Source organism: Macaca fascicularis, chromosome 8 (genome assembly GCF_037993035.2).
Source record: "Macaca fascicularis isolate 582-1 chromosome 8, T2T-MFA8v1.1".
NCBI lineage: Eukaryota > Metazoa > Chordata > Mammalia > Primates > Cercopithecidae > Macaca > Macaca fascicularis.
The window spans coordinates 9,582,202-10,064,267 of NC_088382.1; the positions used below are offsets into that span (position 1 = coordinate 9,582,202).

General features: G+C 44.8%; 3 protein-coding genes, 1 long non-coding RNA gene and 1 pseudogene across 5 annotated transcripts; 3 read left to right on the top strand and 2 right to left on the bottom strand.

The window, feature by feature from the left end:
- Positions 1–5,062: 5,062 nt before the first annotated feature.
- Positions 5,063–48,238, bottom strand: MTMR9 (myotubularin related protein 9). 2 transcript variants are annotated; one of them, XM_045397852.3, is made up of 10 exons: positions 47,972–48,238; positions 37,918–38,026; positions 33,046–33,171; positions 28,154–28,327; positions 26,762–26,979; positions 23,487–23,648; positions 17,840–17,981; positions 15,985–16,205; positions 13,061–13,212; positions 5,063–10,282 (listed from the first exon to the last, which is right to left on the bottom strand). In XM_045397852.3, exons 1-10 carry the CDS (start codon positions 48,151–48,153, stop codon positions 10,119–10,121), a joined length of 1,650 nt encoding a protein of 549 aa, XP_045253787.2. In that variant the 5' UTR covers positions 48,154–48,238; the 3' UTR covers positions 5,063–10,118. The 2 variants fall into 2 exon arrangements, with proteins under 2 accessions (XP_045253787.2, XP_073856335.1); XM_074000234.1 differs by having other exon boundaries at positions 32,953–33,171.
- Positions 48,239–78,413: 30,175 nt separating this feature from the next.
- On the bottom strand, positions 78,414–79,063 carry LOC102133088 (large ribosomal subunit protein eL19-like; annotated as a pseudogene).
- Positions 79,064–135,345: 56,282 nt separating this feature from the next.
- Positions 135,346–475,344, top strand: XKR6 (XK related 6). The gene is made up of 3 exons (XM_005562588.4): positions 135,346–136,593; positions 403,281–403,477; positions 432,214–475,344. Exons 1-3 carry the CDS (start codon positions 135,836–135,838, stop codon positions 433,176–433,178), a joined length of 1,920 nt encoding a protein of 639 aa, XP_005562645.1. The 5' UTR covers positions 135,346–135,835; the 3' UTR covers positions 433,179–475,344.
- Positions 190,117–222,953, top strand: LOC135964614 (uncharacterized). Its single transcript, XR_010577113.2, has 3 exons — positions 190,117–216,311; positions 220,619–220,839; positions 222,792–222,953. It is a non-coding gene; the product is annotated as an uncharacterized lncRNA (long non-coding RNA).
- LOC135964613 (uncharacterized) lies at positions 298,238–306,807 on the top strand. The gene has a single exon (XM_065518774.2). It carries the CDS (start codon positions 302,567–302,569, stop codon positions 303,635–303,637), a length of 1,071 nt encoding a protein of 356 aa, XP_065374846.1. The 5' UTR covers positions 298,238–302,566; the 3' UTR covers positions 303,638–306,807.
- Positions 475,345–482,066: the final 6,722 nt, after the last annotated feature.

Below are 482,066 nucleotides of genomic sequence, written 5' to 3' on the forward strand. Positions count from 1 at the left end.
AGACTGCCAGCAAAGTACCAGAAGCTAGGCAAGAAATACAGTCTTGATTAACGTGGCTTTATAATAAATCTTGAAGTTGAGTATTGTCAGTCTTCAACTTTGTTCTTCTCCTTCAATATTGTGTTGGCTATTATAGGTTTTACGTCTCATAAACCTCAGAATTAGTTTGTCATTATCCACGAAATAACTTTTTTTTTTTTTGAGACGGAGTCTCGCTCTGTCGCCTAGGCTGGAGTGCAGTGGCCGGATCTCAGCTCATTGCAAACTCCGCTTCCCGGGTTCCCGCCATTCTCCTGTCTCAGCCTCCCGAGTAGCTGGGACTACAGGCGTCCACCACCTCGCCCGGCTAGTTTTTTGTATTTTTTAGTAGAGACGGGGTTTCACCGTGTTAGCCGGGATGGTCTGGATCTCCTGATCTCGTGATCCGCCCGTCTCGGCCTCCCAAAGTGCTGGGATTACAGGTGTGAGCCACCGCGCCCGGCCGAAATAACATTTTGATTGAGATTGCATGGAATCTAGATCAAGCTGAGAAGCACTGATATCTTGACAATATTGATTCTTCCCATCCGTGAACATAGAATATCTCATTTATTTAGTTCATCTCTGATTTCCTTCATCCGAACTTCGTAGCTTTCTTCATGTAGATTTTGTATATATTTTGTTAGATTTATATCTAAGTGCTTAATTTTGGGAAGCTGCTAATGTAAATGATATTTTTAAATGTCAGATTTCATTTGTTCGTTGCTGACAGATAGGAAAGCAATTGAATTTTGTAAATTAACCATGTATCCTGCAACCTTGCTATAACTGTTTATTAGTTCTAGGAGATTATGGTTGCTTCTTTTAGACTTTCTACATAGAAAAATCATATAATCTGTGAACAAAGTGAGTTTTGTTTCTTCCTTCCCAATCTGTATACTTTTTATTTCCTCTTTCTGTCTTATTGCATCAGTTTTAACTTCCCATACAATGTTGAAAGGAGTGGTGAGAGTGGACATGCTTGTCTTGTTCCTGGTAGTAGCAGGCAAGCTTTTCACCATTAAGTATGTTAGCTGCAGACTTTTTTTTAGATTTTTTTTTTTTTTTTTTATCAAACTAAGGAAGTTCCACTATATTCCTAGTTTACTAAGAGTTTTAAAGTGTTAGATTTTGTGAAATGCTTTTTCTGCATTTACTGATATGATCATGTGGCTTTTCTTCTTTAGTCTTGATATTATGGAATACATTAATTGACTGGCTGAACTGAAGGCTGATTTAAATGTTAAATCAGCCTTGCATACATGGGACTACATTACATTTAATGTAATCACTGATAAGGACTTACTTCTGCTGTTTTGTTACTTGTTTTCTGTATGTTTTGTTACTTTCTTGCCCCTCATTTCCCCCATAACAACTGTCTTTTGTGTTTATTTTTGGTAGTGATATCTTTTGATTCCCTTCTCATTTCTTCTTGTGTTTCCCATAGATATTTTCCTTGTGGTTACCATAAGCATTATGCATAACAACCTAAAGTTTAAACAGTCTAATCTAAACTGATTCCAAGTTAACTTTAATAGTATAGAAAAACATATGCCTATACAGCTCTGTCCCATGCCCTTTGTTATTGATGTCCCAAATCTGTATACATTGAGTGCTCAATAACAGATTTATTTTTATGCCTTTGTCTTTTAATTCCTTAGAAAAAAAAAAAGTGGAGTTACAAGCCAAAATTACAATAATACTTTTTTTTATGTTTGCCATTGTATTTACTTTACCAATGTCTTAGTTCATTTTTCCACTACTATAACAGAGTACCACAGACTGGATAATTTGTAAGAAGTTTATCTGCCTCAAGGTTCTGGAAGCTGGGAAGTCCAAGAGCATGGTCCCAGCATCTGGTGAGGGCCTTTGTGCTGCCTCATCCCATGGCAAAAGGTGGAAGGGCAAGAGAGTGTGTGAGATAGAAAAGGGATCAGGGCTGAACTTCAGAATCTTTTTTATCAGGAACCCACTCCCATAATAACTAACTCATTCCCATGATAATGGCATTAATCCATACATGAGGGCAGAGCCCTTATGACCTAATCATCTCTTAAAGGTTTGACGTCTTAATACCATCACAATGGCAATTAAATTTCAACATGCATTTTAGAGAGGATATTCAAACCATAGCAAACAGAAATATTTCTTCACTCAGGTTTGAGTTATTGTCTACCATCCTTTCATTTCACCTTCAAGGACTCCTGTTAGCATTTCCTGTATGGCAAATCTAGTGGTAACAAGCTTCCTAACAGATTTATAATATTTTTTATGTTTTTGTCTTTTAATTCCTATGGAAAATAAAAAGTGATGTTATAAAGTTATAATAATACTGGTTTTTATATTTGCCCTATAATTTATCTGTCATGAAGATATTTCTTCCTTCACACGGGTTCAGCTTACTGTCTAGTGTTCTTTCATTTCACTGAAGGACTCCCTTTAGCATTTCTTGTCAGGCACATCTCGCAGTAACAAGCTTCCTATGCTTTTTAAAAATCTAGGCATGTCTTAATTTCTCCCTTAGTTTTTGGAGGACAGTTTTGCTGGATATATAATTCTCAGTTAACAGGTTATTTTCTTTCAACATTTAAAGTATATCATCCCATTGTCTTCTGGCCTCCATGAATTCTAATTAAAAATCAGTTGATAATTCCATTTAGGATCCCTTGTAATGTGATAAGTTGATTCTCTTTTGCTACTTTCAAGATTCTTAGTGATTTCTGATAGTTTTCATATAATGTGTCTTGGTGTGAATCTGAGTTTGTGGTATTAGAGGTTGTCGTAGAGGCTTCTTGGATTTGTAGACTTACGTCTTTCATCAAATCTGGGATGTTTACAGCCCTTATTTTTAAAATAATTTTTTGCTTTTTTCTAGGACTCTCATAAACCATATGTTGGTCCACTTGATGGTATCCTACAAATCTTTAAGTCTATTCACTTTTTAAAATTCCTTTTCTTTATGCTCCTCAGACTAGATAATTTCAATAGTTATATCTTCAAATTTGCTAATCCTTTCTTCTGCCTGATCAAAAACTCTACTGAAGGCAGGGCGTGGTGGCTCAGGCCTGTAATCCCAACATTTTGGGAGGCCGAGGCAGGTGGATCACAAGGTCAGGAGTTTGAGACAAGGCTGGCCAACATGGTGAAACCTCATCTACCAAAAATACAAAAATTAGCTGGGCGAGGTGGCATGCACCTGTAATCTCAGCTACTTGGAAGGCTGAGGCAGGAGAATTGCTTCAACCCAGAAGGCAGATGTTGCAGTGAGCTGAGATCATGCCACTGCATTCCAGCCTGGGCAACAAAGCAAGATTATGTCTCAGAAAGAAAAAAAAAGCAAACAACAACAACAACAAACAAACTATTGAACCATTCTAGTGAATTTTTTGTCTCAGTTATTGCACTTTTCAGCTACGAAATTTCTACCTGCTTCCTTTTTATATTTTTATTGATATTCTCATTTTGTTCAGACATCATTTCTCTGATTTCATTTAGTCGTCTTTTAACTCTTTGAGCATATTTAAGACAATCATTTAGTCTTTGTCTAGTAAGTCCAAAGTCTGGGATTCCTTAAGGATAGTTCCTTTCAATTAATTTTATTTCTGTGAATGAGCCAGATTTCTCATTTGTTTGTATGCTTCATATTTTTGTTATAACTGAACATCTGAATCTATGGAAATTAGACTTTCACCCTTTCCTAGGGTTTATCATTATAATTATTGAAGGATGTAGTTGTCTATACATTTAGTTACTTTTCAATGTTAGCATCAGACAAACTTAAATGCAAAATAAGTGATCTGCTTTCTTAAGTCAAAGTCTGGCTCTGTTATCCAGGCTGGCATGCAATGGCATGATTACTGTATCCTGGAACTCCTGGGCTCAAGCAATCCTCCCACTCCAGCCTCTGAGTAACAAGGACTGCAGATGAGCACCATCATGCCTGGTTAATTTTTTATTTTTTGTAGAGACAGGGTCTTGTTATGTTTCCCATGCTGGTTTCGAACTCCTGGCCCCATGTGATCTTCTCACCTCGGCCTTCCAGTGATTAACACAGACATATAGACCAATGGAACAGAATAGAGTGCACAGAAATGAATATATATGTGGTAAAATAATTTTCAACAAGGATACCAAGACCACACAATGGGAAAAGGACAGTCTCTTCAATAAAATGTTGGGAAAAGCTGAATATCCATATGCAAAATAATGAAATTGGGCCTTTATCTTACACAATATACAAAAATTAATGCAGAATGGATTAAGATCTAAATATAAGATTTTAAACTACAGAATTCCTAAGACTGCTTTTTCCCTCCAACAGTGGTGCTGTTTCTGGATGGATCGTATCAGAAGGCACATGATGTTGATATGTCCCATTACTAATGATGTTAACTTTTCCTGAGATAAGGTGATATCCACCAGTTCCTTTCACTATAAAGTTAGTATTTTCTCCTTTGTAACTAGTAAGTATTTTGTGGAAGGCTATTTGGAGATTATATTCTGTTCTTCACAAACTTTCATCACCTGCTAGTTTTGCCATTCATTAATGGGCATTGCCTAAGTCAATGATTACTGTAATAATTTGCCAAATAGTGGCTAATTCCATTTTCTTTCTACATTTAATAGCTGGCATTCTACTCTAGAAAGAGCTTTCCTTTTACCCTCATTGATTCATCTGTTTATATTAATACATACTAAATCAGTAATATGTAGAATACATAATCCTAATTCTTGGGTGATATCTGTGAAGTATTTAGAAGGGTCACAATGTCTGCAGCTAACCCAGATGTTTCAGCAAAATAACAGTGTAACACACACACATACGTGGTATTAAAGCAAATGTGGAAAATGTTACCAATCATTCAGTCTAGGTGAACAATCATTAAATCTAGGAACAACCTAGGGAGATCGGTGTACCATTTTGCAACCTTTTTGCAGATCTCAATTTTTTCAAAATGTAAGGTAAAAAACATATAGCAGATTTAATTGAAACACCATCCAAACCTTCACCAGTATTTGAAAAAAATTAAAATAAGCCCACAGGTTTAAATTATTAGCACTTAAATATATTCAAATTTTATTACTATTGTCTATAGAAATTTAACATTAGCCATCTGTGCAATTGTCCTCTGAGGCAGAGGAACACCATACACAAATATCACACACTAAGAACAGTACCGCATTTGACAAGACTGTTTCTTGATTCAGTAAACCAAGCTTGACAAACTGGCCAACCCAAGGTGAATGATTACAGTTATAGGATATAGATGAAATTATCACTTAGTGAATATTACAAACAATATTAAAATGTTACACAGACTTACAAAAGTTCAGCTTTTTTTTTTCCCCTAAGACTATATGTATATGTGTGTGTGTGTAGACAGGTTCACAATATAGAAACCTATACCTTACAGCACTCTTGAGGTTTTAGCAAGGCATACATTATAGACACATTTGCCATACAGTGCAATTTTACTGTGTAAGCCATGAATAATAGTGCACTTAAATCCAAGAGTCACATTCAAATATATCAAGAGAACAATCCAAATACCCGGCTATTGAAGAAATACACATTCTTTGTTTTTATAAACTAAGTTCTGCAAGTACAACATGTTTTTGTGTAGATGGTATTAGATCAATAAGGTTTTAAACAATGAGATTTAGGGTATATTTTGTAGAGTAATTCACCTCTCCAAAGATAACGTGCATTGTAAATGTGTTGGCCAGACATACACAGGCAGTGCTGTACAACTCAGTTTTATTACAAATCACAAATATAGTTAATTCTTAGACCTGCAGATGGTTAAAGAGAATGGCTCTAGAAGTCAGTAAATTCTCATCAGAATTACTCTGCAGGACAATGTAGTGTTTACAGTGAGCCTCATTATCTTCCACTAAATTGGGCACAAACTACTGTTCCACAGTGTAGTTCAAGAGCTAGGACATTAAGTTTCTTAAAAAGGATTTAGATAACAAGTTCAGACATTCTAATACCCAGTCCTAGAATTTCAGAGGGTCTCTTCTGGGACTACTGGTTTAAAGGAAGATGCTGTGGACAGTGGATTATAAAGACCAAGCAAAGGTAGAAGCAATTTTATTCAAGAAAATAAAGAAAACTGATACTATAAGAAAGTTATAGTATCAGTATATATTTTATCATCTAAGAATAAATGTAAATGGAGAAATGAGTCTTATAATGTTCTTTAAGATGGTGGGTAACATAAAAATACTATGTGGTAACAACTTAGAATACTAGGTCTGGAGGAGGAGAACAGGCCTAGCCCATGTGAAAGAATAAGCAGTAGCTAATCTATGTAGTCTTGAGGTATAGTATAAACCTGGAAAGTTCTCTGAACCTCTTCAGTTCAATTAAAACGACGACGACAACAACAACAACAACAACAACAACACTTTATCAAATGTACTGAATGACTTCATTCTCTGATAAATGTCAAAGCCTCCAGAACAGAGGATCAACTATTGTAACTATTGCCCATTTTTGGTCCAGGAAATACCCTTCTGATAAAGAGTGCTCGTAAAACCCTTGTGTTGTTTTCATTCATTCTATCTAGAAGTGGGCAAATACCAAAACCTTTATCCCAGATCAAGGTCTGATAATAAGTGAACCTGATGACCTACTTTAGACTGACAATTCAAACAGCTATTCCCGAAACCAGACAACTACAAGAGTTATGCCTTTAAGCAGAGTTTTCAAAGTGCAACTAAACGTTACTCCTGTTTTTCACTTAAGGAGACTAAATTATGGTCAAATCTTTTCCATGATACTGATTTTTTATTTAACATAAACCAAATACTCACTGAATCAAAGAATAAAATGCCACGAAATTTCATCCTTTAAAACAAAAAGCAATAAAATTCCATCTCTAAGTCAGGTCTCAAAGTTCAAAGAAATGTTTTAAAATCCCCCATATGGGATTTGACATGAATGTCTATTATTGTCCCCCCAAGTCTTCTCAAAAATCACTTTAAAATCTTGCTTTGAGACCCTAAGTTTTCTTGGAAATAAAATACATTTATAGAGTTTTAAACCTATTGAATTTTACTATTTCTGCCTGCTTTCTTCCCATTTAATAAAATCAAAATAAAAATTTTTGACCAAACAATTATTTATTGAAAGGTCCTGCCACCAAAAAAGTTTCAGGTTTTTAAAAATATATAATCAACCAACAATGTTCTTCTGATTAAAAAAAAAAAAAAAAGTACTTATTTAAATCTGAGGATCCTTATATGTTCGATGAGAGGATTATGATGATCCTTGTATTTTAAAAATATTCTTTGCAGGGCCTACTTTATGTATCTCCCATATAAAAACCAGCTTTCACTCCACATGAATAGAGAAGACGCTGAATACGCAGGAATCTGATGATCTCTCACGTGATTATTATGGGCTCCTCCGGGGCAATCCGCTTGCTCACTCATTCTGCCACCGTGCTCTTCATTCAAGTGTTTAATGCCACATTTATCAAAGGCAACTCTCCAATGCAACGTTTAACAAGTGTCTTCTCAGGAGTGTATCCATGTCATTTATTCTTCTCATCCAAGAAAGGACGAACTTAACAGTACTACTAAAAACCTCTTCAAATTATATTGATAATGGACTTATTTTTGACAGTTTTTGGCTTTGGGAAAACTCAAATATTTGGATTACCAAATGATACTTTTGAACATACACTGATACCAAAGTTGATTTTTACAACCTGTAAACAGATCTGAAGTTTGGACAATTCCTAATTGTAAATTAATACTAAAATGCAAACTTGCCAAAACAGTATAGATTGTTGTCTCAGTAAGACAGCGCAAACGAAATGCGAATACCGTGCTATGACTGTACTCTGGCTCGCACAGCAAATGTGCATCAGGAAGACGGGTCTACCTTGATGGTACATCATCTCTGCATGACCAGGCCTAATACAAACTCCCTTGCAAGTTTCTACCCATGGAAGCCCTATGGCTGATCAACAGAAGCAGTGGGAGTCACTTCTGGCTTTTTCTTTACTTAGAGACAGGGTCTCACTCTGTTGCTCAGGCTGGAGTGGCCTGATGCGATCATAGCTCACTCAGCCTCAACCTCCTAGGTTCAAGGGATCCTTCTGCCTCAGCTTCCCTAGTGGCTGGGACTATAGGCACACACCACCACACCAGACTAATGGGAGTCACTTCTAAAGAAAACTCTCTAGATGGTTTTCCTTATACACCTGTTAGCTGAGAAGAAAAGGTTCCTTCATATATAATCTTGAGACAAAAAGAGAAGAAAACAAAAAGGTCAGCTGTATTAACAGGCATATCAAGCAATTTTGAGGGACCACAAAAGAATGAGGGCTGTTTCTTTCTTTCTTTCTTTTTTTTTTTTTTACAAAACTGAGATAGACATTCCACACAATGCAGAGCTATGAGAACATCTCTTATGCTCCTTGCCATGGGATTTTAAAGCCCTAAGGTTCATAACTACAGCAAAGAAAGTAAGTCAAAAATAAACTGAGCTTAAAGAAGGCAGCAGGCAAATTTTCCCAAAGAGACTGTGGACTGTGGGCTGCTGTGTAGCCTTTGCTACAAGGCTGAGGAAGCAGAAGAAAGATGAAACTTGGGCAACTGGTGATGAAAAGTATTTGCCATTTTCAAAGGCTTCTCAGTGTGGCCATAGATTTTGCTAGTCGATTTTTAAAAAACAATATTTTTAGCTCAACACACAGCTCTAAAGCAGAGTTCAGTGTAGTGTGTTCTCTTCTAAATGGTTATATACAGATGGTATGGAAATGGTTTTAAAGATTACTCATAAACTACCCTTTTAAAGAAAAACTAGAATTGGTTGTATTTGTTAAAATGAACAATGTCACCAACCAGAAGTGTAGGAGGGAAACACCGAACCACAAACATGTGGCGTTGCAGGCACAGACTAGCGGAGCGTGAATACGGCCATCACTGTTTCTCCCACACTGAAACACTCAAATACATTTCTGAGGTTTCAAACACAGACCTATATTATAGTCATAAACTTCCCCCTCCACTTAAGTTGTATTTGCCTAACGTAAAATGGACAAATCAATAGAGCCAAAATAAATTTGCAAAAGGCTCAGGTCAACATGAAAATTTTAACCTTAGTATTAGTAAACTCTTAGAATACTTACAAATTAAAAAAAAAACCGCACACAATAAAACACACATACGCATACAAACCAGTGCAATAAGAACTTTAGACAAGGGCGGTGCATCTCTGGTTTAAGAAAACCGTATTTGTAACTTGATTATAACAAAAGAACTCTATTCTAGATGATGGTTTAATTTTACAACCAGCATTTGATACACATTGTATATGTATGGTCCAAACCTGAAAACCAATTCAACAGTAACAATTCTCAATCAGTAACAAATTCCTTCTTTAATTCTATATTGCACATACTTTTAGTGTCTACGTTAAAATAAATTTAACTCTTCTTAATGTAAATATCAGAGGACCATACCTATCACCCTTGTAGAAATAATTTACCTTGAATAACAGATTTTCCTTTCTTGACAAACAAGAATGAGAATAGATTCAGCTTCATTAGTCCAAAACTATTTTAAAGCAAATGGCTATTTTATGTGAAAGACACTGGAAATGGCTTGTTCAACACAAAATCCTTGGTTTATCAATTGCTGCCATTTTGAAAAACATTTCTATGGTAAGAGTGTTTAAAAGTCTGACCCTTTTTTTAAACCACCAAACAGTCCCTAGAGAGATTACCTGTCTCCTTGGCTGCTCTGGAATGCTGTTTGGAGAGTGGACGCAGAGAAAAAGCTTTGGATAAAATGGCATGAAACACAAATGGCATTAAATAGGTCATCTATTTCACATAAAAATAAAATGACTAGCACCTCCTCCCGGCTCCCAAAGTGACAGGGCCTAACAGGCCACATGAAACGTGAGTTATGATAGTAAGTTTCATTATCCATACAGTATTGAGAAATCCATTACATTAGAGGGGACCCACGTCTAAAGCCTTCACTTCAAGGCTACTGTGTAAAAGTGAACTGAAGGGCACAAGGAGAGAACGGTGGACACGGGCCCAGGAAGGTCCTTGCAAACGGTGCGAGGAGACCTTTCAGGGACTCTCTTGCATCCCATTCTCTGTTTCCAGTTCTGCCAACTGCCTTCTAAGGATATTGACTTTTGCTTGTAATTCCTTATTATATTCAATGATGTTAACCATTTCTTCATATGCTTCATCCAAATACTTAGAGGACCTATTCCAACGTAGGAAAATACCTATTGAATCCAGGAATGGAAAACAGAAGGAAGAAAGGTATAAACACTGGATTAAAATTATATTTGTGGATAAGATATAATTTACGTATTAAACATTCTTTTTTCTTTTGTTGCCACAACTCACATCTGTGTTTTATTATAATCTAAAATATACAGGAATCTTGAGGTACGGAAAAGGATGCAACTGCATACAATATCTGAGAAGTCACTACTTGCATGTACATGCTCACTGATTCTTCAGAAACATCCCACAAAATTATCAAATAGATCCAAACACCATTCTACGATATATTCAGGAAAACAAGATGATAATTTACAATGTCATAAATTTTCCAATTTCACAATATAAATCATTTATAATTATAGAATTTTGCTCAGACATGTAAGATCCCTTAAATGTGTGAAAACATTTTCACCAGAAAAGTGACAACTATGGTAAAAGCAGAACCACATATGTTGTTATTTGAAAGCCTGAACTGTAGCCCATGCGCTCACACACCTCTCTCCCTGTTACGTGAGAGGCAATCTTTCAATTCTGCAGGCAATTGCTTCTTTCCCCAAATAATAATAATTATCCTTTTATTATGAACCAAAAGGAAATATTTTCTCCTCTCCATAGGCCTATGTTAACTGTATCACACCAAAATAATGCCTTACAGATACTCAAGGAAGGAGGCATGAAAACCTTCCAGGCTGCACCACGTCAGCTGGCAAGTTCACAAAGGTTTTATGATTCATTAAAACACTCTCTACAAACCAAACTGCCTGGGTCCTAATGAGCTCTTCTATGCAGGTCCCAACGTCACACGTCAGGCTCTATCAGAAAGGGAAAGCAGAACCACAGCGTAAAGCCTGACCCGCCCATGTTGATTCTTCTAATTCAGGAATTACTAAATATTAATGGTTAGCTGTGATGTAAATTTAAACAGCAGAGAGGCATTTTAAGGCCGAAGAGCAGTCTCATCCAACATATATGCCTACCATAGGATTTTACCTAATAGAGAGCTTCTTTCTCCCAGCTCTAGGTTGAGGAGCATGAAACACATACTGAAACTCTGGCATGGCAGGACTTAATCCACAGAACAAGGATTTCATCCCATTACTTATCTCTAAGCTCCACAAGGAGGTTTGGTACAAAGCAATTAAATCATCCTTCAGGCCACCCAGCTCCCAATAGGGGTTTTCTCCCGAACAGCTACGCTCATTTCAGTTATTAAACATGACAGTGGCTTTTAGGTACGTTGTCCCAGAAGTCCTAAATGGGAAGAATACTGTAACCTCTCATTTAAGAGATCACAAACCCTGTACTGTGACTGTGACAACATCACGAAAGTAAGCAAAGAGAAGTTCTGAGCAGTCACCATTCCTTCACAAATCAAAGCACTAAAGCTCACACCCAAAACCTCAAGACCATCTAAGGCCATTTCCCCACAATGCTAACTAGGGGACGCTTCAATAGATAAGATTAGAAGCATGAACTAGGTGGAAGGAAGCCACTAATGGCAGATAAGCCAAGAGGAACTAGATGTGACAGCTGACATCCAGAGAAGAGACAGAAACTGACTTGGTCTCAGACTGAGAGGACAAAGCAATCTGAGACCATTTCCACAAAGGGCAAATAGTTTTCCACACATGAATTGCCTTTGAGAGTATAACATACTAGAACACGGTGTAACAAGTGGCATTAATGGTAATTCCGTTTAATTTACCAAACAGCTACCATTCCTGTTACGTATACTTTATGCTGTTAAATATAAACACGAATAAATATGTGCTTATTATCTTCAAACTAACTTTAAAAAATTAAATGGTATTTCAGAGTCTTTGTTTAATGAAAAACTATACAGTTTAGATAGATTTTGGTTATTTTTATTTTTATTTTTTTGAGAAAGTCTTTCTGTGTTACCCTGGCTAGAGTGCAGTGGTGTCATCTCTGCTCACTGCAACCTCTGCCTCCCAGATTCAAGTGATTCTCCTGCCTCAGCCTCCAGAAGTAGCTGGAACTACGGACTTGCACCACCCAATTAGCCTGGCTAATTTTTGTATTTTTAGTAGAGACGGGGTTTCACCATGTTGGCCTAGGCTGGTCTTGAACTTCTGACCTCAAGGGATCCACTCACCTCAGCCTCCCAATGTGCTGGGATTATAGGTGTGAGCCACCACACCTGGCCAGATTTTGGTTATTAAGGGGCTAAGCTTCAGTAGTTGGAAAAATCAGTGTATATAAAAAAATCTGCTTTAGACTAGATTTAAAAATGAAGCATATAGTCCCATAAGAACAGTGAAATATCTGTGTTACTGAATTCATGGTATTTTGTACCCATTTATAGAAACTTACTGGAATGCCCAGCCATGTAACTCTTTAATACCGTTTAATACATGAACCTAGCCTAATGACTGCTTAATTAAGGGACAGAAACCCTCCCTGAGGAACTTACAATTTATTCATGTCCCAACCACCTACCAACTTAGGTGGTAGGCAAAGAGTAATATACTTAGGCAAAGAGTAATATACTTTCTTATCTAGAAAAAATATCCAACATAAACAGCAATGTAAAGAAACACTGTTAATTTCTCAATGGGAACTGAAAACAAAAAAAGTGTGGCTAGCTAACTGATTTGAAAGAAAGAACCATGCCCACATTGAGAATGACAATTCACACAGGTCTGAGGGCCACGACCAGCTCATCATCTTCATATATCACCAACAGCACACACCCACAGGCAGCCGCGTGGACACCTGACCGTTAGGAAGTTTGCAAAGGATGCGCGGTTTACCTTCCCACAGCGGAAGGCTCTGCGGAGCAACTGAAGGCCAGATGACAAGGTTGTTGGCTTCAAACAGGGGGTTGGTGAATTTACTCAGCTCACCGGGCTGATTGACCCAGGACCACAAAGACATTGTCTTCTGCTGTAGCTTCAACTTACACCTGCTCAAGAAAGAACACTGCCATTAAAGTAATTCATTTATGACCACCATTATTAAGTGCTCCTCTCACTAGGACGATTTCTTCTCAGTATGGCAGAAGACAGAAGGTTAAGACTTTTAGTAGAGAAACAAAATGCTGAAAAATAAATAGATTTGTCAAAAAGCTCACCCGGCATTAGAACTCTCAACAACAACAAAACAAAGAGTATTTTACAGGCTTCCAAGAAGCTGGCAGGAGGATAAAAACAGAGTCTGGTCACATCAGCTTTGGTGTTAAACCTTAACCCAGAGAACATGACTGTACACAAAAGTCCTTTGTTGTATTTGGTATTCTATTTTAATTAAAAATAGCTAAGTATAAAAAAAACTAACCTTTTTGTTTCTGAGAAGCCTACAATATCAACACAAAAATTAGACACTTTTCGACATTTATGTCCTATTTATTTTTATAGTTTCCGTAAGAAAGGGCTTGTTGTGCAGAAACAAACAGGATAGCTTACAAATACGAATGCCTGGATAGACCCCAGGGTCTTTATTATTCACACTGTTTGATAACCACTCTCTAATTTGTTTTTTTTTTTAATTTAATTTTTCCATAAGTTATTGGGGAACAGGCGGTATTTGGTTACATGAGTAAGTTCTGTAGTGGTGATCTGTGAGATTCTGGTGTACCCATCACCTGAGCAGTATACATTGAACCCTATCTGTCATCTTTTATCCCTCGTCCCCCTTCCATTACCTCCCTCATGACCCCAAAGTCCACTGTATCCTTCTTACGCCCATATTAATATTAAAAATGGAGGTTGAGTCAAATTTTAAACAAAACTTAAAATTCTTTAGAGACTTAGCTTTTAGGGAAAATAAATTACATGTACATAAAATACAGATTGTCAAAGATGAAAAATCAATGTGAATCTTGATGTAAATACATATTTAATCTATATCCACATACAATGAACAGGATTCATAATAATTCTAAAACTCTGGAACACTCTTTATCCCGTAATAAACTGTCAGAGAAGGATTAACAGTCGATTGGCACGTTTTAGAAAAAAATATATTTTAACACAGATTGAAAGACAGCCTGTGGTAAACCTTACATCAACCAAAAAGATAATACATTCAATTCTCATAAGAATTTATTTAAATTGAAATTTTATTATAAAGTCAGTTTTGTCTCTGAAACCACATTATTTATGAGCTATGTGCAACTTAGTGCATTCTTTTTGAGCAAGCAATAAAAATAATCCACATAATCACAGAGCCTATGTGGCACTGGACTTTAACTGCTGGGATAGCATGTCCCACGCTATGTTCCCAGGAACCAGGGATGACAAGGACAGGACATTCTTGTATCCACTGCCTCCAGCCCTGTGCCCCCTGCCCATGGCCGGCCAACCACTGAACTTGTTCTGGCTGAGCCTGACACCACTTCAGAATCCTTCCCATTCAGCATTGCTGGCAGCCTCTACCAACTGGGAAGCAGAATGGGAATCTAGTTTGATCCCTTCTTGAAAGCTAGTCCTGAGGATATTAACAGGTATAACACCAAAAAAAAAAAAATTCATCGTCAAACACATTTCTTAAATGTTGAATTAAAATTATATACACTGCTTTACTGAAGGGTGTCTTAAAGCCTTTAATGATTATGTGTTTGTGACCCTCTAAGTGGAGACGATATTATGCGCATTCTCCAAACTTCCTTGGCTATAGAAATTGCCAATCCCTCCTGTCCCTCCCTGCCAGAGTACAGTCCAGGGCTAAGCAGCACATGCTTTAGAAAACGGTGGCTGCCAGCAATGAGGCAAGGAAGCCTGGTGATTGTACCCTAAGGAGATTACCAGGCAACCTCTCTGAAAAATCATTCTGATGTGAATCTTCTAAATGAACCTATACACTTGATGGTGCCTGGGCTGGGAGGTGAGTTTGTTACTCTGCCTGAGGACAGTTTCTAGGTGTAACAAAGTCTAGAGCAAGAGGGGGAAGACCTGTAATTTAGGCCAGGGATCCCCAAACCCCAGGCCATGGACCAGTAAGGGTCCGTGGCCTGTTAGGAACCGGCTACACAGCAGGAGGTGAGTGGCAGGTGAGCGTGTATTGCCACCTCCTGTCAGATCAGCAGCAGCATTAGATTCTCTCAGGAGCGCAAACCCTACTGGGAGCCGCGCATGTGGGGGATCTAGGGTGTGCCTTTATGAGAATTCTCCTTATGAGAATCTAATGCCTGATGAGCTGAGGTGGAACAGTTTCACCCCAAAACCATCACCAATTCCACCGCCACCCAATCCACAGAAAAGTTGTCTTCCACGAAACCGGTCCCTGGTGCCAAAATGGTTGGGGATCACTGCTCTAGGCCACACTTTTGATGACCAACTGGCTGTATGTCCTGGGAAAAGTCGCTTAACTTCTCTGGATCTTACTTTCTTAATAAAATTAGAGGGAAGAGCTAAATTATAAATTAAGGCTTTTTGCACATGTAAGATACTATGATCCTATGTTAAGAAATTAACATTTAAAATGATTGCCCCTTAATTCATGTATGGACTAATTTTAATCTAACAGAACAAAGTCTAGGACACGCTCTCACCTAGCATGAGATTGTCTCATAATAAGAATATACTTCAGATCATTTAACTTATAATTAACTGTGGCCTTAGATTTGGCTCTAATTTTAACATAGAGCCAAATCGTGGTCTCCTAGGAGATTTTGGCTACTTAGAAAGTAGCCAAAACAAAGGAAAAGGAAAGGTCCCCACGTGAGCAGCGTACTCACCTTTCACTTTCGTTGTTGCCCAGAAATGTTCCAAACTGTGAAGCATAAGCATGCTCGAAAAGCATGATGAGGAAATTCTCATTAAATTCAAAAGAACAGGGAAACTGACGAAGGATCTGCCACACGCAGTCCAAGAAGAGAAGAAATACAGGAGCCTCCCACTTCTGCTTGGTGTTACAGTAGGCTGATTGTGCACAGCGCTGCTGGAACGGGTGACCAGCCTGGGGGAAGATGGAGGCGTGACAGTCATATCCTGGTGAGATCACATGACAGAGCATTCTACTGACACCACTACACACAATCACAGAACCGACACCACTACACACAATTACAGTGACACTCCTAGTACCTGGAACATCATATAATTAGGGTAGCTGTTGTACAGATTAATGATTTCTTGGTACAAAATAAATAGTTGCAGCAACTAAGGAAAAAGACACACTTCCAAATCCTTAATGAGGCTGTGCAGCTAAGGTGTGACCACAGGAACTGCATTGCCCTTGGAATATCCTATGGAAGAATAATGAACTTAAGTAATAATAAACTTACAAAATAAACCTTTCTAGGTCTACAAAATCTGGAGCAAAGTCAAAGAACATAAGCTCTCAGTACAAACAAAGAATCATCATCACCTCTATCTAACGCTGTAGATTGTCTTGTACACTATACAAACCTCACCCTAAGTGGAGACAGATATGGAACTCTGATCAACTTTATAACGTCAGCTCTGACAGTAAATCTCTAATTACATATGAAAAGTTATTGGGTTGAAAGATCTTTATGAGTACTTTTCTACTGGAGATAAAGCTGTCCTTAATTACCCTCTTCTCCCAAAAAGAATGGCAAGAGTCTGCCATCTACTGACCAAAGTAAATTTAAGACTCATTTGACTGTCTTGTTCAGAACCCAAATACTGACCTTAACACAAATCATACTCTGCTAGGAATTTCACAGATCTGCTTTGTCTCTGGGTCCTTCTGCTACTGTATGTGACAAAGGTAATGCCACAGAAATTTTACAGTGGTTCATAGAATTTTGATATCCATTAAAATAACATATAAATAAGTCAGTCACACTCATTTGTCTGTCTACTATGCATCATGAGGAATATAGCTCAACAGACTTTCGTCAAATATGGAGCATAAACTTAGGATGGTCTGACTTAAACAGAGGTAAGGTCAGTTGTCAGGCAGGGTGGACATGGTGTACGTAACAACATTAGTACATAATAAATGTGAATCGTAACCAGAGGGCAAGATATTCTTTTTGCCAGAAAAACGTCTGCTTTCAAGATATGTAAGCATTTGTGTTCAAATACAATCATTTACCAGGTTACACAGTAAAAATATATTCAAAAGCAATCTCTGTGGAGGATAGCAATCCCCGTTATGAATGAGACCTTTATTTTGGTAGCCATCCAACATTCCATGATTCAGCTTTCTCTGTGAAGGAAGCTTCACAGGGTGGAGCAGCATGAGCAAAAGGCAGAGGGGCTAAAGTGCTTTCCTTGCAACTACAGGCCCCACTCCCCATTCCCCGAATGCTTGTGTCTTTGATCCATCAAGACCCAGCTTCTGGGAGACCGCACTATGCTTCTCATTCTTTGTATTTCTCCTGTATGTGACAAAGCACAGCCAACAAGAGTTTGCCAAGTGAAGGAAGTGTCAAGTGAGGAATACAGGCAAAGAGACATCCAGAAACGAGGAGCAGACAGATTAACTGGCCTGCAGGAAATTAAACACACCATTTAGAAATTTTAATCAATCAAAAATTCACACATTATGTCAGCTACCACACAAACCAGGATCACAGCATCAATGAGCAGTTCCTCTGTGAATCAAACAGCTCTTCTCACCTGTAGCCACTCTCTTTCAATCAGGGCCTCAAAACCACGAATGGTCCTGCTTCTTGGCTCCAAGATGATCTGGGCCAGGGAGGTCACCTGGAGTGTGGAATCAGTTCCTTCTGTTCCATGAATCAATATTGATGCTCCTTCCCTGATAGGAAAATCAGGGAAGAGTACAAATGGGAAATGCCCGACACGGTCAATGAACTCTGTTAGTAGCAAGTGTTTATTGAGTACAACATTTTAGTCTACTGAGTCCGGTCTATTCAGTGTATTGAGTACAACATTCTGCTCTGACTTGTAGAGTTCAGAATCTAAATCTAAGGCACACGATAGATAAGCTTCTCTTGGGAAAAAATACGACTATAATGAATCCCAAATTTCACATGGCAAGACCTCTTTAAGTTGTAACCAATTTCATAGAAGCTTTCAGCTGAATTTTTCTTTCCTTTTACAAAACCAAAAAGCAGTTCTTACCACAGAAGGCATTTACCCTTTCCGCTTTAATCACTGTTAAAGCCTCCTCTCATCAAACCTACAGACATACACTAAAATTATTTTTCTGACTTTGACTCTACCTTTCCACCATCAGCTGACTATAAGGACACCTTCAGAAACTGTAATTCAATCTGGAAAATGAGACCTAGACCACACTTTGAGAAACATGACAACAGGAAAAAAACAAACATAAAACTGTCAATCTAGAAAGTCAGTGGTAAAGATACCACTGCATCATGAGACTCATAAGTGTCTGGAACCCCGTTATTCTAAAGAGAATGAAAGAAAACACCAAAACTAAATTTACTATATCTTCTCCCCTCCCCTTCTTCCGCCTTTCTGTTGAAACAATGAAGGAAACTTTGGAAAAATAAAAACCACCACCTTCACACAAAAGCTTCCAGTTTGGTTACTACTGTCAGTTTTTACCCATGTACATACATACTACATAGAGCTTTAATAAGAGGCAATTTCCTCTATTCTCACTCTTATTCTACACTCGTAGCCTTCCATGTTTGTACGTCATCTTCAGAACTAGGATATTAACAGTCGCAGGCACAGCTCATTCACGGAGCTTCCCTTGGTTGCTCTTCACAGATACTGCATTTTCCACAAATGGAAGGTTTGCAGCTATCCTGTGTCAAGCAAGTATGTTGGCACCCATTTTCCAACAGCATGTTTTACTTTGTGTCTCTGTCTCATTTAGGTAATTCTCACAATATTTCAAAATTTTTCATTATTATTACAACTGTTACGGTGATCTGTGATCAGTGATCTTTGATGTTACTACTGCAAGTTTTGAGGGCATCACGAACCACGTCCATATAAGACAGTGAACTTAATCGACAAATGCTGTGTGTGCTCTCACTGCTCCACTAACCACCTGTTCCTTTGACTCTCTCTCTTTAGGGACACTCTCTATTCCCAGAATCACAACAACATTGACATTAGGCCGGCCAATTAATAACCCTACAATGGCCTGGTAAGTGTTCAAATGAAAGGAAGAGTAGCATGTCTCATTTTAGATCAAAAGCTAGAAACGATTAAGCTTAGTGAGAAAGGCATGTCAAAAGCTGAGACAGGCCAAAAGCTGGGCCTCCTGCTCTAGTTAACCAAGCTGTGAATGCAAAGGAAAAGTTCTTGATGGAAATTAAAAGTGCTTCTCCAGCGAACACATAAATGATACAGTGACACAGCCTTACTGCTCAAATGGAGAAAGTCTGAGTGGTCTGGATAGAAGATCAAACCAGCTGCAATATTCCCTTAAGCCAAAGCCTAATCCAGAGCAAGGCCTTCACTCTCCTCCATTCTACAAGGTTCTATGAAGGCTGAGAGAGGTGAGGAAGCTGTAGAAGAAAAGTTGGAAACTAGCAGAGGCTGGTTCATGAGGTTTAAGGAAAGAAGCCATCTCCCTCCAACATACAAGTGCAAGGCGAAGCAGGAAGTGCCGCAAGCAGAAGCTATAGCGAGTTACCCAGAAGATCTAGCGAAGACCATTGATAAAGGCAGCTCCACTAAACAATGGACTTTCAGTGTAGATGAAATGGCCTTATATTGGAAGAAGATGCCATCTAGAACTTTCATAGCTAGAGAGGAACAATCAGTGCCTGCTTTCAAAGGACAGGTTAACTCTCTTGTTGGGGAAAAAAATGCAGCTGGTGACTTTAAGCTGAAGCCAGTGATCATTTGCAATTCTGAAAATCCTAGGGGCCCTAAGGGTTATGCTAAATCTACTCTGCCTGTGCTCTACAAATGGAACAATGAATCCTGGATGACAGCACGCCTGTTTACAGCATGGTTTACTGAATAGTTTAAGTCCACTGTTGAGACCTACTGCTCAGAAGAAAAAATTCCTTTCAAAACATCACTGCTCACTGACAATGCACCTGGTCACCTAAGAGCTCTGATGGAGAGGTACAAGGAGATGAATGTTGTTTTTGTGCCTGCTAAAACAACATCTATTCTGCAGGCCATGGATCAAAGAGTAATTTCAACTTTCAAGTTTTATTTTAAGGCCATAGCTGCCCTAGCTAGTGATTCCTCTGATGGTTCTGGACAAAGTAAATGGAAAACTTTCTGTAAAGAATTCACATTTCTAGATGTCATTAAAAACATCTGTGATTCACGGGAGGAGGTTAAAAACATCAACATCAACAGGAGTTTGGAAGAAGTTGATTCCAGATCTCATGGATACTTTGAGGGGCATAAGACTTTACTGGAGAAGTCACTGCAGATGTTATGGAAATAGCAAAAGAACTAGAATTAGAAGTGGAACGTGAAGGTGGGGCATAGTGGCTCATGCCTGTAACCCCAGTACTTAGGGAGACCAAGGCAGGAGGATTGCTTGAAGCCAGGAGTTTGAGGTTACAGTGAGCTATGACTGTGCCACTGCACTCCAGCTTGGGTGACAGAGGGAAAGACTGTCTCCAAAAGAGAAAAAAAAAAAAAAAGGCTGGGGGGTGGGGTGGGTCACACCTGTAATCTCAGCACTTTGTGAGGCTGAGGCAGGAGGATTGTTTGAGCTCAGGAGTCTGAGACCAGACTGGGCAATAAACAGAGACCACATCTCTATTAAAAATTGAAAAAAAAAAAAAATTAGCTGAGTGTGGTGGTGTACACCAGTAGTCCTGACTATTTGGGAGGCTGAGGTGGGAGGATCATTTGAGCCCAGGAGTTCTAGGCTGTGGTGCACCGTGATCCTGCCACTATACTCCAGCCTGGGCGACAGAGCAAGGCCCTGTCTCCTAAATAAATAAATAAATAAATAAATAAATAATTAGGAGCCTGAAGATTTGACTGAGTTGCTGCAATTTCATGATAAAACTTGAAAGAATAAGGAGTTGTTTCTTATGGATGAGCAAGAAAAGTAGTATCCTGAGATGGAATCTACTCCTGGTAAAGATGCTGTGAATATTGTTGAAATGACATAAAAAAAAAAAAAAAAAGATTTGGAGAACCACATCAACTTAGGTGACAAAGCAGTGGCAGCGTTTGAGAAAACTGACTCTAATTTTGCAAGTTCTACTGTGGGTAAAATGCTATCAAACAGTATCACATGCTACAGAGAAATCTTTCATGAAAGCAAGAGTCAATTAATGTGGCAATCTCCATTGCTGTCTTGTCTAAGAAAGTGCCACAGCCATCCAAAGCTTCAGTAACCACTACCCTGATCAGTCAGCAGCCATCAATGGGGAGGCAAGGCCCTCTCCCAGGGCCAATAACCTCAAATATCAATAAAGTATTTTTAAATTAAGGTACGTATATTGTTTTTTCTTCTTAGATGTAATACTACTGCACAATTAACAGACTGCATTATAGTGTAAACATAACTTTATATGCACTAGAAAACCAAATATTAATAATGAATGTGACTCACTTTATTGCGTGATTTTACTGTGGTTTTCTGGAACCAAACCCACAACATCTCCAAGGTGTGCCTGTGTGTGTAATATACTATTAAGTGATGAACTGCAATTTACTTAATCCTATAGGATTAATCCCATAGTACTTAGCAATTTACTTAATTTACATTTAGGTTATGTCAATTTTTGTTACACTGTAGATGATGTACTTAGCTTTTTGTCTTCTGTTGAATTCCTTCAGGGGTCTTAATTTAAAGTAACAGATTCCTTGAAGTCACTTATGGTTAGGTCAACCCCATTCTCAGGATAAAACCTAATGACTAGGCTGAGGGGGGTGAGCATGTACTTTAAGGCTTCTGTGTATATTGCATATATACCTTAATCATCTGTGGGATATTCTGAATTCGATTCACTTAAAGTCTATTTTTATGTTTTCAGTAATTAATTATAAAGGCAAATTTGTATGGAGGTGAAAATAATAGGCTAATATATATCAGAAAAAGGGACCCAAATATGGCAAAATAAACCAAAACCCTGAATCTTCCCAAGAGTCTGGAAGCCTCTGTCTTTAAGGCAGCCAGCTCAAACGAAAGGAAGGTGGAGATCATGAGAACTGTTCTGCATTCTGCACTGAGGGGTGTCTTAATCTGTATCGTCGTGTTATTACAGCTGCAAATTGAGACAATGCGGTGATAACTGTTTATTACAATTCCTGTTTCATAAGAAAACAGAAGCCTCCGTACTCATAATGTAAGGAGAAATCTGGTAAACTTAGGTTAAAAAGAAACAAAACCCTCAGTATTAACAAAGTTACTGTGTATTTGTTATTTCTCTGCCACAGAACCTTGGTAGCTAATTCCCACAGTTTATTAGCTAAATGGGCTTCACCTAACGCCTAAAACAAAAAGAACAGGGATAGCCCGGCAATCTTGACCCCAAGGGACTATACCTGTTCATGGTTCTGTTACTAACTTACCACATGATTTTAGCAACCCATTCTATTATGAATCTCTCTAACCATAACAAATTACGTATATATTTCCCTAATATGGAAGCATCAATAAAACAAGTTAAAGTCTCAAAGAAAAGTGCCATCTAACCATGTGGTGATAACACTTACACCTACCTATTGTTTCAGTGGAACCCCCTTCTTAGAAAGGGCATTCTAAGCTTCTGCAAGAATTTATGCCAATCCTTCTGTCCCTGTTCAAGTCTTCTGCCACAAGACTCAAGGATTAGCAACCTTTAACTGAGTGGATAAACTACAATCACTTCATACACTCAACATCACTACAATTAGGCGTTCTCAACTTGAGATCCAGATGTAATGCCACATATCAAGTAGTTTGAAATAAGATATCCCAGAGGTTAGAAAGGATCATTTTATTGTGTAGCAAAATTACATGTTTCCTTTCGCTGATATTTCAAAAGTAAGGAGGTAAGTTTGCTCCTCTAAGAAAAAATAAGAAAACTTCCTTTCATTCTATTTCACAGTTTAAGAAAAAAATTGGCAAATTCATGATTTAAGGATGTCATGGAAAAAAGAAAAAGGTCCATTAGTACTTAAAAATTTGTGTCATGGAAGACATGTATATGTACATGGTTCCTATCTATTAAACAAACATTATCTATTAAATGCCAGACTCTAGGCACCTCATCAATAATGGGATGCTGTTGACTAGCCTACACAGTAATTTACTGCAAACTTTCACATACTCTATAAACATATGTCTGGATAAACACAAAGTCTAGTTATCAGTGCACGTCCTGCTCAGGAATGCTGAAATGCACTTTACCTGTCGATGCACTGAGCCGCGAGGCAGGCAGCTGTCAGAATCTCTTTGATATGAGTCAGCCAGTTAGAGGCCTCCAATTTACTGAGCCACCGGTCCATGTTATGTGTTTGGTCATTACAAGCTTCCACAAGTTTGATTAAGCTCTCCTGAAGAATGTGATACCTTTTAAAAATAAGAAAGCAAAAAATAACAAACCCAGAAAATAGAAAGATAAAGAAACCAAGCCAAAGACTCAGCCTCCAACATAACTAAGAGGAAAAGTAGTTCAAAATACTATAAAAATATTTACCCTGCTATACAGTAATTTGAGGATTAAAGGTTGAAAAACTAATATTTAAATATTGTTGCAAAGGCTTAAAATGCCTACCATGGCAACCTATTCCTCATCTGAACAGATTAAACCTAGTTCACATACCTGGATTATCAGACTATAGGAGAGGCCAGAGCCCTGCGTTTCGTGACAGGTCAGGAGACACAGCACCACTTACATTTGCAATCCTGTTCCCACCGATCTAACACTAGAGACCCAGTGCCATCAGCAGCCTTACCCAACCCAGTTCGATCCCACTGTTTTCTAGCTACAGCTCCCATTCACCCACCTAGAGACACTTATAAATCACTCTTTTACAGTGCAAACAAGAGACTATAGGTGGAGGAAGCTGTGTGAAAATAGGTTGATATGGGGAGAAATTAAATCTCTACAGCCTTTGACTTAGGAAAATATAAGTATATGTGGCAAATCTGTTCATTGTAGCAACTGCTGATCTACATGCAGAGGAGCTGGCCTTGTGGTGATGAGACCACAGGGCTGGCTTATAGAAAGAATGCTAGTGACAGGGACTCCTGCAGGCCTCCAAGAGCATGGCTTTCGCTTATCAAACACAAGGGCTGACTGTTCAAAAAGAAAGATAAAACTGACAAACCTTTAGCTAAAGGTTCTTTCACTAAAAACAGAGAGAAAAACAATGCAAATACAATTAGAAATGAAAGATGAGATATTACAACTGATATCACAGAAATACAAGGGATCATAAGAGACTGTGAACAATTACACATTGACAAATTGACTGGATAATCTAGAAGAAATGGATAAATTCCTAGAAGCATACAACCTACCAATACTGAGTCATGAAGAAAGAAAATCTGAACAGACCAACAATGAGGAAGAAGATTAAAAAGGTCTCCCATCGAAGAAAAGCCCTGTTCCTGATGGCCTCACACACTACCTGATTTTGAAGTATGCTACAAAGCTATAGTAATCAAAACAGCTTGGCACTGGCATAAAAACAGACACACTGACTAATGGAATACAATAGAGCCCAGAAATAAATCCATTCATTTATGGCAAATTGATGTTTGAAAAAGCTGCCGAGAACATACAATGGGGAAAGGAGTTTCTTCCATGAGTGGTGGTGGGAAAACTGAGTATGCACATGCAGAAGAAACTCGACCCTTACCTCACACCATACTCAAAAATCAACTCAAAGTAGATTAAAGAGTTAAACATAAGACCTGAAACTGTAAAAATAATTAGAGGAAAACGTAAGGAAAAAGCTTCTTGACATTGGTCTGGGCAAAGATTTTTTGGATATGACCTCAAAAGTACAGGCAACAAAAGCAAAAATAGACAAATGAGACTGCATCAAACTAAAAAGTTTTTGCACGGCAAAACAACAGAGTAAAGAGACAACCTATGGAATGGGAGAAAACACTGGCAAATAATACACTGGATAAGGGGTTAATATCCAAAATATGTAAGAAACTCAACTCAATAGCAAGAAAACACATGACCTGATTAAAGAATGGGCAAGACCTGAACAGACATTTCTCAAAAGAAGACATGCAAATGGTGAATAGGTATTTGAAAAAAAAATGCTCTGCATCACTTATCATCAGAGAAATGAAATTCAAAACCACAATGAGATATCACCTCACACCTGTTAGAATGGCTATTACTAAAAAGACAAGATTTAACAACTGTTGTTGAGAATATGGACAAAAGGGAACCCCTGTACAATGCTGGTGGGAATGTAAATTAGTATGGCCACTGTGGAGAACAGTATGGAGGCTCCTCAAAAAAATTAAAGATGAAACTGCGATAAGATCCAGTAATCCCACTTCTGGGTAAGTATTTCGAATATCTGAAATGAAATCAGGATCTCAAAGAGGTATCTGCATTCCCATGTTCACTGCAGCACTATTCACAATAGCCAAGATATGGATTCAACCTAAATGCCCGTCAATGGATGAATGGATTAAGAAAATGTGGTACGATACACAATAAAATACTATTCAGCCTTAAAAAAGAGGGTAGGCCAGGAGCAGTGGCTCATGCCTATAATTCCAACACTTTGGGAGGCTGAGGCAGGCGGATCACTTGAGGTCAGGAGTTCGAGACCAGCCTGGCCAACATGGCAAAACCTGGTCTCTGCTAAAAATACAAAAATTAGCCAGGCATGGTGGCAGGCACCTGTGGTCCCAGCTACTTGGGAAGCTGAGACAGGAGAATCACTTGAACCCGGGAGGCAGAGATTGCAGTGAGCTGGGATCGTGCCACTGCACTCCAGCCTGGGTGACAGAGCAAGACTCCATCTCAACAAAATAAAATAAAAATAAAAAAGACGGGAAACCTGTCATTTGCCACAGCATGGATGAACCTGGATGACATCATGCTACATGAAATAAGCCAGGCACCCATGCACAGAAAGATAAACACTGTATGCACTCACTTACATGTGGAATCTAAACAAGTTAAACTCATAGAAACAGAGAGTAGAATGGTGGCTGCCAGAGGAAGAGAAAGTGGCAGGAGGGGTCGGGGTAGAAGGGACACAGATATGGGGAGACGTTGATCAAAGGTTACAAAGTTTCACTTAGGAGGAATTAGTTCTGCAGGTCTATTGTATAGCATGGTAACTGTAGTTAAAAATAATATATCGTATGCTTGAAAACTGCTGAGAGAATAGATATTAAATGTTCTCACCGTCCAAAAAAATGGTAACTATGTGAGGTGATAGTTGTGTTCATTCACTTAATCAGTTCTCAACGTATATGTATATCAAAACAGCAGAGTGCACATCACAAATACATATAATTTGTATGTCAATTAAACCTTAATAAAGCTGACTAAAAAAAATGAGAAGATGGCTAGACAATCATTGACCCTAGATTAATGCATAGGTTAATTTGAGCACTTGTGATTTTCAAATGGCTAAGGGCTTACCCACTGTAATTAGCTTCTAATAAGAGTCCTTACTATCTCTGGAATCTTTTACCTCTCAATGGACTTATGAATTCGCCTCCACTGGGGATAATGAGCTTCTTGTTCGAAACCACCTCCTTTGGCTCTAGCTTGCTGAGCCACGTTCAGGGATCGGGTGTCAATGATGTAGCCACGCTTTCCCGCCCTGAGGGTAGCATTTATCAGCTTCTCATCTTCCTTGCACCTCCTCCCATTTGTGCCAGTGAGTGGCTGACCACTTCGCATAATTACCTAGAAGCACAATAGAGCTGAAAATTCAACAGCAGTTGCTTTTACAGTTTCTGAAAACAGAAAGAAATTAGATTAAGAGTATCTCAAAAACAATTGTGTGACACTCTGGAGATGGATTTGATCCATAAACAAATAAATATTTGCATGTATTGATAACAGTTAATAACTGTAAAAGATAAGCCTGGAGCTTTTACACAGTTTCTCTGTCTCAAAACACTGTCACATAATAAATTATATCACCTCTTCAATATCAAATATTGCAATTCATTTAGTGTGTGAATCAAATACCTGTAGACCTGGCCCTGTAATAAGACAATAATGGCCTATGAGCCAGTAAACCTTTACTTCAACTGAACATACATAGAGTTGGTAGGTTTTAACAAGAATTATAAAAAGTAAAGGCACCAGTGGCAAAATTCAAAAGTTCAAACACTGTTCTCATTGTTTGGGAAATCATTTCCAATACCTCAGAAGCTGATTGTCTATTATTTATTCTCCAGTGGCCTCTACCATCCTTTTCAGTATTCCAGGATTTAACTACTTGTTTCCAAAAACTACCCTACCAACTATATATCTGGAAATGTTTGCTTTTGAAACTTTTCTCAAGAAATCAGTGTCTACTATACTAATGTCTTCCCTGGTGAATGGTTTAGAGTTCTTTCAAGAGACCACCATTACAAGGTAGTTATCTTAACTCCTTGTTTAATCCTGACTCCAGTGTTTACTAGAGTTGTGACTAAATGACATGAGCATCACTCTTCTCGCCTTTGAAAATAAATACGTCTGCTCAATTCACCTTTCACATGGAAAGTTGGTAAGAAAAATTCAAGTCTTTTATCATTATTCTGCGCAGAGAAATTTCTCATTTTTCTACCAGAAGAATGTTGCTGTAAGCATCAAATAAACACTAGTTTCCTTTGTATAGTGTCCTGGAGATAAAGCTATCAGGGCTTTTATACGGCTGAGCAGGATCATGGGAAGAATTCAGCATCACATCCTCACCACAGAAAACACTCTACTCCTGATTCCCTAAAGCTTACACTAAGGAAGCCCTCGTGGTGGAGACCTGGACAATCATTTCAGTGAACAGACAGATAGAAAAAGGGAACATTTCTATGAAAAGATCCCCAAGCCAAGCCTTTCAGTACATCAAGCAGTAGTGCTGTGCACTTACCATCCCATTTTTTTTGTGATAATAGCTTAGTACTGGGAAGCGCCCTCCATGTCGAAATGTAGCTACCTTCCGAAGCGCTTCATCATCGATGGATTTGGGCACTGTGACAATTGGCGGGTAGGAGGGACAGACAGCAAATTCCTTATTGACATAGCTTAGCCTCCATTCACTGGTCTGAAAAACACAAAATACTTCAAAGCTAAGCAACTATCTCAATGTCACAAAATAATCTGAGAAATTTTAAAAGACCTTAGAGGTCAACTTTCACTGATGAAGAAGCCATTTCTCAGGAATTTAACAGGAGGATCTCTAGCTTATATATAAGTAGCTGCACAGAAAAGGAGCTCCACGGTTCAGGGCCAGCTTCCTGCATTCCTAGGTATCACCAGTTCCTAGAAAATTCTTTCTCATACTGAGCAAAACTTGTTGCTCTGTAGCTTCCTCTATTGGTTTTTACCGTACTTTCAGAAAACACAGGACAAGTTCCCTATTTCACACCGTATCCCATCAAATGTTTGAAAGACAGTTGTTTCTCCTTAGTGTTCTATTCTCCAAGTTAAGTATATTAAGCACATCCACAATTACCATGGCCAACGTCCCACTTCTTCCTTTTCTGGGTCCCATTTAGTTTGTTAATGATCCTCTAAAAGCACAAGTAAGACTGTAAGACTCCAGATAATGCATCCCCAGAACAGATGAGAACAGAGCTACTATCTACGTCAAGTCCTTTGTTCTTTTCTTGTAAAAAAGGTAAAAAATGTACTAAGATTGGTAAAACCTTTCTTAAAACAGTAACAACTCAATACTAAGGAAGGTTAAGCTTAGGAGTCAATGAAATAATTTCAAACTGAATACTCTAAGGACTAAAAGTATATAATATAAAACTATCAAATGACAACTTATTTGAAACACCAGAACTGAAAACACCTTGAAGACTGTCAAAAGGTTTTACAGTTAAAAAAAAAAAAAAAAAATCAAATTATATGTAAATTTCAATATGTTCTGTATATCTGAGTTGGCCTAACCATGGGTTACAAGAGCAGGAAGATAAAGCTAAAAAGTATGTTAGATGTACTATAGGACAAGATTATTACTTTAAAAAAATGATTTTATAAGATACAGTATCACATTTTTAATTATTTTTTTTCACTTTTCGAAGTTATTTATGTTACCAGTTTTAAAAACATAGTTTCTAGGCTGGGCACAGTGGTTCACACCTATAATCCCTGCACTTTGAGAGGCCAAGGCAGGCAAACTGCTTGAGTCCAGGAGTTCAAGACCAGCCACGGCAACATGGCCAAACCCTGTCTCCACTAAAAATGCAAAAATTAGCCAGGCACAGTGGCACGCGCTTTTAGTTCCAGCTACTTAGGATGCTGAGGTGAAAGAACACGTGAGCGCAGGAAGTCGAGGCTGCAGGGAGCTGTGATAGTGCCACTACACTCCAGCCTGGGCAACTAGAGTGAGATTCTGTTTCAAAAAATAATAAATTAATTAATTTTAAAAAACACAGTTTCTAAAGATTTATTATTTTTTTAAAAATGTAGTTATCTGTTCCTTGCTAGCCCATCCCAATTTGCTTTCCCCAAAGACAATCATTTTCAACATTTTTAGCTTTTTTGGTGTTTAGCTTTACATTTCTAAATAACACGATTATACTGTTATTTCTTGAATTTTCGCTATGATATCTTATTTATTGATTTCCTACTCTGGAGAATGACAGGGCTCTCCATTGATCTGCAATGCGGCTTCTGTCGGTCCCAATGTACTGTGCTCTCTATCCTGTCCCACTAGTCCACTTAAGTAACTCCTAGAGCTTTTACAATAAGTTTGGTATCTAGTAGGCTAAGTCTCCTCCTCTCACCTTTTTGTACTTCAAAGAGTAACTTGGCTCCTCTTGGTCTTTTGGTCTTCCACCAGGTAACTTTTATCAAATTCAATGTAAAAACCAACTGGGGTTTTTATTAAGATTGTATTGACTTTATAAATTGGAGGGAATGAGTTACATCTTCAGAATATTGTTTCTCTATCCATGAGTATATTATCTCTCCATTTATTTAAGCTTTTAAAAATTTTTCCATAAATTTTTATAATTCTCTCAATAAAAGTCTTACTATCTTTTCTTAGATATAGTCCTAGAAACCCTATAATCTTTGTTGCATTTTAACTGCATCTCTTTAAACTTGTGTTTGGTGTAGAGAAATGCCTATGATCTCAAGATTCTTTCCTTTTCCTATAAAGACAAGCATATAATCAATAAATAATGACAATTTTGCTTCCTTCATTTCAATCCCTATACCCTATATTTTTCCTTGTTGTCTTATTGAGCTGACTAGGAGTAGTGATAATGGACATCCTTGTCTCATTCTTGAACTTAGATAGAATGATACAAGATTTGTTTTTGTTGTGTTTTTGGTTTTGGTAGCCATCCTTTATCAGATCAAAGAAATTCCCTTCAAATCCAACTCTAAGAGCGTTTAGCATGAATAGATATTGATCAAATTTTTTTCCTCTGTTAATCTAACACCATGCAGGCAATTTGTCTTTTCTTTAATTTTGTGGTATTTTCTTTGCTTTATTGTTCAGTAGCTGAACAACAACACGTCTAAAGTTTTTTTATTATCTTGTATGGTATCTGCTGGCATACCTTAGCTTAAGGGTTCAGTAACTTTTACTGATTCTGGAGAGTTATCAACTATTATGTATTTGAATATTGTCTTTCTTCTATCATCATCAACTTTTTTTCCTTCTTCTTCTTTTTTTTTTTTTTTTTTGTAGACAGGGTCTTGCATCTTGCTCTCTCACCCAGGCTGGAGTACAGCAGCATGATCACTGCTCACTGCAACCTCAACCTCCTGGGCTCAAGCAATTCTCCCACCTCAGACCCCAAGTAACTGGGACCACAGGCATACGTCATCACACCTAGCTAAATTTTTTCATAGAGATGGGGTTTCGCCATGTTGCCTAGGCTGGTCTCAAACTCCTGAGCTCAAGTGACCTGCCTGCCTCAGCCTCCCAAAGTGCTAGGAATATAGGTGTCAGCCACCACACCCAGCCTCTATCATTTTTTATCCTAAACTCCCATGCGATAAATATTGGATCTTATTCCTTTATTACGCATGCATGTGTCTAACCTCTCTGTTTTTCCATCTTCCTTCTCTGTTCCGTATTCTGAGTAATTATTTCGGATCTATATTCCAAATCACTTATTTTCTCCTTAGCTGTTTCTAATCAGCTACTTAACCTTTGCATTATTCTTTTATCTTCTTTTCAGTCAACAAAACTTATAAAAAATAAACTGGACCCATTTTGACTACACAATTTCATGAGTCTTGACTGCTGTATACACCTGTGTAACACCCAATACTAGGAAATCACTAATCTGCTTTATCTGCTTTCAGTCACTTTTGGTGTCATATCTAAGAAATCTTTGCCTAACTGAAGGTCATAAAGATTTTCTACCGTGCTTTCTTAAAGCAGTTTGATAGTTTTAGTTCTTATGTTTAGGTCTATAATACATTTTAGTTAATTTTTGTGGATGATATGAGGTAAGGGTCTAGGTTTATCTTTTTTTACATATGGATATCCAATTGCTCCAATGCTATTGGTTGAAAAAGCTATCTTTTCCCAATTGAATTTTATTGGTACTTTTATCAAAAATCAACTGACCATTAAAGGGAAGGTTTATTTCTGTACCCTGTATTCTGTTCCATTGGTCTTTATGTCTTTCCTCACGCCAATACCATACTCTCTTGATTACTGTGGCTTTACAGTAAGTTTTATAATCAAGTGTTTTGTCAAAGCTGTTTTGACTTTCCATACAATCTTATATACTTAAATCTGCATTTCCATAAAATTTATATCATTTGTCCATTTCTACAAAAACACCTATTAGAATTTTAACAGGGATTGCGCTGACTCTATAGATCAATTTAGGGAGAACTGCCACTGTAATGAGCCAAATCCAGCCTGCTGCTTGTTTCTGCAAATAAAGTTTACTAGAACATAGCACCATCCATTCATTGATGTCCCATCTGATTGCTTGCTTCATGCAACAACAGCAGAGTTCAGCAGTGATAATAGAGACCACACGACCCGCAAAGCTTAAAATATGTACTATCTAATGGTCTTTCACAAAAGTCAGTCAACCACTAACCTTAACTATATTGTCTTCCAATTGATGTACACAATATATTATATCTCTCCTTTCATTTAGATATCTTGTAACTTCTTCCAACAATGTTTTGTGTCTTTCAGTGTATAGATCTTGAATTTCTTTTGTTAAATTTATTCCTAAATATTTTATTCATTGTCAGATTGCTTGTCGCCAATTCATTTTTGTATACTGATCTTAGATCAACCAACTTTGCTAAACTTGCTTATTCTAGTTATTTTATTGCTTTCTGCTCTTATTTTTATTATTTTTTCTTTCTAGTTACTTTGCTCTTTTTTTCTAGCTTCTTAAGTTGGTGCTTAGGTCTATAATTTTAGGCTTTTCTTTCTTTTCCAGTAAAAATGTTAAAGCTATAAGTTTATCTCTAAACACTGCCTTAGCTGTCTATATTCCACAAATTTCAATATGCTACATTACCATTATCATTCAGTTCAAAATGTTTTCTAATTTCTTTGACACATAGATTATTTACAAGTGCTCTGTTTAATTTAGAAATACTTGGGGGTATTCCTAGATATCTTAGAATTATTGATTATTAATTTAATTCCTTTGTGATCAGAGATCATACTCTATATGGCTTCAATCCTTTTAAATATAAGATTAGGAATGGATAAGTCAACTTCACCTTATTACTCTTCAAAAGAAGTGATCATTTTCACAAGTCAAATAAGGTATTGGGTTACTTCTCATAATCCACAGTTCTCAAAAGTTAACTCACAGCTGAGGAATAGAGTTCAAATTCTTGCTCAGGAAGGAAGGAATGCCAGCCATCTTCTATCACTTCAAACATAGGACGGTAAAAGAAAGGGTACATCAGAGTGATGGAGTCCAGGGTAGACAATGCCTGGGGGCAAAAAGAAAAGAAAGACAAAAAAGAAACACCCACAATTGGAAACACATTCTAAGTGACAAATTAGTATTAAGCAAACATGGTCTAATAATGATGGGCACTCAGTATGTTTCTCTAACATTGTGTTTATCACTAGACACAATTACAGTCTTACGAAGCTGATTTCCATGCTTCTAGTATCTAACAAGGCATCTGACACATAACACACACTCAAAAGTGTTGACAGGATGAAAAAAAGAACAAAAAAATGTGCATATGAATTCTAGAAGAAAAATCAAATAACACCTCTTGACATCACTTAATAAAGCTTAATAAAAAGGTCTAAGTATTTCTGGGGATCAGTTTTTGGCTAGGCAGTAAGGTCTTAGCTCAAAATCCAGTATTACCTAAATAAACTTATGTAAATTATTTGAAATCAGAGTGGGTTAGTAACTGTAAAAAAGGATGATACAGCTTAGAGGTCTACAGTCAGATGGGAATTGGAATGCTGAACTGAAATTCCAAGTCCTAGCAGTGCAGCAGGAAAGCCATGTAACCACTCTATGCCTCTGTTTCCTCAACTGTAAAATGGGGGAAATAACATGCCTACTTCATAGGGTTGTTGGAGCATTAAGAGAGATAATGTGTGTAACAGGCTTAGAACAGTGTCTGGCACATAATAAAATCGAAAATAATTCCCGCTTTTTTTTTTTGAGACAGTTTTGCTCTTGTCACCCGGGCTAGAGTGCAATGGCACGATTTTGGCTCACTGCAGCCTTTGCCTCCCGGGTTCAAGCGATTCTCCTTCCTCAGCCTCCTGAGTAGCTGGGATTACAGGTGCCCGCCACCATGCCCAGCTATTTCTTTGTATTTTTAGTAGAGATGGGGTTTCACCATGTTGGCCAGGCTGGCCTTGAACTCCTGACCTCAGGTGATCTGCCCACCTCAGCCTCCCAAAGTGCTGGGATTACAGGCGTGAGCCACCACTCCTGGCCAATTTCAGCTATTACATGCTCTACATACGTAGAAATTGCATCAATGTTCACTTCCTCCCTTCCTAGACTGGTATGCCATTTGGTCAGGTATCATCATATCTTTATGCTGCAGGGATCTATTCTCAAATGGGGGCAATAACTCTATCATCCCCAAATGGGCCTATATTGATCTGGAGCACTTGAATCCTGGATAACAGACATATGAAAACCTGAGTAGATGGGAGGAACAGACAGACAGAACAGTCTCTATCACTAGGCAGATTCTTCCTTCTGTCAGGGGGATTATGGAAAAAAGCATTTCCATGACTGGGGTTGTGGGGGTGGGGTGGGGAGGGGAAAAGGATGCCATATCAATTAGCATAATTCAAACTGCAGGAATGATGGCAACATTCACCTGGACGGGAGGAGGAAGCCCAACAGCAATGCTCAGAATGCCGTCATCTCCCTCCAGGTCAGAGGAAGACCAGGCATGCAAAAGGATAGGCCCATGAGTACTCAATAGTAGACTGGACATACAGCTCAGCAGTTTAGCAAAAATATCCCCAACTAAAGTTATTCTTCTATCCATCTATAAATCATGAAACCTTCTCCCCTACCTCATAAAACAAAATAGAGAGAAGCATGGCTGTATAATCCATTATCCATATAAATGTATATACATATTTTTTTTTCCTACATTTATATTGTCTTTGGCTGCCAACCACACCAACCAGAAGCAGAACAGCCAGTGTCCATGTCTGACCTAACTCAGGGCTGCCATCAATCAGAACCACCACTATTTTAAATGCAAGTCAGCAACCACTCTGATAGGCAATAAGCATTCACATTTCATCTTGAGATCTTATGTCACTAGAAAGAGGTATTTTCCTTTAAACACATTAATGCTGAGAGAACTGAAAACATTTCAATTCCAAAGGCAGGTGAAACACAGAAAAAAAAGTTTCACCAACTTATTGCTACCATTTAGAGAACTGAGCACTTGCCAGCTATTCTTCCAATGGGATTCTATGTGTGGCAGCTGAATATATTTGAGTACGTGGACTCCTAATTACAAAGGACATCTCAGCTATGCTATATGAGAAATTCAATTGTTACTCATAAATCACATCCAGATGTATTCGGGGAAGGGTGGAGGGCTAGCAGGAGGGATTGTGTGCCAGGAAAAGGATAGAGGACAGGTTCACTATGTTATTCACTATGCTGTAAGCACATTTAACAGATCATTCATTTTCTGAGGTCAAATGAGCTCATAATTTATGGCTTCTTTTCAGTCCTAAGGGCTTCTATATGATCAGTCAGTTTCTAAAGAGCTTTAAAATATATACAGCGACTTAAACAACTGATCAGCGTCAGCAAGTGGGTAGCACACTTCCCCTTTCCCTTTACCACTGTGCCTCACCACAGACAGCATCTCTGACACCAACGAAACAGCCACCTTACAGATCACTTGTCACAAAGGGATAAGAAAAACGGAGACTGGTCAGTGAAAATCCAATCTCCTAACTGAAAAAAAAACACAAAACCCATAAACACACATATGCTCAATGGAAGTGGGTAATGTTCCTCTGCCCAAATGCCCAAATAGTGGGACATTATTTCAATTTAACAGTCTATAAACTACATGCATTCTCATTCAACCTAACAAATTACATCAAATCAACATCATGCATTACTTCCAAATGACAGATGTGTAAGACAAACAGTTCAGTTCATCTTCTCATTTCCTTAAGGAAAATTCAACAAAGGCAGGAAGAAATGTGTTATGTACCATTTACTTAGTACTATAACAGTTTTTTCTCTATTTCTCTATTCCTGTTTTAAAAATCACTAAAATCCTACCTACGGATTTTTAAGACTTTCTACCCATTTTTAATAGCTAAGCTGATAGCATTTTTTGGACACAAAGTCCAGATTAGTTATACAAACATGGAAAAAAAAAATCTATGCCCTTATAGTAGTCTAGAAAGTACTATAAACCTAAGATCAACTGACATAATTTAGTGGCAATAATTTAAAATAAGGCAATTTAAAATTTCAGTGTATATCAAAATAGTTGGTTAGAATGGAAAGAAAACAGTGTGAGCTCTTCCATTTAAACTATCCAAGTAAAATTTATATTATTTGTCATCTGAGCCAATATTCAATATTGTTTATATAAATATAAAGCAAACATACCCTGTCTTAAGCTAATTGATACATGAAAATTCAGATTACTAAAAACAAACAAAAAACTACAATCACTGGTGATAGTCACTTGCTTTAGAAAAGAAATAACTTTTTAATAAAAAGTCTCACCACATACAATGGAATATTACTCAGCCTCAAAAAGTCAGAATTTACAACACAGATGAACTGTGAGGATATTATGCTAAGTGAAAAAACCAGTCACAAAAAGACTACGTACTATGATTCTACTGATACGAGATACCTAAAGTAGTCAAATTCAGAGAAACAGAAAGTAGAAAGGGGGTTACCAGGAGTTGGAGAGGAGGGAAAATGGGGTGTTGTTTAACACAGAGTTTCAATTTTGCAAGATGAAAAAGTAGTGCAGATCTACTGCACAACAATGTGAATAAAGTTATTATACCCTACTAAACTGTACACTTAAAAATGGTTAAGACTGTAAATCTTATGTTAGGTGTTTTCTAACCACAATTTTTAAAAAAACTCATCACCATAAAATTATAGTAAGTAATGACAGAGGACCCTCAAATGGTAGCTGATATTTACCAAGTATTACACTAAGTATTCGACACACATCAACTAATACAATTCTTACAACAGTCCGAAAAGATCGGTTCTATTATCTTTGTTTTATAAAAAGTAGAAAACAAATCAGAGAGATGTTAAGTACTTTACCAATGGTCACAAGCTACCAAGTGGTGAAATCAAGAATCAAACTCTGCTATGATTCAATAATATACTAATACATGTAATAATGTATATATATGAGTAATGATATAGTACAATATTGTAATTTATTAATATTTCTATTCAAATTTTTAGAATTGTATTTATTACAGAAGATATACTAGTATATTCAAGAAGAAACAATTTCACTTCTAGCTGCTAACCTGGTAGAGAAGTGAACAGTGCACTGGTTAACTCACTAGTGGTTTGCAGTGTCTCTGAGGAACTCTCTAGAGGGCAGGTGGGAAGAGTCGAGTCAATGAGGGCTTCTAAGTCCCCCCAGGCCATATCTACTCACTGTAATGTGACTAAAAGCAATTCTAACGGTATCTATTTTATTGGTTTAGAATTCCATATAAGATTTTACTTGAACAAACCTCAAGTAAAGAAAAAGAAGTTCACAGTCTTCGGCACTGAGAAAATACCAAGGTTTGTATAGGGAACATAAAACATCAAGCAAAACTTTAAAATTTCTCCCAAGAACCTCTTTACTAAATCTTCTAATGGTTTCCCTAAATAAGAATTCATATACACTCAAGTGAAACAGTATCTGTTATTTAACCAGTATGAACTCATGGAAATTCCATAAAGCCATTGGAAATGCAATTCCATGGAATTCCAAGCAACTCATGGAATTGAGCTGTTCATATAAAACGAGTTAACACCAGACACTGCCGGAAGTCAAGAAAGTCCCATTACACTCATATAACAGTGAACCAGGGTGAGGCTTTTCCTATCAATCTTCAGTATTTGAGTCAGAGAACATGACTAAATTATCTAATGAAGAAATGGAAGAGCTACAATGAGTCATAATATAAAAGTATGTTTCATTAGATTTTGCTTCCAAAATCCTTACCTCAATGGAACTGGCTATATTCAAGCATTCCTCCATTCCAGGAATATCCAACTGAATAATTCGAAAATCTTTACATTTTATGATGATGGTACCCAGTGATCCCACAAATCTGTAAGAAATTGCAAATCATGTTTAGGAACACATATACTACTAACTTTAAATATATTATTATTTCTTCGAAAAGAGAATATAGTTGTAGTTACCATCTACATTTACTTTCTTCTCCTCAATTAGTCTAATTAAGGAAGCAGCAAGGCTGCATCATTAAAATGTGAGCCATACATTACTTAAAATATATGTCTTTTTTTCAATTTCAAATATACAAAGTAATTCCCATCAGGCTAATTGTTTTGATGGAGATTATTTGGGGCCTTATTTCAAAGAATAGGAAAAAGATCTGTAACTAATGTGTTAAGTGTTTGTAGAGAGATATTTCTGGAGCATAGGAAAATAGTTCACTTCAGGTATCACTTACTTCCAAGTGATACATACTATGTATCAATTTATAAAAAATAAAAGGGCCCGGTGCCGTGGCTCACGCTTGTAATCCCAGCAGTTTGGGAGGCCGAGGCAGGCTAATCACAAGGTCAGGAGATCGAGACCATCCTGGCTAACACGGTGAAATTCCATCTCTACTAAAAATACAAAAAATTAGCCAGGCGTGATGGTATGTGCCTGTAGTCCCAGCTACTCAGGAGGCTGAGGCAAGAGAATTGCTTGAACCCAGGAGGCAGAGGTTGCAGTGAGTTGAGATTGAGCCACTGCACTCCAGTCTGGGTGACAGAGTGAGACTCTGTCTCAAAAAAAAAAAAAAAAGTAAAAGTATTTGAAAAAAATCTAACATCCATTTCTGATTTAAAAACATGAAAACCCAAAAATTTCTCAGCAAACTTGAAACAGAAGGGAACTTCCTCAACCTGATAAGGGCATTTACAAAACCCCCCCCCCAAAAAAATAAATAAATAAAAATAAAAAACCCTAAATCTAATAGCACATGTAATGGTGAAGGATTGAATTATTTTTCTCTAAAATCATGAATAACACAAAGATGTTCACTCTTATCACTTCTATTCAACATTGTAACTGAAGGTTATAGCTAGTGCAGTAAGGTAAAAAGAATAAAAAAGGATTAAAAAGGAAGAAGTAAAACTATCTTTATTTGCAGACGACGATTGTGTAATGTACCCAGAATGTTCTTTTTATTGTCAATTCTCCCCCAAATTCATCTAGTGATACAACATAATTCCAAACAAAATCACAGCAGACTTTCATATAGAAACTGAAAAGGTGATTCTAAAATTCATATGGTAATGCAATTGTCTTCAAATAGCCAAAACAACTTTGAATAAGAGCAAAGTTTTATGGCTAACACTACATAATTTCAAGGCTTACTATAAAGCTACATTAATTAAGACAGTGTAAAAATGACATGATGATAAACGGATCAACTGAACAGAAAAAAAAGAGTCCAGAAATAGATCCACTTACAGGTGAACAAAGATACAAAGACAATTCAATTGAAGACAGGTCAGTCTTTTCAACGAACGGTGCTGGAACCATTGGATAGCTTTTTTTTTTTTTTTAGAATTTGAATCTATAACCATGAACCATATACAAAAACTAACTCAAAATGGGATCTCTTATCTAAATGTAAAACTTAAAGCTAGAAAACTGCTAGAAGAAAACATGAGAGAAAATATTTGTGAACTTAGGTGAGGCAACAGTTTCTTAGACAAGACACTAAAATCCCAGTCTATAAAAGAACAAACTGACAAACTGGACATGTTCAAAATGTAAAACGTCTGCTCTCTGAAACACAGAGTTCAAGGGCATGAAAAGGTAAGCCACGGGGCATTCCTGTAGGCTGCTGAAGACTTCAGCAACAGGCTACACTAAATTTATTGTTCAAATGTTTCTTTCTTCAGTAATAAATTAACCTTACTTTACTGTAACTTTTCTACTTTATAAACTTTTTAAACTCTAATGTTTTGTCTCTTTTGAAATAACACTAAGCTGAAAATACAAACACACCATACAGCTATATAAAAATATTTTCCTTCTTTATATCCTCATTGTATAAGATTTTTTCGATTAAAAAATTTTGGGGGGTAAACTTTCTTGTTAAAACCTAAGACACAAACACACACATTAGCCTAGGCCTACACAGCATCAGGATCATCAATGTCACTGTCTTCCATCTCCACATCTTGCCTCACTGGAAGGTCTTCAGGGGAAATATTAATATTATACACGGAGATGTCATCTCCTATGATGATAATGCCTTCTGGATAACTCTTGAAGGACTTGCCTGAAGCCATTTTACAGTTAACATTCTTTTTAGAAGTAGAAGGAGTATACTCTAAAATAACAATAAAAAGTATAGTAGAGTAAATTCATAAACCAGTAACAAAGTCGTTTATGGTCATTTACAAATATTATGTGATATATGCAATTGTATGTGCTATACTGTTGTGTAACTGGCAGCCCAGGTTTGTTTATAGCAGCATCACCACAAACACAACATCACTGGGCAAGAGAAACTTTTCAGGTCCAGTATAATCTTATGGGACTACCATCATACATACAATAAATCACATGACTGTGTATGTACATACAAACATACACTCTCAAAACTCAATAAGAAAGCAAATAATCTATTACAAATGGGCAAAACATATGGATGGTCACTTAGCCAAAAAAAAAGACATATGGATGGCAAATAAGCATATGAAAAGATGCTCTACACCACTAGTCAAAGGGAAATGCAAATTTAAGCCACAATAAGATAACACTTAACATCTACCGGAATTACTAAAATTTAAAAGACAGACCATAGCAAGTGCTGACAAGAATGTGAAGGAACTAGAACTCTCACACACTGCTCATAGGAATGTAAAACTGTAGGTACAAGCACTTTGGAAAACAGTTGGGGCAGCTTCTTAAAAAATAAAACACATACCTACATCTGATCCAGCCATTCCACTGGCAAGTAAATGGCTTGCCACCCAAGAGAAAAGAAACCACATGTTCATACAAAGACTTGCAGAAGAATATTAATAACAACTTTATTTAACAGCCTCAAACTGGAAACAACCCACATTTCCATCACCAGGTGAATAAATGAACTATGGAATCCTACACACTGGATGCTTAGTACTCAGCAATAAAAAGAATGAACTATTGATATATACAACATGGACAAATCTCAAAAGAGAGTACTGCATGATTTATGATGTATTGACATAAATTTCTAGATAATGCAAACTCGTCTGTGACTACTTGGAAAAGAAAAGAAGGAAAGGATTACAAAAGGGCACCAGAAAACTTTTGGGGGTGATAAATTCATTATCTTGAACTTATGGTGACAGTTTCAGGGTGTGTATATACATCAAAACACATCAAAGTTTACACTTCAAATATATATAGTGTGTTACATGTCGACTGTACCTCAATAAAGCTGTTTTAAAAATCACTGTCATTCTGCTTCAGCTGGAAGTGAAAGACACACCACAACCAAATTATCAGTAAAAAAAGAAAAAAAAATGTACAAGACATATGGTTATTCTCTTGTAAATTTCCATATCATCTATGCTTGTCATACTAACTCATTTTGTAAGGTGAATTTTGTTTTGTTTGGCAGGTTTTATTTAGTTGTTATAAAGTACAATGAATGACTAGAGGAGTTAAAAATAATTGTTACTTTATGTCAGAACAAATATGCTACAAACTATTAAGGTATTCTCCGTTCATTTATTCAATGTTTCTAGTCAGTTACTTATAGAACAGTGGGCCAAGAAAAATATGTTTTAAAAGCATAAGAGCTCCACAAAATTCCTATGATTCACATCAATTGTCAGATTCAGTTCTATTTTTCTCCTTATTGTCCCACTCATGCCCTGTATATACCCCATCATAGCATTTAAAATACTTTATTAAACTTTCTAGTTTGTTTATTTCTCATAATGGTTCTTAGCTTTTTCAGGTAGAAGCCATGTTTGATTCATTTCTACATCCTCAGCTCCTAGTACAGCACCTAGCATACACACCATCTTAAAGCTCCATTAAGGGACTTAAAGGAAGATCTGAATAATGTAATATTGTTCATGGATGTCAAGATGTCAATTTGACATCTATAAATTAATCTATAAATTTATAGATGTCAAACATCTATAAATCCAAAACAATCTATAAATCTATAAATTAATCTATAAATTAATTAATTTATAAATCCAAAACAATTCATTTTTTAATAATCCTATGAAAATTGCATAAAGTCTGTGGTCTAGTGAATAGTACTGCACCAGTGTGAATGTCCTATTTTGTTCTCATTTTGATTACTCTACAGTTGTAAAACATGTCACTGTCAGGCCTCTGAGCCCAAGCTAAGCCATCATATCCCCTGTGACCTACACGTATACATCCAGATGGCCTGAAGTAACTAAAGAATCACAAAAGAAGTGAAAATGCCCTGTTCCTGCCTTAACTGATGACATTCCACCACAAAAGAAGTGAAAATGGCGGGTCCCTGCCTTAACTGATGACATCACCTTGTGAAATTCCCTCTCCTGGCTCATCCTGGCTCAAAAGCTCCCCCACTGAGCACCTTGTGATCCCCGCCCCTGCCCGCCAGAGAACAACCCCCTTTGACTGTAATTTTCCACTACCCACCCACATTTTATAAAACACCCCTACCCCCCATCTGCCTCGCTGACTCTCTTCAGACTCAGCTCGCCAGCACCCAGGTGAGATAAACAGCCTTGTTGCTCACACAAAGCCTGTTTGGTGGTCTCTTCACAGGGATGAGAGTGAAAGTCACCATTAGGGGAAGCTGAGTGGACGATTCTAAAACCTCTATGTGCAATTTTTGCAACTGCCTGTGACTCTTCAATTACCATTAAATAAAGACTTTTAAAAATCCCTTGAATATAGCAAGCTTTCCAAAATTGCATGGAAACATAAAGGTCAAAACACAGTTGTCAACTTTAAAAAAAAAAAAAAAAGGAAAGTGGAGCAACTAGCACTATCTGATTTTTGGACACATCACAAAGCCACAGAAGGAAAGAGAGTATGATGATGACAAAAGAACAGATTAATAAACCAATGGATTATGACAGAGAGCTCAGAAATAGACCCGCACATATAGGATAACTTGACATAAACCAGCCAAGGTTGGGTTGTCAGGTGATGGGATTAAGAAAACTGGCTTGCTCTATGGAGAAAAATAGGTTCTTATCACACTTGAAACAAAGATAGAATCCAAATGAATTAAAGACCTAAAAATGAATAGTAAAACTATGAAGCTATAATGGAAGAATATGTAGGAGAACATCCTGGTGATTTGGGGACAGGGAAGGAGTTCTTAAGACAAGCCATACATCATAAAGCAAAACACTGGCAAGTTTTACTTTAAAATTAAAGACTTCTGTTCAACAAAGGACACCACAGAAAAAAATAACAGATGGGTGACACACTAGAAGACATTCGTACTGCCTAAATGAAGAACAAATACCCAGAGTATACAAGGAACCCACGCAAATCAACATGAGAAAGACAATAAACCCAATGCTTAAAAGTAGACCACCGAAATTAGGCAACTCACAGAAAGGAAAAATAATTTTAAGTATATTGCTCACAAACATATATAAAGATAATTAAACTCACTAAAAAGTAATGAAATTCAAATTAAAACAAAGCAGTAACTATTTCACAATCTTCAGACCGGAAAAATTAGAAAGACAATACCAAATGTTGGTAAGAAAGGAGAGAAGAGGTGCCCTCTCCTGCACCATCGTGGGAAGGCAATCTTCAACTGTCATTCTGGAAAGCAATTAGTTTGTGAAATGAGATATGCGCCTACTTTATGGCTCCATCCCATCCTAGGTGCAGTCCCACAGGAATTATGGCACAAGACTACATAAGGGGACATGGATGAGTATGTTTACCAGAGTTGTTTGTGATAGCAGGGAGTTGGAGGTTACCTAAAAGGTCTGTTAAGGAAGTTCTTTTAGATACTTTGGAATTCTGTGCTGCTGTCAGAAGCAGTGAAATGGCTGTACACTCAGCAACATAAAGAGATCTTGAAAGAGTATTGCATCAACATATTAAGCAGCAGAACAAGATCTACAACATAATCCCAGTTAGGCAAATTAAACTCACACGTGCATGTGTGCACGCACCCATACACAACAGTGCTATCTATTTTATAACAACAACTAACATGGTTGCCTACAGGGATTGTGGATGAGGCAGGAAACGGGAGTGAAAATTAGAGACGAAGAAAATAAACAACAGAGGAAACCTTTTAAGGAATCAATCATGAAAACGATGAGTCATCAACCGAGTAGGAGTAACTCAATTTTCTGAGGTCCATTAAAAAAAAAAAAACAAAAAAAAAACAGGTATAACTGTAAAACTTGTATACAACCTTGTATGTTGAAAGGATCAAACAAAATGATGTAAGCAGTGTATATGAAAGTTTTCCATAGACTTGTAAAGCATTATTCAAACATAAATTTCTAGGAGGTTAAGTAGTTTGCCCAAAGGCACTTGTCTAGTAAAGAGGCAGAACTGAAGGAGTCATCCTTAATGACTTTCTCTCTCACCTTATTTACAATTCACTAGCAAGGCAAGGCAGCTCCACTTTCAAAAACACATCCCAAATCAGATTCCTTGTGACTACACTACTGTTTTTTTTAATTTTAATTTTTATTTTTTTTTCTGAGACGGGGTCTCACCCTGTCACCCAGGTTGGAGTTCAGTGGCACAATCTCGGTTCACTGCAACCTCAGCCTCCCAGGCTCAAGTGATTCTCCTGCCTCAGCCTCCTGAGTAGCTGGGATCACAGGCGTGCACCACCACACCCAGTTATTTTATGTATTTTGAGTAGAGATGAGGTTTCACCATACTGGTCAGGCTGGTCTTGAACTCCTGACCTCAGGGTGATCTGTCTGCCTCAGCCTCCCAAAATACTGGGATTACAGGCATGAGCCACCGCACCCAGCCTACCACCATCTTTTATGTGAACTACTCTACTCTCCTAGCTGGGCCTGCTGCTTCCAGTCTTGCCCCTGTACAGTTCACTTTCTGCCAGCAGCCATAATTGTCTTCTGAAACGTCTATCAGCCACTGCTTCCTAGCTTTTGCCTCTCCCAGGTCTCCCATGAAAACCACTGTGGCCTGCAGGCCCTCCACGGTCTGACCACACTTATCCCTCCAGCCACCATCTCTACCATCGACTTCCTGTACCCTCTGTTCCTGCCCTGCAGCCACACTGGCCTCTTTGCTCTTCCCTGCACATGCCAAGCATGTTCCCCATCTCAAGTCTTTGCATTCACTGTTCCCTCCGGCTGGAATGCTCTTCCGCCAGATACTCACATTTCTAGCTTCCTCGTTTCATTCCAGTCTCTAGTCAGATGTCACCTGCCTTCTCTGAAATCCTTTCTAAAGAAAATGCCTCCCGGTGTTCTTTATCCTCTCATCTTCCGTTATTTTCCTTCCTGGCACTTATTACCTGACATCATTATACGTATTTATTCCTGGACTTGCTTGATTGTCCATCTCCCCGGCCAGTACCTAAGCAGCTTGTCTTAGTCACCACCGCAGCCGCACAGCTAGACAGCACACATGGAAAACGGGTGGATGTGAAGATTTCTTGAAAGCAGCAATTGAACAAACTCTGATGTGATGCCTCCCCTATGCTCTTTCCACTACACCACACTGCTTCCCAGGAGAAAGATAAATGTGTGCACAGTTCGTCATTCTCTCCCAACAGATTCAAAGGTCCATGGCTCATCTGCTTCTTCTTCATGCACTACAAAGCCCAGCACCTTGTAAACGCAAGGTAAACAGGAGGAAAGGAATGAGCGAAAAGTAAACACAATAAAAGGTAAATAAGAAAGGAAAGGCAGTTGATGGTCACGGAGAGACTACTCATTTGTATTCAATGGCGTCACTGAACCATTCAGCGGTCAATCCTTCTTTTATTTCCTATGTGTCTATATGCCCAAGCCACAGTTAGAAGTTTCGAAGGAGATAAAAATGAATTCCAGTTGTGGAATTAACAGAAGAATCTGTGAAGGAGGTAGCGGTCGAAATGGTTAAACTGAATACTCATAGACGGGTAACAGGCTCATTGCCATGTGAACTCCTGAAAGACAAGAACTGTGATATATTTTATTCATCTTGGTGTCTTAAGTGCCTCACAAAATGTCCAGAACATAAAGGCATTTGGCAAATGTTTAACAAACTTGGGAGAGGCAAGGCATTCCAGCAGAAGGAAGAAGTCAATAAAATACACAGATGACGGAATACAGGACATATACCAGCACCAGTAAATGGTGAGGACTGGCTGGTAAAAAGGTTCATGAAAGGAAGTGCAAGAAGGGCTCATTGAAAGAAATGGCAAGAAATAAAGTGAGAAAGTAGGCTAGGGCTGGGACACAGAATGCCATGAATGACTGTGAGGGGTTTAGATTTTCAATGAGAGACCACTGAAGACTTTTTTTTTTTTTTTGAGATGGAGTTTTGCTCTTGTTGCAAAGGAAGGAGTGCAGTGGCGCGATCTCGGCTCACTGCAACCTCTGTCTCAAGGTTCAAGCGATTCTTCCACCGCAGCCTCCTGAGTAGCTGAGTAGCTGGGATTACAGGCGCCTGCCACCACGCCCGGTTAATTTTTTGTATTTTTAGCAGAGATGGGGTTTCAACATGTTGGTCAGGCTGGTCTCAAACTCCTGACCTCAGGTGATCCGCCCGCCTTGGCCTCCCAAAGTGCTGGGATTACAGGCGTGAGCCACTGCGCCGGGCCCACTGAAGACTTTATACAGCAAAAGGTGACTTGAGGAGACTAATACGAGCCCCCTGCTCAAATCAATCAATCTACCGCTGCTTCACCCAAACTTCCTGCAATTCTACCATTAGAAATTATTATTTTAGGCCGGGCACGGTGGCTCACGCCTGCAATCCCAGAACTGTGGGAGGGCAAGGCAGGAGGATTGCGAGGTCAGGAGTTCGAGACCAGCCTGGCCAATATGGTGAAACCCCATCTCTACTAAAAAATACAAAAATTAGCCGGGTGTACCGGTGGACACCTGTAATCCCAGCTACTCGGGATTTGCCACTGCACTCCAACATGGGCAACATAGTGAGATTGGCCACTGTACTCCAGCCTGGGCAACATAGTGAGATTCCGTCTCAAAAAAAAAAAGAAATTATTATTTTAAGGCATATCCTCTCTAGGAATCTTCCTAAAATCCAAATTATCCTGTGAGGCAATAGAAAACGTTGTCGTCATTCATTTCTACTTCCGTGTAAACTGGATGATCAGTTTGCCCTCTCCTGGCTAGAGAGAAGCCACTAAGGAGATGGAAATTTTGACTGCAGATTAAAGTATAACTTTTTGACTTCGAGGCACTGCCTTGGAAAGATAGTCTGGAGTACAAAAAGGAAAAAGAGGTTAATTGGTCCATGCCTTTCCTTGAGAGCCAACCCTGTTCTTTCAGCAAGCAGAACTGAGTAAAGATGAAGAGAAGACAACAGAACCTCCCCTAGTGAGAATGAAATTGATGACCCAGAAGGTAAGAAACATAATAAACTGAACATATTTCAGAAATTAAAAAATGGTTCTGAGGCATGTAGGCACTCATAACTTTATAATCAGTTGAATTTTCCTCAAAAATGGTAAACACTTGCCTAAGTCACATCCAATCACAACTTCATGAACTGTGATTGACAATACCGATTCAAGGAATACGATGGGGCAAGAAGAAGAAATTTATAAAGACAATGCCGAAAATCCACCCAAATGGTGTTACGAACCAGATCATCAGGATGATACCAGCCACACGATAACCCTGAGAACTCCATCCAGGTTTAATGGAAACCGGATCCTCCATCTGGACGGGTTTCTGCCAGGTAAATCCTGATTCTAGGCCACAGAGGGCTCATCCTGCCGGCCAGCTGGGCGGCAGGATGCGCGGAAAACGCCAGGAAGTGTTTCCCGGGGCGCCCACAGGGGATCCCCGGCTCCCTGCGGAGCTGGGGTGGGGCAGGCACTCACCGCTTGTCGATGGCGTCGATGTTTGAATGAAGGAGCCACAGCTCCTCCGTGTTGTCCTGCCGGGAGGACAGGATCAAGTGGTGGCCCGTCAGGCACAGGGTGCCCTCGACAGCCGGGTAGAAAGGCCGATGCAGCACCACATTGTCCACCCGCGGGGTCTTAATCAGCTCCGCAAACTCCATGCTCCCCCCGCGGCCGGAGCCAGGGAACCGAGCCCGGCAGGTGCGAGGCGGTTATCCCGCCGCAGGGAGAGGAGCGGAAACACCCGGCGCGGGGCTGGCCCTTGGGGCGGGGCGGGCCGGGCGGTGAGGCTGGGCCCGCCCCAGGCTGGGCGGGCGCGGCGAGGCCTGCAGCCGCCGGCACCAGCGGCAAGGAGACAGGCGCTGGGGCTGGGCTAGGCCCGGGCGCCTCTCCCGCACCGCCCCGTCTCCCAGGCCCAGGACTCGGCCACAGAGAACGCCTCTCCACAGGCCCAGGGACCGCCGCTGCCGCTGGGCTTCGTGTCCCGCGTGGGCACGCGGCGGGCAGTAGGACGAAGCCGCTTCAGGACCCACCTCCACGCCCTGGCCGCTAGGGACTCCTGGCGGAAGTGGCTGCTCGCAGCTGGAGCCCACAGCAACTCCGGGCGGAAGCAGCAGGTCTCCAAACTCGGAAGACGCGGAAGTCGCAGCCGGAAGTCGGTCCTCTCTAGGTCCTCTGGAAATGCCTCCGGAAACACAGCCAGACCAGAAGATTTGGGTTCCTACGAGAAAAAAAAAACTTGTCTTTACCTTCACGCCCTCCCGCTGCCCTTCTCACCCATCTACAAATATTCCTTATCAGAAGAGGCCCGTTAAGAGGGGACGATGGGAGGAGGTCCCTGTCTTGTCTCCCTCCGCTTGAGTAGTACCCCCTCCAGAAGCTCTTCAGAGCGTGGGGCTGCTGTAAATTGTGACAATTGTTATGCATTAGCCCTGAAGAGATGGCAAGTATGGGATGAGGCGGTGACTGTGACCTTAGGGAATCCTCCAGGGGTCAGGGAGGGACACAGGGCCACGCCACTGACTCCCCGTGAGGGCCGCGCCACGAAGTGTGACCTGGAGCAAGACAGGAATACCTGTGAGAGGAACCCAAATAGATGTAGATGCGATGCACAGAAGAGTAAGTCACTTGAGTTGATGGCGGCCACCCAGTCAATCTGCAGCAGAGCATGGACTTCGATCTGCACCTGTGAAACCCAGCGCATGGGTGCATTGGTCACCACTGCACAGCCTCAGCGTCAGACACCCACGTTGCGCCAAAAATGTATTCAAATAATTACTCCTTTGCGTGTTCCTTTCCCACCGCCCACTTGAAACTGACATTTTTATTCAAAAATAGGAAATAGAAGAGAAATATGTTTGAGTGCTGGTCTGCTGTGACTTCATTGACCTTTTAAATCCTCACCATCTAGTACCGAAGCACAGGACAAAATCTCACAGTATTCACGAAGTAAATTGCCACAACCTCATCAGCTCATCCAACACTTGTCCATGCTTTTGATTTTGCCCTTCTTAACATGTTCCCTTCTTAAAATAAAACACTTTTTAGAACTGTCGTAAGTGAGATAGGTAAATGCCTACCAACTTTCCTTGGTGTCTTTGTGGCATAGTTACTGTAGACTGGATAATAGTTGCCATTTTTTATATTTTTGCAGTTTAATTGCTTTCGTCCAAATAGATGGAATCACTTCTTTTGTAATATATGAGGTGTTTTAATTCATTTTTATAACTAGCATTCCTGACAGCATAGGTATCCACACCCTGAAGTTCCCATTCTGTCGCACAAAATAGCAAATAAGTATTTTTTTGTTCCATAGTGGTCACACACAGCCTTTGGATACTGAGATCATGGATACGTAGAATCAGCTTTCTTTTACAACAGAGCTTCACTTTACCCCTCTGGCAATTAATCAATTCTGGGTATTTATTAAGAACTTTAAATTTAATGCAAAGATTGTTAAATATCACCAGCTCAGCTCTGGCAAAGGACTGTTGGCTTTGTTTATCTCCATCTTCATCTAGATATACTGCCATCCCAATCCCAGCCCAGCCTTGGGCCCTTGAAAAAAATGACCTATCATTCCAACTACCAGGGAGGAACTCCCTTTGAATTAATGAATCTGGACGACTTATAAGACTTCAAAAATATGGAAATGACAAAAGTTAAAATGACAAGATGAGCAGTAAACCCTCTCCAGTCCTATCAGAGCAACCTTTTTGAGGTTGCATTCCCACAGAAAATCACTGGCGGCCCAATATCAACATGCACAGAGCTAAAATTCCAGATGCCACTTTGTATTGAAAGAGGCCAAAATTCTGTTCAGGCCCTGGGAACCTTGAAGGCATTAGTGCAACCACACCCTAGAAATTAACCCTCACACAATCATGTAAGCTATGCAGTTAACCACACTGTATCACTTAGAAAACCTGTATGCTTTTCATGCAAATCATCCCTAGTTAAGGGCATTTTAAAGGATACACAGTCTAAGTACTGTGAAGGTGGGCCCACTAGCTGGGTTCACATTTTCCCTTGGCCACTTTAGCAGGAAATTTAACCACTTGGGAAAGTGAAAACAACCAACTTACCCACATGTTCACCATGGAAAACAATTTTTGTCTTGGAAAAAAAGGAGCCTTTTCCCTGTGCGGCACCAGTTCCTACTACATTTACCAGCCACTTGGACTGGAACCTGTACACTTGGTTTTTAGCCTCCAAATTCAATATAACTCCCAGCCGGGCACAGTGGCTCACGCCAGTAATCCTAGCACTTTGGGAGGCTGAGGCAGGCGGATCACCTCAGGTCAGGAGTTTGAGACCAGCCTGGCCAACATGGTGAAACCCTGTTTCTTCTAAAAATACAAAAAATTAGCTGGGCATGGTGGCGCACACCTGTAATCCCAGCTACTCGGGAGACTGAGACAGAAGAATCGCTTGAACCCTGGAGACGGAGGTTGCAGTGAGCGAAGACTGAGCCGCTGCGTTCCAGCCTGGGTGACAGAGGGAGATTGTCTCAAAATAAATAAATAAATATATATTTATTTATTTACTCTCTCTCTATATATGTAGAAAGAGAGAGCGCGAGAGAGCGCACACGCAAGAGAGAGCGCTCTCAACAACCAATCCCTTATTATACCTTTAACTGCAACCGCCAGACACAAATGAGCCATCCAACTTAAACGCCTTTTGGTTGGGCTAGGAATAACAGTGGGAGTAGGAACGGGAGTTAGTGGGCTTGCAACTTCCCTATACTGTTACCAACACTTTCCAAGGATTTTGTGGAAAGCTTGGATGACATTGCCCAAAGTACTGTCACAACACAAACTCAAACAGACTCCTTGGCAGCAGTTGCTTTACAAAATAGAAGGGGACTGGATCTCCTAACTGCTGGAAAAGGTGGCTTATGTCTCTTTCTAGAGGAAGAATGCTGTTTCTATGTCAACCAATTAGAGTTAGTAAGGGATGCCACCCGGAAATTAGCTGACCAGGCTTCTAAGATACGACAACAGCTGTCCAAGTCATGGTCCTCCTGGTCAAAAATGCTAACTAGGGGTTCATGGGTCCTTCCTCTGGTGGGCTCGTTATTAATCATTATACTTGCCTTGGTTTTTTGGACCATGTTTGTTAAATCGGTTAACCGAATTCATTTCCTCTCGCCTAGAGGCAATCAAGCTTCAGATGATCATGCAACAAGGTTTCCAGGTCCAGGTGAAGACACCACTCCTGCCCATCAAGAAGTTACCCTGTCTCCACTAGACAGTAGGGTGAGAGTTCCATGATCCGAAATAGGTAGGGACCACACCCCAAGTCAGCATGGAGCAGTTACAGAAGAAAGACCATTGGTCCCTCTGCCTCCCATAAAGATTTGTGGGGATCATGTCTCCCAGTGGGGAAATGAGGCAGAATAGGGTCTGGAGGCAGGGAATCTACGCCGATTCTCACTGACTTCCTAGAACAGAATCGGAAGGGAAACCCCACCTCTCCACACCAATGTAACAAAAGGATCAGATGCTACTGCCATTGCACTGCACTGCAAATGAAAAACGGAAAGTACCTCTGATTGGTCCTCTCCCACAACCAATCAGACTGGTTGCAGGCCAAGTCTTCATGTGCAACTTTGTAACTTCCTTCACTTCAGCCTCTGATTGGTCACCTCCCATGACCAATCAGACTTGTCAAGGGCTACTCCTTCATTTACATAGGGTGTAACTAAGTAACCAATGGGAAACCTCCAGAGGGATTTAAACCCCATGCTGCACGATGGCTCACGCCTGTAATCCCAGCACTTTGGGAGGCCGAGGTGGGTAGATCACGAGGTTAGGAGTTCCAGACTAGCCTGGCCAACCAACATGGTGAAACCCCGTCTCTACTAAAAATACAAAAATTAGCCAGGTGTGGCGTGTGCCTGTAATCCCAGCTACTGGGGAGGCTGAGGCAGGAGAATTGCTTGAACCTGGGAGGTGGAGGTTGTCGTGAGCCAAGATTGTGCCACTGCACTCCAGCCTGGGTGACAGAACAAGACTCTGCCTCAAAAAAATAAAAATAAACCCCAGAAAATTCTGTAACCTGCACTCTTGAGCCACTTGCACGAGCTTGCTCCCACTCTGTGGAGTGTACTTTTGTTTCAATAAATCTATGCTTTTGTTGCTTCATTTTTTTGTTGATTTTTTTTGTGTGTTTTGTCCAATTCTTGTTCAAAATGCCAAGAACCTGGATGATTTGTAGACAGTACTCTCCACCAGTAACAATAATATTGTTACACCTGAGAGTCCAGTCTAAAAACAGGAACCAACAGAGTAGGGAAGATGAGGGGGATGATTTATAAAGTTATTTTCTTAAACTGGAATTTCGGACTTTCTTCCTTTATGTGGATAAGTTATAACAATTACCAGTTGTGGAATGAATAATTTAATTCCAGAGTGAAGAATCAGAGAAGGTTTTATGGAGAAGGTATCCTTTGAAAACAGGACCTTGAAGGATGAGGGTCACACTCTGAATGGAATGTGTCCGACAGAGATGTCCAATTTAGTGATATCTGCTAGAGGTGGGGATGCATTTTTTCAGTAATTCCATTACCTTTTTCTTTTAGTTTCTTTATGTGGGGGGAGGCACATGAAAAGATCATGGTTTCATTAAGTTAAGAACGTTTACTTTTCTGTAACACCATGAACTTTTTTGCCCACGAAAGAAAATTGTCAATATCATGCTGGATTGTTATAACAAAACTATTTAAAAATTACATCTACTTGTGTTGAAGCTCAAAGCATAGAAGACCCTTGAGATCCGAGGAAAGCAAAAATTCAATTGTAAAGAATAGAGCATAGAGGTGGGGTTGGGGGATTGAGAGCACAATGTGTTATTTTATTATATGAACAGTAGATGGCAGTAGAGTTTAACAGTAATGGATAGGCTTCCATTATATTAAAATAATTCAATGAAGCTGTAAACACATTCTTATCCAAACTGCCCGCACATAAGGATCTTAGAGGATTCTGACGACCCAAAGAAGATGGTGGCATTTATGATGCACGTAAAAGACTTACTTGTCACCTTACAGATGTTATTAATATAATCAGGCTGTGAGATAACAAATGGCATTGATATGTAATCATCTAGATGTTATTCTCCCAAATAGTCAACCAGCTCTTAGTGCCTATTTGCTCATCATCGCTGTGGGGAATGGAAACTATAGGTTTGACATGGTCATTGCCCTCAAGGAGTAATAGCTAATTTGGGAAGACTAACACGTGCCACACTAGGGGAGAAAATACAAAAATCACTGTTGAGTTTTGAAGTACAGATTTATGTTCCTGGTTTTGTGTTACCCTTCCAAGCCATGAGTACTTAGTAGAAACTGAGGCCTTTTGAAGGTGGTTTGAATAAAGCAGGCTGACCATGCCCAAAATTAGCAGGAATATCTGAGACGGAGAAGACATGGCCTGTGTATGCTCCTAGTGAACAGCCATTCTCCATGTACTTAGTTGTTTTATATTGACAGTCAGCAGCTGAAACCAACCCAATAACCTCGTTCCAGGTCTTTGTTATGTCTTCCCTTCCCTTCATCTCCCCCAAGCAAACCAATCACTGAATGGATGATTCTGTCTTTTCATATTTCTTGAATTCCTCCACTTCTCCACATGCCCAAGGCCACTATGTTAGATCAGACTACCATTATTTCTCAACTACTTAACAGGAAAAATATTTTAATTGGTTTTCTTTCTCCCAGTGGGGTTCTCCTTCAACCCATTTTTCCATTTGGAAGCTCTTTGGTTGTCTTTGGTGCTCTAGATCTTTTTGTTGTTGTCTCCTTCCTTCCTTCCTTCCTTCCTTCCTTCCTTCCTTCCTTCCTTCCTTCCTTCCTTCCTCCCTCCCTCCCTTCCTTCCTGCCTGCCTGCCTGCCTGCCTTCCTCCCTCCCTCCTTCCCTCCCTTCTTCCTTCCTTCCTTCCCTCCCTCCTTCCCTCCCTTCTTCCTTCCTTCCTTCCCTCCCTCCCTCCCTTCTTTCTTTTTTCTTTCTTTTCTTTCTTTCTTTCTTTCTTTCTTTCTTTCTTTCTTTCTTTCTTTCTTTCTTTCTTTCTTTCTTTCTTCTTTCTTTCTTTCTTTCTTTCTTTCTTTCTTTCTTTAACTTGTAAGGCCCTTTGTGATTTAGCATTTTAGGCAGAAGTCAGCATCACAGGTCTCATCTCTGCTCTTCGTTCCCTGTTCAGCAGTCTCTAATCTCCACCCATATGCAATTTTCATGCCAGCTATCCTCAAATATCTTGCCACTTCCTCCTGAGATTTTGCACCCAGTTATAACCTTGTTACTACATGGAGGCGTGCAACAGGGACCAGCATCACTGGCATCCCCTGGGATCTTTGTTAGAAATGTCTCACTCTGAACCTACTGAATCAGAATCTGCATTTTTGTAAGATTCTTATATGATTTATACATACATTAAAGTTCAAAAAAGCAGTACCTTTAATAATTTTTGTATTCTTTCTTCCTGGTATATACTTACCTCACTCACAGCAACTTGTCTCTCGACCTACTAATGCTACAGTCCCTCAGATCTCCTCTCAGAGGTCACTGCCTATGGGAAGCCTTCCCTGATTTTCCCTCACAAACATGAGTTTCACAATACATAGGCTTCATAGCACCATATAATAATAACTCATACTAATTGAGTGTTTAGTCTGTGTTCTAGACATTGGCTAAATGCCTTCGATGTAGTCTCATGTACTCCTTCTACAGTGCTCTGAGGTTGATCTTGGGAGGAATTGTGTCTCTCCCCTGCCAAATTCATATGTTGATGTCCCAACCCTCAGTACCTCCATAGGCAACTATATTTGGAGATAGGGTCTTTAAAGAAGTAAGTTAAATGAGATAATTAGGGTATCTCTAATCCAATATGACTGGTGTCCTTATACTGAGAGGAAATTTGGACACAGACACATATGAGAGGTGAGGAGAGAGGGTTCAGGAGAACCCAACCATGCCAACGCTTTGATCTCAGATTTCTGACTTCCAGAACTGTAAGAGAAATTTCTGTTGTTTAAACCACCCAGGCTTTGACACTTTATTATGGCAGCCCTAGCAAACTAATACAGTTGGTTATTATTCTCCTTTTATTGAGGCACAGAGAACTTAGGAACTTTTCCAAGGTCAGATGGGAGCAAGTGGTCCGGATCTAGACTCAAGCAATCAAGTGTAGACCCCATGATCTTTACCACCATGCTACGTTGCCACCCATGCACACTGAGTCCACCCTGGTTACTGATATGGTTTGGCAGTCTCCCAACCCAAATCTCATCTTGAACTGTGGTTCCCATAATCCCACGTGTCATGGGAGGGACCCAGTGGGAGGTAATTGAATCATGGGGGCCTTTACCTCCATGCTGCTGTTCTTGTGACAGTGGGTGAGTTCTCATGAGACCTGATGGTTTTATAAGGGGCTTTCCCCTTTTTCTCGGCACTTCTACTTGCTGCCAACATGTGAAGAAGGATGTGTTTGCTTCCCCTTCTGCCATGATTGTAAATTTCCCGAGGCCTCCCCAGCCATGCTGAACTGTGAGTCAGTTAAACCTCTTTCCTTTATAAATTACTCAATCTCACGTATGTCTTTATGAGCAGCATGAGAACAGACTAATAAGTTACTCTCTCTAATTTTACTGATGCAGGGCAGGCAAGCCCCAGATTGGGACTTAGCCCAGGATGTTTCTTGGCTTTGCCCATGAAAGAATTAAAGGGTGAGCCGGTGGTGTTAAACAGTAACTTTTATTAAAACAGCAGTGCACAGCAACAGCAAAGGCACGGCTCTTTGCGGAACAGGGCTACCCCGTAGGCAGTGTGCCCAGAGTGGCAGCTCAGAGGCAGTTCTGCGGTGATATTTATACCTATGGATTTTTGTTGTTGTTGTTTGTTGTTTGTTTTGAGACGAGGTCTCGCTCTGTCACCCAGACTGGAGGGCAATGGCGCTGTCTCAGCTTATTACAACCTCTGCCTCCTGGGTTCAAGTGATTCTCCTGCCTCAGCATCCTGAGTAGCTGGAATTACAGGTGCACTAACCTGTAATACCAAAGGCTAACTTTGGTATTTTTAGTAGAGATCAAAAGCTAACTTTGATATTTTTAGTAGAGATGGGGTTTCAACATGTTGTCCAGGCTGGACTCGAACTCCTGACCTCAGGTGATCCACCCTCCTTGGCCTCCCAAAGTGCTGGGACTACAGGTGTGAGCCACCGCACCTGGCATATACCTACTTTTAATTACATGCAAATTAAAGGGCAGGTCATGTAGAAATATCTAGGGAAGATGGTAACTTCTAAGTCTTTGGGTTGTTGCTGTGAAAAGGGGCAGCAACTTCTGGGCATTGCCACGGCAACGGTAAACTGACATGGTGCACTGGTGGGCGTGTCTTAGGGAAAACTGCTTCCACCATGTCCCTGTTTTAGCTAGTCCTTAATCTGGTCTGGTGTCTGAGCCCAGCACCTGCAGTTGAGTTCCGCCTCCCACTTCATTACTACTTAATAAACTGTATGAAGAGAGCTTTCTGTGTCCATAGTGTTCCTCTAGACAGTAAGTTCCTCGAGGGGAAAGGCCATTTATTGCTTTCGGTATGTCCACAACCTAGATTGGTGCCTGTACATAGTAGCCATTCAGTGTATGTTTGTTGAATAGATACCCGTTATTTACTTAACATATTCCACCCTGACCTCTCCTCCCCACACCCCAATCTGAGTGACTTTCGTTATTATTGCACATATTTCTAGCAGTGTCTTGATGAGAATAGGGGAAAGGTCATGTTTTATTGTCCCCATCTTGCAGATGAGGGAATTAAAGCAGATAAATAACTTCTCAGTGACAATAACACTGATTATCACTTGCATTTGGTTAGCGCATTACAGCTTACAAGGTGTTTTCAAGTATGCTATCACATATGACTCTCTCAATACGACCTGGTGAAGCAGACAGGTGAGGTATTGTTCCCAGTTCAGAGAGGAAGAATGGAAGCTCAAAGGGACAGTGCCATCCTTTCAACGACAAAACCAAGCAGTGAGGCAGAAACCCAAAGGCAATACTTGTAAGTCCAAGGCCCAGGCCCTTGCTGTCACACTAAATTAGACTGATTTTGCACTGCTTTTGCCTGTTAAGATTCAGAACTGTGGATATTGGGAAAAGATAGTCTTTCTTAACTAGTCAAAGGGGGACTAAGGTTTCCTTGCACAGAGCAACAAAAGGAAAGTTCTGGGGACAATAATATAATCAATGGGTCTGCTTTCAGATATTGCGTCTAACGATCATATTTCCTATATCTGGGTTCTGTGTCTTCAATCCCTGAGCCACTTCATTTTTGAGACCAATCAGAAGAACAGGAATCTAGCACCTTAGAAGAAAGTGGAAAAGTGAAAGGAGGAGGCCCTGTTGGTATTGCTACATTTAAAAACACCCCAAACAGAGTTGCTCAAAACAACACCCATCAGTTCAAGGATGGAACTGGAATAACGGGAGGCTGGTGGAGAGAGGCTGAAGCCACTAGGGCTGTCCAGTCAACTCTGTCTCTTTCTCTTTCTCTCTCTCCAGTCTCAGGGCCTCTCTTCATGGTCTCCTTGGGAGCTGGTTTGGTATTCCTACTAGTATGGTGGCTTCAGGGCAGTGAGGCTGCCTACATAGCAGATTTTGAGGACAAAGTGAAACCTGGGTCATTTTTTATGACTTGGATGCCGCATAATGTCGCTTTCACTGTGCTCTGCTGATCTAAACAGTCACGAACGCCCATCCAATTTCAAGAAGACATAGACCCCGCCTCTCAATAGGAGCAGTGTCTAAGGGCCCCTGTTGAGGGTGGGAAACATGTCTATACAAATTAACTTCCCCTATTCACACTGGCAACTGGAAAGAAGAGTAAAAAGAACATGTGGAAAGTCAGCACACTTTTCTGGCAAAGCGCTTTTCTGCTCATAGCCAGAATGAAATGAACTAAGAATATGCAATTACATATAATTAGGTATAATTAAAATACAGAGACACATCTAAAATAAAGGCCTAATTAAGAAGTAGGATAACTAGGTGGGAATGTCAACAATGATAATTCAGTGATTACTGTTGGGGTTTATGTTGTTGTCATTGACCCTAAATCACGGTCAGCATCCAGTGAAATAGTGAAACAACCTCAGTCTGCTCTCAAGTCTTAGTCACACCTCCCTAACTTCATGTTTCCTGTTTCTCCACACCATTTAAGTGAAGCCTTTTATTTTATTTTGAGACAAGTTCTCACTCTATTGCCCAGGTTAGAGTGCAATGGTATAACCAGGGCTCATTGCAGCTTCAACCTCGTGGGCTCAAGTGATTCTCCCACCTCAGCCCCCTGAGTAGCTGGGATGACAGGCAGGCATGTGCCACTATGCTGAGCTAATTTTTGTTTTGTTTTGTTTTTGTAGAGAGGAGTCTCACTATGTTTCCCAGGCTGGTCTCAAACTCTGGGGCTCAAGCGAGCCTCCTGCCTCAGCCTCCCAAAGTGCTGGGATTATAAGCGTGAGCCACCAGGCCAGGCCTATACATAATTATAAATGTGATATATAGTTATATTTTCAATCTTTTTATTTTTTAAATGGACTATGACACGCCTTCCACATGCTGTCCCTTACTTTCTCCCCCTTTTGTGTTCTTTTCTTTTCCTGCTCTGCTTTTCTCAGAGATGATCACCTCAAGAAGACAGATCTGCAGGTAGCACCCGACCCGACCCGTAACTCAGTGATTCCAAAGAGAAGAACATACCTTTCTAATGGAGATGTCTGGTGATCATCACCATAGCCAAGGGATAGCAGTGCAGCACCCGGATGTGCTGAGCTCCAGACACAATGACAGGTGCACTCCCCCTGGGAGGTGATCTTTCCCCGCACTTTAACTTGAATTGAAGCATGAGGAAGCCATCAGTCAGGTCCACATGGAAGGGTGTTGCAGGGAGACTTTCTACAGGCTGGTGGCCTGAAGTCTCCTAATAATCCAATGCCACATAAAACAAAAACAAAAGCAAGAAGGCAGGAGGACCACTCTAGACTAAAAGAGGCTAAAGCGATGTAACCACCAAATGTGAGACATGAAACCTGATTAAATCTGCAATCAGGAATAACATGCCACAGAAGACATTTTGGGGGAAGCATGAACATGGGTTGTGTGAGAGATGACATTATTGAGTTATGTTGATTTTCTTAGATAGGATAATGGTGATCTGGTTATGGCGGAGCATGTCCTTTCTCTCCAGAGTCGTGTGCTGAAACATTTGAAGATTAACCGTTATAATAGCTGCAGGTTACTTTCAATTGTTTACGAAAACATGCATATACATATATTTATTATATGTACTGTGTATATGAATGTGTTATGTATGTGTATGTATATATACACACTGTATTGGTATGTTATTGCATTGCTATAAATACCTGAGACTGTAGAATTTACAAAGAAAAGAGGTTTAATTGGCTCATGGTTCTGCAGGCTTTACAGGAAGCATGGTGTCACCATCTCCTGGGATCTAGGGGAGAATTCAGCAATCTTACAATCATGGTGGAAGCAAAGGTGGGAGCAGGCACGTCACACAGCAAAAGCAGGAGCTAGAGGGAAAAGGGAGGTGCTACACACGTTTATATGAGAACGAACTCACTATCACGAGCATCAGGGGGATGGTGGTAACCCATTCATGAGAAATCCACCTCTGTGATCCAATCACCTTCCACCAGGCCCCACCTTCAACACTGGGGATTACAATTCAATGTGCGATTTGGGTGGGGACACACATCCAAACCATATCACATACATACATACACACATACACACACACGGAGAAAAAAATGTGGCAAATTGTTGACAATTGATTAATCTGAGTGAAGGGTTTAAACATGTTTATTGTACTGTTGTTTCACCTTTTCTGTAGTCTGAAATGTTTTTTCAAAAGTAATGTTTTTAAAAAGCGAAATTAAGAGAAAACATGTCAAATTTTGACCTGCTACAGTGTTACAGGCATTAATGTGGAGTTCTGGAATTCTAAACACCCAATATGAGTAGAGGTTTAGCACCACACGTGGTTGGGAGTGGCAGAGTTGGTGGATCAATTTTAATGGGCCTGACACTGGGAAGCATAGTCGCCTACCAGTTTGAGGATTGTTGGATCCCTAAGATCACCAAAAGACTTGGCAACAGCAACTGCTGCTGTAGACTTGATTGTTCTGTTGTTAAGGGGTTACTTGTAGGAGTTCAAATGGGAATTGTTGAATCACACATTCATAATTTAAAGTCTATGCACTGTCATCTTGACATCAAGAAGAACTTCCATGCATCTGAAATGTTCAAATCCTGAAATTCCACCTTTTGACTGTGGTTTCCTTTTCCTGACTTTCGTTCATGATAAATCTGCCCTTCTCAGGGAGCCTTTGAGTCTCCACGGTCCTTATTTAACATCACTTCCTTCCCTGCCCAGGCTCCATCTACGGGCTAGTAATTTTCCTTATGCTCTTTCAAGCACTCATAACTCCTTTACCTATGTGAAGGCAAGGGCTGGGGTTCATTGATCTTTGTAGCTGGTACATAATAAGCATTTGATAAATATGCCTGCATGGAGTTGGAGTTGGATCATCCAATTTAACCAGCTTGTTTTACAGGTGAGGAGACGGAGATTCAGAGATATGAAATGACTCAGCTAAGAGCATACAGCTAGTTAGTGGCAGGACAGGGACTAAAATCCTTTTTAAAAACATTTAACCCTCAAGTCTTTTTTTACTCTTTTTTTACTCTCAATGCATCTTTCCCCTTTATTTGCTTAGTCTAGCTCAGTTTTTACTTTTGAGATGGATTGGTGACAAAGATTCATTGCTTGGCCAAGCTTGAGTTAGAGTCTTGAACCTTCTTGTAGGCCCATCTGTGCAATACCTTGTAAAGAGCCCTGCTAAGTCCATTTAGTGAGGACTCCCCCATCTTCGATACCCGACCAGGTTTCTCATCCTCCACCATTTCGCAGGTGATGTGTGGTCACTCTTGCCTGCCTTCAGCAGGAATCCTCTTATGTTCGTTCAGCCGAAATCCCTCATATCCCTGGTGGTTCCTCTTAGTAATTTTCACCCCACTAACCACTCCCCCACCCCACCCACTTGCCCAGGCTGTGTCTGGAGTGGAGCTCAGTCTCTCTCCGCCACTGCAAGATGCGACTGCAGTGGTCCTTTCATCTGTCACAATGCTCTTGAATAAAGTCTTCCTTACTGTGCTTTAACAAGTGGCATCGCATGACTTTTTTCTTTTAACAGTGAGTGAGGAACAGGGGAAGAATGAAAAATCAGCAAACTGCCCAACACATGTATCCCACAGGCTGGCCTCTGGTCTCTGCTTTCTACCACTTCCCATCCCCAGGCAGTGGACGAGCATGTGACTAGACACCAGGAGAGGAGTTCCTTGCTCTGCTGACTTTCTGCTGCATTTTGGTCAATTCTTCCTTGGTGAGAAGTCTTTAGTCACTGGAATCACTTTCACATTTTCTCCTTGGTTTCAGAAGTAACTGTACATGTGCATGTGTATCTATGTGTGTGTGTGTGTGTGTATCTGTATGTACCTCTAGGTTTTCACTTTGAATGAACAATGACAGTCTGTTTCTCATAACTTTGAATTTAGAGCATCTCCTGGCCTAAGGTTTCAGCAGGCATTCTGTCAGCATCAGTGTCAAAAACAAGCAAAGCCAGACACCAGTTAAACTGGTCTGGACAGGTCTTAATCAGTAATGTCTATTGCAATAGGAAAAAGAGTACAGCATGAACTGAACTCAACTTTGATTTGTACACAGGGCATTTGAAAGGGGGAATGGGGGAGTACGGAGGCCTACTGGAGGGGGTTCGGTAGATTTCAGGAAGTGAACAATTCCTAAGGCTTAGTGCCAATGCGATTAGATCCTCCATGTCTGCAGCAGGAGACAGGGCCCTGTCCTTCCTGATGGTTACATTTCTTTAATTATTTATTTATTTATTGAGAAAGAGTTTTGCTCTTGTTGCTCAGGCTGGAGTGCAATGGTGTGGTCTCAGTTCACTGCAACCTCTGCCTCTCAAGTTCAAGAGATTCTCCTGCCTCTGCCTCCCAAGTAGCTGGAATTACAGGCATGCACCACCATGCCCAGCGAATTTTTGTAGTTTTAGTAGAGATGGGGTTTCACCATGTTGGTCAGGCTGGTTTCGAACTCCTGACCTCCGGTGATCCACCTGCCTCGGCCTCCCAAAGTGCTCGGGTTACAGGTGTGGGCCACCGTGCCTGGCCGATTGTTACATTTCAAGGGAAGCACTTTCAGGTCCTTGAGACACTTCTGAGTCATAGCACACACCTATACCTCTCAAAGATGGAGGAAGAGTCACAATTAAGCCCTTTTTGGTAAATGCTCTAAGAAAGGGAGGCAAGGGACCTATGTCAGATATTGGATAGAACAAACAGTAAACTCATGTGGCAGCCTTCAATTTTTTTTTTTTTTCAAGAAGTCACTTTAAGGGGAACTAGGGACATCCTAGGGTTGTGGCCTTGAGCTGTTAAAATCTGTGTTAGCCTTTGCTCAAGTCTTTTAATTTACCTGTGTCTGAAATGCAGGAGGCGGGGCCTGCAGGTGCTAGGTTGCTTCCCACAGCCTCTTAGACTGCTTTGGCTCCAGAGCCTCCTCCTGATCATCAGCGTCCCGTTGGAGTTACCTTGGCAGTGACAGCCAACCATTACTGATCCTAGGCAGTGTTTCTTAAACTATGGGGTGAAAGGCATTCACATCAGGATGTCCTGGTTAGGCGTGGGGGAACATGCAGATTCCTGGACCCTGAACCCCAACCAATGAATTAGAACCTCTAGGAGCCAGCTGGGCACAGTGGCTCACACCTGTAATCCTAGCACTTCAGGAGGCCGAGGCGGGCAGATCACTTGAGGTCAGGAGTTCAAGACCAGCCTGGCCAACATGGTGAAACCCCAACTCTACAAAAAATACAAAATAATAATAATAATAATAATAATAATTAGCTGGGCATGATGATGCATGCCTGTAGTCCCAGCTACTCAGGGGGCTGAATTGGGAGGATTGCTTGAGCCTGGGAGGCATAGCTTGCAGTGAGCTTAGATCATGCCACTGCATTCCAGCTTGGGCAACAGAGTGAGAGCCTGTCTAAAATAAAATAAAAATAAAATAAAATAAAATAAAAATAGGAATCTCTGTGGGCTTAAGCTTGTTCTACAAGCTCCCCAGTTGCTCCTGAAGCTGCAACTGCCCCCATGCCTCTATACAGTGACAGCTCAACGAATAGTGCCCAGCACAGGCAGACGATGGAGAATGGAGTGGGGGTGGCAGCCGATAGTTTTTGAGCATTACTAGATACCAGGCCTTTTACATACTGTGTTTTTCTCCTGTGGCTATTGTAACAAATTATTCCAAACTTGGTAGCTTAAAACAATGCACATTTATTCTCTTATAGTTCTGGGGGGGTCAGAAGTCTGAAATTATTTTCATTAGGCCAAAATCAAAGTGTGGATGGGGCAACACCAACTGCAAAGGCTCTTCCTGAGCTGCGTGGCTTGCACTCCTTGGCTTGTGGTCCTTTCCTCCATCTTCAAATCCCGTTGCTTCAGTAGTCATATTGCTTTTTTCCTTCTGCAGCCAATTGTCCCTTGGCCTCCCTCATATAAAGAGAGTCATAACTGAATGTAGAACCCACTCATATTACCCAAGATAAAGTTCCCATTTCAAGGTTCTCAGCCTTCTCACATCTGCAAAGTGCCTTCTCAAATATGAGATAATATTCACGGGTTCCAGGGATTAGGACCCAGATATCTTCAGAGTGATTTTCCAGCCCACCACATATACCTTATTCTGTTTAATCCTCAAAACAATGCCGCATGGTGGTTAGTATGATTCCCATTATTCAGATGAGGGAACTGAGACTCAAAGAGGTTACAATGACTTTTTCCCAACCACACAGCTGGTGGATGAGTTAGGATTTAACCCAAGGCCATTCAGTTCTAAGACCTGCCATCTTTCCATTGCATGAGATTGTACCATGTTGACTTTTAGAGAAGCCCCACCAGTCTCGGTCTGTGAGTCTCTCGGGTGTCTGAGATGGTCACTGAAATGTTTCCATTCCTTGTAATGCCGTTCTCAGTTCCATTCCGAGATACAGGTGAGAAATCTTCAGCTTCAGCATTTGAGTGGTTTATTCAGAAAGCAAGTACAGACAGATAAGTTGATGTTAACTCCCTGCCAAATTCCTGGAACAGCTTGGGAAAACATAAAATGATTAGCAAACAGCTCTCCCACCCAGGCTGGAGTATAGGAATGCAGTGGTGCGAACATAGCTCACTGCAGCCTTGAACTCCTAGGCTCAAGCAATCCTCCTCCCTCTGCCTCCTGAGTAGCTGAAACCGTAAGCATGCATCATCATGCTCAGATAATTTTTAAAATTTTTGTTGTAGAGTCAGTCTTGCTATGTTGTTCAGTCTGGTCTCAAACTCCTGGGCTCAAGTGATCCCCATGCCTCAGCCTCCCAATGTGCTGGGATTACAGATGCACATCACCACACCCAGCCCAAGACCCAGCCCATTCTTCACATAAGAGCAACCATTTAATTTGAGGTTCTATTATGGTCTGACATTTTAAGTAAAAAAGATTACTTGGGGAAAACATCCAGGCACGGGCCTTGAAGACAGCCTGGAAAAGCCTTCTGCTTCTCCTTAGATAATGTCTTTGAAGCTGCTCTGATTCCGTACAGAATCAGGACACAAAGGAGGGGAGGAAATATTGTAATCGCGACTGTAAAAGCAATCAGAAGTATGTAGTCATTGGAAGGTCTACAAGTTAGGACTAGGGAAAATGCTGTATAATTATCAGCAAGATGGCAAGAAATAAACAAGGGAGATTTCATAGGACAGAAGCAGAATATCAGAAAAGAATATATAGGCTTTGCTGCAGGAAAAAGTAAAAATAGAATATTGGAAACTTCTATCACATAGATATAAGTTATTTCTAATATTTGGATGGTAATAAAATACAGTGTCCTCAAAAAGTAGACAGAGCAAACTTTTCTGATCAAACAGTAGGAAAGGATTAAAAAAAAAAGACTGTCTATTTTAACCTTTAAACAGTGGATAGTCTTCATTTAATGTTCTGTCATTTCTAAAGAGGCTGTCTGGAACCAGGAATGGTGGTGCGAACACCTACGGTCCTAGCTACTCAGGAGGCTGAGACAGGAGGATTGTTTGACGTCAGGAGTTCAAGGCTGTACTGTTCTATGATCTCGCCTGTGAATAGCCACTGCAGTCCAGCCTGGACAACATAGCAAGACCCTGTCTCTGAAAGAAAATGTGTTATACTTTCAACCTCTCTATAACAACGTACGTTTTGAAATCCTAGCCAAATTCTTACTTATTTAACACATATTTGATACATCAAAGAATTAGGATAGTTCTCTGAAGCTGATTGCAATGGAATTTATCCTGGCATTCTAACTTTCTGTCTTTAGATGGGATGAGATTTGCTGATCAACTACTCTACACTTACTCTTATCAGCAGCCCTGGGTTACCTTTATGTGGACCCAGACTCAGTCCAAAATCCTTAAGTCTTCCCATCCTTCTGATCTTTCACTTTTTTTTCAGGTTCTGCCTTACCTGGAAGAACCATGAAGATCAAATGGAAGGTCCTTGTGCATGAAGCTCAGCAGGAAAAAGCTCAGGTATGAGGCAGGGGAAATGCAGCCAACAAAGCACTAGGAAATACAGAATAAAAGTCGCTTTGCACCTTTTGTATCAAAAGGAAGCAGGTCTAGGGTGGATGGAAGACACTCATCAAAACTGTGAAAGCCAACTCTTTATTACTTGATCTTTGCTTTTGTGTGTCATTTTGCCCCTCAAACTGAACTCATGAAAGAGCCTAACAGAACGCCCATTCAGGGCCCATTGTACCTTTCCTTACACTGTTAGAATCTGCAGAAATGAAATTTAGCCCAACCTCAAACTAATGGAAAAATAAGTTCCAGATCAGAGAGAGCTCTCAGTTTGAAAAATCATTATAGTCTTCCATTTTTAGCAATATGGCAGACTTAGGAATCATAATGAGACTTTTGATTTTAAAAAAACACCTATAATTGTCTAAATATTTTTTAAACAACAAATTAATATATATATAGCTGGCCTGGCAAAAGGTAAGAGAAATCCTGAAAGACCACAAATACTGGAACATATGAGTTCAGAAAGGTAAGCAACGACATTGAAACAGTGTTGCTTAACGAGTATCTGCCAGTGTCTGGGGACTGGAGGTTCCATTTACACGGTTTAGTTCAGGAGCAAAGGAGCCAAAATGTCGTGCCCACACTAGATTGATTTTTCTTTACCGTTTGCATTCTCTCTTTCATTAATTTCTCAGGTGTTAATGAAGGTGGGAAGTCTGACTGTAGACCTTTTTATTTTACATAAGGCTGGGACCCTGAAAGACACACACTGAGTAACATGAAAAAAAAAAAAAATCCTGCCTTTCTTAAGGAGTTAGTAAGGAAACTTGTCTACCTTGATTTTGCCTCTGAGTGAAGGGGAGAAAAACATGTTTTAAGAATTTGTATTTTACCATCACACAAGTTTAGGGACAGAATTTCCACTCTCCAAGAGTTCTGGAAACACCAAACTGATAACGTAATTTAAAGACATCCTGTACTATGTGTGGTGGTTCACGCCTGTAATCCCAGCACTTTGGGAGGCTGAGGCAGGAGAAACACTTGAGCCCAGGAGTTCAAGATCAGCCGGGGCAATACCATCTCTATAAAAAAAATTTTTTTAATTAGCTAGGTGTCGTGGCGTGCAGCTCTAGTCCCAGCTACTCAGGAGGCTGAGGCAGGAGGATGGCTTGAGCCCAGGAATCCATGGTTGCAGTGCGCTATGATTGTGCCACTGCATTCCAGCCTGGATGACAGAGGAAGACCCTGTCTTTAAAACAACAAGAAGAAAATAAAAACAAAAAGATATTCTAGATTGCTAATATATCCAGTATCTGCAAAAGCAACTGTACAATCTTCTCTTGAGGAATGCACCTCAAGTTAAAAAATTATTACAGATTTGTTCCACAGAACAGAATTTCACAACAGCAAGCTATAAGACACAAGAGGAAGCCATCATTTGAGCGAGAGTTGGGAGGAAGAAGAAAGAGTAGAAATGCATTCAAAAACACCGAGGATATTGGAATAGAAATTAAAATAAAAATTTAAATATGTCTAAAGAAATAAAAAGGACTGTTAGACCTTGGAACAAATACAAATTTTGCAAGCTTTACAGACAATAACTACCACCTGCCATGATCTCTACTTCACTAATAGCACCCAAACAGAAAACTATAGAGTACCTGATAACCTGACAACAAAGACACTCTAAGATCTGGCTTCAAAATCATGCTTCGACAACTGCTAACCTAAATAACAGACAGAGAGAAGCTCTCTAATAGAAAATGATATTTATTTGGGAATGGGTACTGCAATGGGAATATGTGTGTCATAATAAACTATGTGCATATGCAGGAGGTAAAAGAAGACAAAGGTTTTTTGAAGAAAAATGACGAGGGCTGTATAATTGTTTCAAGATAATTACGTTTGGCTAGAAAGAGCAATAATAAGGGCGGTGCCAGACTGAGGTCAGATAGGCAGCTGCTGGGCAGATGTCCTTGCAGAAGTATATATATATAAGTATATATATAAATATATTTATATATATAAGTATATATATAAATATATATATATATATATATTTTTTTTTTTTTTTTTGAGATGGAGTCTCCATCTGTCGCCCAGGCTGGAGTGCAGTGGCGCGATCTCGGCTCACTGCAAGCTCCGCCTCCCGGGTTTACCTCATTCTCCTGCCTCAGCCTCCGGAGTAGCTGGGACAACAGGCGCCCGCCATCACGCCCGGCTAGTTTTTTATATTTTTAGTAAAGACAGGGTTTCACTGTGTGAGCCGAGATGGGATGGTCTCGATCTCCTGACCTCGTGATCCGCCCGTCTCGGCCTCCCAAAGTGCTGGGATTACAGGCGTGAGCCACCGCGCCCGGTGCGCAGAAGTATATTTTTATGCAAGGTTGTGATTTTTGCAGACTTGTGGATAATTGCTGTTATCAGGTATTTGTACTTGGGAATCCTCCCTTCATGCCTTTCCCTGGGTCTATTGTTTAGGTTTTTAACATAAGCAACTCCATTTCGATTCTGACAACTTTCACACAGTGTAACATTTTAGAATCATTTTGACAAACAACCTAATTCGACATTAAAAATCCTTCCCCCAAGATCCCCCAGACAATCTGGTATTTGATTGTTTACTATGCATATCATAAAATTTTGACAAGGCTCATGGATCAGTCCATTCTCACACGGCTAGAAAGAAATTCCTGAGACTGCATAATTTATAAAGAAAAGATTGGCTTCATTGGCTCATGGTTCCAGGCTGTACTGGAAGCATAGTGGCCTCTGCTTCTGCGAAGGCCTCAGGAAGCGTTTAATCATGGCGGAAGGCAAAGGGGGAGCAAGGTATCTCACGTGGCCAGAGCAGGAAGAAGAGAGTAAGTGGGGAGGCGATGCGCACTTTTAAACAACTAGATCTCACCAAAACTCACTATCACAAGAACAGCACCGAGGGAATGGCGCTAACCCATTCATGAGAACTCCACCCCCAAGAGCCAATCGCCTCCCACCCGGCCCCACCTCCAGCACTGGGGATTACAATTCGACATGAGATTTGGTAGGGACACAGAGCCAAACCATATCAGCTCAACTCCGTTGACTTTTCGTCTTTTACATTTTTGGAAGTCCAACACTCAGAGCTTGTTTTTCACCTCCTGACCAGAGGGCACTGTGGCAGAATTCCAAAATGTCTTTGTGCCTTTAAACTTTCTCACCTGAGAGTCATTGACTAGCGGTCCGTGTTGTTATAATGCCCGGGAGCTACTGAGCTCTGGCTTGTGGTGAAGATACAAGGCTGAAAGGTCGTTGAATCTGAGTGGTGAGTACATAAGTGTTTTCCATAAACTGAGTGGCTTAAACAACATTTTTTTTTTTTTTGAGACTGAGTCTCGCTCTGTTGTTCAGGCTGGAGTGCAATGGTGCCATCTCGGCTCACTGCAAACTCTGCCTCCCAGGTTCAAGTGATTCTCCTGCCTCAGCCTCCCAGGTAGCTGGGATTACAGGCACCTGCCACCATGCCCAGCTGATTTTTGTATTTTTAGTAGAGACGGGGTTTCGTCATCTTGGCCAGGCTGGTCTCAAACTCCTGACCTCAGGTGGTCCATTCACCTCGGCCTCCCAAAGTGCTGGGATTACAGGCGAGAGTCACTGCACCTGGCCCAACAGAAATGTATTGTCTGACAGTTTTGGGAGCTGAAAATCTAAGATCAAGGCGTCAGCAGGATTGGCTCCTTCTAAGGGCCAAGAACCTGTTGCATGCCTCTCCCCTGGCTTCTGGTGGTTTGTCAGCAATCTTTGGTATTCCTTGCTTTGTAGATACATCTCCAAAATCTCCACTTTCATCTTCACATGGTGTTCTTCCTGTGTTCATATCTGTCTCTGTGTCCAAGTTTCTTCCATTTTAAATGACAGCAGTCATATTGGATAGGGCCCACCCTACTACTTCATCTTAACTTAATCATATGCCCCCTACCCCCAAAAAACCCTTCGTTCACAGATAGTGAGGGCTAGGAATTCAATATTTTGGAGGAGAAACACAATTCAACTCACAACTCACAATTATTTTATCATTATCTCTACTTCTGCACACATTTGAGATTTTCCTGAGTGAGTTTCAAAAAATCTGCTATAGCTCTAGAACACTCCATCAAACAATAGCAAAGTGTGTGTTCTTTTCAAGTGAACATGGAATTTTCTCTAGGGTAGGCTTTATGCTAGGTCATAAAACAAACCTCAGTAAATTTAAAAGGATTGAAATGATACAAAATATGTTCTCCAACCACACTGGAATTAAATTAGAAATCAATACCGTAAATAATTTGGGAAACTCACAAATATGTGGAAATTGAACAACATACTCCTAAATAGCCAGTAGATCAAAAGAAAAATAAAACTGAAAATTAGAAAATACTTTGAGCTGAATTAAAATGGAAACCACAACATTCCAAAACTTATGGAATTCAGCTAGAGTGCCTAGGAAAAATTATAGCAGTAAATGCTTATATTAAAAAAGAAAAAAATCCTCAAAACAATTACTTCCACCTTAAGTCACTTGAAAGAGAAGAGCAAACTAAACCTAATTCAAAAAAGAAAGGAAATAGTAAATATTAGAATGGAAATTAATGAAATAGAGAATACACAATGGTAAAGAAAAATCAATGAAACCAAAAGCTGGTTCTTTGGAAAGATCAACAAAAATGACAGAATTCAATGAAGACATAAGAGAGAAGACTTAAATTATTAGAATTATAGAATCAATATCAATTTTTCACAAACTCTTCCAAAAAACAGGAGAGAAGGGATGATTCTCAACTCATTCTATGATGCCAGTATTACCCTGATTCCAAAACCAAAGACATCACAAAAAAAGAAAACTACAGATCACTATCTCTTGTTACTATGGATACAAAAATCCTCCACAAAATACAAGCAAATTGAATCCAGTGACATATAAAAAGAATCATACACCATGACCAAGTGAGATTTATCCCAGGAAGGCAAGGTTAGCTTAACACCTGGAAATTAATTATTGTATTACACCCTATCAATAGAATAAAAACCAAAAGCCACATGCTCATATTAATAGATGCAGAAAAAGCACTTGACAAAATCCAACACTCTTTTTTGATTAAAAACCACAAAAAGTTACCTCTTAGCACCTACCATGATGGCTATAATCAAAAAGATAATAAGCTTTGGTGAGGATGTGGATAAATTAGAACCTTCCTACATTTCTGGTGAGAATGTAAAAATGATGCAGTCACTTTGGAAAACAGTGTGGCAGTTTCTCAGAAAAGCTAAACATAGAGTAACCATTTGACCAGCAATTCCACTGCTAGGTATACAACCAAGAGAAATGAAAACGTGTGTCCATATGAAAACTTATACATGAATATTTATAGCAGTATTATTCATGAAACAAAAGATGGAAACTCAAATATTTATGAACTGTGGATGGATAAACAAAATGTGATATATCCATAAAATGAAATATTATTTGGCCACACAAAGAAAAGAAGTCCTGATACATGCTACAACATGGATGAAACTTGAAAACATCATGGGGGGTAAACAATCACAAAAGACCACATATGACATGATCCATTTTTATGAAATGTCCAGAATTAGCAAAATATAGGGACAGAAAATAGATTGGTAGTTGCTTAGAGCCAAGAGTATGGGGGAATTGGGGAGTGATGGCTAAAGCATATGGGAGTCTCTTTTTGAGGTAATGAAAATGTTTACAGTGGATTATGGTGATGGTTGCACAGCTCTGTGAATATACTAAAAACCACTGAATTGTACATTTTGCATTGATGAATTATACAGTATGTAAACTACATCTCAATAAAACGGCCACAAAAAGAAGAGTGAGGAGGAGTGAAGCAGGATAAGGAAGGTTAGGAGGCCATACTGACTTACTGACTTTTCTCCTGGTGTGAAGCCCAGTGGGCTGTGCATCCCTTGCACCCTCTTAAGTCAGCACCTGACTCTTTTGCAAGACAAACAGTCCTGCAGGACACCAGCTGACTGCCAGATGGTTACAAGCTCCTGATAACTAGTACAGGCCGGGAAAGAGACTTATTCATAATATAGCTTCCCCAGTATCAGCCAATCAGCATCCAGAACCCAAGAAGGTATTAGCTAAAATTCCTGCCTTGGGGCGGGGGCGCTGAGGATTTCTCCAGGGTTCCACCTGCGCAGCTAGGCTCAAGGTTTAGCTCATAGTGACCTTTTCTTCATTTCAATAGTAAAAAAACACACCCCTAGGCGGAGATTTTATATGCTAATGATACATGCATTGCGTGTTAGAGCGTGCAGATGCTGAGCGCATGCCTCAACCGCAGGTCTGTCTTTGCATGCTTGACCTCACCGCTATTTTATGAATATATACGAACAGTTCCCATAAAAGGAATTCCTCTTAAGTCACTCGTTGCTGTCTCTCCCTTTGAGCAGCCCACTCAGCCTCTCAGAGGGTACTTTTGCTTTACAATAAGTTTCTTTACCTACTCTTATTTTGGAGTCGCTCTCAAATTCTTTCGCGTGGCGAGGTCAAGAACCTAAACCTACGTACCCACCACGGGAGGAGGAGGCGGCCGTCGTGGTAGCAAACAGCAGAAGCAGCTACTAAAGGCAGACATACACAGAATCGCTGGGTGAATACCTACCCGGTACTAAGCTGTGTTTCAGAGAGTATGGTCTAAACCAGCACTGCCCAGTAGATATTTCCATGATGTCAATATGGTCACCACTAGCTATACGTGGATCTTGAACACCTGAAATGTATCTAGAGAAACTGAGGACCTCAACTTTCAAATCTCTCTTATGCGTTTGCATTATGGGTTTTTCTGGTTCTAAGGAAACACATTTTTCACCAAAGAAATTCCTGGTTTTTACATGTTCATGCATTATGAGAAAGATTCTTAAGCTAACTAGAACTAGTGCACTACTAGTTAACCCAGACTTGCCATGGCTTTCACAGGAAGAACTCGATATGATGAAAATTAGACATTTTCAAGAGGCTCTTGAATCTGAGGATGTAAAAATGCTCAATGTCCAGTGGTTGCCTGAGTCAGATCAGGAACCACTGTTCCACCTGCATCGATTCCCACGCCCCTTTTTCACGCCGCTCGAAGGAAATTCCCCCCACCCACGCCTGCAATCAGGACCGGAAGTCAGACTCTGACCCGACAACGCCCTTTCTCAAATAACTCTTAGGGAGGTAGGTCTCCGTTGTCGAATCTCACTTCCCCACCTTTAGGAAGAGAACAAGTTCAACATACAAATGCTGGTTATAAGCAAGTTGACAACTATTTTTAAACTAATTAAGAGCCCTTCAATTTCAAAAATAAAAAAGGTTTGTATTAATTTGTGAAACTTTTAACACCAGCCAATCCATGCGATACCAGATGTGTGAACTAATTACATCCCTTGCACAGCTAACAAAATGGTGCAGAAATGCAAATGGGAATAGCTGGGATAGCCTGTCTCCTGAGGGAATTAGCAAATACAGTTGGAAAGTCTTTCAAATTCAATACAGCTCCTATTTCTATGGTTTCTAGAAGTTACAAAGAACATTAATGAATAAGATAAAGAATCTCAGACTCCCCAAAGTGCAAAAAAGTTTAAGAAATTATGCCAAAACACAAAATGCTTTAGACATGTGGCCCTTTAGGAAAACCTTTCCAGCCGACAGAAATAAAGTGTGAAATTTGCCTAAATGCACCTAGCTGAAAAGCTACATGTTGTAATGACATGTACGGGTATTTTAAACAGTTTAAAGAAATCTGCCTTCTGGAAACTGAAATATCCAATAGCTTCCTTCTTGGAAAAGGAGATTTTCAAATGAGAACAGATATTTTCAAATTAATTTAGTTATTAAGACATTCATCAAAAGTATGTATCTTTCAAAACAATGTGAATATACTTAACATCTGTAACTGTAAACTTCATAATGGTTAAGATGATAAGAATAAAGGTATATATTACCCTAATTAGCATAAAATTAAAAAAAATTTAAACTATGTATAAACAATTAAGTCATTAATAACACTGTGAAAAGTGTTCCTGTTTTCTAATATTAAATTACATCTCTCTCTAAAAAGCTTTTGGATCAGAAAAAGAAAAAATGCAAATGTTAGTTTAATAACATGGAGTTCCTACTGTTGAATTACAAGGGAAGAAAGAAATGTAAATAATCATTAAGCCATCAATTAGTAGTCAGACGGTGGCTTTTACAAAACACACTTCTGTGTTAAAAATTTAGGTAAAACGTAAAGGATTTCAATATTACTTACTAAAAATAAATACAGAAGAATTATATAAAAATCCATCATGCATACTTAATAAATTATAGACTTTGGCAAAATAGATAGCTATATATTTTCTCTTTGATTTTATCAGAGTGTGAAATATAATATAATATAACTCTTTATGCATAATTTTGGAATTATCATCTTATCTCAAGCTTGACTAAAGAGAATATCCTAAGTTCCTTCTACTTGTCAGGTAGGTTATCAGTGCTAGCACCATATATTTAAGATTAGAAATGTAAACCTATGTATTTATTTAATGAGAGCTGTAACAACTGATGTCTTTATATAAAACACTGCTAATTAGGTGAGCCTATAGCATCGCTTCACTTTTACTGTGTGGGTTTTAAAGAGTTTTATTTCTAATAATAACAGTGATTATATTTTCTTTAATGTCAAATTAAAATACATTTTCTAAGATGCCTAACTGACTTGAGACCGTTAGCTAATTATCAGCTGAAGTAATTAGGGAATAGTCTTTATGTATCTGGAAATTTTCCAAGGAAAATATTTTAAATTATAAACAAAGAGAAAGAAAGTACATGCTCATGGTTTTGACTTATGTCTTTTTGCCCATAGAAGTATATATATTTTTTATAACACTCAAGTGAAGATAGTACAAATAGATTTAATATGCTTGATAAGATTAGTTCTGTTTATAAAATTCAAATATCAAAGAATTGAGTAGTGTTGTCATTTTAACATTGCTTGGTGTGACACATGCCTACATGCACAGGTTTAAATGCGCTTAAATGCATCTCTTCCCCTTAGCAGAGTCTGGGATGAAGACTTGCATTAAGCACTTTTTTTGGGATGTGGTCCTAGGGAGCAGGTGTGAGGGGTAGGAGGAGTGACTCAGAGGAAGGTAGAAAGCCGGCCCATGGAAGGGGATCATCGAGGCAGCCACAGCCAGTGCAGTTGCTGCTCAAACTTTCATGACCTTTGGAAGAGATTCCTGAAATGCATTGCAGATGGCAGGGGAGGCATTTTCCAATCCACATCACCCCAGTAGCTCAGGGGTAACCACAGTGGCCATCCTGGGCAAGGCATCAAGCAGTCCAAGGGTGCAGGATGTGGGGATAGCCCATCGGAGCCTGCTGGGAGGGGTGGCCACTGAAGAGGCTCAGGCCTTGCGCTGGCATTAGCTAGCAGTGTATGGTGGTGCCACCAGGACCCTGACACAGGTGTGTGGTATGAATGAAGGGAAAGTACTGGGCACAGCCATGCCCACTGTGTCTGGGCCAGCATCTTACATGATTCTCCTCCGTGAGGCACAATTAGTAATTTTTTAGGGCAATTTTGGGCTTACAGAAGAATTGATTGGAAAGTATAGAATTCCCACATATCTCTCCCTGCCCAGGCTCCCTCACATTTCCCTATTATTTACATCTTGTATTAGTGTGGTATGTTTGTTAAAACTGACAACCCAATCCTGATACGATCTAGTGTTCTATACAAATGGTGATACTTAACAATAATATATTGTTTCAAATAGCTGGAAGGAAAATATTGCACATTCCCAATGCAAAGAAGTGATGAAATGTTTCAGATGATGGATGCACTAATTACCCTGATCTGATCACTACAGATTATATTTATGGGAACATCACTACATACTCCATACATTATTTGTCATATTTGTATAATTATTATTTATCAATTGAAAAGATAGAATTAAATTGCATTTCAAAAAGATTTTCACCAACACAAGAAAAAAATTTACAAATTTAAAATTTACAAATTTAAAATTTAAAAAGTTACCGTTGAATAAAATAAAAATACCAAAAGAAATACAACATTATTGTTAACTAAAGGCTGTAGTTTATGTTAGGCTTCTCTCTTTGAGTTGTACATTTCGTGGGTTTTGACAAATATGTCATGACATGTGTCCATTATTATTGTAACATAGGAAATAGTTTCACTGCCCTAAAAGTTCCCTTCTTCTAGTTTTTAGTTTACTTTCTGCTGCTGTTTCCAAGATCTAGCCCCAAACTCACAACCTGACAGAGTTTTTGAATCTCCACCGTCTTTGATTTTGCTAAAACAGCCCCTTGGTGGTGCCTAGACCAATGCACCTGCCCATTGCTGGGGAGACATGCACATGCTAGAAAGATAAGAATCAGGTTGGGCGCAGTGGCTCATGCCTATAATTCCAGTACTTTGGGAGGCCAAGGTGGGCGGATCACATGAGGCCAAGAGTTTGAGACCAGCCTGGCCAACATGGCAACACCCAGTCTCTACTAAAAATACAATAATTAGCAGGGCATGGTGGTGCACATCTGCAATCCCAGCACATTGGGAGTCCAAGGAGGGCAAATCGCATGAGGCCAAGAGTTCAAGACCAGCCTGGTCAACATGGCAACACCCTGTCTCTACCAAAAATACAAAAATTAGCTGGGTGTGGTGGTATGTGTCTGTAATCCCAGCTATTCAGGAGGCTGAGGCACAAGAAATGTTTGAACCAGGAGGCAGAGCTTGCAGTGAGCTGAGATGGCACCACTGCACTCCAGCCTGGGTGACACAGTGAGACTCTGTCTCAAAAAAAAAAAAAAAAAAAAAAAAAAAAAAAAAAAAAAGGCAAGAATCAGCACCTGGGTACAAAAACACTGGAGAGAAATTTTATTACATCTTTATTTATATAACTAACTGTGTCACCTACAAGCAGCATAACCCTAGAACATTTGTAAAGGTGTGGCAAAGGCATCAATGAGCATGCTGGGTCCAGATGAATTGGATTTTAGACACTTAAGGAATATGTCCTCCTGTGTTTCCAGAGTGGTGAGGCCCTCTTTTGTTGCAAAGTGAAGGGGTGGCCTGCCCCTCCACACCTGTGGGCGTTTTTCGTTAGGTGGAACGAGAGACTTGAGAAAAGAAATGAGACACGGAGACAAAGTATAGAGAAAGAAAAAGTGGGCCCAGGGGACCGGTGCTCAGCTTACAGAGGACCCACGCCTAATTATCTTTACCATCTTAAAGATAAGGGAGTGGCAGGACAATAGGATCATTTTAGGGAGAAAATTAGCAGTAAGACATATGGACAAAGATCTCTGTGACATGAATAAGTTCAAAGTAAAATGCTGTGCCTTGATATGCATATGTAAACATCTCCACAAACCTCTTAGCAGCATTGCGCCAGCAAGTCCCGCCAGCGAGTCCCACCTTATGCCGTAAGGTGGTTTTCTCCTATCTCAGTAAACAGAGCATACAATTGGGTTTTACACCGAGATGTTCCATTGCCCAGGGATGGGCAGGATTTTTAACTAGCAAGCTGCCTTCAGGCACTTGTTTAACAAAGACACATCCTGCACAGTGCAAAATCCATTAAACCTTGAGTCACCACAGCACATGTCTCTTGCAAGGACAAGATTGGGGGTAGGGTCACAGATTAACAGCATCTCAAATACAGAACAAAATGGAGTCTCTTATGTCTACTTCTTTCTATATAGACACAGTAACAGGCTGATCTCTCTTTCTTTTCCCCACAGCAAAGTACCTCTTTATCTTCCTGCAAAGAAAGTCATACAGCTTGTCATTGGTTCCCACCTAAAGAATACCTTCAACCCATGCCAAGCTCTTGTGGCTATCAGGTAGGCTACTGAGTCACTTAAAAATGTTACTATCCATATCTATGTCTGCATTTCCCAAACCTGGAAAATGTAAAACAGAGGGACAGAACTGTCAAAAACCAAACTGGCTAATCTAGTGGGTGGAATTGGAATGTCTTGGTCCTCTCATTCATCTTTTATACTCATCAAAATTCATTCCCCTGCACAAGAAAAACACTGAATCCTTATGAAACAGCTCCTGGCAGGCCTGTGCATCTCAACGCCATATTCCCATGAAAGGACTCCTCTTGGGGTGACCATACATCCTAGTTTTCTCAGGGCAGTCCTGTTTTTCTTTTCTTTTCTTTTCTTTTTTAAGGCTTGTTTTATTTTAATGGCTGATCTATGTAATCACGGTGGTTAGGGTGTACAGACAAAGGGGAAGCCTTTTTACCTTGGTCTCTTCCTCCTTGGACAAAGTCTTGATGATCTCCTTCTTCTTGGCCTGGAGGCGCTCTTCACCGAGCTTGCATGCTTCCTTGGTCTTAAAGCTGCGGGCCTCAGCCTGGTCAGCCAGGAGCTTCTTGTGGGCCTTGCCTGCCTTCAGCTTGTGATTGTGTTCCGTGAGAATCTGCTTGTTTGTGAACACATTCCCCTGCACCTTCAGGTACAGGCTGTAATACATGTGGTGAGCAATCTTCTTCCATTCACAATATCTTCCAAGCAACTGGTGCAGAATCCTCATTCTCCTCATCCAAGTGATCTTCTCTGGCATTTGGGCATTGGCTGTACCCTTGAGCTAACCTGTGCCCGTGTGCCTGCCCTTCTGGCGGGCTAAGGTGCTTTTCTGGCATCCAGCCCGAGAATGGACAGTCACAGGCTCGTGGATGATCAGCCCAACTTTGATCAGCTTCCGGATCTGCTGATGGGAGTTGGCGTTGATGATTTCGCTGGTCTCACTGGGGTCAAGCCAGACCTTCTTGCTACCGTGGAGGGCACTCGTGGTGAGCCTCTTCTGAAGCCTGAATATCCTCATGGCTTTGGCCACAGCAGTGACAAAGGTCAGTGCTGGTTTACGTTTGTAGTCCCAGTGTACCTGTTCATACTCACCCTCTCCTGCTTCCCTCACTCTCTAAAGTATTCCAATTGGCTGATAAATTATATGGTCACTCTAAGTTGTCACATTCTGATATTTCTACTTTTGTAAAAAAAAATCCAGACTGCATTGTCCAGTGTTTTCATCAGCAAGTCATCACTTGCTTGTACCTGACTCCACTGAAGGCTGGAGCCGTGAAGGACAAACCCATGATGAGGAAAACCAGCATGTAAATCCCAGTGGAAGGACTCTTGTTTTGTGTCCTCCTCATCAGCCACTGCAGCGATTCCACTGTAGAACCTGAGGGGCCCCAATTTATACAAAATAATTTGTGTTTGGGGATCCAGATTAATTTTGTATCCCAAAAGGAACACCTTTGAAGGGTACCACCTACAGGGCTTTTTGTTTGTTTGCTTTTTCTTTTTGTTTTTTGTTTGGAGTCAGGTTTTCTCTCTGTCACCCAGGCTGGAGTGCAACAGTGAGACCATACTCACTACCACCTCCAATTCCTAGGCTCATGTGATCCTCCAGCCTCAGCTTCCTGAGTAGCTCAAACTACAGGCATCCACAGCTATGCCCAGTTAGTTTTTAATTTTTTTGTGGGAATGGAGTCTTGCTATGGTGCTCAGGCTGGTCTCAAACTCCTGGCCTCAAGTGATCCTCCTGCCTTGGCCTCCCAAGTTGCTGGGACTACAGGCATGAGGCCCCACTCCCAGCTTTTAGGTTCTTTAAAAACAACGTTTTTCAAGATGATTTCAGTCACGATTCAAGCATATGATTTACCAAGATCATCCAGAACAGAACTGTTTTAGGTTATAATCAATCTAGCAGAAGAGATACACGAGTTGTTATTCATTTAGGGCGGTTTCTATTCTAAATATTCTATCTGTTTCTACTATCATGATACTCCATCATTTATATTCATTCATACTTCTGATCATATATGTGTTGCCTCAAATTGGGATGCCCATCTATAGATAAGCATTTATAAAAAGTGGGCATTAAGTTTCCATGCTACATTTTGTACATGATATTGGGACCCTGATAAAGTACATTTCACTGGCAATTCCAGCAAAGACTATGGATGTATATTTTTAAGGGATAACTCTTCAAGTTTTCTACAGGACACAGTACAAGCCTTTGTGTATAACTACAAAATCAAACAGTTATATTTTACCTTTTACGACATTGGCCTTGACAGCCATACAGCTAGAGACTATTAAGGTTAAGAATTCTGCATGTGTCCTGCAGCTAATAAAAGGCAGAACCAGAATTTGATTCAGTTCTGTCTGGCTCCCAAATCTACCATCTATGGGCTAAACATTCCTTCTATTAGTTTTTATAGAATATGATTTTTAATTTTTAATTGACAAATAAAAGTTGTACATATTCATGGGGTACATAGTGATGCTTCTATACATGTAATGTGTAGTGATCAGGTCAGGGTAATTAGCATATCCGTCATCTCAAACATTTATCATTTATTTGTATTGGGAATGTTCAATATCCTCCTTTGAGCTATTTGAAACTATGTATTGTTGAGGATGTAATTTGGAATGCCTTTGCCATCCTGGTCCCTATGGTCAAGAGGTACTTGAATAACCTCTGACTGCTTCAGTGCAAAGTGCAGGACAGGGCTGCCCCATGGGGTGTCTCAGGCAGAGCACACCAGCCCCCTGTCCAGCCACCCCATGCAGCCTGAGATCACGGGGTGCTTCTGCAGGCCCATCGATCCCCCTGTGAGCTTCCCACCATTTTGTAGCTTCCAAGTGTTTGCTAGTTGTGCAGCTGCTGTGAAGCAGTTTCTTCCTCGTCCTGTACTCACTTGGGCTTTTGCCCCAAGGGCAGCCTTAGCACCCCTGCTAAGCTTCATCTTAGTCATTTAGCCCAGCATACTGACTCTCGAGATCTTGTGGGAGCTTCATTCCATCATCAGTCACCCTCAATTCTACCACCTCTGTCAATTTCACCAACACAGATGTTGTATGGCGTTATCCATTCATTCATTGTTGGACTCCTCTTTCCTGGACTCTGCTATGGGCCATCACTATTCTAGGCCCAGGGGGACACAGCAGTGAGCAAGGCAAAGGCCCTGCCTGCATGAAGTGCACATTTCACTGCAGGAGACAAGTAATGAATGGATAAACGAGTGGTTAAGATAATCCCAGGCACTGATGAAACTCATGGAGAAAAGTAAGGTGTGCTGTGGAGTTGGAGGGATGTGCTATTTTAATAGGGTGGCCAAAGGCAGTGAGGATTGAGCAGAGTCCTTAGTTAAATGTGGGAATAAGCCATGCAATGCCCAGGGAGAAGAGCCTGTGAAGGGAACACAGAGTGACTGCAAGGGGCCCGGGGCAGAAACATGCTGGGCTCGTAAGAGAGGAGGGGCCCTGTGGCTGGAGTGTGAGGCCCGCTCCACTGAAGAAGGAATTTGGATTGTATTCTGAGTGAGGGCTGAGAGCAGATATGTCACATAATCTGACTGATTTTTTGGGGGTATTTGGCAAACACACACATAACATAAAATTTGCCATTTTAACCATTTTTTCAGTGTATGTGGCATTAAGGACAACCACACCGCTGTGCAGCCGCCACTGCCATCATCTCCAGAACTCTTTCATCTTCCCAAACTGAAACTCTGTTTTCATTAAACACCAACTCCCACTCACCTCTCCCCAGTCCCTGGCAACCCCTCTTCTACTTTCTGTCTCTATGGATTTGACTACTCTGGTGCTGAATATTAGTGGAATTATACAGTGTTATCCTTTGGTGTGTGGCTTATTCCACTTAACATAATGTCCTTGAGATGTATCCATGTTGTAGCTTTTATCAGGATTTCCTTCCTTTTTAAGGCTGAATAATACTCCATTGTATGGAGGGACCACACTTGGTACATGCATTCATCCATTGATGGACACCTGGGTTGCTTCCACCTTTTGGCTATTACGGAAAATGCTGCTGTGAACACGAGTATGCAAATGTCTCTTTGAGACTCTGCTTTCAGTTCTTTGGGGTATCTCCCCAGTAATGGAATTGCTGGATTATATGGTAATTCTATGTTTAATTTTTTGAGGAACCACCATACTGCTTTTTGCAGCGGCTGAACCATTCTGCCTTCCCACTAACAGTGCATAAGGGTTCCAATTTCTCCACATGCTCAACAACACACAGTATTTCCATTTTTTTGGGTAGTAGGCATCATAATGATATGTGAAGATGTGAGGTGATATCTGATTTTGATGTGCATTTCCATAGTGATTAGTTATATTAAGCATTTTTTTAATATGCTTATTGGTCATTTGAATGTCTTCTTAGGAGAAATGTCTATTTAAGTCCTTTGTCCATTTTTTAAACGGAATTGTTGGTTTTGTGTTTTTGAGTTGTAAGTGTTCTTTATATATACTAAATAATAACCCCTTATCAGATATATGATTTGTAAATATGTTCTCCCATCCCATGAGTTGACTTGTTGAGTTTGCTCTGTTGATTGTGTACTTTGATGCAGAAAAGTTTTACATTTTGATGTAGTAAAATTTACTCATTTGGTCTTGTGTTGCTTGACTTTCAGTGTGATCATCCAGAAGTCATTGCCAAGGAATATCATAAAGACATTATTTTGCTGTATGTTTTCTTATAAAAGTTTTATCATTTTAGTTTTTATATTTTGTCTTTGATCTATTTTGAATTAATTTTTGTGTGTGGTATGAGATAAGAGTTCAACTTCATTCTTTTCCATATGGATATCCAGTTTTCCCAGCACCATTTCTTGAAAAGACCATCCTTTCCCCACTGAATGGTCTTGGCACCCTTGTGAAATAGTATTTGACCATCCACACAAATGTTCATTTCTGGGCTCTCTATTTTATTCCGTTAGTCTGTATGTCTGTCTTTATGCCAGCACCCCATTGTTTTGATTGCTGTGGCTTTGTAGTAAGCTTTGAAATGAGGAAATGTGAGACATCCAACTTTGTTCCTCTTTTTGAGATTATTTTGGCTATTTAGGGTTCATTGAGATTCTATATGAATTTTAGAATAGATTTTTTTATTTCTGACAAAAACAATGCTGGAATTTCGAGAGAGATTGCATTAAGTCTGTAGATTGCTGTGGGTAGTATGACAGCTTAGCAATATTACGTCTTCCAATTCATGAACATGGGATGTTTTTCCATTTTTGTGTGTGTGTCTTTTTATGTCTTTCAGCAATATTTTGTAGTTTTTAGTGTACAAGCCTTTTGCCTCCTAAGTTTTATTCCTGAATATTATTTTCTTTCTGATACTATTACAAATAGGATTGCTGTCTTAATTTCCTTTTTGGATTGTTCATTGTTGGTGTATAGAAATGCACTGATTTTTGTGTGATGATTTTGTATCCTGCAATTTGCTAAATTCATTTACTAGTTCTAACAGGTTTTGTTTGTTGTTGTGGTTGAATCTTTAGGGTTTTCTACCTATAAGATCATGTCACCTTCACATGTAAACAGGGATAAACTTACTTCCTTTTTTTAATTTGCCTTTTTTTTTTTTTTTTCCTAATTGCTATGGCTACAATTTCCAGTACTGTGTTGAATAGAAGTGGCAAGAGTGGGCATCCTTGTCTCATTCCTGATCTTAGAGGATCTGGTTGACAGTTTAGAGGCTGTTTCTGGCTGCCTGTGGAGAACAGTCTGGGAGGTAGCAGCGTTGAGGGGCCTGTACAGGTGAGGGACAGTGGGGCTTGGGCTAGGGTGTTGGTGGTGGAGTGAGCAGAGGTCAGTGGTGGAGTTTATTCCGGGTAAAATAAGGTGTGCTGATGAAATAGATGTAAAGTTTTAAAGTTCTTCCTCTTCTAGGTAGGCTTGCAAGCTTACATTGGTCAACTGGGGAAAAATTCTGTTCTAACTAACTCCTCTCATAGTGAAGCTGCTCTTCCTCAGGGCTGCTCACTGAAATGGCTGAAAATAGGACCAACACGCCAACATAGAGAAATAAGGATCTGTATATGGGGGAGGGGGTACACCATCTCCCTACACGCCAACATAGAGAAATAAGGGTCTGTATGTGGGGAGGGGGTACGCCATCTCCCTACCCGCCTACATAAAGAAATAAGGGTCTGTATGTGGGGAGGGGGTATGCCATCTCCCTACCCACCAAACATAAAGAAATAAGGATCTGTATGTGGGGGAGAGGGTACACCATCTCCCTAGCACCCCTTCCTTGAACACAGGTGCCAGGTAAGGGTCCAGCTCAGTCTCCCATTCAGTGTTGGATAGAAGCTGATGGCGGTGTGCAGGAGGGAGGTTTCCTGCGGAGCAGCACTGGCCCAAAGGGAGAAGAGGGGCTTCCTTAGCAGTGACAGGGAGCACAGGCTGTTGCAGCACAGACTGCATCCCCCCAGTTACGTGCAGATAAGCAAGAACATCCCAGGTGGGGCCTAGTCCGCTGCCCGCTGGCCAAAGTGTACAGTCTACTTCCCTAGTCACAGGCAGGCTGGAACCCACGGACTGCACCTGGGACTGAGGGGAGAAGACCAGAGCTGCTTTTGGATGTGGATGAGAGCAGAGGACAGGACCAAGGACAGGGTCACTGCTCTAATCTAAGGGGAGGTGCAGCAGGCTAATCAGCCTGGGATCCAAGCGGTCTCAACACAGAGCCTCCTCGGCCTTTACGAGGAAGAATCTGCAATTTGCTTCAACTTTCTAGGCTACTGTTTCTTGATCTTCTAGAGAGGCTCAACAGCAGAAGAGACAGCACAACACAGCACAGTACTGTGTGGGGTGTGCCTGAGGCCGTACAGTGGCTGAGGCCATGACTTCTGCAGCCTGACCACCTGGCTTTGAATCATAGCTCTGCTACCAACCAGCTGTGATCAGGGGAAGTTACTGAATCTCACGATGCCTCCATTCCCTCATCTGAAAATTGGCGATGGTGATAATAATACTATCTGCTTTATACTTAAGATTTGGGAGAGGAGAAGAAGAAGGGAAAATTGGGAGTAATTGTTTAATGGGTACAGAGTTTTAGTTTTGTAAGGTGAAGAGTTCTGGAGATGGGTGGTGGTGACGGTTGTACAACAGTGGGAATGTACTGAAGACCATGACACTGTACACTGAGAAATGGTTAAGATAGTAAATGTCACTTTATGTGTAGTTTGCCACAATTTTAATTTGAAAACTTAGAACTTAAAAAAGGAGGCCAGGAGCGGTGGCTCATGCCTATAATCCCAGCACTTTGGGAGGCCGAGGCGGGCGGATCAGGAGGTCAGAAGATCGAGACCATCCTGGCTAACACGGCGAAACCTCATCTCTACTAAAAATACAAAAATTAGCCGGGCGTGGTGGCGGCGCCTGTAGTCCCAGCTACTCGGGAGGCTGAGGCAGGAGAATGGCGGGAACCCGGGAGGCGGAGCTTGCAGTGAGCGGAGATCGCGCCACTCACTCCAGCCTGGGCAACAGAGCGAGACTCTGTCTCTTAAAAACAAAAACAAAAACAAAAACAAAAAACAAAAAAGGATTTGGGGGTTGGGGGAAGAATAAGCTCATCTCTTTCTTTCTTTTTTTTTTCTTTCTTTCTTTCCTTTTTTTTTTTTTTTTTTTGAGACGGAGTCCTGCTGTATTGCCAGGCTGGAGTGCAGTGGTGTGATCTTGGCTCACTGCAACCTCCGACTCCCTGGTCCAAACGATTCTTCCGCCTCAGCCTCTCGAGTATCTGGGACTACAGGCATGCGCCACCACGCCCAGCTAATTTTTGTATTTTTAGTAGAAACGGGGTTTCACCATCTTGGCCAGGATGGTCTTGATTTCCTGACCTCCTGATCTGCCCACCTCGGCCTCTCAAAATGCTGGGATTACAGGCGTGAGCCACCGCGCCCGGCTGAATGAGCTCATTTCTATACCCGCCTGGAAGAATGCTTGGTGCTCCAAGATACAAAGAGGGCTGGCTCCTTGTACCATTAGCTGGGTGACGTTTTTGCAACTTGCTTGAAGTTACTGCAAGAATTAGAAATAAAGTAGACAGAACAGTTTGATGTGGAGTGTAATTCTACTCTTAATAAATGGTAAGAATTGTTACTAGCTTGGTAGCTATTGGGGGAATGGAGTTGGCTATGCTGCTAGAAACATGTACTATGGATAGGAAAGAATGTTGTTGCTTTCCCTCACCCCTCTAATTTGGGGGTGGGAACGTGAAAACCTGCAACAATGCAAAGGAGAAGGGAATAGAAAAGTTGTCAGTTTATGTTGCTGGATAATAACTGACCAAGTTCCATTGGAGGGTAGCTCATGCATTCTTGAAACATAGGTCTGGGTGTAATAACATGCATATATCATGGTGTGGCCATAGCTGGAACACACTCAAAGCAAGGCTTTCAATGGAATTTCCCTTCCCTGAGCCTGCCCCTTCGTCTAGGAGATACACAGATTGAACCTTCCTCCAGCTTGTAGACCAAAGTTGGTATTTGTAAAGTGCTCCGAGATCTTCCCAAATAAGGCCTCCTTAAATAAAAGGTCTCCAAGTGCGCAGGAGTGGAAGAGACAGGGCTTGGAGGGCTTAGGAATCCAGGGGCATTGCGTATGCTCAGGAGAGCAGCCAATCCCATCTGCCCATGACTAGGGTTCTTCTCAGTGCATCACTGGGGGCTCTCCCAGGGCAGTCGGCCTTCCTTTCTTGGATGTGCAAAACAACTTAGTTGGGATTTAAGACAAAAGCAGACCTAGAATAGTTGACACCTGGAGTGGATAATTTTTAACATCCTCCCCATGCAACAAAATTATTTTTATAATGATAATAATGCAATCAGTAGTAATCATTGTTTTCTTGAGTCAGTCTGTAGTTTCTTCATTTTTTAAAATTGACCTGCTGAACAATCTCTAGTTTCAAAACACAATTTAAAGAAAGAGTACATTTTAATTTTAATATTATGCAAATTTAGGAGCACATCACATATGAACTAAATTTGCACACTGGCGGTAAAAAATTAATCTCATGGCTCTCTGTCTGTTTTGATTTTAAAGTTTAAACACAAATTTAAAATTTTTTATCACATAAAATGACAAAAGTAAAATAACCCAAGATCTGCCCCTTTCATCATTACAATCAGGGTTATCATGGTTTGTTTTGAATTTACTATTTAAATGTAGGGGTTGGAGACAGTTGTAGCTCAAGGTGCAATCACGGGCTGGCGCTGGGTGTGAACAGATGAGAACAAAATGCACGTGGCTGAGTCCACCGGGAAGATGCTTCTGTGCCACGGGGAGTTCTCAGAATTAACTTCCAGATACATTAAAATTATTAATGGTAAGTAAGAAATATATCAAATTGAAGCTTACATACATATTGCTAAAATACAATCATACCTGCAGAAATTATTTGGAACTTTGAACAGCAAAAGTCTTTTTTTGCAGGACAGTATTTTATCACTGATGTTATTTAGAGTTGCAAGCACATGGTGATATCACGAGCAAACTGACTTTTAGTCAGCTGTGTTATCGTGTTTAAATTCTCTACAAACGACACATCCCTGGCTGCCTGCTCCAGGGGCAGGCGGCCCCTGCAGCTCTGTCGTGTGTATGCAGCTGGTTTAAAGCCATTGGCAACATTACAGTTACACTGTCTACGCACCTGTAAGAAATGTTGTAATTTAAACTAACAGTCTTGAAGTTGAGCGTCTTTATTTTAGGTGTAGGACTTCTCAAGGGTGAAGAGGAAAGCAAATGGAAAGTCTGCCAAGTCTTTTTCCTGACATCAATGCTTAGGATCTTGAGAGCATGTTTTGCAAAGCGAGTGTTTGGGCCGGGGGAATTTGGACGACAGCTTTTCCAAGTTTCAGGCTGGTGTTTGGCACCCTCTAGTGGACAATTTGAAAAGAGAACGATCAGATACTGTATAAAAAATGAAGTTTATCATATAGCTTATTCATCATTTATTAAGTACCATGCACTGAGCTAAGTCCTTTGTGTGCAATATCTAATCCCTACAACTACCGGTATGTTAGGAATATGAGTTCAGCATTACTAATTATAGAATTAGCTCAGAGAGGTCAAGTAAATTGACCACAGCCACACAGCAAGGGGCGGAGCTGCTAGTCTTGCCTCTCTCCAGAGACATATGGAGTGAGCATACTTGGTGTATGTAGCACAATATTTCAAGCTTCTGACCCCCATGGACACACTACCAGCTCCACACCTCAGAGCCTGGGGGCTTGAGGAGTGCCCACCCCGAACCATACTTCCAGAATTATAGTTACTCGTACAATTCTGAGAGTAAGATCCAAAAGTAAATTTTTGATTTTTCTCTTAAAGGTTGTGATTTGCTCTCAAAAGTAAACGACCTCGGCTTGGTTTGTCATATTTCCTTCTTAGATTCATGTCCCCTTTGTGTCTTATGTTCTGGTCAGGTCACGGCAATGGCCTACAAGAGTAACTCCCGGACTTTAAAGCATATTGGCAATCTCCTTTATCTGTGACTCCCCAGAGATCTTAGAATCAAAGTGAGCTCGTTCTGGGAGTGCTTTGTGAGTTATCCGATTTAGTGGTTTGTCAACATGGACCTCTTGAAAATCTTTGAAGGAAGTTTTGGTTGCCATGATGATTGGAGGGCACTAATGATGTTTAGTCAGGGGGACACTGGCTGTCCTGCAATGCCCAGGACAGGTCACGCAAGGAGAAATTGACCCAGGACTGGTAAGACGTTCCAACGTCCTGCTGGACATGCTGAGACAGAATGCATGCTTCAACCTGTGGTGGGATTTCAAGTTCAGAGATGCATTTGCTGTGATTTGTCATTATTACTGCCACATCCCATGTTATAACAGGGAATTGTTTCCACACTGCACTCAAAATAAGGCCTGGCTGATTTGCCAGAATATCCCACTTCCTAATTTTCCTCCATGATCTATGATATATGTTGGTATCATATGCCTACTCAAATGAAGGAATTTTCCTCTCTGTCCGATCTGTGGAAATCCAATCAGCTGTTAGCAAATACTGGTTTTTGTCCCTCTGTCCAGCTGTTCCTCTGCTTCCTTGTTCTCTCTCATTCTAGAAAGTTTCTCCTGACCTTCTGACTTTTCTTAAACCCAAGCTTATTTATTATATGTAGGGCCAAGAAGCCATTCTCTTACGTCTGGCAGTGTAGTTCTACATGTTTTAAACTATTGTTTATTACTAGAAAATCTGAGGTATTGTAAGGCCATCAGAGCAGGTGACGATTGCCATTGAACGGAGAGTTTGTTACTCACGGTTCCCAGAAGGGGGCGCACCATGCCCCAGGGGCCTGCATGGCAAAGCACTGGCCTTGGGCATGAAGCAGAGAGAGGAGGGGCTCTGGAGCACAGGGGCTGCCCTTAGTTGTCTGGTACCTGGCCCTGGGATGGTGAGGACAGGTGGATAGCAGCCTGGAGTGTGAGAGGGGATGAAGAAGGTAGTTAAACTATGAGATCTGAATGGGTTGGTTTGCATTTGAAAAGTATACTTGTGGGCAAGTTGTTTGCTGTTGCTAGGAATTGGCCAACCCTGGTGTGAGGTAGCACCCCCTTTGGGGTAAGCAAGGTATGTTCGTCCATTCTCACACTGCTATTCTCACAGAACTACCTGAGACTGGTAATTTACGAAGAAAACAGGTTTAATTGACTCACAGTTCTGCGGACTTATTAGGAAGCATGGGTAGGAGGCCTCAGGAAACTTATAATCACGGTGGAAGGCGAAGGGAAAGCATGTCTTACCATAGTGGGAGCAGGGGAGAGAGAGAGAGTGAAGAAGGAAGTGCCACACTCTTTTAAACTGTCAGATCTCGTGAGAACTCACTCACTATCATGAGAACAGCAAAGGGGAAACCTGCTACCGTGATCCAATCACCTCCCACCAGGGTCCTACCCTGACATGTGGGGATTACAATTTGACATGAGACTTAGTGGGGACACAGAGCCAAACCATATCACAAGGCCCAAGTGTCAAAGCATCACAATTCAGAAAATAGAAGACATGGTTAATATACTGCCCAAGTATTCACATACTGAAATACTTATTATTGTATTATAACCTACTTTTACTTCAACTTCTGATTTATTTAAAAAAAAATTTTTTTTAATTTTTGAGACAGGGTCTTGCTCTATCACCCAGACTGGAGTGCAGTGGTGCAATTTCAGCTCACTGCAGCCTCAACCTCCTGGGTTCAAATGATCCTCCCACCTCAGCCTCCTGAGTAGCTGGGACTACAGGTATGCATTGCCCCACCCAGCCAGCTTTCTTATTTTTAGAAGAGATGGGGTTTTGCCATCTTGCCCGGTGTGTATTCAAACTCCTGGGCTCAAGTGATCCACTCACCTTGGCCTCCCAAAGTTCTGGGATTATAGACGTGAGCCACCACACACAACCAAGGGCTTCCTTTTCTTTCTTCCTGAGATAAAGCATTTTGGGTGTGAAGGTGGGAGAAGGAAAAGGAGGAAAACTAAGTGCTCTCTTCTTTAGGAAAATCCACCCTAGAGGGAGCTGATTTTAAATCAGTCAATCTACCCATAACAGAATCTAGCATCATCATGAGTTCTTATTGGAAAGTTTGCAGATTACAGCCTGCCCTCACTGATTTACTGGGTCATTGGCCTTGCATAGTATTCATGAGTCCTCCTCAGCTCATTGACTCATGCCATTGATAGTGGACTAACTTGGGGCAAAGATCAGAAGACTAAAAGTGTGTGTTTCAGGATGTGTGTAGCATAATATTTCAAAATTAAGTAAAACAATAGTTAATATTTCTTGTGTGCCTCAGCCTCCCAAAGTCCTGGGATCACAAGCATGAAAGCATGAGCCACCAGACCTGGCCTTATTTTAAATTTTTATCTATCCGTTTATTTATTTTAGAGACGGGGTCTCATTCTGTTGCTCAGACTGGAGTGCAGTAGTATGATTATGGCTGACTGCAGCCTCGAACTCCTGGGCTCCAGCGATCTTCCCACCTCAGTCTCCCAAGTAGCTGGGACAACAGGTGTGCACCACCACACCCAACTTTTTTTTAGTTTTGTAGAGATGATGTCTCACTATGTTGCCCAGGCTGATCTAGAAGTCCTGGGTTCAAGTAATCGTCCTGCTTCAGCCTCTCGAAGTGCTAGGATTACAGGTTTGAGCTACCATGCCTGCCCTCAGCTTCCCATTTAAATTACAAGTAGGGCATCAGAGTGGTCTTTAAAAATGATGCCTGTTAGTAGTCATGTCTATGGCTTTTATTTTAGAATGGCAAAGACAGAGGATGTTACAGATATCTATTACAAAATGGGGTACATGGTCTGCTAAAACTGGGAGCCGCTGATGCTTTACAGATGAGCAAACTGAGGCCCGGGGAGCCCACATGACTCTCCCAGGGACACGCAGTGGGTTAGTGAAAGGATTGGATGCAGGGCTGGTTCCAGGCCCAATCTCCTGGTATCCCAATACTTTCTTTGGCATCAGGCAGCCCCTTAGATAAGTAAAAATTCCAAAAAGCCATCTTAACATGCTCTGTGAATACATTTGATGAATATCCAGGATAGTGCCCTGCAGACGAAGGCCAACCACAATGATCTAATGGATGGCAGCTGCAACATGCCAATGACATAGAGTTTGTGTTCCATCTTTTGGTTCAACTTAGTCAGGACACTCTTCATTTGTTCCCTAAATCCATCTGCCTCTCCATTACCTCTTGTGCTTCTTCATCAGTCAGATAGCGGCAGTGGTTTTTCTCTGCTTTTTCTATCCTCTGAAGATTCCAACGTCTCCATAAAGGCTTTCCTGATTAACTAGCAGCGAGATCGTCATTCTCTTCCACGTGCTTCACCTGGGCCTGTGGATGCCTGTGCTTCTCGTTTCCACGGGCTTGAGAATCCACTGGGGACTCCGGGAAGATGTAGGCTTCGTGTGTCTACAAGTCCCCAGGAGGTGCTGGAGCTACTGGGATGGAGACCATATTCAAAAAGCAAAACTCTCAGACTAAACCGATGGTTCCCAAACCAGGTTTCTCATCACAGGGACCTGGGCAACTTTTGAAAAATAGCCTCCCGAGCCGCACACCAGACCCATCCTATAGGAATCTCTGAAAGCAGAGCCCTAGAAGGGGATTTCTAGAAGCACTCCAGACAATTCTGGAGGCACTCTCCCAAACACCAGCCTCTGACCTAATGCGTAGGTGCACTGCAAGGCGTTATAATAACTTAATTTGAAATTCGCCCCCAGAAGTAAGCACTGTGCAGACTGTTGCTAACCTAGACTCATCGTGACATGTTTTCATGCTTAGGCCAGACTCCAGGAACTGTGCTTTCTCAATTACAGAACCAAGGCAGATGGGCAAATGATCTACAACCATCTTGTGATGTTAACGTCTTATATACATGTACTTATACATCTCCTAAGATGATCGTAGTAGTTTCCAGAAGCCCAAATTAAGACATTTTACTGCAACAAGATTTAAAAACTAGGGCTTTGACGTCTATTTTATGAGAAGTTCGTATTTGCATAATTAGGAGTGTCCTGCACTTTCTTGGGCAGCGTGTGTCAGTCAACAGCTGCAAGTCATTCTGGCTCCTTGCCCAATCGAAGAGAGAGCATTGCTTAAATCAGTCTCTGCCCTACCTCCAGAGAATGTGATAGAAGGCGAGTGAGAGACTAACAGCAGAGGCGAATCCCCAAATTAGATGCCCTTCCAAGCTACAAAAACACTTTAACAATTTTTCCAAAATATCACAGCAGAGCATCACAGAGATGAGCTGAGCCACCTGCAGACACAGTTTCTCCAATGTGACCAAGAAACGACATCTGGGTCCCTGATGGAAGATGCACGCAGGCTGCTGAGAAAACTCTGGAGATGCCTCTGATAGGAACAAGAAGTTCCAGAAGGCAGAGTCTTCCCTCCTCCCCAGCCTGCCTCATGGGCAGAGATGTGCTGTGTCTTCAGGCCCACATGTTTCCCCAAAGAAATGCTCCCCCTGTTTGAGAAGACAAGTGAATGTTGCCCAGGTTGGGGGCAGGGGTTATGGGCTCAGCTTGACCCTAAGTGCCATCAGGTAGGGCCAGGTGTGTCTTGGTTCCCCCCCATCTCCCCAGCACCCCCTCCCGTGCCTCACTCACAGCGCCCACTCAGGGAACACTTGCTGACTGATGACCAGCTACATAGTGGGATGCTTTTAAACTCTGGAAGTCCTTAGCTGATACGCTGCCCAGCTACCCTGGATTAACCGAGAGGGCAAAAGGTTGAGTAATGATGTCGGGCAAGGTGTTTGGTTAGTTTTCCACATTCTTCTAGAGTTAGGTCTTCACAGTGAGGTGTAGTTTTTGTGTGATGTCATATTAAGTAAGGCTTTTTATTCTGAGGTTTGGCCGTCTCGGGGACTTGCTGATGCTGAAGGGACTGCCCCACCCAGGGTTAGCCAATTCTTAGTGGAAGCAAAGAGCTCTTCTGTGAGAACGCCTTTCACATGCGAACCAACCCACCTAGACCCCACCTCCCAACCACCTCCTTTGTGGGGCTCCTGCACTCTGGGCCACCACCACTTCAGGGCTAGGATCCAGGCAACTAGGAACAGCCCTTATGCCCCAGAGCCCACTGAAAGGATTCACACTAGCCAATCCTGAGCCTGCTCACCTGCCTCACCCATTCTTTCCTGCAGAAGTCACAGTAAAGGCTCTCATCCATACTTCTCCTCTCTACCTTTGCCTCCTGGTCAACCCCAGTGCTTCTCCATGTGTCCCCTACTCCCACCATCACATGGTGTGGCATGCCTTGCCCCTTCTCTTAGGAACTGTGATAACGAACTATCTTTTCAATGGCAGTTGTCTTCTGAATCATGTCGAAACCTACATTTCACGATAGACATATTGTCAAGAACCAGGATACCAGATATTTGTGTTTAAGTATAGGTCCCAGGACCATTTCCATTATCTAGAAGGAATATTTCCTAGGGATAATAAATAGTGTAGCTTATTGAAAGTGTTTAGGTGCCATTGTCAATCAGAGTTCAACCAGAGAAGCAGAGGCACTAGCATATACATCTCACTAGGTACACCACCAGGGTATCTCATGCTTGTATGGCAAAGCAACATTGTAAGAGAGCGATAGTGTTTCCGTCAGCAGCAAAGGGCAGGCTTGTTTACTTGTTTACTGTCTAAAATGATAAAGATAATGTATCCCTCCAGAGCAAAGTTCAGACAAGCTTACTGCCCACCATAAAAGACTTGGGCTTCCAAAGCTTGAGCTTCTTCTCCAGGAAAGTCACCCACTGCCTCTGCAGACAGCACCTGGCTCTTGTCGCATTAGCCTGCAGGAACTGGGACTGGGGAGATGAACACAAATGCTGACACTCGGTTACTGCTATTGCTATGAGCAATGGAGTCCTTTGTCTCTGACCCAGGAGTCTTGTGTCTTCTGCCAGCAACCTTGAAAGTGTGGCAGGCTAACTTCTTAGACTGCAAGTAGGGTGAAATCTCAAACCTTTCACAGCTCTTGATATTTCCTAACCAACACCAGTCTCATGGGTCAGGAAAGAAAGGGGCTTGCTCCTCTCTCTGTCACTGGTCAGTGATAATGGCCTCCTTAAGGGATCACTCTACATCCACCTCTTGAGGGACAGACATCAGGAGTCCAAGCCAGGAGGCTCATACAAAGGAAGAGCTATTGATGAATGAGCCATGCAGGTCTCGGCAAAACCAGGCAAAAGACGTAACTCCTTTTGAGAAAGCCCCTGTGTTTGTCTGCTGGGGCTGCCATAACAAAATGCTATAGACTGTATAACTTAACAGAAATGTGTTTTCTCACAGCTCTGGAGGCTGGAAGTTCCACATTAAGGTGCCAGCAGATTTGGCTCCTAGTGAGGGCTCTCTTCCTGGCTTACAGACAGCTGCCTTCTTGCTCCATCCTCATGTGGCCTTTCCTTTGTGGGTAAGTGGAGAGAGAGCTCTCTTGCATTTTTTATTCTTCTTGTAAGGACACCAGCCCCATCAGATTAGAGCCTCATTCTTTTTAAACCTTAAATCACTATTCTAAAGGTCCTATCTCCAAACACAGTCACATTAAAGGTTAGAGTTTCAACATATAAATTTGGGAGGGGACACAATTCAGTCCATGGAAGCCCCTATCTGGGGAACCTGCCCCCAATATTTCAATGTAGGCTCTTCCTATTTTCCATAAGTGTCAGCTGGCTGAAAAATAAATAGAAAGAGTACAAAGAGAGGAATTTTACAGCTGGACTGCCGGGGGTGACATCACATATCAGTAAGACCATGATGCCCACCTGAGCCTCAAATCAGCAAGTTTTTTGTTAAGGGTTTCAAAAGGGGAGGTGGCATAATAACAGAGAGTAGGTACAAAGATCACATGCTTCAAAGGGCAAAAAGCAGAACAAAGATTACATGTTTCTGAGGGAACAGGACAAAAGGGCAAAAGCAGAACTACTTATAAGGGTCCAACAAAGATCACGAGGCAAAGGGCAAAAGCAGAACTACTGATAAGGGTCCATGTTCAGTGGTGCACGTATTGTCTTGATAAATAAACAACAGAAAACAGGATTTGAGAGCAGGAAAGCAGCACCGGTCTGACCACAAATTTACCAGGGTGGAGTTTTCCCCCTCCCTAGTAAGCCTGAGGGTACTGCAGGAGACCAGGGCATATCTCAGTCCTTATCTTAACCGCGTAAGACAGACATTCCAGAGTGGCTGTTTGTAGACCTCCCCCCAGGAATGCATTCCTTCCCCAGGGTATTAATATTAATATTCCTTGCTAGGAAAGCAATTTAGAAATATCTCTTCTACTTGCATGTCCATTTATAAGCTCTCTGCAAGAAGAAAAATATGGCTTTTTTTGCCCAACCCTGCAGGCAGTCAGACCTTACGGTTGTCTTCCCTTATTCGCTAAAAACTGCTGTTATTCTGTTCTTTTTCAAGGTGCATTGATTTCATATTGTTCAAACACACATGTTTTACAATCAATTTGTACAGTTAACACAATTATCACAGTGGTCCTGAGGTGATGTACATCCTCAGCTTACGAAGATAACAGGATTAAGAGATTAAAGTAAAGACAGGCATAAGAAATTATAAAACTATTATCTGGGAACTGATAAGTGTCCATGAAATATTCACAGTTTATGTTCCTCTGCCGTGGCTCCAGCTGGTCCCTCCATTCGGGGTCCCTGACTTCCCACAACAAACCCCCAAATAGCTGTGAGTGAATTCAATCCCATTCACACTCAACTTAAAAACATGATCAAATATCTTTGACCATCCGCTTGGTGAAGGAGGAGCAAAAGGCAAGAAAAAAGGAAGAAGAAAAATGGAGAGAAGGACTTAAAAAGTGCAAGCAGCCCTTTGGCTTCCCAGGCAGGTTTATCATGATTTTCTCCATGGTCTTTTGGTGCTCAAGTCAACATCTCATGCCATGGTGTCTTCCTGTGGAAAGCCATTGCCCACTTTGTACGTTGGAGGAAGTGTGGGAAGAGCAGGTCATCCAAGCTCCATTCATGTCATCATGTGGAGAAGGTACATAGAGGAAGTGGCCAAGATGGGAGAAGAGCTCTGAGAGCAGGGCTGGTGGGAGTCAAAGCTACAGAAGAAGCTGCTTGGAGTAGAGTATGGAGGTCCTTATTGACAAGCCAGGGAGTCATAAACGTTTGTGTGGGATACTGAGCAGGAAAACAGCGTGCTCAGACTTGTGCTCAAGGAAGATTGTGGTTGAAGTATCATGCAGCTGGACCAGAGGGGTGAGGAAAAAGGCAGAGAGAGAAGTTAGGAGTCTAACACAGTAGCTCATGTTGCAGGCTGCATGGTGTCTCCCTAAATTCCTGTGTTGAAACCTTGACCCACAGTACCTCAGAATGGGTCTGTATTTGGAAATAGGGATTTTAAAGGGTAATTTAGTTAAAATGAGGTTATTGGGATGGGCCCTCATCCAATATGACTGGTGTCCTTATAAAAAGAGATTACAGGCCGAGCACAGTGGCTCACACCTGTAATCCCAGCACTTTGGGAGGCTGAGGCGGGTGGATCATGAGGTCAGGAGATTGAGACCATCCTGGCTAACATGGTGAAACCCCGTCTCTACTGAAAATACAAAAAAAAATAGCTGGGCGTGGTGGTGGGCGCCTGTAGTCCCAGCTACTCGGGAGGCTAAGGCAGGAGAATGGTGTGAACCTGGGAGGCAGAGCTTGCAGTGAGCTGAGATCATGCCACTGCACTCCAGCCTGGGCAACAGAGCAAGACTCCATCTCAAAAAAAAAAAAAAGAAAAAAAAAAGAAATTATGATACAGCCATGCACAGAGGGATGACTGTGTGGGGACACAGAAGAAAACAGCCATCTGCAAGCCAAGGAGAGGTCTCGGGAGAAACCAACTCTGCTGATGTCTTGAACTTGGACTTCCAGCTTCCACATTGTGAGAAAGAAATTTCTCTTGTTGATAAGCTACCCAGACTGTGGTGTTTCATTATAGCAGCCCAAATGGACTAAGACATCATGTATCTGCCAAAAGAGAAAGAGGAGTAGGTGGATTCCAGGACTGAGGAGAGTCAACTTGGAGAGGTGTCTAAGGGATGCCAGGCAGCCAAAAAAGTACCCTGGGGCCTTGTCAGTAAGACTGGTGGACTAGACAGCAGTGGAGCCTGAGAGGCAACAGGTTAGTGCTCCAAAACTTGTGAGAGAGAGACAGGTGAGAAAAGGGGGACTCAGGATGCAGCATTAACACCAGCAAACACAAGGCTCATGAGACTGGAGAGAACCTCAGAAGCCATACCGACATCTTTGGTTAGCTGGCTCCAGTCTTGCTTGGAGATGGGGTCAGCAAGGTCCTTCAAAATGCCAATGAACACAGGTCTCTGAATAGCTCCCATTGCGGGCTCCGAGTCCGGTAGAAAAGAAGTCAGCAAGGCCAATGCATGAAGCCCTTTGATGCATATATGAGATATTTTCTCTACTATGGTAGAAAGGATGTAGTGCATCTGTACTTTCCAGTATATATCTATGAGTTTTGTTACATTCGACAGACATCTGTTCAGTGCTCTTAAGCACCTGCCAGCCCTGGAGTTTCAGATGCATTTCTTAGATAAGCGAGCTTCTTTCCCGTTGCAAATCACAGAGTGACAAAAGCACAGATCCTTGCTGGGGCTGCAGGCTGCTGGCAGTGTCACCCGAAGGCTGCTTTCTAAGGAAAACATTCTGCTGGGTTTTTTTTGGACAACACGGTTTCATGTGCTCATTTATTTCACACCCATGTTTTAAAAATTATTCTTTTCGGCTGGAAATATATTTTCACCCATGATAATAGATGGAAATTGTGAGCTGGTTACAGTTCCCAAGTGACATTAGCATATGTGCTGAGTTTCCTCTTGAATCCCACCCCTCCTCGCCTTTTTGCTTTTCCATCTTTGTCTGGTTCTTAGGAGGAAAATTTTAAAAGAACACGCTGCCTGGATAATATATCTCATACTCACCTTCCTTCCTCCAGTCTTCTTACCGGAGAAGGTAGAGAAGCTTCAGACTCCAGTCCTTCAACTTTATTCTCTGCCTGTAGGAGCATCCTATTCACACCTGTGCCCTCCTCCCCCTTTTCCTGACTTTGCCTAGCCAGCCCATACCTTCTCCTGCCTGGACAATTACAAAGTCCTTACCTTCTCCAAGAGGCCCTGCAATCTTCAGTGTTTCCTTATAATCTATCATCCACACCGCAAACAGAGGTATCTCTCTAAAATTGTAAACTGGGTTATGCTAAATTCTACTTCATGTTTTGGTGATTCTGTTACCCACATAATACAGCCAACCTCCTTACCACTGATTCGTCTCTCACCTTCCTGCCATTTTACTCCAATACTGCATGTGGTTTCAAGTCATTCTGCTGAGGCACATGGTTCTTTTCTCTTCTCCAAATACCCTTTTCTTCCTTGTCCAGTTGGCACACTCCCAATCACTCTCTGGGTCATGGCTTCAGCGTTGCTTACTCTTGGAAACATCTCAGCCCTCCCAAGCTGAACTGGTCACCTCATCGGAGGCTCCTAGACAAACCCTGGCATGTGCCCCTGAGTGTCTCCAATGTCTGATGCCTTGACGTCTCCTGCTTGACCAAGTACCTGGCTACAAATGCTGACATTCCTCTTCTTTGCAACTCCAGCATGATCCCAGTGTGTGGCTCAAAGTAGACTTTTAAAAAATATATTGAGGCCGGGTGCAGTGGCTCATATCTGTAATGTCAGCACTTTGGAAGGCTGAGGTGGGAGGATTGCTTGAGTCAAGAAGTTCAAGACCAGCCTGGGCAACACAGTGAAACCTTGTCTCTACAAAAAATTTAAAAAAAAATTAGCCAAGTATGGTGGCACATGCCTATAGTCCCAGCTACTCAGGAGGCTGAGATGAGATGATCATGTGAACCTAGAGTAGTTCATGATTGCAGTGCACTATGACCACACCACTGTACTCCAGCCTGTACTCCTGGGTGCCAGAGTAAGACCCTGTCTCAAAAATAAATAAAATAAAATAAAATAAAATAAAATATTTGAATGGCCAAGATACATTGAAATAGTTTAGGTGGCTGATGGCAGTGGTAGGTCCTACTCTCTGTGTTTATTGGAAGGGCCACTCCAATTAAACAAATGTTGATGGAGCACTCATTCTGTGCCAGGTTCTCTCTGAGTACTGAAGGTACCCAGGTGAACAAAACATCATTCCTTCACTGAATGAGCACACACGTGAGCTGTGAAGACCAGCAAGGAGTATCACTAGCACAAAACGATAGCTGCTATACTTATAGGAGCAGAATACCATGCCAAAGGCTCCCGACCATAGCTGCACCTCCAAATCTAGGAGTTTTAAAAAAAATGTATGTCTTGGTCTGTATTGTTTATCTATTACTGCTTCACAAACTACTCCAAAACTTAGCAGCTTGAATCACAAACCTTTATTATATCACCTAAGTTTTTGAGGGTCTAGAGTGTGGCAGCAGTTCTCCTAGGTGGTATTAGTATTGACACTGGGATTTCTCATGAGATTGCAGTCAAGATGTCAGTAGGGGCTTCTGTTATCTGAAGGCTTGACGGGGGCTAGACCCTGTCGCACAGCTGGCGAGTTGGTGCTGGCTGTTGGCAGAAGACCTCAGTTCCTCACCATGCAGACTTTTCTATAAAGCTTCTTGTGTGTCCTCATGATATGGTGGCTTTCCTCAGAGAGAGAGAGAGAGCAAGATAGAAGCCAAAATGCCGTATATGACCTAGATCCAGAAGTCACATTGCATTGTTTCCACAATATCCTACTGGTTACACAGGGTAGCTCTATTTGGTGAGTGAGATTGGCTACACAAGATTGTGAATACTAGGAAGTAAAGATCAGAGGAAGCCATTGGAGGCCGGCTACAGCCTGGCTCTAACCCCAGGGACTGAATTCGGTGTGCCTGGGTAGGGCCCAAGGTTCTGCTTCTTTTGCCTTTTCTTTTCATTATCTTGGCTTTTTAACTTTTTATTAAAATATAATATATATATATATAGAAAAGTATACAAGTCACAAGTGTTTTCACAAGGTGCATACTTTTTTACAAAAGACACACACCCATGGAATCTATACCCAGATCAAGAAACAGAGCATTGGTCAGGTGCAGTGGCTCATGCCTGTAATCTCAGCCCTTTGGGAGGCTAAGGTAGGAGGATCACTTGAGCCCAGGAGTTCAAGGGCAGCCTGGGCAACAAAGTGAGACTCTGTCTTCACAATTTGTTTTTAAATTAGACAAGTGTGATGATGTATGTCTGTAGTCCCAGCTACTCAGCAGGCTGAGGTGGGAGGATTGTTTGTGCCCAGGAAGTTGAGGCTGCAGTGAGCCGTGATCACACCATGCACTCCAGTGTGGATGACAGAGTGAGTCCCTGTCTTAAAAAAAGAAAAAGAAAAAGAACATTGCCAGCTACCACCTCTTCAGGGGCCCCCATTACACTCTCTTCTAATCACTAAACCCTGAAGAGTATGTCTTCATGACTTCTAACAACCTAGAATCGTTTGTCTATTTCAAAACTTTATATAAATGGAATCATATAATATGTACTTATTTGTATCTGACTTCTTTTCACTTGGTATTATGCTCATAAGAGTTTTCTGTATTGTTATGTGTGGCTATTTTTATTCATTCTCATTGCTACATAGTAGCCCCTGGAGTAAAATACCTATTCTCTTGTGTACAAGTGTTTGGCTGCTATGACTAATGCAGCTACGGATAGTCATTTAAATGTCTTCTGGTGAGTATGTGTTCCTTTTTATGTGGTGTATACACCTAGGAATAGAAATGCCAGGTCATTACAGCAGGCATATGTTCAGCTTTATGGAGACTGTAAAACAGGTTTTCAAAGTAGTCCTACCAATATACACTCCTATCAACAGTGCATGAGAGTTCCAGATCTTCTCCAATACTTAGTATTTTCTGTGTTTTTCATTTTAGTCATTCTGACTGGCATAAAGTGATATCTCATTTTGATTTTAATTTGCATTTCCTGATAACAAATGAAGTTAGCACATTTTCCTAGGTTTATTGGCCATTTGGATGTCCTCTTGAAGTGACTGTTCATGTATGTTGCCCATTTTTCTATGGAGTGGCATGTCTTTTTCTTATAGATGTGTAGGAGTTCTTTATATATTCTGCATAAGAGTTTTTGTTAGATGTACCTATTACAAATATCTCCTCCCATTCTATGGGTCACCTCTGACTCTCTTAATGCTATGGCTACCACCTCGTGCACCCGGGAGGTGGAGCTTGCCGTGAGCCGAGATTGCGCTATTGCACTCCAGCCTGGGTGACAGAGTGAGACTCCATCTAAAAAAAAAAAACAAAATGTGCTGGGAGGCTGAGGCAGGTGAATCACAAGGTCAGGAGATCGAGACCATCTTGGCTAACACGGTGAAACCCCATCTCTACTAAAAATACAAAAAAAAAAAAAAAATAGCTGGGCATGGTGGTGGGCGCCTGTAGTCCTAGCTACTCTGGAGGCTGAGGCAGGAGAATGGTATGAACCTGGGAGACAAAGCTTGCACTGAACCAAGATCATGCCACTGAACTCCAGCCTGGGCTACAGAGCAAGACTCCATCAAAAAAAAAAAAAAAAAAAAAAAATCTTTGCCTACTTCTAGGTCGTGAAAATGTTCTATTTTTTCTAAAATCTGTGTTGTTTTACTTTTACTATTTAGATATGCAATCCATCAGCAATAGTTGTTTTGTTTGGTGTGAGGTAAGGATCATGATTTTTTTTTCCTTTATATGGAGATCTAATTGATACGAACCCATCTACTGAAAAAATGACCCTTCCCCACTGCACCTCCACATCACCAGTACTGTATTCAGGTGACTACATATGTGTGTGTCTGCTTCTGGGCTCTCCATTCTGTTCCATTGGTCTACTTGTCTGTCCTTGCACCAGTACCATACTGTCTTAACTATTACAGATGTGCATAGGTTTTCATTCTGGTGTTATAAGTCCTCCAGTTTTCTTGGAAACCTTTCCCTCCAAATCAGGAATGGTAAGGTTATCCACTGTCATCACTTCCACTCACCATTGTCCAGACAGTTCCGGGACATGCAGTAAGACAAAAGGAAAAGTGGTGTAAGAATTGGAAAGGAAGGAAGAAAACTGTCCATATTTGCAGACAACATGATTGGATAATAAGTAAATTTAGTGAGGCTATCAGATACAAGGTTAATATACAAAAAGCACATGTATTTCTATATATTAGCAAGACATGGAAAAACAGAAATTTCTAAGTAATACCATTTACAATGGCATCAAACGCTACTAACTGGATGTGCAAGGCCTCTCCTACATTGAATACTACAAAAATTTGTTGAGAAATTGTATGGAGGGATATACTATGTTCTTGGACAGAAAGATGTAATATTTAATGTTGTCCTAATCAAAATCCCAGCAAGGTGGGGTGTGTGCATGTATGTGTATGTGTTTGTGTGTGTCTATGTGTGTATTTGTGTCCATCAGAGATAGGAACTCTCCAAGCAGTGGTTAGAATGGAAGCACATCCTTCCCCCTAAAAAAAAAAAAAAAAGAAAAAGAAAAAAGAAAAGAAAGAAGGAGCTAGCTCTGGGAGGGCATTCCATAAAAGGGAAAGTGTTGGCATAACATAATGGATGTTAGCATGTGCACAGCACATCCTAGGAACTTAAATAGCTTGGTCGGAGCTAGGCTGAGTGAGGGTGGTATAATGAGAGATGGGGTGGGGAATGCCAAACAACAGCCAGAATGTTAAAGATTTTAAATGCCAGGGATAATTCAAATTAGAGTATGAGCTTTATCCCTGGTTCCTTGGATTGCCCACACAATCCTTTTAAGCAAGGTAATAACATGCTTTGCACATGTTAATTCATAATCTCCATGACTATCCTAACAGGAGGTGTTATTATTATCATCCCCATTTCAAAGATGGAGAATCTAAGGCAAAGAGAGGTTAAGAACTTGCCCAACCCAAGGACACAGCTCATCAGAGGGGAGACTTAGAGTTTGATCTGAGGCAGTCTGGCTCTAGGATCTCTATACATTTTAGTCCCCACACTTTGCTGCCTCTGACTATTAAAACTGCATCCAACAGTGAACTTTGGCAGCAGTATGAGGGTTGGTTTGAGGCTGTGATGAGAGAAAATACAGGCAGAGAGACTTCTTAGGAAGCAACCAGTGGCAAGTTTCTGAAATCGAGCAATGCCAGTGGGAATGGAGAAGGAGGGGTAGAGCTGACCAATGCCACTGAGCTGAGACGACAGATTTGCTAATCGGGGGTCAGGGGACAGGAGGAGGGGAAAAGGGAAGTCAGTGAATAAACCCTGAATAAAGGTGGTAGTTGGCCGGGTGTGGTGGTTCACATCTATAATCCCAGCACTTTGGGAGACTGAGGCAGGCAGATCACTTGAGGCCAAGAGTTCAAGATCAGCCTGGGCAAGATGGCAAAACCCCATCTCTACTAAAAATACATAAATCAGCCAGGGAGGGTGGTGTGCACCTGTAATCCCAGCTACTCGGGAGGTTGAGGCAGGGGAATTTCTTGAACACAGGAGGCGGAGGTTACGGTGAGCTGAGATCGCATCACTGCACTCCAGCCTAGGTGACAGACCAAGATACATGTGTACTTACACTTAGTGTTGTAGGTATGGAGGCCCTTGCTGTGGGTGTGGGAAAACAGGGTTTTCTATGACAACAGTGCAATAGCTTGAGTGTATATAGTTCTGTTCTCCAAAAGTCCCTAAGTTGTTTCCAAACCATGGCTTCAGCCTCACTTTCTCTGTTGCTCAGGGCTCCATTCCTTCTTCTTTTCTTTGTCTCTGATTCATGTCCCATGTAGAACAGTTCAGTAATTTATTTTTTGGTCTTAGCAAGGCTAATCCATGCCCTCTGGATATCACTGTCCACACCAAGAGGCTTGTCCAAGAAAGTTCATCTCCAAGAGGAACTGCAGCACCAGGTGTTAGGATAATATGTTTGCTGCTCCATTACAGCACGAAGGTCTTTCATTACTTCCTACATTCAACTTAAGAGGGTCCGCCTTCCACCCTGAAGGCTTCCTCTGGTGTCTTCAACTGTGGGGTGTTATAGTCATGTGTTGACTCTGCGTTTTAGTTTGTAAACTGAAACCTTAATACAGCACTCTTTAAATGTTAGAACGGGTGGAAAAATCACTCAGAGAGCTTGTAAAAATGCAGGGTCCTGGGCTTCCCTCCTAAAAATAATCCTTCTTACTATGCCTGGAGTAGGACCAAGATAGCTCTCTTTTTGACGATTTTTAAACCTCAGCCTCTGTTCCAGATGGTTTTGAGGAAGGTGGTTCTCACACCACACTGAGAGGCATTGCTGTAGTGGGTGGTGGGGATGCTTCCATCTCCTGTGCAGCAAGCCCTTTCCAACCCCCTGAGTAAGGACCTGGATAAGCACTTGACATAGTGGTTCATTCTGCCACCAACTCTGTGAAATAGACGCTATTATTAACCCATTTCACAGGGAGGAGAGAGTGGCTCAGAACGATCAACCTGCTCCAGGTTTCAGCTCTAGTTCGTTGATTCACTCACTCATTTATGCTCCACCATATGCTAGACCCTATCCTGGGGGCCAGTAGGTAACAGAGGAAAGGTATGAACTTAGAACTCCAAGCCCACATTCTTTACCACCATGGCAAAATGTCTTCCTGAAGCATTGTGATGTGGAGGCCTGGTGCGACTGGGCTGAGGATGTAGGAAATAGGGAGGCCGCATCTGGCTGACCTGTGCTGGCTCCCAGGGATGTACTGTGGGGGCCTGTGGACCTGCAGAGGGCATCCAGGACCAAGCATACACTCTGCAGGTGGAAGGTATGGGGCCACTGGGACCAAGGAAGGCACTGCGACATCAGGAGAGGCAGAAACAGAATCCGCCTGAGCTGGGGGTGCTGAGATTTAAGGAGAGAGTGGAGGTAATGTTAGAGCCACCTACTTTCCCCCAAATTCCTCTTTCTCTTGCTTCTCTTCCTTCCCGAGTCCTCCCTGCCTCCCTCTATTCATCCTCCTTGTTCCTTCTTCAGCCTTCCCTTCTCACACTTCCTTCTCTCTTGATCATCTCTTCTCTCCCTCTCTGGTTACCTGTCCTGGGAGGTCTGGGTCGCTGTGGTAACAGCTGTATCTCCCAGCCCCCGCAGCTCTCCTGCAACTCCCCTCCCCACTGCTGGGGACATTTTAGGACTCTCTCAGGTCACCCCTGAGTCCCTGGACCAATCATTACAGGTGACAATGCCAACCCTCACCTGAGCCCCACTTGTGTTTGAAGGGCCAGGCAGGAAGCTAAGAAGTACAGAGGGAAACGAGGTCTGTGTCTCCAAGACCCCACGGACACAGAATGCAGAAGGTGGGGATGGGTCATGGTATAAAGTGGGAAAATGGTATGAGATTGGTACGAAGGATTCCACCCAAATATCCTCCTATCCCGCCAGTTTTTCTTTTTCTTTTTTTTTTGAGACAGAGTCTTGCTCTGTCGCCCAGGCTGGAGGGCGGTGGCCTGATCTCGGCTCACTGCAAGCTCCGCCTCCCAGGTTCACGCCATTCTCCTGCCTCAGCCTCTTGAGTAGGGGAACTACAGGCACCCACCACCTCGCCCGGCTAATTTTTTGTATTTTTAGTAGAGACGGGGATTCACTGTGTTAGCCAGGATGGTCTCGATCTACTGACCTCGTGACCCACCCACCTCGGCCTCCCAAAGTGCTGGGATTACAGGCGTGAGCCACCGCGCCTGGCCTCCCTCCAGTTTTTCTACGTCCTGACTGTCATTGCCTTGGTCCACTGTTCATCTGGACCCTTGTCCACCAGGATTCCTGCAGGGACCTCCTTTAGACCCTGGGAGTGCATGAGCATCCCTGGAGGACTTGTCAAACATACATTTGCTGGTGCCACCCCCAGCATTTCGGATCCAGTGGGTCTGGGGCGGGGCCTGAGAATTCACACTTCTAATAATTCCAGGTGCCCCGGCTGCTGCTGGCCCAAGCACCATGCTTAGAGAATCCCTGTTCCAACTGATCTTAGCCCCAGCTCTCACCGTCCTAGACACTACAACACAGTTGCACACCCACTTCCTTCTGAAGCACTAACCTTGAGGCACTTCTGTTGGAATCTCACCAAGACACAGACTCTGGATCTGAGCCTCTTTCTTGGGGCTCATTTCCCTTCCAGCCTTCTGTCTACTGCTCTGCCTTGACCACAGGCCCCTTCTAGGGGATGCAACAGCAGATGCTCTTCAGCGTTGGTGGTGCCATCTCTAAAAGCAAATTTCCCAGCAGAGTGAGCCCCCTCATTGGTCCAGGTAAACCCTGTTGGGCTCCCAGCCCTGTGAGAGTGGGGATTTCAGGGAAAGGGAGGCAGAACTATCTATATAAAAAAGGCAAATATTTGTTCCTTAGCACTTTCAGCAGCACAATAGCAGCAGGCCCTATTTTAAACCCTTGGATAATTTGATCTTAATTATATGGTGTGCAGAGGCACTAATAAGTTTACAAATCTGCCAGCAACACTAAACACGTGTGTCTTAGAACATGCTACCCCTTTCTTTGCTTATTGTAGGACTCGGAATGTGGGTAATTGTGAACAATGAAGAGGGAGTGACCAAATAGTGATTCAAGGGAAGCCTCTAGATAGGTTGGTGGAAGCAGCAAGTCTGCAGGGGGATGAAGGGCACCTGGAGGTTGTGGAGGTGGCCCAGAGCCTACAACTACAGGAATTGACCCATCACAGCTAAATGCAATCCAGAAAAGCTTGTCAAGAAAGCCAAGACATGTCTGTAATCCCAGCACTTTGGGAGGATAAGGTGGGCGGATCACTTGAGGTCAGGAGTTTGAGACCAGCTTGGCCAACATGGCAAACCCCTGTCTCTACTAAAAATACAAAAATTAGGCAGGCATGGTGGTGGGTGCCTGTAATCCCAGCTATTCAGGAGCCTGAGGCAGGAGAACTGCTCGAACCTGAGAGGTGGAGGTTGCAGCGAGCTGAGATCACACCACTTCACTCCAGCCTGGACGAAAGAGCGAAACTCCAACTCAAAAAAAAAAAAAAAAAAAGGCAAACCAAGACATTGTTCTTTCTTACTTCAAATGGGTACCAAGAGGCCCAGCGATAGGTTTGAGGGTTTCAGTAGAAAAACGCTGTGTAGCAAATCAAAGCTTCTGCTACCAGCCCCTTGTACCATGGTAGAGTAGAATCAGCGTGGGCCTTGGGATCCACAGTTGCGCAACTCCCAGCTTGGCTCTGCCGCTCGGCAGCTAAATGCCATCGTGCTGGTTACCGTGGCTGTTTCTTGTCTTCTTTATCATAGAAAGGGGAAAATCCCTGCCTCCCGGGAGTCGTGGTAGCACTAACAAGCACGCGTGAAGCCTTAAGCAGATGTCTTGGCACACAGTAGGTATGTGAATCACATTCGTTCATTTCATTCTCTGCCTCCTTTCTTTGCAAGCAGATAAAAGGCTTTTATCAAGGTCTTCTATGACTGGTACATTTCCAGGCCCATAGGAGGTACTTGATCAATATTTACTCAAGGAAGGAACAAATAATCAATAAATACTGTTTCCTACCAAGTCAAGGAACTCAAGCACAGAGAGGTTAAATAACTGGGCTAAAGCAGACAGCAAGTAGATGATAAGTTGGCCTTTAGTTATAGTGGGGGTCCGGATTCAGCACAATTCAAATTCAACATAGGGCAGGATCCAACTACAGCATGGGGCTGGGCTGTATTCCCTGATCTTTATCCTGAAATTGTAATATTTTACAAGAACACTTATTTCACAGAGGAAAAAAGGAAACACCCCAAAAGCTGAGGGAGTGTGAACGCCTGATTACAGGCTTCTTTGGATAGAATACAAACTTTGCTTCTGTGATATGTGTGTTTAGGCAGATTAAACTCATGTTTGATTACAAACCCCAGGATAAAAGGAAAATAAATATGTTCATGAAGCCTAGGAATTCTCAAAGGGAGGAAGACAAAAAAATCATCAGTTAATACTCTGATGGCTGCCTCTAGAAGAGTCTAGGATAGATCCCACCAAGGCATCCCTGTGCTCAGAGCCCCTCTGTGTTCCCCATTTCCCCCACACTATTCACTCTTCCAAGCATGGTGTTCATGACCCTCTGATTCTGTCTGAATCCAGCACGTGTTCTGGCTTCATCTCTCCTACTTTCCCCTCCCACACCAAGCCTAAGCCAAGCGTCAGACTGCCTGCTGGGCCCTGAACACCTGAGCTTTGCTGCCCAAAGGCCTTTACCCCTCTTCTCCTTAACCTGTTGGGAAATACTAATCAGTCTTTAAAGCCCAGTTGAAATGTATAAATTCCCTCAAAGTCCTCTCCTAGCTCCTTGACAGGAAACAATTGTTTCCTCTGTAGTCCTAGAGCACTTGGTAGTTTTCCTGTTCCATTCATTGAAATCTGTCTTTTATTAAAATATTAAATTTATTTGGGCATGTGTCTGATTTACCCCTGAATGTGTAAACATACTCTTGTCCCCTACCTTCAGAATCCTGAACACTGAATAAGTGTTCAAAGAATGTGAATGGATGGAAACCTCTTTAAATGAAAAAAACAGAGGCCCAGGTGCTTCAGGTATGTCATGCAGTGAGGTTTTATGCAGTCATTCAAAAAGTGATGTGCATATTTAAAGATACAGGCATATAGATTAACCTTTAATTTCTACTGCTCTGGCATGGCCACAGCTACTCACTGAACATTCCATATGCTTTTATTTTTTCCTGTCCCCTTGCAGTGAGTTATGCAGGGTCATGTGAATATTCTAGCCAATGGAATGTCAGCATTAGCCATTCGCTAAGGCAATGAAAAGTCCTTGTGTGACTCTTCTGGGCTTCCTTCTTTTGCTGCAATGACTGAGACAGCCATGGGGTCCAGATAGTCCAGCTACAAAATGGCAACACCTCCATCACCTGGATACCTGAGTGACCACATGGAGCAGAGGCACATGTAGGCTACTGTGACAATCAAGTGGTATTACACTATATACATACAGTGCCTCAAACAGCCCTTGGCTTATTATAGGTACTTGACAAATGCTAGCTGCCATCTTCCCTTCCATTCTTCCATGTGGCAGACTTAAAACAGTCCATTTGTAAACCCAGTTATTTAACAGAGGGAGCCCAGGATAAAGAAGTTGAAATGGAGGATTGAGAAGTCCACAGCATGAGGTATTGCTGTAAGAGTGGGCCAGATAAGTTGTGACGGGGGAAACTCTGGGAGGACCTGCGTGGATGAAGAAATGAGGAGCCTGCAGGTGCCCCTAACTCAGTAGTTTGACATTTGGCTTGCCTATCCTCTCTTATGTAATGACAGCATTCAGTCCTCATCCTGGTGGGGCAGAGGATAAGGGAGACAGAGAGGAATCTCTGGACGTCCACCATGACAGCAGAACAGAGATCTAGAGGGTGGTATGTAGGGATAAAAGGTTATAAAAGGGATGAGGTTTAGGAGCCTGCAGAGAAAGGAAAGCATCCCACTTAATCCTATTTGTCCTATGGGAGTTTTCCAAAGCCAGACAAAGGAAATCCTATCTAACATCTGGTCTCCATGCGCACACTGTCCAGGACAGGCTTTATGTTCTTTTTTAACTCAGCATACACTTGGCTGCACAGATTTTAAGAAGGACAAAAGTTGTTTTAATAGTGTTAATGGGGGGTGATGGGCGAATCATAATCTTATAACCAAAATGGCTCACTCATTTGTGCAGCTATTGAAAGCGAAGGCTGTTTGGTAGGGATAGAAGAAAAGGACTGGAAATAGCTTGCCGCCCACCTACTCTGCAGGAGTGCTGTGTGCATTTGCGAGGGGATGCTTGGCGCTGTGAACTCCGGGGAAGGAAGTTGCTTTGCCAATCCCAAATATTATTGTGACTTGCTTAGGCAGAGATGAAGGAGCGATGGGGGTGGGAGGCTGGCTGCTGCATGGGGTGTTTTTCTTTTGGGGCTCCCAAGATGCTTCAGAAGCAAAACTACTGCTGAGAAAGACCCCAAGGAGAATGGAACATATACTCTGGATTCTTATTCCTATGAGCCCCTGGTCGAGAAACAGTGCCTTGTTGTGGCTTCATGGCTTCATGTATCCCAGCTGCTGACTTTTAACCTTATTCAAGGAAAGGCACACACAGATCTTGCAAATAACTTAAAGCTTGTTAGAAAAATGGAATGAAGTAAATAACATTAGAGTAATAACGTAATGAAGGTAGAGCATGAACATTTTGTATCATCATTCTTGCAAAATAGCTTAAAATGCTTCCCAGGAAGGACTGCACTTGTATAAAGCTGTGCGTGGAACTATTGAAGTGCAGTTGGGTGGCAGAAAATAATCACAATAATTATCACTGTTTTGCGTTTCGAAAACAGTTTAGAACATACAAAGCACATTCCACGTGCTCCGTCTCCCATTAATCCTACAGCACGGCATTTAGGAGAACACTCGGGATGCTCTCCACTTCAGAGGCAGGAACGGTGAGGCCCACCCAGGTGAAGGGATTGGGCATCACAGCTAGTAAAATCCTCCTGCGTCCAATCCATTTTGGTTCCACCAAACAGAAATTCAAAAACAAGGCCGGGCGCGGTGGCTCAAGCCTGTAATCCCAGCACTTTGGGAGGCCGAGACGGGCGGATCACAAGGTCAGGAGATCGAGACCATCCCGGCTAACACGGCGAAACCCCGTCTCTACTAAAAACACAAAAAATTAGCCGGGCGAGGTGGCGGCGCCTGTGGTCCCAGCTACTCGGGAGGCTGAGGCAGGAGAATGGCGGGAACCCGGGAGGCGGAGCTTGCAGTGAGCTGAGATCTGGCCACTGCACTCCAGCCTGGGCGACAGAGCGAGACTCCGTCTCAAAAAAAAAAAAAAAAAAAAAAAAAAAATTCAAAAACAAAATACACCAAGAAAAAGAACAAAGACACATATTCAGTGATTTAAAAAGCAGCTTGTCACATGGGAAGGAGAGGCTCTGCAGAGAGAGCCCTCCACAGTGATTTCTAAACACATTTTGTTTTGTTCTTTGCTTAAGGAAACCATACTATGGTTTGGTGGAGAGGGGAAAGTAGGTGTTTTTTTGTTTTTTGTTTTTTGTTTTTTTTTTCCACATAGAAAAATGGAATTTGGAGAGCTCTAGAGGCAGGAGGGAAGATTGCATTGCACTGAGCTGAAGAGACTATAGACCCAGGAGGTGGGAACACAGGGCTCTTAGATAAATTAGTGGAAAAATTAATTTAACTCAAGAAGTAATTAGGCCAGGTGTGGTGGCTCACACCTGTAATCCCAGCACTTTGAGAGGCCTAGGCAGGAGGATCAATTGAGCCCAGAAGTCTGAGGCCAGCCTGGGCAACCTGGTGAAACCCCATCTTTACAAAAAAAAATACAAAAATTAACCAGGTGTGGTGGCACACATCTGTAATCCCAGCTACTTAGGAGGCTGAGGTGAGAAGATTGTGTGAGCCTGGGAAGTTGAGGCTGCAGTGAGCCAAGATCACACCACTGCAGTCCAGCACTATCTCAAAAAAAAAAAAAAAAAAAGAAAAGAAAAGAAAAGCCATTAGAAGCCCATGTACGTTTCTGAGAAGGGGCATGACAGCAGCAAACTGCTTGAGAGATGATTCTTATGGCATCCCAAAACATGCAAAAGGGGAAATTGGTGTGCAATTGGAGAACATTAAGGAGGAAGGAAGAACAGACAGCACTTTGTGACAGAACCAACTCCAAGGGAGACAGGGAGGAGTCACACCTGACAGAGTCCAGAGCGGTAGGCTGGGGACGGGCATGCTAGAAGCTGCCAATCAGAGTCGCCTGGAAGCTCATCTGCACCACAAGAACTTATCCCCTTCACCCACCTGTGCTCGAACCTACCCTTTCAATTCCACATAGACTCTCCGGAGTTTGGGTGTTGATATGGTTTGGGTCTGTGTCCCTGCCCAAATGTCATGTTGAATTGTAATCTCCAAGGCTAAAGGAGTGGGCTGGTGGGAGGTGATTGGATCATGGGGGCAGATTCCCCCTTGCTGTTCCTCTGATGATGAGTCAGTTCTCATGAGATCTGGTTGTTTAAAAGTGTGTAGCATTACCTCCTTCTCCCTTTATCTCCTGTTTCAGCCATGTAAGACGTGCCCACTTCCCTTTTGCCTTCTACCATGATTGTAAGTTTCCTGAGGCCTCCCCAGCCATGCTACCTGTACAGCTTGCAGAACTGTGAACCAATTACACCTCTTTTCTTTATAAATTACCCAATCTCAGGTAGTTCTTTATAGCAGTGCGAGAATAAACTAATACAGGTGTGTATTGGGACGAGCTCCCCAGGTAATTCTCCCATGGGATACCAAGGCATGGGGTAAAAGCATAAAAATTAAGACCCCAGTGCCAGGAGAGCTTAAGTCTAACAAGAGTAGATAGGAAACACGAACTGCAACTGGCAGTGCTATGTGATAGGGTGGGGGTATGTAGAGAAGGCTCTAGGAACTCATGTGAAAGGGATGGTTCACACTACATGGAGAAGGGGAGAGTCAGGAAAAGAGACAGTTGAGCTGTTCTCAATCCTAGCTGACTATTTCAAATAACCAATTAAATCAGGCTGGAGGACTCCGGGAGGGGAGTGGCAGGGGGCGGGGTTGCCTGGGTAATGAGGTGTTTTAATGGTTCTAATGGAATCAGGGTTGAGAACAGCTGTCAGATTTTTTTTGAGACAGGGTCTCGCACTCGCACAGGCAGGAGTGTGGTGGCATAATCACGGCTCACTGCAGCCTCAACCTCCTGGGCTCCAGTGATCCTCCCACCTCAGGCTCCTGAGTAGCTGGGACCACAGGTGCATGCCACAACACCCAGCTAATTTTTGTGTTGTATTTTTTCTTTTTCTTTTTTTTTTTTTGAGACGGAGTCTCGCTCTGTGGCCCAGGCTGGAGTACAGTGGCCGGATCTCAGCTCACTGCAAGCTCCGCCTCCCGGGTTCCCGCCATTCTCCTGCCTCAGCCTCCCGAGTAGCTGGGACTACAGGCGCCCGCCACCTCGCCCAGCTAGTTTTTTGTATTTTTTAGTAGAGACGGGGTTTCACCGTGTTAGCCAGGATGGTCTCGATCTCCTGACCTCGTTATCCACCCGCCTCGGCCTCCCAAAGTGCTGGGATTACAGGCGTGAGCCACCGTGCTCAGTCAATTTTTGTATTTTTTTCTAGAGATGAGGTTTTGGTTTTGCCATGTTGCTCAGGGTGGTCTCAAACTTCTAGGCTCAAGTGAACCACCCGCCTCAGCTTCTGAAAGTGTGGGGACAGGCGTGAGCCATTATGCCTGACCCATAAACCATTTTTTAGAAGAGAGCTATGACACAGCTATGTTTTATAGCAATTCTGGCGGGGTAGTGATCTGGTTAAGGCTTTGTGTTCCCATGTGTGGAGGGAAGGAAGTGATTGGATTATGCGGTTGGTTTCCCATGCTGTTCTCACGATAGTGAGTGAAATCTCACGAGATCTGCTGGTTTTATAAATGGTAGTTTTTCCTGCTCTCTCCCACTCTCTTTCTCACCTGCCACCACGTAATAGGCACCTGCTTCACCTTCCACCATGATTGTAAGTTTCCTGAGGATGCCCTGGCCATGTGGAACAGTGAGCCAATTAAACCTCTTTCCTTTATGAATTACCTAGTCTCAGGTGGTATATTTATAGTGGTTTGAGAATGGACTAGTACAGAGAGGATGAATAAAAAGAGATGCAAGAATTTCCAACATTTGGCTAAATTTATTCGGGCTATGGGGCCCCCTTTTGCCTGCAGTGGTGAAAATGCAATGGCCAGTGAATCTTAGAAAAACGGTAGTTTGATAGCCACAAAAAAGATTGTCTTCTCCATGAGACTTTTGTTTGTTTAAATAAAATGAAAGGTGATACAGTATACTTCCCTTCCAAATTCCAAAGTGTGGAGTTGCCTCACCTCTAGCTAATTGAAGGTTATGAAAAGAAGTGATTTCAAAAACACCTGTCCTTCCAATTCAAGAAGTAAAATCCGTCCCGTCCTCAATTTTTGTAAGAGTTTCAGGCAGTGTAAACATATTTTAAGTACCAATCCAGGCCCTTGGGAAAGCAGTTCTACTAAATGAGGTAGGTCTTTGCGTTTGGACTAGTGTGAGCATGGAGGGTGGCTATTTCCTTCCTTTTCCTGGCCCTGTTCCTGCCTTCCTTAAGGAGTCTTTGTATTAAATTGAAGTTTATTTTCGTTATTTATAGTTTTTAATTGAACACCTTTGGTTCTGTTTTGAAATTAAAATATGGGTGAATTAAAATTTATATTTAACCCTTTTACACCTATAATCCCAGCACTTTGACAGGAAGATTGCTTGATACCCGGGCAACATAGCAAGACCCTATCTCTACAAAAAGTTTAAAAATTAGCTGGGTGTGGTGGCGTGCACCTGTGGTCCCAGCTACTCAGGAACTGAGGCAGGAGGATTGAGTGAGCCCAGGAGATTGAGGTTACAGCAGCCATTTCTGTGCCACTGCACTCCAGCCTGGGCAACAGAGTGAGACCTCGTCTCAAAAAAAAGAAAAAAAAAAAACAAACAAACGCAAACACCCTTTTAAAAACCATTAAATTAAGTTGATTTTTACATGTATGTTCTTGGATTTCACCCTCCTCTTTCTTCTCCTTTTGTGAATACAAGATATTCACAGGTATCTCTTAGTACAAAGTACACAAACACACTGTTTCCAGATGCTTGTACAAGTTTAATGGTGGGTAGGAGCACTGTAGACCTGAGTTTACAGATGCTTTGTTTTATTTTTAGACTCCTTGGATGGATTTCCTTCCTCAGTGTAATTAAGCATTCATTATATTCCCAGTAGACCAGGCCTGGGGGTGAGGGAAAGAGAGATGAATAAGCTAGACTTTGCACACTCCTGATCTTCCTACTAAATTTAAGATATAAGTATGGGAATGATATTATTTTTTCTATTTTAATGTAGTGAAACTGGGGCCCAAAAAGGTTCAGGGCATCGACTGAAGCTTATAGGAGCGGATCCAACAAGACCCTTCTGCCCTGGATCCCATCCAATTGTTCTGTTACACGATGTGTTTCAAGAATGCCTGAGTCAATGGGGAGGTGGCAGTAACTGATCATTTACTTTACTCTTATAGAAAAATTGACATTTCCATTTTGTAATGTTTTTCTGAGCTTTTTAAGCATGGACTGAAAAAAAAATGATAGAACCTGGTATAGTGCTTATTAAGTGTAGGGAAGCAAATATTGTATCCTTTATTTCCCTTTAGAAAAGACCAAAATGTTTTAATAAAACATTTTAATAAATGTTTTTTTAAATGTTCAATATTTTACTTAACATCCTTTTGTGTTCATTACAGACCATTAAAAAGTATTAATTGAGCCAGGGACTATTAAATTCCATATGATTGGTACTTATGTTTTTAAAATTGTAAGTGTGAGCACTGACAACAGTGCTGATGATTTTACATTTTCACATAACTACCCTCAACTTTGAAGTTCCTTACTACTAAATAATAAAACACTAAAATCCTGTAAGAATTCTGGTAAAACCCTAACCACTGTTTTATACCTTAAAAAATTCTCCACATATCCTAAAGGAATCCTATAATTCTTCATTTTTTCTTTTCTTTTTTTTTGGAGATGGAGTCTCGCTCTGTCCCCCAGGCTGGAGTGCAGTGGCGTGATCTCGGATCTCGGCTCACTGTAACCTCTGCCTCCCGGGTTCAAGTGATTCTCCTGCCTTAACCTCCTGAGTAGCTGGGTCTACAGGCACCTGCCACCATAACTGGTTAATTTTTTTTTTTTTTTTGCATTTTTAGTAGAGACAGGGTTTCACTATGTTGGCCAGGCTGTTCTTGAACTCCTGATTTCAGGTGATCCACCCGCCTTGGGCCTCCCAAAGTGCTGGGATTACAGGCATGAGCCACCATGCCTGGCCAGAATCCTCTAATTCTTAATGTCTCAACTCACTCTGGAACTTCATTAAGAAAAAAAGGCAACCTTAAGTTTCTGAGCTATTAGACACATAAATTGTCATGTTGTCCCTTTTTACTTATTTGTTTTCTTCATGCATGCAATAAATCTTCCTTTTCTGTTAGATAGTAGAAGTGACTCCTAAAACTTCCTTAAATTAATCTAAGTACAGTGTAATTCATTAACTTCATATTTTGTGTTTTCAAAGTTGAAATTTTAGCCACAGTGGTACTAAGGATTCCACCCTATTTCCTACCCCAACCTTGACAGGTTCTCTTGTAATTCTACTTCAATTGTTGGGAATACTGGAAACAGCATGAACTTTATATTAAGGTGGGCCTGAATTAAAGTCCCAGCTTCACCACTTTTTGGCTAGGTGACTTGGGCAAATTACTTCTCTGGCTCTGTTTCCTCATGGGCAAAATGAGAATACTTTATCTTTAGGAGAGTGGTAAAAATTAAGTAATAATGAGGGTTGAACTCCTAGCCCAGTGCATGGTGCACGTAAGTTCACTGAGGTGAGTTTTATTGTCTTTTTCTGGTAAGCAGAGCAATAAACAGACAAACAAAAATCTTCTTACCTAGCACCTCTGTCTTGTAAGTCACAAATTACACTCATAGACTTTTCATCTCAAATCAGACATCTTCAAATGTGCACTCCACAAGAGCTGGCTCTGATCTCTATTCTTTAGAAAATGAGGAGCTTTGTTAACTCTCCTCTCCTCTGGGAAATGCTAGCTTTCACTTCAGAAAGCAGAATCTTAGGAGTTTGAAATAAACAGTTTAAAAGCCAGTTTGGTTGCAATTTTAAGTACATTAAGTTAACAGTATATTTTATTAATTTTTTTTTTTTTTTTGAGAGACTGAGTCTTGCTCTGTCACCCAGGCTAGAGTGCAGTGGTCAGTCTCAGCTCACTGCAACCTCTGCCTCCAGGGTTCAAGCAATTCTCATGCCTCAGCCTCCCAAGTAGCTGGGATTACAGGCATGCAGCACCATGCCCAGCTAAGTTTTGTATTTTTGGTAGAGACAGGATTTCACCATGTTGGCCAGGCTGGTCTTGAACTCGCGACCTCAAGTCATTCACCCGCCTCAGCCTCCCAAAGTGCTGGGATTACAGGCATGAGCCACTGTACCCAGCCAAAATTTTTTTAAAATAATAGTGAATATTGAAGATGGGTGTTCTTATCAGTGGAGACCCATCAATGGGTATAAATGGTAAATCTGTTTGTTCTGGACTTTTATGAAATTTCCTGCCCAGAATCTTCCTCCTCTTGGGGGCTGAACCTTCCTGGAGCCTTCCCTGAAATGTTCTGACCCAACTCATCCCCTACTACCCCAACCATAATTAATTGGCCCAAGAGAGGGCACCTGGAAGCAGAGCCAATGAGTTCTTTCTCTACAATTTTTGACCTATGGGCAAAAGAGATCAGTTAGCATCTGGTGTTACAAACTACAAGATGTGAAATTTGAGAACAATATGGACATAATTCCTACCACCTGGATAAATCTGGTGAAACAAGTAGAGGTGAAAGATGGGGAGGGGACCGGGCATGGTGGCTCACAGCTGTAATCCCAGTACTTTAGGAGGCTGAGGTGGGCAGATCCCCTGAGGTCAGGAGTTCGAGACCAGCCTGGCCAGCATGGTGAAACCCCATCTCTACTAAAAATACAAAAATTAGCTGGGCGTGGTGGCAGGCGCTTGTAATCCCAGCTACTCGGGAAGCTGAGGCAGGAGAATTGCTTGAACATAGTAGGCAGAGGTTACGGTGAACTGAGATCACGCCACTGTACTCCAGCCTGGGCGACCAAGTGAGATTCTGTCTCATAAGAAGGAAAGAAGGATGGAGAGTGAATCTTGGGAGTCTTAGTGCCAGTTGTCACATCCTCCCTCTCTCAAGTGAACTTGTAAGTCTCCAGTAGCTGCCAGCCTGGAGGTTTGCTTTGAGACAGGGTCTCACTCTATCACCCAGGCTGGAGTGCAGGGGTGTGATCATGGCTGGCTTCAACCTCAGCCTCCTGGACTCAAGCAATCCTCCTGCCTCAGCCCCCTGAGTAGGTGGGACTATAGGTATGCACCACCATGCCTGGCTAATTTTTGTATTTTTTGTAGATTCAGGGTTTTGCCAGGTTGCCCAGGCTGGTCTCAAGTTCCTGGGCTCAAGCGATCCACCCACCTTGGCCTCCCAGAGTGTTGTGATTACAGGTGGGAGCCACCACACCCAGCCAAGGGTTTGCTTTTCTTTTTTCCTGAGATAAAGCATTTTGAGTGTGAAAGTGGGAGATGGGGAAAAAGAGGGAAACTAAGTTCTCTCTTCTTTAGGAAAATCTTCCAGAGAGGGAGGTGGTTTTAACTCAGTCAATCTACCCATAACAGAATCTAGCATCACCACAAGTTATTGGAAAGTGTGCAGATTACAGCCTGCCCTAACTGATTTACTGGGTAATCTGCCTTATATATTATTCATGGCTCCTCCTCTTTGGCTCATTGGCTCATGCCATTGATAGTGTACTCATTTGGGACAAGGATCCGAAGACTAAAAGTGTGTGTTTCAGGACATGTGTAGCACAATACTTCAAAATTAAGTAAAATTACAGCTAATACTTCCTGTGTGCCTACTATGTTCTATGCACCCTTCCAAAGCTGTCTACATTTCAGCTCATTTCTCTTTTACAACCATCTCAGTCAAGGTCGTTGTTGTCATCCTTATTTTATAGTTGAAGAAACTATGGCACAAAGGGACTAAGTAGCTTGTCCAGGGTCACCTAGGTGATGTGGGGTAGAATCAGAATTCAAATCCAGGTAGCCTGGCTCCAGAATCCTTGCTCTTACTGCCCATGGGACATGGGATATGTGGTTTTCCTTTAATGACCAGATACAGCATTTGGTGCTTCATGGTAGTACTTCCTGAGCCCTATGGGATCGCTGGATTCCTCCTGGGGAGAGAAGGTGGCTTTAGACCTGCTGCCATTATCTGCCTATGGTGGTTCAAAAGCTTGGGGATTTGTCCAGCCACTGATAACTGAAGTTTCTTGGAATAACATAAGCTGCGGCCAAAAGAGCAGTATTCCAATTCTTCTGTATGAAATTCTGTAGAATTCTGTAAGAATTTCCTTATACACAGTAAACATCTCATACCTAATCAATGAATTAAAAATGGAGCAACAACTAGTTATAAAGACTATCTAAATGTATAATAGGGATTGGATATTGGCCATTTCTGGGTGGTAAGAATACTGATGATTTTTACTTTGTTTTTCAAGTTTTTGTTTGTTTGAGATGGAGCCTCGCTCTGTCGCCCAGGCTGGAGTGATGTGTTATGATCTCCACTCACTACAACCTCTGCCTCCTAGGTTCAAAGCCATTCTCTTGCCTCAGCCTCCTGAGTAGCTGGGATTACAGGCAACCGCAACCACACCCAACTAATTTTTGTATTTTTAGTAGAGATGGGGTTTCACCATGTTGGCCAGTCTGGTCTTGAACTCCTGACTTCAGGTGATCCGCCCGCCTCAGCCTCTCAAAGTGCTGGGATTATAGGCATGAGCCACCACGCCCGGTCTGTATTTCAAGTTTTTAACCAATTACATGTATCCTTATTTTCAAATCAGAAAAAAAGTATTTTTTGAAAGAAAACATTTAGATGCAATAATTATCTTATGTAGTTTTTGTTTCATTTTTGTGTTTTATACTCCAAAATAAATGTTTTACTTTGCATGTTGCATGTCCTAAGTGTAAAGTTTTATGTAAATAGCCAATAAATACCTGTTGTCATATTTGTTAATATATTCCATTTTCATAAGACCCTGTCATTCTTGATTTTAAAAAATCATAAAATTTAAAAATACAATAATAGATGAAACTCTTAGAATAATGGACTTACATATATGCATTAATAATATGTAACTAGTACTTTAAGACCCTAATTTTTCTTATATTTTTTGTTTCTTTCAATACAAGCAAATGCTTCATCACCCCAGGAAGCTTTCTGCAGGCAGGAAGCAGGAAGAGTCTACGAGCTTTCCAGGCCTTTGTTTAGAAATGGCTTCATTAAGAACTATAGGGTCTGAAGAGCAAGGGTCTTTCCAAAAAAAAGAAGACCTTCCCATATGGATGACAGAAGTGAAGACTGGGGGTGTTAGAATAGCAGAGGCCTCTCTCACTCCCCTTGAGGTGCAGGGAGATGTGGTGGTATCTTGCATGGGGTGTGGTGTAATTAGAATGTGGGGCCCTGGGCACTAGAGGGTCCTGGTCTTATGAATGAGTCCTGATAGCCCAATACTACTTAAAAACAGCAGACAGCAGTAGGCCTGCAGGACCTGGCACCCAGTGGTCAGAGATGAGGCTCTTATCTCTGTGTGGATGTCTGGCTCATGGCCAGAAGGTGCAGCCCCATGCCAGCCTGTTATAGATTGAGATGTGACCTCTTAAAACCTACGTGTTGAATGGGACTGTGTTTAGAGATCAGGTCTTTAAACAGACGTTTAAATTAAAAGGAGGTCCTGTGAGTGGTCCTTCATCCAATACAATTGGTATCCCTATAAGCAGAGGAGATTCGGACACAGAAGCACATAGAGGGATGACCAGATGAGGACACAGGGAGAAGATGACATCTACAAGCCAAGGAGAGAGACCTTAGGAGAAACCAACCCCAGTGACACCCTGACCTTGGACTTCCAGCCTCTGGAATGGTGAGAAAATAAGTTTCTGTTACTTAAGTCACCCAATCTGTGCTAATCTGTTACGGCAGCCTTAGCAGACTAATGCACAGGCATTTGTCCTATGTGAGACCCCAGAACTCTCACATCCTCAGGTGGACAATCCCAGGATGACTGAGGCAGAAAGCTTGTCACTCTTGTAGCATTAGGGCCGGAATAGCAACTCAGTTGTTTAATTAAAAATAAAACAATGCCTTATTTCTTCCACATCTAAATTTGCACCCTGTGATTCAAACTTATTACCCATGTTCTTTTGTTGCATGTTGATTTTGCTATACTATATTTTGAGGAATCTGTTTTTATTTATACTATTTTTTTAAATGTATCTCTCTTAGAACTCATTATTTTTTTACCCATTGTAAGGTTGTTCAAAATCACTTAATACATTTCTTACTTTTCTAGGAAGATTGGCTATACTGATTTTTGTCTTAAGTGTTCAAAACTGCACATACTCATACACATACGCATATGCGTGCACACACACACACATTTTCTTTTATAGGAAGTCTTCAGAGGGAAGTTTCACTATAGAGGAGAGACTTAGGAGAAAGAATTGGAAGCCAAATCTCCCAGTTTTCAGCTGATTCAGCTGATAGGAGGCAGAACAAACCAACAATAAACAGGAAAAGCATTGAAAAGGACTTTGAGACTTCTGTGATTTTTATCAGCAGATGGCAAGTATAATTTAATGTAGACAAACTAATAATTAATTGGAGAACAAGAAGGTCAGTCCAGTGATGTGGGCAGAAAATAATCCTCCAGCACACAGATCAAGAAAAGGATTTAGGGATTATTCTTGGAAAATCATTAAAACTATTAGTCTAGAGCATAGTTCTGGGAACAAAGGCAAATGGCGTTAGCAGAGAGAAAGCATAGAAAACCGGGGGTGGCACCTGTTATTTTGAAAAGAACTTGTTTGATCTAGTCAGGAATATCATCATGGTAGCAATTGTTATGTAAGAAAGTACTAGAAGAATGACAAAACCCAAGAATCAAATGTATCTGCTTACACAGGGGACTGCATACTCCAGTGCCTTCGAGGACCAAGCACGTAGGTGAATGTGTGAAGTGACCATGGGAATGGTGACTTCTAGGAATGGCAGGAACTGAGTTAGATGGAGGGTGCTTAAAAGTTTTCAGGTTTTTGCGCACACACCCACACATGCACCCACCCACCCATCCACCCACACATTGTATTGGCCAAACAAAACCTGTCTGCCTGCTCGGTTCAGCTCTTGGCTGCCAATGTAGATCTGGGACTAAGAGTTTTGTTTGGTGCCTCTCTTCTGCCTCCTCCCTACTTGGAGAGTCCCTGGAGGGCAAAGCTATGTCTTAACCTTATATCCTGCCTGCATTGTATCTCCCTTGTTACTTTGCCCAGTGAACACTGGTTCCAAGTGCTAAAATGAAGCAGGCACTCCCTGCTACATATAGCAGAAAATGGCTACTGACAATTGCTGTACCTGTTATCCAGTGGCCATGACCTCTGAAGTTGTACATCAAAAAGGGCCTATATGTGGGCCAAAAATGCCAATTCTGTGCTTTACACAGCCTCCCTAAACCTACTTTGCATGTGATGTGTAAATTATTTTTGTCTGTGTTCCATATAATGCTGCATTTTTTTTTCTCTTCTGTCTATTCCTCCCACCAAACTTGGCCTTTCTTGATCCTGATCTTTCCCTTCCCATCTTTAGCATTATAAAACAGAATTTCTCTGTTGGTTTTTCCTTTTCTGCCCTCTCCTCTTGGTTCCTTTTGCTCTTTATCCTTTCTTTTTTCTCACATTTATGTTGCAACCTCAATGAATGGTATTGTCAGGGAGTGCGATCTTCTGGTTAGTAGAGTTTGTGTTGTTTAACTGACATTCTATTCCTTCAAACAGTGCAACTTTTTCTGGTGGGTAATGTTTCTGAAATAGATGGGTAGTGAAGAAGTACTTTAGGTTGATCTTTATTTATCTGTTCAAATTCTGTACTATGAGATCTATATAAAAGAATCTACATGACATATATGTAACAAATATGTAAATGATATATATATATATAAATTATAAAGCATAATAAAATGAATACCTCTGAACCCACCTTCCATCTTAATAAGTAGAACGTTGAAAATCCTGTTGACATCTTGTATTTTACTCAGTGTTTCTTTGATGCCTGCCAATCCTGCCTTAGGGTCACCATTATAAGCATCAATTATGACTGTACAATATGATGGATGCATAATGTAATGCTTTAGTCAAAATATAAAATAAGCCTCTGAGTTGCTTCTTGCATCTGTCACCTCTTCTCCTTCCCAGATGTTACTGTGGTGGCATGGGCCTTGAGGAGCTCATCTATACCATGACAAGAGCACCCTCATTTGTCTCTTGGTCTCCATTTTCACTCAAGGTTGAACCAGGAGCTGGATACAGAGACAGGCCTCTAGGAGGGTATGAGTGGGGGGGATTCAGTCAATACAGACAAGAAACTATGTGTCTCAATTAGAAATATGGTATTAGTTCAGTTTTCATACAACTCCAAATAAACTAGCAAAATAGGAGTTGATTCTATTTACATGCCACATTAGTTTCCAATTGTTCTGTGACAAATTACTACAAATTAAGCATCTTAAAACAATACACATTTATTATCTCATAGTTTGTGTTGGGCAGGATTTCAAGGCAAAGCTTGGCTGCATCCTCTGCTCAGCCTTTCATATGGCTGAGATAAAGGCATTGGCTGGGATTGCACTCTCATCTGGAGGCTCAACTGGGGAAGAATCCACTTCCAAGCTTATTCAGGTTGTTGGCAGAATTGACTTCCTTGTGGTTGTATCACTGAGGGTCTCACTTTTTTTGCTAGCTAATGGCTTGAGGCTGATCCTGAGTCCTCGTGGTCACCTGCAGTTTTTCTTGTCACATGGGCTTCTTCAACCTGGCTGCTTGCTTCATTGCTGCAGGGAGAGTCTCTGGCTTCTGTCTGCTAAGGTGAAGTCTTCTGTGATGTAACATAATCCAGGAGAGTGACATCCCATCACCTTTGTCATGTTCTGTGGGTCACAGGTCCTGCCTACCCTCAAGGGGAGGGGATGACACAGTGGCATAAACACCAGAAGGGGAATCATTGGGGGTCATCTTAGCATTCTGTCTACTACATATACCTAAGTGGACAGTGCTTTGGAGCAGGAAAACAAATCCTCATCAGGCAGATATATTTTGTTGGGGTTTCTTCCCAAAGATTTTGTGATTATAATTAACTGAAAGTTGGCATTCTACTGAAATTTTAAAACCAAATGATGCATTATGTAGTGCTGAGTGTTTGGAAGGAGAGACTTATTTTATTATTTAAATTTTAAACCCTAAATATACTCCCCAAAGTGCTTTAGTTTAAAAAAGTGTAAAGTAGAACTGATGAGAGAAAAAGTATATAGTAGAGGGAACTATTTTTCCAATTTTAGAAAAGACAATTGATTCTGTTTGGGCTAGGAAAAATTAATCAGTTCCTGAATATGATTTTTATCAAAAGAAAATTCATTTCTCCCTGTTTCAATTAAATAAGTGTTAAACCACAAAAATACTGGTTTACAGGGATACAAATTAATTAATTAGCCCAGTGTACCCGTCAACTTTTGCTCTAACTTCCACACTGTCATCAAAGCTATATGTCTTAAACATAAACTTGGTTTTGTAACCTTTCTGATAAAAGCCTCTGATAATTTCCCATTGCCCATAGGATCAACTTTGTCTTTTTTTTTTTTTTTTTTGAGACAGAGTTGTGCTCTGGCACCCAGGCTGTAGTGCAGTTGGGCAATCACAGCTCACTGCAGCTTCAAACTCCTGGCCTCAAGCAATCCTTCCACCCTGGCCTCCCACAGCTTTGGGATTACAGGCAGGAGCTACTGCACCTGGTCTTAAATCTTAAGCCTGATATTTATGAATCTTCAACAATTGGCTCCCTTCTACACTTACCATCTTCCTCTCCTTTCATGCCTCTTGCTCCATCCAATGCTGTGGACAAACCACACAGTTTCATAAACCCCATTGCTCCTCTTTCTTGTCCTTGTCTCTGCACAGGTTATGCCCTCTACTTGGTGTGTGTCTACTTACTCTTTGGGAGTTCCAGAGACTTTGCTTCTAGGCCCCAAGGAGAGATGTATCTATTTCTCTTACCAATAGATTCCTTGGGGATGGTGCCTGACACACAGTAAGTACTCAAGTATTGCCTGAATACGTAAATCTCAGATTTCTCTTATTCAAAATGAGGGATTAGATGAAATGATGGTTCCTTATAGCTCTAAATTTTAAAAAATCATCACATGGATTAAGAGAATGTAAGACTGCATATAAATAAACTGTGTGGAACCGATTCTAAGTGCTACAGGGTTTCAGAGGAAGAAGGTATTATACTGTGCTGGAATAGTCAAGAACATTTTTTGCTAAAGGAGGTGGAATTTGAAATAGGTATTGAAAGATGAGAGGGAGTTTGAGCCCTTGCTAACATGACGCCTTCTTTACAGTAGGCCCTCATTAAGCTTACTGATTTGAATTGAAATGTAGACAAAGGGGGAGGAGGAAAGACTTTGCAAATGAATTAAAGCAAGACCAGGAGCTCCAGTGCAGGAATGCGCACTGGTAAATGTGGACTAGGAGGACATTTTCCTGAGCAGAGTGTGTTCTAGTCAATAGTGAAAACTAATAGTGGTTCTGTAGGTTGAAGTGATATTATGGAAGATCTGCAAATGAAGGAGTGCAGTTTGGATTGGTATGGTACGCAATAGTGAGCCATGACATCTTCTCTAAATAGGATGATATTATAGTATTTTAGGTTTATTAGTCCGATGCTGGTAAGCTGCCTGGATGGTCAAAGAAGAGAATAGTCAGGGAGATTAGGTAGGAGGCCTTAACTTGGATAAAAATAGTTCCTTATATTTTTACACCTCTATGATTTAGAAGATACCCACTAAGCCTACAAGAGAGGTTACCACAAGCCTTGTAGGAAGGTAGAGAAGATATTAATATTTTAGGAGATATTAATATTCTTATTTTACATGAGAACTGTGATTCAATCTGAATTAGCCCAAGGTCATATAGCTGGTAAATAGTATATGGCAAACGGTGTTACTGGAACTCACACCTACTTTTTTTCTTAACTTCTGTGGATGATTACTTTTATGTGTCAACCTGACTGGACTAAGGGATGCCCAGATGACTGGTAAAACATTATTTCTGGATGTGTCTGTGGGGGTGTTTCTGTACGAGATTAACATTTGAATCTGTAGAGTGAGTAAAGAGGATCACCCTCATCAATGCATGTGGGCATCACCCAATCTGTGGAGGGTCTGAATAGGACAAAAGGGCAGAGGAACGGCAAATGTGCTTCTGTTTCAGCTGGGACATCCATCTTCTCCCGTTGCTCTGGTTCTCAAGCCTTCAGACTCTGACTGGGAGACTGGGATTTACACCACTGCCCGCCCTCAGTTCTCAAGAAAGAACTGATTAAAGCACTGGCTTTCCTGCAGTGATAGGTATCTCTGTCTGTCTGTCTGTCTGTCTCTCTCTCTCTTAGGTTCTGTTTCTCTGAAGAACCCTAACTAATACAACTTCTAAGTCCAGTATTCCTGCCATTAAGAAAAAGAGATTTCAAGCATTAAAACTGAGGAAGCTATGCAACTTTATAAGGTATGTGAATCAGCATAATGTAGTGGAAAGAGCCGTGGCCCAGATATCAGGAATTTAAATCCTAGTCCTCAGACTAAGGCAACCAGTGTGGCCTTCAATAGAAACATTCTTCTGTGGTCAACTTCCTTTTCATCATCTCTCACAAGGGAATTGTGCTCCAGTTCATTCTGGCTCACTCGTCTTGGAATTTATGTGTCATCAGCTAGAAGTTTCATGACCCAGTGAAGCTGGCATCATGGCAGCACAAACAAAGAAAAATGAGAAACTGGAGGAGATGGTTCATTTTAGGGCCAAGGGTGATGAGTTCAGGTTTGCACATTAGGAAAAAGCTAAAGGGCGTGGTAGACAGAATCATGGCCCCTTAAAGATGACCACAACTGAATCCCCCAAATCTGTGACTACGTCGCCTTACGTGGCAAAAGAAACTTTGTAGATGTGGTTGATTTAAGGATTTTGAGGTGGGGAGATTATTCTAAATTATATGGGTGGGTCCTAAAAAAAATAGAAAGGCAAGTCAGAGTTAGAAAAGGAGATGCAGAGGCAGAAGCGGAGGTTGGAGTGAAGCGATGTCCCTCTTTGAAGACGGAAGTGGGGCAGGCTATAAAACCTAGAAAAGACAGGAAAATGGATTTCTCTCCTAGAGTCTCCAGAAGGAACATAGCTTTGCTGACACTTTATTTTATTTTATTTTATTTTTATTTTTTGAGACATCTCACTCTGTCACCCAGGCTGGAGTGTAGTGGTGTGATCATTCCTCACTACAGCCTTGAACTCCTGGGCTCAAGAGATCCTCCCACCTCAGCCTCCCTACTAGAAGGGACTACAGGCATGTGACACCATGCCCAGATAATTTCTTTAGTTTTTGTAGACACGGGGTCTTGCTGTATTGCCAGGGTTGGTCTCCAACTTCTGGGTTCACGTGATCCTTCTGCCTCAGCCTCCCAAAGTGCTGGGAATATGGGCGTGAGCCACTGTGCCCAGCCGACACCTTGATTTTAGCTCCGTAAGACTCCTCTTGGAGTTCTGGTTCTCCAAGACTGTCAGATGAACTTGTAATGTTCTGAGCCACCACGTTTTTGGTAATTCGTTACAGTAGCCATAGAAAGCAAATAGCAGAAGTCACTAGGGAGGGAGGATGAATATTTTTTGAGCCCTTCATGTGCATCAGGCATTGAAGTCACAATAAACTGGTGGGGGAAACAGTGTGCTCATCATTTCATGTATTAGGAAAATAAACCTAAGAGCGGAAGTAACTTGCCCAAAGTGACACAGTCAGGAATTGAGACTGGGGGCTGTATGCGTGCTTACGCATCATGCATATGCTGTGCTGAAAGGCAAAAGCCCGCAAGATGCCTACACAGCGACATCACACGATGCTGGAAAATCAGGAAAAAATGTGTATTGTACAAATCAATGGACCAGGGAGTTGGCAATGTGGAAGACCTTCAAGTGAATGGCCAGGACCAACTATGTATCAGTAGCAGGTGCTTTTTACACATGCTATTTCATGAAACCCAAGCACCCTGCAAGGTAAATTTTATTCTCCTTATTTTTATGGTTGACAAAGGGAGGCTTCAGTTTAGAAAGTACCTTGCCCCAAGTACTACAGCTAGTTAATGCCAGAGCTAAGATTTAAATATAGAGCCTGCCTCCTGTGATTAAGAAAAACAAAACATTTTTTATTTTAAAAAAGGAAGACCCAGAGAAGGGCATAATTTAACCATCACTTGGAAGTATATGACCCCACCACACAGAGGATCAAAGTTAGCTTCGTGGCATGAATATTTACATAATTATTTGTTCTCCAGGTGTTTAGCACAGTCCTGGGTGTATTATAGGCACCTAGTGTATACTTGTGTAGTGAAATCTGACAGTGGGATAGAGGGGCTTCTGTGTAAGGTTAACTAAAAAGGCTAAAACCCTTAAAGTCGAGATGATGAAGGCTGAGCTCTGACGGGGCTCAAATATAACAAAGTCCATTCTCCCTTTGAAGCATTTCAGCAGGATGAATTAATCACCAGTCTCCTTCCTTTCTCCCCTTCCTGACTGCCCAAAGCACATACCCTACACCAAGCCCTTGGGCCCTTAGCACTTTACTTCACCCTGCTGTTTTGACTGTAGGGTCTCCCACTGCCTCCAGCATCAAGCCTAACTTTCTAGGGCTCCGTAGCCTTCTCCCTACCTGCATCTTCCCTCTCTAGCCTCACCCCTTGTCTGTGCAGACCCTTGTCTCTGGTCAGCCCGATGCCCTGATAGGAGACCATGGAATCCTTGTCTCACATCTACCCCTCCTCTTACCTACATCTCTCTCCAGAGCTCCAGCATTTTGGTGAACTCATCTTGCACCCCATAATGCCTTCTTTAACTCTTTCTGCTCCTCTCCCTAATTATTTTGTTACTATTGCTGGTGCCACTCCATTTGCACTTAGAATAAAATAAAAACTCCTTAGCACAATTGGAATGCCTCTTTCTTCCATCTCAGTCTCCCTTGGATCCCCTCTCCTTTTTGCCTATGATGTCACATACTGGCCTCAGGTCCAGGAGCTCACAGCTCAGGCCCTGACATGGGTATCTTTCTGCATTTGGACCCTGCCATCGCCAAAAATAGTCCCTCCTGTTTCAATTACAACTTAAATGTCACTTTAGAGTTGGCTTCCTGATTCCTCATGTTTCAGTAGATCCCATTTTGTTTAAACCTCTTAGTTTTTAAAAAATCTTTTATAAATGCTGTCTTGTTTTCATCTTTATAATTATTCATTTGTATGTTTGGTTGATCACTATCTACCATTTCCCCTAGAGTCAGCTCCATAAACAATGTGTTTTGTTTTCAGTGCCTAGCATGGTGCCTGACATGTAGTAGGTGCTTATATATTTGTTCACAAATGAATATCTTATGTTAAACTCTCTAGTCACTAATTGTTCTGTAAATTTGAGCATCACTTCATGACTTATTTATAATGCTGTTTTGTTGACTCATGTTGGTGGGTGTCTATTTCCTGTCTTCAATAGGACTGTACATTGCAGAAATGATCTCTTATATTTCTTTGCACCAAACGAAGCTAGATGCAAAGAATGAATGAAGTTAGACTTAATTTGGTGTCTGTCACATTCTGAAATACTATAACCAGGATAAGTGTCTAAACTTGAAGGAGACACCACAGTGGGGTTTCATGTTACTTTGGGTCCTGGTAGTATTGGTTGGGATCTAAGGTCTGCACTGAGCCTAAGAACTGTGTATACCTCAAATTTTCTTTGCATTGGAGACATATCACTTGGCCAAAAGACCAAATGAGCCAGCATCAGATACAATCTTGTATCTTTGGTTGAGGACCAGAGAAAAGATTTGGCTTGAAATGGGAGGGCATGTGGGAGGACAAACACAAATCTTTAAGTCCTAGAATCCCACTTTGCCTGGGAAGACAATCATATTAGAAACTAAGGAACAGAGGTCTACAGTGTTCTATTTCCCATTTCACACTCAACCTGGGGATATGTGCTCTATGCTCATTCTCGGAAGTAGCCTGTATGATTTGATTTGTTATTGATCCTCATTTCCTTCCTTCCTTCCTTCCTTCCTTCTTTCCTTCCTTCCTTCCTTCTTTCCTTCCTTCCTTCCTCTCTTTCTTTCGTTCTTTCTCTTTCCCTTCCTTCCTTCCTTCTTTCCTTCTTTCTCTTTCTTTCTCTCTCTCTCTTTTTTTTTTTTTTTTTTTGAGACAAGGTTTCACTCTGTTGTCCAGGCTGGAGTGCAGTGGCACAATCACAGCTCACTGAAGCCTCAACCTCCTGGGCTCAAGTGATCCTCCCACCTCAGCCCTCCAAGTAGCTGGGACTATGGGTGCACACCACCATGCCAGGCTAATTTTTAAATTTGTTTTTGCAAAGACAGGGTCTTGCTATGTTGCCCGGGCTAGTTTCCAGCTCCTGGGTTCAAGAGATCCTCCCGCCTTGGCCTCCCAAAGTGTTGGGATTACAGGCATGAGCCACTGCACCCGGCTATCCTTATTTTCTTTTGGTTGGGCATGATTAGTTGACTTCACATACGGTAAGTGTATGTATGATAAAGTTACACTGTACTCTGCTCTTTGGGGAGTTAATACCTGAAGCTTGTTATCCTTACTTAGACAATACAGTGGATAAAAATATAAAGAAGGTCAAGAAGGGTTTAAATCAATTCACGGATGTCAGAGTTATAACTAGTTCTTAAGAGACAAAAAAATTTACAAAATACTCAGTGATGTTACCGTTAGAGAATACAGATGTTCTTACCCCCCCATTCCTACTAATCTCTGTGACACTACATATGTGTGCACATTCCCTATGACCTCCCCAAACTTCCCCCCAAACATTTATCTTTCTCCCATCCTTGTCCCTACTCACACCATTTCTCTCCACCATTACCACCACCCTACATGTAATTACTTTGTTTCTTAGGTATCTTTCCAGAGTTGCTTTATGCAAACACAAACAAAATAAGAAAAGATAACCTTATCTCTTCCCCTTTCTTACAGAAAATGCAGCATGTTCTATTGTTTTGCACTTTGAGTTTTGTGTAACAAAGCATCCTGCAACTCTTTGTATATCATTAAAAAGAAAACTATCATTTTTTAACATCACTGCACCATATTCTGTTGTGTGGATGTACCATAATTTAACTAGCTCTCCTTTGGGTGGACATGTGGGTTTTCCCCCTCCATTCTTTCTCTCAATTGTAAGCAATGCTAAATGAATAATCTTGTACACACGTACTTTCTGACATCTACGTATTTATCTGTAAGATAAAGTCCCACAAAAAGGATGGCTATCTCAAAGGATACCTGCATTTGAAATTTTGGTAAGTAGTGCCAAATTCCCTTTCGTAAAGATTGTACTGTTTTGTACCACCAGCAACAAGGTATGAGAGTGCTTGCTAGCACTTCAATTCTTAACGTCGAATATAGAAATGTAGCTTCTAGGGATAATGGGTTCTATGAGCTTACTCCTCAGCACTCAAAGAAGTCCTGTTTCTATAGAAGTCAATAAGATACAAGGCACAGAATTGATGAGGATACCATCCACCTACTCTTTTGAAGCTTTATGTAGGCTCAAACTAGGAAAATCTTATGAAAAATATACAACACAGCCTCTTTGTAACGCTTTTGCTGAGGCCTATCCCCATATTGGAATTGAAGTGTTATGTCTCCTAGTTGCATACCAGCATTGTAATAGGGTCCCTACTTTGACTAACAAGTAACACTAATTTCATTTGGAAGTGCCAATAGCTGCCTGGCCCAGGGCAATCGCAGGGTAAGTAGCAGGCTTTGGAATTACATCTGCCTGGATTCTAATCTACAGCTCCCCTTCCCCATGTGACTCTGGGTAACCCATTTGGCAGACCCGAGTCTGTTTTCTAGACCATTCAAATGGGAATACTAATCCTCAGGGCTTTTTGGACTGCCATATAATTAAAAGGAGTCACGTATGGGAGACTGTTTAGTACATAATAGCATTCAACACTAACTTTCCTTGTTGCCTTTCTGAAAATAGAGAATTGGGAAGAAAAACCCCAAAGGGCTTCTAAACATTTAAAATTTATGTTACAATTTCTGTATGTTAAAGCTTTCTTACTTTACTCACAGAAGAGGCTCTAACTATCTATTTAGTATTATTTTACAAGTAACTCCAACATGCTTTGTTGTTTGGCTTCTCTGCCTATATTAAAGAGTAAATACAGGGGCCAAAGTTTTTAATTGACTGAATAAATTTTAAAAAGCAGAGATTAAAAAATATTGTTAGGAAAAACCACCTCCGCTACCACCACCACCACCACCACCCTCAACAACAGTGGTGTGGTGCTTAGCAGGCCGGAGCAGGCACATAAATTGTTAGAGCCTCTTAGCATAAGGCCACTTCAAGGTCAAGTTGTCAAGAAAAGGTCAACTTTCTGCCTAATGTGCAGAGAGCAAGCCAATGGGCAATGTATTTCTTTCACTTTCCCCCCAATTTAACTAACGTTTTGAGGTATCTCTGTAATAAATGATTTAATTTTATGGAGATTTACATCATAAAATGTAAAATACCATTTTTTTTTGGCACTTAAATTTCAGTTATCTGGAAAATTAGTTTGCAATAATTTAATCAATACTTACTGAGTGCCCACTATGTGTTCAGCATTGTGCTAAGTGCTGTCTTACTTAGAACAAAAACCACCCCCAAAATTCTAGGTAAAAATGTGCCATCCAATGCATAGTCCAGATTTATGTTAACTTTTCAGTGAGTCTTCATGAGAGGTTTATTATCACTGTAACTGATTTTAATTTTAGAGCCTTCTGGGTTCTATAATGTATACTTCTTCCAAAGAAAGTAGAAGGATAAAATTGTTGAAACAGCAAATGTAAAGTTGAAATCACTTGACAGTCTGATAATCTTATATATCTACTTGAAACTTCAATTGTAATAAACACTTTTGACTCGTAAGCTCATTTGTCAGCCTTATATAGTGAGTGTAATTTACTTAGCTAATTTCACTAGTAGATTATGTTCTTTCAGGGCACAGAGAAATAGGAATCATAAATATGCCATTACTGCCTGCTTTTGTACCTCATTTCACAGCCTCATAGCTTAAATAGAGAAAATATATTTGAAAGCACAAATTAATTGCACCTATTTTCTAGAAGCATTTCAAAATGCTTTCTTTTATTAGAGATACCAAATACACTCAGTGATAGAATTTAAGTAGATACATGTTGGTATTATGCAAACATAATAATAACAATGGTAATAATAATAGCAGTTACTCTCTAGTGCTTAACTGCCTATCAGGTATCATATTGAGATCCTTGAAAGGATTACTGCCTTTAATCTGCCCATGAACTTTTCAGAAAAGTCACTGTTGTTATTCCCATTATATAAAGGTGAAAACTGATATTTGAAGAGATAATCTTGCTCACATTATTCATGTTACTACTTTAGTGAAATTGGGGTCCATACCTGGACAATCCTACTCTATATTTATGCCGTGTAAAGTGTTATTCATTCAAATTCAGCAAAGAAACAGAATCCCATCTATATGCAGAAATAATCTTTACCTGCTGGCCTTACGTTTTACTACCATAGGGAGTATGAGGCTTCAATCATAGCATGAAATACATGGATACAGTTATATGGCTTGTTTCTAAAAGTTGATTTTGGAATCACTCCCTTCTTCCCAATATGTGGGAGTAAAAATTCACTATTAGTACTTTTTCTAAAGTCTTCAGAGATTTTATACTGGCATGTATACTCATGAAAAGCTGTGTCCTAAAATGTAGTATCCCCATCTACCCTGCCACTCCCAAAATTCATAGGTGCCATAGTATTCAATAGTATCAAAGTAACTATTGAAGTTGTCAAAGGCACCTTTCTTCCATAGAACCTCTAGCCATACAAATATTACGTAATTTGTACTCTTAACATTCTAAAGACAGTTATTGGCATTATTAGAAGACTTTATTGAAGGGAGAAGTAGACAGAATCACAAAAATGAGTTCAAAAATCTAGGGAGGTCAAGGAGAAAATCCAGGGACTTTTTCCCCCTCATTCTTTTTTTTAAACTTCAAAATGTTCATTTCATCTGATCAGGAACAACTGTAACCATGTATCTTGCCCTATTTTGGCTATCTGGCTTCAAAAATACTTTCACTGGAAGATCATTGTAATTCAAATCCATTCGGTGCTGTTTCACTTTTGTAATTTGTTAGCTAAGTTTAAGTAGTGTATCCTGCACCTACTTTAATGATATAGCACACTGATAATATTTTTTCCTCATTTAAAGCTATGTTTACCCACAGCGCCTTAGCACCAAAAAAATTCTAAAAGGCACTCCTTACACATTTAAATAACCTGAACAAATAATTGATACAGGTTAAGCCCTGGCTAGTTCTGCATTTTCCAAGTTAAGATCACAGAATTTAAAAATTGCATATTAAAAAAAAAGTTGGTAGAATATATTTCCATAGGGCAGAAAAAACATTCAAGGTCACAATTCCTTGCTCCAACATGTAAGACACAACCAGGCTGATTTCCAGTTGAATTTTGCCTGAAGTTTTCTTAAGGCAATGATGGAAACTTTATTACAAAACATGGTAAAGTTGTCAGTGACAGAAAAATCAGGAGGTCAACAGAGGTAAAAGAGGAGAGGTGTCTAAATGGAAGTGAGAATCAATAACTTGCTTGTGAAAATCTGACTTATGTAATTTTTAAAGACCCTCAAAATAAGAGAAGAATAAAAGAGAAATTTAAAAGAAAACAAACAGCCAAAGAGGTGAGACACAGACATTTTGATTGGGGGTGTTGTCTAACTACACAATGAGGTCATCCCATCTCCCGGAAGTGACACGTAATCACCTGCTTTGCACTAGCTCCGCCCCTTCCCTCAAAGGTCCCGCCCCTCCACCAGCAGCCAGGAGGGTGTTAGGGGGCGTTTCTCCAGGAGGAAAGCTGTGAGCTGCGACGCTGAGGAAGGGGACCCCAAAACGTCTGGCACTGCCCCCTCCAGGGATCACTTTGGACCGCCTCACTCGGCCCAGCCGGATTCTGAAACGCCGAGGGGTCAACCTGATGGGTTTCGGGGTCAACGGAAGAGGGGAAGGGGAGCCCTGGCGGGGAGAACCCCCCGGTCCCCCGCCCAGCAGCTGAGGCACAGGAGGGCGGCCATCTTGGCCGGGAGGGTAGGGCTGGGGAGCTGCGGGCGCCGTGCGATTGGGGGGCTCGCCCGGAAGTGACGCCAACTACCCGGAAGCGGAGGGGGTTCCCTGGCCCACTCCCCCCTCGTTCGTTTGCTCCCCCGCTTCCTCCCCGCCCCCCTTCCTCTCCATTCGTTTCCCCCCCTCCCCGTTCCCTGCCTTCTTCCCCCCCCGCCGTCCCTCCCCCCCAACCTCCGGAGCTGGGAAGAGAGTCAAGATGGCGGCGAAATCCGATGGCGGTGGCGTGGGGGTGGGCTTCGCTCAGCTGCACAACCTGGACGAGGCGGTGGGCAGTGGCGGCGAGGAGGACGGGGAGCCCGGGGGAGGCGGCTGCGGCGGCGGCGGCGACGGCAGCGAGCCCGGCGAGAGCAGCTCGCTGCACATCTGCCACTGCTGCAACACCTCCTCGTGCTACTGGGGCTGCCGCTCCGCCTGCCTGCGCTCCCTCCTGGGCAAGAAGCCGCGCCGCAGCGCCGCCGCCGACGGGGGGGACCAGCCGCTGCAGCCTCCCGCGGCCCCCGGCGCCGACCGCCAACCCCCGACGCCCTCGGCCGCGCGGCCAGAGCCGCCGCCGCCGCAGGTGGAGCGGCCGTGGCTCGACTGCCTGTGGATCGTGCTGGCGCTGCTGGTGTTCTTCGGGGACGTGGGCACCGACCTGTGGCTGGCCCTCGACTACTACCGCAAGGGGGACTACGGCTACTTCGGGCTGACCCTCTTCTTCGTGCTGGTGCCGTCGCTGCTGGTGCAGAGCCTGAGCTTCCGCTGGTTCGTGCAGGACTACACGGGCGGCGGGCTGGGCGCCGTGGAGGGGCTCAGCAGCCGGGGCCCCCCCATGATGGGGGCCGTCTACGGCGCGGCCCGCGGCGTCCCAGGCGCGGGGGTCTCGGCCACGCCGGGGGCGCAGCGCCTGTGCCGCCTCTCCGTGTGGATCTGGCAGTCGGTCATCCACCTGCTGCAGATGGGGCAGGTGTGGAGGTAAGAGCACTGCGGGGTGGGGGCGGGCCGGCCCTGCGGAGCCCCTCTGCCCTCCCGGTGCTTCGTGGGGCGGCCCCTCGGACGGGCCCAGCGCGGGGGGCTCGAAGGAGGGACCGGCCGCGTGCCGCCCCTGGCGTCTCCAAAAGACCAGCGTTTGATCTGGATCCCTGGCCACGCCTTTGGCCCGGGGAGGCCGAGACCTGCTGGTGGCCCGTCCTCATCCCCGCTTCGCACTCGGCAGGGTCCCTGCCTCAGCCCGCCCTCCCCGTCTCCTCTGCAGACCTCCGTTCCCGGGCGCCTCTTTTCCCTGCCTCCCGAGGTAACCAGCTGCAGGCGCCCTGGGCTGCACCCCACCTCGCGGCCCGGGGAAGCCTTCCCTCCTCCAGCCGCCGCACTCGGGTTTGTTCCCGGGTGAGACATCTTTCCCTCTTCCCCCGTTCTCCCTCTGCAGTGGCCTGCGTGGGGCCCTGTGGAAAAACCCTCGCTGCCGCCTGCGAGCACTCCTGGATTCCACGCCCCTTCCCCCTCCCGCACTCCCAGCCCCTGTGAATGACTCCAAACCGCTGCTCTCCCGAAAGGAAAAAAGACTTTTGTTTTTTTTTTTTTGGTTTACTGGATTAGACGTGTCCTTTTCTTAGTGACAGGTAAAAATGGAATAAAATGTGATGGGCGCGAGCGTTTGGTGTTAACTCTCACCTCCAGAAAACCAATTAGCCACCTGGATACCTATTCTGGGGGAACGATGTTTTTGGTAGCCAGGCCAGTGCGTAAGTGATTTATATTTACACAAGACCCAAGCTTGGCTTTGCGGCCCTTTCTCCCTTTGTAAATTTCCCGTGTGCCAGTTCAGTCCCTCACAAACCACTTGCAGGTGTTCTTTCAGCCAGGCGCCTTCTTCACTGACTGCCTCCCTGGCTAAACTGAGGAAATGAACCCATTCACACCTGGGTACATCTGTGCCTTCTTACTTAAATTAGCTTGTGTGTATTCTGGAAACAGTGAGTTGCAGGTGAAAGCATTTGCAAGAGAAAAAAACTTACTGAAGATAAATTACACGCGGGCGAGCTCTTCAAGTGCATGGCTTCTATGAGAAGACATTTTGCCTAGGCTGCCCTGACTCCTAGCTTAGTAGGAGATTTTAGGCACTTAGTAGTTCAGGTAACAGATATACCCAGGTTAGCTGAAATAAAATCTGCTGTCTTTTTAATGGTTTGTCCAGATCTCTTTGCGGAATTTATTTAAATAAAAACATTTCGGAAAGCATGGGGTTGAATTAAGTCAAATCACGAGAGTAGATGCAAGAACTTTGTCCTGCTGGGTTTACATGCAAATTCAGGCTAGGGGAAGTGAGGGTGGTTCCGTAGGCCCTGCACCACCCAGAGTTGTTTACTGGCCTTTCTAGGCTGAACCAAACAGCTTTTTCTCTAGCTGCATTTGTCTGCAGATAATTTGTTTCCTGCTGATAAGTTTATAAGAAGTGAGAGAATAAAAATAGGAAAAGTGCTGATTAACTTTTGGCTGTTGTAAGCATAGCTTGGGGTCAAATAAAATTCTGAAATATGTTTTAAATTTGAAATCTAAATTCCCAAACACCCACACACTCAAAGTCATACCGAATCAAAGGTAGTGTGTTTGGTATTGGAGATACCTTTTTTTTTTTGGGCGGGGGAGGGTGGTGGTTTCTGATTGTTAAGATGCCAGGAATGAAGCTGGGGAGGGACAAAAAGTATGGGGAAGAGAGATTTTAACATGCCAGTAGAATTTAGTAGCATGTACTGGTCGGCTTCTGCTGAACAAGCCGAAGTCAACTATCTCCATGAGGTAAACTTCTAAGTGTGGGCAATAAAAATGTTGGTGTCAAGTTAGAATTCCTGAGAGAACTGTTTCTAGTGGAATCTGTCCTGGACACTTATTAGTAGTTAAGCTTTGAGACAGAATGAAGTTGGAGTAGAATAAAATCCCACCTCCATTCACCTAAACGTTAATTGTTTCTGGGCAAAGTGGAAGTCCAGATTTTAGGGCAAACTGAAAAGTACATTTAAAATGTCAGTTCAGCTTTTTTAGTTGTATGTGGGGTAGTATTTTTTTTCTGATCTTAACTTTCATCTGCAGTGATATAAAGTGCCTGTGACTTTACTATCTAGTTTTTTTTACATCTTTTTTCAAGATTAGAGTATATCTCTAAATATTTCCCAAAGTTAAGTTATTAAAAGACATGCTAATTTTGGTAAGTTGTTTCTTCTAACATAGCTATACTTCAAAAGCAGTATTATTTACTGAGGAAGGATTTTATAAAAAAAAATTTTTTTCCCAGTTAGATGGTTTTGTTTGAAATACTGCAGGAGCAAGGTCTGCTGCTTTAATACCTGCTAGCCATGTTGTTTGTGTTGAAATCATTCATATGTAAAAGCTTTAGAGGAATTCTTGTTTTAATCTTTTGGCAAACAATTGCTTGTCAATGTGTATGAACATACATCATCTCTATTTTTATTGAAGATCTTTTGGGTTTATAGTTGTTTCCTTAATCATATTTGCTGTTGAAATTTTGCTGTCTCTTATGGTCACATGACATAAAGGTTAAGATCTAATATTTCTATCATTTGGTTTGGGCTGCATCTCTAAGAAAAGATGTCAGTGAAGTTGTACATTGTCAAAACTGATTCCATTAAACCATGAATACTTGTCTCTTCAGATTTTTTAAAATGTAAAATTATTTGGTTATAGCTTGGACAAAGCACAACACCTATTTAATAAAATTTAGTTTCCCTCGATATTAAGATGGGGCACTTCTGTGCATCTTGCCATTGCTGTCAAGATGGCAAATACTTGACGTCTTTTATCAAATGACTTTATAAAATGTAAGAAAGTATTTTTGGTTGGGCTGAAATTGGAGCATGGAAGAATGGTTGTCTGTAGAATGATGTGGCCCCGTGAACCTGCTTTGCAGAGCACTAGTGTGTGATTAAGGTCTTTTTCATGCATGCCTTACTCCCACTAATTACTAAACATGTAACAACCTCTGTATAGCTTGATGTGCTTTATTTTTCAGGTGCTTTTCGTGGGGATAACAGGCATATGAATCACGTATTCCAGGAGCATGAGTCACATTGGGCTTCACTTTTGTACAATGTGTTGTTAATAGAGAGCATTTTCTTGGAGGGTTTGGCTTTAGGAACAGTGTGATTTAGTTCGCTTATTGCATTGATGTGTGCAAGTTTTCCCTTGAGCTATTGTCCTTTCTCTGCTTTTGTGTTACTTTTAGAGGTTGCTTAGTGCATTGTCAGTTCTCTTCAGTCAAGAAGCAACAGTTATTTGACCAAAATGTCATGGCCACATCATTAATCTCCCATTTAATGAATGTAGTTTTATGTGTGTGTTTGCACCCTTCTATTTCAGAGTAAAAGGAATTTACTTCTTTATACGACTTGCCATATTTAAGAGGATGGTCAGTGGTTCTTTATCTTGTGAGATGGGATGTGGTAGAGGGTTGCCTTCAGGGGAGTAAAAAGGAAAAGGCATTTTTCATTTTATAATGGCACCATCCAGCTGAGCAGTCTACAGCTCTGTTTTAGTGTTGTTTTCTGATTTGAGACTGGTGCAATTTGGATATGCAGCTCTCTACACAATCAGCAGTGAATGTTGCTGGGCTGGCGAAGACGCTTTATTATTTTTTTAATCACTCCCCTGCCCTCCTCTCTGCTCCTCTGTGTAGGGATACTGTCTATGATGGGTCTTTGTTCATGTTGAATATTTTAGAATAGTGGTTCTTAGTTCTGGCTGAGAAGAGAATCTGTTGCAGCCCTTCAATAGAAAAGCCAAGGCACTGCTGGACCTGCTGAAGAAGACTCCCCGGGGAGGACCTAAGAAGTCGTAGTTTTAGAAGACCCACAGGTGATCATGTGGGAACCCCACGCTTGAGAAACACTTGAGAACTGGATTTCAGGCTTATTCCATTTGGAGAGGAATGTTAGATTTGTGTTCTTAATAAATATGATGGCAGAATTGGGAAAGAAATGATCTGGTACCATTAAGTTTGGCCCCCGGATAACACCATAACGAACGACTTTACCTTGGGAGCACGAGTGTCTCGAGGGCTACTCAAGGGGATGCCCTAATGTAATGGTACTCCGTGTTTTCTGTTTTTGTTTTGTTTTTTTTGAGCTCAAGTATTAATCTCATTCTGAAAGAATTCGCAAATTCAAAACAGTCTTCAGTAAATGTAACCCACTTCTCTTTGCCTTTTGTGAGATACAAATAATGTTTATGTTGCGTGTGAAAGGTATAATAATTCTGTTTATATCTGAAACGAATCTATTAAATAGTCTTGAGGAAACATAACTGGGATTATGAGTGGTGTTGGGATAAGTGATCTGTAATGTCCCTCTAATGCTAAGATTTTGTGGTTTAAGAATGGTAATATTCAATATTTAGATACGTACAAATAAGGAAATTCATCTGTGTGGGGCCAGGGTACCATCATAGACACATTAATAGATTGTATACTTGTATTTGTGGGGTGTGTGGGTGTGTGAGTAGAGAGAGAATGAGTTTTATATGCTTATTAATGGGTGAGAATCTCATTGTAAAAATAGCATTTTTTTTTTTTTTTAATTTTATCCGTAAGCTTAATAGAATTCTGGTTAAAAAGAAGCTCAGTGGGAGGCCGAGGCAGGCGGATCATGAGGTCAGGAGATCGAGACCATCCTGGCTAACATGGTGAAACCACGTCCCTACTAAAAAATACAAAAATAATTAGCTGAGTGTGATGGCGGGTGCCTGTAGTCCCAGCTACTGAGGAGGCTGAGGCAGGAGAATGATGTGAACCTGGGAGGCAGAGCTTGCAGTGAGCTGAGTTTGCGCCACTGTACTCCAGCCTGGGCGACAGAGCGAGACTCTGTCTCAAAAAAAAAAACTCAGTGGGGTTTTTCTGAGGGGAAAGTTGGGTAAAATTGATCTGAGAAAAGTATAAATGAGTTTGAGTAGTCAAAAAACTTTGAAGAATGTTGAGGCTTACCCGATCAGGAAGTGGATGTGCTATAATGTGTCAATAATTAGACCAATGTGCAGAGAAATTAAGCAGATAGTTCAAAGGAGAATGAAGAGTCTATACATATATAGATATGTTTGTGAGAATTTAGTACATAGTAAAGGTGGCATTGCTAATCAGTGGATGGAAAAAGAATTATTTAACAAATGATAGCAATCGAATATCCAGTTGGAAAAAAAAAATGAATCTCTAGGTAAACAGAAGTGCTAAAAGAATGAAAGGCGTAAACATAAAGTGTTAAACTGTAAAAACACTAGGATGATTATTTTTTATAATGTTGCAGTGGGCAAGACCCTTTGGTACCATCAAGGAAAAGGAGGAGCAGATTTAACCACATGAAGTTGCCTCTCCTGGTTTCTTCCCTTCTTCCTTCTCCCATCTGAAAAATCCAGAAATACATGCTTAGCTGTGAGGGTAAGTGGGTTAAATTGAGACAGAGATCCTTCCTGTGGGAGAATGAATAAGAAGCGAACATCTCTGAAGATTTATTTCTTGTTTTTGAGTGAACAGTAACCCTAAAAACTTGACATTTGTGGTAAATCCTCAAGGGAAGGGGATGAAAAAATGGCATGCTTTGGAGCGAAATTGCAACTGGTGATGCAGCATAGTATTTCCAGAAGGATCCAGAAATGAAGTATCAAAATCTGTGTTGTAAGAAGGCCAGAGCTCCTGAAATCTAGCAGGCAGGTGCCTACTAGAAGTCACAAGTTGTTCATTTCTGTCTTCAACATCATTTGACTATAGACTTACTCATAAGGTCAGTTGCCTAGTCAGGCTTATGCAGTAGGTAGATGCTGGAATGTTGGAAAGATTCTGTGGGATGGAAAGATTCTGTGGGATGCAAAAAGAAGTTATGTCTCCGATGTTGCCATTTTCACCCCGGGATGATTTGCTTTATAGCGAGCTGTCTGCAAATAAGTTTGTGGTTAAAATTTTAGTTTACTCCCCATGATGTGCTGTTCATCTAGTTTCTTCTCATCAGAAATTCTGGATTTCTTATTTGACTTTTAAAAAGTAAAACTTTTAAAAAAATTTATGAAAATATACTCTCATTTAACAAGTTCAGTGACTTTTGACTAATTGCCTAAAGACAATCCACTGCTTACCACTATTGGAGATATTTAAGAAAAGCACAGGACATAGCCTGGTATGAAGGGAATGACTGTTGGAGGTAAGAAGTCAGGTTTGTCACTCTGCAAGTTACAACCACTGGCCTCAGTTTCTTCATATTTATCAAACAAGGAGTTAAATGGATTGATCTTTAATGTCTCTTCAATGTAAAAAAGTTCATTATGCTACAGGTATTTGTGCTTTGAAAATAGCGTTAAAGAGGGAATTTCAGTCTGGTTTGATCAATTAAACTATTTTTAAAGCAAGTATATATGTCTCCTAGGTGCTGATTTGGAGTAGAGAGTTCTAAGTCCTGCCATGGATTGTTCTGACTTACTAAACAAATTCTCATTTTGAGTCACTTACCTACCTATAGGGACATTTTGTAGATCTCATTAGTTAATGTCAAAATTTATGGCAGACTAAATTTACTGAGAAACTTGTGCTGACTTTATCAGCTAATTTTGTGAATTTGCAATTTCAGCTAAAATTAAACTATATTTTTCAGTAGTCTTTTTTTGTCATCTGTTTTAAATTTTTACTGGTAGATTAAGCTAAAGCAATATATGCATATCTGTTTAAGCCATGTATTTTGGAGGTTTTCCTGAATTGTTTACCAAGGTTAATTTCTTTTGTGGGGGGTCAGAACCTTAAAATTACCTACTGTAATTTGTTGTTTGAGATGTGTTCTTTAACTTTGAAAAGTTAGTGTTTGTAAAACAATTTTTTTTTTAGTGATACTATCATATCACTTCAGCTCTTTTAGGAAATAATTCTGTTAAGTGAATTTTTTTTTTTTTTTAGATTAAGGTATAAGTTCTTTTTTGGCACTAGTCGAATTTTTAGGAAAGATGGAATTTGCTTAGAGAATTCAGTGGATATTGTTACAGTGACAATATAGTTCTACATAAAATTTCAACATTAGAGTTTTCATTTCTGTATTTCTAATGTGGATAGATCTTGGTATATTGCATATTTTAATATAGCTCAAAACATACTACTGCACCCTATGGTATTTTACAGATTGCCAACAAAAAATTTCTTCTCATTGATCTCTTTTACCTTGGAATGTTAAACAAGTGGTTTTAAAAATAATTTTTGTTTTGAATGGAGTGTTTTCGTCTTCTTAGTTTAAATGAGGAAGCAATATCTGTTTTATCTTGGTCATTGATTTAGAGCATGGACTATGCTCATCATTCATTTCTAGGAAGAAATTAGAGTATTCGGTTCACAGAGAGCTACATACTGTTTTCTTCACAACCCTCTTGGAGGAAAGGTAGGGTTGATAATTACAGCTTGCCCTGGCCAGACGCTTTCACTCATGGGTCGGTGAGCTAAAACATTCGTATCACCATGATGCTTCCTTTTCTTTCCGTCTTAAATACACTGAACAAATGAGGAAAGGCAGCAGATTTGAGGAAGACGCCAAACCCGTAGCTTGGGAAGCTTGCCAGTAAAGTCGAGCAGGCAGGGCAATCCAGAACTCAGGCCCCTCCAGAGGGCAGGCGCCTGGCTTTCTCACTTCAGCTGTGTTTCTTCAAGTGTGGCAGAGACTCCTGTGTTAGGAGAGTGCACGGGGCCATTAACATGCGGATTCCAGGCCTTAAACTACAGACTTCAGGATCAGAGCCTCAGGGAGTTGGGCCAGGGAATGTGTATTTTTGCTCAATTTTTATTACTGAAGCTTTTAAGCACACAGGGAAATAGAGCAGTATAATGAATAGCTGTTACCATTCACCTGGCTTCAGTAATTTTTTTTTTTAAAGAAACAAGATTCTCACTCTGTTGCCCAGGCTGGAGTGTAGTGGCGTGAGCATAACTCCCTGCAGCCTTGAACTTCTAGGCTCAAGCAATTCCCTTGCGTCTGCCTCCTGAGTAGCTGGGGCTTAAGGTGTGTGCCACCACACCTTGCTCGTTTAAAAAGATTTTTGTAGGCCAGATACGGTGGCTCACGCCTATAATCCCAGCAGCTTGGGAGGCTGAGGCAAACGGATCACGAGGTCAGGAGATCGAGACCATCCTGGCTAACATGGTGTCTCTACTAAAAATACAAAAATTAGCCAGGTGTGGTGGCATGTGCCTGTAGTCCCAGCTACTCAGGAGGCTGAGGCAGCAGAATCACTTGAATCCGGGAGGCAGAGGTTGCAGTGAGCTGAGATTGTGCCATTGCACTCCAGCCTCAGTGACAGAGCGAGACTCCATCTCAAAAAAAAAAAAAAAAAAAATTTTTTTTTCAGAGATGGGGGTCTTGCTATATTGCCCAGGCTGGTTTTGAACTGTTGGCCTCGATCAGTCCTCCTGCCTTGTCCTCCCAAAGTGCTGGGATTATAGGCGTGAGTCGCTGTGCTTGGCCAGTTGTTGATATAGATATATTTGGCCGGGTGTGGTGGCTCATGCCTGTAATCCCGGCACTTTGGGAGGCCGAGGTGGGTGGATCACGAGGTCAGGAGATCGAGACCATCCTGACTAACATGGTGAAACCCCGTCTCTACTAAAAAAAATACAAAACATTAGCTGGGTGTGGTGGCGGGTGCCTGTAGTCCCAGCTACTTGGGAGGCTGAGGCAGGAGAATGGTGTGAACCTGGGATGCGGAGATTGCAGTGAGCCAAGATCACGCCACTGCACTCCAGCCTGGGCAATGGAGTGAGACTCCGTCTCAAAAAAAAAAAAAAAAAAATATATATATATATATATATATATATGTATGTATGTATGTGTGTGTATTTAACACATATCCTATCCTGATGTTGCACCTCTAAATACTTCATCTCAAATATGAAATATTTAGAATAATTCTACAAAGCTACAGTATCATTGCATCTGAGAAAATTAACAGTATTTCCATAATTTTCCTTAATTCTGTAAAATCATCTAATAGCTGCTTTGTACTCAGATTTACCTAGTTTTTGTCCCCAGCAAATTTATTTGTGGTTTTTTTCTCCCCTTCAAACAGGGACTTAGTAAAAATTTATGAATTACGTTGCTGTTTCTTTAAAAGAGTCCCTCTCCTTTTTTTTTTTCTCATGACATTGACTTTTTTCCAGGGTCCAGTCCAGTTCTCTTGTCTGCTCATATTTTGCATTGCCTGAGTGTTTCTTCCAGGTGCCATTTGCACTCTGTATGTCTAGTAAACTTGAAGTTGCATCTAGGAGCTGAATTACATTCAGGCACAAATTTTTGTCAGAAGTACTGCTTTCTTCATATTTGCATCATATCAGTAGGTGCCCCATACCTGTTTTGTCCAACTATTAGTGATGCTAAGTTTTATCCCTTGGTTAAGGTTGCGACTGCCAGATTTCTTTATATAAAGGTAGTTTTTCCCTTTGCTATCGGTAGGTAACTGGGGAGTCATATGTTAGCAAAGTGTCAGTGTCTAAAACCCTTTACCTTATGGTTTTGGTGTCTGTTGAGAATCCTTGCTGGAATCAATTATTAAGTAGTTGTCGGTGGTGGGGATGTGTATTTTAAACAGGCTTCCTGGTAATTCTAACCTTTAAGGTTTGATAGCCACTGCTGTCATATTAATAGAACTAGGAGCTGAGTTATCAGGTCTGTTGAATGAGTTGCCAGTCAACAGTTAATGAGTTTAAGCTTCATGTTCATTTTAGAGAAACTAAGATAAATAAAGTGCCCCCTAAGGCCCTCTATGTCCTAGTTTAGTTGTTGGAGAGGACATGTGTGTGATGCTTGCAGTAAACTTGAGGTGAGCCCTGCTAGTGTGTTAGAATGTATGACAAAAATTCAAGCAGAGTGGAGGAGGCATAGAGAAATTAAGGAGGAAAGAAAACTATATTGGATATTCTGTTTTTATATACATTGTCTCACTTAATTTTCACAAGCATTTTGTGCCCATTTTATAGACGAAGAAGTGGGCTTAAAGTGATTAAGTAACCTATGGCACTGGTGGAGGCAACTTTTGAAGCCAGAGCCCACCAAGCTGTGGGCGGGACAGAATTAGTTTGCTTTACTCTGGGACGTTGTTTTCTGGCTTATTGAAGATGGAGGAATGATATTCTTCAACCCCTGGGGCCTCTTGGTATATAAGCTGAGGTTCTTTGAGACCTCTGATGTCTAGTCTAATGTATTAATATTAAACTGCAGAGCTTGGGGTAGGCTTGTAACTCTTGTAGTTGACTGTAACTGCTGATGGATCAAACAGCTGAGTAATATTAATACCTCTGGGTCTTAGGACATAGTTTTCAGTACTTCATTCTCCTTCTCAGGGTAGGTGCACCTTTTGACCCTGTGACTTCCACATTACAGAAAGGAATATGTAGGTTTGGCATACCCCACCCCACAGGTCCCATGTAAATACTGCACTCAAATATGTTGGTTCTCTCTTGACCTGTTGGAAACATTGAGAACAGCAGTTGTATCCCGAGGTTATAAGGAAGCTCCCCTCCCCTCCCGTCCCCTCCCCTCCCCTTCCCTCCCCTCCCCTCCCCTCCCCTCCTCTCTTCTCTTTTCTTTTCTTTTTGTGTGACAGTTTCACTCTTGTTGCCCGGGCTGGAGTGCAATGGCGCAATCTCGGCTCACTGCAACCTCTGCCTCCTGGGTTCAAGTGATTCTTCTGCCTCGGCCTCCCAAGTAGCTGGGATTACAGACATGAGCCACCATGCCTGGCTAAATTTTGTACTTGTAGCAGAGACAAGGTTTCACCTTGTTGGTCAGGCTGGTCTCAAACTGCTGACCTCAGGTGATCTGCCCTCCTCAGCCTCCCAAAGTGCTGGGATTACAGGTGTGAGCCACTGCACCCGTCCAAAGCAGCTGTTTTCAAACCTTGACTGTGCATTGGAATCACTTGAGGAACCAGATATTTGGAATCTACCATAAGAGATCTGGGATGGGCCCAAGAATCTATATATTTTAAAAATCTAGGTTTTCAGAAAGTTCCCTAAGCAGTACACAGGGATGAGAAGCAAAGTTGTGCAGGCTGATTTCTATCAATATATACGAGTTAGTTATCAGGGAGAAGGAGCATATGTTAGAATGACTTGGGAATTTTTTTTTTTTTTTTTTGATCAACTTTTTAGCACTAGGCATTTTAGATTTAGAGGGGCGGAATGGATAAAAGAAGGTCCGCAGGTGATTCTAATGGATTACCAGTTTTTGTGTGTTTTTTTTTTTTTTTTTTTTTGAGACGGAGTCTTGCTCTGTTGCCCAGGCTGGAGTGCAGTGGCCGGATCTCAGCTCACTGCAAGCTCCGCCTCCTGGGTTTACGCCATTCTCCTGCCTCAGCCTCCCGAGTAGCTGGGACTACAGGCGCCCGCCACCACGCCCGGCTAATTTTTTTTGTATTTTTTAGTAGAGACGAGGTTTCATCGTGTTAGCCAGGATGGTCTCGATCTCCTGACCTTGTGATCCGCCCGTCTCAGCCTTCCAAAGTGCTGGGATTACAGGCTTGAGCCGCAGCGCCTGGCCTAGATTACCAGTATTTAAACGTACATGGGAATGGTGAGAAAATCCGAGAACCTTGTAACAGAGAAGCTCAGTGCCAGAAATCCTAGGAGAGGCTGGGCTGGCAGAGGTGGGGCCTGGGGTCTGTGGACTTGCACAGGGCAGGGAGGGTTAGATGCTCTGCTCATTATGATTCTGCATCAAAATGAGCAGCACTCCAAATCTGTCATTTTGTTTGGTCATAAGGAAAGCAGCTTTTGAGTAGTCAACTGAAGAGTTATAAATCACCCTACACTGTACATTTAAAAGATGCCATTTTGCCTTCAAAGATGAAGAAAACGGAAGGAAAAGATGGTGTCTTCCAATAAAGGAATTCTGTGTTCAAAGTTCAGCAATCAAGTGGTTTTGGTTGCGCCTGGAGGGTGATGGTATATATGGCTGTGGGTTGGAAGGAAAGATAAACTACAATAAAGGACTCATTACTCAGTTTGCAGATTAAACAGAAGTTGTCAAAACGAAGCTGAAGTTAGAGACAATCATGTGATGAGTTTGGAAAAACAGAGAATTTGAATGTAGCATTTGTGGACTGTGTTTGGGGTGTCCACTATTTGATAGGATCTGCATAATAATTTTTAGGTAGTTTCTGAGATGTAATGTGGGAAGAGTCAATGTGTACCCCAGCAGGCCTTTATGATTAAATGTGATATGTGTCAGGCGTGTTACCTGATTTTGGATGGGGCCTGATGAGGTTGGAGTGTTTCTTTTTGCTTATTGCTTGGCATTTCAGCTCACTATCTCAGTTTGCGATGGGCTCATATCTGCTGTAATGTGATATACACATTCCTGAAAAACCTCTCATTCTGCAAAATCATACACTAAAAATAACAGGGCTATAGGAAAAAAATAGAATTAAGGCCAGACTACTTAAAACTATGTAACTTTTTGAGTGGAATTTTAACAAAAGCAATGACAATTGAAGTAAAAATACAGGGAGGCTTAACTCTTCCTTGACACTTGCACTCAGCATTACACCCAACTGATTGTAGGCCTTATTTTATCCTGGGACATGTTTATCCCGGGTTTTAGGTTCATTCTTGGAGATGTTAGTTTATTATGGAGGCCAGTTTCACCAGAATTAAAGCTCTGCTTCAGAGTGTAGCCTTCATGTGCCCCACACTATCACTGGGTAATGGAGAGCCCAGTAAATACTGAGGTGACTAAACCAGCCACCCTCATGCCCACTACTTGCACAAAAGGAAGGTGGTTTGATACAATTGATTTTTCTTAGGGTTTTTTTTTTCTTTTTTTTCTTTTTTCTAAGTCTTTCATATTATTTGTGAAAAAATCTTGGCCCTCAATAGCTTCAAAACGTTAACATGCTGGGAAGAATGGCTCCTGAACCAACGCTCCTTTTGCATGATACTGTTGTCATTCCCATTTTGCCAGTCATGTGGGAAGGAATCCACATCCCAGAGACATGTGTTGTGGCAGTTCTGACATGTTTTTGAATCAGCGATGGTGTCAAGATGCAGCTTTTGAGAATGTCAAGTTTCAGTTGCTTTGGGAAGTTCTTGTTTGGGAGATATCCTAGAGTGTTTCAAGGTTAAATGACATTTCTTACCTTTCTTATGTTTTGTTGGCCCTTGTCTACAATAAAGAACTGAAGTGGAGCTATTTTTGTCCACTTTCACATTCTGCCTCTGAAACCCAGCCACTGGGTGGGATGCTATAATTTCTCAATGCAGCATCGGCATTTGAACAACACATGTGAAGCAGGAATGGTTTTACGTTTTGGTTCATTTGAAATGTGGTTATAGTGAGGTTTTAAATAAATCATTTGAGCAGACAGTAAACAAAAAAAGAGCAGCAGTAGCCAGTTGTCAAGGAAAAGACTGATGGGTAGAATAAACAGACTGCTTTCTGCAGTATAAACAATCTGTTTTCATGGTTTTTTTCTCTTTCTTTTTGAAGGGTGATTGGGAGAACTTCCAAATTAAGTAGAAGTTAGTTAAATATGAGAGGCAGTAAATCCACAATGTGTGTTAATGATTATTACAACCTGTGTTCTCAATAGCTATAATAACAAAAATGTCAGTGACTGAACACAATGGAACAGTATTGTTTATCATGGGGTGGAATGGCTGGTGGTGGCTTTGACATCCTCAGGACTCAACACCTCAGCATTCAGTCAGAGAAAGGAAAGAAACTATGGAGAAAGTATAACTGCTTCTTAAAAACTCTAGCTTGGGCCAAGCGTGGTGTCTCATGCCTGTAATCTCATCATTTTGGAAAGCCAAGGTGGGAGGATCACTTGAGCCCAGGAGTTTGAGACCAGCCTGGGCAATGTAGGCAGACCCTGTCTCTACAAAAATTAAAAATAGATGAGCTGGATGTGGTGTGGCACACCTGTGGTTCCCAGCTAGTTGGGAGGCTGAGATGGGAAGACTACTTGAGCTCAGGAGGTTGAGGCTGCAGGGGGCTATGATTGTGCCACTGCAGCCTGGGTGACAGAGCAAGACTCTCTCTCTCTCAAAAAAAAAAAAAAAAAAAAAAAGCCCTGGTTTGAGGTGAAGTGAAACACATCACTTCCACTCATGTGCCATTGTGAAGAACTAGCCGTGGACCATACCTAGATCAAGGGTGGCTGGGCAACACCTTCACGTCACAGGAGAAGGAGCCTGCATTTTGGTGGATAGAGACTCAAAAAATTCTGTGTATATCAGGTACCCTCCAGATTAAAGTGGGAAGGGGATAGGAGCCATGAATGTGTCTGTGTGTGTGTATATATAAAAGAAATGGTATTGCAGAGTACAAGAGACAATTTCCCTTTAAAACTTTGATTTCTGTTTTGATTCGGGAGTTGGCAAGCTTTCTCTGTAAAGAAGTATTTTAAGATGTGTAGCCACAGAAGGCCTCTGGTGCACAGTCCCCTTAAAAAATATAAAAATCATTCTTAGTCTGAGGGTCATACAGAAATAGCCTGAGCCCTGTTTCCGTTGGTCAGCTCAAACAGGTAACTATTTAAATTAGCTTTTAAAAATACTTGTGAAGTTTAATGAAGAGTGAGCCATACTAAATATACTAAACTATCTTGAAACAATACAACTGGAGTTTTAAATAATTTTTCTTTTTTTTTTTTTTTTTTTGAGACGGAGTCTCGCTCTGCTGCCCAGGCTGGAGTGCAGTGGCCGGATCTCAGCTCACTGCAAGCTCCGCCTCCCGGGTTCACGCCATTCTCCTGCCTCAGCCTCCGGAGTAGCTGGGACTACAGGCGCCCGCCACCGCGCCCGGCTAGTTTTTTTTTTTTTTTTTTTGTATTTTTTAGTAGAGACGGGGTTTCACCGTGTTAGCCAGGATGGTCTCGATCTCCTGACCTCGTGATCTGCCCATAATTTTTCTTTAGATGAGGTTTCATTGAGGTAAAAATGGCCTTCATGGACTCAATGAAAAGTATTACAGTCCTGTGCCCAAGACTCATCAATGTTTCAGGTCTTAAAGAAAACTTCATCTGGTTGAGGAAAGATTGGGATCTTGGTTTGTGAGCACAGCTTGTGTGCTCTCACAAAATCTTGTCCCATCGTTGGAGACTTTATTGGGTGCCATCTCCCAGGAAACTATCCCCAAAAGTGACTACTTGTTCTCATCTGTTGAATATATAGACCACCAAATAGATACCTAAAAAATGTGCAAAATTATACCTACATTTAGAAATTTACTCTAAAAGCCTATACAGTAAATCTTCAACGTCATCAATGCGTTCTTAGGAACTGCAATTTTAAGTGAAACTATGTATATGGAAGCCAGTTTTCCCATAGGCTAATTGATGCAAGCACAAGTTAAGTTTCTATGGCATATTTCTGGTCACAAAAACACCACCAAACTTTTAAGTAAAGACCAAAAACACTTCAGGCATTAAACATTGAAATAAATGTGAGCCATAACCTACATTTAAGAAAGATTAATACAACGTGAGGTAATTATTTACCCACTTATTGCACCTGGTCACAGGTGGCCAGAGCCTATCCTAGGAGCTCAGGGCACAAGGTGGGCACCAACCCTGGACAGGGTGCCATCCTATCATGGGGCACACTCACACCCCCACTTATGTCCTTAGACTGGACCCAGGTAAATGCATTAATAAACTTAATGTGCTCAGCTTTGTCCAGGAGGAAACCCGAGTACCTGGAGAAAACCCACCAGACAGTGGCCTGGTTTGGGAATGGATTTTTCTTATCAACTGTGTAACTAAATGACGGTCAATGAAACGATGTTATTTGAAGATGTGCTGTGTACTAAAATATACGGAATTCTATTTGGTTTGTGTGTTAGTAACCTCTGGGGATGGATTCAAATGATCTAAAAATTCCTTATTGAGGCTGGGCATCGTGGCTCATGCCTGCATTCCCAGCACTTTGGGAGGCTGAGGCAGGTTGATTGCATGAGCCCAGGTGTTTGAGACCAGCCTGGACAACATGGTGAATCCCTGTATCTACAAAAATGAAAAAAAGTTATAAAAATCCTTATAAAGGTGTTAAATATCTAAATATGACTTAAATGTAAAACCAAACCAGAAATGTTTTCGTCAAAACAGGTCAGTATGTTTTGTAAGTTCTTATAGAAAACCATAAAATATTTAAAAAACAGAAATCTACCATTCTAGCACTGAAGTTTCTAACAGTCAGCTATCTTAAAATACCTGTTTAGTTAGTTCCAAGTGTTAGGTTACATTTTCTGACATTCTTAATTGACTTTTGAAAATTAAGTTACTAATAAATGAAATAATATAAATATGTGTGTGTGTATATGTATGTATGTGTATATATGTGTGTCTGTATATATATATATGTATGTATTTAGAGGCTATTTAATAATTTAAAAGTTCCTTTCCATAGTATCTCCACCAGTTGAGACTGTACCAGGGTCTGCATGAGGGCTCTTGTTTCTTCTTAAAAAGCCAAAATCTGTGACCTGTGTGGCTAATAAGTAATTATTATCTTCTCAGACTATTGTACTTGAGAGATTAAACTGCAAATTATAATTAGAATAAAACTATACTCTGAAACCTTTAACAGACTCTGTATGGTGGTAGAGGTCAAATATACACTATGAATGCGATAATTTTTTTGTCTAGCTGATCTTATTAATAGAGTTTTAACACTTTTCATTATATTTGCTTATATTATCTGGTGCCGGCTGAGTCTTGCCCTTACACTGGAATCATCTGTTGTAGCCAGGGGATATTACTGTCCAGACTACAGACAGTCTTGACTTGTTGGCGTTGTATAAAACCATGTCTGAGCATGCTCCAGATAAACACTATTATGTACATTGCTTCCAAAAGTTCATACTACTACAAATGTTATAATCCTTATACTGTGTTTAAACCCTTCTTCCTGAGCCTTTCCACTTCATGAGCCCACTTGGGCAGACTCTCCAAAAACCATACTTAGGGGCCTTATAGTAATAGTAATAGCATAGGTCTTAGGACCTGTTTTCAAGACCAAATAAAAAATGAATTGGTTAACCTCACATTGTAGTTCATTTTGACTATCACAGGTGTAATCTTAAATAATTTAAAAAAATCTGGAAAATAAGCCAGGTGTGCTGATTCATACTTGTAATCCCAGCACTTTGGATTGCTGAGGTGGGGGGATCACTTGAGTCCAGGAGTTTAAGACCAGCTTGGGCCCAGTATGGTGGGACCCTATGTCTTCAAAAAGTTAAAAAAAAAAAACAAAACAAAAAACTAGCCAGGTGTAATGGTGCATGCCTGTAGTCCCATCTACTCGAGAGGCTAAGGAAGAGAATCACTTGAGCCCAGGACTTTGAAGCTGCAGTTATGTGCCACTTCACTCCAGTGTGGGTGGCAGAGCAAGACCTTGTCTCTAAAAACAAACAAAGAAAAACACAAGATAACAAGTGCTGACAGGTATGTGGAGAAATTGGAACCCTTGTGCACTGATGATAGGAGTGTGGAATGGGGCAGCTGCTGTGGAAAGCAATATGGTGATTCCTCAAAAAATGAAACATGGAATTACCCCATGATCCAGCAGTTGTAATTCTGGGTATATATATACAAAAGAATTGAAAGGAGGTTCTCAAGGAGATATTTGTACAGCCACGTTCATAGCAGCACTATTCACAGTAACCAAAAGCGGAAGCCACCTAAGCCTTCGTCAACACGAGTGAATAAACAAAATGGATATGAGATGCGTACAAAGGAATATTTCAGCTTCAAAAAGGAAGGCAATTCTGACACATGCTGCAACATGGATGAACCTGGAGTACATTCTGCAAAGTGAAATAAGCCTGCCACAAAAGGACAAACAGTATGTGATTCCACTTACAAAAGGGCCCTAGAGGAGTCAAGTTCATAGAGACAGAGAGTAGAAAGGGAGCTGCCAGGGGCTGGGGCGAGGAGAGATGTGGAGTTACTGTTAATATGGTGCAAAGTTCCAGTTTTACAAGATAAAAAGTTACAGAAATGACTGTTGATGCAGTGCGAGTGTATTTAATGCCACTGAACTGTACACTTGAAAATGGTTAAGATGGTAAATTTTGTTGTGTATGCTTTTCAGAATTAAAACATTTTTTACAAATACTCTAGATATTTTTATTTCTTCCTAGCCCTACTACAACTTGAAACACACAAACAAATGAACGAACAAACAAAATCTTTTTCTCTTCCTCACCCGGGACTGTTGCCCAACTTACAAAACAAAACCACGGCTAATATATCCACACAGCTGACCCATCTGAGCTCAAGGTATGCCTCCTATCAGTGTCCTGGCCACACTGACCAGCTGAGGACCGGTCTCAGATGTCACCTAAAAGTACTTTAAAACTGACTACTCGCACTTCTGTAGCACAGTGTGACCATGACCAGGTAAAAAGTTAGTCCTGGTGTTAATGCGCCACAGTGATGCCTGTAATGGCGGGGTTTAACAAGACAACCCCAGTGCCATTAAGCCTGAAATTATTCCAATATAGGACCTGTGTGGTATTTTAAGTCAGAAGAGTGCTCTTTCAAACTCCCCTTCCTACGATGTCACCTGTGGTCGTAGGGGCTCACCACCACCTTATAGCAAGGGCAACAGCCTGGTCCTCCCTTTTGGAGCCCAAGTCCTTAGCCCTGCCACGGACCAGTTAACTTGGGCAAGGTGTTGACTCTAAAACCCTATACTGTAAATAGTGTTTATTTTGGTTAGAAAGATTAGGAACAAACTGGGCATGGTGGCTCATGCCTGTAATCCCAGCACTTTGGGAAGCGGGCGGATCACTTGAGTCTGGGAGTTCAAGACCAGCCTGGGCAACATGGTGAGACTGAGACTGAGATGGGAGGGTGACTTGAGCCTGGAAGGCGGAGGTTGCAGGGAGCTGAGATCTCGCCACTACACTCCAGCCTGGGCAACAGAACCAGACCCTGTCTCAAAAATTAAATAAATAAATAAATAAATAAATAAATCAGGAACAGCTTTGTGGAAGAAGATACTATGTCATAGGGTTGTTTTGAGTTAAGAATTAACACATGCCAAGTCTCAGAATAGTGCTTGATGCATATAGTAAGTATTTGCTGAACGTTAGGTATTAACAGCTTTTTCTACCTGGCCCACAGTGTTGAAGATTTGACTTGGCATTGATGAGGTTCTTCCTTGCCAAATTTTCCTCCTTTGTATAACTTATCTATTCCTCTTTCCACATATATAAATGTACAAAACAAGCCTTGCTTACGTGTTCAAAGTATGAATAAATTCTCCAAATAAAGACCTAACAATGTTAAAGCGTTACAAACATGTGCCTATTAAATAATTGTTCTCATTGTGAGTGGAACCAGGAGAAAACTATAGTCACTTTGTAATCTAGTTATAGGTTGATATATGCTTGTATAAAAAGGCTATCCATATTCAAGAATAAAATTAGGCAAGCATGTCATCTGAAATACAGTCTGTCTAAAAGTCAAAACATTGTCTAGCACCAAAGAAATCTAAAAATGTTTATATAAGTTTTTAAGAAAAAATTTCATTATGAAATATCATACATATGTAAGCTTTTGACTGAAAAACGTTCGCCACTCTTCAGTTGATGAAGAAAATACTGAGTATAAATTGTTTAACTAAACAACAACCCTTTAAAATCCCCTCACCAAAGACGGACATTAACCAGCATTTCCCATCCTTTCCAAACATTATCAACCAGTCTTAGTGCACTCGTTACTCTCAAGTTCCTCTTCATTCATAGAATACATCCGAAACTTTGAAACGAAACGTATGAAGTGTTGTGGTTCCAGAAGACTTCTAACCCTGTATGTCATTATTGTGTTTTAGCCCCGACTTTCATAGCGAATTGTTACAGCATTTTATTATTTTTATATTTTAGACACAAGGTCTTGTTCAGTCGCTCAGGCTGTAGTGCAGTAACACGATCATAACGCGCTGCAGCCTTGAACTCCTGGGCTGACGTGCTCCTCCTGCCTCAGCCTCCCGAGAAGCTGGGGCTACAGGTGCAGGCCACCACAGCTGGCTAATTTTTGTAGTTTTGTATTTTTTTTTCCCCCCCTGTGGAGATGGGGTCTCGCTGTGTTGCCCAGGCTGGGCTTGAACTCCTGGGCCCAAGCAGTCCTCCCACCTTGGCCTTGCAAAGCGCTGGGATTGCAGGTATGAGCCACTGTGCCGGTCCCAGTCATGACACCTTTGTATTTCAACCAAATCATTTTCCTGCCCTGTACTGTTTGTCTCCATGCTTTTGCATGTGCTGTTTCCTTTACTTGTTCTCAAACAGGGATGATTTTGCTTCCCCCACCCTTGCAGGGTATATGGCATGTCTAGAGACTGGTTGTCACAGCTGGAGGGGTGCTACTGGCTTAGTTGGTAGAGGCCAAGGGTGGTACTAAACTTACTATACAAGGGGAGGCCCTCACCACAAAGGATTTTTTAGTCCAAACATTCCTTGTGCCATGGTTAAGAAACCTGAGCTGGATAGTCCTTTCCCCTGTTCTTAGTTCAGGTTCCAGCCATTCTTTATGCTCTCTTGTTACCTCTTCTGTGAAAGCTAGTTCTGATCATTCCATCCAGATAATCACATTTGACTTTGAACTTTCCCAGACAAAGCACTTTTGTTAATTAATACTTTTATTATTTTAATTTTTAATTTTTTTTGAGACAGGGTCTCGCTCTGTCGCCCATGCCGGAGTGCAGTGGTGCTTCTCATAGCTCACTGCAACCTCAACCTCCCAGGCTCAAACAGTTCTCCCACCTCAGCCTCCCAAATAGCTGGGACTACAGGTGTGTGCCACCATGCCCAGCTATTTTTATTTTTTATAGAGATGGGGTCTTGCCGTGTTGCCCAGGCTGGTCTTGAACTCCTGGGCTTGAGCAATTCCCCTACCTCGGCCTCCCAAAGTACTGAGATTACTGGCATGAGCCAGCTGCCTGGCTACTTTAAAAAAAAATCCTGTTTATAATCTGTTTTCTCCGTTGGTAAACTCATTTAAGGTAGGCTGTGTATTGATTCATCTTTGTTTCCTGCAAAGTAATTTGTATATAGTGGAGAGCATTATCTTTCTGAATGAACAAACACAGCATGAAAGTCCTACAGTGTTGACACCAGACAGTTGGGCCAAGAGCAACTGAATGATGGTTGGTGAGGACATTGGAAGGTGGAGGAGTCCCCTGATGAAACTTGAGTTGGGCTTCCGATGAAGGGTGGGACTGAAAAACTAGTGTTTTGAGGGAGGAGAAACAAGACCATATTATGTAACTATAAGCAAATGTACATGTGCACACATACACACACATATCAGGGAAGTATTTAATTCTGACAGTACCTTGAGAACAGCCTCAGCCAACCTGGAGGGTTTGCTTGTGCCATTCCCCAGGGACTGGTGGCTCAGATGGTGGTTTTAATCTCTTGCCTTTGAAATGTTAGGCAGACTGAAAGTATGTAGAGGTTTATTTTAATCTGTCTTTTATGTGTGGTAGCTAAAGTCTAGTATTACCCTCTAGAAAATTGTCAGTTAACAGTTACCTAAAGGAAGCTACGTGTGTGACAGCCGTCCACCTTGCAATGGGTCTTCTAGCTAGATGCTTGTTCTTTTTGGGTGACTGTACTCCTTTAGTGCTCAGACAGAACCAAAACCAATCAGAAAATGAATTGAAAGAAGAGGGCTGGGTGCGATGGCTCACACTTGTAATACCAGCACTTTGGGAGGCTGTTGCGAAAGGATTGCTTAAGGCTGAGAGTTTGAGACCAGCCTGGTAACATGGGAAACCCTATCTCTCAAAAAAAAAAAAAAAAAATATATATATATATATGTGTGTGTGTGTGTGTGTGTGTGTGTGTGTATATATATGAAATTAGCCAGGTGTGGTGGTGTATGCCTGTAGTCCCAGCTACTCGGGAGGCTGAGGCGGGAAGATTATTTGAGCTTAGGAGATCGAGGCTGCAGTGAGCTGTGATTGTGCCACTGCACTCTACCCTCCAGCCTGGGTGCCTGAGTGAGACCCTGTCTCTAAAAAAAAGAAAAAAGGCAAGAAGAGTTCACTTGATATTTTAGCAGCTAAGGGCTTTGTCATTGCTTTTGTGAGTTATATATAAAGTCAACATTATCTACCATATGTAAAATTAGAAACTTTCTGTGTATATATACGTGTATATATATACACATATATGTCCTTTATTTTGAACCTTGATGTGCATGTACGAAAAGTTCTTTCTGGTTGGAATTCAGGTGGTGCTCTTTCATAGTTGCTTGATGACCAAAGTCACATAAGACTAATGAGATAATTCATTTTTAATACTTTATGTTTTTTGACCCATTTGTAGTTTTTGAAGTTTCTCACTATTATTGATCCTTGAGGTTGCTGTAGGTCCATCCGGAGCTGATTCTCTAGAGTAGACCGATTTGTTGTTGAGCGTGCAAAATGACTAGTTTGACCGGAATGCATATTTGTAGCCAGTTTTCAGTAATTTTACCCTTAATAGTGTTCATTAAGATAAGCTGTTTCTCCATGGGGTGGTTTCTTGCCTCTTCTGCCTGGAGTTTGGAAGGCCTGGCTCCCACCCGGTCACTAGGCCCTGCACTCTGCTTTCTGTGCTGCGGCAATCTCCCGCCTCTGTTAGTAACCCAGGCGCGATGGGATCCCTTTTATTGGGTTGCAGTGGAGAAGGACCTCAGACTTCAGGCTTTCCATCTCAGAAAGGGCCTCAGGTGGAGCAGGACATTAGCTCACTGTGTGAGTTTTCTCCCGGGACTACTATCACAAAGTATTTCATAGCAGGAACTGGGTGGCTTTAAACAACAGAGCCTGGGCTAGAAGTCTGCAGTCAGGGTGTGAGCAGGGCAGTGCTCCCCTGAGACTCTGGGCGGGACTCTTCCATGCCCCTTCCTAGCTTCTGGGGTGGCAGTCAACCCTTGCCGTTCCTGACTTGCAGCCGTCTGACCTCAGCATCTACCTCTGCTGTCACTGGTGTTTTCCCTCTGCGTGTATGTCCACATTTTCCTCTCCTTAGAAGGAAACCAGTCATGATGGATTAAGGGCCTTGCCTATTCCATTATGACCTCACCTTAAGTTAGTACATCTGCAGTGACCCTATTTCCAAATTTGGTCATGTTCTGAATTTTTGGGGGAGGGGGTTAGGTCTTCATCTATCATTTTGGGAGGGAGAATTGAACCCGTAACACTCATGGTCTTTTCTTAGGATAATGGGTTTTGAAACTCTTTTGTACTTGACCCAGTGTCAGTATGACTAATGAAAAATGAAGGCAGTTTGTTTCCTTGAAGTTTGGGTATAGGTAACCCTTAAGATAAGGACATTTTGTGTTTATGAAAATATACCGTAATGCAGGTCATAACATTGGCAAATCTACAGCTTCACTGTAGGAGAGCAGGAAAGAGTCTTTGTAGCTGTGGGAGGTTACACAGCCTGTTGCACCTACCTGCGTGCTGAAGCCCGTAGAAGTGTGGTGTGCCCTCGTTTTCCATCCCTTCAACCTGGCACATGGTGCTTTTTCTCCATTTCCATAGTGCCCTGGTCCCAGGCTTTGGAACAAGTTCCCAGATCCTTAGCTTCTCTATCTTTAGAGTGGACACTCCACCTCCCTAGCACAAGGTTTGGATGAGATGACATTGGCATCCTGTCACCCGTGCACGCATGTTTGCCCCGTGGGAACTGCCCTCTCCTCCCCACCTTCTCTTAGCATTGGCCAAACTGAAAGTGGCTGTCAGTGGCACAGCTGGATTCTGTTGCTCTGCTAGCAGGGGCATCTTGCTGCCAGGGTGCCAGACTTTGCCCAGCATCCAACTACCTAAAAGTAGCAGGAAGACAGCCAGAGGAGGTCCCTGCTGCCCAGCATCCAACTACCTAAAAGTAGCAGGAAGACAGCCAGAGGAGGCCCCCTGCTCGGATTTGGTGGCTTTGCGGGGGGGTGGTTTTCTTTGAGGAAGATACTGCAGATCTAGGGAGATGCCCTAACTGCTGGGGGGGTCTAATTGCTGGTGGGGTCTGAGAGTCCTCGAGGCTGTGGCACCATGACACCCAGAGTAGCTGGGGCTGACTTCTTCTGCCTCCCACCCTGTGATTGAGTAGTCTTAAAATTTTGGGGGACGAGGAATGTTGTGGAGCAGTATCTTAATGTTTAGGAAAAGAATTTGATGTAAAATCTCGCTTGACATAATTACTTTAAAAATATATACATAGATTGCATAAAGGAATATTTTAATAAAAACACCAGTTAACCAGTATATTTGAAACCATTTTTTCCCAAGTATTGGTGTCATGCTTAAGTTTTCTTTTAGGGGACTTTTGTTTTTGACAAGGTACACATAACAGATCTTCATTTACCATTTATTATATGAAATACTAAACCTCAGTTTCTGATTCTGTAAATTAGAAATAAGAGTAACTATTTTATTAATCTTAGAAACGGTTATAAAGATCAAAACAAAGGATTTATGCATATGTTGGCCAATTGTAGGAAATAATTTCCCAGGTTTATTTCAGTTGTGAGATTTTTCAGGTTTCAAAATGGGATAATTTGTAAAGGTGTTTTAAAGATGCTAAGCACAGGTCATTGATGATTATGTCAGTTTGGAAACATTCATCATACAAGTTGGGAACCTTGTAAAATGAGTTTCACAAGGTCATTTGCTTTACATCCACAGAGTAGTGTATATTGCAGCTCATCACATTCTTGGGTCAGAAATTAATATTGATTTGTTAGGCTTTAAATGTAAATCAGTGTTTCTGTTTTTCTTTTGAGAAGACTAAAGTTGCTAACCTGTATTCTTGTTCTTGGATTATGCTGTTTGTATAATAAAAAAAGATGGATCATGACGAATGCTGATTAGCACCTTGGGGACTGTTGATGGACTGATGTATGGTGTATTTTGGAAGGTATGGTGACCACGTTGAGGTATCACTGGGCTAGTAGGAGAAGGAAGCATAGTGTACAGGGTTTAAAAATCATATACTGCCTTCAAAGTGAAGTGATTATCTTCAAGTAGATAATCAGAAATTAATTTTTTTGAGGATTTACAGCAGAGGGCCCTGAGCAGATTTTGCAAACAGATTTTTTATTTTTCTTAACTTTTGATTGCATTTATTTTATGCTGAATTTATTCCTGTGCCATAAGTTTTTATTTCTTCAGTTTCTTCTGGGATATCTTTTTCTTCAGTGCAACCTCTTCTTCTGATTTAGGAACAATTTGTTCCTTTTCAGTAGGATCATCTCGATGTGACTGGGAGAGCCCGTGTATGGGTTAGTCCAGCCATGAGCTCTGTAAGTCCAATGGTGCATCTTAGGTGCTTTGTTTACCTCGAAATGCTCAATGGCCAGAGAATCTACATGGAAACCCTTAAGTTCAGCATTACTTTCACCATTTTTAAGCATGTGCAGCAAAAATTCACCTGCGTCCAGCCCCACTGTTTGGCCTGGGCACACCTACCGACTCTACCATTGTAATCTAAAAATGATACACACCATTTCTGTAAAGTGACATCTTTCAGTTACCTGGTGGCTTTTCATATATGCAACCTTGATGGCCTGGGTTATTTCACAAGTGTTTGTAAAGTGAACATGAAGATTTAAACCTCTTGATTTCATGATCGTGTAGGGTTTTCTGGGTCAAGTGAGTAGTGAACCATTTTCACAGATCACCTCAGGCCGCTTAGGGGAAGAGCAACAAATTCTTTCAGTTTCCTCTCCCCTGTAATTTTGTAAAGTAAATTTTCACTTACCAGTCCTAGAAAGAGGAAAAGGGAACCTAGTGATTCCAAATTACTGTGGAACTTTGGTTAAATACTGTCTTGTCCAGAAGGCAGACTTGGGGCATTTGAGAAGGTGAAGGGGTCCGTTGATATCCGTTCTCTTGTGCTTCTCTGGTGCGGTGGATGAGATACTGAGAAGTCCTCTCGTATGTGCTCCAGAGACTCCTGGTGAGAGCTAGACTTGGAAAGTGCAAAGGGCAGGGCCTCTGTCCTGCAGCTGGGCGTGACCTCTGGTTGGTTAGTAAGTAACCAGAGGAAGACACTTGGTGCTCTTTGTAATAGTCGCAGCCACTTTGTTCCTTGCCTCACAGGAAAGAACAGAATGTCTAATTATAATAATCTAATAATTACAATAGTTTGCATTCATTTTCTTTTAAAAATCTATTTGAGTAACTACTAGCCTTCAGAAGATGCTGGAAAATAGTATTTAGGCAGCAGCTGGCAGCTCCCAGCGTTGGAGTCGATGCGGTGCTCAGCTCGTAAAGATTTCATTAGCTGGACACATGCGCTGATTTCCTTCTTGCTGCACAAGTACATTCTCTTGAGCAGCTGTTTTGGAAAGGGATGTACAATAAACTCTTCTACACTTGTTTTAAATATGTGGGTTTTGTTGGAGTGCCGCTTGCCATCTGGAAGAGGAGCGAGTGACTTACTCCTTGAGAGGAAGGGTTTGGAATCTCCACGTGTGTTCTTAATGCAATTGAGGTTCCCTGTCATTTTCATTCACTGAGGGGTGATAATCGGCAGCTGTCGTCATTTTGTTTTGTCAGAGCTTTAGCCAGTAAGTTGCATGGATTAATAGGATTAATAGAAATTAATCGAGATGGACCTGATCAGTGGTTGTTTTAATTTTTAAAGGCAAATGTACAAAGGAAATACATGATGTTGTCAACAAGGCGGAGAAAAATACAGATATGCATAGAATAAATTGTGAAAGTCCTCCCCTCATCCCAGAGCAGCCGAGGGTAGCCCCATCAGCAGGAAGTTGTCATGTTCTTCCCTCTTTTTTTCCCACTGTGTCCCATCTAATAACTAGCTGTCCAAGTGATCTGTGAGCATACTTCTTTATTCTAGTAGTGACTTGTGGGTGGGTACATACTGGCAGTCACATACTGGTTCTCTTGAGGCGGCAGTGGCATCAGGGAACTGGTGGGTGGGGTTTGAGTAGATGAAAACCCTTCTTGAACAGGACGATTGGCCAAGAAGGCTCGCTGTCCTGGTGTAATTGGAATCACAGTAACAACTACTCCCTCACAGTGGGAGTTTCCCATGTACAGGAGCCTCAGTGCTGTGCATGTGTGTCACTCACTGAACTCTCATGGTAACCCTGGGAGGTACGCACTGTGACCCCCATTTTACAGATGTGGAAACCCAAGCGCGCAGAAGTCAGCAGGTTGTCCAACATCCTGCAGCGTAATAAGAGATTCCAGTTGAGTCAGTCTGACTCCAGAATCATGTCCTGACAATGCTGTGCCATCTTGTAGGAGCGCAACTCTGTTCTCTGGAAGCTGTTATATTTTTAAGTCATACCTTTTTGGCCCCCACATCAGGTAAATGGAAAGTATAGATCTGTTGATGACTTAAATACCAGGTAATAGATTTTATACAATTGACTGAATGTATAACTTGAAACAGTGTCGCTGCTGCCAGCCTGCCTGCAAGAATCTTTCTTGTGGTTTTGCTTTGTAAAAGTAAATGTTTTCCCCGTGAATCTTCTGTAGTGTTTTATTCTTGGTGTCTTTCTTTGGGGCCTGCGTGCTTTCTGGCTTTTGCTCCTGCTGAGTAGGCAGACATATCTGGAGAAAGCCATGGAGTAAAGGAAAAGCTTTGCGATTTAAAATTGATTTATGTGGAAGCTTTTTCTGTGGTTGAAAAAAAGTAAAGAAAAACCCTGCTTTCTACATGACCAATTCCCGGCAACGGTAAGCCAAATCTGTTGTATTTGGGAGCAGGCCTGGGTGCATGGAAACTGCTCAGAACAGGGAGGCCAGTGCCATTATGATAATCCAGTGACTTCCATGGGAAGCCATCGTTGAGAAAGGCTACTCGTGCAGATCTAAAATTTGGAACGAAACACCCTGAAGGTGGCCAAACTGACATAACATATGTACCTTGGTAGAGTGTCTTGGTCTGTTTGTGTTGCTTTAAAGGAATACCAGAGACTAGATAATTTTGTTTTATTTATTTATTTATTTATTTTTGAGACAGGGTCTGTCACCCAGGCTGAAGCGCTGTGACTTGATCACGGCTTGCCGCAGCCTCGACCTCCCGGGCTCAGGTGATCCTTCTCCCTCAGCCTCCCGAGTAGCTGGGACTACAGGCGTGCACCATCACGCCCCGCTAATTTTTGTATTTTTTGTAGAGATGGGTATTTGCCATGTTGCCCAGGCTAGTCTCAAACTCCTGGGCTCAAGCAATCTGCTGGCCTCTGGCTCCCAAAGTGCTGGGATTATAGGTGTGAGCCATTGTAACTGGCCTGAGACTGGGTAACTTTTTTTTTTTTTTCTTAGTTTTTTGACATGGGATCTTACTGTGCCACTCAGTCTGGAGTGCAGTGGCGTGATGTTGGCTCACTGCAACCTGTGCCTCCTGGGTTCAAGCGATTTTTTTGCCTCAGCCTCCTGAGTAGTAGGAATTACAGACACCTGCCACCACGGCTGGCTAATTTTTGTATTTTTGGTAGAAATGGGGTTTCATCATGTTGGCCAGGCTGGTGTTGAACTCCTGACCTCAAATGATCCGCCTGCCTCGGCCTTCCAAAGTGCTGGGATTATAGGCGCGAGTCACTGCACCTGGCCTGAGACTGGGTAACTTTTAAAGGAAAAAAGTTCATTTGGTTCATGATTTTGCAGGCTGTACAAGAAGCATGGCACCAGCATCTGTTTCCACTGTGGGCCTCAGGCTGCTTCCACTCATGGCAGAAGGCTAAGGGGACTTGGGTGTGCAGAGATCACACAGCAAGAAGGAAAGCAGGAGAGAGCCAGAAGAAGGGCCAGGCTCCTTTTAGCAACCAGTTCCCATGGGAACCAAGAGTGAGAATTCACTCCCCATCCCCAAGGGAATGAATCTATTCATGAGGGATCTGCCCCGAAGACTCAAACACCTCCCGTCGGGCCCCAGTACTGGAGATCAAATTTCAACATGAGATTTGGAGGGGAAAAATACCCAAACTCTATAGCATGAAGTAATGGCATTTTGAGAGCTACAACTCTTAATCTCTGGTAATTAGTGGTCAATAGGGCAATATATTGGGCATCTTTTGAACTGTGTGTGAGTGTGTGTGTGTGTGTGTGCATTCGCACATGCATGGGTGTGCACTTAATGATAAAACCGGCAACATTTGTAATGGCAGTTCATGTTACAGAGTGCCTCATATATAGGTCGGCTGTGTGGTTGACCACACTTTAGCAGATCCTTTCTTAGCTGTTCTTTCGCCCTACCCAACCAGGCAGCTGACATTTGTGAAAACACAGACTTTAGGATTTCAAGAACAAAGTATGTAAAGATGGTGAAACATTCTCTCAGTTCTTTTTCCTAATTTCTAAACTACGAAGAGTCAAGAATTCAAGATTGCTAATCTAAATTCTTACGTTGGAATAGTCATTTGTGAAGGGTAATAGAACAGAGTATCATTCTTAGTTACAACAGCAAAGGTTAATTACCTAGTGTTCCTCTGTAAACTATTCAAATCTCAGAATATTCTCCAACATTACAAAGACTTAAAAAGCAAAGGAGAATTTTGAGAATGCACTCCCATGCACAGATGCTATTGTTGCACCCCCTGAGATTTTGCTTCAGCACTTGAGATGTATTTCAGAATGTTGAAGGGCAGCAATGATGTGTAACATTTTTATTAAGATATAATTCATGTACTACAAAATTTACCCACAGATTGTGCGATTCTGTGTTTTTTGTACCTTTACAGAGTTGTGCAACCATTACCACAAATGTGCTAATTTTAGGACATTTTTAATCCTACAAAAAAGAAACCCTGCATCCATTGTAGGCACTTCTCATTTTCCCTTTCCCAGCCCCTGGGAACTGCTATCCTATAGTCTGTCTCTGTAGAGTTGCCTAGTCTGGACATTTCATTAATGAGTCATAGAATGTGGTCCTTTGTGACTAACTTCTTTTACTTTCACATAATGTTATAAGGTTCATCCATGGTGTAGCCTGAATCAATACTTCATTCTTTTTTTATGACTGACTAATATTCCATTGGATGGATATACCACATTTTGTTCAATCCTTTTAGCATTTGAGGAATATTGGGTTGTTCCCACTGTTTGACTTTTATGAACATAGTAAGACTGCTAGACTCCCTGTACAAGGCTTTGTGTGGATGTGAGTCTTAATTTTTGTTGGATATATACCTAGGAGTGGAGCTGCTGGGTCTTATGATAATTCTGTGTTTAACTTTTTGAGGAGCTGCAAAGGGCAGCAATTTAGCACTCTCATTTATTCTTTTTTTCAGCACAAGACATTATCTAATAACCAGGAACTTGTTCAACTTAGATCTAATGTCAGATCCAGCTAGAAGTTGCAAACTTCCATTTTCAAGTCTCTCCAAGAGAAATTTTGTTATGTATGTCTGTGAGATCACAATGACTGTCCCATCTCTCTCTCTCTTTTCCCCACATTTTTATATTAAAAATTTATTATAAAATATACTAACACAAATATACCATTTTAATCATTTAAATTTTTATTGTGATAAAATATATATAGCATAAAATTTGTCATTTTAACCATTTTTACACTTGATCTTAGCCAAAAGGTAAAGAAACAGTTTCATCATTTTAAAGTGTATAGTTCACTGGCATGAGGTAGATTCACAGTGTTGTGCAATTATCACCACTGTCCATTTCCAGAACTTTTTCATCATCCCAAGCAGAAACTCTATACCCATTAAATACTAACTTCCCATTTTCCCCTTTTTCCAGCCTCTAATAAACTGTGTGCTAATTTCTCTTTGACTTTGCCGGTTTTAAGTGCCTCATATAAGTGGAATTGTATGATATTTGTCCTTATGTATCTGGCTTATTTAACTTAGCATAATGTTTTCAAGGTATCCATGGTCGAATATATATTAGAGCTTCGTTCCCTTTTTTTTAAAGACCAAATAATATTCCATCTTGTAGATATATACTACATTTTGTTTCTTGATTTCTAGAGTCAGTGCATCATGGTGGCAAAATATACTGTTATAGTCTCACCAATGCACCACAATGTAGCAGTCTGTCAGTGTGAGATAGCACCTGAAGTTGTCTCATGACTAAGAAAATTAAGGAGCATGGACACACAGGATGAGCTTGGAGTGAAAGTTTAAAAGTTTAATAAGCAAAAGAAGAAAGCTCTCTGCCTGGAAGAGAGGTAGAGAGGGTGCCTGGAAGAGGGCTGCCAACTATGAGGCTGGATTTGGGGTTTTTATGGACTGGACAGGGAAGGAATGTGCTGACTGGTCTTGGAGAAAGCCTACTCAGCTTGGCCTGGGACCACTCAGGAGCTGAAGTGAAAGCTTGGCCCAGGACCTTGGCCTGGGACCTGGCCCTGGGACCAATCAGAGGCTGAAGCAATGATTCATAGAGGCTCAGCTAACACTCCAAAGCATGTCCAAAAAAGGAAAGCAAAGTGCCCACCGGAACCCACCAGAGCCCACTGTGTATATGCCCACAAAAGAAGAAGGGACTATTTCCTGGAAGCCCACTGGTTATACAGAGAACAAAGGCATTTCTGGGTTGGGCCTTGTTCCTGTATCCGAGTGGGCTGGAGGTTTGTGCAAGTTCTTATCTGTGCCTGCAACCTGATTTTTCAGGCTGTTTCTCTGTTTAAAGGAGTTTTGCCAAGGACCTAGCCTAACTACGTAACTTTTCTCTATCAATACTTTGTATGATTTCAGTCTTTTTAAATTAATTGAGACTTGCTCTGTGGACAAACATGGTCTATTCTGGAGAGTATTCCATGTACACTTTAGAAGAATGTGTGTTCTACTTTGTTTGATAAAATGTACTGTATATGTCTGTTAGATCTAGTTGGTTTATGTGTTGTACAATTCTCTGTTTCCTTATTTATCTTCTGTCAAATTCTTCTATCTGTTATTGAACAGGCCAAGTTCCTATTGAATAGGATGTATTGAAGTCTATTATTCTAGAGCTTTCTACTTCTCACTTCAGTTGTGTCAGTGCTTGCTTCCTTTATTTTGGGACTTTGTGTTTGGTGTATTTATGTTTATAATTATTATATCTCTGATTGAATTTATCCTTTAATCAAATATAGTATCCTTCTCAACTTCAACAACGTACTGATATTAAGCATATTTAAGAAAGTTGCTTTGTAAAGTCTTTGTATAGTAAGTACAATGTCTGGCCTTCTCAGCGACATGTTCTGTCAGTTAATTTCGTTCCTTTGAATGGACTATACTTTTTCCTTATGTGCCTTAGGATTTTGTTGCTGTTGGAAAATGGGGTGTTTGAAAATTACAATGTCGTGTCTTTGGAAATCAGAGTCTCCTCTTTCACCGAGATTTGCTTTTTTTTGTTGTTTTGGTTTTATGTATCTCTTTTTTTGTCAAGTGACTTCTCCCAGCTATTTTTGTAGGGATTATATTCCTTGTCTTGTGTAGTCACTGAAGTCTCTGTTTCTTAGAGCTAATGTTCTGGTACTGCTTTTTCTTTCTTTCTTTCTTTCTTTCTTTCTTTCTTTCTTTCTTTCTTTCTTTCTTTTTTTTTTTTTTTTTTAAGAGATGGGGTCTTACCCTGTCACCCAGGCTTGGCAGGAGCCACTGTGCCTAGCCTGGTAGTGTTTTGACAGAGATTTCCTTGAATGCCAGGGGCTAAAACAAATAAACAAACAAAAATACTTTTTCCAGTTTTTACAGAGTGGCTCTTTACTGGGGCCCTCCTTTAACAGTTAGCTAGACTTGTGCCTAGGCTAGTAATTAGCCAAAGGTGAAAAAACTTAAGGTCTAGTCTTGGGTTTTATTCTGAGCATGTGTGTGGCTTTCTAATTTCACCCATATATATGGATGCTTTTGATTGCCCTAATTTCCTGAGGTAACTTTCTTCATATCTTTTCTTCCTATGCCTCAGGTGGTCTATTGCATGTCTCATTTGTAGTCTTTGACCCCAGGTGTCTGGATTGTTTTTGAGCAATGCCAACCATTTTTCTGCCTGGATGAGTTTTGAGCTAAGCATGAACTTTGTGTCAGTTCTTCAAGTATCCCTGACAGGTTGGAATGGAGTTACCAAAAATTATGAATATGTTCTACTTGTTCCTTTTGGAACCAGGGACCAGGGTTCCATTCTTGGAATATGGGCTTCCATCACACTGGGAGGAGGTAGGGCAAAGGCAAATAAGAATGCCATAAAGCTTTCCTATCCTTTGAAGTTCTTGATTTAGTGTTCAGTTGGTTGCTATAAGCATTTGACTGTTTTCCAGAGTTCTGACAAAGTGAGTTCTGACAGTTGGTGCTTGTTTTTTGATGTTTTAGGTGCAGGGTGGTGTATGGGCACTTGGAATTGCCTGCTCTGACATTTTTTCGACATTTCCCAGTCAGCCTTGTTCTCTTGCAGTAGTCCATTTCAAAACCCACAGAAGCCTTTCCTTCTACCACCGCCACACACACTGCGGGCAAGAGATGCCACCTTACTTGTCAGACCCTCTTCCTGTATCTCCCTGGCAATCACCTCAATTTCTGTTATTCTGTTATATTTTTGGTATAGTTATTAGCTGAATACTAGTGTTAACATTTTCCCTATTAAATGTTAAGTTAAGCCGGGTGCGGTGGCTCATGCCTGTAATCTCAGCACTTTTTGAGAGGTCGAGGCGGGTGGATCACCTGAGGTCACGAGTTCCAGACCAGCTTGGCCAACATGGTGAAACCCCGTCTCTGCTAAAAACACAAATATTAGCATGACGTGGTGGTGGGCACCTGTAATCCCAGTTACTTGGGAGGCTGAGGCAGGAGAATCGCTTGAACCTGGGAGGCAGTGGTTGCGGTGAGCCAAAATCGCGCCATTGCACTCCAGCCTGAGCGACAAGAGTGAATCTCCGTCTCAAAAATAAATAAATAGATAAATATTAGGTAAGTAAACATTAAATTAAATACACTAGATGTTAGATTTTTTTTTTTCTTTTTTTTTTTTTTTTTTTTTGAGAGGGAGTCTTGCTCTGTTGCCCGGACTTCTTGTAGTGCAGTGGCGCTATCTCGGCTCACTGCAAACTCTGTCTCCCGGGTTCACATCATTCTCCTGCCTCAGCCTGCCGAGTAGCTGGGACTACAGGCGCCCACCACCACACCCAGCTAATCTTTTTGCATTTTTTTTTTAGTAGAAACAGGGTTTCACCGTGTTAGCCAGGATGGTCTCGATCTCCTGACCTCCTGATCTGCCTGCCTCGGCCTCCCAAAGTGCTGGGATTATAGGCGTGAGCCACCACGCCCAGCCTGGATGTTTTAAAAAGCTTTTGTGATGTCTTAGTCCATTGGGGCTGCTATAACAAAATCCCACCATAGACTAGGTTGCCTGTAGGCAACGGTCCTTTATCTTTCACAGTTCTTGGGGGTTTGGTTTTAATGCATGAATTTAGCCGGAAAACAAACTTTCAGACCATAGCAGATGCCTTGTGATCTTATGACACCTTGAGGCCACAGTTTGGGATTTTTTTCCCCCACTGTGAACACGCACTCCTGAAATGACCCAAAGCAGTGATAAATATGATTTGGTTTATATACAACTTTATAGTAACATCTTCACTGGAAAACTGAAGGATAGTTCAATGGTCTTTTTTTCTCTTTGGTGGATAGTATGGCTGGCCAACATGGCAAAAACCCATTTCTGCAAAAAATACAAAAATTAATTGGGCATGGTGGCACACGCCTGTAAATCCCAGCTACTCGGGAGGCTGAGGCAGGAGATTTGCTTGAACCCAGGAGGTGGAGGTTGCAGTGAACTGAGATCACATCACTACACTACAGCCTGGGTGACAGAGTGAGACTCCATCTATATATTTTTATGTATATATATATATATAAATCAGTTTACAGATATGGAAAGGTAGAGTCATTTGACAGGAAACATCAAACAGTGGTCATTGCATGTGGCTTTTTCAGAACTTGTGGTTCCTTCATGTAACATGAGATAGTATAAGACACAGTATATTTAGGAGAAGACAAGTTCTAGCATTGTACATGAGCTGGAAATGATCATCTCAACAAGAGTTTGAGGCTCTTCGATGCAAGAACGTATGCTGTCTTTCCGGTGTTCCTTGGCCACTTCTGTCTTTGATGAATCATTTTGATACTGGATTGGGATTCACTGTTAATTTTTCCAGAGTACAATCTAAGAGTTAATACACTGCATTTATTTTGAAGACTGAGTAGGGGAAAACTAGACAAAGAGTTACTAATAAATTATAATTACGGTTTCTGCTAATCAAATAAGGATGCCGATGCCCAAGAAAGCATGCCATCTTCTTCATCATCCCTCACTGCCCTCACCTGGTGTGTCCAGGCTTAAACTGGAAACATCATTTGGTCAAAATTCTCCCTAAAACCAAAGAAAGTACACCTGCAGTTCTTTGCTTAAAATAGCGATAGCCGGCTGGGCACTGTGGCTCATGCCCATAATCCTAGCACTTTGGGAAGCCGAGGTGGGCAGATCATGAGGTCAGGAGTTCAAGACCAGCCTGGCCAACATGGTGAAACCCCATCTCTATTAAAAATACAAAAATTAGCTAGGTGTGGTGATTCTCACTTGTAATTCCAACTACATGGGAGGCTGAGGCAGGAGAATCATTTGAACCTGGGAGGCAGAGGTTGCAGTGAGCCAAGATCGTGCTACTGCACTCCAGCCTGGTTGACAAAGCAGGACTCTGTCTCAAAAAAAAAAAAAAAAAGTGATAGCCAAGGGAATGGTTGTGTTACTTAGTATTGACATGCTGCTTCAGGGGATTTTCTTGGGTTCAAGGCGTATCTTAACCTTGTTGGTACCTCTGGTTCTTTGGTGTACTTAAGCACATACTCTCTCCTTTGAACCTCCTATTCGTAAGGTGAAGTAGGAAGGTAGGTAAGTGGGGTGACCTTTGTTTTACAGACTTGTAAGCAAAGCTTTAGTCCCATTGTTTCTTAATTAAATGATGGTGTTGGTATGGGAGACAGGTCTCAGGTATCCAAGGCTAGTAGTGGTCTTGAGAATATTTCACATCTGACAAATGTGAAATAGTTATATGAGAATAGTTATATGGTTATAACTGAGAAATAGTTATATGGTTAGAGAAGAACAGTGTAGTTAGGAATTAATGGATGGAAGAGAAAAGGGGGATCCTAAGAGACAAAGATCCTACCTATTGTGGCATGTGTGTGTGTATTTAGTAGTATCTGTCTGCGTGTGTTTGTTTGTTGATTGTGTTTTGGCTACATACCTTATAATGTAATGTTTGGTTTTTGAAAGTGACAAAGCCATATATCTTTTAAAATAGGGACTTAAAACAAGAACCTCTTGAATTTTCACTTTATTTCATTTCCCCCCCCCTTTTTCCCCTTTCAGATCTTTTATTTTCCCCACAGGAACCCATAGGGGAGAAGACTCAGAATGACATAAATGCAGGAACAATGAAACTGAGGGGAAAGGGCTAATGGCAGCCCTGAGTAAGTGCTGGGAAAAGAGCCTGGACACCAGGGGTGGAGAAAAGGAAAAAGTCTAGCGAGTACCTAAGTAATTGACCTCGTTCCTAGCATGGCTGCTATGCCACACAATTACAGAGTTTGATATTGTAAAGGATCAGAGAACTGTGGGCTCTGCTTGAGGCACTTTCAAACCTCACTGCTCTACCTGAATTGAAGCTGAAGCCTGTGGGATGATTGACTTCTGACTTTATGGCGGTGAATAGGCAGACCCAGAAGGGAAGTGGGTGGAAGGAGTGCTGGCCTGGCCCTGTTTATCTTCCCCACTGTAGGCAGGGGGATTGTACGCTTGAAATCAGCATGAGAGTGGCCCTGCAAAACATGCTCACATTACTATTTGGAAGCCCGTGTCTGGAAGTTAGCTACATAGCTGGGTTTGAGGGATGGTTGTCTTTGTGATGTCTCTCTACTTTTGGCCTGCGCTTATTTTCCCATGAGGGCTGGGGCAGGGACCACAGAGAAGATTTAGAACAAAGTTAAGTTCCAACCCTTCATTTAGCCCTGTGACCTAGGTAGGACAAGCTTCTCTACTCTCTTTGCCTCAGTTCCTCAACTGTAAAATGTGATAACAATGATACATTTACCTCAGAGGAAGAATAAATGAGTTTATGTGCTCAAGCAGTGCCTAGCACAAAGTCGGTGCGGTAGAAATGTGGTCTGGGATAGCAGACCACGTAAACAACAAAGCGATGCATTCTATTCCTCCTGAGTGCCTCTACCACATTCAGTGCATATTTTGTTACTATTAGTTTTCTAAATTTTTGCCCTTAGATTTTATTATAGGACTTCATTTTGTCATAGTTACCTATCCCCAGCAGATGCAGGGAAATAGTTACAGATGTGACCAAGAAAGACATGGTATATGCAGATTTGGGTGCATTTCGTGAGCTTTTTAGTCCTAGGTGAGGACTTGGGAAATGATAATGGTGACAAGAGGTAAAGTCTCTGATGTGCCAGTCACATTTTCCCTGCAACAGTAGTCATTTGTTAGAACTCAATGCAAATAGAAGTATACTTGATAATACATTCTTTTGGGTAATACAAGCTATGCAATGCTTATACTTTATACAAAACTGTATGTTTAAAATTTGCTCATGTTTAAAAGAATGGTGATTATTATGACTGGCCCTCACAGAGCATGGTTTAATATTTTCTAACAATTTTTTTATTATTAAAGTTGTTGATTTTGTGATCATTTTAAATGGCACTGATTTTATTCAAAAATAATTTTAGGTTTAGTGTGGTATTATTATTATTATTATTATTTTATTTTATTTTATTTTTTTTTGAGATGGAGTCTCGCTCTGTCGCCCAGGCTGGAGTGCAGTGGCCGGATCTCAGCTCACTGCAAGCTCCGCCTCCCGGGTTTGCGCCATTCTCCTGCCTCAGCCTCCCGAGTAGCTGGGACTACAGGCGCCCGCCACCTCGCCCGGCTAGTTTTTTGTATTTTTTTTAGTAGGGTTCTAGTTTCCTTGTTTTCCTGTACAAGCGGAACCAGTTAGATAAAATAACCTGTTTCTCTTTAAAGAAGAGCTGTTTTCTTTTTCTGTAAGTGACATTTTTGCAGTATCATGGTCCAAAACGATTAGCTAGACTGAGAATAAGGTAAGTGATGAATTTGCAGGAATTTCTGTGAAGTCCTAAAACACTCGTACCTTGTAGCTTTGCTAGGATATGAGTATTGGAGGTAACATCACTATTAGTGGTAATGGATTAAATTGAAACACTTTGGCGTCTTACAAAATTCTTTTTCTGGCTCACAAGTGTCAGCCTGACAGACCATCTTAAAACCTGGAGGTTCAATACCTTACTGGATTAACCAACAGGCCTTTTGTAAGAATGTTTTAAGATTTTTAGAAAGGCACAAGTTGGACTGTTTTAAATAATCAAAATAAATAGTGAAGTTTCTCCTTTGTAATTTATGGAGAGGGAAATACGTTTTGTAATTTTTACCTGCCAAATTATTGAAATTTTCACTTTGCAGTTTAGCTGCTTTTAAATGAAATTTGAAACAAAACTACCTGGTACTTGATTATAATAAAAAATTGAGGGCTTTTTGTTTGTTTTGTTTTCCCTTCCACAATGGATCACGATTACTCTACTTTAGGTTGTGACCTTGGTGAATCTGGTATCACCATTTGGAAAATTAAGGCCCTAAAGCTGGAGTGAGTTTGGGAGGCTAGAGTGTAGCTCTTCAGAGCCAAGGGGGAGAGGGCGGCTTTTCCTGGGTTTACTCTGTGGTGAGCAGATCAGTTCTCGTTTCATTTAACACAGCACACAGGCAGCAGCCACTTCTCAACTTTCCCAGCTTTCTCTACCCTTTAACTCTTGGATTATAGTTTCTTTGTTCATTCTTTTTAAAACGTTTGGCTTCCTTTTACAGTTAGGTGGGTCCCTGTGTGAGCAAATAAAAAAGAACTTTTTATCTTGGGCATATCACTTTATTTCTCTGGGTCACTTTTTTTCATATAAAATATGATGAAGTCGGATTGCTTTCTAGATAGAGAACTCTGTGAAGCGGGATAAGATGAGAATAGGTCCTTTGGTGGGCCTTCCTCTTGTTTTCTTTTTTTTTTCATTTTGCTCAGTTCCTTGTATTTACTGCAACCTGGGTAAGTAAGTAACATTTATCTTTAGAAAGGCAAACTAACCCTTTATTCTTTCGTTTCCGTCTTTTTCAATGAAGCCAACCAGAATTTTGAGTTGCAGGCACCTGATGATATACTTTAGTAAATATTTTATAATTTTACAAGTATATTAAATATTAAAGTACCAATAGTGAGAAAGTTTCTGTGATAGCTTCCAAAGTGATTGACTGACTAATCAGTAAGATTTACTAAGGACTTAAAATGCTCCCAACATAGTAAAGAACTATAGGAGCTACGGAAAGTGTTTACAGTATATGAGAAAGATGAAAACATCTGAAAGAAAGAACAGCCAGGCACTAAATCGTGCTCTGCTGAGTGAGCGTGCTCCAGCATGGGGATGATGTGTGCATTATGGTCATTGTTAGCATGAACTGAGTTAGTTGTAGTTCAGTTGTAGTTTGTGAGACGCAAATTACGGGTGAGTGAAAAGAGTTAAAGACAATCTAGGTTTTTAGGGACATCATGAGCAAAGGCACTAGACAGGAATTAGGCTGGTTTGGGTGAGGAGAGGAGAGGAATGAAGGGAGGGTTTGGATAGTTTTGTGATATGGACACGGAGTGGGCACTTTAAGGAGTAGAAGAGTTACCAAGGTAGGTACTGGTGCTGGCAAGATGACTCTAGACCCCAGTGAGAGCAGTTTAGATTGGAGGGAGGGAGATGCTCAGAAGCGTTTGTGATGGTTCCTTGAATTCCATCTTATATCTTTGACTTCTTGAATTTAATTTCTACCAGGTACTCTGCCTAGATCAGTTCCTGTTGGCAGTTTTGATTTGATTGGATGTTTTAACAAGTCCTCTTAACTTTGCTATATTCTAATCTGGTTATAATATTATGGAATCTTAAAAATCTTAAAGTTAGAAGGGGCCATCTTCGCAGCCAGTACAGGAGCCGCACCCTTGATTTTTGAAGTAGTTATTCTGTTTCTGAATGTGTGAACCTTTTTTTTTTTTTTTTTGAGACGGAGTCTTGTTCTGTCGCCCAGGCTGGAGTGCAGTGGTGCGATCTCCGCTCACTGCAAACTGCACCTCCGGGTTCAAGGGATTCTCCTGCCTCAGCCTCCTGAGTAGCTGGGACTACAGGCAGCACGTGCCACCAGGCAGCACGTGCCACCACACCGAGCTAATTTTTTTTTTTTTTTTTTTTTTTGAGAGGGAGTCTTGCTCTGTCACCTAGGCTGGACTGCAGTGGCGCAATCTCGGCTCACTGCAAGCTCCGCCTCCCAGGTTGACGCCATTCTCCTGCCTCAGCCTCCTGATTAGCTGGGACTTCAGGCGCCCGCCACCGCGCCCGGCTATTTTTTTTGTATTTTTTAGTAGAGATAGGGTTTACTGTGTTAGCCAGGATGGTCTGAATCTCCTGACCTCGTGATCCATCCACCTCAGCCTCCCAAAGTGCTGGGATTACAGGCGTGAGTCACCTCACCTGGCCTGTGAACCATTTTTTAAGGCATCCTTACATTGGTAGATTTCATTCAGAGGTTAGTCAGCCTTTCCTCACTTTATCTGGAGCTACACAAAGTCTACTTTTTCAGTATTGGAGCCCCTCAGATAGTGGAGGACAGTTATGATGCCTCCTTCTAAACTTTATTTATTTTCTTTGTCTAAATATTTCACTGTCTCTTCCTTTTATTTCAGGATTCCCCACCATTATTCCTTTTTTCCCCCTAAGAGGCCATCTCAGCTTCAGACTCACATTATTCCTGTCCATCATCTGTATATGCTGCATTTTATTGAATACTCAGAATTGAACATAATATCCTTTTAAAAAAAATAAATTGTGATGTTTTTAGCAGCAAACAACAGAAACCCCCTACTCATCTGGCTGAAACAATAAGGAATTTACTTTTTTTCTGTTTGTTTCTGAGATGTACATTTTATTCATATGTGATTATTTCTGAAATTGAGACACGTGGTCCATTTAAAACCATGGTGCATCAATTTGACAACATTTTTTTCCTCACTATGATTAACAAAATAATGATGCATCTTAACCGCTGACGAGCCTTGCATTTGATGAAGTGTGATAATATCTCACATATCAGGAGCTCCTATAGGTAGTGCAGGTTCTTGGTTGGTTATTTTATCGGCTTGATTCCATCAAGGACCCAGCATGGTGGATCTGTTTTGGCTTGCCCTTGGGGTCATGAGATAGCTACAGAGGGTCTAAGCATCAAATCTCTAATCAACGACATTCTAAAGGCCAGAAGAGATAAGGTCCCTTCTTTGTCTTCATTTTTAAGAGTAAGCAGAATTTCTAGAAGTTGCACCTCCTTGGCTAGAATTGTTGTATACCCCATTTCTAAACTTACAGATATGGAGTTGCCATTCTTAGTTCAGTGGTTCTTGGTCCGTGGTTTTCAAACTGGTCTGCATCAGAATGACTAGGAGAACTTATCAAAACACAGATTGCCAGGCCCTACCTGAAGAGCTTCTGCTCTAGGTTGGATTGGGGACTGACAATTTGTGTTTTTCACAAGTTCCTGGTTGAAGCTGATGCTGCTGATGTAAGGAATGGGGATGGGCCCAGCCTGCCTGAAAGCACATGGCAAGCTGATGGCCAAACAGAAGCAGGGTCTGTTAGCAGGAAGTGAGGCGGGGCAGCTGTGAGGGCAGCAGCTGTCCTTTTCTCTCGCGATCTAGGTCAGTTTTTGTCATAGCTGTCATAACAGACTGCATTGTGGTCATCACTTGGGGGTTGTACAGACTATGCTATTAGTAAATTAAGTTTTGAGAATGACTTCAATTATATGCAGCAGTGGATCAAGTAGATTGAAGATAATGTTTGTTATTCTCTGATGACATGCTTTCTAGAGGGTGAAAGAAAAGGTGACTTGTCATTGGGACTCCAGAGAATTGGATACCCCTGTGGGTATATATAGTGGATGTTAGTAACAGCTGATGTATATTAACTCATTGAAACATCCAACTAAATTCGTAAGCTAGTACTGTTAATGTCCATGTGTCGCAAGGAGGAAACTGGCTTAAAGAAGGTAAGTAATTTGCCTAATGTCATACAGCCTGTAAATGGTAGAACCAGGTTTCAGAACCATGCAGTTTGGCCTCACAAGCCACACTTTTAATCACATGTCCTACTGAGTGCAGGCAAGCGGGTCCTCTGTTCGCAGGAAGGGTAAGACTGAGAGGTTCATTTTATACTTTTGGCTTGTATGCAGTATGGTGGGATTAGTGTTCTGGTAATTATTCCCTTTCTTCTAGGCTCATCTCTGGCTATATTTGTGCAGTTGATGTACTTGAACGTAAGTGTAGAACCTAAAAAATTGGGTTAGCTGTGTCTGTCCATGTTTCATCATCTTTGCATCTTGTAAGCCTGCCATTCCTGTCTGTGCACATGCTGGAGGGAAATATGATTGTATAAATAGAAATGAGCACAGAGACCTGTGTTTAAACACTTGTTTTTGTTTTGTTTTGTTTTGTTTTGCTGTTGATGGAGGTGGATTCTTTTCATAAAAGGGATTGTGTTGGTCAGGGTCTTAATGGCAACTAATGAATTAAACACAAAGGTTTTTAGTTGCTCTAGAATTGTTGGGAAAGCTAAAGAAACTCAAGGCCAAGTTTCTAGGCACAGCTCCTGAAGCAGATTGAAAATCTGGTTGTCTGATTTCTCGCCAGGCCCTGCCTAGCACTTTCAGCAATAGCCATCCTGAACAACTGGCCCTGTTCTCTCGCTTGTGGTCTTTGTGGGTGCTGTTTTCTTTCTCTGGTACACTCAGTCTTCCTCTTTTCTTGGCTAATGCTTCTCATCCTTCAGGCCTTATTCTAAGTTTTACTTTTACATTTTTCCTGGTCCTTCCATAATAATCTCATTCAGACTGTTAGATGCTTCTGCTCTCTGCTTCCATTGCACCCTGTATTTCCCCTGTCATTATGGCTAACAATTGATTATTGCCTTTCCCCACTCCTTACTGCGTCCCAGTGCATGGCACAACACCGTGCTTGGATGTAGCGAGTTGGGTGGTTTAGAATTGAAAAGTCACTGATTACACATTTGAAGCTTCATCATCAAGAAATAGATACCAATCACCAACTTTTAAGTTGTAATTTATAATTTTCATAATTGTAATAGACTCAACAGATTTTTGCTTTGGTTTGAGTATAACACCATTTATAACATATCTAATGCAGCTTAATGGAGATTGGATAACTGACCTGTTTGCTAATAATTATTTGAAGTTTAGAAACTGGGAATCTGAGAGATTTTTAACTAGATAAAAAGACTCTAAAAAGTAAACCTTTTGGCCAGGCATGCTGGCTCACGCCTGTAATCCCAGCACTTTGGGAGGCCAAGATGGGAGGATTGCTTGAGACCTGGAGATTGAGCCCAGTGAGATGGTGAGACCTTCATCTCTACCAAAAAACCCCCAAAGAATTAGCTATGTATGGTGGCATGCACATAATAGCCCTAGCTAATTGAGAGTCTGAGGTGGGAGGATCCCTTGGGTCCAGGAGTTCAAGGCTGCAGTGAGCTATGATCACACCACTGCACACCAGCCTGGGCAACAGAGAGATACCCCATCTCTAAAATAATACATACATACATACCTTTTATTTTAAAATAATTTTAGGGTTTTTTTGTTTACAGAAAAACTTAAAGATAGCACAGAGTATCCATATACACCTCACCAGCTTACCCCACTGTTAAAATTGTATGTGACCATGGTACATTTGTCCAAACTAAGAAACCATCAGTGGTATGTTAGTGTTATACCCCAGGCTTTATTTGGGTTTCTCCAGTTTTTCCATGTATGTCTTCCTTCAGTTCCAGGGTTCAGCCTAGTGGACCATCTTGCATTTTGTTGTCATGTCTCCGTCTCCTCTGGGCTGCAACAGTTTCTCAGTCTTTCCTTGCTTTTCATCACCCTGACAGTTTGGAGGAGTGCTAGTCAGGCATTTTGTAGGATATTCATCAATTTGGGTTGGTCTGACATTTTTTTCTCATTAGACTAGGCTATGGATTTTTGGAAACAATACCCCAGAGGTGAAGTGACCGCTCATGACCTCATATTAGAACGTGTATGGTAGTCACATGACATCATGGCTGAGGTTCATCTTTGTCACTTGGTTAAAATCCTATTTGCCAGGTTTCCTACTGTAAAGTTACTCTCTTTGCCTTTGCCCCCATCTTCCTTGGAAGCGAGTTCCTAAGTGTAGCCTACCCTGGAGGACTCTGTGTGTGAGTGCATGTGTGCGTGCGTGCATCTGTGTCTGTGGTGGGTGGGGTGTTAGGCTTCACCTCCTGGATTGGGGAGTATTTACCTATGTCATTTAGAATTCTTCTGTAAGCGAGATTTGTCTTTCCCTTTCCCACCCCAAAATAGATATTTTGATTTACCACTGTGCAGTCACTTTGTAGTATTTTGATGACAATTGAATAGATAGTTAATGGGTGTCTAATATGTGTTAGATACTGCGCTAATTTTGGGGGCAGTAATTTTTAACTTCTTTGGGGTCACATGCCTTTTTGACAGACTGATATTTGCTATAGACTTTTTCTCCAAAAACATTAAGATACACAAAATACTGCCCGCAATTTTAGGGATTTCACAGATCTTTGAAACTCTTATGATTTCAGTTAATGTAATGTCTGCCCTCCAGGAATTCAGTGCAGCTGAAGAGGCAGGCAGGTAGGGAGATAGAATAGGATGTGTTGCATGCTGTCAGGTGTAGTTTTACATTGGATGAGGTGGTAGAGAAAGCTGCAGAGAGGAGATGTTATTTGAATTTGGCCTTGAAGAATGACGAAGAGTTAAATCCACAAAGGTTGGAAAAGCATTCAAAACAGAGGGAGAAAAACCGACAAAGACCTATGCAAAGAAGCATGATGCACTTTGGAATTGGTACAGTTTCTGATCTTGCCACAGTGAAAGGTAAAGAGGGAAGGGGCTTGATGTAAAATTAGAGAGGTAGGAGAAGGCATAGAGTGGAAAGAGAATTGGATAAGTTTCTCAATTTATCATGCTTAAGATGTTTAAATGACTGTTTATAATTTTGTATGTAAATTATTTTCATCTTGAGTTTTATGGCTTAGCGCTTTACTGCTTCACTTGCATAGTGCCTGCATGAGTTCAGGAGTGAGGAGGAGGTGAGGAGATGTGAGCTGCTATTTGAAGAAGTTTGGGTATGAAGGACTTGGGCAGTGAGAAAGGTAGTTGAGGGGCCCAAAGAAGTGTTTTGTTGCAAGTTGGGAGAGACTCGAGTGTGTTTAAATAAAAGGAAAGTTTAAATAAAACTGGTAGAGAAGGAAAGCAGGTAATTGAAATAGCTCCTGCAAAGGTGAAAGGGTTGCGTTCACACAGAATAGGCGCTTCCTTCATTGCATCAGGAGAGAAGGAAGACATGATCTCATTTGCACTGAATTGCTTGTGTGGATTGTATTTAGAATGATCAGCTTACACAAAACTTATGGTTGGCTTATGGGTAAGTTCAGCTCTGGCCTGAACTTCCATCTTGCTGTTACATATTCAGTGTGCTTATTTAATTCCTTCTATTAGTGTATTTAAGGTCTTTGCTAAGTTCTGGTGATAGAGATATCAGAGCATCCATGCCCTTGATAAACTTAGTTGAGATGATTAAGGTTACAGAATAGGTATATAAAAGGATAAAAAAATGTATGTAATGAGACAAATTCGACAGCTCTTTCTCATGCTGTGGGCTGCAGGCTTTGACCAGAGTAGCCACTCTGCTTTCTGCTTCTTTTAGGGTGCTGAGGGAAATGAAATTCGGGTCTGTGGTAGTTTATTTTGTCCTAGATAGTTTATTATTTAAAAATGAATTCAGTCGGTTCTGTACAGTGTGACTTGTTAATTTCTAATCTGATAGATACTATTTATAAAGAAATTGAGCCTTTTATGAGGAAATCATTCCTGAATAAAACATTAAAATTTTGCACATGTTTGAACGTAGGGCTGACCCTATGCTTAACAAAAAGAGGTTTTTGATTGTTGTTGTAAAGCCCTTTGGGCATGATATTAATTGACTTTGGAAATTAACTTAAAACTTCATTAGGCAGCCATTACTTTTGCATTTATATTCTTTCTGCTCTAAATTCCTGGTGAAAAACGTATGCACTTCACTCCAAACACTTAAGAACTGATACTGAAGTTTTATTGTTGAAAAACCGTCTAATATCGTAATTATAAGCAAATAACTCACTTCAAAGAAAGATGTTCCTTTTGCAATGGATTTTTGTAAAGAACCGTTAATAAAATTATGTAATTTGAACTAGTAATAGACTCAAAACCTTTAGAGTCAGTACATTTTCTGCTTCTGGACTCATTCATTCAACAAATCTGTGCAAAACACTATGGGCGTAGCAGGAAGAAAGACATGGTTTCTGCTCTCGAGCTTCCGGTCTAGTGAGAAGACATATTGGACTGGAGTGGTTCATGTTGGAAAGGGAAGCTGTCAGAGGGAGTAGACATGGGAGTGACCTTGTTTGTGAGAAGCTATCATCCTCTCTAGTATGGTGAGATCTGCACCTTGAGGGGTAAGAAGGACGTGGAGAAACATGGGGGAAGAATTTTTGAGGCCGAGGGGACAGTGTGAGAGATTGCTGGGTGAGCAGAGAGAGATACCTTGTGATGAGGACGATGCGGTGCAAACTCTTGTAAAGATTTTGACTTTATCCTGAAAATGCAGGAAAGCCGTGGATGACAGGTCATGTTTGCATTTCTAGTAAGATCACTTTGACTGCAGTGGAATGGAGTGGGACAGAGTGGAAAATAGATGGGTGGGAGGTTTGAGTAAGGTGGGGAGGCCAGTGAGACTTCTGTAGTGCCAGTGTCTCTGCAAGTGATGAGGACGGTGCTTTGTAAGGACCTGTTAAGCTCTGTGTGCTGAGATACTGCAGAAATTGTCCAGAGAAAACTGTGTCTGTGTATAAAACAGACAACTGTTGCCTCTTGTAGGAAGTGTAAAGCTATATTTGTGTGCATATAGTTCTTGAATCCCATGTAAGGATCTTGAATTCTATTAAGGCTCCTTATCCTGAAGATAACGTACAACTATTGTGAAGTCTTTATTAATTTTTTTCTCTTGAGAGGGGTCCCTTGTTTACTTTATAAAATAAGATTTTAAAATATTCACATTATAAAGTCTTTGGTCATACTGGTTTAAAAACAAAATTTTCCCTTCAGTTTTAAACATATCACACTACCAGTGTGGAATACTTGACCCCTAATTAACTAATAAGGCAAGGAATCCAATCTGCGCAAATGTTAAATAGTGCCATTTAAAATTTGGAAGCCTGAAGCAAGACAGTAAGGCTTTGGTAACTGTAGCCAAGCCAAGTGGAATCTTTCTGAGTGATAAAATGAGCTTGTAAAATGAGCACAATTGTGGGAGTACGCAATATCAAGACTGGTGAAGCAGGTGCCAGTGGTTGGGGGCCTCAGGATGAAACCGTGGTTCTGGCCAAAAGATTGCTGTTTGTTTTAATCTCTAATGCAGCTCAGATAATATGAAGCTGTGCTGCTTGAAAATCTTTTATATTTCTTGATTTGTCTTTCCCTTCCTGGAGGAGTAGACATGTTATACAGCAGATATATGAGAATATGATAGAATTTTAGAATTAAAATTTGACTCCCTTGAGTGTAGACTACTGGGAAGATTTGAAGAGGCTAGAGGCAGTCGATGGAAAGAAAAGAGGACAGAAGACAAGGTACTTTGGTTTTCTCTTAAAAAGTTGAAGGGTAGACCCTATTTACAGGCAGAGAAGGAACCAACAGAAAAGGAAGATTACATGTATTCTAGAAACTCTTACTTAATTTTGAAGAAAACTGTAAAAAATAAAGTGATACCTTCCCAGCATTAGCCAAACTGTGAGTTTTGAGGTGTGATTTCCAAGACTGCTCTCACTTCTCACACCAACTGCAAGTTTGGGGTGTTTCCAAAACCACCTTCAGGTCTGAAAATTTGCTGGAAGGACTACTCATAGAACTCACTGAAAGCTGTTACACTGATTGTTATGGTTTATTAAAGGGAAAAGATACAGATCAAAGTAAGCCAAAGGAAGCCACGGGGCAGAGTCTGGGGAAGGTTCTCATGTGAATCTTCCGTTCTCTTCTCCCATGGAGTCTGGGCAGTGTTACCCTCCTGGTCCTGATATGTGACCATACATGTGGAGTGTTGCCAACCAAGGAATCTCTTCTGATATTTGGTGTCTAGAGTTTTTATTAGAGCTTCCTGAGGTAGCATGTTTGATTGATTGATTGCCCACAGAGTTGAGCTCCATCACCACGTCTGCTGATACCGTGCGAGCCAGAGCTCCCACCCTAAATCACATGATTGGTCCTTCTCGTATGGCCAACCCTACCCTAAGATCCAGTGTGGCCAACCCCGGCCTAAACAAGGACACGTCTATTAGATATGACACAGGTTACCTCCCACTAGCTGAGGGCAAAGGCCAGATGTCTCTTCTGGGCAAGGCCAGCTTCTTTCCTACCCACCTAGGCTTTTAAAAGGATTACTTTGAGTTTTATGTTGGGAATGGTCTTGAAGGGCAGGGGTGGAAGCAGAGAGACCAATTAGGAGGAATACTTGCAGTAGTCCAGAGGGAGTGTTTGCTTCACCCCTGGTAATGGTGGTAGGGATGATAAGTAGTTGGAGTCTGGAAATATATGGGAGGAAAGGAGCATGAGGATCTGTTGATGGTTTGGATACAAATATGCAAGAAAGGGAGAGGAAGGAGTCCAAGAGACCTCTTCAGGCTTTTGGCTTGAGCAGATCAAAGAATGGAGAACTCATTACTGAGATATTCAAAAGTCAGTTGTCCATCCTAAGAATTAGATGGTTACCACTGCTGCCGCCAATTAAGAGGAGATCACAGAAACCAGCCCTGTACTGGTTGGTGTATTGCAACTCATTTAAAAAAAATCATTCCTTGTATTTCAGATACTTGAAAAAAGAAATCTGTTGTGGCTTATAATCCCCATGTCAGGAGTTCAAATGAACAAAAGACCAGTTTATTTGATGTTATTACTTTTATATTTATTTTATCAAAGTTTCTAAACTGTATTGAGATATTTTTAATTATTTCCAAAAAGCAGTAGTTATAGAGTTTTGGGGGCTGAAGTTATCCAACCTATTGAAACTGGTCACATTTTGAGAAATGCTTGTTCTGTATGTTATACATGTTACATGCATGAGTAATTTCATATTTCCTCATTTCTAACAGAGGCCTTAGTTCCTTCATGCTCTCTCTTGACCCAGTAAATTGGTTTATTTGGGTCAATAGAGAGTAGTTATCCGAAGGAACCGTTAAGATTGAGTTCAGTTGTTCATGTAGCTTTTCTTCTACTTTGGTCGCGGTTATTTTTATATAGGCTCAGTTTCTTCATTGGATTAAACTGTGAATGTTGGCACCTATAATAATTCACTGGGTAATGTGGAATAATCTAATTGTATTCTAATTGTAATTCAAAAATTAATAATTCTTTCAAATAGCAAGATTTCGTTAGTATTACTCTGTGATCACAGTCAGAAGCAAACCAAACCGTGGCATTCTGTGAGCTAGTGCAGATCTGTGGGCTACAGCTTGGACCATTTTAAAGCCCCAGTAATCCCGTAATATTTTGCTGAACTATGGAAAGTAAAAGTAGTGTGCTTAGAACTGCTTAGGAAACTTCTCATCATTCGAAATTTTGACTGGATGATTTTATTTGTTTGTATCAGTGGCTGAAAGGAATGACCAGAAAAGAAGTACTCTGTCCAAAGTTGAGAATCAACATGTCATTTCTTGGCATGGCACTTTAGTTCTCTGGGTTACTAACTTAGTTCTGTTCAGTTGTTATTCACAAGCAAACAAATGAGTGAAATAAAGCAAACTAGGTGTTACTGAAGTTAAAAAGAGAATGAGAATCTTCGTTCAAAATTTATATTTATTAGGACAAACGTTCAGGGAAAGTTCTTCAGGGGCAAGACATCTCATCCTGGTAGGAAATGATTACACTTACATGGTGAGGTAGTTTACTTTTCCTTTCTCCCTTCCTTCTTCTTTCTTTTCTTTGGACTCTTCCTCCATCTTACCCATGATTTACTGTGTATCTAGCTTTTTAAAAATCCCACTAAATATATTCGCTTAACTTTAAAAATGTGTTCCACCTTGACTGGCGTAGATAAGGGCAGCAACATGCCAAGGTATTTTCTGGAATCAGAGGCCTGAGGACCTTCTGAATGTTTCAGGAAGGACAATTGTAGAGAAGCAAAGAGCCCTTAAATGCTTCAGAGAAGTTTGGGTCATACACTTCCCCACAGCCTGTATCTCACAGCTGATAGCACTGTGGTCCTTGGCATTCCGGCCCTAAGATTCCCAAGAGTGTCACTTTTTACTACTGGGAAAATATTCTTAAGATTCTTATTTGAATTCTGTATACTTTAGCAAAATCCTGTGTACCTTAATGTAAATTGAGAAAAAAGGGACCACTTTGTTTTTATAGTAATTTGTTGATAAGTTTTGTGATTACCCTTGTTTGCCTTTTTCCTGTGATCTTCTTTACTCTAAGTAGTAGTCTTCAGTTTAATATCCTTTTGAACAGGACTTGTTTTTTTCCTTCCCAACAAGTACTAAGAATGATCTCATTTGCTTTTACATAGCCAAAATTGTAATATTAGTACGGGTTTATTAGTTGTTCTTCCCGTTGCTGATGGGAGCTACTGGGAACATGTAAAGGCTGATTTGTAATGGCATTTTAAAAGGCGGGGCAGGGAGATGTAAGGCAGAAGGGAATGTGGATGGATGTATTGAACAAGCTTGAGAAAATGAAAAAAAAAAAAAAAAAACTTGTTGAAAGATTGTCAAATGGGTGGTGGGTCTGGATTTTCTGAACTGAGACCCTCGGTTCATCTGATCTGAATCCACTGTGCTGCCAGACTGCACCGTTGCTTCTGCTATCAGTGCTGCGTGGTTTAGCATGAGCTTTTAGGGAAATGTCACATCTTGTTCACATGGGTAGAATTATATTACATCTGCTCTTACTGATCATGAACCAAGATTAAAATCTTGCCGTTCTCAACAGAACAGATAATAGAAAATTACAGCAAATGATGTTCATGTTCTTCGCTCTTAATCAGTTTTCTGCAGTCCTACAAAATATTTTTCTGAAGTACATGTAAATATTTTCTTTATATACACCTAGCAAATGCACAGTGTGTGATGATATTTTTATGAGTATACATGAACTTGGCTTAAAGTTCAATAAATATGGTTTAAAATTGGGAAGGAAAAAATAAATAATTTCAAGGTTGCATACTTTCACTAGTAGAAATTCTCTACTTTTGGGACAAAAATTATTATTTTCCAGATATCCAATGAGTATGTCACTTGCTGGGGAGAAAGAGGAACTGGAAAAATGTCCTGAAGAGGTTAGGGCATGTGGTAAAAGGGGCACATTTTAAGGGCTACTCTCAAAAGAGTCTTACATGAAGCATATTAGTTTGGGTTTATTTTTTCTTGGGAGGAGTTCTAACATAATTTTAAGTTAAGGAAAGATAGCACAAAATTGCATTCAGTGAATAAAGTGAACAACACACATCTTTATTATGGTTGGAGGAGATAGAAGAAAAGAGAAGAAAAAAACAACTGATTTCAAGGTTGGAAGGAATTTTTTTTTTTTTTTTTTTTTGAGATGGAGTCTCCGTCGCCCGTGCAGTGGCTTGATCTTGGCTCACTGCAATCTCTGCCTCCCGGCCTCAAGCGACCCTTCTGCCTCAGCTTCCTGAGTAGCTGGGATTGTAGGCGCCGGCAACCACACCCAGCTAATTTTTGCATTTTTGGTAGAGACGGGGGTTTCACCATGTTGGCCAGGCTACTCTCAAACTCCTGACCTCAGGTGATCCATCCTCCTTGGCCTCCCAAAGTGCTGGGATTACAAGTATGAGCCACCACACCCAGCCTGGAAGGAATTTTAAGAGATGGTTCTGTCCAGCTCCTCTTTTCCAGATAGTTAGATATTCCAATTTAAGAAATGGGATGGAATCAGGGAAGTTTCCAGAACTCCGGGGGTAAGGGTACTTATCTAATCAAATTTACTTTTACCTTGTTTTCTACAAATGGCTTATGCACAAAGGATAAAACAACAGTGGGTTTAAAAATTGATACATGATATTTTACATATTCATGGGGTACATGTGGTATTTTGTTGCATGGATAGAATGTGTAATGATCTACTTGGGTTATTTAGGGTATCCATGACATTGAGTACTTATCATTTCTGTGTTTGGGGAACCTTTTGAGTTCTCTTGTAGTTACTTTGAAATACACAAAACATTGTTGCTAAATGTAGTCCCCCCAACTCTGCTATCAAACATTGGAACTTATACCTTTTAACTGTGTGTTTGTATCCATTAGCCATCCTGTCTTCATCCATTGACCAGCCCTCTCCCTTACCCAACTCTTCCCAGCCTCTGGTATCTCACATTCTACTCTTTACCTCCATGAGATCAATTTTTTAGTTCCCACATGTGAGTGAGTACATGCAGTATTTGTCTTTCTTTGCCTGGCTTATTTAACTTAACATAATAACCTTCAGTTTCATCCATGGCACTGAAAATGGCATGATTTTATTCTTTTCTATGGCTGAATAGTATTTCGTCATGTATATATACCACACTTTCTTTATCCGTTTGTCTGTTGGCAGACACTTAGGGTGAGTCCATATTTTGCTATTATGAATAGTCTGTGAGTGCATCCATCCCTTTGATGTGCCGATTTCTTTTCCTTTGGACAAATACTGAGTGATGGGATTACTGGATCATATATAGTGATTCTGTTTTTGGTTTTGTGAGAAATCTTCATACTGTTTTCTGTAGTGGTTGTACTAATTGACATTCTCAGCAACAGTAACAGTGGGGTTTTTTTTTAAACATGAAACATGGGCATTCTTGAAATACTTTCAACTCATTAACTTTTAATATATTTTTTTCATATTACAAAAGTATGATGCAATGTGATTTTAAATATAGAACCATTCTGAACATGAGATGTACAGAACATGTAAAGTATAAAATCTGATGTTTTGAATTTGAGTCATGTGCATAATGACATTTTGGCGTACAGCAGACCACATATACGACGGTGGTCGCATACAATTATACTGTATTTTACTGTACTTTTTTCTATGTGTAGATAAACAAATACTTACCGTTTTGTTATAGTTGCCTACAGTATTCAGTATGGTAGCCTGCCATGCAGGTTTGTAACCTAGGAGCAATAGGCTGTACATAGAGTCGAGGTGTGTCATAGGCAATGCCATCTAGGCACGTGTACGTGTACTCTAATGATGCATTTCTCGGAATGTTTTCCCATCTTAAGTGACACATGACTGTACCTCCCAAGGGCTCCTAATTCCATCACATTAGGGGTTAGGCTTTCAACATCTGAATTTTGGGGGTACGCAAACATTCAGGTCCTGAGACCCCCACAGTTTCCACATGTGCCTTTATAATCCCCTCCCTGTCATCCCTCATTTCCAAGCAACCACTGATGTTTCTTTCATCATATATTAGTTTGCCATTTCTGGAATCTTATGTTGATGGAATTACACGCTGTCTTCTTTTCTGTTTAGTTTCTTTTACTCAGCATAATTATTTTCAGATTCATTCATGTTGTTGTGTGGTATTAATAGTTCATTCGTTTTTACTGGCCAGAAGTGTTGCATCATATGGAAACACCAGTTAGTCCATTCATCTGCTAATGGATACTTGGGTTGTCTGCAATTTGGGGCTATTACAAATAAACATGATGTGAACATTTGTGTACAAGTCTTTGCGTGGACGTGTTTTTATTTCTCCTTGGTAAATATCTAGGAGTGGAATAGCTGGATCATATGATAGGTATATGTTTAAGATTTTAAAAAACCGCCAAACTGTTTTCCAGAGTAGCTGAACCATTTTTATTCCCATCAGTAGTCTGAGAATTGCAGTTGCTTCATATCCTTTCTGTATTTGTTTGCTAGCACGGCCATAAAAAAGAAGCACCAACTGGGGGGCTTAAAAAACAGAAATGTATTTCTTCAGAGTTCTGGAGTCTCAAAGTCCAAGGTCAAGGTGCTGGGAGTGTTGGTTTCCTCTGAGGCCCCTCTTCTTGGCTTGCAGACAGCCGCCCTCCATCTTCCTTGTCGCGTGGGCTTTTCTCTGAGCTTGCACGTCTGGTGTCACTTTCTGTGTCCAAATTTCCTATTATTATAAGGACACTAGTCAGATTGGATTAGAGTCCACCATGATAGCCTCGTTTTAATTTTTTTTGTTTGTCTGTTTGTTTTCGAGATAGGGTCTTGCTCTGTCACCTAGACTGGAGTACGGTGGTGTGATCTTGGCTTACTGCAACCTCAGTCTCCTGAGTTCAAGCGGTTCTCCTGCCTCAGCTTCCCAAGTAGCTGGGACTACAGGTGTGTGCCACTGTGCCCAACTGATTTTTGTATTTTTAGTAGAGATGGGGTTTCACCATGTTGGTCAGGCTGCTCTCCAACTCCTGACTTCAAGTGATCCGCCTGCATTGGCCTCCCAAAGTGCTGGGATTACAGGTGTGAGCCACTGCACCCAGCCCTCATTTTAGCTTAATTGCCTCTTCAAAGACCTCCTCTCCAAATACAGCCACATTCTGAGATACTAGGAGTTAGGCCTTCCTATGAATTTTCAGAGGGGTCAGTTCAGCCTGTAATACTTGCCAGCACTTGGTAAGATCAACTGTTGTGATTTCAGCCTTTCTATTAGGTGTGTAATGGTGTCTCTTTAATTTGCTACTCCCTAATGGCTTGTGATGTTGAGCACATTTTCATGTGCTTATTTGCCATCCATATATCTTCTTCTTCTTCTTCTTCTTCTTTTTTTTTTTTTTTTTTTTTTGAGACAGAGTCTCGCTCTGTCACCAGGCTGGAGTGCAGTGGCACAATCTTGGCTCACTGCAACCTCCGCATCCAGGTTCAAGTGGTTCTTCTGTCTCAGCCTTCTGAGTAGCTGGGACTACACGCGTGTGCCACCACACCCAGCTAATTTTTGTATTTTTAGTAGAGACAGGGTTTCACCATGTTGGCCAGGATGGTCTTGATCTCTTGACCTTGTGATCTGCCTGCCTCAGCCTCCCAAAGTGCTGGGATTACAGGTGTGAGCCACCACGCCTGGCTGCCCTCCATATATCTTCTTTAGTGAAGTATGTGTTGAGATTTCATGCCCATGTTTTGAGTTGTTTGGTTTCTTATTGCTGATGTTTTGAGGAATCTTTATTCTAGATACAAGTTCTTTTTTAAATGATTGACATATAAAAAGCTGTACATATTTAATTTATACAACTTGATAAGTTTGGGGATAAGTTCATGCCCTTGGAACGATTAACACCATCAAGGGCATAAACATATCCATTATCACCCCAAGTTTCCTTTCACCCCCTTTATTTATTATTATCATTATTATTGTTATTAATTTTGTGGTAAGAACAGCTAACATGAGATCTACCTTCTTAGCAAATTTTAAGTATACCACACAGTATTGTTGGCTACAGGCTGTATTTTTTCCCTTTGACCATCACCTCCCCATTTTCCCCCTCCCTAGCTTGTGGCAACTACCATTCTACTCTCTATGAGTCTGACTGTTTTAGATTCCACATATAAGTGAGATTATGTGGTATTTGTTTTTCCATGTCTGGCTTATTTCATTTAACACAATACCCTCCAGGTCCATCCATCTAGTCACAAATGGCAGGATTTCCCTTTTTAAGAACGAATGTTATTTCATTGTGTGTGTTTACCACACTTTATTTAGTTGTTCATCTAACAATGGACACTGAGGTTATTTCCGTATCATTCTTGTAATACTATCTTGTAGCGAGTGGAAGTTTTTAATTTTGGTGAAGCCCATTTTGTTAGTTTTTTGTTTGTTTGTTTGTGTGTTTGTTTTTGACAGGGTCTCACTCTACACAGGCAGAGTGTGGTGGCATGTTACTGACTCACTGCAACCTTTGCCTCCTAGGCTCAGGTAATCCCCTCAACTCAGCCTTCCACATAGCTGGGACTACAGGCACATGCCACCATGCTCGGCTAGTTTTTAAAAATCTTTTTGTAGAGATGGGGTTTCGCCATGTTGCCCAGGCTGGTATTGAACTCCTGGCCTCATGCAGACCGACTGCCCCAGTCCCCCAAAGTGTTGGGATTACAGGCGTGAGCCACCACACTTGGCCAATTTTTTCTTTAACAGGTTGTGCTTTTTGTTGTTATATTTTAGAAATCTTTGTGAAGCCCAAGGGCACAAAGATTTTCTCCTATAATTTTCTTCTAGCAGTTTTATAAAGTTTAATATCTAGTTCTGTGATCTATTTTACATTACTTTTTGTATATGGTATGAAGTGTGATTTTGCTGTATTTTGTTTTCTAAAAAATATGCATATTCAGTTTTCTGTTACTATTTGTGGAAAGACTATTCTTTCTTTATTGAATTGCCCTTGCACCTTTGTCAAAAGTCAATTGACCATAAATATGTATTTCTGAGCTTGATTCTGTTCCATTGATCTTTTTGTGTGTCTCGATGCCCACACCACACTCTTTCTCACTAGGTTTTTCATTATAAAGTCCTGAAGTCATGTAAGTCCTCAAACATTATTCTTCCTTTCCAAAATTATTTTGACTATTGTGGGTCCTTTTTCATTTTTATGTGCGTTTGGAATCAGTTTGTTAATTTCTACAAAAACAGTGTGCTAGGATTTTGATTGATTGTGTTGAGTTAGTAGATCAGTTTGGGAAGAATTGAAATCATAACAATATTAAACCTTCTGACCCATGAATATGGCATGTCTCTCCATTTATTTAGATCCTCTTTAATTTATCTTAGCAATTATTTTGTAGTTCTCAGTGTAAAAAGTTCGGATGGGCCGAATTGAATGAATAGGTTGGGCTAGTTAACTGCAGCAGGAACATGCCCTTAGGGCATAAATTGCTCATGCTATTGTTTGTGGCTTAAGAATGTCTTTAAGCAGTTTTCCACCCTGGGCGGGCAAGGTGTTCCTTACCCTCATTCCGTAAACCCACAACCTTCAAGGTTGGGCGTTAGGGCCATTATGAACATGTCACAGTGCTGCAGAGATTTTGTTATGGCCAGTTTTGGGGCCAGTTTATGGTCAGATTTTGGGGGTGCTTGCTCCCGACATCACCCTATACTTGGGTCTATATCTGGAGAGCAGATATCGAGGTGTCTGCCTGAGTGAGGGAAGACAGTTACCCGCAGGTAACTGCTGCAGGAAAGCATCTGGGACTCAAACTGCTCATTAGTCAAAATCATTACCAGGCAAGCTCTTAGCCCCATCCTGCACATCCTGCACCCTGGTCTCCAGATTATCTGGTCCTTTCATTTCCTGAACTTCCTAGGGTTCCGAGTTTTTTTTTTTTTTAAATACTTTATGTTCTAGGGTACATGTGCACAATGTGCAGGTTTGTTACATATGTATACATGTGCCATGTTGGGGGTTCTGAGTTTTGAGTCTACTTCCTGCTTCTCGACTTTGCTTCAGCGGACCCCTCTGTCTTCTTCCCACTTTCTCATATGTGACCATCTCTCATCTAGTATCATCACTTCTGTATTTCCTTCTGGGGTTATACCTGCTTGTTCCTTTATTTCAGGAGGGTTTTGGGGGGGAGCAGAGAAGACCTGAAAAGCCTACTTTAGACACAAACACACACACACACACACACCTTTTTATTGTAAAACGAAACTACATCAAATAAATATGTGCAGCGTTTATGGACTGAATTGTGCATCCCTCAAGCCCCCTCGGCAAATTCATATGTGAAGCCCTAACCCCCAGTGTGACTGTGTTTGGAGACAGGACCTTGAAAGAGGTAACTAGGGCTAAACGAGGCCATTGGGGGTTGGCCTTAATCCAGTCTGGCTGGCAACTTGTTAAAGAAGAGGAAGAGACCCCAGGGACGCACATGCACAGAGGAAAGGCCCTGTGAGGACACAGGGAGAAGGTGGCTGTTTGTGAGCCAAGGAAAAGAGACTTCGGGAGAAAACAACTCATTTGAGACCTAGATCTTGCACTTCCAGCCTCCAGAACTGTGGGAAAATCAATTTCTGTTGTTGAAGTCACCCAGTCTGCGGTATTTTGTTATGGTAGCCCTCAGAGTCTAATGCAGTAGCTTACCGGATTATTGTAAAGAGAATCCCCTTTAGCCACCATCCAGGACCACAGCAGGAAATCAGAAATTCCTGTATGTGTCCCATCCTAATCACAATCCCTTCCCTTCCTCCAAAGTAACCACTCTTCTGATTTTCCTAGTAGTTGCTTCTTTACATTTCTTTATAGTTCCTTCACCCCATCATATGTTCCTAGACACTAAATAATTTAGTTTTGGCAATGTTTTTAGACTCTGTCTTTTAAGTCTCCTGATCTATAGGTATCACTCCAGCCATTTAATGCCGTTTCTCAGTCTGTGCTCTGCTGGTATAATTCAACATGTTCCTCTGTCCTCTTGTGTTTTCTGCAGATTGGCAGCAGAATCCAGTTACATTGTCGGATTTGGGTTTAATCCCTTCAGTAAAATTATATGTTGTAGTGTGTTTTTCTTTTTTTGTGTGTTTTAAATAAGAGACTTGGTCTTGCCATGTCACCTAGGCCAGACTGCAGAGGCTATTCATAGGCACAGTCCTACTGTTGATGTTCGTGGGAGTTTTGAGCAGTGTTTGTTTTTTATCAGAATGCATACAGTCTGGTTCTCTCTCTTTTCTTTTCTTTTCTTTTCTTTTCTTTTCTTTTCTTTTCTTTTCTTTTCTTTTTCCTTCCTTCCTTCCTTCCTTCCTTCCTTCCTTCCTTCCTTCCTTCCTTCCTTCCTTCCTTCCTTCCTTTCTTTCTTTCCTATTGATGCTCACTGCCTAGATTTATTTATTAAGGACTGTAAAATGGTGGTGTTTGATTTTGTCATTCTGTTTTCATTTATTAACTGGAATAATTGTATAAGAAGATGCTTCTCCTATTCTATTTGGTTGGTGAGTTTATTTAGGAAAGTCAAGATGAATATTTGATTCTTTCCTTTTATTTACACAGCTTTCAAAATAATGAACTGATTTCCTGTCATCCTTAGAAAGTGACCAGTTCATTTCTTTTCTTTTTTAAAAAAATCATTGAGATCTCAGAGCTTTCAGCATAGTCGACAAGTTACAATTCATTGTCATTCTCATCCTCATTGAAGCTCACATTGTTCCATCATTGATGTATTAGGCTGTTCTTGTGTTGCTCTAAAGGAGAACCTGAGATGGGGTATTTATAAAGAAAAGAGGTTTAATTGGCTCATGGTTCTGCAGGCTGTACAAGAAGCACGGCACCAGCATCTGCTTCTGGTGAGGGCCTCAGGAATCTTCCAGTCATGGTGGAAGGCAAAGGGGGAGGAGGCATCTCTCATGTCAAGAGCTGAAGCAAGGAGCAGGGGTGCCACACACTTGTAAGCAACCAGATCTCGTGTGAACTCAGTGCAATAACTCACTCATCATCAAGGAGATGGTGTTAAGCCATTCATGAGGGATCTGCTCCCATGAGCCAAACACCTCCCACCAGGCCCCACCTCCAACACTGGTGACTACATTTCAACATGAGATTTGGAGGGGATAAACATCCAAACTGTACCAGTTGGCCAGAGGGAGCCTCCTTAAATTGACTCCTGAGTCCTTTTGATCGGACCTTACAAGCCTTTTTAGCTTTCTTGCTGTCTGGTATGTCAAGATGTTTCAGGTTCGTTGTCTACATTTCTTGCCCAGGCCTAGAATCAACCATTTTCAAAGAAGTGCTGGTTTTATTTAATTGGAAATGACACTTCAAGACCTCAGTATAGATGCTGGATGCAGATTGTTCCTGGGTTTATCATTGCTTCTGTGCCTTCCCAGCAGACAGGGCTGAAATGTATGTGTGTGTATAAAAATAAAACATCTTGAGTTCATACTGATATTTTTACTTCCAATTCAGAACAACTTGTTTTGGTGTTTCCTTTTTTCCTTTTTTTTTTGGAATATAGTATATAAATGGAAAAAATGCACAAATCTTACATGTCCAGCTTGGAGAATTTTCAGAGTGGTAATTTGGTGACATCCCTATAACCAGTTACCAGATCAAGAAACAAAACGTCACCAGCACCCCAGACCCCTCCCCAGTCACTCCCCGTTCCCCACTGCACCAAAGGTAATTACTGTCCTGCCTTCTAGTAGCATAGATTGGTTATACTCCTGGACCTTTTTCCTCTCAGTTGTCATCCTTTTGAGAGTGTGGCTAGCGTCACCAGTCAAGGGCTAAGGAGAGAGGTAGGCTCCCATCAGGAGCTGCCGTTCCACTCCTGATACTGGGCACACAATCGCTCGTATTGGGGGAGAGCTGTGGAGCCGTCAGTGACGTAACCAACTGGAGCCTGGTTGCTGAGCCAAGAGCACTGGTCTGAGAGTCCTCAGAGCTGGGGTCCATGTCAAGAGTATGCATCTGACTTCTCTTTGCAAGCCACCTATCCTCTAAAGACTGCAGGACATTTGCATCGTGTCTTACATATTACAGCTCTATTTTCTTTTTTCTACACTGAGAATCCTGGCTTCCAGCTTCACATGGTGCATTAGTTAAGGCTGCTTGTGAGGCCATGGATCCCATCATGGGGGTCTACCTTCATGACCTCATCTAAACCTAATTACCTCCCAAGGATCCTGCCTCCCACTGTGGTGGTGTTGGGGATTAGTGTTTCAACATAGGAATTTTGGAGGGACATGTTCAGTGCATAACACGTGATGATAGAGTAACATAGAATTACTTATTTGCTTTGTCCCACAATACACATAGGAAGTCTGTGAATAACAGTACTATTATTCTATTATTCAGTACTATTAAATAACATAACTTCCATTATGACTACCGAATACAGTTAAAGTCTTTTTGCATCTGTTCTCCCCATTCTCCTATGTGTCTGTTGTACTATGTTGACTTAGCATTTAGCCATCACATGTTATAATCTCTGCCTCTTAGCTCTCATTTTAACTTGATTCTGCAAGTAACTGTGTAATCAGTTTATACTCATAGCAGTCTTTCATATATGTCTTTGGAGTGATGTTGATTTTCTGAAGCTTATTCTCTAGGAGATTTCTCAGGCAGGGTTCTTAAGAACAACATATCTTGAATCCTTGCATAGTGATAACTATCCCCTTGATACTTGAAGGTCACTTTTCTTGGAGATAAAATTATTGGCTTGCGTTTTCTTTCCTTAAGTATCTTAAATATGTTTCTCTGTTTCGTTCTGGCATAAGCTATTGCTGGAAATATGCAGTGATATTTTTCTCTGTAAGTCACGTGGTCCTTTTACCTCGACACCCAAAGGACTTTTTGTTAATCTGGTGTTAGCCATTTGTGGTTGATAGTCTTAGATAGGTGGTATGTTCTCTCAGTATATAGCTTCAGATCATTTTTCATTCGGAAAACTTTCCTTGGATTGTAGTCTTCAGTGTTTGCCCTGTTCCATCGCTTCATTGTTGCTTTTATAGTCAGAGACTCCTGTTATCTGTTTTAGATCTTCTTTGCCTGTCTTTAGTATTTATTCCTTCTCTTGCATTCTTTTTATCTCTTCATTTTTATTAATTAAAACATTTTCTTCTTTGAGCCACCTGTTTCTCTTAAAGCATTTTTGTGTTTACGTGTTCTTGTCTTCCATATAATCTTTATGTATAAAACAAGTTTCTCTTTTATTTGTACTTCCTAGAGATTTGCCTGTTTTTTGAACTTTAAAAAGGAAATCATTCTGACTTACCTTCTTTCATGGCTTGTATCATTTTAACATGTTCTAGCTCAGTTTGAATTGTGTTTTCCTCAGTGTGCTTTTTTTGTCTGTGGGGATTTTGCTGCTTAAATCTTTCTCTTGTAGTAACTTTGTGTGGGGTCTGACCTCAGTGCTTTTGGTGCTTGTTTGTATGTGACACTAGTTTTCCTCAACTCATGGAAGGAGGCTTGAGAGAGGTATACGCTGCCCTGTTAGAGCTCCTTCGGCTGTGGCTTTTGTGCAGATTTGCTGCTTCCCCTCTCCCAGTTTTGCCTGCCTTTTCTTTGTCCGTGTCCCTGTTTTGCTCCTTTTTGAATCCACTGCCAGCGCTTTCTCCTCAGTGTGAGGCCTTGGCTTGGAGCGGTAGCCCTGGAGCATCTGTTTTCCAGTTCCTGGAGGGGAGGCTTGTCTAGTCCCTTGGGTTGTGCTCCCTGGCTCTTTGGAGTGGCCAGACCCCTCCTAGTAGCAGCTGCTGGTGAGAAATGGGTCTGCTGTGCTTTTCAGTGAGTGCCCCAGGCTGTTGGGGGTTCTCCCTTCCCGAGAGCCCATGCCTCTAGTGACTGGTGCAGGGGCAGTGACTGCTGGGGCCTGGTCACTGCCTCCTCCCTGCCTGTGCCTTGGAGTTGACAGGATTCAAATGATGTCTATGAGTTCGGGTTTTGCTACTTATTCTGCTTTTATATTTCATTTAGAGAAAATTATAATTTTGTACAGAAAAGTGAATAATTTTATCTTATTTCATGGAGGAAAGAATGTTTTATAAAATAACACCCTTGTCATGGATGCCAAGAGAGTAAAATTGCCTGTTAAAGCTTTATAATTTGCATTTACTCTTAAAGGTTAATGGTTTTATTGTGAAATCGCCACAGAGTGGGTTAGAGAACTGATTGCTTTTATTAATCATTAACAAGTAACTGAAAATCATCCAAAATGTGGCCACTAGCTAACTAGATAGTAGTGAATATGAATATTATTGAAAATTTCATCTTGAGGTCAGGTTTTTTTTGGTGGTGGTGGTGTTTTTTTTTTTTTTTTTTTTTTTTTTAGCATGCCAATGAAATGGCCCAGATACTTCATTGTAAAAATATTCGGGCTTTGGAACATATGTTATTTGTTTTATATAGTTTGTCTATTTAGGAATATAGAACGCTTCAAATAAAATTAGTCATTTTGTGAAAATTCAGAGGACTGGGAATTTAACTGTCCTTCTGGCTACAGGAATCATAATCTCCCCATTTTCATCAACCTGGAGACCCCTTGGTTGTAAGAATATTTGAGTTTTGATGTTTTAAAAAACGGATTATTTTAAAAAACTGATGCAGCCTTTGTTGCATAGAGTTGGGGAAGGCCCAGGAGGGAGGATTAAAATTAAATGAGAGACAGTTTTTCTTCTTAACACTTTCTCCGCTTAATTATTTTAGTAAGAATCTGAAATCAAATATAGAATGGAAAACTCATATAGCCAAACCATCTGAGAGCCAATAGTAGAGAGAGACATTAAATCACAGCACTTGTTCACTACAGTTTGGGTACCTACAGTATCCTATAATGATAATTGTTAACAGCTGGAAACTTGTTCATAAAATGTGGTGATGTGTTTTTATGTTAGATGCCTGACCAGTGTCCTGTTCCCTCAATAAGGTGGTTCTAACTCATAGTTGTTCATACTAATGGGAGAAAATGGTGGGAGAGTCTTATCATCTGCTAGCATTTCAACATGAGACATCACATACCTGTGTCCTAAGTAGGTGATGAATTGTTGAAGTACCTGCAGGATCTCCATATGATCTTTGCATTTATAATATCTTTCTGGAATGGGTCTTAAAGTCAGGTTTGAGCAGGTGCTTATGGCATGTACTCAGATTCCATGGTAGAGGCAAGCATTCTCCCTAAGAATGTTGTTTACGTTGAAGACAGCGATGGAGGAGCCCACCCTTCTGCTCTGATGTCTTCAGAGGTAGAAGGGGTTGCTGACAGCTTCATCAGGGCATTAGAGAGAATGAGCTTGGTGGGTTTACTGTGTAAGGGCGAGTTGTGTCACAAAATAGGATTTTGGACTTAAGTCTTATTCTTTAGTTTATTTAATATATCAGTGTTTTCTAGTATATCCTCATTTGCCTTAATTGAAGATCCTAGAATTATGGTGCAGTTCAGGAAGCCCGAATTTTAAGGGGAAATGGTAAAGAGAAAAAGGACCGGAACAGGATTTGATTCAGAGCCAACTGGTTTTCTTATTTCCTATTTCAGGGGAGTAGCTTCTTCAGCAGACTCTGCTGCTTGCGCTTCACATTGCATCGCTCACACTGTGGAATGGTGTTTTCATTCATTGTCTCATGAGTTCATTTGGTGTGGAAGAGCTGGTTCTAAAGAGAACTTCTCCCTGCCATCTTTTTCTTCCAGAACACTGGGGTGATGGGCATACGGCAGCAGTTGCCTGGCCCTCTCCTAGGTTAGTGTAGCAGAGATTCTATTCTTAGATAAGACTTCCATGAAGGCTCAAGATGTGAGGGGCTGTCCACGTTGGAGAGAGAATTTCTTCTCACTATTCTCTCTAGAATATGTGAATGAAGAAAGATTTCTATTGTCCCGGACTCCTTTGTATTTTTTACAGTTATTTTCTTTTTCTCACTTATGCTCCGATACGTATTGGTTTCTTGAAGGAATTAAAACTTAATGCACTGCTTTAGTAGACATTTCTGGAATTCGTCTCTCCCACTTTCCTCACCACATACAGCTCTTCTCCACTGCCTACAGCTCTATGTTTTAGCCTGATGATGGATGGATGGATGGACTGGAGCTAGAGCAAGGTTAACCATATATGCTCTGGTTTCAGAAACATCAGAGAGGAAGGTGGTGACATAAGTATTCATCTTTTATTTACAAATTTCACACACATGTGTAGTCTACTGTAAGTAACATGGTGTCTTCTGCCGTCTTTTTCCTGTTAAGGGTCAACACCACTATTCTATTTCATATTTACCATTTTTTTCTTTTAAAAGAATCCATGTGGTGGGTCATTGTAGAAAATTTAGACAATATGCAAATATGCCAAAAGAAAAAGAAATGATGCAGCCTGTAACCACACTGTGTGTAGGTGCTCTCTGTGTGGGTGTCGTGGTTTGGGCTCCTATTACAGAAATATCACTGACTGGGTGGCTTAAACAATGGAGATGTATTCCTTACAGTTCTGAAGTCTGGGAAGTCCAGGATTCAGGTGCCAGCCGAGTTGACTCCTGGTGAAGACCTCTTCCTGGTTGGCAGAGGGAATGCGTTCTTGCTGTCTTCACGTGGCAAAGAGACCATCTCTCTCGTCTCTACTGAGAGGGTACTCATCCCACTCACAAGGGCTCCATCCTCATGACCTAATTAATAACCTTCTAAAGGCCCTACCTCCAAGTACCATCACACTGGGGGTTAGGGCTTCAGCATAGGAATTTTTTATATTTATTTATTTATTTATTTTTATTTTTTATTTTTTTATTTTATTTTATTTTTTGAGACGGAGTTTCACTCTTGTTGCCCAGGCTGGAGTGCAGTGGTGCGATCTCGGCTCACCACAACCTCCACCTTCCGGATTCAAGCGATTCTTCTGCCTCAGCTTTCCGAGTAGCTGGGATTACAGGTGCCCGCCACCACACCCAGCTAATTTTTGTATTTTTAGTAGAGACAGGCTCTTGCCGTGTTGGCCAGGCTGGTCTTGAACTGACCTCAGGTGATCCACCTGCCTCGGCCTCCCAAAGTGCTGGGATTACAGGTGTGAGCCACTGCGCCAGGCCAGGAATTTTTGAAAGACAGAAACATTCAGTCCATAGTAATGGAGGAAACCAGCATGTGAGTCCCACACATAAAGTTCCATAAAGCTTTTCACCCTCTTTTACTGGCTTGCAGATACTTCCGGTGGTGGGATGCACCAGTTTTTATGTCCTAAGAAAGAAAAAAAATGGCAATAATTTATAAGGTGCCATCTATTGTAAGAAATATCTCAATTCCACAGATAAAAGAATGCCCCTTAGAATTGTCGAAACCCTGGTATCTTTGAGTTATATAAGCAATATATGAATCTATTCCTTTAAAATATTATCAACCTTTTTAAGTGTTTTTTGCATTTTGGGAGAAAGATTGTCCACTTTTAAAAATGTACTTTTCTGTATTTTTATCTTGTTTAGTCTTCCTTTTATTCTTTTTTAAGTATTTAGATCTTGAATTCATATGAAATTTTTTTCTGTATGATATTTTTTCACTTTTTTCTCCTTTTCCTTCTTGAATTTTTTCTCCTTTTATTTGAAATTCCACCTCAGAAATTACACATGTACATGTTTTCAGACATTTTTTCATGAATTCATCCATTTGTCTGTTCCTCTGTTCATACCACACTATTTTAATTAATGTAATTTTAGAATATAGTTTGATATCTGATAACAGCAAGAATTTAAAAAGGCCTAAATGACCAATAATAGATCAACTAATTAAACTGTAGTACAAGTCATCCTTCTTTGGGTCTTTAAGTCCTAATCGTTACAATGATGTTTAAAGATAGCAATATTAAACTGTAAATAAATCACGATTAACTTTTGGTAACTCTATGCTATCTATCATGGGGGAGATTCTAAATTACAGGATGGCAGAAACTTAATATTTTTGTCAATTAAAAAGTTTCATGCTTTTTCTATGCATGTATTGACATATATACTTTAAAGAAACAAATATAATCAAAATTTGTACCCAGCCTTTTTACTTAGCAGAGTGTAATGGAAATATCTTTCTGTATTATTAAATCTCATTCTATGATATAATTTTCTATGGGTGCATAGCATTTTATTGTGGTTGTACTATAGTTTAATTAGTTGATCTGTTATTGGTCATTTAGGCCTTTCTTAATTCTTGCTGTTATAAATAAATAACACCACAGCATACATTTTTGTGAATATAGTATTGTCCATGATTATTTCCCTAGTAGATTGTGTTGGGGCAGTGTGTGTGTGTGTGTGTGTGTGTGTGTGTGTATGTATTCAAATAGCCTTCATAAATGGTTGTAACAGTTTACATTCCCACTCACAGTAAAAAGGACCATCCAATCTTTTTTTTTAAAAAAAAATACGAAATGCAAGTCTTCTGTGTTTCAGTTCCCTAAAAATCTAACAAATGAAGATGTTATTCCACACATTTATATGGCACCTATTGAATGCCTGCCATTGTGCATAGGAGACAGAAATGAGTGCATGGAATTCTAACTTGTACAGTGTTTCCACTTGGAGTAGTCAATGCCAAGTTGTCCAACAGTGTATGATGCTACCCATTTCTCTGTATCCTTGCGGATACTTATTAGTTTCAGATATTTTAATTTTTGCTAATTTTGGCCAAAGATACGTAAGACAGAAGTCTTTGTTTTCCACGCCCTTACGGCATTGGGATAGGGTATGGAAAAGGAGGTAATCCAGATGGACAGCAGTAACACACACGGTGATCAGTGCTATGAAAGAGGTGGGAGAGGGTTGCGTAGGGACATAGAGGAGAGGGTAAGGGTGGGCAAGGAAGGTGTCATGAAGGAAGGGAAGCTTGTCTGTTTTGAATGTAGAGTGTGAGAGTTCTCTAAATGAACCAGGAACCAGGGTGTGGTGATGAAAGCCATTTAGATAGAACAGCAGCATGTTCTGAGACTCAGGGCTGAAGGATGGGCCTGAAGGATGCTTTAGGGGAAGTGTAAGTAATTGCAGGATGAGGCTACCTGATAGAAGATCAGGTCAAAAAAGATGAGACCAGGTCATGAATAGCACCATAGACAAAGTTATGGGGTTTAGACTTTATTCCATAAATGAGAGGAAGTCTTGCTGGGTTTTAGTAGAAGATGACATGATCTGAATAGGTCTATGATATAATAGAAAACATAGAGTTAATTATGTTTTGGGTGTGGGGTGGTTGTAAGACCTGACATTTCTTAGGGAAGTAACATTGGTCTTAAAAGGAATCAGGCTATTGAGGACAAGGAGGATTTTCGACATAGGGTATTTCAGCTGCCTCCCTATTTCCAAAGGAGGAGGTATAACCCTGCCAGCATGCTTTTCCCAGCAAAGGATAGTCTATTCTTAGACACACAATTCTTTGCTGAGTCCTAGCCTGTACTGTGTTAGCATTTATTCCTTTTTCAATCTCCCTGGAGAGTGTGTACTCTGAGAGAAACACCATTCCCGCCAGCTCAAGGTCCATACTCTGAAAGGTCTTGGACGTTCTGAAGGAGAGCTTGGTCTCATCCTAGCTTTTGCCCTCTCTCAAGGAGGCAGATCTTAAGGGTATTGTTCACATGCTGTGCCCCAGGATTCTCTGAGTTAGGTCCAGCTCAGAGGCCCTAATCATTACAGAGGAATGAGTATCGCTGCAGTGCACTTCCACCTTGCCTCTCACAAAGGAGGGCCTGATGTGAAGTTGATGCCGTATTTTTGTAGATCTGTCAACCTGTGATTCTAGCTGGTTACAAACAGAGCAATGATCATATTTTGATACCTTAGTTCTGATGCCTGAAAGCAATAAGCTTTTCATAAATGTGTGTTTAAATTTCAATTCCTAGTACCCACACCCTCTCCCTTGTACGCTTGTATTTAAAGCCAACTATATTCGTATGTTTGCTTTGCAGTACAACTTGAAACTATCTCCTCACTAGAACATTAGATGTCAAGTGAATTACTTTTTGCCATTTTTCTTACAGAGGTTTTTTATCTCGAAAATGTGTAAATTTACTTTTAACTCTTCTTTTTACTTGTATCTTTTTAGTCTAAATTGAAGAGGAACTTTTGTCCTTAGGGCATCTATTTCTGCCATCTCCATTGGAAGATTTTTTTTTTTTTTTTTTTGCACATCATAGAAAGCATTACAGGTGAAAAGAAGTGTAACTAAAAAAAAAAAAAAAAAAAGACCTCCAAGGAAAAAAAAAATGTGTCTCTGTGTGTGTGTGTGTGTGTGTGTGTGTGTGTGTGTGTATGAATGAAGGGACAAAGCCAGTATGAAGAAAGTAAAAGTTGAAGATTAAGCCATTACTGGGTATGACAGCTTTTAAGTAAGAAAGTTGACCAGACGTGGTGGCTCATGCCTATCATCCCAGCACTTTGGGAGGTCGAGGTAGGCGGATCACTTGAGGCCAGGAGTTCAAGACCAGTCTGGCCAACATGGTGAAACCTCGTCTCTACTAAAAATACAAAAATTAGCCGGGCATGGTGGCGGGTGCCTGTAATCCCAGCTACTCAGGAGGCTGAACAGGAGAATTGCTTGAGCCTGGGAGGCGGAGGTTGCGGTAAGCAAGCTGAGATCGCAAAGCAAGCTGAGATCGCGCCACTGCACTCCAGCCTGGGTGACAGAGCAAGACTCCATCTCAAAAAAAAAAAAAGAAAGTTATTTAGGTTTGATTGAGAGGAAACTAGTATAGACTGCGGAATAGTGTTGTTTGGACAGTAGCTCTCTAAGTACCACCTGTGACTGTGATGCATTCACTTTGATTTTGAAGATACCTTGTCTCAAAAACAATTGATTACTTGATTTTATTAGATCAGGGCTTTTCAAAGTGTGGGCCTGGCATACTTGAGAGCTTGTTAGGAATGCAGATTTTAGGGCCCTACACCAGACCTACTGGATCAGAATCTCGGGGCAGTAGAGTGCAGCAGTGCTGAAGTTTGAGACCCACTATATCAGAGCACAGAATGCAGAGAAGATAATGGGTCTTTGAGCCAGCAGCTCTAGGGAAAAAACATACACAGTCATGTATCACTTAACAATAATGTTCTGAGAAATGCATAGTTAGGGGTTCTTCGCCAACATCATGGAGTGACATACACAAACGTAGATGAGGTAGTCTACTGCACACCTACGCTGTCTGGTATGGCCTGTCGCTTCTAGGCTTCAAGCCTGTACAGCATGTTACTGTACTGAATAGTGTAGGCAGTTGTAATGCAAAGGCAAGTATCTGTGTATCTAACATATCTAAACATAGAAAAGGTATAGTAAAAATATAGTGTGAATAATCATTTGAGACTACCATTAGCTATGTGGTCCGTCATTGACCAGAATGTTGTTGTGAATGTGTTGCATCACTGTGTAAAAGGATAGGCAGACAACACTGGCTACTCCAGGGGAAGAGAACTGGTGGCTAATGACAAGGATGAAAGGTAAACTTTTTATTGTGTACCTTTGTTTACCTTTTCAATTTTATGCTTTTAAACCATTCAGAAATATTTTTTTAAAAATTAGCTTTACTGACATCATGAAGTTTGTTTCTCAGGAATTTTCTTCTTTAACATCAAAAATAAAGAAAAACTCAAAAAATGATTTCCGTCATGCCTTCTATGTTAATTACTCTTTCTTGTATCTTATATCTTTCCAGTAAATTTCAGTTCCTAAATTCACACACATTTCCACTTAGGAAGCTAAAGAGGCGTAATCCAGATTAAGAACCAAAAAAGAAACAGAAATAGGATACAGTTGAATCATCTGTGTAACAAATAAAGAAAAAGGCTGGGAACTATAAAGCTAGGGAAAATGAAGGAGGCTCACTGACATGAACCAGAGTGTACAAATGCTGAATTCAATACAATGCCAAGTATTTAGAGTGTTTTTTTCATTGAGATTATTATAGCTGTGAACAAGGATTACCATCCACAGCTAGAAGAGAAATCTCCTGGGATAGCATCTCTAAAACAGGGTCCTCAGTTACATAACTAGCGATTTATGAGATGTGCTTATGTTGTATGTGATGTCATGACATCATTTCTTGGTCTTCTGCTCAGAATTAGGTAGTTTGACTATAAAATCTACTATTTGGGGACACATTTGCTGCTCCACAAGGTTACTGTTACCATTGCTGCAGTCAAGTGGCATATACTTAGGGGACTGGGGTCCTGAAGCTGTGTTGATTCTGGGAGTTGTGTACATACGTGGGTCCAGTGTTCTTTACAAAGGCCCCCTGTGCGGCGTCCGTGGTACTTCTCATTTGGTCAGCATATCCCTTGGCTTGCTGGATAGATGGAAGATCCACAGTCTCTACCTTTGTCTGAAAGAGATACCAGCTCCTGAGTGGCCTTTTACATCATCCTTAGGTGGGGATAGTTACTTTAAAAAACAAACAAACAAAAAACAGGGGAGGGAGAAAAGGCCAAGTTTTAGCCATAGTAGGCAGCCCCTAGCCCTTTAGCCTAAGGAAGTCAACAGAGACAACAGCACTTGGGTGCAGACTTTTAATGAACCCTTCTTTTGTTGTTTTTGTCCATTGCACTATCTGTGTATAACACACATGTCCTGGTTCTCGCCCCTGATCCTGATGGTTCCAAGGAGAGTGGATGGATGCTTTAAAGACCGATCACACTACTACATGGCTTAGTGTAGATACGGTGTTAAAACACTTGTGCTTTGGAAAACGTAAAAATCCTGAACTTAGGTCTTGACCAGTAACTGAAGAGGAACTGAATTTTAACTATTTGCTGAAAAATCTGTCATTTTGGAAGCATTAAAAAAAATTAAACTGTAAACTGAGTGCACACATCTTAATAACCCTAAATACATACACACATACACACAACCAGTCACAAAATAGTGTTACTTAACTTCCTTAAATGCTAAACACTGTCTAGTTCTAGAAGTGAAAAGGACCTACTTGTCTTTTCAGAAGTGTGTGTTTTGAATATGTAATGAGATTACCTTTCTGTGGCTTTGGAGAATTAATTTCAGTACTTTATTATCAGGCCTTTTCTGTAAGAAATGTGATAGGGATTTCCCATTCAATCTGGAACTAAGAATTCAGATTGACACTTGAGCTTTGTACCTCAGATACCGTTTTTCCTCATCTCCTGTTATATATCAAGCAGCTGAGATTGGTTTTTTAAAAAGTGAAGATCGAATTGTCTTCACACATTTATTGTGAACTGGCAGAAAATGGAAAGGATTATGCTTTAAAGACAGTTGGCTTGGCTGGATAGAAAAGATCCCTCTGTCCTGTTTCCTGTCCTCCTTCCCACATCGATTTAAAAAATTAGATGCAAATGCAAAATCCTTAAATTATAGATTTATGATGAATTAAAATTCTGGTAGAATCAAGGTTTTGTAACGTATAAAGTGTCTGACACTAAGTGTATATAATATTTTAAGAAACGTCTTCTTAACAGTGCATGGTATTCCATGACTGTTTGTGTGCCATGAATATTCTCATTGGGTTCTAGAGTTAGTTACTGATTCTTGAAGATGGGCATCTAGTGGTCCTCCTGTGGAAGCAGAGAGCAGCTCTCCACTGTTTGATAACATTTAAAGCCAAGGGTGAACCACTCAAGAAACATTTGGTGGTGATAAGATTTTTTTGTTGTTAAGTACCATCAGTAAAACTGAAAAATCACTTAAGTACCTGATGCCTGAAATGATACAGCTGCAGTGATAAACCTTTTAGCTTTTTACATCAGGGGTATTTTCTCACAGAAATAAAGAGAGAGCCTTTTGAGGTGAAATTCACATAACATAACAATTAGCCATTGTGAAATGAACAATTAAGTGGCATGTAAGAGTATGTTTACAATGTTGAGCAACCATCACCTCTGTCTAGTTGCAGAATGTTTCCATCACTCTGAAAGAAACTCCTGTATTCTTCATAGCCCAAAGTTGGAAGTATTGTCTTGATTGGGGTCTTGATTACATGGATCCATCTGAGTCATTGAATTGAAGCCTAAGATCTGCTTAATTTCACTATATGTAAGTTTCACCTCAGTTAAAAAGAGAGAACAGAACAAACCAAAAATCTTAATTCTTTTGGAAAAAAGACTTTCTGGCTGCTGTATTAAACAAGCCAGGGGAACAAGGATAGAAGGAAATCAGTTAGCAGTGACCAAGGCAAGAGATGATGGTGGCTTGGCTGAAGATGGTAACAGTGGAGGTGGTAGGAAGTGATCAGATTCTGGATATATTTTGAACGTGAGCTAATTTGGTCAGCTGATGGGCATAGTGGATGTGAGGGAAAGAAAGTTGGAAAGGATGATGCTAAGATTTTTAATGGGATGGAATAGCTATTTGATGAATAGCCATTTAACAACATCAGGGTAATTTCATCCTGTGTATCATTCTCTACAACAGGGTTATACTCTAGGACGGTAGAGTACTAAGGGTACTCTAGGTGGTACTTGGATAAACATCATTAAAACCGCCTCACTTTCATGACTAACGAACTCCTTTCCTGCAATCCCACTTAATGAGATGTACTACTAGAATTCCACCAGGCTATGGTCATCGGGAAGATCAGGAATTTGGTTTTGAATATGCAGATACCTATTTGACATCTGAGATGGGCTATCAAGTAGGCAGATGTGATGAAGGAGACGGGAGTTCAGGGATCTGTTTGAGACCTGTAAGATCTGGAGCGTCAGCACAGATGGTAAAGCCCTGAGATTGAATGACTTTCCCACAGGAGTGAGTGTAGACAGGAAGGCCTGGGAATTGAGCCTGGGAGCTCTGGGGCTTTAGAGGTCAGGGAGAGGAGAAGAATCCAGCAAAGGGGAGTGTGAAGGTCTGGCCAGCGGGGTAAGGTGAAAACCAGAGCAGTGTGGTTTCCTGTTTCTAATAGAAAAAACTCAACCAAACATTCAGATTCTCCTTTACATATTAACTTTATACTAGCTAATTTGTTGTTTAATTAGTCCCATATTAATTGGTAAAGCTGTAAAGACTTTGATTGCTTAACTCTTCTATTTTTTCCCCTCCACTGATAAATCAAATGCATGTCATTTTATGTGAAAACTGAAATAGAAAAGTGCAGTCTAATTTTAGTATGAACTATGCATTGAAATAGCCGTGTCCTCCTTGGGTAACAGTATTCAAAATTTTAAGATAAAATTGTATTGCTTCATTAAATTTCGACTGGTTAACATCAAATCAGTGTTAAAACTATACTGTAATAGCCCTGGGTAGATCCATTAATGGTGCCCCCCACAGTGTCCACATTCCAATCCCCAGACCTATAAATATGTCACCTCACATTGGAAAGGAGACTTTACAGATGTGATTAAGGATTTGGGGATGAAGCAGTTATCCAGGATTATCTGGGTAGATGGGCCTGATGTAGTCACAAGGGGCCTCTGAAGTAAAAGAGAGAAGCAGGGTGGTCAGAACTAGAGAGAGGTTTGAAGATGTTACACCACTAGCTTTGAAGGTGGAGGAAGGGGCCACAAGCCAGTGAATACATGTGGTCCCTAGAAGCTGGAAAGGCCAGGGAGTGGATTCTCCTCTAGAGTCTCCAGAAGAAATGTGGCCCTTCCGACACCTTCATTTAGTCCACAGAACTATGATAGATTTGTGTTAGGTTAAGCCACTGATAAGTGTAATTGTAATTGTAATTTGTTACATCTGCTATAGTGAAACTAATACTGAAGTTTAGAAAAGATGGGTAACTTATTCTGTGTTGAAGTTTAAAAAAGGTAAGTAACTTGTTGAAGATCACATAATTAGAAAAGAAAGCAGTAGAGCTTGGCGTTGAACTCAACCAGTGTGACTCCAGAGCTTGTAGGACACAATAACCACCTCCAGGCCAGCTGAATCGGACCACAGCCTGGTGGAATTCTAGTACATCTCATTAAGAAGTGGGATTGCAGGAAGGGAGTTGGTTAGTCATGAAAGTGATGCAATTTTCATTGATGTTTATCCAAGTACCACCTAGAGTACCCTTAGTACTCCACTGTCCTAGAGTATAACCCTGTTGTAAAGAGTGATACACAAGACAAACTTACCCTGATGTTGTTAAATATATGTTAGATGACCAATTGCTTTGATTTCTTTGCTCACTAAATATTGGATTACAGCTTCGTTTCCTGTGTGGCGTGCCTGCATGGAGAGAACACACTGAGCAAATGATTCCATCATCTGAGTCACTTTGGTTTATATCAGTTTCCAACATGACTTGTTTGTGGGGCTTGTGGGAGGGGCACATACATTGGCCCCAGGATTCTAACATCTCCTGGTCTCTGCTGTTATAATTTTCACTTAACATTGTCGAATCGGCATTTTGGCTTTAGTCCAGTGGTTCAGTCCTTTAAAAGTGACTCCAGAGATGGCTCTGTTCATTAATAGATTGTTTTGTTGACCCTGTGAGAATTAGTCACTGGATCTTGGAGATTCAGCAGGTGACTGCAATTCTAGAAGGCCTCTTGTGAGATATAAGGTGTTTTCCTTAAGTGACATGACCCTGCGTTGCAAAGCTGAGAAGTAAAATGAAGGAGCATTTTGTAAGTTTGAATCTCTATAATCGAAAACCAGAAAAATGGCATATTTGTTTCTAGAACTAAAAATTTCAGTAACTGAGTAGGTTGGAAAGATAGGCCAAAAACAAGATAAAATATAGCATAACAGAAGGTAGAGTTTTGTACTTTATCACTTAAAAACCGCCAAAGTAGGCCGGGCGCTGTGGCTCACGCCTGTAATCCCAACACTTTGGGAGGCCGGGTTGGGCGGATCACGAGGTCAGGAGTTCAAGACCAGCCTGACCAACATGGTGAAATCCCGTCTTTACTAAAAATACAAAAATTAGCCAGGTGTGGTGGTGTGCGCCTATAATCCCAGCTACTCAGGAGACTGAGGCAGGAGAATCGCTTGAACCTGGGAGGCGGAGGTTGCAGTGAGCTGAGATAATGCCACTGCACTTCAGCCTGGGCGGCAGAGCGAGACTCTGTCTCAAAACAGACAAACAAAAAAACCACATCAAAAAAACGCCAAAGTATAGGTTGTAGAAGAGCAGACCTACTTGGTATTTGCGAGAAAGACAAAGAGATTTAGAGTTTCCATCAAGTTGTGAGTTACTAGGAGGTAGTACCAGAGAAGCAACATGGCATTAGGCTGCATGGGTAGAAGTATAGCACTCAGAACACGGGAGAGCATCCGTTTTGTTGTACTTCGTACTAAACATTCTAAGAGGGTCCTGGACATTTTATGAGAGCCTTTGGTAAACTGAAGAGTGATGTAGGTACAGATGCATAGATGTAGAACAGTAGACAGAAATGGAAATATTTAACCTAGAGAGGAATTTAGGATTGGGGAAGGGAACACAGTTGTTTTTAGTTTTTTGCAGGTATGGAATTTGTACTGCACTTAAGGAACAGGGAGAAGTCCTCTCCGTCCTTCCTGCTGTTCTTTATTAGGTATTTCAGTTAGAGTGCGTAGGTCTCAGGAAGCCATGAGGATCTTCCCTGGGTGGTGACAGGCTTCAGATCATCTCCGTTATGGCCCTGCAACAAAACTTCACAGTTCTGTATGTTTCCTGCCTAGTAAGCTCCCACTGTTCCGTGGTAATTAATCTCAGACTCAACCATGGAGTTATGTTTATAGATCTTGGTGTGTTGTCCTCCCTCCCCTTTACCTAAAAACAGTAACCTGGGCGCGCCTGAAGGTGTCTTTGGGCCTTGATGTGTCCTGTAAATCGTGCGGGGTGCTAGGGTCTCTGTACCTAAGGAGATGGTCCGCGCTTGCCTGGCCCCTCTTGCAAGAAGAGCTGCAGTGGTTGCCTCGCCTCTGGTCCTCAGCTTGGTCCTTAGCAGAGTGAGCGGGCCAGAGTCATGGGCACGTGACTTGTGCACTCCCTCATGGCCCCACGCTTGCTTTCACGTTTTCCTACTGGCATCAATACTTTTTTAAAAAAGTGCCCTGCATTTTCATCATGCCCTGGAAATGATGGAGCCATCTTTTACTCACTGCCCACTTCTCATCCCTGTCTGCTCTTGCTTCCTCTTGTGGGCTTCCTGTGCTTCCCCCGCAACCTTCTCCTACCCCCCTGCAGTGTTTTAAACTCTCTTTTCTTCTTTTTCATTTCTGTTCACCTCAACCAATCCTAAAGTGCTCTTGTACTCACATGTTGGCTTTTATAGTTGCTTGATCAGTTTACCAATCAATTTCAGTATTTTGTTGAGCTTTGACAAAGATTTTTATTCTAATTCTATGGCGCCTATATAATAATTGTTTTTTCAGCTTCTGCCTGTGACTTCTCTACTTCAAAAAATGTATGTGCTTATTTCTGCCAGTTACATCCCGTGTTTCACTGGATGTGTGTACTGTGTTCACATCAGGTTGGCCCCACAGCTGAGTGAGTTATTGATGATCTCAAGAGTCCATTAGAGATGAAGGGTAGAAACTTAGCCACATCCTCATTTGTGTTTTGCCAAACGGAGGGATTTCAGTTTCCTCTTTGGTAAGATGAATATGCTTGATAATAGAATAACATTAAGGTTGGCTTTTTTCTCCCTCGAATGATTAAACTATAGTTTCATATGTAAATGCCAGGAAATTAGAATCATTCTAGTAGGGAAGATAAATAAGTAAAAATATAGTATGTTTATAGGAAATCTTGCTAGGGAGAGAGCTCAAGCAGGACAGGAGGGGGCTAGAGATTGCTAGGGATGGGATGAAGAGACAGGACTGTTTTAGAGAGGCTGCTCAGGGCGGTCCCTCTGAGCAGGTGGCACTGGAGCCAATCCTCTGCTGAGATGAGGTGGCAAGCCAAGAACATCACGAGGGAGGAAAGGGCAGTCCCAGAAGAGAGAGCACAGTGCAGATGCCAGGTGGGGACCACGGGACACTGGAACTGCCTAGGTGTGTTTATTTCCAAATAGTGTCTGGCATTACAGTGAGATAAGGAGAGTTTTTTGTTTTTCGGTTTTCATTTTTTTTCCCGGGGTGGTGGTGCATATTGGATTTCTTCAGGAGATTCAACCTCTTGAAAAATATGAAATACAGACATGTATATATGCATAAAGATATATTTGAGTATTTTAAACTTTATATAATCAAGTATCTTAAACTCTGCACACTTGAATTTTTAATCCCCGTGTATATCCATTACGATTATTTCTATTAGTTCCAGTTTGAGGTTGGTGATGATATTGTCATAGAAGCTTTGTCATGCTTCACATTGTAGCAGATGGTCTCGAAGGTGGGGCATATCCCTGTGCAATGTGACTACTTTAGTTGACTGTCCAATATGAAGTAGAAAAGCAGATTTCTGGATTACAGTATTTGTCAACAAAGAATTTGCTGATTTAAAAAAAAAAAACCTTTAGTTTATATTTATAATGACAAGGTTCGTAATCAGATTGTTGTTGGTAACTTAAAGCAAGTTGTCAAGAGAAATACTGTAAATAGTTTTATTTGTGTGTAAGGCATGGGGTTTTTTTTTTTTTTCCTAGACAGAGTCGCTCTGTCACCCAGGCTGGAGTGCAGTGGCGCAATCTCAGCTCACAGCGACCTCCACCTCCTAGGTTCAAGCCGTTTTTCTGCCTCAGCTTCCCAAGTAGCTGGGATTGCAGGCATGAGCCACCACACCTGGCTAATTTTTGTATTTTTAGTAGAGACGAGTTTTCACCATGTTGGCCGGGCTGGTCTGGAACTCCTGACCTCAGGTGATCCACCTGCCTCAGCCTCCCAAAGTGCTGGGATTACAGGTGGGAGCCACCATGCCCGGCAGAGGCATGGGCTTTTTAATCACTTAAATTTTAACTTACTGTGTTAGTGAGCTTGTTTATTCCATTGCTAGATAATGACTTGTGTGTTACTTTTTCCTGCCTAGTTTTCCCTTGGAAAACAGAATCAACCATACCAAGTATTAGTGAGGGTCCAAATCAGATTAAATAGTATGAGTCAATCTGCACTCAAAATAAATATGAACCAAAATGAGATGCTAACAGATTGACAGTGATTACCAATGGTAAACAGACCAGTAGGAGAGGTTTAAGCTGTCACTAACTTTTTGAAGAACAATGACATTATTTACCAATTATAGTGGTCTGGTATCTAAAGAATTGGCCTGATATCTAAAGAATATCTTATTTTCTAAATAAGAGTGCCAGTGGAAAAATGTTGAAATCTTATACCTGCCACTGCTTACACATCCATTGGCTAGTCGTCAGAAACGAAACTGTAATTGTGAGACTCCTGTCATTTTGGGCGGGTGGAGGGGGCCTGTGAGGGCCAAAATCTAGTCATGCTGGCGTGATTATGCCTCCTGTCGTCCGGATGAATGGTTCAGCTATATAACTAAAGAATTCTATCTCTGGTTAGTGTTGATTTGGGGCAAGTGTGAGCTCTGTAAAGTAAAATGGACAAATAGTTTCATAGGATACCGGACTGCCTGACCGGTTTCATGTCTTCTGTCTGTAATAGTGGTTGTCCCATAAAAAGGCAAGACCATATTTTCAAAGGAGCTGGGTTTAGAGTCTTAAGATCACTGAAAGAGTCTGTGGCAACAGCAGTGCGCCTGGATTGGCCTTGTCTCTGGGATGGAAGAGATGAAAAAACAATTGATTATCACTCACTTTGTGGCACACTCTGCGCTATTGAATATTGAATATCCCATTAAGTCCTTAAGAGCAAACACAAGACCTTGAGGCCTGCCCCTCATTTATAGGAGTCAGGAGTGAACATGCACTTTGCATGCAAGTATACTTTGCAAGACAGTGTGCAGATAGGCGAGCCTTGGAGAGGTAAGCAGTGGCCGTGTGAGAGAAGCACAAAGCTCACGCCTACTGGCAGTCACCACCCAGTGGGCTATCCCAGCACCTCTGCTTCACAAATGAATTCCAGCATTCCCAAAGTGACTCCTGATAGACCTGACTCATGGCTCTCAATCTCTTTCCATTTTGAGAAATTCAATCCGTAGAATTGTGAAATGCTGAAATAGCAGAGCATCCTTGAAAAACATTTTTGTTATCAAAGGAGTAATTGTTCATGTTAGAAAAATTCTGTAGACAGATAAAGTGACAAGCGAAAAGCTCTTTCTCCCATTCTCCTGTGCCTCGCAGGCTCTTGGGTAACCCTCCTGTGTTCCTTCACTCCTCCGTCTTACTCTTGTCTCTTAAGCTCGTTTTTAGAAATAGTACTTTTGAAATGAATGGCGTTGTAGATCTGTTCAGCAGAATCATTTACGCACTTAATAATAGATCTAGGACACTTTTCCCTGGCTACATGAAAGGTAATGTTTTTTTTAAACCAGCTTCCTTGACAGACATTGGACTTGTTTTGCAGATTTTTTCTTTCATTTTTTATATATTAATAGTACTGCTGTATTGTAGTTATAAACAACCTCCTCATACAAATATTTTTGCTTACATGTGAGAAGAAATAAGAATCTGGTCCCAGAAGTTAAATTTCTGGGTCAAAAGCATGCATATTTTAACATTTTGGTAAATAACGTCATTGTTCTTCAAAAACCCAGTGCTGGTGTATACCTCTCCTAATGGTCTGTTTGGGTGCCTGGTCCCCCACACTCTTGGTAATCCCTGTCACTCTGTTAGCATCTCATTTGGATTTATATTGCTTTTGAGTAGGTTTGAAGGTGTTTTTCTGTATTTATTGGTCTTGTTTTCCTTGATGAATTGTCTGTAATTGTTGCACAAGTTTTCATGGGGTTTTCTTTTTCTTGGGAATTTATAAGAACTTTATCCGTATTAATACTACAGTTTTTTTTTCAGTTTATGTTGTTTGTTTATAAATGGTTTTTTTTTTTTTTTTTGCCACTTTTTAATCAGTTGTGTTCTTTTTTGGCCCCTAGGGTTTATGTCATAATTAAAGTTCTTCATGTGCCTTAAAATGTATTTTTTAAATTTTCAGCCACATTTTCTTTGAACATTTTTATGGTTTCACATTTTCAGTTTAAATGTGATATTTCTGGAATTTATTTTGACTTAAGGAATGAAGATAGAGATGCAGCCTTAAGGTTCCCAAATGGCCAGCCGCTGTCTCCATGCTGTCATTCAGACATTATGTTTTCTTCCTGTGGAATCCTTCAATTTGGGATTTTCTGACTGATAAATGTATTGTGTTTAGAGTGCAAGCTGCATATGTGAAGTTGCGGGATTCCCACAGAAATAAAGAACACTGTTGGTTTTTGCTGGTTTAGGAGATGAGGCGTATGTGTCAGACAGGAAATCTTAGAATCTGTCAAGTGCTGGGAGCAGAAAGAAAACTTCTAAGAGGGACTACAGTGTTCAGGTTGCAGGTTCACCTCTAGTGTGTCATGGGGCTTAATCCTTTCTGCAAAAAAGATCCAGTTTAAACTAAGGAGACAGTTTTTCATGAAAATATCTTTGACGTTGAATGTTCTTAAATAAATAGCGTTTGTTTTTATAGAAGTTTGACTCTGTAATTAGTCTAAATTCGTAACTAACTCACTAGAATTCATCAATCCTCTTAAATGGGAGACAGTGTAATATTACTGAAGTGGTGGATGGAGTTTTATGAGTAGTAAAACTTAAGACTGAGTATATAGTTAGTAAGCTGAAACATACCTCTGAGGATTCAGTCTCCTTATTTTATCATCAAAGGCCTAAAGTGGAAGTAGTGAAAGTTGTGGAATTAGGACAGTGTTGCAGTTGTTGTCGACTGTAACCTGTATTACAGAACATCAAGTGGTTGAAGCCAAAAGGGGGAAATGGCAGCTGTGACTGTAGCATGGATGAGGTTGTGAGATGTAAGGGGGACATCTGAGTTCGGGAGGCGAATGAAGACTCAGCTGCTTTTAGTTCTTGCCAAAGAATGATAGCAAATAGGCCGGGTGTGGTGGCTCACGCTTGTAATCCCAGCACTTTGGGAGTCTGAGGCAGGTGGATCACCTGAGGTCAGGAGTTCAAGACCAGCCTGGCCAACATGGAGAAACCCCATCTCTACTAAAAATACAAAAATTAACCAGATGTGGTGATGGGCCCCTGTAATCCCAGCTACTCAGGAGGCTGAGGCAGGAAAATCGCTTGAACCCAGGAGGCGGAGGTTGCAGTGAGCCGAGATTACATCAGTGCACTTCAGCCTGGGTAACAGAACGAGACTCTGTCTCAAAAAAAAAAAAAAAAAAAAAAAAAGGAAAGGCAAAGAAAAAAATCAAGTAAGAGTCGAGCTGTGGGTAGCCGACAGGATCTCTGTGTTGACACAGGACAAATTTGGGATACATAGAGGAGCACGTTTAAGACTTAGAGTAGAAAAAGGGTATCTATGAATTAGTTACGTTTTCTCTGAAGCTTCCTATGAATTGAAAAGAACAGGGCCGTCTGACATACACGGGAAAGGAGGAAGGGTTTCGCTGCTTGCACGTAAGACCAGCATATGGTTTTCCATGTTTAAAATTTGAATGCAGCAAAATCTAAAACTTAAGAATCATCTTATGAACATCTGTGGGAAATGTACTTTCAAAGCTTATTGATTTGCTTAAAACCCAGATATGACTCCCCATAGTTCTTGTCTTCTTTATTCTAAGTATTTAAGCGTAAATTGCAGTATATTACTTTAAAGTATTTTCTGAGGCCTATGAACTTCAGAGTCAAAACATTTAACTTGGTAATGTTTGTCAAGATATTAAATTTAGTTGGACTCCATGAAAAATTATGGAACATAAGCCATCTCAAAAGTGTATTTATTCTTCTGATTTTAACCCATTTATGCTGGAGGTTGCAATTTTTTTTGTGAAAAATCAAGCCTTGATGGTGACCTTAAGCAATAGGATACAAATAAATTCCACAAGCTCGGCGTTGCAGTAATGGAACACTAGGCATCAATGGGTTAAGATGAACATGGAGCTTAATTTGAATCAGGTGCATATATTTTGAGTTTTTTGGTAATGTATCATATTCCCACAAAATTAAAAAATATCATTGGTATATGTAGAACCAGCAGAGAAATGCAAAACATTGAACAATAATGTTAGTGTAGACTCTATGTCATAATTTATGAATAATATTTAATGGGAATAGATGAATGGTGTAAAACATTCTGTAACATATTTGTCTTCTTTGTAGTATAGCTAGGGCCAATTCTTTAAGTATAACTTTAGCAGCAGAATTTCTGAATTGTAAATTATGGCTTCAGTGGAATGAAGTACTCTTAAAATAAGTGGTTTTTGAAGGTACTTGGCAGATTTAACCTTTCAAAATAGCCTGAGGCATTATATTTGGTACCAAAACTACCAGCATTCTCCAAATGAGAGAGAATTAATTTCCAGGATTAAAGTAGGATTTTGAAAACATAAGCTTCACACTGAAGAGACAGACACATGATGAGTTGAGGTCGTTGACAGTGACAGCAGAGAGATTCACAGTTCTCAGTGGATTTGGTTTCAAATTCTGCAGCCTCATTCTGTTGTCACTTAATACATACTGCCCTCCTACCTCTTGTGGAATCTCCTTAGCATCATAGCACAGACTTGAGACCCCAAATTAGGAAATAGATGGCTGAGGACTCCAGACTCGCTGATGGGTTTAGAACTTGTTCTGTCATACCAAGCACTTAATTCCAGTGCTTAGAAACATTTGCTATTTGCTGAATGAGTGAGTGCCTTATTTTGGTTGGAGAAACAGGTTTATTTTCATGTTCTACGAGAACTGCTATTGGAACCAAGAGTTGTGAATACACAAAAATATATTTCTGAGGGCCAGGCTATTGTTACGGTTTAGCATTACACTGCCTTTTCTTGCCCTGGCACACACACACATATATATATATATATGATCTAAGTGGCTGACTTCATTGAAATATTGTTAAATTTAACTCTATAAAAAATAAATGTTTGACCGGGTGCGGTAGCTCACACCTGTAACCCCAGCACTCTGGGAGGCCGAGGCAGGCGGATCACCTGAGGTCAGGAGTTCAAGACCAGCCCAGCCAACATGGTGAAACCCTATCTCTACTAAAAATACAAAAATTAGCGGGCATGGTGGTAGGCGCCTGTAATCTCAGCTACTTGGGAGACTGAGGCAGGAGAATTGCTTGAACCTGGGAGGCAGAGGCTGCAGTGAGCTGAGATCCACACTGCTGCACTCTAGCCTGGGTGACAGAGTGAGACTCTGTCTCAAATAAATAAATAAATAAATGTTTTATAATCTCAGGAAATGAATCAAGTATGACTTTAGCTTTGTAGAACCAACTTGGATTTCAATTGTTATGATACCCAGCGGCTAACAGGATAAGAAGGGCACCACTCCATTCAAAATAGGATTGTGATTCTCTGTGTAGAAATGTGTGCATTTTCATTTTTCTGTGATAAAAATGGCTTCTAATATTCTATATTTTAGTGTCATGTTAGAGATTTCATTCCATGCTCATTTGTTCATTCACATGTATTTTTATTTTTAGCTCTAAGCGAAAGACATGAGGCCTCAGCCTGAAATGAGGTTGTTTTGAGGTCATCTGATTTCTGACTAGAAGGTGAGCGATCGCCTCGTCCTGAAACCACTTCAGCCCGAATGGTAAATGGCAAAGCCAGCGAGAGCGAGGCCTTCATGTGTTTCCGTGTCTGTGCTGCCCCAGTTCCTTCCTCTTCAAGATTAAAAACATTTTAAAGTTGTAAACCAAAGGTATTAAACAACATACTGACATATCTTACCTAAATTAGCTCAAATGTTTTACAAAAGGGCTTACATCATAAATGCTAATTAAACCTTTTAGAGCTGTTTAAACATGGCTTTTTAAAGTGAGCTCTTGTGAGCTACCTAATCAGCAGCAAAGTATTTATTATATGAAAAAAACCTGAGCCATTAGGAATTAGAGATTGAAATAATTTTTTTTAAACAGTAGGGTTTGCTCTTAAAAGGGAATCCAGACTTACAGGTTTTTAGACTAGAAAGTAAGGATTCTTGCCACAACTTTTTTTTTCTATGTTAAAGAATTTTAATGTTTTATGTATATGTGTGTGTTTATTTTACTTTTTAAAATATGAAGTGCCTATGGAGAATGTTAGTTGTATCAGTTAGCTTTGAAAGATTATATGTTCAAATATATTTTATAGTTGAAGATAATACAATGGCTTCTTTTCACATTTTAGTAAAACTTTTTTTGGGTGGAGGGGAGTGTTATTTAATTATTAAATGTATTCTGATGGACCATGTCCTTTTAAATATGTTGAGGTAGCAGTGCTTATAAGGCAGTTACTATGTTTAACTCTCCTAAAAATAGAATTCCAATAAGGTTTTTACTTGGAGTTCAGATTCACACTAAGCTGTTATTTCAAATAAGTGGTTCTTTATGCTGCTTCATTTCTTTTACTACATGTAACAGCATTAATAACAAATATAGTACCATAGATTTACTTATCTTTAGCCTAAATTGTGCAGTCATTTAATTGATGAGATGCTGAGGAAATTAAATTTCATCTCATTCTGGAGGGTGCTACAGAAGGCAAATTGTGAGGAACTGAAAACATCATCATTTTTTTTAAGTCATCTTTATTTTCATGTTTCTCTTCTAGAGACTCAGTTGTCATGTTATTCTATGTTACTTAATTGCCCTACAAACAGTATTTTCTTACTGCTTAATCTCAGATGTTGACAGTAATTTAACATTTATAAAATGTGTTCTTTTTCTTCATGTATGTGGCTTTCTGTAATGATAGGGAGAATTATTCACATACACTAAGAAAAAATTACTCACAAGCTGGCCATGGAAATCTGGGCCCCGTTAGGTTGACTGGGAGAGCAGTGATTTTATGTGTGTGGGCTGTTAATAATTTCTGCTTCCCCGGGCCAGCTTTGCCTTGTTCTTAAAGAAAAACCAGTGTGCACTCAGTGGTTCTTTGTTTTACCATATCTCCTGATGTGTTGTTTTATGCTTTTGGAAATATGAACTCTGAACTCTTGATTTTCTATGGAATAATTAGATAAACTGGTCTAAGTAGCATGGTCTTTAAGCCTACAGCAAAAGTTTTGTTTATACAGCTCACTTTTGTATATTAATATTTTTAATAAGAAATAATACTAATGTTTTTATTTTTGGAAATTTTTGCCAAAAAGTTTTTTTTTCTTTTTCAAAAAAGGCCTACCTCTTTTTGGTTAGAACAGCTTTGAAGAGCGTCTTTCTTAGTTCATGTGCTAAAAGTTAATGTAATAGAAGCACAAAGACTTTAACCACTATTACTCAACTAAAAAAAGAGTTTCTAAAGGTGAACAAAATCTATAATTTTATTTATGCATCTGAATTTCTGTCACCATGATGACAACTTTTAAAAGAAAATAAAGACAGAACTAATGCCACTTTAAAGGCTCAGATTGTAAATATGAAGATATTTTGACCCAGTACATATTCCATAATTAAATAGGTGGTGTGTATGAGTATTGTGTAATATTTATTTTGCTGTATGAAAACTGCCTTGTTTTTAAATAAAACTGTAATGTTAGACTTAAGAGCTTATAATGGTAAGATGATAAAAAGTATTAACTTAAAATGTTTTGAAAATTGTAAAAGTAAATATTGACCATTTCTAAGAAAGTCTTTCCTTTGACATTGTTTAATTTGTTTCCTTTTTGTTTTTTAGGTTTGCAATTTTTTTTGGTGATGGCATGTTCAGAATCTTGGATCCCTAAGTTCAATATATTGGAAATATTTAGGAACTCTGGAAATTATGTTGTTTTCGCATACTTAGTAACTTACTAGATGAATCAGTAGATTTCACTAAAGTATATATAATCACAGATAATTATGATCTTGTACTTCTGGGTTGACATGCATGTCTCACATTATGTCTGTCAGTATTAGTGTCATGCTTTGGAGACAATTATCTTTTGAAGGTTTTGGGGTTCTTACGAACCTCAGTTTTCCCAGGCAGTTTATGTAATTCCTCCTATGCCTATTCTTGTCTTTTCTATCTGCTTGCAGTGTAAGTTACTTAGATCAGAGGCAGTTATTTTTCAGGAAGAAATAAATCATCAAGTGACAATCCTAAAGGCAGTAATGACGAAATTTCAATCTGGAACCGGTCTCGGAATGTCCTGTATTAGAATATACAAAGTCCACCCACATTATATCCAAATATACTTGTGGCACAATGCTACCAGTTTTCAAAATGAGATGTTATTATGTAGGGCAGAAGTGCCAATGAGGAGGGAGAAGAAGCTGTTCAGTGGCCCTCCAGCCGCCACCTCCTTCTATTATTGGGTGAATGAGTTAGTGCAAAATTAGTGGCCAAAAGGTAGACAGTGTGAATGAAAGGGAGGAGAAGGAAAGAAACTTTAATCTCCAGGAAAGATTATTTATCCTTTAAAAAATGGAAAGTTGAGTGTGTTCCATGTACCTGAACATGCTATTTAAAACTGTGGGCTGCTTTCAGAATGTAGACTAATGCGTTCTCGACCATTGGAATGAATGAAAATTTGTATTTGATAGGAGAGTCAGAAAGTCCTTGAGCAGTTATCTTTTTTTCTTAGCTGTTCCTGGGATTAAGAGACTTGAGAAGCATTCTGGGGCAGATACATATGATGGTCAAATAATTGACCAAAACAGGGGAAGACTGACTGTTAAGACGACATTCAGAGCAACTTGGAAATGGATCAAGGGGAAAGGATGAAGAGAATGCACGGAACTATAGAGACTGAGTAGAAGCTCAGTGGCATGTTCATATATTCGTTTATTGGAAGTTTCATTGTTGGTGGATTATGCAGTATTTCTGAAACTAGTGTATAGCAGAAGTTTTCATAACATTTCTATTAGCTGGCTTTTGGAAGCTGAATAGTCTACCTCAATACCCCTGGCTCCTTTTTGCTTTGCTCATTTTAAGAGAAATTGGCTGATAATGTATTTAATAGAAAGCACAGTGAAAACATTAAGTAGGTTTTTTAAGGCCAGGCGCAGTGGCTCACGCCTGTAATCCCAGCACTTTGGGAGGCCAAGGCAGGCTGATCACTTGAGGTCAGGAGTTCAAGACCAGCCTGGCCAACATGGTAAAACCCTGTCTCTACTAAAAATACAAAAATTAGCCGAATGCGGTGGTGGGCACCTGTAATCCCAGCTACTCAGGAGGCTGAGGCAGGAGAATTGCTTGAACCCGGGAGATGGAGGCTGCAGTGAGCCGAGATTGTGTCACTACACTCCAGCCTGGGCGACAGAGTAAGACTCCATCTCAAAACAAACAAACAAACAAAAACAAAAAACCCACATTAAGTAGGTTTTTAAAAGTCACGTTAAATTTTAATCTGAACCTCTATTGCCTGTTAAGCCGCTTTCTCATTACGACAGACTTTTAGAAACTTTTATTCTGTGATACTTTCGTCAGTAGAGGTGTTTCCTTTTAGCCAATTCTAGCCACAATATTGACTGGACCCAGGCATTTGATACACCCGGAAGGAATTAACCAGGCAGGAGAAAACTTGGTCCCTACTGGAATGAATATTTTAAAGACCATCTTAGATTCTGAAAACTGTGAGTACAAATGAAAGAGACTCAAGAGGGAAAAACTTCAGAGCCTAAGAATAAAAATGGTGGTGGGATTGGGGGATAAACTCGCCCAGAGCTCACTTAAAGTGCTCTCAGGGAAGGAAGTGACTTTCCTGGGGTGGATGAGATGGTGCATGCAGGGCCTGGAGCTGTAGGCGTTCTGATGTTGGGTAGCTCACACTAGCGGGCTGTAGTGTGTTAAGAGTAGTGGCATGTGATCTTAGTGGCATATTGATACATTTCCTAACAGTGAGTTTGATTTTGTTCTGGTATGTTCTGAATGGATATGTGGCTCAAAGATTAACTTAGCTAAAAATAAGTATATTAGATATTAGGGAAATATTATTAATAAAGGTCTTCTCTCCCTGTTGGATAACTTTAGAAAATAATGTAGACAACTGAACGTAGTGGAGATGATGGCATGAATACTGTCAGGGTTTGATGCTTGCTTCCTAGAAACTTCCTAGAAATAGAACAGATCTAGACATAGGGAAATAAGGTTCCAAATAAAACCTTACACTTTTACTCTGATTTTGTGTTGGCCTCAGTTGTACTAGAAGAGTGTTTCCGTATGTGTCACTTGGGGAATCTGCACCTTCTGGCTCACTGCACTTCACAGCCCAGCATATCACTGAGAATTCAGAAATCTTACTCTTTACCCAGGGATGAACACATCCTTATGAGTTCAGGTGCACTAAATACATAGGAACACCCAGAGAAAATGAGCACAAAACAATGGTTCTTTTTATTTTGGAAGTTTCAGACAAACTCTTTGGAAAATCTGAAGAAATCTATGGATCCTTTTCCTGGGAAGACTGCACAGACATACATATTCGTGTGGTTTCTGTGGGTGTAGGGACTGGCCCTGGTCACGTGTCAGGAAGCCCCGATCCAGAAGATCGTCTTCATTTTACCTTGGCCGGCGATCTGACTCTGTTCTCGCGCCTATGCGTGATTGATTCTCTGTCGCCTTGGAATGGAGCGTCAGGTCTTGAAGGTCGCTCACTGCCTTTCCAAGCATAGAACTGAGCCACACGGCAAGAGCTTCCTAATGAAATGGACAGAAACTGTCTGCAAAGGGCTGCCCCAGAAGCACAGGTGATAGAAATAGAGTCCAAGGCACTAAGGCGTGCTGAGCCACAGTCCTCCTAGGCGATGCCTCCTGCTGGCTTAGTGGGTTTATTTCGTAAGTTGAGTACTATTGTCCTGTTTTTAAAATGAACATATTTCTTCTAACATTTCTAACAGTTATGAAAGTTTTCTCCCTAAGTGTGACTTTTTCTTATGTCTTGGGGTATCAGATTTACGGTGTAACGTGTACTTCAAATTATAGCAGTGACTGGAAATTTAGGATTCTTTTGTTTCGTAACACTTAAATCTGCAGCACATTTTCAGGAAAATGGGCAAGTTTCACAGATAATTCCTTCCTTATTCCTTTCAGATTTTACAATTGTATGGTTATTTCTGAATTTGGTTAATTTGTTTATAAGTGTAGTGGACATTTAACAGAACAGATGCACCCGGTTATCTGATTAGAAACATGTTTCAACACAAGGGTCTCTTTGCATGGTTCCAATCTCTGTTTTGGGATCTGGGATTCTCCACCTGTTACATCGTTCGCTGGAACTTTCCTGCAAAATACAGCCTCACTGAGAGGCACATCATGGAAGAATGAAGCAGCCTGAAGAAACTGTAATATTGGGACAAGTGGAGAGATGGAAGAGCACCATCAGAGGGTGCCGCCGCACATTCGGGAGGCATCCCAGGCGCATGGCTCTTTGTATGTGAGACAGGATACCACTGTCTTTTATGCATTGGACTGGTAACCAGATAAAATAACCTTGTAAAACAGACCTTTTATGTAAGAAAAGTAGAACTCTCACCTCGCAAACATTGCTGTCTGTTGCGGATGAACCCAGCAGCAGGAGGGGAGCCAGGTCAGTCCACTTGGCCTGAAAGTTAACGTCATGTATTCAGATGTGAAGGGGTTTCTGTGCATGCTTTTGAAGTATTGTGTTTGGGCTTTTACAACGTGTGCCTCACTGTTTCGCATCTACAGAGAGAGTGCCCCTGCAAGAGGAACCTGAGTGGATCCATGCCCACATCTGCATTCTCTGTCCTCACTACTTCTCCCTGCTGGTTGATACAAATGTGGGGATAACGTCAAGCACAAAGGAGTCTAAAATTGATTAGGGCTGGGTGTGGTGGCTCACGCCTGTAATCCTAGCACTTTGGGAGGCCAAGGCAGGAGGACTGCCCAAGGCCAGGAGTTCAAGACTAGCCTGGTCAACATAGCAAGACCCTGTCTCTACAAGAAATTAAAAAATTAGCTGGGCGTGGTGGTGTGTACTTGTAGTCCCAGCTGTTTGGGAGGCTGAGGCCGGAGGATCGCTTGAGCCCAGGTGTTTGAGGCTGCAGTGAGCTATGATCATGCCATTGCACTTCATCCCAGGTGATGGAGTGAGACCCTATCTCTTATTTAAAAAAAAAAAAAAAAAAAAAAATTGGAATCCTGTTTATCTATGTTGCTTTTCTTTGCCAAGTAATCATAGTACAGTTCCTTTCTAGCCCTTTGAAATGTTGCCCAATTTTAGCCCTTTTGTCATAAGTCAAGATAGAAGCATCACAGTTTGTTCCATCGTATTCCCTCCCATTGTCATGTTTTGCTCTGGGGATGGGAGGTTTTCAGTTGCCTCACTGTAAAGAGTCCACTTGCTGCCCTTCATTTCTGTCTCCCTTCCTGCAGGTTCTTGGGGGGAAATAGAATAGATGTGGATGTGGGCTTAGGGATCTGGGTTGTCTAAGGTTTGCCTGTAAACATTTTGCAGCATCGTATCTTTTTCTTTTTCTTTTTTTTTTTTTTTTGAGACAAAGTCTCACTCTGTCACCCAGGCTGGAGTACAGTGGCACGATCTCAGCTCACTGCAACCTCCATCTCCTGGGTTCAAGTGATTCTCCTGCCTCAGCCTCCTGAGTAGCTGGAACTACAGGTGCCTGCCACCATGCCCAGCTAATTTTCTTTGTTTGTTTAGTAGAGATGGGGTTTCACCATGTTGGCCAGGCTGGTCTTGAACTCCTGACCTCAAGTGATCCGCCCACCTCAGCCTCCCAAAGTGCTGGGATTACAGGCATGAGCCACTGCACCCAGCCAGCATTGTATCTTAAAGGTAACCTTTTAGTTGTGTGGATGACAGTTGTCTCCACTGGACATCTCTCCATGCCAGGTCCTCTGCTGGGTGTTGGTGTTCACTCTTCCCTCCAACCACCATATTCCCTTGAGGCCAGGAATGGACCTCAGTGTGCCTCAGGCATGGGAAGACCCAACACTGGCCTCTCTGGAGCTCACTGTCTTCTGGAGTTCTGAGTTAAGGAGGTAGTTGAAGAGACCCGTGTATGACCCCCAGATGCCAGTAAAACCTATCATGTACAGAGAAAGTGGTCATGTTATAATAAGATTTTGAAAGCAAGATTCATCAAAAAATAGGGCAAATTTGCGGTCCCACATGAACCTGCATTGAACCCTCATTGACTATCCAGGTATGTATTACTTTAAAAAAATTAAAACTAACATAACTCTTAAAAACATATTAGCAAATTACCCTGACATATTGAAAACAGGATATTATTCTAAAATTTCTCTTTTATGTATATTGCCTTTTAGAAATCCTACAAATGTGCATTGTGTAAAAGGATATAGTCTACAATCATTTTCTGACTCTTCCTCTAATAAAAATTCAATGGCCTAATTATTTAAAGCCTGGTCGTTTGAAATTATTTTTTGAGAAACATTTTAAAGCATGATACTATTTTTGCTTTTCATGTAATGTACAAGTATTCTCAGAAGCTGCTTGTATATGTTTGTGTTCCACATATAAAAATATTGTAAACAGGGTCCATGTATTTCTCCAGTGAGAGTTTCTGATCTTTTGACTGTAATTACCAAGTGCTTGAGGTTGGGGTGACTGGAAGTGAATATCAAGCTTTTCTGTGCCTGGAACCAACTTTGTCCAAATAAAATAGCTTTGTACTATGAAGGAGTTTTAGTAAGTAAATTTTGTTTTAAAAAATCCATGTGAGTTGAAAGGAAATGAAGAAGATCATATAAATATGATGATCTAAATCAATGTTCTGCAACTTTTCTACCCAGTCACCAGTGAGAGTGAGTCAGTAGAAATGAGGGGGGAAGGGAGTGAGGGGAGACCCCCATCTTGACTCAGCAGTGGTGAGGGCTGGTGTGTCCTGCAGACCTGGAGCCAAGCTCAAGGGGACTTGAGCACCAGGAGCCCCCACATTTCCTGAATGACCGGTGGAGGGCGGGTGCCAGCCTGTGGCAAAATAGGAAAGAAAAGGACAGGATGGGGACTTCACCAATTTTTTTTCAACCTTAAATTGTTCCTTAAACCTTCATGTCCTTTTCTCTACGGTATGTTCTTATTTAGTAAAATAAAAAAGTTTGTAATCCTGAGTTCTCTAAAGATATAAAATTTTTTTATTGGTTTGTGAAGTCAGAAGGATGAGAGCTGCTGTTTGTTGGAACTGTGCAATAAATATTAGCATATTCAGGTTTCAATTCTGCCTACAGGACCTGTTTGCTTTTCTTTATCTCATAACCCATAACTCACAGGACACTAACCAGGGTGTCCGAGAACAGTGTGGGAAAGTTTAGATAATTACTTCAGCATTGCTGTGTGATGGGAGACGTTGTTTTAAAAACCGAGTGTGGTAGAGGTTAAAAGTACAGCCGTTACCATCCTGTTTCAACCAATGCTTGACCAAGAACACTTTCTGGAAATCTCTTGAACAGATTTCCAAAAGTTACATGTGAAAAAGCACTGAAACCTCAGATAACGCAAAGATCCACTACAATACGGCGTTGAGGAAATCATTTACACTACCTTGCTGATCACTTTTCACGCTTGATCTTAGCCGAAAGGCCAAGAAGTGATGTGGATAACTTTTCAACCTGTAAAATAGCCACCAACCTGCAAAAAAACTAATTGAACACTAATAAATGACCAAAATTGATGCAGTGGTTATAACTTGTGCTATTTTTATTTCTGATCATCCACAATATCAAGTTTAAGACTGACTGCCTATGTCATAGTTTTGTGTGACTAGACTACTTTTATTAATTGGCTTTAAAGAACTGGACAAAAGGACCCTGAAGGAAGAGAAACCAAGGATGAATCCATGAGGTATTCGGGCTGTGTGGCGATTGCCTTCATCTTGCCAGTAGAAGGGCATTTTCCAGAAAAATTTAGGCTGAATACCCATTTTTATACCTCGCCCGATTGAGTGCCAGCCACTGTGCCAAGTGCTGTATATGTACTGTGTGAAGGAGAAAATTTCCAAGAAAGATACTGAGATTTCTTCCTTGGCCTGTTTAAAATTGGGATTGATACCCTTCCTCAATGGATGCCGGCAGGCAGGAAGTTCAGAGGAAGTCAGTGATCTCCAGTCAGATTCACAATTCTCCAGAGTGTGTCCTTTTATCTCCCAGGATCTTGCAAAACTCGTGCTGAATTGCTCATTAGGGAAAGCTTGCCATACGCTACATTAAGTGTTTCCCTTAGAGACTTTTTCTAAGGAGGCCCAACATTGAATTATTAAACCCTGGGCTATGATTAGTGAGGCAGACACCTGCTTTCTGTATTCTCTGGGACTTGAAAGCAAGAATGAAATTACTGAATAAAATGAAATTGGTACGAGGGATATTTTGGACTTCATTTGCAGTATTACTCCGCATCTCCTCCCGTGGGTACGACAGCTGTCAGCAAGGGCTTTTAAATTCCACAACACTGGAAGGCATTACTTTGCCATTAAAATTTTGAATTGAATTTATTTTGAACATTCCCAATTTTGCAGCAGAGAAAAGATGCTAAATCAATACTGAGTGAAATGATTTTGCCTAAAATATGACATGACTAAAAATTGTGTAGATTTGCAGTTTTGTAGTTGGAAGAGGAAGCACAAGTTTTTGACTGGGTCCCTTGATGACACAGAAGCAGGGAGTTTATCTCAGTCTCCCTCCAAGCTTCATTTTTAGTCAATATCTCAGAAGTTCTCCCTTAGGAATTAGGATTTTCTTTACCTCCTGAATGGTTGTCAGTGACCTTTTACGGCCCCATTTTGACCTTAGAAACCCACATCACAGAATTGATTAGCATGCCATTTTAAAAGCCCCATTTGTGGAATCTAGAAAATATTGGGATTATTGTCAGGTAGTTTTCCCACTTTCAGAAATAAGAAATTACCTTTCCAAATGTGAGCGACTATGTGACTCTGGGACAGCTCGGACTGTCTCCCTTGTCTCTTGTAGGGCCTGATTCAGCCAGTCTCTGGCTGGGTGGCTTCATTGAACTCCTGAATGGTTGGATTTCTTGATGATTTTAGGAAGTTTAAGGCAGATGTTGGAGCATTGCTTTTCACATCTAGCAGCATAAGCAATTTCTGTGTTTTTGTTCATTTCTCTAGTAAGTCATTGTAACAAATTGTAGTTTCTGTCTCCTCCCTGGATTTTATTTTTTAGATTTATCTGTTTAAATTGAGATTAAGTAGGATAATTCAGTAGCTGCAATTTCTTCTAAAATTAAAAAACTGCCATCAGCAGCTGATCTAAAACCCATCTTATACTTAGTGTTATATATAATATATCAATCCTAAATTCTGGCAAAAAAAAAAAAAATGAGAATTTGGTCTGAGTGGAGTAAAAGACTCCATAAAAGCCGTTTCTCTCATCTTTGTGTGCCTGGTCTTTGCCTCCAACCTTCCTGGCTCTCTTTCGTCATGAGGTTGATGACCACCTTACAGGTTTGAAACTTAGAGCAAGAATAAGAAGGCAGTGATGGAAGGGAAGTGCCCAGGGATGGGCACTGATTCTGAGCTAGGGACAGGCAGTATTGGTTTCTCTGTAGGTTTTCATGAGTGCTGAGCACTGCACATTAACTCTTCCCTTGTCAGCTCTGTCCCTCCTCATCTTCCTCTTGCCTGATGGAAACTTTGAATGCTCAAGTATCCTTTCAGTGGCACAAGATAACTGTTTTAGCACACTGTTGCATTGGTGCCTCGGTGGACTTCTGGTTGTAAGTGGGCAGAATTTTCCATAGACTTAGGTTCTGCTGAATTATTGAAAAGATCACATTTCTCGACAATTGGAATTTGTCCCTTTCCATTCTCGCTTCCTGTCTCTCCCCACCTTTTTCGGAATGAGAGTACAGCGGAATTGTCTTCTCAGAGAGCTATTCAAGTAGGGGAACTTGAGAAGCACAGTGCAGCTGGACATAATGTTGAAGTAAATTCTTTTATTTTTGCACATTGATGATGCTTAACTAGGCTTCAGGCACTGTTCTGGGCTCTTGGGAAGCAAAAGACACAAAGTGTGGAGTTGTCATTCTAGCAGAGGTAAACGAATGGCATGAGTGAATTCGAATATGAGAGAGCTCATGGGAAAGAGCAGGCAAGTCCTCGGGATGCTGGGCTGGGATAGAGGGCAGGTCTCAGTATTCCAGTACGAACTTAGGGAAAAAGATGTGAGAAAGACGATGTTTATGTCAGTTGGGATTGACCCAGAGGTTTGTCTTAAGGAAAAGAACTGTTGAAATTTCTCCAGCCAGTTACTGCTTTTCCAGCCACTCCTGGACCCATCTAGAAGCCCTTGCTGTTTCTAAATGCTGCTGGGCACATCCTGCTTGTTTCTCCTGCTGTCATTCCTCTTGCCCAGAGGTTTTTTTTTTTTTTTTTTCCCGCAAAGCCTAGCCCAGGTGGCATCTCCGTGACATTATTTATGGAGGTGGGCATGATTGTAACAAACTAGACTGCAAGATACAACACTTAAGATTGTGGCGGTTCCACTAAGGGAAGGAGAGTGTTTCTAGATGGGGCCTTAAAGGGTGACCCACATCCCCAAAGGGCTTAGGAGGACACTCCAGGCCGAGATAAATCCACAAACTAAACAGCATGAGGAATGGTGAGCAGAGTCAAATCCAAGGGTGTTTAAAACGCAGATCAGGGAGGGCTGCAAACTTGATGCTAAGGAGTGGGAGTTAATTGCACAGGAGAAGCCACTTCCGTCTTCCGGGGCTTCTCTCCTGTGAGAGTTTCCACCAAGGAGGGGGAAAATTCATTGGCTCTTGTGGGTTCCCAGTTTTTAATCTCTGGCAGGTGAGGAACAGAAGAGAAGGTGGTTAGTAAAAATTTCCTATCTTCCATCTCTCCATCCTTGTTTTTCCAAAATTCAGATAATTATTTTATAAAAATGACGTAATTTGTAAATAATTTTAAATAGTGCATAAAAATAAACAACAAAATTCACTAGCTCACTACTGCTAATACTCCATTCACTGTCATTTCAGATTCCTTTGTTCTCAGCCGTGTGCAGTGTACGTTATCCGATCACGGCATCTTTTTCAAGGCCTCTCTGCACGGATGTAACCAACTCCCTGTTGCTGGAAGTCAAGCGGTTTACAATTCTTTTTATTCAGGTTCTCTCCAATTTTTGACTCTTATAAACTCAGTTTCAGTGACTCGCCTGTATAATTTTTGCACTTACCCAATATCTCTTGCTAGAAATTATGGACACTTTGAAAAATTGAGATGTCTGTAACTGAGGTGCACAGTGCTAGAATTCTGTACTGCAAATACTCCCTGTGGGCATTGTGTGTGTGCACGCGTGTGGTTTCAAAGCGTTTTAGCGACAGCCTCTTTCCTCAGATGTGCATGGTACCACTGCAGGGTGGGTAAGGGAGATGGTGGGTAAGGGTACCCAGCAGGTGGGTGAGGAAACTGGCCTCCTAACCACTTCCCCAGTGCATGCCCCCAGCACCACCTGCCCATAAAGCGCATTTGCAGCCAGCTTTCAAAGCACTGACTCAGGCCAACCCCAACAAAAGCTTTTGTAGTATAAAATGATTGGAACAAATCATAGCCAAACTGAAAACAGAACTTTCTACTTTCCTCCCCAGAAACCGCTTTGATTCCTAGTTCGAGTAGCCTAATTAGGCAGATCAAAGAGACAACACGTTTTTCTGAGAAGTTGAAAATCATACCGCAAAATTATGTTGTGTTTCTCAATGTAGGAAGTTGTTACAAGGGTTAAGTGTGAATGCTGTCTTAGTTGTAGGGGAAAGCACCTTCTGGAAGTGGTCCGATTGGACTTGCATACCTAGAGTTGCTCAGTGGTGGCCTCTATCCGTGCCATCCTCCCAGCCACTTTGTGGTCATAAGATCTCGCGATAGTTTCTAGACTAAATCGTCGCGTACTACACAATGAGTGGAACTGAAAGTGTTACTTAAGGACTCCATGTCCCATTAGGTGGAAGGCTTGGATTAGGCGGAAGTCATAAATTCTATTCTTTTTAAAAAATGAGGCCAGGTGGAGTGGCTCACACCTGTAATCCCAGCACTTTGGGAGGCCGAAGTGGGTAGACTGCTTGAGCCTTGTTTCGAGACCAGCCTAGGCAACGTGGCAAGACCCCCATCTCTACAAAGAATACAGAAAATTAGCAGGGGGTGATGGCTCATGCCTGTAGTCCCAGCTACTTGGGAGGCTGAGGTGGAAGGATCACCTGAGTCCGGGGAGGTCGAGACTGCAGTGAGCTGAGGTTGCGCTACTGCACTCCAGCCGGGGTGACAGAGTTAGACCCTGCCTCGAAACAAAACGAAAAGAAAAAAAATGAGCACTACTTGAAAAACTGGCTGCACCCCCCTCCCGCCCAGCGCCCACCCTGCCAGGGTGCCTGACTCCCCCGTGCCTCAGGACCCTTGCACTTGCTGCTCTCTTTGTCTAGGATGCGCCTCCCCATGCGTTCATGGCTCCATCTCTGCTAAATTGTTCCCTCCGCAGATAGGGCTCTGCCCAGCCTGTCTAGAGTGGCAGCTCTACCATGATCTCCCTTCCTCATCGCCTCCATCACGACCTCACATTATAGTTTTGTCTCCTCCACTAACTATAAGCTCAGGGAGGGCAGGGGCTTTGTTCTGTGGGTGGCTGTTTTTTCAAGACCTAGAACAATGCCTGAGATACATTAGAAATTCAATACCTATATAATATTTGAGCAAGTGAATGAGTAAATCCTTCACTGCCCTTGCCTAAGGAGTTGCAAGGAAACTTGGAGATTTTAAAGAATCTGGATTTAGAAGTAAAGAAAGTGAGGGAGTTAGGAGAAACATCCAGCAACTGTAAGAGGGAAGCTGATCTCAGAGCTGGCTCTCCAGGCAGGGCTGCCCTGAGCAGCAGGGCCATTCCTGCCGCCAGCCCCTTCTCTCCCGGAATTTTCACTTGAAGCTAGAGCCTAAAATTCCCCCAGTTGAAGGTTGACTTGTGCTAATGATAAGCATCATCTTTTAAAAATGTTTTAGTAGATTCATCATTTATATTGGGGAGCAGCAATGGTGCGGCTGTTGTGTTAGAGGCCAGGGTGACAAAAGTCAGCTGGACGGCCTCGCCAAGCTTACAGATTTTCAGTGTGACTTTGGTTGGACGATTGCCCTCCTGCTGTCCCCAGCTAAGAGAAGAGCTTTGAAGAGAGGAAATGTGGTTCAGTGGAGCGGGAGCTGTAACAGGGTGCCTGGCTCTTCCCAGGGAGGCAGCAGCTGCTCCTCTTTGGACAGAGGAGGGTGGAAATGGACAGTGTGCCTACCTGGCGGGGCGTTGAGGGTGCCCAGGGGCTAGGGAAGGGGGAAGAAGCTCGTTATTCTCCTAGACCATACCAGTAAAGAAAATTCTTACTAATACCTCTTTATAGGTTATACCTACATGAGCTTCTGGAAGTGGTCTGATTGGACTTGCATACTTAGAGTTGCTCAGTGGTGGCCTTCTACCGTGCCATCCTCCCAGCCACTTTGTGGTCATAAGATCTCGCGATAGTTTCTAGACTAATCGTTGCATACTAAACACAATGAGTAGAACTGGAAGTCTTACTTAAGGACTCCGCATCCCATTAGGTGGAAAGCTTGGATTAGGTGGAAATCATAATCATTTTATTTCCATGGGGGAATATTCCAGAAGTTGCCAAGACTCAAAGTCTATTTAAAACCAACTTTTGAAATGGAACAGAATTTGTATTTCTCCCTCCTATCCCCACTTAAGATTCAAAAGAAAGTAAAGCTTTTTATTCCTCTAAGAATGTAAATCGACTAATAGTTAAGGGAACAAGACTTCTAAGTGGTTCTTATCACTTATGCAAGCAATAAATAAATTATTCATAAATAAACTTTTCACATACTCTAAAAGAGGTACCTTGAACCTTTCTGTAGGGGATATTTAATTGGAAACAGGAACATAATTCAAACATGCATGAGATCCTAGCCTATGGAGAAAGCTTTTCGGCATAGCTCTGATGAGACAGAATTCCTGTCTCAGCTGTGAAATTACCAAGATACAGTTCCAAAGTGTGCTTTCTGACACCTCGTGTTCTGTGAGTGAGAAGTACACATGACGTTAGCAACATCAGGAAAAACTAAAGACTGCTAAAAATAGGACCTCAAGTTCACCCTGTCCACTGGGTCCTCTTGCTCACCTACCAGCTCTTAGAAATAATGCTACCAGGATTGACAGGCCTCCAGCTCAGTCCTCAAACTGAGTGTGTGTGTGTGTGTGTGTGTGTGTGTGTGTGTGTACATGCATATGCATGTGTGCCTGTGTCGTACATGTGTGTGTGCATGCGTGTGTGTGTGCCTGTGTGTTGTGCGTGTATGAGTGTGTGTGTGTGTTTGTGTGAGTCAACTGGGGATCTAGTTCAATTGCAGATTCCAATTCAGTATTTCTGGAGTGGGTCTTGGGATTCTGCCTTCCTAACAAGTTGGACGGCAAAGCCAGTGCTGCTGGTCTGTAAACTGCACAGCCTAGCAAGGCTCCAGCTTGCCAAGAACTTTCACAACAGTGTACGCTGGGGGAGGCCCCTGCAAAATTGCACCGGTTCCCAGAAATCACCAGTCTCACCAGTTGCTGTTACATATTTGATGGGCACATGATTATTTCTGACTTCCATGTGAATTCTTATCTTGACTTAGATGTTACTAAGACTATAGCAAGTAGCTTTTTTTAAAAAAAAAGTAGAATTTACAATATATTTAGTAATACTTTACATTTGTGTGTGTGTGTGTATGTATGTGTGTGTATCTGTGTGTGTGTGTATATATATATGTGTGTGTGTATATATATATATATATATATATAGAGAGAGAGAGAGAGAGAGAGAGAGAAGGAGTCTCACTCTTGTCCCCCAGGCTGGAATGCAGTTGCATGATCTTGGCTCACTGCAGCCTCCGCCTCCCGGGTTCAAGCGATTCTCCTGCCTCAGCCTCCCGAGTAGCTGGGACCACAGGTGTGCACCACCATGCCAGGCTAATTTTGTATTTTTAGTAGAGATGGGGTTTCACCATGTTGACCAGGCTAGTGTTGAACTCCTGACCTCGGGTGATCCACCCACCCCAGCCTCCCAAAGTGCTGGGATCACAGGTGTGAGCCACTGCCTGTATAATTTTTTTAACCAAGATTTATTGACTTTAAAAAAAAAATATTGCCCTGTGTGTTCAGCAGTATTGGTATTATCTACATTTACGCATAAGAAAATGGTTCAAAGTGGCATATTGCTCAAGTCTATGCTAGAACCCAAGTTTTCTAACTTCTCATGGAATGTTTGCATTGTACCAACTCTGGCTGTGGTATTACATCCTGAATGTAGAAGTGGTGAGTGGGAGGGTGTGACGAAAATGACATTTCTGGAAATCCAATAGGGAAAATACACAAATACTTTTATTATCACTGTGTGTCTCTTGAGGGATTATGAGTGGGACCGAGTGGGCTAAGGAGACAGAAAGTCTATATGAGAGTTCTTAGCCTTGCCATGTCACGTGGCAAGTGTCCTGTTGCTAATGACAAACGTACTTGACTATCTCTGAGGAAATCAGATTTAACTTGACTCTAGGCAACCTTCCATCTTCTGGATGGAACTGGAACTTGAGAACTCAGTGGCATTGATTGATGGAGCACACCATTCTCATCAGATGGTACAAAGGATGTGCAAATCATATGCAAGTGGGCGAAATCTCTCAGAATCTGCCATCCGGAAACCAAATGTCTTCACTCCAGCTAGATTTTCATTTGGTGTTTGGGTGACATTCAGTGAGGTCTTGAGTATGCATACTCTTCATATGGTATTTGTTGAAAAACAGCTAAAAACTGCAAAACAAAGAGAAGAGGACACCAGCATGGAAGTCAGTTGCAGACTCTGTGGGCTGGAGCCCCAGGACCCAGCTGTTGGCAGGAGGCCTGCCTGTCCTGGGTTGATGGGATGTGGGGCAAAGTGAACCTCATGGGGGCCTTTGACTCTCACGGTTACTTTTTCCAGGAAAAGGCTGCTTGACTAACGTCAGTCCATCTTCCTTTTCCAAGCATTTGCCACTGAGGAGTGCAATGGTAGCACGGAAAGCTTTGATCCGTTTGATACCTTATTCAGTTCAGATACACGAATGCCTTCATTGTGCAGTGTTCTAATAGTGTTTTGTTAAAAACGTAATACATGTTCACTGCAAAAAATTGGAAATTAAAGGAAAGTGTAAAATCTTTTTATTATTAAAGTTTTGTAACCTACTCTTTAATGTAAAACTGTTTGAATGTTTCACCAAATTTTGAAATATGATTAAAAGTATTTGTTGGCTAGTTGGCATTCCATCAGATGGATGCGTCTAGCCTATCCAGTCATCTGTTATTGATGAACATTTAGGCTGTTTCTTATTATGTAATAGGTTATGCCACAAGGAAGTATCCTTGTACTGAATCTTTGTATACATCTCTGCTTATTCTCTTGGGGTAAATATTTAGAAGTGGAATTACCAATTCAAAAGATATTTTAAAAATATTTGTTGGAAGAATTATTAACTTTTGTCACTGGTACACATATTTTCCCTCATGTATTCTTTAGCTTTGTTGATAGCATTTTTGACATTCAGAAAAGTTTGCTTTTATCTAGTCAAATTTGTCAAGTTTTTATTTTATTATTTCTTCTGCTCTTGTGGTTAAAAATGTCTTCCCAATCTGAAAACAAAATGACAATTGAAGTTAGTTTTAATCATAGACTTAATTGGAAAACAGTGGAATTACTAATTGGTAGCAAGTGTTTTGAGGAACATACAACCATGAATTAAATATGGTCTAGTCTTAACGAGATGTATGCATCAGAATCACCTGTTTGAGCTTTTAGATGTTACCAATGTGTGGGTCATATCCCAGATCCACTGAATCAGAAAATGTTTTTGAAAAAGACCTTCTGTAAGCCCACAAACCTACAAAGGAGCAGAGCCAAGTTGCACATGATATATACATAGATATTTTGGCTTGAGTTACTCATTAGATTTATTGGCATGGCGGGTGCGTTTTGTCACAGTCAGTACATCTGTTCACTAGGAGAATCAGGCTGCAATTCTAGCTTCCAGAAGAAAGCAGATTCAGAAGTGTGTGCCAGGGGAGCCCCGGCAAAATTGCACTGGTGCCTGAAAGCACCAATCTCACAAGTCAGTGTTACCTATTTGACTGGCATGTGGTCATTTCTGACTTCCATGCCAATTCTCATGCTTGCCTTAGGTGTTACTAACACTACAGCAAGTAGCTTTTTAAAAAAACTTAGAAGATACAATATATTTAATAATACCTTACATTTGCATAATTCTTAAAACCAAAATTCATTGCTGTTTGATATATAGCAGAATCTCATTTGAGATGGAGGGTTGACCTTGCAAATAATATTTGCAGTTTGGGAAAAGAAAGCCAACCAAAAATGCCCAGTTATGTCTTTGCACAAACTTGAACTCTACTCATGAGTTAATATTGAAAATACATCCCTGTTTCTCTAGCCCGGAGTTGCAGGCTTTATCGTTAAAGATTTTATAAGGAAATTTGCCTATGTATCAACCTACTTTTTTTCTTTCCAACTTTCACTTTAAGTTCAGAGGTATGTGTACAGGATATGCAGGTTTGTTACATAGGTAAGCATGTGCCATGTGGTTTGCTTCACACATCATCCCGTTACTCTGGTGTTAAGCCCAGCACCCACTAGCTGTTCTTTCTGATGCTCTTCCTCCTTCAACCTATTTTTTAGTGGCATTCCGTGTTTTTTAGAGGCAGCAGTCAGCCTGCAGGAGAGGAGAGGGAAGGTGCAGGCAGGCCTGGGCTTTGGGCAAGTTTCTTGGGGGTCTTGGAGCCTCAGAAATGATGATGCTGATGATGACATTGATGATGCTGACGTTGAGGCCACCTCAGAGGGCTGTGAAGATGAGTAGGTGTGGTCATCTGCCTAGTGTCTGGCTGCTAGTAACCACTCCATCAATGTCGGTCCCACCAGCCCCCACTCTCTGCACTGCAGTGGATGATTTGAAGTGGGGTGTTTGGGAGACAGGGGATTCCCAGGAGAGGTCCCTTTCTGTTTTTGAGGTCCTCTGATCCATTTGAGAGGGAAATTACAAATGCCCCAAACAAAAAGTAGACAATGACCGGGTGTGGTGGCTCTGGCTTGTAATTCCAGCACTTTGGGAGGTTGAGCGGGGAGGATCACTTGAGGCCAGGAGTTTCAGACCAGCCTGGTCAACATAATGAAGCCTCATCTCTACCAAAAATACAAAAAATTAGCTGGGCATGGTGGTGCACGCCTGTGATCCCTGGTACTCAGGAGGCTGAAGCAGGAGAATCGCTTAAACCCGGGAGACAGAGGTTGCAGTGAGCCGAGATACATATCTGTGTATATATCACGTGCAACATGGCTCTGCTCCTTTGTAAGTTTGTGGGCTTATGGAAGGTCTTTTTCAAAGACATTTTCTGATTCAGTGGATCTGGAATATGACCAGTGCACTCCAGCCTGGCCGACAGAGCAAGACTTTGTCAAAAAAAAAAAAAAAAAAAAACAAACAAAAACAAACAAACAAAAAACCATAACATAAAGACCCCGAAGTATAAAGTGCAAATTTTGAATTATAGATAGTATATTTATTTCTTATAAGAAATGAAAAAAGGGAAAGATAGGCGTGACTTGAAGTAGTTATTACACTATTTTTTATATCCTTTTCCAATATTTAAGTAAAAATACTTAAACTAAATTTAAGGGCATCTTAGAGAATTTCAAGAAGAAAAGGACTATGTTGTCAAAGCATCCGACTGTTACAACTAGGAGACTAAGGATGTGGCCGGGCACTAAGTGCTGCTGGCACAACACACCACCCACAGTGGAGTGCGGGGAGCGGGGAAGCACCAGAATTGCTTGCAGAGAAGTTTTTCTTGCATAACCATCTTTGTGCTAAGGGCAGTGGGTGAAGCTTTGACTTGAGATAAAAGCTGGACTAGAAAGCTGGGGAGGATCCGGGCACGGTGGCTCACGCCTGAAATCCCAGCACTTTGGGAGGCCGAGGCAGGCGGATCACCCGAGTTCAGGAGTTCGAGACTAGCCTGGTCAACATGGTGAAAACCCATCTCTACTAAAAATACAAAATTAGCCGGGTGTGGTGGCACACACCTGTGGTCCCAGCTACTTGGGAGGCTGAGGCAGGAGAATCGCTTGAACCCGAGAGGTGGAGATTGCAGTGAGCCCAGATCACACCATTGCACTCCAGCTTGATAAAAGTGAAACTCTATCTGAAAGAGAGAGAGAGAGAGAGAAAGAGAGAGAAAGAGACCTGGGCCAGTTGCTCCAGGCCTCCTTGGCCTTTATGGCCTCCTGTAAGATGAGGCGGACTGACTGATTAGATGGTTTGGTCGGTCAGGCCCCTTTCCGCTCCAATTTTCCACGACGAGAAACCTATTTATTGATTATTGCAGGTCAGAAAAATTGAAAGAGGTTATTTTTCTGGGATTCTGAGTTCTTTTCTGGCCACGGTTCCTCCAGAAGCAGGCCAGAATGAGCTTCTGGATCATCCGGGGGAAGAGTTTCTCTTTGGGCTTTGCGCAGCCTTTCTTGCAGTCTCCCCGGCACTTCTTTGCAGGGCAGGACCATGGCCAGCTCCCTTCAAACGTGAGATCAGCAGTTTCTCTTTCTAACCTTTATCACCCAGGATACCCCCGCCCCCACTGCAGAGCTGTCACATCATGGCTTCCAGAGGATCAGATTTTTCCAGCCAGGGTCCTCACCTACCCCTCTAAACCTAAAGGGGGATCTCAGGTCAAAGTGTTCCATTTGGGCTGCAAACTCCATATAATGGGTTGCAACCAGAAATCTAAAACTAAAATGAGTAAAATAAAAGTGCTTCCGACGTTGTAAGGATATGTATTATTTGCTAAAACATTTGCTCACTTTTACATTTGTAAGTGCGTGTGTGTGCATGCATGCTTAATGAGTTGTGGTGAAAAATACATTTCTTACTCTTGAGTTGTCAGAAGAATTTTAAAAGCAATGAGTTCACAGTCCCTTATCTGCAATTCCACATTCCAAAACCTCAGAGTTTTATCTTAAGTTTGGCATGAGGTCATTTGGCAGCAAAACACAACCTCATATGATTTAAGATTATTTATACTCTTTCTTTATCTCACTTGCTATGAATATTTCTATGCTTAACTGCAGAATGGAGTTGTACCTTTGACCCCAGTGGGTGTGTTACACTTGATTACTTTTCTAAGGGCCAAAAAATTCTGAACCACAGAGTTTTTGCATAAGAGATTGTGGTGGATCTGTATAAGAAATATAACACTTTTCATTCATTCAGCAGATATTTATTGAATGCTTACGATGATGTTGGCATTGTGCTGGGTGTCAGATAAAGAAGGAGGAAAAGTGAGTGTGAGAGGAGCTTTTGGGGGACTTGAACAGTCCCATGCGTGGGATGGATTTGGGGCCACCAGAGCTGGACTTCAGTTTCTTCAGTTTCACATGCAGGTAACTCACCCGGCTCCACAGCTGCAGGGCATCACTGCAAATGACTTCCAAGGTCCTGCTCCACATTTCTAACTCCTCTGTAAGACAACACCAGCACCTCAGTGCAGCACATGTAAAATCAACTCCCACTGCCTCCTCCCTTACTCCTGCATCTTTAATGGTACCATTGGACCCCCTAGGCTGGACACAGCCTTATCTTTGTCCTTGCTACTGTAATCCAGTCCTCAATCAATTCCTCTTGACTTTTCTTTTTCTTTTTACTTTATCTTTTTTTTTCTTTTTTTGTCAGGGTCTTATTCTGTTGTCTAGACTGGAGTGCAGGGTGCAATCTCGGCTCAGTGCAAGCCTCCACCTCCCAGGCTCAAGTGATCCTCTCACTTCAGTCTTCCAAGTAGCTGGGACTGCAGGCATGCACCACCACACCTGACTGATTTATAAATAATTTATTTTTTGTAGAGATGAGGACTCACTATGTTGGCCAGGCTTGTCTCAAACTTCTGGGCTCAAGCGATCCTCCCAACTTGGCCTCTCCCAGGGATTACAGGTATGAGCCACCACTCCAGGCCTTCCTCTTGCTTTTTCTCTAGCAATAGCCCTTGCTGGGTTCCTTTCATGCCATTCCTGGTGCCACCTGCTGGTACAGACAAGCATTCCTACCTCTCACCTAAGAGATAGGATGGCCTAGAAGTGAACTTGGAGGAAGCAAAGGTTATGGAGACCTGGGGTCGAGTTGTGCTTCTTTTCCATTATAGCTGGGTGAATGTAGCACACAGGATCAGTTTTCTCATCTATCAAATGGGGTTGATTTTAAGTATTTCATGAGTTATAGATAGGAATAAAACTATATCCAGGACACATGAACACCAAAAACAATCTTAAAAGATAAGCCCCAGATGGTGGGCAGATATTTGCAGGACATAGAACTAACAAAAGATTGGTGTTCAGAATTTATAAAGAACCTCCTTCAACCCAATAAGGAAAAAAGATCCAATTTATAAAAGTGGGCAAAAAATATGAACAGGCAATTTTTGAAGAAATCAAAAGATCAGTATATAAAAAGATGTTCAACCTTATTAGCAATCCAGAAAAATGCCATTAAAACAATAACATACTGTTTCATATCTGTCATATGGCATAAAATGTAGGAAAGTGTGTCAAGCACTGATAAGCATATTGCTACGGAATGTGTAAACTGGTCCACTCTCGTTTTGAGAGCAAGTTAGCAATATCTAATAAAATTAAGGGTCTACACTCCTGTCATCTGCCAGTTTCATTGCCAGGACTATCCTTCGCAACATTGCTTTTAGTGGCAAAAATGTTGGAAATATTTTTTTTCAATCCATTAAAAAGAGACTGGAGGTGGGCGCAATGGCTCATGCCTGTAATCCCAACACTTTGGGAGGCTGAGGTGAGAGGATCACTTGAGCCCAGGAATCTGAGACCAGCCTGGACAACATAGCGAGACCTCATCTCTACAAAAAATAGACTAAAACTCAGCAGGGCCTGGTGGTGCGCACCTCTAGTCCCAGCGACATGAGAGGCTGAGGTGGGAGGATTGCTTGAGCCCAGGAGTTTGAGACTGCAATGAGCTATAATTTGCACCACTGCACTCCAGCCTGGGTGACTAAGCAAGACTGTGTGTGGGAAAATAAAAAGGAGACTGGATAAATTGCAAATATTCATTTAATAGATTATGATAATACTGTACAACTGTTAAAGCCACATTTGTGTCATCATGGATAAATGTAAAAAAAAGTTGAGTAAACAAAGCAACATAGAACATCTACAGTATAAAACCATTTACATAAAATTTTAAAACAAACTACTATATATGTTTACATATGTGTGTGCATATGAATAAGTATATATCTAGTAAGAACAGTAGAATATTCATGGGAATGGTGAACAAAAAATTCAGTATAGTGTTCCTCCAGGAAGGGGAATATGATGGAGAAGACAAGCTTTAATTGCACATTAAGTGGTTTATTTCTTGAAAATGAAACTATGCAAAATGATAAATTTTGACAGAGCTGGGTGGGTATACATGTGCTCCTTGTAATATTATTACCTTTTACTTATATTTTTGAAATATTTCACTTTTATTTTATTTTATTTAGAGACAAGATCTCACTCTATCACCTAGGCAAGAGTGCAGTAGAACAATCATAGTTCACTGCAGCCTTGAGCTCCTGGATTTAAGAAATCCTCCTGCCTCAACCTCCCTAGTAGCTGGGACTATGAGCATGCACCACTACACCCTGCTATATTTAAAAAATTTTTTTGTAGAGATGGGGTCTTGCTATGTTGCCCAGCATGGTCTCAAACTCGTAGGCTCAAGCAATACTCCCACTTCGGCCTACTAAAACACTAGGATTACAGGTATGAGCCACTGGCCCAGCCTACTTCATTTTTAAAAAGCACTCAACCCCAGCCTGGCATGAGTGTGTGATAAATATTGCTTTCATCACATACTGCAGGTTTCTAAAGTTTCCTTTTAGCTGACTTGTCGAGTTGCAGTCCCTGCATCTGGCACTCTAGATTGGACAAGGTCTGAACACCCTGGTGTGCCACTTGTGGCCCTCCACTCCCTGGTCTCATTCTAGCTTTATGTGCCAGTGGACCTGATATTCCAGCCGTAGAGTCCCAGGTCACGTCCTATGCTTTCCTGCCCCTTTGCTTTGGGTTCTGTGGTTTTGTTGGCTGGAATCTCCTGTCCCTTACTCTGACTACATGACACCCCTTTCAAAGCCTACGAAATGTTGCCCCATCCAGCCATCCATCGTACAGTTATTTATTGGGCATCTTCTATGTGCAAGGCACATATCATCTACCCTGATTTGCCCTGCCACAAATAATCACACCTTTCACAAAATCCCATATTGCCTTATACCTCTAACATGGAACTGATCACATTAAAGTTCACTTAATCTTGCTAGGCTAGGCACTGTAGGGCAGATACCATTCTATTCTATTTTAATGCTTTGCACTTACAGGAGCTCATTAAATATTGGCTGAAGAAATAAATGAGTTTCATGTTGCATGTTTAGAATGTAGAAATCAATGTTAAGATTACAGTTTAATCCTCATCACTTGAATCTAAATATTTAGTGTCTTTAGCTCATTGATTTTAATAGGAGTACCCTGCACTCCTTCCTGTCTTTGTCACCTCAGGAAGGAAGGAAAGATGTTAGGCCCCACTCCGGCCATTCATTCAGCCCTTTCATTTACTGAAAACCTAGACTCCAGCGTGTACTTCAGGTATGATTTTGCCTCTCTGGGGACGCTGCGCGTAGTTGGAGAGGGAAGACAGTACCACAAAAAATGAGTAACATGACAAAGCAGCGTGAGATGTGGACCAAATAAATAATGCTGGCATCATGATCTGAAATTGTCCGTAATGAAACAGTTTGCTTTATGCTTGACTGTGTCAGACCGTAAGGGGATCTGGGTCAGAATGATCATTTTATGTCAGATTGGGTTTCTGTAAAATCCTTTTTTTGGGGCGGGCTCAAGTAGATATTTAACAACATCTCTTTTACATGTAAGCTGATACACAGGTGTGGACTTGAAGATGTCTTCTGATATTACAGTGTTACAAGGTGTGAGCCCGAAATATCTTTCTGACCTGACACTGAATAGAATTTTCTTAGCATTTTTTCAAACAACCATCTGAATTCTTTTTTTTTTTTTTGAGACAGAGTCTCGCTCTGTCGCCCAGGCTGGAGTGCAGTGGCCGGATCTCAGCTCACTGCAAGCTCCACCTCCCGGGTTCCCGCCATTCTCCTGCCTCAGCCTCCCGGGTAGCTGGGACTACAGGCGCCCGCCACCTCGCCCAGCTAGTTTTTTGTATTTTTCAGTAGAGACGGAGTTTCACCGGGTTAGCCAGGATGGTCTCGATCTCCTGACCTCGTGATCCGCCCGTCTCAGCCTCCCAAAGTGCTGGGATTACAGGCTTGAGCCACCGCGCCCGGCCAACCATCTGAATTCTTAAAGCTACTAATCTTGTTTGCATCCCTTTCTTCCAACTACATTCCTGGAAAACAATTTTCCATCTGACAGTGGCAATACCTTATGTTTTCAACAAATCAGTTGCAAATCGTTTGTTTTAATGGTTTTTCCTTATCCAGGTAGGCCCTTTGGAAACTTTGGGTGGATGAAGTCTTTATGCAGACTTCACCCTTTTCAGGACAGACGTCTCTGCTCTGCCTGCTCCCTCTGCTCGAGCATTTCTAGTGATGGAGACTCACTACTTATCATTGGAGATGACCTTTGCGTGTGAGATCAGATGTTCACAGACTGTCTGAAGAATGGTTTGGGCTCTCCCCAGGAAGTTGCCGGATATGTGACTTTAGGATTAGCTAATTCAGTAGCTCAGAGATGACACTGAAAGTCCAGGTTCCCTCCATCTTTTTGCTCTGCTGTTTTCAGAATGTCAGGCTGGTTCCCTGGGTGGCTGCAAGATGCTTTCATTGCTCCTGGTCATCATTTTGAGACAGGACCATGTCCAGAGGAAGGAGAGGAGGTTTCTTTCTGTGTCTGTCTTTAAGAAGGAGGAAACCTTGTCCATAAGCCCCTCAGCCTTCCCCATGTCTCCTTGGCCAAACTTCATCACATTGCTGTGCTGAAAGTTAATCCCTGGCCAGAGGAATGGGACTGCTGAGACTGACATGGGCAAATTAGAATTCATCCTGAGCCTGAGGTCAGTGCCCTTCCCTGAGGGGAGGAGAAGAATCAGGATCAGGGTCTTGTTAGCAAGGAAGAAAGGGAGAAGAGCATGTGGATGGTTCACCAATAGTGAAGACCAAGTGGGATCTTTGCTGGGACAGTGGTCGAATGCCTCCTCCAAGGGTAGACTTAGTGATATTTCAACACCAAAGTCTCACACTACGGTGTTACAGGATTGGAGAGGAGGAAAAGAGGTGAGCTAGAGAGGAAGACATATAGAGTGTACAAGAGTTTAGACCCAGAAACAGAGTAGAGTGAGGGCAGGACCAGGGAGAGTGCAGAGGGGAGTTCGGGGTTGATTGGTTCTACTTGCCCACGCGTCAGTCCTGGAAGTAAAGGCAGAGTTCTGTGGGGCCCATCTCAGCTTCTGAGAGACCACGGAGCCGCTGCCTGGAGATCGCTAAGAAGGTGGGACTGATCCCTGCGGGACAGGACTGACCGGGTGACCTCTGACGCCTCTGTTCTGTTTCGAATATTTCTAGTGTTAAATCTTTTCAGAGGATGCTGGCAGCAGCCGCGCCACTGCCTCTATTAGCAGCAGAACAAGCTACTGTGCTTACTTTTCATTTGAAGTCTTCCCTTTCACTGGAGAGGCAGCGGGATCTAGAAAAGAGATAGGATCAGAGTGGGACACTGGAGACTTGGATTATATTCCTCCCGCTGCTGGGGGTTTACTTTGTAGCTGAGGTAAGTCACTTAACCTCAGCGCATCTTTCTAGTGTGTGCAACTTGACTTACTGTCATTGAAAGCTTTTTATTCTATCTGACATTTTACACTTGTCGGTCTAGGGTTGCCTTAATGTGGGCTGGGCAGGGCGCAGTGTGTGCCTCCCATTAGGAATGATTTTCCATGACTGTGATGATAAAATGACAAGGTGTGAGGCTGATGAGTGTCTCCATGTTGAAAGCCCACCTCTGCTGAAGGCTGCCATTTATGGATAACGCGAATAGCACCCACTGTGTGCCAGGCACATTCTCAGCCCAGGCTTTGGGCTGGGTCTCCTGAGTCCTTTAACATCCAGAATGTCCTGCAGGTCAGGCCAAGTACAAGCTCTATGTTTGCCTGTAATGTGATTTTCTTTCTCAAATAACTAATTGACATTTAAGCAACTGTTCCTAAACCAGTAAGTTGATGCATTAGCAAGTGTCTGGATCAGGATCATGAATTATACTTGGGTTTTAAATATATATATATTTTTTCTTTTTAACAAACACATTTGACTTCTGGTCCTATTCTTCCATGAGGGAAAGTGGGCAGCTGGTGGGACCGTGAGAGTGTCCTCTGGGGCACTCGGGCCCCCTGCCAAGGAGGAGACTTTGATTAAGAAGCTTAGAGCTTAAGTAAGTGATTCTCAAATTCTAGTAAGCACAACAGTCATCCAGGAAGTTGGTGGAAATTCAGATTCCTGGGTCCCACCTGCAGACATTCTGACTCAGTAGATTTTGAGCATTCTCAGACTCCCTGAGTGATGTGAGGTAGGGCATCTGCAGGCCCTTCCTCTGGCAGCAGTGGCTTCGAGCTGGGATATGAGGAGGAGGGGGAGAGACTGGCGGAACCAGACCGTTGCTGTCCCAGGGCCATGCTGACAGTCTGAAATTGGACTCTTCAGAGGAGAGGCCTGTGGGAGGCCTGCCCAATGCTGACCAAGGCAGGGCAGAAGGGAAGCCTTGTGGGAGATCATCCTATGGCAGGCACTCTTTCCTGGGCACCACAATGAATAATCCCCCGCTCTGGTGCCCTCCTCTTCCACCAGTGCCCACTCCCCATTCTCCTGCCTCTGACTAAGATCGCTTAGGAGATTGGGATGAGGATTAATGCAGTCCACGCATGCACACACGTACATGAACACACACACACACACACACACACACACCACACACCTCTCATATCTGACAAACATGCACTTGGCACTCTGCATGGGCTAGGTCCCCTGCAGGGGGATGTGGGCTCCTTGAGAGCAGCAGCCACACCCCACGGCATGTGGCACGCAGAGCAGGCACTCCAGGGACACTGTGAGTGAGAGCACGCACTTTGCCTATTGCCGCAGTTAGAGAGACAATGAGGCTCCCACCTAGCGTGGGGGCTGCAGAGGTGGACCCGAGAGGGTGATGAGAGGAGGTCTGTGTGATGCCCACAGAGCTCTGTGCCAACTGCTCTTGGGTGACAAGTAGGGGAGATAGTGCCTGGGAGGCCAGGGAGTGCTGCAAAGGAGACTCTGGAAGGAGGAGGCAGAGGACAAAGCCAAGGGGACGAAGGAAGACTGGCAAAGGCTGGACGGAGGGATGAGCTGGGAGGTGGGAAACTGTGTAGGTGCACCTGGATGCAGGTGGTTGCAGGGCATTTACCCTGGAGATGGTGGTGTGCCGTGGTTGCTGTTCTTCAGCAGATTTCTTTTTGTAGGAGTAAGCCACTGTTTTCCTAGGAGCTGACCAATTGCAAATGCGTGAGGAAGATCATGGACAGTAGAACTCGTTCCCATCGAGTGTAAGTAACCTTTCTCTTCCCTCCACGCTGGCTGCAGTCCCACCTCCAACATAGAAAAGTATGGAGAACCTTCTCTGAGCCTTGGGAAATAGCTAAAATGTTACTGGCAAGTGCTTCTTTCTAGAGGGGAAAAAAATAGCTCCCACACATTAACTCTGAAAGCTGAAGTCTGGTAACTTATCTCAAACAGACTTGGACTGAATAAGAAATACACCAGGCTGGTGGGTGGAGCTCTAAATTTACACCTTAATCTCATCATTAAGATCGGATAAGATGTTTCATTAGCGGTAGGTGCTATGTAAATATGAAGTGCTTTCTGAATAAATATTTTCCTTTTTTTTTTTTTTCCTTCCAAAATTAGGAAATGCTCTATGGTAAATAGTGCAATTCTTAGACACAGGAGAGTTTTATTTTAAAATGACAGTATAAATCATATCTGAATTCTGGGAAGTGCTAAGTGATTCAGCCTTGAAGCAATATAGTAGTTTCTATTTGTGCCCTGGAAAGTCAAGCATGGCTGAAATCGTACGTGGCAAATTGCTCAGAATTACTGGGAGCAGTGTATGCAGATGGCGTTCTGACCAGATTTCTAACTCTCTTGGTTTAGTAAATATCAATGGTTGAAGTCATAACCTAATTAGGTCAGTAAGCACTGTTTGTGGATGAACAAAACCTTGGGAAGTCCGATCTGGAAGATACCCAGGCAATCACACAGTGGAACCCATTAGTGTATCATTGTGGAAACTGAGGCTTAGAGGGAGGTATCCAAAGCCGTCTGCTTGCGGATGGGGCAGAGACAGGGCTGGAAGCCTGGACTTAGGGATTCCCATTTAGGGTCCCTTTTTCTCCAGACTCCTAATGTTTTTCTTTTCATGTTACTTATGATAAAAATAATATAGTATTAAAGGAGTTTTTTTTTTTTTTAACAAAACAGCAAACTTGTAATCTATGTCAAGAACTTTGTTCATTTCTGCATTTCATTGCAAAAATTTAAAACATTTAATCATAGTGGGCATTCAGTTCCATGTTCTCTTTCTTAATATATTCAAATCACTTCGTGATATGGTGGTGTGCTTTTCACAGTGACTTTTACAGCAGCTTTCCAAAGCTCTTGTTGATACTAAGCCCTCCCTTCCTATTGGACACTTAGATCACTTTCCGATTTTTTTTTTACTTATACAGATAATTCTGAGATAGATATCTCTGTGCATTTGGCCTTTTCTCGATGAACTCGTTCCTGTCCTCTCTCCTCATGGAAGCATCCCCAGGCCCCCAAGGGGAAACCCAGCCCAGCACTGGTGAAGTTTTGCATTCTGGAGATGCAGAACTTGAAGCCGGGGAATAGCCCAACCGGGGGTGTAATAAAAAGAAAGCCCAGTCCCACATGAGGATGCAGCCACCTGTCAAGTCCCAGGGGCGATTGGCACGAGGGTACAGTGGTGACATTCCCTGGCAGGTGGCTCCCAGCTGCCTTTCAGGTTGTGCATCCCCAGAGCTTTCCTAGTAAGCTGGGGAAAGTTGCACCGCGGGCCGGTGTATGGGGAAGTAGGGGAACAGGAGGCATTCCCATTCCTTCCTTGCTCCTGTAAGGCATGTCCAGGGAGTCACTGAACTCCAAGTGGTGCAACTGGGTGAATGTGCTGAGCCATGTGTGTGGTGGATAATGGCAGTGTGCAGAGGAACCCCACGGGCTCGTTGAGGTGCTGGGCTCCCTCTGGCCGCCGAGACTCGGAGAGGGAGGCTTGGAGAGTGGCCTAGTTCTGCAGCAGCAGCAGCCCCCGAGTTCCAAGGGAGACTCACAGGATCGGAAACCTCAGGGCAGGAGAATTCTAAAGCACACGAGTCCTGCCTGCTGCCTATGCAGAAAGGGCCGGGAGGTGAGGCGGGGAGGAAGCCCTGCCTAGGGCGACCTGGCTGCAGCAGCTATAAAAATGAGAAATAAATACAGAAATAGAAATAATAGAAATACTCGAGGCCACTGCCTGGGACTCCACTTTCCTGCTCTTGGTCTCGTCTTCAGTTCTGGAACCATGAGACGTCAGAGTTTCAACATCACTCAGTCTCCTGTTCCGGAGAGTGTTCAAGGAAGGCCCAAAGGCCCAGCCCGGCGGCCAGGCTCTATCAAACCTGAGCTGTGTCCCAATCAAAAGGAACTGAGGAAAGCCGGGGTCCTGAGGGCAGAAGCGTGACTTTGGGGACCGCTGTTGGGACAGAGTACTCTTCTTTGACTTTCTCCCAGGCTGCAGGTTGAATACGCCATTATTTCAGCTCTGAAGTTTACTAGCTGTCTTAACTAAGCCCTTCCAACATTGACTGACTCTTGCTCCCACATTCGAAACGGGGTGCAAAGTGATTGCACATGATATTGAGCCCCACGCAGACTTTGGGAGATGTTCCAGACTCCTGGTTCTTAGCAAGATGGTACAGAGTGGAGCTGGGCTTCAGAGATGACCCCCCAACAAGCAGGACAGGACCACCTTTTCTATGTACAGAGAAGAAATTGGCTCCTTGAATTTCCTCTGCCCAGGTCACGGCTCCTCGCCCAACAGCAGCATATTCTGGCAGTGCAAGGAAGTGAGTCTGTCTGCAAAACCTATGCTGCCCTGGTCTGACTGCTAGCTCCCCTCCAGCTGGTGCCCTTGGCCGTGCACTTCCTTCCAGGTCTTAGGCGAGAGGGTAGGCAGACAAGAGTATCCTCCAGTGGGAACAGAACCGTGAACCACCCACTGCCTCTCGGGCTGGTTGGCATCCAGTCCCACTTCGAGAGGCAAGGACCATTTTCCTTTGCTGTATTTGATACAGGCCAAGAGGCAGTAGCCCAAGTGACACCAGGGAAACAGTGGAAATTCCACTGATTCCTAATGAACACTTGCAGAATCAACCCCGACTGACCAGTGCACATTAAAGCTTCTCTCTCTCTCTCCACTGAACTGACAGAGACTATTCTTGTTTACATCTCCTTTGATTGTCAAGTTTCCCTTTCAACTTGATGATCAGAACTTGGAGTCAGAGCCCTAGGGAAAGGGGGAAGAATTCAGGCTGAGTGAAGTTACTGCCGATGACTTGTCCAGACCTGCTGGTGTGGGAATTTCCTGAGATGAAAGAGCCCCAGGAGAGGAAGCAAGGCAGATGCATTTAATTTCTCGATTAAAATGAATTAAATGTCCACGTTTTGATGTGTGATCAAATCACATTTGAAATACACTGGGCCAAATATATTTGTGATGAACTGCTGTGCAGATAATGGAAATCATTTCAATAAAATTCTCATCCGTGCTAAGACCTTAATCAAGGGATAACCTGTTTGACATTGGATAACAGATAACTGTGTAATTCTACCCCGGCAGGAACAGATTCATTCCATTTGAGTGATTAATGCATTAGGAAGCTGAGGTCAAGCTAAAGTTAAAGTCCATCTTCTGGATTTTCCTGGTACCTTCTAATTTTCCGTGGAATCGTCAGTTTTCAGAGTGGGATTTTAATGCTTTTCGTATGTATCCTTACTTTTCTTAGAATCTGGCTTTAGCAAAACCATGCCATTTTGAGGTAGACTGCTTCTCGCAGTCCCTAGAACAGTACGTTGCTGCTACCTAACGTTTAATGGTTTCACCTTTATTGAAAGTTTTGCAGTGGAGGTTTTTGTCCCAAATAATGACAGACCTGTGAGTTTTCTTCTTGATTATTTGCCATTGATACGTCCTGTGAATTTTTTTTTTCCTTGTCGTATGGATCTTCTTCTGTGATCCACAGTTTTCACATGTGTACAGTGGAGGCGATAATAACTCTATTCTCCTCTCCAAAGAGGTTGGCAGCTTCGACAGGCAAACAGTGCCCAGAGTGGCCTGCATAAGCCACAGAGTGGCCAGACCCAGCTTGTCTCTGGTGTTCTTGCATTGTCTCTGGGGGTAGTGTCGTTCTGACTAGGTTACATGCTTCTTTGGGGTGGGGGACCACCTGGCTTCTCCTCCAAGTTATTTCCTAGCATAAGCCAGTGCTCAACAAAGACTTCTTGGCCTACGGGCTGTGAAGGTGGCTTTGGAGACCACCTGGGAGGCCTGCCCAGACCATCACTGTGATGATGAACTGGGGACAGACTCACAGCAGTGGCAAGTGATGACTTTACATCTCCAAAGTTTTGATTATTACTGTCTGCTGTTCAGAGAACAAGAAATAGATAAATAGTTAAATTTCTAAAATGAGCCCAATAATCAGGTCAGAGGAATTGCAGAAGATACCTCTTTTGACATGTACTGATCTCTTTTTTCTTTCTCCTTCCCCACCTTGTTTCTAAAGCCTGTCCTTTCTTATAAAAAAAAAAACAACACACACACACATCCCTGATTTGGCATCGGCTGTAGCTTGGACAAATTGTGTGAGAAGAGATCGCTTTGTGTTCGTTTGCTTGAAGCTGTCTGATTATGGGGACTTAATGACTGGGGAAGCCCAGGGTTTTCTATTAAGGCATTGAACCAACAGTCAGTGTCATCTAAAAAATTCAAGTGGGTGTTTCTTTTCTTGCTTTCTGAGATGGGTCTCTGCCAAGAGTTTAGGGAATTGCTCACTCAAAAAATGGACTGATCTCAAGCATGCACTCTTGTTTAGAAGTGTTTGGGGACCTTTTATGATTACTTTATTTTTCAACTTTATTTCATGTATGTATGTATGTATGTATGTATGTACATACGTATGTATGTATTGAGACGAGGTCTCACTCTGTTGCCCAGGTTGGAGTCAGTGATACAATCATGGCTCACTTGTAGCCTTGTAGCCTTGAACTCTTGGGCTCAAATGATCCTCCTGCCTTAGCCTTCTGAGTGGCTGGGTCTACAGGTGCACACCACCATGCCCAGCTAATTTTTTAAAACTTTTTTGTAGAGATGACATGGGATGTCCTTATATTGCCCAGGCTGGTCTCAAACTCCTGGGCTTAAGCGATCTTGCCACATTGGCCTCCCAAAGTGCTAGAATAAGAGGCTCATGTGAGCCACCGTGCCTGGCCCCTTATTGTTGTTGTTGTTGTTGTTGTTTTTTATCACAACAATGTTACCTGGTCTTTCTAACACTATTCCAAGAAGTGTATAAAGTAAAACCAATATTATTTCTTCCTTGCCCCTTTTCCCAGTTCCAGTTCCTTCTTCCCCTTCCAGAGGCGACAGCTACTAACAATTGGTGCAGTGTAGACTTCCAGATGATCTTACGTGGATACTTCATCAAACCCATATGCAGATAGACAGATTTTATTTTCAAGAATGGGATAATGGTCACTATATTGTTCTGCAACTTGCTTTATCCACTGTGGACAGTTCTTAAGTCAGAAATAGAATGCTGCTTCTTTATTTTTAAAAGCTGCACTTATTCTGTTGTTCAGTATACTGTAATGCACCAAAATGTGTTCATTTATTCCCCCAATTGATACACAGTTAAGTCATCTCTCATTCCCTGCCTCTGACACACACACTTCCTCTTGCCATTGCAGACAAGCCAGGAGACACACACAGAGCTGCCCAGAGGCCACTTTGTCATGGGAAGAAGGAGGCGTTTCCTCCCTGGGAGTAGGTGGCTAGGAATCTGCACTGTGTCCTCCTGCACAGCCTTCTGCCTAGGAGGGGCAGAATTCAGGCTGCAGAAGGGTTGGGGTTCTTATGGCCCTGCAGCGCCCTGTTCCTCTGATCTTGTTCCCTCTTCCTTGCCCCAGAGTGGTCCTGATGTGACCCAGGTCCCCTTTGCCTTGGCCATTGGAAGTTGTGTTTGGCCATCAGCCTAAGCTGGCTGAAATTGATGGCTCATGAGGATGAGGCCTCTGGCCCCACTTGGGAGGCCTTGCTTGCCATGGGAGGGGATGTCCACTCTGCCCCTATGGTGCTGAGGCTGGAGGCCTGTGGGGCTGGATGGGTTGGCATCACGGTCCTCTCTCATCATTCTGTGCTTACCCAGAATTTCCAAACGGGCTCTCAAGGCCAACTGCTAGCACCTTCCTGGACTGCCACTGAGCCCAGCCTTCGCCCTGTCATGGGCGGCCTCCACTGAGCACCCTCTTGTCTTGAGACTCATGGGAAGGGAGCCACAACCCTCAGGCCCTAGCAAGGCTGCCACTGTCACACCCCATTGCACTTCCTTCCCCATATCCTCCCTTCCTTAGGACTCAAGGATTCACCAGTGACCTCAAGGTTCCTGGCAGATGGGAAGAAGCCTTGCGTCACATGGGGTCAGCAGCAAGTGGAATAGTGGGGAACACACAGGCAGAATGGCAGATGGCACCTGGGTGTGGATCCCAGCACCAGTATTTAAAAGCTATGTGCCAGCATGAGTATTTAAAAGCTGTGTGTTCTTTGACAAGTGGCAGGAGCTCTCTGCGTCTCATTTCTCTGTAAGACAACATCCCTTAGACTCATGGTGCCAATTGAAGTTGACAATGTCAATAAAGTCTCAGGGCACACAGCGAGAAATTCAATAAGTGTCAGCTCTCCTTTCCCTCTGGAATTCCTTCCCCTACTTGATCCTTCCAAATGAAATTTAAAAAATAGGTCTGTCTTCCCAGTAGACTCCACGAGACTGAATAAATCCTAGAGTCAGGCACCAAGAGAGGCTGCAGAGTATGTTTCCCCAGAGGGCTTTAACAGCGCCACTGTCTGAAGTGGTTTGGGGTCAGGCTCAAGGTCCGCATTGAGGTCCTTCCACGGAGGGTCAGTGCTTGTCAGGTCTGCCCACCCAGAACCTCCCCTGCCCAGCAGGGCCAGCCTGGCAACCAGTGCAAGTAGACACGGGGAGGCTGCTCCCGGGTGGAGCCTCTCTCCTGTGGATTCCCTGGGTCCCTGGTCTGAGGAGCGTGCCAGGGTCCCCCTCTTGCGACTGCAGCAGCAGCAGACTCCATTTGTGCTGACACAGACTGGAGCGGTTGCCATGGGGACCAGAATCTGTGCCCAGATGCGTTCTTGCAGCTGGGTAGACAGGATGGGACTCCTCCCGGAGAGGCTGGAGGGTTCCCACTTAATAAGAGGGAGCTGGGCGGGGAAACAGCCACAGGCTCCTTCCTCAGCTGTTCAGCAGCTTCAGCCAAAGGAGAGTAAAGGGAGTCCAGGCCTCGACTGGCCTCTAGGCCTCCTGGAGATTTATGGGGCCCAGTCTGGTGCACAGTGAAGCGTCAGGCCTTTGCCTGACCCTGAGCCACCAGCTTCCTCCCTCACCTTCCTCCTTGCATGAGGTGCCTGTAGAGAGGAACTGTTCATTGAGGGCCACAGTCTCACGTCCAAAGCACTTGAGACTCCGCGTAAAGGAGATGACGTCACAGAGCCCCGCAGTGTGCAGACCCTGGGAGCCCAGGACCCCCTGTGACCTTGCAGCCACTCCCAGAAGGGGCCATGAGTGTCCACACTTTCTGGATGGTGCTTGAAAAAATGAAATGAGTCTCCCAAGGCCACACAGGGAAAGAGGCCACGCTGAGGCTTTGGACCCCAAAGCCACTGCACGCTGCTGCTTGGGCTTGCCGGCAGCTGCACACAATGCTCTATGCTTGTGGTTTTTCTTAGAGACAGGGTCTTGCTCTGTTGCCCAGGCTGGAGGGCAGTGGTGTGATCATAGCTCACTGTAGCCTCAAATTCCTGAGGCTCAAGTGATCCTCCTGCCTCAGCCTCTTGGGTAGCTAGGACTACAGGCATCTGCTACCATGCCCAGCTAATTTTAATTTTTTGGTAGAGATGGGGTCTCACTGTGTTTTCTAGGCTTGTCTCAAACACCTGGGCTCAAGCACTCCTCATGCCTCAGCCTCCAAAGTGCTGGGATTACATCCATGAGCCGCGCTCAGCCGGCCCTCCATGCTTTGAGTGAATGAAGGAATCAAACTATTACTTGTAAAGGCCTGGGCTTTCTTGTCCTTGGGATTCAAGGTAGCAGTGGGCACGGGACAGCCTGTCCTCTGCGTGCCCAGAGGTGGCCAGGCTGTGCCAAGGAGGCTGCCATTGCTGCCTGCAAGGAGGCCCCGGATCCTGGCTGGACTCGGCTGGACCCTTCCTTACTGTCCCCTGTGGTTTTCTTCAGGGTCTGCCCTGTGCCGGGGGCGCTTTGCTGTCATTATTAGGTATTGGCATCAATTTATAGGTTAGGAAATTGAAATTTAGAGAGATGAAGGAAGCTGAGGTCACACAGCTCCCGAAACTCTCACCCCGTCCCTGGCCTGGCGCCAGGCCGTGGGGTCTTCTGGTACCTCACGGCGTCACTGCTCCTCCACTGATGGGGTCAGGGTCAGGGTGGGACCCAATAGGCAGGAAATACGGATTCAAGTCACAATCGTAAAATATGGTGAAACATGCACAATATAAAATCTACAATCCTAACCAATTCTAAGTGGACGGCTGCGTCGTGTTAAGAACGTTCACTTTGTTGTGCAGCCATCAGCACCATCCACCTCCAGAACTTTATCATTGTGTAAAACTAGTCCACACCCATTAAACAGCACCTCCCCACTCCCCTTTCCCTCCGCCCCCGGCAACCCCCGTTCTACTTTCTGCCTCTATGAATCTGATTCCTCTAGGGACCTCACATAAGAAGAATCAGATAGTATCTGTCATTTTGTGACGGGCTCATTTCTTTTAGCATATCATCATCAAGGTTCACCTGTGTTACAGTGTGTGCCAGAATTTCCTTCCTTTTAATGGCTGAATAATGTTCCAGTGTATGGACGCTGGGTTTCTCCCTTCATGTGTCAAGCGACACTTGGGTTGCTTCCATCTTTTGGCTATTGAGAATCATGCTTTCGTGAGCACAGAGTACAATTATCTCCTCAAGATCAAGTTACTTTTTTTTGGATTGAGGAGACGGAGTCTCGCTATGTTGCCCGGGCTGGAGTGTAATGGTGTGATCTCAGCTCACTGCCACCTCTGCCTCCCAGGTTCAAGTGATTCTCCTGCCTCTGCCTCATGAGTAGCTGGGACTATAGGCGCTCACCACCACACCCAGCTAATTTTTATATTTTTAGTAGAGGAGGGGTTTGACCATGTTGGCCAGGCTGGTCTCAAACTCTTGACGTCATGATCCACCCACCTCAGTCTCCCAAAGTGCTGGGATTACAGATGTGAGCCACCGAGTCTGGCCAAGTTACTTTTTTGAATCAATAAATTGAGAGCAATAGTACCTACTCCATCCACCTGCCAGATTGCTGTGAGGTGAGTTGTGAGTGTGGCTGGAAATGTTTTGTGCACAGGGTAGGGGTCATGATAGTCTTTCCCGTCATCAACCTGGGCTGGGAAGAGTCAGCTTTTGCCAGGAGGAATCAAGCACCTACTGGGTGTTTCTGGAAACACTTTCCTCAACCCCCAACCCTGGAAGGAGCTTCACTGGCAGAAGAGAAACTGACTTGGACATAGTAAAGGGATTGCTCAGAGGGCAGAGTGAGCAAAGCCCAGGCTCTTTGTCGGTGCCCCATCTGCTTGGTTCCTGAGTAGGACCAATCAAGGGGACTAGGCTCAGATTTCTCATTGAGGGACTGTGGCACCTTGTAGACAACCACACTTTTTCTCCGCAGAGTTCAAGCCATGGCAGGGTTCCTGTGCTCCCCACCCTAAACATGATGGGCTCCTTATGGGAGCCTCTGCAGGGCGGGGGCAGCATCCTCTTCTCTCCCCACCTGCACCAGTGCCCCAGCCTCCAGGGAGGGTGCCACCAGCCAAGTCATGTGGGCCATTCAGAGCCTCTCCCCAGGCTCTGCTCTGAGTCCTGGGCTGGTCTGCTGCCCCATGGGGACACTGCAGAGGTTCCCACCGCCCTAGAGCAGCTTTTCCCAGGGCTCTGCCACGCTGCTCCCCTAATCCTGGGTCTCAGTGCTGTTTTGCTCATCCTGCACCCAGAGGGCAGCTGCCCACAGATGGTTCTGGCATGAGAACTTCATTCAGCAACAGTCTGTGATCGTCTTGCACAGGCCCGGTGCGCAGCCTCTACTTTGAAACCCCGAAGCACCTGGGCCCACCTGACTGGTAGCACATTCCATTTCGCCATCTCTCTGCCTGTCTCCCACCCTGGACTGTGTGCTTCCTGGGGCAGGGGTGGTATCTCCAGTGCCTGGCTTTGCTCTGGTACATACCAAGTGCTCAGAGAATGTTTGTTGATGGAACGAAGGACTCCCCTGCTAGACATATGCTCGAGGAATGGAACTGTGATTCCATAATCACTTTCATTTCTTTCTTCATCGCCACATCAGGCATAGTGTCTGGTATCTGGCCAGTGCCCAGGAAATGATTGATTAAATAAATGAATGAAGCATGAGGCCAGAGCCTCCATCAGCTCTGGGCAGGGCTGGGCAGTCCTGCAGGGTGGATCTTGCTGCTACATCGTCAGTGTCACTAACTCAACACTTAACACAGTGACCTGGCAGTGGCCATGGGGCCATGTGGGGGCTTCCGAGACAGAGGAAACCCAAGACTGGGAAACGGCATACAAGACAGAGGGAACACAGCTTCTGCAGTTCCTTGTGGCCTGGCTCCTTCCTTTCTGCTCCTGCTGGAGCAGACGAGCAGCCCCATCACTGGGGCCATGAACCTGGGAGAGATACTCAGGTTCCCTGTTGCTCTAAGAATAGGCTCAAAGCTGCTTCTTTGAAGATCTTAGCTTTCTGCTCAAAAGCCTTCAGCAACTAAAAGTCTCCAATTCCTAGTCTTAGGTGATGTCCCCCAAATCTGTCTCTATGCTTTTTTTTTTTTTCTTTTTCAATTCTCTTCTTCAAACCAGCCGAACAGAACACCACTGCTGGGTGTTCTCTGTGTGTCTGCCTCATTTCCTGGCGGCATTCTGGACTCCACCGCCTGGACTCCCAGCCCACTGAGTGGGTAGGGGAGCCCTGGGTCACCGGCCTGGATTGAATAGTTGGCCTCAAGGGCTTTCGCTTTATTCTGGAATGGGTCCCTCTCTGTCTGTTTTTCACTGGCCCCTTTCTGTCTGCCAAAGGCCAGCAGAACAAGCTTCTTGGCAAGGCTTCCTACTTCTGAATCAATTTTCACAACCTGTGATTGAACTACGTGCAATGCAGGTATCAGAATTTAGTGACATCTTTTAATTCTCTATTATTGATGAAAAGTTTTGGTCTGGAAAGGAACACTGGCTTTGGGTTTGATTTTCATCAGTTTAATTCATCTTCAGTGTTGATCGGTGCATATGTTACAGCGAAAGACTACATCTGGGCTGTTTCAGGGGAGGAGGGAATGTTATTACCAGCATGGCCAGGTTTGGGGCATTGTCCCAGGACTGTTGACACCTTAGGCATGTCGCACTCTGCCTTGTATGCCGGTGCTTCACATACGGGTCTTCTTCTCCACGCGTGACTGTGAGGTCTTTGGAGGCAGGATGCATCTCTGCAATAAACTAGCCCCCAAAGACCCAATGCAGTTCCTAGCACATAGGCGACCCCCAGCCAGTGTTTGTGCAAGTGCAGTCTCCAGAGTCCATTACAGCCCTTAATTATTGTGCCTCAGGAGGGATCCCAATACTCATACAAGGACACGTGGATTCCACAGGGACTTGGATTTTGGGAAAGGTGGTGATATCAATGAGACAAGCTAATGAATGATTGCCTTTCTCAGGAAAATATAGACAGGACCCTAATTTCTGGAATGTGCTAATCACAGCGTCCTTTAGCATGTGGGGGCAACTTTTTTTTGAGATGAGTACTGCACCCTCTGCCTCCCAGGTTCAAGCAATTCTTCTGCCTCAGCCTCTCGAGTAGCTGGGATTACAGGCACCCGCCACCATGTCCCGCTAATTTTTGTATTTTTAGTAGAGATGGGGTTTCACCATGTTGGCCAGGCTGGTCTCAAACCCCTGACCTCAAGTGATCTGCCCTCCTTGGTCTCCCAAGTGCTGGGATTATAGGCTTGAGCTACCGCGCCTGGCCTAGCATGTGGGGGCAACTTTGGCAGGCAGCTTCAGGCACAGTTCAGACACTCTGGCCACACCCGTTTTGCCCTCTGACCACCAGTGTATCCCCACCCTAACACATGTGTTGTTGCCTGGTAGGGACAGCCCCCACCTTCTCTACCCAAGGTCCCAGGGGCATGGAGTTCTCTCCCTTCTCTGTCCACTCAACATGAGACCTGTGGATTTGTGGCTTCACCAGTGCAAGATGCATGACCTTGGGCAAGCCTTATAACCTTCTGTAAGCCTGCACATCCTCCCGTGCAATGTGGATGTTGAGAGGAGCCCTGCTGCCTCTCCAACAGACCTTACCAAAACAGAGAGGGGGTGGAGCTGAGAGGACGGTATTGGCTGTACAAGTGACTTCTCATCACTGATGTGGGTTGACTGTTGGGTGTCAGAGGGTTAGCTAGAGATGTGGTCACCACAGAGAGCTTGCTCCTCTGGGAAACAGTCAACCCACACACTGGCTTTTGGACACACTGTGTTAAAAATATTGGGTGTTTTCTATGTATTTATCTTGACCGTGTGTTTGTACATTATTCTGGACTTCAAGCTCTTCGGAGGTCTATATATGATCTGATTTTCTTGATGTAGTGCGTATCTTCAGAGAACACAGTATTAGGAAAGGAAGGGTGAATGCCCTGTGATGTGAACAGACAGGACATTCACTTGGATTACTGCCCAGTGGGGAGAGGGTGCTGGGCCACCTTACATCGCCTTCTTGGGTCCAGCCTGACCTTGGGCCTCGTATTCATCTGCTAATAGTATCATAACAAACATCATAGACTCGGGGCCCATAGACTGGGGACCCATAGACTCGGGGCTCATAGACTCGGGGCTCATAAACTGGGGGTTCATAGACTCGGGGTTCATAGACTCGGGGCTCATAGACTCGGGGCCCATAGACTCGGGGTTCATACACTGGGGGCTCATAGACTGGGGGCTCATAGACTCAGGGCCCATAGACTCGGGGCTCATAGACTCGGGGCTCATAGACTCGGGGCCCATAGACTTGGGGTTCATATACTGGGGGCTCATAGACTGGGGGCTCATAGACTCGGGGCTCATAGACTCGGGGCCCATAGACTCGGGGTTCATACACTGGGGGCTCATAGACTCGGGGCTCATAGACTCGGGGTTCATAGACTCGGGGCTCATAGACTGGGGGCTCATAGACTCGGGGCTCATAGACTCGGGGTTCATAGACTCGGGGCTCATAGACTGGGGGCTCATAGACTCGGGGCTCATAGACTCGGGGTTCATAGACTCGGGGCTCATAGACTGGGGGCTCATAGACTCGGGGTTCATAGACTCGGGGCTCATAGACTCGGGGCTCACACTCGGGGCTCATAGACTAGGGACTCATACACTGGGGGCTCATAGACTCGGGGCTCATAGACTTGGGGCTCATAGACTCGGGGCTCATAGACTCGGGGGTCATAGACTCGGGGTTCATACACTGGGGGTTCATAGACTCGGGGTTCATAGACTAGGGGCTCATAGACTCGGGGCTCACGTTCGGGGTTCATAGACTCGGGATTCATAGACTCGGGGCTCATAGACTCGGGGTTCATAAACTGGGGGTTCATAGACTCGGGGTTCATAGACTCGGGGCTCATAGACTTGGGCCTCATAGACTCGGGGCTCATAGACTCGGGGCTCATAGACTTGGGGCTCATGCTCGGGGCTCATAGACTAGGGGCTCATAGACTTGGGGCTCATAGACTAGGGGTTCATAGACTTGGGGCTCATAGACTCGGGGCTCATAGACTTGGGGCTCACGCTCGGGGCTCATAGACTAGGGGTTCATAAACTGGGGGCTCATAGACTAGGGGCTCATAGACTCGGGGCTCATACACTGGGGGCTCATAGACTCGGGGCTCATAGACTTGGGGTTCATAGACTCGGGGCTCATAGACTCGGGGCTCATAGACTAGGGGCTCATAGACTTGGGGCTTATACACTGGGGGCTCATAGACTGGGGGCCCATAGACTGGGAGCCCATAGACTCGGGGCTCATAGACTCGGGGCTCATACACTGGGGGCTCATAGACTCGGGGCTTCCACAGCAGACATTTACTGTCTCACAGTTCCTGAGAGCAGACGTCCTAAGTCAAGGTGCCGGCAGGGTTGGTTTCCTCAAAGCCTCTCTCCTTGGCTTGCAGACACCTGCCTTTTCCCCATGTCCTCACATAGTCATCCCTCTGTGAGTCTGTGTCCTAATCTCTTCTCCAAGAGAACACTAATTATATAGGATCAGGGCCCACCCATACGACCTCATTTTACACCCTTAAGGCCGTATCTCCAAATACAGTCATATTCTGGGGTACTGAGGGTAGGACTTCCACTCTGAATTCAGGGAGGACCAAATTCTGCCCACAACAGGCCTCATCTTCACCTTATTAATATTTCTTCAGTGACCGGGTACAGTGGCTCACACCTATAATCCCAGCCCTTTGGGAGGCCGAGGGAGGTGGGTCACCTGAGGTCAGGAGTTCGAGAGCAGCCTGGCCAACATGGTGAAACCCTGTCTCTACTAAAAATACAAAAAACTAGCCAGGTGTGGTGGCGTGTGCCTAGAATCCCAGCTACTCAGGAGGCTGAGGCACAAGAATCGCTTGAACCCGGAGGTGGAGGTTGCAATGAGCCAAGATCAGGCCATTGCACTCTAGCCTGAACAACAATAGGGAAACTCCATCTCAAAAACAAATTTTTTTTTCTTCAGTACCTCCAGGGCCCTAAATGCTGAGCAATGACCACAAACCGTGAGACAACTGTGCCTAGGCTCTGAGACCTCACAGCACCTCACTGCTTTGCCCACCCAGGGCCCAGCTTTGAGAATGTGATATGAATATCCATTAATAAACACCTGCTTTGTTCATGACCCTGTTCCAGTGAATGAGATGAACTGGCCAGGAGGAGATGGCCAACCCTCTGTGCCACCTCAGCCGTACTCCCTCTGTGCCAGTGACTATGTAGCTTCTTGGGATGGCACCCCAGTGATGGGTTGGTTGATTTGCTCATTCATTCCTTGATATTCTTACCTGCCATGTACTCTTGGTCTGGTGGGCTCAGCAGGAGGAATGAGGGGCGGCGGGCAGGAAGGCAGAAGGCTTCCGTCTTGATCCTTGGTTTTCCAATAAGCTGGGAGATCTTGGGCAAGTCACCTAATTATTGATTCATGATCTCTAAATTAGGGAGCCTTTTCTACTTTGCCTCCTATGTAAGGATTTTATGAAGTTCAAATGGAATCATGTGTATGAAAGTGTTTTATAAACTGTAAAGTGCTATGTAACTGTGAGGAATCATTACGTTCACATTTTTATCCCATTTGACCTTCTGCTGCTTTGCCCATTGGGATCTACTAGTGAGGCACTGGCATTTTTCAGGATGGAACCAGCCTAAAGACTAGCTTTGGGGAGAGCCTGTTCACTCATTACCTGGTTTTCTGTTTCTTTATTTTGCCTTGCTTTTTAACCACCACCACCCCAACTTGCCCCTCTCTGATCTTCTCCACCTACCCAAAAACAGGTCTGAAATTCTCAAAGTTTCTGGTTCTTGACTACATATGTGAAATCTAGCAGAAATGTTCCTTTAGAGTCACTGAGGAATATTTTTTTCAGTGAAGCGTACTGGTACAAACCCAGCCCCCCTCTTTCACCTAAACCTCTCAGCAGGGATTGATGAGGCATGGATGAATAACATCCAGGTTCTCCAAAAACATAAACCAAGATGCAGGGCAAATACCTGAGTGGTGACAGTCCTGGAGACTACGGGGACCCCAGACTAACGACCCTTATCCTCCAGCACTGCCCTGAGGGCCTTCTTTCTATTTCTCCCACATCTGTGTTGCCAGGACTCCCATGTCCAGAACGCGGAAGCCGAAGCTGTGGGGCCGGGGGAGGGGAGGGAGTTCTGCCTAATTCGTGGCTCATCTTCAGAAGATCCCTTCAGGAAACACTGCTTGGGAAACGCCTGCAGGAGGGCGGAAGTCATGAACCAGCCTGGCCTCTATTGACTAATCCTTGGGTCAATATCAAGGCCCTCCTGAGAACATTAAGATACCCAAAGTTGACTCAAGTAGTTTTTCCCCGGTGTGTTCCTAGAAGCTCTCCTGTCACAAAGTTTAGCCTGCCAGTGGTCTGGGCCACACCGCATGCTACATCCCGTTCTTGGAAATCCAGTTGCACAATAGTGCATTGAAGGCTCTGGAGGTTCTGCAGTAAAGAAATCTTGACTTCTGAACTCTCTTGAACCTACGCTCCCCTCTCGCCCTTTATTCTGTTTGCTTATTGATCCTCTCTGGAGCCCTCTTCTGGAAATGTTAGTGGAGCGATGGCACTCTAGGGCACTTTCTTTTATGCTCAGCTTGGGGCAGGGGAAGATGGCACTTGGGGTTAGGGGTATGGCCCTTAGATGACCCATCATGAGGGTCGTCAGAGGAAGTGGAGGAGGAGGGCAGACGGGGCACAGCTGTGTGGGCTGAAGCCTGTATGACCCTAAGGTCTGGCAACACCGGCCCTGGCCAGGCTCCAGGGAGGGCCTTGCAGGAGAGATACTGCAGGTGGAGTCAGGGGAGACCGGGAGGGCTGGCATCCTCTGGTGGGGGATGGACCAGGAGGGCTGCTCATGCTTCAGGCTGAGAAAGAACCGCAGGGCTCCTGGGAGGCAGAGGACCAGAGTGCGTCCCTCCAAATGTAGATTTTTTCTTTTTTGGCATATCCTTTCAGGTTAGAGAGTAGAACCTGCCTGCCTCATCAAAGACAGTGGGGCCTCTACTCTTTATCCTATTAAGGAGGACCCTAGGGCCATGTTTCTGGGCTGAGCTGCCCCACTTGGTGGCAGTGATTGTGGTGCTGGTCTCAGCTGTGCTGATGGGGCAAGACTGGGGGAAGGGAAAACATGGAAGGTCCCGTAATCATTCTTGTAAGTTAGCCTCGGGACCCCAAGGTTGGGCTGGCCATGGAGCAGTGGGAAAACTGCCCCATTGAAAAGGAGCAGCCTGGAGAGGGGCAGATGGGAGAATGTAGGTGCAGGAGTGGATTCGGATCAAAGGAGCAGATTCTGCCTGGCGGGTGCCTTTCTGAAGGAAGAAATCAGTTATGACCAGTGTAGAAGGCTCCCAGGGATCCAGTGCAATTGGTTGTGCTTATTGCCAGCACACGGATGTGTATGTGTGTGTGGGGGGGGGAGGGGAGCATGACGAGGGGGCGGGGCCTGCATTGGCCAGGGGTGGGCTGTTTGCTGGTGGGAGCCCATGTGGGTGTCACACCATCAGTGTCCAGCTGGCTGGGTTGGCCGCAGCTCCTGTAGGAACCTGTGTTCCTGGGAAGCCTCTCTCTGGGGAAAGGCAGAGTGGGCAGGCTGTGTGCAAAGGAGAAACCCACGCTGCCCATGTCCACACAGCTGTGTGGGCACCAGGACCTGCTGAGATGTCATTCCAGGCTGCCTGAAGCAGCCAGCTTTCTGTAGAAGAGAGAGGGAGGAGAAAGCATTGTGCAGGCAGGGAGCAGACAAGGAAAAGAAGGGATTTTAGTAGACGGCAGGGCAAAAAGGGCAAGAAAAAAGTGGGAAATGGCTCAAGAAGTGTCAGGGTCCCAGACATCTGTGCCAGGACACTAATGGTATTTGGGCAGGACAGTCCTTCATGGAGGGGACTGTTGCTCACTGAGAGATGTTCAGCCTGCCCAGCCCCCACCCACCATATCCCAGGGATGCCCTTAGTCATCAAGATAACCATAGACGCCCCCAGGCTGCCTCTGGAGGAGGTGGTCACCAAGGCCCCTTATCTCTGACGGTCTGAGATGATGGAGTGGAGCTGGGAGGGGCCCTCCCAGGGTCCATCCCAGGGGGCAAGGACAGCCACGGGGCACTCAGTCTCCAACTCTAGGGCCACAAAGAGCATATGGACTGGGAGAGGCTGTTGAAGGTGTGTTTTTCCCAAATCAACAAACCGCTATTGAGTCAGGTGCTGAGGCCAGCCCTGGAGACAGGAGGAAAAGTCAAATGTGACCCTGAACCCCAGAGAGCTCAGAATCCAGCAGGGGAGGTGGACGAGCAACAGCAACCACCCCACGTTCACTCACTATGCAGACCGATGAGGGTATCCTGTCACTGCATTACCCAGTGAGCATGGGTGCGGCTGCAGTCATGGGGAGACCCCCAGGCTCAGTGGTGCAACCCCAGAGCAGTCCTGTGTTCCAGCTGGCAGATTGGGGAAAAAGTGTGGGGAGGCACATCCACCTCTGAAACGCCTGCTCCTGGAAGTGGCGGAGACTCCTCTCCCCATTCTCTGGACCTGCCATGTGGCCACATCTAGCTTCAGGGAGTTTGGGGAGGGGGCCCGGAAAGAAGAGGAAACTGACTGTGGGTACCCACCAACCGCCTGTCCCGACCCCCCTCAGCTGGTAACAGGAAGAGAAGCAGCCCTGTGGGTGGATTTTTCACCTGGGGAATCTTTACCTTTCAAGAAATGTCTATTATCACTTGGCCCATGTCTAAGATAAATAATGTTTCACTGTCAGACATAGTCAATAACCACCAAAGTACTAATTTAGAATCCTAGAACGTTAAGACTCAAAAAGACCTCAGGAATGGTCCAGTTCAACCCTTTTGATGTTCAAAGGGGACTCTGATGCCCAGAGGAGAGGTTCCTGGGTCAAGATCACCCAGGCGGGGGGCTCTACCCAGTCTGCCACAGTGGCTGCTCCAGGTGTCCGGGAGGCAAGGGAATCCACAGAGGATGCAAGCTCAAGCCAAATGTGCAGGTTTATTTTAGGACCTCAAGCTGCCACCCCAGGCTCTTGCCCTTGCCCCTGCTGGGAGAGTCAGAGTCACCTCCTCCTCCTCAGTCAGAATGACTCAGATGCCCGCGTCAGACATTCTCCCCTCCCCGCCAGCCTGGGTGACGTCTCTCCGAAACTGTCTGCTCCCTAAGCCACAGCTTACAGGCAAGATGAAGCAGTGTCGCACAGCCCTGTTGCCTCACTCATCCTGCCCTCGGGTCTTGTTTCTGCCTCTTCACAGCAGCACCCCCATGAAGCTTCCACGTGCACCTCTGCAGCCCCATCTCGCACTACTGCAGTGGGAGCGAGCCCTTGTGGGGAGGTGACAGTGGCCCACATATCCCTCAGTGTGGGGGGACAGGAGTGTGGGTTCTGGGGACCACTGTGTGCGGACACCTGTAGCTCAGATGGGCCTCTCGAGTGTTCTGCCAGCCTGTTGCAGGTGGGGAGTGTGAGGTCTGGTTTTTGAAGACCTGGATGCACGTCCTGGGTAAGCTGCTTGAGCCTCAGGTGCATCATCTAGAAAATGGCCACAATGATTGCAATGCCTCAAAGGACAGTGTATGAGAAAGTGATTTGTAAATTCTTTTGTGCTGTCCACGTGCTTTGGAGGAAAAGCTTTCCTCAGGACTGGCCTCATGAGCTGGTCAAGCAGACCATGGGATTGGGGCTGTCTTGATTGATTGCTAACTTTGAGTCAGCCGGGGCAGGTGCCGTCTCTAATGGATAAATGTGAAAACCAAGGCTCAGAGTGGTTAAGCCACGTCCACAAAGGTGCAGAACCTGCCAGGAGGCAGAACCACAACTAGAATGGAGCAACTCTGTCATTGTACAGTCCAGGACTTGGTGGCTTATGTCCAAAATCAGGAACAGACTAAATGTTTCACCAGGGACAGAAATGTCAGTGTATTCCTGAAGATGCAATAGAAATGGTGGAAGGCAGAAAAATTGAGCAGACAGAAATGGAGGCTAAAAATAGTCTGTTTCAAACAGGCAGAGACCAGCCCAGTTTGAGAGGAGAGAGGGGGTCAGAAGGCTGTCCAGGACTCGGATGTGCCTGCTTTGGGCAGAGGCGAGGCGCAGGGAGGCCTGTCTTAGAGACAAGAAGGGCTGCCGATAGCTGAAGAACCCATGGGTGCGACTCCCTGGAAGGAAAACTGAAGCAGCTGAAAATGCCAAAGTCAGGGTGCCTTTGGGGGACACCAAAGAAGGTGGGACTTCAGGATGGCAGGGACTTCCGAGAATACAGAGCCCCCTCTTCCCCAACCCCTTTGCCATTTTATAGCTGGCTAAACTGAAGCTTGAAGCATGACTTACCCAGGAGCCCAGGTACTGTGGGCGCACATCCATTGCTCAGCCCTGCCACATTGCCATATTATGGGGCACCTACGATGTGCTCAGTTGCTAGGGGAAAATGCCACTGCCTATTTGAGGACAGCTGCTGTGTAGTAGGAAGGCAGGAGCCAGCCCTGGGCTCAGTGGAGGATGTTTCAGCTCCCAGGCTGCGTTATCAGGAAAGGCTCCACAGAAGAGATGGGACTTTAGCCGGGCTTGGAGGGAAAGACGCAGTTCAGGTGGAATGCGAGGAAGGAGTAAGTTGTTCACATGCCAGGAAGGAATACAAACGTTCTTGAGGCTATTAGTCTCCCAAAGCAGGGATTTCCCAGGATAAAAAAACTTATTAAGTAAAAATGCAAATAGAGTGAAAGAAAAAAATAAGTAGATGAGACTGCAGTTGGTGTGGCTAATATGACGCTCATCATGGCCACAAACCTAAATGCCTGGGAAACGTTACATCCAAGGATAAAGTAATGTCCTCAGTGCAGGCAGAGAGCTGGGTCATATGGTGAAGCCACTGGATGGTGGAGCTGGCCAAGGATTTTGAAGATTACATGATAGAAGCCCTGGAGAGTTTTTCTAAAGAATAAGGGAACTGACAAGACCCATAAGACAACTTGCTCTGATAGTTCATAGTTACAAAGTGACTATCTTGTAACTGTGATTAGAAAAAAAAATCAGCTCTATAATCTTGTGTTTCCCTCTTTGCCATGCGTGCTGGGGAGCTCAGAGCTAAAGTCTGTACTCAATTGTGTTCATTACCATGAGTCTAGCCTTTTAAAAGAAAGTTATAATCAGTCTCCCTTCTACCACATATCCCATTTAGCATGTCTTGTCTTTATTTTTATAATAATGATTTTTTAAATTTTATGCTGTGTCATATCCTTTTAGCAAATAGGCAGGATGTAAGGAAATATTTTTAAAGTAGTTCAAAGACTTTCTACAAGAGTAACAAAGAGTAAAGTCATGTACAGTATGCTTTCTAGTTTTAACCATTGAGGTCTTTGTCACTTCTTCTGTTTTCCTTTTTGCTTTGTCTTTAACACTATGTGCACTTAGCTCAGAGATCAATTTTGTGCTCAGTGACAATAAGTATCCTTAACCTGAGATACGTAGATTCATGGACCTTGCCATTTTTTACAGTGGCTCACGTTCTTTCACGTTGCAAGTTATTTTTATTATTTGTGTGCCTCCTGTTATGAACGATCACAATTCTTTTTGGAAGTTGAAGAATTGTAAATGCCTGGAGGGAAAAGGGAATGAAAGAATAGAGTATGCAAGTATTTGAAATGTCTAAGGAAACTTGACAGAAGTTGATTTATATTTGACAGATGGCAGAAAATGAAAAGTTTAATGAGGGAAAAGCTGAGAACAAGTCAGTGACAATTCTTGCAGTATACTTTTGACTAAGCACTTTATTTCTTTCTATAAATTATTCTGCTTCCTTTCTTTTAAGATGTCAGGAGCTTTCTTCCCTCTTGGCACGATAACAGATTATGAACTATGTGATCAGATGATGGCCCACCACCACGAGGGGCAGAAGACTCAGGATGAAACTAGCTAGTTAAACAGTTTTAGTTTGTTATTCACAAGGCTCTAATTAACTAAGGCAGAGATGCACAAGAATGGAAAGCTTTAGCCTCTCTTTCCTAGGTGAAAGATTAATGGGGAGGGAGTGTGTCTCAGAAAATAAGTGGGGTTGTGGTTGGAGCACTGGGAAGGGAGGAAATGCATGAAAGATGAAGGAAACCATTTATTGGAAAATAAACAGGAAATGGGGCAGAGCAGAGTGAGACTGGAGGACGCAGGAAAGCAACATGGGGAAGTGATGCATGAAAGAGATAGAACCCAAACGCGGTAGAAAGGGAAGGACTGATGGATGTTGATATAAAAGAGAACTTCAGAAGGTTGCATGAAATAGAGGCGGAACAAGGCACTCAGTAAGCTTTTTGTCAGACCCGATGGGAAGTTCAGAAGATTAAGGGAAATTATTAGCTTGAGGAAAAAGTTCAAAGAGAAAGAGATGCATTCTGGGGCCATCAGTTAAATCCCAGTGTCGAGTAGCCACTATGGGGAGACTCGATGAACAGCAAATGGAGAGTATCTGTGGCCAGGTACAAGTTGCAGGTGGGAAAGGGAATGAGGGGATTCCAAAAAATTTTACTGAGCCAAGCATATCAGGAAATCTCAGAACTCCTCATCTCCATGGATGTTCCTAGCATCGGCCTCTCCCCATATATTAAAATTTAACCCTTACCAGTACCTCCCCTACCCAAGCCTGACTTGCCAGCCATGTTATGCATTTAAGTGCTTGTGCTGGACTAATGCTGGGTGCTGTAATAATAGAGCAATGCCATAACATAATCTCAGTAGCATAATAGGACTTTTGTTTTTTGTTTTTTGTTTTTGTTTTTGTTTTTGAGACAGGGTCTTGCTCCATCACCTGGGGAGCTGGGGAGGAATAATACGGAGGTGAGATGGTGAGATCATAGCTCAGCACAGCCTCCAAATCCTGGATGCAAGTGATCCTCCCACCTCAGCCTCCCAAGGAGCTAGGACTACAGGTTCACACCACCACACCTGGCTAATTTTGTCTTGTGGGACTTTTTTTTTAACTTTCCTTTTTGTTCTTTCTTTGCATTATTTTTTTTTAACTTTGATTTATTTTTCTTTATTAGTTCTGTCCCTCTGAAGACCAGCTAATCTTATTTTATATTAATTAATTAATTAATTAATTTGTTTGTTTGTTTAGGTAGAGACAGGGTCTCACTTATGTTGCTCATGCTGGTTTTGAACTCCTGGTCTCAAGTGATCTTCCCACTTTGGTCTCCTATAGCACTAGGATTACAGCCATGAGCCACTGCACCCAGCCTTAATAGGATTTAAATTCATTTCTTGTCCATATAGGAGTCCAAATGCCAATTTGTGGCTGGCACTCCATGTGAGGATTCAAGAACCCAGGCTCCTCCATCCTCCATCTCCAGGGGCTCTGGAGTCCTTCACTTCTAGCCAATGCATGAGGAAAGAGAATAGAGAGTTACCTGTGGGAGAATTTCAGTACCAGGTCTGGAAGGGACACCCACTTCCACTCACCTCCCATTGGCTAGAACTCAGGCACATGGCCACGCTGATTGCCAAGGAGGCTGGGAGGTGGGACTGGCTCTGTGCCCAGGGAAAGGAGAACAGTTTTCGTAAGTACGTAGCTGTTTATGTCACAGTATTTAAAAAAAGAGTTTGTTCCATAAAATAGACGAAACTCCAACTAAAAACCAGATCACATTAAAGAGTAATTATGTTTACTATTGTGGGATTCTTTGCTTTTAAAAGATCTAGATAAATTGTTTTAACTAGAAGCTCTCCCTCACTAGTGCATTTAATTGGCCAATCAGCCCCCATTTTGCCTGGGTCTTTGCTGGACCAGGCATGTAGAGGAGAGATGGTGTTAATGAAATACCTCCTGACCTCATGGAGCTGGATGTATTGGTGTGTGTGCATTTGATTTATAAGATCTTACCAGGGGGATAAGGAGAGTTGGGGCTAAATGAAGGAACATACAAATAAAGGCATCAACCTAGGAGGAGATCTGATTCCATTTATAAATATTTGGCTTAGAGATCACATGTCACAGTTGGCCCCCTGGGTCTTTTGAGTAGCCTGCAGCTCCTCCCCACCCTCTGGCCTTGGCTCCCAGGCCTCCTGGCATGTGATAGTTTGTGTTGCTCTCCATGGTCCACTTCCCCGAGTGCCTGGGCACGGACTAGCCCAGGGCAGGATGGGCCGACGTGTGCAGCTTCTCCTCTTGTCCTGTCATACTTCCGGATGGGATATTATTTGCCGTCTGCTGTCAGGTCTGGTTTCTCTGAGCATCCTGGTTTTCCTGCCCTGTCTGTCCCATGGAATGCGGTGCTTTCAGATCATTTTCCCCTGGATGTGTGAGCCAGCCACTGTCCTGGTTTCACCCTGTTAGAATTCTTGCTTGTTCTTTGGAGGGAGGAGCAGGGCCAGCCGAGGGACACGGGCAGGGAAGCTAAGAGCAGCAGCAGCTGATGCTGGCTGCGTCCTTGCCTGACCCAAGCATACAGACTCATTTTAACAGCCTCCAGTGATGTCCTCGCACCGTCACCGACGGCTGCCCTCCTGCCTCTTCTTCTGCCCAGCCCCCTTCCTTCTCCTTCTATGGGCCAAGTAGGTTTAATGGGCTGGCCTCACCCTGGGCTTCTGCTCCTGGAAGAGGGGAATGGATGTTTAATTCTCTTTCCTTTGTACTTCCACAGCCCCCAGGACATGCCCTTCCACCAGGGCAGGGCGGTCTTTCAGGGCGTGTTGAATGAGTGAATGAATGAACAGATATGCATGAGGGAGACTCACCCAGACAGGCCTGTGCTTCTCCCAAATGGGATTGTCAGATGGTGGCTCCTAGTCACAGTGTCTATTCCTATTTTTACTGATTCAGAAATTTTTTTTTTTTTGAGACAGGGTCTCACTCCATCACCCTGACTGGCATGCAGTGGCATGATCACAACTCACTGCATCTTCAGCCTCCCCAGGCTCAGGTGATCCTCCCACCTCAGCCTCCACAGTAGCTGGGACTACAGGTGCACACCATCACGCCTGACTAATTTTTGTATCTTTTTGTGGAGATGGGGTTTTGCCATGTTGCCCAGGCTGGTCTCGAACTTCTGGGGCTCAAGTGATCCTCTCACCCGGGCCTCCCAAAGTGCTGAGATTACAGGTGTGAGCCACCACACCCAGCCGATTCAGAATTGTGAAAACAGCACTCGCCAAGTGGACATCTATTCTGCTTTAGCCCCAGCAAGGAACCTTTGCCATTCATGGTGCTGTGGCCCAGCTGTTTCATCCAGAGCTGGCAGATGAGCCATCTCCAATGTTCGCCCCTAGGTGGACGTTACCTTCAGAATACAGGCTCCAGACATGGCTCCAAACCCTGCCTTGGAGATCTTGGGCAAGTTGTTTCTCCTTGTTGAGCCGTTATCTGTAAAATGGGGATAAGAATATTTACCCTTCATCAGGGTTTGTATTGGGATTAAAAGAGGTATTTCCTTTATGGCACACATACTATTATTGGAATTATTTTAATTCTCTCTTCTCATCTACAAGACTTGTTTTCTGCTCCATCCACAGAGCCCAGTGCAGTGCAGGATGTAATAAGTATTTATTGGATGAAATGCCAGAGAAACAGCAAACTCAGCACTTGGCACATAGTAGGCAGGCATTGAATAGCGGTGATTCCTGTCCACTTTGTCTTCCCCGTCTTCCCCTTCTAGATTGGGAGCTCCTTTGTGTGTGGGAAGTGTAACCTCCTCTTTGTCAGGACTTTGTAACATCCTAGTCCCTTGTAACATCCTAGTCCCTTGTATCAAGGAGAAAAACCCAAACAGACCAATAATCATGTAGATACGAGTCCTGGGGCATCCGAGGATCAGGCCGGGGTCTCCCAACTGTCCCTCTGGGAGTACAGGGAGCACCCCTAGTTCCCGGCGGGTGGCACCATCAAGGCACAGCGGGGCTGCGGAGGCCGGGGCTCTAGGTCCAGTATGGTCTAGGGAAGGTCTGCAGTGCAGGCTGGAGGCGGGGAGGCCTGAAGAGGTGGAGGCATGGAGGCAGGGAGGCGGGAGGAGGGGAAAGCCCTGCTGCTGACTGTCTCCTCCCCACACTAGCTGTCTCGCCAAAGTCTGGCTCTTAGTCACTGTCCTGATGTCACTTACCTTTACCTGCTAGCACCCCTAAGCCCAGAACTTAGCGTTATTTCTCATTATCTCCGCCTGCCACCCTCCCCAAGCTCTGATCCAACCCTGAGCTTGTGGCTGCTGTGGGGAGTGGCAGTAAAAATGGTAACACCAGAAGTGCACTTACATCAGAAAGCTTTAAAAAAAAAAAAAAAAAAAAAAAGGAATTGGCCGGGCGCAGTGGCTCACACCTGTAATCCCAGAACTTTGGTAGGCCAAGGCGGGAGGATCACGAGGTCAGGAGATTGAGACCATCCTGGCTAACACGGTGAAACCCCATCTCTACTAAAAATATAAAACATTTGCTGGGCGTGGTGGCGGGCCCTGTAATCCCAGCTACTCGGGAGGCTGAGGCAGGAGAATGGCGTGAACCCGGGAGGCGGAGTTTGCAGTGAGCCGAGATCGCGCCACTGCACTCCACCCTGGGCGAAAGAGCGAGACTCCGTCTAAAACAAAAACAAAAACAAAAACAAACAAAAAAACCAGACCTTATTGCCTGTATCTGGCCACTGTCAAAAAGGGGAATCCCCTGAGTTGGGCGAGCTATTGGACTTAGAGATTTTGTGAAATGCCCAACACCCATCCTGTCACCTACAGGGACACTGCAGAGGCGTTGTTTTTTAGGTGCCACCCTGCGCGCCACGTCCCTTCATCCTGAACACTCCTGGATCCTGGAAATGCTGCTGTCCCTGTGGACTGCGCTCCAAAGGGGTCGCGCAGGGGGTTAGAGGGGGCGAGAGGGCGCCGCGGGGTGGGGTCCGGGGGGCGTGGGCCGGGGAGCCGGGAAGCAGAGCCGCGGCTGTCCCCCCCCGCGCCCTCCCGCCCCGCGCCCCCCACTCCTGTCCCGCCCCGCGCCCCCCGCGCCCTGCGCTTCCCCCACTGGCACCGCCGCGCGCTTGGAAGAGGAGCCGAGCTCCTGTCGCTCGCTGGGCCGGGTTGTAAACAAACACTGGAGCGGCGCCGCCCGCGCAGCAGATGGCTCCGCAGCTGCCCGTAGGGCGGGGCCTCCCTCTCGGCGCCGGCGCCGGGACGCGGAGCTGCGCGGTGCCCTCGACCGGGGACTCCCCTCAGGCGCCAGCCCGGCTCCGGTTCGCTGGGGGTTGGAGAGGGAAAACGCGAGCCGGAGCCTCCGGGTCGCTCATTGTGTTTACTGCCGTCATTCGTTACTTCATTCATTCGCTCAACAAAGATTTCTGAAGCGCCAGGACAGTGCTGGGCCCGGCCTACACGATGCTGGCCCACGCAGGGGGTCGCAGCTTGGGGAGCGCAGGGGCAGAGAGCCCAAACCACGGGAGCCCTCGAAACCCTGGCCGCCACGCCGCGGATCCAAGCTCTGGGATGCTGAGCCTGCAAAGCTCTTGGTCTGGATAGGAGGCCTTGGGCTTGGATTCAGGCACAGGTGGGTTAGAGCCTGGCCCTGCCCGGCTTACTGGCCCAAGGGTTTGGGCCGCTACTTCAGCTCTCTGAGCTTCAGTTTCCTCTTCTGTAAAGCGGGAATAATTCCACCTACCTGGCAGCAAAGTTGTGCGGATTAAGAACAATGTGCATTTGTGTTTTCTTCTGTACACCTTCGTGTTTTCTAAATATCCCACAGTGAATATACATTCCTTTCTTTTGTAAAAAATTTTACTTTAAGTTCTGGGATATGTGCCCCCCACCCCACGACAGGCTCCGGTGTGTGATGTTCCCCTCCCTGTGTCCATGTGTTCTCATTATTCAACTCCCACTTACGAGTGAGAACATACAGTGTTTGGTTTTCGGTTCCTGTGTTAGTTTGCTGAGAATGATGGTTTCCAGCTTCATCCATGTTCCTGCAAAGGACATGAACTCATCTTTTTTATGGCTGCATAGTATTCCATGGTGTATATGTGCCACGTTTTCTTTATCCAGTCTAATCATTGATGGGCATTTGGGTTGGTTCATTTACATAGCAAATAGCCTTTGCTATTGTAAATAGTGCTGCAATAAACATATGTGTGCATGTGTCTTTACAGTAGAATAATTTATAATCCTTTGGGTATATAGCCAGTAATAGGATTGCTGGGTCAAATGGTGTTTCTGGTTCTAGATCCTTGAGGAATCACCACACTGTCTTCCACAATTACAGTCCTTTGAAAATGAGAAAAAATGTTGTGGGAGATTCACTCTCCCACCCTACTTAAAAATTCACCCATTTCAACTTAAAGACACCGCCCCTCCCACATGGGTCACGCTGGGTGCGGGCAGAACACAACTCAAATGGGGGAGACACAGTCCAATATTCAGTCCTCGAATATTCTAGAATAGTTCCCAGGAATACAATAAGTTTGGGATGAAGGTGGTCATTTAGAGTTAAGGGCAACACATGTGCCACAGACATATGACAAGACACAGACACAATGATTTTCAAGCTATTTTCTTTCTCTTCCTTCATTTAACAAGCACTCATTACACCTTCAGTGTTTGTAAGATGGAGCAGGTGTCAGCGCTGTGATTCATGTCTGTGCATTGTGTCCTCGGGAACTCCTCATTTAGTAGTAGGATGTAGGTATGAATGTAATAAAAGGTTTTTTTTTTTTTTTTTTTTTTTTTTTTTTTTTTTTTTTTTTGAGACGGAGTCTCGCTCTGTCGCCCAGGCTGGAGTGCAGTGGCTGATCTCAGCTCACTGCAAGCTCCGCCTCCCGGGTTTACGCCATTCTCCTGCCTCAGCCTCCCGAGTAGCTGGGACTACAGGCGCCCGCCACCTCGCCCGGCTAATTTTTTTTGCATTTTTTAGTAGAGATGGGGTTTCACTGGGTTAGCCAGGATGGTCTCGATCTCCTGACCTCGTGATCCGCCCATCTCGGCCTCCCAAAGTGCTGGGATTACAGGCTTGAGCCACCGCGCCCGGCCAAAAGGTTTTTTTAAAAAACAAAAAGCCCAAGGACCCGCTGAAGGGGTCAGGAAGAGCATTATGGAGGTGGGGTTTGACAGGTGGGCGTTGAAGGTGAGGACAGGGACAGACGGTGACATCAGACCAAGCTTGGACACAGTCGCCAGTGGAGCCCGGGTCCTTCCTTCATTCCACCCAACGCAGGGACTCCTGCTGAACAAAACTACACCTGCCCAGCCTCTGTGACCTTGAGAATTCATGGGACTTCCTCACATGTGTGAAGTGAGGGCAAAGCACTTACCTCGGCCTGTTGTCGTGAGGATGAGCCAAGATGATGCATGTGATGAGGGCAGAAAACTGGGACCGCTGGACAAATGTCACTTCTCGTCCATTTGTTCATTCATTTATTCAAAAGGTGGTTTTTGAGCCTCTCCTTTGTGCCAGGCCCTGTTTGTTTCAAAGCAGTGAACAAAACAGACAAAAAGCCCTCTCATGCAAGCTTACATTCTAGCGGGAGAGGGAGACAGAGAATACCAGAAATAAATAAGGTATCTAGTGAGTTAGACAGTGACAAGTGTGACAAAGACAAATAAAGCAGGCAGTATGGAGTACAGGGGCTCCTTGTAGAGTAATTCTTTATTCTATAAGGAATAAGGATGTTATTCTTTATAAGGGATAAGGATGTTATTCCTTATTCTTTAGTTTGGGTGACAAATAGGATCCATGAAGAGAGGGAGAGTCATAGGAAGATTTTTTGTGTTTAGATTGGGTCTAGGGGCGTCAAGAACGGCTTTTGAGCAAGAGTGTGATTTGGGCTGTGCTTCAAGATCGTGGCATGGTTGCAGCTTGTGCACAGATTGGAGGGAGTGCAGCCAGGCAGGAGGGAGCACCCTGGCAGTGAGAAAGGGCACAGTGGGCTCCAGGCAGCCAAGGACAAGGCGTCAGACCCAGGCTGGTGGGCACCAACATGGGAGTAGAATCCACCTTGCCTGCGGGTTTCTTAGCTTGGACTGGGAGAAGTGAGACTAGAGGCCTGAAGGGTGAGACTAGAGGCTTGAAAGGGGCAAAGAGAGTTGCATCCTCCCAGCTGATCCCCTGGCTGGAGCCTGGGAAGACGGGAGGGTCAGGAAGGCAGATGCACCCAAGACTGCAAGACTTGGGAAAGGGTTCATGGCTCCCTCTCCCATTGAAGAAAAGGTAGTGGGGTCACACAGAGTACGAGCACCCTTCAGACTTCACCTAAATCAATGGCGACATTAATTGCCGCACTTGTGTGGCTGCCTCCGTAGACCACTCAGCTTCCGGAACGCAGTGACGCCAATGACCTGCCCTTCCCCAGTTCCAGGGAAGCTGGGGTCAGACAGCCAGAGGTGCCTTTGTGGGGATGGTGCTCTTCGAGGAGTTGCGTTTGGGGTAGCTGAACGTCTCCAAACCAAGTGCCAAGAGCCTGCTATGTGCACAGAAATGTCTGCCCACCCTTTCGACACTTTCCGGGTGAACACGGGGGATGTTTACCCAGGAGTCCTCAGAAGAGCCTGTGCGCTGCCGGCGTTCGGGAGCAACTGGGGAACCCGTGTTTAGCAATGTGGAGAAGGGAAGGAGATGGGAAAGGCAGGCACTTGTGGGAAATGTAAATTACAGCAATGTAAATAAAGAGCTTCCTAGTAAACGCATAAATAAAAAGCAGGCAGCAATCCCCTGGGAATAGTAATCAGGCTCAGCTTGCTTCTGCCTCCTGGAGCCTGAGGAGTGCGGCAGGACGCCTCTGGAAGGCTCTCATCTCGCGCTCCTAGAGGAGGAAGCTCCCTAGCCCCAGCAGCACTGGGTCCAGGAGGAGCTGGGACGTCATCCACGGCCTCCTATGGGGCATCCAGCAGGGGACGCTGGGGAGAAGTGGGGCGGGAGAGGAATCCTGAGTCGGGACCCAAGGGCTGCACAGACCCCGAAGCAGGGGAGGGGGCCTTCAGACAGGCTTCCTGCTGTTGCTACTTGAGGTTAGTTTGCCTGGAACACAAAGTGTATGGAGGTGGGGTATGAAGGAAATCAGGTTTTACGAGGAGGTTGTGTGACCAGAACTGTGACCCAGGGTCCCCCGGCCAGGGCTTCTTGCCCACCCTCCACCCCATGGCTTTCCTCCCTGTGCAGTGAACTCCAGGGCCCGCTGTGCTGCCTCTACCAGGGGAGGTCACCGTGAGGCTGTGCAGGTCATTCTGGAAAGCCCCATGTGCCCTTTGCAAGCAAAGTCCTAGGTGAAGCCAAGAGGCCCCATCCATGCAGTCGCCTCGAGCACCAAACCTGTTATTTGTCAGACAGAGCTGTCCTGGGACATGGATTGGGGGGCAGCGGCCAGACTCCCCAGAGGGGCTGCTGTACTATAAGGCGGGGCCGGCAGAACCCCGTGCTGCTCCCTGCAGGACTAAGCGAGGCCTGTGGCTCTCCTACACCCAGGAGCCTCCTCAAAGACACCCCTTGACTTGCCTCTAGGCAGGCTCCCCTGAGCCCTCAAAGCCCCGACCTTGGGCTCTGGCCTTGGCCTGCTTACTCCAGTTTTAGCAAGAATCCTGCTGGGTCAGGATTTTAGTGAAAATCCCCCACCCTTGATATCTGATCAGATGCCTCCTGCCCCACCCTAGGGATCTTATTGCCTTGGCCTGCTTGCGGCAAGAACCCCCCAGCCTTCACTTTCCTCTTAGTGATATCCGTCCATCTACCCCATGCTGCTTCTGGGCTGTGAATCTCTACTTGTCTTTGTTGTCATCAGAGTTGAGCCCAATCTCTCACTTCCTGGAAAACCCCAGGATAGTAGTCGCTATACCTGGTGGCAGTCCTCCTGAATACAGTCAGTCTTACCATATTAGTAAGTGTCAGGAATAATTTTTTCTTTACTACCTCCTCCCACAAACATCCAAGCAAAGCCTCTGGGTGTGGCCATCTGCTTGTCTACGGCCCCCTCTGGCTGCATTTTGATATTCCCCTTCTGCAGAGAAGACAGCATTGGCCCAAGCCCAGGCCTCCACTAACCCACAGGGCCTTTGCATGAATTAGGAAAGGGCCTCTTCCTTGGGTGGCTCACCTTAGTGTGACCTGGACACCTGTATGAGGCGGACTGGCCCTCCCGGGAGCTCCCAGGGCCCCAATGAGCACTACCCTGGCAGCCCCCGCCCTTGGACCCTCACACACACCAGCAATATCACACCCCATCCGCCCACACTCCCTTCCTCCTTCCCACCCACCACCGAGGATAGGCAAATGTTCTGGGGTGTTCCCTCAGTGGGGACAGGAATTGGGTTTCCTAAAGGGCTGGCAGGAAGGAGAAGTGACTGCAGGTCCCTCCCAGAGTGTGGCTGGGAAAGGGCCCCATGAGGCAGGCATACGTGTGTACTTGTAACATTGCCAGGTGGATTTATGTAGCTCTTCACTGCTACTGCAGGACTCTGTACCCACGCACGCAGCTCTCAGATAAGTTGGTCTGCAATGTAAACGGCACGCCTCCCCAGGACATTGCCTATTTGGACAGTGTGCAACTTGAATACAGGTACATGGATGGAGTTCTTGTCCAGGGCACATAGTCTGTGAGCCAGGCTTCAGGCCTTGTGGCTTCTAGTGGTCATTAGAGGAGGGTTAGTAGTTAGGTCAGACTTACTGTGTGCTCTCTCCTTCCACCTCTGGTCCTGCTCAGCACTTGCTGCCCAGATACGGCTTACTTTGGAACAATGGCCATGTCCAGAAGAGGGAGAGGGATATGGCTGCCCTTGCATGCAATTCTCTCAAACCTCTAACTTCATTTAACCACCTGAAATGACACCTCCCAGCAAGCATGACTGCGTTTTTGGAACTTTCACCCTTTGATTCCCTACCCAGCATTCCTACCATATTTTATTTTGCACAAAACAGTGTTATCACATAATGTTAGAGGAAATATAAAGAAGGAAAAGCATCCTCTCTAGTTCTGTCTTTGTAGCACATTGGTTCAGCAGTTCTTTGCATTTTCCTGTGTTCCCTCCAGAAAGCATGTTTGTGCGTGGCTGAAAGCTCCATGTACACATGTTAAAATCATGGAATTCTAGAGTGCGGAAAGACCTAGGTAATATCTTCCCCTCTCTTCCTTGCTTAGGTGGCATGGGGGAATGTTTGCTGGAGAGAAGGAATGGCAAAAAGTGAAGTCATGTGAGCTGGGGTATGTTTTTATTTTTATCCACAAGACAGCACAAGTGATTCTTGGTCCCTGTGGGAATTCTCAGGAACAGAGGGCTAGGAACAGATTAGATCAATGAAAGCTGGTTCCAGAGAGAACAAGCCATTGATAAATTCCAGCACTGCCAGTCAATCAGAGTTCATCTGTTTCAGGGAGCCAGAGTCAGGAAAGGGGTGCAGGAGGGGCAGCGCCTGCTGGGAGCTGGTGACCAAGACCTGCAGGGACGCCGCCCCTCCTCCTGCCATGAATCATTCATTACCTCCTCCATCTGGGAATGGGGAAGAGACGCAGCTCCCTGGGAGCCAGCTTTCTTTCTAATTAGCGCCAGGAGGACCTGGATTGATCTCTGCTGTGGTTGATGTGTTTACCCTGGCGGGAGGGGAGTCGGGCCACTCACAGGAGAGGGTTAAGTGTGCTGGGCCGGAGACCTCGGGGTTGCTTAATGCAGAGACTTTAGAGACTTTGGAAATAAAATAAGCCCTTGCCCTTAGCCCTGGCCATCTATGTTTTTAAAGTAGCAAGGTGCCTGAGGCCTGGAAGAGGAAGTGATTCCTCCATGATGGCACATGGCAGCCTAGTAGTGAATCCCAGGCTGCTGCTCTTGGGCAGTGCCTGCGGGGGCTCAGAAGGAAGCCTGCAGTCTCTTGGGAGGCATCGGCTTCACCCTGGGTGGTCAGCTGGGCTTCAGCCCTCCCGCCTAGGCTGCGCCCCATGCAGTGCTCTCTGGCACCCCTGACTGAGTCCCTCAGCACTGTGACCAAACATCCCAGACGCGCAGCACTGGCCGGGGCTTCAGCGACGCAGGTGCCCAGTGGTACGAGACAGCCCAGAAGGCTTTCTGCAGGCGGGCAGGAGGCCTAGGAGACTTTAGCCCCTGCTAGGGGAGTGGGAGGAGGGTAGGCAGCAGAGGAATCCTGATGAGCCCTCCAGAGGTCCTCCAGCTTTCCCAGAGTGTGCTGCTCTGGGCTCACTCCCGGTGGGCAAGGCCATTCCAACTGGAAACAGGGGTCGGGCTGGGTGTGGGGAAGAGAAGAGCAGACACCAACTTTAACTCAGGGTAGGGGCAATGGGGAGAGAAAACCAGGGGGAGACAGAACTGGGCTCTGGGCTCCCCCACCGGCCAGACGGCCAGAGCCTCATGTCCAGGAACAGGGCTAAAGGAGATGCCCCCACCCTCAGCACACCCATCCCTTCACCAACTCACCCATTCAACAGAGCCTTACCTCGCGCCATCTACATGCCAGATGCCAGCCAGTGTCAGTCCTGGAGACTCCACAGGAAACTGGACACACAAGCTTCCTATCTTCGAGTTTGCGTTTTCATGGGGAAGGCCATAAACAAACAAAAGAGACATTTTCATTTCAGATGACAAGTACTCTGGGAAACAAGAGCTGGGGGACAGATAGTGCCTTATAGGGTTGTTTTAGTTTTGGGAGTCAGGGGAGGCCCCTCTGAGCTCCTATCCTTGAGCAGAGACCTCAGTGGTGGGAAGGAGCACATCAGATCCAAGAAGCCTTCCAGGCAGGAGACTGCAAGCGCAGTTCCCCTGAGGTGGGAACCTGCTTGGAGAGTGGAAGGAGCAGCAGGGAAGCCAGTTTGGTTGGAGCAGGAGGAGTGAGGGGTCTGGGGAAGGTGACAGAGAGGCAGGCAGTGGAACGAACATTGGATTTTATGCTGAAGTATAAGACTAAGCTGTTGAGGGGAGGGAAATTAGAGGACACATCAACAGGTGCAGCAAACCACCATGGCACACGCCTACCTGTGCAACAGACCACCATGGCACACGCCTACCTGTGCAACAGACCACCATGGCACACGCCTACCTGTGCAACAGACCACCATGGCACACGTTTACCTGTGTAACAAACCTACACGTTCTACACATATATCCCATTTCGTTTGTTTGTTGTTTGTTGTTGTTGTTGTTTTAGAAGAAACAACAGACTAAGAAAAAAAGACTAAGCTATTGGAGGGCTTTCAGCACTGGAGGGCTGCAGTCTTATTTCAACCTCAAATCCTTTATTCTGGCTGCTGTGTAGGGTGGAGGCAGTGGGGAAAAGCTGCCCGTGAATTGAGTCAGGTAGTAGCCGGTGGGATGAGAAGGGAGAGGTTGGGGGTGCAGACATACGTTCTGCAGGTGGGGGAAGAAGGATCAGGCATGGGGCGTGAGGAAAAGAGGAGCCAAAGATTTGCCTTGTTTTTTTGGCTTGAGCAACTGGATAATGTGATGATGTCCTTTACTCCGCTGGGGAAGCCTGAAGGAAGAACAGGCCTGGAGGGGAAAACTTAAGAGTTCAGTTTTGAATTTGGAAAGTTGGAGGTGCCTGCGAAACACCCTTGGGGAGGTGTAGGGCTTGGAGATGTCACTTTGGGAGTCATCAGTGTCTAGATAATGTTAAAAGCCATGGTCGGGAAGAGAGTCCTGAGGGGGAGACTGGAGAGACAGGCAGCTGCAGAGGTCTGAGCTTGCTGCACCTGGAGGACAGGAGGTGGGGAAGCCAGCAGGGTGATGGGGGGATAGTGAGCTAGAAGCAAACCAGGAAGAAGTGTCTGGAGCCCAAGGGAAGAAAGGAGTCCAGCAGATGGCGGGTGATCCACTGAATTAAATGCTACTACAAGGCCAAGGGAGAGGGCAGCTGAGAGCTGGACATCAGACTTGGAAGGACTAAGGGCTTTGGTGACTTTCTGGCAATAATGAGAGACTGGCAGGGGCTGTTGGTGAATACTGGTAGCTTCTTAGAGACGTTCTGCTCCAATGAGAACCAGAGAATTAAGGGTCATAGCTGGAGGGGATATGAGGTCAGAGGATGCTTTCATTTTTGAAATCTCTGGGCTGTTATTCTGAGGATAAGGGTGACCAGCAGAGAGAAGAGTGGGGGTTGCAGGGATGAGTGGGGAGTAGCGTTGGGGAATGGAGGATAGGTGTTGAGGAATGGGGCCAGTGATTCTGGGGACATGGTCATCCATCTGTGGTGACAGGAGGGAAGAACAGGCAGGGGATATGTGAGCGAGTGGCTGGATGTGTGGAGTGAGTGGATGTGGTGGTAGAAAAGGGAAGCCATTCTCTACCAAACCGCTCTTCTGTTTGAAAGAAAAGTATCCTCAAGTGTTTTTTTCCTCCCCCGTAGCTTCTTTTCTCTTCCTTCATAGCTTTTCTGGGATATCAAGTCAGATTCCTTTTTTTTTTTTTTTTTTTTTCTTAATGAAAGCTCTTTCTGTCTTCTGTTTCCCTCTCTTTTCTCCCTTTTCTGTCCCTTAGATTTGGCTGGGGACCTAAAAATGTTTCTGTCAACACACTTGTCTTTTTCTCATTGTTCTTCATAGAGTTGTAGACTGTCGGAGCTGGAAGGGATCTCTGAGACCATCACCCAGGCCCACCCCCTTATTTTACACTGGTGAGGAGATCACGGCTTGGAGGGACGAAGTGACTCGCTCCAACCAGGACTTAATGTGGACGCCACGATTGCCGAGATCAGCCGCAATCTCAGCGGTAGCTGATGTTGGCCATATTCTTGAATCCTGTCACAGTTACATTACCCCTCCCTGTGTCTGGCACGCTTGTCTCTGTTACTCAGTCAGCTTCACTGAATCTGCTGGTCTCATAGAGTACATAGAGTACATGGTACACTTGTGCTAGCCACGACAGCACCGCCCTGATATTGCCTTGCAAATGTTTCTGTTTTGCAAGTGAAAACCCTGAGGACCAGAGCGTATTGCTCAAGGCCAGGGAGAAACTCCTAGTGGAAACGCGAGATCTCTGTGGTTACAGCAATATGATTTCCTCACAAGGGGCCGGGAAAGGCAATGGACGCTATGTTTTGCAATGGTAAATTGAGGCACAGAAGGGAGAAGTGTCCTTCTAGCCTCTCTGCAGTGGACACAGACTTTCTGTCCTGACCGTGTGTACGCACTGTTTGCCCCTGGGTGACTCTTGAAGGGCTTTTAAAACTAAGTAGAAAAAGACTAGAAAAATTCTGTCCAACAGATTTGGTTCTTTTTTTTCTTTTTCTTTCTCACCCATCATTGAGAGAAGGTTTTTGGTTTTTATCAGCCAGGTGTTTCCAGTGTTAACACTGGCGCCTGCCCTGCCAGCTCACGGGGAGGTGGGCACCTCAGCGGGCCTTGGCAGCCCTCCTTGCAGGATGGGTCTTGCTGCCAAGCCTGCTCCGGGGCCTTGATCCGTTTCCCTCTCTCTGGCTCCCCAGTAAAGAATCCCTCGTGCAGGTGTCGGTAGGGTCTTCAGGTGTTGGTAGGTCTTCACATAGAGCCACCCCTGGAGGAGGCTGATTCCCAGCCCCCCACAGAGAGGTGCAGCAAGCAGCCAGCCCCGTCAGGGACTGCGTTCCATCAGGCATCCACCTGTTCACAAATAGACTCAAAGTCCCAGCCTGGAAGGACTCTGAACCCTCCTGCCGGGTCATGTCCTGAGAAATGGGGGAACAGATAGAGGTATTGGCTACTCCCCAAACAAGAATTAAAAGAGGCAGCAGAGATACCAAAAGCAGGTTTCATTAAGCCAGTGGGTGCCTTGCAGCCATTAGAACCTCAAGTGCCTTTTCCAAGAATAAGCTGCTGTGCAGTGCAAAGGCGAACAGAGCGTCCATTCCAATGGGCTCCTGAGCAACCCAGAGCCCAGAGCCCTTTTCTCCCCCAGGAAAGCTTCTTGCTACGAAGGCCAGGCACTTCAGCAGAGTGACCTCTGGAATGCCAGTTAGGGCATAGTCATGGGATCTTGTCCCGACTCATCTTCAGCAGACATCCTGTTGATCTCATTGATTAGAGTCTGCAGCCACCTCAGCCACTGTGCACCTGGGCAGCCAGCCAAGCCAGCTTCATTCACGGACAGGTGGGGCCGGCTGGGGTGAGTGGGCAGGACAGTGCCATGGGGACAGCCACCGGGAGGTCTGGGGCTTCATGGGACAGGGGGTAGCACAAACACTGCGGACCAGAGGCCTGTGGAGTACAGAGTCACCCAGGAAGGGGGCTCACCCTCCAGGGCTCCCTTCATTTGTGGAGACCCCTGGGCTAGCTCTTCTCCAAATTCACCGCTCATCCGAATCCTTGGCTCGGCGGGGAGGCTTTAAAAAATACAGATCTCCAGGTTTTGCCAAGACACTCAGGCACATAGGAGTTGGTCCCAGGAACCTGTATTTTTAACACACGCTCAGGTGTCCTTGCTGTCTGGTATTGCTTATACACATTAAGAGACCTCAATATGCGTTTCTGCAAGTCTGAAACCATTTCATCAAAGGAGCACAGGGACTCTGGTGGGCGGGGCGGGGAGAGAAGGCAAGAAAGCAGTAGTTTCCCTCCCATGCAGAGAAGACCTGAACTTCCTTCCTGAGTGATCTGCCCTAAACAGCCCGATGTTTCAGAACCGCAGACAAAGAAAGTTGAGAAACAAGGACCGGATTCCACTTGCTGATGGTGTGAGGTGACCCCCCAGTGAGATACAGAAGTTTAGCCCCGTAGTGTCGAGGTGCCAGGCTTCCCCAGGGCTGAGTGTTACCAGCTTAACATGTGGCTTTCTGGCTGCTGCGGTGACTGAGTGTGGGGTGTGTGTGTTTGAGGGATACAGACAGTCCCCCTGCCATCACCCTGGGCTGCTGAAGAGGTGGAGCTATTCAGGGTTGCAGTCAGGAGAACACAGGCGCTGGAGTCTGACATGTCTGTGTTTGAGAATTTTCTTGGCAAGGCAGGTAACTCTAAGTTTAGCGTCCCCATCTGTAAAATTGGGACTTTCAACACCAATCAGAAGGTTGTAAAGATTAACTGAAAGAAGTGTCATCCACTGAGCCTGTTCCTGGGTCATGTAGTGAGATTCAGTAATTGCATGTTCACTGTTGTTAAGGCCAAATTTTTTTTGGTGGTAAAGTACATATATTAAATTTACCATTTTAACTATTTGGAAGCATATCGTTTGGTGGCATTAAGTATACTTGCACTTTTGTGCAACCATCGCCACTGTCCATCTCCGGAACTCTTGCATCTTCCCAAACTGAAGCTCTGTCTCCATCAAACAACAACTCCCCATGCCCCCTTTTCCAGCCCCTGGCAACCCTCATTCTACTTTCTGTCTCTGTGAATCTGGCTCCTGTAGGGATCTCACAGATGTGGAATCATGTGGAACTTGTCTTTTTGTGACTGGTTTCTTTTTCATGGAAAATGGGCCAATGATGTATTTTAAATTTAGTTCTATATTTGCATTAAAGCAAAAAATGTACACAGTAGTGGAATCACCATCCTACTCCTGAAACCCATGAAAGCCTCATGGTGTCCATGATGCAAAATTGGAAAATAAAATATTCTTAACATATCTTTTGTGTTACAACTAGTTTTATGACCTGTGCTTTCCCTCCCAGCTTTATTGAGGTATAATTGACAAAGAGAAACTATGTATTAATGGTGTACTATGTGATGCTTTGATACACTGTGTATACATTGTGAAATGGTTAATCAAGTAAGCTAATTAATGTAGCTTCCCCTCGCATAGTTATATTTTTCTTGCTGTGAGAACATTTAAGATCTATTCTCTTAGTAAATTTAAAGTAGACAATACGTTATTAACTGTAGTCACCATGCTGTGCGTTAGAGCTACAGAAGTCTTTCATCCTGCTGAATTGAAACTTTGTACCCTTTGACCAACACCGTACCCGCCCTCCCCCGTTTCCCTTCTCTTCTCCCCAGCCCTGGCACCCACCATCCTCCTCTCTGCTTCTATGAATTTGAGTTGTTTAGATTCCACACATAAGCGAGATCATACACTATTTGTCTTTCCGCGCCTGGTTTATTTCACTTAGCGTAATGTCCTTCAGGTTCATCCATGTTGTTGCAAATAACAGGATTTGATTATCTTTTAAGGCTGAATCAGACTCCATTAAAGATTTATCTATGTATCTATATCTTTATCTGTCTCAGATTGTCTTTATCTATTCATCCATGGATGGCCACTTAAGTTGATTCCTTATCTTGGCTATTGTGAGTAAGCAGCTGGCTTATTTCACTTAGCACAACATCTTCAAGGTTTATCATGTTGTAGCATGTGTCAGAATTTCCTTATTTTTTATAACTGAAAAATATTCTGCTGTATATAATAACCACATTTTCTCTATCCGTTCATCCACTGGTGAACAGTTGAGTTATTTCTACTTTTTGGCTACTGTGAATAATGTTACTAGGAACATTATAATGTTCATATAAAGGGCACAAATATCTCTTTGAGTCCCTGCTTTCTTCTTTTCTTTTCCTCCCTTTTCCTTTATTTTTCTTTTTTTGAGACAGAGTCTCACTCTGTTGCCCGGGCTGGGGTACAGTGGTGCAATCTCGGCTCACTGCAACCTCTGTCTCCCAGGTTCAAGGGATTCTCCTGCCTCAGCCTCCTGAGTAGCTGGGATTACAGGCACGTGCCACCACACTCGGCTAATTTTTGTATATTTAGTAGAGTCGGGGATTTCACCATATTGATCAGGCTGGTCTCGAACTCCTGGCCTCAAGCAATGTGCCCACCTTGACCTCCCAAAGTGCTGGGATTACAGGTGTGAGCCACCGTGACCAGCCTGAATCCCTGTTTTAATGGGTATATACCCAGAAGTGGGATTGGATTATGTGGTAATTCTCTGTTTAACTGCATACTGTTTTCTACAGCAGCTGTACCATTTTACATTCTCTCACCAACAGTGCACAAGGGTTCCAGTTTCTCTGCATCCTTGACAACACTTGATATTTTCTGTTGTTTTGATAACAGCCATCCTACTATGGCTCTGGCTATTGTTCCTTTTCTTTTTCTTTTCTTTTCTTTTTTTTTTTTTTTAACTTACAAGTGTTGAGATACAGTAAACGTTTATTTTCTTCCATTTTCCTTGTAGTAACCCCCAAGTCACACCAGTGCACTGCCTCTGTGGTGGAGACTGTGGAAATTCAATAAGGAAGGGAGCAGGAAAAAGATAGGAACAGGAGAAAGACCTGATGTGGTTGGTGATATGGAGTTTTCATGATGATGGCTAGACTCAAGCATCTTCTCTGAGCTGTCCACAACACTAAGCACTGTACACATATTATTTAATTTAACCCTCCCAATAATTCTAGGAGGTCAGTAGTAGTATTATCTCTGTTTTATAGATGAGGAAATGGAAGATTAAAAGAGAAAATAGTTTTATTACTAGTCACACAGACCCTAAGAAGTAGGAGCCAGGATCGTGATAGTTGCCCATCCTCCCCTCTGGCATTATTGGGACAATCAAGATCAGATTGATATATTTAATATCTTTAAGAGTGATTTGAGGCCATGCACAGTGACTCACACCTATAATCCCAGCACTCTGGGAGGCCAAGGTGGGTAGATCACTTGAGGTTAGGAGTTCGAGACCAGCCTGGTCAACATGGTGAAACCCTGTCTCCACGAAAAAATGCAAAAATTAGCCAGGTCTGGTGGCATGTGCCTGTACTCTCCAGCTACTTGGGAGGCTGAGGCAGGAGAATCACTTGAACTTGGAGGCAGAGGTTGCACTGAGCTGAAATAATGCCACTGCACTCTGGCCTGGGTGACACAGCGACACTTCCTCTAGGGGAAAAAAAAAAGAATAATTTGAGTGTGGGAACGGTAACACAAAGAGCAAATAAGGGAATGTTACAAGTAAGCAAAGATCACTGGAGTTGAGCTTAGAAAGATAATGTTGTCTTTCAGCCTGCTACCTATCTTCTCTAAGCCTTCATTTTCTCATCTGTAAAATGAGAAAATTGGCTGGGCACAGTGGCTCCCACCTGTAATCCCAGCACTTTGGGAGGCTGAGGCAGGTGGATCACAAGGTCAGGAGTTCAAGACCAGCCTACCCAACATGGTGAAACCCTGTCTCTACTACAAATCCAAAACATTAGCCAGGAGTAGTGGCGGTCGCCTGTAATCCCAGCTACTTGGGGGACTGAGGCAGGAGAATCACTTGAACCCAGGAGGCGGAGGTTGCAGTGAGCCAAGATCCTGCTATTGCACTCCAGCCTGGGTGATAGAGCAAGAAAAAAAAAAAATGAGAAAATTATCACCCTGCCTGCTTATAAGACAGGGTTGTTGGAAGGATGATCTGAGGGAACATCTGTAGATGTGTTTGCCATAAAGCACACTTCATGCTGACCTTGGCGATGGAAGGGCCACAGGTGTGTCAGCTGCAAAATCACACAATTGATGAATTTAGAAAGGAGAGCTTTATTTCTTAAGAAGGAGATCGCAACCTGCTGGCGGGAAATGCAACCACTAGTTGAAAACCAAAAGCAAGCAATTTTTTGCTGTAGGGGTCGGCTGGTATACATATTCAACAGGTTCTGGGAGGAGCTATGAATAATCATGAAGGGGGAATGCATGCACGCATAGTAAGCAAACATGCACGTTATGTTCCATGTTCACTTTGGGGTGGAGACTTAACATTTAAATGCATTACAGTTAGGTCCTGTACGTTAAAAGGTGAGGCAAGGACATGAAGGCACTCAGTGCTCAGCCTCTATAAACCAGCCAGAACCAGTCCACCGTTGGTGGTCTTATCAGGAGAAAGTTACTGAAATCAGTCTCTTGACCAGTCAAAGCCGTAGTTATGGCTGGTGGAACAGGGGTTCAGTTAGTCACTGTCTGGTGGAGCTGCAAGTGTTTTACTATTGCTTATCTCAAGGCCAGTGTTTAGCTGCTGGAGAAAAAGAAGACCCTGTGGCAATTAGAGCTTAGTTGATTCTTTAAGTGTAGGGGTGCCCGACTTCACCATTGCCTGCCCGGCTTTAGGTCCTGTTTATAATTGGGTATCTTATCACCACAAAGAGTCTGTTCTGTCAGTCTTATGATCTCTAACATTAGTGCTGGTCAGTTGTGTCTACTGTTTAAATGGAAAAGAGAGTACGTATAATGAGGTGCATCCGACCTCCTGTCCTGTCATGGGTGGGAACTTGGTTTTTAAGGTTTCTCTGGGGTTCCCTTAGCCAAGAGGTGGGTGGCTCCATTCAGTGGTTTGGGAGGCTTAGGATTTTTTTTTTAGTTCTCAGGTGGGAACACTCATTCATTCAGTAGAGATTTCCTGGGCCGACTCTGCCCAGGGGAAGTACAAGACCCAGTGCCTGCCCTCCAGGGGCTCTGCAGCTGCTGGGGCAGAGACTGAGGCACAGGGGGGCCTAAAACGAACTCCTCAAGGCCAAGCGAGAAGGAGGGACTTCCAGAGAGTCCTGGGTAGGTAAAGGAGGAAGAGATCAGGGTCAGCTCCCTGAAGGAGCAGGAAGAGGAGGCTGGGTGTCCCAGGAGGAGATGGATGATTTCCTAGACTTGCAGGCATCCAGCTGCTTAGCTCCAAGCATGCGAGCTGAGTTCCTGCTGCAGGGGAGACTCATTCCCAACACTCCACCTCGCATCCTCGCTGATGCTCGAGTACTCGTGCTGAGAGTGTTCATCTCGTTTTTTTTCCCTTCTCTTCAGTAAAGACGCATTGGGCATGTATTATTTACGATAATTAAGTTAATATTTTATATTGCATAGGTTTAAATATTTTATCCTCTCGTAATGCATGGAGTTTCTGGGGAGCCCTGCATGCTCTGAGTACTCCATGGAGGCCTCCAACCAGGACCCCTCTGGGTGGGCCCCAGCCCCCCAGGGCTGGCAAGAGCACTGCAGCAGCACAAGCCTGGGCACCGTCACTGCCCTGGGCTGGTGGGGCTGGCCAATCTCAAGTTTCCTGCGCCCTGCTTCACTGAGTTCCAGACGCCTGGCAGGAAGAGGAGTGTAGGGAGGCCTCTTCTGGGCCTAAGTGCTAGGGAGGCCCAGGGAGCTGCCTCCCCCAACTTCTGCCAAGGCAGGGGCCATGGAAGGGTCCACTCCTGGGATCCAAATGTTAGTCCAGGTGACACATCCCAGATCTGGGAAAATCCAAAATCCAAATGCTCCAAAATCCAAAACTTTTTGAGCACCCACATGATACTCAAAGGAAATGTTGATTGGAACATTTCAGATTTCAGATTTGGGATATTGTACTAATCCATTTTCATTTTGCCGTGAAGAAATACCCAAGACTGGGTAATTTATAAAGAAAAAGAGGTTTAATGGACTCACAGTTCCACCTGGCTGGGAGGCTTCACAATCACGGCAGAAGGCAAAGAAGGAGCAAAGTCATGTCTTACATGGCGGCAGACAAGAGAGTGTGTGCAGGGGAACTGCCCTTTATAAAACCATCAGATCTCATGGGAACTCACTCACTATCTTGAGAACAGCATGGGAAAAATCTGCCCCCATGATTCAATTACCTGCCACTAGGTCCCTCCCATGACATGTGGGGATTATGGGAGCTACAATTCAAGATGAGATTTGGGTGGGGACACAGCCAAAGCATATCAGATATTCAACCAGTATAATGCAAATATTTCAAAATCAAAAATAACAACAACAACAACAACAAAAATAGGAATCCCAAACACTTCTGGTCCCAAGCATTTTGGATAAGGGAGACTCAACCTGCAATAAACTGCCACAGCTCTGCTGTGATTTAAAGAACGAAGAAGGCAGAACAGTATGTTTAGAATGCCTCCTATTGGTAAAAATGGGACAATCAGACAGGTGCATGTGTACTTGCTTATTTAATCATAAAGGACCATGGCAAAATTACAGTATGGTGTTTACCTGTGGGAGACCAAGTGGGGTGGGAAGAGGACTTTATACACATACTTATATCTATATAGTACAATGAGTGTGGGTGTATATACATGTGTGGCTTACATTTGCATTTGTGTGTGTTGTGTGTTTATATATGTATGTGTGTGTGTATATGTGTTTGCACAGAGAGAAAACTTCCTGAACTATATCAATGTATTAGACCGTTTTTAAAGTCTTATTCCACCAGTAGTGTAAGGTCCCAGGATCTTCCCTGCCCTGGCCTGGGCCAGATGGCAGAGGAGTTTCTTTCAAGCCTCTTTGAGCCCCCAGGGCCCTGGGCCCCTTTCCTCTTCTCCCTCGAGTCCCATCTAAGATGACCCACAACCCCACTACCCATATACCAGCAGCTGTTAACTTTTTTGGCTCCTCCCTTTGCATCTGCATCATCAGCATCATTCCCAAAACCTAACTGGATATCATCCTTTTTTTTTTTTTTTTTTTTTTTTTTTTTGAGATGAAGTCTTGCTCTGTCACCAAGGCTGGAGTGCAGTGGCACAATCTTGACTCACCGAAACCCCTGCCTCCCAGGTTCAAGCGATTCTCCTGCCTCAGCCTCCTGAGTAGCTGGGATTACAGGCACGTGCCACCATGCCCAGCTAATTTTTGTATTTTTAGTAGAGATGGGGTTTCACCATGTTGGCCAGACTGATCTCGAACTCCTGACCTTGTGATCGGTCCGCCTTGGTCTCCCAAAGTGCTGGGACTGTATACAGGCGTGAGCCACCGTGCCAGACCCAATGTCATGCTCTTTGCACAGTTTTGTTCTGCTTGTTTTCCCTTAATGCTCTGTTACAAGCATCCTCCAAGTTTTTATAAAGTCCTCATGAATAACATTTCTAAAATGCATTGCAGGGATGTATGGTACACTGAGCTGTCCCTCATATCTCAGTGGCATCTCTCCTCTTATCCTGGCGGGGGTGGCAGCCACTTCCACCAGTGCTGGTTGAGAGGGTGGAATGGGCCATTGTCCATAAGGTCCACCATGCCCCAGGTCTCTGCAGCCCCACCTAGCACGGAGGAGATGTTCAAAGCATTTGCTTGAGCATCTGCCTGATACACATAGATACCTGCTTCTGGGAATCTTCTTCAGGCCCCCAAACTGAGATTTGGTTTTCCCTGAGTTGTGCCTGTGAGAGAGATGCTACAAGCAATGATTCTGTTTTACAGGAGGCTGTTAGCTACAACCAGAGTGTTTATGTCCCCCAAATGCATGTGTTGAAATCCTAACCCCATGCGCTGGTCTTAGGAGGTGGGGCCTTGGGGGGCGATTAGTCATGAGGGTGCAGCCCAGTGATGGGGTTAGTGCCCTGTTGAGGAGGGCTTGTTCACAGTGAGAAGACATCGTCTACAAACCAGGAGAGCCCGCACCAGACACCAAGTCTGCCTTCTTCTTGGACTCCCAAGCCTTCAGAACTGAGAAATGAATTTCCGTTGTTTGTAAGCCTCCCAGGCTGTGGTAGGTTTTGTTTTGTTTTTTTGAGACAGGATCTCAAGGTCACCCAGGCTGGAGTACAGTGGTGCAATCATGGCTCGCTGCAGCCTCGACCCCCTGGGCTCAAGTGATCCGCCTGCTTCAGCCTCCTGAGTAGCTGGGACTACAGGCCGGTGCCACCCTGTTTGGCTATTTTTTTTTTATGTTTAGCAGAGATGAGGTCTCCTTATGTTGCCCAGGCTAGTCTCAAATTCTTGGGCTCAAGCAATCCTCCTACTTCGGCCTCCCAAAGTGCTGGGATTCCAGGCGTGAGGCTGTGGTAATTTTGATGGACTAAGGCAGGGCTGTAGCTCTGGGCAGAAAGGGTCCTGTTCCTGCAAGAGTGGAAAGTAGGACATCGTGGACCTTATGGACAAGGGAGTGGAAAGTAGGGCCCCCCGGCCTGGGTCCTTACTGCAAGGTCTCACCCTTCCCAGGGAACTGCCTGGAACTGTTTTCTTCTTACTTCCTCACCTCTTGACAGTGAGGGAGGCAGAGGGTGGTGGGATGGGGATAGGAAAGTGAGCGATTGCTGTAAGGTGGGAAACCACAGCCAGGTGGCATAAATAATTCAGCACCTCAGCAGTTAACGCATTATGCTTTTAAGGCATGGACGGGAAGCTTGTTCCGCTAACAGGCTAATGTCCTTTTGCTCTTTGGAGAGCAGCTGTCCCCAGCGTTTGTAGAGCTCTGCTTGGGCTGCCTCCATGTGCTTGTCAGGTGGGGACTGTATGCCCAGGTAGGGCCTGGAAGGGCACTTATTCATTCACAAGTGCATATTCAAGCCCCTGTGATCTCAGCTGCCATCCTTGGGAAGGGGCGAGGACAGATGGGAGTTAGTGGGAGTCCTGGTGGAGGGTGTGGGCCACCAGGCTGGGACTGTTACTGTCAGGCTATCCCCTCTCCCACCAGAAGGTTTTGTTCCATTCCCCTGGACGTTGGGGCCAGCGTGTGTTGGTCTCTGTCCCAAGTTCTTTGGTGGCCCCAGCCATGGGACCATCAAGGCCCACTATCCTCATCTTGGAAGAGAAAAGGAAGTTCCTCATGGGCAGTGCGCGTCCCTCATCCTGCACACACAGTGTGTCCAGTAAGCAGGGAAAGGCTGGCCTTGGCCTAACCACGGCTGCTGCAGACCTGTCCGAGGCGGCCGAGCCTTCTGCTTCATTGCCCAGCCACTCTTTGTAGCTTTCCCAGGCCCTCAGTCCCCCCTCTGGTGTGGCCTCCTCCTGCCTTTTGGATCTGCACTCTCCCTCTTTTCTGCTTCACACCATGAGTGAGATCTGGAATGGATTGTATGACTTCAGTACATTGGCTGGTGGCCTCCCCTTAGCTTTGTGTTTCTAGGGCAGTTGAGTGGGGTGGCGTGTTCTTCCCTTCTTGTCCTTGGCGGTGTGATGACACTCCAGGCTTCTTCCTGCCAAAGTCTCCTGAGGTCTCCCTGGCTCTCACTGGGCCTGCGCCACTCCATGGGGACCATGAGCTCTGAGTGGCAGGGTCTGAGTGCCCACCCTCCCTGCAGCCAGGGGTGGGGTTGACAACTGAGTTGGGTGGTAAGCAGCACTAGTGGGAAATGAGTGAGTGTAAGCAGGTAGCTAAAGCTGCAGAAGCTCACCTAGCTGCCTGTGGCCAAACTGAGCCAATCTAAATCACTTAAGTTTATTACATGCCTAAAGTCGGCTGGGCATGGTGGCTCATACTCGTAATCCCAGCACTTTGGGAGGCTGAGGTGGAAGGATCACTTGAGCCTCGAAGTCCTTGAGCAGCCTGAACAACATAGGGAGGCATCGGCTCTACAAAAATAAAAAATAAAAAAAATTAGCCAGGTGTGGTGGTGAGTGCTTGTGGTCCCAGCTACTCAGGAGGCTGAGGCAGGAGGATCACCTGAGCCTGGTAGTTTGAGGCTGCAGTGAGCTGTGATCATACAACTACACTCCAGGCTGGGTGACAGAGCAAGACCCTGCCTCAAACACGCACGCGTGCACACACACACACACACACACACACACACACACACACACGCTGACTACAATTACTTCTCTGAGTCCATGAAGTGTACTCCTCCCTTTTCCCCACAGTTTATTAGTGCCCCTCCACACAGTGTCTCCCTGCTCTCTCATTTAATTATCCTTAAAATACCTGTGTGACCTTGGGTGACTCACATGACGTCATAAGGACTCAGACTCCTTAACTAAAATGAGAGGGGTGTCCTAAAATGTTAGTAATTTTCTAATATTTAAAAAGCAGAGGCACTTTTTTCTCAAATTAAATCCTACACGAGCTCCCTGCTAAAGAAGTTAGATACAAGTAACATTTTTCATATAAAAGTTCCCATAGGTTAAAACTTAGAATGTTACTTGCTATTAAACTTACAAATGAGAAAAACAGACCCCTTTCGATGACACATAAATTTGAAATCAGGGATGGTAGTTAATTGTTTAGACATTAGTCTTAGCATTCAATCTTTTTTTTTTTTTTTTTTTTTGAGACAGAATCTCACTCTCGCCCAGGCTAGAGTGCAGTGGCATGATCTCGGCTCACCTCTGCCTCCTGGGTTCAAGTGATTCTCCTGCCTCAGCCTCCTGAGTAGCTGGGACTACAGGTGTGTGCCACCACACTCAGCTAATTTTTTTTTTTTGAAACTGAGTCTCGCTCTGTCACCCAGGCTGGAGTGCAGTGGCACGATCTCGGCTCACTGCAAGCTCTGCCTTCTGGGTTCAAGCAAATCTCCTGCCTCAGCCTCCCAAGTAGCTGGGACTACAGGTGCATGCCACCATGCCCAGCTAATTTTTGTATTTTTAGTAGAGATGGGTTTTCACCATGTTGGCCAGGATGGTCTCGATCTCTTGACCTCGTGATCCACCTGCCTCGGCCTCCCAAAGTGCTAGGATTACAGGCATGAGCCACTGCGCCTGGCCCATTCAATCATTTTTACATGTGGGTGACACAGTATTAAGAAATACACCATTGAGGCTGGGTGCAGTGGCTCATGTCTATAATCCCAGTAGTTTTGGAGCCTGAGGTGGAAGATCGCTAGATCCCAGGAGTTGGAGACCACCCTGGGCAACATGGCAAAGCCTGGTCTCTACAAAAATACAAAGATTAGCCAGTCATGGTGGTGTGCACCTGTTGTCTCAGCTACTCAGGAGGCTGAGGCAGGAGGATGACTTGAGCCTGGGAGGTGAAGGTTGCAGTGAGCCAAGATCTTACCACTGCACTCCAGCCTGGGTGACAGAGTGAGACCGTGTCTTAAAAAAAGAAAAAAGTATTAAAATTCTTGATAACTCCTGTAATCATGTAAGTGGTGGTTGTGGATGGTAAAAAGTTTTCTTTTTTTAACAGCTCAACTTATAATTGTTGGGTGAAACAGATGCAGAAATTTGACAAGTGTTGTGTTGTTTCTGTGTCACATATTAAATGATATCCACGCCTCATCGTAAGTATAAGTAGGATCATAATAAATACAAAAACCTGCAGAAGGCACCGACGTTCTCAGCTGACTTTCATACCCAATCTAGGGGGCATCGCAAGCAGGGGAGAGCTAACTGAGAGAGCTTGCCAGAGTGGTTCCAGCTGAAGTCAGTGTGCCCAGTGTGTGCTGCTCAGGATGGGGCACGCCCCGCCTTGTGCTCACAGAATAACACGGGCAGCCTCCTTCCAGGGAGTTCAGACATGAAAATGTGACCTAAGTCTGTGGCCCAAGGTGGCCTCCCAGTTGTTAAAATTTGGTATGTAACTTAGGGTTTAAGGGCTGTTTTTAAATTGTGGTTTAAAAACACAGTTACATCAACATAATGAAAATGAACCTTAAATTTCTGTTGAACTCTCCAAAGAACCCCCACCCCCAAATCGTGAGAGCAGTGTTTTTCAGATCTTAGCATGCATCAGATTAAGCAGGCTAAATTCTCAAAATTTACTGTGCAGCCACCTGACTAATTTGTTAAAATGCAGATTCCTGGACCCCACCCAGAGATGCTGATGTAGCAAGTCTGGGGTGAGGCCTGAGAACGTGCATTCCTAACAAGCTCCCATTGATGCTCATGCTGCTGGTAGCAAGATTCACATTCAACGGTTTGGAAACTGTTTGACCAGGGAAGATCTCTTTGGGGTTTTCTTACTTTAAATAGGGGCACAGTGGCTTCCTCCAGGTCTCCCTCCTCTCACCTGAGACATGAAGAGATTGGATTAGAAATTTTCCTAGAATCCTATAAGCTTGGAATTGCTTCTCTCTCTGCCTGGTAATAAGGAACTTCCAGGCTGGGTGTGATGGCTCATGCCTGTAATCTTAGCACTTTGTGAGACTGAGGCAGGAGGATCACTTGAGCCCAGGAGTTAGAGACCAACCTAGGCAACATACTGAGACCCTGTCTCTACAAAAAAAAAAAAAAAATAAGAAAAACAATTAGCCTGGTATGGTGGTGGGCACCTGTGGTCCCAGTTACTCAAGAGACTGAGGCAGGAGGATTGCTTGAGCCCAGGAGGTCAGGGCTGCAGTGAGGTGTGACTGCACCACTGCACTCCTGCCTAGGTGACAGAGCAAGATCCTGTCTCAAAAAAAAAAAAAAAAAAAAAAAAAGACTTTTACAGGTAACTCAACTCAGATTTCTCACATGCATCTGGTGATATACACAAAAAGCAGCCCTAGATGTAGGCAGAATCAGACCTGCCTTTTTCCTTATGTGACCTGTGACATTTCAGGGAAACCACTTACCTCCCTCTCCTCAGTTTCCCCATCTATCACATCAACTCACTAATCTCTTCCCTGCCGCCCCACAGGGATGATGGATCTGAAAATGTTTGGTAAATTACACACCACTGTCTGTACCCATGTAAGGAGCTGTTGTAATCAATATCTTTGAAATGCTTATTCATGCAGAACAGGACATTTCAGGTCTCCACATTCTTTAGCGAGAACTTCAAGACGCAGCTGGGTTCTTGAAGTTCAGCTGCAGAAAGCGGAACTTGCTCTTAGGCCTCTGGGGTTCCTCCCCAGGTCACCCTGGGGCTTCCTCCTCCCTTTCTGTAAATCTGATGAGTCCCAGCTTACCCCACTTCTTGGATCCTGTTTGGGTGCAGAGACTTGGCCTTAATCTTCTGTCTTTCCTGGAACTGCACTTTGCCTGAAGTGCAAAGAGGCCCATTCATGATTTGATCTCCTGGCTCCTGCATGGCCAATGGGAGCCCGAGCTGCCACAACGCAGGAAGATGGCTTGATGATGCTGCTGATGCTGGCGGTGATCCCGATGGTGTGAGCTGGAAATGGGGTGCTACGTCATCGTTGTCATCGTCATCATCATCATCCGAGCAGCCACCAGATAGCTTGCACCCACACTGGGCTGGGCACAGCACTGGCTATTTGTCATAGTTTGTCTTTCGACCTCATGGCAGCTCTTTAAGGTAAGTATCATCATCCCCATTTTACAGATGAGGAAACTGAGGCTCAGAAAGAATCAGGAGCTGGCCCAGAGTCACACTACTACTAAATGTGTATGCATATGAAACTCAGAGTCTTCAGGGCACTGACTGGCAGTCTGGCGGCCCCACCTCCCTCACCCACCATATGTGGCCTCTCAGGGTTTGGCCAGTACGTTAGCATCATACCACAGGAGAAGCCCAGCTTATGCATCACTGTGAGGGAACAGGCAAGGCTGGCCAGTATGGATGGAGATTGGTGTGCTGGGTGGGGACAGAGCACAGAGCAGCCCTGGCCATGGTAAGTGTTGCACACACCCGCTTCCAACCCATCACCCCTGCCCCATCAGAGGCAGGAGGGAGGTAAGAGAATGGGCAGGCCTAGGGAAGGGCAGCTGTCCCAGCGGGGACCTGACAGTCATGTGCTGGTATCTTTAGGGCGCTGAGCTTAGGGACAGAGTTGTCTCCCATTCCATCTAGTTTTAAGCTGCTGTCAGGATGACCTGTCTAAGATGCATGTCACTTCCTTCCTGGAAAGCCTGCCATGGCTCTCTGTTGCCCATAGAGTAAAAGCCAATCTTACCTGCTCAGCATCAGGTCCCCATGTTCTCTGGCTCCCCCCATCCTTGTGCTTCATGTGGTGCATTTCACTGGAGCTCTAGACACATGAAACTTCTTCCCCTTCCCCATAAATGTCCTGGACATTTTGCCTTGTACCTTTACTCATGCTGCTCTCTCGGCCTGTGGCACCTTTCTTGTTATTTTGTTTGGCTGAACTGTGCTCGTCCTTCAAAGCTGCAGCTGAAGTGCTGGCTCCTCCATGCCATCTTCCTGGATCTTTGAGATCCTCGGGCCTCTCATTTCCCACCCTAAGCAGCCTTTCCTGTTGAACTCCCTCAGCCTCTCTCTGTTCCCCTTGTCTGGCACTCACCATTCCCCATTATTCTTTCATCCCCCACACAGGCCATGTCTCCCTGAGGCATGCGTTTTATCTGATTTGTTTTTTTTCTAATTTGGTTTGTTCCTGGACAGTGCTTTGCAGACAGTTGGCACTTAACACATAACTGTTGACTGAACAGGCCATGCTAGAGCAACAAGGGACTGCTCTTGAAATTTGAGGATGTAGTTATAGTCCTGGCTCTGCCATTCCTGGTTGGCCAACCTGCTTCTCTCAAGGCCTCAGTTTCCTCATTTGTAAAATGAGGGAGCTGGATTCTATGGGTGGTTCTCTATGTCTAGTATATGGAAGAACTACTTGGGGAGCTTGTTTAAAATGTATATTTCTGGACCCCTGGGAGTCATAATCCAAAGATCTGAGTGGATCTGGGTATCTGCATAATTCACACACACCCAGAGGCTTTCTCATTCAATTGCTTCTCAGACAACCCTTTGAGTGACTCTGTTTCAGGTAGACTTTAGGGAAAGGCCTTTCTGATTCCAAGGGACTGGTAGAGCAATGAAGGGAAGAAGAGGTTATGGAGCAGTGGCCATAATGAATGGGGCAGGGGCCATTAACAGTATCATCACCATCACCATAATCATCACTGTCATCATGATCATCTTCTTCATTTTATTTTTCTTCATTGCCATCATCATCATTACCATAATCATTACCATCATTGTCATCATGATGACCATCATCACCATCATCATCACCATCATTACCATCATCATCATTACCACCATCATCATTACCACCATCATCATCATTACCACCGTCATCATCACCATCATCACCATCACTATCATCATCATCACCATCATCACCATCATCATCACCATCATTACCACCATCATCATTACCACCATCCTCATCATTACCACCATCATCATCACCACCATCATCATCACCATCATCACCATTACTATCATCACCATCATCACCATCATCATCACCATCATTACCACCATCATCATTACCACCATCTTCATCATTACCACCATCATCATCATTACCACCGTCATCATCACCATCATCACCATCACTATCATCATTACTATCATCATCATCATCACCATCATCATCATCACCATCATTACCACCATCATCATTACCACCATCCTCATCATTACCACCATCATCATTACCACCATCCTCATCATTACCACCATGATCATCACCATCATCACCATAACTATCATCATCATCACCATCATTACCATCATGATCATTACCACCATCCTCATCACCACCATCATCATCACCACCATCACCATCATCACCATCACTATCGTCATCATCACCACCACTATCGTCGTCATCACCACCATCATCATCACTATCACCACCATCACCACCACCATCACCATCATAACCATCCTTACCACCACCATCCTCGTCACCATCATCCTCACCACTATCACCATCAACCCCTTCATCATCATTATTACCATCATCATCATTACTATCATGACAATCTTCATTATCCTGTTCATCATCATCATTATCACCATTACCATCGTCACCACCATATTACCATCATCATCATCTTCATCATTATTACCATCATCATCCTTACCGTCCTGATCACCGTTTTCATCATCATAACCATCACCATTATCACCACTACAATCACCATGGGTACCATCATCATCGTTGTCATCTTTTTTTCTTCATGGTCACAGTCACTATCACCATCTCCACCACCAGCAAAGTCACTACTGCGCCTCAGTGCTTATGAGGAGAGGGCCAGTGCCAACACCTTTGGGGGCATTACCTCCTTTAGTCTTCTCAGGAGCCTTGTGAGGTAGGTCCTGAGAGGGCAGGAGGCAGGGCTTGGAGGGGTACCTGACCATGCCCTGGAGCAGACCTAGCTGCAGTCTGCAATGGCCCCAGCTCCCCAGCCATCCTGCTGTTGGAGTAAGCCTGTACCTTCTCTGGCAAGCCTGGGGAGGGCAAACAGTGTTGCCTTCAACTTCCCTCCCTTCATTCAGCACATCTCTATTACAGCCCTGCCTTGTGCCAGATACCAGGTTTGAATCTGATCCAGGTCAACATTTTTTTTCCATGTTCGCAAAACAAAGATTTTATTTTTTCTTCTCCCCAACCCCTTCCTCCCTAATCTAAACTCCTGTGAAAATAGCATGCGTAGCTGAGCCTCGGGCCAATTTGTGTCTTTGTACTCAGCACACACACTCTATCTTTCACACCACAAACAGCTTTGCTCGGGAAAATATGTTTTCTCTCTGCAAAACTGCCATTTTCGGGCAACACATAGAAGGCAAAAAGAAACTATTTCACTTTTTCTTCCTCTGGAAAAACCCACCAAGATGTTGTTTTCCTTTGCTTTTTCTGGAGGGGAGATATTTTTGACAGCTTTCTTCCCTAATCTGGCTCTCAGCCCTGCGTCTGGTGCCAATTTGTAAAAGAAGCAGAAGAAAAACTAGATGAGCAAAGGCAAGATTCTCCCAGAGGGGCAGTAGCACTCTAGATTCAGGAGTAGTAAGGGACCTCTGTGGCAAACCTGTTGCCTGCCCCATTGGGGAGCCCTGTCTCAGAAGCCTTGAATGGGGACACGCACACCTGCTTGGAAACAGCTGTGGCCAGGCCACATGGGGGGATCTCCATGTGCACTCATTCAACAGGCATCCTTCCAGACTTCCTTAGGATAGGCTGGGGACTGGGCTGGGTGATTTGGGCCGCAAAAATAAACCAGACATGGATTCTGCATCAGTACTTTCCATTCCAATATAGGAATGAAGATACGGGCAGGGCCATGTGAATGAAGTCCTAGTTTCACCGTGACGTTTATTTTAGCTGGAGTTAGGAGGGATTTGGAGGAGGTGGTGACACTTGTGCTTTCTAGCAAATGTCTTCTTCTAGAATGCTGCAATCAGGCCTCATTTGAAATCTGCATGAAATCCATTTGCTCTCCATTCCTTCCCTGGCCCAGCTCAGAGTACAACCCCTTCTCAGCAGCACAGTCCTGGGATGCTGGCAGATCCCTGCTGAGTGTCCCTGACTCTCTAGTCTTACTGTTCTCTTCTCATGGCCTGTCTCTTGGAGTGGTTCTTTCTGCTGTGGGCCCCAACTTCCTGCAGCCACGAACCCCTGTGGGCTACACTTGTCTTTGCAGCTCCAGTACTGTGCTCAGGCCTGCCTCAGACCTTGTTGCTTACTCTCCTTCTAGATGAAGAGAACCCACTGAGCTACATAAGCCCCAAGGGGGGATCTTAGGAGACCCAAGGCAAGGGTGCAGCTGAGCCATCGGGTCACTGTGGATCAGGAGATGGAAGTCTGAAGATCCCTCATGCTCTTGTGTTCTTGCCTGCACTCTCTCTCTGTCTCACTCTCGCTCTTTCTCTGTCTCAGCATTTTCTCTCCCAATACCAAATTCTCATTGACCCAGCTTGGATCAGGAGCCCACCTCTGGTTCAATCAGTAGCAGCCAGTGAACAGGGACATCTCAAACAAGACCACCATGGTTCACCCCTGTGAATGAAGGGAGCAGTTAGATGGAACGGGCTTGCTGTGAGCCAGGAGAGAGCCAGTAGGTGTGCACTTTACCAGCTCTGCCTTTTACTAGCTGTGCCACTTCCCAGAGCCTCAGTTTTCTAATATTTAAAATGACCACAAGAGTACCTACTTCACAGGACACTTGTAACACATACCACATGTATTGAATGGTAGTGACATAGGTGGTCAATGAGGAGCTTGAGAGGGCATTTCCCTGGCTGACCTCCTCGTTCTGGGGCTTTCAGATGAGGGCATTGGAGTATGGACCTTTCACTTCATACCATCCCCACCCTCCACACCTAGGAGAGACTGGCTGACTGGCTGGCAGAGGTGAGGAACTACCACCCGTGAGGGAGATGCTGTCCTAGGGGAACCTGCTGCTGTCTACAAGGCATTAACTGAGTCCCTCCCCTCACGCCACCCCCAGGAATGTCCCCCTCACTTGTGGGATCTGAGGTTGTAAGGGACCCTTGCAGGGGTCATTGCTGGTGGGTTGGCACTCGGGCACATGCTAGATTTCTCAAGAGGGAGGCTGTTCTGCTGGGGGTTGTCACTAGGCTTACTTTTTACTTTGACATCGATCAAGGATCAAGGGTATGCAATCTGAGGATTGCTGGGCATCTCCTCACTGGAGGGCATCCTGTTGGTGAGCAAGATACACCAGCTACCAAGAGAGGCCTGTTGTTTGATGGCATCTGCAGAGAAACAATGGCAGCATGTACATTCTCCATCTGGGCAGTTTAGAATGACCCGCAGATTCTGTGGCTGGCCTTGGGACCATTCTGGAACGCCTGTTGTCACCCAGATGGAAAAGGAAGGAGAATGAAGGCAGTCCGGGTTAGGGAACTGTATGTGGAGCCACTTGGAGGTGGAAATGAGCCCAACTTGGGCAGGCAACAGAGAGGGGGGCACTGAGCCAAAGCAGGGATCTGTGCAGAGTGAGCTGGGACAGCTGCAGCTAGAGGTGAGACTCCTGCAGACTGGGAATGTTAGAACAGAGTATACTTTATCCAAGCAGCAGTAAGGAGCCATAGCAGCTTGTGGAGTGATCTACATGGTTTAGGTGGTATTGCTGTTGCAGATTTGTGTGTATGATGATTGAATGAAGGGAGATTGGAGGTGGGGACACCACATGGACTATTAGAGTTCTTCTGTTATGGACAGAAAATGGCTTGAGGCAGGATCGTGGAGCAGGGATGGAAAGGAAAGAACCCAAGAGAGATTTTGGAAGGGGAAATGGAGAATTGAAAATTAGAGTAAGAGAGAAGAGTTAGAGAGTCCTGGGTTTCAGGGGACTGGCAAAAGGGCAAGTAGAAATGGCATTGAGGTGAGGAAATGGGGGGACTGGCAAGGAGGGACAATGAGGTCCTCTTCTGTCATGGCAAATGTCAGTCAACTGGGCTGCTGTGAAGAAAGCCAGAGACTGGTGACTCACACAGCAGACACTGATTCCTCTTGGTTCTGGAGGCTGAAGTTTGGGACCAGTGTGCCAACCATGGCCGAGTTCTTGGTGAGGACGGGAGGGCACATCCTCTTCCTGGTAGTATGCTCACATGTCCTTCCTTGGTTAGTGCACTTCTGTTTATAAGGACACGAATCCCATCATGGGTGCTACATCCTCATGACTTCGTCTAAACCTAATCACCCCCAAACACCCCATTTCCTAATACCATCACGCTGAGGGCTGGAGATTTAACATATGGATCTGGGGAAACACAGTCAGTCCATATCAGTGAATATGAGGGGTCTGTAAGGGTCTCCTAAAGGGACAACTGATGACAGTATTCAGAGACAAAGGGAAATGGAGGTCTTTGCACAAGACCAGGTTGGGTGTGGGATTTGGGGGTCAACAGCCCAAAAGGAAAACTGGGGCTATGAGGGTGAAGGGGCCTGGGAGGGATGATAGAGACAAGGCAGGGTTCTTGGGGACAACTCACATGAAAGAGCAGAGCCTACGACAGAGGACTGGGAGAGCCATTGAGGACCCAGCCAGCATCACTGGTGTCCTAACAGGTGAGGCACCAGGCACAGGGTAGGGGTGACTTCCAGGAAAATGAGGTATTGTCCTGGCCCTTAAAGAGCTCACAGCTAAGTAAGATGGAGAGACAGGCACCAGGGAGCAGCCTAGTCAGGGGGTCACTTGCAGAGAGTTCAAATCCCACCTTGCCACCTGCCAGCAGTGTGACCTTGGACAAGCCACTGAGCACGTCTGAGACCCAGTTGTCCTGTATGTAAATGTGGACTGTCATACTGCCTGGCCCGTAGGGTTGCTGTGAGGGTCAATGGGACAAGATATGGAAAGACCTCTGCCCAGTTCCCAGCTCATATGAAGTGCTTGCTATGAGCTGTAATTATTAGTAAGGAGCAAAGGTACATCCACCGAGTGCCAAATGCTACCTGTAGGAGTCCCAGTGAGATTGGATGGCTGGGGTCTGGCCAGAAAGGTGGAGCTCCTACTAACAAGAATAACACGGCAATGAGCTCATCAAAGTCGCGTGCCTCTCATTCATTGCTCGTGGGAACTCAAAATGGTACAGTTATTGGTGGTTTTGTACAAAACTAAGCATACTCTTATCATACAATCCAGCATCGTGTTCCTTGGCATTTACCCAAAGGAGTTGAAAATTATGTCCACAAAAACCTGCATATAGCAGCTTTATTCGTAATTACTGAAACTTGGAAACAAGCAAGATGTCCGTCAGCAGGTGAATGGATAAACTGCGATCCATGCAAACAATGGGATATCACTCAGTGGTATAAAAGAAATGAGCTACCAAGCTATGAAAAAACATGGAGGAACCTATTCTTAAGTGAAGGACGCCACCCCAAAAAGGCTGCTTCGTGTATGATTCCAACTAGATGACATTCTGGAAAGGCAAAACTATGGAGAGATTAAAAAGCTCAGTGGTTGCCGGGGCTGGGGGGAGGCAGGGATGAACAAGCCAAGCACAGAGGATTTTTAGGGCGGTGACACTGCTCTGTATGATAATAAGGTAATGGTGGGTACAGGTCATTATACATTTGCCAAAATTCACAGAATGTTCAACACCAAGTATGAACCCTAATGTAACCTATGGACTCTGGGTGATGACGATGTGTCAATGTAGATTCATCAATTGTAACAAATGTACCACTCTGGCGGGTGGGATGTTGATAATGGGGGAGGAGAGGGGCTGCTAGCCCAGCCTGAAAGGCTGTAACTGTGGGCCTTGTAGGTAGGAGGCGCCAGGTGGAGGGAATATTTTTAAGATGTGTGACACAGTGATGACTGTCCTCACTCGTTAAACACGGAGTACCTACTCTCCTTCCGTTCTTACCCACCACATTACAAGTAATGGAGCAAATAACTGGCCCCAGGCCACACCGCCAGTAGACATGGTTGTCTTGGCCTTCATCTTGCTGCAAGGCTTTGAGCCACTGGCCCAAGACAGTCATCAGCTCAAGTGAGTTGCTGAAGCCTAATGTGATGTGACTTGGAGTAATTTACTACTTCTCTGAGCCTCAATTAGCTTGACTGTAAAATGGGGTGAATGCCTACTTTGTAGCATAGTGGTGAGAATGAAATGATGAAATGAATATGAATGCTCTAGATCTTCATTGGTCAACAGGAATATAAGGTGGACCATAAATGTGAATCACATTTGGGGTTTTAAATTTTCCAGTAGCTACAATAAAACAAAAAAAAAGTAAAAAGAAGTAGATGAAATTAATTTTAAGTCTATAACATATTTTATTTAATCAAATATGCATAGTCACATGCCACATAATAACATTTCAGTCAATGGTGGACTGCATAGATGAGGATGGTCCCATAAGATGATACTGTATGTTCATTGTACCTTTTCTATGTTTAAATGTTTAGATTCACAAATACTTACCACTGTGTTACAACTACCTACTGTATTCAGTACAGTAATGTACTGTGCAGGTTTGTAGCCTAGGAGCAACAGGCTCTGCCGTATAGCCTAGGTGTGGAGTAGGCAATGCCGTCTACCTGTGTAGTAGGCCAGACCATTTAGATGTGTAGTAGGCAACACCATCTAAGTGTGTAGTAGGCTAGACCATCTACGTGTGTACTAGGCTAGACCATTTAGGTGTGTAGTAGGCAACACCATCTGAGTGTGTAGTAGGCTAGACCATCTGAGTGTGTAGTAGGCTAGACAATCTAAGTATGTAGTAGGCTAGACCATCTAAGTGGGTAGTAGGCTAGACCATCTAGGTGGGTAATAGGCTAGACCATCGAGGTGTGTGGTAGGTGTGTAGTAGGCTAGACCATCTGAATGTGTAGTAGGCTAGACCATCTAGGTGGGTAGTAGGCTAGACTGTCGAGGTGTGTGGTAGGTAGGTAGTAGGCGACACCATCTAGGCATGTGTAACTCACTCTGTGATGCTCGCAGAATGATGAAATCACCTAATGACACATTTCTCAGAATGTATTCCCGTTGTTAATTGGTGCATGACAGTATACGATATTATTGTTTCAACATGTAATCAGTATAAAATGTATTCATGAGCTGTTTTAATCTCTTGTACTGATTCTTCGATATCTGGTCTTTGATATCTCATGTGTATTTAACAGCAAATTTCAGTTTGGACCGGCCACATTTCAAGTGCTGAGTAACCACGTGTGCCTGGTGGCTGCCATACTGGGTGCATGGCTGCATATAAACATAGGCAGCGCTATGCCTCCCTCCACAAGCAGGGCTCATGTCACACCCCAGAGCTTCACTAATTACTCATCCAGCTCATACTCTATCTGGCGTGTATTAGTATTATTAGATCAAGAGCTTTATTTCATGCACCATGATGTATATTAATAAATCCTAACTCATGAATTCACAAACCTGAAATCAGAGGCCCATGCAAACACAGGAATTAGGCTTTTGTTCCTGAAGTAATTTGTGTTCACTTCTTTCCATGTACTTACCAAGCCTGGCATTAGTTGTGTGAATTTCCGTCTCCCCCAGGCCGCCCCCACTCTAAGCTTCTTGGAGGGAAAGGATGTGTCTCCAGCTTCCTCTATCCCATTGCCAACCCCTCCCTGCACCCCAAGTGTCTGGCTTTCAGCAGGCCCTAGCAGGTATTCAATAGGCATTTTTTTAATAGACTCCATTAACCAAAGGCATTGGCTCCTCTTAGAAAGGAAGCATGTTATAAAGAAAAGGCTCTAAAGTCAGATTATGTAAAAATGTGTTGAAAGGCACAGGGACATCAAAGGTAACCACTGAATTGAAGTTTTTATTCGAGTAGACATGAATCTGGCGGAGGTGAGTACCGGGTTCCTGCAGATGGTTGTGTGTTTGGGAGAAGAGGCAGGAACAGAAGTGTCTGGAAATCTGTTACAGGCATTTGAACCTGTGGTGAAATAAGTCCTGCTCACCCCTGTGTAACACACTCCAGTCGGCTCCAAGGCCTCGTAGAAAGATGGGGGGACCCCTTGTTCCTATCACTGCTCACTTCCTGGAGTGACCTGACTGCATCACCCCTCCTGTGGACTTTGGTTACTGGGAGCCACAGGGCCTGAGGCAGCCACTGTACAGAGCATGTCTTGACCACCTGATGGTGAGTATGCAGCCAGGCCAGTCACAGGTGCTGCCTCAACTTGGGATGTGTGTGTAACTCTGGGAGGAGAAGGGATGGATAGTCCACTTCTGGAAGTTCCCAGGGCCTCCACACCCAGGTTTTGCGGCCGTCTGCTAGTCTGCACTGTCTTTAAGAGGCATCAGTTCTAGATTCTCTTCCTCATTCCATCTGTGACTTGGCCCTCTTGGGCCTCCCTGGGGACCAATAGAGGAGATACCTTCAACAGATGGTGGAAATGTGGGAGCGAGGATGCCTCAAAATAGTTAGGGTGATTCGGCCTCATGGGCATAGTTCTGACAGTGCCAGCATGGGACAGATGAAGTCCTGGAGCGGCCAAGCCCTGAGGACAGTCAGACACTTGGTAGGTTGCGATATTTGAGTTTATCAGTAAGAAAGTAATGGCTACCACTGACTGAATGCTTATTAGGTGCTAGACAATTGACTAGGCATTTTACCTGGATTATTTTAGTTAAATCTAGAGCATCCCTACAGCATGGGTTCTGTCATAGCCCCATTTCACTAACAAGGAGACAGATGTGGAGGTTGGGGAGTTTGTCCCAGGTCACCCAACTGGGTAGGGCAGAAGTTGGGAAGAGACGGGAGTCAACAACCCAAAGTCATGAAATGAGAAAGGGAGTAAACATTTGGATGGAGAATCACACACACACACACACACACACACACACACACACACACACACACACCCCTACCTCCTAACAGGTATGTTGTCCGCAACAGGCAAAAATAGTTCATTAATATCTCATTTAAACTTGAGGGTGAGAGAATTCCTCTCTGGAGCAAAGAATGGAAATTGGGAATTGATTGTTGATTAGCTTTCATGAAGACTTAAGGATGTGCACCATGTCTTTGGTATCGGGCTGCGTGTTGCTGTGATGCATGTGAAGAAATACATCTAAGGACTTTCCTAAGCTCATCTGCAGTCACAATTCCCCCACCCTATTCTCATAGGGTTTTAAGTTCGCTGTCTGCAAATGTTCCTTATTCCGGAGTCTTTGGGAACCAATCCACCTAGCTGGAGAAGGACCTCGTACCCTGGTAATGAAGGCAGGCATAGAGGCACAGAGTTCAGGAGGGGACAGTCAGCACTGCAGGTGGCTCCGCGGCAGGGGAGAAATGATCCGCAGGAGGCCTTTATGGAGCCAGTGGAAAGAATCTGCTCCCAGCCGTGCTGAAGGCAGAGTTAGCAGCCCCTTGCTGTGGGGTTCCTCAACCCTAAATAAAGGGGGACAGGCCAGACCTTTATGCCACCTCTCACAGCCCCTCCTCAAGTGGCCACCGTAGATTCTAAGATAGAAAATCTCTTTAGAAAGCAGTCCCAGGTGGCACAGTGGCTCACACCTGTAATGCCAGCACTTTGGGAAGATGAGAAAGGAGGATTGCTTGAGCCCAGGAGTTTGAGACCAGGCTGGGCAATGCAGCCAGACCCCATGTCTACAAAAAATAAAATCAATCGTGTGTGGTGGTGCTGCCTAGAGTTCCAGCTATTCAGGAGACTGAGGTCGGAGGATTTCTTGCTGTGATCATGCCACTGCACTCCAACCTGGTGACAGAGACCTTGTCTCTTAAAAAAAAAAAAAAAGGCAACCTCATTCACAGGAGTGCTGCCCACCCATGCATTCACCTGCCCCAGCCCAGCACCCTGCAACCCTTGCAGTGTTTGTCAAACTGGTTACCAGGCCACCAGCCTCAGATGACTTTGGGGACCTGTGAGGTGCCTCACTGCTTCCAGGGCAGAGCAGGGTCTAGGATCTGCAGAGGGTTCTAGTGCCTGCTCTGGGGGCAGCCCCAGGTGCAGAAAACACAGGGAACGCAGGGGCCAGCGCAGTCTAGGAAATGGGGACACGGAGGGAGGGCCCTCCCCAGCTCTCCACCTGCGCATTTTCTCACCGCCAGCTGACTCAGTGATTGAGATGAGTTCCTGTCTCTGGTTTTGTTCGGCACATCAGAGGCTGAGACTGAGCCTTTGGTCTGGAGTTTGAGCAAATTGGAGCTGAAATTGCCTCGGCGGGGACCTTGGAGCACTGACACGGCAGCACCAGCCCTGCTGCGGCTGGGAAGGGAGGGAGGTGACCGCCTTTCCTGTGGGTCTGTGGATCACAGCCTTGCGTTAGAGCCCCAGCCTCCTGCCCTGGGACACAGAGGACCTTACACAGGTGCCTGAGGAACTAAATATTGATCAATGAAATATTTATAACAAATAAAAAATGAAAATGATCTCTCTACTTTTGTAGTCTGAATGGTGTAGCTGAAAAGACCCAGCTTTAAAAATAAAAAGCTTGTGTCTTCGTTCTACCACTTACTAATTGCAGGGCCTTGGGCAAGCTAAGCTCTCTGAGGCTCAGTGTTTGCATCTGTAAAAGGAGAATAATGTCACCCTTCTGTGGGTCATAAGGATGGAAAAAGATGACACCGGTGGAAGCACATGCATTCTCCTCTGCTCCTGCCGCCCGCTTCGTCCATTGACTGGTGACTGAGTTTGGGATTTTGAAACTTAGCTTTGTCCCATTCATGTGTCTAAGAGCTAATTTCTGGTGTTTGTATAAGGTCATTATGTGGTCTCCCACTTAGAGTGGGCCCTCTGCCTTGGACCCAGAGGGACTGCTTGGACATGTTGGAACAGCAAGAGAGTTTTAGGTCACTGCAGGCAGAGCATAAATACCTGTGTCCACATGTAAATTTGCTCTCCCCTAGCAATGGCCATGGTCACCCAGGTGGAACAACGGGGCTTGGTTACAGCCCGTGCACCTTTCCCAGAGATGCTAAGGCAACACCACTCTGCAGCATCTTTCTCTGAACTGTTTGTGCTACTGGCGTCTACTGTTTTGTGCCATAGTTACATGAATGAGAAGGGTTGGACTTCTTTAAGAGAGGGCCCCTTTCTATCTAGGATGCACTGTCTGTGGACTGAAAGCTCTCCAGGGCAGGGGCTTCTTTGGTTACATTTCTGAAAAAGCTCCCCAGTGGGCCATGAACTCCTTCAGGCCAGTGCCTTTGTTTCTTCCCCTTTGTTTTCTGCAGTGTGCAGTCCAGTGCTCAGCTGGAGACAGAGGCTAAGAAAATGCAACTAGAAACATAGAAGTGAGCAGTTGGTACCAACCAGCAATGATGGTGGGAGGAAGGTAGACAGGAGGAAAGAGCTTTATATGGAACAAGGCCAAGTTCAAGAAGCCAAGGTTAGGGAGATAGGTGTACCCTAAAGTTCCTTGAGGGCAGGGATTGTGTCTTATCACGTTAGTATCTCAGGAGGCTAAGTCAGTCTTAGCATAGTTGAATGAAGCAGGAAAGTGAAGAGAGAACATTTGAGACTCTGAATGGATGAAAAGAAGCACCAAGAATACATAGCAGTCACTCTCTCTGATGTGCTTGACAACAAAGTCTCTAAGGACTCTGGAGCTTTTGGGATCCTGTATGCTTTGGCTCCTGGGTCCTGAGCAGACCCAGCCACTGCTCTCTGAGCTGGGTCTGTTTTCTGCTTGAAAGAGACAAAAGGCTAGAAGCTACTAATGAATTGTGCTGGACCCTGAAGAAAGAAATGACTATCCATTTATATTTGTGTTATGAATGTAAACCATTACTTAAACAAGGCAGTGTCTCTGCCCGTGGGTTTATACATTATACACTAAGCTCATTCTTAATCCGATGGAACTTATTGGAATCCAGCAGCAGCTAGAAACTCTCAGCAGCCCATCACTTTAGCTGTACCCCTTGTTCTACTCCAAGCGCAAGAAAAATCTAAGCTTTTTACCCACATGATTGTAGGAAGAGGGAAGACAGGGTTCTGTGTAACTCTTCCTCTCACCGTGAGACCCGCAGTGCCTTCCTATAAGAGGCTGCAGTGTCTTAGGACACAGAGTTTCTGGTCTGAGACTCTGAGAGAAACCCACGACTCCTTCCTAGGGCAGCTGTTGTGTGGAGATGGTTTAAGATCTGAGGAGACTAGGGCTTGATGTATGTTTTTTTTTTTTTTTTTGAGACGGAGTCTCGCTCTGTTGCCCAGGCTGGAGTGCAGTGGCGCGATCTCAGCTCACTGCAAGCTCCGCCTCCCGGGTTTACGCCATTCTCCTGCCTCAGCCTCCGGAGTAGTTGGGACTACAGGTGCCCGCCACCACGCCCAGCTAGTTTTTTTAAATTTATTTTTATTTTTTAGTAGAGACGGGGTTTCACCGTGTTAGCCAGGATGGTCTCGATCTCCTGACCTTCGTGATCCGCCCGTCTCGGCCTCCCAAAGTGCTGGGATTACAGGCTTGAGCCTCCGCACCCGGCCGGCTTGATGTATCTTAAAGCCAGAAGCATTTGTCTCATAGGACCCCTAGGTCCCTTTGTAAAAGGTGAGCCTGAACCTCCATTTCCCAGGGGCAGGTTACATCATCTCCACAAGTAGCTCACCCGTAGATAGTACCTACCTGTGCCAGCCACTATGCTAAGCACTTCACATATGTTGACTCTCTGATCATCACAACAGCCCTAAGAGATACTTACTCATGTCATCGCCATTTTACAGCGGAGGAAACTGTTGCACAGAGAGGTCATCTGACCTGCCCAAGTGCACACAGCAAGTTTAGGGGGAAACACATCAGTAAGGATCTCAAAAATTATATTCTAGACCCTCAGATTAGGAAAAAGGCCTAAGAGTTCAAAGTTGGCCTGAAAAGCCTTATCCCATGAAGGCCAATCAAGGCCTCCTTGGCTGAGATTTTGAGGACCAAAGGAACGAAAGGAAGCTCTTAGGGGCTGGGGAGTTCCCTTCTTGGAAGCACCCAAAAGACTTCTCTCTGTCAAAGCCACAACTCGCTGATACATGTGTGACACTTCCCAGGCTGCAGGCACATTTCTTTCCTCGATGGATTCTCACAAGCCCCCCGTGAAGCACAGGGAGAAGCAGCACCGTTTACAGGTGAGGTCGCGAGGAACTTAGCACAGGGGTTGCTATATCATTGGGACTCAGTTCTCATTTGTCAAATGAATTATTGAATGACTAGATATTTGGATGGATGGATGGATGGATGAGTTTCTGGAGGGACGGCTGAGTGACAGGAGAGTGAACCTGTGTTTCCGTGTCGGGGTGCACGGTCAGTGTCGGCTTCCTACATTGAAATCATATGAACTCTGGCCAAGCGCTGGCTCCACCGAGAGCCTGAACTCAACTCCCAACACCTTTATTTGAAGTCCCCTCATCCTATGCCTGCCTTGTAAGTCCCCATGCTCCACGGAGTCAGGGCAGAAGCAAGCCCTTCGCAGACAGGGAAAGGGGACTGGGCCTTGGGTGGGTGGGGATGAGGCCACAATTTCCCGTCCTCTGCTCTGACAGGCCCCGCTGTTCCTTGGAGAGGCCTGCCATTCCTGCCTGGGGGAAGAGGGCCCTACCTCTCCTCTCCAGTGGATTATCAGTGGCAGTCCCTCCACTATTTATAGCCTGCCGCCTCTCTGCCGCGCTCTGGCCCGGCTGGGAAGTGAGCACCACAACCTCTGATCGGATTTCTCTTTTCTGGGTTTGAGCTTACATGGAAGTACAGCATCCTCAGAGGCCACAGCTTCTGGGCCTCACGGGTGCCTGATCAATGCTCCTACCTTTTAGCTGAAGGTTGGAACCAATTAACTGTGTTAGCCTCTGCCTCTGAGGGCTGTGTCTGTAGGTGTAGCTGGGGCCTGCCAGGGTTACGACCCTGCAGCCTCAGCTCACCATGTCTTGGTGGCCAGAGCCAGCTGCCACACTACTCACACCACCTCTGGGTGGAAACTGGGGCCTGGACCTGGGCCTGGGTACAGCTGGAATGTCACCTGCACGTTCTAGCAGCCCGTTCCTGAGTCCTGCCTCCTGTGCCTACGGCCAGGCTGCCCTGTCTTCATCCCCAGAGGATGCAGCCCAGCAGCCTACCTCCCTCCAGCCAGTCACAGCTCTGAAGAGCTGGGACAGAGGAAGAACAGTTACAATGGATGGTCCTGAAGTCCAGAGGTGAAGGGTTCAGCTCCCCTGTTCTTGTTCTTTACCAGGGGATGGAGGCTTCCCTGGGTGAATGTGAAGTGTCTGCCCATCCATGGTCTCCTCACTCATCTTTGGTGAAGATTTTAGTCAGAGAGGAGAGAGAAGGTGGGTCAGTGTCAGGCACTTCACATTGGCTTTTGGCCCCATGCTAGACCCTCTGAGGGGTGAAGGGACAGGAAAGTGAATGAAACATGTTGGCCTTTTAGGGCCCAGGCCATAGAGATGACAGACACACTTAGATCTCAGTGATGCGTGGTAGACTCTGTTCTCTAATAGGACTCCAAAAGTGTCACCAGGAAGGAGTGACATTTAACCGGGGGGTGGGAGTGGGTGAGGGGGCCTGTGGACTGGGACTGAGCTTGAGGAAGTGAACATGGAGCTAGCGTGGCCCAGGCAGAGGGTCAGCTCCAGACGAGCATGGTGGCAGTAGAGACAGAGCGTCTTTGGGAAGCAGGAAGTGGTCTGCTGAGGGTGTGGCATGTAGAGCGGGACAGGAGTTCTTATGGGCAGCAAGGCAGGTTGCTAGGTAGAAAGGAGGCTGAGGCCAGGGAAAGGAGTTTGGGTCTCCCTTTTTGGCAGTGGGGAGCTATTGATAGTTTGGGGCAGGAGCTCAATGGACCATGTTTCAGGAAGAATCTTTTGGTGTTCTGTGTGTTCACGTGCGTGTGTAAAACTTTGCTGAGAAAGACAACATTTCACAAATAACCCTCCATCCCTCCCAAGTGCATTCTCAAAGATGGCCTGGAAAAATGGAAAATATCTTGGTATTACCTGTAGTTTTTCCTGGGGACACAAAACTTGTTTGGTAGTTTTAAACTCTTGCCTTCATGTCCTTTGTCTCCCTCTCCCTGGGGACCCCCATATTATGGAGGAAGTGCTAGCCTGGAGGCCCGGTGGTGGAGGTATCTGTCATCTGGCCTCCCTCTCTTGCCATCACTCCCTCCCTGAGTTTGTACAGGGGAGGAAGGCGCTCGCATGCCGCCTGTCAAATATCTCTGCAGGTGAGGAACTGCACAGCGTTCATCTCAGGAGCAATTTAGACATCCAGGTCTCATCAGGAAGGAGGGCTATGAACCGGGCTCCTTGAGGTCGCTATGGTAACCAGTTACAGTCTTAGCTGGTGGCAGGGAGGGAGTTGGGAGCCAGGGGCTGAGTCACCCTGAGGGGGAGGCTGTCCCTGGGTGGGTGGGGGGATTCAGGTCAGACAGAGGGAGGGGCTGCTGACAGCAGCATAACCCTTTGACATCCAGAGCTGCTCCTGAAAGGGGACTGTCTGACTCTGGGATTGTCATATGTGTATAGGTTTGAAGTCCTGGCCCAGAGGACTGCCGGGGGGCACGCTTTGTCATTTCAGGTGCCTCGGGACAGGTATAACAGAGGAGATGCGAACAGGAGAAATAGACAGGCTCTCAGAGCCCCTCTCAACCTGGCCACAGCCAGCTTTCCTCCTCTCTGAGCACAAGCTCCACCCCAGCACCCACTGTCATCTCAGGATCCTGGGATCCAGCCCTACCAAACTGCTTCCTGGCCCAGGAGGAACGAGACCCTCTATTCCCATGGTCGCCTACTGGTGCCTCTGACTGATGTGGTTTTTCTTCTCCTGGGAACCTCAGCCCGTCCTCAAGACCCAGGTCAAATGTCTGCCCCTCTCATGTTTCCCAGCACCCCTCCCTGCCCTCTCCCTGGGCACTGCTACATGGATCAGGTGAGGCTCTGTGTGGGTATCTCTGATGCCCACCATAATGTCCGCCCCTCTCGAGCAGGCGCAGGGTCTCTGAGTGCTAGGACCCAGCCACAGGCAGCTGCAACAGGCTCAGCAGATGCTTGAGAGAATGAACAAATGTCTGGTGTTACTTGCAGGCAAACCTGCAGCCCTGGAGCTGTGCTCAAACTGCCTGCAGCCAGCACTTGAGTTCCCAGGCTAAGATGCCATTGTGGTTAGTTCCAGGGGTTTAAAGCACTTTACAGTTTGCCTGGCGTAAGCAGCTGAAAACCTGCAGCTTCATGTCTATTGAGGAGGCTGCCAAAGCCTGGGTACTGTCCTGGCCAGCCTGGGGTCCGGGTTGTCCCTTCAGGACATATACCTATATCTATATGCATATCCATCCATCTACCTATCTACCTACTGCCTATCTGTGGCCTATGTATACGTGTTACAATGTTATATATCATCTCTATCTATCTCTGTCATCTATATATATCTGTCATCTATGCCTTTTTATCATCTATAACTATCGTCTTTATCCAACCATCTATCATCCATATCATATCAATCTATCATCCATCTATCTATGATCTATCCATATGTATGCAAATCTCTATCATCTACATCTATCTATCAGTTTAATCTCTATCTAATCTCTCTAATCTATCTCTATCCTGTCTGTCTATCTAAAGGAAAGGTGACTTGCTTGCTGAAGATCTGGGTGGTGGAGGGTCTCCGAGGAGGTGAAAGTGAGGAAGAAACTGGAAAAACAGCAGAAGAGGAGAGGCGGTTTGGGCTCGGCTGGCCCGAGAGAGAAGAGTGGCGGGAGAGCAAGGACGCGCCGGCTCAGAGCGGGGCAAGGAGGAGTTGGGGAGCAAGCGCAGGCCAGGACGCTCCCCAAGGCTGGCTGCGGAGGCAGAGGCGGGGGCGGGGCCGGGGGCCTGGGGTGACGTAATCCGCGGCGGTGACGAGGAGGCGGGGCCTTGGAACGCCCCCTGCCGAGGGCAGGCGCTGCAGCCGGCCGGAGGGAGGCGCTGTCGGGGCGTGGACGGGGACTTCCGGTTGACAGCAGGGTAGGCAGGGTGGGAGGGAAGGCGTGGGTGAAGGCGCTCCCCGTTTCGGAGCGGAGGGCTCAGGATCCGGCTTGTTGTCCGCGCCTCGAGAGACCCCGCCCCCAGACCTGCGCCACTCCCCTTGCGTCCGGTGGCGCGAAGACCCCGAGCCCCCGGCGTCCCAGCGCACACTCCCCCAGGGTCCTCAGCACCGCACGCCAAGTCGCCCACAGCCGTCGCGCTGCCTCGCGGCGCAGAGCCCAGACCCTCCCCATCCACGGCGCGGGGCAGAGGGACGCAGAGGCCCCCGGCAAACCGCCGTGTGAGGGTGCGGGGAGGAAGGTCCCGTCCGGGGACGGGGCTTTTGGTCCAGCTGGCCGCCCTCTCCCACCGTCGGGCTGTGCCAGGGGAGCTGCACCCCCACAGCGGGATGCGAGTGGGCCACAGGGCGGAGCACCGAGGGGGAAGGACGGGCGAGCATGGGGCTTGGGGGTGCGCAGTGGAAGAGGGCGGGGAGTGCAAATGGTGCGGGGCATTAGCGGGGGTCTGCGGACCAACCGAGCCGGATCGCCGGATCTTCTGAGCCCTGCTGCCCACCGTCATGGACCCCGCCCTGCAGCCCCGTCCGCAGGACTCGGGACTTGGAGAGAGGCGTGGGTCTGAGCTGGCACCGCCGCCCACCGTTGGGGCGCCTCGGGCACTGCACTTCCCCGGCGAGCAGCAGCGTCCTCCGCGGACTGCTCTAGATACGCGGAGCCCACCCTCAATTCCTCTCCGTTTCCCTCCTTCCCCTCCCACTTCTCACCTTCATCTCACTCCCTTCCTCTCTTACCCCGAGCCCGCCCCCGGCTTTCTCTGCTCCCTGGTTCCTTCTGGTTCTGAGCTCAGCCAGTCTTTGGAGCGCCTGGGGGGCGCTGGGTCCCGACCACAGCCAGCCCCTCCGCTTGCCTGAGGCCGGAGAAGCCCAGAGCCCCCTGGCTTCAGACACTCATCCCCTTAGCCAGACCTGGCCGGCTTTTCTCTGCCAGCGTCCCCCTCTCCTCCCTCTTCCCCTAACTCTCTTTAGGGTCCCTCCCCGAGGTGGTGGGGGGTGGTTTCTAGCAGATGTGGGAGTTCCGGGCAAAGAAGCCTCCAGTGCGTTTAGACACGTCCTTGTTGCTATAAATATTCTCCTTCCCCTAAACCTTTCCTAAATAATCTCAAAAATCTGGACCGAAAAAAAAAAATTAATCCCTCTTTCCAGAGAGTTGGGCATCCCGGATGTGCTCAGAAGAGTAAAAATAAAAGTGCAGCATGAGAGGATTTCAGAGCAATGCTAAGGAAGTTGAAATTGGAACTAAAAGAATTTGGGTTACTTAAAAAAAAAAAATGCAGCTCACAGCATTTCCCGAGTGAACACGGCCAGGTGCAGGGCACCCAGATCACGCGATCAGAGGCGCCCCCAAGCGCCTCCTCCCAACCCAGGCCCCGACTTCCCTGGTCTTTTTGTCTGTTCGATGAGTTTTGTCTGTTCTGGAAATCTGAGGGAACAGAATCACCAGTCCCTGCCCTCTTGCGTCTGCTTCTTCGGCTCGGCATCGCGTTGGCAAGGACCATCTGCGTTTTGCATGTGGCTGAAGATGGTTTGGAATTTGGATAACCTTCTGATGAAGACATAGCTTTTCCTCTCTGAGACAGTGGAGGGGCAGCAGTGTGGGTCCGTCTTGTCTTGGATTCATGTTTTTAATAATTTTGGATTCAGGGGGTACGCATACAGGTTTGTTACATGGGTATGTTGTGGGATACTGAGGTTTGGGGTCCCGGAAATCCCAAAAGGGCTTTTTCTCACTGTCTTCTGGGTCTTTACTTATGACTACCAGAGGATCCACGCTGTTACCCACGAGGCAAAGGCTTTGCCCCATATCTACCTTGAGTGATCCTCAATCTTGGGACCTACATTTTGTTAGGAAGTTGCCTTTCCTTTCCCCCGGGGAAGACTTTGAGCTGAGACTAAACCTGGGAAGGTGCTGCGGAAAAGCTGTTGGGGGAACCTGCCTGCACCTCCTGGCCTCCAGGAGGGAACCCATGGGAGAGGGGAGGCTCCAACCTTACCGGAAGCGTTGGCAGGGCCTGTTGTGTAATTAGTGTCCTTGGGGAGCCTGCAGGGGTTTTCCTGCCTTTACAGAAAGATCATTCACAGGCCTGCACAGGTTAACAGTTCTCCTTTAGATACTTTCCTTTTGTGGCTGGGTCTGTGCCTGCTTTTGAAAATGTCATTTTTAAAACAGTTTTCCCAGAAGGGGCGTGAAGGGCCGCTATACTCTGGAGCCTTTTCTTCCTCACACATAATAAAGATTGAGATTACGTAGGGAGGACAAATGCTTAGGAGCTCTGAAAATATGGATTATGCAAATGAGCTATTTAAGGACCTTTTAAAATGCTGACCCGGTAGGTACTGGAGTATTTACTGGCTATTAGAAAATGTGGATTGTCTAAATGGGCATTTGGGGAACTTTAAACACAGATTATGATGGATCTGGAGAGCCTAACAAATCCCTTCTGGCCCGTTAGGCCTGTCTGCCGTGTGAGTAAAGGCACATTTGGACAAAGCTGACTTTTAACGCAGTGACTGGGAATGGATTTGGGCCTCTCCTGTGGGCCTGGATGTTGGTGGCTTCACAGGGACCCTCCCATGAGTGGCTCGGGTACAGGTGGGCTGGAAAGCAGGGCCATGGTCAGGATGACTCAAGAGGCCCCAGGACTTCAGATAGCAAATTCGTTCTGTGTAAGGAACCCTGCTGAAGTAGGTTTTGACTTTCGTTTAATCCATTCTGCAAAGCATGGGTGGGGAATTGGTATAAACATGAAGGTGCTGGTTTGTATACCAGTTGGGGGAGGCCCTCCCATCCCTGCTAATTCTAGGAGCGCTTGATTAATGGATGGGGACATTCCTACCAGCAACACAGATGAGGGGCCAGATCTAGGCACTGCAATTTTTAAAAAGGGGGGCGTATTATGTGTCTCTCTTAATGAATTTGTGGCAACAAATTGCTGGTACAAAGACTGTTAAGTCCTTTGCCATCTGGAACCTGCCTCTGCCAGGCTGACCCAGACAGAGCCCCTAGAGGCAGCTGGGGAAATGCAACACGTATCTCAGATAAACACCAGAGTCGGCTTCCTGAAGCTTCACCTCTGTGGCCGTCAGGGTTCATGTTCCTAGATCTCACTTTGTGATGGGCTAAAGTAAACCTTCCACCTGTCTCTCCTCTCCTCTCCTTGCTGGAGAAAGCTTTAGAAAACCACATGGTGATTAAGGTCAGCCTCCTCAGCCTCATCTTAGAGACCATGGGCAAGTCCTTTAACCTCTCCAAGCCATGGTGCCCTTATCTGTAAAATGAAGGTATAGATGGTATCTGCTCTTAGGGTCTCTATGAGGATTAAATGCCTCATGGTGTTAAGGGTTTGATACATGTTAGCTTGGAAACTCCTGTTCTCGTTTGAGCTTGGCATCCAACCTGCTATGTGACCTTGGGAAATTTGCTTCCCCTCCCTGGGTCTCATTTCATCTTCAAGCTGAGGGATAAGGCATGTCTACAGACAAATATCCTGTTAGGGCTCTCATGGCTCTTACCTGCCAAGATACTACAACTTGGCAAGATACCACCTTTTCCTTGGGGTGCCTGGGATGTCAGCAAGGCGTTGGACGAAAGGTGTCCTGAAAATGCAGAAGCTTGTGAGAATGGAGTTGCATTTATTGTGGCCGTTGATTAGACGTGGCCTGACATGAGATAAAATGTGTTAGTTTGTGGCAGTTAATGAGCTGTTAATGTACTTATGGATGTGTTACATCTGGGCCAGGATGAATTCAAAGAAAAGATTAAAACAAGATTAACCCTCAAAAAGGAGGGGATGCAGATTGGAGGAAAAGGAGAGGGCAGTGGAGGGAGCCTGAAAGCTAGGGGGAGATGTGGGGGGCACTTTTTCTATAGTTCACATTTCCCAGCTCTTTTTCCTCCCCCGTGGTACTGGAAATGTCTGGGTAGATTAAGGATGTAGCTAGGGACTGCTGTCGATGGTGATAGTGATGATAATAGCAGCACTAACAACTACACTCATAATGATAAACACTAACAGCTATTGAACTCCTGCTACATGCAAATGGTGTTATGAACACTTTACATATATTAACTCGTGTAGTCTTTCTTAGAGATAGGTGCTATCATTATCCCCGTTTTACAATAAGAAATGGAGAATCAGAAAGGTTAAGTAACTTGCCAGGTGAAATTTATCTGCATAGCAGTTCCCTAGCAGCTAAGGTCCCAAAGGGGCTTGGGGGTTCATTACTGTCCCTTGTGTCCCCATACTGGCTGTCAAGGCTGGGGAGTGGGGTGGGGTCCTGTGGCCTGAATGACAGGTCAGTGGTAGCTTCTGCAGTGCCAGCCCTGGGCACAGTTGAGGTAGGTGGACTCTTCCATCTGCTTTGATAGGGACTGCAAGGCCCTGCTTGCTGTGTCCTAAATTCTCCTCTTCAGAGTCCTTAGTGGGGATGAGAATAGCTCAGAGCTCCTGTCACAGACACGTGGACACCCCACCTGTGGAAGCATTTTGGCTCATTCGTTCCCTGCCACCTCCTGCACCATCTCCAAGCTTGTGGCTTCCAGCAGGTGCACACCTGAGCTGCTGCACTTCACTGGCCTCCCTCCCTCGTGCTACCCCCCAGCGTCATGTGCTGCCTTGCAGTGGACCCAGGAGCAAGTCCCAGCTCTTAGCTCAGTGTCCTCTGCCTGGAATATTCTTCTCCTGTCACTCCCGCAACCAGTTCCCTTCCTCCTTCAGCTCTTTACTCAAACATCTTTTGAGGCCTTCCCACATCGCAGCCCTCTGTCCCCGGGCATTCTCTGTCCCTTTCTCTGCTCTATCTTTCTCTGCAACACTTATTGCCATCTCCATTACTTACCTATTTGTTTACTCTCTCTTTTGTGTTACATTAAGTTCCACATAGCCAGAGGTTTTTGTCCTGTTTCTTCTCTGCTATTTTCTTAGTGTCTGGAATAGACCTGGCACTTAGAAGAAACTGTAAATATTTGTTGAATGAATGAATTAACAAATAAAAGAATGAATGAAAATGTTCAGGACCCTCCTCAGCCTGGTGCTCACCTCCTTTCCAGCCTCATCCGCTGTGCACCTGTGCCCTTCTGGTGACAGCCTATCCACTGAGTGACTGCAGAGCGGGATGCCACCTCCCCCAGGAAGCCTACCTGGCCACCCCAAGAAGGGCCTCCTTTCTGGTGGTTCCTGTGCCTCTCCTGCGTGCTGTGTGATGGCACTGATGTCACTGTATTGTTGAAATGCTTGTTTCTGTGCTAGTCCATTCCTGTAGGAGGGGACTCCAGGAAGCAGGGACTGTGGTGTAGGGAAAGGGGCATGAGTTTAGAGTCAAGTTCAAATCCCAGCTCTGCTGATGACTGCTGTAGGACTTCAGGCAAGCTATGAGCTGGCCCAAGCCTCAGTTTTCTCATCTGTTAAACAGGGATAATAATAATCTTGACTGATTGGGTTGCTGAGAGATGTGGAGGCAATGTATACAGTGTGCTCAGCAAAATGCCTGGCATAGAGAAGGCAGTCCTGGCCCTGGGCATAGTTAACATATCCAGAGGTCACATGAGTGAAGAGGGGACATATCATTCAAGCCAGTCTTCGGCCCCACTTGTACCACGGCTGTGGTGGGGAGCTCTGTTCTTTGCTTCTCATGACTACCTGGTTTAACTTTGTGTCAATGTCATGACAGGAAAAAAAAAAAAAAAAAAAAAAAGGTGGGAGGGGGCATTGTTTTAGAAAAAAGGACAATAAAGAAGCCTGACAATGAAATAGAAAGCATGAATCTTGGAGTTGGGGGAAAATTTTTTTAAAGCTATAAAAAACATTTTGGGGAAAATTAAGAAATTTTGAATATTGACTGGTTGTTATTTGTTATAATAAATCAAAGATACATTTCTTGGTTGGGATTTTAAAAACAAATGTCTAATGAGTGTCAGTTGTGTGCTAGGCATTGTGCTAGGGCATTTTGCATGTGTTGTGTTTTTCAGTAGTCATACCACCCCATGAGGCAGATACTGTTGTCTCATTTTATAAACAAGAAACTGAGGCTTAAAGAAGGGAAGTCATTTGCCCAAAGTCATACCATGAATAAGTGCCTGGGACCAGTTTTTACTATTACTATTATTATTGGCATGGTTTGGATTTGTGTTCCTGCCCAAATCTCATGTCAAATTGTAATTCCCAGTGTTGGAAGAGGGGCCTGGTGCAAGGTTATTGGATCTTGGGGGGTGGACTTCCCCCCTGCCAGTCTTGCGATAGCAAGTGAGTTCTCATGAGATTGGGTTGTTTGAAAGTGTGTAGCACCTCCTGCTTCTCTCTCTTCCTGCTGTTATGGCCATGTGAGAAACGACTCCTTCCTTTTACCTTTCACCTTCCACCATGATTGTAAGTTTCCTGAGGGCTCCTCAGCCTGCAGAACTATGAGCCAATTAAACCTCTCTTCTTTATAAATTACCCAGTCTCAGGTAGTTCTTTATAGCAATGTGAGAACAGACTAACACAATTATTATATTTTTAATAAACATTTAATTTAGAACAGTTTTAGATTTATATAATTGTTACAAAGGTCTTACAGAGAGTTCCCCTACATTCCATACCATTTGCACTCTTAACACCTCACAGTGGAGAACATTGGTCAATGATTAATGAAGTAATATTGATACATTAGTGTTAATTAAAGTCCATGCTTTATTCAGATTTCCTTAGTTTTCCCTGATGTCCTTTCTTCTGTGCCAGAACGCCCTCCAGGATGCCACATTACATTTAGCCATCATGTCTCCACAGACTACTCTAGACTCTGGTAGTTTCTCAGACTTTCCTTGTTTTTGATAACCTTGATATTTTTGAGTGCTGGTTAGACATTTTATAGAAGATCTGGGACCAGTTTTGAACCCAAATTTGTCTCAGTCCTAAGCTCATGCTATCTCCATCAAACCTATAACTATTTTTTGTTTGTGCTATGCCTTTTTTTGAGACAGGATCTCACTCTGTCACCCAGGCTGGAGTATAATGGTATGGTCTCAGCTCTCTGCAGCCTCAACTTCCCCAGGCTCAGGTGATCCTCCCACTTCAGCCTCCCAAGTAGCTGGGACTACAGGTACACACCACAGTGTCTGACTAATTCTTGCACTTTTTGTAGAGACAGGGTCTCTCCATGTTACCCAGGCCGGTCTTGAACTCCTGGGCTCAAGCAATCTGCTCACCTTGGCCTCCCAAATTGCTGGGATTACAGGTGTTAGTCACCATGCCCGGCCAAACCCTCTACCTTTTCAATGAGAGGGTGAAAGAGACATACACCACTTACACACACAGAACTTGATTGATTGATTGATTGACTATGGAATGATTAGCTAAAGATCAAGAAGCTCCAGAACAGCGCACACACTCCGCACACACACACAGCTGCTGACTACCCAGGAGAGGTGTAATTTGGGGCCTGGCTTTTTGTCTGTGGTAACAACACCCCTATATGCCACTTTAGACAACAATCTAAAAGGAATGGATCCTTCAGGTCCTTGCTGTTTCTGAGTTGGAAGACCTTTGTGCACGTCAAGATATTTCCCTCAGCCTTGGTAGAGAGTGATGGGACCCAGGCTGCTAGAGCCCTAGCAAGCTACAGTATTTGCAGGACCTCATGCTCCCTGGGCCGGGGGGCCTGTGACCAATGGCTTTCAGTGATATGAGCGCTTGGCCCTGGCTCCATCAGGGCTCCTCTAAGCACTCAGCCCAGACATGTGTCCACTGGTGAACTCTTTGGAAAGCCTGGGGAGGTTGGGGTGGTGGTTCATACCTGTAATCCCAGCACTTTGGGAGGGCAAGGCAGGTGGATCATTTGAACCCAGGAGTTTGAGCCCAACCTGGGTAATGGGGTCATCTCTACCAAAAAAAGAAAAAAGTAGCCAGGCATGGTGGCATGCACCTGTGGTCCCAGCTACTTAGGAGCTTGAAGTGGGAGGATAGCTTAAGCCCAGGAGTTGGAGGTTGCAGTGAGCAAAGATTGTGCCACTGCATTCCAGGCTGGGTGACAAAGCCAGACCCTGTCTCAAAAAAAAAAAAAAAAAAAAAAAAAAAAAGCCTGGGAAGCCCCCCGTAGGGGATGTGTCCAGCCTGACGAAGAGGGGAACAAAGAAGCAAAGAAGGCCTGGCTGCAGTTTGTGGACTTTTCTTGGACTGCCTCCCTGCCTCAGTGTCCAGGTGCTCAGGCCACCCTTGGGCCTTTTTGCATCATGTTGGAGCCAAGTGGCCAATGAGGCTGGTGGAGTGGGATGGATTGTGGAAGACAAGCTAGAGAGATTGGGCTTCATTCTGTAGATAGCAGAAGCCACCGAGGGTATTTGAGCAGGACAGGGCATCGTGAGAGTAAAAGGAAAGAGTAAACCTGACAACCTTCCCCAGGTGCACAGGTGAGGTCCTTCACTGCCCTGCTCCTGTGTGAATGCCCGAATGCTACAGTCAGTGAAAAGCAAGTGCCTGCTTCCCTGTCTTCTCTCCCAGGGAGCACCCACACATCCAGGGCTCACCCCACGCTGCTTTGCTCTGCTTTGCCCTCCCCCCACTCCACCCCCACCATCTGCTTCCAAGGGCTCAAGCTCCCTGCCTGCTGGTTGTACACTCCTGAATTTTAGCTCTCCTACCGCTAGGAAAAGGTACAAGCCCAGAGAGGAGAAGGGGAGCTGAGGAAGGGGAGCTGAGAAGGGGAGCTGAGGAAGCCAGGGGACACCAGAGACAGACTGCAGGCACCTTGTCCTGCTGCCTTTGTTCCCCCTGCCCCCAACCGTTACAGCAACCAGGAGTAGGTAAGATCTGGGTAGATTTCCTTTTGCTTTTTGTTGGTTTGTTTGTTTCCTGCCTCTTCCACCGAGTGTGCTTTGTTTTGAGAGGGAAGAGCTGACTCCACCAGTCTGTCTTCCTCTGTGGGTCAGGCATAATCTGTGCTGCAGTCGACTCATCAGTGTTGATGGCGATGATGAGGAGAGATGAATGGAAACGACATTACTGGCTGTGTTTCTTCGTCCATGTGAGAGGCCGCAGCAGAGGTCTGCTGCTGTAGGTGTGATTTTGGCTTTTAGGCATCAGATGATCCTTGAGACCCAGGCTTTGCTGCTGAGCAACAGAAGCTTGCACATTAGCCCCTAGTCTTGAGGCAAGGATGTTGCTTAAGATGCACTTGGCTGCAAGGAACTGAATACTGAAGAGAGGCTCGAAAACAAAGGCATTTAACTATCATACGTGACGAGACACTGGAGATGGACAATGCCAAGAATGGTCTAGACGTTCCAAAGTGTTTGGATGTTGAATCCCTGTCTCTGTGACTCTCCTGGCCTATCCCTCATGGTCATACATTGGCTGCCACAGCTCCAAGCATCAGAACAGCATCCCAGGCTGGAGGCAAGAAGACAGATAAAACAAGCCTTTTTTGTAGCAGCTCTTTCCTCTTATTCAGGAATTAAATCCTGATCAGAAGCCACCTTAGTAGGTTCCTCTTAGGGTCCATTACCCAGAATTTGGTCTTATGTCTGTTCCTACGCTAATCACTAGTAAAGGGAAACAGGATGAACTGCTTGAGTTAGACCAATCATATTCATGCCCTGAGGCTAGGGAAAGAGTCTACACTCTATGTGTTGCAGCTAGAATAGAGATGGGCTTCTATAAACCAAGAGAGAGGAGGCAGCTGACAGCTGGGAGGGTAACTTGCAGTGGCAGCCACAGGGAACTCCATATCCAGCTAGAGAGAGCCATCTGGCTTGGTCTGTAAGGTCTCCAAGGACAGAAATCCTACAAATTCTGGTTGTAATGTCCCACTAAGCTCTCTGGGTCCTCTGAGCCTTTGCACTTGCTGTTCCCTCTGGTTGGAACACTGAGCCTCACTGCCCTGGGCTCCGCCTGCATGTCTGCAGACACCAGCAATGCAGGGACATTGTCTTCACTCTGCATATACCCCCAACCCTGTTCATCCACAGATGCCTTACTCCATTCCACTTGGTGGTTTACTTTTCTGTCTCCCACCAATAGAATATACATTCTCACAGGACAGAAAAAGTATGTTGGTCACTGGTGTCTCCAATGACTGGCATGTCTCAGACATGCAACACACAGTAAGGGATGGACAATGACAATTGTGACCATAGGGGCAGCACACTGTTCCCTCCACCCTAATGATACCCAGGCAGAAGGCCTCCTCTCAGTGCCACATTGTCCACAGTGGGCGCTGAATGAAGGAATCAGTGTCTCACTCAGAGGCCACTAACTGGCTCTTCTGCTTCCATTTGTTCTCTCCCCAGCCTATTTCTCACCCTACCCTTCAATCTTGAATCAATCACCAATTAATCTCTTATTTTTCTTTCTCTCCGCTTTAATTGAAAATATTTTTAGTCAGGCATGGTGGCTCACACCTGTAATCCCAGCAGTTTGGGAGGCCAAGGTGGGCGGATCACTTGAGGTCGGGAATTCGAGACCAGCCTGGCCAACATGGTGAAACCCCATCTCTACTAAAAGTACAAGAATTATCCAGGCATGGTGGTGGGCACCTGTAATCCCAGCTACTCAGGAGGCTGAGGCACAAGAATTGCTTGCACCCAGGAGGCAGACTGTGCAGTGAGCCGAAAATGTGCCACTGTGCTCTAGCCTGGGCAACAGAGCGAGACTCCATCTCAAAAGAAAAAAGAAAAAAAGAAAGAAAATATTTTTGTTATATATGTCTATCATATAAACCTTGAAAACTGTAGATATGAAAAAGAGGAAAATAAAATATAATCTCAGAATTCAGAGATAGCCACTGTTTAAATTTGATTCCTATCTTGTAATATTTTTGCTAGCAAATTCATGTGTAAAATAGGATTACAATATAATGTATTGTATTTTTCCTTAATGAACACATCGTACCATATTTCCATGTTAATAGACACTTATATCATCATGTTTCATTGTGGGAAAATATAAATAACAGAAAACTTGCCGTTTTAACAATTTTTAAGTGTACAGTTAAGTGGCATTGAGTACCTCCATGTTGTTGTATAGCCATTACCACTGTCCATCTCCAGAACATTTTCATCTTCCCAAATGGAAACTCTGTGCCCATTAAATAACTACTCCCCATCCGCCTTCCCTCCAGCCCTTCCATTGGAGAGATGTGTGTGTGTGTATATGTGTATATATATATATCTACTGTAGTCACTCCTTATCCAAGATTTCACCTTATATGGTTTTAGTTACCCAAGGTCAACCATAGTCCAAAAATATTAAACGGGAAATTCCCAAAATAAACAATACATGAGTTTTGAATCGTGTGCCATGTTGAGCAGCAGGATGAAATCTTGCGTCATTCTGCTTTGGATGTGGATCATCCCTTTGCTCCACGTATCTATGCTGGACACACTACCTGCCCTACACAACGTGACTGTATAAGAAAAAAACTTAGTATATATAGAGTTCTGTACCATCTGCGGTTTCAGGCATCCACTGGTGTCTTGGAACATATCTCCCATGAATAAGGTTGCAGGGGGACTGTACCACATTCTATTCTACTTTCTGTTCCTATGAATTTGACTACTCTCGGTACCTCATTTAGGTAGAATCGTACAATTTCTGTCTTTATGTGATTGACTTATTTCATTGAGCATAATGCCTGCAAGGTTCATCCATGTTGTAGCGTGGGCCAGAATTTCTTTCCTTTTTAAGGCTGAATAATGTTTCATCATGTGTGTAGACCACATGTTTATCCATTCATTGTTTGCTGGACACTTGGGTTATCTCCACCTTTTGGCTATTGTGAATAATGTTGTTGTGAACATGGGTATACAATGATCTGTTCGAGTCCCCACTTTTAATTCTTTGGGATACATCCTCAGAAGAGGAATTGCTGGCTCATAGATATCATCATTTTTAATAACTGCAGAGGGTTCCATTGTGGATGAGTAGCAAGTTTTGTTTAGCCAGCTGCCTATTTGCTGGCCTGGTAGGCAATTGCTACTTTTTGTAAACCACAGGATAATAAACCACCTGGTCAATATATCTTTGTCCCACAGGAGGTTTTTTGTTGTTGTTGTTTGTTTGTTTCTTTGTTTTGAGATGGACTCTCGCTCTGTTGCCTAGGCTGAAGTACAGTGGCATCATGATCTTGGCTCACTGCAACCTCTGCCTCCTGGGTTCAAGTGATTCTTCTGCCTCAGCCTCTTAAGTAGCTGGGACTGCAGGTGTGCGCCAACACACCTGGTTAATTTTTCTATTTTTAGTAAAGACGAGGTTTCACCATGTTGGTCGGGCTGGTCTCGAACTCCTGACCTCATGATCCACCCACCTCAGCCTCCCAAAGTGCTGGGATTTCAGGCATGAGCCAGCACGCCCGGCCCCGCGGGAACTTTTTAACATAGACTTGAGCATTTCACTGTCCCAGCCCAAGACTCCCAGGGCTCCTCATAATTCCCAGACTTCATCTCTGCAGCTCAGGGCTCAGTGGACAAGGTCCTCACATTCTGATCCTGCTGTCACTGCTCTGCTCACTCACTCTTGTGATGCCCCAGGACCCACTACTCCCCAGCCACCGTCCCTTCCTTCCCCACTCCCTGCTTTTGCAACCTGCTGTTTCCTCTCCTTGAAGTATATGGCCATCCCTCTTCCCACCAGCAGAACTTGAAAGCCCTCTGGAGGGTTCACCTGGACTGTTTTCTCCCTTGTGAACCTTTTGCTCACATCACAGGCAGAATTAACCACACCCTTCTCTGTCCTCCATACATATACCTGTTAGAGCATTTATTATGTGTTAGCATAATTATTTCTTGATGGAGGCAGCTTGGAATGACAGAAAGAGGGCAGAGTTTGTAGTCCAAAAGACCTGCTCCAGAATCCCAGTTCTTACAGTATGACTTTGAGCAGACTGCATGACTTCTCTGAGCCGCACTTTGCGTTTGTAAAATGAAGATAATAATTCCTACTTTAAAAGGATTATTTGAGGATTAAAGACAATGTATTCCCCAGTACTTACACAGATTAGGTATAATAGTATTAGTATCCGTCTGGTAGCTATGACAGTGATGACACTGGTGAAGATGGTGATGGTGGTGATTGATGGTGATGATAGTGACTATGATTGTGGTGATGGTGATGATGATAATTATAGTGGTAATGATGATGATGATATTGTTAGTGATGTAATGATGATGATGGTAGTGATGGTAGTGAGAATGGCTGTGATGATGATGATGATGGTGGTCGTGGTGAGGGTGGTGGTGGTGAGGGTGGTGGTGGTGATGGTAGTGATGATGAGGTGGTGGTGATGATGGTGTTGACAATGATGTTGTACTTGTTCGTCTATTAGAACCTTTATCACCACAATGCCAGGTGGGGTGCAGCTTCATCTGTGCTTCCTTGGTGTCTGACATAGAGTATGTACTGTATTATTTCAAGGCTCACCTGCTTTGGCAGGTGGTGGGTTGATGCTTCCTGAATTAACCTGGTTGGCTGAACTTTCCTTCTGAGTCCTCCCAAGTTGTGAATTTTGTGAGCTGAGGCAGGGAGCGTCCCTGACTTGGAATCGTTAGATTGGAGTTTTTTTTTTCAGTGGTCCCCTTAGCCAGTCACCCCCATTTTCTGGGCTTTGATGCCCCAACAAGGGCCTCCTATCCAACAAGGGCCTCTGATTCAACACCATGGTTTTCGTTCAGAAGTACCTTGCTCTGTAACCATACCCAGACTGTTTCCACCGGTGAGTTTTATATCCCAGCTGGAATGGGCACCAGCACCTGAGGAGGGAGACTGTGTTTTATTTCCCTTTTATCACCTTTCCACAGTACCATGCTTAGCACTGAGCCCACACCTTGGCTATGATGGTGGTGGCGCTGGGTGGAAGAAGACAATGCTTGGGGCCGTGGATCTTGCACCATCCCCTGCGCCTGGGCCATCCCATGGTCGGGGTGGTGAGAATGATTACTTGTCACGTCTGTGTCTCCCGTCAGGCATGTTACCAAAGGCCTTCCTGTGCTGGCTGCGGGGGTGACCAGATGGCAAAGCCCCGCCCAGCCGCAGGGCTCTGGGTGTGCACCACACCTTCCCCCTTCCCCCTTGCTCAGTGTATCGGTTGGCTTAGATTCTCCAGTCTCTTTCTCCTGCCTTCTCCTGGAGGTGAAGAGAGCTGCAAACACTGTGTACTGCTGCCCACGGGCCTCCTCCAGGCCAGCAGAACTGCTGGTTGAGTGCTGGCAAAGATCATGGTTCAGCCTTTCCAGGCTATGTATTCCAGCCCTTCCATTCCAGCCCTTCACATCCACTTAAAGATGGACACAATCTTTACAATACAAGGAAAGTGGGCCATGGGATGCTTTTGGAATTCAGAGGGGAGTGGCTTTGTGGAGGAACGGGCCTGGCCCTCTCAGGATTGGGGAGGGTGAGGCATTCCCAGTGGGGTGATACCTTTGACAAAGTGCACAGAGGCGGAAGCATTTGCACTTTCTTGGCAGGAACCTCAAAGGAGGTTACTTTTTTTTTTTTTTCTAACTCACATAGTAATGACATGGATTTGTCTTCTTAAGGCATTTCCTAAAGCAGAAGAGAAGACTTATCTTTATAATCCCATTGGCCTGGTTAGAAAACTGAGGTCTGCCCAGCACTTTGGGAGGCCGAGGCGGGCGGATCACGAGGTCAGGAGATCGAGGCCATCCTGGCTAACACAGTAAAACCCCGTCTCTATTAAAGATACAAAAAAGTTAGCCGGGCATGGTGGCGGGCACCTGTAGTCCCAGCTACTTGGAATGCTGAGGCAGGAGAATGGCTTGAACCCAGGAGATGGAGCTTGCAGTGAATCAAAATCAAGCCACTGCACTCCAGCCTGGGCAACAAAGCGAGACTCCACCTCAGAAAAAAAAAAAAAAAAAAAAAAGAAAAAGAAAAAGAAAACTGAGATCTGCTGGAAGGAAGTGCTGTGGGGAGCAAGGGGTATGGTGGGGAGCTGGGGAGGCTGAAGAGCAGAGGAACCAGGGCTCTCCAAGGTCTCTCCGGGCCACGGTGAGACCAGACCCACAGCACAATGCCACTTGCCCCTGACTGGCAGTGAGCTGCCGGCCTGGGCTGCTCTGCCCACCGTGAGGCTGGTAGGTTCAGAAGGAGCCGGGCAGGAAGTCCTTCTGGACTTCGGCCAGCTTCTCATTAACACACGGGTCTCTCTCTCTGCCCCTCTGTTCTAACTCTACCTGAGCTTCTGCGGTGCAGCAATGGCTGCAGCCCTCATCTCCGGGAATGGGGGGCCCTGCTGACTCTTGGGTAGTCCAGAGGCAGGGTAGGGGGAGGCCTGCCTGGCCCAGAATTGGGATCCAAGGACCTGCTCCAGGGGTGGAGAGGAGCTTTTCTTTACATGTTAGACAAGTTTCTGCTCAATTGGGATAAACTCCTGTCTTTGCAGAGGTAATAGTTTGAATATTCGAGATTCTAGCCCTGGTCCCTTCCTCGCTGTCTACTTCAGCTTCTATTTGAGGGCGCCTCAGAGCAGTGCATTATGAAGAGGCCGTTTCTTCACTAGCTGGCCCTAAACGAGTTAGATTTTAGCTTTCTGAGCCTCTGTTTCTCCATCAGAAGGGGAGTTCTTCCTTCACTGAGTTGTGGTTGAACAGGAGAACATTTGTGTATGGCACCTAACACATAGCACATGTTCAGCCAACTTTAGGATTCAGTTTCTCACTCCCCATGTGCGAAGTCATCCTATGAGGCCAGCCATTGTTCTGCATTTTCCTTCCTAAATCCGGAGTTCATATTTGAGGTTTGTTTCAGTTGGGGGTGGTGTCCACCTTCTGAAGCAGAGGAAGGGGGCAGAGGACACTTGGCTGCCAGAAAAGCAAAGGCTGAGCCAAGGAAGGGGTGTAGGCATTGGGTGATGGCTGGAGGGATACGCTTTCTGGACCATGTGTCCAGAAAGGGTTTGTGGAATCTCATCTGGGAATTTCCTTTCCAGGCTATGCATCTTACTTCCCTTCCAGTCCTTCATATCCAATTAAAAACAGCCTTCTCCACCATGAGGCGATGAACCAGCAGAGAGAGCTCTAGTATAGAATCATGAGACCCCAAAACATGTAATATGTGCCTTTTTTTTTTTTTTTTTTTTTTTTTTTGAGATGGAGTCTGGCTCTGTTCTCCAGGCTGGAGTGCAGTGGTGCAATCTTGACTCACTACAATCTCTGCCTCTTGGGTTCAAGCAATTCTCCCACCTCAGCCTTGACTTGCATCATGGCCTGGAGCTAAGCATCTCATGCTGTCCTGAGTCACCTGCACCAGTCAAACAGCATAGAGAATAAGGTTCATTTCCTTATTCTCTTTATGCTACCTCCTTGTTGGGTTACATCTGCAGAACATCCTTTTTTAGAACTTTTATTTTGGTGGCTAGGAGACTCCCCTCACCACAGCATTGACCAAACCCTTCTTTTTTGAAACTAGAATCTGGTGACCAGTGATTTATTTCTTGAAAAAATTTCTTCTGAAAATAAAGAAGTGTAAATAAAAAGAAAACTCTCACTAGTAAGTCCACTATCCAGAAACCGTCTGTCAACATTTTGCCTCATTTTATTATAGTATTTTCATTCACATTAATGAGAACATATTATAAATACAATTTGTATCCTGAATTTTTCTTTTAACACCTTATTATACGCATCTCCTTAGCCAATAGAATAGAATTGGAATGCCTGTGTACTATTTTCATACAAGGGGTGAATCGTAACAGTCATTTCCTTAATGTTGGATATACAGCTTGCTGCCACTTTCTCAATGGGCATAAATAATCCCACAATTGAGCCCTTCATACACATAGTGGTCCTTAGGACTGAAATCCCTGTCCTGGTATTAATGCATGCTTGATGGATTTGAAAGAGTAAGGCAGCTAGACCTAGGAGGGAGAAGAAAAGGAACGGATATGTAAGAGTCTGTTTTCTTCCAAGCATTGAGACGAGGGTACTTGGTCCTTTATGTTTGCCCTCAGAACAGTCACTGGAGCTAGGTTTTCCAGATGGGAATCAGAGGCTTGGAGAGATTCGGGGGTTTGATTCTCAGGTTACACAGAGATTCGGGGGTTTGATTCTCAGCTGGTCGACAGCTGCTTCAGGATTCCATCCTGGGTACATGGGGCTGCATAATTGGCTTCTCCCCTGCTGCCATGCTGCTTGGAGGCAGAAGGAACAGAATCGTGGTATCTGGGACCAGTTGTAGGGAGCTGGTGAGTCCACCACCAAAAGAGAGTGGTCAGGTTGCAGGGGTAGGGGTGCTTCTCTGCAGAGAGCCCAGCGGAAATGGAGCCGGCTGGGGGAGGTGGAGGCAGTGAGTGTCCTAGCTGGGTGACCTGGAGAGAGCCAATCACCTGGGGCTCAAGGCTGTCAGCCAAAGTTTGCAGCCTGCTCTGCTAGAGACAGGCCCAGGTCTCTGCCTCATCAGCTCCTGCTCTTGTCCATGCTTTGCTCTACCACTTCTAATAAATCTGAATCAAATTTTCTTGACATTATACTCATAAATTTGAAGTGGAGTTCTTACCAGGCCTGCCAGTAAGATGAAGAAGGGAGAGTGAGAAGGAGAAGTGAATTCTAGGAATTTGGGCTATTTTTAAACACAGACTCGTTATTCTAGGGCTTGCAGGTCACTAGTACCAGAGAAGAATTCTGCAGATGTGACAGCTGGTGTTAAAACAATTAGGCTCAAAATGACAACTAAGAGGGGTTTGTGTGTGTGTGTGTGTGTGTGTGTGTGTAGCCACTCCTCCTCTTTCTTCTCCTTATATTGTTGGGGAGCTTGCTTGGGAATGGCTTGTGCAGGGCTAGCTGTGTCAGTGGGAGAAGGGGTGATCTTAGAAGTGGATGCTGGACCCTTTCTGATGGGGGGAGCTGGTGAATCTTAGAAGTGAGTGCTGGACCCTCTCTGGGGGAGCTGGTGACCCCCAACCCCCTGTCGTCCCGCTGCACGCATAGGTGTCTCTTCAGACCTGTTGCCTCTCCTCTGTGGCTTCAGCCTTCTCTTCTGTAAAACACAGGACGGGATTAGAATCTTTGTAAATTCCTCTTCAGCTATGGGAAGCATCCTGTGATTGAGACTGCAGGTGCCTCTCAGTGTGCTATTTTATGGTCAAGTTGCTTTCTTGCCTTCCCCCTCTGGCCCCAATTGTGCCTGACATTCTAGTGCAGAGTTCCAGGCAGTGCTACTTGTGAACGTGGAGTCTCTGGGAGGGATGGGAGACAGCTTTGTTTAGCTCCTGCTCCTTCCTTGTCTTCATCATTTTTCATTATCTGGACCCAAACCCCCTTGTAGTTTCACTTGCCAGCACCTCCCACTTTACCCTCATTGCATTTCCACACCCCTCCTGCAGAGGCTCATGACTTTAGGCTGTGCCCTGGCCATTCCCTCCCCTGGAATGGCCTCCTCTCCATAAACCTCATCTCATTTGTAAGGATAAACTCTATACATGGCATCTTAATCATTTTTTCCTACGGTCATCTCACCAGCTAGAATAAGGCAGGGTCTGTGAAATGCTCTGAGGGGACTGAGCTCAGACTGTGACCCCTGCACTCTGGGTTTACATCCGGGCTGCCTACTTGTTGGCTATGTAGCCTTGGACAGCATTTGTACCCCATTTCCCCAGTCTGTACAATGGAAATAGTAACAGTGCTCACCTCGAGAGGTTGTTCTGAGGATTAAATGAGTTAAAACAGGTCAAGTTCTTGGAGCAGCATCTGGTGCACAGAAAGAAGCAGATACTTATAAGATGTGGTGTTGGGTGAGCATGGTGGCCGTTATTCGATGCTCTGTGTGCCTTTGCTCGATGGAGTCATTGATAATAAAGCATATATAAAAGCTGTGAAGGTTGTGCTGATGATGGAGTTTGAGAAAAGAAACATGAGGACACTGAATGCCCTTCCTGGAAAGAAAGTGCAGATGACGAGAAAGGTCGTGGGGTACGTGTGTGTGTGTTTGATGGGGGAGAGGGGCAGAGTTAAAAGCAGACATTTGCTTTTATTTTATTTTATTTTTTAAATAAACACAGGGTCTCTCTTTATTGCCCAGGCTGGAGTCCAGTGGTGCCATCATAGCTCACTGCAGCCTCAGACTCCTGGGCTCAAGCCATCCTCCTGCCTCACCCTCCTGAGCTGCTGGGACTGTAGGCATGTGCCCCCACACCTGGCTAACTTTGTTTTTTTTTTTTTTTTTGTGGATTCAGGGTCTCACTATATTGTTTAGGTAGGTCTCAAACTCTTAGCCTCAAGTGATCCTCCCACCTTGGCCCCTCAAAGTGCTCGGATTACAGGCATGAGCCACCATGCCGAGCCCAGACTTTTCTTATTAGTCTCTTCTTTCCCTAAGGCCAGCCGTTTTCTTATGGACCAGAACAGTCTTCACCCAACACACCCACCCCTTGCCGCTGCCCCTCACACACATTTCCATTTACACCATTTGTAGATACAGAAGACAAAAACCTAAGAGGATGGAGTTGGGGGTGCATAGTGTTTTGTTCTTCAAAGAGGAAAATTGTAAAGAAAACCTGTAATTGGGAAAATTTTCTTTCTTGCTCTTAGCAGTTTAGAGATATGCTCTAGTCCTTCTCACTTAACTTCTGCTGCTTCCGAAGAAGGTAAGAAAAAAAGCAGAGCATATAGAAAAGCAATTCAAAGCTTTCCCTCAAATTAGCTGGGAGCAGTAACAAAATATTGTGAGCAGTGGCAGAAATTACTGACGAAGGAGGAGAGGGCCTGCCGGAGCTTTTGACACCAGCTCACATGCAGCTGAGGGGGTCCGCTGTTCTGCACACCCCCAGGAGTACCTCTTCGTAGAACGTAAAAAATCACAGTGAGTTACAGTGGAATATTTTAGTCAATTTCTATGAGAAAGATTATTGACCAGAGAAGTTGGTAACAGATAATGATTACTGAAGAAAAGCGTTTCATTTTCTAAGCATTGCTACCTTTAAAAGCCCTCTCTCCATTTATATCTATATGAATCTGTAGTGTAGAATTCCAGATTCTTGGTTGTGAAAGGCGTTTTAGAGAGGATCTATTTAAATCCCTTTATATCATATAACAAGGAAATGGAGGCCCAACAAGAGGTGGCTTGCCCAAGGTCACGGGCCAGTATAAGTTGCAAGCCATTCATTTGATTCAACTGCAGGTGCTCGAACCTCATTGCACCATGATGGTGTTCACCAAAGAGGAAGGATTCCCCTCTCACATTTATAGCCTCTGGCCTGGAAGAGTCTCCTGTCCTCCATTTACTTCACTCTCTGGCCTGGTGCAGTCTTCACTGTAGGCAGCTTTCCTGATTTCTAGTTCAGCCTTGAAAATTAACACCCTCATTTTTTTTTTTTTTTTTTTTGACATAGGGTCTCACTCTGTCATCCAGACTGGAGTGCAGTGGCATGATCACAGTTTACTGCAGCCTCAACTTCCCAGGCTCAAATGATTCTCCCACCTCAGTCTCCCAAGTAGCTGGGACCACAGGCATGTGCCACTATGCCTGGCTAATTTATATATATAAATTATATATATATATCTCATATATACACATATATATCATATATATCATGTATCATACATCTATCATATATATGATATAGGGTTATATATCTATATATAGGGTTTATATATATTAGATATAGGGTTATAGTACATATAGTAGATACAGTAAATATAGTGTGTGTGTGTGTGTATATATATATTAGATATAGGGTTTCATCATGCTGTCCAGGCTGGTCCTGAACTCCTGGGTTCAAGTGATCCACCTGCTTTAGCCTCCCAAAGCACTGGGATTATAGGTGTGAACCACCATGTCCGGCCGATGCCCCAAATTTAACAGCTCACAGGTGGAGTTTTCCTGTCTCCTGCCTCTTACCAGCATACACTGAGAGTAAAGGCAAAAATGCGCTCATCTGTACATCCTGTGTCATCATGAATCATTGAGGCTTTTTGCAATGTTGACCTAGCCTGAGTCTCGCTGGCTGCAGGGCCTTCTCAGACAATGCTGTTCATACAAGGAGGCCCCACCATAGATGGGCGAATGTAACACAGAGCTTGAGCTCATCTCTCTTTGAATGGCCTTGGCTAAGATGTGACTTGTGACCCTGGAAGTGTGTTTTCTGTGTATCCCTGTCTTCTCTTCCCCCATCCACATGTTTTTGCTCTCCCACCCACTGCTGTCCTTTTCCTGGGCTAAAATTTAGGGGGAGGCCTCATGAGCTTTGGAATTTGATTTTTATTTGCATTCTATTGTTAATTACTTCCATAACTCAGACAAGTTGCTAAAGTCCTGAGTTAGTTTCCTCATTGGTAAAATGGGTATTTTTTTTTCTTCCATAGCTGTTCTGCTCATTAAATGGAGTAAGAAACAGATAAGTGGAAAATAGACATTCAATGCATATTAGTTTCTTAAGGCTCAGAGGCACCTGAGTGTGGAAATAACACACAGGTTACTCCCAACTCTGATCATGGACTCTCGTTCCCAGATTTGATTCTTAGAGCAGATGTGACCTTGTGGGGACTAGGCATGAGGACAGGCATCTTGCAGTGTCCACCTCTGCCCTTCCTCTGGCAAAGAATCTTGCTGCTGGTCTGCCATTCACTGTGCATTTTGAGAAGCTAGAACTCCACAGACCCAAGCCCAAGTCCTCCAGTGCTGCATGGAGGGTGTCATATCCAGAGGACACGGCTTAGTGCCGTCCCCAGGAGAGGGGCCTGGAGCCAGGCTGGGGGACCTGGCTTAGCTGAGGCTGCCTCTGAAGACAGGGCAGCAGCTCAAAATGAGTGAACGACAAGCTCAGGCTAGATTCACATTGGTAGCAATTTCTCCAGGGTTTAGTTCTTAGGAGACCCCTGGCAGGATGACAGTGGGAAACCACCTTGCATGGTGGGTTCTTTGCAGGGAGGACTTCAGCTTCAGTTAGAGGTTGGGGAACCATGTCCAGGGAGCGGCAGGACCTTCAGGGGCCCAGCCAAAGGGACTGCAGTTTCTAGTGGGTCCCAGCTACTGAAAGTCAGGGAAACACCGAACAGGAGCTAGGCCTCATGATAGGGCAGACCGAGGCTTGGTGGGCTCAGAGGTTTGCGGAGTTCAGGTCTGCAGCTGCAGAATTCACTCCAGGCCCCACCCTGATTGCCATGGGGTGGGCTGAGGCTGCAGGTGTTGGGCTATATAGCTAAGGCTGAGTGAGGCAGGGAGCCCCAGTCCCTCTTTGAATAACGGCTTTTGGAGGTGACTGAAGACACGACAGAAATGTTCCAAAGGACCACAGAGGAGGAGCAGGGGTGGCATGAGTGGGTCAGAAGTCAAGTGGGCTGGGGGCAGGTTGCTGGAAGACAAAGGGGCTCCCAGCATAGGGTGATCTAGGAGCAGAGCAGAGGGGAGATTCAAGGGACAGCCCCCAGCCTCTCCCCTGCTTAGCACCGCCTCCTCTGCATCCTGCCTCAGTAGCCACAGGTGCAGGGGCACCTGCTTCTGGAACTGCTGAGCACTGCAGCGTGTCCACCCTGAAGACACAGGCCCTGGGCCGGCTCAGCGTTCAGCCTGCCACCTGGCTGAACGCGTCATCCAGATGAAGGAGGCATGCAGAGGTGTGGGACAGCTGGGTCCCCGCCTCCTCCCTCCTCACCAGCTCTTCCCACCCCCTTTCTTTCCCTTCTTCCTTCTATGATGTCACCTCTCGCCACTGCCCTCACACCCCCGTCCCCTTGGCTTCCTGACTGCAGGGCCGCTGCTGAAAGTGGTAGGTGCTGATTAAGATGGATGGATTGGTAAGAGGCATTCAATGTGACTTGAATAAAAAGCACCCCAGCCTTGCCTGGGCGTGACAGCTACCAGCCAAAAAGTGGCGTCACTCAGAAGATTACTTTACTACTGGAGCTTGTCTTTAAAATAGTAAGAGCCCTCCGTGTTCCATTCTGGTTGCTATTTATATAAATGTAGATACACACATATATACATTTTTAAAAATAATCTTGCCTCTCTTTCCCACCTCCCACTTCTCTTTCTCCGTGTTATTTGCTACAGACCAGACACCCATTTTTAAAAGACATGTGAAGGATCCAGTCATTGGGAAAGGTGACATTCTATGACCTTCTGAGGTAGTTTGCCACCTCAGGTCGGTGTGGGGGTTGGTTAGCATCATTCGGGAACTTCGTGAGATCATGGAGACATCTGTTTGGTGGCGTTGTCCCAGGGGCTGTGGACGTGCCTCAAGGACCATCTCCTCTTCCCATCTCCTGCGTCAGTTGCAGCATCATGTGTCTCTTGGAGACTTTCTCTCTGGATGCAGAATTGACTTGGTGCACAGTCACTGCTTGGCTAACAGGAGGAAGGAGGTCAGGGAATTTGTTCAAGGTCAGTGGTGAGAGGGGGGATCTGCTCTAGGTTCTTTCTCTTGATGTCCAATCTAGGTCTTCCTCCATGATAAGAACAAGAGGGATTAGAGTTCCCTTTAACAAGCTGGATCTATCTGAAAGGTTTGCAGGCTGCTGCTCATTCAAGGTTGAGCCCTGAATTTCTCACTCTCTGAAGGAATAGAGACCGTGTTTAGAAGCAGTGCCAGCGAGCTGATGAAAGAAGCACATCTGCCCCTCCACACGGAGAGGGAATTAGGGACCAGTTAGATACAGAGATCTGGCACAGTCAGAGGGATGGGCTTTCAGATAGATGGAGTCTTCATTCTAATAAGCAGCCACTAAAATCTGTTGGTCTCTGGTGTGTGTGTGTGTGTGTGTGTGTGTGTGTGTGTGTGTGTGAAAGAGAGAGAGAGAGAGAGAGAGAGTTAATTTATGGTTAATGGGGCTATAGAATTTACCACCATCTATTAATTTGTTATAACCTCCTTTAAAAACATTTGACGGCTGAACAGCAACAGGCAGGGTTATGATGATATCATCATGCTGCTATTTATAGATTTCTATCCCCTGAATAGTGCAGACCTTGGTATTTAGACTGTGGAGGCCTGGCGGCAGGACTCACGCCCAGGTCTGTTTCCTGCTGTACTATCACATGGCTGTCTCATGACATCTGTTGTTGGCCACCTGTTTATAGACAGGAAGCTAGAATGTGGATACAGGATCTAAGTGGGGAATAGAATTATCCAGGTTTATTTTTCTACTTTTGTTTTTATAGTAGGCTTTACCCATTTCCTTTATTTGGAAGCAAAAACAGGGAAGAACAGTGTTTGAGCCAATTCCAATTTAGATAACATGGTCAGGTGTAAAAAGAAAAATGCTGTTTTACACAGAATGGGGCAAGAAAATTGAGAGGGAATGGGAGAAAAACATTGAAGGAAAATTACCAAAGACAGTAATTCTGCAACTCTACCTTTAAATAAATTTAGAAATCATGATTCTGGTCTTGTTTGGATCCAGAGGTTAACCACTGATTGCCCACTCAAGTCCACAGAGAACCCTGCTTGAACCTGGGTCACACTTTGCTGGAAGATTCCCTAGAGTATGCTTTTGTATTGATTTGAGCTGTTGTTTTGCTTCAAATTAAGACCTATGGCAACCCTGAGGACACAGAAAAGATAGACTCATCGTGTTCAGGTCTTAACATCCAAATTAATCTTGAAATAGAACCTATTTCTGTGGATAGCTTCTGAATCATAACTATCCCCAGGTCAGTCAGTTAACCAAGTAAGCAACAAGAGCTAAGTGGAATCCAAAGTGAAAGAGGCAGTTGCAGCTACAGGAAAGCTTTGAACACTGAGAACTGGGCTGAGTCACAGTGGATTGTGACCATGGACAGCTCCCATCAGTGCCAGAGCAGACGTTTCTGCACCATGACCAGCATTTCTCCCCCACTCCCACCTACTGCGGATGTGAAAATAACAGTAAGACATTCCCAGCCGGGGTGGTTCACGGGTGCAGTGGCTCACGCCTGTAATCCCAGCACTTTGGGAGGCCGAGACAGGCGAATCACCTGAGGTCGGGAGTTTGAGACCAGCCTGACCAACATGGTGAAACCCCATCTTTACTAAAAATACAAAAATTAACTGGACATGGTGGTGGGTCCCTGTAACCCCAGCTACTCAGGAGGCTGAGGCAGGAGAATCACTTGAACTCTGGGAGGTGGAGGTGGCAGTGAGCTGAGATCGCGCCATTGCACTCCAGCCTGGGTGGCAGAGTGAGACTCTGTCAAAGAAAAAAAAAAGAAGACATTCCCTAGTGGCCGGCCATGGTAATGCACACCTGTAATCCCAGTACTTTGGGAGGCTGAGGCAGGTGGATCGCTTGAGCCCAGAAGTTCGAGACCAGCCTGGAAGGCAGGACAAAACCTCATCTCTACAAAAAAAAATTTAAAAATTAACTGGGCATGATGGTGCATGCCTGTGGTCCCAGCTACTCTGCAGGCTTAAGTGGGAGGATCGCTTGAACCTGAGAAGTTGAGGCTACAGTAAGCCGTGATTGCACAGTTGGGTGACAGAGTGAGACCCTGTGTCAGCAACAACATCAACATCAACAACAACAACAACAACAACAACAATCATTCCCCAGCAGCTCCACACTCTTAGTATCTTCCAGCCACAGTGAGTTGTGTCCACGGACAGCTCCCACCAGGACCAGAGCAGGCTTTTCAGCACCGTGGCCAGTACCCCAGCCCCAGCTTCCGGTGTAAGAGTTAACAGAAAGAACTCCACAGCAGCCTCCTTCTCTAAGAGCCCCTGGATAGAGACGCCTTTGTACTACAGCACGTCTTTGCTGCCACTGAATTGAAAATCACATGCAAGTATAAACTTCTACTAATTCAAATTCCTGACTGTCACAAAATTTTTTGTTTGCTTGTTTTAATATAGTGGTGGGGGCACTGCGGTCTCAATCAGCACTTACAAGGTGCACCATTGCTGTCTGGGAGATAATGACCACCTATTGTAGATCACACACAGAAGCAGCGTCCATGACCCGATTCCCAGTTTGGGATCTGCTCTGCAGACCTCTGATTCCCTAGATACAGATTGAATCATGACACACTTCATCTGATCCTGTTACAGGTAAGCAAACAGAGCTCAGCCAAAAGATAACCAGAAGTGACAGATTGGTTTGGCTAGATCATTTTTACATGACATCTGTGAGACTACTTCCCATTCATAAGGTGGCACTTCTTCCTAATAGTCTGTGACCCAGACAGAATATTTGCATCCCGTGTCACCAAAATGTTATTAATAATACTTCTGCACAGTGCTATGTGCTAGGCACTATACTAAATGCTTTGGATATATTGTTTAGCATTCATAACTTCTGTGAGGTAGATACTGATATTGGTCCAATGTTATTGATATATCTGAAATTAAAAGAGGCTAAGGAACTTACAGAACATTACCTATTCATCAGTTGAAACCCAGATTTCCTTTTCTTCCAACCACCGTGCTATATAGTGAAAGCCATCATTTTAACCTTTTCTCTCCTTCCCTGAGACTTCTTTCAATTCCTGAAATGGATTTGCTTTTTAAAATTAAATATAATGTAGGTATCAATCATCTCGGGTCTCATATGGTTTGTGATTTTGGGCTAGTTGAGTTTTAGTTAACTATGATGTCCTATGGTAAATCACCATGGAATGGCCCTTCTGGCTGTCTTGTTTTCTTACTGACAATTCAACGAAAGGAATTACAAGAAAAGTATTAGCCCATGTAGAATTCTGTCAGCCTTGATGGTATCTCACTACTCATTTCTGTTAATCCAAGAAAATAGGTCTTTTATTTAGCCACTGGGCTCTCTAGGTGTCTAGACTTACCTGAATATTGCCCATGTGAGACATCACCCAGCTCCCTGTATAACCTCCACAGAGCCCATGCCCTGCCTAGGCCACAGATATCACTCCGCTGTCTCTTTCTTGGCACCTAACCCAGGTGGTCATGGTGAGTCAACATAAGGATATAGCTTGCCTGTGGTCATATTCAGTGATTGTTGGGATGGAATCTATTGCTAGTATCAAGCAAGTCTTTTATGTGTCTGGGGTACTGTCCTCTGCCTTTTGCTGTGAGCTGCCCAAGACATTGTGACTTTGGGTCATCAAGAAACATTCCACAAGCCACCGGACAGCAAAGGGAATGTGCACCTTAGCTCCGCAGCAGGCCTCTGACAGATTCCAGACGTTGACTTCATAGAATCATGGTTCACATGGTTTGAGGGTATGTTTTGTGACAAATTGGGACCAGAAACTCTCTTTGACCTCTTTTCTTCCTGTGGTGCCCCAAGTTGGTGCCGATTTCTATGACTGTGATACTTTCATTCTCCCAGGCTCTGAGCAGCTGACATGTCCCAGACAAGCCCAGGGCTGTGCCGTTGTCAGCAGTAGATCATGGACTCTACAGTCCTGGACCTCAATAGCTCTCATTTCTGTGTGGACCTTGCATGGAATGGAGCATTCCTTCCATTTCTGATCTTCAGTTGCATCTACATGACAGTGCGGGTCCTCAGTTCTCCTGGAGATGGAGGTCGTGTCTCTGTGTGGTCTGTAAGGCTTGCCAGGGATTTCCACAGAACAAGAAACAGAAGGTTGCAAAGGAGACCAGGATATACGAAACAAAATGACTGAGTATTTCAGAGAGAATGACTGAGTTAATTCACCTACTCATTCGTTGAAGAAAATTAATTGAACACCTACTTTGTGCCATGTGCTGTGCTAGGTGCAGGGGAAACAGTAACAAACAAAACAGACTAAGAATCCATACTCCCATAGAGCTTACATTCTAGAAGGAAGTCTGATAATAGGTAAAATCAATAAGGAAAATGTTAGGTGGGGATAAGGAGCAAAAAACAAAGCAGGGGATGGGGATATGAAGTTGGTGGGTAGTTGGAGGGGAGGGTGAAGCTTTAGAGGGGATGGCCATTAAGTTGATTTAAATAATGTTTTTTATTTTTTCAATGGAAAACAAGGGGACAGCCCTGGGCCTGTCCAAAGTAGGAAGGATAACATCATTAACCCCTGGGTACTCTCAAAAAAGTGGTTCTTGAGTACAGACCTGAGAGAGTTGAAGAGTGAGCCCTGAAGGTGCTGATGAGAGAGTAGCCCAGGATTCTGCTAAAAGCCCATGGCAGGAGCTTGCCTGAAACATTGGAGGACCAGAAAGGAGGCCATTTGGGAAAGACAAGAGATGACAGAGGTGGTACATGGAATGTCCTGGAGGAAATTTGGCCCTTATTATGGAAATCTTGGGGCCATAGTAAACACTTGGGGTCTTAATCTAGGTGAAGTGGGAAGTCATGGTAGGGTTTGGAGCAGAGAAGAGATAGGGTATGATTACAGTTTAACATGGTCCTTCTGACTGCAGTGCAGAATACACTGTGGGGATGTGTGGAGGAATGGAGGCCAGTTAGTGTCCACTGCACAGCAGTAATCCAGGTGAGAAATAGGGGTTGGGTTGTGCATAGTCACACAAGGGATGATGAGAAATGGCTGGAATCTAAACATATATTTGTGGTCAACAGTATATAATAATACATTGGATATGGGGTATGTGAGAGAGAGAAGTCAAAGTTGACTGTGGTTTGGGGCCTGAACAGCAGAAAGAATGGCTTCCCATTTTTCTCAACTGTAAATTGATAATGATTCTGCTCTTATCCAGTGGGCTATTGAGAGGTTTTGAGTGAATTGACCAACTAGTAGTACCACTTTAGGTTCCCAGGACTGTAAGTGCCTCTTCAGTACAAAGAATTGTGGGATCCAATTGTTCAATGTACACATAGATGCATCTGTTAACTATACTCTGTAGTTTCTTTAAGACTCGAAGCTGCTTAAACATTACTTTCTTAATACATGGGTAATATTTATAGATTACTACATATCATGCTTTTGGCTAAGCTGTTACATGCACTTTATTTAATCCTTAAACAAACTTATGATGTGGGAGGCTGAGGTGAGAGTATCACTTGAGTCTAAGGGTTCAAGACCAGCCTGGGCAACATAGTGAGACCCCTCCACCCCCTGTCTCTAAGAGAAAACTTTTTTAAATGTTAAAAAAATGGCCAGGCATGGTAGTGCACACCTGTTGTCCCAGCTACTCAGGAGGCTGAGGCAGAAGGCTTTAGCCCTGGAGTTCTATGCTGCAGTGAGCTATGTTTGCACTCCAGCCAGGATGGCAGTGTCAACCCTATCTCTTAAAAAAAAAGAAAAAAGAAACAAACAACAACAGTAAAAACCTATGAAAAAAATCTTAATATTCTCACTTCACAGATAAGGAAGCTGAAGTTGAGTGAGATTAAAAGTAATAGTCTATATCATTCAGCTGATATATTTGATAGAACAACAATTTAAACACAGGTGTGTATAATTCTAAAGTTTGTTCCCTCAACTGTGACACTCTACTGCTTCCCAGACACTTTTTTCTTGCTCGAAAACTACCAAAATCTACTCTTGCTGATCACAGAATTCCATCATCTTTTTGTAAGGAAAAATTCTCACAAAACTTTTCCACAGCCTTGAGATCGTGAAGTATAAAGATAACGGGGGCCCTTTTATCTTTCATAGTTGTTACAGTTTTTTTCTAGTTGGTTGTCTTGATTGTGTGGCCCTTTTTTCTCTCATGCAGGAATTTTTTTAAAAAACACATTTGTAGATCCTTTTCTTTGTGGGCATCATGTTATATTTAGAAAGGCTGTCTAAATAATGAGATTATAAAAATATTCTTCTGTTGATTTTCTAATTCTATCATTTCATTTTATGTTTACATAATTGATCCATCTGAAATTTATTTAGCATACATATGTTGTGAAGTTGGTACCCACTTTTCATTTCTCCAGATATCTAATTTTCTGGGCCACCAGATGTAGATTAAATAATCTATTCCGCTGATTTGAAACACCACATTTATCCTAGTCCAGTGTGCTCTTCAGTCTGTTTCTGGTCTTTTGTAATCTCTCCAGTAGGTCTGTCTACATCTTTTATGCCAGTACTATATTGTTTCCACTATTCTGTATCTTTGTAATATTTTTATCATCCATTAGTCATCTCCTTAATTTGTTCAGAAATTTTCTAAATATTCTTGCTTGTTCATTTTTCCATGCGAATTTGAGAATCAGCTTATCTAGTTAAAAATCCATTGGTTCTGGCCAGGTGCAGTGGCTTATGCCTGTAATCCCAGCGCTCTGGGAGGCCAAGGCAGGTGGATCGCTTGAGCTCGGGAGTTCGAGACTAGCCTGAGCAATATGACAAAACCCCGTATATTAGTCTGTTCTCATGCTGCTAATAAAGACATACCAGAGACTGGGTAATTTATAAAGGAAAAAAGGAAAGAGGTTTAGTGGTTACACTTCATGATCTCAAGGCTGTGGGAAAGTTTTGTGACAGTTTTTTTTTTTTAATCAAAAGATGATAGAATTCTGTCATCAGCAAGAGTAGGTGTGTGGGAGGCAGTAGAGTGTCATGGTTAAGGGAACAAGCTTTAGAACTAGACACACCTGGATTTAAATTGTTGTTCTATCAAATATATCAGCTGAGTGATCTAGACAATATTCCTTTAAATCTTACAATCATGGCAGAAGCAGAGGAAGGAAGAGCAAAGGCGTGTCTTTCATGGTGGCCTGCTGGTAAGAAAGTGTGTGCAGGGGAACTCCCCTTTGTAAAACCACCAGATCTCATGATACTTAATGGCAATCATGAGAACTGCACAGGAAAGACCCACCCCATGATTCAATTATCTCCCACCAGGTCCCTCCCATGACATGTGGGAATTATGGGAGCTACAATTCAAGATGAGATTTGGGTGGGGACACAGCCAAACTGTATCACCCCCTCTCTACAAAAAATAGAAAAAGAAATTTAGCCTGGCATGGTGGTGTGTGCCTGTAATCCCAGCTACTCTGGAGGCTGAAGTGGGAGGATTGCTTGAGCCTGGGAGGTGGAGGTTGCTGTGAGCTAAGATTTCACCACTGCACTGCAGCCTAAGCTACAAAGCAGGACCCTGTTTCAAAACAAAACAAAAACAAAATCAACAACAAAAAACCCACAATCCACTGGTTTTTATTGGGGTCACATTAAATTTATGAATTACCTTAAGGAGAATCAACATCTTTACAATGTTGGGACTTCCTAAGAACATCAGATGTCTTTCCATTCTTGAAGTCTGTTATTTGCATAGCAGAGTTTTAATGTTTTCTTCACATACATTTCTTCATCTATATATATGAATTTTAGAAAATGCCTTTTCAGTATCTATGGAGACGGTTGTATAATTTTTCTCTTTTGATCTATTAATATGTGAAGTTATGAAAACAGGTTTTCTAATACATCCTTGTATTTGTGCAATACATGACTCATTTGTCTAAGGTATGTCATTCTCTTGCGGTGCTGGTAGATTTTGTTTCCTAATGTTTTATTTAAGAGTTTTGCAATAATATTCCAAGTAAGATTGGCCTATAGTTTTATTTATGTTTTATTTTAGGGAGGTTGATGTCAATGTGATGCTAGTTTTTTAAAAAGAATATGTAAGCTTTTCTTCTTTTTCTATACTCTTGAACAGTTTAAATAGTGTTGCTGTTGTCTGTTCTTAAGGATTAGATAGAATTTTTCTGTAAAACCTAGTGGGCCCAGTTCGTTCAGTGTGTTCTGCTCTGTGATGACTTTTTTTAATCTGTGATAATTGTTCTCTTTATGTTTTCTATCTTTCCAGAGGTTGGTTTTGGTAATTTGTATTTTTCTATAAGACAATTCATTTCATTCAGGTTTACAGATTGATCTTTATAGAATGGAGCAAATAGGCTTTGCATGATTCTTTTAAGGTCTTCTGGGTCTGTGGTTTTTTCCCTATCACTGTTTCTTAATTTGTATGTTTGTCCTTTCTTCCTTTTTTCTTGATGATGTTAACTAATGATTTTTTTATTTTTTCCCAAAAAAGCGGGTCTTGAATTTATCACTTCTACATTTAAAACATTTTTGATTCATTAATTTTATTAATTTTTAAATAATTTTAATTTTGCCCTTTTACTTTCCTTGGGTTATTTTATTGCATTATTTTTTTCTCAAGATCTACTCTCAGCATATTTTTGTACAGTATTATTTACAGATTGCAAGATGTTTTCATATATTCTTTCATCTGATGCTTACAACCCTGTAAATTAGTTGGTATGGGCCTTCATTTCACAAATAAGAAAACAGACTTAGAGAAGTTAAATGGCTTGCCCAAGGCCATATAACTAGGAAGGAGCAGAAATGGGGTCCCAATGGGGCCAGCTGTCCCTGGTGCCCTTGGCTCAGCCTGTCCTCAGACCCTAAGCTATGCCTCTCTGTGGCTGCACTCTCTGAATACCTTCTTGTCCTTGTGCCAAACTCCACCTTCCTTAGGTCATTTCAACACCTACAGCCACAGCAGGTTAAGGTCACAGCATCTAGAATCTTAGAGAAATGTCAGGGCCTCGAATGCTGGCCACAAATCAGTTTCAGATTCTTTTGTAGACTTGCACCCACATCACTCTCTCACACAGCGACCTGACTCCGGGAAGATATCTCCCGAACTTTTCACCAGTACTAAACTTGACAGCAAACAGAACATTTCTCCCATCTTCCCTTAGTCACAACAGGGCTACTAACGTTCCTTCTCAGCCTGGGAGGTGGGTTAAACATACATCGAGGGCCCAGGTACAGACTGTAGAGAAGCACTCATGTTGCAGGAAGCTGCTCTTAAAGAGCATTGTGCTTTCTCATTCTTAGAGGCGGGACCTGAAGCCCAGAGAGTTGATGTGCCTGTCATTTTTGAATGAGTTATCCTATGACATCTTTGACAGAAAAAACAGGATACATAGGAAATCTCCTCGGACTTCCTTCTTTCTTGAGAAACCATACCTTTCATTTGCTTTCTTGGAAATTATTTTCAACTGGGAGAAGTCAAAGAGAAAGTACAGTTCTCACTGTATCTTTTATTTTGTTTTACTTTGCTGCCACATATTAATTTTGCCACCTACCATTTGCCTTTGAAACAGAGCTGATTGGAAAGACATCAGACAAGGGTTGAGTTGATGTGTGTAGACTTCACTGATTGCCTTTTCTGCCTTTAAACCCCTTACCCTAGTAACTGCCTTAAGTTGGGGTAGCAACTAAGGCTTCTGCAGTGATCACAGCCTTTAGTGCATGAAAGTTTATTTGAATGGCATGAGCCTTGTTTTATAAAGGCAACTGGCCGTCAGAATTCTGAATAGACTTAATCCAAGCCATGAGCTTTTCCTAAACAATGAACCTTTGGAATGAAAGCACAATTCATGGATTTGCCCATCTTCCTATTTATCAGCCATCACTTTGACATCTCTACTTAACCACAAAATGGTGGCACTTCCACAGGAGAAATAAGGAATAATTGGCAAAAGACTGAAGCTAGAACATGAAGGATTAAACTTAGCTATAAGGAAGAAATTGCTTGAGTCTTTAGACCAAGTTTTCAGGGGAAGCTGGGCAACGACACTGCCTGGGCATCTTTCATAGAAGTTCTGTTATGTTTTATCACCTGGAAAGTGCAGTCAGTGCTAAATTTGGGAGGTTTATTCTAGATCCCTGGGCCTATATGTTTATTAATTTTTAGATTTAGAAAATGGTAGAATATCTTTTGCTTTTAAACGACTTCTTTCCAATGTCTTTGTCAGTGGAGTTCAGAGAGATCTGGCAACTTCCTGGAAACTCTTCATCTCTTTCCAAAGCTCGTCCTCCTCACCCGCAATCTGATCATCACCAAGCCTTGTTGACTGCCTTGGAAATATCTCCTCTACTTGGCCCTGCCTTCTGGTTCTTTGCTATATCTTGGCTCCGGGCCTCCATGGGCCTCACCTGGAACATGCAGTGGATCCAAAAACACATGGACTATTGCTAGAGTTAATCCTGCCATGGGAGCAATTCATAACTTCACTCTCAAAAATCTATTTACTCCTATGTATGCACTGGGGACAAGCACACATTTTTTCCATGGAAAAATGGCCACAGCTGCCCATCTTTCAATGTTGCAGAGCTGTTCCTTTGCTCACGAGCATCCGTCTTGTTGTCTGGGCCTGGTTGACAGTGGGAGAGTAGAAGACAACAAAGGCTTTGGGAGATAATGGGGTCAGAGTTTAAAATGGGAAAAGCATCTACAGCTACCTGATATTTTGATCCTTCAAACACACGGAAGAACAATGTTGGGCTCTTCTTTCTTTTTCTGCAACAGCTTATGGAGTCCTGCTGCCACCTCCAGCATCCCTGTCTCTAGTCCCTCCAGCCTGCAGCCCATCAGCCATGATCTATACAACTTGGGTAGGTCCATAGATAGATAGATAGATAGATAGATAGATAGATAGATAGATAGATAGATAGATAGATAGACAGACAGGGATCATAATCCATTATTCATGATCCATACAACATGGATAGATATCATTATCCATCAGTCATAATCCACGGTAGATAGATAGGTGATAGATGATAGATAGGTATCACAATCGAGAGTCATAATCCATACAAACTTGGGTAGGTCAATAGACAGAGAGATAGACAGACAGACAGATAGACAGAGATCATAATCCATAATCATGATCCATATAACATGGATAGATATCATTATCCATCAGTCCTAATCCATGGTAGATAGATAATAGGTAGACACATGATAGATAGGTATCAAAATCCATCAGTCATAATCCATACAACATGCTAGGAATGTGCTAGGCGTGTTCCTGCCGTTAAGGCCTGGAGCGCAAAGAGGGAGTGGCCTCAGAGGGAGCTTCAAGAGGGGGGAACGTGGAACGTCTGAGCTTGGTGCTAAGGATGAGGCTGCAGTTCCCCACTGAGAGGGACCTTCCAGGCAGAGGGGGCAGCCCAGGTCCTGGAGTGATCAGGAGGTCTGGACTTCCTTCTTTCTTGAGAAACCATACACAATGAACACAATGAATGAACATCCCTGTCCTCATGGAACTGACATTCCTGAGTGGCCTTTCCTACCTATAAGCCAGGTCAGATCAATCCCCATCTAACCCCTTCCCCTGCAGCCCTGCAAGCTGCAGTCCTCCCCAGACCTCCTGATCACTCCGGTGCCTAGGCTGCCCCCTCTGCCTGGAAGGTCCCTCTCAGTGGGGAACTGCAGCCTCATCCTTAGCACCAAGCTCAGACGTTCCACGTTCCCCCCTCTTGAAGCTCCCTCTGAGGCCACTCCCTCTCTGTGCTCCAGGCCTGCGTAGAGCATCTCATTCCAAGCTCCCTTGTCGGTCTGTTGGTCTGGAGGATGGGGTTTTCCTTGGGACAGAGACATCTGCCTCAGGGTTTGGTGTGAGCCATGATGGGGCAGCAGCAGGGTTGGGTTGTGGTGTGTGGACCCAAAGAAACCTTCCCTGCCTGGTGACCCTTACCTTGGGGTCACAATAGAGGTCCTTATAAGTCCCCCAAACATCAAGAGGACCAGAGACCCCTCTGTCCTTGGAAAGACCTCAGCCTGGAAGTCTGTGTGTGACACACAGCCCCGGATCTCCTCTCCCCTCAGCACAGGGCCCTTGCTCAGAGCTGAGAGAAAACCCATATGGAGGGTCCAAGTAGCCACAGGGACCAGAGGGTCAGGAGCTGCTGTGGCCATTGTCCGTTTCAGGCAGCCTGCCTTGTCCACAAGGGACCTGCAGACCTATGATTTCATGTGTCACCCAAGGAGGCGCCAGGGTGCACTCAACCCACTTTATGGAGAAGGAAATGGCTCAGGTAGATGAAGTGGCTCGACCACCTGTCTTGGCCGCTTCAGGGCCTAGAGGGTTGGGGGTCTTTCTAAAGGACCTGACTAGAGGAGAGACTGTCAAAGGGACTGGCTCTAGTGTGGAGGTCCTGCTGCCTTATCCCCTTGGGAGGTGGCCTGGGTTCTCGGCAGGTCCCCCCGGAACCAGGAACATGCTGGCTGCCTGGGGCCGCTGGGATCCCTGCAGCTGCTGACCTAAGCCTTCTGCTTGCTTCCTCATTTTTCTGCAAACACAAAGGAACATTATTTGGTTAACTTATGTATTCTTTCAACAAATTCATATTGAGCTCACTGGGCCCTTGGGGGTTGGGGGACTAGGTTAATGGGCCTGGCCCTCCCAGGAGCCCTTCCTAGTGGGAGGAAACAAGGAGGGGCAGAGTAGGATGTGCCATGAGACCCCCAGAACCTCCCAGGGACAGTGAGCTCTTTCTTACTGGGGGATGCAGGGAAGACTGCAAGGAGGAGGTGACATTGAAGATGGGATTGGGTCCCTAAAGTCAAGCAGGCTTTGACAGGAAAAATTAGATGATCAGGAGGCATTCCAGGCAGGGGGTGGACAGATGGGTCTGGACATGGCAGCAGAGTAATTTGCCCAAGGGCACCATCTCTGTGAGATGACACAGGGCTGAGGCTGGGCCAGTGGCAGGGTGACGTCTGGGAGGCCTGGAACATCCAGCTAAGCAGTGTGGCCCTGCCCACAGGCTGCAGTGGCCACTGAAGTTTCCAAGGCAGAAGGAAGACATGGGACAAGGCAGTGCGTCAGCACTGGGGGAGGAGTTGTCTGGCTGCCCCTGGCCAGGGAGGGGGACTGGGGTCTATGGCTGAAGCAGAGGGTGGGCCTCTTTGTCAAAGCAAAGAACCAAGGCAAAGAAGTGAAGAGGGTCAAGCAAGGCTGGAGGAAGCTCATTTCCATCTGTGTTAGGGGCAGAGAATGGTCTGCATCTGGCTTCACTACCTTGGGCTGAGTGTCTTGGGGTGCCTGTTTCTTTCTCTGGAAGAGAATGCACGAGACCCTAATAAAAAGCCCAAGTGATAAAATATGCCTGTTTCCCATCAAATCAGCCTTCAACAAATTGTCTTCCCCCTCCTCCATCACATCATCAAATGCATTATTTAATTTGTTTGAGATGGACTGCATTTCACAGGATATATAAATCCATGGAAATTTATTAAGTCTTGACAAGAGTTATTGAATGTTATATTAAGTTTCTCAAATTGGCCAGTGTTGGATGGCTTAAAAATTATTCATTAGTGCATAACATTAAATACCAATAAATTGCATGGTATAGTTATGAACTATCCTTGAAAGTCATTAAATATGCATATCAGGCAATAAATCTATTCTCTCCTATGAATCTGTTCTGAATCATGGCGAGTTAGGGCTTAGGTGGTGGTGGTAGCGGGGATGGGGCCAGGCCCTCATTGAGTGTCACCAGGACCTCAGCAGGTGCATGGGAAATAGAGGCCAGTTCCTTTCTGTTTCCATCATTCCTGCTGATGAAATGGGAAGGAGGCTAAATAAGGCAGACCCACTAGGTTTATAATGTTAATCAAAAGAGCAAAAATCTGAAAGCTGGAGAGATGTAGGTGACAGTTTCTGCGCCAAAAAGGTGCGTTCTGGAGTCATCGCCTGTATCACCACCAGTTGTCAAGATAACGGCTGCCATTTATTGAGGGTCCACACTTTTTCAAAAGTTAGCTTTTCAAAATGTAACTTTTCAAATATTAGCTCACTAGATCCTTCACACACACTTGGAAGGTAAGTGCTATTACTCCTGTCACAGTGGTCAAGTAACCTTCCCACGTTACTGCCTGATTCCAAAGCTTCTCGTTCTATGTCCCTGCACTGTCTCTATCTCAGAACCCGCCTCCATGATAGACCTTTCGAGGCAGAGGGACATTAGCACTCATCTCTCTCTGAGAGTGGTCACAGCAACAACAGTTAGTGGGGGTGCCCAGCCCCAGCCGTCCTGGCTGTTGAAGATGGCTCATGCTGATGGGCTGGGGCTTGGATAGCTCTGTTATTACATATTTTGAGTCGCATCCAGGGTTGTAATTTAGTCTCATCCCAGATTCCTCCGGTGGCAGGGGACTTACCGCCTCCCGAGGCCCACTGGCTGACCGCTTGGCTTATTAGAGAGTCTCATCTCTTAACCTGTGCAGGGGGTTAGGGAATTTGTCATTCTCCACATGTATTCTCCAGTTGACCACCAGAGGGCAGGGTGTCCCTGGGATGGGGGGAGACCAATGGACCCCTGAGGCTTGGGTTCTAGAGCTTTCTTTGCTACTGAAAACCTCCACGGTTTCAGGCAGGCCACACATCCTGGGTTCCATCGTAGTAAAATGAGGGTGCTGGCCTGGACAACCTCTGCAGTGCATCCCAACCTGGGGAGGTCTTGAGGCTGCTTCTAAAGGGATTGCCCATGAGACGAGGTCTCTTGGGGAGGCAAAGTCAGAAAACCTCACCAGCTGTGTGATCTCAGGCGTGTCACTTGGCCTTTTTTGAACCTGCTTAGCCCTTGGCAGCTGTTCATCCTTTTCTGGCCCTGGCCTCGGTGTTGTGGTCGGGTGGGCCGGGGAAGACGACCCGCGTCCATGGCATGCATGCTCAGCAGGGACCACCTCCTGCATCCATACAGACGGCCTTGGTTCAGTGTAGCCCCGCAGCCCACTGGGCTCAGGCAACCAGATGTTTTCTGCTTTCGTGGGGGTCACATGGATATTGGAGGATTGCAAGCAAAATCCCAGGCCTGTTCTGAGAGACAGAGAGAGAGACGGGTGAGGTAGCCTAGTGATATGGAAGCCACTGAACCACTTCCATGGCTTTGTGACATTCATTCATCCAGAAATGAGACACGGTGGCTGCCTCGTTGTCTTCCTGGATCACGGACTTTGTATTCTTGAATGTGGAGACTGTCTTTCTCCCCCTCCTGTGACCATCGTTTGGCACATAGCAGACACCCGGTAACCATGTGTTGTCCAGATGATTGCAGGCCTCTGTGCACAGGGAGCCCTAACACCACCCGGGGGCACAGAGAGACGGGCACCTGCAGGCTTGTCTTGTTCTCAGGTCCCGTCCTGCAAATGGGGACTGGATGAGCTGCTGCCTGCGTCCCTCTGAGTCTCTGGGAACTGGTCTTTCCGGCGGCAGCTTTCCCTTCATTGAGCCTCCACCATGACATGGGGTCAGAGGCCCATGGCAGGGGAAGGAAGGAGGACCCTGCTGGGGTCTTGGGTGGGCTTGTTTACAATCAGTCACTTATTCAACAAATAGACTTTTCTGCTCATGGCCCCACTAAACCCTCCCACAACACGGCGGCGGGGTTGGGGGGTGCTTTTGATACCTCTGTGTTCCCATGAGGGAGGCCCAGAGATTAAGTGAATTGTCCAAGTGGCAGAGCAGAATCTGAACCCAAGTCTCCCTACAGAATGTGGTGGAGGTGGCCAGGCCTAGGCAGACACAGTGTGACTTGGCCTTGCCATCAGCTGGGCTGGGCTGGGCTGGGCTGGGCTTTGAATTCTGGCCTCCCAGCCCCCCGGCCAGTGCTACTGTAGTGGGGCTTTGTTTCGCCTTTAATTGAAAACTTCACTGGGACAGATTTCTCCATTTCCTCCAGCCCACAGAGGAGTCACACAGATCTGCGAGGCCACACACGCTGTGCAACGGCGTGGGCCCCAGCAGAGGTGTAATTTTCCTTCTTTCAGCCGCATGCCCAGGGCAGGTGGTGGGCGAGAGCATGGAAACTCTCTCGCAGTGGGCAAGCACATGGCTCTGGCTAGCTCGGAGGACCGAAGGCGGCTCTTGGCTGTTGTTTGCTTTGCAGGGCACTGCACCTGCACCTGCCTTTAGGCGTGCTGGGGAGGACGCTGGACTTGCTTTCATTGGTGGGCAGCAACTGGCCTCAATGCCACTGTCTTCTTTGCTGGGAGAAGCTACTCGAAGCCCCTTCAAGGCTGGGTGATGGGGGAGTAGCCTGGGATGGTGCCACCCACACTCCCCCTGACGGGGCAGCCAAGGGATCGTTGGCTGCAGAAGGGTGCTAGTTCCACTCAGGTCCCCCATTGCTATGAGCACAACTGCCAGGGCTTTGTCTGGGTCCTGCAGTACGGGGAGCATCGGGGCAGCAAGGGCTGTGTTCCAGAGAGAGAAACCGAGGCCTCTAGGAGAGATAGGTAGCTCCCAAAGGTCACCTGCCAGCAAGGGGCAGAGCTGGGATTTGAACACAGTTGTTCTTTTTTAAAAAAGCTTGGCAAAATATACATCACACAAAATTTATCATTTTAAGCATTTGTAAGTGTACAATTCAATGGCATTAAGCACATTCATGTTGTCATGCAAGCATCATCACCATCCATCTCCAGAACCTTTTCACCCTCCCCGGCTGACATCTGCACCTGCTGAACACCAACTCCCATCCCCCAGGAGCCCAGGCGTTCCCACCTCGAGCTCTGTGCGCTTCCTTCACTACTTGCCACAATGATTGGGCTTCTTTTCCTATGGAAGCAGCTCCTGGAGAAGAAACAGAACCTCACTGGGGTAACTTTTCTTGGCAGGAGGGAGATGGGCAGAATGAGGACAAATATGAGAGTTTTCCAGGTGGCCTGAGTGTTGGTTAATCCAGCCCCTCACTGTCACCCTCTTCCCCAGCAAGCTGGGAGTGGGGATGAAATAAAAAATTACTTTTCCTGCAAAAAAAGACGGCTCAGTATGTGGCCGAGCTGCCTGGGAACTGGAGTCTGGCAAGGCCCGTGGTCCAGGCTTAGGATTGGGCAGAGAGACCCTAGCCTTTCTGGGGAGCATCTGCCTCCCTCTGAGCTGGTGGTTTAAACTCTGTTGCCCTCACCTGGTTTGGATGGAAACTCAGGAGAGAATCAGCTGGCGTTGGTCTCGCTGTGACTGTGGCCAAGGTGCTCCCCACCTGTCTTCCCATCAGGCACAGGCCCTCTCAGATGCAGCATGTTTTACTCTAATTCCTAGCTTATCCACTATAGCCAGAAATGTCCAGCACTCTGTTTGCTTACAACTAACATGTGGGAGCCCACCGGCATCTGCTGAGCCCAGTAAGCTGCCAAGTACCTCCTGGGATACTTACTCTTCCTCCCCCACCACCTCCTCACAGAGCCAGCTGGGAGAGAGTGACAGAGATCACTAGACCAATGCAAAAATACATATTTGAATCTAGCTTTATCATTCATTTCCTGTGTGATCTTAAGCAAATGGCTTAGCCTCTCTGGACTTTAATTTCCCATTTGTAAAAAAAACAAAAAAAACAAAAAAAACAAAAAAAACTAGAATGATCCAGAAAAATGAAGTCATTTAGAAAGTATCTATGCACTGTGCTAACAAGAAGCAAACACTCAAGAAATAGCAGTAGCGAATGGGTATGGTGGCTCACGCCTGTAATCCCAGCACTTTGAGAGGCTGAGGCGGATGGATTGCTTGAGCTCAGGACTTCAAGACCAGGCTGGGCACCATGGTGAAACCCCATTTCTACAACAAGAAACCCCCACAAAAGTTAGCTGGGCATGGTGGCGTGCGCCTGTAGTCCCAGCAACTTGGGAGGCTGAGGTAGGAGCATCATTGAGCCCTGGAAGTGGAGGTTGTGCAGTGAGCCGAGATAGTGCCACTGCAGTCTAGCCTGGGCAGCAGAGTGAGACTTTGTCAAAAAGAAAGAAAGAAAAAGGAAGGAAGGAAGGAAGGAAGGAAGGAAGGCAGGCAGGCAGGCAGGAAGGAAGGATCAGTGGCCTTATGCTTTCCCTGAGCATCAGTTTTCTTATGTATAAAATGGGGATAAAATAGGTTTCAGAGAGTGGTTGGGAATATTGAATGAAAGAATGTATGGGAAAGACTGGCGGGTGCACACTGAGCTCTCAGATAATATCACTCCCTCCTTACTTCTCAGGCTGGGGTCCAGGGGCCAGGGAACCCATGGAACCCACTTAGGGGAACCCTTTGCAGGTTTTCAGGGCAGTGGGCATTTTGATGACTGACCTGGGAGGAATGGCCAGTGTGGCATTTTCTCTCTGTCCAGCTAATATACTGGGACATCTATGACCATTAGTGATGGGTTATTTTAAATTCTCAGCTTATAACATGGGCCAAGCTCATTCTTTCAAAATAGATGTTTCACCAATTCCTCTTAATTAAAACTCTAGTCCTATAATGCGTGTTCTCAGGGAACATTCTGCATGATCTTCAATAATACTCCACTCTTGAAGAGGCTAATCGTAAGCCTCGTCTCTCAAGGACATTCTCAAGAAACCAGAGGCTGGGCTCAAGCCTGTAATCCCAGCACTTTGGGAGGCCGAGACAGGCGGATCATGAGGTCAGGAGATCGAGACCATCCTGGCTAAAACGGTGAAACCCCGTCTCTACTAAAAAATACAAAAAACTAGCCGGGCGAGGTGGCGGGTGCCTGTAGTGCCCGTAGTCCCAGCTACTCTGGAGGCTGAGGCAGGAGAATGGCGTGAACCTGGAAGGCGGAGCTTGCAGTGAGCTGAGATCCGGCCACTGCACTCCAGCCTGGGCAACAGAGCGAGACTCCGTCTCAAAAAAAAAGAAAGAAAGAAAGAAAGAAACCAGAAACAGCAAACTCCTACTGAATGGGCAAACTTAATGTCCCAGACTCCATAAACAATTCATGAATGGTCCTCCCAGAGGCACGCCAAGCTTTCCCTTACAACCTGTGCATAGGGCTCTTGGTATAGCTCTTTTAAAAATGTGCTCATTATGTTTCATTATGGTAAAATATACATAGTATAAAACTGACCATTTTAACCAATTTTAAGTGTACAGTTCTGTGGCATTAAATACATCCACACTGTTGTGAACCATCACCACCGTCCATCTCCAGAATTCTTATTATCTTGCAAAATTGAAATTCTGTACCCACTAAACAATGACTCCCCAGTCCCCACTTTTCCCCAGCCCCTGGCAAGCCCTGTTCTACTTTGTCTCTGAATGTGACTCCTCTGAATAGCTCACGTAAGTGGGATCATACAGTATTCGTCCTTTTGTGACTGGCTTATTTTACTCAGCATGATGTCCTCAAGGTCTACCCATGTTGTAGCCCAGAAATCCCTCCTTTTAAGGTGGAATATGATTCCACGATAAGGATTTTGCTCAGCCATCCATTTTTCGGTCAGGAGTACCCATTAGCAAGCTTGTTCGTTCCTGGCTTGCTGACTCATCCCAAGACCATACGATGATAACCAGCACCCTTTGGAGTTTACGGAGTGCTTGTACATATCTGTCCTTTCCATCTTGAATCAGCTCAGCAGGAAAGAATGGGTAATTGCTAACAGTCAGTAATTGGCAAAGCAGACACTCAAACACTGGTCTCACATTAAACCCCGAACTTCATGTTGTTTTTTCCTAGAAAGCTCTGTTCTGTTTAGGCTGGGCTGATAATCAAAATAGAACCTAGAGTCAAATAAAAAACAAGGTCACCCCGAGGCCCCCGCTGGGCCTGGATGAACCCCCAAGCAGTCGGGGTCCGAAGGCACTCAGGGTGTTCCAGCCAGAGGCGATTGGTACTCGGAACAGAAATATTTAACAACAGGTCTGAGACACTGATGCATTCAACTGAATGTCACTTCTGGGGTCAGGGTCCAGTGGGATTGATCAGAGGTGGAGGGAAAGAGATGTGGCAAGGAGATGAGACTGAATAATCCATTTTTGGAAATCAACAATAAATTTGGCCCCAAGAAAAATTTCCTTGATTGTATATGAGACGTACTGCAACAAGCAACACGCATTCTCTGAGTGGGTAAGTTCCTCATGCCCACAGTGGGCTCCATGGTGGCCCAAGATCTGAGCAAGAGGACGAGGTGGTGGGTGGCCAGTGTCCCCTGCCTCCTTTGTGTGCAGAGCCTACATCCCTCCTCTCTTTGGGACTTTAGTGTCCCCACTGGCAAGAGGGGATAATTCCATGGTCCTGAGAAAATGGTACAAAAAGTGAAGGTAGTTAGGACCACTGGGCAGGCGACTGGCTGAACCTCGAGGCTTGAGTTCCCAGACAACTGACTGGCCTCGGGTAAGTTGCTCACCTTCTCTGGGCCCAAGTTTCTTCCCATAGAGGAAGTTATGGTCTCATTTAGTTTTTCCGTTCTGTGACCCCTCTGGAATATTGATCCCTACTCAACTCCAAAATGTATGGAGGCTGCTCATAATTTAAAAACATACAAGAACAGGACACTTAAAAGAATACAGAATTTTTTAAAAACCCCAAGCAGAGGAGGTCAGAGACATGCCAGGTTCCTAAGTTGAATGTGACTGCAGTTGAACACTCAGTTTATTTCTGAGCTTCCTGGCAGCTGAGACAAAAAGGGAAACATGTTATATTTTCTGATAAAAGGGTGCTTCAGATTCCCTTTAGGAAGGAGACCTTTTCCTGGCACTGGAATCTATTAGAGTCTTCATATCAAAGGCAGAAAGAACAAAGTCTGGCTGAAATTTTGTTAATGATACAGAGCTCTTTTTTTTATTAAGGGTCTTTCTCATTTCACTCGTTTATAAAGTCTAAGGGCAAAAATATTACATTTTGTCCCAGTGAAGGTAGTTCTCTAGTTAAAATAGTTTAGTCTATGTATGTTACAGACAAAACTGAGGCCCAATAAATGCTTAATGAATTAACAATCCACCCTGATCAGGAAAAACATTGAGAATCACAGGAAAGAACAGTTGAGACACTGTGTCTTGCAAACATCAAACATCTCAGTGAGGCCGGGGCGTTTCTGGGCTGTGACACCTTCCTGTCCAGAGCCTCTGAGGAGAGCTTGTTGTGTTATCGAGACTTTGTGTCTTGGTGCTTAGGACAGTGCCAGTCACATGGTGGAGAATAAATATTCGTACTATCATATGTTAGGTTCAGACACAGGGAATTCAGGTGAGAAAGGATCCCAGAAAATGTTTGGTCCGGTGCCCTCACTGGACAGATGAAGATGCAGAGGGCTGTTACGACCTCAGCACCGATCCCCTAGGCCACCGCTCTCCCAAGACCTGGTCCCCTGTCCTCTTGGATGGCAGATGTGTCTGTACAGTGGAGGAGCTGGGTCTGTCTGCCATCGCCTCCAGAGAACGCATGAAAAGGTGTGGTGACATACTCAGTTATGGGGTCCCGGAGCACAGAGAGCAGCCAGAGGCGTCTGACCAGAGCTCAACAGCCCACTCCCATGCGAGATGACAGCCCAGTGAAATCGTTCACAAGTGCCACCCATCTGTGGCGAGCATTTGGGGCTCTGACTTACCACCTGAGCAGGGTGAACTCGGCAGGGTCTGTGGGCCTCTGGGGTCAGCATGGGGTTTCGGTAGAGACCCCACACGGGAGCTTAGAGGAGGATTTGCCTGTTCCTCTCACACAGGTGAGAGACGGGGCGGTGGCATAGCTCATCTTCGGGCTGTACTGCAAATAAACCACCCCAGGCAGGTGAGTGTCAGGCTTGGCAGTAAGCTCTCTTGGGACATCAGCTTCTTCTGTATACTGTGGCCTCCTGGCTAGGGGCGAGGCTGCAGCCTCGAACTCAGCCCCAGTGCGTGGGGGCTCCTGTTTCCATCTTTCATGTTCAGTTCCTCTCGCTAAAGAATGTTACTCACTGCTTGTTTCTAGGCTGTGCTCCCACAGTTCCTCTGGCCTTTTGGGATGACTGTCCTGCCAGCCCACGACTCTGTTTTAGGTCTTCCTTTGGGCTTACTCCACGTTCTCTTGATTTCCCCTTAAGCTGTGGGTTCTGGCCAGGGACACTTGCATAGGACAGGTACCTACATTTCCCATGTCCTTTTGGCTCACAGGGAGATCTTGTATCTACTAATGTGTAGAATCAAATCCATCATCTTTAATTACATCTATTCCTGGACAGTCCTTTTCCCGGAGTTCCTTTGGATACCACTGGGTGACATCCTCAACCAGATCTAACTTGATCTGAGAACACTGGAACATAATTTCTAAGAGTCTGGACAGCCTCCAAAAGCAAACACAGTGGGCGGCAAGCTGGCAGTTTATGGGTGTGATGGAGACTTTCAGGAACCGCGCATCTAAGTTGGAGTTTCTCAAAGGGGCAGCTAAGATCACCTGCTTCAGGTTCCCTGCGGTGCTTGTAAAAAATACCGGTTCTCAGACTCAACCTCTGACCCAGGAAATGAGAATTTCTAGGGGTGGTTTTTGAGAATCAGGATTTATGTCACATTAGACTGTGATTCTGGTGCACTCAAGTTTAGGACCCTCTGTTCTAGTCTCCTAAGGAAATTCCTAACAATTTTAGTTCTTTTTTTGCCCCCTTTTGAACTTCAACTTCTAGGTAGAAAATAGGCCTTCGTTTAACATACTAAATTGGAAGTTAGGAATAAAAGGATAGCCATTCCTGTTACTGAGAGGGCAGACTGCTGGAGCGGCTGTCAGCTGTTCCGAGCCGGCAGGTGGCTCTCCAGTCCCAGAGCCCCTGGACTGCCCGAGCCCTGTGCCCAGAAATCTTTCTCATTCTCCTCCTTCTATTTTCCTCTTGCTTTTTCGTTCTTCCTCACAGTCCCCTATTTTCTTTTCTTTATACTCCGCCATCTCTTTCTCTTTCTCCTCCTGGTGGTTTTATCAGATGGGGTCGGGCAGGAGAGAGAGAATGCTCTGAGCTGGCAACTGGGGAGAGGGTAATACAGTGGTGGGTAGAGTGTGGGCAAACACCGAGGGCTGGTGTCATCCCCTGGAGCTAGGAACAAACACCCTAGGCCTGGAGGACAGGAGGAGGGAGGGTCGCTGCAATCCAGAATGACTTCTGCAGAGGAGCCCACGACATTGGCTCAACTCGACCGAAGGGGGCCATAGGCCAGCCCTGAGGGCACGAAGCCGGGGAGAGCACCTGGAGGGAAATGGAAGATACCAGCCCCACAGGGAAGGGAAAGAAACACACATTCTATTGATTCATTTAACTTATTGATTAAGATGCTAAGTTCTCTGTTCTCTAATGTTTTTAAATGGGTGAGCTGAGTCCAGTCTGCAGAGGTGCTTTTCCCTTTGACAGAGAGAGAAGTGGGGGCAGCTGACGGAGGATGGCGGGGAACCCTTGGGGCAACTGACAGAGGATGGAAGGGAACCCGGGAGGCCTAGGAGCGGTGGGAGATCCGGTTCAAACACCAACACAGACCGGACACAAGGCAGGGAATGGAGAGGTGACTCCCACCTGCCCGAGCTCTAGGATCCAGGGGGACAGACCCTGGGCACCAGGGGAAGCAGCACCAGGCCTTTCACTCACAGGAGAGGTTGTGGTGTGCTGCGGGGCCTCTGCCTGTCCACAGGTGGCCCCTGAGCCTGGAGGGCGCTGTGTGAGGGCTGAGGGGCTGAGGTCTCCATCTGGGCTCTGATGGAATCTCCTAGGGCTCTGGAGCTCTGTCCAGTGCGGAGCCGAGGCAGACTGGAAACTGTCCTCCTGCTCTCTAGCGCGTCCTCTGACTTTAGTGGGCTTGTCCCGCCTGCACCCACCACCTGAGGCCTCACCCCAACCAGGAGCCTCCTGGAAAACAGATGCAGAGGCCGGCTCCAGCATGTCGCTGTAGTTCCTCTACCCTGCTTTCTTTTCTTTTCTTTTCTTTTCTTTTTTTGTTATTATACTTTAAGTTCTAGGGTACATGTGCACAACGTGGAGGTTTGCTGCTGAATGCAGAGGCTGGCGCCAGCAAGTCGCTGCAGACCCTCTGCCCTGCTTCCTTGCTGCTCCCGGACAACCCTCCCCACCTCTTGTTACCTTGCCCACTTCCTCTGATCAGAGCCTGGCCTCCAGCTCCAGGGCTGGGCACTCTGGCGTCAGTCCATTGCCCCAGACCAGGCACTCCACGCTCCCCAACCTCTGCCTTGGTGCTGCCTGCACTGTCCACCTGGTCTTGGCTCCTGTGCAGCCTCTATGGGTAGCCCCAGCCTTTCCAGCTCCCACCTCCTGGCATAGCCCCAAGAAACATCAGACCCAGGGGCCAGGCAGTTAAGAAGGGCTAGAGAGAGGGCACTGAGGCTGTCTGGGAGGCGTGTGAGTTTCCCACTGCAGCTTATCACGCCCCTACAGTGAAGCAACTCAGGCGTCATCTCACTGAATCTCACAATTGCCATAGGAGGGATGTCTGTTACCTAGTTTACATAGTGAACCTATTTCACAGATGAGTAAACTGAGCCCCAGAGAAGATGAATGCTTTACTCGTAGATTGCACTGCCAGCGAGTATGGGCAGGAAGGGTCTTTATATCAGAGGATCATGCACTTTGTCATGCAGACCCATTACGCAGGGATCTCGCTGGAATGCGGGCTGACTCAGCAGATGCAGGGGTGGAGCCTCTGCATTGCTAACCAGCTCCCGGAAGATGCTGGTATCTCTGCTTCTGAGACCACACTTTGAGTAGTGAGGCTCTAGACCCATGGTTCTCAAGCTTCGTAATTGCCTGGGGAGATTGAAAGATGACTAGGGCTGAGACCCATCCCCAGAGATGAGAGTGCCACCTGTCCACTGGAAGTACTCTTCAGGCGATTCTCATAGGTGGCCAAGGTTTAGACCACGTCTTCTCAGTTGTCGGTGTGCCCCAAGATCCCCTGGAGGGTTTGTTAAAACCCAGATTCCCGGTCCCCATCTCCAGAGATCCTATTCTGGAGGTCTGAGGGCAGGGCCTGAGAACTTGCATTCCTAATACATTTCTCGGTGATGCTGACGGTGGTGGTACAGGCACCGTGTTCTGAGAGGGAAGGCTGTATACACCAGTGGCTCCCAAAGGGGGTCCATGAACCAGTGGCATCAGCATCACTTGGGAACTTGTTAGAAATGCAAATTCCTGGACCGTACCCTAGACATACTGAATCAGAAACTGTGTGTTTCTTAGTGTTTCAGCAATCCTCCCACTCAAGTAGTCCGGATGTACCCGAGGTTTGAGAGCCGCTGCTCTGGACCTGGCATGGTTGCTATGTTTTAGCAATCCTCCTCCCCACCCAAGTTATCTGGATGCACCTCAGGTTTGAGAACCGCTGCTCTAGGCCTGGCATGGTTGCACCTCAGAAGGATCCCAGCTCAGTCTCCTCAGCCCAGGCTGGAAGGTGAGCTTGCTGCCCTTGAGGAATCCTAGCGTTTGGGAGGTTGAAGGCCATTCTTTGGTTCCCAGGGGACCAGGTGGCCCACACCTGCTGGGTGTGAGACAGGAATGATGTGGACTTGGCCCGGGCCAGATGAATCACGAGCTCCTCTCCATTGCGTGAACGGTCGGAAGCAAGAACATCTGTTCAATGGTTCTCACTTTCGTGTTTTGTGCGGAATAAGAGTTAAACTGCCAAATCCCATCAGACAGCCGTCTGTTGCCCCGGTAACACCCTGCAGCTGCCGGAAAGAGAGAGATGGCGCTTCCAGGCACCAAGCCTTCATTCTCCCAAGTCTCAAGCGAGTTGTTTGGTGCCTTAGTTTTCTGTCTGGAAAGAGGGGAATCGGGAACCCGTCCCACAGGCCCCCTGCGTGCCTGAGCAGCTCATGTTCGATGACTGGGAATGTTCTTGTGTTCCTCCTCCCTGCGTTTGTGCAGCAAAATGTTCTCTGTGCACGAGGTGCCATGCTAGGCGAAGTGGTCAGCGGCAAACCAGGCAGACAGCTGCCTCTAGGCTGTGTCTTGAGTGGGAAAGTCTGTGGGACCCCCAGATCCCTGGGGGACCATGGTGCTCGGGGGAGCCTTCCACCGTTGCTCCCGCATCTCTGTAGTGAGAGGATCGAGGACACGGACACGTGCCCTACTTGCATCCATGCCCACAGGGCTGACGTGCTTGTCAGAGCTCAGATAAGCCGAACTTGGAAGGAAGCGGGCTTTCTCAGAACTGGGAAGGAAGGACTTAAGATGGACGTGTGTCCACAGGACCCAGGGGACCTGCCATCCACGAGGCCAGAGCTTGCTGGCGTTCAGATTCTGGGGCCTTGGCAATATGGTTTCCTAAGAGGACAGCTGAGAGCCCAGCAAGCAGGCTTGTGGTCCAATCCAGTTGGTGGCCCTTGGACAGTCCCTTCAAGAGAGAGGGAAGGGAAGGCAATGTAAAGAGGAGGGTTGGACCCCTAGTGGAGGAAGGCTGTAAACACACGTGCACGGGGTTGTGGACTCTGGGTTTAGCAGGGCCCTGGAGTGCTGGCTGGGGAAACTAAGTCCGAATGCAATTCCCACAGACGTGGGCTATGTCAGGGGAAAGGGCTTTAGAGGATACTGCAGGTTTAAGCCCAGGACTCATTCCCTGTGCAGTGAGAGCAGGTCTGGCAGTGAGAGTGGGCCCAGCTACAGCTGCTGGGGCAATCAAGGGATGAGGGGCCCCTGCCCTGACCAGGTGACTCCAGGGTGGGCAGGCAAGCTCCTGCAGGTGAGGTCATGTGACTTTGCCGGGAGTGGCTAGGACAGGCAGGTGCTGATTGTTGGGAGGACTTCGGGGGGCAATTTCATTTTTATTTTCAAGACCAGGATGTTGTCCAAATGCCCCATGACGGTTGAGATGCCATTTTCGCTGATTGAAAGACCCCAACATGCTCTGGGTGAACTGGGCTGCCCTTGGAGAATGATGTGTGTCATGGTTGTTTCAGGCCCTGAATGGGAAATCCGGGGTCCTGCCACTGAGGAACGTCACTCATGAGTGGTTCACAGCCTCCAGGTCTACGCTCCGGCCCAAAGAAGGCTCCGTGTCATCAGTACAGTCCCGAGGGGTTCAACCTGCTTCCGTTTTGCAAAAATGAGCAGACAGGTGTCCTAGAAGCCCCAGGGAAGCATGGGGATGTTGGGTTTTTAGAACCAACCATTCATTTCTCCCACAACCACAGTCCAATCAAGGTGTTCCCACAGGATACAGGAGAAGCTCAGGCAGCCCTTGCCCTGGCGAGGTAGGTCAGGGGGGTAAATGCAAGACAGGACCGCAGGAGAAGGTTCTCAGAGCTGAGCAGCCCACTGAGGCACAAGATCTTGAGTGGTAGGTACCCTGTGTTGGTGGCCCAGGGCTGAGAGGCTGATGTGCGGTCACTGCCACCACCCGCTGCGGCGGGGATTCTGTTGCCCATTTTATAGACATGGAAATGAAGGCTCAGAGCGGTGAATTAACTTGCCTAGTGGCACTCGGCTGTGAGCTGGGATTTGAATCCAGGACTGACCCCAGTTCATGCAGTGTTCACGTCATTCATTCATTCAGCAGCTACTTAGGAAGAGAATTCTTATCTGGGTACCTGGAATCTCAGCACTTTGGGAGGTGGGAGGATTGCTTGAATCCAGGAGTTCAAGACCAGCCTGAGAAACATAGGGAGACCCTGTCTCTACAAAATAATTAAAATTAGCCAGGCATGATGGCATTTGCCTGTGGTCCCAGCTACTTGGGAGGCTGAGGTGGGAGGATTGTTTGAGCCCGGGAGGTCGAGGCTGCAGTGCTCCATGATCATACCATGGCACTCCAGCCTGGGTGACAGAGTGAGACTTGATCTTAAAAAAAAAAAAAGGAAGGGTCTTCTTTGTGTCAGGCCCTATTTGAGACACTGTGGATTCACACTGAGCAAAAATTCCTGCCCATATTGTCTGGTCATCCCAGTGACAGCAGGAAGACTGGAGGCAGGTATCGAAGCAAAGCCGTGTTTAGGGATATCCGTGGAAATGGCTATGGAAAAAAGTACAGCAGATAAGGAGAGGTGGAACATTTGGGGCAGGGCTGCTCTTTTAAACAGGGTGGTCGAGAAAGACCTCGCTGATACAGTGACATTTGAACAGAGGGGATAGCTAGTGCAAAGGCCCTGAGGTAGAGCAGGTCAGAGCCGACAGCTGCCAGTGTGGCTGCAGCCACATGAGCAGGAGTTTGAGGTGGAGAAGGCCAGTGGGGGAGTAGGGCCTGTCTCAGGACTTGGCTTGGACTCTGAACTGGCTGCCCCTGGAAGGGCTGAGAGAGGAGAAGTAGGATGTGCTCGGTCTGACACTATTGAGCGTTAAGTCTGCCGACTGCAGGGGCACTGGGCAGGAGCCAGGGAACCAGAAAGGATTGAAGGACAGGCTCAAAACACAGTCACTACTTAGAGATTCAAACAGGGGCCACCACTGAGATCCTATCCGGCTTCAAAAACAGATGAACCAGGCCAGGTGCGGTGGCTCATGCCCATAGTCTCAGCACTTTGGGAGGCCAAAGCGGGTGGATCACCTGAGGTCAGGAGTTCGAGACCAAGCTGACCAATATGGTGAGACCCCGTCTCTACTGAAAATACAAAACTTAGCCAGGTGTGGTGGTGGGGGCCCGTAATCCCAGCTACTCGGGAGGCTGAGGCAGGAGAATTGCTTGAACCCGGGAGGCAGAGGTTGCAATGAGCTGAGATCACGCCATTGCACTCCAGTGTAGATGACACAGTGAGACTCTGTCTCAAAACAAACAAAGAAACAAACAAACAGATGAACCAGAATATCAACCTAAACATGGAACAGAGAAGATAAGCAACATTGAACCAACCTTCCTTCCAAGTTCCAAAAGATGTAAGACATCATAAATAAACAAAAATACATTTGTGCCTTCTAGCGGAAATCCTCCCTGGGCTGCAACACCAGAAAGAAAGAAGTCAAGTCCTACCTCTCAGAGCACCAGGGGACCTCCCTTTTGGGGTTCACCACAGCCTGATCCCCAGTCCAGCATGGCAAATGGGGACTACAAGTCGGGGACTTCAGAAATGTGGCATGATGGTGTCCCCCAAAGCTGGTTAGGGAACAGAGTTGTACTATGTGACTTGATAGCAGCTCTATTGTATGATAATATTAAGTTTTGGAGCTGTGGGGGAAGCATTTAAGCCTACTTATGGTTTGCATTTTCTTACTTCTTTAAAAAGATGGAAAATAAGTCCCCTCTGCGCTCCTAGGTAGGGCCATTTCCTCCCACTCTGTCACCCCACAGAAAGTCATGATTAGGCCAAGATGGTTTTCATTGTACTTCAAAGAACAATGCACAGTAAGACCAGCATTTTAAGTGGAGAAAGTGCTTTCATGCCCTCCCCCCAAATAAAAGGGATAGCTTTTACTCTCAGAAAGGTGGTGTATAATAGCCATGCATTTGTGTTGGGTGAATACTAAATGTCCCATGTTATTGTCCATGAAACAATGATTCTTCGGCCCCTCAGGTGGTGGAAGGACCAGCCACTCTCACTGGGCTCCCTTCCTCCTGGCGACGTTCCCCTCAGAAGGCAGGTTTGCTCCTGCCTGGCATAAGAACTGGGCAACTGTGGGCAAATGAGGCGATGGAGGTTCCGCGTTAAAAAGCTAAAAGGAGCAAACCAGAGTTCAGAATCCCATTTTTCCAGCTCGCTGGGCTGCAGTTGCCCGCCTCTCAGACTGTGCACAGTGTTGCCAGGAAGCTGGTGGTGTGCTGGGTCTGTGTGTGCCACCCATGTGGGTGGGACCACGTGAAGGAGGTTCTGCCCAAAAAGACAGTCCTGAATTTCTCTTTCGGTTTCTTCATTCACTCATCAAGTGTGGACTGTGTGTTCACTCTGTGAGCCAAGGCCGGGCCTGGATTCTGGCTTTCAGTGATTCCACCCCGACTCCTATTTCCCCAGCCGCCCCTAGCCACACTCTGAGGACGCCAGGCCCAAGCTCTGCCCAAAAGGCATTCTGCAGCATCGTCAATGTCTCTTGACTCACAGCTCCCACTGTCACTCAAGCCACCACCTCCTCTTGCCTGGCATGTTGCCAGTGAGCAATTGGCTGCCACATGGCCTCCAGCGTCCCGGCTGGTGGGCACACCAGAGTCGGAGTGATCTTCTTAATTGGTAAATTGGATCTTGCAGCTTCACTGTTTAAATCTTTTCAGTGACTTCCCTTTGTACTTAGAAAAAAAATGCAACTTCTTCTGCTGGGCTTCATCCGCTCACAGCCTTCCCCTCCACCCTCACTCTGGGTCATGCTCTCTCTGCCTGCCGTGCCTCCAATACTCGCCTTTTGCACCCCAGCACCCATGCCCTCTGCCCCTCGATCTTTGCCTGGCTGGCTCCTCCTCACTCAGTGTTCGGGACAAATGCCCCTGGCCCTAACCCATCTAGCCAGTCTGGCCTGGTCTTCGCTGTCTCTCATGTTTCATTTATGGCTCTTATTGTTTGTTTACTTGTTTGTTGTTGACTTTTAACTTTCTCAGTCCCCACTGGGATGCAAGCGATCTCCAAGCTCCTAGAATTGTTCCTGCCTCTTCACAGGCCCTTACACTGTGTGTGCTGCAGGAGTGAACGGGTGATTAGATGAGGGAGTGAGAAGGAATGATACCTCCTGCCTTGGGACTGTGAGGCGCTGGCCTTGGTCTCAGACCTGAGGTTATGATTCTCGGATTCTGCATGACCCTGGACAAATCCTTTGTCCCAAAGCCTCAGTTTCCTTATCTGTAAATTGAGAATGACGCCCCTGTGGCTGGGCTGTGTTGAGGATCAAATAAGATAACGATGCGGAAGCGGCAGACGGCTGACCTAGAGTGGAAATTCGATGAGTTTGCATTTTCCTTTCTTGTGGAGGCGTGGGAATATTCCCTGATCAAAGGAAAGTCCTCCCTCTCTCTTACTTTAATCATTTTCCTCCCCCGGCCTTGGAAGTAAGCGTGCATCTTGACCCGGAGACTGGGGCAGTCATCTGCCAGGGTAATGCTACGAGCATGCCTGATGTTTATGGGTTAATGGGCTTGAGAGTTCCCTTGACATCCTGGAGTAGACTGTACCTCCGCAGTTCCTGACCCGCCTGCTATACCTGCACCCACCTGCTGTATCTGAACTAACTGCCTAGGAAAAGACCTCTATATATTTTCCTGATTGGAAGAGAGTTTTAATGGGGCAGGTTGAAGACTGAGTCATGGACAGGGCCAGGACTAGGGTAAGACACACAAGGTGCCAGGGTGCAAATTTTAAGGAGCCCCCCCCCTGCCACCTTCAGGCTTTTGCAATCCCAGGAGTGATCCCTGAGAGTGAGTGCTGCCTTAAATCCTGCACTCCGGGCATTTCATTGCCTCGCCATAGTTCCAGCCCTGGTCACGGAAACTCATGTTTGGAAGGAGAACCACTTCCCACCCATTCTCAGATTCCTCCTAGAGGGTTCCTGCCATTGGAACACCAGAGGAAAGGGCGCAAGGTGGTGTCTGTTCTGAGAGGATTGTTCCTCTGTCTTTTCCAATACTGGATGCCCTGGACAGAGTGTTTGTGTCCTGTGAAATTCATATATTGAAGGGTAACCCACAATGGGATGGTATTAGGTGGGGCCTTTGGGAAATCAAGGGTTTAGATGAGGTCATGAAAGTGGAGCCTTAGCAATGGATTAGTGTCCTTATAAGAAGAGGGAGACACCAGCAAGCTTGTTCTCTCTGTCCAGCATGTGAGGACACAGCAAGAAGGTGGCTGTCTGCAAGTAAGAGAGCCCTCACCAGGAACCAAATCCACTGGCACCTTCATCTCAGACTTCCCAGACTCCAGAATTGTGAGAAATAAACATCTAGTATTTAAGCCACACAGGGGTATTTTGTTATAGCAACCAGAGCTGATTAAGATACTGGCCAAAACCAGTCTCCCTATAACATCTACCCATTTCTCCTGTGCCCCCTACCTCTGGGTCACAGAGAACCAGTGTCCCTTTCTACATGGCAAGCAGAAGGGACCCAGATCCTCTCCCACTTCTGTGGTCTCCAGGCCAGGCCTCGCCATAGAGTGGGGAGGGAGGGACACTGGAGAGATCCGGTGACCAGGAGAAGTTATTCAGGGAAAGTTGCATGAACTGTCATTATCTACACATGAGCTCAGTCCAAGGACCCACAAAGTGAGCCAACACCCACAGTGACCCAGGAGAGGTGGTCACAACCCAGAGTGTCAGCATCACACTCTGGTTACAGAAAGCCCTGCATGGTTTCCCCCAGTCTGTGGGCAGATTAGGCCCTATTCTCAGGCTTGATGCCTTCCTGTTGAAATGCAGATGTAGCTTTTGCACACAAGGTGAGACCCGCTCTCACGATAAAGCATCCAGGCCTTCAGCTCCCTCAGAGCTGGATAATGACTGCGATGACAATAATAGTTCCTAAAAGGCTTCTGTTCTGTTTGCTCTCTGCAGAAGCTCTGGAAGCTAAGTTGTACTTTCTCATCCAGTGATGAGCCCATCGTTTCTCTGTAGGACAGAGAAGGAGGACTGAGTTGCTCCATTTCACAGTTGAGAAAATGCAGGCAAAAATGGCCACTGCCTCCATCAGCGGGTGGCCCAGGCTGAGTCCAGGCGCTCCTGCCTGTGTCTTCCTCTGTAAAAGGGGAATGTTGGCTCCCGTGGCGATCATATGGGTGATCTCTCGCTCATGGGTGCTGGCACACCGTGTCCCAGGTGATGAAAGCCTCCTAAACCAGTGATATCCAGCTTTCAGGATGACCCCTGCCCTGAGTAGCTGGATGTGTGCCCTCCTGGGAGAATGGCAGCACCCACCGGGCAACCCATTGTCACTTTTGATTTCACCAAATGAAGCACAGTGAAAATGAAGATGAACATCCTAATCCCATAATCGCATTAGTGCCGGCTCTAAAGAGTCGCAGTCGCCCCAAGCCCCAGCACTCGGGCCTCTGTTTCCCAGGCTCTTCACAGATGGCGCACAGAGAACGTTCCTCCTCCAGATGACTTGGCTTGGTTGCCGTCCAAACGGGAACTTGCACCTCATGGAAGGGCTGGCAGAGTCCATTTGAAGACTATTTTGAGACTCAGGGATTAGGTAAACAGCAATGATAGCTGTTCAGATTTTTCAGTCTGACACAAGTGAGGGAAACTGAGGCCCAGAGAGGGCAAGTGACTTACTCAAGATCACACAACATAAAAGTAGGCTAATCCACTTTCCAAATCACGTGGGTTTCTTTTTCCTTTCAGTTCAGTAGATTTAGAAAGCACCAAAGTTTAATTACACATCTAACTATAGTCACCAAGTTGTTTTTTTTTTTAACACTTTGATTCAGTTTTTAAAAAATCACATTGGGGATCATTTTTAGATTCGATATCGTTGTTGGATCCTAATTTGGTTTAGTTCAAGTTTCTGGACCCAAACCAACATGATCTGTGTGGATTTCCCCACTCTCCAGTTTCGCTTGTTTTGAGGAGGGATGGAGAGGCCCATCCTGGGATAAGGAGAGGCCCCCGCATTGGCAAGTCCCATTCCCCACTCCTGGATGGCCGGGAGGGAAGGGGCCATGCTGCCCAGAGTAAGACTGGGCATCAGCGGCTCTTGGCAGGTGGAAGCTCCATCTGCCCTGCAGTCTCATCTCATTTTCCTTCCTGTTGGTGACTGTGCCATCAGCATACCAGGGTCTGCCTGTCTGTCTCTTGGGAGCCTGTAAGACATTGATGTATCATCCCCAGTCACTGCAGCCTGTCACTGCTTAGGGAGCAGGTGGGGAGAAGGGCACATCATGGGCCACAAGAGGCTCCCTGAGGTCTGTGGACCCCAGGGAGTAGAAAGGCCTGAAGGAAGGGAATGGGGTATTCCAATGGGGACATGCCTGGAGTAGACTCTACCTGTACCCACCTGCTGTGCCTGAACCCATTGCCTAGGAAAAGGCCTCCCTGGGCTTTCCGGATTGGAACACAGCTTGGATGGGGCAGGTCGAAGACTGAGTTATGACCGGGCGCGGTGGCTCCCGCCTGGAATCCCAGCATTTCAGGAGGCCGAAGTTGGTTCTTCTGAAGTCAGAAGTTCAAAACCAGCCTGGCCCACATGGTGAAACCCCATCTGTACTAAAAATACAAAAATTAGATGGGCGTGGTGGCATGTGCCTGTAATCCCAGCTACTCGGGAGGCTGAAGCCCAAGAATTGTTTAAACCCAGGAGGCAGAGGTTGCAGCAAGCCAAGATCATACCATTGCACTCAAGCCTGGGTGACATAACAAGACTCCATCTCAAAAAAATAAATAAATAAAAATAACTGAGTTATGGACAGGGCCAGGACTAGGGTGAGAAAAGCAAGATGCCAAGGTACACATTTTAAGGAAGCTCTCACCTTCAGGCTTTTGCAAGCCCAGAAGAGGAGAGAGGTCTTACCTGTATCTGGGAAGCTGAAGACAGATTAATCCCAGTTTCTAGTTCAATTCCTTCTGTCCCCACTGGCCACAGCAGAGGTGCAAAGGGGCAGCCCAGCACTGTGCTGTGATTATTGGCTCAAGCCCTTTGAAACCATTGGAGCCATGCTTCCCTTTGACATCTCCTGTTCTCCTAAAGGCAATGATGATGCTGGCGCTCTCGGAAAGCCCCAAGAGGGCTGTAGACTCCTGACTCCTGGAGCTGTCCCTGAGCTGTCTTTCCAGCGGTATCTGATCACCATGCTTAGCACTGTCCTCTCTGTTGATAATTGGCTGAACTCCCAAGTTGAGGCCTGGGCCCTTCATCCTCTCCAGCCTCAGGGAAACTCTTGGCCTTCTTGGGGAACCTCTCTAAGGGGTAGGTGTGGTGCCTGCTTTGTATGGGGTGTTGGGCAGACCCTGAAGATGGGTCCCCAAGACCCAGGGATAGAGGCCTAGTAAGCCACTAGTGTCCCCGACCACTGTCCATACCGGGGTGCCTCTCAGATGGGCAGAAAAAGGAAATGAAATGACTGCGATGACAATCGGAGTGAGGGAGGCCACAGGGGAAGGCTCTGCACATTCACTTTTGAGGATCAGCCCTAGAAAACTGTCAGAGGAAGAGAGGGTCCCAGCTCCTTTCTGCCTACTTCCTCCTGGCATCACTGGGCCCCAGGAGAGGACCTGTGAGGGGGGAGCAGCAAGGTGGCAGGAGAAACGCAGGCCAGGGAGCCAGGAGCACTGGGCAGGCACGTCCCTCTCAGGGCTCAGCCTTCTTCCTTTGTAAAAGGAAGAGCTGGGTTCCCACCCATTCTTCTCCATCTTTCTGTTGTCGTGCCCTCACCCTCTCACCCAGCAGCCACTCAGGGCCCTGAAGCCCAGGGCAACAAGGAATCACCCCATGGCCACAGCTTCCCTCTCAGCATTTTGTCAAGGCAACATGACATTGAAATAAATACCCAGGGCCGCATGGGAAGAGGAAGTGTCCAGTGTGGGCCTGGATCTCATTCTACCTCTGTTACAGTGAGCCTCAGACAAGTTTCTCTGCACCCCAACTTCTTCTCTAGAAAGGGGAGACTCAGGCTAGCTCATTCCCATGTTTCTGGCATCTCTGTGGGTGTCTGGCAGGGGAAACAGAACCACATAGCTTGGGTTCACTTCCCAGCTCTGCTGTCTACTACTTGTGTGACCTTAGGCAAACTACTTGCCTCAGTTTCTTCACCTGTAAAATGGGACTATGAAGAATATTTCATAGGTTATGTTACGTGAGTTAATACACATGACATGCTTAGACCTATATCTGACTTAGAGTCCTCACTGCATAAATGTTACCTTGAAAAGGCAGAGACTGGATGTGATAGTGAATGCCTGTAATTCTAGCACTTTGGGAGGCCTACTTGGGGGGATCACAAGAGCCCAAAAGTTCAAGACTGACCTGGATAACACAGTGAGACTTTATTTCTACAAAAAAAAAAAAATAAATAAATAAGAAAATTAACTGGGCATGTTGGGACACCCCTGTAATCCCATTTATTCAGGAGGCTGAGGTAGGAGGATTGCTTGAGCCTGGGAGGTCAAGACTGCAGTGAGCAGCAATCATCTGTGTTAGGCTGTTCTTGCACTGCCATAATCACAACTGGATATCCACATGCAAAAGAACGAAGCTGGGGGCCAGGTGCAGTGGCTCACACCTGTAATCCCAGCACTTTGGGAGACCAAGGCTGGGGGATCACCTGAGGTCAGGAATTCGAGACCAGCCTGGCCAACATGGTGAAACCCCATCTCTACTAAAAATACAAAAATTAATCAGGTGTGGTGGCATTTGCCTGTAATGCTAGCTACTTGGGAGGCTGAGGGTGGACAATCACTTGAACCCAGGAGGCAAAGATTGCAGCAAGCTGAGATTGCACCATTGCACTACAGCCTGGGAGAAAAGAGCAAAACTCTGTCTCAAAAAAAAAAAAAAAAAAAAAGAAAAGAAAAGAAAAAGAAAAAAAAGAATGAAATTGGACCCTTACCTTACATCATACACAAAAACCAAGTCAAAATGCATCATAGACCTAAATGTTAAAGCTAAAACTATACAACTCTTAGAAGAAAACATAGGCGTAAACCTTCATGATTTTGGATTAGGCAAAGCCTTCCTAAATATGACACCAAAAGCACAAATGACAAAAGAAAACATGGACAGATTAGACTTCATCAAAATGAAAAATTTTTGTGCTTCAAAGAAGAAAAACATCAAGAAAGTTTGACATCATCAAGAAAGAGAAAAGACAGCCCATAGAATGAGAGAAAGTATTTGTAAACAATGTGTTTGATTAGGGACTTATATACAGAATAAATAGAGAATTCCTACTCAATAATAGACAACTCAATTAATAAATGGGCAAAAGATTTCAATAGACATTTCTTCAAAGAAGATATATAAATGGCCACTAAGCACGTGAAAAGACACTCAACATCATTAGTCTTTAGGGAAATACAAGTCAAAACCACACTGTGATACCACATCACTCCCACTTGAATGGCTAAAAACAAAAAGACAATAACAAGGGTTGGCAAGAATGTGCAGAAATTGGAACACTCACTCACATTGTTTGTGGGAATACAAAATGGTGCAGCCATGATGAAAAACAGCTTGCTTATTCCTCCAAAAAGTTAAACATAAAGTTACCGTGTGACCCAGCAGTTCCGCTACCATGTCTATGCCCAAGAGAATTGAAAACATACGTCCATATGAAAATTTGTAGATGAATGTTTATAGCAGCATTACTCATAACAGCCAAAAAGTGGAAACAACTCAAATGTCTATCAGCTAATGAATATGACAAACAAAATATGGTATATACATATAATGGAACATTACTCAGCAATAGAAAGGAATGAAGTATTGATGCATGCTACACTGTGGCTGAAACTTGAAACATGCTAAGTGAAAGAAGCCAGGCACAAAGGCCATATATTGCATGATTTCATTTGCATGAAATGTCCAGAATATGCTAATCCGTAGAGACGACAGTAGACTAGCACTTGCCAGAGGCTGTGGTGAGAGGAAAGAACAGGCAGCAGCTGCTGGAGAGTTCAGGATTTCTTTTTGGGATAATGCAAATGTTCTGGGACTATATGGTGGCAATGGTTGCACAACTCTGTGGAAATACTGAAACTGGTGAAGTTTACGTCTTAAAAGGGTAAATTAATACAGCTATTATATAAAGGAGGGCAAGAGGATTCAGATCATCTAGATTTTTCCCACACTTGTAAATTAAGATGAATAGTACCAGACCCACTGAATTGTTGCAGATTCAAATATAACAGTGTGGGGCTCGGCAACATAGCAGTGGGAGCCCTGGGCTTGTTTTCCTACAACTAGATGGTCCCAGCTGGAGGTGATGGAGACAGTGACAGATCATCAGGCATTAGATTCTCATAAGGAACACACAGCCTAGATCCCTCACATGCGCAGTTCACAATAAGGTTCACACTCCTGTGGGAATCTAATGCTGCCACTGATCTGACAGGAGGCAGAGCTCAGGTGGTAATGTTTGCTCACCTGCCACTCACCTCCTGCTGTGCAGCCGGGTTCCTAACAGGCCACAGACCAGTACCTGTCCATGGCCCAGGGGTTGGGACCCCTGTGCTAAGAGGAGACTCAGGTTCATTCATGAAGGATCTGCCCCCATGATCCAATCACCTCCCACCAGGCCCCACCTCCAGCACTGGGGACTACATTTCAACATGAGATTTGGGCAAGGATACACATTCAAACTATAGCATCATCTCTACAAAAAAATAAAGAAAATTAGCCAGGCATGGTGGCATATGTCTGTGGTCCCAGCTATGGGGGAGGCTGAGGTGGGAGGATTGCTTGAGACTGCTTGAGCTCAAGAGTTTGAGGCTGCAGTGAGCTGTGATGTTGCTTGTCAGGGCAACAGAATGAGACCATGTCTCAAACAAAAGAAAAAACAAATATAATAATGCAAGGAAATAACAGTTCAGCACATCACAGGATGCTAAGAGTATGGGAGGTTCTGACGTACTGACTGTATTAATGCTTGTTGGGGGTCTATGGACTATGCATACAATAAGCAAGCTCATGGATGATGTGGGTGGTAAGTGGACCTCTTTCTACTCTGACTGGCTGCCTCCCAGGTCACTACCCCATTACCCGATCACTTCAGAGCAGGAATGTCACAGGGAGCCCTGTGGGTGAACTTGGGTCCCCTTCCTGGGCAGGAGCCTTGAGGCAGCCGCTGAGGCAGGTGGGCTGAGGCCTGGGGTGGGGATGGAGGCTTTGGAAAAGCCTGGAGAGGGGCAGAAGGGCTGCAGGAGGTCATACTCTGGACCTATGCTGCATATGCCCTTTATAGCTGGTCCTTCTCCTTCCCACTCCTCCACCCACTGGCTCACAATTTCCCCTGCTGATCCTGGCTTTTTCTCAGCCAACTAGAGGAGGGCAGGGGGCTGGCTGTGGCCTCTTGGTACTCCTGTTGTCCCCACTCAGCCCAGCCTTTCTGCAGGGGTCTCTTCCCCACCTGGCATCCCCATAACAGCTGCCACCCCTGCTCCCTCCCGGGCCCGGGCTGCCCAGGTCAGGAGAAAAATCTCGTTCCTCCCTCTCCCAGTGCCACTGACATGCATCTGGGGTGGTTTCTGCCTGCGCCGCTTCACACCTGCTGTGCTGCAGCCTACTTAGAAGAGGTGGCAGCCTCCCAGGTCCCCACTCCCAGGGGAAGATGAGACTCTGGAGCAGAATAGAATGATGGGCCGTGAGGTCAAGGACCAGCCGTCCCATTCTGCAGGTGAAGACCCCGAGGTCTGGGAAAGTGCAGGGCTTGTGTAAGAGGGCAAGATCAGAAAGAAGCCATGCAGTGTGAAATGGACCGGAGGCCACTACTGCTATTTGGGAGTAAAACCAAGTTCCTCCCAATGCAGCCGCCGGTCATTCTGTCTTCACTCACACCTCCCCAGCCTTCTTGCTGTTCCACCGCAAACCCATTCCCCTCTCTGAGCTGCAGCCTGACTGTTACCCGTGTGTCGCTCAGCACCTTGTCCCTTTCTGGTGTGCATTCCCCCATCACCACTGTGGAGGCCACACACACACACACACACACACACACACACACACACACACACACTCTTCTCTATCCCTCTGTTTTATTTTCCCCACAGTCCTTGTCCCCGAGCATGATTTTCCAACACTCTTTGCTCATTTGAACACTGTCTGCCTCTGCCTGGAAACTGAGTTCCAAGGGCAGGGACCTGGGGTGCTGTGGCCTCCAGACTTCCTGGGCACCTGCTGCAAGGGACTGACCCAGGATAGCAGCCCTGAGGTCGTAGATGGATGGGTGACTCCGTTTGGCCCTTGACCATTTGGAAAGCACAGGAAGACGTCAGAGCAGGCTGCTGAGGTTCTGGAGCTCACAGTCAGTCCTGGATGGGAATCCCCACTCCCCATCCTTGCTGTTTGGCCTTGAGCAAGTAACTTACCATCTCTGCACCTCAGGGTTCTCGTGTGTAGAAAAATGTAGTGATAGTACCTGTGCAATGGGCAGTTGTGAGACTTTGATAGGACGGCATCTGAGAAACTTCTAGCAAGCTGCCTGCCCTGGAAAGTGTTCTACAATTACTCCTGGATGACCTTGGGAGGCGATGGTTTGGCTAGCAAGCCAAGGGCCTGTGGTGCTTGCCAACTGGATCATATGTTCTCGCCATCTCAAATTCTTTTCGGAATGTGCTGAGGTATGAACGAATGAATTATTAAGCATTCTCTGTCTAGGAGACTAGGTTTTCTGTTCTTGTCAGGGATTTTCAGACTAAAACTGTTGTGGGGACACATCCCTTTCTTCATTTGCACCTGCTGGAAGTCAAGAGAGAATCCAACAAGAGACTTTTGTTCCCACTTTACGAATGAGGTGACTGAGGCTCAAGATGCTGATGTGGTTCTTGCCATCTCAGGGTTGGTCAGTGGGAATGACCGGAAAGGCCTGGACCCGTGATCTCTGCCACAATCACCCTCCCCCAGCCCTGGCAGAGGGTGGGTGTGCTCTGCTTCTAGCAGGTTCTACAAGGAGCTCATGCTCCCTGGGGAAATGAGGCCCTTCTGAGCTTGGCCCTGCACCACACTGGCTTCAGCAGGGCCCTAGAGGAGGCTGGGGGCTGGGAGCACAGAGGAGCCCCCTGCACTATCCATTGGCCAGGCGGTGACGGCAGCAGGAGGTGAGGGCTGCTGACTGGCGACAGGGTGGAGTCGGACCCCTGCCTACTGGGAAGGTGCCCCTCCCTCTCCGCTGTGATCTCTTCTGGTCTCGGCCACCCCCACTTCCATCCATCCTGCCGTGTGTCACGCGTGCATGCATTCCTGGGCCAGGAAGGGTGGAGGGGCAAGGATGCTCAGTTTCTGACCTCAGAAAGCTTCCAGCTGCAGCCCTGTGGGTTCTTTTTCATGCAGAGGAGCCAGGAGAGGGCCATGCTGGAGGAGCTGTGAGCGCAGCCTGCGGACTCCTGAGTCGAGGCAGGCTGGGCTGGGAAAGGGACTCCCGGCCTGTGGAAGTGGGCTCTTGCTCCAGCTCAGAGATGCTGCTCAGACTTCACCTCCTCCTGGAATCTTCCTCGCCCCCCCCCCCCAAACCCAACTTGGGCTAGGAGTTCCCTCCTCTGCCCTCAGAGCTCCCCATGCTTTGGGCACAGCACAGTCTGTAGGCACCGGTCCTTGACTTTGCGTCCTTGGATGAGTTACTTAATGGTGCTTGCCTCAGTTTTCCCATTATAAAATGCGGATAACAATAGACATACTGCTTCAGTCACATTCCCCTATCAGAGCACTAACAGTGTCCCCCGCTAGCCTTGAGTGCCTGGTTTCAGGTCTGGCACATGGGGGGCCTCCCTGTCTTCTTTTCAGGTGACTGTTCTAGGAACAGGTGTGCCTTCCTGGCTACAAAGCGAGAGCTCAGAGCCCCGGGGAGCTCCAGCCCTGACTCTGTGGTATGGCTGGCCCCTGCTCTCCATCCTGCTTAAGTCTTTAAGGGGCTGCCCTGCCTCTCAGAACCTCATCCACGGTGCTGCTTCACCCCAGAGGAAGGGGGCCCATGCTGGGTCACCAGGCCTTCTCCCTGCAGGGCAGTTATGGAAAGTCTGCTAAGCTGGCCCTTAGGACTCAAGACGTGGAAGGGACTTAGAAACAATTGTTCTGCTCTTTATCTTATGGAGGGGGATGCTGGAAGTGGGAGTTGGGGGGGGATTTGCCCCAGGCCCTAGAACCGGCCCTGCAGAGGCAGCCCCGGGACCCAGGTTCCTCTAGCCAGTGCTCACCCTGGACTCCCTGGGTGTCTCCAGCAGCATGTGGAGACATTGCCAGGAGAGGGCAGCGTGAGTGTGAGGCTCACTCAGCGGAGATGTGGCCTTTGCTGCCCTGCCCCGGGTCTGACTTTGGGGAACCTCCTGAGAGGCTGCACCGCCCAGGGCAGCGCTGGGAACTGGCGATCACCTGAAGATTTGGGCTCTAAGATGTGGAAATGTCACTGCCCACCCTGGGTGGTGCTGTGCAAACTCCGCTAAATGCCATCTTCTATTTTGAGCCTGTTTCCCAGGGAGGTCCCAGGAAGCAGCACAGATAAGCGTATCTTCCCAGAATGGGGCTGGTGGATGCGGATACAAGGAGGGCTTGATGAGCCACAGCTACATGCTGGGATGGGAGGTGCTGGGCCTTCCCTGTGGGAAAGCAGCCAGCTGGGGGTGGGGGGCAGTGGGTGCTACAGGAGGGGACAGACCGGGTTCTGCAGGGTGGGAGATGCTAGAGGATGGGACAGACCAAGTCCTGCAAGGATAGCCCAGGTCCTGTAGGGTAGCTACTGAGCTGGAAAGATCTCTGGGCAGCTGACCAGGCCCTACAAGGTCTGCAGAGTCAGAGTAGTGCCAGGACCTGAGAGCCCACCTGGTCTTCACCGCTCATCTCACTCATAAGGAAACACAGGGGAAGAGCTTCCTGAGGCCACTCACCCAGGGCAGAGGGCAGTGGAACATAGCAACCTTCTCAGCTGGCAGAGGTTTCGAGAGCCTAAGTCTCAGCACACACAGTGGATGCAGTACTGGCATCTTCCACAGGACTGACAGCTGCATGGGATGAGGGACAGCAGGACACTGAGGGAGAGGGTCTGTCTCCTGGATGGGGACGGACCTGAGCCCAAATCCCAGTGGTCTAGTTCTCTTGCTGTGTGGCTTTGGGAAAGCTTCCAAACCTCTCCGAAGCCCAGCCTCTCCACCTGTAGCTGGGATACTGGTTTTACCTCATAGGGTTGTTGTGAGGAACCAGTGAGATATTTTGGTGGTGCCTGGCATACAAATGGCAGCCGCTGTTATATCCTGAGTCCTCTTCTCTGAGGGAAAGGTGGCTGTTCTGCAGTCACCCTCTCCCTAACCCACCCTGCACCCTGGACTTGGTTACACGACTTTGAAAGGTATTGCTTACCCAACCCCAGGCCTGACAGCCACTTCATCCTAGAAGGTAGGGAGCATTTGAGCCCAGAGTTGAAAAGATCACCCAGGAAGGCTCTTCCCTTGGCTCTTGGGTCCCTACACCTGTGTGGTCACATCCCCAAAGCCCTCCTGGCTCCCAGAATGAGGGCAGAACTGAGCAGAGGCCAGAGCAAAAGGATCCACAGTTCCCCTGGTGATGGGCCATTCTCACGGGACTGGATCAAAAGACCAGACTTTTCAGCCTCAAAAACTGAAGGTTGAGAGAAGATGCAGGCAAAACATCTTAGATGATGAGTGAAAGATCACCTTTGCCAATACTTAGGTTCAAGCCCAGTCCAGGACCCTGGCGGCTACACTGTGCTGTCTTTCTCCTCCTTCTCTGGGTCTGGTTAAGTGGTGCTTCTCTTCCCTGATCACCAGGGCCATCTTGGTCCTTTCTGACCTTCCTCTTCCATGGAGGCTAAGCGATGGCATTTTCAGGGCTCCATCCTGGGCTGCTCTCCCTCGATCCCCCAGGGTGACCCCAACCATGCCCCCAGATTTGCTATCTGTGCTTCCTCAACTCCACTGTCTGCATCTCCAGCCTACATCTTCATCTTGTGCTTCACAGAGACACACACATGGCCTCCTGGCCTGGACATTCCCCAGTATCTCACTCCCAAACCTTCTCTCTCCTTTTTGGTTCATCCCGGTGAATGGCAACACCATTCTTGTGGTCAACCAAACCAAACCTCAGACCTGTCTTCATTTTCTGGCTTTTCCTCTGCCACTGAGAGCTATGATTTCCCCCTTACCAGCATTACCACCATGGAGCAAGCTCTCCTCACTCATAGTCCCTGGGGCTACTGTGTCTTCCTCTCCAACCCATCTCCTTACTGCAGCCAGAGTGAGCCTCCTGACATGCCATCTGATCCCCACTGTGCCTGCATCCTGCATGCATCCATGCTCCCAAGGCCCTTTCTGTCCAGCCTGGCCTCCCCTCACTCCTTCCTCTCTCTCTCCCCACGCAAACCTGGGGGATTTTGATCCTCTGGAATTGTCTACCTGCAGCACCTTCTTTCCCTTAGCTGCTTGGTGAACTCTCCATCCCTGAGCACTCAGCTCAGATGCCTCTGATAGAAATATCTCATGCCTAGCAATGGAATTAGAAGCCTCTCCTGCTGTTCCAACCTTGTTGCCAGCTCCTGATGCGCATCTCCTCCATTGGTCTGTGAACGGCATGAGGACGGGGACCATGCTGGGTCCCCTATGCCTACCCTAGGGCCTGGCGTGCAGTAGGAGCTGAATTATATCTGCTGAGTGCTTGAATATGACTGAGAGGGGTTTGGATCCCTGCAGTAGAGTGCTCAGGAATGTCATAAAGGGGCATGTTTAGGGCAGATTGAGGGACAGCATCGTCTACAGGGAGGGAAAACCGCAGGACACGCCACCCCCAGAGGTGGGAGAGGCGGATGAAAAACCTCCTTAGTGTTTTAGATAAATTAATTAATGATAGGCCCAGTATGGGCCGAAAAAGGACAGTAGCGTGTTGCAGCCACACCCTGCGCCTGAGGCTTACACAAGGGTACAAGCATGTCCACTGCCCCGGTGGGCTCTGCAGCCTGCTCAAGTGCTTGTGTCCATTACACGATCCAAAGGCCCCAGTGGAGTGTGGGTGACTTCACTTTGGGTTGGGGGTCCTTTCTCCTAGCTGTGAAGTGCTTGGATCACCTATTCATGTTTCCCCTCCTGCGGGCAGAGCCAGTCTCACCCCTGTTCCCCATGGGCAGCCTGTGTGCACAGAGGGCTACTTGGGGCCTGTCAGATTCATCTGAGCAAGCTGCAGGTAGAGTGACACCGGGAGGAGCGTGTGGCCAGGAGGTCTTTAGCTCTAATTTGAGTGAGGTCAGAGTGGCCTTTCCCATCATGGGAATGGCAGCGGTCACAACTCCTCGCCAAAAATCACGGGGCACCACCAGCAAGGGGCTTGTCTTGCTTGGTTGGAAAGAGTGCGTGGGGGCTAGAGAGGAATCAAATGCATTCCCCATATTCACTCCGGGTTGGGGACTTAGGCTGGGCTGGAGAGTGAGACCTGGGGACAGGAGAGGGAAGGGAGGAGCAGAGCTGGGAGTTCCCATGAGCTGCTCTGCATACCGCCCAGCTCTCAGGTTCCCCAGCAGAGATGCGAGGCTAGGCCAGAGTCTGGAGAAGGGAAGGTCTTTGAGTACCCTTGCCCTGGGGGCTTGGAATAGAGATATATGAACCTTCCAGAGTTCAAGGATTTTATTAAGAAGTTGCCCAATGTGTTCATTCATTCATTAGAGAACATCAAATGCCTGTAAGTACCAGGTAGTGTGTCTCATATCAGAGATACAAAGATAAACAAAAAAACAAAACCTTGGTCCCTGTCCTTCTGGGAGCTTAGATGGGGAAACAAAGGGAAACCCACATTTCTCCGACACATGGGTTTGCCAAGGCATTTTGGTCTTTTTATTTTTATTTATTTATTTAGAGATGGAGTCTCGCTGTGTTGCCCAGGCTAGAGTGCAGTGGCGCCATCTCGGCTCATTGCAACTTCCACCTCCCAAGTTCAAGCAATTCTCCTGCCTCAACCTCCCGGTTAGCTAGGATTATAAGTGTGCACCACCATGCCCTGCTAATTTTTGTGTTTTTAGTAGAGACAGTGTTTCACCGTGTTGGCCAGGTTGGTGTCAAACTCCTGACCTCAGGTGATCTGCATGCCTTGGCCTCCCAAAGTGCTGGGATTGCAGGCAAGAGCCACCGTGCCCGAAAGCATGTTGGCCTTCTAAATCAAGTTTTTTTGCAACATCTTGGAGAAGGCCATAGTGGCTTGAGCCCTACTGTGCTGGTGGGGAAATGAGGCTGGGTGGCATGGGGTGGAGCCAGTTTCACCCAGGCGATGCTCTCCTGAGCCCTGGGATGTTTAGGGAAGTCACCTGTGATCTTGACCCTACATCCAGAAAGACTGCATGGTGACGTGTACCGCAGCTGCCTCTGTTCCCGGAAGCCTCGGGGTGCTTTCGCCTGCCATATCCCTTGGGCCCCTGGAAAGAAATGCCATTTCATCCCTGCGTTCTCAGACATGCGCCCTGAGCCTGCCACCATTGTTCAGCTGATGTCAGGGATGCTGGAAAGAAGGGCTAAAAATAGCTCTGATTTTATGTGCTCTCAGGGGCTGGGTTGGCAGCTGGGCCCCCACCTTTTCCTTGTGCAGAAGGCATCTTTGCTCTAGGGTATGTTGGGGGGTGGGGGGTGTGCAGGGTGGAGGAGAGCATAGAAGTTTCTCAGAGCCAGCCAGGCTGTGGAAGTTTCTAGAGTCTGTTCTCATACTCAGAGTCTGTGAACCAGAGGTCTGTGGCCCCGGTCGTGGCTACATGGGTGCATTATTTTTGCAGGTCCCTTGCGCTGCCAGACCTTGCCTTTGAGTGGTTCTGAGGGAGTTTGAAAGTGGGATTTGTGCGTGGCTGTGGGGCACCCTTCCCTGGTGTGTGGTGAACAGCTGGAGTGGAGAGAATTCTCGAGAGGTCCGTGGGTCCAACCCTTGCCTTCTGTGTGTGGTGAGCATCGGACAGGTTTGTTTCTGTTTTCTTAAACTGTCCAGGGAGGGGCAGGAAACCTGTCTCATTGTAGGTTCAACCAGCTGTGCTGGTCGCTATGTTCTCTCTTGTGTTCAACCCAAATCTTTCCTGCTTGAATTTAGCTGCTGCCCCTGGTCATCTACCTTTGGGAACATCTATTTCATGTATTCGAAGCTAGAGTTACAGGCAGCTGTTGGTCAAAGGAGACCAGCTTCCATCAGAGTCATCAGAGCTGGGGCAAAACTCACTTTCGTGCACTCTGATTGGATGTTACCATGGCGGGCCGAGGGGCGCTGGGTATACGGATGCCCCTCCTGGGGGTTAAAATCTAACTGGAGAGGCTTCTCTCTTCCTAAGTGACCGGGTGCAGGGTGGGGGATAAGGAGAGCTCGGATATTGGAGGAGAGAGGCCTCCAGGGTGGGAAACAGAGACAAGCATCACAGTCGGGCAGCAGGAGGTTTCCGCCTGGCTTTCTAGCATGGGTGGGCCATTGAACTCCCGGAGCCTCAGTGTCCTCATCTGTAAAATGGGGCTTGCAGATGATCTCATTCATAGGGGTGTGGACAGGAGTGAATGAGAGGGGGAGAGAACAAGAGAAAGGGGGCAGGAGAGCACAGTGCCCTGGCATAGAAACACTCCCTCTCAAGTCAACCACTTGGGTGTGAACCCCGGCAGCCGCATCCTCTTGCTTTGGTCTCTTCATCTGAGGACGATCCTAAGGCTTCCTGGAGGCTTAGACAAGTTGATAGATGCAGAGCGCTTCCATTGTGCCTGGCACAGAAATGGGAGCTACGGGAGGATGAGCAAGGGGAGGAATTTCACCAGATCAGGGAGCAGGCATGTGGCAGGGAGCTTGGTCCTGCCCAGGGATGGATCTCCAGGCAAAGGGGACAGCAGGAGCAGACACGGAGAGGGGCACCCCTAGGAAGGTCTGGGGATGGAGAGCCATGGATGTGGCTGGAGGGCAGGAGCAGTCATGGGGGACAGGCGGGAAGGCAGGTCGGAGTCAACCATGGGAGACTGAACTCCAGGGTGCAGAGGCAATGGGGGCCACCCAGGTTACTTAATCTAGCTTAGCCTCCGCTTCCTCATCTGTCAAATGGGACTGGTCATCATAGTAACTGCCTGTTTGCCTGGCAAAGGCTTACAGGCTGTCTCCTGTCCTGTCTGTGACAGCTCAGAGAGTGATGCTCCTGAGATCTGCGAATGGTATGGCAGGGCGCCAAGGCCTTTTGCTCTGTCCTGCAGCCTGCTCCTGAGCTGTGATCCCAGGGAGCAGCCACTAAGGCTTTGACCTGGGCAGGGTGAATGGGAGGCAGGTAGAAGAGCCCCAGACAGGTACGGTGCCTAACTGGGCCACGCAGCCTGAGGTCCTGAAGCCCCCCTGGCCCCTCCTTTGAGCCATTTTCTCCTGCAGCCACTGCATGTGGCCGCCTGGCCCTAGACCCTTGCCGCCCTGGGATGTGGTCAGACATGGAAAGGACACACAAGGAGGCAACTGCTCCACCCTCAGAAGGGTGCGTCAGGTGAGAATGCGATCTTGCAATGTCTCAACAGGTTTGCTGCGGCTACAAGTCAAGACTCCCAAATAAGCCAGGCACAGGATAAGGGAAAGGGGTATAGTGTGAACACGGCGGAGGGAAGACAGGGGAGAATTGGCAAGTTGGGGTATCAGTGAGCTCGCGAGTGCTTTGGTGGCAACTAGCTTAGCCCTGTCCTCAATAATGGGGGCAGCGTGATAATGAATTTGGAACCCCTGGATCTGCTCACTTCGTGCTTACTTAGTAATTTGAGCGCTCCTGCTGTCCTCTCTGAGGTGAGTCCAACAGCTGAATGTGGGTTTGGCTTTTTGTTCTGTGTGCCCGGTCTCCCTGCCTCCCTGTGGAGGCCACGGTGATGGCGAGTGACTGGGAGCAGGCAGTCCTGGGAGCAGGAGGGGAAGCACAGGCAGGAGACCTTGCCTGCAGCAATCCAGGTTGGCTGTGCACGCAGGGCCATGGCGGACGTGACTGTGTGTCCACAGGTATCCATACAGATGGAAGCTGAGCTGTGTGTTGCATGTATGGATATTTGGTGATTTGCATGTGTGTGTGCATGTGTGCTCTGTCAAACACAACGCAGCTGTGTGGAGTGTGACTGTGTGGGTAGATGTACTTCGTGTTGAGTAGCCTGTGTGTAAAGTGTATGCATAGTGTGGATGCAGTGTGTGTATGCATCTGTGTGTGGTATGTTCGAGTGTGTGTGTTCATGTGGGAGGTGTGTGTATGGGTGCGGTTGTGTGTATGTGTAAGATAGCGCACACTGCATCCTCCCAGGATAAGGGTAAAGACGGTTTGAGTAAAAATCCCTCAGAGGGGATAACTGTGCCATTATCAGCTTCAGAGAAAAGCTGTGCTCTGCCTTTGAGGTCGGCTTTCTGGGCCTTTTTGGAAACAGCTTGAACAGTTCTTGACCACGAAGGGGTCAGAGTGCAGCCCACAGGCATGGCTGCCGGAGCAGAGGCAGCCCTGCAGGGGCCGTCGGGGTTCTATTTGCTGCTGTGACCTTGGGCCTGGGGCCTCCAGGGCTCCCTTGGTGAGTCCAAGGATTGCAATTGACATGGTCTAAGGCCCTGCTTGTTGCGGGGATCTCAGCTCCCCAGCCTCCTCACAACCTCCACGACACTCAGCACCCATGAGCACCCGGGCCACATAGCCACACAGACTGTAGGCTCTGAGGTCAGGAGGCTGGAGCTGAAGCCCAGCCCTACCACACAGCCACTCAGCACAGGCCCCATGGATCTTCCCAGGAGCAGACCTCTGGTAGGGGCTGGGGACACAGTGCAGGGCAAAACCAGGCTCAGGGGCTGCCTACAGGGCTGAAGGTCCTGCAGGAGTGGCTGACCTTAACCTCAGCTCACGCAGGTGCTTGGCAACAGCCCAGTGCATGGGGTCAGCAGACCCAGCTGGGTGACATCAGCCAGTCCCTTCGCCTCAGTTTCACCATCTCCACAGGACCCATGGTGCCCATCCTGGGGTCGGGGCAGAAGCAGGAGGCCTCACACATGCTGAGTGCTCCTAAGCGGTATCACTTTGTGTGGTGTTGATTGTAACACTGTCCCCTCTGTTCCTGTCCCCGGGCACCAACCTGCAGACAGTCACAGGCTGAAGGATTGCACAGGTGGAGGGTGTTGGTGGAAGGAGGCTGAGAACCCAGAGGAAGGACAGGAGAGAGAGTAGAAGGAGCCTGTTGGACAGGGCCTGGAGGGGTCTCCGTGTCATGAGGCAGTGGGAAAGGTACCCTCATCAGACTCCCCTCCACTGAGGCCCCTCCAGGAGTCATCGAGGAGCCCCCTCACCCTCTCCCTGGGTGTCTGAGAAGTCTGCCTGGTGGCCGAGCCACTGTGGCTGCTGGGACCAGAGCTATGTGCCTGTATGACCCCAGCCTCGGCCTCCTGTTCGTAACCTAGCCTGGAGCTGATGGCAAGGAGCAGCTGAAGGGAAGGAGCTGCCCTTCTGATCGATTTCTGCTGGAAAGAATCAGTGGGTCACAGCACCTGCCACATATGGAACAAAGCAGTTTACTGGTGATGGGCCCGCCAGCCTATTGTAAAGGGGATGTGTGTGGCATCTCGGGGTACTGCTGGTTGTCACGTACAAGTTATTCATGTCTTGAATATGTGACACTGCTGCTGGCCAAGGCAGCTCCTGGGATAGTGGGGAGAAGCCAGCAGCTGGTGAGATCTTGGGAGCCCCAGGAGGAGGGAGGGACCTGTGTTGCGTGGCTCTGAACCAGCTCTGCTCCCAGACCAGCCATCTGCAGGTGCCCACAAAGAGATCAAACAGGGGTCTCCCCTGAGGAACTCAGCCTCCTGCCAGGGCTTGCTGTGCCACTTGGGGGTCACAGGGGAAAATCGGGGCCTACTATGGCCTCTGCCCAGCCAGTTTCCCATGGCTTCCTGGGGCTGCAGCCCTCCCGGTTTGGCACATGGGCTCTGGAGGGAACACTGTAGGTTGTCCACAGTGACCACTGCGGGCCCTGAACCCGGAGCCCTGAAAGCATGCGCTATGTGGCATTCTCGAAAGTTAACCAAGGAGGAAGGTGGGTCTAGGGGTGCTAAGTGACTTGCAGTGAGAGTCCTGTGAGTGTGGTGCCCAGACCTCCTTTTTTCCTGCTCATGATGCCGCCTCTCAGCTTAGGCACTTCCCTCCTTCCCTCTCTTTTCTTTCCCTCCCTCCCTCCCTCCCTGTCTCTCCCTCTCCCTTCCCCCATTCCTTCATTTCACTAATGTGGGTCCAGGGCATGCCATGTGCCAGGCGCTCTGCTACATGACGGGCCATGCCAGTGATCAGCACAGACACGGTCCTGCCCACCAGCCCTCCCTGGAAAGGTGTACATTGCATTACACATCGACGCAGGATTTCTCGCAAACACTCCAGGCGCTTCTCAGGTGCAGCCAGGGTTGAGACCCCTTGTGCTACAATGTGCACGGTCAGGGGACACACCTGAGGGAGGGGGAGGCCAGCTGCTGTGGACCCCTGACACCCATGGAGAAGCTGGCGATGCCCAGTGAAGAGCGGTTCTCTCAAGGACACTTTGACAACCTCCTAGGCAGCAGGGCCCAGCCCCTGGCCTCGGGAATGTCTTCTGAGGACAGCTCCACGTTGCTCACAGTGCCCAGGAGGCCTGAAGGTGGGCGAGGCCCCTGGTCTCTGGTAGAAAGCAGAGCTCTGCATTAGGGCAGGAATTTCAAGAACCCGGAGACTTAGGGGAAGCTTTAAGGACCAAAGCCAGCCTGGAGTCTTAGGCCACTTCTGCGTGAATCCCCAGGTGGGATACAAGCATTCACGGAATCAGGTTTCTGAAGAAGCCGCTTGAGGGGTGAGAGCTAGAGACTGCTAAGGCCAGTGGGCCCAGGTCAGCTGCCCAAGTAGGCAGTGAGGTCACCTGTCTCAGGAGCTGGCTTGGCCGCAGGTGACTGGGCCTCTAGGATAGGACTGGGGAAGCAGCCGTTCCTTAAATCCTGGTGATCCCCACCCATTTGTTCCTCAAACAGGTCAGGGTAGCCTTGTGAAGTCATCAGTAGAGTGTTCCTCTCAGTCACGGGTCCTTGGGGCCAGGCCCAAAGAGACATCTGTCAGAAGGGAGAGAAGCGGGAAGTGTGGTGGGTGGGCCTGGATGCTTCTCTGCCAGGGCTCTTCCTGCCTCCTTCTTGCCTGGTTGGGCCTGTCAGCTGTTTACTGGGGAGTGGAGGTTCTGAAGCCCTCATACTTGCTTGTGCTGGGAGTGAAGTTTCCTTTGGGCCTTTCCATTCAGAGTTTGTGAGCTCATTCCTTCCAGAAGGCTGCAGAAGCAGGTCCTGGGAAAAGCTGGAAAAGGTCCCCCCAGAGGGTGCTCAAGGATGGATGGATTTCCTGCGGCCCCACTGAAGCTTAAACTTTAGAGCCCCTCACTTTTATGGGCCTCTTATGGGACCCTGTACTCAATTTTGAATATGTAATTTTGTATTCTTTTTCTTTACATTTTTTAAAAAATCAAGATTCTTTTTTGGACAATTGTATAAATTAACATTTACATAGAGTAAAATTGACTTGTATGTGTGTTTGTAGAGGTCTTTGAATTTCAATGCATATGCAGATTCACATACTCACCACCATAATCAGCTCACAGGACAGTTCTATCACCCCAGAACACTCTCCCATGTGCCCACTTTTAAGCAAATCATTCCTTAATTTCAACCCCTGGGAACCACTAATCTGTTCTCCATCCCTCTGCCTTTGCAGAGTATCATATAAATGGAATCACACTGTATACAACTATCGAGACAGACTTCACTCATTCAGGATAATGCCTTGGAGATTCATCCAGGTTGTTGTGTGTATCAGTGATTTGTTCTGTTTTATTCCTGAGTAGTATTCCACAGTATGGATTACCATAATTGCTTATATATTCACCTGCTGAAGGATAGTTGGCAAGTATGAAAAGAACTGCTAAAACATTTGTGTACACATTTTTGTGTGGACGTAAGTCTTCATTTCTAGAATATCTAGAAAGGGATCTATGGGTCATATGGGGAGAGTACGTTTAACTTTATGAGAGACTGTCCACTGTTTTCCAGACTGTCAGTGGCATTTACATTCCCACTGCAATATATGAGCATTCTAGTTGCTCTGTATTCTTGTCATTACTTGATAGTGTCAGGGTTTTTATTTAGATATTTTAACAGACATGAAGTACTATCTTATTGTGGGTTTTTTTTCACTGTGATTTTAATATATGTTTCCCTACTTATTTGTAACAGTCAGCTCCCTTCTCCCCATGTTTATTTGCTATTGTGTGTATCGTCTTTGGTAAAATATCTGTTCAAATATCATACCCATTTAAAAAATTGAATTGTTTGTCTTCTTACTAGTGAGCTTTAAGAGTTCTTTGTTTATTCTGGCTACAAGTTCTTTGTCTGATATGTGATTTGCAAATATTTTCTCCCAATCTGTAGCTTGTCTTTTCATTCTCTTAACAACGTCATTCACAGAGCAAAAGCTTTTAATTTTGATAAAGTTTCTATATTTTTTGTCTTATGGATCATGCCTTTGCTGTCATATTTAAGAAGCCTTTGTCTGGTACAAGGTACAGAAATCACTCCTATGGTTTCTTCTTAAAGTTTTATGGTTTTACACTTTAACCTGTGATACATTTTAACTTAGTTGTTGCATATGAATGACTAATTATTACTACATCGTTTGTTGAAAATACTATCAACATTGAATTGTCTTTATACCTTTGTAAAAAACCAATTGGCCATAATTATGTGGGTCTTCTTCTGGACTCTCTTCTGTTCTGCTGATCTGTGCTTCTCTCTTGGCCAATGCTACACTGCACTGTAGCTTTATACTAAATCCTAAAATCAGGTAGTGTGAGTTCTTCAAATTTATTCTCTTTTGTAATTGTTTAGACTATTCTAGTTTCATATAAATTTTAGAATTGGCTTGTCTGTATTTAAAAAAGAAATCCCACTTGGGTTTTTATTGGAATTGTGTTGCATCTATAGATTAATTTGAGGGCAATTGTCATCTCACTATAGTGCATCTTCCAATCCATGAACATGGTATGTCTCTCTATCATTTAGGTTTTCTTTTATTTCTTTTATTAGCATCTTGCAGCTGTGGCATACAAATCCTGCATGTTTTGTTAGATTTGTCTCTAAGAATTTCATTTTAGGAGCTAGTTTAAGTGGTATATATTTTTAATTTTTAAATTTCCAATTATTCATTAATCATTTATAGAAATGCAATTGACTTTTATAGGCTGACCCTGTATTGTGAGACTTTCCTAAATTAACTAATTATTTATATGAGCTTTTTAATAGATTGCTTAGGATTGTCAGTGTAGACGATCATGTCATTTACGAAGAGGGACAGTTTTACCTTTTCCTTTGCAATCTGTATATACTTTCTGTATTTATTTCTTTTTCTTGACCTATTGCACTGAACAGGACTTCTAGTATGATGTTGAATAGGAGTGGTGTGTGTAGACATCATAACCCTGTTCTTGATCTTAAGATGAAAGTATTCAGTCTTTTATCATTAAGGAAGATAACTGAGGTTTTCCATAAATGCCCTTTATCTACATAAGGTTAAGGAAGTTCCTTTCTATTTCTAGTTTGCTGAGAAAATTAATGGATGTTGAATTGTGTTACTTTTATTTCTGCATCAATTGTTATGCTGTATGGTTATTAATGTCATAGATTACATTGATTGATTTTTGAATATTGGACCAGCCTTTCATTCCTAAGATAAACCCCAGTTGGCTCTGGTACATTGTTCTTTCCATATATTACTGGATTTAATTTGCTAATATTTTGTTGAGGATTTTTGCATCTATGTTTATGGGAGATGTTGTCTGTAGTTTTATTTTCTTGTACTGTGTTTGACTGGCTTTTGTATCAGACTAATGCCAGCCTCTTCAAACGAACAGGGAAGTGTTTCTTCCTTTTTTATTTTCTGGAAAACAGTGTGTAGAGTTGGTGCAATTTCTACTTTAAGTGTTTGGTAGAATTTACTATTTTCCTTAAAGAAGGGTTCTCTAAGTCTCAGACCCCACAAAACTTGAGCTCACCCCTGTTTGGGGCTTTGAAGGTGGGTTGTTATCCACAATCAGAAATTTCAATGCTGTTTCTGAGAGTGTCCTAAGAAGCAGCTGGAGACTGTGGGCCCAGATAGGCAAATCTGTTCAGTCCCCTGCCCCTTGTAGAAATCACTTATTTTCTACCCCAGCCAGTCTTGGGCAGAGCCATAGCCAATCCCAGAGGGGCAACATAGTTTGGGCAAGACCTTCTCTGATTTTCCTGAACCAAGACTGATGGTGTGGCTTCAGGGAAGTCACTTAGTCTCTCTGAGCCTCAGATGAGCCAGCAGGAAAAAGAAGATGACAACTGTGTCTCCCTCAAAAAAGCTGTGCTCAGAGGACTAGATAATTCTGTTGGAGGGAACAGGAGCTTTAAACAGTTCCATGGCTTACAAAGTAAGGGAAGGAAACAGAACCGGAAGGATATAAGCAGAGTGGGCTGCAAGGAACACAGGAACAGAGCACCTCAGGGAGCAGTAATGGCTGCCATCTGCATGGCGACTTCTAAACTCCTGTCTGTGCTCACAGGCATGGTCTTATTTAAGGCTCCTGTGACCCTCTGAGGGGGCACTATGGTATGCACTGATTCATCCAACGTGTTCTGGGGTTCTACTCTGGACTAGGCATTTTATACATGTGAAAACTAAGACTCAGAGAAGTTAGGAGATGTCCCTCAAGGTAACACAGCCAGGTGGCAGAACTGGACGGGAGCCCAGGTGTTTTGGGCAAACTCCGTTCTTCCCCACTGTCAGGCAAGTTGGACTGAGTTCAGAAGTAAGGAGACACATGGTCTACCTCTGGGAGGTGCGTGGGCAGGAGCTGTCAACAGCACTGGCCCCGAAGCCAGACTGCCTGGGCTTGAAGCCCTGCTCAGCTACTTACTTAGCTGGGAAGAGCAAGGCGAATGTTTTAACCTCAGTGCTTCAGTTTGCTGTCTGTAAAATAAATATTGATAGGTAATATTGCACCCATAATATTGCACCTGTAAAATGAATAATTGGTACGTAATATTGCAGCTACCTCATAGGGGTGTTGTGAGGATTAAATGAGGTAATAGGTACCAAATGCCCATAATAGAGCCTGGCACAAGTGAATGTCACACAAACATGAGATATTATTGTTTGTAAAGATGCTAGGCCATCCTTTGTGCTCTGTGAGGTCACTGACTTGAAGAAAGACAAAGTTATAAGATGTTGGCAGAGGCTTGGAGATCCCTCCTGCCTGCCCCTCCTGTGATGGGAATAGCGGGGCCCAGCCATGGGAGGTGACTTGCTCAAGGTCGCCCAGTCCTGCAGACCATAGACCAGGCCCAGCTTTCTTGAGCCCCTGCTCCTGAGGACACGTGGCATTGCTGCCTTCACCCCCGTGCATTTCATGATCCGAGTCTCCTAGGGGAGATATGGCGTGACAGGAGGTGACACCGACTTTGGGAGCAAACCGGGGAGGAGAGTTGGTGTCTTCACTCCCAAGCTACCTTCCTGGAGAAGGGTGCGGTAAGCTTTCTGGAACCCTCCAGGAAGGTGGAGAAAGAGGGGGCTTGGAGGAATGGCAGCCAATCCTGAGTGTCCTGCAGACGCCTTGCCTCCCACCTCGGAGCGCACCTATGGGCTTGCACCCCGCGCCCTGGCAGAAGAGGGCGCGGGCCTGTAAGATGAGATCACCCGCCTGGAGTCGTCTTTCCGCGACGCTTAGGGTCTGGCGCCACCGTGTGGCCGCGCGCCGAGGCCGCTTCTGCAGAGGGGATGTGGGAGGCCCTGCAGAAGGCGGCTGGCAGCGCAACCTCAAGGCAACCTCAGAGGTCACCCAGGAAACTGAGATACCGAGGGAGAGCAGCGCTGGCCCAGGGGTTTTGGGGGGCGGGGCATGCCTTATGCCTTCCTCCCACCCCACCCATCTGCCTGGTTGTTTCTTGGCAGCTCCTTAGATCTTGAGGGAGACAGACACCAGGGAAAGCTAGGAGACGGAGGAAGAATCCTAGAGCCTCCAGGACAGCAGCGGCCACGTGATTGCAGGAGCTGCCAGGATCCTCCTGCATGAGAGGCAGGGGCTTTGCACGTGTTGTGGGGGACAAGCAAGGTCATGGGGTCAGGCCTGGGTTCTGGTCTCCTCTGGGCCCCACAGCACTGAGTGACTGAGGTGGTAGTGGCTTGCGTTCTGGCACTGGGGCCCTCCCCTATAAAGTAGGGGTTGGACTAGACCAGTGTCCAGACCCAAATATATTGCAAAGCAGTACCCCTCGGTTGTCTACTGGGGACCCAAGGACTTAAGAGTAGCAGAGGAGGGGCTGCACCAGGAGCAGTTGGAAAGGATGAGCATTTGCGTTGAGGCCTGGCTGTCAGGAACTCCTGGGCGGGGCTGTGATCAGTCCCTACTACAGTCCCTGCGGTGCCTGTGTGGGTGACCCAGGAGGCACCATGCTGTCCAAACTCGGTTTTGCCTGGACCGTGGTGCCCTCTAGGCCCCAGCGTCTGCTTGACAATTGGCTCAGGGAGGAGTGGCACCCGCTTTGCCTCCATTCACCCTGTCTCTTCCCACACCTTGGGGTGCTCACACCCAGGAGAGCGTCAAGATTGGCTCCCCCGGCAGGCATTCCAGTTGAATTGGCATATTCTGGGCTCATTGTTTTCCTTTTCCCCGGCCTCGGTGGGCAGAGGGGCCTGTGGCTTGGGGACAACGTGGGGTCGAGGGGTAGAACCGGTGCTCTCTTTGCCTGGGTGAACCTGAGCACTGGCATTACTGACTTGGGACCCAGATGGATAGGGTTAGTGCTGCCGTATAACCATCCCTCCAGCTGCTGGACCACCTGTGAGGCTAGAAGAAGCAGAGTCTGTAGTGTGAGTGTACCCCTGAGACCATTAGGTTTGTGGTCTGGGGCCTGGAGTGATCTATGGCTCATGGCTTGTGTGCTGCAGGTGCCACCTGTTGAGAGAGCCGGGTTTGGGTCACAGGGAGCAGCTCTGATCTGGGGGACCCACCGCACTGAGGCTCCACTCGGCACACGGCTCTCCTGGACACGGGTGTGCCAAAGCTCTGGGCGCGCAGCCCTGCCTCAGTGCCTCAGCTGGAGCATCCGTGTCCCCTGATGCCCTGCCTCCCTGCACTGCCATCATGGTTGATCAGCCTGACCCTTCTATCACCCTCCATCAGGGGCTCACCCTCAGCCCCTCCCAAAATACCGATGATGACATCTGCTTCCAGTAACCTCCCTGCACACATTTCTTTCTGCCATCACCTCCTCCAGGCAGTCTTCTCCTTCAGGTCCCCAAATTTGACACTGCTCCCCTTACCTTTGCTTTCTCCTTCAGCTCCCTCCTACTTCTCTCTCTGTCTCTCTGTGTGTGTCTCACTGTCTATCTCTATGTCTCTGCCTCTATCTCTCTGGGTCTCTCCCTTCGCCTCTCTTAGTGACTGTGAGCTCTGAGACCAGGTGCAACCTCCCCGTTCCTCTTCCTGAGCCTCTTCCCTGGTTTCCTGATTTTGTGAACTCACAGGCAGGGGCCCAGAGCAAGGCAACGCCCTGTGGAAATGCCACAGTCAGCAGGTGGAAGAACCTGGAACAGAACCAGAATTTGGTGCTTTATTTCATGCTAGAGCCTCAGTTTCCCCATGTGTTGAATGGTGATAACCAGACCCAACCCGCAAGGTGGGCCAGGGACCCCAAGGACTGTATACCTAGAAGGACCTGGCCCGGGGGTTCTGGTGCTCTGACTTTCCTCCCAGGTCCCTCCCTGATGGGGCCATCACTGAAATGCCAGCCTCTGGTTCTCAGTAAGGGTGTGCCTCTGCTCACCTCAGAGGGTAGGTCTGGAGAGAAATGAGGTGTCCATTGCAGCTTCCCTGGCTGGGTCCCTTCAGGATCCAGGCCCCCAAAGGCCCTTAGGAATCTAGAGAGAAGCCAGGCACCCCTCATCAGATGGCGAGCAGGGCTTACTGCAGCCGGCATGTGTGTTTGAGGTCACCCTTGTGGCTTAGTAGCGGTTTGAAGAATGGGTTGTTCAGGGGTAAGAGTAGACAGTGGAGAACCAGTGAGGAGACTCCTGCATCCCTCCAGGCAAGAGGGGCAGTGGCTGGGAGCTGGCTGGCGGTGTGGCAGCGACAAAACGGACCATCCAGCAGCCCTGAGTGGGTTCTTGGTAATACCCAAGGCCAGCTGGGCCTGGATAGGGCATCAGCCATGCACTGAATCTTTACAAGTCAGGCTCGGCATTTCAGAGGGCACAGTAGCGGGTCCTAGAACGTCCATCCCACAGGACGGTCAAGGACAGGCGTGTGGTTCTCTCCCACTGCTGGTGGCACCCAGTTTATGGTTCCTGTTTTTGATCCTGACTGGGCCTACAGAGCTATGCACTCTGGCCCTTGCTTCTGGGTGAGCCCTGTCCATACCCTCACCCCTGGACCAGACTTGGAGCTTGTTGGCCGAGTTTGGATGGTGCCTTAAGTCCTTCTCTTGCCTTGGAGACACAGTTCCAGAGAGTTCTGGTGAAAATGAGGCTGGGGTTAGCATACGACCTGGGGGGGTGCCCACTGTGCATATCATCTCACTAATATTCCCATGCACCCTGCGATGCTCTCATTCTGTCCCCATATGAAATATGAGCGACAAGGACACAGAGCTGGAGTAACTAGTTCAAGGTCCCCAACTTAGCAAGTGGTGAGTCCAGGCCTGCTTGACCTGTGAGCCTTGCTCTTCCCTCTACCTGCTTCCTTGCCCCCTCAGCCCTCCCACACAGAGCCTGGGCGTGGTCCCAAGAGGGCGGGCCGTGGATCTGCACCTGTGTCCTGGGCCCTCCTGAGACGGAGACTCCATGGCAGGCCCTGGGTCCTCCTGATGTCCAGAGAGGGTGTCCAGTGGCCTGGGTGTGATTCCTACTTGTTCCACTATCCAGCAACAGGGTGGGGGTGACCTTTCTGAGCCCGCACTATTTCCTGTCTGTCACATGTGAGAACTATACCCTCCTACTTACCACCTGGGCATGGTCAGCCAGCGAATGGCACGTAGTAGGAGCTTCACAAATGTTCACCCCCTTCCCTGCCTTTCCTGCTCCAGAACAACAGAGGTGACGACCCTGCTGGACTGTTTCCTCCCCGGGTCCTGAACCTGAGAAAGCCCACCCCTGTCCCGGGGCTCAGCTAAGATGCCCACCTGCAGGCACTGGGAGGGCATCGTGCCCCACAGTCTCATCTTCTGGATGAGCAAATGGAGACCAGGAGGAGGAGGACTTGCTTAGGAGCCCATGAGGGGTCAAATCCTTTCCTGACCTGCCCTTCCCCTCCCCCATGCCTCAGCATCATGTCCTTTTGCCGGGAGACCCCCAGAGCCCCGTCCAAGCCTCTGGGAACTTCAGAGCACAGGGTCGGGGCAGGAGGCGGGGAATGCTGGGTCTCTTCGTTTTAGGGGGATGGCAAGGGTCCTCTGGAGCCCCCGCACCCACCCATGCTCTCTGTGTTCTCCCCATCTCTCCGGGCAGGTATATCCGCACCATGTACCTGGGGATTCAGAGCCAGCGGCGGAAGGAACACCAGCGACGCTTCTACTGGGCTATGATGTATGAATATGCAGACGTCAACATGCTGCGCCTCCTGGAGACCTTCCTGGAGAGCGCGCCCCAACTGGTGCTACAGCTCTGCATCATGATCCAGAAGAACAGCGCCGAGACCCTGCCCTGTGAGTGCCCGCCGGCCGCGCCCTGCCACCCCGGCATGCCCTCCACCTGGGGACCACGGGCGCCCCCCACACACTGTGTGCCTGGCACGCTCTGTGGGCATTGCCCATCCTGCCCTGAGTTCCCAGGACGCCCGGCCCCCAGTGCAGTGCTGATGGGCCCCACACCACACTCAAGAGCGGCACAGACATGTCCTGAATGTATGTGGGCTGGCTTGGCACCTCCAGGCCGCTTCGTTAATGTGAGCAGAGCAGAGCCAGCCAGGACGCAGCAGGGTAGAGGGCTCTGGGTTTCCCCATCAGGGGCAGTGGCCCCTGTTCTTGGGTGCTGACCCAAGCCAGGCATTTGCACGTCTATGGGACGGGGAGCCACAGGCCAGAGATAGCGCGGGACCACAAGGGGCCGTCATGTTGGGCAGCACTAACGGTTTCAGACCCTTAAGCTGTGGTGCTCTTGCTTCGAACCAAGCTCATGTGTAAGCCCCATTTGTAAAGCAGCTTAAGTAACTCTGCTCAAGTTCCAGCAGGGGAGAGGGCCCAGGAGGAGGAGGGTGCTGGAAGCGGCAACACATGGGGTGACATTTGAAGGGATGTCATGGGCAAGAAGGATCATCCCAAAGGGTAGAAGTTGCAGGGAGACGGTTATCCATTCAGTGGGTGAGAGACAGTCCATGGAGCCATGCACGAACTGTCCTGGGAGGTACTGAGTTTATCAAGGCAAGAAGTTGCTGAAGACACTCAGCTCAGAGGTTCCTGACAGCAGAGCGCTCAGTGAGCACGTGCAATCTGGGTAGCCAGGCAGCCGTGGGGAGGGGTCTGCTGTCCGTACCCCAGCTCTCCCTGGCCAGCAGGACCTCCTGGTCTCTTAGGTTCTCACCTCCAGAGCCCACAGGTCCTCTTGGTGCCCCAGCAGGCCCTCTGTGTCACCACCTTCATGGACACCCACGCGGACCTCCTCAGCAACACAGTCTGGCAAGAACAGCCACGCCGCCCCAGGCCTTTCTCTGAGCAGATGTGCCTCCTTACGTTTTCCAAGCTGGCCCTCTGTAGGCTCCAATCCCCTTAGGTGCTTATGCAAAAAGGGGATTTAATCTTCAAAAGCCAGTGGAAGACTGAGCTGTTCAGGCTGGTAGCTTGCTGGTGGCATTCAAAGCCTGGGGACCTGGTTATGAACCCAGCTGTGCTGCTGACAGGCTTGCCTGTCCTGTATGAACTCAGCTCAGGTGAAGCCTCATGTCCCATCTACTGAACAAGAACAGCCCTCAATGGAGGCTGCCTGGTGGAAAAAGGGGCCCCAGGGTATCTGTCCATCCCACCAAGTGCTGACTACAGTCCTGCTGGTCCATCACAGAAGCAAGGAAAAGGGGCCATGTGACCGCTGGACTGGACACAGGGGAAGCCAGGCCTGAAACCCACACTGAGCTGAGGGCCCAGTTCCGCCCTTTGACAAGGCTTCAGGAAGCATGAGCTGCATGCTCCAGGCAGCCACAGCCTCTGTCTTCTGGGCACCCACAGAAGCAGGAGGAGTTTGGGGATCTTCAGCAGGTGCTGCCAGTTGGGTGACACCAGCCAACATCTGCCCTTTGGCATCTGCAGTCCTCACTGTCAGGAAGAGGCCTCCGGTGGCCCAGGGACTCCAGCTTCTTGGAGTGACAGCCCAGCCAGTGCCTACAGGACCAGCAACCGAGGCCTGGACAGGAGAGCTGGAAGGAGCCAACTCGATGTCCGGCTCCAGCTGGGACATGAAGAAGCTAAGCAGGAAGCCACGTGGAGGATGGCAGGGCTGACCGTTCATCCGGTCCCTCCCTTCTTTCTTGGACACACTCACATGCACACACACTATCTCCTGGGCACTGAGAAGAGCTTGGGAACACAGGGAAACCTTGCTGATGCTCCAACTTCAGGATGCCCGAGGACCCAGGCTGTATACTTGGCAATGAACTGGTGTGATTGGCTGCCCACAGCTGTGGCCATGGGAGTCCCTGCCTCACAGGATCTCTGAGAAAACCCATTGTGTGAACATGGACATGCAGCAATTTGAACAACATCGTTTGTTCTCAGCACCAAGAGACTCATGTGATGACTGATTCTGGAGCAAGACCAGCATCATAGGGATGTCTTTGAAATATGCATTCTTGCTCTACAAACCTAACCATAAAGGAGCTCTGTGGAAGTGAGCGCTGACCCTGGGTAGCAGCTCCTGGTGCCAGGATGAGCTGCTGACTGGCAGGGCAATGCCCGTTCCCTGATGAGGCCTCCATATCCAACCTGCCCTCAGATCCCAGGGCTGCTGCCCTGCAGCCCAGGGTAACAATGATCTCATGGGCAGATTTGCTGGCACTGGAGAGGGACACCTTTCTCTCCCATCTGAGTCTTTCTGTTTCTCAAAACCAACTCAGCTGCTGTCTGAGGCTCCAGATTAGCCTGTTTGTGCTGCTATAACAAAATGTCTGAAAGTGAATAATTTATAAAGAGCAGAGATTTATTTTCTCCCAGTCCTGGAGGCTGGGAAGTCCAAGATCAAGGTGCCTGCAGGTTCAGCTGCCTAATGAGGGCTGCATCCCCTGGAAGGGAAGAACACTGTGTTCTTACATGGCAGAGGGCAGAAGGACAAGCTAGCTGCATGCTGTATGAAGCCTCTTTTATAAGGCCCTCAATCCCATTCACAAGACAGGAGTCCTTATGGCCTGATCACCTCTCAAAAGTCCCACCTCCTAATCCTGTCACACTGGCAACATCTGAACTTTGGAGGGGACACCTTCAAACCACAGCAGACTCTGCTTATTTAAACTGCCTTTTGCTGTTTCCGTTTCAAATCTTCCCCACTCTGTACCACCAGGGCTGCCAAGTTATGCCTCCTCTCATCTTTTCCTCTTCCAACCTTTGGCCAGATCTTGACACCCCAAACAGATAGGGCAGCTAGCAGGGTGGGGCACAGGTGGGCTCCCGATGGGGCATTTTAAATCCAGGGACCTGGTCGCTACTTATACCCTCTTATGATTTTGGACCTTTGTCTTTTCACAGTCCCATTTTCTCTTTGGTATACTGGAAGAAAGAAGAATAATACCTAATTTTCAGTGGGGATGCAATGATATAATGCACAAGAGAGCACTTTATAAACTTGCAAACTCCACAGGCACGTAAGGGGCTGTGTTTATTACTTCCAGGGCCAGGTGGAGTCATCCTTTTACAGGGCTCTGACAGCCACCTCCCCATCATCATGATACCACCCACCATGGGCCAGACCTGCTGGGGATGGGTTTGCAAAGACGCCAAACTTCAGGAGTTTATGGGCTGGCATACTCCAGGTCCTACGGAGATTTCTCTCCCTTTCTGGCCTTCTGGATCATCTGTGTCCCAGCCTCCTTGTTATGCCTGTCCTTTCTTTAATAGTTTCTCAGATTATAAACAGAAAGGGCTGGGCACCACATCTCTGGAGAGGAAAGCCAGTGGGGATTCCCAAGGGGCAGTGGATGTTGCTTCCTAAATGTCCTCTCATGTGACAGCCCATTGATACCAGGGTCTGTGCAAAGCCAGGAGCCACTTGGGCATGCTGCCAAGAGCCGACCCCTTGGAAAAGGAGCCAGGAGTGACCCAGTGTCACGCTGCTCTTGGGCCTTCACCCCAGGGAAGCCCCTCCTGGCTCCTCCTCCCTGCAATCCCCTGTTTTTGTGCTGGAAGCTGGGAGGACAGGTGAGCATTTCACCAAGTTTGTTTGGAATGTGGAATGGGTGTTTCTCAATACAACCCTTCGTGGTTAAATATATTTGGGACCTGTTGGACTAAACAAAGGCCAGTAGCCATCCTTGCCACTGGGTTGTGGATCTGTAAGCCAAGAAGGAGGCTATAGCATTAGCTGGGTTTATAGGAAGGAAGGACACTAGACATCACTGAGCACGGGCTGCCTGTAAGGGGCTTGGCATTTCTCTCTTAACTTCTAGAGTTGAGTCCTCATCACCAGACAATTTTGTTATGCTAGTAGATGCCATTCCCATCTGTTTAAGCTGCAGGAAGTGTACAAGCTTTAAAGTAAATCAGTTTAATCATCAGAAATTGGAAGAGGGGAGAGAAAATTTGTGGACTTGGAACAGACCTGCTGATGGCATGGCCTCTCCCAGTCACATGGGTGCCTGGAGGGTTGCAGCGTGGAAAGTTGGGGTGACTCCCCAGCATGGAAGGTTGGGGTTACTTGACAGCTGTTTGACATTAGGCAAGTTACTGAGCATGTCTGTTCCTCATTTTTCTCATTTATAAAATGGTGATAATGCTATTACCTATCATAGAGAGTTGTTATGAGCATGAAACATGACAAATGTCAAGCGCCTTGTAGGATGTCTGGCTATTTTCTTGGTGGTGGTAGTGGTGCTTTTATTGTAGATGTGCCTTCTGAATTAGCCTTCAGTCTTTGCTGGTGAGACCTGTGGCTCACTGACCTTGCTTTGGTGGGCTTTCTAATGACTCCTGTCCACTGTGTACCATTAGGGCTAGTAGATGGTTGGAAAGATCGCTATGACTACCACTTTAATGGGTGAGTTTTACATGGATTTGCCAATGCCAGTCTATCCCTCCCTTGCCATCTCTCCACCATCTGTTTCTCTCTAATCACTGGGCTAAGAGAACAATATTCAGCCTGCAAGACACACTTATATCCAGTTTCCCCATAAATACAGACTCAAGGGAAATAATAGTAATATATCATACAATTATTATGCTGGAGTCATTTGGACATTTCTGCAGGGTCTTCCTTAAGTCTGATGTCTTGAAAGTTTAAGTAAACAGAGTAACAAATAAATGATGGGAACACATAATTCTGACATGTCACATTATGCCGGTGGTGAGTCTTGTGTCTGCTGAGGCTCTGTTCCTGTTCTGGATTGTGACAGGGTTGGAAAAGCAGTTCAGTACAGTATGAAAAGTCAGACAGGGCTGCATGCAGATTCAGCTCTGCCATGTATTGACCTTATGGCACCGGGCAAGTTAATTTCCTGAGTTTCCTAATCTGTAAATTAGGAATAACAAGTACTTTTTGGGTTGTTGCGAAGGTCTAATGAGCTCCACATCCACCTCCACAGTGCGTCACCTGGCATATTCTGGCTACATGATACACTCTGCCACTCAGCAAAGATGTGTTATCCAGGAGCCATGCTATGTGTGGAGGAACAATGGGGAGCATAACAGGCATGATCCATACTGTCATGAATTTCCCATTCTGTCGGGGGACACGGCACAAAAACAATTAGACAACACTTGGTGGTAAGTGTATTGAAGCAGACAATTGGGTTGGGTTGGAGAAAGACTACTTTAGGCAGGGGGTCAGAAAAAGCCCCTCCAGAGAGCTGCCAGTTATGCTGAGTACAAATGATGAGCAGGAACCAACTTGGGAAGAGCAGAGACAGCCTTCTGGGCAATGGGAGGAGCTTGCACAAAGGCCCTGAGAGAAGGAAAGCCTGACTTGTTCCAAAAAGTGAAAGGACCCAGCATGACTGGAGCTTGGCAGTTGGGGTGAGAGAGGATGGAGAGAAAGGCAGGGCCCCAATTGGGAAGGGCCTGGGGAACCCCAGGAGCTTAGATTTATTCCAAGGGTAGTGGGAGGGGCTGCAGAGGAAAAGCACACGGCCAGCCTTGCTTTTGAAGAAGGTCCCTTTTCTGTTGCACAGGGAGGGAAGCAAGGGCTGAGCTAGGAGCACCTGTTGGAGGCCGTGGTGGGCCAGGTGTGAGGTTTTGGGATGGAGAGTGTTTGGGGAAGGATGCAATGGACAGATTTGAGGTCTTCTGGAGCACGAGCCAACACGATGCAATAGGGCCACTGGGGGTGGTAATAGAAAGGGTGGTTTCTCACTGGGTGTGTTGGAAGGAAGATCTGTGGGGAAGCAGGGGTTGGGGAATGGATGAAAAGTGATGGCTCTGTCCTCCTCCCTCCTTTGGAAATTCTCCGGTGGCTCTGTATGAACACTGGCAGGCGCCAGGCGTGGGGAACCTCCCTTTCCTCCACAAGGCCTGGGGCGACCTTTTTGGCCACACTCCTGCTGAGGAGTCCTCCCCTTAGAGGGCTCTAATGGCCACTTCCCCATCATCACAGCACCACCTACCACAGACCAGACCTGCTGGGGACAGGTTTGCGAAGATGCCTGCCCTTCAGGAGCTTATGGTCTGGCACTCCGCATCTTAAATTTTGTAACAGATGCACACGCAGGTTCCTCGGGAGCATGGAAGAGGGAGTAACTGTTTCTGGGGGCCTGACAGAGGGGGTAACATTTGATTTGGTTCTTGCTGGATGAGTAAGAGCTCACTTGAAGGAGAACATTGGGAGGCTTTTCTGGACAGTGGGACCACAGATACCAAGGAATGGAGGCCTGCAAGAGCATGGAGAGGGCAGACTGAGAGCATCTGGTGCCCAGGGCACAGGGTGTACTGCAGCGAGTGTGGGACGGCGGTGGTGATGAGGAGAACAATGAAAATGATGTCAAAAATGCTCATTAAGATTTTAGGGGAGCTCAACCGTGTGCCAGAGACTAGTCTGGGGAGGCTACATGGATTAAGGAACCAGTTAATGTCCCACAGCCGCCCTCTGAAGTGGACACTTTTTATTCCCATTTTACAGACATTGAAATGGAGGTGCAGAGAGGCTAGGTACCATGCACAATGCCTCAAGCTTGGAAGTGGTAGAGCTGGGATCTCTACCTAGGGAGTCCTGCTCTAAAGCCTGTGCCCATAGGCAAGGACGTCTGTGGCTGAGTCTGGAGGAGACAGATAGATTGGTGTGGATTCTGTGGGAACCGGCCACTGCTGCCGGGATGGAGCGGAGGGCGGCATGTGCCGTGGCCAAGCTGGGCATGTCAGCTCCAGCATACACATGTATGTGTGTCCCAGATGCCATCACAGTGACATGGTCAGAAGGCGATGTTTCTGCCTCTTGCTCCCAAAGTCTCTGCCCACGATTGGCTTTTTGCAAATGTTCCTAGTCTTCCAGAGCCTCTTAGGTGAGCCTCTTCCAAGCACTCAGGGGGAAGCCTCACTGCCCTACTATGGAGCTAAGCTTGGCCTGGCCAGGAAGCAAGGGGATGGGTCTGGGACAAGGACCCTGCAGCTCCCCAGGACCCTGCTAGTGAGAAAGACACATATGGGCTCACCGCCCTTTGCCTGGCCTTTCCTTGGAGATCATTTCTATCCTGACCCAGAGGTCAAAAGAGCTTATCTAGACAAAGACTTTAGGACAGGATGGGTGGCTCTGGAGAAGGAGATGGATGTGGGATGATACTGTTATCATTTTGGCCCCCAAACATTGGAAGACCCTGAGATTATTGATAGATAACAAGATTCTAGCATCTTCTAAGGCTGCCTGTCTACCTGGCTCCCCACACATAAAAGCACAGAATCTTTGTGCTGGAAACAAGGATTTGAGAAAATGTGTAGTTCAACCCTTTTCTTTTACAGATGAGGAAGTTGAAGCCCAGAGAGATCAAGGGACTAGTCCAAGGTGATGGACTCAGTTAGTGAGAGGTTCACGGTGAAAACCCAGTGTCCTACATTTCCAATATGGTGCAGGTCTCTTCGGTCTCCTTAGATCTCTCTGGCCCTGAAAAATCAGGGCACCTCAGGAACCCTCAGAGGAAACCCCGGGTGCCCTCAGATATCCTCTGAGCCATTGTGTGCCCCTCAAACTCTAACTCAGCGGGGGCAAGACTGGGCATCCCCAGGTGGGATCAGGCTTGTGCTGGGGCTGGAAACTAGAGTGACCTCTATCCCAGAACGTGGCCAGCTGGTGCCACGTAGGCCATTACTGCTCAGGGGACACACATCGGGAACATACTTCTTCCTAGAGCAAGGAATTCTCTCGGAGACAATCAAAAGCAGACCTCGACATGTTGCGTAAAGTCACGCGGTCCCACTCCACCGTGCAGCGCTTGGCAGGAGCTCCTGGGAGTGGATGCTGCCCATCAGGCCATCCAGCCCCCTCCCCGTTTAACACAGGGAGGCCAAAGCACAGAGAGGGAAGGAAGCTGCCCAGGTCACACAGCAAGGAGGATAATTAGAAAAGCCTCCTGTACTTCTTGCCACCCTGGGCCTGCCGTTGGGCAGGTCACACAACACTTAGAAGACGTCGTCCAAATGCCATGCCTCTCCCAGAGGGTTCCCTGCTCCCCACCTAGACGTCCATAACCACAGACACCGGTACCAAATTTGTACCAAAGAAAAGCATCTTTGCTAAGACAGGGAAGCATGAGAAAATTGTAAACCCTGCATATAAACCCTGGTTTTCCTTTAAACAAACCTGGAGCTCTAAGATAAAATTAGGGATCTTGCTTTGTGTCTCTTCAGTGCTAACTTCCTTGCTAGTTTTCTTCTTTCTCAGCTTTACTTGCAGGCTCCTTTTATATCAAAAGCCCTTCCAGAGGCCTGTGTTTGAGCTTCACATTCACCTCTATTTCCAGCGAGAGCTTGGACTGACTGTGTCCAAACAACTCAGAAGGACGATTTGCTTTTCTCTGCTCCCGTTAAGCAGAAATGTCTGTGCCTTTCTTTTTGGCTCCAGCCTGGCAAGCACTTCCTTCTTTTTTTCCCTGATGAGGATGAAAAGCATCCCACAGGAAGCATCAGCTCCACTGCTCTGTCTCCCTGACCAAGTGTCCCTTCTATGGGTAAAGCCTGCTTCTGTCCCCAGGTGGAGGGAGGGCCGAGGGGCCCGACTCTTAGCGGTTGGATCAGTTGTTGGATCAGTTGATCAGTTGAATGGCCTCCTCTCTTTCCTGCCCCCACAGTGAACGACATCCACGTCTCTCTTTGTGGGAGATTCTTTTTTTCTTATATGAAAAGACTTTGTCTCTTTCCAGTTCTGTTCATACGGGACATTAGCTGTCACCCTCTCTAAATCAAGGACACAAAAGGTGATTACTTCAAACTTTGGGATCTTGGTTAAAATAGGGTGAAGCTGCCACCCAGAAAGGGGTGGTGATTTGGTTGTGTGAGGTGAATGTATTGGATCTGAGCTCAGCACCAGAGTCATGAATTTTCCATTCCATTTCCTTAGGAATGAGAAGTAGAATTTGTTCCCAAAACAACCAATCCACTACATCAAACGACATTACATAATGAATCACCTGATCCAGAGTTGCAGGGAGTTCCCATGTCCTGGCCACTTGCCAGTGCTCCACGCTGTCTGTGGACCCCAAATTGAGCACAGCCCCTCCTTCTCCATGGCTATTGGTGCCAATCTTGGGGTTGGCCATCTCCAAGGAACACTGGGCTTTCAGACCTGGCAGCGCATACCTCTGCCAGCACACGAGCTCCACTTCTGGGTGCTCGTGGCATTGCTGTGCCTTGGCCCTGAGCAGTTAAATCAAGGGAAAGATGCCCAACTCCCTGTTGACCCCTTTCCCCGGCTGGTTTGCATCTTCACCCACAGCTGAGGTGGAGAGAGACGCAGAGCAGACCTGCCTGCCTCCTCCCGCCAGAACACGGACTTGGCCTCTCCCACTTCCCCCAGGGACAGCCTTTCTCTAACTTTATGTTTCTCTTCTCGTTTTGAGGAGATGCCATTTGGAATCTGCTTGGCGTCTATAGCAAGTCCTGCTCTAGCTCCAAATGGCTTCTTGTTAAACAATACATTGAACCATTACCCTGTTAAACGGAGTTTGCAAGAATTTTAAACAGAGACTTAAACACTCGCACTGCACCACTCTGGCTTGAACCTGCATGCCGTTCTGAGGCCCTGTACTGAGGTCGCCCTACCAACTAGTGGCGAGAGGGAGGGTTCTTAAAGCAGCAGAAAAAAAAAAAAAAAAAAAAAAAAAAAACAAAAAAAAAAAACACAGGAGAAAGGCAAACTCTGGGTTTCATGACAGTGAATACAGATGAAGCAGCAACTGGGGACTTGGAAATGTTTGCACATGAAATGCTGGAACAGAGAGACATGAGCGCAGGCTTCCTCAGCCAGTGCAAGTGAGCCAGGTGGCTTCGTGGGGGCAGCTCTGACACCGGCAAGTTCAGAAGCCTCAGCATTTACTGCAGGTGGACCACTGACTCTCTTATTCAATAACTTCCCTAACCACCTACCGTGTGCCTAGCACGGTTCCCGGAGCTGGGGACAGATATAGCAATGAACAAAACAGAAAACCCTGCCCTCGTGGAGCTTCTGCTTCGTGTAGAGAGACAGGCAATAAACAAAGCAAATGTTTTCTCTATTAGAAAATGGAGTGCACGGAGAGCAAGAAAGCTGGGAAGAGAGAAGGGAAGGGAGGCAGAGCCCTGTGCAGTGAATAGCTGTATGCAGCTCCCTATTGGTCTTCAATAGGGAGACCAGGAAGGCACCAGTGAGGTGAGGGCGGGGCTGAGCTGTGTGGGAGGGGAGGCGGCCAGGCTGACAGACACCTGGGGGACAGTGTCCTGAGAAAGAGGAGTGGCCCAGACAAAGGCCTTGAGCAAAGGGAGAGCTCCCAGTGTCTGAGGGCAGCCAGGAGGGAGAGAGGAGGGGGACCTCTGTAATGGGTACCAGGGGCTCCCCAGGAGGCCAGCGGGGAGCCCTCTGCTTCCAAAGCCCGGCCTGCCCAAGGGTCTTGCCCAGGGAGCTGCTCTTCTGTGAGATTTCCCCCACTTTCCCACATGGGGAGTCTGGGTTAAGGAGCCCCCCTCACAAGTCAGCTGAGCCAGGAGGCTGCAAGAGAGACTGCTCAGATCTCTCCACTCTCATCTTCTCTGGGCCCCAGAAACATGCCAGGAGACAGAAGGGCCTCCTGAAGCCCATTTCAGCTCTGGCCTAAGGAAGAGGAGCGTTGCGGGAGTCACAGTACCATGTAGGCAGCAGCGGTCCTTAATTATAAGACACTCACGTCAGAGGCCATCAAGAACCCGAGACCTCGTGGGAGCTTCCAGCTGCAGGAAAGACCACGGCTAAATGACCTCCAACAGATCTTTCCCGTTATTTACGAATCTGAGCAAGAAAAGCCCAGGAGTTTCACGAACACTGTCTTCTTGTTTATGTCCCTCTCACTACTGGGGATGCACTACTCAGGAAGAGGCTCCAGAAGGGACACCGGGGTGACTCCCTGTGAGCTGTCCCACCCCCTGCCTTGCTAAGACAGGAAAGCATGGTTACGGGTGGTGATTACGGCGGTGGGCTGGGGGAGGGGGGCACTCTCTGAGCTTCACCTTTTTCATCTGGGAAGTGTACTCCCATAGACCCATTCGATACTGGACCAGTCTGAGGTGTAGGTTGGTCAGAACACCAAGAGGAGTTCCAGGGGTCTGGAATTTGCCCAAGGGCCATCCCGAGCCAAGGTTTGGGCCTGGACCTGACCAAAGGAGAGTCCTGACTGCATTCCCGGCCTCTTGCACCCCAGGCTGCCAGGCCCTGGTGCGAGTGCTGCTGGCTTCTCAAACCTGTTATCTTCAACACAATCGTGGGGCCCCCGTCGCAGGTCCTCCCGCCTCGTGCTGCTGCTGGGACCCCATCCTTTTCCTCACCGCTTGCCCTCACCAGCAGTCGCCAAGGACTTTGGGTCCTTCTCTGCTTATCAGGAACCTCCACAGACTTCTTTTCACCTGAGAGGAAAGGTGCCTCCCTTGAACACCACGTGAAGCCCCTAATGGGGGCAAAGGGGCCTGGTTTTGCACACCTGCTCTGCATTGACGGCTGAGTGCACCAGGGCCGATCCCTCTCCCTCCCTGAGCTTCAGTGATCGTGTTTGTAAACCCTAGTGATCTCTTCTATCGCAGAGGGGTGTTAGGAAGCAGAAGTGATGACATTTGCTCTTGGCAGAAAGGAAGCGCCCAAGAGCGATAGCTGAGGGGTGCACACGGCCTCCACCCTTACCAAGGCTTTGGCTGAGTGAAGTGCTTTCACCGGGCAGGCTGTGTCTCCCAGGGCACTCATGGCAGAGTACCTGGCTAAGGGGCAGGGCAACGATTAACCTCTGTGAGCCTCATTTTTGCCTTATAAATTGAGAATAACCCTACCTGCCTAATCTCTTCACAGAGGATGCTGGGGACCCTGGCCAGGCTCTGCAGGTACAGAGATGAACAAGGCAGACAGATCTCTGTCCTGGGGCTTACGTTTTAGTGGAGGCAGGCAATGAACAAGTATATGAACAATGTAATTTCAAATATATATTGAGTATGAAGACAGAAACTATATATATATATACACACACACATACATACACAGAAAAGGTGACATACATACACACCCTCTATATATATACTCTCCCTACATATATATATAGATATGCTCACCCTCTCTATATAGATATATACTCTCTCTCTATATATATACAGGCATACACACCCTCTTTCTCTTCTTTCTCTCTCTCTATATATGTATATACATTCATCGTCTCTCTATAGATATACTCGCCTTCTCTATATGTATAAATACACACACTCTCTTTCTCTCTATATGTACACACACACCCTCTCTCTTTCTCTCTCTCTATATATATACTCGCCCTCTCTCTCTATATATATGTATGCACACATACACACCCTCTCTATATATACTCACCCTTTCTCTATATATATACACATATACACACATATATATACACATACACACACATCCTCTCTCTCCATATATTCTCACCTTGTCTATATATATACACATACACATGCACACCCTCTGTCTTTCTCTCTCTCTATATATATATGTATACACTCACCTATCCTCTCTCTCATATGTATATGCTCACCCTCTCTCTATATATAATCACCCTCTCTCTATATATATATACACACACACCCTCTCTTTATATATGTATATACACACCCTCTCTGTATACATATACACATGCACACCCTCTCTCGCCATATAATATGTATACACACACACACACACACACACACACACACCATCCCTCTCTATATATACACATACCCTCTATATACATATACTGTCTATATATACACCTCTCTCTAGTGCTCTCTCTCTCTCTATATATATATATATACACACACATATATATAGTTACCCTCTCTATGTATATGTATCCTCTCTCCGTGTGTGTATATATGTGTGTGTATACATACTCACCCTCTCTTGTGCTCTCTCTCTCTATATATATATTCTCTCTCTTTCTCCATATATATGTATATGCTCACTCTCTCTACGTATATATATACAATCTCACCCTCCCTCTATATATACATATTCTCTCTATATATGCACACCTTCTATATGTACACAAACATATACACACACCCTGTCTTTCTATATGTACACATACCCTCCGTATATATACATACATAGTCTCTATATATACACATCACTCTTTATATATATATATATACACACTCACCCTCTCTATATACACATACCCTCTCTCTCTTTCTCTCTCTATGTGTATATATATGCTCACCCTCTCTTTCTTTCTTTATAGATATATATTCTCTCTATATATATATATTCACCCTCTCTCTCTCTACATATATATGTACAATCTCACCCTCTCTCTCTATATATATAGATATTCTCTCTCTCTATATATATATATACTCACCCCCATCTTTCTACATATATATATACACAATCTCACCCTCTCTCTATATACGTATATACATATTCTCTCTCTCTCTATGTGTGTGTGTATATATATATACTTACCGTCCATCTCTCTATAGACATATTTTATACAATCTCACGCTCTGTGTTTATATACATATTCTCTCTCTATATATATATACACACACACACACATATATACACTAACCCTCTCTCTCTACACACAGGTATATATACAATCTCACCCTCTCTCTACATATATATACGTATTCTATATATATATGTGTATATATATATGTGTGTTTGTATATATACACACACATACACAACCTCTCTCTATATGTATATATACTCAGAATCCATGTTTCTACCCACGGCTTCCAAACAGTGAACTGAGGCTTGGAGAGTCAGTGCATTTGCCCAGGTCTACATGGCTGGACCTGAGCCAGCTCTGTTTGTACGGAACCCATGTCCTTTCCAGAGCATCTCACTGCCTCTGTCAAAACACAGCCGCTTCCGAGAGCAACAGGGCATTGTGCCTGGTCAGCTGTTGCTCCTCAATGAGAATGGATTTCCTGGCACTCTCCAGGGACAGCAGACAGCCATCTCCACAGTTTGCTCCAGGCCAGCCAGGATCCAGGCACCCTTGAGCCTTGTGCCATGCCAGCTGGGTGGCTGACATTTGTTCTAGAATCTCTAAAGTTTGCCTTTATGCAGCTGGCTGTGAAGATGGTATTTTGAGATCCCTGACAGAATCTTAAAAAGAAGAGACAAGTGAAGCAGGGGGCTGGATTTAGCGTTCCTCCTCCTGGGCCCTTTAAACCGTGGTGTTTGACCTTGAAACTCCTTGAGGGGAGGTCTGGTACCTCCCTGTTGTCCACCATATTCCCAGAGTGGCCGCCAGCCCCCAGTAGGCTGCTCAGAAGAGCCCAGGGTCCAGGAGAGCCACAATGTAGTTTCTCACATGTCTGCTTTCCTGCAGCTATAGAAGAAATGCATTTGGGACCAGTGCTGAAGATTGCGCTGGTGACTCTTTCTTTAGAAACTGTAAGTTCTTTAGGAACCAGTCAGCTACTGTTTGTCGGAGCTGGACAGATGCTGTCTTCATGGCCTTCCCAAGGTCCCTGCAGCTGTACCTCTGGGCCCCTTAGGATACCCACCACTTCTCAGGGGGAATTCTTTGAAAGGTCTAAATCTTCAGTTATTAGACACAGTCAAGTTCACTGTTTGTTTTTGAATTGATATAGAACATTGAGGACATACCCTATCACAGTTTCAACCTCAGCACTATTATATTTGGGGCCAAGTCATTCTTTGTTGTAAGGGGCTTTCCTGGGCATTGCAGTATTTAGCAACATCCCTGGCCTCTACCTGCCAGATGCCAGTAGCACCTGCACCCCGAGTTATGACAATCAAAAATGTCTCCAGACATTGACAAATGTCCCCTAGGGGCCAAAATCACCCTGGTTAAGAACCATTGCATTACTGTTAAATGGGTGATTCTGGGTGTTGTAGACTGAACATGGCCCCCTAAGATGTCTATCTCCTAACCCCCAGAACCTATAAATGTCATTTTATATGCACAAGGGACTTTGCAGATGTGATTAAGAACTTTGAGATGGGAAGAATATTCTGGATTATCCAGGTGGACTCAGTATAATCACAGGAACCCTCATAAGAAGGATCCAGGAGATCAGAGAGACAGAAGGCAGTGTGACAATGGAGCCAAAAGAGAGATCGGAGGATGCTACGCCATAGGTTTTGAAGATGGAGGAAGGGGCCATGAGCCAAGGAATGCAGGCAGCTCTAGAAGCTGGAAAAAGCAAGGAAACAGATTCTCCCCCAGAGCCTCCAGTAGGAGCACAGCCCAGCTCACAGCTGAGTTTTGGACCAGTGAAATTCATTACAGATTCTGACCTCTAGAATTGTGTGCTAGTAACATTTGTGTTCTTCTCAGCCATTAAGTTTGTGGTAATTTGTTACAGAAACCCTAGGAAACTATCACATTGGGGAAGGTCGATTTCACTGAGCAATGGAAGGAACTGTGCCCTGCTGACCTCAGAGAATCCAGGGCAGATAGCAGAAAAAGGGGGTTCTGTTCACAGCATCCTGTGGTCAGGGCATCAAGAGCGTCGCCACCTGGATTTTGCATTTGTGGCATTGATTGGGAAAGTGTGTCTGTGTAGGTGTCAGCTAAGGAATCATTTGTTGGGTGTCCACTCTGTGCCAGGCATGGAGGTCACAGGAATGGATAAGACAGTGCTTCTATCATCAAGAATAAATGTTAGCACTATCCTCGGGGAAGTCTCAGTTAAGGAAGGGAGAGAGAGAGACTGCACAGAAAGTGTGACTATGAAATAGTCTCTATGGCCAAGCATGGTGGCTCACACCTGTAATCCAGCATTTTGGGAGACTAAGGCTTAAGTTCGAGACCAGCCTGGGGAACAGAGCAAGAGCCCCCCTATCTCCCCAAACAACAACAAAAAGCCAGGTGTGGTGGTGCATACCTGTAGTCACAGCTACTCAGGAGGCTGAGGTGGGAGGATTGCTTGAGACCAGGAGTTCATGGTTACAGTGAGCCACGATCACACCACTGCACTCCAGTCTTGGGGACAGAGGAAGACTCTATCTTTAAAAAGGAATAGTAAGGCCAGGCGCAGTGGCTCAAGCCTGTAATCCCAGCACTTTGGGAGGCCGAGACGGGCGGATCACGAGGTCAGGAGATCAAGACCATCCTGGCTAACGCAGTGAAACCCCGTCTCTACTAAAAAATACAAAAAACTAGCCGGGCGAGGTGGCGGGCGCCTGTAGTCCCAGCTACTCGGGAGGCTGAGGCAGGAGAATGGCATGAACCCGGGAGGCGGAGCTTGCAGTGAGCTGAGATCCAGCCACTGCACTCCAGCCCGGGCGGCAGAGACTCCGTCTCAAAAAAAAAAAAAAAAAAAAAAAGTAATAATAAAGTAAAATAAAATAAAAAACTGATATGGGGGAGAAATGCACAGCATGCTGTTGAGATTATGGAGGTGAGAATCAATGCATCCTGGGGGGCTCAGAGGAGGTCCCCAGCAGGAGGCGATGCCTGGGCTGAGCTTGGAGGATGAGCAGGAGTTGGCCAGGCAAAGATCAGGAAAATCATTCTAGGTAGAGGGAATGACATGAGCAAGGATAAACATGGCATATGTATGTGGGCTATGTGTCTCTCTTGGCACCCACCTGTATGTTGGTGGTGTACATTGCTCTGTGCTAGGCACTGAGCTAAGCCCTTTCATAGCCACTTGACCTTTGATCCTTACAGTACCCTCATGAGGCGGCACTCAATTGTTATTGCCTTTTTGCAGATGAGGAAATGGGGATGGTATCCAGCCTCATGTGGCAGGAAGGTGGTGGCAGCTAACCTGGCTCTGGAGCACACCCTCAGAACCACTTTGCCCTCCTGTCACAGGAAGCAAATTATTGTCACTAGATCTTGAACATGGGACCAGGAGCCTGGCCCAGACACAGAAGCCCTGGGCCCCATGAATGGGAGCTTGGATTTGAGCCTGCTGAGAAGGGCTTTCAGCTTTGTAACTCCACAGCATTTGAGCCTTTGGACATCAAAGTCATCTTGGGTGTATTGGATTTGAATCCCCTCTCCAACAGCTTAATTTTGTAACGGTCTCAAAATATAGGTTTTATTATTATTTAGGCATGGCAGAACCAACAGATCAGAGGGAGCCAGCATAGAAAAGATAGTTTAATATACTCACAGATCCCAAGAGGAGGGGACAAGGCATGCCACAGTGCAGGGTCACACAGAGAAGCACCCAAGTGAGTCAGGAGACAGAGGGGAGAGGGGAGAGCTATGGGCAAAGGCTCCTGTTGTGGTCTCCACAGGAAGGAGCGGGTAAGACAGGAAGGCTGCTTCGGATGGCCAGTCTGATTGATTTCTGCAGGCCTCAGGGCTGTCTCTAGTTGTCTGGTACCTGGCCCTGGGGAGATGAGGGCAGGTGGATAGTGACCGGGAGGGTGGGAGCCCATTCAGGAGATGGTTGGGAGATGTGGGTCTGGATGGATTGGTCTGCATGTGAAAGGCATGCTCATAGAAGAGTTTTTTACTTTCACTAAGAATTGGCTAACCCTGGGTGGGGCAGTCCCTCCAGGGTCAGCAAGGTCCCCCCCACCCCTCCCCCAGAGATGTGAAAGCCTCAGAATAAAAAGACTTGCTTAATACAGTAATCTTAGGCAAATTCTTTTACCTCCCTGAGCCTCAATTCCTTCCTCTGTAAAATAGGGACACTGACAGGCATTCTCACGGGATTATTGTCCCATTAAATTCAATGAAATACGCACAGAGTCTGGCATACTTAATGTCTGATGCACTGAAACATTCAGGAAATGTGAATTCCTTTTCTTCTCTGTCTTTAACCCCCAAGGTTTTCTTCTAAATGACAAAGGCATAAATGAAAGCTCCCAGGGAACTTCCTTTCCCGCATTTGGAGAGCATTGTGGGAGGTCATGGCGGCTAGGGATGGGGGCCATGATCCCTTCCCTTGTTTGCCTGCTTAAGAATTCAAGAATAGCTGTGGACTCTTTCATGAGAAAAATAACCCACACAGTTTTGCATGTAATTCCAGAAGGACCAAACCAAATCCCTGCCCTGCCCTTAGGGAGCTAGCATTCACCGTGGAACATAGTAGAACTAAAAAACCAAAAGTAACAAGAAGAGAAAAGTTGATCAAGGTGGTATGAAATGCTACAGTGAAAAAAAAGCAAGAAGGCAGGAGAGAGTCTTGAGGGGTATCTTAGTCCATTTTCTGCTGCTATAATACCAGAGACTGGGTAATTTATAAAAAATAGAAGCGTATTTGGCTCATGGTTTTGGAAGCTGAGAAGCTGAAGATTGAGAAGCTGCATCTGGTGAGAGCCTCCTTGCTGTGTCTTAACATAGCAAGAGTGGGGGGGGGGGGGAGAGAGAGAGAGAGAGAGAGAGAGAGAGAGAACTCAGGCCAAACTATTTTCTTTTTTTTTTTCTGAGACACGGTCTCGCCTTGTCGTCCAGGCTGGAGTGCAGTGGCGCAATCTCAGCTCACTGCAACCTCTACCTCCCCAGTTCAAACAATTCTCCTGCCTCAGCCTCCCAAGTAGCTGGGAATACAGGTGCATGCCACCACGCCCGGCTAAATTTTTGTATTTTTAGTAGAGATAGGGTTTTGCCATGTTGGCTAGGCTAGTCTCAAACTCCTGACCTCAAGTGATCTGCCTGCCTCGGCCTCCCAAAGTGCTAGGATCACAGGCGTGAGCCACCATGCCCAGGCCAACCTACTTTTTAAAAGTCAGGAACCCAGTCCCTGGATAACCAACCCACTTCCGTGTTAACTGCACCAATCCATTCAGGAGGCAGAGTCCTCATGGCCTAACTACCTCTTGAAGGCCCCACCTCTACACATAATGCTACAATGGTGATTAAGTTCCCCACATCTGAGCTTTTGGGGGACACATTCAAAGCATGGCAGGGAGTTGCAGTTTTAAGTGTGGTGGTCGGGGAGGGCCTGGCTGAGAAGCTGGTCTTTGCATAAAGGTCTTGGTGAGAAGATGACATTTGTGTGACAACGTAGGGATACCAGGGGGGAGAGCGTTCCAGGCAGCGGAACTAGCAAGTGTGGCTGGAGCATGTCTGAAGGGCCAGCAGGAGAGGACCCCAGGGAGGGCAAAGGGAACTTGACAGATTAGATTTAAGAACAGCTTACCCGTTGGAGGAGGAGATTCCTGGGAGGGGAAAGCAGGCTGGTCCCATGGGTGACTATATATACGTGTGTGTATATGTATATACATATATATATATATATATATATATAGGGCAGGGCAGCCCTGCTGGCCCTTCTGAGGACTGTAGCTTTTACCTGGGGTGACAGCACATCAGTGAGGACAGGCTGGCCATGCTGCAGTTTAAAATACCTCCATAGTTCCAGTGGCCTTAAGCATTTTCGATTTACTTCCCGCTCGTTACCTGTGAGTCATGGGTCCCGGTGGAGCAGCCTCTTCCTGGAGCATAGGTGAGCACCCTCTTCTGCCCGGCAGGGCCACACATCCCTTCTGCTCACGTGTCTGGCTAGAGCAAGTCTCAGCCACACCTCAGTCCAGCAGGGTGGGCGTGTACATCCTCCCACACAAAAGGCGTGTTGAAAATCAGTGACCCACCAGGCACCGGAAGCCACGTGGAGGGAAACATTGTAGCTTAATCATGTTGGCTGCTGTAGTGTGGATAGAGTGTTTAGAGGAGGGCAGATGCAGAGAGGCCAGTTAGGAGGCCATTCCAGCAATTCAGGCAAGAGAGACAGAACAGAAGTGTTGCCAGCTTTGCAGTGGCTTGAACATCTAGGCAGGGCCTCCCAGGGGTGGGTCCTTCGCTGTGTAGACCCACAAATTTGACTTTGTCAGTGCTCACAGAGATGATCAGAGGGCTGACATATGATAACCAAATTAATAAGAAACTGATGTATAAGCCTCAATGATAATTATTTAATGTGTGGTTGAGGATGGAAAGAGATCTTTCCCAGTGATTCAAAAAACAGTCTGAGTTTTGGATTCAGGCAGGCCCGTGTTCAAATTCCAGTTCTACAACTTCTTAACTGCTTGATGTGGAAAAGTTACTTAATTAGTCTGTGAGCCTGTCTCTTCATCTTGAAATCAGTCTACTGCTGCTGATAGCATGCTAAGGAAGAACAATTAATTTATGTGCAGTGCCTAGCATAGAGTCTGGGTCAAGGTGGCTGCTCAGTAGAGGAAAGATATCAGTGTTATTGAATTTACTAGAAACTAACAGATGACATGATATGCATGAATTCAGAGGCAAAAAAAAAAAAAAAGAGATATTTCATAGAAACCGTGGTAAGACCTGATATTCTTTCTCCCTTGGCCTATCTCGCTTATATTAAAGAGTTTTTTGTCCAGCCAAGGGATGGTGTGATCGCCCAGATTTTGGCTTTTCTGAGATATCCAAATTCTCCTTTCTTAAGTTTACACGGGATCACTTGGATCAGCCTTGGGTTTTTCCCAATCTCGTCAGCCACATGTATGTCAGTCCTGAGGGCTAGGGCCACAGATGTGATTGCCGTCTCTTCTCTTTGACCCTTCTTTTTTTTTTTTTTTTTTTTTCTGAGATGGAGCCTCGCTCCATCGCCAGGCTGGAGTGCAGTGGCGTGATCTCGGCTCACGGCAACCTCCACCTCCCGGGTTCAAGTGATTCCCCTGTCTCAGCCTCCAGAGTAGCTGGGACTACAGATGCGTACCACCACACCCAGCTAATTTTTTTTTTGTATTTTAGTAGAGACAGGGTTTCACCATGTTGGCCAGGATAGGATGGTCTTGATCTCCTGACCTCGTGATCCACCTGCCTTGGCCTTCCAAAGTGCTGGGATTACAGGCATGAGCCGCTACGCCTGGACTCTTTGACCCTTCTTAAGGGTTCATCTGGAGATGTCAGAGGTGCATTAAAGTGACCCCATGTGGAAACCTCACATCTGAATCACACCCTCTTCAAGTACAGAAATGTAATGAAAACGAGTATGTCAGTGCTTATGAAAGACTGTGCTCAAAGCAACCCATTAGACCTGAAGTTATTTGCCATTAAAATGGCAAAACCACAATTACTTTTCACCAGCCTAATATTTCCTGTGTACATATTTTCAACAAAAGTTTTAAAAGAAGATTGCTTTTTTGTTGTTGTTTTCTCATTAGCACTAAGGAATTTAATTCTGACTGATAACCAGGTAGTGCCCTGCATGTGAAGACCACATCTAGAAGTACAGCATTGAATGTAGAATAGGCATTGAATTTGGAGACAGGCCCTTCTAATTTGCATAGACACTCACCAAGCTTTTCAAGAAGGATGGCTGATCCTGACCAGTGGTGTGCTGGTAAATGTTTAACAACCAACATTTAGCAGGATTTGGTGGAGCTCTGGTTTGTACCATTTGCCAATTGCTGTGGTGTAAATACTCCCACCATGCCAATTTCAAGCCTGCAACATGACATCAGCCAGCCCACAGTTTAACAACTGGCCAACTCCAGCACGCACAGATCCAGATTCTGGGGAGTGAAATAGTCTCGGGTTTCAGTATGAGCTCTCTTGCTTACTAGCTGTGTGGCCTTGGGCAGATTATTTAACGGCTTTGAGCCTAGCTCATAGAAGGCATCAGGATGCTTGTTTTCTTCCCTCTTGGTGGCCCAAATAGAAAAGTACGTTTGTCACATCACTCCCTTGCCATGTCTCCTGGGGGGAGGCGAGGACGGGAGACAGTGGGCTATGCTTAGAGAGGCAGTGGACGCAGTTGCCTTATCGTTTTCTGGGAACATTTCCAAGAAGAAACTGGACTTTTTTAAAATGTGGGAAGACAGAGGGAAGTTTGACAGATGGAAGGGGAAGAATTGCTGTCTAAAAGGAACTCATTGTGGGAAAAATACAAAATAGGAATTTGAAAAGCAGATGGTGGAGATCCCCCAAATGTTAGCTTCCCCAGGAGGGAGGGAGGGAGGGAGGGAGGGGGCCCAGGTTGAAAGAGGGAGATGTTGTCCTTGATGTGCAGACCGACAGATAACCAGCTAAACCTGTGTCTTGTTTGGAGCGTCTCTAGAGAACCAGCCCACTGGGGTACAATGCCACAGAATTACATAGAATGCAAATATCAGGATATGGCTGTGGCCACATCCACGTCTCTTCACTGCTGGTTCGGTTTCCTCATCTGTAATATGGGGATAAGAAACCTGGCAGGAAAAGGCTGCCATAAAGAGCTCAAGAGATGGCAGGAAGAGAACTGGGGAACAGCTAAGGGTGGGGTGTGAAGAAGGACAGAGCAGATCCCAATCCCAGCTGTCACACAGAGCCAGGAGGAGAAGCACCGAGGCAGTCCTCCGAATGCTGCACGACCTGAGCGACAGGTCTCCACCGGGGCTGATTTGGGAGGAAAGCAGGTGGTGGGAGAGTGAGGAGGGCAAGTGGCCTGCCTTCGGGAAGCTTGGAGAAGATGAGACAAGGAGAGAAGGGACAGTTTCAGGAAAGGATACAGGGTCCAGGGCCTATGCTGTGTAAATGGGAGAACCTTGACCCTGGCTACCCACTGATGGGAATAAGCCAGGGAGAAGGAGCTGGGGAGGAAAGAGGCAGGAAGCTGGGATCTAGGGAACTGCACGTAGCTGACTCTTCCCACTCCTGTCCTGCCCCATGCTTAGGTCCCTCTTCATCAAGTGTGTTTCTGACACATAACTTAGTGGTGGGTATGAGCTGACACTCTCGGGCAGAGAGTAGGTGAGGCAGGGCTGGGCCTTCACCTCCCATTCTGCAAAACCCATTCCTGCAGTTGAGCCCAGCTCTGGCTCAGGGGCAGTTGGTGACCATCTCTAGGCACTCCTGCGGCTTTCTGGAGCATGTCTTCCTCCAGGTGCTGCGTTCAGCCTGTAGGGAGCTCTGGACATTGTTTCCTCCTTCAGGTACCCTTATTGGAGATGTGACTGGTCCCCTGATGCAGCTCCACCCTGACCCATCCCGGTCACAGCCTCCCTGCCTGGCCTGACCCCTTCCGTGGTACCTCCTTGCTCTCCCGCCTCACCTACTCCCTCCAGGTTCTAGGATCTCATCCTTTGCAAGACGCCCTGTCACTGTGCTTCTCATTCGGTAGGGCACCCATAGTCACACGTTTTGCTTTGTTCCCCAACTGGCCATGACCCCTGGGCATTGAAACCACCAAATAGGCCATTCCCTGATGACTGCCCCTCCGGCTTTGTGCCATCGGTCATAAGGTGTGGCCATTCCATTTCTGGAACCTGAGACCCCAGGGCTGGTGATCAGAGCCCAAAGGCCCTCTCTCCAAGCCTTTCTCTGGGGAGTTGCCCTTCCCCAGCCCCCCAGCCCCAGGGGTCTCTGGTCCAGTGACCTCCCAGCGAGCTGCACTGCACTAAGGTCAGCTCAGTGGGCATGCTGCCAGCCCTGCCTCCTGGTCTGCACCAGGGAAAGGGAGCTGTGAAGGTCACTGCTCAGAGCTTGTCACAGCCGAACGTGAAGTGTGTAACAATTTCTAGTCTGATCTTCGGAATGCAGAAAGCGATGGAGCTGGAAGTGGAAGGGAACCGTAGATGCTCCCAGGCCTGTCCAGGAATTTCATTGGGGGCCTCCACAGCCGGTTCCTGTGTGCTTGGGTCTTACCTAGGAGAATGCATTGACTTTTGAGTTGACTTCAGACAAGAAGGAAATTTTCCAAGTGAGCCACTGCAGAGAAGGAAGAACCTGCACTCCCTCTCTCTGTAACAGAACACACAGCAAGCTTTGAAGATGAATCACTTGGCGGTGGTTGTGCATGGTTCTGTCCGCACAGTATGCATCTGCTCAGGCTGCGGTCACAGAGCACTGCAGATCAAGGTGCTACTGGTCTGAGAAGTCTCTCTTGAGACCGACCTCCTTGGCTTGTAGACACCTGTCTTCTGGCTGTGTCCTCACATGGTCATCCCCCTGTATGTGTACCTGTGTCCTAATCTCCACTTCTTAGAAGGACCCGGTCACATAGGGTTAGGGTCCACCCTAATGGCCTCGTTGTACCTTAATCGGCTCTTTAAAGGCCCTATCTCTAAACACAGCTACATTCTGCAGTCCTAGGGGTTAGAGCTTCAGTATATGGATTTTGTGGGGGAGACACAACTTAGCACCTACCTCCCCAGGCCCTTCTCAATAAGAAAATGCATGTAGATGCTCAGTGAATCCTGCCAGGTTCTCTGGGATAATCAGGTGCACGGATGGGGAGGGTTCAGAGCAAGAAGTGCATCTTCTGTCCTAACTTCCCATCTCCTGCCCCAATTGAGTCCCCAGAATTCACAGGCTGTCCTCAAGGCACCCTTTGCTCATGGCCCTCTGAGGAAGAATTGCAGTGACGATCCTGTAGGGGCTGCAGGACTTGTTCAGGGAAAAGATGCAGAAGTGGCTGAGCCATGAACATTTGGTCCCTTGACCAAACGTAACGATATAGACAATGTCACAGACACGTCCAGATGAGTTCCTGGGGGGCAGGCTGAAGACACGTTCATTGATGCCCTCCATCACAGGTTTTTGAGTCCCACCAGGGCAAGGACTACCCTCTGTTAAGCATCCAGTAGAAACCTGTTCCCAAATGGGGTCCTGAAGTGGGCCTGGCTTTCCTGGTCTCTTCTCAGGGATGAACTCAGCCTACCAACTGCACCAGCTCTGGTCCCAGAAAATGTGCCCAGAGCCTTGGATAGAATGGGGAATGCTTTGGTGATGAGGTGGATTAGAAAGTGATGGGGGTAAGAGTTTTGACATCCCCCAGGCAATTCCCCTCCTTACAGGATCATCCCTGCCTCTGTTGCTGGCAGAGAGAGAGAGGGGCAGGCACTTCAGGGGCACGAGGCCTGTACACCGACTCCCCATTGCTCTGTGTGGCCAAAGGTGTTCTTTTTGATCTTGGGCAGGTGGTGGAAGTTCACCTTCTCCTTTCACTGTTTGGAGCATTTCACAGTGTCAAGGATGTGGCCTGGCGTTCCAACTCTGAAGAGCTAATGGCTGGACACCAGAACAGGCTCCCACCATTGGAGAAGGCTGATGACCTTCAGTACAAAGGACCTTGAGAAAGGTATTGCCTGCTGGATATCTGGAAAACTGAACTGACAGAGGGACCAGATGGAGAAAGGATGGAGAGTGGCATGGCAGGAAGCATTCTGTCCTCACAGAGATGGCCAGTGGTTCTCAGGACAGTCTTGAGGAAGCCACCCAAGCCCCTGCACCTCTGCTTCCTGTGGAATAGGTGGGTTAAAGTGGATGGTCTGAGAAGCTCCCCTGGATAGAAGGTTTGGCCATTCATAACTTGACCAAGTCAGGAACAGATGAAGCAGAGACTTAAAACTGGGCTGGCCATTAGCTCTCTAGCAGACTCCCCAGTCAGATGCCTGGAATCACAGTCTTCCATGGGACCATTTCCCAAGCCCTCCTTGTAAGTTAGCAGTGATGTCTTGCAACACTGAGGAATGTTTGTGCAGTACCCTTGGGAGAAATTCTAGAAGCCTCAACTGCAGTGCCTGGTCAGCTAAAACAAGAGTAGTTTCAGCACCACCGCCATGAAGGGAGTGGCAGGAAGAGAACACCAGTCTTCAAAACCATAGCCACACACCTGGAAATGGGGTAGGTAACTTTGAAGGCGGAAGAATGGAGAAGAATTCTATTTGGCTTTGCAATTTGTGGCTGATGGGCATTTGAATTCCCATTTATTCATAATTGGTGTGAACAGGGCCAATGTCACAGCACAGAGAACAGCAAAGTCAGAACAACGAAGGCTGAGGTTGATCCTAACTCTGCACCCCAAGTCTGTTCGAAGCATGCTCAGAATTCGACTGGATCTGACCAGGCCCCAGCAGAAGCTGAGCTGCACCTTCTTGCTTTATGAGCTCAGCACTTATGCTTTTCTGAGTAGAAGGTAATAGAGTTTGTTTATCAGAAAGAACACAACAATCAAGCCTTCTTCCCACTCAGCTCCCATAGAACTCCCATCTGATTACTATGGGTTGGCAGGACCTACGAGATGTTCATGATGAACATCAAGCAATGAATTCGGCTGGAGAGCAAGGATGTCAGGAGGATGTTTAATGGAAGTTTTTGAGGGTGCTTCAGTGCTGGGTCCAGACTATGAAGGTGTGATTTCAGCCAGGCGCGGTGACTCCTGCCTGTAATCCCAGCGCTCTGGGAGGTCAAAGTGGGAGGATTTTTTGAGCCAAGAGTTCGAGATCAGCCTGGGCAACATGTTAAAACTCTGTCTCTAGGCTGGCCACAGTGGCTCACGCCTGTAATCCCAGCACAATGGGAGGCCAAGGTGGGCAGATCCCTTGAGGTCAGGAGTTCAAGACCAGCCTGGCCAACATGGTAAAACCTTGTCTCTGCTAAAAATACAAAAATTAGCCAGGTATGGTGGTGTGTGCCTGTAGTCCCAGCTACTCGGGAGGCTGAGGCAGGAGAATTGCTTGAACCTGGCAAGTGGAGGTTGCAGTGAGTGGAGATCATGCCACTTCACTCCAGCCTGGGTGACAAAGTGAGACTCCCATCTCAAAAAAAAAAAAAAAAAAAAAAAAAAAAAGAGAAGAAGCAGGAGAAACTCTGTCTGTACAAAAATTAAAAATAAAAAAGTTAGCTGGGCTCACTGGCACATGCCTGTGGTCCCAGGTATGGGAGACGGAAGGATCACTTGAGCACAGGAGGTTGAGGCTTCAGTGAGCACTGATTACGCCTCTACACTCCAGCCTGGGTGACAGGGTAATAAAACCCTGTCTCAAAAAAAAAAAAAATGTAATTGTACATCATCTGCCCTCCAGAAATCTACAACCTACGTCACGTTACTCCTAAGGGAAGTTCTCCTCCCTGCTGCAGCCTAACAGACAATGTGAGCACTAAAAGTTTCCCTGGCCAACCATGTGCAGCCTCTGCAGACACACATGAGATGCCCTGTGTGTACCACAAGGGAAGCAGGACATGTGTCATGTTCAGAACTTTCTAGAGAAGTGAAAGGAAAATTGCCATGAATGCTCTTTAGATGTTTTCCAGATAGATTTCCATGGAGAACTTGGGATTGTGTTGCCCCTGTTTGTTTCAAATCTCCATGGTTGTTATTACTATCAAAGTGACACATGCCCATTGTAACAGTTAACAGACTTTTTTATTGCCTGTTCTTCAAGCTAGGACTCTGAGCATCATTTGAGATGATGGAAGGAGGGGGTCTTTGTGAGACGCGCGAGGCAGAGTCAGTGCTGGGAGAGTGTCACGTGGCAGAGGACTTGTATTCTTCATCGGGCTTTGGAGAGTTGTGGGGAGTTGGGCAGGTCCCAGGGAGAGACAAGCAGAAGCCTGGCATTCTGGGGAAGTTTAACTGGTGTCTTGATGAATGGGGCTTCTGGATCTGATCTTTGAGCTTAAGGGAGAAAATGACTGGGTAACTTTGATTTCAACCTGGAAGAATGTCGTGGGGAAACTGTGCTCTGTGGGAGGGTAAGGCTTTCCTAAGGGGGTCATTGCCAGTGGGACAGTATTCGGTCTCCTGTTGCATTTACTTACATTTAGTTGTGAAATTTTGGGAGAAAAGACCAACAAAAGAGACCCCAGATGGACTGTGCAACTGATGCACGGGGAGCTGGGGGTTGGTAATGGGGGAATCTTGCTTAAATGGAGATTGTATGACAAAACTCGAATAATGACTGGTTGTTCACGGGTGGATTTGGGGAGACTTCAATAACAATGGATTATGTTTCATTTGGTTTAGTTGCAAATATCAAGTAGTCAGAGTTGTATATAAAATTGCTCTATGGCAATATGGGTATGACTTGGGATTAGGCACACTCAAACTCTCTGAATATTTGCCCATTTTGGGAGGAAATGCAGGGAGTAAAGTGCAGAGGCCTCAGAAGCCTTGGAAAATGAGTAAGGGGAAGAGGCACCCCCAAAGCCCGAATGACACCACTGCTGAACCCAGAGGGCAACCAGAGAAGGACAGAGCTTCACAAGTCAAGGCTTAAGAGTACTCTGAGCAGCAGTCGGTTGGAGAAAGCAACAGGGATTGTGGAGAGACCGAAAAGACCAGAGTGGGTGTGAGAGGAAGTCTGTGAAACGGGCGAGATATCCCAGTGTCCTGGATCTTGGTGGCCTTGAGTGGCAGGTGGGGGAGAAGCTAACTGGAAGAAGGTTCAGGAAAGGGACTTTTGGGAATTTGAGTGAGGTGAGAAAAAGGCAGAAGCATGATTCCAGCACCTTCTCAGAGGAGAACAGTGCGGAACTCAGGGCAGTGGGTAAACCCTTGGTCTTCACAATTGGCGATTCCTCCTGTGGGCTCCTCTAAGAGAACAGGCTACTGGTGACAGGGACACCAATGCCAGCCGCACATCTGTGTGCCACAAGAATCGCATGATTCCTTAAGACTGAACCCATAAAGGCCTGCCCATGGCAGATGTGGCCCCACCTCTCAGCCCCCTAGCAAAATACACTGACTCAGTATCACCCTTGAGCCAATGAGCTCCCAAAATGGCAAATGGGGTTGTTGAAACAAAAGCTCCATCTCCCGAGTTGTCAGCGTAGGGAGCAGCTGTGACCTCCAAGTTCGGTTCCTGATTCTGTGTTTCTTTCTCCCTCCTCCTTTAGATCGTGGTGTATGTGGGCGTCTCCTCAGCCGGCAGCTTCGCTGTACCCTGCAGTTGATGTCCAAGGTTTTGACTGTGTGGGTTTGTGTCTTTCCGGCAGGTGTCTCCTCTGTGACTTCCCTGATGTCCCTGGCTTGGGTGCTAGCCTCCTATCACAAGCTGCTGCGGGACTCCAGGGACGACAAGAAGAGCATGAGCTACAGAGGGGCCGTCATCCAGCTCTTCTGGCGCCTCTTCACCATCTCATCCCGAGTGATCTCTTTTGCCCTCTTTGCTTCCATCTTCCAGCTCTATTTTGGGATCTTCGTGGTGGTTCACTGGTGCGCCATGGCCTTCTGGATCATCCATGGCGGAACAGACTTCTGCATGTCCAAGTGGGAGGAGATCCTCTTCAACATGGTGGTAGGGATTGTGTACATTTTCTGCTGGTTTAACGTCAAGGAAGGGCGGACTCGATATCGAATGTTTGCATATTATACGATAGTCCTGACCGAGAATGCTGCCTTGACGTTCCTTTGGTATTTTTACAGAGACCCGGAGACCACTGACTCCTATGCGGTGCCAGCACTGTGTTGTGTCTTTATTAGCTTTGTGGCTGGGATCGCACTGATGCTCTTATACTATGGTGTGCTGCATCCCATGGGGCCACGAGCTAAGATCCTTGCCAGCTCCTGTTGTGCCGAGCTGCTCTGGGGCATCCCTTTGCCCCCCGATGTTGAGCCCATGGAGCCTCAGATCCCTGGGTACCGGGGGACCCAGGTTACGCCCACCAGAGCCGTAACGGAACAACAGGAGGATCTCACGGCTGACACTTGCTTGCCCGTTTTCCAAGTGAGACCCATGGGGCCCCCTACCCCGTTGGGGCGTCCTTACCTCCCAGAAGGGCCCCTCATTAAGATTGACATGCCAAGAAAGCGATACCCAGCTTGGGATGCTCATTTTGTAGACAGGAGGCTGAGAAGGACTATTAACATTCTGCAGTACATCACCCCCACCGCAGTAGGCATTCGATATCGAGACGGACCACTCCTCTATGAGTTGCTACAGTATGAGTCTTCACTCTAAGAGCATCTTGACCCAAATTGAGAAGGGGACTTTAAGTTTGGTTTGCGGCAAACACCGCTTGCAAGAAATATAACCCTCCCTTCCCCCAATACACAGAACCACCGCCACCACCACCAACACCGCCACACCAACACCACCACTACAAAAGAAAAAAAAAATTAATAAGTCACAACCCCTTCAAATAAGCTTTCTTTCCAGTCGCTGTATGTATACAAAGATATTCTCTATGTTTTGTAAGTAAAAACAAAAAGAAAACCTTTCTTTTGTTTTTTACACATAAGAAACAGTATTGAAAAATCCCACGCTATGGTTCATAGAGTGGAGAAGGAGGAGTTGTCTCCACTCCAAAAGAAAAAAAAAATGTTTTTTACCTTACACCAAGTGTAGATCATTTATGGGATTGGTGCTGATTGAAAGAACAAAACAAAACAAAACAAACACAAACAAACAAAAAACCTTCAACTGCCTTATGCCCTTAGGTGCTGAGTTTCATTAAGTACTGTCACGTTTTCTCATGCAAAACTCTCTGGTGATTTTTGCACCAGGAGAGGGGAAATTAAACAATCAAATGAAACAATCTAAAAGTGAAACAAAACCAACCAACAAAGACAACATAAAGCAATTATTCTTCCTATCTGATTATTTGTATTGAAGAAAACAAATTTACCAAAAGCGAAAGCATAAAACCCGTCCTTCTTTTCAGTTTCTCCTCCTCCTCTCCGGACCTTCTCCCCACTTTGCAGAGCCTTCTAGGAGCTCGAGGGCTGTTTGAAACTCAAATGGCTGGAGCAGCTACTTGAAGGCTGACTATGTGCCATTTCAGCATTTGCCTAGCAAGAATCACATTTGTTTCCCAGTGAAAAACCAGAACAAAACAAAAAGCCACCCCAATAATTCGGTAAGGACAGGACATTCTAAAGCAAATTAAAGGAGATTTCTATATACATAATCAGTAATAATAAAACTCAGCATAGTAGCAAAAAGAACGACATCAATTTAAAGGCACAATACTTAATCAGTGACTGGCAACAATGATTAGTTCCATCATTTTAAGGCTGTGAACGGTAGACATTTATCACATGTGATATTGTGTAAAGCCTCTTCTGTTTCCATTTGGTGGGAAGCCTTAAATTGATCTGGAAAGAATTCTTCATTTTTCATTTGTGCTTTTTAAAAAAAAAAAAATAACACAAAGAGGAAAACTAGAATATATATATATACATATATATAAAAAGTCAAAATTGTAATAACTGACCCATTTCAAAGACTGTTTGGTGCTTCTGTCTTTCACCGTTGTGGTTGGCTGAAAATCATTCAGCTCACCTGGTGCATCTGGGTTGAGTGGGAAATTTTGTGTGTGTAGTATGTGTGTGTTTGTGTGTGTATGTGTGTGTGTGCCCATAGCACACGTATATATGTGTGTGTCCCTGCTGCAAAGTCTTGCCAGTGATATACAAAACTGATGTAAGATGGACTTGGATTACGGATTGGTTCAGCAGAGCATGGGGGCAGGGGCTCTAGAGTGGCAGGGAAGGGATGCCGCCTGCCCACGAGCCCTGGTTTGGGTGGCGAGACTCACAGCAGCAGCGGACTCCAGGCCTTAGAGGCTGTGCCATTTGGGTGAGGATTTGATTCCACTGTTTATTTTCTCATTGTATCAAGTTGAATTTCTGCAGGTGTTGCAAGTATGTTCAACCATTTAAAAACTTTTTATTTTTCAAAGTATTGTTCCTTTAAAGAATATTTCTGTTCTAGGGCATCGTTTCAATCCCATCGTATCTCTACTTGGGCACAAAACAAAAAAAAAAAAAAAAAAAGGAAAAGAAAAAAATCACAAAAAAGATATATATATAAGTATATATATATATATAGACACACACAATATTTTTAAGTAAATACTGTTAGTCTTTGCTGTGTGTAGCTGCGATTTTTTTTCCAAATATATACCTGTTTAGGGTGCAAGACCTCACATTGAACTATTCTTAACACAAGTTCAATAACTGAGGGATTTTTTTAATGTTTGTGGAGTTTTTTTTTTTTTTTTTTTAAAAAAACAATTATTATTCAGTGAGGCTTCTCCTTCCCACCCCCTTCATTGTTTATCTAAAACCTTTTTTTTTTAAAGAACAAGTTTCAAACATCAGTTGTGAAACTGAATGCTCTCTTCTTTGTCTGGACTTCCTGGACTTCATGCGTCCTTACTAAGCATCGTGGTGCTGTCCTCTCCCCGTCCCTGACCCGGGGGTCCCCTCGGGCCTCCCTGGTGGGCAGGAGGAGGAGGAGCCCCCAACTCTAGGAAGCAGGACGAACAGAGCACACACAGGCAGCACTGAAAACCAGCCAGGAGGGCTCTGCACGCCCATCAAAGGACCCACCTGTGGGCCCCTGGAGAGTCACTTGGGAGTTGGAATCTAGTCGGAGGCACTTTTCTGAATCGCACCAGCCTGCTGCCTTTCAAGGGCTTCGTGCCTGAGCTCTGCGATGTACTCTGCTAGGCTGGGGAAGGTGAGGCCATTGGAGGGTTGGGCATCCGCTTTAGCTGGTGGGGTCCCACCTGTTGTCTGCCTTGGGTCTAGGGCTCTGTGCACCTGGAGCTGGCCCACGTCTGTCCTTAGCGCATCTTCCTTGAAACGCCCTCATGCATCCCCTCGGGACTTCTGCCACTTCTGCTTGTGTGTCTGTTCTTGGATTTCTTTCTTTCTTCCTTCTTTTTGTTTCAGCGCAGTCACAGGTTTTAATTCGCCACCTCTATTTCACTCTTGTACAATTAGCGCGTGTGTGTCCCTGTGAGTGCATCCTGCCATGTTTACATGAAACTTACAAAGAGAACGGTAGATGCTGAGCTGACCGGGAGCACCAGGAGTTGGGATGGCAACTTCCAACTCAGGGAGGGCCTCCAGGGTCTTAGCCACTAGGAACAAATGAGGAGATCACGGGACATTTCAGCAATCTTTTAATTTCACACTTCTCACTTGAAAAGGCATCCTCACCCCTCCCTGGAACTCCTCCATCATGCCAGTACTTTCTTCACAAAGAAAATGAAAATATGCATCTGTGAGCAGCAGCAGGGAAAGCTGGTTTTGTAGAGATGCAGGAAAAGGAAGAAAAGCAAGGAAAGAAGTAGAGAGCAAGGCATGGAAGAGGCAGGGGAGACCTGATGGCAAGGACCAGGCCAGCGCTGTCCTCAGTGTCCTCTTGTCATCAGCCTCTAGCAGCTCCCCACACTCCCAGTTACCCTGAAACTTTCTGGCATCATCTCCCCTGGGGTCCTTCCCCCGAGGCCCTTCCCCTTCCAGTGAATGGTCCTGGGCGTCAAGGCAGGATTCCATACACACTCAGTGCTGAGACCACCTGGGGACCGTGTCTCTGGACCCAGATGACTTTGGTCCTGAAAGCCCAGATCCTTAAGGCCGCCCCGTGACAGGGTCGCTCTTTGTCCCACACTGGGCATCAGCATTTAATCTTTCATTTGCCTGAGTCCCTGACAACCCTCCAGGGCTGCTGCTTCAGCTGCTTCCCAGAGGAATGCCCGTGATGTTTTTAGGTTTTTTTAAAAATTTTAAGTCTCTGGGCCCATTTCTTTCCCAGGACCTCCTGAAGAAAATCAATCCATTTCCAGTATTAAGGCCTGGTAAGCACATTGGTGCCCAGAGATAGAGAATACAAAAACTATCTCCTTTTCATTCCCTGATGACTCCCCCATCAAGTATGCCCACTAAGCCCCATATTTTATTCCTCTAACCACATAGAATATTTGGCTCTACTTTTTCTTCTCAGAAATGTGGTAGTATCGCCAAGCTATAATGGTGTTAGAGTCCTTTCTGCAAACTCTGCTTCTCCCTTGCTCAGCAGGTCTGCCTCTTCTCCCAGCCTCTGCGTAAAAGGAAACTTCAGTCCCATCAGATGACATTGGGATGATGTCCCCTGAGTTCACTGCCTGAAGCCTGTGACATCCGGAATGGGGGCTCCCTGTCTCTTCAGGCCATGATGTGGGGTGCTAGGGAGGCTTCAGACCATCAGATCAACCCCCTCTGGCCTCACTCACCCCAAAGCTTCCCATGTCTCTAACACTCTCCTGCACTCTGCCTCTGGAAGGTGTCACCTGGTTCTGCAGGGTCAGGCTTGTCCCAGCAACATGGGTACCAGGACACTGGTAGGACACTCACCCAAGCAGATCTGGGGCCAGAATGAAAGAGGCCCCGGCCGGGCGCGGTGGCTCAAGCCTGTAATCCCAGCACTTTGGGAGGCCGAGACGGGTGGATCACGAGGTCAGGAGATCGAGACCATCCTGGCTAACACGGTGAAACCCCGTCTCTACTAAAAAATACAAAAAACTAGCCGGGCGAGGTGGCGGGCGCCTGTAGTCCCAGCTACTCGGGAGGCTGAGGCCGGAGAATGGCGTAAACCCGGGAGGCGGAGCTTGCAGTGAGCTGAGATCCGGCCACTGCACCCCAGCCTGGGCGACAGAGCAAGACTCCGTCTCAAAAAAAAAAAAAAAAAAAAAAAAGAAAGAGGCCCCATGTCCCTTGCCCAGACATGCTGCCATCACAACACACCCTTGGGCAGGGAAGATGACATTTCCCCATGGCCTGGGGATCCCCCACACCACACCTCCCAGGCACAGAATCATTGAAGACCACCCCATGGTCCCCATGGCTCTAACCCAGTCCCTCCACAGCGGTGGCCCCTCGGAATCCCATGATCCTGTCTGGCCCGTGGTCATGAAGGTGATTCCCCTGGCTGGGGGGCGTCTCATGCCACGGATGTCTGACCCTGCCCGGATATGAGCCTGATTCTCAGAAAGAATTGACAGGTTTTAGAAAAGCGCCAATTTACATCATTTTCTCCATTCTTCCTCCAGTTTTATTCCCTCCCACTGCACAGTCATGGGGGCAGAAAAGAAGGTCCCTGATGTGGATGTGGTTTGAAGCTGCACTGGGTGGGCCATGGCCTCACTTCTTGCTGTACACCTAAACCCCTTTGCAGTCTTCACAAGCCAGGTAGAGGAAACACCACCTTTCTTTTCTCCATCTGGTCGGCTGCTTGCTCATGGAAGGGCTAGAACCAACCCCAAGCTTTGATGCCCCCAGACCTTAGCACGGGGGTCCTCTCTCCATGATCCAGGGACAGAGCAAGAAGAGCATGACAGTGTGCAGGCTCAGAGCCTTGGGCTTGGAGCAAAGGATATCAGCTCCTAGAAGAGAATGAAGCAGGCCATATTCTCATGCTCCTGGCTCGCTCGGATGAGCTGGGCTGGGGACTGTCACCCAGCATTCGTTTGGCACAGATGGTAGCATTTTCTTTGCCAAGAAAAGTGGCTCCTTACTCAAAATGAGCCCTTCCAGGCCTTGTATGTGTGATGACAGCTGCTCTGGATGGTGGCTTCATGATTGAAGGAGGGGAATCTCCTTGTGTACCTTTAATTTGATTTTCTTACCAAGAAGCTAAAATCTATTTTTTCTTTGCCAAACTGAAAAATATTAACACAACCAGATTTGGTTGTGGAGGTTGAGATTTAAATTCGGATAATGTAAAAGGAAGAGAGCTTATTGCCATTAATTTCACCAAGATCCATGTGATACTCTCAGTGTGAACTAGGAAACCGTCAGGGAAATCTGGAGGAGCTTAAGGGAGACCTGGGGAAGACTGCAGGAGTGAAATGGAAGGACCCAGAGGGGTGGGCCCAGGGGCTGGACCAGTCTTACAGGGAGCAGTTCTATTCATTTCACTTTCAAACATTTATTGGTCACTAGACCCTGTTGGGCAGCCCCCTTCATCAAGCACAACACAGTTATCCCTTAGGGAGTGAACGTAAATCAGTGTTGGTTCCTCTTATCAAGGTCCAGCTGAGAACCAGATGAGCACAATGGGAACCTCTTTAAGCTTCTGTCCCTTTTTCCTCAGCCCAAACTGGCCATTGTCATAGAAGCAACATTCCATTCTCACCCACGGTTCAACCTCCAGAACACGGAAATGGCAGGGGCCAGCCCATCACAGGTTACAAACCCATGAGCTTGCAAGAGGACTTCCCCCAGCATCCTCAATCAATGTGTGCCTGTCCCAATTTCAAAACATGTAAAAAGATAAAAAGGCAACTCTACCCTACCAGAGATTTTTTTCTATCCCCCTTTACTGGGAAAAAAAAAAAGATGATGCTTAATCTGAATTCTTGCGGTGGCAACACAAGCTCCTTTCTCACCCATCCCTAGCTATTCTAAACATTTCACTTCTTGCTTAAACACTGCATCTCATGCTGTTGGCCAAATATCAAAAGACAAGGGTGCTGCCTTGATCCTGCTGCAGCCTCCTTCCTTGGCTCGCCTGGTCCTGTCTGCCTTATTCAGCTCTCCCTGGCACCATCTGCTCCTTACTCCTGTGGCTTTCCTTGCACTGGCTGGCAGACCATGGCTGGTATATCCTGGAGACAAAGGTCGTGAGTGCTATTAATGACAGCTCCCGAGGGCAGCAGACGGACCACTGTGGGAGTTCCTCCTGCTCTTGGCCAACACCTTGTGTCAAGAGCTAAGAATAGACCACATTGGAAATGAGCAGGCAGGACCTAGGGACACCTGCCCCAGGCTGCCCCATCACATGCAGAACAGTACGCAGGTCCCAGGAGGAGATGCTGCCCTTGTCATTCCCTAACACAAATCCCAGGACCCCAACTACCCCTAAAAGTCATTCTCAAACCAGTGAGGACAAAGAAATAATTTCCCTTTATTATAGTGCCAATTGGTAATCCAGTGCACATCCCTCTGTAAGCAACATTTGGCCATCTGTCACGGTGGGTACAGACAACCCATCATCTGTTAGATGAGCTCCCCTGGTCTGTTTGTCCATCTTCGACATAGCTCTGGGATCCTCAGGCTAGAGTGGGCTCGGGAGATTTGTTTTAGCTGCAGACTTCCTAGGGGCTTTCCTTTAGACCCAGAAAGATCAGGAAATGTCACAGGCTGATTCAGGGTCCCCACTGTGATTGTGGATAACTCACTTCACCTCTTGGTGCCTTGGTTTCTCCATCTGTAAAGTGGAGAGAAAGAAGGCCAACCTCTTCCTTCTCTCCTGCTCAGGGATGCTTGGAGGATTCGTCATGTTGCCTGTAGCAAAGCCGTCACATGAGAAAAAGTGGTGACCTCATTTCTTGGGAAATGGAACCACAGGAGGAGAGAGTGTTTTCCAGGTGCGGTGGCACCCGGAAGCCACAGGATGAACAGGGAGCACGGCGGGACAGGGAGGAGTCTCACATACCTGTAGTTCTTAGAGACTTCATAGCACTGTGAACCCAGGTCAGTGGTACCCTGGTCAGGTGACCCTTGGTCACCTATCTTGAGCCGGCCACTTGTAATTCTAACACCAAATCTCCTGATGTTAATTCTTCCTAAAGTATCAGAGAATGTATGGAAGGATGCATTTGAACACTGATATTCATTGAGCTTTGGGCAGACAAGAGGAGTGAATGGAGAGTATTTAGAGACTGTTTTTAAGGTGGTTGCAAGCTCTTCAGGAAATCTCTCTCACCTTTGTTCTTCCTTCCAATCTTTTTCAATCTTGATGCTCACCTCATCAAATGGACCCACCTTCTCTTCCCCTCTCTGCAGAGTACAGAAAAAGAAAAACACCGAATCTTTTTCTTTTTAAACAATTGTTCCATCTGCCAAAATGTGGGTCCCAATGGTGGGTTTTCTTCCCTCCCTTGTGTGCTTTGAGCGGAACCTGCAGGCAAGGATTCAGAGACAAACAGGACTGGAGAATAGCACTAATTTTTTTTTTCTAAAACAAGGTATTTTTTTCTTACAATTCAATTGGAAGTGTTACATTGAATTTCTTTTTCTTTCCTTTTTTTTTTCTTTTGACTATGGTTTGACTGTTATCAATTCAAATACCAAGATACACTCTGAGCAAGAACACAGACCTGTCCTGAGAGCCTCTGCTCTTCTTCGGACCTAACCTGGAGTGAGGGCAGGTGGGAGCCCAGGAGGCACTGGGGTTCCAGGAGGGCCAACCGTGAGGCTGATTTTCTATCAGCTCTGAGAACCTTCTTGGAAAGAAAAATTCCAGAAACTTCAACTGTTCTGCATCAGTCAACCTGGCTCTGGCCTTTTCCTTGGAGTTCAGGTGTATTTTGATATAGAAATTCTCACCAAGAAAACAAGGCCCCTCCTGGAACTGTCCCTAAACGAGATGGAGCTCGCACGAGCAGGTCTCGGTGGCTGCTGCCAACGCCTCCTGCTCATTCCCAGCGGAGCCCTGACCAGAACTCCTTTCCCTCCTGCTCTGACCCTGCTCTCTGAGGTTAATATGATTGTTTTGGCAGCACAAGGGACGAGATCATAGTCTGGAATTCAGGAATGACTTGTGCTTGACCGTGCGTCTGACTGTTCTGTGGACAGGTCAAGTCCTGCTGGGATGGTTTATTTCCACAAGGTATTTCTGATAGTCACAAAAGGAGAGAGTACATGAGACCTCATCCCTGGAGGTCTGGACATTCTCCATTCTCATCAGCACCCGCTTTTGACTGGGATGGACGGTGAATGAACTGTCCCAAATTTGAGAACAAGAACTTTGAAGATGGACACATGGAGCCATGGGGAACAACAGGACTCAGTAGATGGGTAGGAAGAATAGTGACGAAGAGGAAGGCTCCCGGAAGTATGCGGGAGGAGAACATTAGTGGCCATCTAGGCATTCCTTCCTATACTCTCTGGGGCAAAACTAGAAAAACGTATTCTTTTCAAACAGAGGAAATTGATTTTACGGAGTGACGTGCTTAAGCATTTTATTTTTTAAACAAAAGGGTCAGAGAAAACATCTAAAGAAAGGAGAGGCACATTCTCAAGAACAGATTATGTTATTGGAAGTAAAAAATCCAGGACTTTATCCTTCTACAGACCTAAGTCAAGTCACTCTTAGGGCCAATTTCTCTTTCTGTAAAATGGGAAGAATATCGTTTACCTACCTCACAGGGGTGTTGTGAGGATTAAGTAATCATGACTGGTAAAGTGCTTTGAAGATAAAAGTATTACGATGATCAGGCTTGCTTCCTATTTAAAAATCTAAACACCAATTGTGTGCAAGGTGCAGTGGAGGAAGGGAACATAATCCAGTTCCTCCACTCTCTTTCGATTAATGGATATATTTTAAAAGATTCCAAGAGGACAGAATAACAGAGTTGTCTCAATGTGGGTCAAGAAAGGAGTTCTCTTTCTGCCCCAGAAAAGCTACTCTCCTTTCCTTCTCAGATATTTAGACAAGAAGGAAGGGCTTTAAATTCTTTGGCTTCCATCAGAAAATGCTCTTGTGGGAAGCAAACAAATACTGGTTGTTCTACTTCCTTTGTGGGAAAATGAAGGCAAATAGCAGTGAAAATTCCTTGTGACCAGCACATAAGGTTCTTTATTTCAGTTATTCCTTCTAGGCTCAGCTTCAGTTTTGCCATAGCCTTTTTCTTCTGTCTTCAGACCCAGAGAACAATTCACTTATGCTGTCCTGGAATAGCTGGGGATTTGGGGTTGGTTGGTTTCCTTGGAGAGTCTGGTATACTGTTGTTTGCTGGAAAGTCTTGGCTTCCAAAGACAAGGGTCTTTACTCGAAAACAAATCAAAACATGTGACTGCCATTTTTTTTTTTTTTTTTTGGTGGGAGGAGTTTTCAATTTCTTAGCTGCCTCACATAAAGCAAAGCCTTTTAAAATTTCTCATTCATTTTTCCATGTGCAAAAAGTTCTTCCCTTCCCAAACATACTCAGTGAACCAAGTCTGAATTCTAAACTGTAGCACATGTCAAAGGATTCAAATTATTTGTACAGTGCCATGCTGGAGGTTCACAAATTTCTACAAAGAGCCAAACCACCTACTGAGCTAAGCAGGTTGGAATTCCAGCCCCAAATCGAAGCTTTCTGGAAATGCTCCCAGAGCCTTTTAGCTTTAGGAATGTCCTTTCAGTATTGCTAGGGCAGTCTCCCTGAATCCTCAGAAATCTTCCTGCCACAGAAGAACATCCTCAGAAGCCAGTGGGGGCTTCCTCTATGTACTAGAACCAGAGAGAAGCCACTTGTTATTTTGAAAATCATGATATGATGCCAGCCTTTAAGGAAAGAGGAGAGTTACTTTCTTTTCCTTTCAGAGGGAAGAAAGGACTGGGAGAAAGGGAAGGTGATTTGACTTGCTCTTTGGTTGCTGGAAGAGACGTGAGACTCAGAGGTCCATGGTGGCCTGTACCGTGGACACGGGACTGTGGAGGCCCGTGGTGAGTTTCCTTAGGCAGCTGAGGTAGTGCTGAGGTGCTCCTTTCCTTTTAACCAAACCCAGGCTCAAGGAAAGGGGGGCCTCAGCTTTGGTGCTGCCAACTTGCCCAGATCATCCTGAGCGTCTCAGCCACGTCTCTGCCCCTCTCCAGCCTGTGTTTACCAGTGGGCCCCAGCGTTGACTCCAAAAGGCCTGCCTTCTTCGAGGCCCATGCTTCCACGCACATTGCTTCAGGTCCGAGCTGTCTGTCCAAATGCAACCGCTGCAGCCTTTTCACTTGCCTTGACACCACTGTTGCTGCATGCTTCCACCAAATACGCCCCCACCCCTGCAGGAGCTGTCATTTCACCCCCACTGAGAGGGCCTCCAGCATTGCCCTAGGCCGCCAGCATTGCCCTGGGCCTAGCCTGCCTGAAGCCCAGGACAGGCTCTGCTTCTTCCTTTTTTTTAAATCCATGTGCCTTTAAAAGGCGTGGCCCTGGGTCCTCGTGGAGCCTTTAAAGAAGTGGAGGGCTGGAGAGAGGAACAGGTGATGTTACTTAGGCAGTTGGGACACTCACTGATAACCTGTGAAGCTAATGTGGACCAGTAAGTGAAAACGCTGTTTTCCCAGCGGCTGGGCTGTCTAGGGCACTCGCTCTTCAAAATAACAATCCCTGTGATGTGGTTGCTCACATCTCCCCCTGCTGACCGCTAACCTCATGGCACCTGCTCGTTATTGATGGCTTCGTTTGTATTTGTTTGAAATTAACATTGATTTTTAAACTCCAGAGAGAGAGAGAGAAAGAGAGCTGAAAGCCACATAAACTCTGAGATGATCTGAGATTATGAGAACAGAGGAGAGCATGAGCATATAACTGCATCCAAAGCTTATTGATCCATCGAGATACATAAATGTGCCTGTCTTGGGCATATTACTTGTATATATTCTTATGTATCTTTTTCTTAAAGGGCTGAAACAGTTTGATGAAACAGAGTATTCTGATGTTTAGGGCTCTTGCCGGGCTTGAAATTGACCTAGGCTAGATGGCTTTTTCCTTTCTCCCAGGCACAGGGTCATGAAGAAACCCCTGAGCTGGTATATGCCTTCACTTCCTCCATAAGTGACAGAAAGCCAATAGCAGGGTTCTACTGGGACTTGAGAGATTCTCTAGTTGCTACCAGTATTCTCAGCAGATTCACAGAACAACCTGGGATCCACAGGAAGCAGTTTTCTAAACAACTCCTGGACGTTCTGGAATGTAAATCACACTGAGTACATCCGATCTATTAGCGCAGCGGTCGCCACAGTAGGGGAAAACAGGGGAGTGTGCTGTGGACAAGTAAGCTGGGACGTTACCGCTCTGAGACTGGCCAGTGGTAGATGATCTTTGGCTGCCAAGATCTCTGGCCAGTGACAACCAAACCTGCTCTGTCCAGCTCCTCTGCACCACCAATCTCTGCAGGCGAAGTGGAGGCTGGCCCCTTGAAGCCATGAGGACTCGGGGCAAGTGTCTTCCCTGCCTAAATATGAAGTCCTCCTGGCATCTCTGGTAGACAGGGGACACCGCAGGGCAATTGCTTTGTGGGAGGCAGAATGCATTTTTCAGCAGCTCTGGGTACCTCCCCACAGCAGCGGCAGCATTGACAAGTCTGGGGTCCTCCAGATAGACTTCAGCAGAAACCCAAGTGCCCACAGCATGAAAAGCCACCTAGAGCCCCTTCTGCCCTCGGACAGAATTGGCATGACCTGGAGCGACACGATACTTGGTTGTGTGGGAGAAGAGCGTTTCAGGTGGGCTGGAGGAAGCAGGTGCTGATGCAGCAGGGCACGCTGAACCCTAAGTTTCTTTCTGGGGCAGGGTCTGGTTCTGGGCCTCCTCCTCTGGCTGGAGGAGCAAGGGAGGCCACCTGCAGTGTTGGGATCCATGGTCTCTGGATGTTTCCGATCCAGGCAGGGGCTTCATAAGAGTCCACCTGGAAGACCTGGTGTCAGGGTCTGTCCAAGCCTGGAGAAACCCTTTCAAGCCCAGATCCCCAGAGGTAGCTTTGGATCCCCTCCTCTAAACTGTCACATGTGCACAGCCTGTGTTTCCTGACACTCAGGGTGTGGCATACAGCCAGTGGCTCCAGACGGTCGTGCCAGCAGCATCCGTCCTGTCTCCTCCCCTCCATCTCCTCTCCCTTCACCAGGCATGGTAGCCGCAGTAGTGAGGACAGCAAACTGACTCTCTGCTTTCCCTACGATGGCCAAATACATTCCAGCTTCTACAACCTCTTGTCTTCAGCCCTGATCCCCGTTGTACACAGTTTTCATTATCTTTTTCCTTACATGGACTCTTTTGTGGCAAGACATGTTTTTAAGAAATCTTTTTGTTTGGTTTTTCTGGTGTAACAGAAAATTGGCTTCTTGGGGTAGGAAGAAAGAAATATGAAAAGGACATGGGAAGATGACAGTGTCATGCTGGAAGGGTTGATGGTGCCACCCTGCCTTCTACATGGTGGTTTTCTTTTACTTTAAAAAAAATAACACATTTGTTGCAGAAAAAAAGTTGGGGTTTGGAGAGTACGGAAAGAAGGCAAGAAGGAAGCGAGGAAAGAGAGAGAGAAGGGGAAGAAAGAAAGGAGGCCCCTTGGGTGTCACTGTCTTCTCCTGATGTCTGGAGGTGGTTTGTTGTTTAAAGGAAATCCGTTTTTCTCCCTGCAGCTGGGCTGAGCTTTCCAGCACTTTCTGGCTCTGTGTGCGCCTGAAAACAGGCCACAAGGTCCTGGCTCTGGCCTCACTGACTTCACCCTGCAGGGTCATTTTGGGCTTCTCTGTGCCTGGTCACGGGCTCTCTCAACCCCTCCACCTGCCGCAGGGAGGCAGCCAGCAGAGGCCGGGAGACTGGAATCCAATCTGTCTTCTCATAACGATGGTGATTTTCATGGGCTTCTTTTTTGGATTTGCTTAGCTTTTCTTGGATACTTTTCTCCCGAGAAACTTTTCCGTGTTCACTCTGTAAGGCTGCAGACGCTGCTAACTGACTCTCTCTAAAGCAAAACTAGTTGAACTTCTCAGGTAATTCAAAGCCTTGAGTGCATATAATTTGTAATTTTCCCTAAAGGGCTAACAAAATAGTCTCACTGCTCCTGTCCACCCTGAGCATGGGCTGTCTGACAAACAGGTTTGTGTGTGTATTTGTGGGTTTTCAGGAAGCAGAGTCATAAACATCATTACTTTTGAGATTCCAAATATTTCCCCCCCGCCACCATGGAACCTGTGCTTGAGCAAGCACGCATCCGTACGAGGAAAGGTTGAGAACCTGTCAACTCCAAGCTAACGGCGGGTGCCCCTGTTCCTCTTCCAGTTTCTCTAGGACAGGAAGTTTGCTCACTGCGTGAAGTTCTAGTCACCGTATGAAACTCACCCTTTCCAGCTGGGATTCTTTCCTTCTTCCCTTTGCCTCCATGTATCTAATCCTCATGGTTGGTTCTTACATCCTGAGAAGAGCTGAGTGAGTAGAATACAGCTTCCAAAGCTCATACCATGTTTTCCTTTACTCTGGAGTTTGCTGGTGTTAAAAATAGTCTATAGTAAACTATAGGCTAAGGAGAAAGCCTGTGAGCTGGACCTTCCTAGATGCAGGTTCATGACCACCTCCTGTTAACCAAAGTCTCGACCTAAAAGCATAGAAATGAGCCAATTTCTAGCCTCCATCTCTCTGGGGAAGATCTCTGTGGAAGTGACTTAGCCAAAATTTTAGGGGAGGGCTAGAAAATACCTTGCCCTTGATCACCCTCAAACTACACAGGTATTGCTTATTGATACCCTGTGTGACAGGTCAGGGAGAGCCCTTATGCATGTGATTGATGACATGCTATGTAATTAATGCACCCTTTGGATGGGGAAAGAAGCCCTTATTCTTAATTAGTTTAACTGAGCACCTATTACATGCAAAACATAGTCTTTGCCCATAGATAAAGCCGGAGGGGAGGGAAGTACTGAATGAAAATTCCCAAGGTGTAAAGGCTAAGAGCAAAATCTTCCCTTCCCACTCCTAGCAGCTCAGAATGCACATTGCCATTTAGACTTCGCGTAGTACAGTTGCTGGACTGGTTCTTGGAGTACCAAGAACCTTAGATCACTGGAAAGGCAGAGGCATGGAAGCCAGCAAAATGGGCAGAGACCACTGTCCTAGAACCACAGGAAAAGGCTCCCAGACACTCCAGTCTGTTATTGTAGGTGCGTCATGGAAAATAGCCTAAGAGGAGACCCAGGGAAAGGGAGGTGGTGGTGAGGTGACTTTTCTGTTCCCATGAAGGGGCTAAGGAAGCCTCCTTGCAAATGGAGAACTGGTCTGGCAGAAGTCTTTTGTTTGGCCCTGTTTTCCACACAGCAAAAGTAGACTTGGGTAAATAATTCAGATTGTTGGAACGTGATAGGAATCATTTATTTTCCTTATACTGCACTTGAGAGCATCACTTTTGGTATAGACAAGCATCAGAATTTGAAAACCTGTTTTAGCTAAAACCTCCAGCTCAAGGAAATAAGTATATCACAGAGGCTATTGGGTGGGACCCCACCCCACCCGATAAGCAGCCTCTTGTCTTTGAGAGAAGCATTGGTCCACATTTGGGAAGAAAGGTCCCAGCACAGGGAGCCATTCTGATCCTGGCCCCGGGTCTTCCTATCTTGTCACCACCAGCTTGGGCCGTGGAAAGTAAGTCGTGGGAGCCTGCAGTTCACACCAGCATGGCCAGTTGACCTCCCTTGTCCAGCCCAGACCTAGAGTCAGGAAGGACAATGACTGGAGAGAACGCTGGGCCCCTGTATCCCCCACACCATGTTCAGATCTTCCTGCCACAGATACAGGTTCCCCATTCCCACGTGGGACGTGGCTCCCTGCCTGGAAGGAGAAACCTAGGACGGAATATTTCAAGGCCGGCAAGTATGCTAATAAAAATTAAAATGCCGTTTAATATCCACTCTGCAGTCCTCCACTGCCTCCTCTCCTTTTCTGGTTCATCAGTGGCACATTTAACTCTTGGTGCTCCAGATGGCCAATGACTTCCATTTTCTTGGCCAGACTATGAGGATGGAGTAATGTTGACTCAAAGTCAACACCCATGGTTCTCAGCTATGTGGACAGATGTGGACATCTGTCTGTCCTCATTAATCTAGACCTGGTGCTATTTGTGGCAAATCGTGCCTATGGATGTAATTTCCTTCATTTTCTTTCTTTCTTTTTTTTTTTCGATTGCATTGCGACTGAGTAATTATGCTAGAAAGACAGATTTCCATGTAGGGCGTTCCTTAGCACAAGACTTTTTTTTTTTTTTTTTTTTTTTTTTTTTTTTACTGTTTTAGGAGAGCTGGGTTTTCAGTGTCTGAGACCCCTTATTTTTAAAAGAAAAAAAAGAAACTGTTTTTCTTTTCTATTAGCCAAAAAGAAAATTGCATTAAAAACAGCAACGTCATGCTCTTTCTTCCCTCTCTCCCTGCTGAGTTTGAAGGGACAGATGCACATGGGCTGGGAGCTTTTGAATCAGTTGCTCAAAAGACTTTTCTGTTCCCCCACCATGGCAAGGTCAGGGCAGTGACAACAAACAATTTAACTTCTCGAACCTTGTGGTGCCTTTTCTCGTGGTGCTTCTCTGTTGTGTAACTCCACTCAAGGCGGCCACTTGCAGCAAACAGCAATGCCAGCAAATGGTATTATGTGCCAGTGCAGTAAAAGACTTTAATGTATAAATATATACATAGATATAGATATAGATATATCACTATAGTTATATAACTATATAATTGAGGTTCTGATGCAGCTTTGGTGGGAGTTGATCATTCCTCTGCAAAAATATATACTACTCGACTGGAACTAATGGCTCTCTTGAGCGTGTTGACATTTAGGAAAGGCACAACAGATGAGATGGGTTACTCTCCTGTGACAAGTTTTCTTCTTCCTTCTTGTGAAAGTTGCTGTCTCCATAGCACAGAATATTTGATAAGGGAGCAAAGTGCAGCTTCTTTTGAACTTCCTTTGGTGCTGATATATATTTCTTTTAATTCTTTGTTTGTTTTGCTTCCCCATTAGTGGCCAATAAGCTGCTTTCCCCAAAATCTTGACTCACCAATCAAAGGTGGCAGGGGACAGTTTGGGAATAAGAGGCTGGAAGTTGGGCATCCCTCACTTCGTGTCCTGACTCAGTTTTCCCTGTGACCTGCATAAGGCCCACACATGGGTTCTCCATCTACAATGAGTATCATAATATTTACTTACCTCATGGGGAAGAGTAACTTAAAAGGATTAATTGATGATACTGAATCACTAGATCATTATTAATTTGGAGACAGCAACTTGACATGTTTTTAAGATTTTGTTTATATGTTGCTAAGACTTAAATCTTGGGGTTTGGTTTTGTTCGCCTCTCGTTTCTCCATCTCTGCTATGTTTTCTGTCCTGCCTTTGGCAATACCTTAAATATTCTGTAACTGGTGGAGATTCACCTAGGGCGTTGGGTAGTGCTAATTTCTCCCAAGGGAACAACATCACTAATACTGTATAAGGTGCTAGAATCAAACCTCATTTTATATACTTTGGTTCTTAGAGAAAAACAAAACATGCAGAATTCTTTCTGTGAAGCCTTACTATAGATTGCTATAGCCAATTGTTTATCCAAAAAGTGAGACAGAGAGAATAGAAAATAAAGATAAGATGCAGAGGTTCTGTATAAAGTGTAACGAAAAGACCTTTGCTATTTCTTATATTAATGTAAACTATCATATATATATATATTTATATACATATATATATGCTTGAGGCAGATAGAATGGAAAAATGTACAGTATGGTCATCTTTATTTTGTCGGTTAATTCACAACTTTTAGTATGTGTGCAAGAGAGGTTTACGGTGGGGATGGGATAAGGGATGCCCAGTGTGAGATGGGAAATCATTCATCTTTCTGTTCTGTTCCACATGCTAGTAGAAGGAATAGGCTGAATGAGAGGAAAGGGGAATAAATCAAGACATAGATGTGCTTTTTAAATGTTCGGAGCACTGATGTTATGCTTTTGTGTTGTTTCTTCTTTATTCCAAGATTTCTCTACAGTGCTGTAAAATTGTCCCCTGCCTAGGGCGTTAACCAATAATGTTTACCTCAAGAAAGTTTTTTTTTTTTTTAAAGAGGCAGTTGTTTTTCCCATCTCTTAAAAAATAGTGTCCCCCTAACCAAAAGGAGAGGCATTTCCACAGAAGTTCAGCAAGAGAAGAGAGCCATTTCTGAGGCTTTCCTTCATGTCCCCATCCTTTTCCACCACACCCCACCCCCTTTAGTTACTAATGAAAGAATCCAAGAGAAGAGTTTTGACCAGAAGTGGGTTAGGATGTGATAAAAGTATATGATGGGTGAATATAAACTTTGCCAGAACTAGTGGTGTGGGGTCCTTTCAAAGGATGGGTGTGTACTTCAGGTGTTTCGTGCTAGCGCGTGTGTGTGTGTGTGTGTGTGTGTACTGTATGTATGTTTCAGTGTATGAAATGTCTGGTGGACAGAGAACAAAATACCGCAAACAGAAATGAACAGGAAAAAATATATATCAAATGCTATTTTATCAGATGATGCACTTGTTCACCTTGATGAGAAGCCACTGTTTCACAACTATGCAATCTTCCAGTTATTCTCCCGACCCCTTCACCTTAGATTTCCAAACTGTTTTCCATAACCCTCACAGATTTTTTTCCTTTCTACAAGAACCACAATATTCAATCCCTAGTTCAAGGTGAGCATGCTACAGTGATTCTTTTCCTAAATTTAAGAGCTAAAGAAAAAATAATTTCCTTTTCTTTAATTGGAAATGGTTCAATGTAACCTTGTTTGGTTCTGTAAGTGAACTGATGTGTATTTTCTGTTTCGGTTACATGTTTACAACTTGTTTTCATCCTCTTCTCGGTTCAAAACATTTATTTTCTTTATAGATTCTACTTTTTACATATGTTTTGGGGATGTGTTAACTTAAGGCAAGAAGAAAAATTTGGCTTAAGTGGAAAAATGAGCATGCGACCTCTGGGACCGGGGGAGGGAGATCATGTGTACCTGCAGCTGAATTAGTACTTACATCATGGTCCTGAGTCAAGACCATGGCAGGGAATCTGGTGGACTCGGGGGAGGACCTGACCTGGGTGTTTTTCTTTCCTTATTTGTGGTCATCTCTATGGAGTAACCTATCCCCAGAGGATGGACTAGTATTTTCTGCCTTAGCTTTAGGCCAACTGTGTCCTTCCTAGCTACTCCACCCAGTGCCAAATCCCATGTCCCTTCTGTTGCACCATGGACTCCTAATACCTCTCCTCCCCTGCCAGCCACTGATGACAACTTGCCCGCGTGGGGTTAATGCATCTGCTTTCATTTAGAAAGTTAGATGTAAAGGGAATCTTTGAGAGCCCAATGTCAAAAGTGCTCAGGAAATTGGTCCTAGACTGCGTGCCATTTGGAAGCATTTGAAACATACTCATAGCTGCAGAGGAGAGCAGCAGTTTCTAGCACATTTACAAACTACCATCAAGCCAGTTCGGCTGAGCAAGACTTTGAGAGGTTTTTAAAAAATAGTTGAGAGAAAGAAGAGAGGTCACAGGGTTACACAAAGCACAAACTCGGCAGGGGAAGCCCTGTATGCAGAAGGCAGCTTTACAACTTCTCTGGTTGTCTGCACAAGTCTGAGTTTTGCACACGGTTTACAAATCTTGCACAAGGTGGCCGAGCCATCCAAGACAGTTTTTAAAAAAGAAATCCAGACACTGCCTAACTGCTCCAGCACAACATGCTTCCACTCGGCGGCCGGCGGGTGGGAGCTTAGATGAAATTTCTTTGGAACGGAGAAGGAAGTCAGTCTTTTGATGAGGTGCATTGTCTCTAGCGGCCTCATTCCTTGCCTCCCCCAGTCCTGCATATTCTCTTAGCTACTCAGGGGATCTGAACAAAGAGCTACTCATTTACTTTTGTCTTGTTCCATAGATCACATCTGCTGAGACCCATCCTGGGAATTTCTCATTCATTCTTTGGTTTTCTTCCTTATATATTATAGGAATAAAGGGTTCCTCTTCTCCTTCAAGTGAGTATTTTGGAGACTTTCAGAGCTGTCCTGGGGCCTGGCCCTGCATAACCAGACCCCAAGAAGCTTCCCCAAAGCTGACTTGTCTTTAAGGCTCAGAAAGTCCACAGGGGATCTGTTCCAGGACACCATGGAATTTTCCAACTCCCGGCCTTCCCTAAAAATCAGCTGTAGATTTAGAGGGGCCTCTTGGAGGTTGCCAGGGTCTGGGCCTGTGACCCCAGTCCCCTCTAGCCTGCCCCATCGGCACTCAAGCCTCTGGGTCTTCACTCACCTTGGGCAGAGTGAAGAGTGGCCAAAAGTTGAAAGTGGTCGAGATCCCTCACTCCTTGCTTGCCCAGAGCCAAATCAAAGTGCCCAATACCCATTTGGGGGCTGTGACAACCTGCCTCTCTGGGAAGGGACATGCCCACTGCTGCAGTCTGTGGCATTGTTGAGTTTCTGCCTGAATCTAGACCCAGGAAACCTGCCTGTTCAGAAGCCTGACAATTCATTCCCAGTGTAAACAGAGCCTTTGCTGGAAAAATCTTCCCCATCAGAGTGGATGAGTCTGACCCTGTGCTATGTGGGTTCTCTTGCCATCCACTGAACCCTGAGATCCTACGTGGCCCATGGATGTACAGTCCTGAATGCCAGGCCAGAGAGGTCAGGGGCGGCCCAGAGCCCTGCAGGGCTGGCTGCTTCTGAAGAAGGAATCTGGTCAGAGATGTTGTGCTTCCCCTGATGGGAGTAGGAGGCAGTTCCGTTAGAGGAAAGAAGCCTTTAGAATTACTGGGGTCTCAGGAATGTCATGTGTCGGAACCAGTCCAGTGTGGTCTCAGCAGGTGACATCAGTGATGCAGAGCAGAGCCCTCTTGGGGAGGACGAGAGGACCAAGAATCTGCTGACAGTAACCAAGGACCACGGATGTGTCAGGCTCTCTGCCCGATGCCTCCATACAAATCATCTTCTCTAAATCCTGGGGATCATCTGGTGAGGTGAGACATCCCACCCCATTTTACAAATGGGGAAACTGAGGCTCAGGGAGTCTTCACACTTGCACAGGGTCCCATGGTCAGTTGGGGGTTCAGCTGGGGGCAGACCTCGGTATCTTGGTTCTGCTTCATCCCTAGTGGTCCTACTCCTCTTCCAGGTGAGCTCCATCTCATCCCTCTCCCCATAGCTCACAAACACCAGGGGGCTCACAGTGCCTGGCATGGAATGTTTGGGACTAAATCCAGGAAGCCTGAGCATTTTTGTTTGCATTTAGTTGGCCAGAGAAGCTAGACGAAGAGTGGGAAGAATTCAGGGATGATTAATGAAATACAGTGTCACCGTGGAAAAGGATGCCTGCTTTCCAGAGGTCACCCTGAGCCTTACCCCTTTCAGTTATGTTCTGGAGGAGCCCCGTGGAACTGGAGTCTTCCTGGGTGCACTTTGAGGTGTCAGTTTTGGTTGTCCTGAGAACTTTAGTGTCTCCTATCTGTCTTGTTTTATTTTTGTTCTCCATGACTTTGAGAGATGACTTTCAGATAAATGGATTATTTCCCTAAGGATATAGAGGGGATGAGAACTTAGAGTTAGAACAAATTAAGAAATTTAAGCTTCACAGGGTCAGTTCTGAGGAGGTTTTTGCAGACGGTGGCTGTGACTCAGCAGCGAGAAGGAGCAGTCCAGAAAGGACTGTGCTGGACTGGGGAGAAGGCAGGCTGAGGTTGGGGATGACCATGCCAGGGCCTGGGAACTGGCATCTGCTCCTGTCCTCACTGCTCCTGGGCTGGCCATCACCTTCTATGAGCCCCAGTGTCCCCATCTCTGAAATGCAGACATGAACTTGGTAACCTCTGTGATTGATCCAAACCAGCAAGGTATGAAAACAGTGAGCCAGGCAAATACATTTGATAAAATGTCTTGAATGATGAATGGATATCTTCAGATTTGGGAACAGAAACCACTCTAGGACCCTAAGTCAACAAATGGAAATACCGACATCAAACTCGCAGACTGAAGACAGTGATTTTCACTTCCATGTGAACTGATTAAAAACAATAGAAATGAGAGAAGAGGTGGGTGCAGTGGCTCACACTTGTAATCCCAGCACTTCGGGAAGCCAAGGCGGGTGGATCACCTGAGGTCAGAAGTTTGAGACCAGCCTGGTCAACATGGTGAAACCCTGTCTCTACTAAAAATACAAAAATTAGCCAGGTGTGGTGACACACACCTGTAATCCCAGCTACTCGGGAAGCTGAGGCAGGAGAATCACTTGAACCTGGGAGGTGGAGGTTGCAGTGAGCAGAGATCACACCACTGCACTCCAGCCTGGGTGACAGAGCAAGACTCCATCTCAAAAAAAAAAACAAACAAAAAAGAGAGAAAGAAATGAGAGAAGAGCACAAGGGAGAGGGTGGTGGAGAGAAGAGCAGAAATGGACAGGAAGAAAGAGGAGATTAGAGAGATTGGTGGGAGGGGAATGATAAGACTGCCATGTTCTTCCTCCACCAGCAGTTTCGTGGTTTATAAGTTTGTTTACAGCAATTACGTCAGCTTAATGGCTACCAGGCACCCTCTGAGTGAGGACGTGCACACACATACACACACACACACATATTATTCTAATCCTGCCAATGACCAGTGGTTACCCATGGGGAAAATCCCTCAGTCCTTGAGCATAGCTGGGGCTTCTTCAGAGCACAAGGAACAGTGGAATCTCAGGGTTTAAAGGAGACTTGGACATCACCTAATTTTTGCTCACTCACACAGTCACTGACAAAAGGCTATCAAACTTATTGTCACAGGCCTCCAAGGACAGAAGCTCCTTGCTTCCATTCATGATTGAGTACCGTGTAGTTGAATAGTCTTCCCTTAGAACTGGCCTACTGTTGCCTGTTGTGATCCAGACTGGTTTCTTTTGCTTTGGGCTTCCAAGGGGACAGAGCCCCTGCCTCTGGATGAATGATCTCTGGGATACTAGTCCCCTTGGCCTTGTCTTGCCCAGAACCTCCTGAAGGCAAGAGTAAAGATTGTATCTTACCTTGTCTTTGCCTCCTGAAGTTCAATGCTCCAGACAGACAGCAATCCTCCCACCAACCTCACAGCCCATCCACACTGGAAGCAGCTGTTCATCTTTGTTGTGTCCTGTTATTACACAGACTCAAATGAACTGTTTCTCATTCCTTTCCATTCATCAGGTCCAATGTTTTATGTTCATAATTCAAATGTAAGTCTTCATTTGAAATGGATTGAGGAAGGCAGGAGGAGGGCCCTGGGTATTGCTTCCAAGGGGAATATGTATTTACAGGGTCTTCAAAGCCCTCAGAGCACTGCTGATACCTTCCCCTCTTCCCCAAACCAATCCTCTTGTTGCATTTCCCAAAAACCCAATTCAACCGGGATCATGGCCTCTACACAGCAGGAGCTCTGCTTGACATTGGGAAGACAGAGGAAAGACTGTCTCTTAAGGCACTCACAGTCCAGCAGGGAGACAAAGCACAAACCTATGGGCACTACAATCCAGTTTCTGGGAGGACAGGGTGGTCCTGCCCAGCAGAGCTGACTTCATGCCTCCCAAAGTTCATACAGCTTCTCATCAAGGGTCTCTCTTATCAGTTCCCTCTCCCAACCTACCATCATCCCCAAATGAAGCAGGCATTACACTAGGACCCCTCAGTCTTCCCCCTAACCTGGGCTGCAACTGTTCCCAGCTATTTTTCAACAACAAATCCCGCCAAAAGCAGGATCATGTCCAGAGTAAAAATAACCACCAAACAATCCCAGGAGCTTGATTCAGTTCAGCATTTAGCCCTACAGATGCCTCTGAGCCCTGTATCTTCCACATTTTCTCCAGAGTCTCTAGAGCTTTCTAACCACATCCAACAAACCCAAAAGTTACTCCTTGGCTTTCTTGCTCAAGTCCCTTAGGTCCCTTTTGGCTGCCTGTACTGATCTGGGCTGACCCTTCTTTGGTTGGTGGTTTCATGGCTCTGTTCTCCAAGTCACTGCCTCAGCCAGCCAATGTCCATGTCTGCTTTCTTCTCACCCCATCTTCCTTCCATCCAGGACAGCACTATGAGGACAAAGAGGTCCCTGCAGTAGCTATCACTGCCTGACAGAGCATTTTATAGTAAAAATGCATTCACAGTAAGATCAAGGCTGATAGAAGCCTTCTTGGTGGCCTGTGAGCTATCCATTGGAAGGGTTGTTCTTGGAAATGAGAAGGAGAAAGGGACCACCTCAATGTCCCCATCTGGTAGACCTTGCTTCAACCACTATGAGTGCAGATGACCCAAGAGAGGAAAAGCTGGGCCAGATCCATTACAGCCAAATTGATTTCCAGCCAGCAGGTGCCAAGGGCGCTCAAAGTGGTCCCTGACACAGTGGCCGTAGAAGTGAGTTCTGACTCTAGGGAAGATGAAGAAATCCTGACTCCCTTACTATCGATGTTGGGCTGCTGAGCTCACAAGGTGCTCCAGCCCCACCTGGCAAGAATACATAGAACAACCCTATGGGATGGGTTACTCCTAATTAGATAAATTAAAATTACTTCTGTTTTTTCTGTTCACAAAAAGCAAAAACAAAGACTTTCTTAATTTCACCAGGGTTTGCAATTGAACACATCTGATTCCCTGACTTAAAGAAATATATATGTATATTTTTCATTTTGGAGCAGGTATTTTTTTAATGGGGCTTATTTTTGGATTTGAGATCACGGGGCTTCTTGCCTTGTGAATCAATGCTTGCTGCTGTATTGAAAATGCATACATTGGTGACCGCAGTATTAAGCCAAATTTAAAATCTTAGTCTCCTCCATCTGTAAGTGTTATGTATCTACCTCATTATGATTTTTTTGGTTTCCTGTGCTTTCGTGTTGTGTACAATGTCAGAGGTGAAATGTAGATAAAAATATATATATATAAATATATATTTTTTGCTTTGCAATAAAGTTCAAAGCTATAACACAGAATATTCCTGAAATATCATAGCCTTTTATTGTGCTCTATCTCCTTAGTTGTGAATTGTCTCGGGAACCTTTTTGCCTATTCATGAGAGTCAATATTGTTGTGTTTGTCATTTGATAAATTATTCTAATTATTTTAACTGTACTTTTTTGACACATTGAATAAGACACTAGGATTCTTGAACAACTCTTGGTTTCAAAGGTGCTTTATTTCTGTGGACTCAAGTGATCAAATGGAAGGGAAGTATCTCTGCAGACTTGAATATTCCAGAAAAAATTATGGATCTCAATGCCATTGGGCTTTGGGTTTAGAACAAAAGGTTCGTGCGTAGGGGGAAAAAGGAAACATTGGTTTGGCTTTGACTTCTTGATGCTTTTGATATTTATTTATGTCCAACTTTATTTCTTTTTAAAATTTCAATTTCTTGGCATGAAATTCGGTATTCATTGACTCCCTGGCATTCTTGTGTGACGTGGCTGCTTTTGACTTTTTGACTTCGCCATTTTCCCTAGGTTGATTTTATGTGTTGTGCTATTTGGTGGTAAACTATCCTGTGCCCAGCCCCCACCTCTTCTCTAAACCTTCTGGAACTCTCTTTCATACCACATGTTAAGAGTAATGGTGATTTGGAAACTTTTGTAGTCTATAAGCCAGCGATGCCATAAAGACTCAAGGTTTTCAGAAGAATCCTGACCAGTTACAGTACAGGTTCAAGGGATTGTGAATAGAAGGTGGATTGTTTGCAATTGATTCCTTTTATCTATGTGCTTGAACAGAATTACTGTCCTTTAGCTAAGCACATGTAGGTTGTGAGCCCTAAATAATTTGTACGGTTCAACCACCCTTGTTTTTCTGTGTCTTTGGCCAAAATGTAAGGCTTTTCTTAAATTCATTCAATATATTTTAAACGGTATAAAGAAAAGTCTGTAAGTTAGAATAAAAGATCCTTAAAAATGATACTTCAGTAAAACCCTTTAAGTATTTATTATTCCCCAGTTCTAGGGAGCTATGGAAAAGTGGTCATTGAAAGGGGGAGTTATTTCCACAAATGGTGACATTACCCATAAAATACATGCAATGCTATAGAAAAATGAACATTTCGTAATGTGTTGGTTTTTCTTTTTTTGATTATCATAAATAATTGCTGGTATGTATTAGTAATGGACATGTTAACTTGTATTTGGGGAGGTTTGCTTTGTTCTTTAATGATGCTGAGTCAGCATTTAAAACAACCTGGCTAGGTTAGACTTTGCCTGTTCTTGACTATTTCTCTCTTTTTATGATATAAAGGTCTGTCTATGAATTGAAATGCAGATAAAATATGTACTGAAGGTAGAACACAATGATGTTGATTTGAAGGGAAAAATATAATTATAAATATATATATTTATATATATACACACACATAAGTAGGTGAGTGGGAATATATGATATATTCATACACGCAAACACACACATGGGCACAATGACAGTATGCTTTCAAAGTTGGTTTTTTGATTCTGAGGAATTTGCCACCTCACTGAGCTTCCCAAGATTCCAAGATTTCCTTTGAAATAATTAAATGTTTAAGAAAGAAATATTTTGCTTGTTTTCTGTAGGTACTTGAAAACACAATTCTTATGATTCCCTATTCTTTCATATCCATTGTGACATATCCATTGTGCACTCAGAGGAGCTTGTTTTTAGGGAGACTTTGGGAGGATCCTTTCTTGTATCACCACCTTTCACCCCCATCCAATGCCTTGAGAAAATTAGCTACAGAGCCACCTACACCTGCTCATCTTGACTCTTGTCTTTCTGTTCATCTCAGTTCCCCAGGTTTTCCACAGAGGAGGCCTTGTTTCCTGGAGACCCTTCTGAAGTTTGAATAGTGGACTGAACTCTCTTTCCATGCTGGTTCTGGGCCCTCTCCACACCTGGTGCCACCCTCCCTGGACTCCCAGCCCCAGTGATCCCCAGGGCACAGATAACAGGAATTTCAGAGTTAGTAGAAGGAATTTCTTGCTGCATCTGTGATCAAGGCATTTTAGATGTACATGTTCGTAGCCCTAAGCATGATGTTTAATCTACTTCTTGTACAGGAAGGGTCCACAATGGACCAAACTCTAAGGGTAACCCAAGGAGATGGAATAACAGGACTGCTGACCCAGACCAGCTAGTTTTGTTCTCATAGTGACCTTCTGCTCACTCATGAGCAAAACTCCCTTAGTTGAGAGGAAATCCCTGATATGTCAGAGCCAGTATAGGAATAGGGAAAAGGAATTGAACTTCAGTTCACTGTAAAAAGCATTCTCTTCTTTCCCTTTCCTTTTCTGTTTGTAGACCATATTTCTGCAGCGTGGGCTGGTCCTTGGGCATGACCATTGTTGACTTATTGTGGGGAGTTTTCTGCACTGCTGGAAGGATGCTGTAGTTTTGTTTGTTTGTTTTAAATCTCATTATTACACCTCTTTGTTGCTTGGAAAGGGAGAAGGTGCTGTCCCCAGGATGTAATCATTCTAGATAGAGATGCTTTCAGTTCTGTTAATGTTGCCAGTTGCTATTGAACTCCCAAGGAAATCTCCAATTTGGAAACAATTTCTGACTTCCTAGTTGGGTTCTTGGTTTTCTGCTTCTGGACAAGAACAGCTTCTATGCTTTAGGAGCTTTGAAATCACTGGACCAGAGGAAGGCGGTGTATTACAATGGGATGTGGCAGATGATGCAAGATTTTCTTTTACCCTAAACTCAAGGTGTTGTACAGCTCTGGTAGATGATTTTTGACATTTTGTATGTTCTCAGGCCACTGGGTCTTCCCAGTGACCTTCCCTGCAAGGACAATGTGACAGATAATGAATCTATTTTATCCCACTGGAGTTTCCTTGCCAGAACAGTATTCCCACTTCAAATTCAATTAATCATTTGATTATCAAATATTTATTGAACACTTGCTCTATCAAGCAAATGGCTAGAACCATAGGGATATAAAGATGAAATAAACCTCAAGGCATGTAATACAAGAGATAAGAAATGTACATTAAAAACCATACTGCAATGGAAAATGGAGCCTAAGCAGAACTGCAAGATGCTATGGACATCCAGAACAGGAAGAAATACTTCCAAGTGAAGGTAGAAGGGAAGGCTTTGAAACAGTGGCATTTGAGTTGTGTTTTGAAGGATTTATAGCCTGCAGGCAAATGGATGAATATGGCTGGCCATGCCCATAGTCATGATAAATCATTCATTCACTTACCATGTTGATTTCTTTCTTATGAGAAAGCAACACAATTTTCAGTAGCACATATCCAAGTCATGTGATGTCTTCCACTGTCTATTAACATTCACCCAACCTTATTGAAAGAATAGCCCTTCAGCTGAAACTAGGTTAACCCTTGGTTTCGAAATGTGATTCAGGGAATGGCTCTTCCTTGTGGATAACTGCACTCCCTCTTCAAAGACTTCATGGACACCCCAAGAGTTGGACTTGCAGTTGCTCAGATGTATCCATGTGCATGCCTTGGCTCAAAGCTAAGCCCCTGCGGCTTTGGTATATCTAAAACCCACTCCTCTAGTCCTCCACATGTGGTGGAAGACAGGAGGAATGAGGCTTCAAGTGGTGATTTGCATGTCTCCATCTGCAAGGGCACATCAGAAGAGTGGAAGGTGTCAGTGGACCACTTTACATGTGATTTCTGGAACCACTGAGTTTTTGAGGCCAAAGGGAAGGAACTTGAATGAAAAATGGAATTTCTTAAAGCCCAAAGCTGCCCAAGAGACGCAGAAGATTCCAGTCTCTGATTCTTAATAGGGTTTTAGTTCAACCCTGGTCAGGCAAGCTTCTGGAATATTTGAGGCCAGTGCAATCTCCCAGAATTGGTTGAGCCATGCAGACATTGGCTGGCCCCAGGCCCTCACTGTAGCAGCCAAGGAGCTGGTTACTGTGGTCACAGCATTTCCCAATGAGGAATTGAGTATTCGGGATGTGGGGTAAGGCCCAATTTCTCCTATAGTTTGTGTAGTGGTTCTAGGTCTTTCCAGATACTATGAGAAGAGTATATAGAAAAGGAAACCAAGACAGTTTTTTTTTTCCCTGATCCTTTCCTCAATGGTCCCCAGTTCTCTCAGCACGACACACAGATTCTTCAACAGTTTGTTCACCTTATTTAATCTTCTGAGACTTTAAGAAACACAGAACCAAAACCATGCAGACATTGAGATGAGAGATGCAAAGGCACAGAGAACTGGGACAAGCGTGAGGACCTCCCCACAGACTGGTACTGCTCCTGCAACTAGTATTTAAGCTTTTAAAGTGTGGCCTGGCCTTTGACCTCAGATTTGCAGCACGTCTAAGTGGAAATGCAGGGGATGGCAGTTCTGAACCTTAGAACTTATTAATGAGACAAGCAGGCTTGGAATCCCAATTGGAACCTCCCAACTTCCCTCGGTCTTGTTCCTTATAATTATTCTCTCTTTAACTTCCATAAAATAACTCTACTGTTGCTGGCCCATGGCCTGGAATCTTTTCAGAATGGGTGGGATGGTGACCACCTGCATCCCTGGGGCTGATAGACAAACCATGTCAGCCAAGCATACATTCAGAAAAGTTGGACTTCCATTTTACACAAATCATTTTTAACTCCAAGCTTCAAGATATTAAATTTTAATCATTCCCTTTACCACCCACCATCTGGGGCTCTACTGAGCCTGACCACCATGCACCACAGGCTGAGGGTGACCCCAGACTCTCACTGGACCCCATGTTCCCCACACCCATGATGTCTGCTCAAGGGTGTGTTACCCAAACCATCATTCATTTCAGATTTAACTCATATTTACTGAGCACTTGCTTCATGCCAGTTTGCTAAGTGCTTTTCTATATATTTTCTTAGTTTATTTTACTTATTCCTTGTAATGACCTTTTTCATCTAGAGGAGTATAACACATTGCTTTAATTGCCAGGTGAGAAAAATGTGACCTAGGCACTTGAATGATTTGCTCAACTTGATTCATAAGAGATAAAACCATGATGTGGGATCAAGTGTCTTGGCTGAAAGTCTTTGGTCTTTTCCACCACACCTCTGCCTACACACTCCCTTGCTTGACTGATGGGACGTTCTACTTTTCTTTTCTTCCTGCTGCCTCACTGAACTTTGAGAGGCCACCTCCCTGCATGGCACATTTTATCTCAGCCTGCAGCAGCCAAGGATGGTTTGGCCTGTGAATAAACAACCCATCTAGAGATTGCCTAAGAGCAGGGGCCCTTGAGGCACCAGCCTGAGACTGACATATGGAAAAGACATCCTTTCTTTCTTTGTTTCCAAAGATTTTCCCTGAAAATAATATGTAAAATAAATCCTGTGAGAAGCTACTTTTAAAGCCAATTGGTGTTCTTCTGATCTTTCCCAGGAAGATCTTTTGGCAGAATCTCTTTATGTTGTAGAGAAGAAATCAGGGCATTGGGTGGCATCATTATATTTTGAAGCCCAAACTGCTCAAAAGGAACTGAACAGCAAATCTCTGCCTCTAGCTAAAATTGCTGTCTCCAATACTGCTGACCGGAAGTACTGGGCTCTAGCTTGGCTTCAGGAAGCTTGCAAAGACCTTGGTGTTGCCCCATGTCAGCTGTCAAAACTGGCAGCCACCTCCCTGAGGTTAACAGAAGAGATTTCAGAGATTTCTTCCCTTGAGAACTTAGGGCTCAGTGAGATTCCTGGACTCACGCACAGTCAATTCCTTCTGTTCATTAGTCTTCTAACTTACACACTCATTATTCATCTAGCTAAGATCCCAGGCATGTGACTAGACCATAAGTGATTCACACTCTGGTGGGGAGCTAACATCTGTACATCCAGGGCTGAAAAGTAAGATGAAATTAATGAATGCAGATAAAGCTCTCTCGAGTTCAAAGGAAAGGAAGGCACCTTAGCACCACCAAGCTCAAAGAAAGAGGAGATGACATGGGCATTAAGGACTGTTGAACATTCCTGATGAATGGCACATCCTGGGTTAAGGACATTAGGGAAGGTTATAAGGAAACAATTAACACATGTGCCACCTTCTTTCCCTAAAAGTAACTCCCAGTGTGCACCAATATATTGGCTCCTTTGATAGCCATTGTTAGAGGATGCTTCCTACAATCATCTTCCTTCTTAATCAACCACCAGGCGTCCTTCTCAAATAGGAAAAAATGGCCTAACCACAGCAAGAAGAGACAAGGGGAGGGGAGAGTAAGGAAAAGGTTCCTCTATTTTTGAGAGAGATTGCTTTAGAAAGAAAGCAAAACATAATCATGTTATCCTTGATCTGGAAACTGAAGAAAAGGTCCTGTTACTACCTCACTACAAGGAAAGAAGGACCTGAAACTCAACATCCCTATGCCTTTCTTGCTATCATTCCTAGCCATTGTTTCTGCATGTCCACAAACCCCATGCCTCCATCCTGAGCCTTTTGGACTTACAGAGTTTAGGTTAAGCAATATACTATGAATAGGCACATGGGTTACAAAGAACAAGAGAGAAGGATATTCTCTTAGGAAGAGCCAAGAGAGAAATGGGACACAACAGCATGACAAAGGGGTCAACACAGACCTTGGATCAGTCGATTAACCTTGAAAGATTCCCTGTGAGATAAGAAGCTCCAGGCTAATCCCACATTGCCCCTTTAGGCCAACAGTGAATTCTCATCAATTCCACTTAAGAATCGTTCGTTCTTTCTTTGTCACTGTTCTAACCTCATGGCAAATGCTAAGATATGACTTGAGGTGATTTAACACAAGAGTTTCTGAATCAGGACATACCACATTCATTGCATCCATCACTTACCAGGCACCCATTTCCAAAATATTACATATTTATCTCCAAGTGAGTCCATTTGTAACACTACAGATTAGGTCAATGGTGAGTGCCTTTTTTAAAAGTCCCCACTGGTTAGTGATGATGAGAAATAGTGTTGTTTCTTTTTTAACCTTCAAGACATAGTTATTGTTTCTTCCCCAATTTCCTAGTTCTATTTGGCAAACTGGACCACTAAAAGTCCACTAGGAGTGTATCTAGTGATTTCTCTAAGAATGACTGGGTGAGAGCAAGTTGAAAATGACGTCTGTCAGCAGAAATTAGAGAGTTAGGAAGCTATGCTGTTGCATCCCAGGACCACAGAGAACTGTCATCCAGCCCTACCTCCCCTCCAAGCAGGGTCACACATTTCTACATTCCAGTGCAGCAGCTGGAGTCCTGGATTTGCCACTAACACACTCCATGCGCCCAAGCACAGTTTCCTTTTCTGCAAAATGGTGACACTCCTTAAAGTTCCTTCCCATCCTAAAGTTCTGTTATCAATACTCACTCATCCAACAAATGGGAAGAAAATTTAGCTTCTCCTTAAACCCATGCTAATGTCTATCAGCATAAGAACCCAAGGAGATCCTCCTTACATAGAAGGCAAACATCTCCTAAATCAATTCAACTGTATTTTTCTCTTGCATTAAAAGATGAAGCCAATACAACAATTAGCTGGGTGTGGTGGTGCATGCCTGTAATCCCAGCTACTCAGGGGACTGAGGCAGAAGAATCACTTGAACCCAGGAGGCAGAGGTTGGAGTGAGCTGAGATCGTGCCACTGCACTCCAGCCTGGGTGATAGAGCGAGACTCCATCTCAAAAAAAAAAAAAAATTAAATAAAAAGATGAAGCCAACTGCTCACCCTAATAAATATACTCAAAACATATATCTTGAAGGTTAAAAACAAAAACCACATTGCTTCCTCTAATCCCTTTTTTGTTATTGATGTCAAGCAGTTGTAATGTTCTGGGGTACAGACCAGAGCATTAACTAATCAGGAGATGAGAATCAGCCGTATGGGATATACAAAGGTTATTGACCAAACGAAACAAAGCCAAGCAAAAGACTGTGCAAACTCTACTATCCTTAGAACTCCACTTAGCAAACGACCACCTCTCTAAGAAAATGCTTCAGGTATGGAAAAGTATCAAACTTTGAGGTTGTCTGGGGAAGGCTGTGATGCTTTTAACAGAGGTGAATAAGGTTGTCCAGCACAGTTCCTAAACGCCTGTGGGGCGCTTTCACATGCAGTATCTTATTTGATCTTCTCAACAACACCATAAATAATAAAGTCATACCCAACATGCAAATGAGAACACTAAAGTTCAGAGAGGTTAGCCCACCTGAGGTCACACTACTATAAAGGGGTTAGGGTCCAATTTCGAATCCAATGCCACTGTCTGTGATGTCCAAACCCCCTTCTTTTGAGAGTTGGAGGATCAGCAGACCACCTACCTCCCCACCAAGGCCCTGGACTGACAATGCCCGTTCTCCACCATGCCTGGGAATGTCTTTCAGCCAGGGTGGCTTCCAATCAATGGTAAATAGAACCAGATGGTCTCAGGTACCAAGCACAGGACATCACAGCCTTGTCTTGGGGCATTTTGAGGATTCTTTGAGCATATCTTTACCCTTAAAGCCACACTACACATCATCTCATTTCCTAATTTTATTCTGTCTACTTCCTTATGTAAATACATCTATGATCACAAATCCTCAAACAAGGTTTCATCTCCAAACTGCCAGATCAGAGAAACACCATTTGGAGAGAGCTGATCTAGTAAGGCAGTTTTGGGGATTGATGTCAGAAGAACATCATGGTGTTTGCTAAGGCCATTCAGCCAAAGCAGGCTGCACCTCTTAAAAATCCTCCATTTGAGGGAAGACCCATGCTCAGCGGCTCCTTTGTTGGCTTTGCAGAACTACTCACTTAGGGGGGCTCAGAGCAATGAGCAGAGGGTACCACCTCTGAACTGCAGAGGACCAAGTGGTGGCTGCGTTTTGAGTCAGGGATGGGTGAGGAGTACAAAGACAGTTTCCGGGACAACCACTTTACTATGATAGGTCATGGGTGGAAACTGAAGTCTGGGAAAGCTTAGTAAGAGATGGGATTCAGAAGGCAAGTAAGGTGGGATCTCCTCTGGCCCAAGGAATGGATAAGTGTGAACACCTTATGCAAAAAGGAAAGGACGGGGGCACTGATTCTGCCTGATTCTCTCACTCCTAAAATAAACCCTGATGTGCCTGCTGGAGGAGGCCCTGTGCTGGACTAAGCACAGCTGTCCCCTTCTACCCATGAGAGTAGGAACCAGACCAGTGTGGACGCTGGTGGACTCTGAGCCTGTAGGGTCAGGGGGATCATTTTTTCTTATTGAGGAGTGTAGCAAAATTTTTAGAGGAAGTCCAAACTTCCTGCAATGGCCAGATTTTAACCAAATGATCGAGTGCTTCCTGAACTCACGCTAACATCTCACACTCTATTTCAAAGTTAGAAACACTTCCTAATGTGGCAGAGGAGTTTGCATTTCTTCCCTTTCTTGGGCCATGGGTGTGAGCAAAGGATTCTCTTACCTGAATGCAGGTCACTAGTACGAGGTAGGTGGATCAAACCACAGGCTACATCCCAGGGGAGATGAGAGAAGGTACTGCCCAAACCCTACACAGGGCTGGCCAGTCCCACTCCCCTACTCCCTCAACAGCAGCCTCTGTCTAAAACTGCCTCCTTTTCAAGTCACTTAATTTAGGAAGAGTTGCCCTGTGCAATTAGGAGTGACTTAGAGTGGGGTAGAAGGGGCCAATCCAAATGGCTCAAAGAGTGGCTTTCTTGGGTTTAGGCCCTAGAGGGGCCACATGAGGAAGGCCAAAGACCAGCAGGGACGATATGTGGCTTCTGTGGGCTTCTAGCCTGTGGTCCGTGCCAAAGGGCCATCATCCACCCTCTTGGGCATGCAGTGGTGGTTCCTGGAGGCATTCTGATGCATTCTGCCTTTCCCAACCTGTCCCAGACTAGTTCTTGCTACAAATTTCAGAAGAGGATTCTCCCTCAGTCCCCCTTGCCTCTCCTCCTGTCCCTTGGCATGCATGTGAAGACCATTGCCTGATCACTTCCTTTAGTCTCTCACTCTCTGCCAGCCACTTGCCCAAAAGTGAGGCTCTTGGTGAACAGCAGCTCTTATTCCCAGATGGTCTTTTGGGTTCTTGACTTTCCCTTTCTTTCCTTGTTGACCGTGAGACTCTGAGACACAATGGCCTTGACAAGGGTCATTCGTTTATCAACTGAAGCCTCCTCCCCAGCCTGGCCTCCCGACTCTCATTTTATTCCATTTTTCTTTCCTCGGGGGTGACCCCATTATGTTTTCCTTTCATTCTGTGAGGTGGTGCCTCTTCCTCTTGCAACAGCCTGGGATGGTGTGGGTGATGGGTGTTGAAGCACAAAGCAACATTGCCCAAAGAGGCTTATGCTAGGAAAAAAAAAAAATTAAGTATAATGGGAAAAGCTCAGTGACATGGGAAACTCCCTTCAGATCCTCCACTGGTCAGCCCCGGTTTTCCAGTCCTTTTCTTGTGGAATTTTAATACCATCTATTTATTACGATTGTTTTTAATGGAGGAAGAACATCATGCTAATGAGTTGTGCAAAGGACATCATTCTTTTGTTACTATAATTTAAAGGGGTAAAGACTACAATGAACCGTGTTTATGTTCAGATATCCATTTATTGTGCTGGGTTGATTTCAGACTGGTGCATTCTCACTTATCAGGGACCTCTGATTCTAGCAGAACAAAATCAGCTATTTACTCTAGTTACTGTATGCAGACACATAACTTTTACTGTAATTTGAAAAACCTTGCACTGTAATGGTTTAAAAAAAAAAAGCAAATCTTATTGAAACTGATTTTGTATTTTTGATTACATCTGAATTTTCACATTTTTGTATCTAACCGTGATCACGGTAGTGCTTCCATAGCTTGTGTTCAAGGTCTCGTTTTCTTTTCAGGTTGAATTCCTAAGATTGTGTTGATGCCAGATGTTTAAGGGGCAGGACTGGGGCCTGGCTAGCAGAGCCTGTCATGGGGGTTGTGTCTTCGGCCAGATCATGAGCTGGCAACAGGAAATATTGCCTAGACGGAGCAAGCTGATGTCGCATTTCATTGCGTGAATTCCCACAGACAGTTCATATCTCCAACTAATTTAAGGCCAACAGTTTTGGCCAAACCTTTGCCAAGGACACTCAACTGAGCTGCCCCCCACCCCTGCATTACCAAGCTTCCTGGGTAAGGAGGACATTTTTGAAAACAAAACTTGTGAAATTAATTTGTGCTTATGATTTTTTTCTTCTTGCTGGAAACGTGCTGGGAGGCAGACAGCATGATGTTTTCGCTCTTTCTGCTTTTCCAAACCAATACACCGGTTGTACTCTTTTGTTTCTTAGTGAAGAAAATTCTAGACACAGACCTAAATATGAACTCTTTTCCTCCTGTATTTCGGATTAGCAGTTCTCCCTATGTATTCCTAACTTGTTGAAGTGTTTTCCTTCTTAGCATTGCTTCTCACATTTTACTTTATTTTTTTACTGAACAACAACAAAAAACCCACAAAGGAACAAATAATCTCTTTCTCTTTTTCTCTCTTTCTCTCTGATGTGTAATGTTGTGTTGTCCAGATTCTGTATAAAAATATGTATATGATGTATCTGATATATGGCAGCCACTGGCTGTTATTTTAACCAATATAATTAACAAATTGCATAATGTTGGTGTTTGATTTTTTTTTTACAAAACAAAACAAAAAAACAACCTAGTTAAGATGTTTGTGTATTTTTGCATGGTTAAAATGTACTTAGTGCATTGAGAAATGTCGTGGAGGCACTCAGTGAAAAGGCCGGTTTACTTTTTGATCCTAATGGTAATTGGTTGTTGACCAGACTAATCCCTATGACGTATGTCTTCTTTAAGTTAGCATATTTCTATTTATAACTTGTTTTAGTACTCAAGATTCAGCATAGTGTATCTATCTATCTCTATTGTATTTACTGTTCCTTAAAACCAGGTTGTGGAAGTTCACTTCGTCTGGCTCAGATGTCTCCATTGCTGATTTCTGTTGAAATGTGTTCCATTTAATTTGCTGTACAGTCCAGATCTGAAGCACCCCTGGGGCCCATGGACAAGGGCTGTCATCTCTCCTTCTGGAGATCTATTCCTTTGAGCAGTACTGTGGTTTTTCCCTTGTCATGAACATCTTTTTTTTTAACCTAGTTATATAAAGGAGGATAAAAGACAGGAAATTAAGCAGAAATATAAGAAGTATTTATATTTTATACAAATAGTGCATATAATATATTATAGAGAGATAGGCAGGCTTTAAATGTGAATTAAGCAAAAAGGCAATGAAAGATATTGAAGGACTCAGAGAGAGAGATCTTGGGTTTTCCTCCCAGGAGTGGCACCATTTCAATAGGAGAGCTGCAGAAAAATGGGCTGTGCCTCAGCTTCACTCTAGGTAAGATTAGGAAGGGCAGTGTTAGGTGAGAGAGGCATCTAAATTTTCTTGGGCCTTCAGTGCATTTAAAGCAAAACTGGATCTTTAACTACTTAAGAGATTGGATCACTGTATGTTTAGAGACAGTGCTCGCAGCATCCCCTCTCCCCCCTTGGACATCTGGACTTGCTCAGAAGAAATGCATGTCTTAAAAGGCACAAACTATTCTGGTTCAAGATTACCCTGATTTTCTTCTTGCTGGGATCTCAAGTCATCTCTTCAGCCAGGTACTTCTGCATAGCTTTTGAAAGGAGGTAGATTTGGAAAGCAATATCTCTGGGAAATAGAGGTGAATCTCTGGCACACAGTTCATTCATTCTCCCTAAAGAGGTCAGAATCATGGACTTCTTTTTTTCCCCTGGGCACACAGGAGTTTGCCATTCTATGTTTTTCCAACTCAAACTCTGATAGACACATCTCCCCGACTCCCAGTGCTAGGAACCAGCATACACAGAAGTTATTAGAAGCACTATTTAGGTGCTTCTAATCTATTTAGGATTTTTCCAGTGTCTGTGTTTTTGCAGACATTTGTCTTTTGGCAGAATAGTGCACCTCTCCACAGTGAGCCATTCCCCCTCCACAAATCTAGAGACACAGCCAGTCCTCTGAAGTCTTGGGCTTATTGGCTCTGCAGTGAAATGTTAATCCTGATGGCCAGCCAAGTGGAAACCAGGACTGTGATGGCTCTGCCTGTCTGACTCTTCACAGTCAAGAGCTCAGAGCGCTTTACAAACCTGTTTCTCGTGGCTCCTGCAAGCCTCCATGATGTGCCTGGCCATGGGCACTGATTGTGTCACTGTCCGCTGCTGGTGGGCATCTTTCAAGATCTTTTGAAATTTTTATTAGGTTCTAATGCACTTTCTACTTTCCCTGCGTTGAGATTGACTACAAAAGGGCAGGATCCCACAAAGATGTGGCAGACATTACTGCTCTCCTGTTTGGCTCTTTCAAAGGCAGAATCTAGATGGAGCATTGTGGACATGCTGACATTGGTCAGGAGTCCCAAGGAACCTGCTAGAAAGTGTACTCACCATTCCCCCGGAACAAGGTTGGCCCTCTTTGGATGAAAGGCTGGTGGAGCCCTTCATGATCCTAGAATTCAGCCCCTGCCTCATGTCTTTTCCAGACTGATATCGGTTCTCCAGGACCATAGACTACAAATGTCAAATGTCAGAAAGGACTTAGAGCATGTGGGGTTCCATCTCCTCCCTGTACAGATGAGGAAACTGAAGCCCAGAGAGAGATGAAGTGATTTGCCCAAAGAAACCCAGCTCAAAAGGAGCAGAGACCCCCTCAGACCCTGCTTCCCGATGCTCCTTTGTCCCCCTCCTGACTATAACCAGCAGCTCAGAATCCTTTCAATTTGTGAAACTCAGATATCATTCCCAAACTCTCATGTTTGATAGAAGTCCCTAAGTTTCTTTTCTCAATGATTATGGTCAATATGAACACACATGTTCACATTCCCCTCTCCCAGCCCCGTGTTAGCTAAGGGAAGAGGATTCAGATTTAGGATGTGAAATGAGCTAATGTCTCATTAATCTATATTTTTGAGGGTTGAGGAAGAACAATGAAAATAAGGAACAGCAGAATCTAAACCTATAAACTGCCCTCACTAAATCTCCTCTGAGAACAGCTTTTTCCTAAAAAATCTCAGTGGTCCATCCATCCACCCAGCGACCCCACCTGTTGTTCAGCCGTCTCAACTTTCCTGGACGTCTTCCATTCCAGAGGCATCTGATTTCTCAGATGCCTTTTAGCAGAGCTCGTTTCAGGAAACCCTCAACTTTTAAATCCAAGCAGGTATTCCTAATATTTGTGATAAATTCCTTTTATTATACCTCTCTGCTTTTATCTCAACTGAGCCACCAGAAGCCAAAGCGTGTTTTCCTCATGCAAAATGGTAGACCAGGAACTTCTTGGGGTGTCATTCTTCTAAAAAATGGCTGTTGGCCTCCTGGCCTCACTTTCCCCCTTTTACAAGCCTGGAGGCACCTGGCTTAGCTGGTCTGTTTTCCTTTGGGAGGACTCTATGAGCGTTGTCCCCCAGAGCTTACAAAGACATAGTCTAGAATGTGTTATTTAAATTTTTGTGGTTTTATTTGAATTTAAAAATAAAGTCTGTAATTTGCTGCTGAGGCCCTTGATTCTTTGTTATCCCTGAGAAGGGCCCAGTGAGTCCCCACTCCTTTCCCCAGCCTCCAGTTCCTAAGAGTCTCTTTCTAATTAAATAATTTTTTAATTCCAATTAGATTATGGTGCTGTTTCTCAAAGAGACCAAGTCCCTGAGTTGAAGATCCTTAAAGGGCTTTATTCCTTTAAAAAGGTGCCATTCCAGCCCTTTCCGCCCCCACCTCCCCCACTCCCTTATAAGTGACATCCCCTTTCCCCACCAGGCCCAGACTCAGGCTCCAGAGAAGACTGACCATGACCCTGTGTCACGCCAGGGGCCCAGGCAGGACCTTTAGTGACCTTTCCTGGTGGTGGGTGCCCCGTGAAGAGGTGAACAGCTATAATAAGTGCTTTGTCTCACCAGAAGTTAGGGTGGGTGCGGGTTCTCCCTTTGAAACATTGGGGCTGAAGAGCACTGCCTGGTGTCTTTATGGGAGAAGACAGCATCCAGAATTGACCAACGCTGGGGGCAGTTATCTGTGCAGCTAGCCAGCTCTGCAAGAAGGGGACTGCAGCTGTGACCCCTAAGTTAGGGCCATAGGTCCCAAAGCTAATTTGTTTGATATTAATAAAAATTGTAATTATTATCTATTTTAAAATAGAGTGATAGAAAACGTGTTAGAGTTGGAAACGGTATTTCACAATTGCACTGTCCTAACAACTCTTTCTCACGTGGTTCCGGAGTTCCTTCCCACCGTGTAGCCATTCTGGTAGTGCACGCATGTGCACCTGCTCTACATCCTTGCAGTCCATATCAAGCCTTCCTTTATGTATGTTACTATTTGTTTTCTAAACTTAGTCCATGTAATTCCTGTGTTCCCCAATGTTCTTAAATATACTTAACACAGGCACGGCCCATGGCTGCTGCCTGCAGACTAGCTTGTGGCTCAAAGCAACATGTAGACCTGAGGCTGCTGTCTTTACTGAGCTCTGTTCACACCCTAGAAGGGTGTCTGCAGCTCAGCGAAGCAATAAGGGTGCTTGCCATTATTATTATGTTCCTAAGGCTAATAGGCAGGATGTTTAAAAATAGCTGCCTGCCTTTCAACATGTAAGAGCAGAGCTGGAGAACATACATTGATGTAAGAATGCATATCCAACCAAAATATCCAAATCCCTGCAGAAAGAGCACAGGGTTCCAATACTGATTCTGCAGTGACTCCTTGTGTGACCCTAGATCTTTAATCAGTGGCTCTGTCTGTAACATGAAGGATTCCGCTAGATTACCTCCAAGGGGTTCTGTTTTGGGTTGTGGATAACTTAGAAAACATATTCAAACACATATCAAAGTCGAAATGTACAATAAAGTTCCACAGACCTACCAACTGATTTTGACAATGATCATCAAATCTTATGTTGTTCATACCCTCACGGTTTGATTATCACATTCACTTTATTAATTTGTTATTGTAATTCTTAGATTCCTGGATAAAATGACACCCATTTTTCCTAGGACCAAAACAGGACGGGTTCCACCAGAGAAAGAAAGGCCAGGGAGGGAACTGGTCCCCAGATGGCTGGCCATTACAACTGCCGTTTCTCCCTGCACCCATTTCATCCCCACAAATGTCCCACTCACAGGTGTCTCTAAGTCATCATAGCACAGTGTGTCCATGCCTCTGCCTCCTCAGGCCCCAGGCATCTCATGGAGAGTCCTTTCTAGACTGCCATCCCATGCCAGAGGGTGGAGGGATTTCCACCTGGCTTACCACAGTGGTGTGTGGTTCCTTTGCTGACATTCTTCAGCAGCAACTGCTTGAGAGCCAGTTCTTCGATTCCAGGCAGTCAACTCACCCAGCATCTTGCCAGAAGTTGGCTCAGAATAACAGGCAGCTCTCCATGCTCATCCTTCCCATAGCAGTTCAAGGTAACTGTCCATCTCCTTCACTCTAGAGCAAGAAGAAAGGAGACGCTTCCTCTATCCATTCTGTTTTGTCTCCTGCACATCGCCCTGTGAGTGGAGTCAAGTTAAAGGAGCTTCTTTCACTTCCCCAGAGACTCATCCAGGACCTCACATTCCCAAGGACATTGTAGCTATCATTCCATCTGTTCTAGGGCGAACGTTCCTGAACCCTGAAAGGCTGTCCTCTTCTCCAGCTGAGCATAGGTCTCGCTGGGGCATACAGGCACACAGGCCTGGCTTTCCAGGACACATGCCATTCAAGGCCATTGGGATGGGCTGAAAGGTTGATAGCAAAGGTCTTGATCTATCTTCTGCAGGAACCTTGGTGCTTCCATCTTCCACTCGCCAGTCGGGTGACCACAGAAAAGAGATTCTGGAGAGTAGAAAATTCGGTCAAGTTGCCCCAAGTCAGGGATAAGCCTTCTTTCCATGGAGCCTTCCAAAGGGCAAGCCGTCTGCTACTGTGTACTGTAAATTCAGAGCTTCAGGAGCTGAGGCCTCCTGTGCTTGGGGGAAAGGTAGCTGAGGAGAAAGGGACTCCTTCTCACCTTTTGTTTACCTTTGATCTGGCTGAACTTAGCTGCCCTTAACTTCTAGTTTGCTTAAGTCCTTATTGCCTTAATAACCACCTAATAAGCAGTCAGAACCAGGAGAGAAGCCCCTCCCATGGAATCCATTGCAAGCCTGTCCCCAGTCTCCCCACTGCTGCTATGCCTCAAAAGAGCCCCAGCCCCGTCTCCAAAGCCCAGGGTTCGCCTCTTGCTGAAAGAGCAACGTTCCCAGGCTGAGGACAAACCCAGGACTGCTCAGGCGGAGAGATCCCTGCACCCACGTTCACCACTGACAACCCAACTCCATCCTCAGTCTCCATGGCTTCAGATCTGGACTCCGCACCCTCCTCCACCTCCACCTCTCGTCCCAGAGACCCTCCCCCCATCATGCTCAGTGCTGTTCCTGAAGACCATCTAGACTTTTTTGTTCTCTGGAACATTCTACTCACCTTCAGCTACAGCACATTTCTTCAGCCTCTCCACCAAGCTCTTTAAAATGAAAGGCAGTTACTGTCTTCCCTTGGACAATAATGAATGTATCTACTGTACGTGCAGACCATGTCGAGAAGTGGCTGGGTTAAGAAAAAAGAGGGTTTTTGTAAAGCCTGTTTATTTTTTTAAGTCAGTTTTGAGCATTTCTATTTTACCACCCTTCACATGGTTTTGGGGAACCCAAATTGTATCAAGGTCTCATGCCAAAACAAGCCAAAAGTTGTTTTCTTTACCTTTTTCCTCCATGCACCATGATTTCAATGATTGTTTCAGTGTCATTTTAAATGTTTTCTTGTGACATGTACTGATGATAAAAGTCATCTTGACAAAAAAAAAAAGATTTATACATGAATCAGAAAGTATTTATTTCAATTTTGTACCTTTCCATTTTAATACATTATAATGTATTGACTCAACGGAGATAATATAAACAGTTCATTTTAATAACACGCACGTGTGTGTGGCTTTTCCTTTATGCATGGTGGGGGAGGGGCAAATCATTGTGGAGTAGAAAACTCTGGCAGCTGAGGGGCATCCATTGTGAGCAGAGGGTGGACCAAATGCTTCCTGCACCTGGAAGTTAGAAGCAGCTGGCACCAAGAGAAGAAGAGGTGTTAAAGGGAAATTGAGAAGGTAAGTGGGTGGTGACGTCTCCAGGCACCAGCTGCCTCTGACTGACACACATCTTCTGCCAGGTAGGAAAAGCCATGCATAGAGCAGAGCTACCCACTCCCAGAGCCTAAATGCAGGCTGGCAATTGGAGGTTCAGAGAGGGGCCTGGTAGGGGAAACCCCAAAGAAGCTAAGATGAGAAGAAGCTGGAGAGAAATCTCAGTGCTGAAAATGAGGGTCTGGGGAGAGGCAGAGAAGTCCTGGGTTGTATTTTCTCAATGTAACATTTTCCCCCTAATGCCTTTGCTGGAAATTCTGCAAATAAATCCTTGGGGCAAACTGCCTTCAGACCAAGCCCCATGGACATCCAGCAGAGGTTTCTTATTGCCCCATTAGGAGGATTTCTCACTGCTCAATTAAGGGAAACACAGCATCGAATACAAGCATACTCATTCTAGACTCTCCCAGATGGTGGGTGACAGGTGGAGATGGGGTGAGGCTGTGACTGGTACAAGGAAGACCAGGGAGAGCCAGGAGAGAGGGAGGGCATGTCAAAAGTGATTGTATCCAGAGGCTTGATTTAAACATTTTTCACAACATATGTGGCAAACAGCGTGGTGAGCATATCTCACATTATTCTCCACTCTTCTCTGCGTGCTTGGACCTGTTCCACTTTCAAAATGTGTCATTTTGGAAGGAAAGGGAGGAACAACTACTTGAAAGGAATCCATGTCAGTATGAGCCCTTTCTCCTCCGCAGAAGGTTGCCCCAAAGTACCTCCTCTGAAGAGAGAGAAAAGAGAGAGGAGGAGAGACAGCTTTCATTAAATGGGGCGCCCAGAACTCTGGGGAGAGACGGCACGTTCTCAACAATCGGCCCTTTGATCCTTCTCCTTCAACGTCCCTGTTCTCTCCATTCCCCTTCCTCCTTCCCAATATTTTCAATTCAGAATCTTCTATACGTGCCTCCTGGGTATGTCTCCTTCAGGGCAGGCACCCAGAGCTCAGGCTTGTCTTTGTCAGAAAATAGAACGCCGTGGAGGATAGAAACACTGAGGGGCAAGTAGAGGGGCCTCTTTCGCTTCCTCCATCACCCGCACCCCAGTCTCTTCAGTCTCTCCTGAGAACACGCGTGACTCCTGGGCGGGGGACTGTGACTAGATTATTTCAAGTCCTAATCCAAGATGTTAGAAAGGAATCAGTCACCAATTATACCAAATAAATGCCTCTTTGGGCCTAAGAAGGGGCCAATTTGGGGACACGTCTACCAGGAAAGAAACAGAAAGCCCCCTCCTATCCACTCATTTCCAAATCTCTTTTCCAAACCTCTTATTAAACTGATGAGGAATCTTCAGCTTGCAGAAGGTTCAGCTGTTTAGAGAGAATTTGGGTTCTGCAGAGAAGATATGGGAAGCGCCTCCTGGTTAGTTTAAACTATTAATAGAATCCTTCCTAAATTGAATTCTCATCAAAGGCAATTAGAGAGGACTCTTTTGAATTCTGGCTCTTGGGGAATTTAGGTCTGGGATTTAAGATTCTGCCTCTTGCCAGCAAATAATTGTGCTTGTTAATCTGGACCCTGTCTTAGCTGTCTGGGCTGCTGTAACAAAATACCATAGACTGGGGGGCTTATAAACAACAGCAATGTGTTTCTGACAATTCCGGAGGTGGGGCGTCCAAGATCAAAGTGAGGCCTGTGGGATTCAGCATCAGGTGAGGGCTGTTCAGTAATAGACGGTGCCCTCCAGCTGTGAAGAGGCTCCCTTGGGCCTTTTTCTAAGGGCACTAATCCCATTGTAAGGAATCCACCCTCATGGATAATCACCTCCCAAAGGCCCCACCTCCTAATCCCATCATCTTAGGGGCTGGGATTTCAATGCTTGAATTCTGAGGGTACACAAACCTTCAGCTTATAGCCGACCCTCTTTTCTCTGTGGCAAATGGAGACATTTGGGCTCCCTGGTAGTTGGGGTTGCCGGGGGACTATTGTGAGCAAACCCTGTCACATAGTGAACTGCTGTCCAGTTTGCACTTGCTGGCACATGCGCGCACACACACACAGACCCACAGGGCTCCCCACTCCAAGGTGGCCCACCCATCAGCCCCCAGACCCTTGGCCCCAGCCATATAATCATGCACTATGGAGGTCCGTTTGGACACACTTCTAAAGTCAAGACAAATGGAAGTTAAGCCACCCCATCCTCTGTGCCCTCTCTTTTTCCTCATCCTGCTTCCTGCTTCCTGCTGGCTCCCTCTCCTGCTTACTCTCTCCCAGGCCTGGCCTGATCTCCACTGCACCCAGGTGTCAGCCCATTGATCTGAATGATGGTCCCTTCTCAGAACCTCAATGCCACAGGCAGGGAGTGACTGCCCCTGGGCGCCATGGGTGGCTCACCTCATCATTCCCACCCTAAACTCAGGGAGAGGGGCAAAGAATTCCGTGTGGCCTGGGGCCTGCCTGACACCCCCTTGGCTGCTAGAACTCTAAGATTAAGGCTCCTGTTGCTTCGTTGTCTAGTGGCTGTCTTCATCTTTAAAAGATGTCTCCGTCTGGTGCAGCGAGCTGGCATTTTTTTTTCTCAGAGTAGTGCTGGGGGCACATGCACTCCCATAAGTTCACATTCTTCTCCTAGCTCCCCAGACCCTCACTTTACATCCATCAAGGCTTTTACCTACATTGCTTCAGGGAAAGACCCGCCTTCCCTGCCCTCCCACACACAAGCACCATGATTGCAAAACTGTGGGGCAAGAATGGTTGTAGGAGAGAGGCAGGGAGGGCAAGGGAAGCCCCGGAGCCTTGGGCCACCATCACCTGGCTGCAGGAGACACCTTGGCCTTCAGAGCTGCTGCTCAGATCGCCTCCACAGCCTTCCACCAGTGCTGGAGAGGGAGCACTGATCTAGCCCAATGCTGAGTTTCCAGAGGAGGCTGCAGCATGCGGGGGTCACAGAAAGTGGAAGCTGGTCTCACAAATGAAGAACGGAAGAGGCTTCCGGGGCTCCTTCGACATGACGTCATACTTAGGAAAAATATATAGCACCAAGCAATATTTAAGGATTTTTATATGTACATTGGAAAAAACCCAACTCTACCTGAATTATACTCCCATCTCCTTATGCAGACTCTCCCCATCCACCTCCTTCTGAACGGGGACTGTGGTCTCCGCATCTGGGGAGGAGCTTTCAAAACTGACCTATGAATATGGAAAATCGGAGGGACCCTGCCCTCTGCCTGGAAATAACACAGAGACAGAAGCCGAAAGGAGGAAAAAGAACACTCGGAAAATGTTCTCTTTTCTATTCGTTTTCTGGGAGTAGCTCGTCCTGTATAGGCCCCAACCAAGGGCCTAGAATCACAAAATAATGTTGGATAAGGTTAAGAAAAAATATATGTTCCTTTGGGAAATCAGGTCCAATTACATCCTAGACTCCCAGGAGGTTTTATTCTCTCCCTTATTCTCCTACTTGGTGAGGGATGGTTCTGGATTTGCTGTTAATGTTTAGGTCTAATTATGACTCCTTCCAGCAGAAAAAAATCCTCATTGTCGGCTGGGTTTAGGCTGGAGAGTGAATCTCCATGTGGGGCGAGCATTGCCTCTTCAAGGGTCACCTTCCCTGGAACCTCCGAGACCACCAATGTGGTCTTCCCTTCCGCGCGCTGTCCGTCCCCTCCCCGTGATCCCCTTCCCTTCCCCACACTCCTCTTCCTTTCACGGCGCTCCCCTTCCTCTCCCTGCGCGGACCCTTCCCTTCCCTGCCCTCTCCTTCCCTTCCGTCTTGCTCCCCTTCCCTTCCCTGTGATCTCCTTCCCTTCCCTGCACTCCCTTTCCCTTCCCCGCGCTTCCTTTCCCTTCCCCGAGCTCCCCTTCCCTTCCCGGCGCTCCCCATCCCTTCCCCGCGTTCCCCTTCTCTTTTCCTCGTTCCCTCACCCTTCCCCGCCATCCCCTTCCCTTCTCCCGTGCACCCCTTCCCTTCCTCGCGCTGCTCTCTTTTAACCTTACAAGCACAGTTGAGGTGAGCTGGATCTTCCCAAGGACCCTCACTGAGCATCAGGCAAGAGTCACAGGTGACAAGTAACCACTAAACAAGGAAATGGAAACAGCCGAGCTGCCAGGGGCCTTCCCCCCGCCCGCCTTCTCCCGTGTGTTCTGAGCTATTTCCACCCTGGGCCCAGTGGGTTGGCACAGCCTCCAGACACCGTCCCCAAATTCTCCATTTCTCAGCCCCTTCCCTCAATAGCTTGCCGGCTTTTCCAACTAGGCCAAGAGGGATGAATCCCATCAGGCTGTTTCCCTGCCCCTTTCTGTTGCCTCTGAGAACCCTGATTCTTCTCCCCCTGGTGACTGATGCCAAAAATAGCCTCACCTTTTAGGGGAGACCACAACTCCACAGGGACAGCCATATACTTGTGGTACCAAAATAATCAGTTACTCAAACAGTTCCAGCTCTGGGATCAGAATGCCTGGGTTTATTATTATTATTATTGGCTCTTACTATCTGTAAACTTGTTAATATCTCCATGCCTCAGTGTTCTCATCTTTAAAATGGGGACAATAGTACCACCCCATTCACAGGGACTTGGTGAAGAATAAATAAAATGATATATATAAAACATGTCAAACAAAGATGGTTAAATAAAACTCCATAAGGTTAAATAACTGATGACTTAGCAATACCCAGCCCCGCCCCGGGGCCAGCCCACCTGGGTTTCCTAATCTGCCTGGTGCCCCTCCCTGTCCACTGACTCCCACCTCAGCCTTTATTCTTAAAACATCGGGTCGGGGGGAGGGGAGTGCTCAGAATTACGCCAAAGGCAGTTCTTGTCCAAACGGAAAGCTCCCACGTGGCTTCTTGTTTCAAAGCTCAGCATTCATCTGGACTTTGTTATATGGACAGGGGTCCTAGGCCCAGGGAGAAGGAAAGCTTAGGATGGAAACTATCTGGGATGTGGCCGCAGTGCTCTGGGGGCTGATTCCATTAAACATAGACTCATCATCACAACTGCCTGCTCCTTCCTTATCACTCACAATCCACTTCCAAGTACATTGTCCCCTCCACCTCCCCTCACTGCTTCCGCTCCATATTCTCTTTCTCTCCATATTACAGATACAGAAATGAAGCCTCACAGAGGCCAGGTGACCTCCTTCCCTGGGGAGTGGCAGAGTTGCGCCTGGCCTGCTGTGGGCCCCAGACTCATGGGCTTCCCACCACAGCCCCTGGCCAGCCTGCTGCCTCCCACTCCCAAACTCAACACGCCCCCTCCTGGGAAGCAAAACAGGCACTCATTGATTGCAGTCAGCCCTACATGGATGGAGAACTATATGGAGCCCTGTGGGATCTAGTTAACAGTGGATGGATGTGCCAGTCCTAGGAACAGCAAAGCAGGAGGAAGAGCTCCTGAGACAGAGAGGGCACTGAAGTGAGTGCTAAGGGCAAGGCAGGCAGTGCAGCGAGCACAAAAGCTCGAAGGAAGGTCCCTGCCCAGAAGACCTACGGGGAGACATCAGAAAGGCAGGGTGGCTGAAATCATGGAAAAGCATGAGCCCTCGAAGGGAATGAGACTATAAGGAGAAGAGAAGACCAAACAAGTTCAGGTGATAGCTAAGGCTACACGTCTGGAGGAGAAATAATAGCAAAGGGAGGGAAAAGAAAATGCGGGGAATTACTGGGCACGGTGTCTCATGCCTGTAATCCCAGAACTCTGGGAGGCTGAGGCGGTCAGATCACCTGAAGTCAGGAGTTCGAGACCAGCCTGGCCAACATGGTGAAACCCCGTGTCTACTAAAAATACAAAAATTAGCCAGGAGTAGTGGTGGGTGCCTGTAAACCCAGCTACTCTGGAGGCTGCGACAGGAGAATCATTTCAACCCAAGAGGTGGAGGTTACAGTGAGCCAAGATCGCACCACGGCACTCCAGACTGGGTAACAGAGCGAGACTGTCTCAAAACAAAACAAAACAAAACAAAACAAAAAACACAAGAAAAAAGAAAAGAAAAAATGCATGGAATGGCTGGGCACAGTGGCTCATCCCTGTAATCCCAGCAGTTGAGGAGGCAGAGGCAGGAGGATTGCTTGAACCCAGGAATTCAAGATCAGCCGGGGCAATATAGTGAGACCATCTTTACAAAAAACAATTTTTTAAAAATTAGCCAGGCATGGTGGTGCTCACCTGTAGTCCCTGCTAGTCAGGAGGTTGAGGTGAGAGGATCACTTGAGCCCAGGAGTTCAAGGCTGCAGTAAGCTATGATCACACCACTGCAGTCCAGCCTGAACAACCAAGTGAGATGCTCTCTTAAAACATTTCTTAAATAAAAGAAAGTGTAGGACAAGCAGAATATGGCAACGAAAGCATTCAGGAAGGTCAGGCAGTGACAGAGAATGAGTGCCGTGATGCTGGGAGAGATCTTTGGGATTGGAAGGGACCAGTGCACTTTGGAAGGTGCCTATATCATGACATCTTCACTCTGTGAAGACTGGGGAAAAGTGAGGACTTTCCCACTCTCGGTTGCAAAAAACAGTGTTTTGTAAATCTCATCCTCCATTGGAAGTCAAATTTTGGAGT

Excerpts from the sequence above, each read along its gene's own strand:
- MTMR9 (XM_045397852.3), bottom strand. The coding sequence starts at position 48,153 with ATGGAGTTTGCGGAGCTGATTAAGACCCCGCGGGTGGACAATGTGGTG. Across the intron at positions 28,328-33,045 it reads TTGAACTCTATTCCTCAGCT|ACCAGTGAATGGAGGCTAAG; the intron begins GTGAGTTAACTT and ends TGTGTTTTTCAG. Across the intron at positions 10,283-13,060 it reads GAGCCTTCCGCTGTGGGAAG|GTATTTTCCTACGTTGGAAT; the intron begins GTAAACCGCGCA and ends TGGATTCAATAG.
- XKR6 (XM_005562588.4), top strand. The coding sequence starts at position 135,836 with ATGGCGGCGAAATCCGATGGCGGTGGCGTGGGGGTGGGCTTCGCTCAG. Across the intron at positions 136,594-403,280 it reads CAGATGGGGCAGGTGTGGAG|GTATATCCGCACCATGTACC; the intron begins GTAAGAGCACTG and ends CTCTCCGGGCAG. Across the intron at positions 403,478-432,213 it reads CAGCGCCGAGACCCTGCCCT|GTGTCTCCTCTGTGACTTCC; the intron begins GTGAGTGCCCGC and ends TCTTTCCGGCAG.
- LOC135964613 (XM_065518774.2), top strand. The coding sequence starts at position 302,567 with ATGAAGGGAAGAAGAGGTTATGGAGCAGTGGCCATAATGAATGGGGCA.